Genomic DNA, 576,716 nt, shown 5'->3' on the forward strand with positions numbered 1-576,716 from the left:
CAACTTATAGACTCAAAGACTTGAGTTTTTTCTAACGAATGAAAGGATAATTATTGTACATTTGATCACTGTTTACAGCTCTTCAGTTCACTTTTTCTTCTTTTCCACAGGATTTTGAATGTCCCCCCAAAAAATCACTAAATTATTTGAAAAGAAACAGGTTAGGAGAAAATAGTTGCAGTAAATACAGCAGGTAATAATAATATGACATCTAAAATCCAGTGTAAGAAACTTAATGGACCAATGATCAAAGGATATAAACAATTTATGAAGAAGGAAATATGAACTCATAATAACCTTATAAAAAGATGTTTATAACCCCTAATAATCAGAGAAATGCAAATCAGTAGCCACTGTACCCAACAACCTCTCTCCATGTATATGTATATGTACACAACACACAGATGCATCCATTCCAAATACATTACCAAAAGTTTCTCTGAGGTGATCAAAGGACTAAAAATCCCATTTCTTTCCCACCAAATAAATTAATCTTTCCACCTCAGATTCCACGGTTCAAAGCCTATACTTTAATAGTGATCAACTTCTTTGGGAGCCAGAGGCTTTTCCATCATGGAACAACAACAAAAAGCATCCTCTGGTTCAAATAGTTACATCCTGCCAAGATGTATCTTTGTCACTTGCTGGCAAGAAAGGAAGGCTGAGTCATCAATGTACTGAAGAGGGGAAGTCTCTCCCTGGTACATTTGGGGAAGCAGAGCTTTCAGCTCACCCCTTTCCTAAGAGCTGGCTTTCCTTTAAAGGTCTACTGTAGGGGCAGCTAGGTGGCGCAGTGGATATAGCACCAGCCCTGAGTTCAAATCTGGCCTCAGACACTTGACACTTACTAGCTGTGTGACCCTGGGCAAGTCACTTAACTCCCATGGCCCTGCAAAAAAAATTTAAAAATAAATAAAAATAAAGTTCTACTGTACCCAAAATAATAGCCATATGAAATTAAGTTTACCTAAACATTGTGTGGGTTCTTAGAGCCTTGGGCTTATTATCAACTTTCATCACAAAAGAAATCTTGAATATGTTTCACTTTCTCTACTGTAATCTCAATTTTATGTAGCTCAAACCCTGAAAGCAGTTTGCCCTGGGAAAGCAAATCTAGTTTATAAAATCTCAACACTTTAAAGCAGCTTCTCTACAAGGTAAGTCTTCTCTTCATGCCCAGTCTCACCAGTAGCACCCAAGTAAACAGAAGTGGTAGAAGTGAGAATGATCATTTGGTTTTTAATATTTATCATATGCACACAGAGAAAACAACTAAACAACTTAAGACAATATTATTTACAAAGAGCTACTTTTAAAATGGTCACATCCTGCTGCTGAAAGAGAGGAGTAGAGGCATGATTTCTGTGGGATCTTGGTCAAGTAACTTAACCTCTCTGAGCCTCAGTTTCTTTAACTGTAATGTGAGTTGGTTGGACTTCCGAGGACCCTTCCAGCTCTAATCTAGGATGTTACAATGCCCTTGTGAGTGGTGGCAATAATAAGCTCCTAGCAATAGCAAATATTCAAAAGAAGAGTCAGACATACACAATCCCCATGACTTATGTTATTGCTACACCAATAAAACATCTTGGATCTTGATTTTATAACTATTAGGACAAGCTAAAACATGTTGAGCAGCTGAGCCCCAGTTCTCTTAAAGTTACCATGCAATCATAAGAAATTTTACACATGAAACCTTGTTGAGCTCAACCATGGAACTTGGACATCATTTCCTCCAAAACATTTCCTGCTCCTATTCTCTATGCCTGAGAGATATGCCATTGTTTCTCCCCATTAATTGGCCACTACCTTTCTACTTAGATTCATAGGGTTCATATCTGAAGGGACCTTAGAAATAAAATCACCTATTTAAATTGCCTCATTCTGTATTTAAGAAACACACTCCAAAGAGGTGAAGAGACATATCTGCAGGTTGTAAAGGATGAGAAACTGTGAGTGACTATATTCACAGCTCACATAGGAAGTATAAATAAGTGTTCATGTTTCCTTGATCCTTTAGAAGGTGTGAAAGTATATATGTGTGCATGTATGGGTGCATGTGTGACTATATGTATGTATGGGTGCATGTGTGACTGTATGTATGTATGTATGTATTAATGGAAGAAAACACAAAATAAGTATAACCATAAATGCAAACTCTCAAACAAATTGAGAACTAATTCTCCAACAAAAATAGGGGAGTAATGGGAAAATAGGTAAGAAAGATAATAGATGAGAAAATACAATTTTCTGCATAAAGGAAACATTTTCAAAAATAGATATGTAACAGAATTTTTTAAAGAATTTGACAAAACATAATATATTTCAGATGACTATAAAAGAAGAGAATGCAATGATTTCATATTATGAAATAAAAATGTATAAAGAAGAGGGAGACGGGGGCAGCTAGGTGGCACAGTGGATAAAGCACCAGCCCTGAAATCAGGAGGACCTGAGTTCAAATCCAGCCTCAGACACTTGACACTTACTTAGCTGTGTGACCCTGGGCAAGTCACTTAACTCTCATTTCTCCACGAAGAAGGAGAAGGAGAAGGAAAAGGAAAAGGAGACATACAACAAAAGTACATTATACTTAAGGGCACTAGACAATGAAATATTTATAATAATGTTGAACATATGTTATCAGCATAATAACTAAATCCTTAAGAGAAATGTTAGACAAATTCTAAAAAATATATTGATAATAACACAATAGAAAGAAAGTATAGCACAATAGAAAGAGACAATCAAAAGACATTCAAAAGATAAGTAAAAAGGAAAGTATATCATTTAACTAGTTGTTGGACAAACACATTTGACTAAGCCACTTCTGAATGGGAATACTAAGGCATATACATACCTCTCAGTGTTGACCACCCTCCAAAACAATGTGTTAAACTATAAAAGAATAAAAAAGAAATGTAAAAAAACAGCCAACAGGCATATTTTAAATGTCATAACACAATAAAACTGCAATAAATAAAGTAAATATTAGCAAAACATATGAACATGAATAGAAACTAAGATATGACATAGTGAATAATAAATGGGTCAAATCATATTAACAAGAAATAATGATCTTAAAGAAAACAATAACAATGAAATTCCCTATTAAAAGTTATGGGCCCGTTGTTAAAGCTGTTCTCAGAGGAAGTCATATCTCTTAAAAATTATATTAACAACATAGAAAAAGAAAGACCAACAAGATAAGCATGTAATTAAAAGACTAGAAAATATTTTAAAATTAGCAACTCCAAAACAAATACAAAAGAAGAAATTTTAAAAACTAGGGGAGAAAATAGAAAAATTTCAAAGTAAAGACTATGAAAATTATAAACAAAACAAAGCAGTTTTTAAAAAAAATACTGACAGATTTGATAAGCCACTAGCTAGGTTGATCAAGAAAAAGAGAGAGGAAAATTAAATTACTAAAAAAATTTTAATGAACAAGAAGAATTCATAGTGAAAAAATAAAGAATTATAAAAAGCTACTGGGGCAGCTAGGTGGTACAGTGGATGGCGTACCCGCCCTGGAGTCAAGAGTACCTGAGTTCAAGACTCAAACACTTAACACTTACTAGCTGTGTGACCCTGGGAAAGTCATTCAACCCCAATTGCCTCACTTTTTAAAAAAAGCTACTAATTATATACCAGAAAAACTGAACATTCAAAGGAAATTGATAAATATTGACAAAAATAGAAAGTATCTGAACAAACAAAAATAGAGGTCTTTAAAAAAAGAAATTGAATAAACCATTAGTAAACTATCAAAGGGGTTACAAATCTTTTTTTTTTTTTTTTTTTTTTGCTGAGGCAATTGGGGTTAAGTGACTTGCCCAGGGTCACACAGCTAGTAAGTGTTAAGTGTATGAGTCCAGATTTGAACTCAGGTCCTCCTGAATCCAGGGTTGGTGCTTTATCCACTGCACCACCTAGCTGCCCCAGGGTTACAAATCTTAATAAGATAAATCTATCATATACTATCCCAAACTTCTTTTGAGATAATTATTTTAGATACACAAAACTGAGAAAGACTAAGTAGAGAAAAAGAAATGTAGACCAACCTCATTAATCATTACCAATGAAAAATTTAATACACTTGTAAGGATACTATAGCAATATTCAATAAATAATCCATTGCAGCAAATTATAATTTATAACAATAAGAAACAGTGAGCATAACCATACATATCTTATATGTCTTTTTGTGTGTCTTTGAAATCTTCTATTTCCTCATTTCTTAGAGTACAATAGCATTCCATTGTTTTCATATACCACATCTTATTCAGCTATTTCTTAACTGGTAGTCATTCTTTAATTTCCATTTTTTTGCTACAAACAAAAGTTTTTATGACTATAAGCCGTTTTCCTATTTCGTTTCTTTTGGTATAGTCCTAGAAGTGGTAGAGTCAAGTCAAAGACTAGGCACTATGTAGTAACTTTTTGTGTATAGTTCCAAATTGCTTTACAGGGTTATAGAAAATAGAAGATTCAATAATGTTCAGACTGGGGGAAGACAGGCACACTGATGCCCTGTTGGTAAAAATTGTTAAGTAATTCAACAATTCTGGATATTAATTCAGAATTAGCAAAGCAAGTGACTAAGCTGCCTGTACCCTTTTGAACAAGAAATCTGTTAGACTCTCCAATAGACCTCATGAGGATATCAAAGACTGAAGCCAATATAGACAAAAATATTTATAGCAAGGAGCAGGAACTACTTGTACACAATATTGTGTAAATTGTCAGATATGACCACTTTTCAGAGATTTTTGCTTAATTGTTTTTTCTTTGTCACAAAGGAGAGATTAATCTGAGTTTGAAGAAGGGCTGAATGACCACAATACAAAGACAAAAAGTAGAAATAAAAGTGTTACTTTTAAATGTGATAAATGAATCCTTCCCATGACACAAATTTACATTTTAACAGGGCTATCTGAAAACAGTGTTTTAACCTAAAGGATGGAGTCTAAAAATGGGAATTTCAGTCACTGTTGCAGTCCAATGATAAAAATGTTTGAGCAGGAGGGCCCCTTAAATTCTTAGGTACATAGAATGGTCAGGCTTGTTCTCCATGTAACAACTCTATAACCAAGCAATAACCAATGGATTACACTTAGAGTTATTTAATTTCCTCTTCTTAGCATTAAATTACTAAAAATTAGGGGGAAATTACAGTAAGGTTTAAATAGGCTATTTTCACCATGAGCCTCAGGATAGATGGATGGATGGTGGATGGATGGATGGATAGATAGACAGATAGATAGACAGACAGACAGATAGACAGATAGATGGATAGATAGGAAATACAGCTTTGTATAAAGCATTTATAAAGTATTTATTAATACTTAGTAGTTATTAGTATACCTAGTAGTGTAGCACTACACTAAGTTCTTGGAATCCAAATACAAGTAAAAACAAAAGCAGTCATTGCTCTCAAGAAGTTTACATTGTAGTAGGGGAAATTACACATTAAAGCAAGCTGAAAAAAGGGAGGAGGAGGAACTAGGAAGGTACCAGCTTCGGGGGGAAGTGAAGAATAGGGTGGTCCAAGTTTAAAGAAATCATAATGTCTAGAGTGGCTGCTTCCTCAAATGGAGGGTCAGTGGAAGAGTTTGAAGCCATTCCCTTCCCATACACACATAGAAGTCATTTTCTTTCTCCTAAATCAGTACCAGTATTTTCCTTTACTCACCTTTCTTCCCCAAACAAGAAACTGATATAAGATACAATAACACAGGTAGAATCCTGAGAATGGGCTGGATTTTTCCATAAAAGTGGGTATATGTGATTTCTATGTGTGTGTGTTGTATATGTATGTATATATACACATGTGTATATATGTCATGGGGAAAATGGGGTAAGGGGTAGGGGTAGGGGATAGGGGTATGGGTTTGGGGTCCTTAGGAATTCCTCTTTAAAGAATTACACCCTCTTGCACACAAAAGCCATTAGAATAAGATTGTAGTTTATTTAGAGGAAGGGGAAGGGAAGGAAAGGGAAGGGAAACTGTGAAAGAAGTCCTTGGACTTCTCATGGGGAGAAGGTATGGCAGAGAACATGGCTCTGAGATACCAATCTCCTCAAGCAGGAGACTGGCAGGTACTTTTATAAAGGACTGATGGGGATGACCATCTGACTATGGAAAGTTCCTTTAGTGAGGGAGGACCATCCCCCACTGGTGGTGGCTGGAGGAATTGGGTGAGGGGTGGCTGCAGATCTCAAGCCATCTCCTCAGGACACAAAGGAAGCAGCCACATCTAATTTTATCACTCCAGGGTTGAAGGAGACTAGAATGAAGGGTGGGGGTCCTGGAGCTAGTTCAGTCCAATCTGGTTCCACTTATCTCTCTAGGTGTGTCTGTCCTCTGGTTTAGTTTCTCAAGGAGAAGGTTCTTTGATGTGCCCCAGAGAACTTCTGGGGTGCCCTGGGCCCATAACACTTCTTAGCTCCCTGTCAGGGAATTGAATCCCGGTCTCCTGTGTGACAGGTACAGGAGAGGGCTTATCCTAATTTTGAGTTCCTGGGGTCCTAAGCCAACCCCTGAGGAGGGTACCATTTTCAGTGGAGGTGTGTTTTTGGGGGTTACATTGTTATAAGGTGAATCTGGGGACAAATTTGGCCTTTTCTGCACATGTCTCTTTCTGGTTCCCATGGCTAATTTCAAAACATCTTCATTTTTCATTAGAATTTCTATAGCCTCTCATTTTATTTAAGGTCTTCATGGCCTAGCTCCCTCTGTTCCCATTATGGGTACTGATTACTATGGATAAGAGAACCTAGCATCCTGACTTGTAAGTTATCTGTTAACTGGGGGGGGGGGGTCTGAATCCCTTTTAGAGCTAATATCTGAATTAAAGCTTGGGTCTTAGGTTTTTCTATTAACCCCTTTTTCACCTCCTACATCATATATAACATGTGTAATACATGTGTTTACATACATTACTATGTGTATATATCTATGTAGACCCATATAAATATACTCTATTTTATATTATATATAAATTTGCATGCACATACATAAAATTATATATATGTATATGTATGTATGTTTGTATTTATACACACTTTTTTTTATTTGTTATAGCTTCTGGGAAAAAATTTGCCCCACTTTTAGATGAAATAAATACAGTCCATTCTCAAAATTATAGTTGTTGTTTTAATTACTTGTTGTGGAGTTGGATGAAGAAATACACAACTCACATACATATGTGTGTACTTATAACAGCCAGGTACTACATAGATGCATATATGTGTATGTGTATGTATGTATTTATAAATTTACTCATTCTTTTTACTATAGAAATCCTATGAAAACAATGTACCATCAAACAGTGACTATGATGTGAGCCAAAAGGCAGGAAAACCTGGATTTAAAGTCATGCCTCTGATACATACTGTTTTCATGACCCTGGGCAAGTCACTTAACCTGTCACTGCTCTAGGCAACTCTCTAAGACTCTGAGTTACAGAGAAGGGGCAAAACTGTATTGTTTGAGTGAATTTTCTCACCTAGGAGTTCCCTATACCTATGAAATCTCAAGTTCATCCCTCCTCTTGTGTACACACACACACACACACACACACACACACACACATATAGCAAGGGAATAATTATTTAGTACCTACCATGTGCCAGGCATTTTTCTTTTTTCTTTTTTTTTTTGGTGAAGCAATTGGGATTAAGTGACTTGCCTAGGGTCACACAGCTAGTAATTGTTAAGTGTCTGAGGCTGGATTTGAACTCAGGTCCTCTTGAATCCAGGGTCGGTGCTCTATCCACTGTGCCACCTAGCTGCCCCATTTTTTTCCAGGCATTTTTCTAAGCAATTTACAAATATCGCACTTGATCTTACTGTAGTTTTAAGCTGTTAAAGCTTGTATTACTTTATATTAATCTATTAAAGCTTAAAATAACACTAATACTTTTGGGATACCATATTGTGTGGTATGGTATAGTATAGTGTGTGCACATGTATGTGTGTGTGTGTGTGTGTGTGTGTGTGTGTAAAATCTGTCTTCTGATTTTGATTCCAATCCTCAAAAACATATATATGTACATACTTTAATTTCTTCTTTAATTAAACTGAAAAAGTTTATTATGCTTTAAGAAATTCTGAAGATAGATGATAGATAGATAGATAGATAGATAGATAGATAGATAGATAGATAGATAGATAGATAGATAGATGATACAGACCAGTCCTCAATTTTTTGGCTTCAGGACCCCTTTATACTCTTAATTATTGAGGACTCCCGCCAGACAACTTTTGCTCATATGGGTTCTATCTATCAATATTTACTACATTAGGAATTAAAATATATTAGTAATATTATTAAAGTAATTTTTACCTGGAAAGCATCTTGGGGACTCCCAGGTATCCCTGGACCATACTTTGAGAACTACCTAGATTAGACTATGTGATGTGAGAGTGTTATTCAGTCAATAACTGATTTTTTTTTTTTAGTGTTTTAGTATTCCATCTTCATCCTTCTCACCCCCTATGGAAAGCTTTTACTGATTCCTACCCATTAGTGTGTTTTCTCCCTTCTCTAATTATCTTGCATTGCACTAACTTATGGTCATAATTCTTAGGTCTCTCCAGTAAAATGTAAGGTCCTCGAAAGCTGGAACTATTTTGGATTGCCCCCCCCCCTTTTGTTGTTGTTTAGTTTTAGCTTTGGGGTTTTTGGGGGGTTCTGTTTGTCTTGTCTTTGTATCCTGGCTCCTTAAACAGTGCCTTGTATACAAAGGTGCTTAATAAATGCTTACTGAATGAACTAAAGAAAAAATTCACAATTTCCCATAGTAGGAGAAAAAAACCCACTAAAGTGTGAAGGGATTGAAGAATATTATAACTGGGCTTGTTACAGAGAGCCTTATGTTGTTTCTATTCCTTACTTGCAATTATCACAATAGTAAACTCCAAGAAAAACAAAGAGGGAGAAAATGTAAGAAATAATGTAACTGAGAACATTTGGAACAGAAGCAGATAATGAAGATCCTAATGAAAGTGTATTTCATTAATTATCAACTATGTATCAACACAGAGGCAGCTAGATGACTCAGTGTATAGAGTACTGGACCTGGAGTCAGGGAGACCTGAATTCAAATTTGGCCTCATATACTTATTACTTGTGTGACTCTGGACAAGTCACTTAAGCTCTGTTTGCCTTAATCCACTAGAGAAGGAAATTGTAAACCACTCCAGAATCTCTGTCAAGAAAACTCCATGAATAGTACTAGCATGCTATGTTCCACTGGGTCACAAAGAGTCTGATACAACTGAACAACAACATGGATCAGTGGCAGATTTGAGAGTATCTGAGTGCTGTATGCCATGTTAAGGAATGAGTTCATCTCTATAATCCTGGCCAATTTATTTCATTCATTCCACTAATCCTTTATTAAACCTGTACAATGCATAGAGCACAGGTGCTAAGTCATAGGAGATCCCAGACTTAGATAAAATTGGCCCCTACCCTCATGGACCTAAGAGCATGGGAGAAAGCAATCAGTTGTATTCAGAATAACTATGATACACAAGAGTACAAAATAAGTGCTTCCAAGAGGCACAAGTTAAAGTGTTAAGTGAGATCTGACAGGGAAGGTGGTTGAGGGAGCAAGATCAGAAAAATCCTAATAAAAGAGGTGGCATTTGAGCTTTCAAGAGTGGCTAGTGCAACAGTGCTTCTTCATCACACTAGAAAATCAATAGATAGGAGAAAGTATTCCATGGAGAGAGAATAGTGTGAGAAAAGGCATAAAGCACATTGAGTGCCTAGAATGGGTAGGTCAATATAATCAATGACTTTAGCATTGTGTGTAGTGTGTGTCTGTCAAGCCACCCACTGCTAAGCACTGGAGATAAAAAAGAAAGAAAAAAAACACAGCCCCTGCCCTCAAGGAACTTACATTTCAATGGCAGAAACACCATGAAAACAACTATATCCATAGCTGATTAGATAGATAGATAGATAGATAGATAGATAGATAGATAGATAGATAGATAGATAGATAGATAGGTGGCACAATGGATAGAAAGCACGGGCCCTGAAGTTGGGAGGACCCGAGTTCAAATCTCACCTCAGACACTAGCTGTGTGACCTTGGGCAAGTCATTTAACCCCAATTGCCTCAAAATATCCAAGACTGTCTCTGGTTAGTGACGTTGCATAGACTCCAATTCAGTGAGTCATGACATAACCCCAGTGTCATGGTCCTCTTTGAGAATGAAGGACAAACCACAACAAAGATGTAAAGTGTTAAGAAAGCTAACTCAGATAAGAATGTGAAAGGTGTTCTGATTCTGAGCGGGTTTAAAAGAATATCGAGGGGGCAGCTAGGTGGCGCAGTGGATATAGCACCGGCCCTAGATTCAGGAGGACCTAAGTTCAAATCTGCCTTCAGACACTTAACACTTAATAGCTGTGTGACCCTGGACAAGTCACTTTACCTTCATTGACCCGCAAAAAAAAAATATCGAGAAAGACTTGTTAGTAGGCTACTGTTATGGTTCATATGTATATGTATATGTATGTGTGTGTGTGTATATATATATATACATACACATATATATGTAATCATATAATAATTATGACATTACTAGAGACATTATTACTAGAGGCTAGACAGCCCCCGGGGTTAGAGGGTGGAGACCCATAAGGGAGAAGACCTTGGAAAGTGGATATTAGAGTTGAGGCAGAGTGAAGCCTCAAAGATAACCTTTTAAAAACACTTTTCATTGAATTATCAATTAACTTTGCTAAAAATCTGTCTGGTCCGTCATGAAGGGTTTTTTTTCCTAAACAAAGATATTATCTAATACAATTTGTTAAATAGATGCATTGCTTTAAAATAAGTGGAAACTGCCAACTTTTTATTTGGTGAATGTAGTAGGAAACAGTAAGAGGCATTTCCCCTCTTTTCGAATATTCGAAAATTGGTCTTCTTTAAAGACTGACTTAATAAGAAGAAAAATACCCCTTTTTCATTTTAAAGAAATTCGATAGATATAATGAACCAACAAATAGCTAAAAACAAACAACCCAAAAACATTAAGGTCTATGAAAATGTAAAGAAGTGTGGTGAGTGAGAGGACAGTAGCTCAGGGTATTTTTGTTTTTTCACTTTTTCCCCCGGGGCTGTAATTTGATTGCTCTCTTTGGCTCTGCTCCAGAGACAAGTCCAAGTGCTAAATCTCTGTCTCATCCCAATTCCACCGAGTCCCCACTCGCTCTTCCACCTTTTATGCCCCTGAGGAAAAGTGGTGGGGGGTGGGAAAAAGGAAGGGGCAGCCAGATCAGTTGCCTTGTGTGGCTGAAGACTGGAGCCCTGAACCAGGAGGGATCTCTGCCTCCCAAGGGGAGGGGAGGGGAGGGGCGGACTGGGCTGGAGCAGCAGCCGCAGCAGCAGAGCAGTGGGGCTGGGACTGCAGGAGCTCGCGGAGGAGGAGGGTGGGGGGAGGTGGAGGGGTGGCGAACGAAGCATAGTAACAACAGCAGTAGCCAGAGGAAGAGGAAGTTTGGAGTCCGAGCTGCTGCTGGAGCAGCTGCTGCTGCTGCTGCCGCGGCTGCCTGCCCGCTGCACTTTACAGAAAGCCAGAGCAGCTTGCGGAGCGCAGTGGGGACCTGGCCACCTTTAGGCTGCGCGCTGCCGGCTTCCCGCTGGGACGCCGCCTGAGGCTGGCTGGGTGAGGAGACGAGCGCCCTGCCCTCCGTCCACTCCCCGCCCGGGATACCTGCGGAGAGCCTGGGTGGCGGCCCTGGATGCCGGCTCTGGGGCATAGCCCCCGGTCCCCAGCGGAGGCTGCCTGGCTCCGGTGAGTAGGGACGCTCGGGGGCTTTGTTTGACCGCCTGGCTGCAACTTCTCTCTTGATGTCGGGGACTAGAAGTACGCTCTTCTCGCTCTTCTTTTCTCCCTCCTTCAAGCTTCTGTCCCCTCTGGCCATGGTATAGACAGTGAAGGAAAGGGATCCGGATGGGAACTCGGGCAACCTGGCTAAACTCCCCTTAAATCTGCAAATGGAAAAGTTGGGGATAGTTTCGGGGCTTTTTTCTACCCGCCCCCCCGCTCATCGTGGAGCTGGTGTGTCGGTGTTGATTGGCATGGGGACGATGTCTGCTGTTGCGGTGGATAAAAAATGTAGGGGGGGGGAGGGGGCATTCAGCCCAAGGAAGTATCAAGCGAGATAACATGTGTCAACGATCAAACGAGATAACACTTGTAAAGTGTGTTGCAAACCTTAAAGCACTATATAAATACTACCTTTTATTACAAAGGGGGCTAGAATCTAAGGGGCGGGGACAAATTGTGGGGAAGGGGTGAGCCTTTCATGTTCGGGAACACCACTCACCCCCACCCCCAGTCCGAGACTGGGTTAAAGAGAACAACCTTGACCCTAGTTCTCCGATCCCCGCCCTCTTGTGCTGCCCGGGGCCACCTGGAGATTATTAGATGCCTCAGCTCTCTGGTGCTCCCTCCAGTGCTTTAACTTTCAGTCAGAGAGTGAAAGGGCTGCTGTCTCCTAAGAGAAACATTATCTATTTGGATCTAGCCTTACTACAACAACAGCAGCAGGAACAACTAACAAAACCTTATTCTCCTCCGCGCCCCCCACCTCCACCCGGTTCCCATCAACAAAACTCGGAACGGGCGTTCAAGACATCCTTCCCACCGCCTCTGGCATCTCCCTGACCGCTAAAAGGTTCCTGGCGTTTGAGTATAGTAGGACTCACCGGCCTTCCCTCGTTTACCCCGCCCCCAGTCCTCCAAACACACACAGGGATCTAAAGCGCCCAAACTCTAACTTAGAAGACGCTAGCCTCGGCTATAAAGGAGAGCTCTTGATTGCATGCGATTTATTGGTGATAACACCGTTCCAAAGAATGATGTGTGTGGTTTGAAAAAGCTGAAAGTATCCGGCACCTCTCCTTGGAGGTAAAACATCATACCTTTTTCGCTTCAACTTTATTCAAGTTTCTGACATTTGAGCGGGGAGAGGGGAGATTCCTTAAACAATGCTTAGCCAGCCCCTTTAAAAAGCAGCTACTGATCTAGACGACACAGGGCCAACTTTCTCTCTCTTTGTGTGTTCTTAAGAGTTGGCTTTTTAAGCTACATCTAGTCAGGATGATTTTTCTGCTTATGCTCAGAAGAAGAAAAAAACAAACAAAACCTGCTGCATTTCACCTATTAGCTGTGAGCCCATTCTTTTCTTTTTTTAATCGTGTATTGAAGTTTGCTTGGTGTAATCCTTATTTTGTGAAGAATCGTAGGATTCTTTTATACTACCATGAGTTAGTGAATTTTAGCACATGCATTTTTATTGTTGTTAAGACTGGATCCCATAAAAAGGGATTTGATTTTGAGAGGTCAGTGATCAGCAATGTCGGTCTTAATGTCAATCAATTAAGTACGGTTATTAAGTGCCCACTATTTGCCAGGCATTGTGCTAAGCCCCAAGGCTACAAAAAAGGCCAAAGCCGGCCACTACCCTACAATAGCTGACAAACTCATGGGAAATGAAGAGATTGGAGATTTTGAGAATTAGTGAAAAGGGTGCAGACTCTGGAGTTAAATGGCCTTGTTTCAGATACTACCTCTAATACTTACTACATGGGCAAGTTACTGAAGCTCCCTAGGTCTTTATTTTCCTCAAATATAAAATGAAGAGGTTGGAATATAGAGTCTCAGTAGTCCCTCATTGGTTTTGACTCTACACCATAGTCTCTCATGTCTGGAATATAATCTTTTCACCTTCTCCTAGCATCCCTACCTTCCTTCAAAGCATAGTTCAGGTGTCACTTCCTACATAAGGCCTTTCCTGACTTCTTTCACACACTTCCTACAACTACTGGCTTAGTAGTTAATAGTTTTGAGTGCTTCTCCAAATTACTTTCCTTAGGATCATAGTTCCTAATAACTAGAAGAGACCCAGGAGGCCCTCTGGTCTACCAACCTTCATTTTACAGAGGAGAAACTGGGGTCCTGAGATGTTAAATTATTTGGCTCAGGTAGTGGGCAGCTAGGTAGCACAGTGGGTAGAGTTCCAGGCCTGGAGTCAGGAAGTGTTCTCCAGTATCTTAGCTTACTCTTAGTTAATGTGATGAAGGACCACGTAATAACATCAAGGAATGTATTCCAGTCAGTCAACAAATATTTATTTGCTGTTGTTGAGCTGTTTCAGTTGTATCCAACCCTGAACGACCCCATTTGGGGTATTCTTGGCAAAGATACTGGATTGGTTTGACATTTCCTCCTCCAATTGATTTCACAAATGAATAACTGAGGCAAACAAGGCTAAGCAACTTGACCAGGGTCATACAACTAGCAAGTATCTAAGGCCAGATTTGAACTCAGGTCTGTCTTCCTTGACTCTGGGGTCAACACTGTCCACTGGGCCACCTAACTGCCCACTACCTGTGTGTGACCCTGGGCAAGTCACTTCACTTGATTTGCTTCAGTTTCCTTCTCTGTAAAATGAACTGGAGACCACTCCAGTGTGTGTGTGTGTGTGTGTGTGTGTGTGTGTGTGTGTGTGTGTTTTCAGAGAAAATCCCAAATGGAGTCATGAAAAGTCAGACAAAGTGAACAATAACAACAACAGACAGGTAGTAACCATTAGAGCTAGGTTTTAAACCCAAGTCCTTTCATCCTAACTCCTGTGCTCAGTCCATATGTATAAATTGTACATATATTTTATTTACTTATCCATCTATATGTTACTTCACTCAAAACACAGAGGAATGTAGACCCCTGGAGCATGGGATCGATATGTATATGTGCATGTATGTGAATGTGTATATGTACATACTCACACACGTGTGCATATATTTATATATCATATATGTATATATACATATATATCCCTAGTGCCTAAGGATAGTGTCTTATTTCCTTTTAGTAGATGTTTAATAAATGTTTGTTGAATCGAATCTTGTCCAACCTGCTCTTATCTTACAGATGGAAAAAAGATGGAGTCCCAGAATGGTTATTCTTTAGCATTATAGAAAAAAAGACACATAGGTTAAATTGGCAAAATATTAAAAGTTTGGTTGTTATCTTGGCTTCTAAGTTTTTGTAGTTCTTTTTGAAGCAAAAATTCATAACCCTGGTAGTTTGAAAGGATTTAAAACCAAAACTAGATCCATCATGAAAGGAAGAGACAATGTTGTGGGGAAAAACAATATTTTCATGGTTTGCTCTTGAGTCCTCATTTCAAGCAGCTTCTTGTCCTATTTCAAATGTCACTATCACTGCCATTGAATTGACATAGGTAGGATCTTGCCAGTGACAAGTTTTCTTTTCAGAGCCCACCGACATCACTGATCTTTCTCTCCCCCCTCAAACAAGTCACTGTTGAATAATGATAATGATTACACTTTTGTCTTCCTCAGATCATCTAAATAGGAACCCATAGTATAACTCCTGCTTTGTAGAAATAGGAAAAGGAGAGTTATTAAGGACTCACTTGTTTAACATGATAAATGTATGTAATCCAGGGTAATTCATGTCTTAAATCCTACTTTTCCTCAATAGCAACCCTCCTGCCTACAATGAGTTACATGGACAATTGCCTCACCACTTCAGTTTTACTACTTCTGTAATAGGTTACATTGTAATTCAAAGAGTTTGACTAATGTTCAGTGCTCCACCAGGATAGTATGAAGTGGAAACATCACAGAAAAATCTTTTGGCTATTTTTTTTTAAGCTGAAAGGAAGTGATTGCACTAGGGAGAAGAACTACATTAGCTAGGGGAAAACAAAAATGTTCTTTCTCACTTTCCCCATTCTCTCTCTCTCTCTCTCTCCCCCCATACCCAAACCTATACTTATATCTATATATGTGCATGTGTATATGTATAGGTACATGCACACATATATAGTCAATGCATTGTACATATAGACACATGTGTGTGTGCATATATGTGCATGCATACATGAGTATATGTGTGGTTTAAACATTTATATAAAGATTACATTTATAAACACATGCAGCTGTTCAAATGCAAAAAAATCTACAGGGAAGAAGGAAACAACTATTTAGTAAGTGCCTACTATGTGCCAGGCACTGTGCTAAGCTCTTTACAAATATTTGGTTTCACATATACATACACATATTGGATCTCTTTTTAAAATTTCTTTTCATTTTAAATGATCTCTTCACCCAGATATCTAAGATGGTTAGACTCTTAGAATGGGAAAGTACATTAGAAATTCTCTTGTTCAGTGCCATCATTCCCCTCAGCTTATAGATAAGGAAATTGAGCCCTGAAGAGGTTGGTACCTAAGGTTTCACAACTATTTAGTGATAGAACCAAAACTAGAACCCAGGTCCTTTGCTCTGTAATGAATAAGAAAGTTGAAGAGACATAAGAGACTGGGAACTCCCAGTCCAGCTTTCCCCAGTGCTGTGATGCCTTTTCTTGCAACTAAAATGTTAATGACTTGCTAATTTCTACATGGTGGACATACATAGCTTCAAGTGCAATTCACTTTTCTTCTCCAGTGTATAGGGAAATGCTCATCTTATTTACCTGTAAGTTCAAGGAGGGAAAATCTATGAGAAATAGACTTTCTAGAGAGTTCAATAATTTTTTTTCCACTGAGAAATTAAATTTTTAGCTTTTTTTTCAATCTGAAAAAAATTATCTCATCTCTAATGAAGCAGCTAATTAGGTGGTGTAGTGAGTGGATGAAGTGATAAGCTTTGAAGTCAGAAAGATTTTGCCTCAGCTATGGACTCTGTGACCCCAGACAAGTCACTTAAGTGTTCTCAGTTCAGTTTCTTCATTTGTAAAATGCAGTAATGGTACCCACCTCACAAAATTGTTGTGGGGATCAAATGAGATAATAAATGAAATGTGTTTTGCAAATGTTAAGGTGCTATGTAAAGTTAGTTATTATCATTAATGCAGATTTCTTAGTGTATTTAATGTTTCACCCCTTGGGGCCAGTAATTTGAAGTCAAGGCATTTTCTGGACAAAACCTAGAAAAACAACAAAAGATGATTGTGTCTTATAGACAACCATAATGTTGTTTTGTTGGCACATTGTTAAAGAATGAAAACTTGAATTGAAAATCATTCATGCATTCAGAGCTATGGAGTTTTGGCTCATCCACTTGACTATGAATCCATTTCCACTTAAGAACTAAATACTTTATCATCCACACTAATTAAGCAAAGCATCCACATAGAGCATTAAAAACCTCTGGTAAATCTGCCTAGCTGGAGAGTGGTCAAGATTTATACTGCAAAACTGGGTGGCATGGAGACTAGATGGTTCAAATGAGCTCCTCATCAGCCTGGGTTATCTATCCACAGATAATCAAGAACTGATTGTTCATATAAACTAGTTTTTGTGGTTTTTGAGCCAGTAAATGCCTTTTTAATCTGCACACATAGAATTCTCAGATGAATACACCCTGAATCAGGGTTTTCCAAGTGTAATTTTAACTAGTTCTTCTGGCAGATGGTGAGCTGCTGCTAAACAGCTAGAATTCATCATATGTTATATTCCTTCATATTTCTTATTTATTAAATTTCTCAGAAAAATGGACTTCAGTATTTACATTCATCTGACAACCCCCCACCCTCCTAAAGGCATCTAGGTGGTGTAGTAGATGCTGCACTGGGCCTAAAATAAGGAAGATCTAAATTCAAATTTGGCCTCAGACACTAGCTATGTGACTCTGGGCAAGTCACTTAACCCCTTATTTGCCTTACTTCCTCATCTGTAAAATGGGGATACACTGGTGAAGGAAATGGCACACCACTCCAGTAACTTTGCCAAGAAAACCATAGAGTCAGACATGACTGAACAACAATAGTGACCCCCCCAAAAAAAAGGAGAACATTACAGTGGCACCAGACCAACATAATGAATCTCTGGGAAAATATAAGGGTCATGAGAGTAGGGAGAAGGGAGAGGATGCAATGAAGAAAGGGGATGCCTTAAAGATTCATTGTTAATACTACACAAGGAAAGCATTTTGAATTCATCATATTTATCTCAAGTACTAAGAAGGTTAGAATTGTTTTGCTTTTGTCCAAATGCCTTTTCAAAGCTTACCCAGGAAGAGTTATCCACTCTGATATTTTAAAGAATTTAAAGGTCACAATTTAAATATTTTAAATATCACAATTTAAAGATTATACATTTTATAAAGACTGAAGGCCCTGGATGAGGCTGAATGGAGCTGAATTGTAGGAATAAGTGGGGCAGCTAGGTGCCACAGTGAATAGAGTTGCTGGGAAGTCAGGAAAGGCTGAGTTCAAATCCAGCCTCAGACACTTACTAACTCTGTGACCCTCGGCAAGTCACTTCACCTTCACAAATAGAGTGAAACAGCTCATCTGTAAAATGAGCTGGCGAAGGAAATAGCAAACCATTCCAGTATCTTTGCCAAGAAACCCCCAAATGGAGTCACAAAAAGTTGGACACAACTGAAAAATGACTGAACAACAAGTAGGAACAGGTGACATTTTAAAAACTGCTATAATAAGAATCATCCGGCCAAAAGATCTTGTTGTTTTAACAGATGTCTAAAATATCTTTACCTTAAATCTTTGATACAGCAAATAGTATCTTGGGATCATAGAACTTCTGAACTGAAAGGGACATTAAAGCTCATCTTGTCAAGCTTCCTCATTTTACAAATGGGAACACTGAGATCCATCTAGAGAAAGTGACTTGCCCACGTTCAGAAAGAAAATAGTTTCTAGTGATTACATATTTGCCTGTTAATAATTCACTTTTTCTATTGTTCTACAGTGGAATATCAGTAAAAATTACCTCTGGGGCAGCTAGGTGGCAAGCACTGGCCCTGGATTCAGGAAGACCTGAGTTCAAGTCCGACCTCAGACATTTGACACTAACTACCTTTGTGACCCTGGGCAAGTCACTTAACCCTCATTGCCCCACCACCAACAACAGAAAAAATTACCTCCAAGAAACTTCTGGTATGTTTCTTATTTAAATATTATTGATATAAATATTGATATTGATTTAAATATTATTGATAAATTTGGTCATTGGCAAAAAAAACACTTCTGAGAGTGGAGAAAAACAAAATGATGGGTTCTTCCAGTTTAATGGTCTCTCTTATAAAAGAAGAATCTCAAAGATGGGGAGGAGGGGAAGGAGGAAAAGAGGGGACAGGAAATTGCTCTAAACATGGTGCTGCCTATAAATTATAGAACCTGTTGGATTTTTAGTAATGGTCAGACTCCTTTATAGGTGCCTTTTGCAATTCTTCCTAAACTAGACTCTTTCCATGCCTAAGCGCCATATTGGGTACAATGTTGGTTATAAAATCAGGGAGATCTGAATTTGAATTTGGCCTCAGACACGAACTCTATGACTCTGGGCAAGTTACTTAACCTCCCTCAGCCTCAATTTCCCCATCTCCAAAATTGAGAAAACAATATCAGGTTTGTTGTGAAAATCAAATAAGAATTTATCTAAAGCCCTTTGCAAAGCTGAGTGCAATGTAACTATTAGCTGCGATGATGAGGACCTTGTTGTTGTTGATGATAATGATGATGGTGTAAATAGTAGCTATAATAATTTTAAAATTCTATTATGGAAACAGTGTTAGAAATGTTATTGCAGAGGGCAGCTAGGTGGTGTAGTGGATAGAGCACCAGCCCTCGATTCAGGAGGACCTGAGTTTAAATCCGGCCTTAGTCACTTGACACTTACTAGCTGTGTGACCCTGGGCAAGTCACTTAACCCTCATTGCCTGGCCAAGAAACAAAAACAAAACAAACAAACAAAAAAAAGAAATGTTATTGCATTAGTAAGTTGTGATGTAAATTCATTTGTTCATAAGAAGACAAAGATCTCATTATTGTTTTCTATTGGCAAATCTTGGTGGAGACAGAGTGAAAATTCCATCGGTCTTTGACTGTTTGCACAATGCTGCAGTGTGGAGAGTAGAGTGGCAGAGGATGGAGGATGAATGAGCCTCTTGGGTATTTAGTCATACTAACATAAGCAAAGGATGAAAGCAGAGCTACTTGCTCTACAACTAGAAGACATTACTGTAAAATGGCATTGCATGGGAATGTTTGCTGTGACAGTAGAGCTTAAGGAGCCCTCACTGTGGCATAGTCTCTGCCCTATCCAATCTGTTTGGACTCTGAAAATCAATTACATGCACCTGTAATGATAGCTCCTCTTTCTAAACTGTCATTAGCATGGAATAGGGAAAAGAATGCTAAAGGACCTAGGTTCAAATTTTGCCTCTGATACTTCCTGCCTGTAGGACATTGGGCAAATCATTTCAATCTAATTCTCAGGTCCTTCACCTGTAGAAGGAGATGACTGGCCTCTGAGACCCACTTCCAGTTCTATGTCTGTGATCCAGTGTGGTGATGGAAGCTTTATTGCCTTCCTTTTCTCACGTGCCATCTCTTTCTGAATGAGTATTGAATCATTGTCACCAAAAATGTTGCATAGCTGTTTTTATGATAGCATATGGAGCTTCAGATAGCTAGGGTCCTTAATCTGTACTTGCTTATAGTGAAAATAATTCAAGGTCCTCCCCCATGGAATTCCAATTTACTTTCTACACTCAATTCCCATGTGAACTTTCTACTTCTCCTAATACATTCTACAGACTATTCCTTGTATACATGTGTTTTTCTCCCATTATCTTTTATTAATGCCCTTCTCCCTACTTCCCAATATCCTCCCTACGAATCCACCAAGGTCTTCAAAAGTCAAGTATGAAGCCTTCCATGATTATCTCAGCTAGAAATGATCTCTGTCTCAGCTCCTAAAGCATTTTTTCTCTGCATTTTATATAAATGCTTAGCATTTACTACATCAATACTTGTATACAGTTATCCCATCCAGATTGAGGGGGCTAGGAGCGGACCACCCTCTTGATGTAGAAAGTTCTCATAAAATGTTTTGACCTTCCCTTCATACCAGAGAAGAAGTCTTCTGGCTTCACAGATATCCTTCACTTTTTCTTGATATTATACAATACTATACATATATTTTATGCATTTCTAAGATTCTAAACTTTTTCTGTCATCTACTAGTCTTCTCGTGTCAATTGTGACTTCTGCAAGACTCCCCCAAAATTCCCATTTAATTTTTATGCCAATGTGTGATATTTCAAAACTGTGATGGGGAAAGTCCAAATGTGGAAGCGATAACCTACCATTCAATACAAGAGAAAAGGGTCCTTTAGAACACGGGCCAGGTTGTGAGGATCTTTTATTGCCCCCACCCCCATACAAAGTTTCTTGCATACAGTAGATGCTAGATAAGTGAATGAGCCCTTATTATATCCACCTGTAATACTGAACAGGTGAGCACCCTAGTGTATTTCCTTAAGGCAAAGTGGAAGTTAGTTTGCATATTTCATTTCCTGACACATAATGTGTTATGGACACTAAAAAGAGGCACGATGACCAAAAATAATAAAGGATGCTGCACTTGGAGTTGAAAGAACTGAGTCTGACATAATTCCTACCTTTGTGACTGTGAGCAAATCACTGAAATTCTCTTAACCTCAGTTTCCTTGCCAGTAAAATGGAGATAATATAACTTGTTTCCCTTCCTACTTGGGTATCTCTTGAAGTTTTATATGAATATAAGTTCTTCCAGTCCTCACTGGTAGTATTGATGGTTGAAAATTTTCACCCTGGGTCTTGAAGCTTTAGTCTTCTTGTCCTTCTCTAAGGAACAAAGTTGAAGTGCTATTCTGATAAAGTAATTCCTTTTTGGCAGCTCTCTACAGGAATGTGTGAATACTAAATGTATTTAAATGGTTTCCAAAGTGCAATAAAGACATTAAAGTGGTGTGAGCTTCTTTCTAGTTTTCTTGACTTCATTTAATACAAATACTCTCTTTTTATCTTCCCCTATCCCAAGGGGCTAATCCTCTCCCTAACTAAATATGTCCTTTCTGACAATGAAATGGAAGGGGCTTCATTCTAAACCAGCATTTTCCCCCTCCATTGGCAAGCTGCCAAAAATTGCAGGGCTCTAAGCAGTGCTCTCTTCCTATCCTCCCTAATTCTTCTTATTTTATTGAATAAAATGTCCCCAGATCCCTCTTCTCCTGACAACTCTCGAAACTCATGATCCTGGTCAAAATGTTGCATATGTTAAGTTTTAAGCAGCTGCTGCCCACCCCTAATGTTCCTTGTCTCCTCCCTTAACTTCTCAGGGTCTGGCTGCCCTAATGGAAGACCTTGGCAATAGCAAGGTTTGCTTAACAGTAACAGAATGTGTTCTCTTTTTTGTGTGTAGCAATTATAAAGCTTAATTTCAATTGTAACCAAAAAGTTTGAAGTCCCTCACAGGGCAACCTTTAGATCATGACCTTCCTCCTTACCCCCATGTTATCTCTCTCTCTCTCTCTCTCTCTCTCTCTCTCTCTCTCTCTCTCTCTCTCTCTCTCTCTCTCTCTCTCTCCCTCCCCCCCCCTCCCTCTCTCTTTTTTTTTGGAGAGGCAATTGGGTTAAGTGAATTGCCGATGGTCACACGGCTAGTAAGTGTCAAGTATCTGAGGGCAGATTTGAATTCAGGTCCTCCTGACTTCAGGGCCGGTGCTCTATCCACTGCACCACCTAGCTGCCCCTTGATATCTCTTTTCTGGATTGTTGTGAGTCTTTCCCTTTCTTTTCTTTCATTCCCACACCTTGCCCCCTGTACCATACTTGTTACTCACTAAAGCCTAAGCATGGATCCTTGTCTGCTTCCCCCTTGGCCCAAATAAGTGCTGAAAGTTTCCTCCCACCCTTCTCACAATGTACAAAGTTCAGTACTTTTTTCCCCCTCCTTTTCCTACCTGGCACCTCCTTTTGCCTTATCTTAGGATGAAAGACCCTGGTGTTTTCTTAGGAATTCTTCAGGTGGACCCCTGATAGAACTGAATGGCAACTCTCTGAGTAGAGAAGTGGAGGGCGGTGCATATTGAAAAGGATCTGGGGCTATGCTAATAAAAGTTTTGCTAGCATTATTTGATGCTGTCCCTGTATTGTGAATGGGAATCCAGGAAACATGTGGAGGGAGCTTATACAAGGGAGGCATAGTGAAGAGGTGAGGTCACAGGGAGAGGGGTGGAGGCTGATGGTATGCTGCCATTACAGCATTAGGGTTCTGGTGGTTTGTGTGATTACAGACAGACCTCAAGTTCGAACATCTGGACTTCTCTTATGTGCCGCTGCTAAAGGAAAAGCTGTCGTTTCTGGAGCAGATGAACCTGAGTTTCCTCCCTTTTTTCTGAACATAAAACTAAGTTTCTGTATATAAGTATATTACACTAGTAGATTTCTTAGATTCAAGCTCCTATCCCTGCTCTTCAGTGGCTCACATTCAAATAGAAATTGGAATAAAAATCTTACATGATGATAATTTACAGACATTTTATTTTTTAAAAAACTATAACTTAAAAACCTGTAATTATGTAACTTTGTATAATATAAGAACTAAAAATTATTAAAATATAAATAAAGAAAATCACTTCTTCCTACCAGCACCACCCACCCACCCACCCCTGCCCCTGGCAAATCTCAAAGTGATTTAAAAGAGTAGGGTCTAAAAGTGATAGCATATTTGGGTTGTAAAGGTAGACAGTGACTTTAAAATTAATTTTCAAAGAAAAGCCCCCTCCAGAACCATGAAGGTCCCTTTACACACTGATATTTTCATGGATTATTAAAAAATGAATATATCAAGGGTGGAGCTGTCAGAATGATACAGATGTGGTAACAGAACTGAAGGAAGCACAGTTTATTGGATTGGCTGAGGAATCCTGGCATCCATTTAGGGAAATGATTTGGAGTTTAAATTAATTGTAAGATTGTTGGAATAGTCTCCTATTGAGCCATGAGGGAAAAAGAATACGTTTGGTGGTCTTGGCTTTTTTTCCTTCTTCTTGTTAGATGATAACACTTAAATGATTTTTTTTCCTTTTTAAAATTATGCAATAACCATGTAGAGGTTATATAATGTCATTTAAGATGATCCAGAATGCTGGATGAGGTCTGCTCTTTAAATTAAATTGCCTGCAAAGTGCTGCTGAGCTACTTAGTTGTTGAAGTATGTGATACAAGGACTGGGTCCTGAAAACTGTGATCCCCATGGACTTGTCAATGGATTCAAAATGAAATTGAAATCCCAACTCTAAAAACTTTTAAGAATAGGGATGATTTCAAAGAATAGTCCATGGTTCATTGGAAAAATCATGTTCTCATCTTTTTTTCTTCTAAAATAATTTGGAAGAAATTGCTTTGACATGATCTTGAAAATATATTTTTTAAAACAGAAGTTGTAATGCCAATCCAATTGTCTTAATCAATAATAAACTAGAAACACAGAAACATTTGTTTTTTATCTGTATGGTCTTCTACTATATGACGCCACTTTCTTGTTTAATATGTAGAATTTCCCTGGAGGGAGGAGAAAGATTGCTAATGCTCTCACATTTATAGGTTGAACCCCTGGAGAGTGGCTATTACTCCCTTTCCTCTGCTCCCAAACTATAGTTCAAGAGCCCCATTGGCGAACTTCCTCTTAACAATCAACCAATAGACATTTAGCTCAAAGCAAAAGGCTTTACTAAGATGGGGCAGTAAGAATAGTAACTACAAAACATTTTCTCCCTTAACCTAAGGTACACTCACTGACAATTACACATAGCATCTGTGGCATGAGTAGTATACAATACAAATCGTCTTAAGTCTAGGCTTAGTCTATATTCTATATAAAACTCACCAAAACCCAAGGCCACTTTTGGGGAGAGAGACCAAGTCAAGCGTGTGCTGTTAACCGAGAGCCGGGCCGAGTCAAACTCCAGTCCGTGTCTGTCTGTGCAGCGCAGCCAGGAGACCAGCGGATCAGGAAAAAGCTCTCACTTCCGTTCTCTCCTTGCCTTTTAAGCTCGCACCCCAGAAGTCAGAAGTCGAGTGCTCAGCAGGCAATGCTGTTGGTCTCCTCCCCAAAAGGGTGGTCCTAAAAAAAACCCCAAAACTGGCGTCTCTCCATTATCTAACCGACTGTTAAAACTTTTTACCACAAGACCATATATATATTTTCCAAGAACAAGCCTAGATAAATCTTAAAAAGCTTCATCACCAAAAAGCTGGCTACCTGGTAACTTTAAGAACTAATGGGAAAGGGGGCAGCTAGGTGGTACAGTGGATAGAGCACTGGCCCTGGATTTAGGAGGACCTGAGTTCAAATTCAGCCTCAGACACTTGACACTTACTAGTTGTGTGACCCTGGGCAAGTCATTTAACCCCAATTGCCTCACAAAAAAAAAAAAGAACTAATGAATGCTGTACATTAAGATATTAATGGGTTGTAATATGCCACAGTGAGAGGAGTACCCACACTGGTGAAATTCTAAACTATTTTGAAGAATTGAAAAAAAAAATAATTGATTCTATATCCTATGTCAACTGGGAAATGAGGAAAGTTAGAAGGCTATCTTTCTAAAGGTGAGATTCAAATGAGAATGACGAGTAAATGAGAATAGGCAGGGGAGCAGGGAATGATAAAGGAGCTAGCAGAAGGACTGGAAGAGGTTGGAAACTGTGATGAAATAACATTTCACAGTTTCAAACCTTATCCTTTGATTGTTATTGGTTTTTTGTTTGTTTTTTTTGCAGGGCAATGAGGGTTAAGTGACTTGCCCAGGGTCACACAGCTAGTAAGTGCCAAGTGTCTGAGGCTGGATTTGAACTCAGGTCCTCCTGAATCCAGGGCTAGTGCTTTATCCACTGCGCCACCTAGGTGCCCCCTTCCTTTGACTGTTAAATGGAAATTTAGGGATCTTCTAGTCTAACCCCCTCATTTAATAGATGATAAACTGAAGCTCAGAGTGTGGGGTGCATTGTCCAAAATCAAATAACTAGGCAGTGACTAAGCTCAAGGTGTTCTGACACTTAGACTAGAGCCAATTCTACCTTATCATACTTGTCCAGTGGAACTATTACCTGAGGGTGGCAATGGGAGGAGGTACCTTGAGAAGCAGACTGTAAAAGGACACAGTCATAGACTATTATCATATGAGAAAGGGTTTGCCCCTTGTATTACCTCCAGGGTAGTTTTCCTCACTCAGCCTGCCTTCTTCCAGTTCTCACAGCTGAAGCCATAACCAAGTTCCTATGTGAAGAGAATGTATTTCCCTGTCCATGGTCCAGAAACACTTTGCTATTGTTTCTTTCTAGATGTTCTTATTATAATGCTGGGATTAAGCACTATATCTTATATTTGATTTTTTAAGTGTACAGCCTTAAAGGAACTTTGAGAAATTAGTTTGACATAAATATGGTACTACATCTCCAAGTTTTAATGAAGGGGTAAGAGAATAAGCATTTATCAAGTGCCTACTATATGCCAGGCACTGTGCTAAGTACTTTACAAATATCTCATTTGATCCTCACCACAACCCTGGGAGGAATATGCTATTATGATCTCCATTTTACAATTAAGGAAGACATGTTAAGTAACTGGCCCCTCAGAGTCACACAGATCAGAAACAAGCATCAGGCAAAGCTTCCAGGGCCAGTGAACTTGTAATGGATTTGAAATCATCTTCCTGACTGAATTTGTGATGTTTAAAATCTAAATTGAGGTTGCCTTAAATTAGAAGCTTTAGCACCAGTCTTTAGGCATTAAACATTTATTAAAGCATACAGGTATTCACAAGGAGTTCAGAAAGTTAAGAAAAGGTCTATCTAGCCTAGAGTTCCAGCCTGGTTGGGTTCTTCCTCAAGTCCTCCTCCACAAGCCTGCTTTAATCAGGGACTCTCTAGCAAGCTGATTGTGGAAGCTTTTTATAGGTCTGGAACAGAGGCGGTCCTTACACAGTGCTTCAAGCTGATTGGTTGGCATCATTCCAATCATTACAGTCCCCCCTTTTGTTTCATTTGAAAAATGAATATGTTTGCTTACAAATTGATCATTAATTTATTAATTTATGAAACGGGGCAGGCATGCCCAGTTCTTCAGGTAATCATGGGTAAAGACCTCGATGGCAGTGGGAATTGAGATTACAATCACACTTTATTTAACAAAGCACAAAGGATATAGTGGTGAACAGCACAGAAGGTTCAGAGACAAGCAGCAAGAAGGGATACAGAGTCAGGCAGCAAGGGGAAGAGAATGAGGAAGAGCTTACTAGCTGTGTGACCCTGGGCAAGTCACTTAACTCTCACTGCCCTGGAAAAAAAAAGAGAACAAGAAAGAGAGGAGGACCAGATAATCACATAAACATGAATTAGAGTGGGAACCATTCAGTAGCATGGACCCAATGGAGATGACAGCACCTTTTGGTGTTTGCTGGTCTTACTTATTGGATGTCTTACTGGACATATTTGAGAATAACATATCAGAGGACTAAAAATCCCAGATAGCAAAGCCTAGATGGCTTCCCTTGATTTGGCATAAATTACCAGTAACTTTTGATTAAAATGTGATGCAATTTGTAAATTATACTCCTTTGATCTTTAGGACAGTTTGTATATCATTTCTAGGTTCCCTTTTGCAATCTTACTTCTTGCTACTGCTATTTACACTGAACTACTTATACATTTACTATACAAACTAGAAGCTGGGGGGGAAAGTAGTGACCGAGACCAGATTAAGATACAATTTTGGGGCAGCTAGGTGGCGCAGTGGATAGAGAACCAGCCCTGGATTCAGGAGGACCTGAGTTCAAATCCAGCCTCAGACACTTAATACTTACTAGCCATGTGACCCTGAGCAAGTCACTTAGCCCTAATTGTCTCACCAAGAAAAAAAAAGATGCAATTTTAACACATTGACTCCAGGCCTGGCCTGCTATCCATTGTACTACCTAGCTGCCTTTTATGAATTATGCCATAGTGAGCTACAAGCCTGATTATCATGGATGGGGCACTGAATTTGGAGTCAAGAGGATTCCCATTCAGATATTGTCTCAGGTACTAGATGTATGACCCAGGGAAAGTCATTTAACTTTTCTGCTTTTCTGTGCTTCAGTTTCCTTATCTACAAAGCAGGGGTAAGAATGGCTTTGAAGGTCCTTTCCAGCTCTAAATCTAAGATCCTGTGAAATCTAATTATTGAATAAGTTACTAAATGAAACTTGTGTTTGTGCGGATGAAGGCACTTCTTTGTTCCAATCTGAGTTTTGCACCAGACCTATGATTCATTGGTGTAAGAGAGTCCTCCTAACAATAAAGATCAGTGGCTATTCTGCAATGAATCATCTTCAAGGGTTGTTTGGGGGCATTAAGAGGCTAAGAACTTGTCCAGGGTCAAACAGCCAGTATACAGAAGAAGTAGAACTTGAACCTAAGCCTTCTGGACTCTGTCTGCCAGTTCTCTGTCTACTATGCCAAGCTACCCCTTGCCCAGCCATTTTATAAATAGCAAAAAGCTTTGAAGGAAGAGTTAAAGGGCTTTGTCTCTTAGGGCACTGCTAATAGACCAAACTGAGCTTAGTATTCTCTATAGGGCAGCTTGGTGATGCAGTGGATAGAGTGCCTGGCCTAGAGTCAGGAGGACTTATTAGGTGTGTGACCCTGGGGCAAGTCACTTAATCCTATTTGCCTGTTTCCTCATCTGTAAAATGAGATGGAGAAAGAAATGGCAAAGCACCATAGCAACTTTGTCATGAAAACTCCAAATGGGATCATGAAGCGTCAGATACAGCTGAAAAAATGACTAAACAACTAAGTGTTCTATAGAACAGGCTCTATGAAGAAAAAGTTAATGCTCAATAACATATTCTGGAATAGGTTTGTTTCAAAATTCCTCTGGAATTGGAAGGCTAGTCACTGCTTGGTTTAAACATTTTATGAACTCATAGTAAAGGTAGTACTGTTCTTCCTGGTGTCATGCATCCATTGCCTACCTCTGGTTCAGTTTATATTAAACCAAACCAGCTTGGAAGCTCAACAGGGATTCTATTTATTCTGGCCCAGAAACAGGCATCAGGCAAAGCTTCCAGGGCCAATGAACTTGCAATGGTAAAAGATCTTCATAAAAGTCCCAGCCAGTTGAATGCCTGTAACACTGTGCCATGAAGGAAATCAATTTTCTTCTAAGTATATAAGGATCCTATATGTGCAGGAGGAAGAATGATGGGAGAAGGTGGAGGGAGTTAATGTATGAGACTGTTCATTACATTTTTGTCCAAACCCATTTTTTTTACTAGTAATTGGAATGCATTAGTCTAATGTTCAGCACTAGATTGTGTGTGTTTGAATGGATGTTTTCATTCCAGGTTATCAGAGAAATGTAAAAAGCAATGGAAAACCCCTAATAATTTCATTAGTTCTTGACTCTTCAAATTCCCAATTTGTGGTCATTTGGAGTGCGCTTAACATACCATTCCTTCAGGGTACAAAATGAACAGGGTAACTAAGACTGTCCAGAGAAGGTTTGAAAATATTTGAGAACAAGCTGTTTTCAAGTACATAAGACAATTGTTATGTTAATTACACATTCAGTTTATTAAGACAGATTCCTAAAGAACTTCTCCAAGTTGGAACGAATCCAATTTGTTGTTAGCCTAGTTTGCATTATGAGACAGACTCAAAGGTAATAAGCATTTCTTAATATAATCTAAAATTTTCCAGGCTCAAATAGTGAAGTTTTACTATTTTCCAAAGTACACAAAATGTGGCCAGTGGAAGAGAAGGATGATTGTGTGCTCTGGACAAAAGTGTGGAGTGGGCGGCAGAGGCTGTTTTCTCTTGTATCCTTTTGCTAGAGGCTCTAGCCACTTGGCAGCTTCCACACTTCCAACCTTTCCTACTTTATTTCCTTCCCTCCACTCTCAATGAGAATTTCCCTCTCCTATGTCCATTTCCCTAAAGGTGTTGCTGGTGGTTGTCTGGTTATTCTGCTAAGTCTTCAATATCTTTATGAATTAATTTATTGTTTTTATTGGCATGACATTTCCCTTTTTTTGGCGGGGGTGGGTGGGTGGGGCAATGAGGGTTAAGTGACTTGCCCAGGGTCACACAGTTAGTATGTGTCAAGTGTCTGAGGTCGGATTTGAACTCAGGTCCTCCTGCCCTGACATTTCCCTTTTTAACAAACACCTTTGATTCCTTAATGTAAAAGAGTAACCGATAGTAGAAATTTCAAGTCAGTGGGGGCAGGAAGGGTTGAGATGAGTGGAGAAGGAGTGTTAAAGGTTGTGATCTGGAAGCCTTCTGGCACCTTTTAGGTCAAATTGTATATTGCGACCTATTCTACCTGTGCAGAAAAACCTGTCCAAGCTATGTGATTCTTTATAACACCACTCTCCAAACTATTTTTAGTCCTGGAATAATTCTGAGTTTAAAATTATATTGATGGAATCCACAAATGGTGGCCCAGGGCAATATGGTTTATCTTCAGGACAAAGAAGAATTGGGATAATTAAAATTTTTCCCATACTAAAAAAATTTTTAATTCCACATAGCATTGTTAATATAACAATAACTGCTAATTTATGTAATACTTTACTATAATCTTACCTTTGCTATACAATTATGTTCTCATTTGACCCTCAAAACAACGCTGTGAGGGAATTACTATAGGTGGAATTATCCCCTTTTCTACAGACAAGGAAAAAGAGACTCAGAGAGGATAAAGGACTTGCCTATTGTCACACATCCAGTATCCAGGTTGAGATTCAGTCCAGGGTTTCTGCTGATCTCAAGTTCAGCATTTTTTCCATGATCATATATTGCACAATTTCATACTTAAAACTTCAAAGGGGGAAAATATCACTCTGAAATTTTCTCAAAGGACTCTTCATGTTGCATGGAAAACCAAAGGTCTATGGGACCCTTTAGAAAAGGGCACTCTGTGCTGCCCTCACATAAATGTCATCAACCTGTGACCAGTGGTGGAACTTAACAAGATGGAGAATGACATGACTAGGAATGAGAAGAAATTCAAATGTATCCTGAGGAAGAGTCTCCAATGTTTCTCCTCCATTCCCATCCCAGGGGCTCCCTAGGGAAAGTTTGGAACTCCAAAGGAGTTTTCCTTCCAACATGCCTGGAATAGTTCTTGATTCCACAATCCAATCCCTGACCCCAATCTCTTCTACTACAATTTATCCATGCTACGGACAAGTCAATCTTTCTAATATACTTCTTTCATCATGTTATTTTAAATTATCTACTGCAACAAAATGAAACTTCCCTGCCTAGTTTAAGGTCTATAATCCAAACCCACTCTGTTCTTTCAATCTTATCCCTGCTTACCCTGTACTTAAATGATCCATGCTGCCCCTTTTTGTTTTGCTCTATTCACCCTATCTAGAAACACCCCTGTGTCCCCCAGACCTAAAAACGCTTGGTAGATATTTTTCAGCCAATGACATGAGGAGCGTGTTTTTTTTTTAATCCCCTCTTCTTTCCTTATAGCCGTCTGTCTTCTACCCATTTTAGAAGTACCAAATCTCTTTCAGAAACGACTGTTCCGGGGGCAGCTAGGTGGCACAGTGGATAAAGCACCAGTCCTGGATTCAGAAGGACCTGAGTTCAATTCTGGCCTCAGACACTTGACACTTACTAGCTGTGTGACCCTGGGCAAGTCACTTAACCCTCATTGCCGCACAAAAGAGAGAGAGAGAGAGAGAGAGAGAGAGAGAGAGAGAGAGAGAGAGAGAGAAAAGATCCCATACTAGAAATGACTGTTCCAGCTCAAAGTATTCTTTTCCTCTTCTGAACTCCATATTATTTATTTTAATAGATATTATTTATTTCATTAAATATTTTCCAATCACACATAACAATTAACATTTTTTTAAATTAAGTTTCAAATTCTCTCCCTCCCTCTTGCTCCTCCTCCTCCACCTATTGAGAAGGCTAGTAATATATCAATTATCCAATTCTATGCTATTTAACACATAGTTGTTTTTTAATTGTTATTTGCCCTTTATGCTTCTTGTCTCTCCCTCTAAACTCTTTGAGGGCCTCATACCTTCCACATATTAGGCACATAGCTGCTTATTAAAGATTTCATATAAATGACTTCATCTCCCCTCTTACCTATCAGTCTTCTTACACCTTATTCCCTGACACATCAATACTCTGATGCAGTGACATTGGCCTCCTAGCTATTCCACCAACAAAATACTCTATCTCTTGGCTCCAGGTATTCTCTCTGGCTGTCCCCCATGCCTGAAATGCTTTCCCCTCCTCCCCTCTGAATACTGACCTCTCTAAGCTCCTTATAAGTCCCAATTGAATTCCCACCTTCCCTAACCCCTCTCAATTCCAGTGCCTTCCCTCTATTAATCATGTTTATCCCGCATATAGCCTGTTTTGTATATATTTGTTTGCATATTTTCTCCCCTATTAGACTGTAAGATCCTCAAGGGCAGGGACTGTCTTTTGCCTCTTTTTGTATCCCCAGTATTTAACAGTGCCAACACATAGTAGGCACCTAATACATGTTTACTTGATTGATTGATTGATTGAAATGTAGAGTGTTAGAGTGGAAAGGGACTTTAGAGATGACCTAGAATAAGGGACCTTTTTGTGTTATAGACCCCCTTTGGCAGTCTAGTGAAGCCTGAGGACTGTTTCTCAGAGTCATATTTTTAAATTATATCAGATAAACTTCTTAGTTCCCAAAATGCCAATGAAGGAAACCAATTTCATTAAAATTGTTATAAAAATACTAAAAATTTTAAGTTGACAAACATCCTGAACCCTATTCATGGATCCCCTCCATGGACTACTTAGGTTAAGAACCCTTGATCTAGGGGGATTTTATAGGTAATCAAATGGAAGAAAAGAGTTCAAATTAAGTTGTGTTTTCTTTAAAGCTAGAACTACAGTTAGGTCCCAATTAGTACAAATAATTAATCTCCTGAAGTGGTCACATTATTCAAACTTGCACTGCATATTTCCAGTAGGCTGGTACCAATGCTCATACTTTCTATAATTATAACTTCAAATAGTATGAATTGAAATAGATGGAGCACTTCATGAGCTTTGCACCAATCTGAATTTAGCTGTATGTCTAATTATTTCAATGGTGGCTGGGCGGGTCCTGTGCATAATAAATGCTTTGTAGATTGTGGTAAATTCCAGATAAGTGTAGTCAGCATTATATCCTGAGAAGAGCTGTTTTCAACCAAATGAAAGAGGATAGCTCTTTGGAAGAAGTGGTGGACAAGGAAAAAGAACTGATAAGGATGGTAATCACTTATGGGAACAATCAGGAAACACCTGAAAGTGAATGTGGGATCATTACCTCATTCTCTTTAATATCCTGTAAGAACTTGGACCTTTGACAAGGATGCTGACTAGTCACATGCTTTCTGTAGGGAATTTATTTGTGGGGTGATGGATTAAAGAAAAGGTGACATATTCCCAAATCAGTATTAAGCTAAATAATTTAATAAGATATTTTCAATTTGCTTTCCTAAACTGGGATGGAAATTTAGGGAGGTGAACTTTTATATGAAGATATAGAGAAGATTTAGAAGAAAAGCTTAAATAATGTTTTGAAAACTGAGGAAATTATGGAGACTAAAATGGCTTTAAAAAAAAAGTATACTCAGGTCTAACTTTTTAAATTGCATCTGTAAATGTTATTCTGTCATGTCCCCAGAGAATTGCAGGAAATCCTTTGCAAGAGGGTATCCTGAATTTGGTGGTCTTGTTGAATGTTGTGCTCCTGGCAGCGATTATAGGACTTTTCATGCTTCACTGGATTTGAAGAAAGACAATCACTTTAATCAAACCTGTTTTCATGGTGATCCAGGAAAAAAAAAAACAAGAAGACTTTTTTAAAAGTTGGGCTAAATAAAGTAGTTGTCTTTTCATTTGGTTCCTGGGATAAATTTGGTTTATATTATAAATTCAAAATCAGACTCAATATGTATATAAATAAGATTTAAGAACTATTTTTATATTTCATGCAAAGGAAAATTGGCCTGAATTGAATTGAATTTATATTTATTTTTTTTAGAAATAAATTCAGTAATATGTACTTATGCCAGTTGAAAAAACATAGACATTTGTAATTATAATAATAATAGCTCACATTTTATATCATACCTCCGTGAGAAAGTCATTGCTTTAAAAGGCAAAGGTTAGCACCCTATACTACTTTTAAACAACTTACAGCAATGTTTTCCCACATTGTTCTTTATCAGCTTCATGTTCAGCTAACTAATTTAGGCATTTGAAAAGAGACAAACACCTCTGAATGGGAACAAAGACTTCTTGAACAATGAGTGAAGGGACCAAGCTAGTATAACCGAGATCTGCAGTTATGTGGCAGAGCAGTGAGGCCCCAATCTGGGCATATAAATGCAAAGGATTTCCTGCAATTCTCTGGGACGCTTGACAGACAAACCTATTACAGCTTATTGATGGAGCCCATCAGTGAGCATTGTTTTGGTGAAGTGCCTGGGGTGTGGGAACATGTCTTAAGCTAGGCAAGACATCCAGACTTTGGGATAGAGGAAAGAGGGAGGGAAAGAGGTAGAAAGAAGAGAAAAGCCCTTAGGGAAAATGGAAGGGAAGGGGACTTGTATCAGACTGTCTACAGAAATGAAAAAGAACACTTGAATGTTAAGATCAGAGAGTATGCACAGGAAGGAACCTTAAGAGTTATTTTTTGTTTGTTTGTTTTGGTTTGTTTTTTTGGTGTGGCAATTAAGGTTAAGTGACCTGCCCAGGGTCACACAGCTAGTGAGTGTCAAGCGTCTGAGGCCAGAATTGAACTCAGGTCCTCCTGAATCCAGGGCTGGTGCTTTGTCCACTGTGCCACCTAGCTGCCCCGAACTTAGAGTTATTTGAATCCAAAGCTCTTATGTTCACAAAATAGGAAACTAAGGCCCAGTAACTTGTCCTGAATTACACAGCTGACAAGTACCTGAGGCAGATTCCTACCCAGCTCTTCCTAACCCTAAATCCAATGCTATCCACTAACTACACCAACCAAGCTTCTGTTTTCAGATAAGTAGTACAAAACATTGAAGAAGCAGAGCAGGGGTTTATATATGTTTATGTAGACCTATGCATAAATTCAATATCATTTATTTCCTTTATAATCCTATGCATTTAAAAACAATATTCTGAGATAGGAATCACAGGCTTTATGAAATTGCCAAAGGATACATGATACAAAAAATGTTAAGATAATAACTACACGGGGGCAGCTAGGCAGCACAGTAGATAGAGCACTGACCCTGGATTCAGGAGCACCTGAGTTCAAATCCGACCTCAGACACTTGACATTTACTAGCTGTGTGACCCTGGGCAAGTCACTTAACCTTCATTTCCCTGCCAAAAAAAAAAAAGATAATAACTACAATTTATATAGTGCTTTAAAGGTTTTAAAACCACTTTACATGCATTATTTATTCTCCATGGCAACCTTGTAAGGTAGGTGCTATTTGTGTTCCCATTTTACAGATGAGCTAACTGAAGCTATGAGAAGTTCAGTGATGTGCTCAGCATCACACAACTAGTACATATCTGAGGCAGCATTTGAATTCAGACCTTCCTGACTCCAGAATCAGCATTCTAGCCCATGAACCACCTGTCTTAAAAACTCCTAAAGTAAATGGTGGATAGACAAAAGCTTGGTAATCCAGGAAGTTTTAGTTCTAAAGAGAGAGACAGAAAAATACTGAAAATAGGGATATATTGCCTCTAAGCATGAGTTAGATTCATTTTCAAAAGGTAAAACAAAAAGAGCTCTTCTTCCCTCAAAGCTCCCACTCCCCTTTACAAAGGGCCAATGAGATAGAAATGGCTGTTGGAGGCCTGCTGGGGTCGTTGCCATGAGAATCTTTGCGGGGAGGAAAAAAAAAATGAAGCTTTTAGCAGACCTGAGAGCTCTGGGGAAGGGAAGAAAGGGAAGAAGCTGTGAAAATCAGACATAGTTAATAGGAAATGACAAGCAGGGCAGTCAACCAACCAGACACACATTGGTCTATATAAGGTGCCTCCTCTTTAAAAAGATGTCTCCTCTCCTATTCTGCTCCTCTACCTTAAAAAAATACACTTGCTTTCAGTGCCTTAATTGCTACTAATTAGAACTTCATTTGCATTAGCAAGCAGTCTGTTTTCCAAATGTAAATACTTCTGGAAAGGTTAAGGGACTTTACAATTCTGTGGCTCACACTCTAGCTGGGAATAATGAGGCAATGGGAATTTCATTTGGAAGAATATTATGTGGAAGCAGGCGCGAAGGGTGAGAGGAGGTGCAGAATATTAATGGCCTAACTAAAGGAGAAGAGGAAAGCGGGCTACCAAAGATATATTTTTTCCTAGTTAGAGTGCTAAAGAAAAGGTGAGAATGCTATCTATTCTCCTATACTAAAAGGTTCCCAGCATTCATGCAGTTCAGCTATATTCATGGCATAGGAACCTAACCACCATTTACGACATTGTTTCTACGAGGAAATGTGTTCCAGAATCCATACAACCGATTTGCAGACTAGCTTTTGGAAAATGACCTGAGCATTGTTGATAAGCTAGGGATTGCTATAATGCTCTTTTCCCCACCCCTTCCCTCTTATATGGTATTTTTTTGCATTAAGAAACAGCTTTCTGGGGCACTTCATTTTACCTAACCATCTGTTCTTGTTTTTGTCATCTCCTCTTATCTAAAAGGCCTTACGCAGAGCTGTTGTTTTTGTTGCCCAGTCATTTCAGTCATGTCTGACTCTCCATGACCCCATTTAGGGGGGTTTCTTGCCAAAGTGGTTTGCCATTTCCTTCTCCAGATCATTTTACAGATGAGGAACTGAGGCAAAACAGGGTCACAGAGCTAGTAATTGTCTGAAGCCAGATTGGAGTTCAAGATCAGTCTTCCTGATTTGAGACCAGGCACTTTATCCACCCCAACTGCCCCTTACATATAGTGAGCCCTTAATAAATGCTTATTGGTCAATTGTTAATGCTAATGTTTTCACCCATGTAATTTCAATTTGGATCTTTTATTATTGTTCTTTCCTATCTGGTTCTCCCTCTCTATAAAGATACCTTATTCCTCTTGAGAAGGCAGTAGCTGTAGTAGAAAGAAGACTATTGGATTATAGGTATCACTTAGATTCTAGTTTGTCAGAAACAATGTGACAAGTAGGTGACTGACAAGAGAGTTTTGTGGTTCTAAGTCTAGTTTGGTGATAAAATGTTAACAGTGTCAGTTTGGGGTTTCTTTATTAAGGATTTATTTGACTGGCTTCCCTTCTTCTCAAGGTTACTGTGTGGTTCCAATGAGAAAAAGCACTTTGTAAACAGTGACTGTGAATATAAGGAAATTGGCATTTTCTGGTTTTATCTAAAAGTGAGACCAGTGTGTTTTGAAGGAGGAAACTATTTTATACATTGACCTAAGAGCTTGTTCTTTAAAATGCGATAGAAGTGGTTTCTGAAAATCCCAGAACAGGCAGGAAACTCTCATAAGCTGGGTCCCAACTTCCTGCTCACCTTCTTTGCAGGAAGGCTTGTGAAGAGGGCCAGATTTCTGCTGACCCTCTTTCTCTTTGCCTGGGACATGTGCCTCCCCACCCCCATTTCCTGACACTGCAGATGCTTGCCTCAGCCATCTGCTAGGGATGTGTATGTACTCTCATCTTACCACAGACCCGTGTTCTATTTGTGGAAGTTGAGAGTGAGGAAGGGCTCTCTGTAAACAAATTCCCCTTTTAGAGAAATCCTGGAAATAATGTGGATATCCACAGCAATTCAGATTCTCCTGGTGGCACTTACCACATTCTAGTTTGTCTGAAGATTTCTCTTCTGCCCCTCTACTCAACTGTAAGGTTTTTGAGGATAGGGGCTGTGTCTGACCCATCTTTGTATCTCCTCTACTGTCTAACAGTGGGCAATTTATATGGACTATTTGTGCCTGACCTGTGGTAGAGTCTTCCAAGCCACAGTCAGACACACTGTCCCTTGACCCCAAGATAGTCATGTCATTTTGCTCCTCTTCCAGAATGAAGGACAACAAACTAACCAACTGTCTAACATAGTGTGTTGCAAATAGTGGGTATTGAATATGTGAAAGAATACTCCTTTTCTGCTGGACAGACCAGACTTGTGGCAGTATAACATCAACTAGTTAAAAGTTGTTTGGGGTTTTTTTTTAATTAAAAAGTTTTAAAAGTTTTGGGGGCAGATAGGTAGCACAGTGGATAAAGCACTGGCCCTGGATTCAGGAGGACCTGTGTTCAAATCTGTCCTCAAACACTTGACACTTACTAGCTGTGTGACCCTAGGCAAGTCACTTAACCTTCATTGCCCCACGCCCCCTCAAAAAAAAAGTTTTAAAAAACCCTGCTATTTCAATTTCATGTCTTTAACCAGGCAGTATAGAGGCCATGGCTTGGAGTCAGGAAGACCTGAGTTCAAATTTGGCCTTGACAGGGCAGCTAGGTGGCACAGTGGATAAAGCACCGACCCTGGATTCAGGAGGACCTGAGTTCAAATTTGACCTCAGATACTTGACACTTACTAGCTGTGTCACCCTGGGAAAGTCACTTAACCCTCATTGCCCCACCAAACAAACAAACAAACAAATCTGGCCTTGGACAATTAACTACCTGGGTAACCTCTGTTTGCCATAGAATGAGGCTAATGGTAGCATCTACCTCCTAAGGTTTTTGTGAAGATCAAAAATGATAATATTGATAAAATTCTTAGCACAGTACCTGTGCTTGCTATATAAATGGTTATTATTATTATGTCTTGGCTAAACCTATAATCTCTTTTTTATATTCACTCACTGTAGAATAAATAAAATTTTGAACTTTGAGAAACTTTAGAGATCAACAAATCCAGTCCTTTCATTTTATAGATGAGGTTAACCAAGGCCCTAAGAAGTTAGGGTGACTTACCCAAGGTCATAAAGATAAATAAGGTACAGTGTGAGGATTTCAAGGCCAGGTCCTAGGACTCCAGATTTCTAATATAACACACTGCCTCTTATGATAATTGATATATTTTAAAGGAGGAGGAAGGAGAAGAAGGAATCCATCATTTCTTATTTCATCTGAAGAATGGAAGTCATGTGTATGTGTGTGCTTGTGTGAATGTGTGTATGTGTTTATGCATTAGGATCCATGATTTCATTAGTATAGGTTGAGGAAACTTCCCTATCAGTGCAAATCAGCCCCTTCTGAGCAGCAATTTATAAGCTTACTGAGCAGCCTAAAAACACACTACCAGTTCAAAGCACAACAAATTAAAATTTGCATACATATTCACCAAGATTATCCCTACTATGCAATTGGGCACTTTATTATGGGCTTGTTTCTGCATGTGTCTATATTCTCTCCAGTAAGGTTACTTTATTTCTTGAAGTCAGGAACCATCAGGTCTTTATTTTGAATGTTCCTCTTAATGCAATGCTTAAAAAATACATGATGTGGATAGAGCACCGGCCCTGGAGTCAGGAGTACCTGAGTTCAAATCCAGCCTCAGACACTTAACACTTACTAGCTGTGTGGCCCTGGGCAAGTCACTTAACCCCAACTGCCTCACTAAAAAAAAAAAATACATGATGGGTGGAGGTTGGGGAGAGAGAGAGAGAGAGAGAGAGAGAGAGAGAGAGAGAGAGAGAGAGAGAGAGAACACTTAAAGACTGATTGATCCCTTACCGTAGACAGACAACACACAGGACTTACAAAGCATTTGCTCATGGACTGATTTCTGAGTCATTTCCTGACTTCCTTTTGGATCTCTCTCTCACTGGCCCCTTCCATACTTCTGCCTGGCTGTCACTTAGTTAGTCCACAGTCATCATTTGACATGGAAGTAGAAGGCTGAATGAGAAATTATGTTGATCTCAGGGTTGAATAAGTGGTTTTTCACATCTTAGAGGCATGATTAACATCCCTTTTCTGATTGATAATTTCTAACATGAAACTCCCAAGTTAATGTTTAGCAGGATTTAACCATTTCATTTGGAAGAAAGATTACCCCACAGAGCATATACCTGCATTTATCTATGCTGACCCATGCTACCTTTTGTCGGATCACGGTTCCATCTTGAGTCTTGACAACCCCACTTTCCCCCAACTCACTATCAAGAAAATAGGAGTGTCCCCAAACTACCTTCTTATCCAGGAGGCACTGTGGTCCCTTAATATTTAGTGGAGGTATCTGTACATATGCCCTACAAAAAATACTTGCCACCATACAGCTGCTTTTTCTTAGGGTAAAAATAATAAATTAAGTGTTTAACAAGCACAGACTAAGTACTGAGGACCTAGCAGAAAAGATACAAGAAAGATGTGTCATATCAAACAAGGCGCCATCAATGGCTATTGTTCCGGTCAATCAGAGACCAGTTTATATTTCCTTTTGCATCCGATAGATACGTGTCCTTAATTGGTGACTTTTCTGTAGGAAGTGAGTGAGCAAACTTGATTACGCTACATCTGTTGTTTGTGTTAAGCATCCGGTATAGCAATGGCACATTCTCGAAGTGTTTCTCCTCTCACTGACCCCTCCCCATCCCATTTTCAAAAACAAATCGAAGCCATGCTTGGGGACATGTTCTAAGCCACACAGGTGCAACCAGTACACAGGAAAACACAATCTGAGATGGGGGAGCTATTGAATAATAGCTCTACTTGAAAAGATGAGGCTGTTTGTGCTCATTATTAGCTCACGAGTCACATCCTAGCGCACAAGTGATTTTAGTGGTTACAGGGCATATGGCGTTTTGCAGCCAAATAAATAGCATTTATACAAGGAAAAATACTGGTAGAATGACTTCCTTGTGTGTGTTTTGAGGAGATGTGTTAGATCATTTCAATTTGCCAAAACACTTGTGATACAGGGACCCACCGTAATGAAATATCAAATTTCTTGAACAAAGCAGGACAAACACCCCAGTCATGAACTAGGCGTTGAACTTTTAGAAGACACTCTAAAAGAGCCTAAATAGAATTTTCATAATAGCTAGCATTTATATAGGGGCAGTTAGGCAGCACCGGGCATGGAGTCAGGAAAACTTGTCTTCCTGAGTTCATATCTGGCCTTAGACTTATTAGCTATGTGACCTTGGGCAAGTCATTTAGCCAAGTTTGTCTCAGTTTCCTCATCTGTAAAATGAGATGGAAAAGGAAATGGCAAACCACTCCAGAATCTTAACCAAGAAATGCCAGATGAGGTCATGAAGAGTCAGATAGGAATGAACAACAACAACAAAGCGTTCATAGAGTACTGTAGGGTTTGCAAAGTCCTTTACAAACATCCATTTAATTTATCCTCACAAAAACCCTGGGAGGTAGGTGCTATTATTATCCCCTTTTTACAAAAGAAGAAATGGAAGCAATGTGGCATAGTAATTGGAGATATAGTCTCAGAGGCAGGACAACCTTTATCCAGGTCCCACCTCTGACTCATACTGGCTGTGTGACTCTGTCTGGGTAAGTAATTCACTTAACTTCTCAGTAATCCAGGCAGCTCTCAAAGACCATAGGTGCTGATATGGATTAGCCCTCCTAATAGGGCCAGGGGAGGCATTGAGAAGAGAGAGAGGGAGAGGAAAAGAAATATTAGTTCTGATTAGTAGAATGTTAGTTCTTTGCAAGCTTTTTTTTTTTTTCATTTTTCATTTTGTCTTTGTATGCCCCATGCCTAGAATAGTACCTTACACATATTAGGTCCTAAATAGCTGATGGTTGAGTTGGATGGGATTAAATCTAGCCCTATCACCTCCTTTTACATAAGAAAATAGGGGACCAGAGAAGCTGTATGACCTTGGGCAAAATCACTTGGCAAGTTTCTGACTGAGGCAATGCCAGGAACCAGCTCTCCTGCCAGCAGGTCTAGTGTTCCTTCCACATTTTATGATCCTACTTTTTACCGATGCCTTTGAAATGCATAGAAAGGCTCTCTTTTTTAATATAGTTAATGGCTGTGATGGTTTTGTGCGGCCATAAATAGTTCTCCATTCTTGGGATTGGGCCATATGTTATTCACAGGATGATGGGATTTAGAGTCAGAAGCTGATCTCATCCATCTCCCTCAGATAAATACTCATTTTCTGAGTATGGGCCCATAAACCTCTTATATTTTTGATTTAGGAAATAAACTTGGCATACTTTCTCATTTCTTCTATAGCTTATTTGACTTGTTTGTATTTTGTTGCTTTAAAATGATTTTATGAATATATTTACCTAATATTTAAAATAGACTTTTGGATAGCTATTACAGACCATAGTCCATGTGACAATTGTGTGCCTTCTGTAATAAAAGCATGTCTTGACTCCTTTTAATTGCTTTCCCCTTTTATTTCCCTTGGGCTTTCTAAGTGATTCAGGCAGACTAATGTAATATCATTCACCTAGAATGTACTTGATGCCAACTTTCCTGCTGCCCCTCAAGTGCAAACAGAACATTCTGTCAGATATGGGACTGGAGGGGAAGAAGAGCAATTTCTCAGATTTCATTAATTTCTGCACAATATTCACCCCCTCAACAACCAGTTAAAAGTGATCTCTAATTGAATTTTGTGCTTGTGTCTATTGTTTATCTATCCTACCATAATGAAGGTTACTTATCTGCATTAAAGGCAAATCAACACTGAAGGAATCATTTTCTTTACCTTTACATCATAAACCTTCACCTCCCCAAGAGTCATTTCCTTTGAACTAGATTTTAAAAACATATTCATTAGGGGGGTGGCTAGGTGGCGAAGTGGATAGAGCACCGGCCCTGGATTCAGGAGTACCTGAGTTCAAATCCGGCCTCAGACACTTGACACTTACCAGCTGTGTGACCCTGGGCAAGTCACTTAACCCCCATTGCCCCGCAAGAAAAACAAAAACAAAACAAAAAAAAAACATATTCATTAGATGCAAATAGATGGGATGGGGGGAGGGAAGAAAAAAGAAATGTACATGATAACTTTATTCTATATTTAAAAGGAATAGCAAGTCATATGTAATAGATTTGCAGTTTCATGTGCAATCATCTTTTTATTATACCATTTTATGGAAATATTTGTTTTATTCCATATATTAAAAATAAATGAGCAACAGAAAAATAAAAGAAAATCATTAGAGCCAAAAACATATAAAAATATATTCAGAGGTACATCATCTTGTTTCTCCTATTGCTTTGACCTTCCCTCCTGGCTCAGTTCTTAACCTATAATGAGTTATGGATCCCTTGGGAAGTCTATGGACCCCCTTCTCAGAATAATTTTTAAGTGCATAAAATAAAATGCATAGGATTTTTACAAAGGAAACCAATTATATTGAAATGTGATTACCAAAATATTTTGTAAAAACCAAACTTATGGATACCAGTAGTTTAAGAACTCCTTGCAATAATGTTCCCCAAGGTCTGTCTCCTGCCTTTTCTCTCTCCCTTCATTCTCCCACAGCAATCTCATCCACTCCTTGGCTTCAACTTCCATATCTAGGTGGGTAACTCTAATATGTACTTGAGCTTTCTACCCTTTCTAGCCCCACATAAGTATTTTTCCACTATTTAAAATTTTTTATTTATTTTATTCTGAGCTTAAGAAATAAAACATATTTCCAGTTGCCTATGGAGCATTCCTAACTGAATGTCCTATAGACATCTCACATTCATCACATTCAAAATCAAATTCATCTTCCTGTATCCTCTCCTAATAGTTTTGTTTTGTTTTGTTTTTCCCATTTGTTCACTAGCAAAGTATAGGATGAGCCAAAAGTTACAAAGGGGTCCGATGCTTTAATAACTTTTTGAAAATTATTTTTTCTTTATTTCCCATATGTATATTTATTTCCTATATATACAGTACATGATGCTATGATATTGTAAATTAAAAACCAAAAATAAAGGAGTTATTAATATTGAAAAGCCTTCTTGACTTCATGACTTTTGGCCCACTCTGTAGTAGAACAAGTCCCCTATCATTTCTTGGCCAAGCTTTGGGATCAGAGTTTCTGAGGCATGCCTACAAACACCTGTTTAACCATGCTTCACACAGTGAGGCTCCTTATTAAAACAACAACAATGACAACTTTTGGATAACTTTTTCTAAGTTTTAGAGGGATTGTTAGTTTTTTTTAAGTCAACATGCCAAAAATAATTATAATGTGTTCTATAATAATAAAATGAGTATGTGCCTTATAACAAAGCCAGATACTTGGGATGGAAAATAGAAGTATGGGTTTGGGATTTTCTTTCTTGTTTTTTTTTATATATACTCTTCACTTAAAAATCAGTTTAGAGAAATTGTTGTAGTGGAAGAAACTGGTAGTTGTTATGATGTTCTTGGTGTCATGTCCTCACTACTCTCATTCCTAACATTGCTCTGGTCAAATATCCTCTTGGGACTGACCCTGGCCTGCAGAGGCCTTCTGCCAAAGAAATAACTGCCACAAAGAATTGGGGTTTTGGTGAACAGATCCAAGTAGGGTAATCTCTTTCATGTGCACCCCTAAGTCACTACCCTACCCAGAGTTTGGGCATTCCCCAATTTACGTTTTAATTGAACTCAAAACTTTTGTATACATATTTGGAACTCAGAATATATCTTCCTTTTAAAACAAAAGCCTATTAACAACTAATAAACTAAACAGGGCCCTCTCTTTGATTCTGGGACCCCTGGCAACCTTGGGTTTGGTATGGTATTTTGTTTGAGTGTAATTATTCAAATACAATTAGAACCCCTATTTCAGCACATACTCTATTCACAGACCAAGAGACTAGCAAGGTAAGAAATCCAGGACTTTATTTATCTGTATTCAGATCTGATGCTTTATTAATGTGTTTCTCTTACCATAGGCGGGATAGTGTATAGAGTATTGAAATTGGAGCCGGGGGGCAGCTAGATGGCGCAGTGGATAGAACACCAGCCCTGGAGTCAGGAGTACCTGAGTTCAAATCTGGCCTCAGACACTTGACACTTACTAGCTGTGTGACCCTGGGCAAGTCACTTAACCCCAGTTGCCTCACCAAAAAAAAAAAAAAAAGAAAAGAAAAGAAATTGGAGCTGGGAAGACCAGAATTGATTAGCTAAGATGGAAAGTATCCTGAAGAAGTCAACCAGGATAGTGACAGACTTTGAATCCCTAATAATATGAGTCTCAGCTAAAGGAACTGGGCAATTTTAGTTTGGAGAAGATTAAAAGGGGAGGGGAGGACATGATAACTATAGTCTTGTGGGATCAATCTGGCAGTCTGGTACTCCATTTATTATTTAGTATATTTTTACATGATTGTCTCCAATACCTCTGCTGTCCCCATCAAGCTATGGAATTTGTGTAATCAGGGCATCAGACAAGGAGTTATATGCTTGCCATTGTAATGGAGGAAATCCAGAACAGGGCCCTACATTGAAGAGAGATTCCACAGGGATGATGAAGTACTCTGGATAAGTGGGGTCAAACTCAAATAGAAATGGATCTCTGTAGGCTGCCTAGGAAACTTAGAAAACCACAAATTCACATTATCTCTGATTCTATCTTAATTCATCTTATTACACATTTCCCAATTACATTTTAATCTTATTCCAACCATACTCAGGAATTTAGCAGATGGCATGAAGTCCATGGATTTGACACCACTGCAGAATCCAGCTATCTCTACTTAGGGACAATATTGTGCTAGTTACATCAAGGCCTGGAATATCATAGAAACTCAGGGAAAACATCAGTTTTTGCAGTCATGTCAAACTTTTCTTGACTCCATTTGGGTTTTCTTGGCAGAGATACTGGAATGATGTGACATTTCCTTTTCCACCTCATTTTACAGATGGGAAAACTGAGACAAGCAGGGTTAAGTGACTTGCCTAGGGTCACATAGCTAGTAAATAACTGAGGACAGATTTGAACTCAGGTCTTTCTGATTCTAGGCCTGGAACTCACCACCTAGCTTCCTGTAAAACATCAATAACAACACAAGAATTTGATTCATCTTCCAAGAAATACAAAGCGAATGAAGAATGTCTGTTGTACAGTTTCTGATATGCAGTTATATAGACCACTAGTGTTGAACTTCAGTAGAAATGAGGATCGTGCATAAGAATCCCTGTCAGCAGCATATTAACTTAGAAAGACAGTTATTAAGTTTATCTACATTTTACTGTTTTTTTTAAATTTATTTCGTTAAATATTTGCCAATTATACTTAATCTGATTTGGGCTGAACTCGGCATGCTGTGGGTCACATGTGGCCAGGAAATACATGTTTGACACCTCTGATATAGACAATCAGAAGGGGTTGTCTATCAGTATATATACACATATATGCACACATATGTACATATACACACACATGCCCATGTATGTATAGAGAGTAGCTTGGTAGTACGGTGGTTAGAGTTCTGGGCCTGGAGTCTGTAAGACTCATCTTCTTGAGTCCAATTATGACCTCGGATACTTCCTAGCTACATGACCCTGAGGAAGTCATGTAACCCTGTTTGCCTCAGTTTCTTCATCTGTTGAGCTGGAGAAGGAAATGGCAAACTACTCCAGTATCTTTGCCAAGAAAGCCCCAAATGGGGTCACAACTGAAAAACAACTGAACAATGTACACATATATACACACTCATATATATCCACTTAGTCTTGCCATTTTCAGAAGAACTATTGGAAAAGTCTCCTAGAAGAGGCTTTCTGACCCCTGAGGATGTCAGACTCGGTCTGCATCTGTTGGCAAGAAGTTTTTGTGGTGTCAAAGATTAGTTGTGGCACCAGCCCAGTCATTCAGGATGTGATTGTAAAAGTAAGTGAAACCTCTCTGAGCAAGTGTTTTTATATTCCATTTCAAATGTCTCCTTAAAGGCACACTACCAAATACTTTAGGACCATCATTTGGACTGCTAGGAAAATTATTTGGGAAAGAATCCATTTAACCATTTATAGAGTTTCAATAATCAAGAGGGTTAAGACGTTTCTTTCCTGTGCTTACTATGTCTCAGAGGATTGTGCTTCATTTGGTGTGTCCCATTTTGGCACATAACTTGAGATAGTTTAAAATTGGAGGAGGGGAGGGTGTTAGTTGTTATGAACGTAACAAAAAATAGAGAAAAATAAACATAGGTCATTTCTAATGGTAAAGCAGAGTTTTAAGTTATAGAAAAAGGACAGAGAGACAGAGACACAGAGACAGAGAAAGAGACAGAGACAGACAGAAACAGAGAGGGACAGAGACTGTCTAGACACTGTGGTGATATTACAGAAGAACAAGGGAGGAAAAATCAGCCAATTGTATCTATTTCCAGAGCTAGGATACTAAAACTTTTGGCAAGGAAATAAATGAAGGACGTGTTTATTTATATCATGTCAAATTTGGGGGGGAAATATTTGCTTAAAAAATGAAAAATATGTACATTTTAAAAGGTGTTTTTGAAGCTGTGGTGGCAATTGAGACAAAACAAGTCCAAAATTTCAAGATTTAAAAAAATCTACTAAAGGAAAATCTTGAGATTTGTTTTGTTTTGTTTTGAACTTATATGAACTTCAGAATGTGCTCAAGTAATTACTTTCATAAAGGGAGTAAAGAAAAATAACTTCTATTTTAAAACAAATCTCAGCGAAGTTGCAATAAAATGTGGCTCTGAATTTGACTGTTCATCAATTTTCTTGGATGAAGCTGTGCTGGTGGTGGTGGTAAATCTCTCCTGAAAGATAAGATTATTAACAGAAGAGAAAGTGTTAAGAGTGAACATTTCTAAGGAACTTTCATACTACAAATCTCAAGGGTGAAGAGAGTGAAACTTGAACTCACTAATAAGAGCAGCGGATCATTCTTTTTATCAGCACGAGCATCATTTTGGAGAAGAAAATGTAAACATCTGGTTTCCTTCTGGGAAATTAAACTTTGTTCTTCTGACCTTGAGTAAGGGGGAAAAAATCCTTACAAGATAAAAAGGATGACCATATACCTGAAATCTAGGAATGTGTGTGTGTGTGTGTGTGTGTGTGTGTGTGTGTGTGTGTGTGTTTAGATGGCAAGTTAACAACATTGGTTTTGTGTGTGTATGTATGTATGTATGCGTGTGTGTGTTTGTGTGTGTGTGTATTTTATGGCAAGTTAACAACAATGGTTGTGTGTGTGTGTCTTCTGACATAGAGTTGAATAAAAACAATGACTCCCAGAACTGTTTACCAGAGTAGATTTCCATTCTGCCTCTCCCCCTCTTCCTGCCTTGAGGTAGACTTGAAATGTTTTTTGCAATAATCATTAGAAACTTTAATTCAATGCAGTTACATAATAAACAACTTAAGGATATGCAGCTGCTTATTAAGGGGTCTTAGTACTCTCTCGTGGAGTTGCCAGGCACATTACTGTCTAAATATACTAGGAGTTTTATGGGAAATAGACTTTCATTCTGTGCTTTAATAGCAGATATAGGGCTATGTTAATGCTTATTTTAAATGATATAATCTAACCACATACTAATGGGGGTTTTTCATAATGCTTGTTTTTTCCTTGCAAGATAGGCAAAGTGAATGCTGCCAATGTAACACATTCTTCTGTATGTTTGACATATGGGGAGCAGATTTAACCCAGAGTGCTTGGTTTTTATAGGCTTGGTTATATTGAAATGCCTGTCAAAACACATGCTGCTGCTGTGGTGAAACTGGACAATGAAAGAACAGTTTGGAAATTTGAACTCTTCCTTTTAAAAGTTTGAAATGTAGTCTGTCTTTTGGTCGTGTTTTTAGGATTTTATTTTCTGGTTTATTTTAAGTTCTTGCTGTTCAAGATTTTCTATCTTCTGTTGATATCATCTTCAGATAGGATATTTACAGATTATTGGTGTGCTTGTAAAGAGCGATGTTCTTGGAGTTAGAAACCTGGGTTCAAGTTTTAGCTTTGCCACTTACTAGTTACATGCCAAGTTATTTAACCAACAATAGCCAAGCATGTTTTAACCTCACCAAGCCTGAGTTTCCCCATCTATAAAATGCGGACACTTATTTCAGTGTGGCTGTAAGCATCAAGTGGGAAAAAATGTCTGAGAGTACTTTGTAAACTGTAAAATGCTACGTTACGTGAAATGTATTGACTGGGATTCCCCAAAGACCCTACATTCATACAGTAATAGGAGTGGATGGCAAAGTATAAATCTCTTGCCCTTCATTGGCACAACTTGGGAAATCTCCTTCCATTGAGAAACTCTTGTTCTTCCAGAAAGGGGGTGACTAAACTTTTAAAATTAGGTTCCCTGGAGGCAGCTAGGTGGCACAGTGTATAAAGCACCGGCCCTGGATTCAGGAGGACCTGAGTTCAAATCCGGTCTCATACACTTGACACTTAACTAGCTGTGTGACCCTAGGCAAGTCACTTAACCCTCATTGCCCCACACAAAAAATAAAATAATAAAATTAGGTTCCCATCTAACAGGCACAGAAGATTTACCTAACACTGTTCTAGGTACTTTCAATATTTGAAACAAGTGTAAGAAATGGGTCCTCCCCAAACAATTTATAATCTAGTACTAAAAACAAAACAAAACTAGGAGAAACAGATAACTCTAAGTGTGTAACTGTATGTTCTGATTTTTAAGGTGTTCAGAAAAGATAAGCATGAGCTCAAATACTTGGAGAAGAGTGGCTAAATTTGTTAAAGCCCAAATTAGGACACAGTGTCTGGCCAGTTATTCTTTTTGCACAGTCTCATGATAAATATACTTCTCTTAAAACTGGGACTGCCTCAGAAAATCCCTGATAAATAGCCATACACACACACGTGTATGTATGTGTGTATGTGTATATGTTTGTGTGTGTATGTATATATGTGTGTATATATATATATATATAATTTTTCTGCTTTCTCCCTTATGCATGTTTGAATAAAAAGTATATATTGCTGTGCCTTGGAGAAGCTGGTCGATTTCTTCATAGAATTTATCAGATTCTTTATCGTCTGAAATAAATGATGGTGAATAAGTTTCAATTGTCTTCATGGAGATATAGTCTTTATTTTTGCTCATGACTACTACAAGATGAGATGGGGAAAGTGCCCTATGAAATGTTTTTCCTCTCTAAGGAGAATCTCTAAGCAATCTTGTTTTTTAGTGTTAAATTCCTACTTTATTCTAGTTCCATTTATCATGAGAACATAAATATTGATGTAGTTTAATTCTTTCAAAAGCAATTGAATTTATTGATCATTGAACAAGGATCTCAAATTTAGAGCATATATAGGTAAGTTAATAACCATAGTCTAAAACCTGTGTGAATTTTAGCAATTTCCACTCCCTTTTCCATATAACTACCACCAAAACTACAGAAGCATTCAGGGGTGGGGGAAGAGAAGAGCACATAAGATTCATGGTCATGGTTTGTAAGTTTTCATTCGTTTCTTGATTTGCAAACAGTTCTTTTCCCTAGTAGTTAACACAGGGTTGAGCTTGTCTATTCTTTACCACACTGATCTTTGAACAACAGCTTTGGTCTGTCACTAAGAGTGGACTCAGTTTTTCCAAAATAATAAAACTTTCTGAGCTTGAGTTTTGCTGTTATAGTCCTTGAAAATCCTGAATCACTCCCATGTCATTTTGAGGCATTGGATATTTATTTATTTATTTGTTTGTTTGTTTGTTTGTTTATTTATTTGTTTATTCGTTCATTCATTCATTCATTCATTTATTCATTTATTCATTCATTCATTTATTTATTTATTTGTTTGTTTGTTTGTTTATTTATTTAATCATTCATTCATTCATTCATTCATCCATCCATTCATTCATTCATTCATTCATTCATTCATTCATTCATTCATTCATTCATTCATTTATTTATTTATTTATTTATTTATTTATTTATTTATTTATTTTGGGGTGAGGCAATTGGGGTTAAGTGACTTGCCCAGGGTCACACAGCTAGTAAGTGTCAAGTGTCTGAGGTGAGATTTGAACTCAGGTACTCCTGACTCCAGGGCCGGTGCTCTACCCACTGCGCCAATTAGCTGCACCGGATAGGATTTTATATAGGAAAAGTATGTTGAAAAATATAGTTCCATAAAAAAAAAATTGTAGAATTTGCAGGAGCCTCATACTTATATATCATGATACCTTATTCCAGAACAAATGAAGGTGCTGAATTTGGAAAACACTGAAAAACATCACACACACACAACATGAAATCAATTATATTTTAATGGACAGGAAATAACTGGTTATTGATATGGGATTCATATCAGAATCATCAGGCTGTGTACAGTCAGATCATCAACTAGGTAGCACCATTCAATTAAAAGAAATGGTAAAGATGAAAAAGCACTGTACACTCTGTACATCATTGCAACAGCTTAAACTTTAATCAAGCAAACTATCAATGCCGGAAAACAAAAAATAGAAAAAAAGCAAAGATATTGAATTTGGTTGGCACCATTTCCTCTAAATCTTTTAGCTAATATAAAGTTATCACTAAAACAAGGAGGCCAGGAGAACCTTGAAACTGGCTTGTCCATAAAACCCTTGATCCCCTTGTGAAACAGAGACCCATGGCAACCAAGGGCAATACCAGGTTTGCATGTGAACTCCTTTGTAAAAAACAATTATAAGGGGGCAGCTAGGTGGCACAGTGGATAGAGCACTGGCCCTGGAGTCAGGAGGACCTGGGGTTCAAATCCAGCCTCAGACACTTAACACTTACTAGTTGTGTGACCCTGGGCAAGTCACTTAACTCCAATTCTTCAAAACAAAAACAATTAGAAGGAATGGGAGGTTACAAGAAGAGTCACTTCATAGAAAAGTAAAAAGCAACAGAAGTAATTCTAATAATAGGAACAATAATGGGGGGAGCAGCTAGGTGGCACAGTGGATAGAGAGCTTGTTCTAGAGTCAGGAAGACCCAAGTTCAAATCCAAATTCATACATTTACTAGCTATGTAACCCTGAGCAAGTCACTTAACTTGTTTGCCCCAGTTTCCTTATCTGTAAAATGGAGATAATAGCACCTACTTCTCAGGGTTGTTGTGAGGATCAAATGAGGTAATAATCATAAAGCACTTAGTGAAGTTCTTGGCATTTAGTAAGTACTATATAAATTTTGGCTCTTATTAGCAGTACTGGTAATATCAACAATTATATTTATATAACACTTTAAGGTTTAAAAAGCACTTTGCAAATATTGCCTTATTTTATCTTAAAAATAACCCTGGAATTTAGGTGCTATTGTTACCCTCATATTATAGATGAAAAACTGAGACAGTTTGGTGACTTATTAAGGGTCACATAGCTAGTAAGTATCTGAGGCTGGATTTGAACTCCAGTCTTTCTGACTCCAGGCATAAATAACATTCAACTGTGCTATTTCACCCAAGATCATTCATAAGAGAAATTGGCAGAAGCACAACCAGAAGATAGAACAGTTAGTGGATATACTCTCTTTGGAACCTAACATTTCATTTCTTTCAGGCAGACTTGTATGTAAAACAAAGTCATAAAGACACCATCAAATACTAGACGTTACAAAATCTTGGAAGCATCAAGGAAACATTTTACAGGATATTTCAGGGAGAGGAAAATGCAAAAAAGAAAGGAGGAAAAAAAACACCTGACAATCCTATAACACAAAAAGACAACCTTGCAGTCATCAATAGCTATGGATCTATATTATCTATTCTCATCTTTATCAAATATTTATGAGAATGATCTGCATATGTAATGAAAGGATTCTTGATGGAGATCATGGAAAGGGGGTAGGCAGGCTTTCCTAGAGAATTCTTCACAGCAAACTACATCTTTATCATGGTAAAAAAAAATTAAGTGAAAGCTCAGGGTATACAAGAGTCTACTGTGTGTGTTCATTTGAATCAGCAAAATCTAACCTTAAATGCTCTTCTTCAACAAAGACTCTCATGCATATGTTAAGTTAATCTCTTGGTAAATTCAACCACAAAGAATTCTTTCCAGTAATGCGTTTATTAATAAATGTATATTGATTAACAGACTCATACCAATAAGTATGAAACAGGGAGGTATAAGAAGAGAAAAAGGTGTGGGGGAAGAGGAGTCTTAAATGATCCAATGAAGGCACACAGGCAATCAATTAAATTTTTTTAAACACATGTATTGAAGATGGAAACAAGGACAGATCACAAATGGCTAATAGATATTATATATCAAAAATGAGAGATAATAAAAGGATATCTAGTTGCTTTAATTGAGCAGCCAGACCTAAAAAGTAGTCATCACTAATGACTTGATATTATCATGAAAGGAGGTTTCTAAGGGCAAGTAGTGGGGACCTTTATTTGATCTTATGCTATCTGACATCCTTGTTAATTATTTGGATTGGGGTATTAGAAAGCAAATCTATCAATGATCATTTTCCTATGTCCTGCTCCAGTCAGACCACGTTTGGAATATCATTTTCTTGGGGTAACATTTAAGGAAAGGTATCAGTACACTGAAATTAGTTTTCTCTAATAGCTTTTTTTTTGTGTGAGGCAATTGGGGTTAAGTGACTTGTCCAGGGTCACACAGCTAGTAAGTGTTAAGTGTCTGAGGCCGGATTTGAACTCAGGTACTCCTGACTCCAGCGCCGGTGCTCTATCCCCTGCGCCACCTAGCTGCCCCTCTCTAATAGCTTTTTAAACACAAATGATCAGTTCTCTAAATGTTCTGGTCCTCATGCTCTCACCTTCAGAATTGGCCCAACCAATTAGGTTAAAATGGCTTTCTAGTCTCAGGACATAGTTTGTAGCAGGGGAGAAGGACCCAAGCTGATCTTACTATCAAGACTCTCAGTCATTTCTTGTTAAAATTGCATAGAGAATTTCAAAGAAAAATGAATGGAGACCGTTGAAATTTGATTTGTTTATGAACCTTTTTTCTGGACAGATAATTGTAAATATTTGCAATAAAAACAGATCTGCTTTGTAAATAAATTTTTAAGTATTTATCTACTTCATCTTTCAGCTGATTTTGTCTTTAACCTCCATATGGCCATATTAACTACAGTTTTGTAATTATCTTTGTGATCATGACTTCAGGAAGGAATAAACACCAGGAACCAAGGATTGCTTTTATTTTTAAGGGAAAAAAACCCCTCTTGTTCTTTCACAGATGTAGGAAAGAATAAACAAGGCAAAATATGGAAGAATTGTACTCAGATAAGAGAATATTTGGGGGAATATGTCATCAGGCTCCTTTGACCAGTGCATTCTCTAATCAATGTCTTATTTATATAAAAGTTTCTCTATGAGAAATAGTGTGGTTTCAAGCATTAATGTACCAAAAGAACATATACATGTTTTTATAACTTATAATGCTTCACATCAGTCTCCCTTGGATAGTTTAGCTGATATTTTGCCAATGGCTGTTAATTGACACATGGAGTCTTAAAATGTTGTATGGAACCTCTTAGTTGAGTCCATTTTTTTAAGTTAGCTTTCATCATAATGATTTCTCCTTCTTGGGGTGAGAAGGTGGCAATTCAAAATTAAGTTCCTACTTTGTGCCAGGCAAAAAAAGCAGCATGCTGTTGTGGGGAGAGAGCCAACATTGGAGTTTAGAAAACATGGGTGCAAATTTCTAACTGTAACATATACCAACTGTGTGACTCTGGGCAAGTCATTCAACTTTTCAGTGCCCCAGTCAACTCTCTGACTCTATAATTTATAAAATAGTTGCTGGTCTGCATTGGGACAGAGAGCTTGCAAACAAAAATACCCTATCCCAATGAAATCACAAGTCAGCCAGCTTCTCCCACCCCCCCATCCCGGAGGCCCTGCAGGCCCACCCCTGCCCCTCCCACCTACCCCTACCCATCCCTGCCACCCTCCAAGGTGAGAGAGATACAGAATGAAACCAAGTTTCAATTACCCTCAAGAAGCTTAAAATCTACAGGAAAGATAACATGTGCACAGACACATAAATACAAATATTTTGAGGAGAATGCATACCCAGCTGGAGGGATCAATCAACAAAGGTTTTTTAGATGAGGTGGTAACTGAACTCAGCCTCTAGGTATCTAGGAAATCCAAGAAGCAGAGCTGATGAGCAGGTGCCTTCGTGATGTGAGAGACAGCCTATGTACAAATAACTATGGAAGGCGGAAAGTTAAGTGGCTGGAATGAGGGGCCTGTGAAAGAGAGCAATATGAAATAAATCTGGAAAGGTAGATAGAAGCCAGATGATGGAGAGTTTTAAAGGCCAGGCTGAGGAGTTTTGTGTTTATTTTTTTCTAGAGGCAATAGGGAACTGCTGCAGGTTTTTGAGAAGGGGAATCACATGGCTAGAATGTTTTAGGAATATTAATTTGGCAGCTGTGTGGAGGGTAGATTGAAGAAAGTGGAATCAGGGGGACCACTTGGAAAGCTATTGCAGTAGTAGAGAAAGAAAGAAATGTGAGTCTGAATTAGGATGGTGGTGGTATGAATAGAGAGGAGCTTAGAGTTGAGACATTTTATGGAACCAGGACCCATAAGACCTGGTAGCCAATTAGTTATGCCTAATAGTTATCTATGGGAAGAGAGGGAAAGAAATGGACAAGGATGATTCCGAGGTTATTAACCCAGGTAACTGAGAAAGATGGTGGTATCTTCAATAGAAATAGCAAAGTTTTGTAGGAAGGATGAGTATAGTGGATGAAATTAAGAATAAGAAAGAATAATAGAAGTTCTGTGTAGCACATATTGAATCTGAGATGCTGAAGATACATTTGGTAATGTCCAACAGGGAAGACTTTAAAACTAGATATGTGGATTGGGAAATTTCCTTCATAGAGATTATTGAACCTATGGGAGCTGATGAGATCCCCAATACAGAATGGAGAGAGAGTTCTGGAAAAGACCACTGGTGACATCTATGCTTAGTGCATGAGAGATGGGTTGTTGTTTGTCCTTCATATTCGAAGAGGATCATGACATCTGGATGATGTCATGACTAACAGTGAATTGAATTTAAGTGGGGGAGGGCTGTGAAATGTCAGCAACCTCACTCTCTCCTCCAGAGCCATCTGGGTCTAGTGACAAGATATACATCAGGATGACTGGAGATGGTCACAAATGTTTAATACAATTGGGGTTAAGTGACTTGTCCAGGGTCACACAGCTAGTAAGTGTCTGAGGTGACATTTAAACTCAGGTCCTCTTGAATCCAGGGCCAGTACTCTATCCACTGTGCCATCTAACTGCCCAGAAGATGGGTGATGATCCAGTAAAGGAAACTGAGAAAATATGTTCAGATTAGAAGGAAAACAAAAAGAGAAAAATGTTAGAGAAGCCGAGGGAAGAGAAAAGACTTAAAATAAGGGGGTGATCAACATTGTTAGAAACTGCAGGTGGGTCAAGGACTGGTGAAAGGCCATTTGACAATAGTTAAATCATTGGTAATCTTAGAGAATGTTCTTTGTTGCATTGTAGAGGCTGAAGGCAAATTGCAAGGTGTTGATAAGTGAGTGGGAAAGTTAAGAAATGAAAACAATAAGTATGAATAACTTTCTAGCTTTTTGACAATGAAAAGGAAATGAGGAATGGCAAGATTGAGTGGAAGGTTTTGTTTTGTTTTAAAGATTGAGGGAGATTTTGAGCATAATTATAGGTAAAAGGGGGAAAGCCAGTGGATAAGGAAAAATGAAGATGAGAGAGAAAGCATGTGAAAGACAGCTGAAACAAAGAAAATGGGAATCGCTGGGTGGGTGTGAGGGGGGGAAGCTCCTAGAGAAGATGGAAAGGGATAGGACTGGGGGATTGCCTTTAACAAGAATAATGTTCACCATTTCCCCAGAGGCTGGAGCAAGGAGAGACATTTGGTAATAATGTATAGGGTTTTTGAAGTATGGAATATGGATAAAGAGGGAATATGGGGAGGGCAGCTAGGTTGTGTAGTGGAGAAAGCACCAGCCCTGGATTCAGGAGGAACTAAGTTCAAATCTTGCCTCAGACACTTGACACTTACTAGCTGTGTGACCCTGGACAAGTCATTTAACCCTCGTTGACCCACAAAAAAAGGAATACAGAATGACATCAATAAAATAGGAGATGAGATCCTCTGAGAGGGGAGAATAGTGTAAGAGGCTTCAAGAGAAAAGAAAAGGTATGGAAAGCCTCTGAGGAGTTTCATCAGGAAAGAATAAAAGGATTGACACCCAGCAGGAAAGATCCAGTTGAGATTAGTGAACTAATTTATAGCGGACCCAATCTTTATGGTTTTGTGACATTATCTATGATCATTTAGTAGTCCTTGAGTTATTGTAGAAATGCTGAGGAGTAACAACTTTCTTTCCTTCAGCTTCTTGCACTGGGACTTTTATTGGGTTACATTTTGGGGGAGAGGAAGAATGATATTCTCCTAAAGTTTACATTATTTTAAAAGCCAGTGATAGATACTCTCAAAGAAGCTTGGCCTAGTGAATGGAGGGATAGACTTAGAATCAGAAGACCTGTGTTTAAATCTTCCCTCTGGTGCTTCTAGCTGCATAGACTAATTTAAAGAGAACTCTTACGAAGCATGGTACAAAGGGGAAAAAATGCTCAACTTTCCATCTGAACCCAGAATCAGGGGGCCTGAGTTCAAATCTAGTTCTATTATGTACTTATCATCTGTGTGACCTTTGACAAATAATTTAACTCTTTGGGCCTCAGTTTCCTTAGCTCAAAAATAATAGGGTTGAACCAGATGCCTCTAAGGCCCTTTCTATTTCTAAACCAGTGATTCTCTGACTTATCTTAAACTTGATTTTAACAAGGAGGGGAGTGTTTGGACTGCAGAGCACTGTTGTTAATCAAGTAAGGAAAAGGTCTCAGTATACAGGGACTTAAGTCATGATCAAAGAGCCACAAGAACCTATGTAAAGCCCTGGCAAATCTTTAAACATTTTGCGAAATACTGGGCCCCTGATACATTTTTTTCTTCTAACAGCAAGCCTTAGAATTATGCTCCCTAAGCCTGTTTTCTAACTGCAGCCCCCTCCCCTCTCTTTTCTAGGCTGGATTCTCTACTTGTGAAAGAAGCCACAGACCTTTCCCTACCCTCAGCTTCCTAGAAACAGCATATTACCCATTTTAGATGTATTTAAATATTTCACTGCCCCATCTTTCAAGGCAGACACTCTAGTTCTGTAGGGAGAAGGTGAAGTTACAATTTTAAAAATCAAAATAGGGAGAGAGGTTAACCTCAATTTTGTTAGTCAGTCGTGTCCTCTTAGGCATTCTGGAATAACCAAGCCTCGCCTTGGGCCTGTCATCTGCCTGAGCCTCTCCCTTGGATCTTGTTCTCAGAGTTAAGTGGCCACTGAGGAGGCATCAAATGTTATCTTCCTCATCACAGCTCTGGGGTTTGTGCCTTCAGAAGCAAAGTGGTTTAGAGAAGGGAACGTTGAATTAGAAGTCAAAAGACTTGGCTTCAGTTCCCAGTCCTGACACTGACTAGCTGTATTACTCACTTTTTTATTGTTTTATTTTTTAAACTTTTAATTTTTTTGTTTGTGTTTTGGTTTTGTTTTTTGCGAGGCAGTGAGGGTCAAGTGACTTGCCCAGGGTCACACAGCTAGTGTCAAGTGTCTGAGGCCAGATTTGAATTCAGGTCCTCCTGAATCCAGGGTTGGTGCTTTATCCACTGCACCACCTAGCTGCCCCTGTATTACTCACTTGGCCTTCTCTGTGCCTCAGTTTCTCTGTCTGTAAAATAAGGAGAGCGATACTTAACTAGCAAAAGGAGTGGTTGTGGGGGAAATGCTTTGTGCATCTTAGAGTGCTACATAAATGTGAGCAGTTTGGAAAAGCTGTGGATGCATTAGCTAGCCTGGAATGTAGTTTCTCCATCCTAATTTCTGGGTACAGAAAAAAGCCTTCACTTTGATAGAAACTCCCTTTTCTACCAAGTCCTATTGTTGAACCTTCTCTATTTCCTACCTATGGAATTGAATGAGGTTCTACCATTGGCCCTGGCTCCTTGGATTAGAGAGTACCTTCTCCTACTGGACCCTCCCAAAAAAATTCTTCCCCAGGGCTTTAGGTTATCTACACAAACCTTGCACATCTATCTCATTTCTTTTCCTGTAGTTCCTGAGTCCATGGTCTTCTGGAAAGTCCCTCTCTGATAGCCTTGACTCACCCTCTCTATATTCCAGGTTTTATAATAAACAAAGAAAAGGACAAATATATTTGCCACACAAAGATAATATTAACCAATTAAGTAGTGTTCTGCATAATACATAGTGCTCAGGGAAGGGATTGGTCACTTTTGGAGAGCATAGTCTAGAGAAGCTTCAAGGAAAAGGTGAGATTTGAGTTGGAGTTTGAATGATCAATAACATTTAAATGGATGGAAGACAGAGAGAGAGAAAGTCGAGTATGATCAGAGTCATCAGAGAGGGTGCTCAAAAATGCTTTTTGCTTTATTGACATCTATAACTGTACCATGCCTTGTTTCTAGGTTCTTCAAGAAATTCTTGTGGAGCCAAAATCTAGTTATGAAGTGAGACTTTCTTTGATCATTGGAGGAAAGAGGGAGTTAAGCAATTTTTAAGTACTTTAACTGAACTCATCAATTTCTGCTTCTCAAGCAACTATATTCAAATGGTTTAAATCAGATGGATGGAAAATTTCAACTATGAGTCTAGTAAGGTCTATTAGGACTAGCTATGGAAGAAAAGCCATTAAAATAATGAAATTAATGAAACAATTGAACAATAAATCTTTAACTTAAAGAGAAAACAATTCACATAGTTAGAAGCACATCATCATTTCCGTGGTTTGGGATGATTATAAACATAAGTATCATTGCCTGATAGATGAAAACCACAGTCTTGAACTGGCTTCAGTGTGGGGGTGGATAGATATTTACAGGATTTTTCTATTTCCACAAAAAGAAGGCAGTGAGTTTGGGAATACAAAAAACTTTAAAAATTGTTTTTAAACTAACAGAACTATTTCTTAATTTAAAAACTTAATAGGTAAATTTAATATTCATAGATTTATTCATATTTAATTCATATTTAACACAGTTTCAAGCTCATAGAAGACACTTAATAATCAGGAACTTACAGGAAGTTAAAAGAACAGGAGTTTAATTCCTGCCCTCAATGAACTTAAGATGATGCAAAAGCCAAATTCCCAGGCCACATTCTCTCTAGTGGCCACATTGCCACTAGAATTCAGGAGATTAATTAATGAGACTGGTCAGTATATTTTAATTGATTTCCTAAAGAAAAAGCAGCCTTGAACTTCATTGTGGTTGATTGGACAGCTTTTATGTGTTTTATTGAAGGATTTGCCTCTAATAAGTTAAAGTTAGTATTTTTAGGCTCTAATATTTTTAGGTCATACAATATTAGTTATATGACCTTCCTCTTTTTTGAACTCCATCTCCTCATTTGTAAAACTGTTCTCTAAGGCCTCTTCCAGAAATGCTTTTTTTCTTAAATAAGTGAGCTACTAGGTTATGGATGGGACAGCTAGGTAGTACAGCAGATAGAGTACCAGGCCTGGAGTCAGGAAGATCTGAATTCAAATCTGGTCTCAGACATTTACTAGCTATGTGACCCTGGACAAATCACTTAACCCCTTTTTGTCTCAGTTCCTCATCTGTAAAACTGGGACACATTGAAAAAGGAAATGGCAAAATACTCCAGTCCCTTTTCACAAAAACCCTATAGACAAGTCCATGAGGTCACAAAGAGTCAGACACAATTGAACAAACAACAGCAAGGTGAATAGATTTGCTAGTCTTTCTGAAAAATGAAGTTTTTTTATTTTGGAACAAATACATAGAAGTAGCAGCAAGATGAAATGTGTATTCCCATTTAATTTTGTAAGCCAAATGATCAGTTTCTCAAACAGACCTGAGAGTAACTATTTTTGTCCCTTTCTCCCTCCTCCTTCCTTCCTTCCTTCCTTCCTTCCTTCCTTCCTTCCTTCCTTCCTCCCTCCCTCCGAACCTTCCTCCCTCCCTCCGGGTGGAAAAATCATTTCTATCCCCCATATTTTTAAGCTGATAGGTAAGTTCTCATTTTAAGGGATGAAACTACCTTTAGCAGTAAGATAATGCCACTTGAAAACAAGCTTAACAACTAACTCCTTGCACAAATAATTGTGAAATCCTGTATATGGAGAGTGCCTGACTTACTTAATGACCCTTAGGTATGAAAAGTGGCTCTAGTTCAGGTTTCATTGTTCTTCTGGTCCTCTGTAGGAATTCCCCTTCTTTTCTGACTCCCATTTCCCTTTTTTACCTCATCTTTTCCATTACAGCTGCTGCGGGGAATTGAGGCCCCATGCCCTGTATCCTATTCTGTGGGATTCCCATAGCTCCTTCATCTTCCTTACGACTATCATTAGTTTTAGATGCCATCTGAATACCGCCTTGAGTGGGCCTTGGGGTCTCACCAGTTCCAGCTACATTACTCCTGCAATTTCCCTTACCCTTATTCTAGATACAAGTTGGAATTGTTAGAGAATTGCTTAGCTATATTCTGTTCCTTTTTGTCCCTTCCCCTTTGGGCTTTTTTCCAGTATTTCAGTATTTCCCTATTCCTTCCTCTCTTCCCTTTCAGGCAAATGAAGGCTGGGCCTAGATCACCAGATGAATGTTTGATAGACATATCAAACAGCCTCTCCCAAAAGGGAGGGGGCAGAGAAGAAGGGAAGGCAATAAGCATTTGTTTATACGTGCCAGGTCTTTTACTAAACACTTTTTACAAATATTATCTCATTTGATCCTCAAAGCAACCCTCTGAGGTAGGTGCTGTTATTATCCCCACTTTACAGTTGGAGAAACTGAGGCAGACAGGGTTTAAGTGACTTGCTAGTTAATGAACACAATTAGTAAAAATATTTTGAAGTCAGTCTACTAAGGGTCACATAAGACCTATTACTGTTCAATCATTCAGTTGTGCCAGACTCTTTGTGACCCCCTCAGATCATAGCATGCCGATACTATACATGGGGTTTTCTTGGCAAAAATAGTGATATAGTTTGCTATTTCCTTCTCCAGTGGATTAATGCAAATAGAGGTTAAGTAACTTGTCTGGGGTCACACAGCTATTAAGTGCTTGAAGTCAGATTTTTAACTCAGGTCTTTCTGACCAGTGCTCTATCCATTGTACCACTTAGATGCCTTTCAAAATATAACTCATCTTTTGGCCTCAAACCCACCACTCTTCCTAATTTCCTTATTTTTTTTGAGAGCACCACCATTCTTCTAGTAATTAAAGATCATAAATTTGGAGGCATCCTTAGCTATCTATCTCTTCTCCATCACTACAACCCTTCCCTGCCCTACCTGCCATAGTCAATTAGTTGCCAAGTCTTGTGAATTACATCTCCTTAATATCTTTTGTCACCTTCCCTTTCATTGCATTCCCATAGCAATCACTCTAGCTTATGCCATCATCACCTCTTACCTGGATTATTGGGAAATGTGTTATTCTTTATGCCTCTGTCAATTATATGCTGTGAAGAAATGTCTAAAAAGCACACCTGTTCGCATCTTCATATCATCATCAAGAAAGTCTTTTTGGTCTATGCCCATATAGACAAATCATTTAGTGTCTCTGAGTCTTGTTCCTATTCAGTAGTTTCTGTTGTATCTGACTCTTTGTGACCCCATTTGGAGTTTATTCAGCATAGGTACTGGAGTGGTCTGCCATCTTCTCCAGTTCATTTTACAGATGAGGAAATTGAGGAAAACAGGGTTAAGTGACAGGGTCTGACGCCAGAGATGAGAATGAATAAAAATAGGTCAATGGGTGCTGATGCCTTTTTGAAAGCCTTTTAGGCATATTACTATTAGGAAAGGCAGCATTGAATTACGGATAGAGTATTGCTTTGGGAGTCAGGAAAACCTCTATCTGTTTTTGGTGGGGCAATGAGGGTTAAGTGATTTGCTCAAGGTCACACACACAGCTAGTAAGTGTCAAGTGTCTGAGGCCAGCTTTGAACTCAGGTACTCCTGAATCCAGGGCCGGTTCTTTATCCACTGCACCCCCTAATTGCCCCAGAAATACCTCTATTTGAACCACAGCTCTGCTACTGACTATGTTCCCTTGGACAAAACACTTCACCTCTTTCTTCATCTATGAAATGAGGGAGCTAGACAAAAGAATTTCTAAAGCCCTTTCCCATCTAAATTCTATTCAATTATACATACTTGCTGTCTAGAAAAGCAGGTAGGCCAAGAATCAAATCCATAAACATTTATTTCAATGTTTATTTATGTGTAGCCACAGGCAAGTAACTCAATCTCAATAGATCTGTTTTCTTTTCTGTAAAACAGTCAGTCAATGAGCACATGTGAAATGTATACTGTGAGCCAGACACTGCTAACACTGGGGAAATAGAGACGGGAAAAAAGCAGTCTGTGCTCTCAAGGAGCCTTCATATTGGACACCTACCTCCTGGGATAGTTGTGTAGGTCAAATGAGATAACATATGTAAAATCTTTATGAACCTTAAGAGTCTACATATATACTTATCCCTACTTATATAGGTATTTTATATATAAATAATAGACTATTATTATTACTGTTTTATTATCCCTAGTAATAAATCACTTTAAAAATTGTATTGTTTCCTTAACTTCAAGGGGCACTAGATCTTAGAGAATCCTAGGCAGGTACAAGTTGAATCCATTGCATCAATCTCAAGTATCCACAGTATTACCACGGGAGAGTCAGAGAGATCCGTTCACATAGTGATGCCCAGTTAAGTAGCTGCTCTTTGTAAATGATGGTGGGAAGTCAGGTACTTATAAGTCATGGACTGATTGTACTCTGTTCCTGGTAGCACATCAGTTCCTTCCACTAAGAAACTTAATTGGACTGAAACTTAATTTGTCGGTTGTACTTTATGTGCCAAAATTCTTCTAAGTATGAACTATTGAATAGTTGACCAAAATAGAAGCTATTAGAATTCTCTTATGTAGCAAGCAATTGAATTATATAACCTAGAAGCATTACTGGAATTCCATTGTGGTTTTGCCTCAGTAAATTAGTGCTTTGCTTATAGCTTTTAAAATTTATTTAGACTTTTAAGTTTAAAGGGAGAGAACTACATATGTAAACATTATCAAATTCCATCTATTTAATGAACGGAATAATACTGTTTATGCTGTTTTTTCAGATATTTCTTTTTTAAAACCAGTTCCTTTGTCTATGTATTGAGATCAGTAAATTGTGTTCACCTTTAAAAATCAAAGGAATTCACTATATTGTTTTCAGTTCAGCCTCAAAATTCTCATTAGTGATGCTGAGAATTGCTTGGCCCAAGTCTAAGAGTTCAGGGTTGTTAGGGTCTTTTTTTTTCCTATCAAGAAATAGATTTTTTCAATTTAAAACATTATGACATATGCCTCTAAATCTAGGCTAGAATTATGTACTCATTAATATATATTTTTGATAACTATTTCAATATAGTCAGTTTCCTTTTAAATCTATTGGTTTAATCTGATTTGCTTTGAACTCTACTTTGCATCTGCTGTCCAGCCTGATTTCCACTCCATAGAATAGGATGCCATTCCTAGGATAAATTCATCACTTCTAAACTCACCACTATGCTGCTAACTCAAGCTTTGATTAAAACCCACCTCCCTCAGCCTCTTCTCCCCTCTCTTTGGAGGGCCACATACCAAACCCCTCTCAATACCTTCTTTTATTGAGAACAAAAACTGGACTCTCACCTCACTCCACTTTGCATCTTCTGCTCTGCCTATTTTCAAGTCCAGGGAAAAAGATGCCCCCATGAAAAAAATGGTGCTCCCTTGTGTCCCATTCCCCCCACTCCATTTCCTGACACCTTTGGTGTTTCATCTCCCCCTTTAGATTGTAAGCTCCTTGAGGCCAGGAACTTTCTTTCATTAATAGTATCTCCAAAGTGCTTGGTAGGCAGTTAGGTGGCTCTTTGAATAGAGAATCAGAAAGACCTAAATTCAGATCCAGCCTCAGACACTTATTAGCTGTGTGACCCTGGGAAACTTCCTTATTCTCTGTTTACTTTAACTCACTGGAAAAGGAAATGTCAAACCATTTGAATCTCTTTGCCAAGAAAACCCTATGAATGTGATCCATGAAGTCACAAATAGACACAATTGAACAACAAAAAAGTGCCACATGGTAGGTGCTTAAATGAATACTGGATTGGAATCTTCAAGTCAGAAAGACCTGAGTTCAAATTAAGCTTCAAACACTTACTAGCTCTGTTAATTTGAGCAAGTCACTTAATTTCTGTTTTCCTTGATTTCCTCTCCTGTAAAATGAAGATATTACCAGCACCCTCCTTCCAAGGTTGTTGTAAGAATCAAATGAAATATTTGCAAAATACTTAGCACAATGCTTGGCACATAACAGTTGCTGTACAAATACTAGCCATTATTATTATATCATTATTATTAGTGAAAGGCAAATTAAAGCACTAAGGTTCACTGGATGACCTTTAAAGCAGCAAAACTGCTTTTAATAATAGAAATAACAAAAATTGGAGAGACTGACAACTCACATTGTTGGCAGAAATATACATAGGTCTACCTGTTCTAGAAAAACAATATAAATTATGGGAGAAAATGGAAAAACTCTTCCTACCCTTTCATTCAGCAATCTTACTATTAGGCTTATATCCCAAGGAGGTCAATAATACACTGGGAAATGATTGTGCTGCAAAACCAAAAATTTTTTAAAAGTTACCATAAATCTTTCATAGTGGGACAGTTAGTGGGAAACAATAGCATATTCCTAAACGTGCTTCTCCACCATTTCCCTCAAGTCCTAGATTTTATGATTATCTTAGAGGGGTCATGCCCTGTTCTAACCTTTCCTCCATGGATTCTGAGTCCTTATAGTTGATCATGCTGGGAGATCTTAAAGACCATTTTTCCCAAACCCCCTCATTTTAAATAAGGAAATTGAGGTGACATTTTCCCCAAGGTCATACATGTAATTAGTGGATCAAAGCTAGAGGGAGGAATAGTAGAAATCTAGTTCATAGCTCCTACCTCCCCTAGAGACCTAGGTCATAAAAGGAAACTTCTCTGTTTCTCAAAGGAAGGGATCAGACTGAAGGCAATCATGTAGAGTGATTTGAAGAATATTTTATTCCATTTTCTTCTCAGATTTCTTGTGACAGTGGAATAATCCTTGGCTATTCAAATTAGCAAAAAGCTGAAGAAATTTTTCCTAGCTTCTTACAAAATTTGTTGATTTCTATAGCAATTGTGAAAATTGACCACTAAATGCCTTGGAGTTTTAAGCATAGGATTTTTCTCTAACAGCAATATTTGGATTCAGACAAGTGGTACTATGATGTATTCAAAAGTTTTGAGCAATATATTTGTGTTATTTCTTACAATTCAATCATTTTCATGTATCATGTTTTTCTATATGACCTGTGGTCTTCAAATTGTTACTATGTTATCCTGTCTTCCTGGTCAGTCATCTTGGCTTATATATTATTCATATTTTCTTTTGATATTATCACATTTGGCCTCTTTTCTGCTAATTATTTTCCATATCTTTATTTTTGAAGATTCCAAACCCATTATTCTCTTCTTCTGAGTCTCTCTTGTTGCAAAAAAAATGATTCTTCAATTTGTTTTCTGTTTCTTCTGCTGTTTTTCTTCCTAAAGTGATAAGAGACCTGTGTTCTGACCTAATTTCATTCCTAATATCTTCTCTTAAGGTTTTACTTCTCTTCTGAACCCCTTTGGAGTTTCTTGCTATCATTCCATAAACTCTAGAGAATCCAAAGTTCTTTTTCACTGTGGAAATTTGGTCAACTTTCCATCACAACATAATACTTATTCACTCTATTCTGGCTTCTCTTTGCATATTTCCTCACTTTTTCCTTCTATCTTTATAAACCTTTCTGTTGGTTTCTCTGTCTGTTAGCTCTATTTTTACTCAGACTTTCTTTTATATTCCTAGTTACTTGTCTATTTTGTTCCTTACTCTTTGGCTCCTCACCCTCCTTTTTGATGCAAATTAATTTTCCCCCAACCTGCAGCCCCTTAGTTAAAGTAAACTTCCAGAGGAAAGGACCAGTCCCTTCTGGGTTTCCAGGCCCTTTCCTTTGGACATGAAACTCATTCTCCTCTAGCTGATTCTGTACCATGCACATTTGTCCCACCCCCAACCCCCAGTTAGCTCCCTCCTTTCCACATGTTGCTGGGCAGAATGAATTTCTGTCAAAGGAATGCCCATCAATTAGTTAAACAAGCTGTGATATAAGATGGTGATGGAATAGTATTGTGCTATAAGAAATGACAAGCAGGATGGTTTCAGAAAGGCCTGGAAAGACTTGTATGAACTGATATATAGTGAAGTGAGCAGAACCAAAACTAGGAATTCTGATCAATTCAGTGACCAACCATGATTCCAGAGGACTCATGATAAAACATGCTACCCACCTTCTGATAGAGAGGTGATAGACTCAGAGTAGATTGGGATATCTTGTTGGGGTTTTTTTGGATATGGCAAATGCAGAAATTTGTTTTATTCAATCATATATGTTTGTCATAGAGGTTTTGTTCGTCTTGCTTTCTCAGTGAACAGGGTAAGGGAAGAGGGTAGATTTTCATGGATTGAAAAATAAAATTTAATTTAAAAAAGAAATCCAAATAGTGGAAGTGGTAAGGGAATTCAAGGCTTAAAGAATATTGTGAATAAAGGTACAGACATGGATAGGGCATAGTACACATTCAGGGTCAGAAAATAATCCATTTTGGCTAGAGCATAGAGTGTGTACAAAAGGGTTATAAGAGATGAAACTGATACATAATGATCCCTCACTCTATCACCTGAGTCATACTTCTGGGGAAGTGAGACTACCCACATCGAGAGTTGCACTTAATCCATAGAAAGCGTGAAAAGGCTAAAACAGAAAAAATGCCTCCAGCCTATCTTCAAACAGCTGGAGGATGCCTAGATTCAATGTATCTATCTGTATTTGCAATGTATGAAAGGAAAATGAATGTACTCTAAATCAAAATATAGAAAGCACACAGAAAACTCATCCTCTCTCAGAAGAAAGTGTCCCCACTATCTCCCCTACCCTCCATATATATCCTATACAAATTAACTCTGATACAAGAATTTTTGTTCTGCCTCATCATATAATTGCAGTTTTTCTTGAGAATATAGCCTAAATCCCCAACACTTTACATATGGCAGGCACTTGTGTTAGCTGAATGATCATCCTCTGAAAATGTCAAATGGGTTCAACAACAAAGAACTCTGGGATGGCATAACCAAAAACATTTACAAGCATGCATATCCACAGAAGGAATATCCATCTTACAGTGGAATGCCCAATAGACTGTTAAGTCAGAAGCCTGGTTTTCTGTGATGAAAACCATAAAGTTATCTTGAAAGGATTTTCTTTTAAGTTCAGGCTACTTGAAATGAGTCTTTAAAGCTGACGATTTCCTATGGTTTGAACCTTTAATTCAACTGTATAGTAAACACATCTACTTAGCCATCTACTCTGTTTCATTTTTTTATTCTCAAAATGTAAAATTGAAGAATGAAAAGCTTCTTCTGTACGTTCTAATTATCACCTCTCCCTCCCATATATACTTTGTAACTCAGCTAGACTATCTTTCATGTAACAGAATTACCAATACTTTCTTTTTAACCTATAGTCATGCTATAGTCAGAGGAGCAGAACATTGAATTTGCATTCAGAGAATCTTGGTTCAAATCCTACCTCTATCATTTTACTACCTGTAAGATATGAGACACATCATTTTATCTATGTGGGCCTTAATTTCCTCATTTGAAAACTGAGGGGGCTTGACTAGATTTCTTCTGAGGTTCCTTCCTGGTCTAAATCTATCAATTTATGTAAAAAATTTATCCATTTATGTTTTTCTGAGAATGAGATGCCCAGAGAGTAATAATAGTACATTTATTCAAAAGTATTGGCACATGCCCTTTATTCTGACATCTATGTATATTTAAGAATCTCCCTGAATTTCCTGGTAAAACATTTTGAAAGTTTTTGCTTTCAAGAGCTTCTGAAAGTTCAATGAAATTTCTTGTAAAATAGGCTATGAATGTAATTCCAAAATATACTTGATAGTTAATTTTATACAACTGATAGTCTGGAGCATGTTTTTCTTGACTAACATAGAAAAGTGAAAAAAGGCATTCAGTGAAAGGAAATTACCTTCCCAATATAACATTTTAAAGTGATGTAACCATTTTTCCATATGTTACTTGAATAGAAGTAGTGTTCTCACAGAAGACTAGTTAAAGAGAGAGGAAAAAGTCAATGTACCTTCATGTAGTACAGTTTGTGGCAATAAATTCAGATTTTGGGGTCTCAAGATGGCAATGAATGAAACAACCAACAAAACAACTCTCTTCTGATTGAATGTGTAAAACCCAACCTTTTTCTTTTCCCTTCCTCTTAGCTTCCTTTAATTACAACACAGCCCAAATATTCTTTAAGCCACAGGCATCTGAATTCAGTCCATTTGGAGAGTATTGTGTCTGTGTGTGTTAATTAACAACAATTGCTGGCTGACTTAGATTTGGTTGGGGAGGTTTTTTGCAGGGGGGGATATGAGGGGGGGCAGGGGGTGTTGGATTCTGACATTCTAAATTGCTTAGTGTAATTCATCAAATGGGGCACTTGGTCCCTGGAGTTGCTAAGCCATCTAAGAGGGTCTATTTTATATTCTAAAAGGTTCATTGTTTTTTAATTGATTGCCTAGAAATGTCACTTACTAAGTTCTTCTGGGAACATGTCAGGTAAATGTAGAACTTGTCAAGATTTTTATACTCCTTATATGACACTGAGTAAAATACTCTTATTTTCTCATTTGAAGAATGAAGTTGGACTGGATGACTTTCAGAGGTCAACTTCTAGGATCCTAATTCAGAATCTGATTAACATTGAGACTAGGGTGGTAGTGAGGTCATCAAGGCCCAGAGAGCCTTAGTATCTCCCCTCTACTAAAATCAGTTTGTATATTATCAATACCAGCTGAGTAGAAGGCTCTGTCGCTATTCCTGGAAATCACTACAGAATACCAAAATCAAACTTCACCTAATTCACAATGTCTTCCTCCCTTCTCCTGGGTTATCTTGGACTTTGGAAAATAAAGATAAAGAGTGTTAGAGTCTCCCTTATCTAGGGGTATCCTCCCCCTCCTCTGTCCCCTACACTTCTCTTTCTCTGCAAGATAAGGCACAGAAAAGTTTAAAAAAAAATAGGAGCCAACAGAAAGTAGATCTTGAGAAATCCAGCAAGTCCTGAAAGTAACTTCACTTTGTAAACTTCTCAAAATAAATGAAAGGATTGGATTGTTGTTGGGGTTTTTCTTGGGAGGTTGGGGGGAGGGTACGTTTGACAGGAAAGTACATTCAGCAGGAAATAGTCAAACCTGAACTTACCCATTCAATCGGAGAAATCAGGATCTGGTATACAAAGTACTAGTTGTCTCAATCTGCTTTTAATTTTCCTTTTTTTAAAAACATATAAAATATGTTGAAGTGGGGGGCATTCTAAGCCACATACTCCCTAAAATATACAAGCTACAGTTGGGAAGCTGCCAATGTCAGCATCTTGGGAACCAGAGTCTAAGGTTTTAATCCAATGGTTTTTTATGATCTTTAGCATAGACCTATGCTGTGCTGATGTGTGATCTGTGGAGTTCAGGAATTCACACATCAGGCTAACTGCCCTCAAGCTAAAAGTTCAACCTTTTTTTTCCCTTAGTAAACGAAAGTTGGTTTATCCATTTATGTGCAGACCTTGATAAGCTATTGCAAACCTGATTAGTGGAAAGAATCTGAGTTTAGTGGGCAGATTTTTATACTTCATAAAAATTCTCCAAAGATGATGCACAATGATGAGCCCATCAGTGTCACTCTCCACCCCACCTCCCACTTTGCCCAGTAATATGTGTGTTGACCATAAGGCTATAATCAAAAACTGGGGAATGGAGATAAATTGAAGGAAATAATAATTTTGGGCTTGGACCATAGGACCACAGATTAAGAACTGGAGAGACCTTAGAGGTCATCAATTCCAACCCCTTCATTTTATAGATGAGGAATTTAAGGCTAAGAGAAATGAAGTGATTTGCCCAGGGTCACAGAGGTAGCAAGTAAAAACAGCATTGGAAACCAAGTATACACAAAGCAGCCATCTTACCCAGTCCCTCAGTGCCTTCTTTCTGAAATTATTTCCCACTTACTACACACACACACACACACACACACACACACACACACACACACATATATACACATATACAAAAGATAGATAGATTATAGGTAGATAGATGGATTAGATGATATATGACGGATAGATAGATTTTTCTATAGATCTATCTATATCTCTATATCCTATACGGAAATAGATTTTACATGTTGTTTCTTCCATTAGAATATGAGCTCCTTGAGGGTAGGCACCCTGTTTTGCCTTTCTTTTCATTCCCATTCCTACCATAGTGCCTGGCACATGGTAAGTGCTTATTAAAGCTTGTTGACTAACTTTGTCATTTTTATCTCCACAACATCTCTCCTTTCCATCCTCTTCTGTCTAACCACATAATCACCATTTCTCACCTGGACTACTGCAATAGCCTTCTAACTGTTTAGAGGAATCTAGGTGGTGTAGTGAATAGAGTTTGAGACCTAGAGTCTTGAGTTCAAATCTAACTTCAGTCAGTTACTAGCCGTGTGATGCTGGGCAAATCAGTTAATCACTGCCTGCCTCAGTTTCCTCAACTGTAAAATGGGGATAACAATAGAACATATTGCCCCAGTTTTTGAGGATCAGAAATTATATTTGTAAAACACTCAACACAGTGGTGAAAAATTAATTCTTCTTTCCTCCCTTTTTCCTTCTCTCCTTCCTTATTCCCTCCCTCCTTCCTCCCCTCCTTTCTTTTCTTCTTTGCTTCTTTCCTCCCTTTCTTTTTTCTTTCCTTTTCTTTCTATCTGAATTCTTATCCCACTCTACTCTGTCTTCAACATATGTACCAAAGTGATTTTGTTAAAGAACAGATCTGACCATTTCACTCTTTTACTAAATAAACTCCAGTGGCTCTTTATTATATCTCTAGGATAAAATGTATGTTCCTCTGTTGGCCTTTAAATCCCTTCACAACTAACTCCAACCTACATTTCTAGCTTTATTACCCACTGCTTCCCACTTCTCTTACTCGATGGTCTAGTCAGCCTGACCTTCTTACCATTATGCATACACTTGATTCCCTATTTTCATGTCTTTTTACTGATTTGCTGTCCCCCATGCATGGAGTATAATCGCTCCATCATCTTTACTTCTTAGAATTCCCAGTTTCCTTTAAAAATCATAAAGATGTTCTTTATTCCCTTCAGCTGAAGAACCATTCCTCACCCAAAAAGAAAAAAAATACTTTGTGTCCATTTTCTGTGTTCCTATATATATATTGTTTTGTTTTCTTCAGTATAATGTAAGCCTCATGTACTGGTTGACTCAAATCCCCAGTATCTAGCACAATCCCCGGACCATAAAAGGTGCTTAATGAAGTATTGTTGATAGATAAAAACCTGCATACCTCACAGCCTTGGAAACAGCATTTTATAAAAGAAAAGAAGGGAGGGAGGGAAGGAAGGAAGAGAGAAAGAAAGAGAGAAAAAACAAGTAAAGGAAAGACAAAAGAAAATCTGTAAAAGAAACTTTTTGAGCATCTGAGGAAGACAAATATGCAGAGACTTCCTTTGAGAAGAAGAGTAGGAGGTGCATTGGAAAAAATGAGCAATTTTATAAACAGAAGACCTGGGGTTTAAATCCTGACTCTGCCACCTGTTACTTATATCACCTTTAGCAAATCATTTAATCTACCTAGGCCTCAACTTCTTCTGTAAAATGAGAGGATGGAATTCATTGAACACTAAGGACCCTTCTGCTCTAAATTTATGATCCTGATCCTTGTCAGGATGTTTGATAGCTCACTTGGTGATATTCCCTTACCTGCTCTTCAACTGTGGTAGTTCTCCATAGTCATCAGTTAGCAAGTACCGACCATTTTGATACTGAGGTTAACCGCACTCACATTCTGCATGTATCTTTAAAGCTTCCAGGGGAGCAGTTGATATGATGAACTTCTATAGAGGATGTAGTTCAATTCTTTATGAACTTTTTAAAATAAAAAATGCCTAGGGGCAGCTTGGTGGTACAGTGGATAGAATACCAGCCCTGGAGTCAGGAGGACCTGAGTTCAAATCTGGCCTCAGACACATGACACTTACTAGCTGTGTGACCCTGGGCAAGTCACTTAACTCCAATTGCCTCATCAAAAAAGAAAAAAAATGACTGAATTCCATTGCTAAGAGAATCTGGAGCAGCCAAATGGTAGTTCATTACAATGTGTGTCATCCTCTGAGACAATGCATGCAAGAAAGGAAGGGAAGGAATGGGAGTGAGGGAGGGAGGAAGGATGGAAGCAAAAAAGGAAAAAGCATTTGTAGTGTGCCTAAGGGCAGCTAGGTGGTGAAGTAGATAGAGTTGAACTCAGGAAGCCATCTTCCTGAGTTCAAATCTGACCTTAGATACTAACTAGCTATGTGACCCTGGGCAAGTCACTTAACCCTGTTTACCTCAGTTTCTTCATCTGTAAAATGAACTATAGAGGGAAATGACAAACTTCTCCAGTATCTTTGCCAAGAAAAACCCAAAAGGGGTCACAAAGAGTTGGACACAACAAAATGACTGAACAACAACAAAATAAGTGCCTACTATGTGCCAGGCATTGTGCCAAGTGCTTTAAAAATTAATCTCATTTGATCTTGACAACAACTCTGGGAGGTAGGTGCTATTTATTATTCCCATTTTATAGTTAAGGAAACTGAGGTAGAGACAGATTAAGTGATTGCCCAGGGTTACATAGCTGGTAAGTGTCTAAGGCCAAAATTGAACTCAGATCTTCTTAACTCTAGGTCTAGTGCTCTACCTGGTAGGTCACCTAGCTGCCTGAGTGCTTTGTAACTACATTAATGTTAACTGCTGTTATTATTATTACATTTTCTTTTCCTGTACTTTTTCTCCTATAAAAATACACATTACTGTTTCATCACCTTATGTGGTCACAAGTTTTCAATATTTTCAGTTTAAGAATTTCTATTTGATAGATGTATAAATTACAAATTTTCATTTAGGTGTGTGAATATAAAAAACAACTCATTCTTAGGTGTGCCCTTATTGTCTTTATATATATATATATATTTTTATTTTAGGAATGTTTATTACTTATGATAGGCAGCAGAGGATAGTTGATAAAGGGCCAATGTTGGGTCAAGAAGACCTTGCCTCTGACACACACCAGCAAGCAGTCAAATTACTTAACCTCTTAATACTTCCGTGAAATTTCTCACACTAAAGGTTAGAAATAAGGAGTGGATATGTTTTGGTAGAAGGCCTTTCCACAGAGGGAGCTCTTGTACCTCTGAAATCACAAGACTTAGCCAATAAAACAAATTCTTTTTATGGTAGAAATCAATAGGAACACAGAATTTGATAGGCGGAAACTTCTAAGGAGATTTTTCAGAAATGCAAGCCATCAGCATAATAAAGAATGCCTGTAGCATTCATTAGGACAGAATTAATATTGAACTGTGGGTTCTAAAGTGAACTATCTAATCTATACTGTTGCTATCTATATTCAGCTGTCTTCCCAGGAGAAAACAAAACAAACCATTTTAAACCATACCATTTAAAAAAAACCTACTGTTTTACGATTTCAGAAAGGACAAGCAACCTTCTTGTGTTTCTTTATCTGTGACTTATTTGTTTAAATAATCGTTTTATAGAATATTTGGGAGAATAGAGGGTATGAAATGCTTCCCATCTCTAAACAGAATTTTACTTCTGCTGCTTATCCCTGTTGTATTTTATTGTCATTGTTGTTGTGTGGTTTTTTTTGGCGAGGCAATGGGGGTTAAGTGACTTGCCCAGGGTCACACAGCTAAGTAAGTGTCGAGTGTCTAAGGCCGGATCTGAACTCAGGTACTCCTGAATCCAGCGCTGGTGCTTTATCCACCATGCCACCTAGCCGCCCCTAAAATTATTATTGTTGTTTTTCAGTCATTTCAGTAGTGTCTGACTCTTTGTGACCCCATTTAGGGTTTTCTTGGCAAAAATATTGAAGTGGTTTGCCATTTCCTTCTCCAGCTCATTTTACAGAGGAGGAAATTAAGACAAACAAAGTTAAGTGACGTGTCTCAGATTAGATTTGAACTCAGTTCTTCCTGATTCCAGACCTGGCACTCTATCCACTGAGCCACCTCACTGAACTGTTTTTCAATTACTGACGATAATGTTATGGTCTTAAATTTTCATAGTTCTTGCTGGTCTTAATTTTCTAGAAAGAAATAAACTAATCATGTGCATTGAGTAAAAGGAAAGTAACAAAATCAATACAAATTAAATTATGAAAATTTAATATCTTACCATTTAAACTTGGTCTAAAACACAAAATTAAGTTAGACTAGCAATTATTTGGTAAGTCTTTAAAACTAGTGGATTGTTTCGATTAATATTTTAAAGTATAGATTATACACATCTACTTTCATAAAGTTGTAGAACTTTATGCCACTTTTCAAAATGCCTACCTCTAGTGGCAAGATATCTTATTCTGTGTGTTTTTAAAGGAAGAACTAGAACTGAATTTTACAAATCTGGATGAAACTCTGCGTCTTATTTGACAATATGTGCCAGATTCTTCCTATATTGCTAGTTTGTACCCCTCTTTAATATTTTGGAGGTTTCTTGCTTCTACTCCCTGCTTTCTTTAGATCTCTTTATTTGTATTTTACAACGGCCCTATTTGTATGCTGAAAGTCCCTGCAAAGGGTTTGTAACATACCAGTATTAAAACTTTGGTACTGCATTCTCTATTATCTGGTGGTGTTTTTAAAACTGTCACAAAAGATGGGTTTTAGAAGTTTCATTTGTTCCCCTGATGAATTAGAAGATCTATGCAAGCTGGCTAATAGTATGTTGTATGCTGAACCCCGCTAAGTAAATAGATGTGACTGTTTCTGAAACAGAGAGATGTTTAATGAATACTTGAAGCATAGGGATTTTGAAAGAAATGTCTAGCTCAATTCTGGTTTTGGTTTTTGGTTTTTGCAGGGCAATGAGGGTTAAGTGACTTACCCAGGGTCACACAGCTAGTAAGTGTCAAGTGTCTGAGGCTGCATTTGAACTCAGGTACTCCTGAATCCAGGGCCGGTGCTTTACCACTGCACCATCTAGCTGCCCCCTAGCTCAATTCTGAATATGCAAATCCATCAAAATTGACTTCTATAAAGTTGATTGAGACTTTAAGTGGTGTGGTTAGTAGAAAGAGTTCTGTATTTGCAGCCAAAAGATCTAGTTTCAAATTCTGCTTCCCATCTTTTGTTACTTGTATAACAACAGAGTACATGAAAGGTGAGTACTATGTGATAATATTGGGAAGGAAGGATAGGGCCAAGTTGCCTTAAATACTAAACACAGGAGTTTTTTGGCTTTTTAAAATAAAAGTATTTTATTATTTTCCAGTTACATATAGAGATAGTTTTAAACATTTGTTTTTATAAGATTTCTAGGTTCAAATTTTCCTCCTTCCCTCCCCTCCCTGCCCCCTCCCCTAGACAGCAGGTAATCTGATATAGGATAGATAGATAGATAGATAGATAGATAGATAGATAGATAGATAGATAGATAGATAGATAGATAGATAGATAGATATGTATATATACATATGTATACTTAAACATATTTCTGCATTAGTCATGTTTTAAGAGAAGAATCAGAGCAAAAAGGAAAACAACAGCACCAAAAACAAAAGAAACAGTATGGTCCAATCTGCATCCATATTCCACAGTTCTTTTTTTTCTGGATTTGGAGAGCATTTTCCATCATGAGTCCTTTGGAACTATCTTCTATCATTGTATTTCTGAGAAGAATCAAGTCTATCACACTTGATAAACACATAATGTTGCTGATACTGTGTACAATGTTCTCCTGGTTCTGTTTAACTCACTCATCATCAGTTCATGCAAGTCCTTCCAGGTTTCTCTGAAATCTGCCTGCTCATCGTTTCTTACAGCACAATAGAATTCCATTACATTCATATACCACAACTTGTTCAGCCATTCCCCAGTTCATGGGCAGCCCCTCAATTTCCAATTCCTTGCCACCACAAAAAGAGCAGCTATAAATATTTTTGTATATGTGGGTTCTTTTCCCTTTTTATGATCTCTTTGGGGAAAAGACCTAATAGTGGTGTTGCTGGGTCAAAGGGTATGCACAGCTTTATAGCCCTTTGGGCATAATTCCAAATTGCTCTTCAGAATGGTTGGATCACTTTACAACTCTACCAACAATGCATTAGTATCCCAATTTTTGCACAGCTTCTCCAACATCTATTATTTTCCTTTTTTGTCATATTAGACAATATGATAGGTGTCAGGTGGTACCTCAGAGTTGTTTTAATTTGCATTTCTCTAATCAATAGTGATTTAGAGAATTTTTTCATATGGCAATAGATAGCTTTGATTTCTTCATCAGAAAACTGCCTGTTCATATCCTTTGACCATTTCTCAATTGGGGAATGACTAGGATTCTTATAAATTTAATTTAGTTCCTGATATATTTTAGAAATGAGACTTTTATCAGAAGTAATGGATATAAAAATAACAAAAGAGTTTATATTTGCTCTTTTTTGTTTTTGTTTTTCTTTTTTTTGGTGGGGCAGTGGAGGTTAAGTGACTTCCCCAGGGTCACACAGCTAGTAAGTGTCAAGTGTCTGAGGCCAGATTTGAACTCAGGTACTCCTGAATCCAGGGCTGGTGCTCTATCCACTGTGCCACCTAGCTATCCCTGGTCAGACCTACTTTTAAGGAAAATGGCAACTATATGGAAGCTGGGAAAGGAGTGAGACTTGAGACTGAGAGACCAATTAAAAGGCAGAAGTATAGGAGAAAAGTAATAAGGGTCTGGAGCAATGTGGTAGCTGCGCAGGCAGAGAGAAGGGAAAAGATCCAAGAGACAGAATACTTTATTATTATGTTGTTGTTCAGTCATTTTCCACTCATGTCCAACTCTTTATAACCCCATTTGGGGTATTTTCTTGGCAAGGTGGTTTGCCATTTCCCTCTCCAACTCATTTTACAGATGAGGAAACCGAGACAAACAGGGTTAAGTTACTTGCCCAGGGTCACATAGCTAGTTAGTGTCTGAGGCCAGATTTGAACTCAGTAAGATGTCTTTCTGATTTCAGCTCTATCCACTGCACTACCTAGCTGACCTCAGGCACTTATAAATGCTTAACAAATGCTCCTTCCTTCTTTGCTTCCATCCTTCCTTGCTCCCTCCCTCCCTCCTATTCCTTCCCTTCCTTTCTTACATGCATTGTCTCAAAGGATGATATACACTGTAATGAATTACCATTTGGCTGCTCCAGATTCTCTTAACAACAGAATTCAGGTATTTTTTGATTAAAAAAAGTTCATAAAGAATTGCTGAACTATATCTTCTATAGAAGTTCATCATATCAACTGCTCACCTGGAGCAGGAAGGGACTTTGGAAATCATCTAGTCAGCCCTCCCATCCTTTCCCCAAAGCAGAGAAAGAGGCACAAAAAGATTAAATCCTCACAGTGAGTTACTGACAGGGCTAATATTGGGACCAAGGTCCTCTACTATGCTGTGTCATATTTCATCTCACAATCACTCATAACTTGTTAATGAAGATCCATGATCTTCAACTTTGAAATTCCCCTCTAACATCATAATATTTTTATCTTTCTATCTTCTGTCTTCTTCCTATTTTTTATCCTCACCATACCCTCCATTTATTTTGCTTCCCCTTCTGTTCTCCCAAGCATCAATCAAATATACCTACTGTGTGTCTGGAACTCTACTAGGCTCTGAGAATGCAAATAAAAAGGATATAAAATCTCTTTTCTCAAGTAGCTAATGTAAGCTACAAGTACACATAAGTGTGTGTGTGTGTATATATGTAAATAAAAATTAATATAAAGTACTTAAATAAAAGGTCATTAGAGAGAGAGAGAGAGGGTCCTAGTAGTTGGAAGGATCAGAAAAAGCTTCAGGTAGAAAATTATTCTTGAACTGAGTCTTGAAGGAAGAATATTCTAAGAGGGGGAGATGAGGAGGAAATGCATTCCAGGCTTGGAAGATGGCCAGTGCAAAAGCATGAGATCCAAGATCAACTGTTATGTGTGAGAAACACACAGAAGGTTTGGCTAGATTGTAGAATGTTGAAGTAGGAGCCGTGTCTAATAAGGTTAAAAAGGTAAGACAGAGCCAGTTTGTGAAAGGCTTTAAAAGCTAAACAGAGGAGTTTACGTTTTCTCTTAAAGGTTCCTGGATTTTGTTGATAAAGGGTTTGATATTGTCAGAACTACAATCCAGGAAAATGACTAGGCAGTAGAGTGAAGGATGGACCATAGTGGAGAGATTTGAAGAAGGGAGTGTTAGAGAAGAGCCTGTTGCAATAATCTAGTTAAGAAGTGATGAGGACCCGGGCAGCTAGGTGGCATAGTAGATAAAGCACTGGCCCTGGATTCAGGAGTACCTGAGTTCAAATCCTGCCTCAGACAATTGACACTTAACTAGCTGTATGACCCTGGGCAAGACACTTAACCCTTATTGCCCTGCAAAAAACAAAACAAAAACAAAAACAAGAAGTGATGAGGACCTAGACTAAGGTGCTAGGTAGTTCTGGGGGTAAAGAGGAGGGGTCAAGTTTGAATTGTGAATAATTTAGAGCTGGGGTTCAACAACGGTCAAAGGACAATGTTCTGGTCTCATTTTTATTTCTACAATGCTCTTGACCTTATAGTTGCCCAATTCAGCTGTGTTCTGTTCTCTGCCTTGCTTCCCTGTTTTACCACCATTTGCACCTTGTCAATCCTGGACTCCTTATGCCCTTATCATCTGCTTTCTCCTCTTCTACTCCCACATTGACTTCTCTAATCTCAACTGGGCCCTTACTGTTGCATGGTATTGCTTTTCTTTCCTAAATGATTCATTATCATGGTCTTCACAAATAGGCATTCCAAACCTTTTCCTCAAGCCTCCTACACTATCTCCTCCTCACTCCCTTTCAAAAGAAAAATTTGTCCACTACTTTACTGAGAAAATCAAGGCCACCCATCATGATCTCCCTCATCTCTTTTTCTCCATTTCAAAACCCCTCTACATCTTCACCCACCATCTACTTTATTAGTCTAGTGTTTGAGAAGGCTGGTAGCCTTCCTCTTTGTCAAATCTAATCTTCAGTTTGTACACTTGATTGCATCCCTTCCTGGATTTTCTTCATTAATAATTCTATCATCCTCTCTCATCTTCAATCACTCATTTTCTTCTAGTTTCTTTCCTACTGTATACAAATGTTCCCAGGTACTTACCTCCCTCCCTCCCTTAAATAGCCTTCATTTAATATTTTTAAGTATCTTTTCTCTCTGTCACCAAGCTCTAGACTTATAGTGTTAGTTATATTCTGTGATGCCACTCTTTCACTATATACTCATTTATCATCCTCTTGCAGTCAAGCCCTATTACTCTAATGGGATTGCTTCTTCTAAGGTCCAATATCATTTTCTCACTCTTTCCCTGCCTTAATTTCTTTGCAGCTTTTTACACTGTGGGCTTCCTCTAGCTCCCTGGACATTCTTTTCTTGGATTCCATAAAGCTGTTTCTCCTCCTAATAGATGGCTGCCCCGTTTTCAGTTGCTTTTGTTGGATAATCATCTGTCTCTTGCCCACTAAGCATAGATGACTATAATGTATTTATTTGGTGTCTATTTTTTCTCTTTCCCTAAACCCTTTCCCATAGTGATCTCTTGGGCTCTGACAGATTTCATCATTTCTTTGCAAATACCTCACAATCTGTATATCATTTCATAACTCCTCTCCTGAACTTCTTACATCACCAGTTTCCTATTTGCTATCTCTACCTCAGTGTCTCATTAGCATCTCCAATTGAACAAGTCCAAAATGGAATTGATCATTTTCTTTTCTTTCTCCATTTCCATCGCAGATACCATTATCCTCTATAATTTAGCTTTGTAATCTTAATTTTGTCAGTTTCCACCTCTCCCCCATACTTATTCTTCTCTTTACTCACTAAGCCATCACCCTGCTTCAAACAGCCTCCTCCCCATCACCCCTCACCGAAACCTTTATAATAGCTTCCTGATTGTTCTCCCTGCTTCCAGTCCCTCCCTCCTCTCATCCATCCTCCTTACCTGTCAAAATAGTCTTCCTAAGGCTCAAGCCTTGCCATGTCATTTTCTCCTCAAAAATCTTTAGGGGTTTCTTTTTGTTTCCAGGACAAAATAGAGTCCTCCACCTGGTTCTTAAGACCCTTTATAATCATATTCCCATCTACTTTTCCAGCCTTCATATTATTTGCTTTTAGTATATTCTATATAACCAGCTATACTGGCCAACTAGCCATTTTCCAGACTTGATATTCTATCTCCCACCTTTATGCATTTGTACAATCAGTTTTCCATGCCTAGAATTCATTCCATTCTGCCTCACAGTCATTCTTTTACAGGGCTTGCTCTCTGAAGCCTTCCCTAATCTACTGCTGTTAATGTTTCTTTCCTCCTCAGACTATCTTGTTTACTTTTCTGTGTATATGCTATATCCCTTTCCCAATAGAATGTAAGCTCCCTGAGGGTCAGAGTCCTTTTGTGTTTGTCTTTGTATCACCAGAGCCTAGTAGACTCTAAAATTTCTCAACATATTTACATTTTTGAACAAATAGATTTTTTGGTCTTAAGTATATTAATTTACCATTGTGCAATTCGGTTTGTTTTCTATTGAACTGGAGAAGGCTAATTATCAACCTACTTGAATTATAAATTTGATTATAAATTTGCTATAGTTTACTCAATTATCTCCATTATCCTTGATAATTTAAAAATGCTCAAGCAGGTAGCCACTGCCACTCCCCAGTCCTATCACCATTAATACTCAACTGGAATCTTGCTTAAAGAAAAAAAAATGCTTGTAGTTCATTAAATAAAATGTAATTTGAAAGGCAAACCTACTATAAAGAATTTTCATGCACTTAGAAACCTTCAGTTTATCCACTTCTTGTGTTATATATGTGGTTGACTTATTTTCCATTGTGTAGATGGCATGAATAAAAAAATCCCCCCCACTACAATAATCTTTACATTTGTATATTAGTGGAAAAGTTTGGCTATTACAATGGATTCAAAGTAGGAATGATATTAAAGGGCTAGAATAGTCTGCGTCATTATAATATTTATGGTATTTAAATAACAGGGGCTTTAGATATAGCTTTCTACTGACAAGAAGGTAAAGTGGCAAGATCGGGACAGCAAGATGGCACAGTGGATAGAGCACTGGCCCTGAAGTCAGGAGGACCTGACTTCAAATACAGCCTCAGACACTTAACACTTACTAGCTGTGTGACCCTAGGCAAGTCACTTAACCCCAATTGCCTCACCCCCAGAAAAAGAGGGTAAAGTGGCAAGATCAGAAGATCTGGAATCAGAGGACCTGTATTCAAATCCCAGCTCTGTCCCTACCTGCATCATAATGTCATAAAGTCACCCTCTCCAAGTCTCAATTCCCTCATCCTAAAATTTGAGAGAACTGAACAAGATAAACACTGAAGATCACCTCCAACCCATAACCTATGAACCATGAAAGCAGGGATGAAATTATGATCATAATAGCTTCCATTTGTGGTTACAGTATCACCTAAATAAGATCTAAGATCATTCAAAAAAGCTTGACCTAACAATCTACTTAGGAAAAACAAGTGGATAAAGAGTGCTTTTTATCCAGACTATGATATATAATTGAAACAATGGCCCATTGAGGTGCTCCATCAGGACTATATCGTCATGTGGGGAAAAATTTTGGACTTGGGAGACTTGAATTTGAATCCCAATTTTACCACTTACTGCCTATGTGACCAGGAGTAATTTGCTCAACTTCTTTGACCCTCAATCTACTCATATGTAAAATGGGAATAATAGCACTCGCAACTACCCAATCATAGTAGTTCTTATGAGGAAAGCACTTAAAACTCAGTACAAATATGAGTCATTATTTTTAGCTAGGGAATAATGGTAATAAGGTTAACAAAGTTGGGAGATAGGAGGCAAGAAAGGGTTTGAATGGCAAGCTAAGAAGTTGCTGATACTATACTTTAGACTTCTATGGGTTGTGTGGTTGTTTTTTTTAAATCTTACAAGGTTCCACCAGATTGAACCAATCCCATTCTTGCATTAAAGTTTTCTAAGAAAAAAAGTGTGACTTTCTTTTGTGTTTCCAACATAAGTTCTTTGTTGAATTAAGAATGGTGGTTGGATATCTCTTTTTTTTAGTGATATGTTTTTTCCAGTGAACTGTAAAATAGATATTATGACTATTTTTCATCCGTAGTCCCCTTCTTCAAAGATTTGAATATTATTTCCAATGCTCCAGTTAAATAAGCCACTTTGCTTGGCTTAAAGTAATTTTGTTTTCATTTTATGTTCCCATTACAGGTAGAGGGATTTAAGAGATTGTTGTGGGAGAAGACTCTGAAAATTCTTCAGTTTTACAAAGTAAGTTGCGTGTCATTTTAAACACTTTTTGTACTGATCAAATATCAGAATGTTCAAGTACTCAGAAACAATTCTGGTGTTTCATTCGGATAATGAAATATCATACTCTTTGTAATGGAATGGAATGTTCATTGTTCAGTGTAATGTAATTTTTGCAAACTGTTTACAAATACTATAGACAGAGCATGGAGTGTATTGGAAAAAAGACAGAAATGATGGAAGAGAAAGAGTTTCAGGAGGGTAGACCATTAAAAAAGCTTTCTGTATTCATTCCATTTGGTCAACTCATTGTTAATAAATGAGTTGTTCTTTGGAATGTTTCTCATGAGGTAGGGAAAAATGTCTGATTGCCCCATTTCACCGTGGTATTTCTCCTACATTTAGAACCTCTGTGTTATTTTGCGGTAATGCTACTTGAATAAACCAGGGTTTGAGAACTGCTTTATTTATCATTCGAGGAAGCTGGAAATGGAAGGAAGGAAGCAAGGGGATATGCTTCTCTGTAGATCCGGGGACAACAGTTTTACTCTCACTTAAGCACTTTAATTTACCAGGCTCTGAGCACATTATAAGCCCTCTGTAAAGATGAGATTTTAAAGGAACACAGCCCAATTTTAACACTGGCTAGTATGAGAGACTACATAAAAAAGTCCAGGTCACGATATATTTTTCAAGTTCATTAAAACCTTGTGTTTTTAAATTGATAACCAGTGTTTAAGAATCGAGCAATAGTATTATTACGGCAATAGAAAGAATGAGAGAAATAGAGAATTCTAAAAAGTATCATCATTATTTTTAGGCTCTTTTTTCCTCTAAGTAGATGGGTGTCATAAATATATTTTAAATTCTATTGAAATATAAATATAAGTAATATTCATATATTTAAATATAAAAGAAATAAAATGTAAATATATTTAAAAGTCTTCTTTTAAAATTAGTCTAATTAGTAGAATTCAAAGAATCTGATGAATTTTATTTCTGCCTCCAAGTCCAGCAATATTTGGTACGATAGTTTACATCACCAACAGTCTTTTTTTCCCTAATGATTGTCAATGATGAAATAATTGGGGAGGGGGGTTTAAGCTGTGATTTAGAAGGCTTTGGAGACTAAAAATTAAGACCTTGTAGTGCCTAAAACAATGATCTGCACAATGAGCATGTTGGATAGTGATATATGAGTACTCCATATAACAATTAGTTTGCTCGACTGTCCTGTTTGTAAAGTAGTTGATTTTCTTCCTTAATTTAGTTGAGAAATGGGTGGTACCCCTCATTTCAGAATCAATGTATTTGTACAAATAAATGTGCAGGCATACCTGCCCATTAAGCCAACACTTGTTTCTAAGCACTAGAACTTCTGTTTACAAAGAGAAGACAATTTTTAAGACAGAGATTTAATCGTTGTCCAAATAGCTTTTTTCCTTCCCATCATTTGAGTTGTGAAAGCTGTCAAGTGGGAAGCCCATGATTGCTGACTCAGTTTTCATAGAATGAAATAAAAACAGTTCGTTCCAGAGAACAATTGGAGTTGTGTTTATTTGGTAATATGATTGCAGAAAAGGGAGTAACACTTGACTTTCAGGATTCCCGCTTTCTGACTTTGATTTTACGGATGGGCCAAGCACTTCACCTGGGTTACATATGTGTGTGTTTGCATGTTTTTATGTGTGCACAGAAATAAGCGTAACTGCCTTATACTGTGTTGTCAGACACTATTTATGGAATGGTGAAATTTTTCATCATCATAACTAGAGTATTTGTGGTGGTAGTTACTGTTGTTAGTTTGGGGAGCTTGACTTTTGAAAAAGTTTTTGAAATGGAGGCCCCTCTCCAAGTTTTAAATTACAGAGGTGTCAGTCTGAAGGGACAGATAGAGTTTTCTCATCTTTGCCAATATAATTTCATATGCAGGCTGTATACCTATCCCTATCTGAAGTTTTACTGTTCAGACTCTACGGGAAAATATATTTGTCTCCTTCCCAAAGGAGCTGCCCTTGGAATTTACTGTTTATTGATTCAGTGGAGTCAGCCTGGAGGTGTCTACACGTCATTCAGTCCAAACCTCAGCCCCCAGAGGTCCTGTCTTTCTGAGGTCCTCTCAGGTTATCTTAGGAGGATGATTGCTTTACCCCTTTCTTTCTCTTTCTGCTAATTAATTAATTAATGCACTTATCGTTTATTTATTTATCCATTTGTTTGTTTTTTGGTGGGGCAATGAGGGTTAAGTGACTTGCCCAGGGTCATACAGCTAGTAAGTGTCAAGTGTCTGAGGCTGAGTTTGAACTCAGGCCCTCCTGAATCCAGGGCCAGTGCTTTATCCACTGAGCCACCTAGCTGCCCCCTTACCCCTTTAATTTTGTTGCTCTATATTCATTCTGTGGCAATTTTCTGTCTGTAGAGGACTACTCTGCCATCTTCCCAGAATCCCCCTCTACCTTCTACTTCACCTTTGTAACTGCCCCAGTGATATACAGAAGACTGAGAAAAACACTCATAGATTTTCATATCAAAGTTGTTCCCTCTTGCACTCCACCCCCAGATCGTTAGAATTAGTTGAGAAGCAATATGGCCTAGTGGTCTGGTCTTAGAGTCAGGAATCAATTAGTTAACCATTATTTCTTAGTCACCTACTACATGTCTGACATTATGATACACTCAGGGTATACAAAGAAAAAAAATACAATTCCTGCCCTTCCAGAGACTCTGAGGTGTACAACAGGTAATATATATATATATATATATATATATATATATATACATATTCAAGATTATATTTAGGGCAGCTAGGTGGCACAATGGATAAAGCACTGGCCATGGATTCAGGAGGACCTGAGTTCAAATCCAGACTCAGAGACTTGACACTTACTAGCTGTATGGCCCTGGGCAAGTCACTTAATACTCATTGCCCCCCCCCCCAAAAAAAAGATTATAGTCAACATAAATACAAGTAAATCTTTTGAGAGAAGGCACTAGTACCTGGGAGCGGCTAGGTGACACAGTAGATAGAGTGCTGGGCCTGGAGTAAGAAAACTCATCTTCCTGAGTTCAAAGCTTGCCTCAGACACTAGCTGTGTGACCCTAGACTAGTATTTAGCCCTGATTTCGTCAGTTTCCTCATCTGTCAAATGAACTGGAGAAGGAAATGGAAAACCACTCCAGTGTCTTTGCCAAGAAAACCCCAAATGAGGTCATGAAGAGTCAAACACAACTGAAAAATGACTGAATAGCAACAACAAAAGTATCTTAACCCTCAGTGCCCCAAGTAACCATCTAAGATGTTAAATGACAGAACTTTCTTGCCAGAAGTTTCCCATATCTGAAATCATAGAATCATAGATTTAGAGATAGCAGAGACCTTGCCTATCACCTATGTCGCCTATTTTATAGATGTGGAAACCTAGACATAGAGGTTAGGTGGTTTACTCAAAGCCACCCAGGTAAATAAGTGGAAGAACTGATATTTAAAGTGTAAGAGGCTACAATTAGCCTGGGGCTCTCCCTGAAACCACCTTGGGGGCGTGGTGTGCCCCTCATGGAGGCCTTAGTGCCCAGGCCCCATTCAGGGGGAATACACAGGAGAAGCCTCAGGCACGCACCAGCTTCCTCTGCCCAGCCCCTGCGAGGAGGCTCCATGCCTCAGCCTCCCTTGGGTGTGGCCAGTGAATTATCTTGAGGGGCAGGGGCAGACCGGAGTGGAGAGAAGGGTTTTATAGCCTGGAGGGGAGAGATGTGAGAGGGAGGACTGAGAAAGGAGACACAGGGAGAAGCTAAGGAGAAAGGGGGGCGAGACCTAGAGACAAGGGAGGAGATTTCACAGTGGCAGGAAGAAAGTTAAAACACAGTCAGGTCGTCTATTTTACTCTTTGTTATCCTTATCTCTAAGTTTATTCACCTCAGGAAACCCTGTTTTGCTTTAATTGAAAGGAGGCAATTTCATCTTCTTCCCTTTTGGTCTGGGAGAAGCCCTTGGGAAGGGGGATTTTTTAAATAGCCCCACAGACAGCTAGCAGCTTTCAGATGCCGAGCCAGCTAATTATAGCTTTATAAATTTTCAGATAGCTAGCCAGCTAATTTGAGCTATTGAATTTTACAGAATGTCAACCGTGAAGGGACTTATGGGCCAGTTATAATTTTTCAGATAGTTTATAGTTATAATTTTTCAAATTGCCCAGCCAGGAGTTTACAGAATAGATAACAGTCAATATTTTTTTCAAAAGAAAGATTCTTTGATGCCTAATCCAATATTCTTTCCACTGGACCATTAATATGGACATTAAAAAAGTAGTTGGGGCAGCTAGGTGGCGCAGTGGATAAAGCACTGGCCCTGAATTCAGGAGGACCTGAGTTCAAATTCAGCCTCAGACACTTGACACTTACTAGCTGTGTGACCCTGGGCAAGTCACTTAACCCCCATTGCCCTGCCCCCCCCCTCCAAATAAAGAAGAAGTAGTTAATATTGACTTCTCTTGTAGTATTTTACACCTCAGGTAAAATGGACTAAACATCTTTTGGTTAAAGGTCTAATAATTCTTTGAAACTTTACTCCCCAGGTCTGCATGAAACCTTATAATCCTGTCAAATATCCAATCAAGGACAATGACTATATATATTGTGACAGCTCTTTCTGGCGTGCTTTGTTGTTTCAATTTCTTTTGAATAAGCCTAGTACTTGAAGCTTTCTGGGTGCACATATAAAAGATAATATTGTACATCAATAAGATTCTAACAAATTCTAATAGGCCACAGAATGTATTAGGACTCTCCTCACTGAAATAAGCCAAACCAATATGTATCTAGTTCCATGGCTGAAGAGAAAAGGCCCTGGTTTAATCAGACCAGTAGAAAAAGGGAATCCCAAGGAGAAAAATGGTTCACCTTCAATTCCCAAAGACACAAAACTAGGGCTCTTGAGCAGATGCAACACAACTGGTCTTAATTAGTCACACAGTATTGAAGAGGTGACCTGTAGGGTACTTGAATCCCAACCTGCAGAGAAATTCATGGAGATTGGCCAAAATACATTTAAAGCCGATGCTCCGGACTTTTCTTATGCTATTTTAGTCAAAGGTTCACTGATTCCCCAGAGAGCTGTAAATACCTTATTTATCTGACTTTTTTTTTCCCTGAGTAATATAGTGTCCTTAAATTTCCCTCCAGCTTATTGCCTGGCCCTGTTTTGCATGCTTTCATCCTCTGAGGTAAGGTTTAAGTAGCAATTTGGGCTGTCCCAGAGTACAGATATACAGAGCAGAACTGTCTACAATGCAGGGTAATTCAATAGGGGAAACTCAAGCAATACTCCAAGAATGGAGGAGCCTTGTAATGGGCAGTTTTGATATCCCCTGTTTTCCCAGGCATTTAATTAAACTCTTTTAATGCAGCTAAGTAAGATGACAGGAGAGACAAGTGATCCCATTTCATCAAGGTACATGAAGGTTTATAATTTAAGAGTTTTCCCCATATTGTCTCTAAAGTATTGCTGCATTGGTCCTAGGTGCCTATTGTATGATGCCCCTCTTTGGATCCACTTTAAATCTCACCCTTATTGAAGGGATCTAGGTTGTATTCTAATCCCCTATTTGCAGCATTTCTATTTTGTAAAGGAAAGTTGATCTTTCATGAGAAACTGCATGAAGACCTCCCCCTGTATCCTTTTCAGGACCACGGCTACTTGTGGCGCATTAAAAATGTATAGCCTTAAATTTGAGTGCTTCGTGGTATTCTGGGAATGTGGCTTTCTTACCCTTGAGACACACCAACAATGAGGTCTAGTCGCTTTGCTGAAATAATAGATATTGTACATTCCACCACAAAGAAGTGACCTTGCTGCTGTGATCCTAATGCCTTAATGTTCTGATTTAGGGTAGATGGTCAATAAGACACAGAGATAATAGTAGATTTATCAGGAACTATAACATGAATTATTTACACAGTGACCAAAATTACCTGTGGTTTTGAACCTGCCATTTCGAATAGTATAACTAGAAGTCTATGGACTTGGCACAGGGGCAAGGGGAGAGGAATAGTCACCTATGGGATTTTGTAAAGATCATACAATGCATTAAGTGCTTGACTTTGGCTTCCTTCACTGCAGATTGGAGCCAATTATCTCTTAATGCAATATCTTGGAAATTAATGTTTTGAAAGGTTAGTGTTTATAAAAAAGGATTAATATTTTACAGTGATTACAGCAACATATGTCATGCAGAAAGATGTGTCTCCTTCCTCCTGCTCTAAAGCCCAGAATTTGACCTGGACATCCCATGATATCATAGGGAACCATTTCTTCTGTTGGCATGGGGTACTAGGACTCCTTTTCCTTTGGTATTTGCAAACCCCAGTCAACATCAGGGGAGACAAAAATCTGAGGCTTAGTCACGTCTTTTGGTATCTCTTTCCCTAGAGTTTTGTTTTCTTCAAGATTGTGGTATCTTATTTTATAGACTTTCAGGAAAAAGACTTTCAAGAGAAAAAAAAAGTTCCTAATATTCAGATTTGTGTAATGACTAACTCTAGGGAAAAGAATGGAAACAGCACCAGATGGATGATTTCAATCAATTTTCAAGCATTTATGAATCACTTACTATGCTCCAGGAACTATGTTTGGAGTTAAACATGCAAGTACAAAGACTGAAACAATCCCCACAATTGAGGAACTTATATTCTTGTAGGGAAACAAGTACATAAAGATGTATAGAATAGATCTAAAGAGAAGAAATGCAACTTAATTGAATATAAGGTGGTCTGGAGAGGAGGCATTTAGCAGTTGAGGAGAGTCAGGAAAAGCATCATGTAGAAAGGAGATGCATAAGTTGCTTCCTGAAGGAGGAGAGAGAAGAAGCCAAGGTAAGGAAGGAGTACATTGTAGGCAGCTGGGATGTCTAGTGCAGAAGACATGGAGATGGGATGGGGGGTCATGGAAGATGGAGCTCTGTTGGTAAGGAAAAAAGGCCAGTTTGGCCGGATCACAGTGTTACAGGAAGAATCATGTACAATGTGGTTGGACAGATAGGTTAGGGCCAGGTTGTAAAAGGCTTTAAAAGCTAAATAGAGAAGTGTATGCTTTATCCTAGAAGTCATAGAAAACAACTGGAGTTTATGGAGCAAGGGAGTAATGTGGTCACATCTCTGCTTAAAGAAAATCACTTGGGCAGATGTGTGGAAGATGGGCTGGCATGGAGAGAAACTTGATTCAGGGACAGCAATTAAGAGATTGTTATAGTCATCTAGGTGAGAATTGATAAGGACCCAAACTAAGGGAGTAGTTATGTGAGTAGAGAAATGACTTTGGATGCAAAGGTGTTGTAAAGGTAGAACTGAAGAGATGTGATGACTGATTGTATGTGCGAAGTGAAGGAGAGCGAGGATTCAAGTATAACATCAAAGTTTTGAATGTGGGAGACTAAAGGAATGGTGATGCCTTCCCCAAAGATACGGAAGTTTAGAAGGAAAGATTGGAGGAAAGATCACAAGGTCTGTTTGGGTCATGTTTATTTTGAGATGTGTTGGAGACATCCAGTTTGAAATGTCCAGTGGAAAGTTGGTGATGCTGGGACTGAAGTTTAGAGAAGAGATGGATGAAAGGGCACAAACAGCCCTGTCAATTGTATGAAAGAAAAGTTTATGGGGCAGCTAGGTGGTGCAGTGGATAAAGCACCGGCCCTGGATTCAGGAGGACCTGAGTTCAAATCCGGCTTCGGACACTTGACACTTACTAGCTGTGTGACCCTGGGCAAGTCACTTAACCCCCATTGCCCCACCCCCCAAAAAATGTGCTGATGTTTTGTATATGGTCATTAAAACTATTTGTTGTGAGTTGCCATTATTTTTTGTTGTTTGCTAATGACCATTTATTCAAAAAATTGACACAGAGACAAATACTACCCCTGGAGGTGTTTTCAGTGTAGGAAAGGAGCTAAGGGGAAGGGAATGAGCATTTATTAAAGCACCTACTACGTGCCAGGCACCATGCTAAGTACTTTACAGATATTATCTCATTTGATGAGCTAAGACACCAGTTTATAAAAATGACCACAAAATAAAACCATCCACTGTTAGTGCATAACAAAAGCACATATTGTTCAAAAGAATTCATGAGAATAGAGTGAAATGGCTTCCAGATGGAACAGTGAAGGGAAGCATACCTACGTGTGAGTTTGTGTGCTAGCTAGCTAGACAGGTGCAAGGTAACGACTTTGTTTTGATAATTAGATAAAATGCCCCCAGAGTAATAAATCAAAGTATTTTAGAGAATGCACGAAGAAGGTTTCATCCTTGATGCCTATAGTGGATGAGCAGACTTAGAAAGACATGCCAGGTGCTTGTCTAAAAGCCATCTTAATAGGCATAGGAGAACAGGCACATAAAATCTGTCAGGACACCCAGATGATGTTTTTATGGTGCCAGAATGAAGTGCAGCAGCCGTAGATAATGAATCCAGTGTCTTGAAACAGACCATTAGCTACAGTCCTGGAGAAATCCACAGTAGTACCAAGCCTGATTCACCAAATTTCAAGGCTGAGTTCTCCAGTAGCATTTTAGCTATCAAGGCCTGCATTCATGCTGAATAAACTAGAGTCAGTGTAAGCTCCTTTTCTGCTTGGTCTTCTCTCTCTGTCCCCACCAGATCTTGACTTTTGACATTTCTGTTCAAATTCCTATTGTAAAAATATGCTGAGAAATCTATTTTACTTGGTTGCGGCATTACATTTCTTATATACTAGACTTTTCAGAAAGCAAATCCACTCTGAAGTAAGATTAATTTTCTGATAAAACTTTTCAGGGGTCTCAATAAGAGATTAATGCAGACATTGTACATGAAATCTATGAAAGTAGGTTGAAATTGACCTTAAGAACCATATTAATTGGAATGTTTTATTTTCGTATATTCTCCCATTTTCTTCCTTATTAGTTATACCGTGTAGTAGTGAGAAGAACTGAAAAGTTCTAAAGCTTTGGTTAGTCTCCAAATGAAGTTATCTGCAACCTTACTTCTACCATTTTGTTATTAACATCAAGTTTTTTTCCCCCAGTTTCTAAATTTCAAAACATCAGGATCAAGGGGGCAGCTATGTGGCACAGTGGATAAAGCACCAGCCCTGGATTCAAGAGGACCTGAGTTCAAATCCGGCCTCAGACACTTGACACTAGCTGTATGACCCTGAACAAGTTACTTAACCCTCATTGCCCCACCCCCCCCAAAAAAAACGCATCAAGATCATCTTTGATTCTTTATTCTCATCTAGCCTTTCACATCCAACCAGTTGCTAAGTCTCATCAATTCTTTAAAATCCTAGTCTTTCTTTCTAGTCTCTCTGCTACTTTCTAATTTCATGTCCTTATCACCTGACTTCCAGATTTCTATAATAGTCTCCAAACTACACTCTACCTTCTATTCTATTCTGCGTCCCATTACCACACCATTTTCCTAAAAGACTACTTTAGTCGTTTTCCTTCCCAATTCTATACTTTTTTTAAAAAAATTTTGTTATGAACTTGACAGTCACACACACACACACACACACACACACATATAAATAGTGGGGCAATGAGAGTTAAATGACTTGCCCAGGGTCACACAATTACTAAGTGTCCAGTGTCTGAAGCTGCATTTGAGCTCAGGTTCTCCTAAATCCAGGGCCGGTGCTTTATCCACTGTGCCACCTAGCTGCCCCAATAGTCATATATATTCATGAATATTGTCATATATAAAGAATAAAAAAATTACATGTGAACCATGAATCTGTCAAATCTAGCAGTTTTGTGTGTGCATGTATACATCAAATTTAATGACTCCTCATTGTCTATGTAAAAAATTCAAATTTTAGAGTCTCTAGTTCCACAGCCATATTGTAAGCTTCTCTAGAAAAGAAACCACAGCTTACACTATGTATTCTTTTGTGGTTATGTTTTGTTTTGTTTTGTTTGTTTGTTTTTATTTAAAAATATGTTCGTTGGTAGCTTGGATGTTTTTCCATTAAAACTGCCTGTTCATAGTCTTTTATTTAATCATTTGGGAAAAGACACTTGTTTTTTTTTGTTTTTTTTTTTTTTGGAGGGGCAATGAGGGTTAAGTGACTTGCCCAGGGTTACACAGCTAGTGAGTGTTAAGTGTCTGAGGCTGGATTTGAACTCAGGTTCTCCTGAATCCAGGGCCAGTGCTCTATCCACTGCGCCATCTAGCTGCCCCTTGTGGTTATGTTTTACAGAGACTTAATAACTTCACCAATTGTTTCTCAATCACTAGGAAATGTCAAAATCATTTATATAAACTCACTAAACTACTTCAAACTTCAGTGTAAAACCTTAACTATATGTAGGTATATACTAATAGTTTATATGTATTTTTATATTCAATGCACCGTACTATTTCAACTTGTGCTCCAATATCTTTGTTTCAAATTCAGAGTATGATATTGCAAAGTTCTTTTTAAGTTGAACAATTTTTTCTATCCATCCAAGATAATTTTCCAATTGCTATAATGAAATCGCTATTTTAAAATGCCTTTGAGCTTTTAAGGCATGACTGCACACCATCATTTCTGATTTTCTTGAGTGAAGATCAAATTGACATAAGTAATAGTTTTACTCCATACTTTACCCCTAAAAACATTTTTCCCAATTTTAAGTGACTGCTAGTATGAGATTCTACCCCACTCTGCTCCCATATCTATTCCTACAACTACCAAAATAACTAGGATCTGCTCTGGGCGAGGGTAAGGTCAGGAGGTTAGGAGAATTGGTGAGAGGGTTAGTCGAGGAAAAGAGCAGAGTTAGGACCAGTTCCTTTTACTGAATATTATGAATCTAATTTCTCTCATCTTAAGAATAACTTGAATTTTTTGGCTTAAGACCTCAATTTTATTTACCATTTAAATGACACAATTATTAGTTACTCCTTATTCAGAACTAGTTTTCACAATTCGTTTTCTTTACAACCCTAACTGACAAAGTAACCTCTAGACTGACAACTTCTCAACAATACGAACACCACCTATAATTTAGGGCAACCATTTCTAACAATACATGGATCAGTGAAAAGTAAATAGTTTAAAGCAAATTGTTTCTAAGATTTCAACTGCTAGGCTGTGTCACATGTCTTTCTAGATACATTTGTGTGCACATATATTAAATATATATATATATATTTTTTTAACTTTGTTTATTTTCAACACTTTTCTGTATTAAAAGTTGTCTCCTATCCTTTAAAAAAGAAAAGAAATAGTCAATCTTTTGGACTTGTTTGTTGCCTGTCACTGTGTTGTATTTTGGAAGGGTGCTTGTTGCAGTGAATGGCATTCTTCCTGCACAGGGTCAAGGGGGAGGAGTGAACAGTTTAGTATGGTTTGAAACAGAATCCCCACCTGTAGAAAGGTGTCCTTCCAGTGGAATGTGTTGGCTTTGTTGGAAAACGCTTTTATTTCTTCCTTGTGCCCTTCAAGTTTCACTAAGCTGCTCTCCTTGGAGATGCCAGATAAAACACTAGAAACGACAACCCTATCTTGGCAAGAGAGTTAGTTACTATTGTCGCAATACTGCAAGAATCCCAGCAACTATTATGAATCACACCACACATCAATCTACATTTTTGCTTCCAAGGAGTTCTGGAATATTTAGAGCCAGAATTCTGTGAGGAAGGATCATCAGAGAATGAGTAGTGGATATCCACATTCATGGTGGACATTCAACTTCCTTATGTAGGAAAGGGCAACAAAGGTGGGGAAAGTCAGAAAAATCAAATCCTAGGAATAGGAGGAATGATACTGTATAAAGATCACCCTTGCTTTATTTAAAAAGTTGTATCTATTTACCCTAAGGTGAAATGTAATTTAAATCTAATATATCTTTATATTTAAAGATAACATACTTTATATTTAAATTCTATATTTAAACATAATACATAATATATTTAAATAATCACAACATTTAAAATATATATTTATTTTTATTTAACGGTTTTAAAATTTAAATATATTTAAAATTTACATTTAAACACAACATAACATATAATATACTTAAACAGATCACAACATACTTCATATAAATTTATCCCTAAATGAAACAAGTCCTCTCATGGAACTAATTTAATTGGGAAAAAGTTTTGGTTCCTAGGTTAACTTATTCTTTAGAATGTAGATAACCTTTTCCCCCCTTATTCAAATTTATAACTTCCTGATAATCAAAGTAACAATAATATTATGCTGTAATCTAAGGTCTAAAATGAAAATGCTGAAAATGAAACCATGTTCAGTGCCAGAAACTCTGGTCATAGTGACAAATACAGTAGCAGGATTACAGGATCATAAATGTAGACCCAGGAAGGAGTTGAGAGGTCATTTAATCCAAACACTTCATTTTACAGATAAGGAGACCAAGGAGACAAGGTTCATAAGATTCATACCCAAGGCCACGGAGCTAGTAAGTGGCAGAGGTGGGGTTTGTACTCCAAATGCAGTGTTCTTTTACACTGAAGCAGGATTGTGGTCTTCAGACTGGTTGGCAACTTCACCTCTTGTCTGCCTCAGTTTCTTCAACTATGAAATGGGAATAATAATAATGGCACCTACTTCTGAGGGTGTTTGTGAGGATCAAATGAGCTCACACCTGTAAAGACCTTAACACAGTACCTGGTACATAGTAGGTACTCCATAAATGTTTGTTCCCTTCCTTCTTTGTCAGGAGGTAATATTGAACCCCCAAAGTCTATAAATTGCAATGAATGCTGTTCAATGGAATGAAAATGAATATTGGTTTTTAGAAACTAAAGTTTTTCCTTTGTTTAAACCAATTCTTCTCTTTAAAAATCCTGTGATTTTTTTTTATTTTTAAAAAATAAATAAAAATCCTGCAACAGTTTTAGATGGCATTCAGACTATTGAAAGGTGATTGTCCAGTGAAAGAAATAAGGGGTCTGAAGTATAGTTCTGACACTAACACATACTAACTGTTTCTTCCAGAGCAAAGTTCATAACCCCTCAGTGTTCTAAGAGTTCTCTGAGTTGATGAACTTGCAGACTTGCATTAAAAGACAAAATTTCTCACTGGGAACTCCCTATACCAATGAAATTATAAGTCCAGTCCCTGATCCCAATACCCCATTTAGTAGCATCTTAAGCATGACAATGTTTATAGCCTTAGTTCTCTCTAGTTTATGTTGAAAAAGGATGAAAAATGTGATTTGAAGATGATAATTATAATGGGTCAGTGATATTTGTTTTTTTGTCTTTCGACATCTAGCAGAGTTCCCAGGACAATAAACTTGGTGGCACTGGCTTGGACAGAATCAGGCTTTGAAAAAGAAAGAATCTCTATTTGGACTTTTTACTATAGACAGAATTGTACAAGCCTTCCCCTATTTTCTACCTTCTGCTAGAATTGGCAATTTAGTGTGTTTTGTTTTAGGGGTCCATTATTTTAAAAATCATTAATTTTTCAACTCTTGAGGTACCACCTCATACCTATCAGGTTGACTAATCTGACAGAAAAAGAAAATTACGATTGTTGGAGGGGGTATGAGGAAACTGTGATACTAATGCATTGTTGGTAGAGTTGTGAACTGGTCCAACCATTCTGGAGAGCAATTTGGAACTATGTCCAAAGGGCTATAAAATTTTATATACCCTTTGATCCAGCAATATCACTGCTAGGTCTGTATCCCAAAGGGATTTTTTTAAAGGGGCATGGGACCTATTTGTACCAAAATATTTGTATCATCTCTTTTGTGGTGGTTAAGAATTGGAAACTGAGGGGATGTTCATCAACTGGGAATGGCTGAACAAATTGTGGTATATGGCTGTAATGGAATATTATTGTGCTATAAGAAATGTTAGGTGGGACAGCTAGGTGGCACAGTGGATAAAGCACAGGCCCTGGATTCAGGAAGACCTGAGTTCAAATCCGGCCTCAGACACTTGATAACTTACTAGCTGTGTGACCCTGGGCAAGTCACTTAACCCTCGTTTCCCCACGCAAAAAAAAATTATAGGCAGGAGAATTTCAAAAAACCCAGAAAGACTTAAATGAACTAATTCAAACTGAAGTGAGCAGAACCAGGAGAACATTGTACATAGTAACAGCAATAACATATAATGAACAACCGTGAATGACAGCTATTCTCAGAAATACAATGATCTAAGACAACCCCAAAGGATTCATAATGAGAAATGCTATCTGCCTCCTGAGAAAAGAACTGATAAGGTCTGAATATACCCCAAAACATAGTATTTTTCACTTTCTTTTCTTAAGCTTGAGTTTTCTTCTGCAAAATGACCAATAAAGAAATGTTTTACATGATTGCACATGTATAACCTATATCAGATTTCTTACCTTCTCAGGAAGAGGGCAGGGAAATGTAAGAAGGATAGAATTTGGAACTCAAAACTTTTAAAAAAATCAAATGTTAAAAAAGTTTTTAAATGTTGGGAAAAAGAAAGTATTATTTTTAAAAATAAATCATCCATTTTTGTTAAGAAGCATGATAATCAAAGTTCCTTGCCATGTCATAGAGTATTTATATCCCAGCAACCGATTATTGTAATGTTTTGTTATTGTTCAGTCATTTTCAGGTGAGTTTGACTCTTTGTGACTCCATTTGAAGTTTTCTTGCAAAGATACTGGAGTAGTTTGCCATTTCCTTCTCTAGTTCATTTTTACAGATGAGGGTTAAGTGATTTGCACAGGATCACATAGCTAGTAAGGGTCTGAGGCCAAATTTGAACTCATGACCATGAGTCTTCCTAACTCCAGGCCCAAGCACTCTCTACACCGCACTACCTTGCTGCCTTTATTTATTTATTTATTTATTCATTCATTCATTTATCTATCTATCTATCTATCTATTTATTTGTTTGTTTATTTGTTTTGGCAGGGCAATGAGGGTTAAGTGACTTGCCCAGGACCACACAGCTAGCAAGTGTCAAGTGTGTGAGGCCGGATTTGAACTCAGGTCCTCCTGAATCCAGGGCCTTTATGCACTGTGCCACCTAGTTGCCCCTGCTGCCTTTATTTTTAATGCTCTAGACCAGTAAGGTCAGTACAATTAGAATAATAGTGTATGATGATATACAATTGTATAATTAGAATAATAATTATCTTATTATCTCAAAGAACATCTTATACATATATAATACTTTGTTTTAATTTTCAAAACACTTTCACCACTAAGGTGAAAGTCTTGTGAGATAATAATAGTTAACATTTACATACCACTTTAAGGTTCATAAAGCTCTTTACATACATTATCTCATTTGTTCCTTTCTGGACACTGAGAAAAGTGCTGTTATCTCATTTTACAGATGAACAAACAGGCTGGACTTAATTTAAATTAATTCCCTAGGGTCACATAGGTAGTCCCTGAGATAGGATTTAAACTCAGGTCTTCCTCACTCCAAGTCCAGTGTTCTATCCACAGTGTCACCAAGGCAGGGGAGACCAATATCACTGTTTTGTAATTCTTTCCATTTATCACACACTTAATCACAAAGGTAGCATTAGAATTCAGATCTTTGGGGGCAGCTAGGTGGCACAGTGGATAAAGCACTGGCCCTGGATTCAGGAGTACCTGAGTTCAAATCCAGCCTCAGACACTTGACACTTACTAGCTGTGTGACCCTGGGCAAGTCACTTAACCCCCATTGCCCCCACACACACAAAAAAAATAATAATTCAGAACTTCTAACTTAATGCTCTGTACTAATTCCATTAGCCTATGGTTTAGAATCCTCTTTAGCCACAAATATCCCTAGTGGAGTTGGCCAAGAGCATAAAGAGGAAGTATGACAACATATAGGGGGAAAAGGAGATGATAAGAAGAATAAAGGTGGCCATCGTCATATAGCATGCCATACACTCATAGATGTCATAAATTATACATTCACTTTATTAAATCATATTGCCCTTTATATACTCAATTCACAAATGTCTATTAAGCCCTGAGTTTATGAAGAGTACTATGATAAGTGCTAAGGAATACATAAGTTTTAAATAAAACTCTGCCTATCTTCTTGAGGTTTTTAGACTAGTTAAGAGACAAGATGCAAACATGTATAACAATGATGCACAATAATTCCCCTTTTTATCTTCCAAAACTTTTGACCTGGGATTCAGGAACAATTTTATTTCTTACACCTTAGGTGATATTTGGCAGCTTTTACTGACCTTCACATTCTGCATTTTAGATAACTATAGAAATGCCTTTTGTTAATGAAGAGGGTGTTTCAATCATACACTTCATTTTTAGAGAGTTGTTTTTTACTTGAGGTCCCAGGTGTATAAGAAGCATGAAAATGTATTCTACAACCTCAGTTTTCATGGCATCCTTTACATCTGAGGGCAACATGGTAAAGTGCAGGAATTTTTAACCTTTATTGTGTCCTAGACCCTTTGGGCAGGCTGTTGAAGCCAATGGAATACTTCTCAGAATGTTTTTTGTTTTGGTTTTCTTTGTTTTGTTTTGGGTTTTGAGGGGGTGAGGCAATTGGGGTTAAGTGACTTGCCCAGGGTCACACAGCTAGTAAGTGTTAAGTGTCTGAGGCCGGATTTGAACTCAGGTCCTCCTGAATCCTAGGCCAGTGCTTTATCCACTGTGCCACCTAGCTGCCCCCTCAGAATGTTTTTAAATGCATAAAATAAAATACAAAGGATTACAAAGGACACCAATTATAATAAAATATAGTTATCAAAATATTTTTAACCTTTTTCACAGACTCTAAGTTAACCTCCAAGATAGTGATAAAAGCTCTACATGTCGAATCAGAAGGCTTGGGTTTGCATCTTGATTCTGCCATTTGTTAGCAGTATGATGTTAGAAAGATTATTGGACTTTTCTGAGCCACAATTTCCTCATCTATAAAATTGGAGATGTGATTGTTTCATTGCTCATTTCACCTTTCTTGTATGTAATCCCCTAGTTTTTTTGTGTGTGTTTTTGTTCATGGGGCAATAAGGGTTAAGTGACTTGCCCAAGGTCACACAGCTAATGTGTCAAGTGTCTGAGGCTGGATTTGAACTCAGGTCCTCCTGAATCCAGGGCCGGTGCTTTATCCACTGCACCAGCTAGCCACCCCATTGAGGAACAGTTCTGGTACTGAAACCATATTTCTTTTTATTTTTTACTTTCTTGTTCCTTCACTTCCTAAAACTTGGAAAAGTAGGGTCTTATTGACTGGAACTCCTGAGTGGGTCCAACATTTAAATGCGATGTACCTTTGGACTAGAAAGAGTTGGGTTTCTAATAGGAAACTTTGTTTTGAATTACCAAGAATGTTTGCTCTCTATAAATACCACAGAAGCAATGAATTGTGGTAGTGAGGGACAGACCCAAACAATAAGGACTGAAATAGTATCATGCAATGGAATTGCCTTTGAATCTTGACCCTGTGCCTCAACTTCTTCATTTGAAAAAATACAGAGTTGGATTGAATGGTCACTTCTAACTAAATATGTACTCCTATGAAAGGTCAGTTTGACTCTACTGTGAACAAGTAAATCCTGTCTAGGGATTATCTGCTATTGATTGAAGGATGTTTATAATACAAACAGCTACTGACCATTTTAAGTCAATTTCTCTCTATACCTTCCTTTAAAATTACTACCTATTATTCCCTTTCCATCCATGCTAGCAAGCTCTGGATCCTTCCTCTTTCCCTTTCCTTAGCCTCCCATTTGTTGTTTAGTCATTTTTAGTCATGTCCAATTCTTCATGACCTCTTTTGGCTTGTTTGTTTGTTTTGGCAAAGATCACTGAAGTGATTTCCCATTTCCTTTTCCAGTTCACTTTACATATGAGGAAACTGAGGCAAGCAGGGTTAAGTGACTTGCCCAGGGTCGCATAGCTGGTAAGTGTCTGAGGTCAGATTTGAACTCTTCCTGACTCTAGTCTCATCTAGCACCACCTAGCTCCTATAGCTATTACTTAGAGAAGCTTTTCATCCTTTTTCTTAATCATTCTCTCCCCACACCTAGTCTCTATTTCTCCCACCTGCCTCAATACTAGTTTAGGGCCAGTCAATAAATATTTTTAATCACCTGCTTTATGCCAGACATCATGCTAAGCACTGGGGATAGAAGGAAAGACTAAAGATAGTCTCTACCCTTAAGGAGTCCACAATATAAAGGGAAGACTACAGGGGCAGCTAGGTGGCGAAGTGGATAAAGCACCAGCCCTGGATTCAGGAGTACCTGGGTTCAAAACCGGCCTCTGACACTTAACACTTACTAGCTGTGTGACCCTGGGCAAGTCACTTAACCCCAACTGCCTCACAAAAAAAAAAAAAGGGAAGACTACAAACAAACTATGTACAAGATAAATTGGAGATAAAGAGAGAAGGGACTAGAATGAAGGGCTTCCTGTAAAAGGTGAGATTTCAGTTGGGATTTGAAGGAAGGCAGGCAGGTTTTGGAGATGATAAGGGAGAGCACTCCAAGCATGGAAGACAACCTGTGAAAATGCCTGGAGTTCAGGGATGGAGTGTCTTGCTCAAGGAATGGCAAGGAGGCGAGTGTTGCTGGATACTACATTATGGGCATCAAGGGGTCAGAAGGTGGAAGAACACTGGAAAGGTATAGAAGGGAAGTTATGAAAAGCTTTCTCTTGACAACATTAGCAGTTTTCAGAGGAAGAGTGATTAGTAATTACTATAAATAATGATAATCCTTCACATTTAGCCCTTTAATGTTTACAAAGCATTTTTATATATTATCTAATTGATCCTCACAATCACCCTGTGAGGCAGTGCTACTTTAATTTCTTTTTTATGGATGAAGAAAGGGAAACTGAGAGAGGTTGAATGACTAGCCTTGAGTCACACAGCTAATTAGTAAGTGCCTGAGGTAGCATTCAAACTCAGGTCTTCCTGACTCCAAGTCTAGTGCTGTACCCACTAAGCCACCTAGTGTCTATAAACATCCATGGCTGCTCTTCTCTCACCCTTCCACCACCACTATCATTGGTTACCATCAACGTCCATCTCCATCCCTGAGCCTTCACCCAAGCGCCTATGGGAGAATATATGAGCAGCCCACCTATAGATTTCCTCTACGGAGATGCACTTTACTCAAGCCCTTTTTGTCAAGAACTATCATTTCACACCAGTGTGTTGGTTTGCCTTTCCTGTGAGATTTAAATAAAGTAATCAGGTGGCACCATCGATAGCATGTTAGAATTGGAGTAAGGAAATCATCCTTAAAATGGGGATTTTAAAAAGTACCTATGGAGGCAGTTAGGTGGCACAGTAGAGAAAGGGCTGGCCCTGGATTCAGGAGTACCTGAGTTCAAATCCAGCCTCAGACACTTGACACTTACTAGCTGTGTGACCCTGGGCAAGTCACTTAACCCCCATTGTCCCGCCTAAAAAAAAAAAGTGTCTACCTCATAAGATTGTTGTGAGGGCCAAATGAGATAATAGACATAAAAGAGCTTTGTAAATAAATTGTAGCTATCATCATCACCATTATCACTGATAACTCAATTTTATGAGCATAACAGTTTACAACTAGCCTGTGAAGTAAGTAGTGAAAATATCATTTTCCTCGTGTTTCCATCAAGGAAACTGGGTCTTAGAGAGTTCAAGTGACTCATCCATAGTGACATAGCTAATAAGGTGACCAAGGACATGAACTTGCCACACCTACCTCACGGGGTAGCTTGATAGTTGTATGGCACTTAATAGTTGATAAAGCACTTTCCCATAACAGTTCTCAGAAGATGTATTTGTCCTACTTAAAAATAAATAAATAAATTCTCTTGAAGTTTGTTATATACCTTAATATTCTATATTAGATCCAGGAAATCCAGAGTTTGTTTCCTGCCTTTGACAAATACTGGCAGTGTGACCCAGGGCAAGTTCTCAGCACCTCCCAGTGCCCCAGGCAACTATCCAAGGCTCTGACATGCTCTAAATGAGTAAAGGGATTTCCTCAAGTGGAGTTCCCTACCCCAATGAAATCACAGGTCCAATAAAAAAAAAATGTTCTTTATGAAAGTGAGTCATGATGATGTTTGGGGTGAAGCACCAACCAAGTGGAGTGAATGCTATCACCTGTCTCTCATCCACTGGCATAAAACCCCATACTACTGTGGATCAAGCTTTGTCTCCCTTTTGCAGGTGACCAGACTATTAAGCACCAGAATTGGGGACCTCACCTCAACAGGATCCCAAGTCTTTACTAGAAGAGGCCTGTTTTCTCTGGGATACAAGGACAAAATGAAAAGCAATCTCTGTCCTCAAGGAATTTACATTCTATTTTTCTGAGTCACTCCTAATCCAGAACTGAAGGCACTGGAAGTCACCTCCACCCATTCTGTGTCTAGGTTCAGTTACCAAAAGGAACTTGATCACCAGTATAGATTTAGGCCTATAAAATGTTAAAACTATCAGACTGGCAATTTTCTAGTCTAATCCCCTCATTTTACAAATATAAAAATGGTTCAAAAAATGAGAAGAGACTTTGCCCAAAGCTATACAGTTACTGATGGAACTTGGGCTGAGGATCCAGGTTTTCTAAATGATAAAACCACTGTTCTTCCCACTGCTGGGCAACTTACACTGACATAATTTCATATTTTTTTCTTCCTCATGATGCCCTCAATTCAGTTGGCATCAAAATATTTGTTGATGTTCCCAGTGGCAGGTAGCTAAATAGCGGCCTTTAGATTTTGCTTTTATCAATGCTGAATTTGAGAACAGCTATTGATTTTCAGCATCACAGTTGGGAATACTGATTCATTTTAAATTGGACTCAGGATTATTTTAGCATGAGCATTATTACCCATTGGTCATAAAGATGACGAGACTTTTGTGCCCTCCAGTGTCAAGGAACTCAAGCGAATATGTACTTATTGTTAAAAGGAACAAATAACAATTCCACTTCCTGTAAATTGTTGTAGGAGAAATCCCAGCACTGGGTCAGAGGTTGGACGAGGTGACTTTGGTTCTTTCTAACTCCAAGATTTTAAATTATTTTATGGAATTTTTTATGAACTCTTTAGCATTTGACTAGAGATTCATCCTGAGAGGTGAGTTGTTTGCTGTTCACTTATCTGCTCAGTCAAGTCTTTTGGAATCTACAAACAGACCTATAAATCCTATAAATGATGTCATTGTATTGGCCTGATGCCACAGTAACATAAAGGATTGAGGTAGAATAGATTTGTGTAGTGTACACTTTTTGCTGGAGCAGATTGTTTGTTTTTGAAAGATTTCAATGTCTTGGGTCTTGAAGTATTGAATCATTTGTAGTGATTGAGCCAATTTTGACCTATTTTTAACATGTATTTAAACAATGGAGCTCTGTCAAATCAAATTGAAAGATTTTTTCTGCAATTGAGCTTGTACTCAAATTAGCTATGAAGAGAGTATACATGTACTCAGTACTTTGAAGTGAGGTACCCCAAACACAGCTTGGACCCCTGTTCCCAGACCCGAGGCTGATTCTATTGCTACTAGAGTACAGCTTTAATGATAGTTAAATAGGCTTTAAGGACTAATCTGGGAACTTAGCCACCATTTATAACATTATTTACAAGGGAAAATGTTCTAAATTCCAAACAACCAATTGACAAACCAACTTTTGTAGTACAAGCCATTGGCAAATTTGGAGGCTGCTTATTCTTAGTGTTTCAGGGAAGCAAAGGACTCTGAAACCTAGGTCAAAATCTAATAATTCCCCTTCTCTCCCCCCATCTTACAATCAAGGAAACTTGGGGTCAAGAGAAATTAAGTGACGGGCCCAAGTTACACAGCTATGCCAGAATTTGAACCTGTATCCTCCTCGCCAAAGGCCACACCAAGACTTGGAACTAAAAACTAGGTCTCTTCATTCTCAGTTAGACTTATTTCAATCATTCATTTTCCACATTACAGGTAACAACTGAAAACAGTATTTGGCAGGGTAGAGCATTTCTAGAATGTTCCACCATTGACTGTTGGGGAAAATGTTCAATAAGATCCTGAGCTCTTTAAAGGAGCCAGTATAATATAAGATGAAGAAACCTGAATTTGGAGTTAGATTTGGTTTATATCCTTGCTCTGCTTCTTACTGGGTGACTTTAAGTAAGACACATAGCCTCTCTAGGCCTTGGTTTCTCTATCTGTAAAATTAAAGTATTAGATAAAATGATGCCAATATCCTTTCCAGTTCTATAGCTTTATTCCTTTTATCAGGTAGCTAGAGGTCTTTCTCCTTCTTCAGGATCCCAGCTAATTCCCAGATCCTCAACTCCTCTCTGTAGCCCTTGTCCCTATACCAGACTACTTTGGTATCTATAATGTCATTGGATATTGATGAGTTTAAGACATTTTTTTCCTTACATGATGCTTCTATGAGAAAACCCTTTAAGATTATCATGTGAAAAGGTGTAACCAAAACAAAACCTAACACAGAACAGAGATGAAAGGTTGATATTGAATTTAAGCCACTTTTGACTGCTGTTGAATTTGAGAATCTTACATAGATTAGACAACAATGTTATATATGCAATGGAAACTACTTTCTGTTTGTTTGGTGTGCCATTGTGTTTGGTTTTGGTTGATGCCCGTGGAAAGAATAGGTGCTTCCCTCATTTTTTATCTATACATACTATGGACAGAGTAGCATGTACCTCTCTCCTTACAAACTATGGCAATGGGAATCAGAGAGAGCTAAAATCCCATCAAATATGTTTTTGTCATGAACTGTATTGGCCTTCCTTTGCTCCCATAATTATATTCCTCAGCTCTGTGTAGTCTCTTCCAACAAAGAATTCCTTTTTTGGGGCCAATAGCTTCCTTGTCAAATATCCATGACATTTTGCAATTGATATACAATAAAATTTAATGCACCATTTGAGAGAATGTACTTATAAAAATGAAGTTTATAAGTTATTGGGTAGACTGGGGGAGAATGTTAAATGCCAAGATATTCTTCAGGCTATTGAATACTAGAGTTTCCAAGGAGACTAGTTGGCTGGTGGCCAATCGTGAGTTCAGTATTCTATTCAGTTGTAATTCAGTGTTTTAATCAGTCTTGAACTGACACATTAGAGGCAAAGGCTTTCAAATAGAAATAGTTGATGTTCAATTACTGAAAATAAAGCTTGTGGGTTGTTGGGAGTTTTTATTTGTTTGTTTTGTTTTTGTTTTTTACCTGGGGGAGAAGAGGGAAGATGAGAAAATAGGTACAAAAGGGTAGCACTTTTTTTGCTGCCTTTTTCTTTCCCATGGACAAAAGCAATTTTAAAATCCTCCAGGTAGCTGGAGATGATGCAAAAGACAACACACAAATCATTCAAGTAACGAACTATTATAATTTGAGTTATATGCTTTATAAAATGTAGACAAGACCAAGCATAAGGTATATTACACTGCATAATAGATGCCACTACTAGATTCTCAAGATACTGTTGAGTGAAAGCAGTTTTAAGCTAGTTGTTAGAGGCCATAGAATCCAACCCCCAGTTTTTACAGATGAGAAAACTAAGACACAGAGAGGTTAAGTAATTTGCTAAGGGTCATCCAGATAATAAGTGTCTGAGATGAAATTTGAACCCAGGTCTTCCTGGATCCAAGTCAATACCCCAAACTTGCAATTGGGAAGTTTTAACAAAGTAAATTAAAAATACACTACAACATAAATAATGTTAATTTGTGGCTTTCCAAGTCAATATGTGGCAGCAGGGATCCATTTCCATTTGAATTTGACACCCCTACACCATACTACTTACTATTGCTTTTAAGACAAAACTTGCACAGATCTCTCTACCTTGCTGTAGTTTTGGTAGCTTTAGCCCTTTATCATTACAGGTGTTTGAAGCACCCTAATAAGGAGCAAATTAGAGCCCTTGTTATCATCTTTAAATTCCAAGTCTCACCTTTGGTAGTGAAATTGGGACCTTTTTGTCCTTTGTGAATTTCAGCTAGCTACCTACCTGCTTGTCTCTAAAGAGACCATGTTGTGGTCTCTTTGATTCTAGTAGGCTCTGCAGATAATTCAGAAATGCTTCTTGGGACATCCTATGAAATCTATATGAAGGTTGACCCATAGGACCCAAACAAGTTTCTTATTTGTAATTATTTTGCCCAACACAGAGCTTGGCTTCCTATACTATAATGATTATTTCTACTTCAAATCATTCCTAAGACATCCAAGGGATTTTATATTCATATTAAACAGTCCTTCCTTTTGATGACTGATATTTATTTTGCTCTTCTTATTCCTCTAGTGAAAAATCTGTTGGGTTTTTTTTCCATGTCAAGCCTCATGGCTTTGGATAGAAAAAGGTTTTTTTTTTCAATTCTCATGTTTTTGAATGTAGTTATTCCTTCAACATAAATAGAAACATTTAGAGTTTGTCTATGAAAGAAAACCTTCTTTGTTCTTCGAGGGTAAACAAAACTGGATCCATCAATTCAATGGCTCTTTTTTTACTCTGTCTCCTAAAAAGTATCTATGTAACTGGTTCTAGCCAAAGAGTATTGATTGAAGTATTGACATCAACCTATAGGGAGGTTTTTAGTGGAATAGTTCAGAGCTCTGTTCTTGTGTCTGTCCTGTTTAATATTTTTATCAATAACTTAGATGAAGACATGCTTATCAAATTTGTGGAATATACAAAACTAGGAGGGAAAATCAATACATTGAATGACACCAAACATCAGAAAAACTAAAACCTCAGACAAAGACCAAGTATTGCTCAAGAGTCCTGGGCCTCAGACACCAGAATAAATGCCAGAAGGACCAGAGCCAAAAACAAAAGCCCTGATAGAAGTATGTATTCCACATGTAGGATATCTATCTTCTTCAGGTACCTCATCCCAGTCATCTTGAGGAGGATGAGAAGGAGGAAGGGAAGAAAAACACAGAGCTGACACCACATGTCATATCCACATGATGGTTATCTGGAGACTCAGCCCTCATAGTCAAACTCTCTTCCATCCCTATCTCAGCTTCCCAGTGTTTGAAGAGTCACCAGAATTGGTGCCGCATTCTTTTGTCATAGAACCCTGGATGATAGAGGCCAAAATCAACTGGTGCTTCCTAGTCCTTTGGAGAGCAAATTTCTACCTCCTGTCCTTGTGATTCAGAATCAGTCTCTTTCCTACTTTTTGTTGTTGTTCAGTCATTTCAACTGTGTTCAACTCTTTGTGACCCCATTTATGGTTTTCTTGGCAAAAGTAGTGGAGTGGGGTTTGCATTTCCTTCGCCAGCTCATTTCACAGATGAGGAAACTGAAGCAAACAGGGTTAATGACTTGCCCAGGGTACTACAGCTAAATAAGTATCTGAGGTCAGATTTGAACTCGGATCTCCCCAACTCCAGGCCTAGTGCTCTACTCACTGAACCATCTAGTTTTTTCCTGCTACCTCCCCACATTTTTGTACCTCTCAAGCTCAACTCTTACCCTACTTAGTCCATTTCATCCTCTGCTTTCTCTTTCCATTATAACCTCAAGAAACCCTGCTCTATTGTCAACCAGCATCACCCTTACATATCGTCTATTTACTTCCTTCCTATCTTTCTATCCAGAAGACACTTTTTCCTTAGCCACCTCTCCAGAGCTGATTGCTCCTTCTCTCATGTCTCTCCCAACATACCAGGACAGAGTGGCAAATTAGCACACTCCTTCCAGATTGTCTCTCTGCCACAATCACTGAGCAGCCATCCCTCCTTTTGGAGTTCATTCCATCCATCTCCATTTAGTTCAGATTCTTGTTTATACCTGTTGGCCTTCAGCTCTCTCTCACTTCTTTCTCAAGGAGCTAGATTGGTTGACAAGTACAACCTGACCTCATACTTGGAAGACTTCACTATATATACACCAGTACCCTCTCAGTCACTCTGGCCTCCTGATTCATCAAACTCCTTAAATGTTATAATTTAAACCTTTATCTCATAGATGTAAAATCTCCATAATTTTTAATTCTAAAATCTTCCTTCCTATGCTTTTTTCAGATGATATGATGGTTTTCTTGGAGAACCCTAGAGAACTGACTAAAAAAAAGTAATTAAAACAATAACATCAGCAAAGATTCAGGATATAAAAATGTACATAAAGCATCAGCATTTGTTGATATTATCAACAAAATTCAGCAGGAAGTGATACAGAAGTTCCATTCAAACTATTGAATGTATAAAATATTTGGTAGTCTGTCTACTAAGACACACACAAGAACCATATGGATATAACAAAATATTCTTTATAGTGATAAAGGTAGATCTCAATAATTGGAGAAATATTAATTACTCATGAGTAGGCTGAGCTAATACAATAAAAATAAGAATACTTCCTAAAGTATTTTACTTATACAGTGTTATGCTAATCAAAGTGCCAAAGGATCACTTTATAGAGCTAGAAAAAAATAATAATGAAATTAATTGAACAAAAATATACCCAAATATCTTAAGGGAAATAATGGATAAAAGTGGGAAGGAAGAGGGCCTAGCAGTACCAGATCTCAAACTATACTTCAAAGCAATAATTATCAAAATGATTTACTGGTTATTAACTAGAAAGGTTGATCAGTGGAACAGGTTAGTGATACACAATAGGAAACAAACAGCACCATTTTGTTGCTGTTCAGTCATGTCCGATTCTTCATGATCCCATTTGGGGTTTTCTTGGCAAAGATACTGGAGTTGTTTTTTATTTCCTTCTCCAGTTCATTTTACAGATGAGGAAACTAAGGCAAAAAAAATTGACTTGCACAGGGACACAAGTAGTGTGTGAGGCTGGATTGAGACTCAGGTCTTCTTGGCTCTAGGCCCAGTGCTCTATCCACTGCACCACTCAGCTGTCCATGGCACCATGGTATTCAATAAATCCAAAAGACCCCAACTACTGAAGTAATCACTATTAGACAAAAACTTCTGGGGAAATTTCTCAACAGAAATTAGGTATATGCCAATACTTCACCCCATCTACCAAGAAAAGCTCCAAATGGACACATAACTTAGATATGAAAGGCCATATAATAAACAAATTAGAGGAAAAACCTTCCCAACTATGCATGGGGAAGAGTTCGTGACAAAACAAGGGACAAAGAGGATCATATAAAATTAAATGTGGGCATTCGGATTACATAAAATTGAAAACATTGCAAAAAGAAAATCAGTACAACTAAAATTAGAAAGGAAGCAGGTAACTAGAGAAACATCTTCACAGCAAATTCCTCTGATAAAGGCCTCATCTAATATATAAGGAATTGTTTCAAATTTATTAGAGAATAATTCTCTAATATATAAATGGTCAAAGAATTTGAACAGTTTTCAAAGTATAGAATCTAAACTATCAAAAACTCTATTTTTAAAAATGCTTCAAGGGGCAGCTAGATGGTACAGTATATAAATCACTGGCCCTGGATTCAGGAGGAACTGAGTTAAAATCTGACCCCAGACACTTGACACTTACTAGCTGTGTGACCTTGGGCAAGTCACTCAACCCTCATTGCCCCCCCCCCCAAATGCTTCAAATCACTATTAGGAAAATGCATACAAATTAAAACAACTCTGAGGTTTTAACACCCATCATATTTTTTTAAAGATGAAAAAAAGAGAGAAAAATATAGTCAGGAGGGAAAAGAAATACTGTATTATAATAAAAACTAATGATATTTATTATTATCAAATAATGTGTTGCTATAAATAGCTGTACTGTTTGTGAAGTTGTTAATTGGTCCAGTTATTCTAGAAAGCAATTTGGAACTCTGACCAAAAAGTCACCAAACTGTGCATATCTTTTGTCTAAGAAATACCACTTCCCTAAAAAGATCAAAGAAAGAGGAAAAGGATCCATATATTCAAAAATATTTATAGCAGCCCTTTAGAACTGAAAACTAAAGAGGTAACCATAAATTGAGCAATGACCAAATAAATTACAGTATATGAAGGTAATAGAATGTGATTGTTCCATAAAAATGAGAAAAGAGATTATTTCAGGGAAGCTTACAGTGTGAATGAAGAATGAGAATACTTTTTATAATACCAATAACATCATAATTAAAAGAACTCTGAAAGACTTAAGAACTCTGGTCAATGACATGCCCAAGCACAACTTCAGAGGGCTAATGAAGAAGTGTGTTATCAATTTCCTGACAGGGAGAAGTGATACACACTCAAGATACAGATGAAGATAAACATTTTTTTTGACATGGCCAAGGTGGGGATTTTTTCTCGCTTGACTGTTTATATTTTTTACAGGGATTTAGGGTTGTTTTTTTTCTTCATTCAGAGTGGGAACTAGCAGATGATTTGCTATAGGCTTCCTCTTCCACAAACAGGGAAACAGAACAGAAGGAAGATCAGAATGAAATACAAACAGGACGACTCTGAAAGTTACATGTTGAATATATTCTATGTCCTAAAAAACTTAAAAAGCAAAAAAAAACAAATTTAAAGCAAATTTTATGTAATATAGATTCACAGTTCCATGTGTAATCCTCTCTTGTTTTATGGTTTATGTGGAAAAGCTCATTTTATTTTGTTTATATTCAGAATTTTTATGTTCATTTATGTTTATGTTCAGAAAGGGATTTTCTCTCTGTTGATGACTTCTAGTTTTTCCATTGTTGCCTGCAAATCACTCCTCCTGAGCCTATTCACCCTACCCAACCAAGGGGGTGCAGTGAAAAGAGTGCTGAGCTTAGAGTCATGAAGACCTGAGTTCAAATCCACCCTCAGACACATCCTAGCTGTGTGACCCAGGGCAAGTCACTTAACCTCTTCCAGCTTCTGTTTCTCAATTGTAAAATGAGGATAATAATAGCACCTACCTCCCAGAATTGTTGTAAGGCTCAAATGAGATAATTTTTGGAAAGTATTTAGCACAGTGCTTGGCACATAGATGCTTGTCATCCCCCACCCCAATATCTCCCTCCATCCTTGTCCATCCAGTTTATCACTCCTGTTCTAACATCAATGAGCTCCCTTGACAGTCTACCCAATCCAACTTTGTCCTTGTCTTTTTGCCCTTTTGTCCTACCACCATTCACACCTTGGATCACCTCTCCCATCCATTTTCTCTTACTATATTACCAAGATGCTGAATACTGCCAAAGAAAGCTAACTACTCCGCTTGTTGGCATATTGTAATGAGCTAACATTTGTATAGTGTTTAAAGTCTGCAAAGCACTTTACATATGTTGTCTCATTTTACCCTGGCAACAACCCTGCCCCTGTAAGGTAGGTGCTCTTATCATCCCTGTTTTACAGATAAGTAAACTGAGGCTGAGAGGGGTGAAGTGACTCAACCATGATCACATTGCTAGTCTTTAGTTGGGTTTGGACTCAGGTTTTCCTCATTCCAATTCCAAGGCTCTTTCTACTCTGCCAGGGCTTCTTAAACTTTTTCCACTCATGATCCCTTTTCACCCAAGAAATTTTTACACGATCCCAGGCATATAGATAAATAAAATAGGTATACGTAACCTTTTACTGTTGCCAAATTTTTCATGACCCCCACATTCAGTTACACAACCCTGTATGGGCGACCCACAATTTAAGAAGTTAGACACTATGCTATGTAGCTTCCTTTTAAAAATTGAAGCAATGTTGTGAACTCCTTCTCTTATTGTATACATCACTTTATTTCTTCAACTGGAGCAGCTAAGTGGTGCAGCGGATAGAGCACTGGCCCTGGAGTCAGGAGGACCTGAGTTCAAATCCAGCCTCAGGCACTTAACACTTACTAGCTGTGTGACCCTGGGAAAGTCACTTAACCCCAATTGCCTCAAACATCCAGGGATGGCACTGGAGGAGAGAATGGGGCCAGTAACTTTGCACAGCCCTTCCTCACTTAAATCCAATTCATTGCAGGTCATGATATCACCTCCTGATGTCATGGTCCTTTTCGAGAATGAAGGACAAACAACAACAATTTCTCCAGCTATCCTGTCCTGCTTTGTTTCTGTAATCAGAGGAAGAGATGACCCTTCTTCCCTTCGTTATTCCTTCTCCTTCTCTTTGATCCTTCCCTTGAACCATTCCCTTGGGAGCTTGCTCCCTTAATCATTTTCTCATTTTCCCCTCAGCTCTTTTCCAGCTGCCTATTTACACTACATTCACTGGTGGACCTCATCACTTAAAAAAGACAAAAGACCCTACTGTTCTCATAAGCCCAAAATACAGATCCTCCATCTTACCTCCCTTTCACTATCAAAATCCCAGAAGGAATACACACTTTTACTTCATTTCCTCACCATCTATTCATCTCTTGACCTTTGGTAATATGGCTTCTTATTCCAGTACCTTACTGGAAGTGGAAATTTTCTCTTTCTCCTTGACCTCTCTTCAGCATTTTTAGCACTGTTGACCACAGTCTCCTCCTGAATGCACTATTACTGATTGGTTAATAAAATCAGAAGTCAAAATGTTTTTAACAAGTTGGAAAAATGGACTGAGCCTAGGAAGTTGAAATTTAATATGGATCAATCTGAAGTCCTCATGTTTAAAAAAAATCAATTGCATGTGTACAGAATTTAGAGGATACAGCTTAATGTTCATGTGCCAAAAAAACAAAAAACCCCAGCCCTTAGGGGTTTTAACTGACTGCAAGCTTTATGGAAGCCAATAACTAATGTGACAGGCCTGGGTTTTTCAGAAATATATAATATAATCAGAGGCTTTAGTACTTGAAGCACAGAATACAGATTAAGGGAGATAATAGCCTCTCTGTACTCAGTTCAGACTACATCTGGAATTTTGTACTTGGTTCTGGTTGCCACTTTTTAATAGAAATATTGACAAACTGGAACCTTAATAGGCTTGTAAAGGGGTCTAGAAACCATGTCATGATGAAAAGTTGAAAAAAATGGGGATGCTTAAGAAAAGAAAAAAAAATTTAAGGAAGAATTGAGAACCATCTTTGTATATTTGAAGAGCCATAGTAGGGAATGGGAATTATGCTTATTCTACACAGTTCCAGTGGTCACCAAATAGGTCCAATGGGTGGAAGTTATAGGGAGGTCATCTTGACTCAATAAACAAAGAAATTGCTAGTAATGAAATAGACTGCTTTGTGAGATACTGACCTATTTGTCACTGTAATTTTTTAAGCAAAAAAGCAATTACCACCACTTCAGGGATGTATGTAGTGGTCCAGAGTAGAGGTGAACCAGATTAAAAAGCAATTGGGAAGGGGCAGCTAGGTGGCACAGTGGATAAAGCACTGGCCCTGGATTGAGGAGGACCTGAGTTCAAATCTGACCTCAGACACTTGGTATTTCTTAGCTGTGTGACCCTGGGCAAGTCATTTAACCCCCTTTGCCCCACCCAAAAAAAAAGGCAATAGGGAAATATTTAATAAAAATACAATAAAACATAGACAATGTTAATATGTGGTTTTCTAAGTCAATATGTGGCCTGTAGGGATCCTTATGTATATAGACCATTTCCATTTGCATTTGCAGTCACTGATCTAAAAGACCATGCAGGCCAAGGAAGACTACAGAAAGTGTTTTTACCAGATTCCTGCTTTGTCATGTCTCAGAATTATTCTTGGTTCATGTCTCAACTTGTATTGCTGCCTTTCAACCCCAATTGGTGTCTAATTCGCCAATTTTCAATTGGCCAGGGCTTAATGAGTAACCAGTACTTTGCTTGGTCCCCACTGGTGCTGTGATCTGATTAGTCTAGGATTTTCGTTTTCTCATGTTACTTAAAACTATAAAAAGGTGCTATCCTCAGGTACCCTTTAATTTCCATAAGCCAGGGCAGCTGGTCCCTAACTGGTTCCCAATGTCCTGCTGACATCTGTACTTATCAGGCTCACTATGTGGCAGACATTGTACATTTCTTCATCTTGTGCCCTTGACCTAAATAAGCAATCTAATTCTTCTGATGAGTAGTATTTTTCTTTCCTCAACTTTGACCCCTGAGGAATATAAGCTGCCCCAATATAATGCTTTTAAGGAGATGCCTAAATTGTACAGGCAAATAGGGTAGATCACCTCTCTGGTACCTTACACCTCCAAGATTCTGTGATACCCCCAAATGAACACAATAAAGTCACTGACTCCTCTGAAAAGGATCAAACTTTTAGCCTACAGAATATAAAAATGTCTTAATGACTCCAAGCTTTTATTTATAATTTTAGTGAATTACAAGTGAACTCCACTTTTAGCAAACTCAAGAGTGCCAGTTTGGACTTTAGAAATTTGATATTTTGAGCAGTGTGATCTTATCCAACATCCAAACCAGTATTCTCCTCTAAACATCCTTGAAAACAGGATCGACTTATAAAGTCTTAGCTATGAAAACCATGCTGGCAAACATATAGCTTGGTGGTACAGTGAATACAGTGCTGAGCCTAGAGTCAGGAAGACCCAAATTCAAATGTGACCTTAGACACCTGGCAATATGATCCTGGGAAAATCACTTAACCTCAGTTTCCTCAATGAAAAGTAACAGAACCTATCTCCCAGAGTTGGTGTGAGGATCAAATTGGAGCTGTAGATATAGAAGATAAAGTGCTTAGCACAGTGCCTGGCACATAGTAGGTTGCTTAATAAATGCTTTCTGACTGACTGATAGGTGTTTAATAAATCCTTGTTTCCTTCCTTCATTTCTTCCTTCACTCCCTCCTTCCTATCTAAGAGTATGGAGATGGGACAAGAAGCTAGCAATTCCATATTGGATAGGGTGAGGTGAAGCTTCCTTTAGGTATTTTCACAATTACTGCTAACTTTCATTTTTGCATCTCTTGGGGTTTTTTTCCCCATCTACACCGCCTCCTTTCCTGCCTTCCTGATCTCCCTTCCCCACCCCCTAAAATATATGCGGTCTTTTTGGCAGCATAGATACACTGGGCCTATAAATCAAAGCAAGCAATTCTGTAGTTCAACTATGAGTGGCAAGGGTCTTTTTGTTGTTTTTTGTTTTTTATCACTGGCTGCCTGACATCTAAGCAGGCATGGCATTAGTTTCTCAGGTAACAGAGAGGGAAACACATATGGTGATATACTGAGTAGTGTGTTAGAGGTAAGTGCTACGGAAGCATCTGAATGTGTATGGGGGAGCCAAACAAATTGAGCTTGTCTACTCTTTGCTGATGCTTATCACCTGTAACCAGAGGCAGAACTAGGAATTTCTTTTTCCACCTGGGCAGTTGAGCAGGGCAATGGAGTAGGATAGTTGTGTGGGCAATGGAAAGTCCCAGAACAAGGGTTGTGTATTTTTCCCCTCAACCTACCTCTACCCTCCTTCCTGTCCTGTTACCCCCAGGATCAAATATAAAATTATCTCTATGGTTTTTAAAGCCCTTCACAACCTGGCCCTTCCTGCGTTTTCAGTTTTCTTATATCTTACTCCTCTCATGCACTCTGTGATGCAGTGAAACTGGCCTCTTTTCCTTTCCTTGCATCATTATCACTGGCTGCCCTCTCTTCCTGGAATTCTTTTTCTCCTCATCTCTTCTTCGTGGCATCTTCTAAGTCTGAGCTAAAATTTTACTTTCTGTAAGAAGCCTTTCCACATCCCATTTAATGGTAGTGCCTTCCCCCTGAGTCTGTCTCCACTTTATCCTGTCTACATTTTGTTGGTACAGAGTAGTTTGTTGTCTCTCCATTAGACTGTGAGCTCCTTCAAGGTGGAGGTCCTTTCTTTGTATGCCCAGCTCCTAGCACAGTGAGTGGCACATAGTAGGTATTTAACAAATGTTTGTTGTCTTGTCCCCAAGCATAGCCCAACCTTTCATTTAAGATCTAGACAATACCAATAGGTGACTTCATTATTTGAAATGTGCTTGAAAGTTTTACAGAATTTGAGGGCTGGGAAAGAGACCTCAATGTCAATGGTTGTCCTGTCCAACCCATACACAAAGACCCACCATAATACACCCAAACAAAGTGTTTGTGTCTAGCCCAACTGAAGACAGCTCATTCCATTTTGGGACAACTGTAATTGACTAATTTAATGACTATCAAGATTCTGACCATATTGCAGTAAAAAACTGAAGATTAATTTGAATTCTGCCATTAACTGGCTTTTAAACAAATTGCTTTACTTCTCTCTGACCTTGGATTTCCTTCTGAAGTATGGAGATGATTGAAACCTGATTCAAGCGGATACCCTTTGAGTCAATTCATGTGTATGGGTACTTTGAAGATGTAAAGCACTATGCAAATGCAAGCTATTTTTGATGTTTACATTTTGGACAGTTTGAAAAGACTGTCAAGTTGCCCAGTATAAACATACATATCATTGGTTCCATATTTCCATAGTATTTTTTTTAATTTCAGAGGAATAAGAAAAGATGTTTGCATTATTTGGGTCATAGTCACTTTCAAGCATGGACAAATATCTGTTCTTTAGTGTTCTATTCCAAAGCTTTGATTCAGCTCTTCAGTCACATGCAAATAAACTTGTCTAGGTTGGGGTTTTTTTCCCTAAATGAAATGATTGGGAATTGTTTACCCCCGTAGGATAGAATCTTTCTTTCTTTCTTTCTTTTTTGGTGAGGTAATTGGGGTTACGTGACTTGCCCAGGGTCACACAGCTAGTAAGTGTTAAGTGTCTAAGGTCGGATTTGAACTCAAGTCCTCCTGAATCCAGGGCTGGTGCTCTATCCACTGCGTCACCTAGCTGCCCCGCCCCCCTGTAGGATATAATCATAGAATTTTAGGACTGAGAATCATAAAGACAAGCCAGAAAAGGCCCTTGTTTATTTATTTGGTTGTTCATTAAAGACTGTATCTCCCCATATCAAACTGGTGAGAAATACAGGGGCCACTTGCAAGCCCATTGGACCTGCTCCGTTTTTTCATCTGGGGAGATTTAACCCTGTCCTTAGGCAAATTTAGGTCCCTTCCACCATGATCATGGGGCACACTATCTTAATGCCAGACTTAGCACAGACACCCATCATCAGAATTCCCAACATTAAGAGATTCCTCAAGAGAAGCAAATATTACAGGCATGTACCATGTTGGTCAAAGAAGTGATCCTTAACCCCTATGTATCATGTGTGTCATGATATATTTCTGTGTCATCGACCCCCTTGGCAATCTGGCATCGCCTTTTCAGAATATCTTTAAATTAATAAAATAAAATACATAGGATTATAAAGGAAGCCAATTATACTGAATAAAGATGTCTTTTTTTCCCCGTGAACTCTCAAGGAGTTCAACAATTCCCTAAAATCTATCGATAGACCCCCAAGAATCCATACTTTACTGAGGTAAAGATTGATGACTGATAGTAGTGCAAACATTTCATATAACATTGGCCTGACTGACCTCACTTTGCAGTTATTGTTGTTTGTTCTTCATTCTTGAAGAAGACCATAACATGGGGAGAGGTTATCATGATTTGCAGTGAATTGGATTTTAAGTGAGGGAGGGCTGTGCAAAGTCACCAGCCTCATTCTCTCTTCCAGAACCATCTGTGTCCAGTGGCGAGAGAGACAGAGACAGAGACAGAGACAGAGAGACAGAAACAGAGAGACAGAGACGGGAGACAGAGAGAGAAAGAGATAGACAGACAGACAGAGAGAAACAGAGAGACAGACAGACAGACAGACAGAGATCAGGATGACTGGAGATGTCCCCAGATGTTTAAGGCAATTGGGGTTAAGTGACTTGCCCAGGGTCAGAACGCAGCTAGTGTCTGAGGTAAGATTTGAACTTGGTCTTCTTGACTCTAGTGCCAGTGCTTTATCCACTCTTCTACCTAGCTGTCCCTTCATGATAGCATTAATATGTGCCCCAACAGGGGGCAGCTAGGTGGCAAAGAGGATAGAGCACTGGCCCTGGATTCAGGAGGACCTGAGTTCAAATCTGGCCTCAGACACTTGACACTTACTAGCTGTGTGACCTTGGGCAAGCCACTTAACCCCAATTGCCTCACCAAAAAAAATATGTGCCCCAACAGTTTCCAGATTCCACAAGAATAACTTGGGAAATGAGCTCCTCAAATGATGTAGCCTGGGATAATGGAGAGCATTGGCTTAAACTCTCTCTGTAGCCGGAACATACTATTATAAAATAGTCCAAGGCTTGAAGTCTTTAGTGAAGGGCTGGAAATCTATGTCTAGGATTGTTTGTTTCTCCTACTTATCTCCCCTCCCTGTCTATCTGCAACTTTTGGTGTGTTTTCTAGTCATGTTCTATCCCTATAGATACCATTTGGCTTGCTTAGAGCCTGACACATCAATTTCCAGGGTCTCCTGGTCCCTTATATGGCAACACCCAACATGGTTTTCCATCCCCTATGGTCACAAACCCAGCAGAGACAACCATTTCACCTCTATTTTCTGGTGGGGAAAATTCCTTCTCCAGGGAGTGGCCCTCCTCAGCCCAGTTGCGAAAACTACTTTTTCTCATCTCATCCTCACCCTCTTCACAACACATTTAGCAAGCTTCTCTTCCTGTCACTGGGCAGGAAATATACACAAGCCAGAACCCACACTCAGAAAAATAACTGGCTACAAAACATCATCACCAAACCACATTGCACCTAGAATCCTTTGGCCAATAGCTCTGTAACCAGCCCAAGTGTATCATGGACAAATCTCTCCTCTGGTTTTAACTTTTGTCATGTTTTTTTCCCAGAACCAATTAATGAGGTCAGCATATTCCTGTGTATTATGAATGTTTAAAAAACATAAATTCCATGAATCTTCTCCTATTCTCCACCCCTCAACCAACAAAACTAATATATAAGTAGCCCAAGGTATATATGTGGGAAGATAATTGAGTGGAGGGTAATATTTCAATAGTCTTTGTGAGTATTGGATTTCTGTTACATATAGCCATTTTACTATGGAAGAAACATGAGAATTCTTTGATATCTTTCAAAGTTTGATGGGAAGCAGAAAGAGAGCCTAGTATGGATAGCTTGGGAAAATTTAAGAGGGCCTCCTGCTATCTCTCAATATGAAATGTTCATCTTTTTTCCATTTCTGTACAGGTAGACTGACTAGAGAACTATTTCTCTGTAGCAAAGAATAAATAATTCAACATTTCCTGCTACTTATCAACTCCATGCTTATTTTTGTGGGCCCCCCCTTCAAATTACATATTCTGCCAAAGTTCCTCACTTGTTAAAACATTTAATTATTGTGTTTGGCAATCTTGCTTGGTTGCATTATATAAACAAATGCCTACTTCAAACATTCAGACTGTTTTTTTCATAGTCTGCCAGAATGCAAAACTATTTGATGTTGCAGTTTGGATGTTGTGTTTCTGATAATATAATTTGTGTCTGGGAATAGAATTTGGAGGCACATCCGCCATTTTTAGATCTTCAGAAATTGACACACAACCACCGCCCCACCCCCACCCCCACCCCCAGCAGATGTTCTGATGACTGAAGTCAAGCCAGGTTATAATTGACTTTTATAAAAGAAAAGGAGGTAGGACCAGAAGAGATGTTCAAGTACAGTGTCTTTTAGTCTTCATATTAATATATATCCTGTTCATCCAGAATTATTTTGAAGTGAAGTATATAATATGATTTGTCGCCTTTACATACAGATGAATAACCCAATAGATAAGGAACGTTGATTTTATTCTTCCTAATGTCTGTCACTGCTTAATGGATGCTTAAAATGAAAATGACTTATTTCAACCTACTAAGGCACCGCTTAATATTACTTATAAACCTAAATGAACTATTGCCTTCAATTAATGAGAATTTTTTTTGCATTCTTCCTTTAAGGCAAAACCAAAACTAAAACAAGCTTATATCAGTTGCTCATTTAAAGCAAACAGACAAAAAAAAATCTTCCAAATGTCTTGGGACACATTTGGCCAATTTCTTTTACCTTCTCTATCTGAACTTCCATACCATAAAAATGGCGGCTCTGAAAGCAGTGCGAGATCCTGAATCGTGGATTTAGTTTTAGAAGGGACCATAAAGATGATTTAACCAAACCCATTTATTTTATAGACAAGGAGAGCCAGAAAAGTGGTGAGTTTTCCAAGGTCATATCGGTAATTTATTAAAGCAGAAACTACAATAACGCATTTGGAAAGATTTTTGGCAAGAGTTGAAAAGCGGGGTGATGTCGTGGGACCAGCATGGAAGTTGGCATCCTGGTCTTCTGTTTGCCACTAAAGAGTCACGTTACACCACGTGCATCAATCTGGATACTCTAAGCCTCGGTTTTTAAGGAAGCTAGGGTAGACAGAGTGCTGGGCTTTGAGTCGGGAAGACCTAAGCTACTTCATTAGCTATGTCACCCTGGGGGAGTCACTTACGATCTGCCTGTCTCAGTTTCCTCAACTGTAAAATGGGGATAATAATAGCTTTTACAGGGGGGCAGCTAGGTGGCGCAATGGAGAAAGCACTAGCCCTGGATTCAGGAGGACCTGAATTCAAATCCGATCTCAGACACTTGACACTCAGTAGTGGTGTGACCCTGGGCAAGTCACTTAACCCCTATTGCCTCGCAAAAAAGAATAATAATAATAATAATAATAGCTTTTACAGGATCAAATAAGATAATGTTTGTAAAGGATTTAGCACAATGCCAAGCATGTATTAGGAACTTAGCAAAAGCTTATTCCTTCTTTCTTCCCTCTCAATAGGAATTATAATACCTGATCTGCATATTCTAAGCATCAGATAAGGTCATCTTGGTGAACATGATTTACAAAATGTAATTACTACATCAATAAAGGATTATAACCAGAAAATTCAGCCAACCCAATATATCCCATTTTCTGATTTTTACTAGAATGACTACTTTTATACCAGTGACCTGAGAGTTTTTATACTGCCTTGTGCTTCCCTTGAAATCTAATATTGTACCAGAGAGTGACTTAAGCAATGAGCAAAATTTGACTAATTTTGATCAAGGCTTTAATATCTAAGATTACCGTTATTTTAAAAAATCCTCAAGAGGATTATTGTGGTGCAGTCCTTACCTCTGATTTCCAACTGTGACATACCTGATTTGGTCCTGAATTTTGTTCCAGAATGTGGAGTCCTGAATTTGGAGTCAGGAATCCTGGGTTTGAATACTTACTCTTCCATTTATTTGCTGTGTGCTTTTGGGTAGGACTCTCTCCCCTCCCCAAGGCTTATTTCTTCACCTTTAAAATAAGAGGGTTAAACTAGATTAACTACAAAGTACCTTTCAGCTCTGAGTCTAGATTGGGACATTGTTTGTATGCATGAAAAACTTTCAGAAATAAATATTTCTAATCAATGGGAGCGATGTGTACTTTTATTTATTTGATACAAGGCTATTATTCTAAACAAAACAAAAAACCCTATCAGTGGGACAATGACTTACCACCCCCACTACAACTAAGCAGATCTCATTAGTGTGGAGGTACCTTCCAACAGGTCAGGATTACAAAACCTCTACAACTTCTTATCGTGTGTCATTTTTGCCCATATATTAGTGTTTTTCTTTAATAGGAAATCAAATGAGTACATGGCAGATTTTTTCCTGAGTTCTTTTAACAGCTCAGGGGTACCAAGGTAGCAAGAACTAAAGTTGTCTATCTACTGTCTCATTCTTGCTAAATGTTTGGCCCACCTCATCTTATAATTGGACGTCTTATTGTTTTTAACATAATCTGAAGAAAATATATTGTCATAAAAACAATTCCAGACTCCTAATTTGGTGATTTGGGTCCTCCACATTTTCCAGGTTTCTAACTCTATCTAGTCTTTATTTTGATTTCTTCTGTTTATTCAATTCAATAAATATCAATCATCTTAACAATCAATGTGGGGAATGAGACATACAAAGAAAAATGTTTTCAATAAAATTTATTTATTTATTTTTCTCTTCATGGGCAACCTGATGCATTGAAGAACATAGAATTCCTTCATAGAATAAGCATTTTTCTTTTTGACTGAGAGGCAGCCTAGCATAGTGGATTGGGAACTGGCCTCAGAGCCAGAAAGATGGTTTAACTTGCTTCTGACACATAGTGGCTGTGTGACTATGCACATCACATAACCTCTCAGTATTCTAGGCAACTCTTTAAACAGATTTTTTTAAAATGTGTATTTATTTATTTATTCCAAGTCCATGAACTTGATTTTTAATCAAGATAGAAAGATATATCTTGATACATAGATATGTAATTATATTTCCATATAGTTGGTTTCCTTTGTCATCTTATGGATTTTATTTTATACATTAAGAAACATTATTCTGAGAAAGGATCCATAGACTTTACCAGACTCTTAATAGGGTCCACAACATAAAAACAGGCTAAGGAAACCTGCTCTGAGACCCTGTTGCATAGAAGTTGCCAACCAGCCTTGGTAGAGGGAGTTCCCTTATCGAGGAGTTTCCTATACTGGTAAAATCAGAGGTTTAACCAATTCAGGATCTCGCACTGCTTTAAGTGGTTAAAGCACCGGCCCTGGATTCAGGAGTACCTGAGTTCAAATCCGGCCTCAGACACTTGACACTTACTAGCTGTGTGACCCTGGGCAAGTCACTTAACCCCAATTGCCTCACTAAAAAAAAAAAAAAAAAAAAAAAAAAAAAAAAAAAAAATCAGAGGTTTAATCTCTTTCCTGTCCCTTTATCTGCGTTTTATCTCAATGGGTTTTCTTCCTAGTCTATCAAATATAAGAATGGAAAACATTTTTGCCCATCTAAAAGAGTATTCCAGGAATTTTAAAATGGTCTTTCTTCTCATTAGCTATTTTCCCCCACATTCTTTTGAAAGCTGGGGATGAAGTTGTAAGGGGCTTGAGACTATGAATGTGTGTATATGGCCTAGATTAAGGATCACCACTCTTTAGAATCTCAGTTTGATAAAATTACATATAGATATTTTGAACAATGCCGTCTATAATGAACAATGAGGTATATGAACAGGATGGTTTGATTTGTTTCAACTCCTGGGTTTTCCTTATAATTCCCTCTTTCTCATTCTTTGAGGACATGAGAAATAGACCTGAGGGGAAAACAGCCTTTCATTAGTGTTGGCACCTGTAAAGGAAACTGTGGATTTACACACTTGCTATTTAGCCAAGATCTGGCTGGCTGTAACAGAGCCTTCAATTACCCATGCTGGAACGTATATGAGTTGTGTGTTGAGTTTTTGTTTTCCCATATTAGTGGTATAGAGACAACATTTTCCATATATTCCTTTAGAGAGCATTTGATGCTAAAGGTGAGGTAAAAGGTAGGAGACCCAGATCACCTCGCCAACCTTTAAATTTAGCCCTATGTAACTTGGATATCTGTTGAATTTCTCCACATCCTTTTAAAGCCTAAAACTTAAAGTCATCTCACCCTTGGAACTTCGAGGTTTCCAACAAATCAGATCTCCCTCTTCTTACCCCACCCCCAGACCTCACTTAGCATTTAAGTTATGTCTCCCGTATGCACTTATGCTGTATTATTTCATCATATTATTTTTTTTTTTAAGTGAGGCAGTTGGGGTTAAGTGACTTGCCCAGGGTCACACAGCTAGTAAGTATTAAGTGTCTGAGGCCGGATTTGAACTCAGGTACTCCTGAATCCAGGGCCGGTGCTCTACCCACTGTGCCACCTAGCTGCCCCGTCATCATATTATTTTGTCATACGATAGGCTGTATCACATGGTAAACTCTGAGAAGTGACTGTACCTGAATTTTTGCATGTAGTAAGCACTTAATATACATTTTCATTTCATCAAATCAGAGGGAGAAAGAAAGGCAAGAGTAAGAAAGGATTCCCTAAAAACAATACAAAGTGACCAATAATTCTAGAAGCCTAGTATAAGGAGGCAAGATAATGGAAATTCCTATAATCCTCTTGTAAGTCAGCTGAGACAACCATTTATAATGAGTAAGGAATGTTAGTAAGTTCTTATATCAGGAACTTTCCATATTCATTTCATAGGAGTATGCCATTTCCCAACCATTCTAGAGTTTTCTTAATAAAAAACCCTTTACTAAAGATTTATGTAGCTGTGTAAGTTATCCTCTCTTCTTTAGCTTTAACTAAATTCTTTCAGAATTGACTTGTCTGTAGGAGCTCAAAGTCAAACAACACTAGATTTTAAAAAGGTAAGTATATTATTTCTTTGTGGTAAAAAAAAAAAGAACAAAAACAAATTCCATCTCCCCAATTAGAAACAAAAATGCAGCATTGCCTAAGCTCAGACACAAAGAATTCAAAAGAGTATTCAGAAGTTTAATTTAACTTCTGTCATAAATAACTCCATTTCTAAACAAAGCCATTGTTCCATTAGCAAACCAGTGTTAACCTTGGGACTCCTTGGTAAACTGAAGTTTTTACAAGCAGATTCATCTTGAGTTGCCCATTCTTTCTCAACCTAATTGTTGTAAATGGTAGGAATTATTTTGTGCAGACAAGGGATAAAGGCTAATCCAGGTCAATCAGTACCTTGTAATTTATCCACATACTTAGGAAGAAAAAAAAAAGGTGTGTGGGGAAGAGGGGAAGAAGAAAGGGACTTTTGGAGTCCTCTCAGTGTAAATCCCAGTGCTGACCTAATGGAGAGTTTTAAAATTCTGAATCGAGTTCATGTTTCAGGGCAAAATTGCAAGTAACAAAGGCTTGTGCTGGAACAGATGGCTATATTAAACTGCTGAGGGTGAGATTTTGTTAGAAAAACATCTGATGGACCGTTGGCAAATGAATTTATTATAAAAGAATAAAATATCTGGTGTATCTTTAAAATATGTTCATGAAATTAGATGGTATTATATTTGCTCACATCTTCAAATTTGTTCTATTACCTTACAATTGTCCCTACCAAAAAAACCCCAGAATTATTATTGGTAGTTTGACATTTGTGTATCTATGTGTGTGTGTATATATATATATATATATATATATATATATACACACACACATGTATGTGTGTATGTATACATGTGTGTATGCATATACACATATATACATATACATACATGCCTATATGGATATATGTATATATTCAAAGATTGTTAATGATCAGGGTGTGGAGACCAAAATTTAATATACGGAGCATTAATTGGGTGACTCGCCGAAATATTGGGGTCCTGGAAATAATGAGAGACCTTTAGGTTCAAAGCTCCCTCCCCTCTGAACTGCCCTTTTAGATATTTCTCCCAGGCCAATAAGAAAGGAGTCTTATAGCTTCTTTTCCACAAAAAGATCAGATTTTATTACTTGGGAATTAATTAAACAACAAAGGTGAAATTAATAAAAATCAAAGATAAGGAAATAGGAAAAAGAAATACAGATAAATTCTCTTAACTCACCACACCTGGAAAGTCTGCTAGCTTTCTCACATCACTGAGAAGACCAGAAGACGGAAGAGCCAGCAGGCGAAAGTGTTCTGGAGGAGCTTCTCCTCCCCTCAGAGAACGTTCAATCTCCCTCCCCCAAAAGGGGAGGTCCTTCAAAACTGACCTCAGTAGGATCCGTAACTTCAGGGTGGGCCAGGTGTGGCCCCCTCCCAAATGAGTCAGCTAAAACTCCAATAATTATTTACCACAAATAATTGAATAAGAAGCCTTGATAGAAATAAGCTGAAAATAGTAAAAGTTGTATTTATGAAAGTTAAGATGTTACAGGGGTTTTCACTGATACTATAACCCTGTTGTATAGAGAATGCATCACACTACAATCCTGTACATCATTTCAAGAGATTGGCATGTACTAATAAAGCACCTCCACTTTTATACTATTGCTACAATTTTTTTTGTTTGTTTTTTTTTGCAGGGCAATGAGGGTTAAGTGACTTGCCCAGGGTCACAAAGCTAGTACCTGTCAAGTGTCTGAGGTCAGATTTGAACTCAGGTCCTCCTGAATCCATGGCTGGTGCTTTATCCACTGCGCCACCTAGCTGCCCCCAATTGCTATAATTTTTAATGGTTTCATAAGTTACCAGTATTTATCACAATCTATATTACAACTCACCTTAAGTTTTCATTTTAAGAGTCTTTTTTGGAACTACAGGGTGGCAGTGCTAGGACTATGATTTCATGAGGGTAGGGAACTCAAAACTTGGAGATTTATTCTACCAAAGCAGAAAAGCAATGCTTGTAATCTACAGATAGTTGTAACTTACTGAGAGTTGTCTGGGCCCCTAAGCTAAAGACTTCCTTGTGGATACTTTGCTAGTCTATTTCAAATTCAAAACTTGAACTTGGATCTTCCAGTATGTCAGAATCTTGAAACTGGCTCCTTTTGATATTTGAATCCCTAACACACTATCATCATCTACACGATCATGATGATTATGATAAAGAACTTAATGTTTGTGGACTGATCAATTCCTAAATCCAAGGCTAGTCCTCCATACACTTAGCAACACTGCATCTCTAGTATTGGTGGTAAATAAAAATAAGACATCATTGATTAAATTTCTAAAGTGCTCAGGAAATGTTGATCCCTATGACAGTTATCAGGGGCAGCTAGGTGGCACAGAGGATGGAGCACTGGGCCTCAAGTCAAGAGGACCTAAGTTCAGATTCAAACTCAGATATTTATTAGCTGTATGACCCTGGGCAAGTCACTTAACCCTCTTTGCCTCAGTTTTCTCATCTGTAAAATGACCTGGAGAAGGAAATGGCGAACCACTCCAGTATCTTTGTCAAGAAAACTCCAAATGGGGTCATGAAGAGTCAAACATGACTGAAATGACTAGACAGCAACAACCAATAATGAAATATATTTTCTTCCTCTCAGTAGAGAGGTGCCAGAATGTAGCAAACCCTGTCAGAAGTAGTTGCGTAGGGAGCAGCTAGGTGGCGCAGTGGATAAAGCACCTGCCCTGGATTCAGGAGGACCTGAGTTCAAATCCGGCCTCAGACACTTGAAACTTACCAGCTGTGTGACCCTGGGCAAGCCATTTAACCCTTACTGCCCTGCCCCCCCCAAAAAAAAAGAAGAAGAAGAAGTAGTTGTGTCAGTTGGTTTTGTTTAACTGGAATCATCCATTGTATAAAAAAGCAAAAGTCACTAATCAATAACAACAAAAGACCACAAGAGTGATAGGTAATTTTAAAACAATAATAGGTAAGACAAATAATACTCTAAGGTTTATGAAGCACGCATCTACATTATTTACATTATTTCATTTGTTCTTAACAATAACCCTGGAAGATATTTTATTTATTTTATTTCTTTCTGTATTTGGTGGGGCAGCCAAGCCTCAGAAAGGTTATGTGACTTACATATGATACCTAGCTAGTTGTTGTTGTTTGTCCTTCATTCTCAAAGAGGATCATGACATTGGGAGGGGATGTCATGACTTTCAGTGAATTGGATTTAAGTGAGGGAGGGCTGTGCAAGGTCACCAGCCTCACTCTCTCCTCCAGAGTCATCTGGGTCCAGTGGCAAGATATACATCAGGATGACTGGAGATGACCCCAGATGTTTAAGGCAATTGGCATTAAGTGACTTGCCCAGGGTCTCACAGCTAGTAAGTATCTGAAATCAGGTCCTCCTAACTTCAAGGTCCATGCTTGAATCACTGTGCCACCTACCCAGCTAGTAAAGCAAGATTTGAACCCTGGTCTCTCATGGCTCCAAGTCCAGCATTCTTTTTGCTATGCTGCATTGCCTCTAAACGTGAGGATTGTGATCCTATGACTTTAGAAAAACTTGGCTCAGGGCAGCTAGGTGGTGCAGTGGATAGAGCACTGGCCCTGGAGTCAGGAGGACCTGAATTCAAAGCCAGCCTCAGACACTTAACACTTACTAGCTATGTGACCTTGGGCAAGTCACTTAACCCCAATTGCCTCACCAAAAAAAAAAAAAAGAGAGAGAGAGAGAAAAAAGAAAAACTTGGCTTAACCTATAAGTAAAATAAGTGCATACAATCTCTACTTTTTCCTAAAAACCTTGTCCTCATATTATCATTAAAAGACCTTTTTTTCCCATGGAAAGTCAGAGAAAGTCATGAGATTATAAATGTAAAGCACTTTTCAAACCTTAAGAGGCTAAATAAGGGATGGTTATTATAACAGGGGGTTAGGCTTCTTAGCACCAGAATTCCCCAGTTCCCCTCAATAGGGATTAATTTTCCCTAAAAGTCAACAAGACTGTTTCTAGGATCTGATTGGCTCCTGAGTACCTTGACCAAGCTTCCTGGTCATTAAACGATAAAATAAAAAGCCTTACCCACATGAAGTTGGATCTCCACTGATGTGATGGATTTCTGAAGATGATGCCAGTTACTATACCTGGACCTGCTGACTAAACAGGTTTTTATATGGCAATAAGGGCCTGGGTCAAGGGAAGCTCATTGCCATTTGTTGTATAATCTTGCTATGTTAGAGCAAAGTTAACCGTTGTTCACCATTCATTTATTTATGAGTACCTCATTTCATTGCAAAATCAAACCTAAACTAACAGACTACCATAGTCAGATCTGCCCCTAACAGTTTCTGAGCAAGATACTTAAAATCAAATTAATCATGATCATGTCCATCAATACATCCCGCAAGTAAAGCTCCAGTGATAAACCCATTATAGCAAAATTGCTCTCCAAGACCTATAGACAGGGCATCAGTGTCCTCTGAATCTCCTTTGTTTATATGATGGATCTCAGGGTACTATAAAAATCTGCCTGGAGCTTTTAAAACTATGGCTACTGAATCACAAGTTTTATTTTAATATTCTTCATAAGCTAAACATTGTATGTTTAACAATAACTTTATTTGCCTCATTAAATGTAGAATGACTCTTTTTGAGAGACTTGAATGATTCACATCTGTCCAAGGAAGTTTGAACTCTCTGTAAATTTCTCTTTAACAAGCAGAAGCATTCAAATGTACTCCATTGCCCTCAGAGCTAAGCTTAAAGTTCTATAGTAGATGTGTGATTGTCATGTGGTCATGGTTCTCCTACAGAACATCATCAGTTACAACACTCTTCCTTTTACCCGATCCTACAGCTTCAATGTATTCAAAAAATTAAGAGTGGATTTTCTTGATTTCTCACCAAAACAAAGCACAAGGAACATCTATGTGGAACCTTTCCTCCCCCACTGTCTACAGGGCTTACTTGACACTTTATTGACTGATGCCGTTGGAGCATTTCATACTTGATTGGGAAGCAATTAAAAAATAAGTTCCACAGTCCTTGTCACTGATTTAATAGAAATCTCTCACAGAATTGTTAACCCATATCTGAGACTAATCTCATAGCACACACCATTGATTTCCCCCTTTTATAAATGTGTAAAGACAGTTGAGAAATGGGGTATACAAGTATTAGTCTCAAATTAAAATGCAAAAGGTGAGGATTACTTTTATATTAAGAGTGTTTATTACCAGTACTAATTTGCTAGACTATTGATTTCCACCAGTCATTTCCTCCTAGCCAAAGCCCTACTTTATACTCCTCTTACAATTTTCTGCTGTTTTCAATAGTGTTAGACTCAAAATCTTTAGAACTGTTAGGAATTGAAGCCACCTAGACCAGTGGTGTCAAACTCTAATTGAGACAAAAATGGATCCCTGCTGGCCACTTATTGTCTTAGAAATCCACAAATTAACATTATCCATGTTATGTTGTATATTTATTTTTGTTAAACATTTCTCAATTACATTTTAATCTGGTTCCACCTGCACTGCACAATTTTCCTGGCTGCCTGGGGCTCACAGGCTCTTTAGTTTTATACCTCTGATCTAGATGATCTTCTTCCCAAATGCATGAATACCCATTACGACTTCCCTGATACCTGATCATCCAGCCTCTACTTGAGCACTTTCAGGAACTGAGAGCTTGTCACCACACAAATAGTCCATACTGGAACTGATGGAAAGTAATTCAGGCTTGGATTATTGCAGTAGCCTTTTATGTAGTCTCTTTTCATCTCATGTCCTAGAAATCTACCTGATTGACCAGGTAGACCTGAAATGCTGCTTTTCTTTGCATATTCTTTGTATATTTTCATTGCATATTAGGTCAAATTCTAATTCTTTACCTAAACATTCAAAACCTCTCGTCACTTGCCATCACTTTACCTATTCAATCTCATAACTCTCTAAAACTGAGACCCTATATACTCACAAACACCATACTGGTTCCCATCACAGTTTACACATACTGTTCCCTTCATCTGACATGCCTTCCCCATTGATCTTAGCCAATCCAAATTCCTCAGCCATAAAACTCCTTCAGATTCCAACCCAGAATGATTCTTCCCTTCTCCAAATTACTGGAGCATTTCTCTGTCCCATGCACTCTCAGGCTTGGTTACATATTGCTACTGAATCTCTAGTTTCAAGAATACATCATGTATAGTTTCTCCAACTACTTGAAGGTGGAAAGCAGTCCCGTGTGTGTGTGTGTGTGTGTGTGTGTGTGTGTGTGTGTGTGTGTGTGTGTGTGTGTGTGATCATGGTGCTGGTCACTGAGAGAATAAGAAATTGTAATAATATAGATTTTCAGCTGTCATAGAAATACATTAAACCCAACTAGGAGTCTCATGAGAGAAAGGCTTGCCTTCTGGGATTTTTCAAATTTAGAGGAAAAAAATGACAGCTTTTCCCAAGGACTTTTCTTCAACATGAAGAAAGCTTAGAAAATACTAAATTATTTCAAAGATCCCACTGTTTTTACTATCTTCAGGAGAAAAATGTCAAGAAATCTGACTTGGAGTAGCAATATTGTAAATATGTCCCTTCATGGCCAGCTAATAAGAACCTAGACTGAGTTACTCTGAATATCCAGAATAGTAAGTACATCAGGACTGACCAAGAGCTACTAGAATTTCAATATGACTTTAGCCTGTAATATATCCAACCTTATCTTTATAATGGTCAGATACAGGAGGAGGGTAAACAATAGCATCAAAACCTTTGTGGTTTTTGTTGGCATAAAACATTTGTAAGCTTATAAGCTTAGACACCTGGTTTGCCTGCCCAGACAGGTGTTTCCTGAACTCCTAAGACTAGCCTACCTAATAGATGCATAGCCAGCCATATCAATTTTGGTTGAACATTGGTTTATTCTGAGAAAAGGCATTATAACGCACAGAGAGTATGCAACTGGAACTGCAGATAGTAGGAGGACAAGTACATATGAACTAAGAAGGGGGAGGGGAGGTTGGAGAGAATGACTAACTACAGTTCATCTCAATGTAGAAAGTCATGGTCATTTTCACTAATGTTTACACACCGCTGTGTTGTTAAAACCAAAAGTAGAATGAGGCCACTTAAGTAAATGATAAATTCCACATCACCAGAGGTCTTCAAGTGAAAGCTAGATGACTAGCTTTTTTTTTTCTAGCTGTTTCTATGATTCTAAATGAAAGGCAAGTGATAAATGTATTTAGGATTATGTAAAGAAAATGAAATCTTCACTCACTTCTCAATGTATTCTGTTATGTCTTCACCTACTCTGCTGTTTTAGATGGGGCAACTAGAGTGAAATATCTTTCTAATTCACCTTTACAACACCTGATATGATATACTATGGTATAACCCGAAAATAAGTGCTTGGACTTAATCTAACTCCCTGGCCTAAAGGATTTTAGTGTGAATTTATAGATTATTTATAGGCTATTTGCTATTTAGTATAGGCTATGGGCCTATAAATAAACTATAAATTCACACTAAAACCAACTGAAGTTTATTAATTAATGAAGCTTCTGCAGAGTTGGGAGGACATCATGCATAGTGACAGCAGTATTGTTCAATGAGCAAATGTGAATGACTTAACTACTCTCAGCAATGCAATGATCCAAGACAATCCCAAGGAACTAATGAGAAAGCTTACTATTCACCCCCATAGAAAGAACTGATAAAAAGAACACTTGTGGATTGTACATATATAACCTGGTTGCGATCTTGTGGAGAGGGGAGGAAAGGGAGGGAGGGAGGGAGAAAAATTTGGAACTCTAAATCTTATGAAAATGAATGTTGAAAACTACCCCTTACATGTAACTGGAAAAAATAAAATAAATGTTTGTTGCTAAAAAATAAATAAATAAATAAAAATAAAAAAAATAAAAAACAGTATGAAATGTCTTTACGCAAAATAAAATAAAACGAAGAAAAGTGAAAAAATAATTAATGTAGCTTCTAATGTTCTGCGTTTTAAAAAATATGTCTAACAGTTATAAGTAGTTGAAGAAGACTTGGGCTTTGCTTCAGAATGCCAGAATGATAGGGGCAAACTAGTTCTTTCTTCCTCTGGCAACTACTCTTCTCCTCCCCTCAGAGTTTTCTCCTGTGTAGAGCTGTTCCCTTGAGGGATCCATTGTTGTGTCATGCTTTTTCTAAAGCCCATATTTCCTCCACAGTCCCAAGTTGTATGTACCCTAAACTCTCTGGGGGTTGGGCTGCAAGGACACCTGGTATGGTGGTGGTGGTGGTGGTGATTTGTTTGTTTATTTGTCCTTTGTTAGAGAAGAAGTCCGTGACATCCGGAGGTGATGTCATGACTTGCAGGGAATTTGATTTGTGAGGCAAGGCTGTGCAAAGTCACCAGCTTCTCTCTCTCCTCCAGAGCCACCTGGGTCCAGTGGCAAGATAGACATCAGGACTACTGGAGATGGCCCCGGATGCACCTGGTATTACTGCACTAACCAAGTAACTGCATCCAATGCAAGAATTCCTAATGGAATTCTCTGGTGGGCCTTGCTCAGTATGGCCACCTCCCACCCTCCACCCCCACCCCCGCTTATTGTAGGGGGAGAGAAGGAGCCTTATTCTGATACTGGTACTTTCTCTACTGATTTTTTTGTCTTTTAAGTTTTCACAATTGACTAATTGGCAGATTAGGCAATGAATCTCTAGCGCAATGCATGGTAATGAAGTATAGTTAAAGGAAGCACGTTTGTAAAGGCTGGAAAGGGTGGGGTTGACCTACAATATCAGAATATTACTCTTCTTCCTCTTCCTGACCATGCTTCCCATAGTAATAATGGTCATTACTCAATTTCCTGATGGGAGAGTCCATATTTCCACCTGCTAAAACTAGCAAACCGAACAGTAGTGTTCGGACTCTGTTGTTAAGCCTGAACCCTGATTTCATTCACCCGGACCTTTAAAGGAAAAAAAGTATAGATAACCATCAAGATCTTTCAGCAGCAACTACACCCTGGGGAATATGAGGTCAAAGACAGGGCTATCTCTGAGGTAGAGAGGTGGTGGTGATGCCAGGTCAAAGTATTGTTTTTATTCAGGTGAAATTAAGTTAAAATGAGCACAAAAGGCAGCTCTAGTGGGAAGTCTGTGTCTCAAAAGGCCAACCAGGCCCTGAGATTGGGGGGAGGGGAGAAGGGAGAGAGGAAAGGACATTGTTAGGCAGTCAGCCCCAGCATGGAAATGGAGTCTTCACAGACTCATCATTTCAGGGCTAGTAAGGATTTCAGAGGTCAGCTGATGTAGCCTCTTAATTTTACCCAAGAGGAAACTGAGCTTCCAAATCTCCATTCTGAGTTACTCCAGTTTCAAGGCTTGATCTCTAATGGTACATTCAGTACCATTTTCATGGGCCTACATTGCCACCTCTAGTCTGAAGTCTATGATGTTTTTTTCCACTTATGCCTTCTCTTCCCATCAATGCTAGGGGAGATAATGTCTTCTGATACTTTATAGATCTGTGATGTCATCCATTTAGGTACTTCTTCCAATGGTGCAGACGATACACCCATACCTTTACTTTTCATGCTATTCTTGCCATGCCCTCTTAAATTTTCTACTACGGGCAGTCTTTTGGTTCAAAAGCATCAAACGTGCCTGTGGCCCATGACACCCACAACACTCTTGAATGCTGCCTAAACCAGATTAAAATATAATTGAGAAATAGTTAACAAAAGAAATTAAGATGTAATAAAACAGAGATAATGTTAATAATGTGGCCTTCTAAATCAATATGTGGGGTAGCTAGGTGGTGCAGAGAATAGAGTGTCAGGCCTGAATTTGGGAAGACTCCTCTTCCTGAGTTCAAATCTGGCCTCAGACATTTCCTGTGTGATCCTGGGCAAGTCACTTAGCCCTGTTTGCCTCAGTTTCCTCATCTATAAAATGAGCCAGAGCAGGAAATGGCAAACTACTCCAGTATTTTTCCTAAGAAAACCCCAAAAGGGGTCACAAAAATTGGAAACAACTGAACATCTAGTTAACATGCAGCCTTTATGTATGGTTTAGTGGTTCCCCATGTCTATTTGAGTTTGATATCACTGCTCTATCTCCTTTACCTAGTTATATGGATTGGCCATAAGTTGTCTTATGTTCTTGTTTCATGACCGAACTACCTGCTTTTCCAGTCATACATCTCTCTGATGACATCTTTTATACCACTTCTCTTGGGCAATTCATGGCTGATAATGTGTTACAGCCTATGTGCAACTACCATACACCTCTTAATTTGCTTTTTCAGTAACCCACAACTTTAACTCTTTAAAGGCGATTCTATTTCATGACTTGGAACCACAAAGCATCACCAAAAGAATATTGTTGGTAAAAAAAATGGGCTTTGTTTCAGAAGTACCTTAAAAGCCCCATTTTTAAAAGCCTAAATTCTCCACAAGCCATCCAGCTCTTTACCTCTTCAACATAGCATATCACATCCTGGACAATAATCATTTTTCATCCACTTGTTTTTTCCAGTATGGATGGACAACACATTTATCCTTTCAAGGATATCCCTTATGAAGCTATGAGAAGAGAATAAATAAAAAGGCTTTTACAAAATATATTCTGCTGCTGAAACTTCTTTGCAGTTACAATTGACCAAAAGGCCTAGAGAACACAACCTACCACTCTACTTATCATTTGTTTTGGTTTTTTTTAAGTATTTGATTAGGAAGGCAAAATATTGATTAAATGGCTCTTCACCAGGAAGTTCTTAAGCAACAAGATTGCATTAATCAAAGACATGATAGCTTGAAAGATTTGATAACAGAGATAATTTTGTTCAACTTTTAAGGCATAAAATAAGAAGCCCTATGCTTGCCAAAGGTGTTTGATACCATCATGGAGTTAAGTAGATGGTACAATGAATGGAACCCTGGGCCTGAAGTCAGGAAGTCCTGGAGTCAGGAAGATCTGAGTTCAAATCTGACCTTAGACACTTACTAGCTGTGTCTCTGAGCAAATCATTTAACCCAGTTTGCCTCAGTCTCCTCAAATGTTAGGTGAGGATCATTATAAGACCTATCCCACAGGATTGTTGTGAGGCTAAAATGAGATAATACTTTCAGTGGTTAACACAGTGCCTGGCACATATTAGACACTTAATAATTGATTATTCTGTCTCCTCTTCTCCTGTATGTTGTGCCCAGTGCAATATACAAACAGAAGAGGAATTCCCTGCAGATAGTGAGGTCTTCCAGATGCTCCTATTTACAGATGACATGTTGATTACATCAAACCCAGAACTTATTAAATATTTTCCATCACTCTGAATTAACTAATTAAGCCAAAATAAACAACAAATTAAGGGAAAAATTTTAAATAGAACTGTAACAGGTTTGTTTCATCACAACTACATGTGGTCATTTTGTTTTAGCTGGAATGGTTTTATGCATTGAGCCTTTTATAATCTGTGAGTTGGGAAAAATATAAACTTGCCTGTCTCCTAGTTGGAACTGATTTAATTATAACTTCAGAGAAAAGGACCTAAATAGGAGAAAATACTTAACAGGAAGAAAATGCATGTGGCCATCCCTAAAATCTTGAAATGGCTGTTAATATCAGAAGGGGATGGAGGCAGAGCCAAGATGGTGGAGGAAAGGCAGTGACTTGCCTGAGCTCTCCCCAAGACCCTTCCAAATGCCTTTAAATAATGCCAATAAAGACAATTCTGGAGCAGCAGAACCCACAAAAGGACAGGGTGAAATAATTTTCCAGTCAAGAATATCAGAACCCCTCAGACAATATTGCTGACATTTTTTCCTCAGTCAAAACCATTCTGGTTTCATTTTCTGCCAAACTTTCTTTGGAGGAGGAAGAGAAGGAAGAAGAAGAAGAAAAGGAGGAAAAGAAAAAAGAGGAAGAAGAAAAAGGGGGTGGTGACCACACATAGATATTTAAGGCATTGAGAGAGAGATTCTATGACATTGGATTAGTTTTGTACCCATTATTTTAATCTCACCTTTACTCCCGTAAGAGTCTCTTAGATCTAACCAACTGTGTATATCTTGGCCATTAGGGGGCATCTGCAAACAATATATAAAGAAAGTCTCTTTTTTTCTGCCTCAGAACAAGTCAGTTGTTAAGTCCCTCTTTGCAGTTGATGGATTCGTCCCATTTGATACCCCTTCACCAGCACTCTGAACATTCCTGCTACTAGTTATTCTCTACTTGTCTACTTGTATCTCCAGACTCCTCCAATTCCCTGTCACACTGAAATCAAATAAAGAGGATGAGAATGTGGGTGGAGGCCTCAGTGGGTGGAGGCCTCACAAGGTGACAACTGCACCAACCTGTCTTCCCTGCACAGACTAATATTATTTGCCTATGAGGAAATGTTTCTTCCTACAATTGCAGTTTAGCCAGAGCATCTCATTCCCACAGTCAGTCTCTTGCTGTCTGTGGGAATGTTGTCAGTAACTATGGTAGACACTCTGGTCAGGGGATGGAGGAATCGAAATTCTCGTGGAAAGGCAATAAGAAAAATGGCAACTCCACGGCTCCAAGATGGGACCCAGATTTTGGGTAGGTTCAGAACATTTTTATTGTGTGAATTTTTTTTTCTTTCTTAAAATATTTGGAAGAGTGAAGTGAATTAATTAGAAAATGTATTTATTCAGAGTTGACAAATTCTCACATAATCATTATTATTTTCACCTTTACTCCTAGGAGGAGGTGATAATTAGGTGAAGGTGGAAATTTAAGATATAACTTTTTTGTGTGTGTTTTATTTGTCTGACTGGTAATTTACCAGACACGTTTAGAAGGGAAAAGGTTGTTTTGCTTTTCTATGCTTGATCTGGCCAAATGGCTGGATCACTCATTTGTAGTTTGAGAAATTAATCAGAAATTAATTAGGAAAACTTCTGGGCTTTAACCCAACTTGCTTTTTCAGTTATATTCAGTTCCATTTTTGTAAGGGCTTTAATGGGAGCATTAATAATAAAAATGGAGCACTTCTCTTAACAGTATTTGAATTTTGTTTTATTGAAAATAACCTCAAGATGATAAGTGACTTATTGACCCTTTGAAAACAAATGTAAGAAGGTATTCTCTGCCAGGGATATATACATTCATGTGTACATACATAATGCCCTTGCATATACACACATATATATATTTTACATATACATATATATATAATCATAATTTATAAGGCCTAAAAATGAACAATGGTTTTGGAATCAAGGACCTGGGTTCGAATTCTGGTTTTGTATGACCTTGTACAAGTCATTGGGCCACTGCTCAGCTCAGTTTTTTCATCTGGATAATGAGTGAACCTAATGATCCATGAGTTCCCTTTCAGGTCCACAATTCTATGCTTGACATCTATGATTGGATCATAGAATCATAGATTTATGGCTGGAAGATATCTTAGGCCAACTCCTTATTTTACAAGTGGCAGCAGAGGCCCAGAGAGGGGCAGTTAAAGATAGTAGCGAACCTTCCACTTCAATAAAGTCTTTGCTTCTTCCACAGTGGTGAAATAGCAATCTATTTAGTTTATTTGACAAACTTCTCGGACCTCCCAAGAGTCATAAAGGATCATTAACTCCAGCAGGTAATGCTTAACTCTGAAAGGTTTATACTTGCCTTTTGACTGGGTTTGGCCTTAAATGGTCAAAACCACCTTCAGGCACCTTCCTCACTTACTGGTATTTTAAATGTTAGCTTAAGTTGACACTGGTTGGAGGAGTTCCTTCTGTAGTGATCAACTATTTTTTTTCCTACAGACTAAAAGTTTTGTTTCTATTTTTTTTCTAGCATAAAATTCCCTTTAAAAATTTTTAACAAAGAAAGAAAATAATAACAAAGAGAGCATAGTAGATTTGCAGATTAATGCGCAATCATCTTTTATTGTATTCTGTTAAGGAAATGTTTGTTTTACCCCATAAATTAAAATTATATATCTATATCTATATATACATACATACACACACACATATATCTTAAAAATCAATAAATAAACATGGTCCTCTTGGGGAACAAAAGTAAAGAAAGGAAATGTGACTATCCAATGAGACAGCAACTAGTAGTGGTTCATTTACAAAATCATAGATTCTGAGAGTTGGAAATACCCTTTCCAAACCTGAATGACAATCCAATCAGCAAGAGTGTCTGAAGCAATTGCTGTTAAAGTATGCAAAATGCTATCTCCCCCTACCAAACTGCCTTTGTAATGAAAGCCTGACTAGCTATTAAGAGACCACACGTATAATACTGTATAAATAATTTGACTTGGTTTATTCAATAAAACTTAAGTCAAAGGAGATTTGAAAATGCCTAGTTTAGGCCACACCCTTAGTGGGTGCTGAGTAAATATTTCTGATGATGATTATATGGGGAGATGGTAACAGTATTACTAATACTGGATAGAGTACTAAGGTAGAAATATTAAGCTGGTATACTTGAGTCATAATTCTTCCTAGGGAAGCAAATTTGGATTTGGAGTCAGGAGATCTGGGTTCAAATTCTAACTTACAGAGGCATCATAGCATATGAGGCCATGATCATGAATAATTCACTTCACCTCAGTCTCCCCATCTCCCCAAATGGCAACAGTATTGCTTATACTATATCCTTCATATAGTTCCTAGAAGGAAAATACTTCAAAACACTAAAGTTATTAAGAAATATAAGTAGGAGTTATTATACATGGGGTACATGCCTGGTTTTCCCCTCCTTCCTGAAAATGTTCTCTCCCTCCTAGAACAGTTTGCCTTTCCTTTCTCCCAAACACATTCTTTTTTTGTGACCTATATCATACATATTTGTGTAGATATTATGCTATTGTCCCATCCTCCCATTAGTCTGAAGGCATACTTCCTGAGGGTATGGATGGTCATCTTTCTTCTTTGTATTCCCAGAGTCTTGTATCTAACAAAAATTTTTGAGCAGATTTTTTTTAGCTAAAACACTGTTAACCACTCTGGCCTCTGAATAGTTCCCTCTATTTTTCCCCCTTCCTCATTGTGAGACCTGTGATGTTTGCATAAGGAGCAGCTGCAGAGTCCAGGTTTTTTTAGGGTTCCTATTGGCTATATAGACATAGAGACAAAGGTGATGTAAATAAACATGGTACTCCAGTATCTTTATCCATAAAGCACACAGAGGTGTGCTCCAGCCAGTTTGAGTCAGCTATTGAGTGTTGTTAAATTTTTCAGTATGAGCAGTTGCATCTCAGAAATCAAGGGCTTGACTCATTGTTTTGTTGATTGTCTAGACTTAACAAAGTGATTTATAAAGTTTCATGTGTGCATTTTTAGAGAGTTGTTAAATAGTAAATAACTCTGGTTATAGGGATAAATGTATTTTAGTAAACACACTTGGATTTTTGTTGCATTTTTTTTAATTCTGGCTTCCTTTATGACATGTATAGGCTTCATCTTATATTTTCTTAAAATTGCCAAAATTGTTTTGGATGTGCTCAGAATCATTCTTTCTATAAGAATGGTGCTATTTCTTTGTGGAGGAGAGAGTAAAGGAAGAAGAAAACTGAATCCTTTGGTATAAATCAAAAGCAATCCAAAGAATCCAATTATCATCCTACAAATATATAATTAAAATTAAAAGCAAGCAATCACTCAAAAATGCAATCTGTCTTTTTAATGATCAAATGAATGAAAATTAAAATAACTGAAGGCACTTCTATACATTTTCCAAACTTAATTTTGTCACTATGGGTTACTTTTCCTGAAATATGGAAACACACACAGGTAGAATCGTAAATTTTTGTAATCAGAGTATACTAACAGCATAGTTTTAGAATTATTAAAATTTCTAATTTTTGACTCAACAATATCACTTTTTGGTATATGCCCTGAGCGTTATTTTTTTAAAATCTCTAAAAGAAACAAATAGCAATGAGGCATAATATAGGACTAGTATCCGAAGTGGGGGTCCAGGCCCTCCTAGAAATCTTGGTCTACTTCAAAGAGATTTGTAATCAGCTAGTCAAAGAGTGGGAAACTGAGTCACATCCTATTTTCCCTGTGATACCCGATAATGGGACTTGTTTCCACCACAACCACACCTACCTTTATCTTCTAGTCCTTCCCCACCATGTCCCTTCTTTCCATTGCATAGAAGTTCAAAACCTCCTTCTTTCTTTACTAGGAGTTGGCCCCTTAGGAAAAATCCCCCAGCTCCAGTATTCCTATCCCCTATCTTTTAGGTCACTTCATGGCTGCTAACAGGGACCCCACAAGGTATGCTTGGACAGTTAACAGTAAGATCCCTGCCTCCTCCCTTTTCATTTTGGGTACAACAGAGTGAATCTGTAAAAAGATGTGGATAAGTTACAATATGCATAGCCGATCTTACTACATTGTATTTCTACCCATATGATATTCTTCCTCCATACTTCTCTCTCAGTCAAGGTCAATACCATTCTTTCAGTCACCCAGGCTGTCTGTCATCTTGTCTTTCCTACTCACACATCTCTTATGTCTGTCCTATTACTCACACAACCACCACCCTCAGTTAAGCCCAAATCACATCTTCCCCGGACTATTACATTAGCCTCCTGAATATTTTCCCTACCTCAGGTCTATCCCCACTCCACATAGCTGTCAAGGTGATACTTCTTAAGCATAAGACTGATTGCGCCACTCCCCTACTCAGTACCTCCAGTGACCATCTGTTGACTCTAAGACCAAAAATTTTTCTATTCTTTTTATTTTATGTTTTGTGTTTTATAATGTGCATTATTATTAGTATAGTAGTAAATGTATATGATTTGTAAATAAGTATATGTACACATATTAGGGATGCATGCTCAATTTTTTTTAACTGATGGAATGGTTCTTCAAAAGTTTGAGGATAATGTTGAAGAACATTAGGCTCAGAGTCAGGAAAGATCTTGGTTCAAATCCTGTCTCTAACACTAGTTTAGTGACCATGAGCAAGTCATGTGATCTCTCTTTGAGCCTCTATTTCCTTCTCTATAAAATGAGGATAATGCCAGAAATATCTCTCACAGGATCATTATGAATTTCGAATGAGAAAATATATTAATGTGGTTTGAGTTTTGCCAAGTACTATAAAAAAGTCAGCTATTATTATTATAGAAGTGTTTTTTTGTGATGGTGAAAAACTGAAAACCTAGCAGTTGAGGAATAGTTGAACATGTTATTTTATTACTCTAATGGAATTGTTGTTCAGTCATTCAGTCATGTCAGATTATATGTGACCCCATGGACCATAGCCTTCCAATAATGTCCATGGAGTTCTCTTGGTAAAGATACTGTAGTGGTTTGCCATTTCCTTCTCCAGCGGATTAAGGCAAGCAGAGGTTAAGTGACTTGCCCAGGGTCACACAGCTAGAGAGTATCTGAGGCTGAATTTGAATTCAGGTCTTCCTGTCTCTAGGCCCAGTGTTCTATCTACTGAGCCATCTACCTACCCCACTAATTCCCATTAATGGAATACCATAATGCAATTAGGAATAACATGTATGAAAAATATAGAGATATCTGGAATTATTTCCCAAAAAATGAGGTAAAGCAAAAAAGAAGAAGAATTTTTAAAATACAAATTAGAACTATATAAAAAGAAAAATGTATACACACAGCCATGAGTAAATACACAAATAAAATGGAAGAAGACACTGGGAGTAACTGATAAAGTCCTTATAGATAATTATAGATTCCTTTCTAAAAGCAGAAGTAATTTAAATTCTTTGGGTTTTTATTATTAAGAGCAAGAATTTGTAAGTTTCAGTTCTGGAAGAGCTGCCATGAGTTGCATAATATAATCCAGATTGATTGTTGATATACTCAGGAATCTTAACTCAAGTCTTTCCTTCTCTGGAAAGCCTTCCAAGAATGTCCCAACCCTTTGTGAACTCTCCTGCCTCTGAAATCTGGTACTTACGGCCTTATACAGCTTTGTTGCCATTTGCTGTCATATCATTTATCTCTTCATGTGCTCTCTCTCTCTCTCTCTCTCTCTCTCTCTCTCTCTCTCTCGGCCCTACCTTGAACTCTTTATTCCTATTTTAATATTCTCTGCTGAAGAGACACAGTATGGATTTGATAGTAGTAATATTTGAAATCTAATATGTGATTATAAAGCAGGGGTTCTTAACCTAATATCCAGGAACTTGCTGGGTTTTTTAAAAATATTGTCATAGACTCTATTCTAATGGAATTGGTTTCTTTTGTAATCCTATGCATTTTATTTTATACAGTTAAAACCATTATTCTGCGAAGGGGCTCATAAGTTCTACTAGGCTTCCATAACATAAAGGTTAAAAACACCTGCTAAAGATAATGACACAATATAAAAAGCAATAAGGAAGATCATGTGTGGAGTCAGTTTTGTTGCTTTCTAGTCCTATATTGTACTGGAATTATGATTTTTTTAATTTCAGAGGCATGACCACAAAGCACATCTTGGCAGGATGGTAGAGGGTGCATCAAGAATTCCTATACCATATAGAAATGGAGGAACAAGGTTATAATCAGTCATAGCCCAGTGCCTTTTCTGCAGATTCGAGAGTAGTTGTCCTTTATCTATGATGTCTATTTAGGGTCTGTTCCTCTGTCCCCTTCACTGCATCATCTAGGGGCTCTTGGCTACCTTATACTAATTTAAAAATTCAAGTGTTTATGTTCTCACTTATCATATGATCCATGGGTCTCATGCTGACAAACTTGAACAAAACCCATTACTTATATCAGCTTCAATTCAACCATATCATCAAGAATGCTAAAAATGCTTACATGTTATTTTTCCTACACCTCCCATTCAATAGCCAGCTATATTCCCTACAAGAGAATTTGAATAAATACAGCATCTGTTGGTGTCCCTATGTTTTAGTCACTGTTGTGTTTTTGTTTCCATGTGAACATTGTTTTTTGTGCCTTTTGCTCCATGGTGAGGCCCAGCAACGAGTCTCTGTTCCAAAGAACAATATTTGCCCTACTTTAAAAAGGTGATTTAAGTTCTTGGTCCTAGAAGTTTTCCATTTTCTTTACAAAGAAGTTGGTTGATGAGCTTGGTTCTAAAACTTGAAAGTGACTCGGTGTCTTAAAGTGTCATTTTTCCTAGTAATTACTCAAGAGAGACAATGTAACATACTGAATAGAGAGTCAGCGGTGGTCAGGAAGACCTTTGTTAAAGATTTGCTTCTAAATTAGCAATAAAGATTTGTTGAACTGAATTGGGAGAATTACTTTGCAAAAACTAAAGGAATTGATTGTTATTTTTAAATATTAAGTTGATTTTCAGGTGGCATTGATCTAGATTATATCCCTATAATATAGAATTCCAAAGTCAAGAGAGGCATCCTCTTGTTGAATTGTTCTCCTGTATTTCAGTGTTTAATGTTCCTTTCTTTCTTAGAATTTTACAAATTTGGAAATGTTCCATAACTTTGAACCAAAACATGTTACCTATTTGCAGAAGCAGCTAGTTGTCATAGTGGATACAACGCTGGTCCTGCAGTAAGGAAGACCAGAGTTCAAATCTGCCCTTAGACACTTACTAGATGTGTGACCCTGGACAAGTCACTTAACCTCTGTTTGTCTCAACTCTCTCATCTGTACGATGGAGACAATAATAGCACCTTCCTCCTACAGTTGTAAGAATCATATGAAATAATAATTATACAGTGTTTACCACAGTGCCTGGTACACAGTAGGTGCCTAGTAAATGGAGGTTTTTTGCATACAAGGAAAACTTGTATCAGATTTCTGCATCAAATGACCACTTTACTATGATATTTTCAGATATACCTGGGTTATCATGTTTTGAAAAGCAGAAGTCAAAAGACTAACAAAATTATCCGAGTTGTAATTTAGAATCTTGATCTTTAAATAAGAATCATTATCTTCTTTTTTCATAGTTGTCCATGTTTTTAAAAATATTCCTTCAGTAAGCTGTGTTAAATTTGTGCCTTATTCTGGTCCCCCGACCACCTTCCCTTCTAGTCAGCATAATAAGTAAAAGTAGCCAGGGTAAAGTAGCAATAGCACAAAGTAAGATTGCAAAGCAAGAGCTAGAAATCATGTATCTTCATTTGTTTCAGTTGCATCTCGCTCTCCGTGATCCAATTTGGGGTTTTCTTGGCAAAGATGCTGGAGTGGTTTGCCATTTTCTTCTCCAACTCATTTTACAGATGAGGAAACTAAGGCAAACAGGGTTCAGTGACTTGCCCAGAGCTACACAGAGAGGAAGTGTCTGAGGTCAGATTTGGACTCAGATCTTCCTGATTCCAAGGCCCAGTGCTCTATCCACTGAGCCATCTAGCTGTCCAGAAATCATGTAATTATTTGTTAATTAAAAATCACAGGGGCAGCTAGGTGGTGCAGTGGATAAAGCACTGGCCTTGGATTCAGGAGGACCTGAGTTCAAATCCAGACTCACACACTTGCCACTTACTAGCTGTGTGACCCTGGGCAAGTCACTTAACCCACATTGCCCCCCCCACACACACACACACACAATCACAGCCTGGTAATATGTGCCAAATCAAGGAAATTCATCTAGGCTTTGCTCTCTGAACCCTTTGGTCCTATGATATGTTACTCTCAGATAAATTTCGGACAACCGGTAAGGCCAGCGGAACACCAAATGGCGCTGAAAAGTTTGAGAAGATGTAGACTTGTTAACTTTAAAGTTTTGCTGGCGACTCTGAGATGATCTGGATTGTTGTAGTTCTTCCTTTGTTCTGCCTATGATAATGAACTGAGCCCAAAGGGATCCAAATAAGAATTAGTCTATTCCCCCAAAAAAAACCCTATAAAAATGAGACTTCAAACTCATGTCCTCTCCCACCACCCCCTCCCTCTTCCATCTCCATTGGGTCCATGCTGCCAAGTGTACCCAACTCTAACGCATGGTTATTTGAGTGTGCCTCTCCCCCCTCCCCCAAAAAAGACAGGGGAACTACCCAAAGTAACACGGGTAGTCATGAAGCAAACCTAGTTTATTCTTACTCCAAACCTAATGATCTTTCAATTAAACAACACTGCCTTTTCAAACAGCCTGATAGAGCTTTCTTCGCTGGTAATGTATTTCTTTAAGTACTCTGCTCAGATATCTCTAAATGATTTTTAAATGCCTTTAGTCCAATACATTCTGGAGAGTCTGACTGGAGAGTCAGCACTAATTCTGACCCAGAATCAATGAGACAAATGGTAATGATGCACATGAGCAGACTGAGATTTGTCCCAGGCCATCCATGTGTGGTAGTGGTTTGGTTGTTGCTTCTTTTTTTTTTCCTCTTCTTCCCTTTCCCCCAGCCCTGAAGCTATCTGGGGCCTGCAATGATGGCCGTTTGCCAGCTTTTGTATCAAAACTGCCGATTCCACTTTGGAACCAAGGATTGGCTTTAACCACTTGTTAATCTTAGGTTAAACCCCGCAAGTTACCGCTTAATGATGCTCCTTAAAAGCTGCCTTAGCTCTCACATCAGGAGGTCCCTTTCTCCACACCTTTACCTCACTTTGCGGATTGATTTCTGGATCCCAGCCTCCCTCATGAAGGCAAATGCTCCAAGGGAGCTTCGGGCCAACTATCATTTGAAAAATTAATGATAGACTTATTGGAATACGAGGATGGTTTGATAAGAGCTTTTGAACCTAAATCTTTGAAAGATGAATGTGGGTATGCAGTAGGGAAAGCACCCGAGGTAAGTGTTCCTTCTAAAACACATTCTTGGCTTTTTCTCCGAGTCTGTGTCTGTCTCTGATTCTGCTGATGGTACTGCTGCTATTGTTCTTTTTGAAACTGAGCTTCAAAGCCATTGCTAAGCTCATTTCTTTGTACTTTAACCTTGTCTTAGCAGTCTTGGGAGGCTTTTAAAGAATAAGATAATTTTTTTGAATTGCTCAAAATTCAGGCAAGTTATGAAACACAGACAAAAAGTCATAGCACAGTTTCAAGCTTTAATATATATTTAATATGTATTTGATGTTAAAAATTAATATAATATAATCTTAATTTCAAATAATAAGATACTTAATATAAATAATACTGAACAATAGCTTTTTTTAATTTAATAACTATTAAAGCTTGAAACTGCACCAAGACTTTTGGCACACTGTATATTAATCTTTTTTTGTTTGTGAAAGATTTAATTTCTCTAAACAACACTTTGGTTTGGTTTGGAGTGCTTTTAAAAGAGATTTTTTTGTTAGTCTTCTGAAGGTCGACTTAAATGGGGATGTCTTTAATTATTTATGTATTAAAATCTTTAATGTGCATTTTCTCCAAAAGCAGAATATGGACTTCAGTTGGCATGCAATTGTAAATGAAGCAACTAAAATGAATTAAGAAATACTAATCCTGAAAGTGGAGTAACTTAGGCATTGACTACTTATGACCACGGAATTATTTTTATATCTTATGAAACAATTCAATGAAATCACTAGTTTGGGATCTGTTTGTTTTCAAGTTTCTCTACTTGATATACTTGTGAGTAATACTAAAAACCCGTCTCCCATCTATCTATATTTCATTTAGTGATACCTTTACCCTTTTCTTATATTATGTGTCATTTCCAACTGACTCCACTCAAGGCAATTAGATTTTCAGTAGATTGGCATTAAGTGGGTCATAGATCTTTCATCAGAATGGGAAGAGCTGATGTAGCTCTAATAGGAGATGATTATGATGAATTCAGCTTTTTTCTCCTTCAAAAAAAAATGTTGTCTTTAATATCTATCCGAACAGATGTCTCCCAATATTTGCTTTCTTTTATTTGAAATCAGTGAGTTGTATGTTTTCCCTTCCCTGTCTAACCTTCCCTCTCCTTCAGATGAAAAACTCCAACATCTGTCATGTATAATTAAAATCATTCCTAGAGAAGGATCCTTGAGGATAATAAGGAATATATTTTATAATTAAATTACTCAAAGAAGTAGTTGAACAAATATCTTGATTTTCTAGACTTTATGAAATTCTCTCCTCTCTTTTCCCTTTTACAAATAATTCCATCTGACTTGAGTTCAGAATTCACAATGTTTATCTTTTTTAATTGAATGAAATATTTTTTTTTCTTTGACTATCAGTATTTCATTGCATTTTGTGTTAATCCCTGAAATTAAGCATATTTGTATATGGGGGCTAATTTTAATTATCTCCTGTTTGACAAATGGAAGCATTTAATTCTTCAGGACCCTCACTCTGCTCACTCTATTGTGCTTGGAAACCTGGTGAGGAGGCCACTGTGCCAGAAAAGAATATTTATTGAGGTGTTAAACTGTTAAGTGGTATGATTTGAAGCTAGAGGATCTATTTACAAAAAAAAACGTCTCTCTCTACCTTGGCATGGCATCACCTTCTTTAGTGTCTTGAAGTTCGTTCTTAAGAGTCACTTCTTTGGATTAAACCACTAAAATGAAGCATTGTCTCCAGGAAACCGCTATTTGAAAGCATTTATATTAGCTTGGGAGGGAGGAAAGGCATGAAGAGAAAGGCTCTTGACAACCTCAAAAAAACTTGGAATCTTAGCATAAAAAGGAACCTGGGTCCAACTCTCTACCAAATGCATAAATCCCTCTATCTCTACTGTTCCTGGTAGTAGTATATCAGTTTGTATTCCTCTATTTTTTTTCAACTATCATATTAACATGGATCTGTTTAGTTGATCTCTTGAGTTCAGAGCCATAATGAATAAAATATAGGAGTCATATATTTCATGGTAAGATATGAATCTGGATAGGGCAGGATGATAAATAGTCTAGAAAAGACAAGGAACATAAAAGAGCTCTAAGTAATATTTGGAATAACATCAGGAAGTGGGACAGAAGCCAGCCCCAGAACATCGGGATCAGGTAAGGGAAAATAGACTAGGAAAGGGGAATTAGGCAAGGTCAGACTTCTCTTACATCAATTCTACTTGACCTAAACCTGAAGGCTCCTAACACTACCACCACTCTACTCTTGGGGATGGGGAGTGGAAATTGCTTGGGGGCCAGAATTTAAATTAGGCCACTGGAGAGTGCCATATTTTTTCTGTACAGCTAGAAGAGGATTCATTTGCTTTGCCTCTTTGACCTACTGGCACTTCTATTTATATTGGCCATGGCAATGTTTATGGAAGATTAACAAATGCAGTTTATTTTAAAAAAGAGGAAAAAAATGTGCCTCAATTAAAGGCAAAGTAGACTCCTTGTGCTGCCGAATTAGAAATTCAGTACTGTAGGTGCCTCCTCCTGGTTAGTGATCACAATTCTCTCCTCTTTTTACAGTGTTAGTGATTATACCATGATATTTTGACACATTAGTGACTTTTTTAAATAAAAAGATATTTGGTGATTTAACAATTCATTAAAATTGTCACCGTCCTGGGGCTGAGTAAGATACCAACACTTTTCAATGGTATTTTCATGTCTCAATGAATCCATGATCTCAGGATAGGAAAATTTTGTCCATTGGTGCTAATGGCAACCCAGCTAAACCCTCTTGTCCCTGTCCCCCAGAGATCCTCCAGAGAATTTCCCCACCATGCTAGATATCTTTCTTTAGGTATCTTTATGTTTTGTGGGTACCATTGAAGCACTTTGACATCCATCTATTATTCTGTTCTCTTGACAATCCACCTCCTGCTCTAATCTCACATTTACTCAGTGAGAGCTCCTGCAATTTTTCCTGAGGGAAGGTCACTGTTGGAAAAATGCTACATAAACGACATTGTTGTAAAAATAAACTTTCTTGAACTTGCTTATTAAGTAATTTTAGAAATCTTAAGAAAAAAATTCCAGTTAGAAAGAACGAAGTATCTTTTTTACTGCTGGAATAAGGGCTGAGATTCAGACATCCTAAGTTCTGGTCCTGGCTCTGTTATGAATCTGTTGCATAACCATGAGACAATCAATTCACCTCTTTGTGCCTCAGTTTCCTCATATAGAGAATAATAACATTATTCGTATTGTTACTGTCAGCATTTCTATAGCACTTCAAGGTTTGCAAAGCACATTGTAAATATTATCTAATTTTATCCACAAAACAACTCTGGGAAGTAGGTGCTATTATTATTCCCATTTTACAGATGGGGAAACTGAGGCAGATAGACATTAAGTTATTTGCCCATAGTCACATAGCTAGTAGTTATCTTGGGCAGGGTTTTAACTCAGTCATTACTGACTCCAGGTCTTGTGATCTATCCACTGTGCCATCTATATGACCTATGAAGTCCCTTCCAATTCTAAAGACCTACAATTCTAAACATTCACAAAGTAATGAGTATTGACATAACTTTTTAAAGTTCACTCCTCCCCTTTCCCAGTTTAAGAAATGGGAAGGAGAAAATGGTTGCTTCCAGATATTTAACAGAAAGGGTGCTACAGGGCATGCTACATCAGACAAGTAGGTGGCACAATGGAAAAAGTGCTAAGTCTGGAATCAGGAAGACTTGAGTTCAAATCTGACCTCAGATACTTACTAGCTGTGTGACCCCAGGCAAGTCATTTAACCCTGTTTGCTTCAGTTTTCTCATCTGTAAAATGAGCTGGAGAAGGAACTGGTCAACCACTGCAAGACCTTTGTCAAGGAAACCCCATATGGAGTAGCTAAGAAACAAACACAACTGAAACAACTCAACAACAAATGCTATAGGGAGTATTTAAGTGGTCATGTTTTATATTACATAGGAAATATTCTATAGAAGGTTAGTAGAAATAGCATCCAAAGTAGTTACAGATGATGATCTGTCTGTCCATTTCATCTCCCCGTATGTCAGTCCACTGGATCTGAGTTGTTAGAAGCTGGAAGGTGGCTGCATTACTCTACGTCCCCAGTAGTCAATGGTAACTTCTATTAGGCTGCCAAACACTGGGGGAGCTACTTGAATGGTAATCATACTGTTGGAAATTGGGTAAGAAACTTTATTTTCTTTTCCTTTGAATTATCAGTATATTAAACCAAAGACTCTGCTTAACTCAGACTCTTAGTCTACCAAGTCATTGTGATCGGTGTACTCCTCCATTGCTGTAAGTAAATCTCCCTGTAAATTTCAAGTATATAGTCTCCCATCTTTTACTTGAAATTGATAATATCAAAAAGGCATGTCAAGGCAAGTTTTGGCAAGGTGTGCCACAAATGCAATAGAATATACATTTTCAGCTGCATAGATGAACATAAATGCATTTTTTTATACTTTTACTACCATTACAGGAACAAAATAAAAATTTTGTGACCCACTACCTTATATAAAGTTGCATATTTAGGAAGTATAGCCTTATTACAATTCATTTTTAAGGATCTGCCTTTATAAGTAGAAGTTATGAATCAACTGGATGTGGTATCAAACTAATTCTCTATCTATAAAGAGTTCATCTTTATCTACATTAGTCTTAGTGTACAAAGCATTAGTATTCAATTATTACCACCCTTAATTTCTCTCTTGAGAGAAGTGAGTGAGTCCTTGAAAATACTGCCTAGGAAAAGGTGCACATGAAGATGCCAACCTTTAACTCTCTCGAATTTTGCAGTTAGCTGTAGGGATTTGATTTGGGCCTATTATTTCATTCTTCATCCACAAATGATATCCACTAATTCCAGCCAGCTGCCTTGCAAATGTGTGCTCACAATAGGAACCATACATGACTCCATTACAACTGTCAGAAAATCAACTTCTAATTCACACTCTATAGGTACAGCTTTACTGTCATATAAAAAGATGGCATTATTATTATAATAACTATATTAATGGAAGGCCTACACTCCATTGAAGGGTTGTCACCTGTGCCTCTGAGCCCTTGCTATTATTCCAATAAACCAATGGATCTGTGTTCCCGTTGAAATAAGTATTCCCCTCCAACAAATCCCAGTGCAAGCTTTATCTATATCCTTTCATAAATTCTACATGGGCGTTCACCCAACATGCTAGGTGCCTTCCTTTCCCCCTCTTTATTGTAGAGATAGCAATGGAAAACACAAGCTGTAAAGAGGTGATAACTTTTTCACCATTGATATGTGACTAGATTGTCACCCATTTTGATGATAAATTTCTTTGATAACTTCTTTTTTTTGTTTTTTTGTTTTTTGGGTTTTTTTAGGCAACGGGGGTTAAGTGACTTGCCCACGGTCACACAGCTAGTAAATGTCAAGTGTCTGAGGCCGAATTTGAACTCAGGTACTCCTGAGTCCAGGGCCGGTGCTTTAACCACTGCGCCATCTAGCTGCCCCGATGACTTCTTTTACTCTTCTTCATAATTCCTTTTTTGTAATATGTTGTAGCCCACTCACTCTGCAATGAACCTCTCCTTTGCCTCTGTATGATACTCAAGTTTTCCACCACCTTGCCTTATGCCCATATAGGCATTAAAGTCACCAAGATTTGGTGAGTTAATTTAACTTGGAGAATTTTCACAGATTCTTCATAGAGTTTCTCTACCTTTTCATCCCCTGAAATAGACATTAGCATATAAGCTGCATTTCTTTCATGATCCTCTTTTTGTAGATACTTATTGTGACCATTCACCTATGTGTTTTCCTATTAGACTATGAGCTTATTGAAAGCGGAAACTGTTTTTCCTCTTTCTTTGTACTCCTAGAACTTAGCACAATGCCAGTCAGTAGTATAGTAGATGCTTACTAAAGCCAATTGAGTAACTAAATACTGCAAAATTAGATGACCATATGTCCTACAAAAAAATATGTGTCTTGCTATTTTTGGATGTATTATAAAGCTGGCTTCACAAATTCCTTTATTTGCTTCCCCCAAAAGAATCTTTAATCCACCTTTACATTTGGCCATAGACTCCTTTTGTCTTCTGGTTTCGTTTATAACAAAAATATCACAAATGATATGATTGGGTTCCTCCAATAGTATGTCTTTTTACCAGACAAGGATTTAGGTATTGATAATTCTTCAACTAAGCAGTTTTATAAACTATCTAAAACTGCATATTTCTTAGCACCCTTGGTCCCTTCTTTCCCCACTCTGCCACTGTTGCTACAGAAGCAGAAGAGGGCTCTACAATAACCAGGGCCACTTTGTGCTTTTCTGTGTTTTGGGGCTGCTATAACCAAAAAAAAATGCCCATTTGCATGGCCAGTCCAATTCTTACCCTTTCCATTCTTAGGCTATCAGTACCACCACCTTCAAAGTCTTTCCAGCTTTGTAGAACCTGACGGGGTTTGTGCTTTACTTGTGCAGTCTTTAAGAGCCTCCATGACAAAATGAGGCATCAATGTTGGACTTTGAACAATGTGTCTAGTCTACTAATCATAAGCAGTTCCATTCTTGGTTTGATCATTCTTAGTTTGATCATATCTATACTTAAGAAAAATCATCTTGGGGCAGCTAGTGGTACAATGGATAAAGCACCAACCCTGGATTCAGGAGGACCTGAGTTCAAATACTCAGACACTTGACACTTACTAGCTGTGTGACCCTGGGCAAGTCACTTAACCCCCGTTGCCCCACCAAAAAAAAAATGAAAAAGAAAAATCACTTTGGCAGCTGAATGGAGGACTGATTGTTGCAGGAGAGACTTGAGGTAGAGACTAGTTAGAAGAGTATTGCAGAGAATGGCAGAACAATGGTGGTATATGAATATCATAGAATACTATTTCACTATAAGAAATAAAGGCATAGTTTTGAAGAAAGGCTGGAAGATTTATATGAACTGATAGAGAGTAAAGTTAGCAGAAGCAGGAAAACAACATATAGCATAACACCAATATTGTAAAATTCTGGAACGCTTAAGAACCTAATCAGTATAATGATCCACCGTGATTCCAAAGCACCAATGATGTTCACCTCATGAAAGAGAGGTAATAGGCAATGTGCAGGATGTAACACACATTTTGGATATCAACAGTATGGAAACATTTTGCTTATCTACACCTGTTTGTTATAAGGATTTTATTTTTATCTTTTCTCAATGGGAATAACATTTAATTTTTTTTAATTACTGCAAAAGTCAAAGTGAGAGGTAAGGGTAGTGGCTGTGAATGGAGAGAAAGGGACTTAAATGAAAGATCTTGTGAAGGTAGAAATAATAAGTCATGGAAACAGATTAGATATATAAAGTAGTAGAATTGAAGAGTTGAAGATGATACTGACTGAGGTTGTGAGCCTGGGTGACTAGGAGGACGGTGGTGCCTTTGACAGTGATAGGGAAGTTGGAAAGAGTGAAGGGTTTACAGGGAAAGATATTAAGTTCTTTTTTGGACGTGTTGAGTCTGAGAATATACCGAATATCCAGTTCAAGACATCCTAAAGATAGTTGGTGACATAGGACTAGGGCTCAGGACACACAAACACACACACAACTGTGTGTATATGTATATGTATATGTATATGTATATGTATATGTATATGTATATGTATATGTATATGTATATGTATATGTATATGTATATGTATAGCTGTGAGTATATATGTGTGTATGAATCATTCCATATGATAGGATAGAGATGATAATTGAACTCATAGGAGCTGATGAGATCTCCAGGTAAACTAATATAGAGCAGAAAGGGAAGTGGACCAAAGAAAGAGCCTTGGGGGAAGCCACAATTCTGTGTGTAAGATGGATGAAGAACCATCAGTGGAGGCTGAGAAAGAGTAATTGGACACAGAGGAGAACAAGGAGAGAGCAATTGTCATGAAAATCTAGGGATGAGAGAGTTTCCAAGAATAGAGTTTGGAAAACTTTCTTCTGTCTTAATGAAAGGTATTGGCTCATTTTGACAACCTAGCATAGACTGTGACACAGTCTTTAAATGCAGGGTGATTTGAACTAATTTATTGATAGTGCTTTTGTGAGTTTTTCTTGGTTTCGTTTTTTAAGGAAGATATTCAAGATTCATACTTGTAAATATATCTTGTAACCAAGACAACAAAATTCAGATGAGGAAACATTCTTTGATACCTGCTTTACCAAATTGATACAGCTGTCCTAGATCTTCTCTTCTTCCTCTAGACTCTCTTATTTACTTCCCTCAAAAGAATCTGTAATCAATCATTACATTTGGCCATAACCTCCTTTCATCTTCTGGTTTCATTTATAACAAAAAATATCACAAATTATATGATGTCTATTCACTGGACAAGGATTGTGATCTCCTCAGCTCCTATACATTCAATGATCACTTCTCTACAGATAATTCCCATGTCTATATATCTATATCTATACCTATCTATATCTGGAAATAGATGTCCCGTAGACATCTCAATTTCATCATGTCCAATACAGAACTCATCTTTTCCCAAATCTTTCCTTCTTCTCAACTTTCCTAATTCTTGCAAGGTCCCATGATGTCTCAGTCATCCACGTTAACAATCTTAGTGTCCTCTAATTTTGTCTTCCTACTTTCCCTAATTTAATACCTTGGTTCAGTCCAAAGTGATTTTGCCAAAGCTCAGATCTGATCATGTCACTTCCCTTCCCAATAAACTCCAGTGACTCCCCTATTTCCTCTCAGATAAAATATAAAATCCTCTGGCGTTTAAAGCCTTTCATAATGATTTTGTGTTAGTTTTCAGTCTTTTTACACTTTGTTCCCCTCCATGGACTCTATAGTCCAGAAACATGACACTCTTTCTTTTCATTTGCTGTCTCGCGTGCATGGAATGCTCCCCCTTCTTCCCCTTTGCCTCATGGCTTCCCTGGAGTCCTTCAAGTCTCACTTCAAATCATCATCAAAAGATGACCTCCTGTAGAAGGTCTTTCCCGATCCCCATTACTGCTAAGTGCCTTTGATATCTTTCACTTACATAATATACATGTTGTATATCCAATTTTTGTATGTTGCATCACCAATTATAAGGTAGGCACAGACCAGGACAACTAGGTGGTACAGTGAATAGGGCACTGGCCCTGAAGTTGGGAGGACCCGAGTTCAAATCAGACCTCAGACACTTATTAGCTGTGTGACCCTGGGCAAGTCACTTAACCCCAACTGCCTTAAACATCCAGATGTCCTAATGCTACTGGACCCAGATATCTCTGGAGGAGAGAGTGAGGTTGGTGACCTTATACAGCCCTCCCTCACTTATGTCAAGGTCCTCTTCAAAAACAAAGGACAAACAACAAAAAACAAAGCATAGACCACTTTTGGCATGTTTTGGTGGGTTTTGATTTTGTTTTTGTATCCCCAGCCTTAGCACATAAGTGCCCGGCACATAGTAAGCAATTAATCAATTATTTTTGACTGGTATATAATGAACAGAGTAATAACTGCTGGCATTTTGATGGGTATTGCTTAAATGCCTAAAAGAAGTTTATTCTTTTAAAGTACTTAAATAGTTTATATGGCTGCTTAGCAAACATTATCTTTTGAAGTACAGAAGTAAGCTTAAGACTAGAGAATGAATTAATTAGGGGTGTGTGTGTGTGTGTGTGTGTGTGTGTGTGTGTGTGTGTGTGTGTGTCCTACCATTTCCTTTTTTCAAATCTCATCACTATATAAACCCCAATTTCCTATTAACACCTCCGTCCTGTACTCCCATTTCCCTGGGCTCTATTCTTTGCAAGTTAAAATGTTAATGGATGGTATTGGTTTCATGTGTTATCCCTCTTACATAATATTTGCATTTTAATAGGGTCCTTTAATGTCTTAATTCAAGAAGAGGCACTAATGGAAGTAATTTCCTGGACCATAAAAGGTCCCTGGCTATTTGATTCTGCCACTTTTTAATCCTAGTTATTCCACATATGCAACTACATTAGCAGCCAAAGCATAAAGCATCCCTTTGCCTCTATTCAAATTATATCTAAATTGGGTTCCTCCAATAACATGTCTATTCGCTGGACAAGGATTGTGATCTCCTCAGCTCCTATACATTCAATGATCACTTCTCTACAGATAATTCCCATATTTATATATCTATATCTATGCCTGTCTAAATTATATCTTACTAAATCAGCTTCTACTTCACTTTAAAAATCCAAATACAGTTTTATTTATTAATGCTATATAATCAAGGCACACTCTCTTGGATAAAAAGATAATCATAATAATGACTTAAAATATAAACAGAAGGATAATACATGAATTGAATGGTCATTCTTATTGACTATGGATGTTGGTTACTAGATAGCTTTGCCCCTTTAACCATGGCCTAATTGTGTCAACTGGATGTTTAGTGAGAATGTGAGTTACTGGTAAATGTATCATAATTACATCATTCTTTTCGATTGGTAGGAATTCTTGAATTCATTCTGTATTAGAAGCATAGGAGAACCCAAGGAGATAGCAGCATTGAGGTGTGTTTTGTGTGACATTATATGTAAGTTAGACTTTTTAATTACTCAGCTGAATGAAGCAGAAGGGTAGAGGAATTGAGGTTTTCAAATCTTTAAGTAGGTGACACAGTAGACGGAGTGTTGCACCTAGAGTCAAGGAGACTTGAGTTCAATTCTAGCCTCAGATACTTACAAGCTTTACCTGTAAGATTCGACAAATCACTTAACCTTTGTCTGCTTCAGTTTCTTCATCTGTAAACTGGGAAGAATAATAATAGCAACAACTTCCCAGAGTTGTGAGACTAAAATGACATATTTGTAAACCTTAAAGTGCTATATAAATGCTAGCTTTTATTATTATTAATTATAATCAAATTAATATTAATTATTAATTATATTATTAAGAATAATGACAAATTATGTATACCAGTGTTTCCCAAACTTTTTTTGCTGTTTTTTTTTGGGGGGGGGGGCAGTAAGGTTTGAGTGACTTTCCCAGGGTCACACAGCTAGTAAGTGTCAAATGTCTGAGGCTGGATTTGAACTCAGGTCCTCCTGAATCCAGGGCTGGTACTCTATGCACTGTGCCACCCAGCTGCTCCTGATTCCCAAACTTTTTGAGGGGTACTCCCTTTGAATTTCACAGCCACTTGCCAGTATGATATCACCATCTGTTAATTAAGAAATGTATGATGACAAAAAGCTATTAGTATGAATTAAGGAACGTTTTAAAGTAAATCTGTATTTTAATAATAACAGAAATATCTACATGCATTTGAAAAACAGGAATACATATTTGTATAGTAGAAAAAAATATTTCCTTTCATCAGACATCTCTAATTGTCTGATATCTAACCTATATAAACAACTACAGAAATATATAAGACCAAGAGTCATTCCCCAATGGATAAAGTCAAAGGATAGCAACAAACAATTCTCAAATTAAGTATTATAAACTCTTAAAGGAAAAAGAAAAAGAACTCTGAGGTTTACCTTACCCCCAACAAATTGGCAAAGACTACAAAGTAAGGGAACAATTTGCACTGAGAAGTTTATGGAAAGATAATCAAACTAATATATTCTTGGCGACAGGATGAATTCAATCAATCATTCTGTGAAGCAGTTTGGAATTATGGTAAGAAAATGACTAGACTTTCACCTAGAGATTTCATTGTTAGGCATATATCCCAAGGAGGTCAGTAGAAAAGAAGTTCCCATATATACCAAGGTATTTATAACACTAGTATTATAGTAGCAGACAACTAAAAAAAAACAAAATAGGAGAGTAGCCAAATAAATTATGGTATACCAATTTCATGTACTATTACTATGATGTTTTTAAGAGATTATAAAGAATATACAGAAACATGAAAATATATTAATTTGTGCAAAGCAAAATAATAAAAGCAAGAAAAAGCTATGTACACAACAACAATGTAAATAGAAGAAAACAAAAATTGGAAATGAATTCTATGTTATTATGATGACCACATTTGTCCCCAAAGAAGAGATATGGAAATGGACTTCCTGCCTTTCTTTGCAGTGACGGGGATTATGACTGGGAAATATCATGTTGCTTTGAGGCTCAGTTGATGTATTGGTTGGTTTTTCTGAGCTGCTTTTTTTTCCCCTTTTTTCTTTTTCTTTTTTATTCATTGGTATAAGGGATGGTCATTAGGTAAGGGAGAGAAGTGTGTATACATATATGTGTGTTAGTGTTTAATTAGGTATATGTAGCAGTATAAATGAAGGAAAATTAACAAAAGTCAACAAAAATTGTTTAAGAAAATTTAGATTTGAATAAGCACTGGAATAGAGCCACAGATAAGTACTAGACACAGCTATTTCACAAACTGGCTAAATGACCCTTGATAAGTCATTTTACTATTCTGACTTTTAATTTGTAAAATAAAGGGTTTTGACTAAGAAGTCTTCAAGGTCCCTTTCTGCTGTTAATTCCATGATTTCACGATCTATGTTTGTAACCATCTCATTTCTTTATCTAGGTAATAAACTCCTTAAGGATAGGGACACAAGTTTTGAACAGCTTTGTCTCCTACAGGGCGCCTTGCATAGAGTAAGTCCTCAATAAATATTTGTTGAATGAATAATCAAGTAATGTTGAAGAATTCTGTCCCAGCAGCTCATTATTTTTGTTGGCAATAGTGGGAAAGTCTAATTTTGCAAGGGAAAATCAAGAATTATTTTCATCAGACATTCCTGAGAATTAAAAAGTAAAATGCAATGATATGATGACAACTCATTAGAATTAGCCTTAAAGAAGTACCTGAGGATTTAATAATTGAGGGAGAAATTTTTTTACATTGAAGTTTCTTCATTTACATATAAAATAAATTAGGAGGCACTTTGACTATAATCATCTTTTTTTAATTGAGTTTCAATAATTTGATGGATACATCCTCATAAAGTGGACATTGGTTTGTTCATTTTAAGATTAATATGATGTTATTGGGTTTAGCTATTAACCCAATTCAGCAAGCAAATAAGAGCTTATTATGTTGGATGTTCTAAGACTATGAAGATAGAAAAGGCACAGTCCCTCACATTCTAAGGGGTGAGATGTCAATGGAACATATACATAGAGAAGGGTCATACAAAGTAGGGGATGAAGGTAATGAAGAAAATATTCAAACAAAGATCTTGTAGAAAATGTGATGAGTGAAAGAACATTTTCATCTTATTGTTGGGAGAGAACATAAGGGAAGGTTTCATGGAGAAGGTCCCAAGTGAGGTGAGTCTTTAAGGAAGAAAACTTTTTTTGAAAAATAGAGGTGACAATAGAGCGTGAATGGCAGCAAGAGAAATGTCTTGGTTCAGAAATAGTCTGTAGACTGCTTTGAGTAGAGTATAGAATGTGTGAAGAGTAAACTGAAATAAGGCTAGAAAGGTTAATTGAAGATGAAGGAATTTGTATTTCATCTTACAGGTCATAGGGATCCATGGAAGGTTTTTTGAACAGGGGATTGACAGGATTAGACTTGAACATTAGGAAGATTGTTTTGGCAGCTGGATGAACAATAGGTAGCTTGGAGATGGCAGGAACTAGAGGCAGAGATAAGTTAGAAGGTGATTCTGATGTAGTCCAAGTGAGCAAGAAAATGAGAAAGATAATTATCACAGTCACAGTGCAAGAGGAGAGAAGGGGATTGAAGAGACTTCATAAAAATAGAAACAATACAACTTGGTAATTGATTGCATATGAAAGATTAGGGAGGGAGAAAAGAGTCACAGATGACTCAAGTTTTGAGAGAGCATTGTCAGAGTAGAGACCAGATTATAAGGGGTATGAGGGAGTTTCTCAACAAAGGGGAGAAGAGGGGGCAGCTAGGTGGCGCAGTGGATAAAGCACTGGCTCTGGATTCAGGAGGACCTGAGTTCAAATCTGGCCTCGGACACTTGACACTAGCTGTGTGACCCTGAGCAAGTCACTTAACCCTCATTGCCCTACAAAACAAAACAAACAAAGAAACAAAAAAGAAATATTTGTTGGAAATTCCCATCCCCCCTTGGGGCATCTAGGTGGCCCAGTGGATAATGCACTGGCTCTGGATTCAGCAGTATCTCTGTTCAAATCTGGCCTCAGACACTTGACACTTACTAGCTGTGTGACCCTGGCAAGTCACTTAACCCCCATTGCCGCCCAAAAAAACCCAAAAGAAAACAAAACAAAAAACAAAGGGGAGAAGACAGATAGAATGGTTGACTGAGATTGTATGGTCAGGAGAAAGTTTTTTATTTTGTTTATTTTCATTATTATTTTAAGATTGATTGAGACAAGAAGGCAGAGTATAGCAGGAAAGCACAGACTCTGGAGCTAGGGCCCTAGGTTCAAATCCCTCTGTTGCCTGTGTTACCTTAGTCATCACTTAGCCTCTCTCCCTGGGTGACAGTTTCTTCATCTGTAATATGAAAGGGTTGGACTAGGGGGTTTGGGGCTGTCCTTTCTAACCCCAGACCTATGACGCTGTGATCATGATTCTAGGTTGTATGGAAGAAGCCAGTAGATAGAGAAAGAGAAAAAGGTGAGAGAAAAGTTGATTGATGTAATTCTCAGAAGGGAAGGGGTCAAAGGCAAGAGGAAAGTATTTGCCGTTAAAAAGGAAGAGAGGGCAGCTAGATGGCGCAGTAGATAGAGCACTGGCCCTGGATTCAGGAGGACATGAGTTCAAACTCTGCCTCAGACCCTTAACACTTACTAGCTGTGTGACCCTGGGCAAGTCACTTAACCCCAATTGCCTCACACACACACACACACACACACACACACACACACACACACACACACAAAAGGAAGAGAATGGCTTGGTGCTCTGAGGCTGGAGCAAAAAGAGAGAAGATGTGGAAAAGTGTAGAGAGAACTGGCCTTTATACACTGTACTTAGTTACTTAAGTGTTACAACACTTTAAAGTTTGGAAAGTACTTTACATAGGTTGCCTTGTTTGAGCTTCACAGCAATCCTATAAGGTCAATACTATTATTATCTCCATTTTACAGATAAGGAAACTAAAGCTGAGAGAGCTTAAGTGACTTTGTCATTGTCAAATAGCTAGTAAGTGTCAGAGGCAGGATTTGAATTCGAGTTTTGCTGACTTCAAGTCTAGCCTTCTATCTACTTCACCACCTAGCTACTGAAGAAGAGCCAGGAATTAAAAAATAAGTTTAGGAGGAGTGAGTCAGTGAAAGATTAGTAGACTATAATCAGAGAGAGAGAGAGAGAGAGAGATTTCAGATAGCAAGATTGTGGAGGTAGAACAGTTTCAAGTAGTAAGGTGTAAACTACCCCTAGGAGTGGCTCAGGTAAAGTAGAGACAAATTGATGGGAGCTAAGGAACTTGATCATCTGAAGGACCAGGGTGTTTTGAGGTCTCATCAGCATGAATATTTTTAAATCACTAAAGAGAAAGTAGAAATTGGAGTATAGAAGAAGACTTAGTGCCAGGCCCTAAATTCATTGAGGAAGGAAGAAGAGAGAACCATGAAAAATTCAAAGATGGCAACAAAAAGGGTCATGCAGTAGGTGGGGAAAATATGAATGGAACTGATTGGGATCAAAGATAATGGGAAGCAGTAGGGTCTGAAAGGTATAGAAGAAAGGATGAGCAGAAGAAATTGGAGGGGAGAGAAGAAGGTTGAATGGAACACCTCTCTTTAACGGGTTGGAGTCTCACAACTTAAACATGTCAATAATGATGTCAAAACTTTAGACAAATCCTGGGCAAATGAGGAAAAAATGGACTTGTAAGATATAACGAACTGATTCCAATATTTTGTTAGCATAGACAAATGTTCTCCTGGTTGGCAGTGGTTTTTCAATGTTTTGATGCATAAAGATCTTTGGCAAGTCAAAAGACCTTGTAAACTATTTAATGTTCTCTTATGCCATCACAAATAAAACCATGGGGATGGGTATTGTTGTTTCACAGATTTTATTCCTACTATTTGAATTGTGTTATTTCAGACTACAAAATAAGAGGTAAAGAATTGGGTTGGGACCATAACCAAGGGTTTTTGACCAAGAGTGATGAATAATTTAGGAGATATTATATAATCCTTGAAATAGGGGGGAAAATCTTTCATCCCCTACCATGGGCATTCTCCCTTTTGTCAAACAAGGATGGGAGGGAGAGGGGTGATGAGTAGAATCTTCTATTAGTCCATGGAGGACTCATCTTGAGTAGGATTGGTTTGTCTTATTATCTCTTAGGTATAACCTCTATTAAGATCCAGTGCCTGGGGCAGCTAGGTGGTGCAGTGGATTAAGCACTGGCCTTGGACTCAGGAGGACCTGAGTTCAAATCCGGCTTCTTGACACATACCAACTGTATGACCTTGGGCAAGTCACTTAACCCTCATTGCCCCACAAAAATTTAAAAAAAAAAAATATAAAGATCCAGTGCCTGCAAAGGCTATCAGGTGGCATAGTGGAGAGAGTGCTGGTCCTAAAGTCAGAAAGACCCGAGTTCAGATTTTGATCAGCCACTTACTGATTGTGTGACCCTGAGCATATCACTTAAACTCTGTTTACCTCAGTTTCTTCATCTTTAAAATTAGGATGATAATAACACCTACCTCACAAGATTATTGTGAAGGTCAAATAAGAAAAAATTTGTAGAGGGCTTAGCACTGTGCTTAAAATGCAGTAGTCACTTAATCAATGTTTATTTCCTTTTTTCTTTCCTTCCTTCCTTCCTAACTCCCTTCCTTTTTTTTTCTTTTGGTGGCTCCCTAATGCCTGTAGGATTGAATACAAACTTATCTGCTTGGCATTTAAAGCCCTTCGCACCTGATTAAAACTTACCTTTCTAGGCTTATTATGGGTCATTCCCCTTTACCTACTTTAAAGTCCAACCAAGTTGATCTTGCTGTTCCTCACTCTGCATAGGCTGTCCCTCATTCGTGTAATGAACTTCCTCCTCACTTATTAGAATCTCTAGTTTCTTTCAAAGCCCAGCTCTAGGTCCACCTCATCAAGATTTCTTAACCTGGGATCCGCAAATTTGTTCTTAAAAATATCTTAACTCAATTTCATTGTAATTGGTTTCCTGGGGCAGCTAGGCAGTGCAGTGGATAAAGCACCGGCCCTGGATTCAGGAGCACCTGTGTTCAAATCTAGCCTCATATAGTTACTAGCTGTGGAACCCTGGGCAAGTCATTTAACCCTATTTGCCCTGCAAAACAAACAAATAACTTTCCTTTGTAATCCTATGCATTTAAAGTATTATTCTGGACTTCACCAGATTCCCAAAAGGGTCTATGACACACAAAATGTAAAGAACCCCTAGACTAGCAGGCTGCTAAGGTCCCTTCTGATTCTGAAATTCTATGATTTTTGAGAAGAAACAAGAAGATCCTCGTTGTTCTGAAAGTACATATAATGCTGGGATAGGAACAACCCTTGGGGGCTTCTCCCTCTGAATCTTTCTGTACATGCTCAATTAATTGAATCACATTGTGATTTGACATTCTGGTTTTTTTAAGAAACATATACATATACACATACACATACACATACCTGTACATAATGTTTTATAGTGTTTATGTTGTGTTTCAGTTTACTTGGCTACAACTGGCATCTTCAGCTTTGCTTGTGTTCTGACAAGTACAATTTAAATAGATTTCTTTTTTTCAGGTTTAAACCATTTGTATGTATTTGATTTAAGAAGGTTATGCAGCCAGTTTCAGGGTAAATTACCAAAAAAACAAAAACAAAAAAAACCAAACCCCATATCAGTAAAACAGTAATCATGCCCCATGTTGGAATAGCTTGCAGGGAAGTCATTAAATGTAGATATGTGTGGCATCCCTGAACTTGAGTGCTCATTTGTGTATTTTAATCTTTGAGCCATGCTTTGTTTAAACCTCACTTAACTATAAATGAGACAAAAAGCCCATGTCCCAGTGGTGTTTAAAAATTGATTAAATAAAGGACAAAAGTGTTCGTGTGAGGAATTACTGTATTGGGCTTAGTAGAATTCATTATGGAGAACATTTCTGAAGGAAACTTGCATAAAGGGGATTTGGCTGTGTTCAAGAGAAAAATGGAGACAAGAAACCCATCAACTTCTTTCCACCATAAGGATCTTGATAATGAGCCTGATTCTCGTCAGGGTTTCCACAGAGATTGGGATTTGAAAAGTGAGTATTCCAGCTAAAAGCTGAAGTTAAACAGGCACTATACTCAGTTAGGTAGAATACTAATTTAGTGGCTTCTCAGAGACTTCCTGTGCTCTGAAGCTCAAACTGAGTGCATAATGTTGTCAGCAGTGAGAAGCCCAAGAGATGTATTATTTTCTGGTTGGAAGTGAGTACAGCAGATAAATAGTTTGCATCATCCTTTACACTAGGGTTTCAGATTTGAAAAAAACGCAGGCTGGGTGCAGAGTGGGGTATGGGGGCTTATTCTGTTGTTCTGGCTCTATAACCTGAAATAAATTGGGTTTGTTTTCCCTGGCTCATAATTAGCCCAGAATGAAACTTTTTATCCTCTGCTTTACTTACTAGATTAGGCAGCTAGATTACAATGGATAGACAAGTCTGAAGTCAGGAAGACTGAGTTTAAATCCAGCCTTGGATGCTTACTAGGTATGTAACCTTAGGCAAATCACAACCTCTGTCTGCCTCAGTTTCCTCCTTTATAGAATGAGGGTAATAATAGCACCTGCCTCCTAGGGTTGTTGTGAAGATCAAATTAGATATTTATAAACCTCTTAGCATGGTACTTGGCACATAGTTGGTCTAAATATTTGTTCCCTAATGCCTAGATCAAGATCAGGAGAAAGTAGCAGACTTTATTTTTCTATCTCCCTCACCTACTCCCTTCCTTATTCTCCTCAGGGGAAAGAGATCAAATATCAGAGAAGTTTCCTCTTCAGAAAAGAAATGGATAAGCCTGCAAATCCCAGTGAAGCTTCTGTTATAAAGTTTCTACCTCCCAAGATTTAGAAAGGAACATTAATTTCTTGAGTGAATTTGGTTTTCCCCCCTTCCTTTCTAGGGAAAAAAAAAGCTGATAGTTAACAACATCAAACAATCAGTGCAATTAAACACTATTTGAAATTAGAAGACAATTTCTTTACCACTATCTCCTCAAAACTTAGTCCACAACATTGTAATCCTTCAGTTTCTGTTTGTTTTTATTATGGAGCAACTAGGTGGCACAGTGGATAGAGCACTGAACCTTGAGTGAAAAGGACCTGAGTTCAAATCTCACCTCAATCACTTACTAGCTGTGTGACTCTGGGCAACTCACTTAACCCCAATTGCCTTAAACGTCTAGGGCCATCTCCAGTCATCATGATGTATATCTTGCCACTGGACCCAGATGCCTCTGGAGGAGAGAGTGTGGTTGGTAACCTTGTGTAGCCCTCCCTCACATCCAATTCAGTACAAGTCATAACATCAACCCAATGTCATAGTCCTCTTCAAGAAAAAAAGACAAACAAGTTTTTATATAGATTTTTAAAAGACCTAAGTTTTGTTATTTTAAGTAGAGAGATCAGTGTGTATGGAGGTAAAAGTTTGAGATTTGGCCCTTGAAACCAGAAGTTTATCTTTTTATGTTTTCAAAATAGAGCCTAGAAAATTAATTCTCACTTGGATACCTGCATGATAGAACTGAAATGAAATTGCTCCTAAATTTTCTTAGCACTTAAAATGCTTAGTTGCTTGATTTTTTTAATGTCTTCAATATTTTCTTGCCCCCAAAATGCCAACTTTAATGCTAAATAAATAAATTGGTGTGATTTATCAGTGTATAAATGGACTTAAATAATAAATAACATTATTTGTACTTATGCCAAGGCCCAGAAATATTTCTGGAATTTATTTTTAAAACCTTGTAGAAATGTTAAATGTAATTAATAGGATGATAGACTATGATCAACAAAATAGCTGGAAGAAAATGAAAATAAGACAATGAAAGGGGTTTAAATTGTCAAATACAAAATTACTGTTTTCTCTCTCCCATCATCCCACCACTCCAATATTTTTGTTATTTTATTGTCTTCTGAGAGGCTTGTGGGACGAAGAAGGGGCGAGGCTTGTTCTCTCACTCTCTTTCTCGAGGACCTCAGGGGGAAGCGGAGCTGGAGACGCGGGCTCCCCGAGATAGCTGAATCTAGGCCTCTTTCTCTCTCTCTTCACCAAATTCTTATTCTCCTTAATAAATGCTTAAAAATCTAAACTCTTGCTAAAGCTTCTAATTCATTGGCGACCACTCATTAGATTATTTTAGACAGTACAGCTAGATAGCAATGTTACACATGTCCTTGAGGACAGGGACTATCTTTATTACTCATATTTGTATCCACAGTAAACATTTAATAAATGTTTTTTCATTTATATAAATAACAGTACAACATAAATTGTAATAGATACAAAGCAATTGACAAAGTTCACAAAATAAAAGATCCCTTCTAAATGGGGACAAATCAAGGAAAGCTTCATGGAGGAGGTGGCATTTGAACTTGCTATTGAAGGATAGGTAGGATTTTAACAGGTAGAAAATGGGTTAGGAGGAGGCATTGTATGGACTGCAGGAAATGGTATGAATAATGGTAAAGAAGCAAGAGAGTTTGATTTTGTTAGGAAAGGTGTGGGTCTTAATGCCTTCTCAGATACTAATTTGCCCATGTTTGAGCACAGGCAAGGCACTTCATTTCAGTGAGTCTCAGTTTCCACATCTGTAAAATGGGAATAATACCACTGAATGTTCATTCTGCAAACTTAGATGGTGGGGGCAACATTTACCAGATTTTCCATCTGTAAATATTTTTAAAAATTCAATTATTCTGTAATTAAACATGAAATCAAAGGTACTAGATCCATAACTCCTTTTTAGGGAGATGGGTGGGGGAATTTTTATTTGTTTTATTTTTGAGAGTTGGTTTCCCCATCTCATCCAACCTAGGAAGTGTAGCCGTCACTCACTGGCCAATCCCCCTAGTGATCAGTGGTGAAGCTTTGACCTGTTCTGCTTCGATTCAGGGTTCTTTGCCCCTTTTTAGGCAGCCTGGTGATCTCTGCTCCCAGGGGTTCACCTTATCAGGGTCAGACTTAGTACAGATACCCAATCTGCTTAACCCACTGCAGCTTAGAACTCCCAAACTCAAGAGATTTGCCAGCTTCAAATTAACCATTCCTGGATGGACCCATTATTTCATTGATATAGGAAAGTAACATATAAAGGAACTCTCTCCCAATGCAGGTCTGCACCTTTACTGCAATTAATAGTCTTAGAGAGTCACACAGAACATTGAGAGATTGACTTCCCCAGGGTGCCAATATGGATCAGAAGCAGGATTTGAATCCAGGTCTTCTTGACTTTCAGCGCCAGCTTTCTATCCACTAAAACATACTGCCTCTCATCCTTTACTGAAAATTATTTTTATTTCTTAAGCTTCTCACAGCAGAGTTTTTGTTATGCTGGCTTTTTGACCTAATTATATGGTTAGTTCAAAGGAAAGCTGGGGGTTTTTTTCTTTGTTCTTTTCCATGTAAACATGGCTTTCCATTGTAACTCTCTGGATGCTGGGAAGCAAGCAAGTGTTTAGAGCCAGAAGATCTTTCAACAGATTCTACTTCCAGCTTGAAGAGCAATTAGTTAAATTGGAGAAGCAGGAGGCATCCAGCTGAACTTACTCTCCACAGTTTTTCTCTGTAAGCACAAGTGGAGGATCACTAGAAAAAAAAAAGAAAAGTAACTTAATTTAGTTTTTGAGAGGCAACATTTATGTGTTGAGGAATGACGTTGATAATATGCCACTGGGTTTTGATAGAAGTTCAATTTACACAGGAAAAGGGGACCTCAATTAAACCAGTATGTTATTTTCCTCTCAAAATAATGTCCCACTCCTCTAATTATAACATTTTATAAATTTAAAAAGCATCAAACTATGTGATGAGGATAACAAATATGAATCTTCTAAATTTTGGCCAGTTAATGAAGAGTAAAATGATGTTCCTGAAGAGCTTCCATAATAATTCAGGATTTAGAGATGCTTTCCCCAACATGAGTAACCCCATGAGGTTACTGTCACTGGCTAGCTGCATGATCTTAGTCAAGGCAACTCTCTGGGTCGTAGTTTTCTTATGTCTAACATGAAAGGGATGTAATTAGAGGGCATCTCAAGTTCCTTCCAGCTCTCAATTAGTGATCCCATGGCAATTGTGATTGGGTAGTAAGGGAAAGGGAATGGAGAAAGGAAAAAAACTGAAGTGGAATCTGACTTATTTATTAGTAAGAGTATTTTTAAATAACCCCCAAAACCTTTAAGAAACTAGAGGACAATAACATTGTTGGGACAAGTCATGAAAAATGCTCTAATTCCTACCTCAAGTTTGAAAGCAAATTTGCATTACAGGGTGTTCCTGTAATCCTTCTGTTTCCTCATTTCCAACAGTAACAAAAAAGCTAACTTCCTGTGCTCATTGTACAAAGGAAAAAGGTCTAGCTTCATGGAGTGACACCTGCATCTTGGAGCCTTTTAATATATTAATGCTAAAAAAAAATTAGAGCTGAAATTTTTTCATAACCACGGTCATAGACTAACAGAATCCTCTGTTATAATTTGCCCTATGGAGATGAAAGAAAATCCACATAGAATCAGAGCTGGAAGGTTACCTAAAAGTCATCTAGTCCAACCCCTTCATTTCATAGATAGGAAACTAAAACCCAAAAAAGCGATGAGACTTGCTGAAGGTGATCCACAAAGTAAATGGCTGAGCCAAAGTTTGAACCCCATTCTTGTAATTAGAAACCTAAAGCCACTCCATTGAACGGTGATCCGTGGGGTCAGTTAAGCAATTGTCCCATTCCATTTCTAAGAACTACTTAGCCCTTGCATGTAGTAGGCAACGATTTCCAGATCCTTAAAGTTTAGAATTTGAGTTGGTAAGGTCCTTAGTGAACATCTGGAGAGGCAACAGGATACAGTATAGAATAGTGTAGTCAAACTCAAATAGAAATGAGGGCCAATGAACCATGCAGAAGCATGTCACTTAGCCCTCCTTGCCCCACAAAAAATATATATATATACACACACACAAGTGTATATATTCTAAGAAGGGATCCATAATCTTTACCAAACTGCCAAATAGGTCCTTGACAAGAAAGAAGCTTAAAAATCCCTGAGTTAGCCTATATGACCCTCAGTTTCCTCATTTTTAAAACAGGGATAATAGTACTCTCCCTCAGATAATTGTTGTACAGTAATGAGCCTTGTAAACCTTAAAGTACTCTGGAAGCTACTCCAAGGACTTCATCTTTGCAGAGAAGGAAACTTAGTATCTCATCTCTTATGTGCCAAGATGGGGTTGGGACAAGGATCCGTTGGTAGGACTTTGGTCAAGTCTAAGAGTGATACATTTTTATCAGATGAAGTCATTAGAGACAAGCTCTAGAAAGGATAGGGAGAATACTATGGGTGAAGCTGGGATCCTTGATGATCTGTGTTTTGTTTTTTTGATAGCTTTGCTATATTTCCCAACACCCACTATGTTTATATATTACCATTCCACATCCATAATTACCAAACTTTCTTCAAAGATGAGGGTGGAGAAGTGTGGGGAACCATGGCAAAAATGAACTGCTGTTAGCACCACCCCCCTTCTTGCATCCTAGTCGGGACAAAGTGGTGAATGGTGGCAGATGTGGTATAGAAATGTCTTGTTCCTGCACCAAACTTCCAAAATGCATAGAAAATCCAGACAAAGGTCATGGACCTTGCCAACCAAATGCTCAGAAATAGCATGTTTATTTTAAATGATGATTTTTTTTTTTGCATGGGGCAATGAAGGTTAAGTGATTTGCCCAGGGTCTCACAGCTAGTAAGTGTCAGAATTTGAACTCAGGTCCTCCTGAATCCAGGGCCAGTGCTTTATCCACTGCGCCACCTAGCTGCCCTCCTCAATGATGATTTTTTTTAAAAATCTCTACTCCAAGCTTAAATGATGAATATGTTTTTACGTTCTCTTAAAACAATAATATTATGAGGAATGTTTTTAGTCATGAATGAATAGTTTCTAGAATGACTGTTTCTAGAAACAGTCAGCATTCTTTATTCAGATAATTAGCTTATTGTACTTGATATTGAAGCACTGACCTCAGTGTCTTTAATGACGGTACTGATACAAGTTATTGAAAGCAGGAAAGACTATTTATAACCTATTGTGGGCGCAGCTTCTAAAATGGTCTGGTTCAGAAATATCTAAGGCTTGATTTCATCATCTCATGAAATAAAGACCAAAATATTCCTATAAAAAGGACAAACTGAAAAATAGAGCTGATAATTGTCAGTGGGACAGAAGAAAGACCCCTTGGAGGGATTCCAGTGACATAATCCCATGGTAGACTCTGAGAGCATTTCCACTTCAGTGTCATTATAACTGGTTATAGTGGCATTGGATTTCATTGCTGAAGAACAGTATCATGCATGATGAGGGTAAATCTTCAGTTAGGTATAAGAAGGAATGAATGGAAAACAGAACAAGTGTATATGGACCCTGGTACAGTAAAGTTGTATGGAAGCTATTTCTAATATTTTGATAGGACTTTGCTCAGTGATGAGTGAGCCACTAATGAAAGGTCATTAGGGGCAGCTAGGTGGTATAGTTGATAAAGCACTGGCCCTGGATTCAGAAGGACCTGAGTTCAAATCCAGCCTCAGACACTTGACACTTACTAGTTGTGTGACCTTGGGCAAGTCACTTAATCCTCATTGCCCCACAAAAACAAACAAAAAAGGATTCACATTTTTTCATACATATACCTGGTCTTCACCTTACAATATCTACAATTCTGTATATATATTAAAATAAAGTCCTGCAATGCAGAGAGTTATTAATAGCTTATAGAGCATGTTCAGTAGAAATGCCAGTTTATCCTTCAGATGGCCTTGAACATGAATGTATTTCTCTTTTGCATGTCATTGGATTTAAGAGCAAATCATTTTATTTGTCAGGTCTTAGGAATCATGATACTTTGGTGTTAACCTTGTTTTTTCGTTTTAAGTAATCTCATGTCAAGAAAATTTAAGCTTTATTTTTAAATGAAATATTTAAATGGTATCCAGCCCATGATCACTGCTTTCCCATCTAAATTTTGAAAAAGTATCATAATCCTAAAGAATTTGGAAGATAGAGATTTCTGAGGTGCTTATTATGTTGTGAAATCGAAATATTCTATAATAAGACAAAAGATAAATAATCATTCAGTATATTAAATGCTAAATGCAGCCTTTGAGTCTGAAAATCTAAGGAGCTTTTCCTCAGCATTTGCTATCCATTAATGTTAAGGGAACCCCTTGTGTCTGGTGTATGGGAGGACTTGGACAAGACTTGTATAGGATGGGCAAGTATGGATGGGTTGGGATCTGCATTGCTGGAGGAAATACCCACATCAATGAGACCACAGATCTAGTTAAGAATCTTGATTATTTTGAAGTCAGAAAGGATGATCTAACTTCAAAATAGGATGCAAACAAGGCAATGTTATTTCTATTGTGTTTAATTTTATGGATACTCTTTTTTTTTAAGTATATAATAAGGATACATGGTTTCATGTGCAATTCTTTTTTTTTTCATTCTCTGTATATTGAAATGTTCATATTTATTACAGTTTAAATTCATGATAAAGAGAAGAAATATTTAAAACATTTGTAAAAATGATACTCTAACCCATTACATAGGATCATAGACAAAACTAGGTCTCAGTTTCCTCATCTATAAAATGAATAATGTAAAGCATCTCTAAGATCCTTGGCCCATACTCTCATACTTCTCCTTGCCAAGCTGGGGAAGGAACCAAACCTCTTCCCCTAGCTAAACTATAGAGAGAAGATGAAAATAAAGAATTTGGAGAGGATGGAGGAGAAGGAAAAGAAGGTTAAAGTCAATGCCAATAGATAGGTAATAGGTGGCAGGTGCCCACTTGGTACCTGTAATGGACCTGCCTGAAGATGAACTGGGTTCGAGTCCTACCTTTGACATTAACTGTGAAGCTGAACAAGCCATTTAATATCTTTGAGCCTCAGTTTTCTCATCTATAAAAGAGGGATAATAACGCTCCTTTGATCCCCAGGGGATCTATGCCACCACTGACCTGGACCCCTACTGCTTAACTTCTGTCCTCCCTCCACCCCTTCAACTCATTGGTGGTTTCCATTATGCGACACTGTGGTGATCTTTCTCCTGTTAAGGCCTGGAGGCAGGGAGGTCTGGAGGTCACTTTCTCTTTCTCTGGTTCTATATTATTCCTTAGAACATTTGGGAGATGTTTGCCATTAATTCTTGGTTTGGGGATTTTTTTTTTGTTGCTGTTGTTGTTGTTTTTTTGGGGGGGTGAGGCAATTGGGGTTAAGTGACTTGCCCAGGGTCACACAGCTAGTAAGTGTTAAGTGTCTGATGCGGGATTTGAACTCAGGTCCTTCTGAATCCAGGGTCGGCGCTCTATCCACTGCGCCATCTAGCGGCCCCGCCCCTTTTTTGCCATTAATTCTTAGGAAACTTCCCTTGCTCCCTCATGGTTGCTTCCCTTCTTGGAAGTTTTTATTAATTCATTCTAGCCTCTGCTAAATCCTATTTAGATTTATAACATCAAAATTAACAACAGGACTCACCTGTGAATCCCAGAACACTTTCTCAAAAAGGGACAGCTTTACACAGGGATAGCCATAGGCATAATTCTAGTTAGTCCTCACTTGTTTTTGGAAATCTACCAAAATGAGGATGGGCTTATGTAAAACAAGAACGTTGCCCACAGGGCTTTGGAAAGGATACAGCTGGTGTTATGTTGTGAAATGGGTGCTCTTATGTCCAAGCAGAGAACCTTCTGGCTCTGACACATACTGGCTGGGTGCCCTGCCCCCAACCAAACCTTCCAGTGCCTTAGGCAAATATAGGGTTCTTAACCTAAGTTCCATGCACTTAAAATCACTTTTTTGATAATTCTATTCCACTATAATTGGCTTATTTTGTAATATATTTTATAAAAATAATATAATTTTGCATTATAATATATTATCTACTTTTGTATTTTGTGATAATGTAATTTTATAACAAAATTTTGTGCATTAAAAAAGATAATTCTAAACAAGGGTTCCATGGGTTTCATCAGATTGCCAGAGGGATCCATGACACAAAAAATAACCTTTGCTCTAAGACTAAGTTACAGAGAAGATGCCAACCTGCATTGGAAGAGGGATTTTCCTCACCTGACAATTCATGAAATAATAGGTTCAGTCCCTGTCCCCAATTAGTATGACTGATATAAACATACAACTATACTGTAAGATGTGTGAGGGCAGAACATTATCTAAATGTTCTGTCTCCTCCATCCAATACCACAGTGCTTTGTACTAATTGTTGGTTATATATCTTAGCCATTTCAGTTGTGTCCCACTCTTCCTGACACCATCTGAGGTTTTCTTAACAAAGACACTGGAGTGGTTTGCCCATTTCCTTCTCCAACTCATTTTTACAAATAAGGAAACTGAGGCAAACAGGGTGAAGTGACTTGCCCAGAGTCACACAGTTAGTGTCTGAGGCCAGATTTGAACTCAGAAAAATGAGTCTACCTGATTCCAGGCCTGGCACTCTATCCACTCTGTCACCTAGCTACCTGTCTTTGTACTGATAGATGTTAACAATTGTTTAATTAAATTAAATTGCCCATTAAGTTGTTGTTGGCCAGAATTCCCACACAGCCATCCCAGACTCCAGTTTGCCAGTACCATCATTTTCAAATCAGCAAGCCCTCCCAAACTAAGTGCCACACAGGACTTCTATGGACTCTAAGTGAGTATCCTGAGTCTGGTAGTAGCAGAAATGCATGGGATGAGTGTAAAGTAGATGGGCTAATCCCTTTGTTTAGCTCAGTAGGCTTCCTTGCTCTGCTGCTCTCTTTCTGTGACTTCCTTTCACTTTCAGAGTTTTCCTTAGATCACTAAAATAAGCAGGTAGGCAAGACTAGGCCAGAGCTTCATGGTCAGACCTCCCAACTCCTTCCCCATTTAGATACTTGCCTTCACCATGGAAACAGAAGTTCCAAGTCAGATTAATGGGATTCAAATCAGTTTCATAGTCCCTCCTTGTACCTGAGCCTCATGTTCTCATGAGACCTTGACAATGTGTCCTTAAGGTCTAGAGTTACATATACCAGGGCTAAGAGATCATATTGAATTATTAGAGAGGCCTTTATAATACTATGCTACATAACCAGCATTTTGTGCTTATTCTGTGCCAAGCATTGTGCTAGACACTGTGTTCTTTGCCATCAAGGAGTTTACAATAAAAATAATGGCAATAATAATTAAAATTTATATAATGCTTTAAATGAACAGTTACACAGTGCTTTCAATTATAATTTTAATTATAAATTAACATCTATGTAGTGCTTTAAAGGTTTACACTGTGCTTCCCTAGCAACAATGCTGTAAGGTGGTTGTTACAACTATTATAAATCCATTTTTTGATGAGAAAACTGAGGTTAGGTTACTGGAATGTTAAATGACTTGCTGGTAGTCATATTTTCAGAGAGATAGGAGTTTCAACCCAAGTCTCCCAAGTTTAAGTCCAAAGGTGTTCTTTCTGCCCTCCCAAAAGGCTTCTGGAGTTTGGGGAAGAAAGCTTATCCATGTGAAACAATTAGACAATAATTACATGTTAAACTGTGTGGCATAGACCATAAATATAATTAGGAGTTCAGAGCAGGAAGGGAATGGCGTAGGTTGGAGTAGTTGGAGAAAGTTTCATGAAAGAACATGGACTTTTTTATGTAGGATTTAAACAAGAAAAGAGAGGGAGAGGAGAAAATTGGGTAGGGTTAATTGTGGACTAGTCTGAGCAAAGTCAGAGAGGGTCATACGGTAACAAGGGGAATCAAAGAGAAGTCAGACCTAAGCCTTTTGGTACTCCTGGCCTCACATTCAAACAAGCATCATCTTCTTTATTACAGGTCCATATGAATCTGGACTTGGAGTCAGCAAAAAGTGGGTTTGAGTTCCACCTCAGACACTAACAGTGATGCTGGGCAAATTACTGAACCTCATTGAGGCACAGTTTTCTCATCTGTAAACTAGGGATAATAATAGGTCCTACCCCACAGGGTTGTTATAAGGGTCAAATGAGATAATATATGTAAAGTGCTTTGCAAACCTTAAATCCCATATAAATGATGCCTGCTATTATGTCACTCACATAAAGACAATCGTTGTTGTTAAATCATTTTTCATACATGTCCAATTCTTTGTGACCCCCCCATTTGGGGTTTCCTTGGCAGAGATACTGGAGTGTTTTGCCATTTCCTTCTCCAGCTCATTTGACATGAGGAAACTGAGGAAACAGGGTTAAGTGACTTGTCCAGGGTCACACAGCTAGAGTCTGAAGCTGGATTCGAACTCAGGTCCCTCCTGACTCCAGAGTTGACACTCTATCTACTGTGCCATTTAGCTGTCCCAAAGATAATCTACAAAATGCCAGGATGGGGTAGTGATTTCAGTCTAACTGTTAACATTACAGAAGGGTGGGCCAGTAATTATTCATGCTACATGTTTGCCTTAATTGTCAGGTCAGTTTTCATCAAAATGGCCTATCTGGTAACCTAGTAATGTATAACATTATTTGGGGATTGATGGGGAATGCAGTAGTTTGTCAAATTATATTGCTAGCTTATAAACACTTTAATCAGTATACTTTAATAAACATGATTTACATATTGCCGACTGTGATATATTAACTATTGTTTCAGTAGGACCATCTAAGTATTAATTTTAAACAGATATGCAATCTTAGATGTTTACAGAAAATCTGTACCAATTATTTTTCACATTAATTGATTTCTGTGGGATGGTGGGATCAAAATGATACACTTTTGGACTTCCGAAGTCCATTTAATTGAAAGAACTCAGAATATTTTGTGCATGTAGAGTTAGCTATAAATATGGATATGGTTGTTAAAGAGAAGTAGTAACATTAACGGTGGAAGTAGAAAATCAGAGAAGGAAAGTAATTTGTCCAGTAAGTATCAGAGGCACTGGTCAAACATTTGGCCACTGCTACTACAGAGTCATCAGAAGTGAGTGTACACTGGCCTTGCTGAAATATTGGGAGGAGGGGGGGGGGGCTCTGTGTAAATGACTGCAAAAATAAGAATTAATTGAAATCCCTTGTAGACAAGAGTTGAAAATATTTTTCTGAGTCCAATTAGTTTAATTTTACACCTTGAAAAAAAAATGAAGGAAATGTTTTACTTATAGAAATTGATGAATATTTAATACATATTCTGTATGGAATATATGCATGCATGTGTGTGTGTGTATATATATATATATATGCATATGTGTGTGTAGAAATCTCCAGAGATTCTTTTAAACGGAAACATGTGGTTCATGTGCTCATTTTATTTTAAATAAATTAGCCGTAGCCCCTGAGAAGATTCTCCTGCTCCGAAAAAAATTTCGGAACTCCACATGAATTTTGCTTTATTTGCTCAATGCTTTTAATGAGAATGATGTTGCTGAGCCAGGAAGGTAAAACATTAGGAATGCTAGGCAAGTGTGGGTTGTATTTGATGTTCTTACTGCACAAAAGAATAGAATTTGCAGGGTGTTGTTCAGTGAAGCATTTTCAAGTTACCCACAGTGGTGTCTATTGTCCTGTTTCTGAATTGAATGATGTCATGTTTCACTTAAGGCTCTTAGTGATGCTGGAGGCTGTGGTCTGCACACTGTGGGTGGAGGGGGTGCTGTTGACGGGGGGCGGGGGGGGGGAGGCAGGGAGAAAGTTGCAAATCAGGTTTCTGCGAAGCCTTTGTGTTTTAGGTTTTGATAGATAAAAGCTGACTCATGCAATATTTCCAGTGAAGGAGCTGCATGGACTAGTAAAGGCTTCTCATTTTACCTGAGCTGAGCGAGCCCTCAGTGAGGTAATCTGTATCAGCTGAAGGCAAGGGGGTGTGCTTGACTTCAATGGGATACAGGTAAGTGGTAACTGGTGCAGAGCACACTGGAGATACTGAAAGGGACTTGGTGCTTTCCCTCTGCAGGGAGCGAGCTGGGACTGGGAGACATTCCACAGTGGTGAGAGACTGTCGCGGAGGGGGTTCTTCTTCTGCACAGTGCAGGGGGGTGGGTGGCGGCGGAATGGGTTGGGATATAGATGAGGTCCCCCCACCCGCCCCCCAGGGAACAAAGAAGGATTCTGCCTTAAACGCGGCGTTGTAGAAAGAGCTATTCAAAGAATGGAATTAGTCTCTAGGAGGTGGATTCTCTTTGCTTCTGGGCTGAAGTCTCTTGTTTGACTTTCCTTGTTACCCAGAGTTCAACTGAAGTATCTAGACTTAGCTGTGGTTGCTTCGGGGGTGAATCAGCGCTGTTAAGGAAGTCTCATTAAACGGAGGCTAAATGTCTCCGCTGGCTTTCTTTGTGAACTGCCTGCTGGACCGCAGTTTCTTAAATGGGGTTTGGAATTTTAGCCTCGCTTTGGAATTAGCGCGAGGTTCAGGCTAGGGATTTTTAGCCCTTGCCAAATGCGTCCGCTGTGGGACTTGACTTTAAAATCAGGGGGACCTTCTAACAGGCGGTGCGCAGAAGAGAACTTTGGCTGGTTAGGGACACTTGTTATGATGCGCCCGAGTCGGAAAGCTGGGGCAGGCGTGTCTGGTAAGACTAGAGTTAGGACTCGGTCCGTAAGTTTGATTTAGTATCATTTACTTCATCAGTTGTGTTCTTAAAGTATTAATATCATCCAGTTCCAATATTCAGAATTGTTTATACCCTGATATTTTTAAAATATGTTCAGATTTTTAAAAAATACATTTAAACGTAGATTCCTTTTTTAAAAATATATTTCCAGAAAATTAGAAGTGTGGTTTTAACTTTGTTGTATTGGAAGTTGCTGGGCAACTTGGTTAGTCCAGCTGAAGATTGTAACTTTACCTATTTTATACCACGGTTATGTAGATGTCAGCCTAAAGACCAACTTGAATTTTCCCATCATTAGCAAGGTACTGTGCTGATTGCTCAGGGTCAAACAATAGAGAGATGAGAGAGATGAGAGACAGACAGATAGATAAGGTAAAATATTCTATAGTATCTATTAACTTACTATATGCCAGGAACTGAGCCAAACTCTGGATGCATTTTGATTTCTTGTTATTCAGTCCGAATTTAAAATTCATCTTGATGTCTTTGGCCGAGAGATGACTTTTTATCTTCAAGACCAAGAATTAGCAAGAATTGAAAATTAATTCTATTCAGACATTATTTATTGAGCGCTTACTATATACAATGCACTGCACCAGGAGTTGGGAGTACAAAGACCAAATGAAAAATAACCTGTGTCTTTTGGGAGCTTATATTATATTGGTGATGGAGGGAGATGCAAAACAAGGGCATAGAGTATAAACACCATGCACAGAGGTTATTTCATCCCCAGGGCCCAACATAGTGCCTGGAACATAAAAGGCACTTAATAAATGCTTATTGTTGATGGATAAATTCAATATAATTTGAGGAAGGAGCAGAGACATGACTAGTATTTTTATTTTAATTTTATTTTGCCTAGGGCAAGTAGTTCAAGAAGCATGCCTTCAGATGATGGAAGGAGTATAGAGAGAAACCCCCTGAAGTCTGCAACAAGGGCAAGAATGCAGGATTGCTGGGAGTAATGGAGAGCAACAGCTATCAGCTTCCCATTGTGCTCACTTTTTCTTACAAGCTCAGTTGTTTATTCACTGCTAAAGAAATGAAATGGCTTTCAGCACCCTGTAAATTGCAGTCTTCTCTCTTTGGCACCTTTCTTCCTACCCTAGTTAAAACCCTGGAAGGTGGGGAGTATTGACAAGTAGACAGACCAGGAAAGCTTTCCTATAGGATGAAGCAGCACAGAAAGAGGTGGAGGTAATGATGGAGGACATTCCAAGGATGATGAATTTGCTATTTATACCGTAGCACGGGACACTGGTGGTAAATACAGATGCAGAATTCATGGGGGGGGGGGGGGGGTTGTTGCTAAATTATTCACACAAAGAAGTTAAAAATTGGAAGAGAAGGTTGTCCAACAGAGTCCCCTCATTGCATAAGTGACATGGATGAGTTCCAGATAGTTTTATCTTCTATAAAATCAGACTTTAAACTAGATGAGCTCTGACATCCCTTCAAACTCTAGATCTGTGTTCCTATGAATTAAGATACGATGAGCTCTAAGTGCTTTTTGATTCCCTTCTCATAGCATAGGCATGGATTTGTTGTTTTTTAAAAAACTTTCTTCTAACCAATGTGACCGAATCAGCCTATTCTCTATCTACAGATAGGTTTTGGGCTCCTCCTTTGACACTCCTTTGGAGTGGAATAGTGGACACTTCTGAGCACTTCCTTGTTAGCTTTCCTTTTAAATTGTGTCCAGCCTTCTTCATGTCCATTGCAATTTACTTCTTTCTATTTATTTATAGAAGTAGCTTGACTGATGTCACTATGGAAGCAAGAGTTTTGAATGCTGGATTCTAATAGAGACTGAGAAGGCAGAAGAAGGGCATGATACTATGAAGTCATAATAATACTTCCCATTTGTATGGTGCTTTCTAATATTCAAATTGCTTACACGTGTAGTATCTAACTTGATCTTTAGAACAACCCTGTGAGGGAAGCATGAATTATTATGACCATTTTACAGATGTGAAAATCAAGGCTTGAATAAGTTGTAACTTGAATGAGAACACTTAGTAAGTGGCAGAACTAGGCTTTGAACCTTCTTCCAACCTTCTCACAGAGTAAAATCTTCCAGGTTGGCATATTAGGAGCTTAGAAATATATGAAATTGGGGGCGGCTAGGTGGCGCAGTGGATAAGCACCGGCCCTGGATTCAGGAGTACCTGAGTTCAAATCCGGCCTCAGACACTTGACAGTTATTAGCTGTGTGACCCTGGGCAAGTCACTTAACCCCCATTGCCCCGCCAAAAAAAAAAAAAAGAAAGAAATATATGAAATTATTGGCCCAGCCCTCTTATTAGTACAGTAATCATGTTATTATTTCAATGAACCAAGGCCTGGAAGTCCATATTGTTTTGTGACTTTCACTTATTGTGTTCTTACCACCCCTAATAGTATTTTTCATTAGTCTGTTGTGTCTAGGGTTGGAGTGTACCTTCAGAGTAGCAGCAGCATCTTTATGCTTTGCAAACTATTGGTGCCTTTAGCACTTCAGGGAAATCCTTTGTATATAGTAGGTGCTTAATGGTTGTTGAATGAATGCATGACTGCATGAATGTTTTTCATGATTTGAATATCTTTATATGATTTGTCACTTTGCTGTGCTAAAGGCAGTTGCTTTATTATCAGATCTTTTCCTAGGTCTCACAAGAAACTTTCATTTGCACGTTGTACTCTTTTCCTTTTCTTTTCCTGGGATATTAATAGCAAAATGGAAGCGTCATCAGAAATGTAGTGTTCAACTGTCAATGAACAAGCATTTTTTAAAGTAATAAACATTTTTATTTATAGTTTAGAGTTCCAATTTTTATCCCTCCTTCCCTCTCTGCCCCCTCCTTGAGGCAGTAAATGATCTGATACGGGTTGACAAGCATTTTTAAAGTAACTACTCATGTGCTAGGCTCTGTGCAATGTTCTAAGGATACAAAGGAAAAAATGAAACGGCCCTTGTCCACAAGGACCTTAAATTCTAGCATGGGGGATAACATGTATACATATGAATTTACACAAAATACATGCAGAGAGAGGCAGAGTGATGGAATTTCTTGGCTTCTGCCAAGAAGATATGGGCTCACGTCCTACCTCTCACACACACTGGCTCTGTGACCTTAGGCAGGTTAATAAACTTCTCAGTGCCCAGACAACTCTCTATGACAAAGTTTCAGAGAAAGTTCAGACCTATAGTGATAGAGGGAGTTTCCTATACCATTGAAATCATTGGGCCAGTTCCTATCTTATCCCTAGAGAAAGAAAACAAAGTAATTCTTAGGGGCAGACACTAGCAGAAGGAGTAGGAATCAGGGGGATCAGGAGAGGCCTCCTGGAGGAGGTGAAATTTAAGCTGATCCTTGAACAAAACTGGAGTTTCTTAGAGGAAGAGATGAGTAGAAGGTGCATGAGACACAACCTGTAACAAGGTACAGAGATGGCAATGGAATGTTATGTATGACAAACAATAAGATGGAGTTCATCCCACTCTCTCTGTTGGTTCCTCTTCCTGTGGTAAGAGTTCAGTATCCCACAATGAGAATAACAATGAATAGGGCTCAGAAAAGAGTACCCCTGTCAGAGTGGGGACCTTCATGCAAACTCAGGGAAGGTGGGCTCAATCTCTTTGCACAGAGAAGAATTGGTATTGTGAAAGAAAATGCAAATAAACTGCATTTTTAGGAATAAAAGAAATCTTAAACGTGTCTTAAAATATAATACACCTTAGAATAAGCACAACTTCATGTAGATTAATATTTTTTTATTTCTACAAGAGACAGCACAGAAGACATTCATCACATTAGAACAGCATTTTAACTTAAAATTCTGTCAAATAGCATTCTAGGTATCCCTGCCTCCCCTGGTGTTCTCTCCTAGATCTTCTCTGATGTCTCCAGTTTCTTTGGCTAGTTCCTCTTGTTTCTCCTGCCTACTAAGTTGGCATCTCCCAAGCTTCTAGTCTCCTTTTCTTGTCCCACTTCCTACACTTTCTTGGCCACCTCATCTACTCCCATGGCGTCAAATATTTCTATGCAGATGACAACCAGATCTCTACTCTAGTCCTAATATCTCCCCAGAGCTCCAATACATCATTTTCAATAAGCAAGGAAAACATCAGGACATAGATGGTCTGCTAAACCTGATGTGTCTGAAACCAACCTCATCTTTACCCCCCAAATTTTTCCCCATCCCCTGCCCTACTTCTCTATTTCAGTCACCCAAGCTCCAAACTTTAAATCCATCTTAAATTATTTCCTTTCCCTCATCACCCACATACAACCAGTGGCCACAGTCTATCAACTCAGCCTCTGCTACCATAGATCTTGCATTTGTACACTCCTCCTTTCTCCTTTCCTTTTTCTTTTCTTTTTTCTTTTTTTTTGGGGGGGGGGGCGGAGCAATGTGGGTTAAGTGACTTGCCCAGGGTCATACAGCTAGTAAGTGTCGAGTGTCTGAGGCTGGATTTGAACTCGGGTCCTCCTGAATCCAGGGGCCGGTGCTTTATCCACTGCGTCACCTAGCTGCCCCTTTTCTTTTCTTTTCCTTTATCTCCAGCACCTAGCATAGTGTTTAATACATGTCTGTTGAATTGAACCGAATCATTAAAAAAAAAAACAACCTTACACAACTATAAAATTTTAGAGATAGACATGACAGAAGAGCTTTAGCTCAATTTCCTCACTTTTCTTTTAGGGACTTAGTTACTTTAAATTTAAAGCAACTTGCCTAGGATCATGCATCTAATTTGTACTAGCTGGAGGAGGGAATTGATCTCACATTTTTCAATTACTAGTCCAATGTGTTTTTTAAATAAATTTCTATTGTAATAAATAAATTATTATTTTACATCACCTAAATTTCCCCTGTATACATCCCTTTCATAGATAATGATCCCTTATAACAGAATATTTTATAGAAAAAGAAGAGAAAAAATCAGCAAAACTCAGAAGTTCACCCCGAATTTGACTCTGCATGCAATATTCTACATTTGTGGAACTCCCACCTTTACAAAGGAGTGGGGATGGGAGTGCAGGTGTCTTCTCAGGTTCTTTGGGATTGAGCTTTTGGGGGGTAATTTTGTACCATTCATTATCAAAGATTCTGTGTTAATTGTTCTTTCCGCTTACATTCTTGTTGTTATTGTACACAGCTCTGACTTCCTTTTCATCGGACTTCCTTCTCATCATAAGAGCCCCCCAAAAAGACACATAGCCCTTTCTGTGTTCTTCCCCCACCACAAATACAATTGCAGGCTGACAGGGTCCCTTATGAAGTTGTCCCTGTTTGTTTCCTGTGATGTAAGTCAGGAAGTTCCCAAAGTAGAGTAGGTGAGGTAGACTGTAGGAGAAACCTAGAATTCAACCTATGCTCTCAGCCTCAGAGTGTTGGGGTAGACTGAATCACCCATAGGACAACATAGCCATCTACTTTCCCTCAAAACAAACTCCTTTCACCCAGGAAGAGGAGAATTTTCTTCCTCTGTAATTATCTGTCTGAGAATATGACTTAAAAATAACTCTAGAAAACCAGTGGTTCAGATAACCAGCCCTTAATAGCACAAACATATACCTATGCAAGTTCATCCCAATTTATTATATTGGAAAAACAACTTTGAGATGCGCCAAATCTTCAGGTCACTTCTGGCATTTGAGCTGAGCAAAGCCTTTCAGCGACTTCTACCCTTAATATAATATACTGGTTTTATAATGTAGCAGAAGGTCCTTAGGTGAGAATGTTAGTACGGTGGCAAACAGCTTTAGACTAGATAAGATGGTAAGACTTAGACATTTTTCATTGAGGCACATTCCCCTATATGTGAAAACATGTAATCATCATCTTCTTTGTGCTGAACCAATATTAAAAAATGCTATCCCTCATTAGCATTTATAGGTTTAATTTACTGTTTGTTGTTCTCACCATTTTTTAGGGCCAGATTTAAGCAGTTTCCCTTGGAACACAAGCAACTTGGCTGAGCAGTATTTAGCATGGTTCATAATACTTTGAAAAGTTATAAGGATTCCATGTATCTGAAAGAATTCAATTTTGGAATATGACCTCATGGTTAAGAAGAAAGGATGCTATAGTCTTAGTGGCCCTGATATTTTAGGACTTGGGGGAGTATCTTCAGAAGAACCTACTTGATTATTTTTCAGTTGGTGGTGGGCTTCAGTGCTACATTGTCTTGGATTTCATATCTCAATTTTATTTCTGCCCTTAGAAGAATGTCATTGATTCTTAGGAAAGCCTTGTTGCTCCTACTAGAGCCTAGGTGGTACAGTGGATAGAGTACTGAACCTGGAGTCAAGAAGATCTGAGTTCAAATGTAGCCTCAGACCTTTAGTAGATAGGTAACCCTTGGCAAGTCATTGAATCTCTTTTTTTGCCCTAGTTTCTTCAACTGTGAAATAGGAGTACTGCCCAGGGTTATTGTGAGGATCAAATGAGGTAATATTTGTAAAGTGCTTAGTACAGTGTCTGACGGATAATAGGTACTTAGTAAATGTTTGTTGCCTTCCCTTAATGGTCCTAATAATATCTCCTCCACACACAGAGGTGACACTTAATCTGTAAAATAAAGGGATTGGACTTCTTGACCTTTGAGGACCCTTCAGGGATAAATTGATGAGAACTTAGTTTAGCTAGAAGATTTGTACCAGCCTAAGACTTTATGAAGTTTATCAAGGAATATCTTTTACAGACCTAGCTAAATCAAATCATACATCCTAGCCTGCACCAAAGTATACCTCAAACCAATCTTTTTTCCAAACCACAGCCATCTCACTGGAATCTATCACATTGAGAGCACCTAGCTTTAGTCTAAACATCTTGAGACCACTTTGAACCCCACTTTCCTTCCTGTGATAGAACCTAAATCCTAGAGTAGGGTCAGCTGGTAGTAATGGTGAGGGCATATGGGATGACAAACTTACTTCATTTTTTTCTCCATTTTGGACTACCCATAACTCCCATTTAAAAAAAATGACCTAGACTTTAAGAAAATTTATTTTCCTACAAGTGCATTCAAATGCACTGCTGTGTTTTGGAATTTATGCCATAATCATGTCATAGCAGGCTTTTAAAGGCAAGTGCATTTAACTATGATAACTAATCCATATTTTATAGACCATAAACTTGTTACAAAGCAAGCAGAAAGAAGATTGCAAAAGCTTTTTAAAAAAGCGTTGCAGACATACCATGTGGCTATAGTTATTGGTAAAATATTGTATCATCTTCCAAGTATTTATTATTCCTTCCTCTCAAATCAAGTATCATTTGTCTTCTTCACTTTATGTTGATAAATTCAGCAATGCTTATGGTGTGAACATTACTGGCCATTACTATTTTCACAACAAGAGATAAAACTTCATGCTGGTTAAAAAAAAAAAGACATGGGCTATCCTGGGACTTAATAAAGCAAAAATTGTTTGAGCTCTATGTAAGCACCACCTAAAAAGGGGTTTTCTTTGTGATATGGTTGAAATTTTATTTCTGTTGTCAGTAGAAATATGTCCTTGTTTTACTTAGTTAAATACCCTTCAATTGCCTAAACTTTGAACTCCTAGCCAAACCCAGGAGGTTTTTTATTTTGTTTTGTTTTGTTTTGGTGAGGCAATTGGGGTTAAGTGACTTGCCTAGGATCACACAGCTAATAAGTGTTAAGTGTCTGAGGTTGGATTTGAACTCAGGTCCTCCTGAATCCAGGGTCTGTGCTCTATCCACTGCCCCACCTACCTGCCCCAAACCCATGAGTTTTTAATGAGGATATAAACAATTTTCTTGCCTCACCAAAACTATGGATGAAAATTGGAGTAAGAAATAGATGACAACACATTTTTATGTAAATCATGATTTTTATTACAAGAATTTTCACTTTCTCTAAACTGGCCTGTCTTTATTAAGATCTTTTAAATAGAAAAATAAATGTGATACTAAAGACAGTGTTTTTGTGTAATGAGAAAGGAACGATATTTTACCATAACAATCTTTGGTGGATAGCTTAAACTCCAGAGGATTATAAGGTTTAGACCTGGAAAGGACCATGGAAATAAGGAAAAGACAGACAGACACACACACACACACACACACACACACACACACACACACACACAAAACCCTCAATTTGTTGAATGGCCATTTTGGTTCATAAGTATACTTATGTTGATATTTAGAAGAGTATCTAAATATTATCTTCTAAACATTATCAATCTTGTTCCTTTTTAAAAGCTTCTTAATTATTCCAATTTCAGTTATAAATTCCAATTATTCATTTCAACTATTCACATTAACCATGTGAATTTAATAATTTTTTTAAGTCTTTTAAGAGCCATGAGTAGGCACTAGAGTGTTTTGGTCACTTAAATATTCATGTCACTCAGTAGTAAATATATTTCTCATACAAAGAATATTCATTTTCTAAGAATTTAGAATACAACAGAAAACACAGGAATAAATTTTGTTCAGTACCATTTTCTTCTTTGACAAGTAGTTGCTTCAGAGTCTTGCAGGTTAACTGCTATAAATGTCATTCACACCTTCCTTCACAAACATTAGTGCCTACTTTATGTAGCATGTTGTGCGAGGGGAAATATAAGATTTTTATGTCATAGCCCATGTCCACATAAAGTTTACAATTAGTAGGAGAATAAAATACAAACAGTTAACTATAGGGTACATTATATGATAATTGCTCTAGAAGGTTGTCAAAAGAAATGTCTCATGAAATCTGAAAAACAAGGTAGTTACTGAATGAAAGGAAGTGGAGAAAGTTTTATGGAAGAAGTGGAGAGCAGGAACTTTGTCATATCTTTGTAAAGCCCTTCCCTAGCATAATAACTTCCATATGATAGACACTAAATTCTTGTCACATAAGTGAAAGAAGGAATGAATTACTGTACTTTGAGTAAGTTGAAGTGTTTGCTTTAACTCTGCCAAGTAGAGAACCGTTTAGCCCTCATAGAATCATATAGAGCAAGAAAGGGAATCAATCTTTAAAAAAAAAAAAAAGGGATAAAAAAAATCAGATTTCTTTAACTATTATTAAATCTAAGCATGGTTGGAATGTCCATAGTGGATTTCATGGCTTTAGGTATTGTCATTTTCCTTGCCCAATAAAAGCAAGATAATTGCCTGTATAACTCTTTAGTGTGAAACTCAACAAGCACTTTTTTTTTTTTTTTTTTTTTGCGGGGCAATGGGGGTTAAGTGACTTGCCCAGGGTCACACAGCTAGTAAGTGTCAAGTGTCTGAGGCCGGATTTGAACTCAGGTACTCCTGAATCCAGGGCCGGTGCTTTATCCACTGTGCCACCTAGGCGCCCCCTCAACAAGCACTTTTAAAGTACCTACTATATGGTAGGTCCTGGAGGTAAAAAGATTACAAATGAAATAGTGTCTGCCCTCAAGGAACTCATGTTCAATAGGAGCGCTGGGGAGGGGCATGGTCCACAAATAAAAATTAAATATGTGCAAAGTAATTTCAAGCAGAAAGGGCACTAATAATTGGGGTTCTGTAGGAAATGGCACTTGAGGTAGTATCTCCTTGATCAGAGATGAGGATTCCAAGAAGGTCAGGAGAGAGAGCATTCCAAGAATGGGAATCTACAAGGGCACAGAAGCAGGAGATGGAATGATATGTACCAGGAATGTCAAGTCTGAATCTTAGATTATTAACCAGAAGCCAAAGTGGGTGATGGGTCCAAAACAGGGGAGTTTGTAGTTATGGTGGAAGCCTTCAGACTTCCAGCTCAGATAAAATTTGTACTTCCTTCTGTTAATGAAATTTGCAGTTGTTTTCTCCCCCTGATGCAAGGAATTTGAGTATAATTTGTTTTCAAAGTCATCTCCTAAGACTCTGATTAGCACAAACTTGATTCTGCAGTGTTCCTTAATGGTTTTATTATTTGTTTTTTGTTTGTTTACATTTAGATGAGGACCAGTTGCCTCTTAAGGCTTCTCCAGCTGTGACAGAGGTTGCTGTTCCAAAGGCAGATTTTCACCAAGAGAAAAGGCATTTCTCCTACCGTGGACCAAAGACCATGGAACTTTCAGACAGTGACCGGCCTGTGAGTTTCAGCTCCACATCTTCTTCTGCCTCTTCCAGGGACAGCCACTGTTCCTTTGGCAGCAGGTTAACCTTAGCTTCCAATGGCCATTTGGGCTTGTGTAATAACCAGGATAAGGAAACAGGGGCTATAAAGCTGGAGCTGATGCCAACGAGGAGATTCTCCAGCACTGAAGTGCGGAGGAATCCTCCAGAGGAGAAACAGAACATGGAAGAAAGCACTGAAAAGTGGCAGGGAGTGTTAAGGACAACTGAAGCAAAAGGAGCAAGTAAAAATGGCGCTCTCTCCCTGGTTGCAGAAGTTACGACAAGTCCTAAACTTCTCTATGTGGATAGAGTAGTCCAAGAGATCCTGGAGACAGAGAGGACCTACGTACAAGATTTAAAAAGCATTGTAAAGGTAAGGGAATTCTTTTAAAAGATGAAATAAATGTAAACAAAGACCAAAGCTAATCATATCATAGAGGATGATTTGGATTGCTTCCCCCACCTAAAAAGGTAAGATACTGATTTGCTTTGTATGAATGCTAGTATTGGCCCTATCTCACTTATGAGACAGCCAAGGGCCACACCAAACTTATGTGTAGCATAACCCTTTTGATTACCTGGTATAATCGTAGACAGTGATGCTTCCAAGTAATACAAGCCTGTCCTTCCAAAAATATTTTGCATTCCTAAATCACTTCATCAAAGGATCTCAAAATGCCAAAAAGCACAAGGAGACAAAAAAGGTCAAGGCTGCAGTTTGTCAACATTCTTGAAGAAGTAGACCTGAAGTCTCCTGACTGTTGGGGTTGTTATAATCCCTACTGCCTGTATTATATGCCATCTTCAGTTCATTGTTGACCCACAAGTCATGGAGGGCAAGGAGAAACAACTTGGGCCACTTCTTGGGTATTCTCTTGTTTATTTTCCAAGCTAAAAGAATAGATTTATGTGAATAATTGAACTGTGGGTATGATTAGGTAAGGTTAAGTACTTGTTAAATCCCTACTCCAGAAAATTTGTCACTTTTTTGAGTTTGACAACAATTTGAATTTGAGGCTGTGCTAATCGATCATCCAACTAATGACTTTCCTGGCTTCCTTTAAGTCTCAACTAAAATTCAACCTCCTACAGGAAGCCTTCCCCAACAGGGCTTAATTTCAGTGCCTTCCCTCTGTTAATTATCTGCTATTTATCCTGCATATAGCTTGCTTTGTATTTGTTCACGCATTGTCTTCCCCCATTAGATTATAAGCTCCTCAAGAGCAGGGACTGTCTTTTGCCTCTTTTTGTATCCCAGGGTTTACTACAATGCCTGGCACATAGTAGATACTTAATAAATGTTTAGAGATTGATGTGATAAACATATGACTAAGAAGTCTTAGTCTTAGCTTTCATCCTGTACAACCATATTATCTTTGCTGACAGTGAATATTTGCCAAAGTTCTCCTGTGTTTTAGACTTTTAGTCAAGTATAATTCCAAGTGGATTGATTACTTGCTAATGAGCACTCTGTCTACTAGAAAATTTTATGCACTATTCTAAATTCTAAAGGGTGATTGTCTGCTAGTCGAATTCCAAAAGTGATAGAACCAGACATTGCAGGCTAAAAATAGTTATGACATAAATCTTCCAGTAGAAATAGAAAAGCCAATTGATGTTCAACAGAAACAATATGTCTTACCAAAAGTAGAGTAAATGAGGCCAATCTTCTTGAAATTTCAGCAATGATGTCATTTGTGTTTGAAGAAAAAATACCTGTGGAACTGCCAACAATTTTACAAGCTTATATAAAGAAAAACCCACTTGTGGTTCTCAAGGCATTCTATACTTCTAAGTGGTTTAAAAAAACTCTCCACCTAATAAAGTTCTTCATGCTGAAAGACAAAATGAGTTAACTGGAAAATTATTACATTTATACCAATTTTGCTAAAATAAGTTGATAAACTTTGGGTGGAAAGAAGCAGCTAATGAATTTGTGACAATCCATTTTTACTAAAGAAATATTATCTCAAGTGGTGCCAGAGCCATAACTAGGCCAGTGTACCTAGAGTTTATTCCAAGGATGACATTTAGAGGACACTAATAGCTCTTGCAATCTTTCAGCAGCAGAGAAACAACACGGCTTAGCACATAGTAACCAGGGACAATTAGTTAAACCAGGAAGTTAGCAGATGGTAGACTGGAGTTACAGGTGCCTGTCTTCCCTCCCTCTCCCCAGTGACTACCTTGTTCTGATTTTTCTACTTCACTCATTTTATTGCCCTCATTGCAGATCCCTGCTTATGACTCTGGTGCTGAACAGTCCACATATTCTTGTCTTGTTTCTTGATCCAGATGCTCATTACCATCTTCCACCCAGATGTGCTAGCTAATAGCATTTTCAGTTTAACAATAATCATAATTTGTTTTATCTGAATAGCTGCCAGGACACATAATCAACACATCATTCCTTCTACTACAAATAAATGTAGTTACTCAAATTCAAATACTCAGAACTCATTCAAACTGTGCTCTGGCCACAGAATAATGCATTGACTGACACTGTTTGAATACACACACATATGTATGTATATATGTGTGTGTGTACATATATATATATATATTCTTTTTAAAGCATTCACTCCAGTGAAGGGATATAGTATGGCAGTATGGCAGTAGAGCAGGTATTTAAGAATGACAGGAGGAGAGAGTTAAAAAGAGATGCAAAGGCAAGATATTTGTGATGCAGTGGTAACTGGGAAAGTGCCAGCTTTTGCTTCATCTGTCTTCATCTTTGAAAATGTCCTTTATCCCCTCTGAACTCCTCTAATCAATTCCCTGGGGAAAAATGGGATCCACAGGAATCAAGATTTACCCCCCCAGAACTGTGTTTGCTTGACTGAAAGGAAAGTAGCATTGTCACCTGGGTACATTGGGAATCCTAGGATAGGAGATTTAGACCTGAAAGGTACCTTGGTGGACATCTAGTCCATCTCTTTTCTTTTAAAGATGAAGGAACTAAAACACAGAGAGGTTAATCTACTAGAGCAGTCACATAGTTAATGTATGAGGTGGCATTTGGACCCAGTCCTTCCTGATTCCAATTGCAACACTCAAGATGTAGCATTCTCTGATGGTCATACTTGTTTCTGTGTAATGGTGTGATTGAGAGCCCTTCTCATTTTTCCCCTTTAACATAAAGAGCAGTTTTTTTCCTTCTTTTCCTACTCTCTCCTCCCTCTCCCTATCTCCATGTCATCCTCCCCCTGCTCTCCTCCTGCTCTCCCCCTGCTCTCTCTCACTCTCTCTCTCACTCTCTCTCTCACTCTCTCTCTCACTCTCTCTCTCGCTCTCTCTCTCGCTCTCACTTTCTCTCTGTCTCTCCCCCAATCTCCCCCTTCATAAATGTAGATGTATGTGAATATGTGTATGTGTACACACACATATAAATACACACATATAATATAGATATATCTACCTATCTATATCTACACACTTGTAAGTTCTTTTTTTTTTTCTAAGAGCAATACTATTATAAATACCCAAATTAACTACAAAGGACATATGAAGGAATATGCTATTTGCATCCAGAGAAAACTGATAAATAGAAGTGTGTATAGAATGAGTTTACATATAAATGCTTATTTGTATCTAATAGTAGCCATGGGGGAGGGAGGGAAAAAAGAAATTTACATGATAACTTTTTTGTATATTTGAAAGGAATAGCAAATTGTGTACAATAGATTTGTAGTCTCATGTTCAATCATTTTTTTACTATACTACGTTATAGAAATGCTTGTTTTATTTCATAAATTAAAAATAAAACATGTAAAAATATTTTTAAAACTTTTAAATCAATGCCTACCTCCTTTTAAAATCTGCCCTCATTGATTTAATTTTCTAACCCATTTTATGCTATTTATGTCCTTAAGTTCTCCTCTAGTATTTCTGTTTTGCTAGCTACATATCTGAGGGCAAGCCTCAAGGTCAATAAGACGTGAGTTCAAGTCTCAACTCTGATGCTGGCTCTGTGACCCTGGACAATTTCCTTTACTTTTCACTGTCCTAATCTGTTTTGTAAGATTGGTAAGTTATAGAAAACTTGCCCATCTTCATTGGTAAAAGGGGCTTTGCTCATTGAAAGGAATGATGAAATCACAAGTCCAAATCCCAAATAAAATTTTTTTAAAAGTCATATCCTGGGGCAGCTAGGTGGCGCAGTGGATAGAGCACTGGCCCTGGATTCAGGACTACCTGAGTTCAAATCCGGCCTCAGACACTTAACACTTACTAGCTGTGTGACCCTGGGCAACTCACTTAACCCCAATTGCCTCATTAAAAAAAAAAAAAAGTCATATCCCAAACTGGAAAAATTACTATCTTATAGATTCGATTGGGTCCACCTACCATCTCTTCAACAGTGGTATGATCTTATATGTTGTGTTCAAAAGAAATATTTTTACTGTTTTACAAAGTAATTATTCCTCAGAGTCTTATTTAATCTTCATAAGTCATTTTTCTTTTTTCCTTGGTTTGCTCTTCATTTCTCTTTACCAAAGTCTACACAGCCAATTTAAATGACTAGCCAAACTCGTTTAAATCAGACTGGTTTTCTTTCCTAATGAAAAATGGTTCCTGTCACCTTATTTGTATACCTCATCGATATAAGCTTTGATTTTTTTAGAAAGTGCCATTTTAAAGCAGTGACTTATCTTTATCTTGTACATTGGTTTTGCGAGTGCATCAGAAAACTGAATGATCATTTGGCATGTTAGACAAGCTCTACTCTGCCAAACTTCTGCCTGAGAATGACGCTAGAGGATCTTATTTCACTGAAGGCAACCAGGCCTTGCAATTAATTCTTCACTGTGTCTTGGATAGCACACATTTCACATGTGTGCCCATTTTATCCAGGGGTAGAGAAATTTCCTTAAAATATTCCTAAATAAAACCTTTCACCATATGCCGAATGATAGGTCTTCCTTCAACTGTGCCATTCCCTTGCAGAATCCCAAGTCACAGAATCAGAGGAATATAGACATAGACATGAGGATTCCCCAGGCCAACTGCCCTTATTGTAATGGAAGTAAGGTGGCTTGCCTGATGTTATGCAGAGAATAAGCATCAGACATAGGATCTGATTCCAGGTCCTTTGACCCCAGAGGCAGTGTTCTTTTCCCTGTACTAAACTAGAAACTCACCTTTAATGACTTTTTATTTTTTGAGACTGGGTCTCACCCAGCCTGAAAGTATGATGGCTACTCACCATATTGAAGTTAGATTTAATGTGGACATCTATCAACTTTAGCCTTTCTGCAGCTCTAAACCCCTCAGCCTTCCCAGTGGCAAGGACTATGAGAGCATACCACCATGCTTGGCAGGAATAGAAAGGCTTTCTCCCTTTCTGTTCTGTCCCTTCCTTGTACTCCTGTAGAAAGACGGAAATAAGCATTTATTAAAAGGTTACTATGTGCCAGCACTGTACCAAGTGCTTTATAAAATATTATCTCATTTGATTCTCATAACAATCCTGCAAGTTTGGTGCTATTATTATCTTTATTTTTATAGTTGAAGAAATGGAGGCAAGGGTTCAATTCAATAAACATTTATTAAGTACCTACTATATTCCAGGCCTACTAAGTACTTTGTCGTTGTTGCTGTTGTATTGCTTTTTAGTCATATCTGACTCTTCGTGACCCCACTTGGGGTTTTCTTGGCAAAGATACAGGAGTGGTTTGCCATTTTCTTCTCCATCTCATTTTACAGGTGAGGAAACTGAGGCAAACAAGGTAAAGTGACTTGCCCAGGGTCGCACAGCTACTAAGTGTCTGAAGCTAGATTGAAACTCAGGTCCTCCTCACTCCAAGCCCAGCACTTTATCCACTTTACCACCTAGCTGCTAAGTGCTTTACAAAATATTATCTCATTTGATCCTTACAAAAACCTAGGAAGGTAGATGCTATTGTTGTCTACATAATAATTGAGAAAACTGAGGCAGACAGATTCAATTCAATTCAGTAAGTATTAAGCACTATTATATGCTGTGCTAAGCACCAGGGATGCAACTGAGGAAAAGGAAGATGGTCTCAAGGAGTTTACAATCCAATGTAAGGAGACAATACACAAAGAGCCCCAACGGGTAGCCCAGGCAAGGTCTTGTTCAGTGGAGTTGAAACCAGGCTGGGCAGCAAATGCAAATTGGGTAGAATGAGCTTCAAGTCCAGTTTCTGCCCTCTATGAAGGGCGAACACTTTGGGAGGAGTTTAGTACTGCACCTTCCAGTCAATCCTCCAGGCAGAGAAGAGAGGAGGCCAAGGGAAGTGGTGTCAATGAAAGTTTGGTGATGAGGTTAGAAGGGATGGAGCTTACCCTGAAAGGGGTATCTGGTTCCCAGAAGATTAAGTGTGTTTCCTAGGGTCACATAGCTACTAAGTGTCTGAGGCCAGATTTGAATTTGGGTCTGTCTGCCTATAAGTTTTAAACATGGTGAACACCAAATAACACGATAAAATGAAATTGATTATGTTTCAGTGTAGTCTTGCCTCTGTCACTTTGACCCTGGACAAGTCATTTAACTTAAAATCACTGTAGAAAACTCTCTAAGACTATGTCTTGCTGATCAGTTGTGACCTGCATTATAATATAAGGGGAGTTTCCTCGGAGTTCCCTGTACCAATGAAATCAAAAGTCCAAGCCCTTATCCAGGGTTTAATCCGTAGAGACTTTTTCACCAGTTAGCTACTCCAGATTTTAAATATTTATGAATTTAAATCCTCTCCAATTTACTAACAAGTTACTTAACCCTCATTGCCCTGCAAAAAAAAAAAAAAAATCCTCCCCAAACCATAGTTCACCCTCCATTTATGTAATCTCTCCAATTTCCATCAGCCACACTTCTTTTGGACTTTTTTTGGACTACTACATTGTACGCCAGTACCAAGTGCCTTCTCTATTTCTTTCCTTTTTTGTTGTTATTGTCTTCTCCCATTAGATTTTCAGTTCCTTGAGGGCAGGGATTGCCTTTTCTTTTTTATTTTTATCTCCAACACTTAGTACAATGCCTGGCACATAGTATATGCTTAAATAATGTTTATGGACTATTAGTCAAGAGTATCAGTTCATTGTCTATTAGTCAATAGTCTTCTCAAAATAAAGTTTTTAAGTGAATAAAATAAAATTTATAATATTTAAAAGAGATTAATTATGTTGAAATACAGTCATAAGAAATATTTTTTAAATTCATGAGTACCAGATTAAGAATGTTTGACCTAGAAGAAGGCTCTCAGAATTCTGGGTAGAACTCCAGCAGAGAAAATTAGGGAAAACATGAATAAGAATTGCATAGAATAAGAAAGGGTGGATGTTGGTTTGTGATCTGCACTGTAGGAGGGAGAACCCTCATCAGTGACATTCACAGAGCTGTCAAAACATCAGAAGGGTTCAGTACTACATAGCACTAATCTCTCCAAATTGCCTACCATACTTACTAAAGTCATTCACTCAGTAAATAGTTTTTAAGTGGCTACTATTTACAGAACCTGTATTAAGTACTAGGGGAAATACACTATTTAGTTACACACACACACACACACACACACACTCTCTCTCTCTCTCTCTCTCTCTCTCTCTCTCTCTCTCTCTCTCTCTCTCCTTGCCCTCATGGAATCTATTGGGAGAGATCTGACATACAAAATAGTCTGACTAGTACATAAAAGGTGTGAACACAAGCTATGTGAGACTCATGGAAGTTAGTAACCAGATCAGGAAGGGAGTTACCTTCCCAAGGAGCATGTGGCCAGTGAAGGAATGGCACGAGATGAGTGTCCCCTTGGTTGAAAAATAATATTGCCCCCTTCTCTCTCACACTATATTTGCTGAAATGAATGAGGATCAGAAATTTCATTCTTATGGAATTGGTAAGTAAGAAGAAATTTAACATTCCTTGTTTTTGTTTTTTCGGGTTTTTTTGTTTTGGGTTTTGTGGGGTTTTTTGCAGGGCAATGAGGGTTAAGTGACTTGCCCAAGGTCACACAGCTAATAAGTGTCAAGTGTCTAGGCCGGATTTGAACTCAGGTCCTCCTGAATCCAGGGCCGGTGCTTTTATCTACTGTGCCACCTAGCTGCCCCGAAACTTAACATTCCTAAAAAGTGAATATTAATATAATTTAATAGAAGTAGTTCCTTTGGTGACCAATCTCTAAGCTCATATGACCATTTGTAAATTGTTAAGTGACTTGCCTGGGGTCACACAAAAGTGTCTGAGGTCAGATTTGAACTCAAGAAAAATGAATCTTCCTGATTCTAGGACCATTTTCCTATCTACTGTGCCACCTAGCTGCCCTCTCCTGGCCTACCCTCCCCCTATCTCTAATTCAGGGTCTCATTAGAAAGTATTTACACTTAAACATTCTCTACTTTGACCAATCCCTTAATGGCTGAGTGCCCTATGGTGGGTTGCTTTAGAGCCAAAGATAGACACATTGTTTTTGATATCTTGTGCTCAATCACAATGGCAGTGTATTAAATGAAAAAGAAATAAGAATGGACAACCACAGCCCCCTACTGTACTTTGTGGCCTCCAAATCAGAAATGTATTAATGATATAGTAAAATGAATGAAGGAATGAATCAATCAATCAATCTTACATGCTACAAGGGATGACTTTCTGGGTAGATGAAGAAAGAGGAATGTTTTTGGAAATTAGTGTAAAGTAAAAATAAAAAATGTCAAGTAATGTTAAAAATCTGACAACCTGTTGAGAAATGTTTCTGACTAATGACAGAGAAGACCTATGCTCAGCCCACCTACAGTGATTCAAGTTAGATGTTATACTGAATGAAAGTGTGTCCTTTTTACCCTTGTAATTTTCAGTGTCTGGGGCAGCTGCAGGGGGAAGCCCCTACAATTTCCCATTTATAGCACAATCAAATAGAAAACTGATAGGGTGGGTGGAGAAGGAGAAAAGGGCTTTTCATAAACTCAGTCACTTGAAACACAATTGAAAGCCATTATGTCATTGTCTCAGCTTTGAGAAAGCAGGTGGTGTTAACGCTGGAGATACCAAATTAGAGGCAAAGAAAATCTTAGTTGTGAGAGGCAGGCCTTCTAGATTTGTAGGGAGTGCAATTTAAGTGGAGGGAAGTGGAAGGAATAATTTCCTGAGTTTACCTGGTAATTGTGCAGTATGTCTTTGCTTACTTAGCTCTAAAAGTTGTTGTTTTTTCATTTTAAATAACGTATGGAGAATCTCAGCTGCTTTGCAAGGTGGTCATTTGTGACTGATTGAGATTTAGAAATGTAACTGCAGTCTTTTCTGAGCTTCTGGACTCATCTCCTCATTCAGTACCATGAAAGTTGGAGTTTTGCTCAGAGGAAATGGGACTTCCCAGTCCATTCTCTTTTGAGACTCAGAAACAGACAGCATCAAGACATTAATTTTCTCATGAAGGGAAGACACTTTTCTTCAATGTGTTTAGCTATTTTTAAAAAATTAACCTGTGGGGCAGCTAGGTGGCGCAGTGGATAGAGCACCGGCCCTGGATTCAGGAGTACCTGAGTTCAAATCCAGCCTCAGACACTTAACACTTACTAGCTGTGTGACCCTGGGCAAGTCACTTAACCCCAATTGCCTCACTAAAAAAAAAAAAAAAATTAACCTGTTACTGAGGAGTAAAGTTTGGCAAAGGGCAACGCTCAGAAATAAACAACGTACAATGTCACTGAAAACAAAAATCTCCCCACTTTGGATGATTTCTTACTTCAGCCCTACAATATGTGAAAAGGGAATGGAGGTTTTTTAAAACAATTAATTTATAATAACGAAAGAGAAACTTAACCATCCAAAAGAAATACCACTTTGGTGACAAGTGACTATGATTTCCCTTACTCAGCATGAACTTTTGGAATGGACAGAGGGAACCCAGCCCCAAATTCATAGGAGTATGGATTTGAACCTGAAAGGTACCTTAGAGGCTATTTAGTTCAGGCATCTTATTTTACAGATTAAGAAACTGTGAACCTGATTCTTGTGGAAGACTCTAGACCCTCACTGTCCTATAGCCTATTCCTTTCAGGATAAAAAGCATGTAGGATAATCAATTACCAAAATGGACTGTATGATGACTTATGGTTAGTTTGCTTGTAGAATGTAAGAGGACAGGGCTTTCTTTTTCATTTTGTCTTAGTATCCCTGCTTTCTCTCAGGCGAACAACAAACATTTATTAAACACCTTGTGTTTACAGAGCACTGTGCTAGGTCTTAGGTACCTAAATACAATGAACGAAACAATCATGCTCTAAAGGAAATTATACACTAACAGAGAAGACAACTAGTACACGTATAATTATAGACAGAATAAAAATAAAAAGAATAAATACAAATAAATATAAAACATTTGAATGTGGTATTGTTATTTGTCCTTGAACATTGGGAGGTGATGTCATGACTTGCACTGAATTGGATTTAAGTGAGAGAGGGCAAGATCACTAACTTTACTCTCTCCTCCAGATGCATCTGGGTCCAGTGCCAAGATATAAATAAGGATGACTGGAGATGGACCCAGATGTTATAAGGCAATTGGGGTTAAGTGACTTGCCCGAGGTCACACAGTGAGATTTGAACTCAAGTCCTCTTGACTCCAGGGCTAGAGCTTTATCTACCGTGCCACCCAGCTGTCCCATTTAGTTATAAGGTAGTTTAGGGATTGAGGGCACTGGTATTTGGGAGATTTATATGTAAAAGGTGTTGCTTGAGCTGCAACTAGATTGCAGTGATTTTAGGAGGCATAGGTGAGAAAGGAGAGAATTCCAGGCAGGGGGGTTGGCCAGTAAAAAGAAATGGAGAGGGACAGCTAGGCAGTGCAGTGGATAGAGCACTGGCCCTGGAGTCAGGAGGACCTGAGTTCAAATCCAACCACAGACACTTGACACTTGTTAGCTGTGTGACCTTGGGTAAGTCACTTAACCCTCATTGCTCCACAAAAAAAAAAAGAAAAAAGAAATAGAGAAGAGAAATAGAGGAACCAAGAGAGAAGGCTGCTTTGGCTGGACTTCAGATTGCAGAAGTGGGAGTAATGTTCAATGAGACTGGAAAGATAAGTTAGGACTAGGTTGTAAAGGGCTGTAGACATAATTGAATTGGGTATTTAGTTTGTTTCCTGTGTTTTTATTTTCAATTTTCCCCCCATTTCATAAGGGTGACGGGGAAAGATAATTGCTAGACTATTATATTTAAGGAAAAGGGTAGTGAGCAACCAAGTAAATGAACAAGGGCTCCTGTCCATGCCTAACCTAAGACATAGTGAGGCCTTTATGTTATGAAAGGTTTTTGACTCAAAGGTGAGATGTAGAGAAGAGAATGAGGAAATGAATGATGAATTTTAGCTTGTTTTCAGGAGTATTGCCCCCAAACTTCTCTTCCCACTCTGTGAAATTTCTTTGTAAGGTTTGCCAAGGAACTTGATGTTTTGAATACCAAGGAGAAGAATGTGGTCATCATCAATGCCGCAGTATAGGACCTGGCAGGGAGCTGTTTTTAATCAGGCTTGTTATGTGGGTCAGTTACATAAAGAACTTGCATTATCACACTGGGAATATTTTAATGGGCTTTGTCTTCTAAGTGACATTTGGACCCTTTTCATAGCACTGTGTCATTTTCATTTTTTCCCCTCAAAGTTTTTTTTCATTCAACCATTTGAATGAGATCGTTTTTTACTCTATTTGAGTGCATTTGCCATTTAAGAAGCAAACTCTCTGAACACTGGGCCTACTAGGAACTAAAAGCTATTTCTCACATAGCCAGTCTAACCATTTAAAAGCCATTAATGGTCTCATTTCTTCTGGATAAGACAACATTGTAAGCAATAGTATTTGATGTAAAACTCTTAAATCCCATTCTGGCCCTGAGCTGGGGCTGCTGTTTGGGATCTTTTTCTAAATCTGGATTGGAGGTATCACTAAGCTTTCCAGTGAATCATCTAAAGGGCCATTAGTCATCAAACACCTCTGCATTTCTGGGTTTTAGCAGGACCAGCTTCTCCTGTAGAGCCAGCTCTGAATTGGCTGATCCCCAAAGTCTGTGGCTTTTTCTCCTTCAACTACCCACCTCTTTCTCTACCTCTTATGACTTTTCAGTGGGCATTAACAACAAACAGATCAACAAAGAAAGAAAATCTCAAATAATTTTTTTTGCTTCCTTATAACAGCTTTGCTAGAAACAAGGAAGGGAGAATAAGTGTGTGTGTGTGTGTCTGTGTATATATAGTGATGAGTAAAACTAAATCTGTGGTCGCCTTAAATTAGAAGCTTTAGCACCAGTTTTGGGGCATTAAGCGTTTATTAAAGAGTAAAGAGAGAAGGGTGGCTAGGTGGCACAGTGGATAGAGCACTGGCCCTGGAGTCAGAAAGACCTCAGTTCAAATCTGACCTCAGACACTTGACACTTACTAGCTATGTGACCCTGGGCAAGTCACTTAACCCCAATTGCCTTACCAAAAAAAAAAGTAAAGAGAGAACATGTGAAGTTCAGAGAGATAGGAAACCTGTCTACCCTGGCCTGCTTCTTCTGCCACCACGAGCTTCTTTCCCTAAGAAAGAGACAGATCCTAAGTCTCCTTGAGCAGAAGCTCCCTGCCAGACAGGAAGAGGGGCCGTCCCCACATACAGCTCCAAGCTGATTGGCTGGTAGCATTCAAGTCCATTGATTGACATGACTAGAAGGCAGTCCATGAATTGTGCGATAACTTCCGGATGCTGGAACCCATGCTCTCTAATAATATTCTCACAATATACACATATATACATATACATACACATACATATACAAATATATATATATATATATATATATATAGAATCCACAATGTACCAGGCTAAGCATATTTATAAATACAAATATAAATACCCAGGGAGGTGGGTGCTATTATTACCACTCCCATTTTACAGATGAGGAAACTGAGGCAAAAAATAATTAAGTGACTTGCCCAGGACCACATAGCTAGAAAATGTCCAGGGATGGACTTTAACTTAGGTCTAGATCAGTGGTTGTTATTGTTCGTCATTCAGTCGTGTCTGACTCTTCATGACCCCATACTGTTCATGGCAAAGATACTAGAGTAGATTGCCATTTCCTTCTCCAGTGGGTTAAGTGACTTGCCAAGGGTTACACAGATCGTAGGTGTCTGAGGCCGGATTTGAACTCAGGTTTTCCTGATTCCATATCCAGCTCCCTATTCACTAAGCCATCAGTGATGTCAAACTCAAATAGAAATAGGGGCTACTAAATCATCCATATAGATCCCCATGGGCCATATGTTGATGTAAAAACCCACATATTAGCATTACCTATGTTCTGTTGTATATTTATTTTGTTAAAATTTCCCAGATACATTTAATCTTGTTTGGGTTGCACTGGAAGTTGACTGGTACATGCAGCAGGTGGGTTATCAGCTTGATACCTCTCTACCAGAGCTTTACAGTATGGGAGTAACTGAGAGTAATTCGCCCCTTATTGGCATGGTTCCCAATGGAATAATTTGGAATATAGGGTTAGCAACAACTGTTCTATATTTCTCTTTGCAGATCCCTTCCTTGTTCTCATATCTCTCTCAAACTGCTATGAAATGCCCCAACTTTTCAGTCCCACTCATCCTAGGAATATACATTTTGTTATTTAGTTTGTTCTTTAGAATTGGAAACAGCTAGGTGATGCAGTGGTTAAGGTGTTGGACTTGGAATCCGGAAGCCCTGAGTTCAGATTCTGCCACAAACATTTACTAGCTCTGTCAAGTCGACAAGCACTGTATGTACTGAGCACTGTATGATGTTTGAGGGATATTAAAAAAAGCAAAACACCATCTCTCCTCTCAAGAAGCATACAGTCTAGTGAGAGAGCCAACATGCAAGGAGCTATGTACAAACAAGATCTGGACAGGGTACATTGGAGAGCATCTCAGAGGGAAGGCACTAGGGGTGAGAAGAACTGGGAAAGCCTTCTTGAACAAGGTGGGATTTTGGATGAGCTTTGAAGAAAGCCTGGGAAGTCAAAAGGCAAAGGTGAAGTCCAAAGATAGAGAAGCAGACAGCCGGGAGGCCAGTATCTTACTGGATCACTGAGTAGGTGAAAGAGGAAGATGTAAGAAGACTGGAAAAGTGTGAGATGCTTTAAAAGCCAAATAGCTGCTAGGTGGCACAGTGGATAGAGCACCGGCCCTGGATTCAGGAGTACCTGAGTTCAAATCTGACCTCAGACACTTAACACTTACTAGCTGTGTGACCCTGGGCAAGTCACTTAACCCCAATTGCCTCACTTAAAAAAAAAAAAGCCAAATAGCTGATGGGGGAGGGGGCAGGGCAATGAGGGTTAAGTGACTTGCCCAAGGTCACACAGCTAGTGTCAAGTGTCTGAGGCTGGATTTGAACTCAGGTCCTCCTGAATCCAGGGCCAGTGCTTTATCTACTGCACCACCCAGCTGCCCCCAAATAGATGATCTTATATTGGATCTTGGAGGGAATAGAGAGCTAGTGGAGTTTACTGAACAGATCAGTGATGTGGTCAGGCCTGCAATTTAAGGAGATCACTTTGATAGTTGAGGAAGGATAGACTGGAGTGGAAGAGACTTGACACAAGAAGGGTTGACCTATGTGACCCTGGGCAAGTCACTTAAATTCTGTCAGCTTCAATTTCCTCATCTGTAAAATGGGAATAATTATAGCATGTACTTCACAGGTTTGTTATCAGAATCAATTGAGGTAATATACATAAAGCACTTTGCAAGCCTTAAAGCAATATAATAATTATATTATAATATTATTAATAATAAATTATTATTATTATTTATTATCATCCTCTGTACCAAGTACTAAGCTGTGGTCTTCTTGGCATCAGATTACATCTCCAAGGCCAACACTCTCTCCCCTCACCCCTCCATTCTCACTTTTCATTGCTTTTTTCTCCCAAATTTCCTCCTCTTTTCTTCTTCCCTGTCTACCTATTCCTAAACCTGAAAAGGGAACTGGAGGGGGAAGCTAGGTGGTGCAGTGGATAAAGCACCGGCCCTGGATTCAGGAGGACTTGAGTTCAAATCCTGCCTCAGATACTTGACACTTACTATCTGTGTGACCCTGGGCTAGTCGCTTAACCCCCTTTGCCCTGCAAAAAAAGGGGGGGGACTAGAGGTGTTACTTAGCTCTCATAGATAAATATTATGGAGTTCTGTGAAGTTCAAAGGCAGTGGGTGCCCTACCCTTGATAGTGGCCCACAGGTACTAGGGCAGGCAGGTTGAAGTAGGTGAAAAGGAATCTTCCAAGTCCTCAGAGTTGGTGGGGACCTCCTAAGTCATTTAGTCCAACCTGTACCTGTACAGAGGACCCCTCTACAACATCCCCAATCAGTAGCTCTCTAGCCCTTATCTAGGCCTTTTGTGATGGGTAACCCAAAATGTAGCTAGTTTACTGCTCAACCTGAAGTTCTGAAGCATTATTTTATTTAGGCTACTGCTGTATTGATGGCATTTATGTAACTAAGAATAACAAACAACAAACAAGTGGCCTTTTTTCCCCTACCTCCCCTTCTTCCCTTCATAGCTCCTTCTTTGGGACCATATTTAGAGACTCATATATGAGTGATCAAAATTTAAGGGAAAATTAGAGGTTTCCATTGGTGTACACACACACACACACACACACACACACACACACACACACACACACACACACACCCCACCTTCAGAAGAACTGCTTATTTTTTTATTGTGCTGAAAGATTCAGCATAAAAAAGTTGCAGCCAACATGGTGAATCTTTTCAAAGGCTAACTTTTGGAAGATGAATATGCCAGTGGTGAAATAACAGATCAGGTGAGTAGTGTTATAAGCCTTTACCAAGAGAAATATTTTTTCACGTACACTAAACTTTGTGACAACAGGAGAATAACCAAGTAGTATTCATTATGAGTTCTGTAGCATTCTTCAGTGTTTCTTTATGAAGATTTCTGAGTTACAGGTAAGAGAGGGACTGCTATTATATCCCTAACATCATGGCTTATAAACTTTGCCTCTTGGATATAAGGCAGTGGTATTAGGATGCTTATAAAGCTACGAGCACAGTAAAGTTTTTAGGGAAATTGTTCTGAATTTCAAGAAGAGAGCTATAACAAGGGTGGGACAACTGGAACTTTGGTTTGGGGTCACTGAAATTTAAAGGAGTATTTATACATTTTTAGCATTATAGAAACATCTGAGCACCAAGTTGGCAAGATAAATTTATAAGCTAAATAAAACAGGTTTCTAATAGTTTCCAAATAGTTAAAATAAGTTTTCAATAGTTTACTCCTCTTCTCAGCTGTCCAATCCCTGCTGATATCTTCCCAACCCTAATCCTTACCCTACCATAGAAAAGTGGTGTTTACTCTGTGATTTTTGTATTCAACATCATCCCAACTGAATCTGAGGATGTTTTGTGCTACTTGTCCCAAATATTTTTTCTGAAGTTTGCCTTCAATGTGGAAAATTATCTGTATATCTCTGTTTAAGAGAACATGAGTTATGAAATATTGCTGAAAAGAAACGTCCTTTCCCCCACCCCGCCTCCTTGGTCTCAAAGACCCAACAACCAAGGATGGGAGGATGCACTCAATAGAAGAGAAGGGTAAATATGAATGCAGGTGTATGTGTTTCTAGGAGCTTATATAATTTCCTCTGAGTAGCATAACATTTTACAAACAGGTTTTCCTCCTCCTGTTAATACCAAATCGAGAGCCAGTTTGTTTACTGTAGAGAGATATGATCTTTCTTTCAGAATAAAAGCAGAATAACTGCATTTATTAGACATATTCTTATGTTCTTTAGGCCCTTATTTCTTGATTTCTATCTTCTTTTTTTATCCTATCTTAAAAGTTCCAAATCTTATTTGTCTTTCCCACGGAAAACTAACAAGTAGATTTAGAGTATTTGGGCTATCAGCTTGGATGAACAAGTTTAATTACCTGTAAATACAAATTGCTGAAGGCAATTAAGCCCTATTCTGGAAGGGAAAGGATTTGCTAATTAGGGTCAAAACTGCTTTCAAGAGCTACCTATTTACATTCTGTAAGTTTCTTACTACACCAGGATTTAAGAGCTTAATAAAAATAGTGTTTTTCTAATGTTAAAAATTAGAATGAAGCTTCTCAGTGCCAATTGCTCTAAGATAGAAGCATAGATTGCAATTGTATTGAAGTGTGAACAGGCTTATGAAAGTACAAGGAAGACAAGAATTTAAATAGGAAAATAAATAGGAGGCATTTTTATCTTATAGCTGGCAAATGAGGAAGTACTCATTTTTGAGGGAACGTGCCTTCAAATATTTTCATCATCAGAAAATTCATTCTCATGCTAGTTGGTACTTTTAAAAATAACAATAATTATGATTTGTGTGTTGACAATTCAAAAAATTAGTAACCTAATTGAAGTGCTTGAGTGTCTATCATTTCCCATGATCACTACAGAACTTAAATGAAGTAGCACTATTTTGGGAGTAGAAAGATGGTAGGTTTTGACCGTTACAAGCTTGTGTATGACTTGCCCAAGATCATCCATTTCAGAGCTTCAGTTTTCTCAGCTCTAAAAGCAAGGAAACAATACTTGAAGCACCAGTATCATGTGATTATTGTAATGATAGGTATTTGTGAAAATAAAAAAGCACTATATTAATAAAATTTTATGCAAAAGGCTTATTTCAGGTTCCCTGAAATGTATAAATTGTTCAGGTTCCCTGAAATGGGTTTGCTGGAACATAGCTTCTTAAACTTTTTCCACTCATGACCCTTTTTTTGTCCAAGAAATTTTTACACAACCCTGGGTATGTAGGTATATAAAATAGATATACATAACCTTTTATTGTTGCCAGATTTTTGTGGACCCCCCCCCACATTCAGTTATGCAATGCCATGTGGGGTTGAGATTCACAGTTTAAGCAATTAGGTGCTATAATGTGTTGTATATTAAACATCCAAGTCTACTGAGTAAATCACTGTTGTTTGTTGTTGTTGTGCAACTGTGTTGGACTCTTCATGAGCCCATTTGGGGTTTTCTTGGCAAAGATACTGGAACGGTTTTCCATTTCCTTCTCCAGCTCATTTTGCAGATGAGGAAACTGAGGTAGACAAGATTAAGTGACTTGCCCAGGGTCACCTAGCTAGTGTCTGAGGTTAGGTTTGAACTCAGGTCTTACTGACTCTAGGGTTGGCACTCTATCCACTGCACCACCTAGATGAAAGAACTATTAACTTTAATTGAGGAAATTTTCACTTTCTTAGAAAGGTTGACTGGTGTTCTGTGGAAAAATAATCATATTATAAGGGTTTGCATGTGCATTATTGTTGATGTTTAGTTGTGCCTAATTCTTTATGACCCCATTTGAGAGTTTCTTGACATAGATACTGGAGCGCTTTGCCATTTTCTTGTCCAACTCATTTTACAGAGGAGGAAACTGAGGCAAACAGGTTAAATGATTTGTCCAGGGTCACACAGCCAGGGAATTGCAGGTCTTCCTGACTGCTCTATCCACTTAGCCACATGGCTGCTCCTTGCATTATGCATTTCTGATACACAAAAGGGAGGCAGTGTCTCATGATAATTGCTTATTTATAAAACACGCTGACTTTATAAAGTGCTTTCTTCAAAACCTGTGAGGTTATACAAGGGTTATCATTCCCATATCAAAGATGAACAAAACAAAGCAAATTGACTTGCCTAAAGTCCCACAGCTATTAAATGTCAGGACAGGGGGCTGTAACACCAGTCTTTTGACGCCATGAGTAGTAATTGGTCCCCTGCACCACACTGAGAACACTGGATTTGGAGTTAGAATAGTTAGGAAATCTGGGTTTGAATCCCCTCTGTGGTACTTAAGTCTCAGACAAGTCATTTGACCTTCTCCAGGCCTCAGGAGGTTCCACCTTACATCAATCAGCCTGGCAAAGATGACAAAAGAGGAAAATGACAAATTTTGGAGGCACCCTGGGAAAATAGCTATGAATTGGTCCATCCTTTCTGGAAAGCAATTTGGAACAATTCCCAGAAAGTTACTAAAATTTGACCCAGGCATACTACAATTAGGTCTCTCCTTAAAAGATATAAAAATGGATATATAAATATATATATATGTATATATATTTACATATATATATATATACATATAGTACAGAAATATTTATAGCAGTTTTGTTCATGGTAGCCAAAAATTGGAGAGTAATGGGCTGTTCGATGGAAGAATGGCTTCACAGATTTTATATGGCTCTATTTGAAGTAGCATTGTGTCGTAAGAAATTATGAAATGGACAATTTCAAAGGAAACAGGCAAGGCTTTTATGAACTAATGCAGAGCGAAATAAGTAGAACTAGGAGAACAATTTATACAATGAAAACAGAAAAAAACTTCAAAAGACTTTAGAACTACAATGATGAAAGAAGAATGATGAAACATGGCACTCACCTTCTGACAGAGAGGTGATGACCTTAAAATGCAGAGAGATTTATATTTTCATACATGGCTAATACGGTAATTTGTTTTTACCAGACTATGTAGTTGTATATGAAAGAATTTGTTTTTCAAGTGTTGTTGTTTTTGTTTTGTTTTAAGTTGCTCAGTGCTGGGAAGGGAGGGAATCGGAGGGGCAGGTTGATTACAAACAAAAACGTTGTTACTTAAAAAAATAGAAGTTAATGTGATATAAAAACAAAGAGCATTCTCTCACACATATTGTGTGACCCTAGGCAAGGTATCTAACCTCCCAGTGCCCCAGGCAATTTTGTAAGATGTTAAATTACAGAACAGGTGGGAACTCTATAAACTGATGAAATAATATGTCTGGTTACAAAAGTAAAGGGGAAGGGGGCAGAAATAAAGAAAAAAAAATGAAAATGAAAAATTGAGTTAGACATAACTCATGTTCAAAGGATGTCTTCCCTACAACCTTATAAGCAATGCAGTTCAAGTTCAAGTATTTATCCCTGTGATGAAACTGAAGTCAAGTTCAGTGACTTGCTCAGGGACATAGAGCTAGGAAGTGCTGGAGTTAAGACTCGAAATCAAGTCTTCTGGATACAATGCTTTTTGACCAGTTTATGATGAGATAAGGTTCAGTTGTTTACTACTGAATGGAAATCTCTACTTACAGAAATGTTTTAGAAATGAACCTTTTAATGGTCTTTTCATAGAGGACTCTTGATATCTGGTTGAGAACTGAATTTCATAAAGCTTATTAAAGCACCACATAAACAGGTTTAATAGCACCATTAATTAAGTAATTAAAAGTAATCACCTAAGATAAATCACTTTAATGGAACTAGAAACTTAGCTTTTCAAAAGGGTATCTTTGCCTAGGGTTAGAGAGAGCAATAGAGTGAGTAATGGTATTCTGGAAAGAACTTGCCTGGGAATTACATTTGGGGTCTAGTCCAGGCTGTCACTAACTTGGTTTGTGACCTTGGTCAAGCAGTCATTTGATCTTTTTGGACTTCTTTGACCTCATTTGTAAACTGTAGTTTTCCTGTATTTGGGAGGGGGAGGGGTAGAGAACGAGTATGAATTATAATCTCTAAGGGCCTTTCTGACCTTCAGTCTCTGATCCTAGGTAATTTCCAAAGGTAATTTCCACCTAAAAATATAGTTCAATGGAATCTGTAGTGTTTCTTCCTCTCCTGTGGATATAGTCAAAAAGTTTCAGTGGGATTCAATAGATCCTAAAGTTTCAGAGTGTGATTTTGTAACTCTGTAAACATCTATTATCATTTTTAAAAGAAAATTATCATTTTGCTTTGTGGATATAAAAGAAAAATCTCTGTGCAAAGAGGGATTAATAATACTTTGTAACCCAGGGCAGCTAAATGGCGCAGTGGTTAAAGCATCAGCCCTGGATTCAGGAGTACCTGAGTTCAAATCCGGCCTCAGACACTTGACACTTACTAGCTGTGTGACCCTGGGCAAGTCACTTAACCCCCATTGCCTGCAAAAAGAAAAACAAAAAACAAAAAAATAATACTTTGTAATCCCCCCCAAAAAATTAGTTGGGTTCATCTCCAATTTAAAACTTGAAATCAGTGAAACAATTTTCAGTTTTACAGATGCCTGATTTTTGGCCAACTTGCCAAGACAGCCATAAGATTGTGGGGTTTGCAACTGTAAGAAATGCTATGGGGTTATCTTGTCTAAAGCTCACATTACACAGATAAAACTGAGTTCTACGAAGCTAAAGTGATTTGCTCTAGGTCAGATAGATAGGAGAGGTACGATTCACATCCAAGATCCATATTTCCAAATCTCATACACTTTCAGCTACACCATATTGGAAGTTTTATTTAACTGATGCAGGGGGTATGGGGTGCTGGTACCTTTCACCTGCTCTCTTCTTCTCTGAGAAGTTTATCTGCTTTGGAACTATGGATGTGCCTCAGAGTAGATCCAGTCCTGCAGGACCTTGATGCCAACCTGAGAAGAGTCAGATTCTTTTTCTCTCGTTCACTAACTCGTTATTCCCCAACACAGACACCTAGGTGAAAAACTGCTTAGTGGAAAGGTGTTCTACCCAAAGTGGGAGGGTGGAGGTTTGGAGTAAAAAGGTATTCAGTGTATTATGTAAGTATGATATGGGACAATTTTTATTTCCTACACACAAAAGAAATTCTAAACACAGAACACTCACTTCAACCCATTTGGCAAAACCAAATTTAAGGGGCAGCTAGGTCAACCAGATTGAATGGATTTTAAAAATGCTTTCAAGGGCAGCTAGGTGGCACAGTGGATAGAGCACCGGCCCTGGATTCAGGAGTACCTGAGTTTAAATCCGGCCTCAGACACTTAACACTTACTAGCTGTGTGACCCTGGGCAAGTCACTTAACCCCAATTGCCTCACTTAAAAAAAAAAAGTTAAGTGTTAGTACAGATTACTATTATTGTCTGCTAGGAAAGCGATAACTTAATCTAAACATACAGCAGTTTGCAAAACTGCTGATTGGACCTAGTACATTCCTACCAGCTTTGCATTGTCTGCTTCAAAGACAATGTCTCCTGGATAGCCAAACCAAGGATTGAAAGAGCTCCTTTAGCTGAATATCATATTGTCTCTGAGAGAACCTCCCTTACTCCCAGTCCGTTCCAACATGAGCCGAGGCCCTCCAGATTGCTTGAACTCACAAGGTGATCTCCAAGTCTAGACACACCCAACTTGAAATCAATGCTCAGTCACTCAGGAAGGAAAACACGAGGCAGAAAAGGCAGCCAGTGACCCAAGCCCAAGCTTGTCCAGCTGAATGCCCGTCCTTTAGCTGTCAAGTGGGAACAGTCATCGTCATGGTGTAGATGGGGTGAGGAAGGGCACCACTCATCCCACCAAGACGTTTTAGAGTTCCATGATGGTGCCCGTGGTAAGAGGCAGGTGGGAGTGTCAAAGGAAGAGATCAAATCAGAAGCTGTTTGTCCTTGTGTTCGTTGGATCATACTGAAGCATTAAGTTCTTTCAGTCATCCATGACCCAAACAAACCATTCCTAAAATTCTCAACCCCTTTAACACAGATTTTTGCACAGAAGCACAGCTTTTTAACAGCTTTGAGCATACCCAGAAATGGTCCTATTCTTTTTTTTTTTTTTTGGTGAGGCAATTGGGGTTAAGTGACTTGCCCAGGGTCACACAGCTAGTAAGTGTCAAGTGTCTGAGGCTGGATTGGAACTCAGGTCCTCCTGAATCCAGGCCCAGTGTCTAGTTGTTCTTATAGAATAAATAATGGACTCACTCTCTAGACTTCTTTCTCCTCCCCTGATGCCTTACTACTCAGGAGGAAATTCTTCCTTGAGGCTCATTCTATAGCTTCTCTTCACTTAATACATTGTCCCAACAAGGGAATGCTCTTCCTCACCAATCTCCATCCCCACCCCACCCCCAACTTCTTCAGCTCTACTATATGTGTTATTTTCCTAATTAGAATATAAGCTCCTAGAGGTTAAAAATTATTTTAGTTGCTTGTATTTGTGTCATCAGGGCTTAGCAAAGTGTATGGCACATGGTAAATGCTTAAATGCTCTATCATATATCTAGCTGTCTGTGTCTGTCTCTCTATTGGCCTATCTCCCTATCTATTTGCCTACTTATCTAACTACCTGTCTGTTGATCAGTCTGTCTTTCTATCTGTTTGTCTATTGTAAAAAGTCATTACCTTTTACCTACCTTTCTACCCACTATCAAAAAAAAAAGAAAGAAAAGAATTATGAACAGCAGCCCCAAAAAATGTCACAGAAATGTTGTAAGTAAAAAAGATTTGCATTATTGTCCAAACTCTGCCACAAATGAATTTGTGACCCTAGGTAAGTCTTTTTCTATTTCTGGTCCTAAGATTTCCTCATTTTTAAATGAGGAGATTGTACTAGATTAGACTGAGGGTTATCCCTGACATGTCAGAATTTCTAGAGTAATACTTCCTCTATCCAGAAGCATGCTTTAGAATAACCAAGAGTGTAAGATAGTAGAGAGAGGCAGGCTTTGGAATTAGAAAGACCTGGGTTCAGGTTCTTTCTCTGACTCCTGCCAGATATGTGAACAGTAAGCAAGTCCCTTGCTCTTGGTACCCTAATCAGCTCTCAAAGACTCTACTTTATAGAGTAAATTTTAATCTGCATTAGTGATTATTTCCACTCAAATTCCCTATACAAATGAAATCACAGGTCTAGACAAAACAACACCAACCCCAAAATTATATGAAATAGCAGAAAATGAGTAGTTTACAACTCTCTGTATGCTACCACCAAAAAAAAAAAAAAAGGTTCCTAAGCAGAAATACTGTACATATCTCTACAAAGCTCTACACTAAAGGCTTTATTTGTAACAGTTTCTTCAGCCCTCACTCAGATCTTGTTAACTCTTAGTTTAGACACCATTTAGTTTCTTAGTCTGCACTAAATTACTGGGTAGATGGGGAGCCATGGTTGATTTCTGGAAGTTGCTATATTTGCTACAACAATAAATCAAAATAAATCTACTGGCATTGAACCAGGAGCTCTTGAAGACATCAATGTACTAACTATTGGTCCTGACAACTATTATTTCTAAGGAAAAGGTGAACCATATTTATGTATGCTCTGTTTGGGAACTACAAGAAGTATGGCATATATAGCCTAAAATATTTTTCATACAAAATGACTAATTTTCAAAGATGTTTAGTATACAAAACAGTAAGTATCAGTTATCCAGAAAATTCATGAATGTGGTGCAGCTCTTTCTCCAACAATAGTAAATTGTTTTAATTCCATGAACTTTTAATAGGGCCTCTGAAATATCTTTCACACAGAAATTTTATGATACTAGTCTCTCATGTTTATGTAATAGGTCATATACATGGAGTTAAAGTCCAAAGCTCTCAGTTCTAGTTGTGTGGAAGTTGGAACCGCGTGCCTGTCAAAGCTGTTGTGAAGATGTGTGATAATAGTCGTCAAAGCGCTTTGTAAACTCCAAATATTATAGGCGTCTTAGTGGTATATGAGTTTATTCGGCAACATGAGTCTTATAGGTATTCTACAGTAAACCCAAATGAGTGAGGGCTGAGGTTTTTAATAGGCTTTTTTTTTTTCTTACCATAGATAATAAAGGGTTGGTGTGGAAAAACAATTATCTTTCTAAATTGTCAAACTGAATTCAGAAACCTACATTGCTTACCTAAGTAGAAATTAACCAATAAAGCATTTTATTATAAAGGCCTTCCATGTCCTAGGTCCTATGCATGTAGATAGAAACAAAATAGAATATTATTTTGTAAAGATCTCTGAACTTGAACCCAAGAGCCCTGGCTTGGAATCCTGACACCAAATAGACCATGGACAATTTACTTAAATCGACTGAGCCTCAGTGTCCTCATATATAAAATGAAATAAGACTGCTTCTACTTTCAGGGTCCTTATGGGAAAGCTTTTTGTGATCCTTAAAGCCCTATCTTATTGTGAATCATTATGAAATAAACTGGCATAAAAATAATTTGCAATTCCCAAACTTAGGATGAAATTGGCCAGAGCATCTAGTAAGTGAGACAAACTGGCCACCTAGCTTCATCATTTCATAAGGCAAGGCAAAATCTATTCCTGAATTTTCTACAAGATTGGCCAGCAATTCAGTGAGACGTGAATTGCATGAAACTCAAATTGGAAATCTTTTCTTTTTAACATCACAACTTTTGCTCTTTGAGTCAGAAAAGATGTTACAAATATGTCTCGTAATAATTGAAGCTTAAGTTTATATTGTTAATCTTTGGAAAGTTTGAGGTGGAAGATAAGGGGGTTGAGGGGGAGGCCCTCTGGCTACAGTACACTAGAGCTTCTGAAAAGGGTTGCTTTTGTCTGCCGTTTCCCGGGAGCTGTGGGTGAATCACTCAGCCCAACAGTGTTTACAGCCTGGCAAATGGGACTCTCAATGCAAATGGTCGAAGATAAAAGGGAGAGAGTTAATCTACTTTTGATCTGAAAAGCTTTTGATTCTTTTCTTTGTAGAAAGGCTTGGGTAAGGTGGGTAGGAGGGTAGTTAAAAGTGAAATGCCTCATTTAGGGACCCCTTGTCCTCCCCAAGAGTAGGTTGTGTTTCTGACCCTAAAGAGTGATGGGGGAGGGATCTGGAAGGGTTGTCAGATTGGGTTGCCATTGAGTAAAGTGTATTAAAAACCTTTGTCGTTTAAAGGGCTGGAGGATAAGAGCCAGTGAATCTGTTGACCCTTGCCCTCAGCCTCAAATTTATTCCCCTATTAGCAGACGGACAAAGCTAGCAGGTGTTAACTGTATTTTTGTAAGAAAGGGCATCTAGTAGTTCTGGGAAAGTCAATTTGCAGTAGGTGAATGCTGGATCTTTTCCAGAGAAACAGCATAGACAGCCGACTTGTGATAGGACAAGAGAGAGAGACTGGGAGATTCAAAGTTAGAATCTCTCTTTTGAAAATAACTAAACTGATCCACATTGTGGCAAGTAGCCTACAGGTATGTTTTTCCAAAATGGCCAGATAGACGTCCCCATTGGAAATAGGGTAAGCTGCTTCGGGAGGGCAAAAGCTGCGTACCTGTAGACTCAGCACCTAGATTAGCTGCTGATACATAGAAGGTACTTTATACATGATTTTTGGATTGTAAAGTTGGGCCTGAAAGGAGTAAAAAGGAAATCCCTGGTTTTTACTCTACTGACCCCAGGCCCTTAAAATCATCTTTGTGATTCTTTCACTGTTTTCATGAACTAGCCCCTAATTTCATTCTATGGGAGAAGCTATGTATATAAATACTGTATATATGTATAAAATTAATTAATAAAGGTATTAGGCACTAGAAGCTAGGGGGAAGAAGTGGATCCAGTAAAGTTTTATGTGGGAGATGGGTATAAACTGAACTTTGAAGAAAACTATAACTTCCTAATATTTAATGCACGTTAGTAACTCTCTTGATTTTCTATTTGACTCAGTCAACTTAACTAGAATTTTTTTTTCACTCATTCAACAAGTATTGATTAAGCACTCATGTGCCAGGCACTGTGCTAGACTCTAAGGATACAAACAGAAGAAAAGAAAATTCTTGCCTAAAAGTAGTTTGCATTCTGTTGTAAGAAAATGTTTACACATATACAAAAATACGGAGAAAAAGTAGGCCTTAAGAACTTGGAAAGATGCTTGGAGGGAAGCTAGGTGGCACAGTGGATAAAGCACCAGCCCTGGATTCAGGAGGACCTGAGTTCAATTCTGGCCTCAGATACTTGACACTTACTAGCTGTGTGACCCTAGGCAAGTCACTTAACCCTCATTGCCGCCCCCAAAGATGCCTTGAAGAAGTTAGGTATTATAAGTCAGAGGTGGAGTCACCATTCATAGGCACCCATCATTTGTCAGGCTGCGTGCCAAAATGAAGGATACAAAGAAAGGCAAGAAATAATCCTTGCCCTTGAGAAGCTCATAATCCAATGGGAGAGACAACAAGTAGACAATTATGTACAAACAAGCTGTATACAGGGAAAAAATGGGAAACGATTGTCAGAAAAGGAAGACAAAAGAGTTAAGAAGGATTGGGGGGTAGCTAGGTGGCTCAGTGAATAGAGCACCGGCCCTGGAGTCAGGAGGACCTGAGTTCAAATCTGGCCTCAGACACTAAACACTTACTAGCTGTGTGACCCTGGGCAAGTCACCTAACCCCGATTGCCTCACACACACACAAAAAAAAAAACCCAAGGATTGGGAAAGGCTTCCTATAAGAAGATCAGATTGTAGCTGGGACTTGAAGGAAGGCAGAGAGGTCAGGAGGCAGAGATGAGGAGGAGGAGCATCCCAAGCATGGGGGAAAGCCAATGAAAATGTCCAGAGTTGAGAAATGGAATGTCTTGTCTGAGGAAAAGAAGGAAGCCAGTGATGCTGGACTAAATAATATGATAGAGGGGTGTGTGTGTGTGTGTGTGTGTGTGTGTGTGTGTGTGTGTGTGTGTGTGTGTGTGTGTGTGAGAGAGAGAGAGAGAGAGAGAGAGAGAGAGAGAGAGAGAGAGAGAGAGAGGCGGGGGAGGGGAGGAGGAGGAAGAAGGGGAGGTGATATTTAAGGCAGGGACAATAAAATGCAAGTAGACTGGAAACGTGGGGAGCTAAGTTACAAATTACTTTGAATGCCAAACAGAGGATTTTACATTTGATCGTGGAGGCAAGGGAGACGCACTAGAGTTTATAGTGTATGTGGGGCAGGGGGGTTGGAGGGGGTAACATGATTAAACCTGTGCTTTAAGAAAATCACTTTAGCAGCCTAGTAGAGGATGAACTGGAATGGAGAGAGATTTATGGCAGGCAGACCAGCCAGTAGGCCATTGCAATAATATAGGTACCAGAAGATGATGGCCTACACCGAGGGTGGCAGTGTCGAAGGATAGAAGAGGACATTTGAAAGATGTTACAAAAGTAAAATCAACAGGTCTGGGCAACAGATTTTATATATAGGAGTGGGAAGCAATGAGAGGTAGGGGTAGAAGACAACATCTAGGTTGCAAGGCTGGGGGACTGATAGCAATAGGGATGTTTGGAAGCTGGAAAGGTTTGAGGGCAAATAAAATGAGTTTGGTATTGGACATATTAAGTTTAAGATGTCTATAATACATCCAGTTTGAGATGTCCAATAAGGGGCTAGAGATGTGAGAATGGAGATCTGGAGGAAGGTTAGGGCTAGATAAGTACACTGAAGAATCACTAGCAGACAGGTGATATTTAAAACCATGGGATCCAATGAGATCACCGAATGAAACAGAATAGAAGGAGAAGAAAAGAGGACCCAGGAAAAAGCCCTATGAGACACCCATGGTTAACAGGTGTGACCCAAAAGAAGATGATCAGTTTCTCAAATGCAGTTCCACCTCTCTTTCTCCTATTCAGTTCCGGGCCCAACTCATTGCAGTCAATTTAGACTTGATATCAGAAAAAAAAAATCCCTAACAATCCGAGCTGTCCAGGAAGAGTTAGGATAACCACTTGTCTAGTGGAGTGTAGTAGGAATTCCTTTTCAGGTATGAGTTAGACTACCTGACTACTTCTAACTGAAAATCTGTGATTCATTGCATGTAGAGGAGGGTATAAATTCAGAGCTGCCCATTTAAAGCACTTTTTAAAATTTGGTCCCTTTCAGCCTTTCAAGTCTTCTTGTTTCTTATCTCCCCTCTACCCCTCTAATTTGATCCAGTGACATTAGCCTATTCATCATTCCTTGAACAAAACATCCCATCTCCAGACTCTTCATTTTCTCTCTCTGTCCTCATGGCTGGAATTTCCTCCCTCCTCATCTCTCTCTAGGGTTCTTTGGCCTTCTGGTCTCAGCTAACATCCTACCTTTTGAAAGAGGCCTTTCCTGATCCTTCTTCATGCTAATGTCTTCCCTCCATAATTATCGACAATTTATCCTATATAGATCTTATTTGTATGTAGTTATTTGCATGTCGTCTCCCCCATTAGACTATAAGCTTCTTGAAAGTAGGAACTCTTTTTTTGCTTTATTTCTATCCCCAATCCTTAGCACAGTACTTGGCATCCAGGAAGTACATAATAAATGCTCATTGAAAGCACAATAGCCTACTGTTTGATAAGCCCAAAGACTCCTGTTGTTGGAGTAAGAACTCACTATTCAACAAAAACTGTTGGGGAAACTGGAAATTAGTCTGACGGAAACCAGGTAAAGGTCAGCAATTCATGTCATATACTAAAGACAAACTCCAAACAAGTACATGATTTAGACAAAAAAGATAACATCATAAACAAATTAGAGGAACATGGAAGAAATTACCTGTCAGATCTATGAATAGGGGAAGAACTCATAACCAAATAAAAGAACGATTCACAAAAAGTAAAATAGACAATTTTGATTATGTAAAATTAAAAAGATTTTCCACAAAAAAACTGAATTCAGATAAAATTCAAAATGAAGTAAATGGTAAAAAATCTTTGCATTAAATTTCTTTGATAAAGATCACATAATCTAAGATATATTGGGATCTGATGCAAATTCATAAGAATGAGAACTTTCGTCCAATTGATAAAAGGATATAAACAGGAAGTTTTCAGAGAAATCAAGTAATCAGTTGCGGTATGAAAAAAATGCTCTAAATCACTAATAATTAGAGAAATGCAAAATAAATTCTGAAGTACTATCTTATACAAAAAAATAAATAAATAAAAGGAAAGTGACAAGTCCTTGGGGGCTGTGAGAAAACAGGTACTTCAAAACACTGTTGGCAGAATTGTAAAATGGTCTAGCCATTATGAAAAGCAATTCAACTATGCCCCAAGAGGGGTTAAACTCTACATACCTTTTGAACTACTAATTCTACTACTAGATCTGTACTCCAAAGAGATAAAAGAAAGAGGAAAAGTTGCCATATGCTCAAAAATATTTATGCCGACTATATTTGTAGAGGCAAAAGAATTGGAAAGTGAGGGGATTTCCATCAACTGGGCAATGAATGACCAAGTTATGTTATATGTTTGTGCTACTAAGAATTCATGAAGGGGGTAATTTCAGATAAATCTGGGAAGACTTTAAGAACTGCTAAAGAGTAAAATGAGCAAAACCAAGCAAACAATGTATAAGTAATATCAAAATTATAATTTTGTAAGGGTAAACAACTTTGAATTACTTAGGAACTATGACAAACCACAATGAGAGAAGTCATAATGAAAGGTGCTATCTGGCTCCTGAGAGGTGATAGACTCAAGGTATAGATTGAGGCATCTTTTTTTTTTGGATATGTGGGAATTTGTTTTGTTTGACTAAGATTGTTTATAATGGGTTTTGTTTTCTTGTTTTCCCAGTGGAAGGGAATGAGGAGGGAGAACGTTGGAGAGAAAGACTATGGACTTGAAAATAAAATAAATTTGAATTTAAAAAAAGAAAATGGAAAAAATAAAAATAATGATAAGAAACAATGTTTATTGACTTGATTTGACTTTACTTTTAAAATTTGATTGAGATTCATGTCTGGACAATTTACAATAGCCTAATGGTTGGTCTTGATGCTTCAAATCTCTCCATATTCCAAGCTATCTTCCACTTAGCAGTCAAAATGGTCTTCATTAAAACACAGACCTAACCATTCATTGCTCCATTTAATAAGCTCCAGTGTCTCCTATTACATCCAGGATTAAATTAAAATCCTCTAATTGACTTTTATACTCCTTCATAACATTTCCCCTTCCTACTCTTCTAGTGTCTGACCTCTCACTCCCTTCCACATACTCTGTGATCCAGTGACAGTGGCTTGCTTCATCTCTCACCTCTGAGTGTTTCCATTGACTGTCCCCACCTCTTCCCCCATTCCTGGAAGACTCTTCCTCCTAATCTCAACCTCCTAGCTCCCCTGGCTTTCTTCAGGTCTCGGCTAGTCTCACATCTGCAAGAAGCCTTTATTAGTCTTCCTTAATCTCAGTGCCTTCCTGCTGTGGTTATTTCCAATTTATCCTATATATACCTTTTTGTACAGTTATTTTCTCCTCCATTATACCATGAGCTCCTTGACTCAAGGACTGTTTTTTGCCTTTCTTTCTATCCTCGGTTTTTATCATAGTACCTGACACAGAGTGGGCACTTAATAAATGATAATTGATTCACTATTGATTCTGTCAAGTTTAAGGTATCTTCCATTATCAAGTTAACTTGGATATAGATACTTAGCCACTTTGGATAACTAAGCTCCTTATAGGAATTGACATAATGGGAATCACCATTCCCTAATCTGTTTTTTGAATCTATATAAGTGTATATAACTATACATAATGAATTATAGTAGGTTAAAGAGTTTATAAAAGTTTTGGGAAGTCACATAGTCATAACTAGGAATTTTAAACCTGGAACAAAAATAATGAAGTGAGGGTCAGGATGGGTTGGCACAGGTGCAGTCACATTGGGAGAGGAAGCAGTCTGGCCCTCACTGCTGCCAAGATTGGGAAGGAAGTTGGGTTTAGGATAAGGATGTAGTAGTGATGGAACCCAAGAGGTGGGGCCCCCGAGGTGGTTGTGCTACATGTCATCACTGGTCATGGAAGACTGCAAAATGAGTGTAAAGGAGACAAATCAGCACAGCAAGAAACACTCCTCTATATGTCATCACTCTAAGCCAAAAGCTCACTTGCCATCCCCTAGTTATGGCTCTGAGATCACACAGTGAATACAATGACCAGGGTATTATACTGAAGTGTACAGAGAGTTTTGAAAGAAAAGATTTATTTTAATAGAAAAGAAGAAAAAGAACAAAAGCAAACATTTAGAAGAATAAGAAAGTAATTTTGTGGGGGGTAGCAGTAGGATAAAAACAATAACAGATGCGCTTAGTTGGAAAGAGGAGTAAAAGCTGGGTTGTCCTTTTTTACTGTTGTATTTTTAAGTGAAAGGAGGTGATCAGGGAGATTGAAGCAGTTCATTCTTTTTTTTTTCTTTTTTTGCAAGTCAATGAGGATAAAGTGACTTGCCCAGGGTCACTCAGCCAGTAAGTATCAAGTGTCTGAGGCTGGATTTGAACTCAGGTCCTCCTGAATCCAGGGCCAGTGCTTTATCCACTGCGCCACCTAGCTTCCCTGGAGCAGTTGATTCTTACATTGGAATGACTGGACAAAAAAAAAAATTCACTACCTTCATTCTGGAACATCTAGGTGATGGTGTAGATAGAACACTGGTCCTGGAGTCAGGAAAACCAGAATTCAAATCTGTCCTCAGACACTCATTAGTGTGACCCTGAGAAAGTCACTTAGCCCTGTTTGCCTCAGTTTCCTCAACTGTAAAATGAGCTGGAGAAGGAATTGACAAACCACTCCAATATCTTTGCCAAGAAAACCTCAAATGGGATCACAAAGAGTCGGAAACGACTGAAACAACTGACCACCACCACCAAAACATCTACTCTTCTGCATTTGTTAGTAAGTTTCTAGATCATGCACAACAACACAGAAATGAACTAGTGTCCTCTTCAACAAAGTTGTCCGCAAAGCTTCTTCTAATTTTTTAAACCTCTCACTGCGGAATAACACCTTGCATAGAGAAAGTGTGTCAAATTTAGTAACATTCAGTGGTACAAACAGTTTTTATAGGATTTCTATTTTGTAAAAAATGTTTTTCTCTAATGCATGCCCATCAGAGGTTTTATTTAATTTCTCTTTAATCACCATGTTTCAAGTTATCCTAACAGCCTCATAGTTATAATTGGGATGATTCAGATCCTGATTTTCAGTTGCTTAGAATGTGCCAAGACATTACCTCTCTACCTCTGTAAGGAGACACCTCCCTCCTCCCATTTGAGGGTTGTGAGTGTCTGTCGGCTTCTGTGAATTTTCAACTTCAAGTTAGGTAAGGAAACACTTCATAAGAGGTTTTAAACAGAACAGAAATTAGAGATGGAGGAGGATGGGGTTACTGTGTTTCCTGAACATGATGGCAATTATTTTTGGTTCTTCACCCTAAGAAAAAAATGGGTCATCTAATGGCAAAGGAGTGGAACATTTATCCATTTTGTCTGCCCGGCAGAGTTAGAAAACCTCAGCATTCCTCCTCTGAGTGTAGTTTATAGTTGCTGATTACAAATCAGTAAAGGAAGGGGGACTTAGGTCAACGAAAGTAACCAATGTGCCCAGTAGACAGGACATTGAAATCCACTTTAAGAAAAACACAAAAAAGGGGGCAGCTAGGTGGTAAAGCACCAGCCCTAGATTCATGAAGATCTGAGTTCAAATCTGCCTCAGACACTTGACATTTATTAGCTGTGTGTCCCTGGGCAAGTCACTTAACCCTTGTGGCCCCACAAAAACAAAAACAAACACAAAACAAACACACAAAAAAACCACAAGAAGATGTCTGGAGAAAAAGAGACAGACCAGAGCAATTGTTCTCAGAACAGTTACGGTAATTAATGAGTGAATAATGTCTGATCAACAACTTTTTCCTTCCTTACAGCAATCATGAGATACCTACTAAGTACCAAACAGTGCTTTGAAGGATTTTGCTTCATTTTCTTATCTCCCATTTTAAAGGGTGATACTTTTTGCGGAACCATGGGGATTCAAAGCTAGAATGGACTTTAACATGCTCTACCTTAATCGCTCCTTTATAGACACATGGAGACTAATGCTCCTATGAGTGACCTATACAAGGTTAAAAGGAAATGTCAAACCCAGTCCTTAGGCACCTAGTAAAAAAAACACTGGATTCGGAGTTGGAGGCTTCCAGTTCTGCCAGGTATAATTCAGTAACCTGCGATTCCAAACCTACTGCCATTCCAAATCTCTGCTTCCTTGCAGTTACATTCAGTTGGCACTTAATCTGAGTTTCCTCTACATATAGTACCTCTTCTACTACACTAGGTAAAGCTCTGAGAGATTAGGATACATTTGTTGTAACTGTTCATCTGAATATCACAAAGCATTTGTAATCATTTTCATATCTTTTTAAAAATAAGGTCAACAGTGACAGACCATTGGTGACTTTCAACACAGAAATGCAAATTTGCTTGAGGTCAAATACAGTATCAGGAAAGTAGTTATTCCTGGCTTCCAGCCTGGGACTTTGCTGTTTAAAACACACTGACAGAAAGACTTTATCCTGTTTGCTACAGATGGTATTCTCAATACAATTCCCTGTGAAATTCATTTTTTGTGTGTGTATGTATGTATGTATGTATGTATGTCAATTACACACACAAATACACAACTAAAGCAATGTTTATACACTGAAAAACATTTTTATTCAGTGTTCAGGTACACTAAACCCCATTCTCTTTGTGTGGCTTATTCTCTCTCCCATTTACATTGCTATATAAAAACCAGTGGATAGAGTGGCTAAAGAGTAAATGTTTTCCAAAGACCAGAGAAAGGAAATTGAAATATGTTATTTGTTAGAGGGGAATAACTAAAGATATGGACATATGCTCTTCCTATCTCCTTTTTCTCCATGAAACTTATTAAACATCCTTTAGTAGGTCTATCTCCAAGGCGAATTCTGACATTTTTTATAGTAAGGAAAAGTTCATTAATCCAATGAGTATTTATTGAGCATATTCTGTGTGTTATCCTCGATAACAATACATAGTCTTTGTTCTTAAATCACTTCCAGTAGATTGAGGAGATGAGCTGTTCTATGACAGCAGCAACGACAACAATGGCTGACCTTTATAAAATGCTTTAAGGTTTACAAAACACTTCACAAATATTCTCTTATTTGCTCCTACAGGAAACATTTAGTTGAGTAGTAGATTGGTGCATGCTGAGTGCTTTGAGAACTCTGAGTACAAAACAACAAAATAAGTTTGAACTAAGAATTGGGTGGAGGGAAGATGGCAAGATATCAGGACCCAAAAACACACCAGCAAAGTTGTAAAAACGCACACAAAGTACAATAAGGAAACCAAAGAGAATCAGCAATAAATTCCTCCATATTGTCTAGGTCTATTTAAAAAAAAAAAAACTTCCTGAATCCTGCAGAATCCTAAATTAAAGAAAGCTAGGGTAGGTAGAAGGGGAAACTGAAACAGCTTATTCCCACCTTTGAAGGGTGGCCTAGAGCAGCAGGAAGGCCCACTGTGAGCAACACAAGAGCTCCATCCCTATCCAGGCAGGAGGTAGAGCCAGACCAATGGGCTTGGGCAATTGGGAGGTCCCAGTCCACTCTATTTTAGTGCCCAGTATAGAGTGACCCAAGGGTGACACCTCTCTGGCAGGAAACAGGACTAGACTAATGCCCAGGTACAATGCAGAGCTACCAAGGGGCCCCCATATTAAGCAGGAGACAAAAAACAAACAGCATCCAGGCAGCCCAGGTCTCCCATCTAAGCAGGAGAAAAAAAACCATTCCAGAAAAGGGAGCCGTTCCTTAACCACTGAATTCAAGATTAATAGGGGACTACGCTCACCATCCAGAAATAGAAGAGTGGAACTTGGTGCAAGCTTGAACCCCAAATCTGGAAACTGGGACTAAATATATGAGTAAACAGAAAAAAAACAAAAAACAATGAAAACAATGAAAAACTTGGATGCCATATTTCAGAAATCATAAATGAAAACTTCCCAGTTCTCCTCTAACCAGAGGACAAATTAGAAAATAGAAAGACTCCACCAGGTACTTCCTGAAAGACACTCCAAAATGAAAATTCCCAGAACATAATAGCCAAAATCTGTAGTTTCCAAGTCAAAAAAAATTTACAAGCATCAAAAGTTAAGTATTTAATTACTAAGGTGCTGTAATTAGGATCACACAAGACTTGGCTACTACATCCGAAAGAAGAGGAAAGTTGGGACTACAATCTTCGAGTGGGGGGTGGGGGGGGAAATGGCTTATAACCAAGAATAATCTACACAGTAAAGATGAATATAATCCTTTGGTTGAATATATGGACTTTTAATGAAATGAAGGATTTCCATGCATTCCTGACAAAAAGACCAGAACTGAATAGATACTCAGAAAGAGAAAGACAAGAAACAAAAGAAACATAGAAAGGTTTGATTGAAAGGGATTGTGTGAGAACAAATTGTTTACAAGCTAAGAAGCAAGTGTCCTCTCTGAGCCCTAATATTTTCAAGGTTCCTAAGTTCAATAAGATAGGCAGGGTACTTGGGAGTGTATTTTTTCCTGTTTTTATGATCTGAGGAGAAGTAAATGAGAAGAATAGGGAAGGAAGCAGGAGGAAGGGAAGGGAACTTACAATTTCATATAACAGTAGTATAAAAGATGACAACTATAAAAACATAGAGAAAAGGGATGGGCCAATGAATATCCTGTGAACCTAATTTTAATCTGAACTGGAGAAAACACAAAAGGTGTATACAGAATATAGTTTAAAACAGAAATATCAAAAAGAAAAATATTTTTAAAACACAAAATAAGTTTGAGCCAGGTTGGTATAAGAATTATGATGAAATTTAGGGCAACTAGGTGGCGCAGTGGATAAAGCACTGGCCCTGGATTCAGGAGGACCTGAGTTCAAATCCAGCCCCAGACTCTTGATACTTACTAGCTGTGTGACCCTTGGCAAGTCACTTAATCCTCATTGCCCCACCAAAAAAAAAAAAAGAATTATGAAGAAATATAAACATGTAAAACTTATTGTATGTGTATTTAGTATGAACTATAAGTGGCTCTGCTATTTGGACTATATCCTGATTAAAAGGGACTTCCTCTTAAATCTGTTATCTAAGAGAATCAACAGTTGTTTTGGTTTTTTGTGTGTCTGAGGAAGATTTTGAACTCAGGTCCTCCTGAATCCAGGGCCAGTGCTTTATACACTGTGCCACCTAGCTGCTCCCAAGAATCAACAATTGTTTAAGGCTTTTATAATGATAATATGTTATTTTAGTTAAACTGTACTTAAAACAATCATAATAATAATTAAAATAAATAATAAAATATCATAACCAATATTATAATCAACCTAAAAAGATCTGGGTTAAACTCATAAATGACTAAAGAGAATTTATTGGTGGAATACTCCTGGAGGTGAGGTTTAGAGGTAAGGATGTTTTAGATAAGACAAATGGCTTGGTAGGATGTAAAATCCTTGAGGGCAGAGCAGAGATTCTCACTTTTGCATACACATTTCCAGCACCTATCATAAGTCCTTAAAAAAGTTCTATGGATTGTTTCCTAGAACAAATATTGTGGTTGTAGACATATAGACTAAGTGACCTTTGAGATAATCTTATTTACAGATGAGGAAATTGAGGATTAGTGATGATTTGATTTCGGGAGTTTCATCAAGTTTTTCATAGAATTTCTCTACCATTTTGCAGTCAGCCAACAGTGTTGGCAATTCCATGGTAGTCTTTTTGCAAATATTTGTCACTGACATTTCAATACATAATAATAAAATGTCACTCTTCATGAGGGTCAACTATATATAAATTGAAGGCATCCTTAATGAAAGTATTTCTAGGAAACAAGCAGCCTTTCACAAGTAATATTCAATAATGGACCACATTTAATATAAAAGATATAGAAAATATAAAATCCCATTATCAGGTAACAAGTATTTAATTATGTCCAGGCACTCTATTAAAGACTGAAAATACAAAGAAAGAAAAAAAACACAAGTTCTTTGACCTCTAGGATTTCACATTCCAATTGTATTTATTGTTTGTTGATTGTGGGAGTGTTCAACTAACAGAATAAAATGAGACTTTCATTTTTACCACAAATTGTCTCCCTTCTACATTTCAAGGTCATTCAGAATTCCTTGGAAGAAATAACAGAAACAATCCTGTTCAGTAATTTTCTGATAGTATCAGGCATAGTGTAAAACAGGGAGATATTTACTTACCAAAAGAATTTTCCACTTTGGCGAAAGAGATTCAGGACATGGTCCAGATTGGGGAGTGATTAATTCTCCGTGGACGATGAGGTCTTTTGGATACTCCCATGTGCAGGTGACAATAGGTTGAATTCATCAATCCCTAAGAGTAAAGGCTCCTTACAGAGATATGTAATTATTCAAAGATATTTGGCCTGTCAAATCACACAGAAAAGACCAAATGCATGAAGAATATATCTTGCCCATGTTTCAGCATGCATCATAATAAGACTACATAACACATTTGTTCAGCAGTATGTTCTTTCTGGGACAAAAAACACAGATGGACAATGATCTGGGCCCAGAGTTGGACAGTAGAAGAATAAGCTGGATTGCTTTCAGAAAATTGCAAAGCCTTTTTACTGATCCTAAACATCCAGTGACAACAAAAGTTCTTCCTTTGAGACAAACTTTCTGCTGCTGTTGCTGCATAGCTTCAAGACCTGAGATATCACAGCCCTTGAAGACTTTAAAATGCATCATGTAGAAAACAGTAGGAGGGCCCATAGTGAGTGTGAGCAAGCTCCAACATACCCTTTATACCTCTTATTTTTAAGAGTTGCTGTTTTACTGTGTCATAAAGAAATGATTGGGGGGGGCAGCTAGGTGGCACAGTAGATAGAGCACCACCCTGGAGTCAAGAGGACCTGAATTCAAATCCAGCCTCAGAAACTTGACATTTACTAGCTGTGTGACCCTGGGCAGCCCCAATTGCCTCACCTAAAAAAAAAAAAGAAAAGAAAAAAAGAAATGATAGGGAAGATGGGCTAATCATATGGCAGGGGTAAAGGCTGATATCTGGAAGTACAGAGTACTGGTACCCACTGGTACTCTTGTGATTTTGGGAAAAGGTGAATGGGGCTTCCAGCAGGTAAAGTCAATCTCCTGTGGTAGAGACTCTTGGGAAGACATGGTTGAGAATTACACAAGATGAGTTATCACAGATGGATTGTGATTGGAATCATTGGAAGGATCTCTGGAACTGATGAAATCACAGATGCATTTGACTATTTCAATACATACATATGCATATTTTAATATAATTTCAGAATAGAATCATGAAGGAAATTCTTTCAGAATGAAATGTCTTTAGAACTTTAGAATTGGAAGGAACTTGAAAAAGATAAGTTAGTTCAGTCTTCTTAACCAATTTAATCTTTTCTATATTTTACTGATTCTTTTTGTTGTTTCGTACAATGGATGATGCCAGTTAAACAGAACCAACCAACACAACTGCCTCTGGTGCCTCTCTACTGAGAGGAAGAAACTATATTTCATTATTTATTGTTGCAGTTCAGTTGTTTTAATCGTGTCTGACCTTCATGAACCCATCTGGAGTTTTCTTGTCAAAGATACTAGAGTGGTTTGCCATTTCCTTCTCTAGCTTATTTTACAAATGAGGAAACTGAGGCAAACAGGATTAAGTGACTTGGCCAGGGCCACAAAACTAATAAATGTCTGAGGCTGCATTTGAATTTGGGTCTTCCTGACTCTAGACCCAGAACCCTCTCTACTCTGCCACCTAGGTACCCTATTTCATTATTGGTCCTCCAGGAAAAAAGGGGGGAGAAAAAGATTAGTCATGATATCAATCTGCTCTTTAATGTGTTTTGTTGATGTTTTCATGTACACGATTGTGATCATTATATTGTTTTCTGGGTTCTGTTTTTTTTTTTACTCTGCATCCATTCAATCAAGCTTTCCCCATACTTCTCTGAATAACTTATGTTTACCATTTCACACAGTAATATTCTGTTATTTCACATACCACAGTTGTTCAGCAATTCATTCTAGATTTTGTGCCCACTTTGTTTCTAGTTCTTGTTTTTGCTACTACAGAGTCATTTAAGCAGTATTTTGTTATTTTTTAGAGTTGCTAATTTACTATAGGTTGGAGCCTGCTCAAATTCACTATGGGCGGGGCAGCTAGGTGGCGCAGTGGATAGAGCACTGGCTCTGGAATCAGGAGTACCTGAGTTCAAATCCTGCCTCAGACACTTGACACTTACTAGCTGTGTGACCCTGGGCAAGTCCCTTAACCCCAATTGGCTCACTTAAAAAAAAATTCACTATGGGCCTTTCTACTGCTTTCTGCATGATTAAAGTCTTCAAAGGCTATATGTCATTGACTTCCTTGTGTCAAAGGGTATGACAACACATTTTGGTAACTTTTTTCATATTTTTTTTTCAACAAGTAATGTCTTCTCTAACACCCCCTACAGGTGGACATCTAGCCTCTGCTTAAATACTTGCAATAACTAGAAGTTCAATATTTAATGAAAAAAGTAGTTGGTGGAAAAAAAAACCCCAGAGGATTATGATTTTTCATAGAGTTTGTTCCTGAAAGTAGAGTCACCAAAGGGCTGACAAGAAGCAAATGAAATCAATAAGCAATGTAACTTTGAGCCAATAAATTTCCCTGGTTTCTGTTCTGTCATTATGCGTACAGCCTGGACTGTTATCTGGGAGCTGAACCTTTCATTATGGTTTCAGATGATTACAACTCTTAATATAGTGTGTTCTGTAGTAGTTCTCAGTAACTGATTCAGGGCTGAAGTATCATATTTAAAAGACTTAATTAGGATTGGTGAGGGGAGCAAGTTGTGACCATGTATCTTTGATCTGCTTTCAACAGTTGGCTTACATAAAGTTGGATTCCTAATACTCTGTATTCTGAACAATTTCAGAAAATAAGCATCTTTTTAATACAGTTTCTCTATACTATAGGCTTTGGGGTTTTGAAGTCTTTTCAGTTGGAGGTGGGCCATAATTTGTTGGAGGGAAGCCATGGTTCTTTGTCCCTAGCCCCATTTGAAATTCTTAGTACTCTTTAACTCAATCCTTTCCTCGGATGAGGAATTTAGTATCTGGTTCCTGCAAATCTAGCAAACCTTGAATTTCAAGTGAGGAGTGAGGATTAGTTTTCTATTCTGTAGTTTTCTGCAGCTGTTCTGGGGACCCAAGCAGTGGAATTCAATATAACTAGATCAGGGATTCTTAACCTGGCGTCTGTGGGCTTTTTTTTAATGTTTTGGTAACTGCATTTCAGCATAATTGGTTTTCTTTGTAATCCTAAGTATTATCACTTATGCATCAAAAACATTATTCAAAGAAAAGGGATCATAAGCATCCTCAAACTGACCAAGGGGTCCATGCCACACACACAAAAAAAGAACCTCTGAACTAGACCGTTGTTGCTCATTGTTTTCTATCCTGACATGTAGATACTTGCCCTGTTTCTCTAAATGACCTTTAAATTTAACTTTGGGGAGCCATAAAAGAAAGTCAGACTTGAAAGAAACTATAAAGGTTGGTGAATCTGAACCTTCATCTTATATTAATCAGCAGACTCAGTGAAGTCTTTAGCAGATCTAAAATTGCTGACCTAATCCTGCTCACAGCTAGTCCAAATAACTCCCCCCAAAAACCCTCTTGGAAAACACCCTAGATTTGGATGGCTACCAGATATCTGAAAAACAGTCGAGGCCATTTGGTAAAGTTAGCTAAGTGGACCTGGTTGAAAAATAAAATGTGAAGATTCCAAAAGATAACATATAGGAAATAGTTTATATTTATGCAGTATCTTCCTTCTAAGATTACTTCCCATTTATACTATCTATGTCTTGTATGCATGTTGTCTCCCCTATTAGAATATGAGCTCCTTAGGGGTCAGGACTATGTCTTTATATTTCTTTACATTTACAATGCTTAGCACAGTGCCTGGTACAGAGTAAGTGCTCAGTAAATACTAATTGATGATGATGATGACATAAATATTAATATGTATGTGTTATCCTAAAAACAGCAAACTCATTAAATTTTAACTTAATGGCCTCTTATTTTAATCATTTGATTAAGCTCAAATTTTCTACCTCATACCAATTCACCATTCAGTAAAAGAAGGTATTTGGAACTTTGTTACAATTTCATAGATGGGCCAGCATCAGACAATATTTGTGATTGTTAACACTTAGAGTGAAAGTCTTCAGATGATGACACCTTTTACAGGACAGGAAACTAATTCATGAATTTGTCCATGGTTCTTCCCAGAAATATGAGGGCAAACATAGTCATTCTACTATCTCTTGTACAGAGTTTTCTCTTTCAATCTGAGGCTCCACTCTTGCCCACCTCCAACCCCCTTTACCTAGTCTTTGCTTTTGAGTTCAATTTAATTCTGCTTTGGAAATTAATGTCCACTACTTAAAGAAATACAAACCCAAAGGCAAGTCAGAGGAGGTCCTTCTCTCTGGGCTCCTTGACCCTGGAGTTTGTAGCAATTTACACTCTTGCTTTCACAAACTCCTGAGGCTGTTGACTTCCTTCGGGTGGGTCCTGAGATACAAACAAAATGTCAGAAGGTTGAGAAGCTCCAGGACCTTGTTCTCATGTTCTCATTATTCATTATGGAAACATTGCTCAGTAACCATGTGGGTTCCTCAAGGTTGCTTTGGGATGGTGAGAAAGAAGAACTTTCCTTGAGAGAGAGAGAGAATGAGAATGTGCACACACTTTGGTTATCATTGAAGTCTCTGGTTAGGATTGCCCCACATCCCCATGATTTTCAAGCAGGTGTTCTTTTTGGCAAAGAAGCTGAGAAAAGCTACTCTTATTTGAGTTTATCAGAAATTGAGATGAGTTTTGATTATAGAAGGGTATAAGAAACAATTGTGTGATGTACTTAAGTTTCAATTTCCTTTTAAATAGAGCATCAGAATACTATTGTGTTTGCTATCAGACTTTGGAATGCAGTTATGGTGTAAAGATTTTCATGCTCTAGTTGACATTTCATGGGGTTACTTCCTCAAAGTGAGGGGCCATGGAATGTTATGTTGCCCTTGGTTGAATGCCATACTACATTGTTCAGCTCAGGGTAGGGGGTTTTATTTATTTTTCATTTTACGTTATTTCAGCTGTTTTCACTTTTTCCTTTATTTTTTTCCTGCCTCCTGCAGAGTTCTTTTGCAAACATTACTGGGGGGACATTTCATTATGAGCTCTTTTGACTAATACTCTCAAACATAAGTCTTGGTCTTGGGGGAACAGATTTACTCTAACTCAGCAGCTCAGATAGTCTCTAAGTTCAGAAAGATAAAATTCAACCCACTATGAATCAAAACCCCTATGGAAATCCAGGTTTTGTATAGAAACTTTTATTATATCAGAGAAAAACAATCTTTTAAGTTGACTGACTCACGTTCCATTAAATGTTATATACTTATAACCAAAACTAACAGCTAAAGTATATCGTGCTTAGTTATATCACTTAACAAAACATGTTGATTTATAAATTAATGTTTGAGTGAAGGGTTGTTGATGATTTTTGTTTATTGAAGATTAATTTCAAAGCAAATTGATTTTTAACTCTTCCAAAATTACATTGAGGAAATACCATTAAGTTTTTCTCTCAACAATCATTTAAAGAAATAATATTTTATTACGGAAAAGCGTTGACTTTGTAGGTTAATTGTGGCCATCACACAATCGCAAGGTGAGTGAAGTCTGAATACGGTTTTCTGCAGGCAGCTATATAAATATGCATCGTTTTGTCTCCATGTTACTCACTATCCAATTTTATCCCTTATTTTCCCTTTGACTCTTCCAGGAGACTAAATGCTCCCTGGGTGAATGGAAATAGGAGGAAAACAAAGAATAAAAAGTCTAAAGAAAACAGAGAAAAATAAAAAGCAGAGACATAGGAGGGAACAGGATTAGGAGTTAGAGAAAAATGTGGTATAGAAAGGAAGGAAAAGGATCCCAGTTCCTCCTCTGTAAAATGAGGTGGAGAAAGAAATGGCAAACCACTCCAGTATCTTTGTCAGGAGAACCCCAAATGGGGTCATAAAGAATTGTCTGTAACTGAAATGATTGAACAGCAAAACAGCACAGTTATTGGCACATAGTGTTTGTTGTTGTTTGTCTTTCATTCTCAAAAAGGACCATGACATCAGGGTGATGTCATGACTTCCACTGAATTGGATTTAAGTGAGGAGAGCTATGCAAGGTCATCAACTTCCCTCTCTCCTCCAGGGCCAACTGGGTCCAGTGGTAAGACATATATCTGTATGACTGGAGATGGCCCCAGATGTTTAAGGCAATTGAGGTTAAATGACTTTCCCAAGGTCACAAAGCCAGAAAGTTTCTGAGGTGAGATTTGAACTCGGGTCTCCCAACTTTGGGTCCGTGCTCTGTCCACTGGGCTGCTAGCTGCTCACTGGCACATAGTAGGCACTACATAAATGATAACTATGATAATGATGCACTGTTTTAAGGGCTTTATAAATATTACCCCATTTCATCTTAATGTCAATTGTTGGGAGATAGATTCTTTTATTATCTCCTTTTTACAGTTGAAGAAACTGAGGTAGACAAAGGTTAAGTAACTTGCTTAGAATCACACAGCTAATAAAATCTGATCTGAGGCCAGATTTGAACTCAGATAGGTCTTCGTGACTCTAGGCCCAGAGATCTATCTACTGTGGCACCTGGCTGCTCAATAGCTTCAGAAGGTAATGATTTTTCTCACAGTAGAATTACTACATGCATTACTGAAATGATAACTCGAAACTGATATGAAGGATTCATCTTACATAATTAAAGATAACTACATTACTGATACTGAAAAGGACAGGAATTTTTAAGGTATCCCTCTTGTTGATTTCACAGGATTATCTCGATTGTATCAAAGACCAATCCAAGCTTTCTCTGGGGGCTGAAGAAAGATCTGCCCTTTTTGGAAACATACAAGATATCTACCGTTTCAACAGGTAAGTTAATACTGAAGTATGGACAACATGAAAACAACCAGATTATTAGTTTCTCTAAGATCTATGTGGCCTAATTTCTTAAAGGATATAACACATGAAAACTGACCGGCTGTAATCCTTCACTTTTCAGAGGATTACCATTCTTTGAAAACTTGAATCTGGGTAAGTACTTATAGAGTTTCCCAAGTAGAATATTTATTCTCCATCAAACCTCTTTTATCCTGCAATCCTAGAGAGATGATCTGACTATAGGGCCACAGAATGATCCTCCCATAGAAAAAATATACAGACACAAAGTTATGAGTTTTATGGATTTTTCTCAAATATTTTTTGGTATCCCTTACAGTACCTATTATAAGTCTGAGTCCAAAGGTATTTGAAACATATTTCATTAGTTAATTAAAATAATTAAATCTGATTGCAAAGTATTTCTGTACTATAACTCCTCAATATTGGGCAAAATCCCTTGTGTACAAATAGTCCAACATCATGTTCCTGACTGCAGTAAGCATTTATTAATTGCCAACTATACTGCAAGGACTGGTGATCAAACATGCTCACACAGGAAAACTGGGGACCCTAGAGAGACCTAACAATTCAGAGGACTTTTAAAAAGGTCTTGTGTAGGAGGAATTAGAACTTGAGTGAAACCTTGAAGCTACAGATTCTAAGAGGTAGAGATAAGGATGTACCTTCCAGTCTAGGGGGACAAAGGTGCAATAGGCATTAAGATGGGAAATAGAACCAAGTTGGAAGGGAATAGCAAGTGGCTGGAAATATGACTGGTGCCAAATTACTAAGGGCTTTACATGCTAGAAGAAGAGTGTCTGTTTTATGATGAATGGAGAGTCAGAGGAGCTGCTGCTTCTTTTTTCTTTTAGAAATGGGCATTTATTATCCGAGTTCGAGAACACGAAGGGGGAGATGGGGGAGGGGCACATTCAGAACAGTCAAAGAGGAGTCTGAATAAGAAAATGACTTGGTTAGACATGAGCTTTAGGAATATTAATCTGACACCTTTTGTGAAGAATGGATTCTAGGGAGGGTGAATGAAGGCAAAGAGACCAATCGGGATGCTATTGCAATAGTCTAGGTGAGAGATTATGATGACTGGAGCTATGGTGATGGTGGTATGAGTAGGGATAAATGGAACAGTGGCAAGAAATGCTGTGGAGTTACAAATCAATTGGCATCTGATTTGTTATATAAGGGGAGAGAAGAAATAAAGAATTTCAGATGACACTGAGGTTGAGAACTTGGGTATCTATAAGATTCCTTCTATTTCTCCTATATACAGATATAGGAAAAATAGAATGAGATGGGTTTCATGAGAAGGAGAATGAGTTCTGTTTTGAGTTTGAAATATTTACAAAAATTATCTCATGGGTAGTTAGTGATGCAAGAGCAGAGCTCAGGAGAGAGGATATATGGATGGAAGAGTCATCTACAGCAAGGGAGCTGATGAAATGACTAAGAGGATGGAGGTATAGAGAGAGCAACTGAACCTGTGATTCCACTGGGGGAGCTCCTGGAAGCTGCCTTGAACAATGCAGATGACTTAGGGTGTTGGAGAGTTTCCCACAGTCCTGAGAGGTTAAATGCCTTCTCCAGAGCCATAGAACCTGTAAATGTCAGAGAAAGACCTTGAAGTCAGGTCTTCTTAGCTTTTTAAAACCATCTATCTTTTCATTATGTCACACTGCCCTTATCCAGTGAGAGACTAGGGAGAAGAAAAAAAGAGGACCAGGGAGCCTTGGAATTGTATCATAATATACTTGGGTTCCTTTGTAGTTTAATATTCTGTGGTATTTAAAAAACATTATGTATTATTATGGTGATATGATAGTGGTGATGATATATGAAGTGAAACAAGATTTCAGTGTGTAGGGAACAAGAAAGGAAAAACAAATAGTAGACACAAAAAGTAAATTGAAGGATTATACTTTTATAGTCTCTTAGTAATATGCAAGTGTTAAAAGTATTTAATTTGTGGCAGCTAGGTGGCACAATGGATAATGCACCAACCCTGGATTCAAGAGGAACTGAATTCAAGACACTTGACACTTAACTAGCTGTGTGACCCTGAGCCACCTAGACAGGATCAGAGCTGGATATTTGTTTGCCTATAGCTTTTGATCCCTTGGGAAACCAGAGTTGTGTCCCCTTCACTTTCACAGTTTACTGATACTCTGTGAAATGGTTGTATTTTTCTGTATCTTTGAAGATTGTATGATTTATTCCAGGGCTATTTTTCACCCTTGCTGAAAAGTGAACGTCAGTATGGTTCCATGAACTAGAGAAGATAGAGCAAATTCATTCCAAATCAGTAAACATTTATTAATCCCTCCCTGTGTGCAGAACATTTTTTGAGAGACTCACAACAAGGAGGCCTGGGTTTTGGCCCTTATGGTGCTTATAGTAAAGTCAAGATTTAAGACACATGCAGTGAACTCTAATCATAGGATTATAAATAATAAAAATAGCTAACATTTATAAAGCGCTTTGTATACTCATTTACTCTGTACAACAAACTTTTGGGTTACATGATATTGTTATTCCCATAGAAAGATAACTAGTACATCACTGAAGTAAAGAAAGTGCTCTATGGGATGTTATTCTTTGTATTCACAAATAAGAATAATATTTAGTTTTGTTGCCAGGAAAAAAATGACATTCCTTAATTGTGTTATAAAGACCTTTTTTTGACAATGGGACAGAACTAAAATGAATCTGAATCAGGAATTAATGAGTAAAATTAATGACACATTATGGTGAGGTATCCATGTGGTTACATAATTTTGCATGCTGTCTCATTTTGAATAATTTATTTCATTTAATCTCTAGTTCTGGTCATCGTTTTCAAGAAAATTGTTTTGTTCTTTCAGCATGAGTGGAAGGGTTTTTTGTCTGTGTTATTTTACATTGGTAGTCTCATTTCCTTGGTTTTAAATCTTATTTATCTAATTCAAATGAAGACTTTTCAAGTGCTCAAATATCTTCATGATAACGTTTCCCAGAAAATGTCGGACTTTTTGGGGGGGTTACACACAGAATAGGGCTGTGAATACTATCCTCCATGGCCATTGTGACATGTTGATTCATATTTCTTATGTCAATTATTTTAATAGATGGAAAGTGTCCCAAAAGTTTTGGTGTAGTTTTAAACTATTAGTGCAACTACATTGAGACTTTCGTGACACCTGGTATAAGACAAAACTATGGGTCTTCATATATCACCACTTGTAGTCCCACATATATCAGTCAAAACAAAGGCAAGACTTGAAATCTCATAATTAAGCCAGTCAAAAGGAATGCTGATTTTTTTTTTCTCTCTGGACACTTTAGCCAACTTATTTGAAGTAACATTTCATGAATTCTTCTGTCAAAGATGATGGAATATGATTAATATGTGAGTATGTATAAGTACATATTTACATACACATGATCACATATATGTAGTAGCCTTAATTGAAACAGGCAAACTTTAGTGTGTGTACATATTCTACATATACTTATATATGTATGTACATGTGTATATGCGCATGTATGTATGAATATAGTTGCTTCTCGTGCAATAATGAGCAAAACAGCCTAGAATTCCAAGTCTGTGGTAAATCCCTAAATGTCCAGAAAATTGACTTATGGGGGTGGGGGGAAACAAAGGAATCTACTTATTTTCCCCTATTCTGGGAATCAAAGGGGAATAAATCGCAAATGTCTTGTACAACATCCCTTCCTTAGATGTATATGTAATAAGATCTCAGTATATCAACCTTATCATCTATGTAGGCATCCCTGGAAAATATACTGTCAAGGTAAATGAGCTTATTCACAGCCTTAAAACTTTTCTTCATTTGCTGTAACTGATAGTTCCATGTATGGATGATACAATGCTGGCTGTTGGAGAGCCTCTGTTTTCTTGGTGTTAATTGTTAGGCCAAAATTAGCACAAGCGGTAGAAAATTGATCCATACTTTGTTGCATCTTAGCCTCAGTGGCTTTACTGAGTGCATAATCATCTATAAACAAAAAGTCTTGCATCAACTCTCCCTATACTTTAGTCTTGGCTTGTAGCCTTTTCAAGTTAGATAGATTACCATCAGTATTGTAGTTGACCTTCAGGCTGTTTTCATACTCATTAAAGGCTGACAACATTGCTCAAAACCTGCTAAAAAGCATGGGAGCAAGCACAGACTTGTTTCACATAGATGATGAGGTTGATACACAATTGCCAGAACTAACTCAGCATTTGGAAGACTCAGGACAAATATGTGGGAGAGAAGAGGTAGTAAGCTGCCTACCAAACTGAAAATCTACAGAGCCATTGTGCTGACTTCATGGTCATATACCTGTGAAACATGAACAGTCTACCAGATTCTATTTGAATTGTCTTAGGAAGATTCTGAAAATCACCAGGAATGATAAGGTACCAGACACTGAGGTCCTTTCTTGAGTTGAACTGTCAAGCATTCAGACTCTACTGCAGAGAACACAACTCTGATGGGCTGGCCATATGGTTCGAATGCCAAACATACACTTACCTAAAAGACTATTTTATGGAGAACTCACAGAAGAAAAGCATTCACATGGTGATCAGAAGAAATGATACAAGTACACTCTCAAGGTCTCTCTGAAGAACTTTGGTATCGATTCTGAGACATGATAGACACTGGCACAGGATCATCCAGTATGGTGTGCCTACATTAAAGAAGACACTCTGCTCTATGAGCAAAGCACAATTGCACTAGCTCAAAAGAAATCTGAGATGTGCATAGAGTGTAAAGAATTAATTGTTATTTGAGGTTTTTATGCCTTAGAGTGCACTGGCCTGGGGCTTCGCAAACCGCATAACCCACTGGTTGTAGCCCTTGCCATGGTGCTGGCACCTCACATCATTACTACTCCCCAATGCCTACATGAACCTGGCAAAATTATAATGATTGGAAGCCTAGTGAGGACAGTCATGTGACTGTCAGAGTGGCCATCCAATTGGCTGGGGGCTGTGTGGAGTGTGCAGGGTGAAAGGAAGTTGTTTTTTTTCTTTCCGGCATTCTAGCTGGAAACTGGAAGGCTCTGGAAGAGGCTGCAGTGTATTCTTAGCTGATTCCTGGGTGGTGGTATTTTTTCAGGTTGTCTAATTTCCCTTTCCACATTTTATTTCCTTTCCCTTGATCCTACTGTTTGTGTTGTTTTTTTTTTTTAAGTTCGTTCTTGTTAAAATAAATCCTGTTCTGTTTTGAGGGAGGCTGCTGGTCTCCTTCCTTGCCCCAGTATTGTGGCGAGCCGCTTAGCTAACATTCCCCAATTATAAATTGGTCCTCACAAGAGACATCTCTCTCCCAAATAGTCAAATGAACCATTTGTGCCTGATCTGTGGTATAGCCTTCAGAGCTCATAGTGGAGTTATCAGTCACAACTAGAAACACTGTACATTGGCCATAACATCATATCATTTTGGTCCTCTTTGAGCAAGAAGGGCAACAATAAAGGCCCAGATAATAAGGACTACTCCTATGCACTACCTTTTAGTACTTAAATTTCTTTCACATGTCACAAAAAGTTGAGTTGGAAGACACTATGAAGGGCATCTAATCTAATGTGTAAGCTGACTGAAGTAGAATCACATCTATAAACATACCTGACAAGAGGCCATCTGGGCTCAAAGACTTCCAGGGAGAAGAAATTCCTGGGGCAGTCCATTGCTCTTTTGGATAGTACTACTTTGTTAAGAAGCTTTCCTTTTACTTAGAGGAAAAAAATTCCTCTTATTAAAAGTGTTCAAGTTTTCTCCCTAGGTTCTTTTTCAAAAAAGGTCACAGCAAAATTTCTTTGTTCCTTAGGTCCTTTAAAACCAGAAAAAATGATTTTCCAAATTGAGAATTCTTCAGATGATGACTTCTCATCCAAATAGGCTACAGTTTATTCATTCAAAAAACAAAATTAATTTGGGGCCATTGCCTTGTCTGCCTGTACCACGTTTTGAGAGGTGAGGCATAGGACAAATAAAATTATACAGCCTGTTCTCCACCAGTAAGAATCTGCTTGTAATAGTTTCTTGCATATTTTAGTACACTTTGGCATCATCAAGTGTCTATAATTCCCAGACAATAGTAGATGCAGTCTTTCCCCATCCTTGTCCCTCCCCTTTCCCAGAAAGCAGCTTTCCTGGTCTGAGCTAATGTAGCTAGGAAATTCAAGGGGAATTTGGTTCTGTTTATAGCTCATTACATTTTATATTCCCATGGGACATGAATCCCTTGCAGATGCTCCAAGTTCAGGTGCCAAATGACCCAGTTAGGAGGGTGGAGAAGGGAAGTGTTATAATGGAGCCAATTTCAGATTTAAATGGGAGTGGCTCCTTTTCAGGATCTCATTCACAGTGAAGTGCTGAACTCCTCAAGGCCATGGAATAATTTTTGTTTTAACATTTGCATCAATGGACCAGGGACAGCTTGATGATTTGGTTACTGTATAAGAGGAAGCATTTTTATTGCATATACACACATGAACAAACACTCATATACACACACACATACACACACTGGGGAATGTGTTCAACTCCCTACCCCCACCCCTTTAGTTCCACTAAAAAAAGAAGAGAAAAGAATTATTGATTGGCAGGGTGAAGGAAAAATTATTCCAACCCTGAAGCCAGGAAAACTGTAATATTGTTACTATCTTGAGAAGGAAGCATAATCTGTGACCTGAGTTTTCCCTTTATCACAGTTTTAAAATTTTGAAATAATATATTTCTGTAGTTGTCTTCCTAAGACCATTCAAATAGAAGCAGTTCCATTTTCTGGCAGGCCACTGGTAGACTGTCCAGGTTTCACAGGTATACACTACGGTTCTGTAGGGCAGAGACTGTTTCTAGTACTGATTCAGTTCATCCATACAACAAAGAAACTTCTGAACTCATGGGCAATCAAAGCAGGATGAGTAGTAGGGCAGATGCTTGAGAGGTCGAGAGCTTAGAGCTTGGTCAGATACCAAAGACATCAAGGTCATTCACTGCATCCCAGGTTATCATCAATAGTCTTGATTTTTGTCCTATTACTAGATTTAGATGACTCTGGAAGAGAGAATGAGGCTGATGGTCTTTGTGTGACTGCCTCACTTAAAATCAGTTCATACACAAGTGAAGACATCACCCATCATCCATGATCTCACCCCAAAATCATTATGTCATTGGTCTTTTTTTCAAAAGTGAAGGACAGGGGCAGCTAGATGGCACAGTGGATAGAGCACTGGCCCCGGAGTCAGGAGTACCTGAGTTCAAATCCAGCCCAGACACTTAACACTTACTGGCTGTGTGACCCTGGGCAAGTCTCTTAACCCCAATTGCCTCACACACAAAAAAAGAAAAAGAAAAAAAGCGAAGGACAAATAACAACTAAAATAGACTATTATCTCTTTCTGACTGCTTAGCTATAAATTGATGGGCAAGAGGCAGAGATGAGTTGATGCTAAAATTAGGGTTTCTCCAGCCTTGGGGGTTAGAATATAGTGATGGGGACATTCTCTCCAGTGTGTTCAGTTTCATAGCATCAGAAGAGACACTATGGTTGGGTGGGATGGGCTTATCAGAGTCTACAAATTCCACACCTCCCTAGGTTATTCATCTAATGGGTAGCAAACAAGTCCTCACTCCTATCCTTGAAGCTTAAGATATGACCCCCAATTCTTCCTCTCTCCTCTTGCTTCTGGTGCTCCCTTAACTCACTCTATTTTTTCCCCTATCCCCATTGCTTCTCCTTTTTCTCTTCCTTTTAGCCTTAATGTGTATCTCTATGTACCTGGTCCATGGATATGTGAAATATAGGTGAGAATTCTCAGTCCCTTTCAAGATTCTTCTTTATCCTTCCATCTAGACTGACCCATTAAAGAGTATCCCCTCCCATCTTCCACCATTACTGCTTTATACTGATGACATTCCTTCCCTGGATTCCTTGTTGGTATTTTGTGTTTAGCAATAAAATGTCTTGTGCCTGAGGGAAAAAGAAAACAAGAGGATTTGGGGGAAGTGGTAGGAATGGAAAACTGGCCCTCAGCTTCCAACCTGGGTTCAAATCCCACCTCAGGAACATATTAGTTCTGTGACCACGAGCAATTCACTAACCTCTCAAAGCCTCAGTTTCCTCAGCTATGGAATGGGAATGTTTTCCCCATTTAACTCACAGGATTGTTGTAAGGAAAATTCTTTGGTGGGGGGCAGCTAGGTGATGAAGTGGATAGAGCGCTGGCTCTGGATTTCAGGAGAACCTGAGTTCAAATCCATCCTAATACACTTAACACTTATTAGCTGTGTGACCCTGGGCAAGTCACTTGACCCTCATTGCCCTGCAAAAAAAAAAAGGAAAAATTTTTGCAGACTACCAAGTGCTATATGAATATGAATTGTTATTGACTATAATGATGATGAAGATGATGACGACAATGACACTGGTGATAGCTAAATTCGATATAGGATATACTCTGCCAGGCATTGTGCTAAGCACTTTACAATCATTATGTCATTTGATCCACAATAGGTAGGTGTTATTACTATCCCCATTTGACATATGAGGAAACTGAGGCAAACAGAGGTTCAATGACTTGCCCAAGGTCACACAGCTAGTAAGTGTCTGAGGTGAGATTTGAAAGCAGTCTTCCTGACTCTAAGCATAGCACTCTATCCACTGTGCCACTAAACTGGAATAACTATTTTATTTTTTCATCATCTTTATCTCTTCCCTCTGACCTTCTATTAAATCTGTTGGACCCAATAATCCAGTTGCTCTCGTTGTTTACAAAAGAGCTAGAAAAGAGTTGGTGATATTAAGTAGAGAAATATAAAACAGAGAATGAAATGGGTAATAAGTATTAGAAAGTACTAGTGAATACAAAAACATAGATGCTAGCTTGAATGCAAAAGCATATTCAATTATACCCAGGGTAAATGATTAAGAAATAGTGAATCGGTCTATAGTTATTTCTTGAATACTTACTATGTGGAAGACACTCTGATAAGTGAATAAAATAATTATAAAAAAATGGGCTTTGCAAGATTATAGCAATTTATCACCAGGATAATACATGATGATCACCTGGGATTTATACCAGGAATGCAGGGCTGGTTCAATGTTAAGAAAACTCTTGGGGCAGCTAGATGGCTCAGTGGATAGAGCACCGGCCCTGGAGTCAGGAGTACCTGAGTTCAAATCTGGCCTCAGACACTTAACACTTACTAGCTGTGTGACCCTGGGTGAGTCACTTAACCCCAATTGCCTCACTAAAAAAAAAAAAAAAAAAGAAAACTCTCAGTATAATTGACCACATCAATAACAAAACTTACCAAAATCATATTATTTCGATAGATGCAGAGAAAGTTTTTGACAAAATACAGCACCCATTGCTATTTAAGAATATCAGAGGGTGTGGGAATAAATGGAAGTGTCCTTAAAATGATAAGCAATATCTATCTAAAGCCATCAGCAAGCATTATATGTAATGAGGATAAGCTAGAAGCATTCCCAGTAAGATTGGAGGTGAAACAAGCATGTGCATTATCACTAGTATTATCTAATAGTGTATTAGAAATGTTAGCTTTAGCAATAAGAAAAGAAAAAGAAATTGAAAGGATTAGAATAAGCAAGCAGGAAACAAAACTATCACTCTTTGCAGATGATATGATGGTATCCTTAGAGAATCAACTAAAAAACTAATTGAAACAAATAACAACTTTAGCAATGTTGAAGAATATAAAATAAACCCACATAAATCATCAGCATTTCTATATATGACCAACAAAGCCCATCAGAAGGAGATAGCGAGAGAAATTCCATTTAATATTTGGGAGTTTATCTGTCAAGATAAACCCAGCAACTATATAAACACAATTACAAAGCATTTTTCACAGAAACAAAATCAGATCTAAGCAATTGGAAAAATATTGATTGCTCATGAGTAGGCCAAGCTAATATAATAAAAATTACAATTCTACCTAAATTAATTTATTCATTCAATGCCATACCAATCAAACTACCAAATTTTTTTAAGTAATAATAAAATTAATCTGGAAGAACAAAAGTTCAAGAATATCAAGGGAATTAATGGGAAAAATGCAAAAGAAAGTGGCCTAGTCATACCAGATCTAAAACTATATTATCCAGCAGCAATCATCAAAACTCTTTGGTACTGGCTAAGAAACAGAGTGGTGGATCAGTGGAATAGGTTAGGCATATAAGACACAGTAGTAAATGACTAGTAATCTACTGTTTGATAAACCCAAAGACTCCAACTTCTGGGATAAGAACTCACTATTTGACGAAAGCTGCTGGAGAAACTGGAAGATAGTATGGCAGAAACTAGGCACAGACCAACATCTTACACTGTATACCAAAATAAGGTCACAATGAGTACATGATTTAGACATATAGGGTGATGCCATAGGGAAATTAGGAGAGGAAGGAATAGTTTACATATCAGATCTATGGAGAGTGGAAGAATTTATGACCAAACAAGAAATAGAGAACATTATGAAATGCAAAATGGATAATTTTGATTTCATTAAATTAAAAAGGGTTTGCACAAACAAAACCAATGCAACCAAGATTAGAAGGAAAGCAGAAAGCTGAGAAACATTTTTTACAGCCAGTGTTTCTGATAAAGGCCTTGTTTCTCAAATATATAGGGAACTGAATCTGATTTATAAGAATACAAGTCATTCCCCGATTGAAAAATGATCAAAGGATATGAACAGGCAGTTTTCAGATGAAGAAATTAAAGCTATCTACAGCCATATGAAAAAAAATGTTCTCACTCAATACTGATTAGAGAAATGAAAATTAAAAGTACTCTGAGATACCACCTCATACCTGTCAGATTGGCTAATATGACAAAAATGGAAATGATAAATGTTGGAGAAAATGTGGGAAAATTGAAACACTAATGCATTGTTGGTGGAGTTGTGAGCTGATCCAACCATTCTGGAGATCAGTTTGGAACTATGTCCAAAGGGCTATAAAATTGTACATACCCTTTGACCCAGCAATACCACTACTAGTTCTGTATCCCAAGCGATCATAAAAAAGGGAAAAGGACCCACATGTACAAAAATATTTGTAGCAGCTTCTTTTGTGGTGGCAAAGAATTGGACATTGAGAAGATGCCCAACAATTGTGGAATGTCTGATCAAGTTGTGGTATATGAATGTAATGGAATACTTGCTATTGCACTATAAGAAATGATGAACAGGCTGATTTCAGAAAAACCTGGAAAGTAGACTGATACTGAGTGAGGTGAGCAGAACCAGAACATTGTACACAGCAACAACATCATTGTGCAGTAATTGACTATGATAGATTTAGCTCTTCTCAGCAGTGCAATGATCCAAGACAATTCCAAAAGACTCCTGATGGAAAATGCTCTCCACATCCGGGAAAAGAACTATGGAATCTGAATGCGAACCAAAGCACACTATTTTCACTTTATTTGTTGGTGGTGGTGGTTTTGTTTTTTCTTTCTTGTGGTTTTTCCCTTTTGTTCTGATTCTTCTTTTACAACATTACTAATGTATAAACATGTCTAACATGATTGTACATATAAAAAAAGAAATGGGCTTTGTGGTTAAGGAACAGGTAGTCTCATTGAAGAGATAAAAGATGTACATATATATTAAAAGAAAACTAATAATGCAAGACATTATTTAATACTAAACAAATTGTGTACACCAGTACTCTCTCATCATTTTAGAAATATCATCATCCTGCAAGATTGAATCAGCCTTGGCATTCACAACTCATCCATTACCTCTACTCCTCTGATTGGAGGGTGGCAAAATAAACTCCAAAACCTCCATTTCAGAAAGGGGTCTGGGCCAGACACCTCTCCATTTCCCATGTGGTTCCTGTGGACATCTCCGTTGTGACACTGCCATGGATGCCTACTTTCCCTTCCTCCCTCTAGGCTTCATTTTGTGTGTTATCTTCACCCATTAAACTGTAAGCTCCTTAACAGCAACAAGTTCTTTCTTTTTCATATTTGTATCCCCAGATCTTAGACCAGGGACCATCACATAGTTAGAAATTTATAATTTATAATTTATTGACTAACTAGCCATGCAATGTTTTAGCAAAAAAAAAATCAACAGTACCCCAAATATATGTATACGTATACATATATTCATTTATAAATTGCATGCATGTGCCACTATATTAATATATCATGTATATTACCAAACAAATACAAAAATTAAAAGATGAAATAAAGAAAATAATATTTTCAAATAATTTTTATTTTGTCATACAAAAATGCTTTTTACTTTTATTATTTTTGAAAATTGTGGTTTAAAATTTTCTGATGCCACAATTCCAAGGTCTGGTTCTAATTTTTGCTTATCACAGTGCTTTGTTTTCATAGATATCATAGCTGAAAAAGACACTTCAAAAAGGCATATCAATTCCAAAGGAAGATGTACATTAATTGTTGTGCTGACTGACATGGTACTCATTTTTCAGCCCCATCTACCAATTATGCATAGGCTTTTATTGAAATTGAGCTAGTACATTTCCATCTTCCCTTATGTCAGTTTATTTGTTCGAGCAAATTAAATGGAAGATGTTGCATTTTTTCATTTTTAGTAAATGGACTCAAAACCTATTAAAGCTTTTAATTTGGAAGCTTTTTTCACCTACTAGAAAATGCCATTTCCAAATTTAAGCATGTAGATATGGGAGTTTTTACAAGTCACATATCTAAGGAGCACCTTAGAGGTCTTGTAGTCTAATCTCCTAGTTTTATAAAGGTTGAGGAAATTGAGAATCAGAGAAGTTAAATGACTTGCCCACGGTAACATGACTTAGCATTTTTGGCAACAAAAACTTATTTTCTGAATGTCTTGTTAACTACAATAGCTTCATACTAGCATTAGTTAATATCTTAAGGTCCAGTATATGCCTGGAATGAAACTCATTGCTAATGATAGTGGATTTAAATTCATATTTCAGATAATCTTGATAATTTCCAATTCGGGGGTAGAGGGTTTATTTCTCATCAGTTATAATGAGATCATCAGCATTTTTACCTAATTATATGGCTGATAACTAACTTGTCGTAGAAGTCTCCTCTCTGCCATTTTCTCATTGGCTTTTGTTCTCATCGTTAATATCATCTTCAAGCTATAGTTTCTTAGCAGGTATTATTTTAAACCAATTTAACCAAATTAACATGGTAGGCGCTGGCTTATGCATTGAGAATATAAAGGTAAAAATATTCTCCCTTCCCTTCAAGAGCTCAAATTCTAATGGAGATGGCAACTGGTAAATAACTTCTGTACATATAAGATACATACAGAGTAAGTGGAAAGTATTCCCAGAGGGAAGGTATGGGGGAAGAAGGAAGAGGATGACCTGGAAAAGCCTCTTGTAGAAAGTGGAATTTGACCTGAATCTTGACAGAAGTTAGGGAAACAAGGAGTCTGTGGGGAAGAGGGAGAGAGGGTTCCAGGCAGGGAGGTGACCAATGCAAGGACAAGGAGTCTAGAGATGAAGTTTCCTTTGTGTAATAGCAAGTAGGATAGGTGGATGGTAGAGTTTGTAAACTATAAAGATGACTGCACTTTTGAGGAGGAATAGGGGAAAATATGACAGAAAATAGAGTAAATATCATTGGAAGGGAATAGGATGGAGGGAAATAGTTATGATGATTGACTACAGTGGCAAAATGTATGGTACCTACTCTGCTGGGCTATTGTGAAGAAAATTCTTTATCAAGTTTAAGGTACTATATAAAAGTTATGATGAACAGGTTGCTATCAGAAAAACTTGGAAAGACCCACATGAACTGAGGCAGAGAGAAATGTAATATATACAAAATAACAGCAGTATTGTAAGATGGTCTGCTGGGAAGCAAGTGGTTATTTTCAGCAAGGCAATCATCCAATATAACTGAAGGACTTGTGAAAATTGCAGTACACCTACAGAGAAAGAACTGATAGTATCTGAAAACAGACTGAAACACATTTTTTAACAACTCCTTAATCTGAAGTCTTGTTTTTATCTGTTTTCTCTTACAACCTAGCTAATGTAGGTATCTTTTCCATAACTACTCATGTATAACTTACATTGAATTGCTTAAGTTCTTGGGGTGGGGGTGGGAAGGGAGGCAGAAAGAGAACACAAAGTTTTAAAAAATTGATGTCAAAATTTGCTTTTACATGTAATTTGAAAAATAAAATTCTAAACAATGAAAAAAGATGACTGGAGAGATAGGAATAAGAGCAGAGGTTGTAAAAAGTCTTAAATGCCAAACAGAGGATCTTATATTTACTCAAGCTAATAAAGAGACACTAGAGTTTACTGAAGGTGTCATGACCATAAGGAAAATCAGTTTGGAAGCTGATGGAAGGATGGAAGAGACTTGAGACAGGGAGAGTAATTAGAAAGGGTTGGGTTTTTTTTGTTTTTTTTGTTTTTGGTTTTTTTGTGGGGCAATGGGGATTAAGTGACTTCAGGGTCACACAGCTAATAAGTGTCAAGTGTCTGAGGTCAGATTTGAACTCAGGTCCTCCTGAATCCAGGACCGGTGCTTAATCTACTGCTCCACCTAGCTACCCACTAAAAAGGTTTTTTTTTAACCCGGATTATTAAAAAAACCTTTTTTAGGGGGGTAACTAGGTAGAGCAGTGGTTAAAGTGCTGGCCCTGGATTCAGGAGGACCTGAGTTCAAATCTGGCCTCAGACACTTGACACTTACTAGCTGTGTGACCCTGGGCAAGTCACTTAACCCCCATTGCCCCGCAACCCCCCCCCAAAATAATAATCCAGGTAAGAAGTAATGAGGCTTACTAGTTGTATGACCCTGGGCAAGTCACTTGATCCTCATTGCGTTGCAAAAAAAAACAAATTCACATACATAGGGGACAGCTGGGTGGCGCAGTGGATAAAGTACTGGCCCTGGATTCAGGAGGACCTGAGTTCAAATCTAGCCTCAGATACTTGACACTAGCTGTGTGACCCTGGGCAAGTCACTTAACCCTTATTACTCAGCAAAATAATAATAATAATTTCATTTCATTTCATTTTTAAAAAAGAAGAAGTAATGAAGGCCTGTATTAGAGTGGGGAATATGTTAGAGGAGAGGAGAATGTTTTGAAATTAGATATGACAAGTTTTGGCAATAGATTGGACAAATGGGGTGAAGGTGAGTGAGGAGTTGGAGATGACCATGAGGTTGTATGCCTGGGTGCCTGGAAGTATCTTGGTACCCTTGATAGTGATAGGAAAGTTCACAAGAAGGGAGAATGAAGGGGCAGCAGAAGATAATAAGTCAGTCCACAAACCAACAAGCATTTATTGTTTACTAAGTGCCAGGTCCTATGCTAATGCTGCAGATACAAAAAAAGGCAAAAAACATGGTCCCTCCCCTCAAAGATCACATATTTTAATGTGAGAAACACCATGTAAGCAACTATGTACAGGGTAAATGAGAGGTAATTTCTGAGCGATGGCACCAAAAGGGAAGGAGGATTGGGAAAGGCCTCTTGCAGAAGATAAGATTTTATCTGAGAAGGCAGGAGACAGAGGCAAGGAAGGAGGGCATTCTGGGTATAAGGATAGCCCATAAAAAGGCATGAGCTGTGAGATGGAGTTTGAGATGCCTCTAAGATATCCAGGATATCCAAAAGACAGTTGTTGATGTGGAACTAGATGGAGTCAGAAAAGAAGAACATAGAAAACACAATTTGACCTCATATCTTCTGATTTTAAGACAAATAACGTTTTTTTGTCACACTGGATAAGAAAGAATCATTTCCTTTTATAGAGTATGCTTCATGAAAATTGGTCAGAATAATGGTTTGCTGAGTGATAGAGTGAGAAAAACTGCCATTACCTGCCCTTTGTGATTTTGAGTTCATACTTTTTTTTTTTAGTGAGGCAATTGGGGTTAAGTGACTTGTCCAGGGTCACACAGCTAGTAAGTGTTAAGTGTCTGAGGCCGGATTTGAACTCAGGTACTCCTGACTCCAGGGCCGGTGCTCTATCCACTGCACCACCTAGCCGCCCCCATACTTATTTTTGTTATGGTATTTAAGTCAGCTATTGTAGTTTGTAAAAAAAAAAAGTTGATTATAATATTATAACTTATAAAGATAATAATAGCATTTTTACATACATGCTTATGGTTTATAGATCAACTAAAATATTATTTCATTTTATCTTCACAACAACCTCGGAAAGTAGACATTATTACTTTCCAAGTTTTATAGATTAGGAAACTGAAATAGACAGAGGTTAAGTGACTTGCCCCAGAATCACATGACTAGTGTCAGCGTGTTGGAGTCTGAATTTTTAATTAGGTCTGCCTCACTCTAGGTTCAGCACTCAATCCACTGTAATACCTAGCACCATGAGCTTCCTTGTATATAGCTGGATAAAATATCCTTTGTTATGAAAGATGGAAAATTAACTTTCTTTTACCTGCTTGTGTTTTTGTTGTTGTTATTGTTGTTAGTGGACTTCTGCAAGATTTGGAAAACTGCGAAAATGATCCTGTGGCCATAGCAGAATGTTTTGTATCTAAGGTAAGAATGATCTGGTATTTTGTGCCAGTGGTGACCAGCAATAATGTAATTGCTTTTGTTTTACATTTTAAAAGAACAGTCCATTTCTTAATTGCTAAATTTTTTGATTGCATTTTTCTACAAGGAAAAAAGATCAATGACAGAGAAAAAAATTCTTATTATTTTAGATGTAGTTTTATAAGTGGGACAGATTGCTCATTTTACTTTATGAAGAGACAGTAAGCCATTGGGGAATAAGGGAGAGGTGAGAATAGAGGGATGTTAGAATATAGGACTATGTTTCAACAGTTAATCAGAAGAGGCATATGTGAAAAATCATAAGATAGAAAAAAATTAACATCTTCATGTATAAAGGATCCATGGAGCTAAAGATGATAAACAGATAGAGCAAACATTTATTAATTATATATTATGTGCAGGGCAGCTAGGTGGCACAGTGGATAAAGCAACAGCCCTGGATTCAGGATGACCTGAGTTCAAATCTGGCCTCAGACACTTGACACTAATTGTGTAACCCTGGGCAAGTGACTTAACTCTCATTGCCCCACAAAACAAACAAAAACAAAAAACAAAAATAAATTTAAAAAAAACAAATTATATATTATGTGCCAGGCACTGTGCTAAGGACTTGGCATACTAATCAATAAAACAAAACAGTTCCTGCCCTCCAGGAGCTTACAGTCTGATGTCAGGAGATGACACATAAAAGGGCACTAGAGAACATTTATGTGGTGGCTGGAAAGTAGCGTGGGAGTGGGGAATTGCATGGCATTGAAATGACCAAGAAGGTCTTTCTTAAATCTGGAGAAAATGAGAGTATAGTTGATGTTCCTGAATCCAGAAGAGTTTGCGGGGCAGATAAAGAAAATAGCATTTCCCTTATTTCCTGTAATTTATGTAGACTTCAAATAATGAATTATCGCACTGTTAAGTCTTTGAGTTGACCTTTGAAAAAAATTAGGATACCATGTGTTTTACACAATTGTGGCTTCAAATAGGTCTTTAGCAAAGGCCAATAAGAGTAGCTTTGACCCCTACAAAAGAATGGCATTTTATTTATAGCCTCAAGTCAAATAATAATCATAGCATCTAACCCTGATTCTTCTCAAATTGGCCAGTGTCATACAAATAGTCTAAATGTAATCCTATTTAAGTGGGGAAGCCTTCTCCATAGCCACTACCCAAGGACTATAAAATGTGAGAATGGTTTTTAATCTAAACATAACACCCTGTATTTTATTACAGTTTTTTTAAGTGATTGTTGCGCTAGGTGTAAAGCAAAAGATAACTACAGCATATATTCATTATTATTTTCACAATTTACCTGCATCATAATTAGTCATTATAAAATACTGAATGGTAAGGGCATAAAAAAGAGGACAGAAACAGGTCGAAAGACATGCGCTTCTCTGTCAAAGAAGGTATATGTTCAAGGAGCTACAGACCATCAGCTAAACAGAAGAGTTCGGAAACATTTAGCTTTTAATGGTAACTATAATCAGGGGCAATGATTAAAGGGGTGGGAACGTAGGCTTACCCTGGCTTAATTATTCACATAAAAGTTTGTTTATATACCCCATTGGCATTTCCCAAGCCTCCTTCTTCATTGTGATGTTGCCAGCTTTAATTAGAAGGCTTACTTAAGCACTCCGCACATTTACATGTAAGGAAGGCGCTGAGGGAGTTTGGCTCTGGCATGGAGCACTTTTCACTCAGCACCCTGAAATTTAGAAGCTGTTAGGTTTTCTAAAGCCAAACCAGCTGTTTAACCAGGGGGAGGCATAGAAGATTACTTTAAATTAAGCAGGCCATTAATGAAAGATGTGAAGCAGGTTTCTACTTTCCCGTGAATCACTGATGCCTACACAGGGATCTCTTTTTCACCCTTTTTATTTGAGGAGTAGAATAGGGACCTTTAAGAGTAATGAAACTTTTTCTACCTAAGAATAATAAAATTGTTCCTTACCTCTTCCTTGAAAAAGGAGAAGAAAGTTGCTACGGTGAAATTGTTGACTAGTGATGGAAATGGAATTGTTTACTGAAGAACCTAGTTATCTCATTGTTTGCAAGAAGGCATCTTCCACTTCACATGACATCATACTCTCCCATCTGTCCCTAGCACATATCCTGCCCCCCAATATTAAAAACTTGCCCTCCAAAATATCAATGTGTTAAATCTCTCAAGGGTCTTTATAGTTTAAGTCAATTAGAAAATTATAAAGGAAAAGTTCATTCTTGCTTAACTTATTATGGGATACTTTTTTGGATATGTTTCTGAAAAATTAGGCATAAAGTTTTTTTGTAAATGAACTATATACTTCTGAGCTTAAATTAACTCTGTTGAAAAGTTTAATAATAACATAATTTATTGCATTTATAAATGAGCTTTGCTGTATCAGATTTTGTTAAAGTATGATTTAAAGTCTGAATTTAAATAGTTTTGATTCATGTAAATCTGCCACTACTAGGTGGCACAGTGAATAGAGTACCTGGCCTGGAACCAGAAGAGCTGAGTTCAAATTCAGCCTCAGACACTTGCTAGCAGTGTGACCCTAGGCAAATCACTTAATCCTGCTTGCCTCAGTTTCCTTATCTGTAAAATGAGCTGGAGAAGGAAATGGCAAGCCACTCCTGTATCTTTGCCAAGAAAATCCCCAAAGTGGGGTCATGAAGAGCTGGGCACAACTGAAATGACTGAATGACATAACACTATTATTGTATTTGTATGGGTATTTATAGCTAGGTGGCATAGTGGATAGGGTGCTGAACTTCAAGTCAAGAACTGAGTTTGAATCCTACTATAAATATCTATTAGACGTGGGAAAGTCATTTAACTGCTAAATGCCTCAGTTTCATTTGTAAAATGAAGGGGTTGAACTCAGTGACTTCTGAGGTCCCTTCCCGCTCTGATGCCAGTTCCCCTGTGTACGTGTTTATAGTTTATGTGTCATTTATAATTATAGATTATAAACTGTATCACTTATATAATCTTCATCCACCTCATTGCAGTCTTGACTTCAGGAAGCTGAATACTGTTATTAATGATTTTACGAAAATTAAGCAAATTAAAGTTGATCACAATTCTAAGTTGGATGTACATTTCAGGCCTGTAATTTTTCTTCCACGAATGTTCAATAATAAGTTGTAACTCAAAACTCTTTATCTGAATGGTTTTTGAGCACCTGTAAACATCCATGGAAAGTGTTGTCAACAGCAAAATTATTCCAAGTGCGCAAGATTAAGTTAACTAATGCTAAACCAGAGGCTTATATGGGAGTGAAGTGTATTTGAGGAACCCTTTTTGGAAAATGACATAGCTATGATAAATCAATTAGAAATTGATTTGGACAGAAAAAGGCTTCTTTGAAATATAAAAATATTAAAAGGTAGCTCTAAAGAGTGACATGGAATAGTTCATCCCAGGTATAAAATTGATTCTGAGCATTCGGTCAGTCTGTAAGTATTTATTAAGCATTAATGTGCTAGCTGCTCTGCTACATGCTGGGAGTACAAAGAAAGGCAAACAGCCCCTGAACTTAAGGAACCCATTATTTAAATTGTGTTTTATGTACAAAATGGAATGACGAAACAGGAAGGTCAGAAAGTGAAAGAGCCTTGCATAGTCCAAAATGATCAGTTGTAGAGAGCACAGAAATTGTGATTCTTTTTCTTTTGGGAATTCCATTTAAATTTGTTTTCCTAACTTAATCCACTGGGTAGTCAAGCTCTGTTCTATCATGGTGTTTTCTATTAAAAGGAGAAACTTTATCCATCCCTTATAAGTTCAGGGCCCCTACTTTGCCTTTTATTCTTTTTTTCCCTACAGCATCAGTGTTTAGGACTGAATCAGGTTGGACTGTTTAAAGAATTGTCAAGAAAAGACATTGGTAAACTAGGAGCATTATTGAAAAAAAGTTGTCATCATTTAAGCTAACTAATTGAAGGGAATGAATAAGAGAGGCTTTTTTTCTTGAAATAATTTGTTGGTTTTGTTCAGTTGTTTTAGTCATGTCTGACACTTCATGAACCCATTTGGCATTTTCTTGGCAAAGATATTGGAGTACTTTAGCATTTCCTTCTCCAGCTCATTTTACAGATGAGGAAACTAAGACAAACAAGGTGAAGTGACTTCCCCACGGTCACATAGTGTCTGAGACCAGATTTTTTTTAACTCAGGTCTTCCTGACTCCAGACCCAGTGGACACTGTATCCATTGTTCCTCCTACCTTCCCATTGAAATTTTAAGTGATAGATGATAGATAGATAGATGGATGGATGGATGGATGGATGGATGGATGGATGGATGGATGGATGGATGGATGGATGGATGGATAGATAGATGATCAATAAATCCTGAAATGTATCCTTTGTATTTATTAATTACTTTAGTATTTGTTTACTTAAGTCAACATTTTTTTCTCTTGCAGAGTGAAGATTTTCATATTTATACACAGTATTGCACAAATTATCCAAGGTAGGTATCTGAGATGCAAGGAAAAAACATATTTATAAATAAGATTTGTCCTCTCTACCTGAGGGAAAAAAGACTTCCTGGCTTTTGATATGGGCTTTAAAAATGGGTAAAAATTCAAAAGGGGAAACAGGTTACAAATGCATGAAAAATCATCTATTAATCGACTGATACTATTTTTAAAAGCTGACATTTCCCAAAAATTAAATCTGTAAATTATCCTTCAGCATCAATTACTTATACTTTCTAAATCAGTCTTAAAAATAGCAGAATCTTATGGAACGATAATATTATATGAACCCAAATTGATTTGTGTCTTGCTTTAAAATTCTTGAAAATTTGTTTAAGTAATTGCTCTACTATACATTTTTCTAAAGTCTAAGGATTTGATGGATCTGTTATCAAAATCCATGAAGGTAATATAACTAATAACCAGTTATTAAGCAACTACTTTATTCGTGGAACTATGATTTCATAGACAAAACAAACAAACAAACAAAACCAGGCCCTGGCCTCAAAGAGTTTACATTCTATTCAAGTATATATGTTGTAAATAGATAAATATATAGATGATAATTTGAACAGGAGAGAGTGAGCACTAAGGGGAGATAGCATCTGACCTGAGCTTTGAAGAAAGCTGGGGATGCTGAGAACTCCTTTTCAGAGTATATTTTAAAAGCAGAGTATGCCCTCAAGTGGTGCATTTTGCAACTACTGCAAGACTTGGTGTAATTTTTGACCAGATCTTCCCACCATTCATCTGTGAAGATTCTACTTAACCTAATTAATTAAATAATAAATTAATATGATGAATTAATCTACTTAATAGGCTTTCATTCAGATTCTTTTCCATGGTAGAATTCAGTCTATTCCTTTTTGTCTCTTCCTTTCACTATATGACCTTTTTCCTTTTTTGATCTCACATTTCCTTGATATCTTTTATACCTCTTCTTGCATGTCTCTTCTTGACATTAGTAATACATGGCATCGTGTTTATGCCCATTATGCATTTCTCCATCTCCCTTTGTGTAACATGGAATATAGATTATTTGGAAGACATGATATGCTATGACTTGCAGCGGTGTTGTGTTACTGCAAGAATGTATTGATTTGAATGAGAAGAATATGTGTGTGACTGTGATTTCTTAAGTGTGGGGAATTCCTGGCATACAAATTTCTTTCACCAATATAGATCAATAATACCTTTGTAACTTTTAGTCTTGTATAATTGTTTTGACAGTGAAAGGTTAAATAGCTTACTCATAGCCACACAACCAGTATGTGTTAAGCAAGACTTGAACGTAGTTGTTCCTAACTCCAAAGGCAGCCATTTTTCTGACATTTCAGTGTCTTTTAGCAATGTAGTAATATTGGGGTGTGAGAGAGAGAGAGAGAGAGAGAGAGAGAGAGAGAGAGAGAGAAAGAGAGAGAAGCTTGATATTATAGAAAGCTTTGCACAATTTCCCCAAAGCAATATAGTCCTCTTGTCCTCTCCTATTTGGTCTTGGGCCTAACTTATTGTCCATTTTCAGTGATTGTCCAGTATGACTGTGCTTATGGACTAACTGGTGGACTGCCCACTCAACTAATTCTGAGCCTGGGCAATAGGCATTCTTCATCTACTTGGTTTTTCCTGTACAAACTCTTAGGCCCAATCTTTTTTTTTTTTTTTTTTTGCCGGGCAATGGGGGTTAAGTGACTTGCCCAGGGTCACACAGCTAGTAAGTGTCAAGTGTCTGAAGCCGGATTTGAACTCAGGTGCTCCTGAATCCAGGGCCGGTGCTTTATCCACTGCGCCACCTAGCCACTCCCCCAATCTTTTTTTTGCATGGTGTCCTTAGACTAGGCCTGATTCAGGCCTAGTCCTCTGATAGTTTGTCTTCCATTTAGGGAGGTGGGGAATTACATATTCAGGGTTCATTCATTAGCTAACAAAAGGAGATTTACTTAGCCATAGGGAGATAAGGATATATTTGACAAGGATATGCATTGAGGATGCCCTGAGTTGATTCAGCTGAGTGAAGCTCCCCTGACTCTGAATTGGCCTTTATGGTCCATCAGTGAAGCATCAGAGCAGACCTGAAACTCCCTGAAACTAACTCATGTGGCTAGCTAGCAATGTCGACAGCCTTAGTCTTCAGGGCCCTGATCAAAATAAATCTCAAGGATATTTTCAATACTTTAAGGAAAGGCTAAATTAAATGTGCATGGGACAAGATGTTGCTTCCACCATAGGCTGTAATGGATCCCATTGAAGAGGCTTGGTAGTATTCTGAGGATTAAATCTGTAGAAGGGCATCCATCAATAGAAGCATCTAGAGGACCAAAGGAATTTCTTTTCAAGTAGAACACCCCACAGGCCATCCTCCAGGACTGTGATGAACACCTTTGGCAAACATATTCCTGCTTATTTTATGTCTCTCTTGGTAATGATAACCAGAGCATCACTAAACAAATTTATCTCTATGGTTTCTTCTATAAAAGAATCTCATAGGATCACTACACATGTTTGGAGGGCACCTTGTTAGAAAAGAGCCTTTGGGCTCTCAACTCTCCCCCTAAGTTTGGTTCCAATATCTGCTTCTGCAACTGCATCCCTCAGACAAGATAGTGAAGGTTGGAGTCAGTGGATTTGGCTATTTGGGGTGGTCTTTTTCTTGGGGTTTTTTTTAAAGCAAGATGTACCTGTATTTGATTTCGTGTTATAATTTATAACTGCTGCTATTCCTTAAAATATAGTAATTATCTGTGATATAGTTGTATTTTAAGTGAATTTATTAAAAATGAAAATTTTCTTTTTAAAAATAAAATAGATATGTCTAGATATTTTTCTGCCCACAAAGACTTTCTTTTGTTACATGCCTAACGCTTTAAGGTTGGAAAGAAAGTTAGCATGGTAGAACCTATTATGTGAAGAGCACTTATCTAAAGGATGAAAAGAATACAAAGGAAATAGAATGGGCACTGACACCTACAAGGAGCATCTTCTCTCATAGTATCATAGATTGAGAGCTAGAAGGGACCTAAGAGGTCATCTAGTTTAACTCCTCTGTTTTACAGATGAGGAGCTTAAGTGCTATGACTTCTAAGGTCATTTCCAGCTCTAAATTGATGATTCCATGAACAAGTGAATAACTCCCCAGAGCAGTATAACAAGAAATACAAATGAACATCGTACATATAGTAGATAAGTGCTGAAAGGTATGTAAAGAAAGAATAACCAGTCAGTAAGGGCAAGTGAGTATTGACGAAGATGTTGAGGGTAGGGGGGCAGCTAGGTGGCTCAGTGGATAGAGCACCGGCCCTGGATTCAGGAGGACCTGAGTTCAAATCTGGCCTCAGATACTTGACACTTACTAGCTGTGTGACCCTGGGCAAGTCACTTAACCCTTATTGCCCCGCCAAAAAAAAAATTGTTGAAGATAGTAATGAAAATAATTTGACAGAACTTTGAAAAAAGCATTGGGGCAGCTAGTTGGCACAGTGGATAAAGCACCAGTCCTGGATTCAGGAGGACCTGAGTTCAAATCTGGCCTCAGACACTTGACACTTACTAGCTGTGTGACCCTGGGCAAGTCACTTAACCCCAATTGCCTTGCAAAAAAAAAGGCATTTAAGATCAATGCTACAACACATAGAAATATAGGAACAAGCCCCTTCTGCTCCTACCTAACTGCATAGTTTTACATTGATGACAGTATTTCCTTTTGTTGTACCAAAGCGTGTGATTCCTGTCTTCCCTAATTTGTGAGATGCCACATATTTTAGCTGATCTCATCATCTGAATAGCTGATCAATTAGTTTGGCTGTTCTTTTAAATATAGGTACAATGACATAGAATGCCCCATCACAGCTTCATAAATGATCATCTTCTTCATATCAGACATGCTTAAATGATTTAATAAGTAACTCAGTTATTGACGAGTCTGCACTCTTCATCATGGATTTTATTTGCAGATCAGTAGCTGTGCTAACAGAATGCATGCGGAACAAAATGGTAGCCAAGTTCTTCAGAGAACGTCAAGAAACTCTCCATCACTCCCTGCCTTTAGGATCATACCTTTTGAAGCCTGTTCAGCGGATCCTCAAGTATCATCTGCTTTTACATGTACGCATCTTCAAAATGTACAGTCCTTTGTGCCTAATGTACTTGAGTGAATTTTAATATGCAAGGGTGGAGTTTAAGTGGTGGGGGGAGTTTTGTATGTTGAGGTGATAATAAAAATTACAAAAAGGCTGAGAACATATGGAAATGTTTTCCTTGTCTGTACTTTACAGTTGATTAATACATTTTAATTAAGAAGTGTTAGAAGTACCGATACTGAGCCTGCAGTGTTGTTGAAAATGTCCAAGTAATGAGATGGTTTTTCAGCTCTGTAATTCATCTCTTGCTTGGGAGAATCACCTGGCAGACTACCAATGCCTCTCTGGGATCCTTGACATTTTTAAAAATGTCATTGGCCACCAGGCGCGTCCTGGGGCATGATCTTGCTGTGTGGTTTCTACATCATATAGGAAGTTGTAATCTAAAAGAAAGCAGTTGTTTTCCCACGTGCCACATTTAGTGGGTAGTTTGGGAAGCAGAACTATTTATTTGTCCTGGGTTTTATTTGGCATGGCAGCAATAGACAAGGAGGAAAATGAGAACAGGATGAGTAGGGAACAACTCATTAAGTTTTGTTCTCAATAAAACTTAAATAGATTTCCCTGTTTTATTTCTTAATACTTTTATGCTATTTTATTTTTTTTTTGTTTTTTTTTTTTTTTTTGAGTGAGGCAATTGGGGTTAAGTGACTTGCCCAGGGTCACACAGCTAGTAAGTGTTAAGTGTCTGAGGCCGGATTTGAACTCAGGTACTCCTGACTCCAGGGCCGGTGCTCTATCCACTGCGCCACCTAGCTGCCCCACTTTTATGCTATTTTAGATAGCTTTACAGATACAAGACAACTTAATTTGAGATACCTTTTTATAATCCTTTCTCTCAGTATTTTCAAAGCAATCAGGCCTAAGGCAAGGTAGGTTTTTTTGTGCAATGTTTTTGGAGATGGAAAAATCGATTAATCAATAAGCATGTTTGCCACAAACTCTGCCACTGGCGGATACAGAGATAGAATTGAAAACAGAGTTCCTTGCCCTCAAAGAATGTGTAGGGGAAATAGAATGTGTGTATGTGTGTGTATACACACATACACAACACATATAAAGTTGATACATGCTAAACTTAGAGGGGAAAAGAGAATGCACCAGTAGCTAGGGGAAATAGGAAAGAACTCATACAGGACATCGCACTTGGGTTGAGTCTTGAAAGAAACCAGGAAGCAAAGGTAGGTAGGAGAGAGAGCATTCCAGTTCAAAAGCACAGATACAGGAAATGACATTTTCACATATAGGAAAAGTCAGAAAGCTAATATGGCTGAACTGTAGAGTACATGAAAGAGAGGGGAGTAATGTGTAATAAAACTGAAATGGGCACAACGGAGCTAGGCTGTGATGAATTGTAAATGTCTCTGGGATGAAATATCCTACAAATTATAGAGAATCATCTTAGAGTCACTTAAGCTAACTGCCTCACTTTATGGATGAGGAAATTAGGACTGTTCTAATCAGAGTGGACTTGAACTTAATTGGCAAGTATTGATTGAGCACCTACTATGTGCTAACTGCTGATATTTTAGTTGGCTGTCAGCCATGTCCAAAATTCCCTCCCTTTTCATCTCCACCTTCTGTCTCCCTTTGTCTCAGCTGAAGTCCTATCTTCTTTCCCAATTTCCCTTATGATTTTTCCTTCCTTCTCAGATTATCCTCACTTTATTCTGTTTGTATCTGCCAGTTTGTCTGTCTCTCCCCCTTTCCCAATGTATGTATGTATGTATGTATATCAAAATCTACATTCTAATATCTCTATATAATATATAGGCATATATATAGTAATATATTGATAATGTATTTAATTTGAGCTAATTGGTCATATATTTCTTAATAATAGATTATACTATTATAATATACTATTACAATATATCTAGATTTTGATAGAGTTGTTCTTATGTTGTCTCCCCATTACACTGTGACCTCAAGAATGGGATTTGTTTTTTGGTCTTTCTTTATATCCCCTGCACTTAGCACTATGCTTGGCAGAGAGTACATGCTTAGTTTATACTTTCTGACTGACTGACTCATTCACTGTGCTAAATGCTAGGGATACAAAAATAAAATTGAAATAGTCCTCAAGAAGCTTACATTCTATTGTGGGGTAGGAGGTGGGGAACATCACATCTACATAGATAATAAGAAGGGAAAGGGAAAAGAAAAGAGAAAGGGAAAGGGAAAGAGGAAGGAGAGAAAGAACAGAAAGGAAGGAAGGAGAGGAGAGAAAAAGTCTAGATAGGGATGGCACTAGCAGTTGGGGGCAACAGGAAAGGTGTTATATGAAAGGATAATAGTACTTTATAAAATATTCAGTTGTATGTTGTAGTTCCTTTGTTCTTCTGATAGGCAGGTCAAGCTATGCTACATAAAAATCCACATTTTTTAAATTTTAGCTAATTTTCCTCCCAAGCTAATTTTATTGACAAAGTAACTGTAATTTACAAATTTTTCTTTTAAAGTGATTTATGGTCTCTAAATGGATTGATTTATTTAAGTTCATATTATATTGGTTCAAGCCAGGTTGTGGTTTTAAAACTGTAAAATTATTGTTTAGAGCCAGTTATATAACAGGACTGACAGTTCACCTGGTATTGATCAGCTAGGTTTGCTTGCCATGAAAGTTCATTTTTTAGACTCCTTTGTCCTTTAAAACACATTGTCAAGTATTCTTAATTTCAGAATTGATAGCACTGCAGGGCAATCAGCAACTATGGGCTTATTTGCTATTTCCATCATCTAAATGAGTCTTGAAAATATCAAATTGTACCAATAAGCCCATCCTGCCATCACCCAAGACTAGCACTGTAGCATTGAACAGCTCCCTCTCTATGACCTTCCAGTCAGTAGTGTTACCTGCCTGACTAATGTAGCATCTAAATCAGATTTTCCGATGGAATATATTTTTTAAATCTTACTGAAGTTAATATATAATAAAAATCATTTTGACTACCTGTGAAAAGGAAACTGGAGAAGGGGAGAGGAAAAAGAAGCAGCAGGGGCAATCTTAAAATAATAGCTAAATCTAAAAGTAAATTATGTTTGTCATATGTATTGGCATAAGATTTAAGCAAAATAATGGAACTACATTGGGAAGACCCACCTTAGAAGGAATTCCCTTGATATATTATCTATTCTGAAATAGAATGGATCATTTCTTGATCGAAGAAGAAGAAGAAAACAATGAAGCAAAATTACCCTTTCTCACTCTAAACTTGCTATTTGAGAGCAGGAGAGAATGAAGTGCTCCATTTCACTACCATGCCCCAGACACTTTTCATCCGGGAAGGTCTCTCCAGCCCTGGAATTCAAACATTGAAAATATCCTTCGTTGTTTGGATTTCCTGGCTTTTTCTTATCACTGGAATTACAGCAATAGTATGAAATACTAAGAAAGTTATAGAAGGCTAAAGCTGGAAGAGGTGTTAGAGATTATTTATTATGAATCCCTTATTCTACAAATGCAAAAAGTGAGACACCCCCCCAAATAACATAGGTTCTATGTTGACTTCATTAGGAAATAGAAAACCACCTGGACAAGGAGACTGATGGCTATGATGTGGTGCTTGAGGCCATAGACACAATGCAGAGAGTAGCCTGGCACATTAATGACATGAAGAGGAAACATGAGCATGCCATCAGGCTACAGGTGAGTTCACAAAATCCACTTATCTCTTGAATCTTCCTGTGAATTGGTTTTTGTGGTTATGCATTCTCCTAACTAAATGTTAAAGGAGTGTTAAACTTTGCTTCCTCCCTCCTAGCATTCCTCACAGGAATAACTGATAACAAGTCACATGATGGCTTTACCTTTATCTTCATAATTATTTGCTTGGGGATGGTTTAAGAAAATTTCCATACATTATTTCTTGGCCTCCCCTAATCTTTAGTTCAATGTACAATATTAGGAACTGAATTTTCAGTGAAAGTTTTTCAAATCAATAGCTGTAAGATATTTTTCTGGAAAGGGGAGAAATTCAAGAAGAGAGGAGAGCAATTTTTTTCCACTGGTAGTTCACATATGAGCCTCTTTGTGTAGCCTTTGAAAAATATAACAGGTAAATATCAGCTCTAGTGAGGTTTTCTAGGGGGAGATGATCAATTATAAATTAGCAATTAGGTAACTACCTATGTGTTTCATTTTTGTTAAGCCTTAAGTGAAAACTACTCCTCTGTGTGATACCCTAAACTGGCAGGTATATTATTAAGTTTCACCTATCATGCCACCCAATACTTGAAGTATTAATTTAATTAATTGTTTAACTTTCTCCCCATTTAATATTATGTTAAATATATATTTATTCTATATAAATATATTATGTTTATAAAATATATATATTTATATATAAAACTATTTCTATTTTATATGTGTATGTATATACACATATATGTGTATACATGCATACATTAATACATGCAACTATACCTATACCTATACCTACATTCTTCCAGGAGATACAAAGTTTGCTGACTAACTGGAAAGGACCAGACCTAACCAGCTATGGGGAGCTGGTGTTGGAAGGCACATTCCGCATCCAGCGGGCTAAAAATGAGCGAACATTGTTCCTCTTTGACAGGCTGCTTCTGATCACAAAGAAAAGAGAAGAAACTTTTACCTACAAAGCTCACATACTGGTATGTCTGGGTGTTGGGAATGTTACAGCTATTGAAGCAATTGATGCGTTTTCATTCCCTTCCAAAAATGTCTTAACTTGCTTTTCATACTCTCTGTTATAGTGTGGCAACCTCATGCTTGTGGAAATGATTCCCAAGGAACCACTTAGTTTTAGTGTCTTCCATTATAAGAATCCCAAGCTTCAACACACAGTACAGGTAAAAAAAAAAAAATCCTCTAATTTTTTTTCTCAGTGTGATTCTTGTGAATTGAAAAGCTTTATATTCCACGGTCTCTGTGGAATATCTGATCTGCTACCTAAGTTTCCCAGCAGAGGAATGTTTTTCAGAGTCATAACCATTGGTCTTGGTACCCTCTGGATTTGTAGATGTGAATTATCTTTCTGTTCCAATCTGCTCCTGACAGGCTAAATCCCAACAAGATAAACGACTCTGGATTCTCCACCTGAAGAGACTTATCCTAGAAAATCATGCAGCTAAAATTCCAGCTAAGGTAAAAATGTAACTTAAAACTATTCAATCCCTAGAAATGCAACCTGACCAGAAGAAATGTTCTACTCTAAATTAAAGAAACATTGAAAGATAGGATGTATGGGGAGGCAGAAAACTGAATTCAGAAGCACGAGGCCTGAATTTTTGTGGCAGTAGTGCATGGCAGATTAAGGGAAGTCATAGAACCTTTCAGTGACTTTGGTGACCATGCTATATATGTGAATACTGTCCACTTCACAGGAATGTTGCCTGTTGAGTGGTCCTGAGTTCATTTTTGAAGAATTTTACAAAGTATTTAGAAAGCCATGTCCAAAGTTATTTTGCATAATGGAAGACTGGAAAAATTGTTTAAACTTTTGGGCAATAAATTTTTCAATATCAAACCATATTTTCTGCAATAACAAAATACTCAAATTAAAAACACAAGAAATAGAAAAAATGTTTCATCTCAATATTAGGAAAATTCAAGTATAAGACTACTTGTGTGTCAAAACTGAAAAGAGAAAAACTCATCAAGGTAGAAACTGGTTGAATTGGTTTCTCGTGACTGATAAGTTATAATGCAATGTACAGTCAGATTGAATGGAGTGATGAATATAGGTATACACCCAGATATCAGATGGGAATTCACAAAGAGGTGAAATGAGTGGAGCAAAGTAATGTATCTTGACTCCCTGATGTTAATTTGTTTGTCCCATCCCAGAAGTGTGGGCTGCTCTAAGTGAGTCTGACCCACCTGAAGTCATCATGAAGTCAAGCCTGATTCTAGTGTAGATAACTTTTTTTTAGTGAGGCAATTGGGGTTAAGTGACTTGCCCAGGGTCACACAGCTAGTACCTGTTAAGTGTCTGAGGGCAGATTTGAACTCAGGTACTCCTGACTCCAGGGCCCATGCTCTATCCACTGCACCACCTAGGTGCCCCTGTAGATAACTTTTAACAAGCCTGGGATCATCCTCAACACTGGGCCTACTTTTATTATTTTTTTTATTTTTAACACTACAACTCAGGATAATTATCTTTTTTTACATTTATTTATTTTATTTTTAATTTGTGGAATAAAACAAGCATATCTATAACATATTCTACCAAAAAGGAGCTTGTACATGAAAGTGCAAACCTATTATGTACAACTTGCTATTCCTTTTAAATACATAATAAAGTTATTGTGTAAACTTCTTTTTTAAAATTCCTTCCCCCTGCTCTGGAAGTGGCTACCATTAGACACAATTTGGCATATATGTAAAGTTATTCTGTATATTCTTATATGTATCAGTTCTTTCTCTAGATGCAGATAGCATCTTTCTTAGACTTACTTTTATTGAGGGTTCAATCCATGAACCTTGGGTTTGACTAGACTCATCCATTCAAGAAGCTTGAGGTTTGGAAAAAAAAGACAGAAAACAGTAGTTTGATATAATGTTTTAAAACCACATACACACATGAAAAGTAAATAACACTCAATGTTGATATTGAAAAGATTTATTTATTTTAACTTTTCCCCTACCTCTGGTACATGATACATATAGATTTTCTTTTCTTGGGATGGATGGTTAGTTGAGATCAGAAAGGAGACTGCAGGAAAGTATTTAGAGAGCTAATATTAGAAAATGAAAAAGGTAGCATGACTCGGTAGATACAGAACCAGCCTTTGAGTCAGGATGATCTAAGGTTCAGCAGGTCCTGCTTCTGATGCATGCAGTATAATGTATTAGTCACTTAACTTCTCAATAACCAGAGCAAACTCTCAGTGCTGCATAAGCTATGGTTGAATTGCTGACATGCACCAATGGAAGAAGTCTTCACACGGGAAGTTTGCTGTACCAATGAAATTGGAGGTCCACACCATCGAACCACAAAAAAGAAAACTCGACGTGGGCAGGGTGCTGATGACAAAGGGAGAATGGGATAGCAACCTAAAGGAAACCAGGAGTTCTTCAGGGAGATTTCAAATAGTTTTTTAAACTTGGACTTTGTTTGGGGAAAGCACTGACCTTTTTATCGCCAGAGTGTTTCTTCAGGTCTCAGTGGTTCCTTCATGGTTCATGCAATTTGGCTCCTGAATTTTAAAGTGACAACTTTCTAATCTATTTGGGAAAGTGCTTCTGTTTGTCCTCAATGTACTATGAAAAAGCAATATATAGCTTTGTTTTCGCAAACGCACACGTGTGTGTGTGTGTGTGTGTGTGTGTGTGTATGTTTCTCAGGACTGTCAACCTTCATTTTGTAGTCAGGAAATGAATATGCATGGGTGTGTACTTTTTGAGACTGAGTTCCATTTCCTCAGATCCTCAGAATATGATGAGACTCAAGCTAGTTAACGTGAGAATGATGATTACATTTTCTTGTGACTAATCATTTCAGTTTCATGCCTTGTAATATCCCTCTGAACAATGGCATGGTATTACTGACATGCCCTGCCTATAATTTATGTATTTCCTGTGAAAGACAGAGTTATTCATAGGACTCTTTTTTTTTGTGGGGCAATGAGTGTTAAATGACTTGCCCAAGGTCACACAGCTAGTAAGTGTCAAGTGTCTGAGGCCCGATTTGAACTCAGGTCCTCTTAAATCCAGGGCAGGTGCTTTATCCACTGTGCCACCTAGCTGCCCTCTATTCATAGGACTCTTAAGGGTAATCACCTACTTTTGCTACAGAGAAGAAGGAGGAGGAGGAGGAGGAGGAAGAAGAAGAACTCTTTTAAACACTTCTCTCACACCATATATGTATTCCAGGCATTCTTACTCAAGTGTGACTGGATATCTTTGGTCCTCAGTTTCTTCATATGTAAAATGATGTAAAACAGTTGAACTAGAAAAGCTCTGCGATCACTTCTGATTCCAAATTTGTTATCCTAAGTATATTTAGTGAGTGAGCATTTGTTAAGTCCCTACTGTGTGCGCTGAGCACTGTGCTCAGTTTGAGGAAAAGAGGATATGAAGAAATGCAAAAACAATCCTTGTCCTCAAGGAGCTTACATTCTAATGAGTGAAATGACATGTCACTAAATAGATACATGCAGAATACACACAGAGTCAATGAAAGGGAATCTTAGACAAGCAGGTTCTAGTAAGTGAAGGGAATAGGAAAGGTCTCCCACAGGAAGTAGCATTTAAGTGGTAGGTATCCTTAGAAGCTGAAATAAGTTTTAGGAAGTCCATATTTCTAATCCATATCATTCTTTTGTCCCCAGTAACTACTAAAACATCTTTACGGAATAAACATAAGATGTTAACTTTTAAATGGTGTTCACTTCCTATTTCACTTTTTTTTTTCTTTGTGGGGCAATGGGGGTTAAGTGACTTTCCCAGGGTCACACAGCTAGCAAGAGTCAAGTGTCGGAGGTCGGATTTGAACTCAGGTCCTCCCGAATCCAGGGCTGGTGCTTTATCCACTGGACCACCTAGCTGCCCCCTATTTCACTTTATAAGCTAAAGTTAGTACAGTCTTATCTTTCTTTAAGTTATTCATGGCTTAAGTCAATTTTGGAAACATAAAATTTGTGTTCTTACCAAATTAAATGTGAACTTATTAGGGATATTTTGAAATACCATACTGGATAGAGAACCAGCCTCAAAGCCAGTAAGGTATGAGTTCAAGTTCTACCTGCGTGACCCTGGGCCAGTCACTTGAAGTGTCCTAGGCAACTTTCTGTGACTATAAGTTGTAGAGAAGACGCTGATCTGACTTTCCTCATGGAGGAGTTCCCTATACCAATGCAATTATCTTTCCATTCCCTATCCCTACACATACAGCTGCCACTTAATTAAAAAGAGCATGCAACTGCTAGAAATCAGTTAGCTTTTTCCACTCTTAGCATAGGGATAGTTCACGTCTGACACCTAGTGGCAAAAATGGGAATAGCATTTTTGAACATTTTAAATTTCGGAAATCAGCCATCGACATTTATTTCATGTCTTTTATGTCAGGCTTTGTGCTAGCAACTGGAGGTACAAAGACAAAATTGAAAGTCTACTCTCAAGAGGCTTACTTTCTAATAAGATGTGGTGTGTGTGGGTGTGGGTGTGTGTGGGGGGGTGTATAGGTAGGTAGTACTAGCTGCTGATGGGACCAGGAAAGGATTCATGTGGGGGGGGGGGGGAGTATTCGAAATATAACACAGGAGAAAACATAGACCAGACATGGTGCTCTACTGTGCCACCCAGCTGCTCAGCTTTTCTTATTACTGTGCTATTGATGAAAAACGGGCAAAGGATGTAGGATTGGTTTTGGTAGGGTGGAGGGAAGGGGGCCGGGGTGGTGATTGTGATAGTGGTGGTGGAAGGAGAAAACAGTATGCTAGAACTCCCCCTATATGGCTGTTTGTGGGTTCACTACTACCAGTGTTGATTAGGAGCAAAGGGAATCAGATGTTAAAACTTGGTAAGGCCCTTAATGTTCTACCCCAACTTTATTGTTTTATAAAGGAAGAAAATGAAACCCAAAGGTTAAGTGACTTGCTGAAAGTCACATAGTAAGTGTGACATAGTAGCTAAGTAGCAGATCAGGATTCTGACTTCAAACCCAAACCCTTTCTACTATACCAACCTTAAGGTATTTTAACTATAACACAAATTTCTGTTTCTGTCAGCAACCTATGCTTCTACCAAAGGGAAAGAAATACTAACAACTCAAGAGTATAATAGTAGGGAATATATTTGGCTTTGGGGAGAGAGAAAGAAAGCAGAGAAAAAAGGGGAAAATCAAGTGATCCATCAGTTGTATAGTATATATTATACTATATATATATATATATATATATATATATATACTCTATATTTTTCCATACCTTAACTCTCATGAGTATTTGAATCTATCCACATTATGCATAAAGATATAAATATTCCCATTATTTAACAACCAAAACTGTGTAACTCTGTTGAGCCTTTTAGTATCTAAAGGTTGCATTGAAATTCTTAGCATGAACAACTTTTAAAAAAAAGATATAAATATATGAAACAATCAATGGGACTGATATCTATATCGGAGTTAGTACCTGAAGAAAAAAGTAAGCAGACAGAGTAATGGTCATGTTTTCTGTTTTTCAGGCCAAGCAAGCAATTCTGGAAATGGATGCTGTTCGTAAGTTCCGTTTTCTTAAGAATAAAATATCCAGCATATTAAGTTAAAACTCACATAAGCACAATAGATTCAAGGGCAATGGAGTGTCTACAGGAAGAGAACGGTAGCTCTATTATCACTGAGATGACAAATAGGACTATAAACCCCTAAAAACCCGAAAGCAAATGTTTTCATTTCCAGTTTATCTGTGAATCAGCTAATAGCTAGCCAACAATATCCCTTCCTGTGTTTGTTAACAAATTAGGAAACATTTAAAGAGACCTAAAGAAAAATGTAAGTTGGGCTTTTTTGTTTCTTTTGTAGTGTAGGGGGTGCTGCTGAATTATTTAGATTGACTAATTGCAAAACTACTAATCAGACAGCTGTCCCATTGCTATTTCGCTCTGTGTAAGCACACTATAAAAAGTCAATGGCTGGAGCAGCTAGGTGGCGCAGTGGATAAAACTCAACAAAAGCATCAATAAAAAGAGGAAAAAGGAGGGGCAGCGAGGTGGTGCAGTGGACAAAGCACCAGCCCTGGATTCAGGAGTACCTGAGTTCAAATCCTGCCTCAGACACTTGACACTTACTAGCTGTGTGATCCTGGGCAAGTCACTTCACCCCCATTGCCCCACAAAAAAATAACAAAAACAAAAAGTCAATGGCTACCAAGCATGGCGCCCTCCTGTTTCCAACCCTCTTCTTCACATAGCCCAGATACAGAACTTAGCTAGACATTTTTCTTTAAAGTATGACTTGAACTCCAATCAGATTCTCCTTTCTTAGCAGATTAACTATGTGGGGGAAATGGAAAGTTTAAAGATCTTTCTACTCATGGCTCTGTCTTTCCAATACTTTCATCCCAAGCACTTGGTGTCACACTGTTTTATTCTACAGGAATTATTTTTACATTCTTGCCACCATCATAACAGCTGACATATATTTACATGTTGCTTTCTGGTATACATGAGTTATAGTGTTTGATCCTCACAACAACCCTATAAGGTAGATGGTGCTGGTAGTATTTTACCCACTTTACAGATAAAGAAACTGAGGCTCAAAGAACTTAAGCCACTTACTCAAAGTAATTCAACTCTAAATGTGTAGAATTTGGATTCAAACCCAGGTCTTCTGATTCTCAAGGTCAGTGTCCTTTTCATTATATCAGTTTGTTCCCCTTCATGCCACATGTTAATCCCTCTACAAAACAAACAAACAAACAAACAAAAACCCCAGTTGTTTGTTTTATGGGCATCATCACTATCCGTTGTATTTTTTAGATCTCTCTTGGTATAACCTCCTTCATATGGAAAAGATCTGAGAACAAGATCCTCCAAAAATTTTTCTGCACTGGTTGGGTGCAATCTGTGGGTAAATTGCATTCCTTCCTCCCCCCATTGCCAACCAGGTAAAATCTGACGAAAATAAATATGAACTTTTGAAGAGAGGAGACATGGGACATATGACAGGAAAATCATTCAGTCTAGGTCAATTGGATTATGCTTATATAACCACTGTAAGTGATTTTTTTTTTAAGTACTAGCTGGTGCTGCCTGCCTTTCCCTAGTATATCCCACAATGTAGCCCAAGTCACTACCTCTGCCTAACCAGGCTTGAACATCATCACCTAAGGACAATTGCCCTGACCCACCCTGCTGTGGGGATGATAGGACAGATTACCTCACTCATGTAGTTCTTTATTTGCACTTTTGCCCATTGGGGCATATTTTGAAGCTTTGCAAATCTATCTTCAAACCTCTCTCTAAATATATGATACCGTTGGAGAACCTGGTAACTGATAAGAGGCACAGGAGTCTGAAGCAGTGATGTCTAAAGGAACGTTTTCTCATTACTGTTTCATGGATTGGCACTAGTCCAAGGTTAGCAGACCAGTGTGCCAGAGTGGGGGAAAGGCAGAATAAGCCCTTATTAAGTACCTACTATATGCCTGGCACCAGGCTAAACCCTTTACAGATACTGTTTCATTTGATCCTCACTATAACCCTGAAAGGTAGATGCTATTATTTATTATCCCAATTTTACAGCTGAGGAAACTGAGATGGACAGTGGTTAAATGACTTGCACCCCAAAGTCACGTTGCTCATAAATGCTGGATTTGGACTCCAGTCTTCTTAAATTCAAGCCCAGCACCCTATCTTCTGTGCCACCAAGCTACCTCTTCTTAAAACATATATGTTTCTTTTTTTTTCTTTTTTTGCGGGGCAATGAGGATTAAGTGACTTGCCCAGGGTCACACAGCTGGTAAGTGTCAAGTGTCTGAGTCCTGATTTGAACTCAGGTCCTCCTGAATCCAGGGCTAGTGCTTTATCCACTGTGCCACCTAGCTGCCCCCATATATGCATATATGTACACACACACACACACACACACACACACACACATTATATCAGTTTGTTCCCCTTCATGCCATATTTCCAGTTCATGGTTTAGTTTAGTTGGGAAAATACTGGTTTGGTTCTTAAAATTTCTTACTCTTTGACATAAGGGTGCTGTTAAATATTGTATCTAGTATAATAGCTTCACCGAGGAGGTGTTACCAAGGTGGGACATTCAGCAGCATTTTAAAAAACATATATGGGCAGCTAGGTGGTGCAGTGGATAGAGCACTGGCCCTGGATTCAGGAGGACCTGAGTTCAAATCTAGCCTCAGACACTTAACACTTACTAGCCGTGTGACCCTGGGCAAGTCACTTAACCCCAATTGCCTCACCTAAAAAAAAAAAAAAGAAAGAAACACATATTAAGTGTCTCCTGTGTGCAGTGTCTAGTGTTGTGTTAGGAAACTACAAAGATTAGAAAAGGCATGATTCCTAGCCCTTGTGGAATTTACTATCTCATAGGAGTATAGGACAAAGAGAAAACTATAATGCACATTATTTGGCGAGTGCATTAGGAGGGTGCAAAATAAAAGTTATATGTAAAATTGGAGAGGGGAAGGTCAGTCATAGACAACTGTGTCATTGATGAAGGAGGTGACATTTGAGTTGGACTTTAGGTCCAAAAAAAACCAAGACAGGGAATAGTTGGGTCTAATATGGCTGGAGGGGAGTAGTCTGAAACTAGGCTTGAAAAATAGCAGCACCAGATTAGAGGGAAGAGAAGGTCTAAAATACCAGACAATAGAGTTTGAACTTTATTTAGGCATCAGAGAGTTACTGAAGATTTAGGCAGAGGAGTGATATGACCAGATCTCTGAATAAGAAAGATTATTGTAGCAGTTTTACAAAGCATGTTAATGGTGGGTAGCAGGGTCCCAGTGGAGCCAGGAAAGGATGATGAAATGGGTTTTTGAAATAGTCCAGGTGGTGATGAGAGAGGTGGGGGTGGAAATAGGGAAGAAAGGGAAAATGGGAAAGATGGGGAGGTGGTATCAGTTCTCCTTTTCCATGTGATATGGCTAGTATGGAAATATGTTTTATATGATTTCACATGTATAACTGATATAATTTTGTTTGCCTTCTCAGTGGGTGAGGGAGGGGCAGAAGGGAGAGAATTTAGAACTCAAAATTTTAAAAGAAAAAATGTTAAATATTTTTAAAAAGAAATTTTTTTAAATAATAGGACATCCTATATGAGAAGGAAGAAGGGAGAATTCAAAGATACTTGAACAGTTTCAAACATGGGAGACAAGATGAATTATTTGAACCCCAGGCAGAAATAGTGAGGTCAGAAGGAGGACTTTAGAAGCATTAATGCTTCCTGCTCGGTCTTAGGACTCTTTTTTTCCATACTTCATTCCAACTAACATTTTAGTAAAAATCATTTTAAAATATCAAGCACAAGTTCTCTTATTTGTTTAAGTGGAGTTTGTGACTGCTCCGAAACAAGCAACTACTTCCCACTGCTACACTAGAATGGGCATTCGTGCCCTGCACGTTTTAATGAACTCTCCAGGAAGTTTTGGAGTAGAGCCAAATATGTGATCACTTTTCCTGAAGGGTTTGCATTCTCTGTCAAGTTCTTAAAAGGCCTGCTGTGAACAAAGAGAAAAGCCCTGTGAAAGACAGTAACTGGGCACTGATTTTCAGCTTTCTCTTTGCCTTTGTCTGCAGAATAGGAATGAACTCGTGCAGCAGATTAGTGATGACAGTGATGTGGTGTGTCACACAATCTTGTATTCTAATTGAAACATGTGGGTATCTTACAGATCATCCAGGATTCTATTACAGTCCTGAGAAAGAAATGAAGGCATTTTCCACTTCGAAAGAAGGCACTGCTCCCCATCGCCTGAGAAGAAAATCTGGTAAATTGGATGTTTTACTCTTTAACATCACAATCTGTCACAGTGACAGGCAGGCAGGCAGGAAGTATCAACTGAAGCTCTCTCCTGTAGGATAAGGCCTTCAAATGGGCAAGGCCTGGTCTTTGGTAGAAGAGGATTCTATACCCTACAGACTTTGGAACTGTAGTCATTATAGCTACAGTAGTATCTAAGATGACATCTTAAAATTATAAATTGGAGAGAGTCATAAATTAACACCCAAAGCTTCTAGCTTTTGGTCTCCTTCCTGTGAACCTGGCCTTCTAGAAGCCCACAAACAACACCTACCTTATGTTTTTTGGCAACAATTTCAAAATGGAATGAGTTTATTCCACTTTAATTATGTAAGTGAACAACAGCTCACTTCCATATGGTACTCACTGCCAAATGTGCTTATTATTGAGATATGTAGAAACTTTTTGCCCTCCTGAAAGTCTGAACCAAGAAGCTGAGAGCCTGATTCTAAGAACCATGATATATTCATTGGTTGTAATTTAGCTTTTTTATTTTGGTGGGGCAATGAGGGTTAAGTGACTTGTCCAGGATCACACAGCTAGTGTCAAGTGTCTGAGCTGAATTTGAACTCAGGTCCTCCTGAATCCAGGGCCGGTGCTTTATCCACTGTGCTGCCTAGCTGCCCCCTGTAATTTTGCTTTTGACATACTTTATATTTAAGATCTTGGAATCTTCCTAAACAAACAGTCTAAAATTTAGAAATAACTGTTATTTGATAGCTTTCCTTCTTGCCCAGTACTCATCTATCATTAACTCAGAGTGGTAGCCAACATTTCAGATGGTAGGTTTCAAAGAGATGATATTAGGATAGATGAAAAATATTCAAAGATACAGATTATTTTTAAGCACACTTATTTGCTAGCCAGTATTTTAATGAAATTCTTAGAGCTAGGTTATTACCCATTCTCATGAGATGGCGAGTACTTACAACTCTCTAACCCTTTTAGAAAGCCACCACTAGGGACTAGGTACCTTTTGGACTTAAAAGGAGTTTTAAGAGGAGTTTTAAGGAGTTTTTGGAGGAGGTCATTCTCCTAAAAGTTTGAGAAGCAGATTCAATATTTTTATTTTTAATTGTTTACGTCTTTTGTTTTTATATCAACTTCTTAGATAAATTCTTTAAATCAACTTTTAAAAATCCATCTCTAAATATCCTCCCTCTCCCCTCCCTAGCTCGAGAAGTCAATCTTAGTAACAAAGAATTTCTAAAAGTTTGAGGGAGAAACAATTTCAGTCAAACTTATCATCCAAGTCTGAGATCATGCTATACAATTTTCTACATCTATTGTCCTCCACCTCAGCCACAAAGGCGGGGGGGGCAACAAATGCTTTGGGTTTTTTTTAATAACCTGAAAATTTAAAACTTGTCTTCCTGATTGTATTTAAAATGTGATAAGCTGAGAATCTTATGTAACCTACCTAAAAAATTAAGTTGCTGTGATAGACTTGATTCTTCTCAGCAATACAATGGTCCAAGATAGTTACAGAGGACTCGTGATGGAAAATGCTCTCCAAATCCAGAAGAAAAAAAAAAAAAGAACTGTAGAATCTAGATGCAGATTGAACCATACTATTTCTATTGTTTTTGTTCTTGTTTTTTGAGGTTTTTCCTTTTTGCTCTGATTCTTCTTTCACAGCATGACTATTGCAGAAATATGTTTAATGTGATTGTACATATATGAGCTATATCAGATTACTTGCTGTCTTAGGGAGGGAGGAGGAAAGGAGAGGGAGGGAGAAAAATTTGAAACTAAAAATCTTATAAAAATAAATGTTGAAAACTATCTTTACATGTAACTGGAAGATAATAAAATACTTTTATGGAAAAAAATTTTAATTAAGTTGCATTCCTCCCCTTTTCTCAACAATGTTGAGTTTCATAGGGATAACTTGGAAATGTAATCAGATGAAGAAATATAATTTGTACATACATTTGTACAACCTTTTAAAAAGTAAACAACTAGGATTTACTTGTCTTAAATATCTATTCCAATCTGCTTACTTACAGAAGGACTTATTAACTTAACTTTTTTTCCAATGGGTTTTAAGTCCAGTATTCTTTCCACCGCTCCACCAGTTAAGGATACCATCTTTATCTACCAATCCACAGATCATTCAGAATGTAGTTGCTATGGGGATCCCAGGTGATGATAGCCCTTTTCACTTTTAAAAGTCATGAATTTCCACGCAGTTCCCAAGTGAAATCTCTCTGCCAGTCAGCCTAGATGCTTTTGGTGTTTTTTTTTCTTAACTCCTAATGCTTAGTCAGTTTGAAATATCAGGCAGGTAAATCTGAGAAGTAGGATATACAAAGGTTCCTTTAATATTTATCAATCAGGCAGCTAGGTGGTGCAGTGGATAGAGCACTGGCCCTGAAGTCAGGAGGACCTGAGTTCAAATTTGACCTCAGACACTTGATACTTACTAGCTGTGTGACCCTGGGCAATTGCCTCACCAAAAAAAAACCCAATTGCCTCACCCAAAAAAAAAAAAGTGAATGTAATATTTATCAATCATTTTAAAACATCCTCAAACATGTACATAGATAAGTAAATACAACATGCTTACAAAATAGTTGTTGTTCACCCATTGTTCTGGAAGAGGGCCCATGATATCACCAGAGTAATATCTTGACTCAATTATGAATTGAATTTAATTGGATTTAAGTGAGACTAAGCTGTTCAAAGGCATCAGCCTCACTCTCTCCTCCAAATGCAGTAGGTAACCTTGACCTTTCTAAATGAAGGTCTTTCCTAAGTCTCAGTTTGTCTGAGGCAACACCTATTCAATGACTAGGGGCAAGGTAAGAATTGAGACAAAAGATGGCCTAAACACTAACTGGGAGAATCAGGAAAAGCCTCATGGGGGAGGTGATAGAAACTCAGTCTTGAAAAGATCTAGGGGGGTCCTAGAAGAAGAACTGAGGGGGGGTGGGAAGCATTCATGGCAAGGGGGAGCAAAGGTATGGAGGAGTATTTTGTATGGGAATGAGTGGGATAATTCAGCCGTAAACTTAGAGGGTTTGAGAGTAAAATGAAATCAGTCTGAAAAGATAGGTGAACAAAATTGTGAAGTGCTATTAATATTAGACAGAAAATTATACAACAAAAGATTGTGTTATGTAACATGGAATTAAAAAGTATGTATATGTTTGACAAATAATATATTGCGGGTGGCCACATTTACTCAATCAGTGATTCAGCACAGTAAAGAAAATCAATTAAATTAAATCCTGAAGGTTATTGGAGTACTCATCATTTGCTGACCTAGGGGGACATTGCCTGAAGTCCTCTGGAGCCCTTGGGTTCTACAGTCTCTTTATTCTGAGTTTTTGATGTGCTGGGTGAAATGATTTCGTGTTTTACATGTCTGATGTGGACAAAGCTGTCCTGCTTCAGGGTTGGACATTTATTTCACATTTCTGCTTGTTAGATGTGGGTTATTGTTCATTGTTTCCAAGCAGCCCCTTTTAATTCTAGTGCCTTTCCTCCCTGCTTCTTTTCTCTTTAAACTGTTAAAGCTTGTTTGTGTGTGTGTGCGTGTGTGTGTGTGTTTTGTTAAAATAAATACTCTTGGGGCAGCTAGGTGGTGCAGTGGATAGAGCACCAGCCCTGGAGTCAGGAGTACCTGAGTTCAAATCCGACCTCAGACACTTAACACTTACTAGCTGTGTGACCCTGGGCAAGTCACTTAACCCCAGTTGCCTCACTAAAAAAAATAAAATAAAATAAAATAAATACTCTTGTGCTCTGCTAAAACAGAAGAAACTCCAAGTCCAAAAAGGGGGGCCTGGAATGAACCAGAGTCCAATCATAGTTTACAAAGATTATAACTGCATTTATTGCCTGAGAAGAAGAAGCTTACAAGCTGGAGCAGAGAAATGTGTTCTCAACTGCTCAAAGGTGATCGAGGAAAGGGTGAGGTATTTATATATATATTTGAGGTATTTATGACCATTTGAGGTATTCATGGCTAAGTGGAGGGTTAAAGGAGAAATACAATAGATTGGGAAGTCAGGGGGGTGAGGGTCTAGGGAGAAAGATATCTGCAAACACAGCAAATCAGAAACCAAGATGTCTGCTGCTCTTTCTGAGCTGATCAAGACTAGTTTCCACAGTTGCCTGCATCTCCAAGTTCCATTAATGTTTACTCGGAAAGGAGCACTGGTATGTCCAACAGCCCTGGGCTTCAGAAGTCCTGCTTGGCTATTGCGCTATTCTACTCCATTGTCTGGTTGCCCTGTGAAAAAGAGAAGCTTTAGCATATTTAATCAACTAGCACAAACATTACAGAGCTCATGTCCACTCTGGATGTGTGTCTCTGTGTGCGTGCGCATGCATTTTATTTATCTGAATGTATGTATGTACTGTCTGTCCATTATATATGCTCCTTGAGGGCAGAGGCTATCTTTGGCCTCTTTCTTTATCCTCAGCTCTTAGCATAGTGCCTGTGGCAGATAGTAGGCACTTAATAAATATTGATTGATTGATTGATTGATTGATTGATTGATTGATTGGATATGCAGGTAAATAAGAATAGACTAATGCTATGACTAAGTAATTACTTTTTCTAAAACATTATTTGAGCTTTTCAGGAAAGTAATAACGGTTTTTTCCCCCCCAGAACCTTCCTCTAGAGTGCACAAAGTTTTGAAATCCAGTGGTGAGTCAGAAAGTACAATGATTATATTTATTCTTAAGTCTTTTGTTTTAAATTTCTGTGGTCAAGAACTATAATTTCACCTGCTTAGGGAACTCTGGGTATATAGCCTCCTCCAAACAATCCCTATCACTTCCTTATTTGTAATTTATTGCCTTAGGGAAGTGTCTGGGACGCTGAGAGAATAACTAATGTTATTAAGATCATGTCATTAGTATTTTTGAAGCAAGAGTCAAACCCAAATATTCCTGACTCCAAACCTGGCTCTCAGTTGGCCAAGCCATACTGCCTCCCTTCCTAGGTATAGAGACCAGACCTGTGAATTTCATCAGAGACCTCTCGGAAGAGAAAGTTCTTTGTACCAATACAGGTCAGCAGTCTGCTTGTACCTTAGAACCTTAGAGAGTTGTTCAGAGATCCAAGAAGTTAAGTGACTCGCTCAGGGTCACATAGCCAGTGCATGTCAAAGGCAGGACTTAAAACTTGAGTCCTCCTAGTTTCTAGGCCAGCTTTCTCTCCACTCTGCCATGATTATTTTAAAAAGTAAAAATTGATATGCATTTAACCAACCAGAAAAAAATTCAGAGTCCCCAAGGATGCTTAACTTAATGTTTGTGGTACACTGTATAGTATAGGCTTTATTACCAGGGTCACTGAGGTATTTCCAGAAGTTTTTGTTTCAAGGACTTTACTGGGTTCCAGTGGGTGATATAAGGAGTCATAATTAAAGACATCTATAGCCTAATTAATATTTGCTAAGATATAGTAGTTATTGAAATATTAATTTTTAAATTTCTTCCCCCCAGAAACAGCACAAGATATACAAAAGGTAAGACTTGTTACATTTCATGTTTGCTTTGTGTAATGTTTACTCCCTACACCCAAGCTAGGCTTGGGTACAACATTACCTTCACAGTAAACAAGATGCTTGCTTTTAAAGTTGTTCTAAGCAAAGAATTGGGTGGTCTAGTGGATAGAAACCTGGGCCTGGACTCAGGAAGACCTGAGTTCAAATACAGCCTTAGACACCTACTATCTGTATGACCCTAGGCAAATCACTTGACCACAGTCTGTCTCAGTTTCCTCAGCTTTAAAATGAAGATAACATTTACTTTCCAGGTTTGTTATGAGGATCAAATGAAACAATATTTGTTAAGAGCTTATCACTGTATTGGATAGAGCACCAGCCCTGGAGTCAGGAGGACCTGAGTTCGAATCCGACCTCAGACACTTAACACTTACTAGCTGTATGACCCTGGGCAAGTCACTTAACCCCAATTGGCTCACAAAAAAAAAAACACAACAACAACAAAAGAAGAGTTTATCAGAGTACCTGGCACATAATAAATGCTTATCTCCTTTCTTCCCTCCCTCCCTCCCTTCCTTTCTCCTTCCCTTTCCTCTCTTCATTCTTCCCCACTTTCTTTCCTTTATCCCTAACCCTCTCTCCCTTCCTTCCTTTTTTTCTCCTTTCCTCCTTCCCTTCTTTCCCTCCTTCCCTATCTTCTGCCTTGTATCTCCCCATCTCTTTTAACCATCTTTGCTTGCCCTTTTTGCTAATCCCTAATTCTAGAAGCCACCTTGATTTTATCCCTGCAATAGTGTACTCTAGTTAGTGGCTACTTTATTTCAGGATAAAATGCTGATGTGATTCACCACAGTGGAAAAAAAAAAAAGTGTCCCATTCAAAGAAACTTGAAGTCTTTGCTTATTCCCAGTACTGATCACGACTCCAAGCACAGAGCTGTGGAGCCACCTTCTGGGGACAAGTTCTTGTTGCTGCTCTATGGACTGAGATGAAGTTGAAGATAAAGACATGACATAATATCACTTTAAGTTTCTCCTCTTAGAAAAGGCATTAAGGAGTAGGGGAGATCACTATCTCTTCTGTGTAAAGATGTACATGCTATTGGAAGTTGCAGATTCAAAGTTCTTAAGGCTATTCCATCTACTGCATATCCCATGCATGTATAATATAAGATTGTTCGTCCCATTATGTATGGCTGCAGAGAAATGTGGTTGATCAAAGAACCATTGGAAACTTTCTGTTTGTGATTTCTGTGTTGTTCAAATTAGAATGTAAATAGTACATGCTCTTTTGCCCTTTTAAAAATATATATCGGGGGCAACTAGATGGTGCAGTGGTAAAGCACTAGCCCTGGATTCAGGAGTACCTGAGTTCAAATTCGGCCTCAGACACTTGACACTTACTAGCTGTGTGACCCGGGGCAAGTCACTTAACCTTCATTGCCCTGCAAAAAACAAAACAAAAATATATATCAGGGGCCACTAGGTGGCGCAGTGGATAAAGCACCGGCCCTAGATTCAGGAGGACCTGAGTTCAAATATGACTTCAGACACTTGACACTTACTAGCTATGTGACCCTGGGTAAGTCACTTAACCCTCATTTCCCCACCCCAAAAAAATACATATATCTATATTCCTGATATAAGGATGTTATTATAACTAGTTCTTTCTTGTTCCTTCTACTTGATATACTCTATTTTGCTTATTTTATTATTTTTAAGACTAGGTCTTTATTTTTAGCTTAGGCTCTGAGTGCAGCAACTACTCATGGACCCAGTTCCACTCTGATCAATAAAGGCACTTTGACCTGCTGGGTTTCTGACTTTGGCCTTTTCTTCCTTCCTTATTCAAATTAATGGCCTCTCACTCCTGAAGGTTCACCATATTAATGCCAGAAATAGTGTAGATCTCCTTTTGGTTTAACCTATTGCAGCTTAACACTCCCAACATCAAGAGAGTGCTTTATGTTTTAATTTATTTGGGATTTTTATATATTGATCACATTGATAATCTAATTGCCATGGACCTTAAAAAATAAAGGCCCGTTTTATGATGTGATTATTTATCCACTTTCTTTTCTTTTTTTCTTTTTTTTTGGTGGGGTAATGAGAGTTAAGTGACTTGCCCAGGGTCACACAGCTAGTAAGTGTCAAGTGTCTAAGGTCAGATTTGAACTCAAGTCCTCCTGAATCTAGGACTAGTGCTTTATCCACTGCGCCACCTAGCTGTCCCTATTCACTTTATTTTCTTAAAGATTTGCATGGCAGCCAATCAGGATCATATCATAATATAGCTATTCATTAGTAATAGTCTAATCTTTCTTCCTCCCATAGGATCAAATACAAAAATCCTCCATTGGTGTTCACAGCCATCCATAACCTAGTCTCCCCACCCACCTTTCCAATCTTCTTATCCCTTCTTCTCCCACATATTTTCTTTCTTTCTTTCTTTCTTTCTTCCTTCCTTTCTTTCTTTCTTTCTTCCTTTCTTTCTTTCTTTTTGGGCGGGACAATTGGGGTTAAGTGACTTGCCCGGGGTCACACAGCTAGTAAGTGTTAAGTGTCTGAGGCTGGATTTGAACTCAGGTCCTCCTGACTCCAGGGTCAGTGCTCTATCCACTGCGCCACCTAGCTGCCCCCCAGATATTCTTTCATCGTGACATTGGCCTTGTTGCTCTTCCTGGAACAAGACACTCCATTTCTTGGATCCCTCCATTTTCAGTGACTGTCCTCCAGGCCTAGAATGCTTTCCCTCCTCATGTCTACCTCCTGACTTCCCTGAATTCCTTTATACCCCAGCTATAATCCCACCTTCCACAAGAAGCCTTTCCCAATCCCTCTAGTCTCTCGAAATTGTTTCCTATTTATCCTGTATACAAGCTTGTTTGTGCTTAGTTGTTTGCATATCGTCTCCTCCATCAAATTGAGTTCCTTGAGGTCAGGAATTGTCTTTTGCCATTCTTTGTATGCCTAGCACTTAGCACAGTGCCTGGAAAGTAATATATCTTTAATAAATGCTTATTGTGGAGAAGGAAATGGCAAACCACTCTAATATCTCTGCCAAGAAAACCCCAAATGGGTTCACAGAGTTGGACAGGACTGGACAATTACTAAACAACAGTAAAAAATGCTTATTGACTGGCTGACATAATGTCCTTCTCAGGGGCTTGGGGGAAGGGAGGTAGCAACATTGCAGAGATAGTTTATTTGACCAGCACACTCTAGATAACCTTTTTCAAGAATTTCTTAAACTAGTCAATAGTAGTAATCAGGATTAAAGTCTCAGCTTTGAGGCTATTAAATGGATAAATACAGGTGACCAGGAGAGAAGAGAAGAAAGAGCACACGGGCTCTCTTCTCAACACTTAAATTCCATCCCTTGCCCCTGTCGCTTTATTTACTTTTCCAATGGTTCAAAAGTTCATTAAAATAATTATTTAATAGTGATAGTCTAATATTCTTCCTTCCCAAGGGGCATGCAAGAAAATTCCCAACAGGAATCAAAAGGAGGTAGAAAAAGATTAAATAGCCATGTTGCTGAAAATGTCAAAAAGCAGAGAAGCATTGAAAATTAGGTGCTCCTGGGTTGAGACCAAATTATCAACTGAACAATATAAAAACTTAATGTAAATTCTTCCTAGTGATCTGTTTGATATAATCTCTCTGCTTCTAAAGTAAATGGTGTCATCATAAAAAAAAGAAAAGAAAGAAAAATTAAATAAAATAAAAGGTACAGTATGACTGTCATTTCAGCCCAGGCACTATCACTCTGAAAAGACATTTCAGTGATGGCATGTCATGTTATTTTAATTCCTAAAGCAATTAGTCTTCTGTCATCAAAAGACCTGACATGGTGATGGATTTAGAAGTTATAAGAATAGGAAGGAAAGAAGGGATGGAAGGAGGAAGGAAGGAAGGAAGAGAGGGCATGGATAGATGGATGGATGGATGGACAAATGAATGAATGGATGAATGAGTAAATAAATAGATGAATAAATAGATGACTAGATAGATTAGATAGATAGATAGATCTTAAATACCTGCCACGTACTGTGCTAAGCACTTCACAAATAGTATCTCATTTAATCCTCAAAATAACCCTGGAACGGGGCAGCTAGGTGGCACAGTGGATGGAGCACCGGCCCTGGAGTCAGGAGTACCTGGGTTCGGATCCGGCCTCAGACACTTAACACTTACTAGCTGTGTGACCCTGGGAAGGTCACTTAACCCCAATTGCCTCACTAAAAAAATAAATAAATAAATAAAAAATAATCCTGGAAGGTAGATACTATTATCCCATTTTACAGGTGAGGAAACTGAGGCAAACAGAAGTTAAGTGACTTGCCCTGTGTCACACAGCCAGTGTCTGAGACAGGATTTGAACTTAAGTCTCCCTGACTCAAGGCCCAGCACTCTATCCACTGAGCCATCTAGCTGCCTATAAAAGCTTTTCTTATTCCACTAGGTAGGTTAGACAGGTCTCAAAGATTTAGAGTTAGGAGAAACTTTAAATATCATGATGTCAGCCCTCTTTATTTTACAGATGAAGAAACAGACCCAGAGAGGTCAAGGAACTTGCCCAAAATCAAACAGATAATAAGGGGCAGAGGCTGGGTTTGAACCCTAGACCTATGGCTCTCAATCCATCAGTCTTTCCAATAATAACGCTAATAAAAATAACAACATCATTTATATACTACTTTAAGGTCTGCAAAGTGTATCACAAATATTAGTTTATTTTATCCTCACCAACAACACTGAGAGGGAGGTTGCTACTATTATCCTTGTATTTACAGCTAAGGAGACCAAGTTTAAATGGCTTTCCAGGGGTAGCACAGCTAATAAGTATCAGAGGCTGAATTTGAACTCGGGTCTTCCTGATTCCAAGCCCAGTACTCCAGCTGCTGTGCCATCTAAATAACTTAAGATCTCCTTAAACTCTAACTCATATTCTATGATGTATTTTACTGCTGCCCCACCCCCCAAAAAAGGAGTATTCACACCTACTTTAAAAAAAAATAACTAGCCATATTAGGAAAGTAGCATTTGTTGGAAGAAGAGTTGATTGCTTAACAACAGCAAAAGATTATTTTTAAAGCAATTCAGTGGGGCAGTGTCCCCAAGATCCTTTAAAGAATGATGAAGGGGCAGCTAGGTGGCACAGTGGATAAAGTACCAGCCCTGGATTCAGGAGGACCTGAGTTCAAATTCGGCTTCAGACACTTGACACTTACTAGCTGTGTGACCCTGGGCAAGTCACTTAATCTTCATTGCCCTAAAAAAAAAAAAAAAAGCGTTATGAAGCCTTTTTAAAAAAAAAAAACAAATTTGACATTTCTAGCATATTGCCATATTGAAAAGGAAAGCGCTTATGCTCTAGGAATAGTAGATATTTGGCAAGCAGTGTTAACTCTTTCAGACCAATAAGCTCCTTATTAAAATACTTGATTTACTACCTTAAAGTAACTTCCTAAGTGAATCAGTCTTAATATATATGTTACACATTGGATTCCCATGAAGGGAGGCTCCTTGGTAACAAAAGACCATTTTGTTTTCTTTATTACTCATAGCCTAATACCAGTAAGGGTTTCTAGTCTACTAAACATTGAAATATCTGTGATATTTGAAAATTTCTTTTAAAAGTTTCATTAGGGGGCAGCTAGGTGGCGCAGTGGATAAAGCACTGCCTTGGATTCAGGAGGACCTGAGTTCAAATATGGCCTCAGACACTTGACACTTACTAGCTGTTCGACCCTGGGCAAGTCACTTAACCCTCATTGCCCCACAAAAACAAAAACAAAAGAAAACAAAAAAGTTTCATTAGATTGACTGTGGATTATTATGTCACCCAACAAAGGGTGATTTGCCAACTCAGATCTTTAAGAAGCTCCTAATTAGATTGGTGGCAGAAGATGTTTAAGGCACCTTATGTAGGGTAATTATTGGGGTTTGCCCAAACTTAACTAGAAATTGAATTTCAGCTTCATATCCTTAGTAGAACATAAGTATTAAATCCTTTCATGCCCATGTACTCGCTTGCTGATATTTAACCAGCACACATCTGGAACATTTGAAGTATCTAAGTAACATAAATGCTTAGTTGAATTTTGCTGTTCTATAGGCTATTTTAAATGTTTTCAGTTCAACTAAAAGCAATACATAGTGCTTACTGCTTGCAGGGGATACAGAGTACTATGAAGGATGCAAAGAAATACAAGCCAGTCCCTGAGCTCAATGAGCTCAATACAATCCATTGAGAAGACTGAGTATAAATAACATTTTTTGAACTGCATTTTGTTTTTCCCCTGTTACTTTCATTCAGTTGTTGTATTTCAAACCTTTTACAGATTTCCAATGATGAAGAAGGCTCTTCATCGCTAATAACAGACCTTCCACGTTCTACATCAGCTGGAAATCCCCCAACACAGCGGACCTCTCAGCAAAACAATCCAGTCATTTTGAATGTCCTGGGAGGTGGTGGTGCTGGTGTGAGGAACATCTGGACTGACCACCAGATCAGGCAAGCCCTATTTCCCAGTAGACGCTCAACTCAAGAGAATGAGGAGGATGAAGATGATTACCATATGTTTTTGCCATCATTATCTTCATCTGATTTGCATTCCACCAGGCTTTGTGAGGAGAGTAATGGCTCAAGTCGACCCTGTAGTTGGCATTTGGGACAGATGCAATCCAGAGATCCAGGGATCACCAGTACTGGCCACAGGATTGTCAGGCGGGCCAGCAGTGCTGGTGAAAGCAATACTTGTCTACCAGAAGCACGCAATAGAGACAGTGAAAATGGTCAGCATGCTTCACGGAGGGACATAGAGAGAGGTTCTAGAACAGAAAGTGATGGGAAGGCTTACTTTGATACAGAGTTGACCCTTCCTGACATAGACCATGTCTATGATAATATAAGTTATGAAGATTTAAAGCGGATGGGTTTTACCAAAAGGGATGCACCTCAATATATTCCCCAGAGATCAAACATGGATTCTGTGCAAGGGGTACGTCATCAAAGTAGCCCAGACTTATTAGCCTTCCCCCAGAAGCAAGAAGGTCAAGATAATGTCACTATGCCTGAAAAGAGAGATGGCACCCTATCCAGTAGAGATGCCTCCAACTTAAGCTCACATGAGCCCAGCATCACTGAGGAAAATATATATGACACTATACAGCTCCCAGATCCACCAATACTAGATTTTAAATGCAACTATCTGAAATGTGCAAAGCGGAGCAGCTTTTTAGGACTGGAGACAGACTTTGCCTGTTGTGACAGTTTGCGACCATTTGTTTCTGAAGAGAGCCTCCAGTTCAGTGAAGATGAAACACCTTACCGTCATGGTCCCTTGGAGAATGATTACTTAAGTTTACTGTACAGTTCTTCTAACTCCGATTCACTATCTCACAAGTCTGTAGCCGATAAACTGTCAGAAGAAGTAGATGAAATTTGGAATGACTTGGAAAACTACATTAAGAAAAATGAAGAGAAAACAAGGGACCGCCTCCTTGCCGCCTTTCCTGTTAGTAAAGATGATGTCCAAGAAAGGTTGCATGTTGGAAGCACACCTGAACTCAGTAAAGATGTAGACTATGCAATATCTACTCTCTCCCTGCCAGAAAACCCTGTTTTCCTTAAGCCTGTAAAAAATAAAGCTATGAGATTAAGCAGGCCCAACCTCCCTTTTGAAGAAGAAACACTTTACAAAGAAAGCTCTTTGATGAATCTTAATAGACTTTCTCTAGCCAGTGAAATGCCTTCTATAGAAAGCCCTTGTGAATCAATTAATAGCAGTTTTTCCCATGCAGACCCTGAGGGTGCTGACCTAAGAATGAACAGTGCAGATAAAACAAAAAGCAGAGTTTTTCTAATGGCGAGACAATACAGTCAGAAGATTAAGAGGACTAATCAGCTTTTAAAAGTGAAAGGTCCAGAGGGGGAACAAACAACCAGTCAGCCACATAAGTCAAGACACAAAGATCTTGCTGCCATATTGGAAGAGAAGAAGCAAGGAGGGCCTGCCATTGGTATGTTAAATATATTTCCTTTTTTCCCTTAAAAGTAAGATGTATGTTTAAATGAATTTGAATTTCAAAAAGGTGTCTGTGTGACCCAAAAAAGATGGCGCATCTAGGGTCATGGTCTCTTATTGTTGAGTACTTTGATTTCATAGGCAGTGGTGCCCAGCGGCTGGAGAAATCATGGTTTCTACCTGTCTCCATAAACCACTGACTCAGTGGAGTGGAATCCAAATTATAGCAAGATTTAGGCTGATAAGATTATCATCTACATATATCTAATGATTTAAGAATTTATCATTGAAAGTGTAACTCAGTAATACAGTTGTCATATCAAGAGAAATGAAAAGAAAACTAGAGACCACCTCATTGCAACATCTTCTGTCAGTCAAGATTCCCTCTCTGAATGAATATGAAGTATGAGAAATACAAATAAATTAAGGATTTGATTCCTTAGTCTTTTCTTTGGGGGTCTGTGAGTTTAGAGGATTCTTATAGCTGTGAAGATTTAGGAAAGGAGTATAGTGGTGGGAGTGTATCTTGAACCAAAATGCTTGGTTACCTTAATAAAGACTAAAAATAAGATTAAGTATCTTTTCTCAGATCTTCCCAATTGTTCCAACTCATCTTCTCTTCCTCATTTGTTTTGTCTAATGCTTAACTTAAAAAACAATAAGAATGTAACTGAACTGGTTCTCTGATCTTCTGCTCCCCATCACATGCCTTTTTTGGCAAAGATGGTCCCAGGGACTTGAGTGATTCTCTCATTAGAGAACTACCTATCTTTTCCCTCCCTTATATATACTGTCAAGAAAATACAATTCTTCCTGCCTCCTCTCTCATAGCAGTGAAGATGGGTTACTACAGGGCAGTATATTGGATGTTGGCAGACAAGACTTCTGTATTGGGTGTTTTTGCTTAATTGTTTTTCTTTGTCACATGTGCAAGGAAGTACTCAATCTTGACGTGGGTGGACATGTCTGTGATATGAAGGATACAAAGCCTAAGACATCAATAAAACATTTTAATTGTCTTTAATAAAACTTTTCCATGAGACTTCTTGTGAGGTGGGGTGAGCCTGAACTAGGACACCATGTACACTTTTTTTTTTTTTTGGCAAAGCTGGTGCCAGAGACTTGAGTGATTCTCTTATTAGAGAACTAACTACCTATGTTTTTATTAAGGTTTTTTTAAGGTCAAAACTTCACAGGAACTCCTCAGACCATAATTTAGTGGTAGTGCATCTGTTTAAATAAAGGATGGGCTGTTTTTCAGTACCGTAGGATTTCTGAGAAGGAATTGTCATGATCTCAAATAAAAAATGTCAGTGTTCAGATACGGTGTCTAATTTAGAATATTCAAGACAAGCTTCCCTGGCAAGCTGCTTCTTAGTGACCTAGTAGATTTGATTGTATCCGTCCTATCGATGTTCCTCCTTGGAGATTCCTTTCTGTTTGTCTCTTTTGAGAGAGGAGCCGGGGAGAGAATGGGAGTTGATGAATCACTCCATTAGCTGTTAGAAAGTATTTAGGTCTCCTCCGAGGCCTGCTGGTTTTTTACCACTAGACATGAGGAAAAATTTCCTTGGTAGTTAAGATTATAAGAACCCTGAAGGAACTGTAATGGAAGAATGTTATTGAATCATCTTGTTAGGGATTCCTAAAGGAAGCGTGACAGAATGGAAGAGAGAATTAAAGTAATAGTCCGAATACCTGGGTTCAGGTGCCACTTATTAGCTGTGTGACCTTTGGCAAGTCACTCAACCACTCCGAGCCTCAGAGTAGCCCCGGTAAATTAGGGACGTTAAGAATATCAATACGTCGGACAGCTAGGTGGTACAGTGGATAAAGCACCAGCCCTGGATTCAGGAGGAACTGAGTTCAAATTCGGCCTCAGACACTTGATAATTACTAGCTGTGTGACCTTGGGCAAGTCACTTAACCCTCATTGCCCTGCAAAAAACAAAAACAAAAAGAATATCAATACATCACCCACCTACCTCAAATGAGACAATACATGTGGAAAGACTTTGTGACTTGAGAAGTGCAATATTCATAGAAGGTGGTATAATGGGGGGGGGGGGTGTGCCTCAGGGCAATGAGAGTTAAGTGATTTGCCCAGGGTCACACAGCTAGTAAGTGTCAAGTGACAGAGGCTGGATTTGAACTCAGGTCCTACTGAATCCAGGGTTGGTGCTTTATCCACTGTGCCACCTAGCTTCCCCCGGTGGTATAATTTTTTTTAAAGAAATTGCTTGTCATAGATAGTGCAGCCTCTGAACCTTTTATCTCAGAGACCGGATGAACTCTCAGAGGATTGTCTTACCAGATGAGTCTGTACCTACCTACTTAGCTATATCTGGTTCCTCTTTTCCAAATCTAATGGTAATAGAAAATCATTTACACACAGAAGAAATAACTGAGTTCTGTACACAGATCTAGGTGATAAATGGTGATTAAAAAGACAGCTGTTCCAGAGTGATATCGGGGCAGCTAGGTGGCACAGTGGATAGAGCACCAGCCTTGGAGGTAGGAGGACCTGAGTTCAAATCCGGCCTCAGACACTCAATAATTACTAGCTGTGTGACCCTGGGCAAGTCACTTAACCCCAATTGTCTCACCAAAAAAAGAAAAGAAAACCAGAGTGATATAGCCATTAACTTTGGGCAGGTGGCAGAGAATTGTACTACCTGAGCATCCCAGAATAATAGAAAAGGTAATGTTTCCTCCTCTGAGATAGTATGAATGGTATCTAACAGTAGAAGTAGATTGACAAAAAAATAGTGACATCCTGTGCCTGCCTAACTCTCTGAGTAGGAAGTACCTATTAAAACTGTGAGTTGTCTATCCTGAAGGATTAAGAAACTAAACCATTAGCACCATAGTGGCCACTTATGAATTTCTCCAGTACACCCTTTTAATATTAATTTAGTGATTCTTTTTCCTCTCAGTGTCTTCTTTGGGGATTCTGTAGGATCTTTTTGCCAGATTTGTGTCTGTGTCCATTTTGACATGGTGGGCTACTACCGACGTTCTGCCCAACAAAGAGAAGACGTCTCCAAAATCTTCCTGATAGCTCTGTGTTTTCCATTGCTGCCTGATATGGGCACGTCCCTAGGGCCTTCCATCTCTTGGACCTGACGACCTAAATCCTTGCCGCCACCTCCGTCTGGGTGAATGAAGAGAGCTTCCTGTGCCCACTAGGGTTTCAACCAGTTGACGTGATGAATCCTTTTCTCTTTCTTGTTTATCTGGGCACAGGAACTCGTAACCGACTGGACCGATTCTCCAGACTACTTCGTATGGGCCTTGCCACTTTGCCCGGAGCTTGCTCTCGCTGTTGTGCGGAAGGAGGAGCACGCTATCCCCCGGCTGAAACTCTCGAACATCTTTATTGAATGCCTAGCCTGGGTCTATAGGGCCTGGGTCAGGTTTTCGCCTAAAAGTCACCCAAGCAGGTCCATTCACTCCCATATCTTTAGAATATATTTGTAACATGCTGGCAGCCTTCTAACGCTCAGGCCTCCTGAGATCCTTAGAGGCAAAAGATCCCTTTGAATTATTACTCCTATGATAGTTCATGTGGGGGAAAAACCCTGTGTAAGGGGAAGGAATCTTCTCATTGTGAAAAGCCAAGCCTTATCCTAGATCTCTTTCTAAATTTAATTAGACATTTAAAAAAAAAAAGTTGACTCTAATTATTTTGCTTCAGTCATCTCATCTCCTGTCTTTATACCTGTTTTAGCAAGGTTGACATGAAATTCTTCTCCAAAAGCCCAAGAATTTTTATCAGTAAAGAAAAAAGAAATACCCACAATAATCTGATCATTATTCCTGTTATTTTAGTGATAATGTGTATCTGATATATATGAATCTGTATATACATATTAATTCCTCATTATGTCTCAGTCAATAAGATATCAAAACTCCTAGAAGTAGGAGGAACCCCAATCAGCATATTGATATCCTAGCTTTTTGCAAAGGAGACAGTTTGGCCATCTCTCTGAGATATCTCTATCTTTCTGTAACCTGTCTCTCATGTAGGGTGACAATGGGTCTATTTTTAGTTTCTCAACAGATCTGGTTGGGAAAACAAATTCTTATGCTATATTTTCTACTTGGTGGGGCACCTTATTCCCAAACTCAAAATTGTACATAAAGACAACTCTTAGTTTTTTATAACTAAGTTCTCATAACTTATAACAGATGAAAGGAACTTTATGCAACTGTACAATCAATCTCCTTGATAATTTATCTGTGAGGTGTGGTTTTTTTTTACCATAAACTGACTTCCCTCTGTTCTTCCATGCAACACTTTTCTAGGTGGTTGTTTTTTTGTTGTTGTTGTCATTAAATGGCACAGACTGAGGAAATTCAAATTAATTTTAATATTGACCTCAGAAAAAGGGGAAGTGTATTTGATGTTCCTCCTGAAAACACCTGAACAATCAGTTGGTGTTTCTTCAGCAAAGGGCTTTACACAAGGATTCTGTGAAGTAGGTGCTATTATTATCCTTATTTTCCAAATAAGGAAATGAGAGGAGTTAAATGACTTTCCCAAGACCACTTAGCTAATAAGTGCCTGAGGGAGGATTTGAATTCACCATGGTTTCTTGACTCTAAGTCAAATATTGTGAGAGATAGAAATATAGGGCATCTCAAAAGTCTCACCTAGTAAATCTTTAAACTTCAATACCTTGGGGATTTGGTGGAATGAAAAGTAAAATAATGAGAATTAAAATAGCTGATAATCAGGGCAGCTAGGTGGCGCAGTGGATAGAGCACCGGCCCTGGAGTACCTGAGTTCAAATCTGGCCTCAGACACTTAACACTTACTAGCTGTGTGACCCTGGGCAAGTCAACCTCAATTGCCTCACCAAAAAAAAAAAAAAATAGCCGATAATCTCCTAGTTTCCAAATATGTTCTAAAAGGCCAAAGAGTCAAATAAAGACTAACTTATAGCATCATCAAAAAGTAGTGATGGAATATCATCTTAAAGCTCATTGAGCCCACCCCCTTTATTTTTATATATAAGGAAACTGAGCCCCAGAAACAAGAAAGGACACGTCCATAGCTGACTCCCTTGTATGTTACCGGAATCACTAATCAATGAATAGAACCCATTTGTCACTTGAACAAAAATAATGTGGAAATCATAGAATGAGTTTGAAAGGCTCTTTGATGTCAAATCCCATCCTCTCATTTTATACATGAGGAAATTATGGCCCAGGCAAGTGAAATGACTTGGGCCAGTTCACATAATGATGTGGTGGTAGAGCTAGGAACATCTGAATCCAGGACTCTTGACTGTCAGTCTAATGTTCTTTCCACTCTGTTAGGCTGTACGTTTCCATGCTTTTAAAATCTTAATAAAAACAACAACTTTTGTTAACAGTATAATAATTATCTTAAGCTATGTGATTTTAAGCAATTTTTTTTTACTTAATTTGTTTCACTTTAATGTTTAAATGAACTTTTGTTAACTGTATAATACTTCTAAATTGACATTGTGATTTCTTCAGTCTGGATATTTCTCCCATTGACACAGATTAGAATCCATCCATTATGAGTTGTTAGTAATATGAATGTTTCATCAAATACTGAGTATTTACAAAGATGTATATTTAGAATGGAGTAGTTGCAGTCAGAGAAGCTTCATGACAAATGGATTGGTAGGATATGGGTATGCAAAGAGGAGTGGGTAAGATATTTTTGACTCGGAGAAGCAGTATATCTAATAATGCCCTCCAAATCTAAATTTAATGAATTCTGCTATTACCCACAGTTCAGGCTGACTTCTTCTCTTAACGTTTGATAATCTAGAATTGACTTTTCTTGCAAGTATTTATGTTAACATTTTCTCAGTGGAACTGTTCAATATTAACTTTTCAATATCTCCTCACTGCCTATTTTTCCTTTGAAAGTATAGTATTATGGGACTCCTCAGATTCTTTCTGAAAATAATTAATCACTGTACCGTGCTTTGGGAAGGTCCAGATTGTCTCTCCTAAAAGTCAACCTCTATCAAATATTAGTTGCTATTGTCATGAAGAGATTTGGTTTCCCTGGGTTGTTTCACAAGGTTGGTGAAACACTATCACTTTCAGGTTGAATAATATGGACTTTGGGACAGCTGTGTGGCCTTTGTCTCTTAAATGCACTGCCAAATTTGCACTTTTTATTTTGTCTTTCAGGGAATAAAATGATGTGAGGTGGTATTGTTTTTTCTTTTGACAAAGGGTACTTAGACACAACATCTCATTCTTACCATGAAATTTGGGCTAGAGAAAGAAAGGGTTGGGAAATTGAACTGCTAAAGTCAAAATCAAGCCAGGGTTATTTATACCAAAGAAAAGCACCTAAGAGGAAAAGAAAAATGTCTATTAAGGGCATAAAAGAACAATGACCAACTATATCCTGTCTTCTTAGGAGCAGAGCAGGAAGACAGAGAAACATGTGATTCTTACATGCTTCTTAAGTCTACGGAAAAATGGTACTTTCACCAATTCTAGGACATAGTTGCCTCATCTATAAAATGAGGAAATTACACTAACTCATTCTCTAAGGTCTCTTTCAGCTTAAAATCTTAAATGTACTTTGATAGCTGTCTGCATACGGTTTTATTTAGTCTACTTAGAAATTATTACGCTTAGAAGTGGAGCAAGCAAAAGGAGTGGATTAAGTGCCAAAATTTCATTGGACGGAACTAGAGCACCTCTCAAGAACAGTACTAAGTGGCCAAACTAATAATAATATTAAGAACAACAATTGATTTAGTACAAGAACAGTTCACTTTTTAAAGCTGCTTGGAGTAGATAGAAGTGACATTGAATAGCTAAGGGGAGTGAATGACCTATTTCCTTGAATGACTCCAGATCATGAGAGTCTAATATTAATGCATCATTTTTAGGCAACAAAGCAGGGAACTTCTTTTTTTTTTTAAACTTATTTTATTTCCAATCATGGATGGAATATTACTGTGCTTTAAGAAATGATGAACTCCGTGATCTTAGAAGGAATGGAAAGACTACATGAAATAATGAAGAGTAAAGTGAGCAGAATTAAGGGAACTTCTTAAGTGGTAGAAAAATGTTTGGGACAGATTTGAGAAGTAAAAATGGGGTAATGATAATAATAATTAGCAATTATATAGCAGCTGGGTGACTGGGTGGTACAGTAGATAGAAGCCTGGAGTCAGGAAAACCTGAGTTCAAATTTAGCCTTAGATGCTCACTTGCTGTGCAACCCTGGGCAACCTGCTTAGCCCTATTTGCCTCAGTTTCTTCATCTGTAAAATAAGCTGAAGGGGGGCAGTTAGGTAGCATAGTGAATAAAGCACCAGCCCTGGATTTGGGAGGACCTGAGTTCAAATCCGACCTCAAACACTTGACACTTACTAGCTGTGTGACCCTGGGTAAGTCACTTAACCCTCATTGCCCCACCCCCCTCCCAAAATTGAGCTGAAGAAGGCAATGGCAAACCACTCCAGTATCTCTGCCAAGAAAAACCTGGAAAGGGGTCACAAAGAGTTGGACATGACTGAAAGTGACTAAACGTCAATTTACATAGCATTTTAATGGTCCCAAACCACTTTAAAAATACTATCTCATACAGTCTTCGCAACAACCCTGGAATATAGGTGCCATTACGTCCCCATTTTACAGATCAGGGAACAGAGGCAGACAGAGGTTAAGTGACTTGTCCAGGATCACACAGCTAAGTATATGAGGTAGGCTTTGAACACAGGTCTTCCTAAATGTAGTGCTCTATCTACTATGCTACTAGCTCTCTGGGTGTTAGAACAGTTGTAGTGAATCTCTGGGTATCATTGTTCCATAGCCATCAAAAATCATCAATAACTAAATGTAGTAGGGGCAGCTAGGTGGCGCAGTGAATAAAAAACTGGCCCTGGATTCAGGAGGATCTGAGTTCAAATCCAGCCTCAGATACTTGACACTTACTAGCTGTGTGACCCTGGGCAAGTCACTTAACCCTCATTGCCCACCCCCAAAAAATAACTAAATGTAGCCCTTGGGCTACAAGTTTTAGTTACTTCTGTTTTAATAAATACCTCGATTTTCTATTGGTTAGTGTTTGTGTGTGTGTATGTGTGGTGTCTCATTTCAGCATGCTATCACTATTTCAAACTTGTGAGAATAATTAGAAATTTTTATTGACTATGGCAGATACCTACAGATATGCCCTGGGTGTCAGACACCCAAGACTTATAAAATATAAAGTGATCCTTAGATGGAATGATTTCCTAGAATTAGAAGAAGAAATAGTTTATTCTATATTGGTACCTGCTTAATGTTTCCTCATCCTCAGCCTTAACCTAAATACTATATTTAGTGCTCATATGAAATACTATTGATTTTTATCTTAGAAGGGTATTGAAATCATCCTATTGATATTTGATCATCTAAATACTTTTATCTTCTAGGTGCCAGAATTGCTGAATATTCCCAACTCTATGATCAGATTGTATTCAGAGGGACACCCCTTAAAACAAAGAAGGATGGCTGGGCCAGTCCTGGAGAATCCCCAATCCTCCGTTCTTCATCACCACCACCTCTATCTCTTTCCCATTCTCAGCTTGACAATGAGTGCCCTCAAGCAGAAGACTGGCTTTTACACTCTACGTACAGTAATGGAGAATTAGCAGATTTCCGTGCCTGGTCTCATGAAGATACCAAGTCAAGATACTCCTCTTCAGAGATAAATGCCAAAAGTACTCCACGGCAGTTGCCAACAGCTTGTTCCGTGCCTTCACTTCAAACATCTACCCCCCTGCAAGTTCCTGCACAAAGACGGAGTGTTGTAATAAACCAGCCTAATAAAGACAATTTACGTCACATCCATGTTTATAATTCTTTGGGCAGGAAAGGAACAAGTACTAAATCCCAGTCATATAGCTGGTCCCAATCCAGTTCTTCAATTGTGCTAAACAAATTAGTGGACTCTATCAGCTACCCAAATGACATGGGAAAGAAACAGCAGCCCTCTTCACACAGAAGCTCAAGGTGTGATAGTCAACAGGATTTGTTACGAGGTACTGCTGTCTCAGGTCAGCAAGGTACTGAAAAATGCTCTGATGTGACTCTCCAAGATTCACAGAAGGTTCTGGTAGTGAATAAAAATTTACCATTAAATGCCCAGATAGCCACACAGAACTATTTTTCCAATTTCAAAGAGGTAGAAGGAGATGAAGATGATTATGTAGAGATAAAATCAGAAGAGGATGAATCAGACCTAGAGATGGCCCAGAATCATACCCGGAAATCTGACCCAAAGATTCAGGATGATGAGCTGCCTGATGATCACCCTAGCAACATCACCTCTTATTCTTTAAGCAGCCCTTGTGCTTCTTCCACAAAACCAGCCAACAACAAACTTAACCTTTCACCTTACCTAACATATGGCGACTCTGACAAACTGAATGACTACCTGTGGAGTAATTCCTCACCCAATCAGCAGAACATTGTCCAGGCTCTAAGGGAAAAATTTCAATGTCTCAGCTCAAGCAGTTTTGCCTGAAGTACTTCATAGCTTTTGACTGTACTGTCTTTTTACAATACACATGTACTATAAATACTAATGACATGTTTCAATGTAGTGTTCACACAGCAATATGAAACTGTAGATGTATTAAGATATGGCACATTATGTTGAAAAGATTGACACAGACAGGACTAGTAGCAAATATTAACATCTAGTGGTATATTTTATGAGGATGGTTGATTTCTCCTAAGTCAATTTTACTTAAACATCCTTAGCTTATTCTTATTATTTTCCATTTTCACCTCACAGTTTGGTCTTTTTGATGGTCTGACCACTTTCTTCCATATCTTAACAGTACTGTCCAGACTTTAAGAAATTTAGCCCTTCTGTGCAACAATATGTGGAATTGGGTGGCAGTTATTATCACAGGAAGCAGAGCAAGCACCATTAAAGATTTTAAAAGGATGTTAGGTTAAGAGTCAAGACCTTCAAGGATAACATAATCTAAAGGATATCTAGGTCAATTTGATATCTGCCGTAAATTATCATCACTATTACATTTCTCAATGCTTGACAAGACTTTCTATTGAAATAGCCTTTTTTAGGGGGTAGTGTAATGTGTTGTTGTCCACTTTTTGGTTTCTGCCAGGAGCTCAGATAAGTTGCTAATTAGTATGTAAAAAATTATATCACCACAAGGAATTAGATGGCCCAGGACCAAAACATTAGAAGGAAAAAGAAAATCTACTCTGGGATTTTTACATAGGTAGATTCTTTCACAATCACCACTTCTGCTATTTGAAAACAAGGCCTTGAGAATATGATCGATATTCACATTGCTGATTTTATGATTACTTAAATATACTCATTCCTTCATTGGCCTGAAGGAAAATCCAACTCTGTCAAAATTCAGATTGGATTAGGTATTTGAGATGACATGATATTAGGAATAGTTTATTTTCCATTAGCGTAAGTTGAATAAAAATTGTTTTCTTAAACATGTTGAAGTACATTTCACGTGCAAAAAATAGATTACTTATTCTTACATATAACCAAGGCATTTTTAAAACTTGCCTCCTCTTCCCCAAAGATTTCTATTTCAGAGGTCATTCTCCTAGATGCATCCTCATGAATATGGGACTTGACTGAAAACATTTCTCAGGAGTTACTAGTGACTTGGGAATGCCACTTGATTTTCTTTTCATGTAGTATGTGTTTGTGTCTATACACATACAAATCTATGTTAAAGATATTTACAAAGAGAAACACGTTACAAAATTCTCTTTGCCACTTTTGCCAACTGACATCTTAACCTTGCATTGCTCTTACTCTATCTAAAAAGCAATGTACCATAGTACTGTATAAAGACACCAAATACATGAGACCTCATAAGGCCTGTTTTCACCGTTTATTTGGGAAACTTTTTTAAATTGGTAAATGTGGTAGATTTGTTTAATTTTTATTTGAAGAGATCCTACTTAATCACAAGATTCAATGAATGAAATATGAAATCAAAAGAACTTATGCAGAAACAAGATGGATTTTCAAAATTTGGACTTCAAAGTCTTGTCTGAAGCAGTTATAGATGTTTACTTCCTCTGCACCCCTACCCCCACCCCACCAACTACATTTTTCCATTTGGACAGGCAAATATAATTGTGTGTGATATTTAGGGTCATCTATGCTGTCTTCATTAAAATGAGTGAAACTAAAACAAAGTACAAAATCAAGGTGGCATCTTACTTGTAATTCCTTTTCTGTGTTGAATCCAATGCCTTGTTTCCTTAAATGCAAAAGATACCATGTGATTTGCTTTATTAGTGATGAATGAATTGGGACACTTTTAAAAACAACAACATACTTCACTCTTCAAATCAAGTCTGCTCTTTTTCTTCACCCAAAATGTTCGGGGGGTGGGGGTATTGATGTGATACTGGACCCTCCACTCTCTTGATAACTTTAAAAAATGCAGTATCCTGAGTTTCGGGATCAAGTTGTTTCTGGAGGTTTGGGGGAGAAGAGCCACAAATATCTCATACTTCTTGACTTCATAGAAGTCTTAAAAACAGCATACTCATTCAGTGCCCTTGGGTAACAAAAAGCTACTTGAATATTAATATGTCTGGAATGTAGTTGACTCCATTTTTTTGTGATTGACAGGAATTGAATTCTTGAAAATAATGAACTGATCATTTTTCATTTTATAAAAATGATTCCTCAAATTAATGCCGCTTTGCTAATTGCATGCTTTTGGTGTCTACTATTGAAAATATAAGACTCCCCCCCCACCACACCCTACAAATGACAGCTTTAAAATAGCTCCCTTTATTGTATAAAGTGTATATGTACATATCATTGTATTTACATGTTTAGGCAAAGCTGTATTTTATGTCTTCAAATGAATTCTTTTTATTAGGGTGCAGATTTTGAGGACTGTGTATATACCCGTATTATGAATTTGATGCTACAAGTCATCAGTTCTATGCTTTAACTTAGTCTTAAAATGGCCAGGAATATGTTGTATAGCTGTATAATCTCCCAAAAAACCAAAAGTTCTGTGCATTTTAGAAATATGATTTTCTGTCTTATTCAATCCCTGTATTGGATACTCAACTTAAAAAAATTCATTTTTTCACTTATTAGAATACTACCTATGGAAATTGTCTCTAGTAAAACAGTTTAAAATAGTGTATATAAGATAATGAACCCTAGCAATGCCCATTATTTAATAAAGTTTGTAAAGTATAAAGTAAATTATAGTGTGAATCAATGTGTATTAACTAAAAAATTCAGATTTTCCCTTTTAACTGCCCTTAACTACAAGAGTCAATAACTTCACATCTCATGAATTGACTAATAGAAAATTTGATGAGGGTCAGAATAGATTACAGGTTTTCCAGTGGGTCAGTTCATGTCATTTTCTATATAATTGGAATGAAATATGTTGAGTTGTTTGGGGAGTGGGGTCCAGTGGGTGGCTGAATTAGCCTAGAAACAACACTAGTTACTCATCCCCCCCCCCAAAATGAAGCAACTTTGAACTATCTGATTATTGATTTTTTTTTTCAAATGTGCAAAACAATGTCCAGGGCCAATTAGTGTCATATTGATTGCAATCTTAATTTTATCTGATGTTCACTGAGAAGAGAAACAGGATTGTCAAAATGTTACATTAAGAGTAACGGAATATGTAGCTTAAAGTCAATTCCATTCTCGAATATAAATTTATCCAGATTATACTTAAAGTACATGTTCCTTAACTGTGTGTGTGTGTCGGGGGGGGGGGGGGGGGGATTGGGGTGGAGGATAGTACCTTTCTGAAGACTTTTTAAAGGTGAATTTTAAACTTGACCATCAGTCCACCAGATAGATGTTCCCTCGTGCCATTCAACGCTAAGGCAAAAACCGGTTCTGGTTGCCTCTAGTAATATGTTTAACTTATAGAAACTGGTGACAGAAAAATCAAGTGTCCTGCATGAAGAATGTGAATCAACTAAAGCCTCACAGAGGAAAGAAAATGTGAATAATTTTAAAAGTTAGTTTGCAATGAGCCATGAATACAGGTGATACAACCAGGTATTAAGTAACATGTTTATTTTTAGTATAATAGAGGCAAGAAAGTTACAAAGAATCTGGTCCAGAAAGATTCTTACATTGTAAAGAGTATAAATTTATAAGACATTGCCTAGAGCGCGCTCCAATTCACTGCATTATTTATGGTTCCAGATATGAGTAAGAGCAGTTGCACTCATCTCCACCAGCCAGAAAGGTCCAGGACAGAAGTAACTTCCTCAACATTTCTGCTAGTTTGTATATATATATATATATATATATATATATATATATATATATATATATTTTACATTTTAGCCTTGTCAAATCTTGTCCTATGGATAAGACTTAGAGCTTCTTGTTGCACTTTTTTTTCATGACTTATTTTGTTTAAAAATAAAGTATGTACTCTTAAACCTTGCTCTTTGTATTTTTTGCTTTTCTTCCGAACTAAATTTAAATACATATGTAAACCCTAAGGGAAAATGTAATTTATGCTGTATCAAGAATTTGCAAACCATGGTTATGACAAATGTCTAAAAACTTGTAATGCAATAAAGAAATGTTAGAGTTTTATGAGTTTATACAGTGAAAATTAAGGGATGAAACAGATTGGACCTGTGACTTCATTCGAATAAGAAAATTTTGGAAATACAAATAAGCACCTTTTCTGCAACTTACAGTTGCCTTGCCCAAGGTCCCATAGCCAGTATTTGTCAGAGGTAGCCAGGCAACCCAGGTCTTGTTGGCCACTTTGTAGCCACTTTGCCAACTGGCTTCTGTGTCAGAATACCAATAAATGACATTTTAAGCATCATTGGAGGGAAATTATAAAAATTTTGGCATCACTAATTATACCCTTCACCTTCAAAACATTCTCAAGTCAGTCCACAAAAGATTTTGGAGTCTTGGAATGCTGAGAAGAATATGAATATATCTTTTTATTGGAATAAAATAAAGCAAATATTCAAAGTTTTGAATTTTAGTATCCAAATATTTAACACATGCCATGATGTCTTTTTACTTAAAAGATTAAAGTTTCTTAAGCAGAACCAGCCAAATTAAAAATTAATTGATAAGGGGGCAGCTAGGTGGTGCAGTGGATAGAGCACCGGCCCTGGAGTCAGGAGGACCTGAGTTCAAATCTGGCCTCAGACACTTGACACTTACTAGCTGTGTGACCCTGGGCAAGTCACTTAACCCCAATTGCCTCACCAAAACAAACAAAAAAGATAAGTATTGATAGTTAAAACTACCAGTTGACTATTGATGGAAAATGAGTCTTCAGTACCCTGGATTCATTAATGCTAACAGCTTACTATTCAACATTAGAATCTGAGAGTCCAGGGGGCAGCTTGGTGGCACAGTGGATAAAGCACTGGCTTTGGATTCAGGAGGACCTGAGTTCAAATATGGCCTCAGACACTTGACACTTGCTAGCTGCGTGACCCTGGGCAGATCACTTTACCCTCATTGCCCAGCACCCCCCCCCCAAAAGAATCTGAGAGTCCAGTTTCTCAGTTGTCCAGGACTTCTTACTGCCTCTTAGCCCTAAAACACTTCCAAAAATTCTGGGGATGAAGTTTGAGTCTCACTCTGTGTGTGTGTGTGTGTGTGTGTGTGTGTGTGTGTGTGTGTGTGTGTGTGTGTGTGTGTGTGTGTGTGTGTGTATCTCTCTCATTGGGTTCACAGGTAAAACCTTGCTTCGGAATCCAAAAGTTTGAGGGAACAGCCTTTCATTTAATTTTAAAATATTGTGCCAAAAGAGAGCATAAAATTGGAGAACAACTGAATTCACAACCTCTAAAGTTCAACAAAACCTAATGTTATTTATTGGTCCTTGGCAATGACTACCTCAAGAAGAGTTTCCCTTTAGATTTTGTCCCATTTATTTAAATACTGAAATTCCATTTTTAGAGTAAAATTAACCTAATTGGGGGCAGATATGACCAAATTACTAAAAAACTGGCCAAAGACCAAAGCCTGAAAATAAAAATCCTTGTTCTTGAACAAGAAGGAGTGGGATAGATAGGAATCAAAAGATTATGGCATGGGCTAACCTTTGTCCTGTCATGGACTCCTTCGCCAGTCTGAGACCCCTCTGAATGTGGTTTAAATAACTTAAGGAAATGCTTAGTTTTAGTTAGAGGTTATTGAAAACAAAGATATAATTTTTCCCCCGTTTGAGTTCATGAATTCCCAGAAATCTATCTTCTTCGAGTCCCAGATGATTTTCACAAAAGCTAACTCGATACTTGTTACTTTGTAATTTTTTCCGTTATCTTAACCCCCAGCAGTAGACAGCAGCTAACACTCCCAGCTAAAAGGATTGTGTGTTGTTGCAAAGGGAGCTTGCATCGGCATCGCTATTTTCTTTGCTTTATATTTTTTAAATGTCCTTCCAAGGTGACGCCCTCGGGGAACTTTGATGGGCGAGGCTGTTGGGGCAGGTACTTCGATGCTAGCTCTAGGGGAGTCCCTGAGCCCGGGGCTGGCAGGCGTGCCCAGTCTGGGCGGAGTGCCCTCTAGGGGCTGGCTTCTGGTCCCTTAAGAAGGAAGCGTCTGCTCGCTTCGCTTCCTGCAGCTTCTCTAGCTCCAGAGTTCCCCCGAGTACCGCCCAGCCCAGCCCAGCGCAGCCCGGCCGGCGTAGAGCCCAGCATTGAGTAACTTGGCGCAGCTGCAGCGTGTCTTGCCTTTGGCGGCGGCATCGCGCATCAGCGCATCGCGGGAGGACTCTAGCAGCCCGTGCCTCTGCCGAGCCGGCATCCTTAGTTCCTCGGCCACTAGCGGCGGCGGCTCCAGCCCAACCATGAGCACGAGGTGGTCCGGGGTCCTCAGACAGCTTCGCTGGGCGCATCAGCCCCCGGCCCCTCGAGGCTGCCGGCAGGGCATTGCCGCGCGGCGGCTCTTCCCGCCCCGGGAGAGCTTTCAGGTGCCCCGCCGGACAGGCAGCGGCGGTAGCGGCAGCGCGGGCGAGGGCCTGCTCGGGCAGCGGCGGCTGCGGGAGCCGCAGAGCGGGAGCGGCGGCCACGCGGGCGGGAAAGCGCCGCTGAAGCCGGACTCCGTGGTCAGGTGAGCGTCCTAGGACCATAACTTTCCCCGAAGGGAGGCGCGGGCGCATATGGGGTCTGCGTGGAGGCCTCGCTTCTCCCGCCCCCCGCCGCACCCCCTTGGGCGGCGAGAGGGCAGCGGGGGAGGGGATGGGGGGGTGCACCTAGGTCAGCTTGGTGACAACTTGTTGGAGCCCTGGACGTAGCGCCGCTGGGACGTAGCTGGGGGCCGGGCGCGCATCCCGCCACTGGCCCCGAGTGAGGTCTCGGGGGAGCCCGGTGCTGCGCACCCGCGTTTAGCCCGGCGGCGCGTGTGCCTGCGAGAGGCTCCCGCTGCATCCCCACGTGCGCCCGAGCGCTCCGAGCCGGGCCGGGCCTCGCCGCGCCGCGCTGGGGCTCGGGCCGGGGCCGCTACGTGCCGCCGCTGCCTCTGATGCAACCGCGTAAGGCTTTGCAGGAGACGGAAAGAAGAGGCCCTATTCCACATCTGCCAGCGGCTGCTTCCCGCCATCACCTGCCCGGTCACTGGGCAGCTGCCAGGTCCCGGGAAAGGGGCCTGGAATTTGGAGCTTGTGGGGACCCCCCCCCCGCAACCGCAGCCTCATATACGCCTCCTTCCTTGCCCGTCTGCATCAGCTCCTCCCGCCGGGGCGGCGCTTCCCGGCTAGAAAGTTCTGTTTGTTCATCCATCCAGAGGCACTGACTGCTAATGAATGGTCAGCCTGCCCTGGCAGCCCTTGAACTTGAATCATGTCTCAGAACGTTGGGGGAAAAAAACAACAACCTAGGAAAAATATTTTAATAGGTTGATTTCGTGGCTAGATGTATTTATAGCTTTTTAAAAAATAACTCTGGCCGGCGGGTGTGTTTATACTTAGTTACATACCAGCTCTTATGAAAAAGTAATGTTAGAGGCAACTAGGACTTTTGCTGAGAATGACCATGCTAAAGGAATTGTCACAGAGCAAGCTAATGAGAGAGAGAGAGGGGTGTGTGTGTGTGTGTGTGTGTGTGTGTGTGTGTGTGTGTGTGTGTGTGTGTGTGTGTGTGTGGCGGGGTGGGGGGGGAGGGGTTGGTGGTGTGCAGAACATTAAAATATTGGATACAGCAAATGAGTAAAAAACAGGCGCTCTAAAATTACTCAGTTGTTTAAAAAGAAAGAAAAACAAAAAACAATCTTTTTAGCACCTCTAAAATGCCTGAATTTGTTAGTACCTGGGCGACTCCTACCCTAAACCTTCCCAGCTGCTGGAGCCATCCATCTTCCCACATAGAAACGTTAATGAGCCTTCCTTTCATTAAGGTTAATCATCTCATACTGTAATTGGAAATTGAAGAACAGGTGTAGTAGTTCAAAAGCTGTGGTCTTTTGGTTGGCACGGTCCCAATCACATAGTTGGCGTTTAATAAATGTTTTTCGAGATTGATTGGTTGGGAACCATTAATGGTACTACAAATACTTCAAATCAGTGGCTGTTTTTTGGTGTTTGTACCAGTCACACCTCCCTCCCTACGGAAATTGCAATCCCTTTGTGCCTAGTCCTAAATGGATGATTTCAGTGAATTTGCCTGAGGCCAACAAAAATAACTAGAGTACCTAATTGGTTCAGTTCCTTAGATAGTGTAGTTATCAGATAATGGAGGTGACAGATGAGGTTTCAGATTTAGAGCTGAAAGAGTTCTCTTTGAAAGTATTTACTTTTATTTATACAATTGTTTTATTGATGGTCCTCTAAGCATAAGGGAAAGATTATAGTATCCAGCAGGGGCCAGTTCTGTACACTCAAAAGTCACTTGGGGCTGAGAATTTTGGTGTGGGAGAATGACTGAGATGCTTTGGGGCACCTCCAGGGAAACCACCACCATGAGAAGAGACAAAGTGGGAAAGTGAGTTGAGGAAAATCTAGGGGTTGTCTCAGGTGTCTGAATAAATAGTGCAAAACAAAGGAAAATGGGCCAACACTTGATGAGACAGGGACCTTGTGGAATGTGAGAATATGGAACTACAACATTCTGTTCTTGAGTGGGTCAAAAGATAATTAAGAATTATGAGAGCAGAATTTAAGGCCTGCACAGCAAAAATAATGGGCAGGGCAGAAAAAACTACTATAGCAAGACTCGACAAAGAAACATAAGAGAACATTAGATTTGGAATGCAAATATACTGAAGTGAAGAACAATCTAGAAGAAGAAAAGGAAAAAAAAAACCCAAAACATTGAAACAAAATATGCTTACTATGCAATCAAAACATTCAGGTTTCCAGGACAAGAGGCTTATAGACAACCTAAGGATTGTAGATCACCCAGAACACACTAGAACAAAACAAAACAAAACAAAATTAACACCGTAATACAGGAAATAATAGAAGAGAACTGCCCCAAACTTTTGAATGTAAAAAATGAAGTATCATTTGAAAAAACTTAGTTTCTCTCCAGAAGAACAAAAACAAAAACAAGGCTACAGACTCCAAGACATAGCAATTAGAAACAAGTTCTACTACTGATCAGGAGAAAAACATTCAAATACAAAGGAAAAGCAACTTGAATAACGTAAGAAGACGATTTTGTACCAAACAGAAAATGTGGGAGGGGATGGAATAATGTCTTTTGAAAAATAATGGGGTTCAGGAAGACCTGTCCTGTACATCTGAGCCTAACAGTACATGAAAAAAAAAAGATGGATATTCAAGAATAAAGAGGTGTTTGAAACATTTTTAGAAAAAAACAAAACTGAAGAGATTCTTTGCTTCTCAAACACCCTAACAGAAATTCAGAAGTGAATAAATGCACCAGCCAAGAACAGTAACACTCAGGAAATGACAGCAGAGAGGTCAATAAGAAGATTTTTTTCTAAATGTATGCAAGGAGAAAAGGGTGAATGCAGAAGTCAGGTGGAGGTAACAATGAAGAAACATACATGAGGTATTGTGGACTGAACTGGATGACACCCCACCCATAGGTGAATCAGTGTTTTGTTTTTGTGGGACTGCATTGCAGTGTAGCAGGGCATGTGATGGAGGCTTGGGAAGCACAGGGATAGGGAAGAATGTGTGATGTACCCTAGTCAAATTGAGGACTAGGAATAAGGGAAAGGTGACCTCTGTGTCAGAAAGAGAAGAGCTTACAGGGGAGTGAGTAAAGTGGAAGGGGGAAAGAATTGAAAAGGAGGGGGGAGGAAGGAGGCCTTGCTTTGGTAGTGGGAGGGGATTCAATTGATAAATCTCCTATGAGTAAAGAGCTATAGTCTGTGAAGGGAAATAGGGATCTTGTACTGGTTGTGGTCTGGGGGATTTGGTACTTGAAACATCTACTTGTTCGAACTTGGGGAAGGAGGTTGGGGGGGTGGAGTTGAAACTCCTGGGGAGTTAGAAGACTTATGGCATTTTCTAAATGGGACAGCAAAAGAATATACATATTTCTCAGCACCACGTGGAACTTGGAAACCATCCAATAAAACAAAAAAAGATCGACATATTAGACAAGAAGACAAAACCTAACAAATATATTGCTTACAAGAAACACGTTTTTAAATGACATACACACAAGAAAACAAGGGTTGGGAAAAATTTACTACGCATCAAGTAAATCCAAAAAAAGCAAGAGTTTCAGTTGTTCTGAAAAGGCAAAAATAAAAAGAGATAGACAAGCAAACTGTTATGCTGAAAGGAATCATAAACCAATATCAGTAATAAACTTAGATCATCCAAATGCCTTAGCATCCATATTCATGAAGCATATGAACTTCATGACAGTAACACAGTGGTGACAGGAGACTTCACTGTCTCTGTTTTGGATAAGTCTAACACAAAGAAAAACAAAAGAGAAAATATGGAATCAAATAAATTGCAGGAAAACCTGGAGTTAAAAGGCTTATGGTGTCTCTAAATGGGACAGCAAAAGAACCATTTCTTAGTGCCACATAGAATTTTTATAAAAATTGATCATGTAGTAAAGGACTAAGGTATTATAAACAGATTTTTGTTTTTTAAAGGCAGAAATAGTTGTAATTCATCTTTTATAGAGGATAACACAATAAAAATAGAGACAACAAATAAAAGAATCAGACTCCAAATGGAGACTAAAAATGTAATCCTAAATAATGAATAGGTTAAAGAACAAATCATAAAAACAGTGAATAACTATGTAAAGAAGAAGAAGATGATGATCTTGCTGAGACAACATGCCAAAATTTCTGGGCTGTTGCTAAAGCAGTCCTTGGGGAAAATAATATCTTTACAAATGTACTTTAACAAAATAGAAAAATAGAAGGTTAATGAACTGAATATGCACGCCCTCCTAACGTTATTGTTACCTCATGCATAATAAGCCTGTAATAAATGTTGATTTGATTTTTTAATTGAATAACATAATTCTTTAAATGAAACCTCCAGTGTTTTTCGTTTTCACCCACCCAGATAATTCCTATATGCTGTTTCTTCTCTCTGTCTCTACTTATCCTTCAGCATAACCACCAAAGTAATTTCCCTAAAAGCCCAGATCTGACTCTAATACCCCTATGCCCCTTAGTAAATTTTAGCATCCCCTATTAGATGTGGTTGTTCAGTTGTGTCTGACTATTCATGATGCCATTTGGACTTTTTTTGGCAAAGATATTGGAGTAGTTTGCTGTTTCCTTCTCTAGCTCATTTTACAGATGAGGAAACTGAGGCAAATAGGATTGAGTTACTTGCCCAGGGTTACACAGCTTGTAAGTGTCTGAGGACAGATTTGAAATCAGGTCATCTTAACTACAGGCCCAGCACTCTATCCTTTGAGACACCAACCTGCCCCCTATTACATATAGATTTAAATATAGACTACTCTGTTTGCATTTAATCTCCTTTACAATTAAAGCCCCACTTCCCCTTTCAGTGTTTTCATGTTATTCCTCTTCAATTCAGTATTTAAAACAGTGCCTGGAACCTAGGAAGCACTGAATAAATTGCTTATCGATTGATTGGTTGGGTTCACCCTGGAAATGACCTTGATTTCTGTGTTCTGTATCTAAAATGAGATGTGTGGAAATTGCTTAAAATATTATACAAACATAAGGCATTATTATTGCTATTCTTACAATCCATCAGTCTGGCGCTGCCTTCCCTCCACCACCCATCTATATCTTCTCATCTGTTCACAGAATGTGTTATCATTTATTGCCCATAGAAAAGTACTGCTTTATGGAAAACAGAATTGTTCGTGTTCAGGTTATCCAATTATTCTTTTCATTTGCCCTGATCAGAGGTTGATAGTTGACCAGGTTTTTTCCAAAACAGTGGCAGGAAAATTCACAATTAGAAACATTGTTTTTTGATTTGTGGTAACAGGCTGTTCTTTTCAAGTAAGTAATAGAACAGTCTTCGAATCCTAAAACAAAGCAATAGAAGCTTAAACAAGGCTAGAAAGTCTAGTTATGTGGTTCTAAAAGTATAGAGATGGAGATGACCTAAGAAACCATCGAAAATGATCTAATAAATACCAGGTTTAGGCTGGTTCAGAGTACTAAAAATCCAGGACAGGGAAACATGGGAAGTACAACAGGACAGGAAAGCAGGCCAGCTTTATTGTGGAGACATTCAAAACATTGTGTTTTGGGACATATTGTTGGGTCCTGGGAAGAAGAATGGAAACTGGGTCCACTGGGTCCTGGGTGGGAGTGGAGCATTTTCTCAAGCCAGTAAAGTCTGATGGGTCTTTATAATGTTCTCATCTAGGTCAGTTCAAGGAAGTTGGGAGCTTGGACCTAGGGTGTTAGGGGAATGTTCAGGCTGATGCAGAGGGAAAGAAAATGTATTCATATAGCTGGTCAGCTACTGTCTTCTTTCCAACCCCTCATTTTACATATAAGGAAACTGAAGCCCTGAGGAGTTCTGAAGATAATTGACTGAGTCTAAAATGGTTTATCCAGCCCCTGTAATTCCAAACTGCTCTTCCCACTATACTATACTCTAAGAATTGGGAGGGATTGAGGGGCAGCTAGGTGACTCAGTTGGATAGAGGACCTGAGTTCAAATCCAGCCTCAGACACTTAACCCTGGCTGTGATTATGAGAGTGAAAGCATTAACTGGCCCCTCCCTCTCCCCTTTCCAGTAAGAACCTTGGGGGCCCAAATGAAGTCTTGTATGTAAGTCCCATGTCAATCTCAAGTTATTTTTAGATATGATATTTCCCAGATTGGACATAATTTTTGAAATATTGTATCTACATTTCCTGTCTCTTCCTCCTCCCCCTTCTCCCCATATGTAGTTAGTATGGGTGGCCTGAGAAAACTTGGTTAGAATTGTCTATACAGTATTATTATATGCCAGGTAGGTGATCCAGCAGATAGAGCATTGAGTCTGGAGTCAGAAAGACCTGTACTACATAGCTACTTCATACACATTTTCAGAGAAGTAAGGGAAAAGGAATAAACATTTATATAGTGCCATACTACATACCAGAAACTGTGCTAAGCACTTTACAAATATTATTATCCCCATTTTACAGTTGAGGAAACTGAGGCAAAGAGAGATTTATTTTTCCCCCCCAGGGTCACATAGCTATTAAGTGTCTGAATCCAGATCTGACCTTAGATCTTCCTGACTCAGGTCTAGTGGTTTATCCATTGTACCACCTAGTTGTCTATTTCCAAAAAGAAATATTTTAAAGTGAAGTTTGAGGCAAGGGTTTTTTTTTTTATAACTGAATGGAGTGAGTTATTCTTTTTACCAAAGCTAATTGAAGCAGGTCCTTAAGAGATGAATGATATCTATTACAACAAATTAGTTGCAGATATTTTCTGATAGTTATCATTGTATTATAGGTCAACATCTCTCCCAAAGTCCATTTAAATTGTTCTATTTATAAGCACTTATATAGTGCCTACTATGTGCCAGGCACTGTGTGAATTGCTTTTTACAAATCCTCCTTTAATTCCTACAACAACACTGAGCGGTAGACACCTTATTATAACCTCATTTCTACAGTTGAGGGAATTGGGGCAGATAGGTGTTAAATGACTTGATCATTTAACTAGTCATACAAAGCCAGGTCAAACTTATTTTATTCTATACATTGCTATTAACAAGCATCTTCTAGTCTTGGGCAACTACTAAGTTAGATAAGCTCTGACTCCAATTTGTCAGACTGTTCTATTTTCTGCTACTGATAATTATAGTTCTCTTTTTTCTGCCACCCTAAAATTCATTTTTCCCACTCCATGCTGTTTCACCTTTTTACATTTTTTGAGAAATTAGTACATTGTCAAAATACATCTTTTTGTTAGTAGATGTTTAACTGAATTGTATTTCTTCTCATTGCAGAGAAATAATTCATAATTCCAAAGAAGTTCTGAGTTTATTGCAGAAAGGAAACCCTGACTTTAAGCCAGTACTTGGAATTGTCCAGGTAAGGTTGAGAGTATAGTTTAGGATTGCCGTTTTACAATATGTTTCCATTTTCAAATTTCTTGTGACAAGCTTAGCTTTGAACTCAGAGAAATCACGAAGGAGCAGACAGCTTTGGTGTTTCCTAGCTTTTTTAAGCAGACTAAAAAGATTTGATCACTTATGGATTCTCTCTAGTACTTGGGCATAAACTGTATATTCTTTTAGTGAGTTGTGATTTCTGTCAGGACTGTTCTAGAACAAAGTGAAAAAAATTCACCCATTTTTACTCTGAAAAAATTAAGCTTCAATAGGCATTTAAGTGCCCACTGTGACAAAATTATTCAAGGATCAACGATGGTGCTGAGATAGGATAAAAACCAGTTTATTATGGTCAGAGCATAGACTCACTGTATCAGTTAGCCCAAAGCAGCAGTTTCAGCAATATTATATAATAGATTAGTACAATAGAATTTCAGAGAACAAATAAGGAAAGATGATGGTTTACAGACCAAAGAACAGATGACTGAAGGAGAAAATTGATATCAAGTAAAACAAGAAAGTAGTGGGGAGCTATAGCTGATATCTAAAGCTATAAATTTACAGACTGATAGAGTAGGAATTAACCAGTAAATATCCGACTAGAGCTGATGTGTTGGGTTGATTTTGCAGACTTTTTAGTTAGTTCTGTGCCATGCTGATCTTGAGGAAATGTCAATAGTAAAGTTGAGCCACAAATTCTCTTATGATATTAAATCTGTTTGATATATATATATATATATATATATATATATAAAAACACATATACATATACACATACATGTGTGTGTGTGTGTGTATATATATATATGTATATATATATATATATATATATATATATATATATATATATATATATATATAAATTTCAAGCAATATTCTAGAGGGAAAGTATCACTGACTTGGAAATTTTCTCATGGAAGGAATCCTTCATTCTTACTCAGCATGGATCCCCCCCAGTCTAGAAGGTGGTAGCTGAGCTAGTTCTGTTGTTCGGTTGTTTTAATCTTTTAGTGACCTCACTTGGAGTTTTCTTGGCAAAGAAACTGGAATGGTTTACCATTTCCTTCTCCAGATGAGGAAACTAAGGCAAACAGAGTAGAGTCACTTGCCCAGGGTCACACAGCTAGTAAGTGTCTGAGGTCAGATTTGAATTCGGAGAAATGAGTTTTCCAGACTCCAAGTCTGGTGTTCTATCTACTGTGCCATCTAGCTGCCCTGAACGTGTCCTATTTGTATTTATATTTGTGTTGAGCCCAGCACTCTGCACTGTACATAAAGGCTGAGGGCCTCCTTTTTGAAGTTTCCATTAGATTGTAAACTGCCTCTGGATTCTGGAAGCCACTTTGAAGAAAAGGCTGCCTTTGGAAGATCTGGTCCCTACTGGAATCTTGCAGCTAGATCTTCCTAAATTTGACTCTGGGGCCCAAGCTCTCCCGATTTGATTTATATCTCAAAGTGACTTTTCAATCCTTGTAAATGTTTCAGCTGCCGGATAGTTAGTTGTGTAGGGTCTTTGGCACCATTTGCTTCTTTATCAGCTGGCTAGGCCACCTAAGAAAGCCTTTGTCTTCCTGCCAGCTGCTTGCTCCTCTGTCATACTTTATGCTGGGACTAGAGTATCCATGTGTGTACCTCACTAAGGGCTCCCAAAACAAAAAAGTAGATTCTACTTAAGCAAGAGATTCTTGACCATTTTATATCTCTCAGAATAATTTTTGTAAATAAGTAAAGATCATGATAAATTTTTGTTAGCGAAAATAAAGATGTAGGGTTTTTTCCCTTATCCTAATTCACTCCACTCCCCCACCACAAAATCTGAAGGGCCTGTGGACCCAAGGTTGAGTTTCTGACAAAATGTGAATATTCAGAAAAGAGTATTCATTTACACTTGAAACCTTTGTGTATGCTTAGAATTAATTTTTATTCAATTCAATAAATATTAAGTATCGTTATCCCTTGCATATCTCAGGGGTTAGGGTTGTGGTGCCTCATCCACCCCCCCCAAAATCTGGAAAATTCATGTAAAATTCTTTTGCCCTCCCTTCATACTGAGAAGTCTGATTTTTTTTTCTCTTTATTTTATATGGGGTGTTTTTAGTATTAAAAGATAAAATATGTTGATATTATACAATACTGTTATGGGCCTGGGGTACCTCAGAAGTTTTTGGGGGGAAATCAAGGAACCTTCTCCTTGAGAAACTAAACCAAAGGACAGACACACCTGAAGGAATAAGCAGCACCAGATCTGGACCGAGTTAGCCCCAGGACCACCACCCTTCATTCCAGTCTCCCCCACTCCTCAGGGAGATAAGATTAGGTGTGGCTGCTGCCTTTGTGGCATGAGAGGGACAGAGATGGCTTGAGAGATTGGAGCTGCCTCTCACAACTTCCCCAACCACCACCAGTGGGGGATGGTCCTCCCTCAATAAGGGAACTTTCTACAATCAGATGATCACCCCATCAGGACTACCGATCCTCTATAAAAGTATTTGCCTGTCTCCTGCTCGAGAAGATAGGTATCTCAGAGAGCCACACCTCTGTGACACGCCTTCTCCCCATGAGAAGTCCAAGGACTTCTCTCTTGGTTTTTTTTCCCTAGTGCCAAAATAGAGTATAATTTTATTCTAATTGTTTTTGTGTGCAAGAGGGCATAATTCTTTAAAGAGGAATTCCTAAGAACCCCTACACCAACCCCCCACCTATTTTCCCCATAACAAATGCCACACATATATTTCACGCATTTCTGAATTTCTAAACTCTTTCTATCTGTGGCTTCTGCAAAACTCCAAAAAATTTCCCATTTAATTTCTTATGCTGACCCTCTATATATCGAGTGATGAGGAAAAGTTGTAATGTGGAAAGGATAATTGTATCTCTTTCTGCTCCACTTTCCTTATAAGTTAAATGGGAATAATAATAGCACTTACCTCTCAGGTTGTTGTGAGAATCAAATGAGATATTTTTTAAGTGCTTTATAAACGCTATGGCATAATTATTGTTACTATTGTTGTTATTGTTATTATCTGCCAGTCACAGTACTAGGTTCTCATGTCCCTTGAAAGGCATGAAAATAATATTAGTGCAGTGATAAAACATTAAGAGACCAAAGAATTAGGTTCTCCCCCAGTTCATAGACTTCTGCCCCTCAGTGTTTTCATCTGTCTAGTGATGCTGATGATTCTGCTATGTCTGCGTCAGAGATTTGACAATAAATGAAATGCCATTCGATAGTTTTTTTTGAGGAAAGTAAGAATGAATTCATAGAAGAGTTGTATTCTTTTTTATTTATCTTATATTCTCCTCTATTCTATAATAAAAATTACTTTCCCCAGTATATTTTTATTTATTTCATTAAATATTTCTCAATTACATGTAAAAACAATATATAATATTTGGTTTTTTATCATTTTGAGCTCCAAATTCTCTCCCTCCCTCTCACCCATTCCCCCCTCTTGAGAAGGCAAGCAATTTGATTTAGATTATACATGTGAAGTCATGCAAAAGATTTCCATATTAGCCATGTTGCAAAAGAAAACACACCCAAAAAAACCCCAAAGAAAAATAAAGTTAAAATAAAAAACATGCTTCAATCTACATTCAGACTCCATTACTTCTTTCTCTGGAGGTAGATAGACTTATTCTAAATAATTACATATTATGTGCATTTTTATGTACTTTCCTCTTCTTTTTTTCTCCCTGAAGGTAGGTGATGATAACTGGATGCAGGAGATAAACCAGAACTTGGCTGAAGAGGTACGGTTTGGAGATTTTTATTCCCTTATAATTTTGAATTACTTGTTTAGATTTTAAAAAATAGTTTGATTCTTTCTTTTCAGGCTGGTCTGAACATTACTCACATTTGCCTGCCTCCTGACAGCAGTGAAGATGAGGTAATGGGTTCTTATTTTCCTTTTATTAATATTGCCAAGCTGGGAGAGATCCAGTCGTTTCTTGTGGCTAAGAATTTAAAAGGAACATAGATCTTTTCCACTTGATAGAAAGTCTTTCAATTTCACCTGTGTGACCTTGGTATTCTTTCTTCACTAAAGCTCAGTGTTTCCATTTTTCAAATTATATGGTTAAAGTAGATAGATGTTTTCTAAAGGCCCTTCTAAGTGTAAAATTCTGTTATTTGCGTGATTTCAGTTTGCTTATATTAAAGACCTCTTTGCAAAGCAACATACTCTGGTGAAGAGAAATGTTAGATAAGATGCAACTCCTTCCTTCTAATAGCTTATCAACTAATTGGTCAGTGGAGAACTCAAACAGCAAGGCTTTATTACTCTGGTTAACTTCTCTTTAAGGTGACCTTTTAAAAAGAATAAACCTTTAAACAGATAACAATCAGCAACAGTAACATTCAGTTTTCCTTAGGGGAGACAACATACCAAAATTTATGAGATGCAACGAAACAGTAGTTATGGAAATTTTTTTTTTTTTTTTTAGTGAGGCAATTGGGGTTAAGTGACTTGCCCAGGGTCACACAGCTAGTAAGTGTTAAGTGTCTGAGGCCGAATTTGAACTCAGGTACTCCTGACTCCAGGGCCGGTGCTCTATCCACTGCGCCACCTAGCTGCCCCTGTTATGGAAATTTTTATATTTCTAAATGGGCACATCAGCAAGAGACAGAGAGAACAGATCAATGAATTGGGCTTGCAATTAAAAAAAAAAAACTAGAAAAAGAACAAATTACAAATCCCCAGTTGATCACCAGAATGGAAATCCTGAAAATCAAAGGAGAGGTAAATAAAATTGAAAGTAAATATACCATTGAATTAATAAATAAAACTAGGAGCTTGGTTTTATAAAAAATCCAATAAGATAAATTATTGATTAATTTGATTTTTAAAAAGAAAGAAGAAAACCAAATTACCAGTATCAAAAATGGAAGGGGTAGGGGCAGCTAGGTGGTGCAGTGGATAAAGCACCGGCCCTGGATTCAGGAGGACCTGAGTTCAAATCCGACCTCAGACACTTGACACTTACTAGCTGTGTGACCCTGGGCAAGTCACTTAACCCCTGTTACCCAGCAAAAAAAAAAAAAAATTTGAAGGGGTGGATGTACCATCAGTGATGATGAAATTAAAGAAATTATTGGAGTTATTTTGCCCAATTATGTGCCAGTGAAACTGACAATCTAAGTGAAATAGATGAACATTTACAAAAATATAAACTGCTTAGATTAACAAAAGAGGAAATAGAATACTTAAATGTTCAGTCATGTCTGACTCTTTGTGACCCCATTTTGGGTTTTTCCTTTTCCAGCTCATTTTACATATGAGAAAACTGAGGCAAATAGGGTTAAGTGACTTAGCTAGGGTCACCCAGCTAGTAAGTGTCTGAGGCCAGATTTGAACTCATGAAAAGGTCTTTGTGACTCTCCAGGCCCTTCACTTTATCTATAGTGCCACCTGACTGCCCAATACTTAAGTAACGCTGTCTTATTTTCCTTAGGGCCAAGCTTGTAGTTGTTTCTATTAGTGCAGAAATTCACCTTCAGAAATAGCCAGTAAGGCTGGCGTCCCTCATTTTGTTTTGATATTCGGGGAGATGGGAGATATGAAAACAAACCTGTTCTCTGAGGGTGAGGTAGATCAGCAATTCTTGATATGCATAGATTACTCTATTGGTGTTTAGTCTTTATATTCGGCTTTTTATCAGACTTGCCAAGGAATGTGTTTTGAAAATTAGATAACATTTATGATAGAGAAGCATTGTCAACATTTGACAAAATAAACAATCATAGAGGCAACATGGTATAGGCAAAAATGCTGGACTTTGATCCAGAAGACTAAGTTACAGCTCAGCTATTCACTTAACTGGACAGGTATTTACTTTGAATGCCCTGGGGTCTCAGTTTCCTGATTGGTAAAAATGAATGGGTTGCACTGGCCCTGGATTCAGGAGGACCTGAGTTCAAATGCAGCCTCAGACACTTAACACTAGCTGTGTGACCCTGGGCAAGTCACTTAACCCCAATTGCCTCACTAAAAAAAATATGAATGGGTTGCACTTGAACCACCTAAGGGTCCTTTCAACTCTTAACATTCTGGGATTCTGGGAGACCCCCACCAGATAGGGTCCTCAGGCAATGGGGTGCCGGACTGAAACCTCAGAGCCAGCGGTTTGATATGGAAGATATCAAGCTGCACTGGATGGCCTACTGCCCAAAACGAGGAAGGCAATAGTCCTCCTATCCTCTGCCCTTATCAGATGACATTTGCCTCTATTCTTGATTGTTTTGTGGAATATTTTCTGTGTGTTTGGCTCATGGCATGGATCTATTAATAGAGGTTTTCCCTTTGCAATTATAATAAAGTTGCTTCTTGGTCCTCTTCCTGTGGTACTTAAATTCCATGACTGGCAGAGTAGAGAGAACATTTTAAGAATAGCCCTTTGTACTTATTAAGCACTGGTCATGCTCTGTTTTTTTATTATTTGTTCTATGTTTTACCTCTCTTTCAACTTTATGTTCTCCTTTAGGGCAGGGCTGACATCTTAATTTGCCCTTTTCTCTCCTGCAGAGGGAGGCTAGCACAGGGCTTTACACAGAGTGGACCTCAAGAAATGTTTGTAAAATCAAATCAAATTAGGGAAAAGAAATCTAATAGCATTTCCTGAGCAATAGAGTGTCATGTTTTTTATTTTATTTTATTTTATTTTTGCGGGGCAATGAGGGTTAAGTGACTTGCCCAGGGTCACATTAGCTAATAAGTGTCAAGTATCTGAGGCCAGATTTGAACTCAGGTCCTTCTGAATTCAGGGCTGGTATTTTATCCACCATGCTACCTAGGTGCCCCATGTTTTTTATTGAAATTTTACATAATGGGAAAAGAAAGAAGAAGTTGGAGGGGAATGACTATTCAACACTGCTTTTTTAACCCAACATTTAGCACAGGACAGGAATTAATTTTTAAATGGAAATGCTTCTTATTAAATAAAATTGTCGTTATTGGTTGTTTAATCAAACTCGTTTTTGATACTTTTCTATTTAGATTATAGATGAAATCTTGAAGCTCAATGAAGATGCTAGAATTCATGGTCTCACTCTTCAACTCTCCATCAACTCATTTAGCAACAAGATACTGAATGCTTTGAAACCAGAAAAAGATGTGGATGGGTAAGATGTCATTGTAGTCATTCATTGACTGTAACATTTATTAAGCATGCAGAGAAATGAAATATCTTTCAATGTTAGTTCACTTAATACATGATTTTTTTCACTACATTTTCCGTTGTGTGTGTTCACTGTCATAACAAGTCAAAAAGAAAATTTGAAAAGTCCTGGGAGCTCTATGATGATTTGATTCTTTGTAAAGAACAAGTTATAATTTTTGATGAGATATTCTTTTGACGCACCAGGTTGTCATTTAGGAAATTACCAACAATGGCCAAACTTTCTTTCTGCTCCCTGGATTATCCTCCGCAATTTACCCTCCCAAGGACCTAATTTCCCAGCAGCACTGTATAATGTAACATCTCCATCCCAGTTCAGGACCAAAAAATAAAACCACAAAAGGTTTTCTTTTTAGTCAAAATCACATGGTTTAATTTGAAATTTAAAGAACAAAATAATAAACATCAGCTACATTAATTTGGATCCTGGAGTATGTGGGGTTGATGAACTTGAATAAGCACATCCATTGTAGCAGTCAAGATCAAGGTACATTGATAAGATCCTAAGACCATAGATTTGGAGCTGAAAGAGATGGTAGACCTTGAGGGTCATCTAGTCCAGCCTCTGCTTTTGCAGAGATGAGGAAACTGAGGCCTATAGATGTGAAGCAATTTGCCCAGGGTCACACAGTAGTAGAAGAGCTAAAATTCTAACCCAGGGTCCCCTGGTTCCTTCCATTCTACCATATGTTTTTATGTTTTCTTTTAAGGAAGTTGATTGATATTAAAGTAATTTTTTACCTTAAAAAAATTTATTTTTGTTCCAAGTAAGGCAGTCTCTTTACTCATGCAAGGTGATACCTTTTCTGCAATTTATTCCTTAGTTGCCTTGAACACAGAGATTAAATAACCTGCCAAAGGTCACACAGCCTGTATGTACCATAGTTGGGACTGAACCCAGCTCTTTCTTACTTCCAAGGCCAGTTCTCTAACTACTATTCCATGCTGCTTCTCTCTATTTTTTATTAGTATTGAATTAAATATGCAAATTAATTTAGTGAGTATTATCATTTTTATTGCATTGATGTAGTCCATCCCATAAACACTGATTGTTCCTCTAGCATTTTAAGTCTTCCTTTATTTCAGTTGTTAGAATTTTTTGGCTCTCTTTATACTTGTTATGTTTAGGCAAGTTAATTTCCAAGTATTTAATGATTATTTTTGTGAATGGAATTTCCATTTTTTACAATTTCTTATTGTTACTTATGTATAAGAATGTGCCTATTTTTTATATAAGATACTCTCAAATTCACTACCTATACTCAATTAAAAGAGCATAAGCTACCTGAAACACATTTAAGATCTTCCTTGCTTAGGCCCTGACATTGACTTTAGTTAAAGACAGATGGATTAGCCACCATTTCGGTTACCTGTCAGGATTCTGGGGGCAGTATCTGGCACAGTGCATAGAGTGCTGGGCATGAAGCTTAGTGAACATATTAAATATATCTAGATAAAAAGAATATATGTGCCTTGTATTAATTATTAGATAATAAACTATAATTTCTTCTCTAAACTTAACTATCTAATAATTAACACAGGGCACAGTGATGAAATTTCTAGGTGCCATGGGGATATGCCATCATGTTATATATATTTTTTTATTAATATGCTTTAGCCTTGACAAATGAGAACTTCTAGAACTTGAAAGTGAGTTTATCACCTTCAGTGATTGGTTTCAGAATTTCCCGAGTAAAGCAGAAAAATATGAAAAGTTCCTTTTTTAAAAAACAGTGTAGGGGCAGCTAGGTGGCGCAGTGGATAGAGCACTGGCCCTGGAGTCAGGAGTTCCTGAGTTCAAATCCGGCCTCAGACACTTAACACTTAACTAGCTGTGTGACCCTGGGCAAGTCACTTAACCCCAATTGCCTCACTAAAAACAAAACAAAACAAAACAAAACAAAACAAAACAAAACAAAACAAAACAAAAAAAAACCAGTGTAGATGTTTTGCAAATAACCTTTATCAAGACCATCGATTCATGTTAGTCAGTTTTAGAGAGTTTGGTCTACTTTGGTCTGGATTTGAATGGGCAAAGAAATGAAACCTACTTCCTCCTCCTCCACTTTACCCCTACTTTCATTTCAGTGCCAAAAATTCCTGGTATCGTATCTCTAGAGCAGGAAGGAACCTTAGAAATCATCTAGTACCTTGCCCTTATTCTACGTTTGATGAAACTGAGGGAACAGAACTTTAGTGACCTGCCAAGGTCCTACAGAGATGGAATGCACCTGGAGGTGAATTGTATGGGTTTCACCTCTGCCAGGTTGTCCAAAGGTGAGATGATTAGCGGAAGACTTGGAGACCAGGCTAGAAGCATGAATTTAAGGTTTGAAAACTAAATGATAACTCCCATGGCTAGTTTCCTGTTAGCCTGCAGGGGTCAGAGTGAAGATTCTTCTGGCAATGTTCATTACAAAGTAAATTTCTTTCATTCTCTGCTCACTTCTGATCTTATTTTTAATTATTCAGTTTAATCAAGCACTGGCTCATATTTCCTTTAAACTCCTCTATGCTGAATTTAGTTGAATATTTGCTAATATCTCATTTACCTGTTTCCTTTTTTTTTAATTCATCAGGGTGACAGATGTAAACCTGGGGAAGTTAGTACGGGGAGATGCCCATGAATGTTTTGTTTCACCTACTGCCAGAGCCGTGATTGAACTTCTTGAGAAATCAGGTAATAGCAAAAGTGATAATAGTAACTTTCATTGAAATAGTACTGAAGGAAGAAAGGAGGGATGGAGGAAAGAAAACAAGGATTCAATTGCAAATGAGATGTAAAGAAAGGAGGGGAGGAAAGAAAGAAGGGAAGGAGAGAGGAAGGAAGGATTCCGCTTCAAGTGAGATGGAAATGTCCTGTGGTCCTTACGATATATCAGCAAGACAAATAGGGATGCCTCTTCTTTATCGATGAAATCATGTCATTTTCTGAAGCCAAACCATTTGACTTTGGTGGCAAGGACTTTCTTTTCTGGGTCTTCAGCAGATGTCGTTGGGGCACCTGCAGGAGCAGTTCCAAAGCTCCACATGGGTTGCTTTCCCAGGGTGATGACTGTAACACTGCAGGAGCAAGTACTGCTGTCCAAGGCTCTTGGATTCAAGGACCTGGAGTTTTTCCATCAGGATGTAAGGGGAAGATGGCAGTCAGGGTGGAAGTGGTGATTTGATTTGCCTGCCACATTCTGCCCCTTGTCACTCCATCAGGGTGCTGTTTCTGCTAGGCTGGATGTGCACCCTGTATCAGTTGTTTGACCTTTGGTGAGGGTGGCTGAGCTAAATTCAGGGATAGGGTGTGCTGGCATTTCTAGGGCTCTTTTTCCCCTTTTCCTATTGGTGGTAGTTGGTCAGCAGTTGTTACTGGTGGAAGTGAATAAGGTGCGCCACTTCTGAACCATGATTTTTCCTTTCAGTAGTAACTGCAGGGGTTCGCCTGGGAGTAGGTCTTGGAGTTTGGGGAGCATTATTATTCCCAAGACTCTTGCATTCAGGGTTCCTAAGAAGTTTTTATCAGAGTCTGAAGGAACATCATTTGACTTGCCTGATACACGCTGCTCATCCTCCTTGGAGACAGTAGATAGAAGGGCTGGCCTTGGAGTCAGGAAGACCAGAGTTGGAATCCTGTCTCACTATTTAAATATTAACAATTACTATTGTTATTACAAATAGCTTTACATATACTTTCTGATTTGATCTTTCCAACACCCTATAAGTTAAGCAGGACAGGTATTATTAACTTTATTTTACACATGAGGAAATGGACAGTCAGATTAAGTAATTTATTCCCCTATGGTTGCCCAGTTAAATAATTACACCACTGGTACTCAAGGTTTTCTGATTCCAAATCTAGTATTCTTTCCTTTCTTAAAAAGTTATCTGGGAGGGGGGCAGCTAGGTGGCGCAGTGGATAAAGCACCAGCCCTGGATTCAGGAGTACCTGAGTTCAAATCTGGCTTCAGACACTTAACACTTACTTTACTACCTGTGTGACCCTGGGCAAGTCACTTAACCCCCATTGTCCCGCAAAACCAAAAAAAAAAAAATTTATTTGGGGGCAGCTAGGTGGCGCAGTGGATAGAGCACCAGCCCTAGATTCAGAAGGACCTGAGTTCAGATCCGGCCTCTGACACTTGACAGTTACTAGCTGTGTGACCTTGGGCAAGTCACTTAACCCTCATTGCCCTGCCAAAAAAAAAAAATAGTTATTCAAGACATTAATGCTTATATATTTGGAAAGGTTACCTTTTTATGAGATTCTAATTGAAATATTAAAATTACCTTCATTTTCTCACTCAAGCTTTCATTTTTTCTCCCTGAAATCATTTAATTGGAGGCAAAGGAGAAGGGAGGTTATAGTTTTCCATTCTTGGCTAATTTTTATTCCTGGCATAGTAAAAATGCCATATGAAAGGAAAAGACATGAAGCGGAAAGATAAAAATGCTTTCAGGTAGATTCTCAGCTTCTTGCCAGAAGCAGTCAGAGCAGATTCACTACCCGCTTTAGTTCCTTTAAAATCCACCATCTTGTGCTCATTGAAAAGGCAATCCTGATTAAATATAGCTTCCTAGAATTACTGTGCTGGATGTTTTCATGAGAGAAAACTAAGGGTGGCCGAGGTAAAGTGTGACCTTCCCAGGGGCATACAGCTAGCTCTTAGTAGAACCTAGACTAGAACTCTGGTCTTTTCTGAGTCTTAGTCTAGTGCCCTTTCCACTGCATAACAAGCTAAAAATTATTTAGTCCAATGATTGGGAGCCCAAAGGAGCCTTTTCAGTGTGTGACTTCTTTCCAAGCAGTGGTGCCATTTGGGTATTATTTTCACGTTTAGTTCATTGGCCTTGAATTCCAATAAATGTAAGATAAAGAGATAGGTATTCTCTGCTTCTCAGCTGTTCAATTTAGTGAATAAAATGATTGTAGGATGGATATTCAGCATGTTGAATGTGCTATTTAATCACAGCATACATAAAACCTGATTAAAAAGAACTCAAATTTTATTTTAAGCAATCTGCTTTTAGAAGGGGGGAGGCAGTGAGGTGGCACAGTGGATAGAGCACCGACCCTGGAGTCAGGAGGACCTGAGTTCAAATCCGGCCTCAGACACTTAATACTTACTAGCTGCGTGACCCTGGGAAAGTCATTTAACCCCAATTACCTCACTTAAAAAAGGGGGGGGCAGCTTGATGGCGCAGTGGATAGAGTACCAGCCCTGGATTCAGGAAGACCTGAATTCAAATCTGGCCTCAGACACTTAACACTTACTGGCTGTGTGACCCTGGGAAAGTTACTTAACCCCAACTGCCTCAAAAAAAAAAAAAAAGAAGAAGAAGAAGAGACTTATGTTCTAAATAAGTGATACTTTTTTGTGGATTTTTTTCATGGGCATAAAGGATGCAAGTGAGAAAATGTACGTTCAGAAAAGGAGGGATAACATGGGCAAACCAGATGGTGCTCTGATATCCACACACTGTGGGGGGTTGGGAGGGAGAGCCAGAGAAAGGCTTCTCTCATTTTGGGTAGATTCTCTTTGGGAGAACTGTGGGAAAATATGAACAATAATTGAATAAGCTCAGAAAAGTGAGAATTGGTTATGCTCGGCACCACTAGAGGGCATCAGCCACATCAGCAAGATCACAACTCCATTGATGCACAGGCTGTACCTTCTAGTGTAGAGCTGGTACCTTTTTGGAATGCATTGGTTTTTTTTTTTTTAAATAACAAGGGTCGAAACAAAGATTTTTATCAGTCAGCCTGAAAGTTTATTTCCTCAGAACAGCCTCTTCCCCAGGGAGTATCCTGGGAGAGATTGCTCTCATGCTGCCTCCATCATAAATTAGTCCCAACTCAATTGGTTTAATGTTACTGGGCTTTCATTTCTCCACATCTAGGACTCTTAGAAAAGGCCAGGGGCAGCTAGGTGGCGCAGTGGATAAAGCACCGACCCTGGAGTCAGGAGTATCTGAGTTCAAATCCAGCCTCAGACACTTAACACTTACTAGCTGTATGACCCTGGGCAAGTCACTTAACCCCAATTGCCTCACTAAAAAAAAAAAAAAAAGAAAGAAAAGGCCAGAAGTCTTGATGATAATGATAAATTGGGGCTTTTTTTGGTTTTCAGATTTTATCATTGATGGGAAGAAGGTGTTGGTGGTAGGAGCCCATGGACCTTTGGAAGCTTCCCTGCAGTGCCTGTTCCAAAGGAAGGGAGCCATGACAATGATCTGCCCGTGGAAAACTCCTCAGCTTCAAACCAAGGTAAATAGTCTTCATGGGGCAGCCTATGCGTGACAGAATTTGGAATTGGGCCTAAGAGTTTTTGAAAAGTTAGACTGTGAAGTCTGGTGTTTCTGAGTGGCCAATGCCCTCCCAAGGGAATGGAAATATTAAGAGTAATTGTTGGGGGTGGCTAAGTGGTGCATTGGATAAAGCACCAGCCCTGGATTCAGGAGTACCCAAGTTCAAATCCGGCCTCAGACACTTGACACTTACTAGCTGTGTGACCCTGGGCAAGTCACTTAACCCCCATTTCCCCACCAAAAAAAAAGAGTAATTGCTGTCATACAGGAAAGCACCAGCCTCAAGACGAGAAATCCTTAGGGTTTACAGGTAGGTGTGTTCAAGTAGTGGAAATAGGTTGTCCCTTAAGTCTTAAGCTGACACCTGAGCCGCCATTGTTGGAAGTGGGATTGGGGAGCAGAACTCCACAGAGAGCTTTCATTCTCTGGAGTCTGACTGTTGACTGTCCAGCCAGGATTGTGGAAAAGGAGAGGGCGTGCCCTGTTTGCATTTGGGGGAAAGAAAAAGGAGTGAAGCAGTATGACTCACTGAACATAAAAGAGATTTAAGTACAGTCACCTGGAAAGAATTCTTCTGTGAACAGACTCCCTGTTGTCTGTTGAATGAAGTCCATTTTCTTTTGTCTACCATTTTAAGACCAGCCTGGCCAGATCCTTCAACATACATAAATGCTGCCTTCCCTCTCCAAGTTCCTAACATCCAATGGCCCTTGGCTCACATAATCCTTTAAAGCCCACCTGCAATGCTGCCTCCTCCACGAAGCCTTTCCTTACTCCTCCACACCTTGGAAATGACCATTGGCTACCCACATAGCCCTTTGGACTGAATCTTTTTAGTGCATTTATATTTATTTATTTATTTTTGGTGAGGCAGGTGGGGTTAAGTGACTTGCCCAGGGTCACTCAGCTGGTAAGTGTCAAGCGTCTAAGGCTGGATTTGAACTCAGGTACTCCTGAATCCAGGGCCGGTGCTTTATCCACTGCGCCACCTAGCGGCCCCCAGTCATGTGCTTTAAATGCACTAAAGGGGCAGCTAGGTGGCCCAGTGGATAGTCAGGAGTACCCGAGTTCAAATCCGGCCTCAGATGCTTGACACTTACCAGCTGTGTGACCCTGGGCAAGTCACTTAACCCTCATTGTCCTGAAAAAACAGACAAACAAAAAAACCATATGACTCTATCCTAGTTACCTGTATTTGTGTCAGAAAATGGGGAATTCCCAATTCCATAAAGGCTTAAGATTGATTGTGGAGACTCAATACTTAGACATTTAGTATATCTAAGTGCCTAAGCATGGCCATCATCCATAGTTGGTTCTGATCCTTAGATCATAATCATAATCTGAGTTAGCAGTCTTCCTCCAAACTATTTTAAGTTATAACAGCTTAATTGAGGACATAATTTACATGCAGAGTTTTCCTGTTACTGAAATGCATCTAGGATTATCTAAGTGCATTTTATTCCATTAAAAAGAGAGTGATTATCCCTGTCTTGGAGAGTCTAGACTCTCAACAGTCATCATGCATTTATTATTAAATGTCTGTACTAGATGTCCAACTATTGTTTTCATGATAGACCAGTCTATGATGAAGCCTGATCTGATTGATTATGGGGCCTGTGGTCTGTAATGTTTCCCTGTCAAGCTTGGGCCATTATACATTAGAGCGAGAGACATAGCAGCCTGCTCTCTTCTCCCCTTACACTTCCCACTCCTTCCAAGCGCTAGGCTTCTGACACTCACTCACCCCCACTCACTGTCAGTACTTGGACAAAACTACTCTCCCCTCAATATCCTGGTTCTTCTCCTTTGTTCCACTCTGTCTCCCTTTCCTTCTTCACAATCAATCTTAAGCCTTCATGGAATTGGAAAATAGATGATCTTTTGGAAAAGGTTAGTGAGCCCTATTCTCCATTGTACTGGGTGTATGTGCTGATACTTTCATGGAGTCTGAGATATAGAACTAGCCTCACAGATATAATTTTTTTCCATGTAGTTTATTAGTTCTCCCCCACACCTCATTTTCCAAGTAAAAAGTTCATTTTTCATGTGAAAATTGAAGAGCATAATTTGTTCTTCAAATAAATTTTTGGAATAATGAAATTATCTGACTTAGTCATTATTAGTACTCTTGGAATTCTTTTAACATTTGGCACAGGGAGCAGCTAGGTGGCGCAGTGGATAAAGTGCCAGCCCTGGATTCAGGAGGACCTGAGTTCAAATCCAGCCTCAAACACTTGACACTTAATAGCTGTGTGACCCTGGGCAAGTCACTTAACCCTCATTACCCTGCACCCAAAAAAAAAGCCCCAAAAAACATTTGGCACAATCCCTTATCTAAAATACATGAAGGTAGTATCTTGATGACCTCTTCAAGTAAATGAGACTCTGGGTCAACCAAAGGTTCTTAACTAATTTGTGGCTTGGACCCCTGTGGCAGTCTAGTGAACCCACAGGGGTGGACCCATTCTCAAAAAAAAAAAAAAGAAATACTTTTAGGGGGCAGCTAGATGGTGCAGTGGATAGAGCACCAACCCTGGATTCAGGAGGACCTGAGTTCAAATCTGGCCTCAGACACTTGACACTTACTAGCTGTGTGACCCTGGGCAAGTCACTTAACCCCCCCAAAAAAATACTTTTCTTTCTTTTTATTTTTGGTGATGCAATTGGGGTTAAGTGACTTGCCCAGGGTCACACAGCTAGTAAGTGTCAAGTGTCTGAGGCCAGATTTGAACTCGGGTCCTTCTGAATCCAGGGCCGGTGTTCTATCCACTGCACCATCTAGCTGCCCCCCAAAATACTTTTAAATGCATAAAATTAAATGTATAGGATTATAAATTTCAGTTATATATTTCTATTACATTGAAATAGTTGTCAAATAATTTTCATTTATACTGAAATAGTTATGAGATACTTTAAAAATCAAATTAGATATAGAAATATAGGTTTTTTAAAATACATTAAATAAAACAATGCATTTAAAATATAGGCAAGTTAAAGAGTTTTATAACTGCAGTAATTTCAAAATAGTAATGAGCATATACTATTTCAAGATATAACTAACGTGAAAATGGAAATATCTGGGATTTCTGCCAGTGACAAAGTCATGAGGACCACTAATACTACTGTGGTTTGTTGTCTACTTTCCTAATTAAAGGAGAAATTAAATTTCAGAGGTAGTGAAAATAAATCATTTTTCTCCCATCCAGCTAAGTTCAAGGAGTTCTGAAATCTGTTGTTGTCATTTTTCAGTTGTGTCCTACTCTTCATGACATGATTTGGGGTTTTCTTTTTTTCTTTCTTTTTTTTTTTTAAGATAATTTTTTTTTTGGTGGGGCAGTGCGGATTAAGTGACTTGCCCAGAGTCACACAGCTAGTAAGTGTCAAGTGTCTGAGGCCGGATTTGAACTCAGGTCCTCCTGAATCCAGGGCTAGCCCTTTATCCACTGCACCACCTACCTGCCCCTTGGGGTTTTCTTAGAAAAAATATTAGAGTGATTTCCCATTGTGTTCTGCAGTGCATTTTACAGATGAGGAAACTGAGGCAAACAGGGTCAAGTGATTTGCCCAGGTTCACATATCTAGCAAGTGTGTGAGGCCAGATTTGAACTCAGGAAGATGTCTTCTTGATTCCAGTATGGGCACTTACTTATTCACTGTGCACTTAGCTGCCCAATCTGAAATCTATTTATAGATTTCTCAGGGGTCTGTGGATACAATCCAAGCACCCTTGGGCTAGATGACTTCTGGGGTCTCTTTCAGTTCTGAGAGCCTGTGAATATGCCAGTTTGCAGAATGGTCTTAAATTGCCATAAAAGCTCTCTGATTTTTTTGAATGTGAAGGATCAAGTTCCTTTCTAGAGATTTCCACAAGGTGGCAGCCAATTCAAGAAAATTCCAATGCAACCCATCGTTTTTAGAGCTAAGTATTTTGGTTTCAGAAGCTCAGTGAAAAAGGAAAACAAAACATGCCTTGAGTTGAACAGCTGTGGTGAGAAGAGAAAATACCTCCATTGGCAACTCAATGTTTTCACAGCTGCTACAGATGCTTTTACTGTCTGATTTTTATTTTTGAAACAATATGGCATTGAGAAATCCTTTTTACTTTGTACATCAATCCCTTTCCCCTGATCTTTTATTTTTAATTGAATCTTCATAGTGAAAAAAAAGGTCATTGTAACTTTTTTTTATTAAAAAGGACTTTCCTTTAATATCTTAATTTTTCAAAGTAAGCAATTTTGTGGCTTTTCTATAAGAGACATGTGGAGCTGGATATCCTTATGCATGTTCTCATCAAAAGCCAATATAGAAACACCTGAAGCTTGAGCATCCAAGAGTCTTACATCTAGGGTGTCATGAATCCCATTCATGCCAGCTACCACCCCTCCCAATACTTTCTGTAGCAATCTCTCTTCCTTTTTACTGCCAAAAAAAGGTCTGAGGTTCCACACATTTGCCTTCAGAATATCGTTTTGGCTCTGGGATATGGGATGGTCTCACTTACGATTCCCTCTCCTTGGCCTCCTTACTTGTTCAGGGTATTCTCCTGCCAGAACACAAGAACACAGGCCTTTTTTAGCTGTGACTTAAGCAGTTTGCAAGATGTGAAGTCAAATCCTGATTATATCGTGCATGAGCTCAGGGTATCTTTTTCTTCTTTCTTGTCACTGATTTTTGACACCCTTTCCGTAGTCTCATGTTTCTACCAGAATGATAATTTTCAGAATAATAATCACATTTATGCATGTTTATAGAGTGCTTTCTTAATAACCCTCTGAGATGTTCTTACTCCTCATTTTATAGATGAGGAAACTGAGGCGTAGACGGGATCAGGTCTTGAGCTTCCAAGTACAGTGCCTTTGTCAGATTGCCAAAAGATACGGAGGAAGCAGGGGCCATGGCTGTTTTTAGGTATTCTTGAATCTTGCTGTACAGGACATCAGTCTCTATTTAATGCACATTTATTTATAGGATTAGTTCCTCTGGAATTTAGATTCATGGCTTGTGATAGGAGGGTAGACTCAGTCACAGACCTAGCTCCCTAAAGGCCATAGCCAAGGCCACACGTATGTCAGGGATTTGGTGACACCTCTGAACTCCTCAGACTAGTGTTTTTAAATGCATAAAATAAAATATATAACATTACAAAGTATAAGGAATTAATTGTGATTTGATCTTTGTTAAGCTCAATGTAAGAGCAATTAGTCTCTTAAATGGTAAGTTTCCATAACTCATAGATCTCATATTAATTTCACCAAAGAGAATATGATGGTAAAAATGCGTGTTATGCTGCATAAAGCCAATTACATTTAAATACAGTTTTTAAAAAATTGGGGGGGGGCAGATAGATGGCGCAGTGGATAAGGCACCAGCCCTGGATTCAGGAGTACCTGAGTTCAAATGTGGCCTCAGACACTTAACACTTACTAGCTGTGTGACCCTGGGCAAGTCACTTAACCCCAACTGCCTCACCCCCAAAAAAATAAATAAATAAAACAAATTTTTTTTAGAAAAAAGTTCCCAGGGGCAGCAGCTAGGTGGCACAGTGGATAGAGCATTGGCCCTGGATTCAGGAGTTCAAATTTGACCTCAAACACTTGATACTTACTAGCTGTATGACCCTGGGCAAGTCACTCGACCCCAATTGCCTCACACAAAAAAAAAAAAAAAAGAAGAAGAAAAGAAAGAAAAAGAAATAAGTCCCCAGCTGTGGTTCTGAAGGAGAGTGAGAAATTTTAATTGGGTTCACTTAGCTTCATGTTGTTGTTTTTAGTGGCTTTTTGGCATGTGGAGGTTGGGGAAAGCAACAATAGGCTGAAGGTAGTAGAAGTACAGTGAAGTTGGGAGAGATGCCAAACCACATTTAATAAGTGGTTATTTGTAGTGGGCACTGTGCTAGACATAACTGAGAAATTTGGTCAGGAATTTCATGTGTGGCTTGAATTTGAGGGAGGGGAGGAAAAAAGAAGGAAGTCAGGACTTTTGCACCCAAATATTCTCTTTTTAAAGTATTGATTGGTTAAAAGCACTCAGCACCTTGCCTCACATTTAGTAAGTGCTTAATAAATGTGGTTTTTTTTTTTCTCTCTACTTCCTAAAATATACCCAGTCAAGTACATTTGGGAAATTAGGCTGGTTGCCAAGAAGGATGACATATGCCCTTAGGATTTCTGTTGAGTATCATGTATATGTAAAAGAAATCACTGTTAAGCAAACTTCTTTATTGAGTGGGTCAGTAATAATAAATAGCTGGGGGCAGCTAGGTGGCACGGTGGATAAAGCACTAGCCCTGGATTCAGGAGTACCTGAGTTCAAATCCAGCCTCAGACATGACACTTACTAGCTGTGTGACCCTAGACAAGTCACTTACCCCCATTGCCCTGCCCCCCCCCAAAATAAATAGCTAACATTTTATACAGCTATTTAAAGGTTTGCAGAGTGCTTTACATAAATGACCTCATCTCATCCTTAACACAACCTTGGGAGATGGTTTACAGATGAGGAAACTGAGGCTGGGAGAATTTAAGAGTCTTGCCCAGGGTCATACAAAACTGGTAAATAGGGGCAGCTAGGTGGCGCAGTGGATAGAGCACCGGCCCTGGAGTCAGGAGTACCTGAGTTCAAATCCGGCCTCAGACACTTGACACTAGCTGTGTGACCCTGGGCAAATCACTTAACCCTAATTGACCCCAAAAAACAAACAAACAAAAAAAACCACTGGTAAATATCTGAAAAGCTTCAGACTCAGGTCTTCTTGACTCCAGTTCAGCACTTTATTCATTACATCATCAGTATCAGACTTGATAACCCTAATTGGAAAATATTTAACAAAATAAATAAAAATACAATATGGCATAGATAATGTAAATGTGTGGTTTTCTAAGTCAATACACAACACATAGGTTTTCCCTGTATAGAGTGTAGTGGTTTGGGTTTCTGTTACTACCTTGCAGCACTTAGAACTCTTTTTTTTTTTTTTTTTTAGTGAGGCAATTGGGGTTAAGTGACTTGCTCAGGGTCACACAGCTAGTAAGTGTTAAGTGTCTGAGTCCATATTTGAACTCAGGTACTCCTGACTCCAGGGTCAGTGCTCTATCCATTGCGCCATCTAGCTGCCCCACTTAGAACTCTCTAAGAACATAGGTCAGTTTTTCTCTACCGATAAACAAGCAGTTATTCAAGATTAAAAGCAAATAAGCAGAGCAATAAATAAGAGTTCAGGCAAAGCCTCCTCTCGGTTCATCAAATTGTGTTGACTTTTGTAGGATTCTTTTTTACCTATAGTATTAGGGAGGGAGCTGGCCAGCTCCTGTGTGGTCCTGTGTTTAGGGAATGTTATTCAAATGGAAAACTTCATCTTAAACATATCACAGTGTTTGTTCTCAGTTGTGAGTCCTGTGTTCTGGGAGCTTACGATTGAAAGTATTTTATTTTTTTAAATAGAGTCTAATGATCTATGTGATCCCCGCATAGCAGTAACAGGAATTGTGACTTGCATATTTTAGAGAGTTCTAGGGATCAGTGAAGGGCATTGTGGGATAGCATCTGCTATTATAAAGGAGAATTAAGAGCCTAGTTTAAGGCTTGGTTCCTGAGTACTGTCTATGATCTTCCTAATGTCATTCCCAGAGTGGGGGGGGAAGGGAATGCATTCATCATCTATTTCCCAGAGTGGGGGAGGGGAATGCCTGGGCATATGGCCAATTAAGCCATATGCTGAAAAGTGCTGATTGGTTGTTCTAAAGCCAAAGCCCTGGCCCCAGTCTAGCCCTGGAGGTCTATGGAATATCTTACACACACCCTTTACTGGTCTCTAGGACTCTTACAAAACTAAACCACAGTTGGGGACACCAGGGCTAACCTGGGCTTTAAAAGAACATATTCCTCCTCTCCTCCCCCCCCCCCCCATGAATCCACCCCAGTCCCAAACACTATAGACTATAGTACACATACTTATTGCTTGTAAAGCAGCCTACTTCCAAATCTACAAAGATATCCATGAAGTGGTGGCGCTTCTGGGTAAAGGCATTGTAGTAGACACACCCATTCTCTTGTGTAGATAGGTTTAAGGCTGTGATCTGAGGCACAGCTGGAAAGTCATATTTTAAAGGCTTTCCAGCTGTGACAAATCAGGTAAATCCCAACTGTGTGTAGAAGAAATAAGCCAGAAAACAGAGGGCTGTTTGTTTTACTCTGCTCCGGTGGATTTTGTTTCTGGTTTTCCCAAACCACAAGCCCTCAAAAAAAGGCTGATTTCACATGTGAGGTATATCAGCACAAAGTAAAAATAAATTAGGTCCTTCACATACATTCAACAAATGAGTGGATCTTTAGACCAAATTCTAATTATGATGTGGTTAGAAAAATGTTCTAAAGGTGATTTAGGGGGTTCTATGAGTGCTCATAGCTATCATCACTGTGGCATTTCTTTCCCATGTATTCCAGTAACCCATACGGTAATTTTATTTATCAAAAGAGAGCCTTTAAAGTTAACAGTAGACATGTCTAGAAGACATTTACATTAGTTAAATTTCCATTAAAAAAAATCTGGGGGCAGCTAGGTGGCGCAGTGGATAGAGCACTGGCCCTGAATTCAGTAGTACCTGAGTTCAAATCCAGCCTCAGACACTTAACACTTACTAGCTGTGTGACCTTGGCCAAGTCACTTAACCCCAATTGCCTCACTTAAAAAAAAAAAAATCTGAAGACACTAAAGCACTGAAATAGATGATAAAGAATAAAAGCCAAGTGTGGAGATGCCATGTTTTCATTGCATTTCTTGTTAAAGTCTTATGATTGTTATGTCATGCTACATATCAGATGTTAAAAACTATAGCCTAGGGCAGCTAGATGGTGCAGTGGATAGAGCACCGGCCCTGGATTCAGGAGTACCTGAATTCAAATCCGGCTTTAGACACTTAACACTCACTAGCTGTGTGACCCTGGGCAAGTCACTTAATCCCAGTTGCCTCTCTTTAAAAAAAAAAAAGAACTATAGCCTAATGAATGGGTCTCTGAGATGGTGACTTAATGACTCAATATAAAGTGTGTCATTTATCTTACAATGAGGCCTTGGGTGAGTCATCTATTCTGAATGCAACAGAAAGGATAATGCTAACCTTAGAGGGAATGGACTGGAGCCAAAATGTAGCATAAGCCATATATGTGTGCCTTTGTGATTGGGTCTAATCTATATCAAATGCCATGACCTCAGTCCCAGAGAAAGTTTGATGAAGATAGCATCTTCCCACCAATCGTAATCCAAAAACTAGATTCCATTCAATAAATATTTTTGAAGTGCCTGCTGTAAGTAGGGTACTATGCTGGAAATTGTTAGTGGAAGTCCAAATTAGATAGTCTTTCTCAAGTTCAAACTTTGTATCTCAAATTATGAGACAAATGTATTGCCTATTCTATTAATATTTAACTGAGAGTTGACTTTACAGCAACAAGCATTATTAAATACCTATTGTGTGCCAGTCATTGTGATAGGCTCTTAGGATATAAATAAAAAGAATGAAACAATCCCTACTCAATTTTCTAATGTTAAAATTAAACAATACTCTTTTTTTTAAAGGAAGGTTGTGATATTCATATACTGATAACATAATTTTCAGACTCCTGATCTAGGAAGAAAAATCAAGACTTTTCAGTCCTAAAAGCTGAGAATGTTTTTTACATGTTTAAATAAAGTTTTTATTATATTTAAAATGTAAAAACCATTCTTGGCTCCTGGGACCATATCTAGGAAAGCCAGCAATGAAAACCTCGGGCCTCAGTGTGCTGCTCTTGTTAGCTCTCAATGGCCACACCAATTCTTTTCTTTCCTTGCTATCTTTTGACCTTTCCCTTACTCATTAGCATTTTACAAGACAATTTATTAGAGAAATTAAAGGCGTTTTCGATTGCTTTGCAACTTAAGTAGCCCTATGACTTAGGATGAGTTAGATTATTATAATTATTGTTGTTGTTCTTATTTCTGGCTGACATAAAAATGGTCAGACGACTTGTTGATAGGTACTGCTGCCCATTGTACTTATCAAAACAGAGATATTTTAACAAACAGTTTATTGTTTGCTCCAAGCATGGGCCCGTGGTACATAAAAACCAATGTATCTCAACTGACATTTTCAGCAATCTTTATAGTTTTTATTGACAGCAGTGGGATGAATACCATGGAATTTTACAGAGGGCAGAAAGGGAAGGTAAAGATTTTCATATCAAAGAACCAATAGCAGAAGGTGAAGAACTAAGGCAAGTAAAATAATAAACTTCTTGGCAAGCACTAGAGGATTTACTACTGGAATTTGCACACTAACCATGAACCCTAGAACTATAGCTAGTGAGTAGAAATGGTCATTGTAAGTAAGTAAATAGAGGTGATAAAGCTGAGCCAGAAATTCCTCTATCATTTACCAGTTAATCAACTGAGCTCAAGTTTGATGCCTCAGCTAAATTCTGCAAGCTCTGGCTAGAAATGTGACTTGCTGCCTCAAGGAAATGGTGGTAATACTAAAATTCTCATACCACATAGTAATAACTCATATTTATGAAATGCTTTAAAATTTAGGAAACACTTTCCCCACAGTGACAACTCTGTGATATATGTCATACTTGTATTATTGTCTACTTTCCCAATGAGGACATTGAGGTTCCCAGAAGTTAAATGGCAGGCTAGTGTGGCTTAGCCAGGTTTCCTGGTTCTCTATAGCCCTTGCAGGACAAGGGAGAGAACAGATGTAAAATACTTTGTAAGCCGAAAGATGCCCTATAAATGTCAACTAATATTTTTATGATCTGAACTCTCCTAAACCATGAAAGTTGGTTAAATTTAGTAGTAATGATGCTGCTGATAATCTACCATTTTATATTTCCTGATTCTGTCAGTTATGTCACTAAAAGGCCATTCGCCTCCACCCTCCACCTCATTCTTCCTTCACTTGGATCCTAGCCTTCCACTTTCTTGGAAATGAGGAAGAGGAATAATAGCTAAATTTCTGGAAAGGGATTTTTCAGAGCTGACAAGCATCTTAGAATCATCTGGTCCAATCCCCTCATTTTATAGATGAGAAACCTGAGGTCTAGAGATGTGAACTTTCTTGTTGGAGGTCACACAGCTGGTAGAGCCAGTATTTTCATTCCTGTGTTGGCAAAAATGATTTCTGTGTGGGGGATATGCTGTTTCCTCAGAGGGGTTTGAGATAGCCTAGTCCTCTTCCACTTATATCCTATGCCTAGTGCTGGGTTATTTAAAAACCAGCCCAGGGGCAGATAGGTGGTACAGTGGATAAAGCACTGGCCCTGGATTCAGGAGGACCTGAGTTCAAATCCAGCCTCAGACACTTGACACTTACTAGCTGTGTGACCCTGGGCAAGTCACTTAAGCCCCATTGCCCCACAAAAACAAAAACAAACTAAAAACCAGCACAATAAACAGCTAAGGAAAATATTGCATAGGTTAGATAGCTAGCAAAAATGTTTTTCAGTCTCTATGAAAGAATGAATGAAAACAAAAACATTTATTTAGCTTTTAGTCAAGCTGACATTCCTGGTCAACTAGTGAAAATGGCCAGAGTGTTTTTTGCAAAACAGACCATGTCACTAGATTGCAGAATGTGTGAGGGGATGGCAAATGGTAAGTGCAAGAAGACTAGAAATATGAGAGGGGGCCAGGTCAGGAAGGGCATTGAATGCCAAACAGGATTTTCTGTTGGACCTTGGAGGTAATAGGGAGCCACCAAAGTTTATTGTGCTTTAGGAATATCACTTTGATGACTGAGTAAAGCAGAGAAACCAACTAGCAGATTATTCTGAGTCTAGGCGTGATGTGATAAGGTCCCTCTCCAGGGTTGTTTGCAATGTCAGAGGAGAGAAGAGGCTGTGTGCAGATGTTATGAAAGCAAAATCAACTGGCCGTGGCAACAGATTGGTTATGGGGGGGGGGGTGAAGGAGAGCACGATGAGTTGATGACATCTAGGTTGCAAGCCTGAGTAATTGGGAGGACTTTGGTACTCTGGACACTAATAGGGAAATTTAGGTTGAGAGAGAATAGGGGGAGATGGAATGAACTCCATTTTGGACACATTGACTTTAAGATCTCTACAATTCAGGCTTTCAGACGGGCAGTTAGAGATGTGAGTCTGTAGGTCCAGGATGTCTGGAAGTTAGGGCTAGCTGACTGCGTCTGAGAATCACCTGCATGGAGATCACTGAATCCATGGCAGCTGAAGAGACCACTGTGCTAAAGAGTACAGAGGGAAAATAAAAGAGAGGCCAGGAGAGAGCCCTGGGAGACACCCAGTTCACAAGCACCACCTGGATGAAAATCTAGCAAAGGAAACTGAAGAGTGGCCAGACAGGTGGGAGGAGAACCCTAGAGAGAAGAGGGTATCAAAGGCCATAGAGGGATCAAACCTGGTTTTCCCTTAGGTTTGTTCCCGGCAGAAGGTTCCCTGATGTCTATTGATTTTGTTAACTCCTCTCACTGGATGAACCTCCAAGGTCGTTCTGAGCTCTAAATCTATGATTCTGTGGCTCTAAGTTATATTCTTCCTAGGGCCAATGGATATTTTTTCCCCAGCTTCCAATTGCTACAAACATATCCATATGTCATGCTATTTCGTTAGTCTCTTGCCTTTCTTTATATTTCTAGGTTTTGCTTCACTTGAATCCAAGCTTGCAATGGTGGGGGAGTCTCTTAAAAAAGCAATACACACACACACACACACAAAAGCAATACACATTAGGAGCAGCTAGGTGGCACAGTGGATAAAGCACCAACCCTGGATTCAGGAGGACCTGAGTTCAAATCCAGCTTCAGACAATTGACACTTACTAGCTGTGTGACCCTGGGCAAGTCACTTAACCCTCATTGCCCCCCCCAAAAAAATCCAAAACAAAACAAAAAGCAATACACATTAACATAATATCTATCCATCCACCAAATTCATTATTGCACACCCAAACCCCTCCATTCATAGGGGATAGGACCCAGCATCACAATGTGTGTTTTGCATTATCACCATATATGAAGGACCAAATCTTTTTTACAATTCTAATCTTTACACCTCATGAGCTGCTGTGGATTCCTTATCCCTATATTTACTAAAGAGAATGCTTTTAAAATCTCGAAGGGTATGACATGCAGAAACCTATTAATATAATCAGGGGTTCAGAATCGAAAAGCCCAAGTGTCAGGAGATATAAGGCCAAAGTTCCCATAGCAGTATTTTAATTCACGTTAACTTGAACATTCTGTATAAATTAAAATACATAGTTAATAGCATAAACATAAATCATAGGCACTCTTGTGTCTCTGTATAACATGTGTTAACTTCTTACTGGGAACCATAACTTCAGATTTCTTTGATTTGGGGGGGGGGGGTCTTTTTTTTTTTGCTTCTGATATATTGTTATATTAAAACAGATGCATTCCCACAAAATGGGTGGCATTTTGTAATTTTTCTTCCCTCATGGAGGAAAATTATTTTAAATAAATAGCAATGTAATGTTTCCTCCATAATATTTCTTGTTGTATTTTTCTTTAATTTTCTGTCATAATTACAGTGCATTCAGTCTGCTCTCACAGGAATTAACTCCATGTTCACTCAAAGGCTCAGTGCGCTCATTTTGGGCTCAGATAAATATCTTGATATTCTTTTATATTGAATAGTAAATAAACTGAATGATGAAGAAGTGACCTTGGGAGTATTTAGTTAAAGGAGGGTCATTTTCAATCCTTGGGGGGAAAGTTTGGTGGACTTATGTTGTAATCATAATTCCCCCTGAATCCATTTGGCTTGTAGTAGATCTAATTTATGACATAACATTAAGATGTGCTTTTCATTTTAAAAACTAATAATCTCTTCTTCTGATCACAAATGAGAAAAAGGATAACAAATACACCCAGTTTCTGAAAAGCAAAAAAAATTCTCCTTCAGTGAGATCACTGAATTATTGACTGAGTGTTTGTGAAGTGAGGGAATACCATTTGCTGAAAAGTTAAATTTTCTTGCCAAAATCTGAGTACTTCTATAATGTCTTATTGAAAGTGGATTGGCATTCTTATTTCTTTTTTAATGAATTTTTATATTGATTCAATTCCAAGAAGTAATGATTTTATTTTAGAATGCTCTGTAGAAAATATACACAAGATCTCCACCCTTTAGAAAGTTATGGTCTAAAATAGATTCAATATAAACATAAATAATACAGTCTCCCAGTTTTAAAAAAAATATTTTATTTTATTTTGCTTGCATATCACTTTCATTTCCAAATATATTTCTCCAACTGCCCTACAAAAGAAAAGCTATAACAAATAATAAAAAAGAAAAAATTAGTTGGGCAGAACTAGCAAACATATTAATGGGTCTGACAGTATATGCAATGTTATACACATAGGCCCTTACCTCTACACTAAAGGGAGGCCAGTACATATTCTCATCTCTTCTTCAGGGTTAAGCTTGGTTATTTTAACTAATTAATTAAATTATTTTTTGGTGGGGCAATGAGGGTTAAGTGACTTGCCCAGGTTCATACAGCTAGTAAGTGTCAAGTGTCTGAGTCCTGATTTGAACTCAGGTCCTCCTGAATCCAGGGCCAGTGCTTTATCCACTGCACCACCTAGCTGCCCTATAAGCTTGGTTGTTTTAATAAAATAGCTATCAAGTTCATTTTTATTTAGCTTTTTTTCTGCTTATTTTACTATAATCCTCATGTATATAATTTTCCTTGTTTTGCTTACTTTATTTTGTATCAGTTCATATAAATCTTCCCATGTTTCTCTGTATTCATGTTAGGATGCAATCATATTCTGTAACATGTTATGTGCCACAATTTATTTAACAAGAATGTTGGTATTTATAAGACCTTTCTTTCCTTCTTTGGGTATGTCTCCCAGTGAAATCTTGGTGTTAAAGGGCATGGACATTTTAGCAGCCTTCTTAGTGTAATTTCAAATTACTGTCAATAGCTGGATCAATTCACAGCACCCTCAACATTGTTAGTGTTTTGAGTCTTTCCACAACTCCTCCATCGTTAACTTCTCCCATCTTTTGTCACCTCTGCCAATTAGCTGGGTGTGAAGTGAAAACTCAGAGTTGTGGTTTGCACTTGTCTTACTATTCATGGTTTAGAACAGTCTTTCACATGGTTGATAATAGTTTGACATTCTTTTGAGATCTGTTTGTTCATATCATTTGAACCACTTATTCATAGGAAAATGGCACTGTGGTATTTGTGTTAGTTCTCTACATATCTCAGTTATCAGACCATTATCAAATATCATCAGTGCAAATTTTTTTCCTTCTCAGTGATTGCCTTTCTTGTTCTAGTAGTTTCTCAATTTCATGTCATTGAAATTATCTGTTTTATCTTTTATCTCTGTCCTGTGCTTGGTTAAGAACTCCCTTGCTAGCCTCACCTAAAAAAGTTTATGTATGGCATCTGTCTTTTCTAAGTTTATGGTATAACCTTTAATACTCAGGCTATATATCCATTTGGAACTCATTGGGGTATATCTTATAAGATGTTGATCTAAACTTAATTTTAGGGAGTCTCCATATTATTACACATGTTGTGTTCCAAAAGTTCACTTGTAAGTCAATTGCTTGGAACTCTAAAAGCACATTTTCCCAGAGAAATAAACTTAATAAATGGTGATTGGTTTCCCAGACTAGGCCACAAAAGACTTCCTGATCCCATGATATAGCTGAACTATAATGCTGTAATGATAGTACTACAGAACCTAAATTCTATAACGGTACTCTCAGGAAAATATTTTATGTTTCAATTTACAACTCTCAGCAGGAGGGGCGCAAAGCCTGCCTCTGCTGCCTTATTTGCCCTTCTCTGCCAGTAGCACTGGCCCTGGGTGTTAAGGAGAAAATTTTGGGCAATGTTTGGGAGGTGGTGTGACTTTGGAATATGTGGACCAGCCATGAAGAAGTTGCAGATAATTGGAAAACTGGTTCACAGGCTCTACTCAGGGAAATAAACTGAAAGAGGTGATTTCATTGTGCACTAAAGGGTAATATGAAGAAACATCATTTCGTAGACTGCTTGGTCATCTTGCCTTTGTATTACTCATGATGAACCATGAGAAAGGGGATCACCCTGAAGATAGTTGGGGCTTTTATACCAATATCTATTATAAGGGATGAAATTAGTTTAGTAAAGACATTCTACAAAAGACTGAAAAGAGCATCCAAGTAAACATATAGCTTAATATGTAATAACCATTTTAGACATAGACACATGGGAAAACAGCAAAAAAAAAAGTTGTAAAATTTGGTTTAAGATTAAGAAATGAAAGAAGACAAAAGCTTATCAATTACTCATAATTCTAGCACCTCTATATGATGAATACTTTCCTTGAGTAGAATTGGAAATTACTAAAGGTTGATAACAACAAATACTGCCACCAAAAAATGAAACTGACTACATTTTAGCAGGCAGGAAATGACTAGTTAAAAAGTGGGAGCCATTTCAATATCAAAGAAAAGATATTTAACACACTGAGTAAAGGACAAAGTTAACCTGTATGTCATTAGGCAGGTTCCAGTTCAACCTGCTTAAATGACCTTTATATTTAGAAACTTGAAGCTGATGTAGGTAAAAAACCAACTGCCATTTTATAGAGAAATTTAACCAATGTAAAACGGTCACCAAAAATGAAGAAGCTGAAAGAGCCTTGAACCTCCCTCAAGAAACATTTAATGTCCCTTTCAAACTTAGAGATACGGTTCCCAGGGACAAGTTTAGAACCCAAATGTTATGGGAATATTATGGGCCCCAGTTACCCCAGAAGTGGAGGTTAAGGAACTTCTTCCTTGAAACCCCAGGAGTTTTCCCTAGAGAGCAAAGAACCTTCTCCTTGAAACTAAACCAAAGGACAGACACACCCAGAGAGATAAGCAGCACTGGATCAGACTGAGCTAGCTCCAGGACTACCACCCTTCATTCCAGTCTCCCCCACCCCTGGGGAGATAAGATTAGGTGTGGCTGCTGCCTTTGTGGCAGGAGGAAGACAGAGATGGCTTGAGAGACAAGTAGCCACCCCTCACCCAACTCCCCCAGCCACCACCAGTGGGGGATGGTCCTCCCTCAATAAGGGAACCTACCACAGTCAGATGATCACCCCCATCAGTCCTCTATAAAAGTATCTGCCGGTCTCCTGCTCGAGGAGATTGGTATCTCAGAGCCATGTTCTGTGCCATGCCTTCTCTGCATGAGAAGAAGTCCAAGGATTTCTCTTTTGGTTTCCCTTCCCCAGCCCCTAAATAAACTATTATCTGGGCAGCTAGGTGGCGCAGTGGATAGAGCACAGGCCCTGGAGTCAGGAGTACCTGAGTTCAAATCCGGCCTCAGACACTTAACACTTACTAGCTGTGTGACCCTGGGCAAGTCACTTAACCCCAATTGCCTCACTACAAAACAAAACAAAAAACCCTATTATCTTATTCTATTGGATTTGTGTGCAAAAGGGTGTAATTCTTTAAAGAGGAATTCCTAAGGACCCCAAACCCCTATCCCCAACCCCTATCCCTATCCAAAACCCCCTACCCTATTTTCCCCACAACACAAGTTTGCATGGAAAACATAATAGAACTTCAGGGTAAGATTATGGATTGTTGAGGTTTTTGTTTCAGTTAACAAGTTTTTATTAAGCAGCATTAGGTACTTTGCTAGGTGCTAGGGAATACAAAGACACAAAAAGGAACAATTCCTGCTTACAGGAGCTTACTGTTTGGTAGGGCAGGAGGGACTGAAGACAAATACATTCAAAATAATTTGCAGGGTTAGACCATTGGCAGCTAAAAGGATCAGGAAAGGTTTCTTACAGAAGGGGGTGCTTTTGCTGAACTTTGGGGGAAGAAAACTAGGGATTCTGAGGGAGAAGTGAAGGAAGAATGCATTCCAGGAATTAGGGAGATCCTGTGCAAAAACAGGGAGATAGATGGGAAATGCAATGCTATGTATGAGGAATAGTGTGCTTTACATTATAGTATATGTAGATCAATGCTTAATAAGGCTTAACAGGTAGACTGGGACCAGTCTAGACTTTAAATGTTAAAGAGTAGTTTATATGTTTTATTTCTGGGACAATAAGAAGCAACTGGTATCTTTGTAAGCACCTAGCTTACAGACTGGGACATAGGAGGTATTTGAAAAATGCTTATTAAATCGAATTGAACATCACTATTCTCTCAGTAACAATCATGGAAAACTACATTTTTGGAAGACTCAAAATTGCAGATGTGTAACTAAGGGCAGCTACGGGGCACAGTAGATAGAGTGTGGGCCTGTAGTCAAAAAGACTCATCTCCCTGAGTTCAAATCTAGCCTTATACACTTACTACCTGTGTGATCCTGGGCAAGCCATTTAACCCTACTTGTCTCAGTTTCCTCATCTGTGAAATGAGCTGGAGGAGGAAACGGCAAACCACTCCAGTATCTTTGCCAAGAAAACTTCAAATGGGGTTCCAAAGAGTTAGTGGGGAAGGTTTCCACACTGGGAGTTCAGTCCGAAGTCCTCAGTGAGCTTTTTGGATGTGTCGTTTTGGTCTTTGTTGCCCTAAGAACTAAGAAAAAAATGTTATATATGATATATGTGTGTATGTGTACATATATTTACACATATATGTATATATGTAATTAGTCTGTTTTTCACATTCAATTTTTTAAAAATAGATTTTATTGATATCTTTTATTAGTTCTATCATAGTCATTTCTGTCTATATTTTCCCTATATCTTCCTCCCAACCCTCTCTTGTAAGAAGGAGAAATGAAAATTATTTAGAAAATCCAACGAGCATATAAAACAATAACATGTATCCAATTTTTATCTTGTATTTTCAAAATCTGTCTTGCTGATATCAGAGTAAGAGGGGTATGGGCAAAAGTTTCATAATTCAGCACTTAGACAATAGGTTTTGGACTAGCTATAGTGTATGATGATTCCATACTATCAAGTATTATCTGTAGTCTTGATATCGTTTTAATATTTTTCATTCTGGGACTGGATGGTCCATTCCAAGTATTAATCTTATTGGAAAAATCAGCATTTAGTTATGAAACAGTTCTAAGTCATTTCTTGGCATAGGTCTCCTTAGTTGGGGAATGGGGAATAGAAACACACAATGAGGTTGGTTATATCTCTAGAATCATAGCCCACTAGAATCTTTCCTTGCTTGTAGTGGATCACATACTCAATTTTATCCAACTTTCCGCCTTCTCTCCTGGCTCCTTCCCTAACTGCCCTTGCCCCCGGTATACTATAATTTGTGCCTTATGATTGTTTCTACAGGAAGATAGTTTGTTCTCTTGCACTGCGGGATTAGCTGTCCCCCAGTTGTGTATTAACATTGTTGATTTAGGAGTATGCCTGTTTATGAGTTTGAGGAGGAGGTAAGGCTCATGTCTTAGTGATTTATAAGTAATAAAAAGTACTGGTTGTAGCAGAGACACAATGCATGGTAAACACAAGTTCTTGGGGGACCTGAAGGACCTTTTGTGCAATCCTCCATTTTCTTAGATTGAATACTTAAGTTTTTGTAGTATTATCTTCACTTAATACAAATTTAAAGGGCTGCATTTTTGCTCCTCTTGTCAGAGCATTGAATTCCTGAATAACTGATTATTTTTTACACAATTTTCTGAAAGTTTGCCCTTTACCGTGGCTCAGCTTCTGACAGTGGTGTGTATATAGGGAAGAGTTGTCGTTTTTATGCAGATGTTTAAAGCCCTCCACCCACTGGAAAATTTTTTCTTATTTGTGACATCACCCAGATGTCCAGCTGTTTTTTAGATAAAGCTTGCAGATAGCATGTGCAACTTGCACTGACCCAACCGCTGTTAATATTGGGTTGCAGAAAATCCTGTGTTCCATGTCTTCATTCAGCTTCATTGTGTTTTGGTCCTGTAGTTATAGAAACCAGAATGGTTGTTGAGGCAAGCATTAGTTGTTTTTCTGTTATGTTTTGTTTTTTTGTTTTTGCCCTTTTATAGATTAATCAGGCTGCTCCTTTGTAGCAACATTAAAACACATTTTGTTTTGTATTTCCTCAAGTCCCTCTGGATGCTACCTTTTAAATCAGGGATTAATTGACTCTATGTAGATACTTAAAATTGAATCACAGTAAATGTCTTTTCTAACAGAGGAATCATGGGTTGTTACTTTTTGTTTTTAATCCCTGCTTTTATACTTATCTATATTGGGCTCTGCTTTTTCAGTTTCCTTTTAGAGATGCATTAAGTAATCATCTCATCATTTTATATATTATAGGAATTCTAGAAACATTTATCAAGGTCCTCCTATGTGCATAGCATTTTACAGAGCACTGGAGACACAAAGTTAAATGACAGTCCCTGCTCTCAAAGAAATAATAGTCTAACAGGAGAGACAGTCTGGAAGACAGCACTGTATAAACAAGCTTATTACAAGATACATTGGAAATAGTCAACAGAAGGAGGCACTAGATTGAAGAAGGACCAAGAAAGGATTCCTATAAAATGTGGCATTTCAGTTGACACTTGACGGAAGCCAGGAGGTGGAGATGGAGAGGGAGAGCATGGCAGGCATGGGGGACAGCTAGAGAAAATCCGGAGCCAAGAGTTAGTACATCTTGTTTGGGAAACAGCACAGAGGCCATTATCTCTGTATTACACAGTGTGAGGAAAAGGTTAAGGTTTAAGAAGGCTGGAGGGGTGGCTAGGTGGTGCAGTGGATAGTGCACCGGCCCTGGATTCAGGAGGACCTGAGTTCAAATTGGGCTTCAGACACTTGACGCTTACTAGCCGTGTGACCATGGGCAAGTCACTTAACCCCAATTGCCTCACCAAAAAAAAAAAAAAAGAAGGCTGGAAAAGTGGGGATGGGGGTGGGGGGTGAAACATGGAGGCATTGAAGGGCTGTGATACCAGGGGGTGAAAGGAAGTCACTGGAGTTTATTCCTTTTTGTTGTTGTTCAGTCATTTCAGTTGTGTCCAACTCTTCATGACCCCATTTGGGGTTTTCTTGACAAAGATACTGGAGTGGTTTGCCATTTTCTTCTCCAGCTCATTTATATAGATAAGGAAAATGAGACAAACAGGGTTAAGTGATTTGCTCAGGGTCACACAGCTACTAAGTGTCTAAGACCAGATTTGAACTCAGGAAAATGAGTCTTCCTGACTTCAGGTCTAGCACTCTATCCACTATGACACCTAGCTGCCCATTTATGGACTAGAGGGATTGGTATCATAGGTTCTGTGTTTTAAGAAGCTCACTTTGATAGCTGAGTAAAGGATGGACTGCAGTGGAGAGAGACCCTGAGGCAGGCTGACCCACCAGCAGGCTAAATGCTTTGGTCCAGTGTGAGAAGATAAGTGTACCAGGTGGTGGCAACATCAGGAAAGAGATGGGGCTAAACTTAAGCATTGTTGCAAAGATGAAATTGGCAGGCCTTGGCGATAGATTGGATATGGGTGTAAGGAGAGAGAGAGAAGGGAGTCAAGGATGATCCTTGGGTTGCAAGCCTGGAGAACTGGGAGAAAGAATGGAAGGTGCCCTTGACATTGATAGAGGAGTTTAGAAGAGAGGAGGGTTTGGGGGGAACAAATGAATTCAGTTTGCGACATGTTGAATTTAAGATGTCTGTGAAACATCCAGTTTGAGATGTCTAAAGGACTGGAGATCAGGAGAGAAGTTAGGCCAAAATAGTTTTAAGAATCATCAGCATAGAGATGATAAATTCAAGGGAGCTGATGAGATCACCAAGTGAACTAATATAAAACAAGGGTGAGCAAACTATAGCCCTCTTTTTGCCTGTGAAAAGAATGGTTTTTCCATTTGAAATAAAGCTTTATTGGATTTTACAACATAAAAACCATTTTTGTACACCTCAAGAGCTGTACAGAAGGGAAACGAGCTAGATTTGACCATAGTGGGTCCACAAAGAACAGAGGTGGGTCCAAAGAACAGAGATGAAAGAACATGTCTGGTATATTACTAAAGAAACGGTGCTCTATCCATCCCCTCTCTCCCTTTAGCAAAAACAAGCAGGGAATGAAAAATGAGTGGAAATGAAGGTGAAAGGCATGAAGGTTCTCACATGTTTTAACTACACCATCTTGCCATGCCCCAAAAGGAACTTGAAGTGAGAAGTCGACCATCAGATCTTTAAGGTCTCTAGCAATGCTAGAATTTCATAATCTTCTCTTTCCTTTAGTCCATGTATTAGAGTAATTAGGCTCCATTGATTCTGAGATCAGAGCAGAACCATTTCCCAGGCCTAATGCCTGGTTACAAATCATTGCTAAGTCCGTGGAAGATGAATCAGTGGGTATGATGACTGTTTGGGGATAACAATGATTTTTTTTTACCTAGCTCAGATAGGGAGCTTGACAATCATCCAAGCCAAGTTCCCACTGTAAACTCTTGTCTTACTTGAGCTCCTAAAAAGTCCTTAATGCTATTCAAATACAGTGGAGGATAACTTGACAACTACAAATAAATCTCATTCGGATTCCACAGCATAAGATAGGTTACAGTGTGGAAGAGTGAATAGCTTACCATTTTTTTTCCCCACAAAAATAACCTTGGAAGCCTGTTCATAAGAAACCAGAGAGAACCCTTCCTGTGCTCTCCCTTTTTGAAATAGGAAATTGGGGAAATGTTGGTTGGGATTTCCAGATTTTGTGCTCTGCCTAAAACCATTCCTCCCTCCTTTACTAGAGTATCTTCATTGTATTACAGTGGGCTTGTAACTTGTTCTGTTCATTTTGATTCCATAAATATTTACACAAAACATTGTTCTAAGGGAGTTAGTTTAATTTAGCCATCATCCTTGCTTTTCTGGGTGCATACAGTCTAGTAGGAAGAACTATGTATATAATACTGACAACAGTGATGATGAATATTGTTGAAAAGCATTAATTAAATCTTATTTTGCTAATTTTCTTTTTAGCTTAATGAGGCTGAAATTGTGGTGATAGGCTCTCCTAAGCCAGATGAAATTCCACTTAGTTGGATACAACCAGGAACTACGATTATCAATTGCTCCCACAACTTTCTGTCAGGTAAGTTTTGTTGAATATTAAAATAATATCAATTTAATATTTTGTCCCAAGAGGAAATATAACACATGATCATGTTCCCCCCTAAGAGGGAGGCTCAGAGACCCTCTCCTTCTAAGGGTTTGGTTTTTTTTTTTTTTCCCAAAGGGTTTTTAAGGTTTCTTTGCCCATGGGTTATAGGGCATTGTCAGGGTCAATACTGTGATACAGAAGCAAAGACAGTTTAACAATTTCAGTTATAACAAGTATGGAGAAAATACCAAAGCATCATGATAAGATTACAGGATTCCAAAAAAAAGGGTTTGGCAAGGATGACAATGCCCAGATGTCACCATAAGATAGAGACTTATATCCTGAGGGAAAAGAAGTCACTAGGTAGGGTCTTTTATCTGCTAGCTATCTGGGTTCAGTTTTGGAGTTCAGTTGAAGGACATTTTGCTCCTATTAATCCAGGGTTTCATAAAAAATACTTTTGGATAAGAAGGCACCTCTGTCAAATCCAGGTGATCCATATATTCATATTAACAGCTCCAGCCCATTTTCTTGGAATCTTTGCTAAGGAAAGGTATGAAAAAGACTAGCCTTGCTTGTTCAATAGAGCGAAATCATGTCAGTTCCATTGACATCACACTAGTATCCACATTTTGGTTTTCCTGGGTAGAACCCCAAAGTGCCAGTTTCACTAGGTCTCTCATGTCTCTCATATCACCTTCCTGTCTCTACGAATCCAAGTCAATAAGAACTTAAATTAAGAGAGAATGTTTATATTCTTGTGAGTGAAATAAAAGTAAGAAGAAGGAAAATTCATGATGTCCTAAGAACAATAGAAGGTCCAAAGCAAACATAAATGTGACATTTGTAAGATCATAAATGAAGTAAATGTTTGATGCTGCTTTTTATGGCATAGAAAGAAATCCTGGGATATTTATTTTTAGAGCATGACTGGGAGCACAAAGAGATGAATGACTTTCCCAAGGTCATACAGCCACCTTATCTTAAAGATGGGACTTGAATACAGGTCTATCTGACATCAAAGACCAGCTCTCTGTTTGCTATTCTCTTCTGCCTCTATTACTAGTCCATGATTTCTGGTTTTCAGCAATGTTAGAGCTGGGAAATGCTTTCACATCTGGAGAAATTTTCAGAATCCCAATGAGATTTTTAAAAAAATCTATTAAACCCTTCATGTCCCTAGGAGTTTATGAAAATGACATATGCAATTTAGTACTTTATTTGTGCAAATTTCCTTTGTAGAACCTAGTTTTTAATGGTATCTCTGAAAGATTAGATTTTAATCTGAATAATTCCCTTGAACAAGTAATCTGAGGATGTCAAAGTTTTGATGTTTTGTGGAGTTCCTCTTAATAGATTGATCATTAAAAGTTCATTTTAAGTTCACTTGGACCCAAATTGGTGACTGCATTGAATTTCCTTTTGGGCTTTTAAAAGTGGGTGTGGTTCTATTAAACACAAATTCAGCAACAGGTTCACTTTTCACATTTAGTGGGGAAAGTGCCTCAGGCTCAGTAATATCCTAACATGTTTTTACACTTTAAATGTTTAAAAAATGAGATTGGGGGATAATTACTAAAAAAAAAGAAAGAAAATCAAATGACAATGAAACAGTGTCCTGGTCCATCATAATGGCAATATAATCCCACCTTTAAAGGTGTAAAATTTTTACTTTAGCAATTTTTAAGCTGTATGAAATATATTCAGTTGGTTACTGAAGAACAACATTATTTCCTGCTCTTGCCACTCAAAACAAAGCATTCACATTTATTCCAGCAAGCAATTACAAACTCTGGCCCAGGACAGCGTTGTTTTTTAAATAAATGTATGATTGGGTAATGACAAGAATTATATAATGGGATTTTCATTCTAAACTTTTCTATTTTTTTTCTTCCATAAAAAATAAATGGGATATGGTGATTTATGAAGAAGTAATTCTATAGAGGTATTTTATTGAATCTCAGAAGAAAGGTCCCATATGGCTGGTATCCCAGAAGTAGTACATTTGAAAATCATTCTGCCTTGCTTCTTGAACCTTGCCAATATATTTGTTATAGTATGAGCTGAACATTTATGTTTTAAAACAGGGAAATTGAAACATATAATGATCAGCTATTATAAGAATGATTTTTAAATGTTGTAACTAAAATTTAGGAAATGCACTGTGACCTCACTACAATAGCACTTACAAAGCAAACAATTCAGTGTAAGTTCAGGTACATCCAGGTGGACCCAGAGGAAAAAGTAATTGATGGGGAGGTTCCAGTATAATCCTTAGAGTCCAATGCTTGCTGTTTCATCAGCTTTTGTCAAGCCGGGGTCCAAAGAAATTTCTTGGAAAAAAAAACTTTTTTGCAAAATTAGCATAAGCTTTTTAGTCCAGAGATCCCAGTATGTTGAAGTATGGATTCTGATGAGATTCTGGTAAGTCTGCAGGCTTACTTCTGCAGCTTTATCTTTTTGGTTGAGAGAAATGATTCTTTCCTATTATGTTAATAACCCATTATTAATTAGGATCCAGGGTTTTTATTTCCTCATCCATGAACCAGCCCCTGTAGATCAGTCAGCCAGTCTCTGAAGGGCATGGCTGATTGAGGAGATTGGCCTAGTCCCCTGATACATGCTCCTTCTTCTTGGGCAGGACCCCAACCTAACTACGAGACCTGACTTCTGTTTGAAGTGTAAACAGAATCTAATCTAAGTAAATTTTTGCCTGGAGAGAGTGAGCCTATGTCCTTTCACCCCTCCATTGTTGGTTAGGGTGACCTAGCTCTTGAGGGAGAAAACCAATCAGACTGATCTGGGTAGAGATGGAGGAGGCTGAGTCTCATGATCAAGCCACTTTCTCAGCAGGAGGAGCTGAACACTTTTAGCCCCACTACTCATTAATTGTTCACCATCAGGCTTGATTTCTCCTGCAAGGGGCATTCCTTTTCAAAAAATTATTTAAGATATTCAGTGTCTCTATTAGGTGTCTTTGGTTACTGAGAGAAACCACTGACCATCAATTTATTGACCCTTACTTCTTTTTGTCTATATCACATGCATATGGGAATTATGCAAAAGCTTTTGCTAGCTCGAGCAATTGTATGTACAATTTTCCCTTAAAATGTAAATGATTGGGGGCAGCTAGTGAATGAAGCACCAGCCCTGGATTCAAGAAGACCTGAGGTCAAATTTGGCCTCAGACACTTGACACTTACTAGTTGTGTGACCCTGGGCAAGTCACTTAACCCCCATTGCCCCGCAAAAAAGAAAAAAATTTAAATAATTCACTTTATAGCTGTTTTATCAGAATAATAAAAATAGCTTTCTGGATTGATCCTCTTACTGGCTGAATATTGTTTGATATTTTAGAATATACCTGAGTTCTGGAGAAATTAAGGGGATGTAAGATCGTATTTATTTTGTGGTTTTAAATAATACATTAATTTCATCTACTGGCCAAGAATTATCTTCTCCATCAGATTGCATCCTAAATCATCCCCTGGCTTTCTCTAGCCTTCAGTGTATTTTTTTTTCCTACTGGTTCCTTCTCTCTTGCTTTTAAATAGTCCCCACTCTCCCTAGTTCTTAAAAAACCTTCACTAATATTTACCACCCCCTCAAAATGGTGTCCTAGATCTCTCTTCCCTCCCTTAGACAAACTCCTTTAAAAAGCTGTCTACATATCTACACTTCCTCTCCTCTCATGCCTCAACTCTGGCTTTCCATGTCATCACACAACTGAAACTATTCTCCAAATCTGTCAGTGATCGATCAATTGATCTCTCTCTCTCTCTCTCTCTCTCTCTCTCTCTCTCTCTCTCTCTCTCTCTCTCTCTCTCTCTGTCACACTCTCATCTTTTCAGAAAAGACTCTTATTGAGAGGACTTAACAAGAAAAGTATTTATACAAACCACTTTCCCAAACCAGGGGTACATCCTCACCTTGAACACACAAGGTCCCTGGAGAGAGTAGGTTCAAATTTAAAATAACAAAGGTAGAAAGGTACATGTATTGAGAACACATGGCAAAGGGATTAAAGTCCCCTTTAGGAGTAGCTTTCTGCTGGGCTCTGAAGGAAGAGCCCATAGATGACACTTGGCCCTGTCCTGAGGAGTCATACTCCCTAAAGCTACCTTTCCTCTGTGTCTGGTATGTCCATCGTCTCTCTGCTCCCAGTGCAGATGTTGCCTTGTATGTACCAGGGTCATGGTTACAAGCTGGTAGCGTTTTGGCCATTAGGATCATAATAACATTTTGTGCCTTGGCAGAACTTGCTCCTCCTAAGGAAGAACAGAGGCAGAGATGTGTGCCCAGGTGGAGGTGCGAGGGAGCTGTGGATTCAATTTCTTTCTCTTCTCCTTTATTTCCTGCCTACTATATACAAAGCAGTAGGCTTGGTGCTGAGTGGACTGAGAGAAAAAAGAAACGTCCTCTGTCCTTACAGTCTAGAAGCTAGGGTTCATGTCAACAGGCAAGTCGATACATGATCATTTTAGGAAAGGAATAATCCTAAGAGCCAAGGGGGTCAGAAAAAACTTGCAGTAGGAGGTGAGTCATAAAGGAAGCTCTGAGTTCTCAGAGGTAGGAGAGAGAGGTGAACATAGGCTTAGCATACCAGTGCTAAAATATGGGAGTGGGGCATGCAATTGCTTAGATCAGGGGAAACTTAACAGGTCAGTTTGGGTGGAACATGGGGTTCAGGAAGGTGAGTAATAAGATCAGGCTAGGACCAGATTATGAAGAGGAGCCTACGAAGACGCTTGCCACTTTAGTTCACACCTTCATCACTTTGCACAGATTATTTCAATAGCCCCCTAATTGGTTTCCCTTCATCAAATTCCTCTAGTTCAGCCTACGAATGGCTACCAAAATAATTTCCCTTAAGCACAGATCCTACCATGTGATACCCCCTACTCATTACATTCCAGTGGCTTCCTATTACATCTAGGATAAAATCTAAATTCTCTATTAAGCTTTTATTCCTGCCATCCACTGCCTTCACTCCTATTCATGTACTGCTGAATGAAGCCGGAATGAAATCATGGTACTGTGCTGACTGGGTCTGCTACAGATTTATATTACATGATCTCAACTGGGTTCCCAGTGTGGCACCGCAATCCTTTTACACCTCCCTATTACATTCACTTATCCACTCACTTCTTTTCCATAACTTTTCATGCTTCCTTAAGCCTCCCAGAGCTCTGTTTTTTCCCTTTCCTTTACCTTCCCCCTAGCTCCTCCTCCTCCTCCTCCTCTTCTTCTTCTTTCTTCCTCCTCCTCCTCTCTCTCTCTCTTTTTGGTGAGGCAGTTGGGGTTAAGTGACTTGCCCAGGGTCACACAGCTAGTGTCAAGTGTCTGAGACAGGATTTGAACTTGGGTCCTCCTGACTCCAGGGCTGGTGCTCTATCCACTGCGCCCCCTAGCTGCCCCTTCTCTCTTTATCTCCTATCATTCAGATGCCTTCTGCTATTATTTCCTTCCTGCCTGTCTCACACGAAGAAGTGATTCATATCCTTGTTAAGGTTACCACCTCTACATTCTCAATGATCCTATTCTGTCCTGTCTTCTCTAGCAAACTGCCCCCTCCGTTAGCCCAAAGCTCTACCTTCAATCTCTCCCTTTCTGTTAGCTTCCTCCTTGCCCTCTATAAACATGTCCATGTCTCTTCCATCCTCAAAAACTCCTCACTTGATCTGTCCATCCCCACTAGCTGTTGTCCTATACATCTTCTCCCCTTTGTGGCTAAAGTCCTCAAGAAGGCCAGGTGCAATAGTTGTTTCCGCTTTCTTTACTCTTACTCTCTTCTTAACTATCTGCAGTCTGGCATCTGGTCTCATCATTCAACTGAAACTGCTCTCTCCAAAGTTACTAATAATCTCTTAATTGCCAAATCTCATGGCCTTTTTTCAGACCTCATCCATCTCTTCTCTGCAGGCTTTGACACTGTTTATCACCCTCTTCTCCTTTGTACTCTATCTTCTAGGTTTTTGTGATACTGTTCTATCTTGGTTATCTTCCTACCTATCTAACAAGTCTTTAGTCTCCTTTGCTAGATCTTCATGCAAGTAGTTCCTGCTAATTTGGGGTCCTTTAGAGCTCGTTAACTCCCATGGACTTAAATATCTTCTTTATGTTGATTATTTTCAGATCTATTTGTCTAGCATTAACCTCTCTCTCCACCTTCAGTATTGTATCTTCAGGTGCCTATTTGACATCTCAAACTGGGTTCTCATGGGAATCTTAGACACAGCATATCCAAAACCAAATTCATTATCTTTTCCCCAGAATCCTTCCAAATTTCCCTATTAACTGCCATCCTTCCAATCACCTTGGCTCACAAGCTTTGTATCATCTTCCATTCCTCACTCTCTCTAACCTTGTCCAATCAATTGTAAAATCCTGTCCTTTCTTCCTTCATAACAACCTTTCCCGTAAGCCCTCTTCTCTCTCCTGACACTGCCACCACACTGTTACTGGTCCCTATCACCTCACTGATTGCCTTCTAGTTCTCTCTGTTTTAAGACTGTACTCCACTCCCTACTTTAAGCCATCCCATGCTCCTTTGCCAAAATTGGTTTTCTAAAGCATGTTTCTTCCTCCCCTCCAGTGTTGTCCTCATCATCCCCTGTCCACCACCCCCCATCTACTCAAACTCCAGTTGCTCCCTGTCAAATATAAGACCCCTTGTTTGGTATTGAAAGTTCTTCATAACTTGCCCTCTCTCCTACCTTTCCAGTCTTGCTAGACATTACTCCCCTCACCATACTGAGCTGTCCAGTGACGCTGGCCTCCTTGCTCCATCTTCCTCTTTCAGGCATCATCCCTGGCTTTTCCTCATGCCTCAGTAGAACTCTCCTTCCTCACCCAGCTTCCTTCAAGTCTCAGCTAAAATTCTGCCTTCTGCAAGAAGCCCTTCCCATTCTTCCTTAATCTTCTTTCTCTCTGAGATTATCTCCAATTTATCCTTTATCTTTTTATCTTTGGAATGTACTGTTTGCTGTTGTCTCCCCTGTTAGACTGTGAACCTTTGAAGAGCAGGAAGTGGTTTTTGGTTTTGAACTTTTATTTATATTCTGAGAGCTTAGCACTGTGCCAGGCACATAGTACCCACTTAATACATGACTCATTGTTTCTAGCCTTAACAGTAGTCTCTCTTCCATGCTCCACAAAACCAAACTGTCCTTCTCTCAATTCCTTACACATGCCCTCCATCTGCCATTTCTGTGTCTTTGCACAGGCAGTTTCACATACCTAGAGTTCACTCCCTCTTCACCTCTGCCTCACAGGATCACTGTATTCCTATAAGACACATCTCCAGTGATATCTCTTATATGAAGCCTTTTCTGGTCCCTGCAGTTATTAGTGCCCTGTCCTCCCATCTTATTTTTAATTAACTACTTCGTATATATAGGAAAGGAGGAAAGTTAGCAATAATCTCAATTCTAATTGCTTGCAAATAGGAAATGTTTCCATTCCGTGTCTTCATATTCTTCCCTCCCATACCACTGGGTCATAGTGGGTGCTTAATAATCTTTTTGTTTGTTTGTTTTTTGTTTTGTTTTAGTTTGGTTTTGGTGAGGCAATTGGGGTTAAGTGACTTGCTCAGGGTCACACAGCTAGTAAGTGTTAAGTGTCTGAGGTCGGATTCGAACTCAGGTCTTCCTGAATCCAGAGCCAGTGCTCTATCCACTGCACCACCTACCTGCCCCTGGAGTATTTTTTGTCTTTTATTTTAAATTTTCATTGATTTCTACTTCTTAATTTAAAAGTTTTACACTTTTCAAGAGTATAGAGCCACTTAAAAATACCCTTTTCCCAGTGATTTCCTTTTTTATTGTGTCTCCATGATTCTGAAAATCCCATGTATATTAGTGTTGAGATGATTACTAATTTTCTCTCCTTTCTGACATGCATCTTCCCTCCTGCCAGGATTAGTGAAAGTGCTCTAAATTTTATAGTTATAATTTTTTTGTTGGCATTCTAGTGCTCAAGCGAGTTCACCAAAACTCCATTGTTCCATTTTGATTTTGTTCTAGAACCTATTAGAGTACTCTTTGAAATGTTCATTTAAAATTCACCTTTTTGAACATTATGCCTAATCAGAAGTGAAAAAAGCCCTCCTCAGTACTAATGAGTACAGCATCTACATCTTAGTCCTTTCTGGTTTTGTATAAATGTTGCGGAATCACATGGGCCATACAGAGAGAAACAGACCTGGGCTAAAAGAGGTTCATTCTGTGTTCACCCAAACTCTCTCTCTCCTGATAAGGAAAGCACCCACAGCCAAATCAAATAAAATCCAAAGTGTTTCTATGAAGCTGAGATGGCAGTCGGACAAAGGAATTTGACTTGGTCCCTCCCACTTCATTTATTATATTGGCAAAGTTCCCTGGGTGATCTCAAAACAACCAGTATCAGTTAGTGACTGGGGAGAAAGCTGCCCGTGTTTCCAAGAAAAACCTTGCAATGTGTTATCCTTAAATGAATAATAAAACCTTCCAAAACTCCAGTTAATATGAGCAAAATTACAAATGAAAGATCATCTTTTAAAATAATTTGCAGAGCTGTTTTATAAGACTGCATGATATAATAGCTCTAGAGATCTGGACCTGACCCAGTTACACTGGCCCCCTTGTTGTTACTCACACTTGATACTCTTATCTCATCTCTCTGTGCCTCTACCCTGGCTGTCCCCCTATGCTTGTAGTGCTCTTTCTCTTCCAACTCTTGGAATCCAAGGTTTCCTTTGACGTTCGCCTTCAGCAGTTTTCTGCACAACCCTCCCAGAAGCTAGTGACTTTATGTGTTTTGTTTATAAATAAATATGCAGATATGTACATGCATGTGTCATCTCCCTTGGTAGAATGTAAACTTCTTGAGGACAGGGACTGTCTCAATTTTTGTCTTTGTATCCCCCAAATCTAGCATAGTTAGTAGCAGACACATAGGAGGCACTTAGTCTTTACTTGCTTAATTGATTGGCCTCTTCTGCTTTGATGAAAGATGTTAACTGTGTTGAATTTTGTCAACACAAAGCTTTTTTATTAATTTTTTAAATGGGGATAATACTTATTACTTGCCCATATGATATCTGGGATTGTTTTTAAGGTTATTTAATTCTTTTGGTAAAACTATCCCTTTAGCTAAATTATGGCACACACATATATAACTCATAAATGCAAACAGCTTTTGCATATTCCTGGAGTGTTCATGAAGGGAAAGGCCTGGAAAAAACTGAAAGAACTGGCATATTATATGGATAAGAGCATGAAAGATTTTCCACACTGCCACCAGTGGGACAGTGCTTAAAGTATATCTGATACAGGGAAAGGAAGGAAGGGAAAAAGAAAGGCAAATTAGAAACCAGCACAATTTCATGTTGTGGTATAATCCACTCCCCATCCCCAGCTTTATGATTTAAACAGATGAGGACAAAATGAGAGCAGCACATTTCTTCTCACCAGTGGGTGGATGAAGCCTAGAGCCCAAATCTCCAGAGATGAAGCTACACAGCCAACTGGACTTCTGGATTTTTCCTAAAGATGATTTATAAAAGTGAAGGGCTGCTAATTTTCACATAATACCTGAGGGGAATGACTTTCTAACGCCTTCAAGAAAATCTGACATAAAAACATACACTTCATGCATTTCGTGCTGTTCCTTCCAATGTATTGTCAGCAAAATGGATAATTTAAGATCATAGTTGTTTCAAAGCAAAGAAAATGGTCCTTGAATCAGAACATGGTCATACGAGAATCTTTCTTTCCTTCATCAGAAGAGACTCAGGGGAAATGCCTTAAAGGATATTATGTATTTTTTTTAATAATGTTTATAAGCAATATGTCTGTATAGATTGTTGAATATATTAAATATACTTTTTGTATCTGCCTGTCTCCTACAGATCAAAGAAATACTCTTTAATCTCTCCTACAAAATTAATAAACAGATCAAAGAAATTATATCTTATAATATCTCCTATTAACCAGATCAGAGAACACGATATCCATACCTGTCCTCCTACAAAACAGATCAGAGACAGACAAAAAAATCAATTTAATATTTTGTCCCAAGAAGAAATATAACACATGATCATGTGGAGACTCCCCTCCTAAGAAGAGAGCTCAGAGACTCCCCATTTCTGAGAGTATATATGGTTTTTTTTGTCCACTGATTACAGGACATTGTCAGTTTCAATACTATGATACAGAAGCAAAGGCAGTTGAACAATTTCAGTTATAACAAACATGGAGAAAATACTGAAACATCATGATAAGATTACAGGATTCAAAAAAAAAGGGTGCTTTGCTGTTTAACTTTGTATTCTATAGCACAATCTCTTAGTTTATTTACACCATCTAGTAAAGAACAAAGCAACTTCTGATAGGACTGAAATTTCATGTCAAGGGAGTCATTCCTATTCAAGAATTTCCTTCTGAAGGGTTTAGGTCACTCCTTTTTTGTTGTTGTTGTTGTAGTAAAGATCCTGCCTTTATTGTTTTGAGCAGTCAGCTGTAGCTCTAATTAAACCATATTTTTAAATGAATAGTTTTAATTACAATGCTCTGGATTATGCTCAAAGGAATTTACTTAATGAATGCATGGAATGTATTTCTCTGTGGTGAGGTTTTAGTACTAATAAATTATTCTGTAGTTTATATGCTTTATTTAGTTAACAGAGGAAAAGTTATATAGGGTAAGAAATGACACTGTTGCCATTTGTTTCATGAGTAATAGGTATTGCATTAAATGCCCAAGGCAGCCAAACAGTTTTATCATATTAGAGGAGCCCTGAATTAGAGATTTAAATTCCAAACTCTTGTCTGATGACCTGATGTAACCTATCCCCAAAATCATAACTCTCTCACTATGTTATTGACAGTGACTGTGACTACCTCTCTTAAGGATTACTCATTCATCAAACAAACTTTTACAATAATATCTTTTCCCCAACATTTTGCAGGGAAGCATGAATATGGTGTACAATTTAGTGGCCTGACTGTAGAAGATGATGTAGGTCTTCTCGCAGCAGCTCTGAGGATTCAGGTTTGTTCATTTCTCATGCAGTTCATTGGGTTCCATGTTTCGTGAGGAGCAAAATGCTTCGTCTTTTATTGTCAATACTGTCCATGTTCCTGGTAATTGGCAGTGACATTCTTTGGAAGAGAAAAAACCTGAGCCCTAAATTGGATGGATAACTGCTATAGAAATAAAATGTGACTCATTTCTGTTTTCTTTACAAGAGCCTTAAGCAGGTGAAGCTTTTAAAGTACAAAATATTACAGGATTGTTATTGAACATCCTAAATCTTTATAAAAACGATAGTGGGGCTGTGCTTTTAGTGATTCTCCTTAAGTGTGACCTTGTATATAATGTATACAATATACACTACCATTCTGGAAGTATAGATATTGTTGAGGAATGAATAATGTGGGAGTGTATATCAGCTCTACATATAAACATATTAATAGCAAACTATGTTGACTACTTAGCACAACCTTGTATTTTGTTGACTGAGGGGGGAGGTAGCATTATGGATTGTTAGTCCTCATTAGGGTGTTAAAAATCAGGAATAATTTAAATGTTACTATTGTACTGCAAGAAGTTAAGGGAGGCCAATATAGCTTCCTTTTTATGCACTTCTACCCCCTATCAAGGTTTTGTTCATAAATGAATTGTCTTATACCTGTTAAACCTTTAACCTTTTTGCTAACCAAATAGGCCATTATTTTGAAATAAAGATATAGATGTGGGAGTACTTTCTCCAGTGGGCCAAATCACCTCCATCCTTAAGTACCTTAACCCTAGTCATACTGTGTATCTCTTGTACGTGTCTTCCTGCACATCCTTCATAAGGTGCTGACCCAGCTTGCTAGAGGTATCATTCTTTGATCTCCTGGTATTTAATCTATACCAGTGAACAACTTGGTGGGGCTGCTCATCAGATATCTCCTAATCTTGGAACATGACCAGCCTACCTCCTTCTTAGTCATACACACACCTTATATCTTTTTTGCTACTTCAAAGGAAACATACTGATCACAAACATTGTGAAGCATTTGACCCAAACTAGTTTATGAAGGTTTGTTATATTTAATTTGCCTCATGAGAATACAGTTTTACTGAAACTGTTATGTGAGATAATGGTGATTAAATGGACAGAAGTTGAGAAATTGAAAGGGAGATTTGTAGACTGAAAGAACCCATTGTTTGTTTCCTATTTTTCACCCTTTGAAATTCAAGCGACAAACTAAAAAATAATAATAATAAAAGAATGGTTCCCTATCTTTGTATGAAACTTAACCCTTTAGTATCTATCAAACCTCAACTGAATCTCCTCTCATTACGACCTGGATTGGATAGGTTTATCTTCCTATTACTGGGGGGAGTGGGGGGGGGCCAGGAAAAGCTTCCTAGAAAATAAAGGATGAAATAAAGGTCATCTTCATGCTCCACACCAACCCCCCTCCCCCAGGTTTAGGGATGGAGGAAGGGAAAAAATTACTCCCACAATATGTAGTAAATGAACATGGCATAATTGCATTGAAGGGGTCTTGCTCATTGTCTTTTGCCTTCCTCTGTTTCAGTTTTTCCTAATAATATGTAAATTTTTTTAAGCCTCCCCCCAACAAAATCCAGTCCCACATAATCTAAATATGTTGTACAAAGCTCTGCCTTTTAGTGTTTTAACTACTTTTATCTTCCTTGGAGGATTGCTAAGAGGAAAATACTATATTAATGCGCTATTTTTGCCTCTGTGAGTGTATATTTTCACATGCTTTGTATTTGATTTTGAAAATATATTTTTTCTTTTTTTCAAGAATGTAATTAACAGTGGAAGGAGGTGGCTTAGAGAGCAGCAGTACAGGAGGTGGAAGCTTCGATGTTTGAAGCTTCAGCCGCTCTCACCAGTACCCAGGTAAAAAGACTTCTGTATTCTTATATCGGGGGCACAGTTGTCCAGTGTTTTCTTAGTGAAATAAGAGATGTGATTTTGGAGCTAACCGTGTATTTCTCCTGTTTACCTTGCAATATTTGTTAGTCTTTCTCAGTAGTTAAAAATTTTATATAATCTAAACTGATTACCTTAAAATTGTAAGCTCTGTTTTAAAATATGTTGTAGTTCTAGTGGAAAGTCATTTTGCCTGTTGTAGTCAACAGGTTTATTCAAAAGTAGAGTCCTTCACTGAGTGATATAGTAAAGTTAAGGTAGATTCACTATCTCTGGTCAACCAGCATGTACCCCCTAAATCTTTGTATTAACTTTTGGAAAGTATAATTTTTTTTCTTTCAAAGATTCATTAGTTTGATTTGCAAAATTTGGCTTTCTCTGCCACTGAAATCAAGACATATTGAAGTAATTTTCGGGCCATAAAAAATAAAAATGAAGTTAGCATGGATCTTTTAGTTTGTCAGAAGATAATCCTTAAAGAATTGTGAAATTCTGCCTTACTGACTTACGTTATTAGAGTCAGGGAATAATTTTTTTTTTAAGTCAGAACCCAGAGGGAAAAAATGAAGATGTAGGAAGATAAAAAGCACCCTGGGAACCTGATTAGGTCTGTGGAGAGACATGTGTTGCTCTACTTTTCCATGCATTGTAGGTCTGTGGAGCTCATTCTGAACTTCTTGCTCCCTGAGTATCATTTTATGTTTTCTGCTTCGCTGGGTAAGATTGCCCTTTATCCCTGACACTGATCTCATTCCCTCCACATGCCTACCATGCAGCAGACCACCTCTAGAATGTGGTTGGCCTCATATCCTCCCCTGAACTAATCATACAGCATAGGGAAACCATGGCAGAGGGTAGTGTTTGGTGTTAGGGCTAGATGGTGAACTTGCCTATGGCTGGAGGAATGGCTGAGTGAGAGAAGAGGGACTCACTACCAGTCTGGAGCAGGCTCTGTGGCACGCTGAGAAGTCAGAAGAGCTATATAGTACAACATTGGCAGAATGTCACTGTACTGTACAGATTTGGATTTGATTGGCTCGATGATTTTCTCAGGATTCTGTAGGCAAAGTCCAAACTCAGATTTACTGAATATGAAGTTAATTACTAGGTTGTTTTGTTTCAGAATTAACTATTCGTTATTTTTGTCTGTGATTTCATTGGTGTACCAAGTGAAAAAAACTCCCTTTACCAACACTGGTAAATGCTCTGCAATTTATGCTGCCTTCAATTACCCAGTGTGGTACAATGGAAAGAGCACTAGGTTTGGAATCAGAGGGCCTGGGTCCCACCTTTTTGTCCCTTACTCCATGAGTGATCTTAGGAAAATCACTTAACCTTTCTCAGCCTCAGTTTCCTCATCTATAAAAGGAGGGGGTTAGGCTATTAAAGGTCCCCTCTATATTTATGATCCTTATAATCTTAGTTTCCTGAGAGCATTGTGACATTAAGTGACTTGTCTGGAGCTACACAGCAAGTATATGTCAGAGGCCAGACTTGAAATATGGTCTTTGGTGACTTCGAGGCTTGTCCTCCATCCACTCTGACCTGCTGCCTCTCTCTTTCTGAGTTATGCAGTTAAAAATTTATTTTGAAGCTTGTTTTTGGATTTAGAATGAAGCACTGGAGGAAAAAAGAAAAAGATGTATTAAGCAGATACTCTTTACAAAGCATCATGCTAAGCACTGGGGATCCCAGTGGAAAAGTAAGACAATTCTTGCTCTCAGACATTTCACATTCTACCGAGAGGAGACAATACATAGAGGAAGAAGAAAGCAAATGGTCCGCATGTAAAATGAAATTGCAGTTTTGTATTTTTGAACATCGAAGAGTCTCTTATATCCGGAACATCATAAAAAACATTTTGTAATCTTGAATATGTGAATGGCTAAAGATCATAGTTACACCCCCACGTAAAAGGACCCAACAAGACCGCAATTTTAGGCCTCCTTCAGGGCATCAGGTGATGGAGATAGTACATCCAGTATGGGGTTTTGGGGGGATGTTGGGGGGGTATTAAAATGAATAATATCCTTATCCTCAATTACCTAGGTTAGTTCTAAAAAGACCGATGAGTTGCTTTTCTTTTTTTTTTTCTTCTTAGTAAGGCAATTGGGGTTAAGTGACTTGCCCAGGGTCACACAGCTAGTAAGTGTTAAGTGTCTGAGGCTGGATTTGAACTCAGGTACTACTGAATCCAGGGCCGGTGCTCTATCCACTGCGCCATCTAGCTGCCCTGAGTTGCTTTTCTTAAAAAAAAAAACAACAACTTTCTAATAAGCTTTAATCATTTTTGCTCAGGGGGAAAGCCCTAAACAGATAGGTTGTGTTAATTTGATTGGTAGCCTATTTCTTGTTTTTGTGCTTTGCCATCGACCACCTAGGCTGAGAAGTCCCTTGTCTTCTATTTGTTTTTTTCCTCCCAGTGATATTGAGATATCCAGAGGACAGACTCCAAAAGCTGTTGATGTCCTTGCCAAGGAGATAGGATTGCTTGCAGATGAAATTGAAATCTATGGCCAAAGCAAAGCCAAAGTACGCTTGTCCCTGCTCGAGAGGCTAAAGGATCAAGCAGATGGAAAATACGTCTTAGTTGCTGGGTAAGACCACGCTTAACCCTTCCTTTTAACAGCCTTGCCCTTGAAACAACATCCTACTTCAGCACTTGTGTTTGCCCTCCCTATAACTCAAATTCACTCTACATTTATCTTTTCATTCTCAAACATGGTGATGCTTTGTTCATTTCATTTGCTATGAGAATGGGTATTCAGATACAGACCATATTTCATTAGGATGCATTGGTTTGTAGATGGCATTAACGTTTGTTGAATTATGAGGGGGAAAAGCACATACATCATTCATACTTTTCATGAAGAGAATCTTGTTTTAACTAATACCCTCATGATATTCTATTTTATAAAATGAAGCTATTTCTCTGACCGGGTCAATAGTACATGCTAATTGAAAGACTAAGAGAAAGAAGCGCTAGATTTGCAATCAGATGAACCTGCTTCAAAACCTGGCTGCCTCTTCTTAGCTAGCCGTATGATCTTTGAACCCAAGATCCTCATCTATAAAGGGGGACTAATACGGTTTCCATTGTCGACCTCGTATACAGAATATCCCAAAAGTGTTGACATAGTTTTAAGCCTATTGTATTTGGTTGTTTATATGTGAAGTACATGGTCACTGTAACTATATGCATTTCAGTTACTAATACAGTTATCTCTTCCACATTTCAGGGATTAGGGGTGTTGCTCCCCCAATCTGGAAAATCCATGTAAAATTTTTTGTCCCTACCTTTGTACCAGAAAAGAAGTCTGAATTTTTTTTTTCTTTTTCTTTTATGGGGTGTTTACAGCACCTTATTGTAAAATTTGGGTTAAGTATTTTTCCATCATCTACTGGCTTTTGCATGTTACCTGTGGCTTCTACAAAACTCCCCCCAATTCCCTTTTAATCTCTTATGCCAGGGGCAGCTAGGTGGCACAGTGAATAAAGCTACTGGCCCGGGATTCAGGAGGACCTGAGTTCAAATCCATCCTCAGACCCTTGACACTTACTAGCTGTGTGACCCTGGGCAAGTCACTTAACCCTCATTGCCCTGCAAAAACAAACAAACAAAAAATCTCTTATGTCAACTCACGGTATTTTGAAACCGAGATAGAGAAAGTTGCAGTGTGGAAGGAATAACTGTATTATTAAATGTTCATTTGTCTTCTCATATTGGAACTATGCTTGTTATTTGTAATTTTTCACCATTCACTTTCAATTGTTTTGTAGTGGAACTTTGAATTTACATTGTTGTTTTCTTGGCTCTGCTTACTTGTGATGGAATTTAAATGACAAAGAAAATTAATTTTGTTTTACCCTAGAGGCAATAGGAAGTCGCTGGAGCTTTTTTAAATAAGGGTGCAACTTGATTATACTTATGCCCTAGGATTTTTGTGGCCCATGTGGGGAATGAATGAATGAATTGGAGAGGAGGGAGATCATTTAGGAGACTTGTAGTAGTTGAGGTGACAAGCACTGAATTAAGCTGATCGCTTTGTGAGTAGTTAGGAAAGGATACATGAGATGTGAGGGAGAGTAAAGAGTCAAGGACTTCTAATTATGAAGTTGGGTCACTGGAAGAATGGTGGTATCCTCCTCAGAAGCTGGGAGGTTTGGAAGTCATGAGTTTAGAATGACAGATAATGAGTTCTGTTTGGGAAACATTGAGTAGAAATAGCCATAGGAAATCCATTGGAAATATCCAACAGGCAGTTGGTGATGGGAACTAAAGCTCAGGAGACTCAATCTAGCTGCATTAAAGATATGATTAGTAATTTAAAAGTCCTTGATAATTAAGGCATTCACAAATTCTTGCCCATTTAGCTCCAGTATACTCAGCTTACTTATGTACAGTTAGCCTTAAAAGTTAATTGCCTTGGGAAGTTTTTTAAATAATAAAAATTTCCCTTCCTCCTTCCCCCTCCTTTCTTTCCTCCCTTCCTTCCTTCCTCTCTTTGTTCTCTTTGTTTTCTTTCTACAGTGATGGTAAATAAAAAATGTTTCTGAACCACAGGGACATGGGTTTGTAAAATGACCATTTTCCAGTAGATGCCACTTAGCTCAGGGTAGAAAAAAAATAGTATGAGATGCTATGGTTATCTTTGTTGGTATTATTAGAAACAGTGCTCAACTGATGTCATCATTATTTACAAAAATTTGTGTTGCATATGAGGTTTTGCTAAAGTCTAAGTCTTTACCCCTACTGGATTGCCTATACCCCTACTGGATTACCTATCTTCCTTTAAATCTCAACGAAAATCTCATCTTCCACCTTTTTCAGGTGCCCAGGGTCACATAGCTAGTGTCTAGTGTCTGAGGCAGGATTTGAATTCAGGTCCTCCTGAATCCAGGGCCAATGCTTTATCCACCATGCCACCTAGCTGCCCTTGTGCTACCTAGCTGCCCCCTGCCCCTCTTAATTCTAATGTTTTCCTTTTAATTATTTCCCATTTATCTTGTATATAGCTGCTGTACATACCTGTTTGTTATCTTCCCCATTAGATTTTGAGCTCTTTGAGGGCAGGGCCTATCTTTTGCCTCTTTTTCTATCCTAAGCACTTTACACAATGCCTGGCACAGAGTAAGCACTTAATAAATGTTATTGGCTGTGAATCAATATATAACCTATCCATTTGTTGTGTAACTGAGAACCAATCCTAACAGCTTTCTGACAATTGGTTTGCATTTTAATTAACAATAAAATGTTTTCATAACCTTTATTGAAAATATCTTTTTTTTTTTTTTTCAGGGTAATGAGGGTTAAGTGATTTGCCCAGGGTCACACAGCTAAGAAGTGTCAAGTGTCTGAGGCTGGATTTGAACTCAGGTCTTCCTGAATCCAGGGCCAGTCCTTTATCCCCCGTGCCACCCAGCTGCCCCGAAAATATCTTTTACATGGCATGTCACATCCTTAATAATATCAGACAGACTGGCCTGGATTCAGGAAGACCTGAGTTCAAATCCGGCCTCAGACACTTGACACTTCTTAGCTGTGTGACCCTGGGCAAGTCACTTAACCCTCATTACCCTGCAAAAAAGAAAAAAAAGGAAAAAAATAATATCAGACAGAGAACATGATAACTTAGAGCATTGGATTGCTTTGAGATGTTTAACCCACCATCCTGCTGCACACCTTCTTCCTTTAATGTTATTATATGAAAAGACATTAAACAGTTGCATTAAGTAAATTAACAAGAGAGCCACAGCAGAATCCCTCATTCCTCCAACCAGTCTTCATGTGTCATTATCTTGAGGCCTATCATTGGGCATACATATGAAACATTTGGACAATAAGACAGCATGTGTGTATGTGGATTCACATATATGTATGTATGTATATACTTACACTATAAGTAGCTATATAGTTACACTATACATAAGGTATACAGCCTATCTACTCTAATTATACAAGCTTAAGGTCTATCCTATTATGATGTCTCATTGTGACCTTGGATTCTAAAAAGCTATGCCCAAAGCATATATGTCCTGCTTGGTCCTACCAACCTATAAAGCCTTTGAGAGTGTCACCGCTGATACACTGTATGTTTGTTGGCCAAGCAGCCGCCTGGCTTTCAGAACTCCCCATCAGATTGGCCACGGGGTGATAATACTTTTTCAGTTACTATTTCAGGCATATCACACACTCATCTCCCTCATGTACTCTCTCCTACCCTTTCCATCTCTGACATGAAATATAATTATAACCCCCCTTGCCTGCAAGAGATTATCCCTCTTCATCTCCCCTCATCTCCTTCTGTTGAAGTCTTTCCCTTATTTCAAAGCCTTGCTTAGGTATTACTTGTACAGGGCCTTCCCTCATCCTCCCTCCCCAAATGAAGTCATTTGTTCATTAAATTTTTCATAGCACTTTGCCCAGATGCTTCCCTTGTACTTAATCTCACTCTTGTACTTAACTCACTCCCCTTTATATCCCAGTTACTTGTTCACTTGTCTTTGCTCTATCATATTATTGCCTCATTTGACAGCAAGATCTGTGCTATTTCTATCCCCAGCACCTAGTTTAGTGTGTTGATCAGAGTAGGCGTTTAGTGAATATTTGTTGAGTGAATTTGAAAGCTATAAATGTAAAAGCAAGCTAGCGTCCAACTGGGGCTTCTGCAGTATCTGCCATCAAAGTCACAGGCTAGCCCAGGAAGCTCTCATACATGAGATAGTGACATTCAGTCATCAGATTGGAGATCCCCCTGAGAAAGACAGTGAGCCTCCAGTAGCACCCACATCACAAAGTTGTTGTAGGACAAAGTGTGGCTCACAAGAATCGTAGTCACTTATGTTGCCCCAAGCTAAAGAGTGATGTAGCCAGTAAGTTAAACCACAGTACCTGACTTGTACCATTGCTAGAATTCTGTTATAAAACAAAAGAGCTACTCTGTGTGTGTGTGTGTGTGTGTGTGTGTGTGTGTGTAAATGAAACTTAAACCTGAATCAATGTGTGTTTAACCTCAAGAGAACAACTTCTCTCTTTTTTTTATTATTTGAGATCTTAGCTGCCTTCCCCAAAGGAAGCCTTCAGAACATACAGATTAAATATCCAGTACAGTGAACAAGGGCATTGCAGCAGGTAGTTTTTAAGATAAAGTTTTCCTCTGCAACAGAATTAAAGGGTTTGGGGTTTTGCTTTTGTATTTTAAAAAATAAATTCTTATATAGCTTTATTGTAAGAAGAAAAAGAATTGTCCAGAGAGACCAAAATGGCTCAGGGCAGGAGGAGACTGAATAACCTGCATCATAATTTATGATTCTTCATAACTGGACATTTTAAAGTGTTTTTAGGATTAGTTTAACAGATGCCCAAAGATATATATGTTAATTGTTGGTGTTTGTTCATTTTTTAGTCGTATTTGACTCTTCATTACCCTATTTGGGGTTTTCTTGGCAAAGATACTAGAGTGGTTTGCCATTTCCTTCTCCAGCTCATTTTACAAATGAGGAAACTGAGGCAACCAGACTTAAGTGACTTGCCCAGGATCACATAGCCAATAAATGATGAAGCCAGATTTGAACTCAGGAAAAGAAGTCTTCCTGATTCCAGCCCTAACACTATTCCCTGTGCCACCTAGCTGCCCCTGTGTGTAGTTATATGATTGATTTCTGACATATCATTTGTGGAAAAATTAATTTATTATTGAGTCATCATAGTGTACTAGTAATTTGTTTTATCTGTCTCTCCCCTGCTATAAAGTAATGCTGATTTCATTCGATATTAAAAAATTAGAGGTACAACTATTTAAATATTCTTCAGTAGTCTTAAATTCACTTTTGTTTTTTAAAAATGTTACTAGATATTAGAACAATGAATTATTTCTCTAAGAAACCATAGTACAAATAACCTAAATGCTGAACAGATTAAACTTTAGACTTTCTCATTCAGTCAGAATCATCTGTATTTCATCAGCTCCACATCTCATGGTATTTACACCTACACATCTCTTTATTTGCTTTGCCTGACAAAATGAAAAGCACTGGGAATTGTTCAAGGAAATAAGCCAACAGAATCTTAAGGGCTCTTGAGTTTTACATATTTTTCCAGTTACTTTAATGAGAAGGAATTTGGTTTGAGAGCTAGACCCACAGTGTAGCCATAGTATGTTAGAGAGGGAGAGAGAGAAGGGGGAGACACGTATATTTATATTTGTTAAATATTAAATACAAACATATATATATATATAAAATTGGGGGAGAGGAGATAGTTTCTTTATTGTTTAATATGTGCCCTCTCTACCACTCCCCCCTTCTTTCCTTAGCTAAGGCATAAGGAAGAGTCTAGCCCCTCAGCCCTCCCAACTGCTCCATCTCCCCCTACTCCATCCCTGTCCTGCATCCCAGTGAATCTGAAGGTTTTGCTCAGAAGGTATGGACCAGTGGCATAGTAGGCAGGACATGTATAATATGAATAGAAGAGGGGGCAGCTAGGTGGTGCAGTGGATAGAGAGCACCGGCCCTGGAGTCAGGAGGACCTGAGTTCAAATCTAGCCTCAGACACTTAACACTTACTAGCTGTGTGACCCTGAGAAAGTCACTTAACCCCAATTGCCTCACTAAAAAAATTAAATAAATAATAATATGAATAGAAGATGCATAAGAGCACGAGCTGTCTTTTGCTTCTTTTTGTATCCCTAATGCCTAGCACAGTGCCTGGCACATAGTAGGCACTTAGTAAGGGTTTGACTCTCTGATCTGACTGGGCAGCCCCTACAGTGGGCCCTGCTCCTGTCCTGGATGGGAATGGGGGAGGGGAACGCTTGGCACTTCTCTATGAAGTCTTCCAAGACTGCTGGGAATAAAGAGAAGTTTCTGGCCCTCACCTAGGCAGTTCAGCCAACTCTGGAGGAAGGGTCTCTACCCTGTGCACACACAGCCTGATTTGCTCACCATGAGCTCCACTCAATACCAGGACCCTCTGTAGGCCCCCTTCTGTCTGTATTGTCTCAAAATGCACATCCTAAACCATTCTTTCCTCCCCTGCCCACTCTGCATTCCTGCCAGTTACCCACCCTGTACCACAAGCAGATTGGGAGCTTTTACTGGCCTACCAGACCCCATGGACTTGCTGTTGGGTGTGTGTGTAAGGAGGGAGAAATATATAGGCTAGTTGATAAATGGGATAATAGATAGGATATAAATAACATTTAGTTTATCATGTATGCATACATATATATGTATAGTGAGATGAGGGGGAAGGAGAGGAAGATTCTGTATGAACACAAACACATATACAGTGTGTGTGTATACATAATGTATATATGTATGGATATATAGAGATTTACATATACTTGCACTATAAATAGTGCATGTAATATGTGAATTGCTATGTACTATGTACATTGTACATAGTAGATGTGTGTGTGAGTACTTAAACCATACATAATATCTGTTACATGTAATAACATATTACTCATGATGATTTGTGGGTTTTTTCAATCTATTTAAATTCATAGGCTTCTTGGAATTATATGTGTTGAACTGACAGAAAAACTTCACTTAGGTTTCTGTCTACATGTAATATAATAGCCAGGATTTGTATGAGCTTTAAGATTTACAAAATACTTTATACAAGGCAAACTAGTTAAATGACTTGCTCAGGGTCACATAGCATATAAGTCTGAATTGGGATTTGAACTCAGGTCTTCCTGATCCCAGGCCCAGTGCTCTATCTATCCACTTTGCCACCTAGCTACTTAGGGGGTGAAAAACAGATTTTTTATTCCAGTTAGGTAATTAACGCCTCATTCTTTTTTCCCCCCTTAAATTGCTGCCAAATAGTTGAGACACTTCTCATTTTTCAGTCATTTGTTTTGGTGTTGTACTGAACGGGCCTCAAGAGCTCTCCTTGCAGCTTTCCTGTTGCTGTTTCTGTTGGGCTTTATTTCTATCAGGTCACTTGTCTATTGTCTGCAGAATACAACAGCTGTGTTTAGATAAAAGACCCACTCCCAGGGATCCTTGAACTCTTTATACTTAAATTGAACTTCTGAGTGTTATAAAAGAAATGCAGATGTAAAGGGCACTGAGTCCTGGGGCCTTGTACTGAGACTGTACAGGTGGTTGCATTCTTCCTTAAAGACCAATTCTTGAGAGAATGCCTTGTGATGAATAATATACCTAATTTGTCCTTAAAAAAAGTTCCCTGAGTGTCTGTGATTTGATGGGGAATTGCCTGGGAAGGATCAACTCTGACTCATGTGTCAAATTGAGTATAATATAAAATATTTGAAAATTTGTAATTAATGTTGGCAGCCAGTTTGAACTTTTTTTTATTATGGTTTTTAAAAAGTACAGAGCAAGGGGCAGCTAGGTGGTGCAGTGGATAAAGCACTAACCCTGGATTCAGGAAGACCTGAGTTCAAATCCAGCCTCAGACACTTGACACTTACTAGCTATGTGACCCTGGGCAAGTCACCTAACCCCTGTTGCCCTGCAAAAAAAAAAAAAAAAAAAAAAGTACATAGCAAGAATTCTCTGAATAAGTTTTCAAATAAATGGGACTCTACTTTGAAGGGTGAGCAAAACACTACCCTATTTTTTTATTTTAGGTGTCTCTTAGAAAATAAACTAATTTATACCAATAGGAGAAGTAAAAAGTCTGATATAGGATTTTTTTAGGATGTATATGTATAGACAGTAACCGTGTACCATTTGAACAAAGTGTTAGAAAGAGGTTATTGTGGATCTGCTTTAACGAATTGTTAAGAATACTTTGTAATAAACATTCTACTCAATTTTTAATACTTCAGAGTATTTTGTAAGTTTAGTTATCTGCTTTCCCCTGCCCCTACACATTAACTTTAGGAGGACCCTGTTTTCTTAGACCCAGTAAAGTAAAATTGAGAGTAAGAACTATGCTAATTTCAAATTAGAGTGTGATCACTGTGCTTTTAATGTTCACAAAAAACATTCTTATATCTTAGGAACTGGCCAGGAAATGAAAGTTGATCATTCTAATTAGATAGCTTTCATTTGTTTTGGTTTTGGTTTTGGTTTTTTGGTTTTTTTTGGTGGGGCAGTTGGGGTTAAGTGACTTGCCCAGGGTCACACAGCTAGTAAGTGTTAAGTGTCTGAGGCCGGATTTGAACTCAGGACTTCCTGAATCCAGGGCCAGTGCTCTATCCACTGCACCACCTAGCTGCCCCTAGATAGCGTTTAAATAAGCACATTGTTGCAATTTAGTAGCTGTATGAAACTGGGCAAGTCATTTAAATTCTCTAAGGTCCCTTCCAGCTCTAAAGCTCTGATCCCATGATACTATAACTACTTTCTTCTGTGCTTTCAGGACTTGCATCTTTATCAATATGAGCGTTTTGTCCACACCACAGTCATCACTCCATAACTTAATAAGTGAACTTAGAAATGTACCATGGCTGAAAAACTATTGTCACCTTGTGGCCAATCTGATGGGGAGTTCTAAAAGCCAGGTGGCTTCTTGGACAACAGACATATAGTCAATCACCAGTTACATCCTCAAAGGCTTTCTAGACTGATAAGGATCAATCAGAACATAGAGCTTTTTAGAATCCAGAGTCACAATGAGGCATCACAACAGGCTAGACCTTGAGCTAGCATATAGTTAATTAACCTGGTTTGTACTATATAACATCATAATATTTAGCATATTATTTTATGTATTATTATCTGTTTTATAATAACCTAGTTTATACTAAACTAAGGATGAAAGGATTAAATATAAACATATTTTTAAAAAACAAACCAGATTTTGATCCTAAATATTCATGTAAAGAAAGAATAGATGTATATTTTTTCATTATATCTTCTTTTAATGTCATTCATCATTTCACTTAATATAAGGCATTTTTTGTTTTTTGCTACTTTCATACTTTTGCTGAATTGTAATAACAATGGCAAAAAAATGGCCCAAAAAACCTGGGAAGGAATATGTTTTTAATTAAGAATTGTCTTTTTTAGTCCAAGTTTTGAGGAGGTCACTAACTAGGCGTGTTCCTTTTTGGCTTCCTTAGGCAAGTATACTAATATTTCCTTGGGAATGAAAAATGTAATGCTTAACGCTGCATAACTGAAATAAAGCACATATTCCACTTACAGAAAATAAAAGACTTCACAAATATGAACTCTGAAGAATTTCAGACTTTTACCATCTTTTCTTTTATGTGTTTATGCAAGAAGGCTATGGATGAACAGGAATTCAGAGCTCCTTGGGTCAGTCCTAGAATGAGGAATACAATACAATGAGGAAGACAGAGGAACTGTGATTTGAGTCTCCTTTTGGTTGCAGGTGTTGACATGATTCCAGAATTTGCCACATAAACAGATGTGGATATTATGTCAACATCCTTAGTAGTTTAGAAATTCTTTAGAATTCTCGGGAGCACTCAAATAGTTTCATTGGCCAAATGATTGTTGCCAGTAGATTCTCTGGGGTGAAAGCCTGTGTGCTATGGTGGTCTGTGACTCTTTAGCTCATCAGTATAATGGGGCTTACCCAAAGGTGGAGCAGTAGGCATCCAGTTCCCCAAAGTCTCTTCCTCTGTCCGCTGATTACAGACATGGTTTGGGATTCAGTTTAAAATTCTTAGACTTTATGTTATCATTCCAAATGAATATGTCTAAATGGTATTGTCTTAAAAATAATCTGGCAATGCCGCCTTCTTTACCCATCATTTTTGTATCTAGCGAGAGTTTGCTGTTCCTAAGTTCAAGCCTGTAAGAAGTGGTTCTTCAGGGGCAGCTAGGTGGCGCAATGGATAGAGCACCAGCCCTGAAGTCAAGAGGACCTAAGTTCAAATCCAGCTTCAGACACTTGACACTTACTAGCAGTGTGAACTTGAGCAAGTCACTTAACCCTCATCGCCCCAAAACAAGTAGTAGTTCTTCCATTTCCTGTTATCTATTCATTTGCCAAAGGCAGAGGGGTTTGTAAACTTCAGAGTTTATATTAATGATGGGTTTATCTTGGCAATCTTTTTTTGTGTGATTACCTCAATTTTGATATATCTTCATTTATTTAATAAGCAATCATTTTATTAAGTGCCTGTTAGGTCCACAGAACAGTATCCTATACTGGGTTGTTTATTCATCTAAGATAATTAGGGCACAGTTCCAGTCCCAGTTGCTTTTAGGGTCTATAAGGTATGAGAGGGTATGGTACATAGATATAAATATGCAATAACTATTGAAAGATGATTATTTTTCTCTTATTAATAACCAATGATCATTGAGGAAATCCAGGATTTTTTCCCTTCCTGTCTCCTCATTCTCTACTAGGTCAAATCAGCCCCTGAAGAATAGGGTTGATAATGAGATTGGATTTAACATTCTCCTCGATTTTGTCAGACCCCACCCAGCTGGGAAAGCCCATTGTGTTCTATTCAGGCTGGGGTGGGTGGTAGATCCTTTGTCTAGATTGCAACTGGTTGTGGGTAGTCTGGGAGTAAGAGTGATATAATCAAAGTCAGTTCTCAGCTCCTCATTACAACAGATCCATCTCTCATTATAATATTCATTCTTCTCATTAATTGTTAACCAATTAGAATTGGTTGCAGTCTCTCAAGAACACCCACTCTTCCAAGGGCATATCAGGGTCAACAGGCCTTCGTGATCCAGCCTTGGTTTATAAAAGACAGCAAAATAACCATCCTTTTATTAATCATTCACTGGCTATAACTAGTAAAGATTACCCAGAAATTGACTCTCGAATTTTTCATTCTTCACACTATAATAATGTGAGTAATCTTTCAGATTAATTAATCATTAATTAATTTAGCCATGTTTTCTGTCAATAGTAAGAATAAACAGTTACTGACATTTATATAGTGCTTTAAGGTTTTACATATACTTCACATATAGTATCTCATTTGATCTGTCAGTATCTCAAGAACCCAGGAATCATCTGAGTCCTCTACCTTTCTTCCTCATCCCCTTTCTACTTCTTAGGTCTTAAGGTTCATATATAACAGAAGTTACCAATAGAATTTACCATTGAGAGTGTTTCAGTGTGACATGGCTTTTGATTTTTATTATCCTTTGCTTCTGCATCCTATCATTCATTGAACAAATATTTATTAAGCTACATGTAAAGCACCAATTGTATAAACAATCAGTGTTTGTTGAATTAATGAGTTACTGTGAACAGTGAGTGAGAAAGTTACATGATGAAGCTCTTTTGAGAGATGTTTAATTCTCTGTCTTGGAAAATAAGAGAAACTGGTGATTTCCTTAGTATCACTGACTATTATTTATCCTCTTGGTGTGAGGATATTCACCTATACCATGTTTTTACCTAAGAAGAGCTGAGTGGTATGGTCAGGTTTTAATGATCTAGCAACTTTGGGCTAGTTGTTTACTGTTGTTAGATGAATGGTCAAGATCTAACAAATATAACATTTAAATATTTTAACATATCCATCTTTGGCAGGTTCAGTCAGTAGTGAAGTGTGGAAAGAGAAAAAGTATTCCATGCATTAAACTGAGAATGTTCTTTTAACTCCTTTTTATAAACTTCATCCTGGGAATAGTCACTTTTTGCTAGATTGCTTTAAGAAAATGTCAAAAGTGGTGACTAAAGAGCACAATTGTTAGACTGCTTTGGTCTTCTAAGAACAAATGTAAGACCCCAAGAATGAGTCCCTAGAATAATAATATCTCCCTTGCAGGGATCAGGTACCACCTGGTTATGGTTACTTTGGGTTAACTCAGTATTTGTGTTTGTTTTTATATAAGGATCACCCCTACACCCCTAGGAGAAGGGAAAAGCACAGTCACCATTGGGCTTGTTCAAGCGCTGACCGCACACCTGCATGTTAATTCCTTTGCTTGTCTGAGGCAGCCTTCACAAGGACCTACTTTTGGCGTTAAAGGTATTTTATCCTATAAATACATGCAGCATCTCATTTTTTCTTCACTTGAGAACAGTGGCTTTTTCTTCTTGATAATAGTACAAAGTGACAAATTTCATACTCTGCTATATTTAATTCCAAGCAGTGTGCAGTTTAAACACATAAATGTAATTCTAAAATTCAGAAAAGAATATCATATACAAGGGTTTTTTCTTTTTTGTTTTGTTTTGTTTTGTTTTGTTTTTTGGCGGGGCAATGGGGGTTAAGTGACTTGCCCAGGGTCACACAGCTAGTAATTGTCAAGTGTCTGAGGCCGGATTTGAACTCAGGTACTCCTGAATCCAGGGCCGGTGCTTATCCACTGCGCCACCTAGCCGCCCCCTAAGGGTTTTTTCTTATGGATATTTGTGTGGTTCTTTTGCCCATGATATCTAATATATTTGACTACTATACTTGTATGGACTATAAATAATTCTTGTCCTGCCTTGTTTTTGGTTTTTTTTTTGTTTTTTGCGGGGCAGTGAGGGTTAAGTGACTTGCCCAGGGTCACACAGCTAGTAAGTGTCAAGTGTCTGAGGCTGGATTTGAACTCAGGTCCTCCTGAATCCAGGGTCGGTGCTTTATCCACTGCACCACCTAGCTGCCCCCCCTGCCTTGTTTTAATGTCAATTTCTGAACATCTTTGATCATTTCATCTCATGGCCTTATTTAGAATACAATGCTGGGGGGCAGCTAGGTAGCGCAGTGGATAAAGCATTCAACCTGGATTCAGGAGGACCTGAGTTCAAATCTAGCCTCAGACACTTGACACTTACTAGCTGTGTGACCCTGGGCAAGTCACTTAATCTCTGCTTTGGTTTTCTCAACTGTAAAATGGGAATATTACCACCTACCTCACAAATGAGAGAGTATTTGTAAAGTGCTTAGTACAGTGCCTGGCAGCTAGTAAGAACTTAATAAATGCTTGTTCCCTTCCTCCTTTCCCTTCCCCATATCACTTAAGTTTTTAACTTATTTACTTTAACACAATTCCATTCATTAGTGTGATATTTTTTGATGACTGTCATATGCAACTTGTTATAAGATTTGCTGAAATTTTATTGTTGTGTTATGCAGGTGGAGCTGCAGGTGGTGGATATGCTCAGGTTATCCCCATGGAAGAGGTAAGGGTATAAATGGCTGTGGCATTAGTACCTTAACATTTTCCCCCTCCTCATAACCTCTGGGGCAGCTAGGTGACATAGTGGTTAGAGCAGGATGCTTTCAGAAAAACCCAGAAAGACTTACATGAACTGATGCAAAGTGAAGTGAGCAGAACCAGGAGAATGTTGTATATAGAAACAGAACTATTGTAACAATGATTGATCATGAAGGACTATGACTAATATGGAAATGTTTTCACTTGACATCTATAATTGATTTATTTCTTGCCTTCTCAATTGATATGGGAGAAATTGGAAGAAGGAAAAGAATTGGGAACTCAGAATTCTAAAAAATGAATGTTAAAGTATATATATATATATTTTAAAAGAGTGTCCTTGATAATTAACAGTGAATTGAAAAACAATAAGCTTAAAATGACTTCAGCCAATGTATCACTTCAAACTCAGTAAAACTCTATGAGAACTTTTAAAAAAAATAAAAGTATAAAAAGTTAGAATAAGAAAAAGAAAATTTCCAAATCTTAAATCAATGTCTTAGTTTGTCAGCTTCCCTTATTGGATTATGAGACATTTCGAATTTAACTGAAGGTTAAGTGTACCTAAAAATTCCTTTTTTCTCTTTCATGTGAAGGGGAAAATATACATTTATTTCTTTTTATAAATCTATATTTATAATTTTACATACTTTAAATACATACGTTTATATTAAATGTATAAATATAAATATGTATACACATAAATGTATAGCTATATATAGTTTTATAATAAATATTATTTAATAAATGTTTATATTATAATATAGCAGTATAACTTATTACTATAATATATAATAAATCTATAACATATAATAAGAATGTATATATTATTTTTTTATTTTATAACTTCAATTCATTTTGTTCATTCTGCTTTAAGAATTTGTAGTTACAAAAATGCCTTCAACACTGATTCAGTGGTCTGAAAAAGCAGAAAAAAAATTTTTTTAATCTCTTTTATAGTTCAATCTTCACTTGACTGGTGACATTCATGCTATTACTGCTGCTAATAATTTGCTGGCTGCTGCTATTGATACCCGGATTTTGCATGAAAGTACTCAGACAGATAAGGTGAGGAAGAGCCTTGGTTTTCATCTTCACTTGCCATCTGGTTCTCTAATCATTTATTGAAAAAGTAAAAGATTTGTTTGTTCAGATACTCGTGGATCTTTTTAGAGCCAAGTTTTTTTGAGGGTTTTGTGAGCTTTTTCTCTTTTTTATGTAAGAGAAATTGAGGAGATACCCATCAACTGGAGAATTGCTAAATAAGTTGTGGTACATGATTGTAATGGAATGCTATTATGCTATAAGAAATGACGAGCAGGATGCTTTCAGAAAAACCTGGAAAGACTTACATGAACTGATGTGAAGTGAAGTGAGCAGAACCAAGTACACAGTAGCAGAAATATGGTAACAATAATTAGTTGTGAAAGACTTAACTACTTTAATCAATACAATAATTTAGAGCAGTTAAATGATGCATGAGATGGAACACCAGATCTGGAATCAGAAAGACCTGAATTCAAATCTAGCCTTAGACACTTACTAGATGTACGACCCTGGACAAGTCACTGTATCTCTGCTTCAGTTTCTGTAAGTGTAAAATGGAAATAATAATACCTGTCTTCCAGGGTTGCTGTGAGGATCAAAAGATATATTTGTAAAGTGCTTTGCAAACCTTTATAAACCTACATTAAAGCACTATATAAATGCTATCTTGTTACATCTCCTTCCCCTCCACATCATTGTCATCATCATTTTTTCCTAAAGAGCATAGTAAATAGATGGCCGGCTTTGTACTAAGGAAGACCTGGCAGGTCAAGTAGTACCCAGTGTGACCAGTGGGCAAGTCATTTAACTTTTGAGTATCCCAGGCAACTCTCCAGGATTACAAGTTGCAAGTTTTGTGCTGGTTCTGTATCCTTGCAGAGGAATTCCACCTTTGGAGTACCATATACCAATAAAATCACAGTCCCAGACTAAAAAAAAATAATAAATTGTTGAGTTTTTTTCCTAATGCAGGACATCATCTCCTTAGTTCCAGAATTTAGCAGCAGTGCTATGTTGAGAGTACAGTTGAGGGGTAGCTAGGTGGCACAGTGGATAAAGCACTGGCCCTGGAGTCAGGAGGACCTGAGTTCAAATCTGGCCTCAGACACTTGCCACATACTAGCTGTGTGACCCTGGGCAACTCACTTAACCCCCATTGCCCCACAAAAAAACAAAAACAAAAGAGAGAGAGTACAGTTGAGCAGCACAGTTTCTTTGTAGGTGCTGTGAGCAAACTGTACTGCTCTCCTTATTGTATATAAGAAGTCACACATTCTCAGGGGCATCAGAAGAGAAGGGGAAAGCAATAAGCATTATTTAAGTATCTATTAAGTGCCAGGAACTGTGCTAAACACTTTATAAATATTACCTTGGGGCCCATGCAGTCTAAAATGCAGATTTCAATACTGAGGTATGTAAATGCACCATGTTAATTATTCATAGAGCTAGAGTCCAGATAGGAAGATGCTTTTTCTCAACATTTCTGCGTGGGTTGTAGCATCTTCTGTGTACATCATTTAAGACTTGATGTCGTGTTTATGAGAAATAGAGAACACATATCCAAATAGATGTTAATTTCAGAATTTTTAGGATCTACATTAAGGAATTGTGTTTCTACAGACTGATCGTAATATTCAAATTTAGCTGGGTGTTCTTGAAAAATTAAATGAAAGTTTATCTCGTTTATGTTAAACCAAAGGATGTTTGTGAATTCTGATCTAAATGGCTTAAATCTCAAAGCATATCATACTGCTATGAATGATCCAGGTTTATAGATGTCCCTTAAACTTGATTTTGTTGTTGTTTTGGTTGGTTCTCAGGCGCTGTTTAATCGATTGGTGCCATTAGTGAATGGTGTGAGAGGGTTTTCAGAGATTCAGCTCAATCGGTTGAAAGTAAGTTTCCAGTTTGAGTTTCTAAGGGGGGAAATGTAGAGAACATACTGCAGAAAAATAAAATGAAAACCTTTTAAAGCACATTAGCAATTGTTTTACCCTCAATTTAGTCTTGGTATTCAGAAACTTAGTTGGGAATAAGATTTAATATGTATTGTGATGTTCTTAAAAAGTGAGTCAACAGCCAAATCAGAATTTTTTAGTATACTTGGCTTTTTCTCTAAAGATTTTTTTGTAAAGGTTTTTGTAATTTTCATTAGTGCTATCATCTTAGTTTGTAATTCTCAGTTTTCTATGTAAAAATACTGAAAAGTCATTGATATGCATGTAATTAGGCAACTAGGTATCACAGTGGATAGATTTCAGGCTTGGAGTCAGGAGGACCTGAGTTCAAATCCAGCCTCAGAAACTAGCTCTGTGACCCTGGACAAGTCACTTAACCCTGTTTACCTCAGTTTCCTCATATGTAAAATGAGCTAGAAAAGGAAATGACAAATCACTCCCAAATGGGTCATGAAAGATCAAACATGACTAGTCAACAAAACAATAAAAATACATATAATCATTCCATCAATCAACAAAAGTTTATTAATTGCCTCAGATATTAAAAACAGAGTGGTGGGGGGCAGCTAGGTAGTACAGGGGACAAAGCACTAGCCCTGGATTCAGGAGGACCAGAGTTCAAATCCAACCTTAGACACTTGACATTTACTAGCTGTGTGACCCTGGGCAAGTCACTTTACCCTCATTGCCCCGCAAAAAAAAAAAAAAAATTTAAAATTAAAATTAAAAAACAAAAAAACCCAGAGTGGTGTGGAGTAGAGCTGTCCTAGAAATTCCCTGGATTCAAGTACATATACTGGCTGTGCCTGATCCTGGACCAGTCCCTTAATTCTCATTGCCCCCAGAGAACATTCTCTAGACTATAAATTTCAGAGCAGATGCTAACCTGCATTTGGTTGGAGGTTCCTCATTAATAGTTCTCTCTATGTGAATGAAATCACCATTACAGGCCAATAAAGTGTTCTAGGCCCTGTGCTAGGCACTAAGGGTACCAAGAAGATGAAATATTCTCTGTCTGCTCTCAAAGAGCTTTCATACTGTTTTGGAGGAGGCAATATGTAGACAAATACAAAATTAATGCAAGGACAGCTGGATTGCATAGTGGAGAGAGTACTGGGCCTAGAACCAGGAATCCCCGAGTTCAAATATGACCTCAGACACTTACTAGCTGTGTGACCCTGGGCAGGTCATTTAACCCTGTTTGCTTCAGTTTCCTCCTATGTAAAACGAGCTAGAGAAGGAAATGGCAAACCATTGTAGTGTTTTTGTCAAGAAAAGCCCCTAAGGGGTAATCTGACCTTAGACACTTACTGACTGTGTGACCCAGGACAAGTCATTTAAGTCCATTTGCCTCAGTTTCATTATCTGTAAAATGAATTGGAGAAGGAAATGACAAACCGCTCTAGTTTCTTTGCCATGTGTGATGTTTAAAATCTAAATGTGTGGTCACCTTAAATTGGAAGCTTTAGTACCAGTCTTTGGGCATTAAGCATTTATTAAAGCATACTAGGTATTAGTAAAAAGGAAAACATGTGGAGTTCATAAACTTAAGAAAAGGCCTATCTAGCCTAGAGTTCCAGTCTGGTCTGATTCTTCCTCAAGTACTCCACCATAAGTCTGCTTCAACAATGAACTGCCCCAGCAAACTGAGTGTGGAAGCTTTTTATAGGTCCGGAGCAGAGGCGGTCCTTACACACTGCTTCAAGCTGATTGGTTAGTGTCATCCAAATCCATTGGTTCACTGGACTAGAAGAAGGTGGTCTCATGTTGAGTTCAAAGTCCTTAGCTTCTGAGAACAGTACCTTCTTGAGGGCTGGCCAGGTGTGGTTACAATCTAATTAACTTTAAGTAGGCTAATCAACAGTCAATCACTCCGACATAATTCAATCGGTTTAGATTAATCTCCAGGTGGGCCTTTGAGTATCTGCCAAATGCCATTATTTTCTCACACAAGAAAATCCCAAAAAGAGTCACAAAATGTTGTATTTGACAGAACAACAACAAAATGGGAGGTAGGAGTGGTTAGCAGCTGAGGAGATCAGGAAAGAATTTCATGCAGAAGATGGCACTTGAGCCTAGCTTTGAGGGGTTAGCAATAATTCCTTTCTAATGCTTTTTCATTGTTTCCAGAGTCCTAAAGTCTGGGTATACATTAATTATCACATTGATTCTCCCAACTTCTCTAGCAGAGAAAAGGTCTAACGATGATTGTCACATTTTGCAGCTCTTAGGTGACAAAAAATGGTGTCAAAGCTTTACTGCCCTGATTCCAAACTAAAATTGCACAATTAAAAAAAAATCTACCTCTGTAGTTACTGAGTGTGCTACTGGTATAAATAGGATCGACATGTAAATATATCCTAGCTTTGTCTTTTATAAAGCTATACCAAAACCCAACCCTGAACACAGAATAGTCTAGAGACCTCCCTCGGCTAGTGGGACTTGGGAGGACTAGGGCCCCACTGCAAGTTATAGGCAAGGAAGAATTCATTCCTGACTAGTCAGTATAGGCTGAGTAGCCTCACTTCAGGTGGATGTGGATTTTTAGGAGGCCCAGAGATAGAAAAGAAGTTAGGGATCATCCAGGGCTAGTTGCTTAGGGCCACGTAGCTAGTAAGCATCTGAGGAAGTATTCAAACTCAGGGCCTCCTGCCATCCATCCGTGACACCCTGCTAGTCTCTCTTGCCCACATTAGAAATCTGATTAAAGCTATGGGAAGTTTCTTACACTACAGGACTCTAAATAATTCAACTAATTGGGGAGTAGCGGTTGGTATACTATTCCTCTTCACTTCATATTACATGTAATTTATGTTTTCTTTTTCCTAACATTAACTTTAAGGCTTTTATTCTTCCCTGCTCTTTTTCTCATTATAGAACCATGTCTTCAAAGTAATGTTTCACTGGGGGAATGTGCAGGTCTAAAAAAAGTACTAAGTGTTTCTCACTAAGGTAGAAGGAGACTGCCTGGAGAACAGTATGGACACAGGCTTTACTTGAATTAATGGTTACAAATGGCAATGTGTGGGTTGGGAATGTAGATTACGATGAAATAATGTCAGTTATGCTGACAACTTTTTCTCTCCCCTGAATGTAGTGGTCACGTAAAGTAACACACAGAGATTTGTGGGGGCAAAAATCTAAAACCAAGAGAAATGGTTATCTAGCATGCATTTGGTAAGTTTTGTTGCATCCTCTTATTTTTCTTTTCTCCAGAAATTAGGAATAAATAAGACTGATCCAAGCACCCTGACAGAAGAGGAGATGACCCGATTTGCCCGGCTTGACATTGACCCATCTACCATCACGTGGCAGAGAGGTAGTCACGCTTATGATGTTTTTAAGGTCTACAAAACACTTCCCTTGCCATAGTTCTCTGTGGTTGATAGGAAAAGTAGTATTATCCCCACTTTATAGCTGAAGAAACTAAGACTAAGTAACTTCAAGCAGTCCATCACTGTTCATTAAATGCCTCCTCTGTGACAGGGACTCTACTATGCTTACCCAAATTAATGCAAAGCCTGAATTTTTTTTTCTTAAGTTTTTTAAGTACTGCAACAAGTAGCCTAATTAAATGTGGTTTGGGGAACCCAATTTACTGCAAAGATATGGATACATAATCAGCATATCCGTGACACATCTACATAGTCATTTCCAAAGAAGGTAGCCCCCAGCACAGTGTCTTGCTTTATAGTAATTGGTCCTTAATAAATATATATTGAATGTTCTAATTAGTGAAAACATATATATATATATATATATATATATATATATATATATATATATAGAGAGAGAGAGAGAGAGAGAAAACAGCTCTTAAAGTAACAAATTCTATAACACAATAAGGTAATATAAATTCTCTGACACAAAATAATATAAAGGGATCACCAGACAGGTGGACCTGGGAGTATTGGAACCCACTATAAGTTACAGGCAGGGAAGAAGGTTTTCTCTCTACCAATAGACCCTCCACCTCTACCCTCCTCAATAAAGGAATCCCATGAGTAGCTAAAAGTAACTTCCAGCCAGACTTCTCTGAAGACTAGGAGAGAGTCTCTCCTTGTAATCTAATCTTTTCCACTTGACATAATACCTGCCAGAGCTTGTGCTATACTAGTAAAGCTTTCAAGGACTCACCCACTTCCATGCTCCTGGGAGACACTGGAGAACAATTGCAGAATCTAGTTGGAGAGAATTCCAAGCTCATCTAGGCCAAGTACCTAAGGAATTCTCCTCAACAAGTAGTCATTTAAGCTTTGCTTGAAGACCTTTAGTACCAAGAACATGTACCATGATGTTGTTGTTGTTTTTCCCTAAAGTTGTGGCTCTGCCAGTGGGAAAGTTTCATGCATTTCCAGAGCTTGTTTAACTCTTTGTCCAATGAGGATGGGGAGCTATATGGGAATTATATAAAAAGAAGTATACATTTAAAAAAAAAACTTAAACTTTTAGGAGATTTTTCCTTAGAGCAAACCCAAAGTTGCCTCCTTGGAATTAAGGTCTGCCCTCTGGGGCCAAGCAGAACAAATCTTCTCCCTCTTATTCAGGATACCCCTCTTTTCCAGGCTAACCACCCCTGGTTCTTTTTGTGGGTCTTCATATTTCGTAATCTTGAGGGCCTCTGCTGTTCTAAACTGAATACAGTCCTTCCCAACACTATCCTTGGTCCTGGACAATACATCTTTCTTAAGGCAGCCTTAAACTACCATAACTTTCTTTGTTGCTGTTGTTGTTTCCCAGTAGATAGTATTTTTTTCTGGTTACATGTAAAGACAATTTTAACATTCATTTTTATATAAAATATTGAGTTCCAAATTTTCTCCCTCCCACCTTCCCTACTCCCCCACCCCTTCCCCTGCTCAAGACCTACCTTAGCTTTCTTGATTTCCACATCATGATACTGAGTCACCTTGAGCTTGGAGTCTGCTAACACACCCAGATCTTTTTCCAGTTGCACTCTGTCTGGTCACAACACCTCCATCTTGTACTTGTGAGGTTTCTTTTGGATTTAACTAAAAAAAAAATTGGGGCGGCTAGGTGGCACAGTGTATAAAAGCACCGGCCCTGGATTCAGGAGTACCTGAGTTCAAATCCAGCCTCAGACACTTGACAGTTACTAGCTGTGTGACCCTGGGCAAGTCACTTAACCCCCATTGCCCTGCCCCCCCCCCAAAAAAAAAAGGGCAGCTAGGTAGCTAGGTGGCGCAGTGGATAGAGCACTGGCCCTGGAGTCAGGAGGACCTGAGTTCAAATCCAGCCTCAGACACTTAACACTTACTAGCTGTGTGACCCTGGGCAAGTCACTTAACCCCAATTGCCTCACTAAAAAACAAAACAAAACAAAAAAAAACCCCTTTATCCCTATTACTTTTTACTAAATTCTTTCCAAATGTTCCAGCCTGTTAGTTTGTTGGTTTTTTTAAAATTCTGTCGATGTCTGTCAATTTTATTTGTTTACTATGTGTCGGGCTCTGCACTAAGTGCTGGGGATACAGAGAAAGGTACAAACATAGTCTCTGTCCCCAGTGTTAGCTATCCCTCAGCTTTGTGATCTACAGATTTGATAAGCCCAAGCTCTTTTCTCAAAATCAGTGCTAAAAATGTTTAGCATCACAGATCTCTGAAGCACAGAAAGACCTCCATCCAAGCTGCCGTCCAAGTATATGCCTTAAAGGCCCAGCCTGCATGGATACACAAGACTTAATTTGAGAGAAAGCAGAGTGCTCTATTACTGCTTTCCCTAAAGTAAAGACATTCCAGCCATGTAGGCCAGAGGTTTTACCCAAAAGGGAAAACACCTGAGGAATTCCCAACCCACTGTGGCAGATTTCCAGGGGACTGGTCTCAATATCAGAGCATCAGCATCCACAGTATAAACGGCTCCCTGAAATTTAAATGGGTCGACTGAAGATTGTGTTCATCTTCTATGACAACCACACTTGTAACTTCCTACCCTGAAACTTCTGCCCTGCTTTTTCTCTGTTGAGCTAACAAGGTGCTGGGTTGTTCTCTTGCCTGATCACCCTCCTGCTGGTCTTTCCCCACTCTAATCCCTTCTGCACACTGCTCATCCTCCTTAAAAGCTCTGCTCTTGTTTCTTCAGTTTCCTGCCCACAAGTCTTTCCTCGTTGTCTGCAGAATCCAGTCCAGACTTTGTCTATCAAAGCCTGGGATTTAAGACCTTTCAAGACCACTAGTGCTCTGACACATAGTCTTGTTAATAAAACTTTCTTATTCACTGCCCCTAGAATATTCCTTGCCTATTGTCATCTCCACATCTCATATTGTGTTTTTTCAACCGGAAATATATTCCCCATTGCACCCATATGCATACCTCAAAGGCTAGATGAAGTCTGATCTTGAGTAGCAGTATGGATTAGTAGAAAGTCTGCTGGATTTGGAAGTCCAAGGGCCTGCTCTGTCACTTACAGTGGTGGTGCAGTGGATACAGTGTTGGGCCTGGAGTTACAGAGACCTGAGTTCATATCTGGCCTCACGTTCTGAGTTCAAATCTTTGTTTGAAATCACGTAATCTTTGTTTGCCTCAATTTTCTTGACTGTAAAAAGGCAGGGGGAATAGCAACTACTTCATAGAATTGTGAGGATCAGATGTGATGAAAGATTGGAAAGCACTGTGCTTGGTGCTTAATAAGGTAGATGCTTAATAAATACTTATTCCCATCCTTCCTCCCTCCCTCCCTCCCTTCCTTTCTTCCTTCCTTTTCCTTGAACAAGTCATTCTTTTCATGGGGCCTCACTTCCTCATCTGTGAGATGAGAGAGTTGAACTAGATGACCTCTGAGGTTGTTGTTCAGTCTGTCCAACTCTTCGTGACCCCAGTTTTCTTGGCAAAGACACTGGAGTGGTTTGCCATTTCCTTCTCCCATCCATTTTATATATGAGGAAACTGAAGCAAACAGTGTTAAGAGTCTTGCCCAGGGTCACACAGCTAGTAAGTGTCTGAGTCCAGATTTGAACTCAGAAAGCTAAGTCTTCCTGATTCCAAGCTCAGTGCTCTGTCCATCGGGGAAACCTACCTGCCTCTGAGGAACCACCTTCCAGTGCTAATTCTCTAATTCAGTGATCCTTTGATGCTATGACCTCTTCCCTGAAATCTTTCCCTGTCCCACCACTTCGTACTATTTACATCTCTTCTTCTGTTCCTTTAATACCAATGACTTTATTTTTGTTTCCTTGTTTGCATGTTTATCAGTGTAGATAAACCTCTCCTCTGTGACTAGATCAAAAGGTAAAACTGTGCCTTTGTATCCTGCCAAGTGCTTAGCCCCAGAGAAGCTTTGGACACATTTGTTGAGTGAGTTTTGTTGTTCTGAGAGGTTTTTTATTTGTTTGTTTTTAACAATTTTATTGATGCTGAAGGAAAAAATGGGCAAGTGAGCCAAAGTAATCCTAGGTCAAATTTACATAGCAGTTTCAATAGATGAGAAAATGACTTGAGATTTTTATCAAACCCAGTATGAGGCAAATAATGGAAAGAAAATTCCAAGTAAATGGGACAAAGCATTTCTGTAAACTCATCTGCCTAGTCAGCTAAAAGACTTCAAGTCTGGTCAACCCAAGGAATTTTATTGTTGTTGTTTTGCTTTTTTTGTTTGTTTTGTTTTTAGAGAATTTCTAGTTTTCTAAAGGCATTAAGTTCTGAAGGGCAAACTAGTGGTACACAGTTTATCTCAAAAATTCAGTAAAGTTATTTTATAGTAGTTAATTTGTGAATTAGGTTTGGGGTTCATTTTTTAAAGAGCACCCCTGAGATTTACCTGTGAAAAAAAGAAAAACACAAAGAAGGTAAGAGTCACATATAAAAGTTGGCACCCTCCTGTCTTCCTCAGTTAGAATGATCTCATTTTAGAGCATGATTCAGAAATATAGCAGGGAGCTCAATTCTTGGATCCTGGTGTAAAGAAAGTCTCCATGTGATGAGTGATGCCAAATACCAGTTCTCAGATTGCTTTCTTTCTGAAAAGGTAGAACAAGTCAAAGTATTCTGTGGTCTTGGATCAATATGAAAAGACATGACAACTTTTAAAACTTAGTCCAATAAATACAAGAATCAGATGACTGCTCAGAGCACTGAAGTATGGAAAGTTGTAGTGTTAACGCTCATGGGTCAAAAGAATTTGGAATTGATAACCTCACCATCTTGTTCATATGTAGCATTACTGATGTGGGAGGTAGAATCTATGACACTGGATCATCACCTTTTATTTCTTTAGAGCAAACATAGGCTTTGTCCTTATGATTAAGATTAAGTTTTTAAAAATCTGATTAGATAGCTAGATTAGAAAGGGATGAAGTTTGATTGGAAATTCTGCCTCAAGACACGTTTGTATTGAGTAAGCCAGAGACTTGGAGGGTTCTCTCAGTACTCCTGTGCGTCTGTGTATCCTGTTAGAGAAACAAATTTGAATCTGCCCAAGCAGACCTCTCTTCTACAGAAGTGGCCTGTAACGAGTGAGTGAGCACTCAGTAGGTTTTTGCTGAATGATCAAGTCTCACTCACCCCATCTTGAGAACATGAGTACCAGCAGTGATTATATGCAGCGTCCGTAATTAAATTAAAAACCAGACCTGGGGCAGCTAGGTGGAGCAGTGGATAAAGCACTGGCCCTGGATTCAGGAGTACCTGAGTTCAAATCCGGCCTCAGACACTTGACAACTTACTAGCTGTGTGACCCTGGGCAAGTCACTTAACCCCCATTGCCCAGCAAACCCCCCCCCCCAAAAAAAAAAAAAACCAGACCTAACAAAACTGAAACGTGTATCATATGTGTTCTCTGTTCACCTGTGAGAGTCGAGGGAGCAGGAATCATGTTAGGTATAGTTGTGGCCTGTATTAGGGCTCAAGGAATACTATGCAACAAAAATTACCAGACAGACCTTCACCATGAGATTAAAGTCCTTGAACTGACCAGATTTGAAGCCTTTTAGCTGACTAGGTAAATGAGTTTACAGAAATACTTCTTGCCATCTACTTGGAATTTTATTTCTACTATCTGTCTTCATAGTGGGCTTGAGAGAAATCTCTTGAGTCACTTTCTCATTATTGAAACTGCTATGTAAATGGGACCCGTGATTATTTCTCTCCGGCTCTTTCACGTATTTTTTTTTTCTTCTCAGCATCAATAAAATTATAAATTGTGAGAAAGCATCCAGTACAGATGGCATCCTGAAGATGCAGATGGGCTTTTGATGCCACCGATTCCCAAAGATCTCCCCAGTTGCTTTCTTGTCTGAAGTTTTTGTGTGTATGTGTTGGGTTTTGTTTTTTTTTAAACTTTGTTAAATGAAAAACAGCTGAACTTTGGTTGCTGGCCTTTTTTTTGAAATTTGATAAAAAGAAAACTTCACTCCTGTGCCAAGGTTGTGTATAGTACAGATCTGAGAAGAAACTCTCCCTTCTTTGTTTTTTTTTATAACCAAGTTGTAATCTTTTCACATGGCATATTTTAATGCAGCCCTGCAAGTTGCTATAGGCCCTCATGCAAAAAGGCAACGACCTATAAGAATTTCGATAAGTTTTCCTTCCCTTCCTGTTAATTTTTTTTTTCTATGATATTTTATGTCTGCAAGGCTGGCTGGCTTAAAATTATGTACATTGCTTGGTTATTGCTTGGTTAAAGGACAAGTAGTAATGAACGAGTTAAGATAGGATGGGAAATTTTTGGCTTCTGGATGTTTTCTAATCCCTTTACAAAACTGCCTTAATCCTATTGTTACCTTAAATCTCTCACTGTAATTCCTCTCTGTTAATGGCACAGTCATCCTTCCAATGACCCTGGCTCCTAATCTGAGCCCTTCCTTTACCTCATCCCATACATCCTGTCAACTGCCAAGTTCTGTCAGCTCTGCCTCCCTTGTCTTTCTCACGTCTGTCCCTTCTTCTCAACTCCCTTGGCAACCACCCCAGGGCAGGCTGTCATCTCTTCTTGGCTAGACTATTGTCTTAACCTCCTAACTGTCCTTCTTGTCTACATTCTGTCCCCTCTCCCATCTATCTTTTATATAGCTTCATTCCCAAAGTGGACTATTCCCTCCCTACCACCCATTGTATACAGCTCTTAGCATCACATTTTAAGAAAAACATTGATAAAATGAAAGTCAGCCACAATGGTAAATGACCTCAAGTCTAAACCACTAAGATCAGTTGAGCAAATAGGATATATTTACCCTGGAGAAAAGAGAGAGGGCTGGGGAGGAGGTGGGGTGCTGAGAACATTAGTATTTGACCGGCTGTCTTATGGAAGTGGGATAAGATTTGTTGTATTTAGCTCCAGATGGGAAAACTAGAAGCTGTGGATAGAAATTACAAATGGGCAAATTTGGGCTTGGTTTAAGGAAAAACTTCCAGTAGCTAGAGCTGACTTGAAGGTCATCCTTCACTGGAGTTCTTTAAGCAAAGCTTGGGTGACCTGTTGAGGATATTATACTGATGTTCCTTTTATGCTATGGGTTAGACTAAATGGCATCTGTTGCTTCCAAATCAGAAATTCTGAGTCCCCCCTCATATGGCCTTATGCCTAGACCTGTCTTTTGTATTTAGTGTTATAGGACATCCCAGATCAATCAAATTCCCCCACTTTGTGAGAAATCAGAGACCCAAGGAGGTTGTGACTTATCCAAGGTCACACAACTAGTGAGTGACAAAGTCTCTTGATTCCAGGTAAAATTCTCTTTCCATTAGGCTAGCATGCCTTCTGGTTTTATTTACAGATCCCTTTTTTCATAGTTATGAAAGCATATCTATCCTTCCTGTTAGGTTGTAAACTCTTTCCATGGGAAAGCTATATTGTATATGTCTTTTTGTGCTCAGCCCCCTACCCCCAAGCTCTTAGCATAGTTCCTTCCTTTATAGTAACTAATCCTTAATGAACGTTATATTGAATGTTGTAATTAATAAAGCTAAAGAAATATGTATGAAGAGAAGTGCAAACAGGTCTAAATTTTGGTAACATAAATTTTGTGGTTTAAGACATTTTGCCTTGTTTGCTGAGAGTCATTGATTTGGCAGTCATTTAATGCAGGAGAAAATATATATCAGGACATTTCATTGAACAATATACATTAATGGATAAAGAAGCTTAGGAAAACTAGAATTTGGTTGTTCACTTACATAAATCTTTTCTTTTGTCTTTCAGTATTGGATACAAATGACCGATTCCTACGAAAAATAACCATTGGGCAGGCTAAGACAGAGAAAGGATTTTTTCGCCAGGTGGGTAAATTTACAGCTAAGGAAAGGATTCTCCTTTGCTTTGAAGTGGTTAACCTGAGTCAATACTTCTTTGCTTTTTTCTTCACCAACTTCTGGTATTCTATTCAGCTGGATTTGGGGAGGATCCCCATGTCATCCAGTCTAGAGGTGTATCCAGTTGTCTTTCTTGGAAAGGACAGTGTCATAGTTCTTTGGAATGTAAATTTGTAATGGTTTTATTAACAAGTAGCTCACATAATCCTGTGTGTCTATAAAGGTCACTAAAAGAACCAAATGAAAAGTGAAAAAGTTAACAAGCCACCTTTGTAGTACAAGCACTTAAGGAATTTCTTGATTTTAAAACTTTATTTCAACTAACTACAGTGGGGTTCTAAATTTTTTTTCTTTTATTAGCTTATCCAAGAGCCATTTCTAATTCTTTGTATTGTTCAGAAAATGTAACTAGCTGTAAAAGCCCACTGATGGAAATAAAAATTTGTTAGTGAGTTCCAAAAGTGAAATTTGGAAATTCTGACCTTCTGTAACTTTGGTCTAATAAATCGCTCCTTCAAATTTGACCTTTGGCTCTTTGGTACTGACTTTTGAGTTTTTATTATAGTAGAAGGAATCTTCACTTGATAATTGTAATTTTTAAGGTGATTGGTCCTGTGTACCCAAAGTTCAAGGTAATGATTGTTTCTTACATTAGCATAACTGAGTGTGAATGAGGTTCAGAGAAGGTTCAACATTTTGGCCAAAATAATAAATCCACACTGAAATCCTGACAGGAATTAACTTTAAAAACTCTCAATTCTACCCTTCTTCAAGCAGGAAATTGATGGCATCACTTTTTTTTCCTGTGATTTTTCTTGGGTATAATTTCTCAAAGTTTCCGCTTATGGTCTGTTGGGCCCACACCTTCTTTGGATATTGGGCAAAAGATGAGTAGGATTATCATGTAATCAGTAGAATACCAGCTCATAGAGGATATGGAACTATGTCATTTTTACCTTATTTCTCCAGTACTTACCATACAGCCTTGTCAGTTGTTGATACTTAATACTCATTGAATGCTTTTGACCAAAAGAATTTTTGTAGTATTTAAACTACCAGAGACCTCAGAAGTGTGCCCAGTGTCCTTGAAGTTCCTTTGCCCTTCCATTTCCTTCTGTCTTGCTTTATGAGCACAGTTGTAAGAGAAGAGAATGTCACATGGGCTGCTGGAAATAAAATCATTCATCGTGTCTTAACCACTGTAAAGTTTAGAGATTTTGTGCAATCTGCAAAATTGATCCTGTGGTTAACTTTTCGGCTAATAAGATCTAGCCAATGCATAAGGTTTTGCTGTTACTTCTTTTTTTTTTTTTAATTTTATTTTATTTTACATATAAAGTATTTTATTTTTTCAGTTGCTTTACAATTTCAGATTTTTCTCCCTCCCCTCCCTCCCCCCTTCCCTAGACAGCAGGCAATCTGATATAGGTTATATCTATATATATCTATATATATACACCTATACATATAGATATAGATATAGATCTATCTATACACACACATATATATATACACATAATAACATTAATCCTATTTCTGCATTAGTCCTGTTATAAGAGAAAAAATCAGAGCAATGATGAAAAACCTCAAAATAGAAAAAAAACCAACAGCACCAAAAACAAAAGAAATAGTATGGTTCATTCAGCATCTATACTCCACAGTTCTTTTTTTTTTTTTTCCTTGGATTTGGAGATCCTCTTCTATCATGAGTTCCCTGGAACTCTTCTGTACCATTGCATTGGTGAGAAGAATATAGTGCATCACAGTAGATCAACACTCAATGTTGATGATACTGTGTACAATGTTCTTCTGGTTCTGTTCATCTCACTCATCATCAGCTCACGTAAGACCCTCCAGGTTTCTCTGAACTCCTCCTGCTCATCATTTCTTACAGCACAATAGTATTCCATTGTATTCATATACCACAACTTGTCCAGCCATTCCCCAATTGATGGGCACCCCCTCAACTTCCAATTCCTTGCTACCACGTAAAGAGCAGCTATAAATATTTTTGTACTTGTGGGTCCCTTTCCCCTTTCCCCTTTCCATGATTTCTTTGGGAAAAAGACCTAAAAGTGATATTGCTGGGTCAAAGGGTATGCATAGCTTTATCGCCCTTTGGGCATAATTCCAAATTGCTCTCCAGAATGGTTGGATCAGTTCACTTGCTGTTACTTCTTAATCGGGACCATAGTCTTGGAAACAGATGTGAAAATCCAGTGAGCTGGGGCGGGGGGGAACCAGTCTTCACAACATTTCTGAAATCAGAAGGAATGAATTCATGAATGTTCCTCTGTTGTGGGAGGGATGGTTTTTTGTTTGTTTGTTTGTTTTGATGAATGCTTACCCCCTTTCTGTTTTTTATTTTTTGCTAGGGAGGCAAATATAATCTTCCTAACTAATAGACTACATGTAAAGGAGAAAGGAAATAGGGAAGACAGTGAGCATTCTTATCTAGTACAACTGTGTGGCAGGCACCGTGCTAAGAGTTTTACAAATATTAATCTCATTTCATCAAATAGACTCTCATAAAAGAGGAATGGCAGAAAATATGAAAAGGAAAAAGAAAGACTAGAAGTGTTTTCCAAGACCTTTAGTAAGTGATTAATAATTAATAAACAGTGATCAATTAATTAACACTGAAGAAAGAGAAGGACAGGCACAGAATGCATACATACTTAATTTTTATTCTTATGGCTCAGTATAGATCTTTTCCTTTTAAGAACACCACGGAAAGGCACCTCCATGGCTAATAAAGTCTTTTACTTTGTCTACTTCAGGCCCAGTTTGACATTGCTGTTGCAAGTGAGATCATGGCTGTTTTGGCCCTAACGGATAGCCTGGCAGATATGAAAAAGCGGCTGGGGAGAATGGTGGTAGCCAGTGACAGAAAAGGACAACCTGTAACTGCTGATGATTTGGTAGGTATATCAGTGGAGGCAAAGTTCTAAAACTCCTACTTTGTAACACTTTGCTTTGGTTTACCTAAAAAGCAAGGAGACTTTCCTACTTCTATAAGTTTTTGCTTTAGGACTTTAAAAATTAACATAAATGCTTGCATAATTGAGGGTTGGGTTTTTGTTTTTTGTTGTTAGTGGTGGGTTTTTTTGCGGGGCAATGAGGGTTAAGTGACTTGGCCAGGGTGACGCAGCTAGTAACTGTCAAGCGTCTGAGGCCGAATTTGAACTCAGGTCCTCCTGAATCCAGGGCCGGTGCTTTATCCACTGCGCCACCTAGCTGACCCTATAATGAAGGATTTAAGAAGTAATGTATCCTTTTTTTCTCCCATAAAGTATAGTTTTTTGTAACTACAAATATTGGAATTTATCTTCCACTGTGAAACAGAAAGGTTGCCAGCCTTATGTCCTTTAAAGAATGGAGAGGGGGCAGCTAGGTAGCACAGTGGATAGAGCACCAGCCCTGGAGTCAGGAGTACCTGAGTTCAAATTCGGCCTCAGACACTTAACACTTACTAGCTGTGTGACCCTGGGCAAGTCACTTAACCCCAATTGCCTCACTCCCTCCCCTAAAAATAAAAAAATAAAATAAAGAATGGAGAGGAAAAAAAAATAAACAATTCCTTCCTTTCTACCCCAGTATCCTTGACCCATCCATTGTGAGCTCCCTCTTCTTCCCAATTCTATACCCAACATTCCCTTGACTTCCTCTTCCTTTCTTTCAGTCTTTGAGAATGAAGTAGTCTTCCTCCTCACCAAGGTCCTTCCTCTCTGATTTTATTGACTTTGACCCTTTGGTCCTTTCCTCTCTCCTAATCCTCAAACTCTATCCACTGGCTTCTTCCCTGTGGCCTACAGACATGCCCAGATTTCCCCCATCCTTTAGAAAACTTTCACTTGACTTAGCCATTACCTCAAGCTTATCAGCTTTTATTTTAGCTTCCCTTTCTCAGCTAAATTCTCAAAACAAAACAAAACAAAACAAACCACCTTGAGCTGTTTATACCTATTGCCTTCACTTCCTTGTTGTTGTTGTTGTTGTTGTTGGTCAGGTGTGTCCCAACTCTTCATGTTCCCATTATGGGTTTTCTTGGCAGAGATACTGGAGCCATTTCCTTCTCCAGCTTATTTGACAGATGAGGAAACTGAGGCAAAAAGGGCTAAGTGCCCAGAGTCACACAGCTGGTGTCTGAGACCAGATTTAAACTTAGGAAGCTCTATCCACTGCACCACCTAGTTGTGCCCCTACTTCAGTAGTATTGGTGATCTATTATAGGATAATACCGATGACCTCTTACTGCAACCTTTGACCCTATCAATCACTCTCTTCTCCTTGATTCTCTCTCTAGTTTTTTGGAACATTGACTTTCTCCTGCTTCTCCTTCTTCCTTATCTGACCACTCCTCAATCATCCAGGTCACAGCCATTAACCGTGAGTTTCCCACAAGTCTTTGTCCTAGGCTTTTGTCCTTCTTTTCTCCCTTTATACCATTTCACTTGATCTTATCAGCTCCCATGGACTGAATTATCATCTCAGTGCTGATGATTCTCAGATTTACTCATGGATCCCTAACTTCTCTCATGACCTCCAGTGTCTCTTTTCCAACTACCTATTAGACATTTCAAAATGTGTCTTGTAGATTTCTTTTTTTTTTTTTTTTTAGTGAGGCAGTTGGGGTTAAGTGACTTGTCCAGGGTCACACAGCTAGTAAGTGTTAAGTGTCTGAGGTCGGATTTGAACTCAGGTACTCCTGACTCCAGGGCCGGTGCTCTATCCACTGCGCCAACTAGCCACCCCAATTTCTTAAACTCAATATGTCCAAAACTGAACCTGTTTTCTTTTTCCCCAGATCCTCTCCTCTCCCAAACTTCCACCTTACTTTTGAGAGCACCACCATCCTCTCAGTCCCCAAGGCTTGCTACCTAGGTGTCATCTTTGACTCCTCCCTCTCTCTCATCCCCTGCATCCAGTCTGTTCCCAAGGTCTGTCTATTGTACTTTGATAACATCTCTTGCACATGCCCCCTCCTCTCCTCTGACACCACCACTTCCCTTTAGCAGGCCCTCATCACTTCACACCTGGATTATTGCTGTAGCCTGCTGATGGGTCTGCTTTCCAAAGGTGTTTCCCCACTCCATAGCATTCTCCATTCTCTCTTCCCATTTATACCTCTTAGACTCTCTAGTTTCTTTCAATTTCCCACTCAAATGCCACCTCCTACAAGAGATCTTTCCTAGTTCTGCACAGGTATTAGTGTTGTTCTCCCCCCCACACACACAACACACACACACACACACACAATTATATCAATTATATATCTATAATATTTTCTTGTCTTAGTATATGTTATTTTTCACTAGTGCAATGTAACTTTGAGGGAAGGAGTTGTTGTATCACCAGCACTTGGCACATATTAGGCACATAATAAATTTTGGATTCTTTCTTTGAATCCTTTCTTCTGGTTAGAGTAGAAGACGGGAGAAGTAAATAGCTACTTGAGAAAAGGGATGGGGAGGGGACCTATAATCATTATACACATTCACCACAAATTGAAGCTAAGAATGCTCTTCTCGAATAATCTCAACAAGTTGTTTACTCCCTGAACAAGACCCCCCTTTATGGCTACACACCTGGCAATGAATGCTTGGCTGAAGTGATACAATACAGCATGGTATTTCTACAATACAGCACCGTGCATCAGAGAATGAGAGGGGTCCTTAATTATCTCTCTCAGACATATACCAGCTCTTTGACCCTAGGTAAGTCACTGTCAGCTAGGTGATACAGAGTATTGAGCACCAGGCCTAGATCAGGAAGACCTAAGTTCAAGTAACTTCAGACACTTACTAGCAGTGATGCTAGGCAGATTACTTAGCCTTTGTCGGCCTTGGTTTCCTATACACGGGATAATAATGGCACCTACCTCCCAAGGTTGTCATCAGGATCCCATAGGATAATATCTATAAAGCACTTAGCACAGTGCCTGGTACGTAGTAGGGCGTATATAAATGCCAGCTCTTCTCCTTCATGTTTCTTAGTTCCAGGTACCCCGTCTATTTTTTTCATCATCTTGGTTGAGATCTCTGCAGTGAGATTGTCTTACAAAAGTGGTTTTTCATAATGAAAGTTCCTTGCTTTCCACGACTCTAAAGAAGAAAGACTACTTCCAGGCATCTCTTTGTCATGGATTCTAAGACACTGGACATTAGAAAAAATTATATTTACTAAAGTGCACTAAGGATGACCATAGCTAATGGTGGGAATTGTAGCCACAGAAGGCTTTATCCATTTTAATAAGGCGGTGTTCATAATATTTCAAATTCTATAAATTTTTAAGAAGCAGCATTTAGGAAACTGGTATCACAGATAAATGAGCAGCCGATTACCTACCATCTTACTTGGGGCAGTCCGTCCCATTGAGCCTTACTGTTTTCTTTAGTTTCCCCTGCTAATGTTACACCATCGACAGCTGCAAGCAGGAATGACTTCCAGGAAATAAAACCATTATGCTTCTTTTGCCTCTGTCCTGTAATGGAGACAGAGCATTACCAGTTTGAGATTGTTCAGTCTGTAAGCTTCAAGGGAGGGGACAGCTAGGTGGCGCGGTGGATAGAGAACCAGCCCTGGAGTCAGGAGGACCTGAGTTCAAATCTGACCTCAGACACTTAACACTTACTAGTTGTGTGACCCTGGGCAAGGCACTTAACCCCAATTGCCTCACTAAAAAACAAAACAAAACAAACTTCAAGGGAGCACCGAGGTTTGGAATGTACTTGTCAAATGACGAGAATGGTGGGGTTTTTTCTCTTAATGGATATTATTTTATAGAAGTAAGTCATAGACGTAAGCTTATGTCACAGAAGTTATTTTAAAGTATGAAAATTAAATGTTTTAATATTCTACTACGAAATGGTTATGTGGCAGTACCAAGCCACTATTAATGGCTCAGAAAACTGCCACTAAAATTCTGTTTATCTAATCAACGTATGGTGTAATGTCAGTAAAATTTTATTAAGCACGTACTCTGTGCCAAGCACTGTGTTAAGCACTAGGGATACAAAGAAAGAAAAAAGACAGTGTCTGTTCTCAGGAGATTCTCAAACTAATGGGGAAGACAACAGGCAAACATGCTATAAACTGTATAAATAGGAGAAAATTAATGGAGGGAAGGTACTAGAATTAAGAGGGATTGGGAAAGGCTTCCTTTAGGAAGCAAAGTTTTGGGGGCAGCTAGGTGGCACAGTGGATAGAGCACCAGCCCTGGATTCAGGAGTACCTGAGTTCAAATCCAGCCTCAGACACTTGATATTTACTGGCTGTGTGACCCTGGGCAAGTCACTTAACCCCCATTGCCCTGCAAAAAAAAAAAAAAAAAAAGACAGCAAAGTTTTAGCTGGGACTTGGAGGAAGCCAGGAAGAGGCAGAGGTGAGGAGGAAGTGCATTCCAGGGATGGTGGACAGCCAGTGAAAATACATGGAGTTGGGGGCAGCTTGGTGGCACAGTGGATAAAGCACCAGCCTTGGATTCAGAAGGACCTGAGTTCAATTCTGGCCTCAGACATTTGACACTAGCTGTGTGACCCCAGGCAAGTCACTTAACCCCTATCACCTAATAATAATAATAATAATTTTCAAAAAAAATACATGGAGTCCACGGGGCAGCTAGGTGGCGCAATGGATAGAGCACCGGCCCTGGAGTCAGGAGTACTTGAGTTCAAATCTGTCCTCAAACACTTAACACTTACTTGTTGTGTGACCCTGGGCAAGTCACTTAACCCCAATTGCCTCATTAAAAAAAAATATATACATGGAGTCCAGAGAAGAAGTGTCTTGTTCAAGGAACAGCAAGGAGGCCAGTGTCAGAAAAATTTAGAAATATCTTTAAATGACTAGTCCCGGCTTTAGAGATAAGACTCGGCTTGGCATACAGGTCTCTGCATCTGACTGATCTGGTTTTCCTTTTTTAATAATGGCCTTACAGTATAGCCCTAGTAGAGGGATCATTTGATAAAAGGGTTTCTTCATTGTAAGTATGTGGCTCAGATCATGCAAGGACAAAAACGGTAAGAGCTGTAAGGACATTGCACCTAGTCAGCCATTTATCTGTCCAAATCCTTCAGTGCCGCCTTCTTGTCTTCTGAATAAAGTTCAGGCTCTCTAGCCGGACAGTGCACTGACTCTCCACCACCTTTCCAGGGGTATTACACACTCCTCTTCCTTTACCCCTTTTGCTCCAGCCTCCACATGATCCTTCCACTCCTCATAAGTATCCAGTGCTTTCCCTCCTGTCTACACCCTCTATATAGACCACCTGCCCCTTTTGAAATCCTGCTTATCCTTCACAGTGCAGGTCAAATTTGACCTCTCCGTGAGACCTTTGGTGATTGCCTAACCACCAGCGCCACCCTCCACCCCATCAAAGCCAGGTTGTCACTCTGGTGCTCCTGGCATACCCTGTTCTGCAGTGCCATTAAGATGTGATGTATATTTATGGATAGAGTTTGGGTCCCAGAGACGTGTAGTCCAGGATTCAAATCTTGCCTCTGATGACAGATCCTGTCCAAGTCATTTAACTGTTGAGTGTTTAGGCAACTTTCTCACACTACGAATTACAGAGAAAATACCAACCTGCATTGGTAAAGGGAGGTTTCTCACCTGGGAGTTCCCTACACCAATGAAATCACAGGTCCAGTCCTTGAATTTTATATATTTTATTTTTTCTTTGCTAGATTTTAAGTCCGTAAGGCTTAGGGACTGCATCCTAATTATCATTGCATCTCCCGAAGCACAAGAGCTTTGTCATAGTGGAAGGAAATGTGCTTTTGAGCATGTATTGGGTCCAAGGCCTGCCCTCAAGGAGCTCATTAATGGGAAAAGACAGTACCCAAAAGGGAGCTGAAAAGCTGGCAGTGGGGGAACTGTTTTGAAGGGGGGACAGGAGGGGAATGAAGGCTGGCCTGCACCCCCCTCCACAGAGCAGAGGCTCCAGAAAGAGCTCACCCATGGGAGGAGAAGGGTACCCCTTAGGGGGGGATATTCCAAGTTGAGAAAGTGCATCAAGGGTGATTGGATGCTTCAGGCCCCAGGCACTGAAGGAAGTCTCAGGATAAGAAATCATGGTTTGGAAGTCTGGGAAACAGGGACTGGTCCAAGGGGAATGATGGGTTGAATGAGTGACTGAGTTAGTTGAATGAGTTATTGGTACCAGCGCCACCTAGGAAGTAAGACAGGGGAAAGGGGCTGTAGGGCTGGCTGCATTTACAGAATGGTTCATTTAGATCATCAGAATTGGACTTCAGATGTGTATCTGCTTACACATGTTTGAGTGAGGATAGAGAGCCTAATACTTACATCTGATTGCAATAAAATGAGCATAAAAATTTGATGTCCGTGTAATCTCTTTTAGGGAGTGACCGGAGCTTTGACTGTTTTGATGAAGGATGCAATTAAGCCAACTCTGATGCAGACATTAGAGGTGGGTATTTTTTAGTGACTGATTTCACATATTTCTTTAAAATTTTCTCTACTCTCCTTCTTATACCATCCCCTCCCTCCCCTACTAAGCCATTAGTACCCCTCATATCTGCAGTTATAAATTTTCTCAACAACCATTGTCAAGACACAACAGTCGATTCTTGTCTGAACCAAAGGAATGTAATCTGGGGGACAGCTAGGTGGCACAGTGGATAAAGCGCCAGCCCTGGATTCAGGAGTACCTGAGTTCAAATCTGCCCTCGGACACTGGACACTTACTAGCTGTGTGATCCTGGGCAAGTCACCAAATTGCCTCACCAAAAAAAAAAAAAAAAAAAGAAATGTAATCTGTCTCAAAAGTCAGCCACATTGGCAGTGTTTCAGATGATAATGGGCTGTTGTATTGACAAAAGTTAAAATCTGGGGACAACTTTTACTCCAAGTGGTGACTAAAAGAGGGGGCTCATTTGTTGCAGTGCCAAATTTATCTTTCAGCCCACTGTAAATTTGAGATCTTGTTTTCCTAACTAGCAAATAACTAGAAAATTGTTGTGTAATGATGCAGTTTCTACCCAATCTCACTTTTATGGATTGTTTTAATCTGTCTTCTCTTTTCTGATTTATCATGTAATTTTTAATAATTTTTAAATTACTATGTGAGTGCAGTGTACTTTTTAATTTAATGAGGGTGCTAGGTATCGCCATTTGATTTTGAGTAACCCTGGTGTGTGCATAAAATAACCATTATGACTATATATATGTGTATATGTGTGTGTGTGTGTATATATATATATATACGTACACATATATTTAAATCATTATAACTACACATAGTTACATATCTGCATATAGTTAGATACATGCATACCATTATGAGAAGTGGAGTGGGGAGGGTTGGGGGGAATGTTAGAAAGCTAACTTCAGAGTTAAAACTATCTGGTTTCAAGTCCCTTGGCACACACTGTCTTTACAAGCTTCTCATTTCTCTTGTCAGTTCTCTAAAATTAAAATTGCAAAGCAATTGCCAATCTGGACTGGGAGTTGTAGAGAGAACTCCCTACATCATTGAAATCACTGATTTGGGGGAAAACATACTTTAATATTTCATTAATAATAATTCTATAAATATCTGCTAAACAACTAAATAATAAAAATGTTCATGGACCCGATCAATCGCTGTTAAACAAAAATTCCCTGCAGCACACATGTAACTGTTACCTCTAAATTTGACAGTTATTATTACTGGTAGGAGCTATTCTTTAATCAGTTTTCTATCTGCCCAATGAAGATAAGAATTAAATAATGTTTTTATTATATCCTCATGGTCATGTTAAGGCCAAGAGCAGAAGCCTGGCATTTCACATTTTCATTTGAACAAACATTTCATTAAATGCCCACTGTGTGCAGAGCCCTGTGCTGGATAATGGGAGAGACACGACATTTAGATGAGACAAGCATCTCTGCCATCCTGTAGCAGATAGTGTAATTGGAGGAGAAGATCCCTAGGTAGTTGAGTACAATCTGCAGTAAGTGTTTCAGTAAGGTACAAAACAAAATGTTATGTGTGAGGTACGATGACCTGATTTTCCCTCTCCTCTCCCACCCAGCTTTTCATAACGTCAGAGGGCTAATTTAATTAATTATATCAATTAAGTAGCTGTTTAATGGTACAAATTACCTATCCCATTGAGGAAGTTAGTTGAATTCTAGGTAGAACAGTCTTTTATTTTTTAATAAGGAATCTCTCTTCCCTACCTTCTTTTTGCTTTAAATAGAATTTTATTTTCCAAAATATATGTAAAAACAAATTTTAACATCAATTTTTTAAAACTTTGTGTTCCAACTTCTCTTCCTCCCTCCATTCCCACCCCTCACTCACAAGAACTCCTTAATTTGTAAGTTAAGGAATATTTTGCTTTCAAACCACAAAATATTCTGAAATGTTTTGCCAAGAAGGTGGGCAATTCAATCAAGAAAGTTTCAGCTGAGATGTTTTAAGGAAAGATTGAACTCTACCATCCTAGTACTAAGTACAGTGAAAGTTGGATGGATCATCCTCATTAATCAGTTGTATTTGTAATCTAAAAGAAAAGATAATCCAAAAATCATTTTGCTCTGAGAATGTTTTTGTATGTTTTTGAATGTGGGGGCATGTCATATGTGACCTACATCTCTGCAGGGCATTACAAAGTACTGCATTAACTGTTAAGATACTTCTATAGGGGCAGCTAGGTGGCGCAGTGGATAGAGCACCGGCCCTGGAGTCAGGAGTACCTGAGTTCAAATCCAGCCTCAGACACTTAACACTAGCTGTGTGATCCTGGGCAAGTCACTTAACCCCAATTGCCACAATTTAAAAAAAAAAAGTACTTCTATATCCATTGACAAGAGGGATCACAGATTTAGAGCAGGAAGAGAATTTAGAGGCTACCTATTGTTAACCCCTCATTTTACAAATGAAGAAGCCAAAGCAAAGAGTGGTAAAATGACTTGCCCAGGTCACATATATGAAATGGAATATGAACTCCCAAGGCACCATGCTGCCTTAGACGTCTTAAAGATTTACCAAGAGTAATCTGTTCATGGATGCTTAGATGAAAGAAAAAGCATTTCTAAGGCACTTTGTGCCAAGCAGTGTACTAAAATCTGGGAATACAATTACAAAAAACAAAGACAGTCCCTGTCTTCAAGGTGCTCCAAAAGGGAAGACCAAGAGGAAGGGACAGTGAGGGAGTCGTGGCAAGAGGAATCATTGGGGATGTGCGTATAGGGCTTTATGGCTGATACAGCACTTTAAAACCACCCTGTAAGGTGCTCTGAGAGAGGAGCATTAGCCCCTAAGTGCACTTGGCTGCTGAATATCAGAGAATCTGGCCCTGAGACTCCTGACTGTAACCCCAATAGTTTCCTGCTACATGGTCTTTCTATGAATTGCCCTTTGCCTCAGTATCCTCTGTAAAGTGACAGGGTTGGCGTAGTTGGCGTTTAACACTCTGTATGTTCTAAATCTTCAGAAAGGGAGCAAGCAACTTGAGGCTTGATTGTCCTTTACCGCTTTGGGAGTGTCTTTGAAGTGCATCATACTCATTATTCTGAGGTTTGTTCATCAGGCTGTGAGATGAGTTTTTCCTTTAGTTATTTCCTCTAACCCCAAATATCCAAATATAGGTAGTTGTTTTCCATACAGCATTAACTGTGCTAAGCACTGGGAATTAACTTGGTCATTAGGTTTTCAGTAAAGCATACAGGCAGCCTCTTATGAATGCATACACATAGACTTTAGACCCTTTAAGAAAATGTGAGTTCAAACAATGTTCTGTTTCCAACACATAGTCAGTATTTATTATGTGCCTACCAATTACAAGGTATTGTACTGATAGGAGTGGAAAGAGTCAAGGTATTCACAGTCTGATGTACTTAGACAAACCCTGGCATGGGAGTTGAAGAGGCCTCTATTCTCTGGGCTCTGTGGTCACATTGCTATTCTTTTTTTTAAGTCACTCCAGTTAAGTGACTTGTCCAAGGTCACACAGCTAGTAAGTGTCTGAGGCTAGATTTTAACTCAGTCCTCCTGACTCTAGCAGTGCTCTATCCATGGTACCATCTAGCTGCCTATCACTTTGCTCTTCTTTTTTTTTTTTTTTTTTTTTTTTTTAGTGAGGCAGTTGGGGTTAAGTGACTTGCCCAAGGTCACACAGCTAGTAAGTGTTAAGTGTCTGAGGCCGGATGTGAACTCAAGTACTCCTGATTCCAGGGCCGGTGCTTTATCCACTGCGCCACCTAGCTGCCCCACTTTGCTATTCTTAACTTTGTATTAGTTTCTTTTAAATTCCCTCCAGTTCTTCACCTAATTCAATGAAGGACTAGATAGACTCTGTATTCCCTTTGAGTTGAATCAATCCGTGATTTCTTATTCCTTTGCTTCTATTATGAGGTGTGCCAATATCTAAGATGTATTACTGTATTTTGCCCTCCTAAAATATCTTTACCAATAAGCCATTTGTGTCTTTTCAGCCTGAAGAACAAAAGAAACCTTTAGAAAAAATGAAAATAATGAATATAGCATGAGAAAATTGTGAAAATCCTCAGTTATCATATAAAGATATTTAGAACCAGAGGGAACTTTATAATACAAGCCCTTTATTTTGTAGATGAGGAAACTGAGGTCTAGAAAATCTAAGTTACATGCCCAGGGTCATGGCAAAAGCAAAACTTGAACACAGAACTCCTGACTACCAGTCCAACACTCTCTGTATTATACTATATTATGACATACTATCCCACTAGTTATCTATGAGTCACATTTTATTTAATGTGCTATACACTTAAGGTGCCATAGATATTTTATTTAATGTGCTGTAGTTAGGTGGCTTGGTGGATGGAATACAGGGCCTGGAACCAGGAAGACACTTCTTCCTGAGTTCAAACCCTACCTCAGACACTTTATTACCTGTGTGACCCTTGGCAAGTCACTTAACCCTGTCTGCATCGGTTTCCTCACCTGTAAAATGAATTAGAGACAGAAGTAGCAAAGCACCCCATTATCTTTTTTTTTTTTTTTGGCAGGGCAATGGGGGTCAAGTGACTTGCCCAGGGTCACACAGCCAGTAAGTGTTAAGTGTCTGAGGCTGGATTTGAACTCAGGTACTCCTGAATCCAGGGCTGGTGCTTTATCCACTGCGCCACCTAGCTGCCCCCACCCCATTATCTTTGCTAAGAAAGTTCCAAAAGGGATCACAGAGAATCAGACTGACAAACAACTGAACAACTGTATATATAGAAAATGGCATGACTGACCTAGTGGCCATGCACTTCTAGAATTCTTTTTACAGCTCTGGCAATTGGTGCTGATCTATCACCTGGTCCCTCTTTGTTTATGAGAAGAGTAGTATGACAGGGTTAAGGGTTCAGTCTGTGGCCATAGAATGCTGGGTAAAATCAACTGCCATTACTGAGAATGATTGACCTAACCTGTTGTGGGCCAGAAACCTTTAAGATTGGAAAAGCTGGCAGATATTGGAAACTTTAAACTGCTGTTTCTTTTGCTCCCAAAGGTTTAAAAAGATTTGTCTACATAGGAATGGAATTTAATAGAAGCAAAGATTCATATGTAGAACATTCCAGGCCCAGTAAATTTTACATAAATTTAAATGACTTTATCGATGCGTTATTTTTACATCCCTTGAGGATGTTGGGAGGACAGGAAGGGAATATTGAGTTTAAAGGGCTATGATCCAGTAATACTGATAATCTATATCATTTTCATTCTCAGCAATAATTTTTCTTTTGTTTTCTTTCTTCCGGCTTTTGTTCTGTTGTTTCATCGTTGAAACATGTTCAGCAAAGAACCTATTATGGTTCATGGGAATTTTCCATCTTTCCTTCCCCTGTGGCCCCTACCTCTCTCCTTGTTTTCCCACTGAGTGAATGAAAGGACAGCCTGTGTTTTCACAGATGGAGCTCCTGGTTTCATGTGTTCAGGCCCTGAATAGTGTTGGGTCAACTTTGTCTAGGAAGATTTTGTATAATAAAAACCTGTCATCTATTTGAAGTGTAAGAATACAGTAGTGTAGATGAAATATAAATGCAATTATGATAAAAAGGATGAGCCTAAAAGTATAATAAAGTTAAACTTGGCCCTTTGGGAGAGTTCCTTTCTTTTTCCTTTACTAAGAATTAATAAAATATTTAATGAATTATGCTTTCTCTTGCCTTTGATATCTCAGTAGTGAAGAAATTTCTGGTATATGTAAGAACCCTCTTTTAGTAATAAAACATTCTTGAGGATTTAAATAAAATAAATAATTTCTTAGGAACAATTCCAGTATGAAGTATGTAACCATAGCCTAAAAGAAGCTTTTGAAACACAACTGCCCAGACCCTTCTTAAGAATGTTAATTTCTGGAGGTGTTCTGAAGGTTCCTGCATCATTTGAATTGATAGATTAATTTGTTCTTAAACACATTTTCTTTAAAATTAAACATCCACCTTTCAGGCCAACTAGGGCTCCCCAGACTTCCCCTTTCACGTGTGTATGATCCATCTAGCTTAACAGTGTCAGAAGAATATATTCCAGTACAGTGATTAATCAGACATAGGGAATAAATGTTGCTGTTGTTATGGCTTCTCCTCAACTCCCTTAAACAGTAGAACAAGCCTGAACTGGATAAAATGTAGTTATATAATTTGTTCAAAACAGCAGTATTACTTTAAACTAATTGTATGTTATGCCCATCCCCTCTCAGAGGTGTTGTGTGACCTAATGAGTAAATGATTGCAAACTAGGCATACATTATCAGTGAAAGAAGTAATAATCCTTTCCCAGAAGTGTCCTTTAAATATTCCTAATCATTACATGGTAAGTACTACACACACAAAAAATAAATCATAGAAATGGAAAATCATGGCAATGTTGAATTAAAAGTTAGAAAACCTAGGTTCATGTCCTGGTTCCATTGTTTAGCACCCATACAGAAGTTATCTGAAACAAATACACAATTTGTTACAAGCCCCTTGTGGCTGTGCAAGGCCCTTGTGGCTCATGTGCTCCCCTGTAAGGAAGGGATGGAACTGAATGACTTTTATGGTTCCCTCAAGCTCATTGTCTGTGTTCTTATGATAAATGTATCAATAAGCATTTATATGTTTACCATGGGATGGGTACCTGAATAAGCACTGGGAAACAAAAAGAAAAAAGCAAAAACAATCTTTGTCATCGTGAGAAAGGTTATTTACAAAATTAAATGATCCCACAACCCTTTCAATGATGTCACAGAAGCGGGGTGCCATTTTCTCAGACCTAGGGCCTTGATTCCTCTCACCTTGTTCAAACTAATGAAAAAATGGCTCTTAAAAGAACTTAAGGGTATATTAAGTCATCCCTCTTAGAGGCAACTAGATGGCACAGTGGATAGAATGCAAATTTCTGAGTGAGGAAGACCTCAGTTCAAATTGGGCATCAGACACTTATTAGCTCTGTGGCCCTAGGCAAGTCATTTAACCTCTGCCTCCATTTCCTCAAATGCCCCAGTGAAGATAATAATAATACCAGGGTTGTTATGAAGGTCAAATGAAATAGCAATTGGAAAGCTCTTAGCACAGTACCTGGCACATAGTAGGCCTTTAATAAATGCATGTTTGCTTCCTTCCTCTACTTGGTGTGTCTTCATACCTCAAAAGTAGGCAGACCTCTTCTTGTGTATTTATTTATAAGGTCTTCTAATTGTAGCCCTTATATGCATTCAGTGGTCTTCCACTTGTATTCCAAGGGTGATGTGAAGAAGTCAGGTGCCTTTACTTGTGTAGGAACCCATTTTCAGGTTCCTGATTCCCAGTTGACTGTCCTCAGCTTTTACTGTGGTTTGGACTAGACCTTTTGAGGGTCCCTTCTGGCTCTAAATATAACTTTTGACGTCCCACCATTCTTTATGCCCGAAACTGATGTGCATTCTTGTTTTGTGAATTTTATTTTATTTTTCTAACTCTGTAGGGAACACCTGTGTTTGTCCATGCTGGGCCCTTTGCTAATATTGCTCATGGCAACTCTTCAGTATTGGCTGATAAAATTGCACTGAAATTGGTTGGTGAAGAAGGTTTTGTGGGTAAGTCATTTCTCTTGCCATGTGTATGTATGTGTATGCATGTATGTGTGCGTGTGTGTGTATACACACACTCTGCAACACATGTTGCGGAACATGATAAAAATGAGACAAATTCTCCATGTATAATAAGTGAGGAATAAAATGTTTATCTTAATCTTTGTGAAGATCCTCCGCCTCTCCATTAGAAATCTACACTTTTGGGGCAGCTAGGTGGCACAGTGGATAGAGCACTGGCCTTGGAGTCGGGAGTACCTGAGTTCAAATCGACCTCAGACACTTAACACTTACTAGCTGTGTGACCCTGGGCAAGTCACTTAACCCCAATTGCCTCACTAAAAAAAAACAAAAACAAAAACAAACCCAAACAAACAAAAAGAAATCTACACTTTTTAATACTACTCCTTTACTTACTTACTAGCTGTGTGACCATGGGCAAGGCACTTAATCCTGTTTGTCTTAGTTCCTTATCTGTAAAATTAACTGGAGAAGGAAATAGCAAACCACTCCAGTATCTGAAGAGTCAGACATGACTGAACAACAGTTTAAGGTTTGCAGATCACTTTACAAATATTATTTCATTTTATCCATGACTTGAATTTGAATCTTTATGTTATCAATATCCAAATTTATTACTGACACCCCACCTCCCCTTCCTGAAGTCTCTCAGGGTTTCAGGGGACAAGGAGTGAACACAGTTGGCTATGGTACCTCCTTTCCACTCAAGGCTTCTATTGTCCTCACCCACTTTCCCTGTGTCGTGTCATAGCAAGCCTTTGGGGAAATAAAAAAGTAATTTCCTTTCACCAAGAGACTTCCATAAAAATTAAAACACTTTGTTCTTTGTGTAATTTTTTTTTTTGCAAATGTGAATAAATGATTCCTATTAGCTATATCAAATCAAATGTATTAGTAGCATTTTTCACAGCTACTTTATAATCAACAGGCTACTTTGACCTATGGACCTGTGATTCATTGGCTCACAAGTGAGGAATTTTCCTAGAATAGGTTCATTTTGTCACTTTTTGGTTTTCGTGATACAGAGTTCATTCGTGGTCACGAGGATTGTTTTTTAAGAATCCCTGTTAAAAATAAAATCAGAATCAGAAGACCATCCATGGTTCTGCTTTTCAAAGGCCTGAAATCCACTCATATCATTTCTGTACTGGATCGACTCAATAAAGAACAGATTATGATGTCTAAAAGGATTGCTTTGATCGCTCTATAGTAATCATAAAACTAGGTGTCTGGGCAATGTCAGAGAATGAAAATTGGACATTAAAGTAAAGTGGTAGGGTTGATATTTTAACTCTTCAAACTTTAGAATTTATAGAAAGTAGGCTTTTTTATGCTGACAAGATACTTGATGAAATAGAAATTAATTTTTTTTTTTTTTTTACCTTTCTACCCTCTGATCAGTATTTCCACCCTTTATGGTTCTTCTTCCTACTGTTTGTTGTTGTTGTTGTTTTTGTTGTTGTGTGGTTTTTTTGGGGGGGGATTTGATCGGGGCAATGAGAGTTAAGTGACTTGCCCAGGGTCACATAGCTAGTGTTAAGTGTCGCAGGTCAAATTTGAACTCAGTTCTTCCTGAATCCAGGGCCGGTGCTTTATCCATTGCGCCACCTAGCTGCCCCCTACTGGTTTTTATATAATTTTAAAAATACCTTTTCTGAAGACATTTAGGCTTTTTGTTGTAGTGACAAGCTGGCTTTTAATGCATATTACTGGGGCAGTGTCAAGAAGTACGTGCTGAATTTGCAGAATTATTTTATAATGACATCTGTCCATTCATTGAAACATGAGCATTTGTGCTTTATTTAAACATGACTATTGACATTATTTCAGAGGATGCTTTGAAGATATAACTTAGACTTTTATTCTTATTTAAGAAACTAACTGTGATAGAAATTACTAAAACCTAAAAGAAAGTAAATCCTATTTTTATTATTGGGGCTGTATGAGTCAGAGATGGTAATAATGGAAAGATAAATGAGTTGTATTTTTTTAAATGAAAATTTCAGTTTTACTTTTATTTGTGAAATAACAACTTGAGTGAGGTGTGCATAAATGATATCCTTCTCTGGCAGAATGGGGTCATACTTAAATGAGAAAAGAACAATTTTTATGTGGGTTCTTAGGGCATGCTTCTCTAAATTGCCCCCAAAGGATTTACTTTGGGCTCATCTCTCCCCTTTTATGAGAACATCCAGGCTTCTGTGCGTTGAGGTTACATTTTTAGGAGATCTAGTTGTCTGCCCTTCCAGAAAAACCTAAGATGATTCAACTTTCCCTCTTTTCATGCTACTGTGTCAAGATGAAACTCTTATCGCAATGCAAATGCATAGATCTAAGCTCTTCCACAGAACCTAAGTGACAAAGACTTTTATACTGCCTTTGTGGGTGGCATTTGGGTTCCTGCTGAAACTGATTTTTGATGTGGGAAGTAGTCCAACCTAATCGGGGTCATGATGGAGCTACAATTTGGAAACACATCTTGAGTCCTAGGAAAGCTGGTCATTTAAGTATTTGGAACAATTCAAAATAGTTCATGAATGCCATTGTGATGGTGTTTTGTTGGTGACCATAAAACCTTAGGAGATGGTGGTGTTTTGCCAAAAAAGTATACTGACAGTAGCAAGGAGAGGCTTGTCTCTATTGTTAGTTTTGCTGACATACACTCAGGCCCTTAGTACTACGTGACACATTGATGATACGCATCGGCGAAGAACATTGTGTCTTGTCTGCATTAATTATTCCAGGATAATGGAATCAATACTCCATTTAGGCCGACAGTAGGCAGAAAACTTCTTAATTAATTAGACAGATTTCTCAGACTGAAATAAAAGTTTTCATAGGCATTATTTTAAAGTGCTGTGGTCACCCCAAGAACTCTCTGTTTCTCTACCCAGTCAGCAGTCCACATGATAAGGTAATTTTATGTTGATCTGTTTATTGCTACAGAGCATATATCTTTGGCGTCAAATCCCAATCATACTTTATAAAAAGGCTGACTTGAGTTTTTAGTAGTTCCTTCTGCACTGACTCTCATGCTTGTCTCTCTTGGGCTTTCTAAACCTATGGACTTGAAACCTGTGCCTTTTTCTTTGAACTTCTGAAACATTTTCCCTTTTAACATTTCTCAAGTTTTTTGCTTCATGCTACTTTAATTTTGCAAATGAAACACTCGTATTGTGCACCCAGGGGTGTCCTTTCTCTCTCCTGTCTTCTCCAGATGCTCTCCAGCTGATAGATCTTATTTTGGGTCATTTTACAAGCTAATCAAGGCCATTTGGCTTTGCCCCCAGTTTAAAATGATCTCATGAGAGGTTTTGACAGCATTTAGCATGTCATCTGAGTCTTATTATTGCTGTTGTCATAAAAAAAAAAGTCCCCATTCAGTGTCTAATGACATGAGCCACAGGGCACCTTGCCAGACAGAGGGCATAGTAATGATCCCTACATACATACACATGTATAAGTTCAGAGTGGAAGCAAAAAACTAGTATTTAATAAGATTAAGAAATTATTGACTAGTGGTAAATATATTTTAGGGATTTGAGTTAGAGTAGGCATCAGCAAGGGGGATCATGGGAGTTGGAAGACCATATCAAGCATAATTGGAGGATCACTTTAGATTGATCTTGTCTAAGCTCACCTACCATGGTGCAGTGGAAGTATTTGTAGACTGAAGATCTGAATTTAAATCTTAGTTCTACCATTTTACTTCAATAGCTAAACAAATTGTTGTGGTTTTTTTTTAATGCCTATTTATATATATGCAAGGCAACAGGCTAGACCCTAAGGAAACAAAAACAGTGAAAGAAACTATGCCTGCCCAGAAGGAGTTTACATTCTTCGGAAAAGATACTACATATACAAGAGTAGAGAAGTGCAAAGTATATACTATGTAACTTCAAGAGGTTTTCCTTTTGGTGAGGACTAATAAATGAAGGCAGTCAGGAAAGGCTTTGTGTAGGAAGTGACATGGTCCCCATGGCTTGGAAGCCCCTCGGATTCTTCGAGGCAAAGGTAAGGAGGGGGAGCCTACTCCAGAAACAGGCAGTAACTATTTGATGTTGGGCGAGTCACTTAAACTTTCTGTATTTCAGTTTTCTCATCGGTTAAAAAAAAATAAAGGGATTGGACTAGAACGTTTTTTTAAAACTCCTTTCCAATTCTGAAGCTCTAAGACTATAATCTGTGATTTCAGTGCTTTTTGTTTTCAGTATATGTTATATACATTTCCTATCTACAATAGGCTTCTTTTGCCCATTTGATTGTAACCTTACTAATATAGAACCTGAGAAATGTATGATGAGTTCTGTTTAAATGTACTGTAATTATCAGTAATTATTTATTACTATAGTAAACATCTTATAAATATTAAGTAGGGTATTATAAAGTATAAACTTATTAACAATTAATATTGAAAAAAGCCGACCTTTAAGATTTCAAAAACACTTGACAGGGCAGCTAGGTGGCACAGTGGATAAAGCACCAGCCCTGGATTCAGGAGGACCTGAGTTTAAATCCAGCCTCACTGGCTGTGTGACCCTGGACAAGTCACTTAACCCTCATTGCCCCGCCCCAAAAAACCAAACCCCACTTGACATACATAATTTGATTTTACTTTCACAAATGCCCTCTGAGGTAGATATAGAAACTGAGAACCCAAGAGGTTAATTTATTTGCTGTGCTCACAGAACTAACAAGTATGAAAAAGCATGATATGAACCCAAATCTCTCCTGATTCTAAGACCAGGGTTCTTTCTGTCCTCTTCATCCACTAATTGTCAGGGGGTTTTCTTCCTTCTAAAGTGAAGTTTTATTTCCATGCTAATAATTCTCTCTCTAATAAAATGTGAACTTGTAAGTGCTATTACAAGGACTCTCGTTTTCTCTCATTTCTCTGCTTGGATTCTGGGCTACTTAATTATGCTTTCCTGAATTTTTTTATTACTACTTCTAGTCTCACTGTCTCTTCTCCATTACTGTTTTTTAATCCCTATGAAATATTTAATATTATATAAAAATGTTTCTTTAGTGTGAGGAAATCAGACCAAAGTCAACATTCCTATTGTTTTATCCACCCTGAAAAGACTAGTGTAAAATAATCATCTAGCTATCTCCCCTGTATTTCACCCAACCCTCACTTCTTTCTCCTTTTTCCAGGATTTTTTAAAATGCAGAGCTCTGCCTGGACCTCATTTTCGTTCTACAGTAATTCCAAATTGCTTCCTTGGTAATTTTATTAGTAATTAAATCAGGATAGTACATGATAGGGTATTGAAAGAGCCTGGATGAAGGTCATATGTGCCATTCAGGAAATAAAACACCTAATGTTAGTAATGATTTTTTTTTCAGCCTGCACACAGGGAAACACAATGAAAGGATTTGCTTTTCTCTACCAGACCTGATTTCTTCAGAGGTGCTTATACTCACCTTTGAAATTTATCACCTTTATAAGCCTGTTCTCATTTTCTCTCAGTCTGCTTCTCAGTTCAACCTTCTTTTCAATTTCTCTGCATGCTATTTTATAAAATAGCCTCTCTTTTCTCATCTATCACTTCAGGGTTCTCTCTTTTGAGATCAACAGTTCAGAAAATTGTCATCTTTATTGTAACTGTACAGTGCCTTGCTCATAGTAGGTGCCTAATAAAAGTTTAATGAATTGAATTCAGTGAAGCTTTTTAAAGATGGTAATATCTTACAAGAGTTCTGCATTTTTTCAATTTTTTTTCTCACTTAAATCCTTATAATAACCTCATGAGGTAGAGAAGATAGACAGCATCACATTCGTTTTACAGAAAAAGAGACTGAAGCTCATAGAAATTGAGTGATGGAGTATCATAAGAGCAGAGATTCAGAGATGGAAGGGGGCTCAGAGGCATCTAGTGCAAACCCCCTCAGCCTGCAGGTCCTGTACTTTTCTCTGAGTTCCCATGGTGAGTAAGTAATGAAGCGGGGGGGGGGGGGGGGGGGCAGCTAGGTGGCACAGTGGATAAAGCACCAGCCCTGGATTCAGGAGTACCTGAGTTCAAATCTAGCCTCGGACACTTGACACTTACTAGCTGTGTGACCCTGGGCAAGCCACTTAACCCTCATTGCCAGCAAAAAGTAAAAAAATAAAATAAAATAAAGTAATGAAGCCAGAGACTAGAACAAGGTGTTCTGGGTCTAGTCCACTGTTTGCCCTATGGATTCTGCTTTCATGATAGATGTCCAGGTCCCAGCTCCAAGGAAGTGACAGGGGAACCTTAAATTAAAAGAGAATTTTGCTGCAGGATGCCTGAATTGACATAACTTAATGGGTGAAGAGACTCCCTTCACTTGTTTTGTCTCAAGGATCAACAAGCAGTGGCACTGATTTGGATAATTCTCTGCAGGTTTACAACACTGGGATCAAGATAAGTATTAGATAATACTTGTGTATTGAAGGTAGATACAGAATTTGAGACCTGAAAGGGACCTTCGAGCCCTACCCAAAAGGAACGCCCACTAACACATACCAAAGGAGTGGTCTTCCAGCCCCGCTGGAAGACATTGAAGAATGGAGAAACAGGGGGGGCAGCTAGGTGGCACAGTGGATAAAGCGCTGGCCCTGGATTCAGGAGGACCTCAGTTCAAATCTGGCCTCAGCCACTTGACACTTACTAGCTATGTGGCCCTGGGCAAGTCACTTAACCCCCATTGTCCTGAAAAAAAAAGAAGGGAGAAACCCATCACCTCTGGAGGTGGCCTGTTTCACTTTTGGCTATTCCCCCACCATTAGGAGGTTTTCCTGACTTCAAGCCTAAATTGGCCTCATTAAAGCTTCCACTTCTTGTTCTTTGTCCCCCACCCCCCAATCAGTCAGAACAAATGAAGTTCCCTTCCCCACATGCTAAATCTTCAGATACTTAAAGATGACCATCAGGTATCTTTCTTGATCTGTCTTCCTTCATAAGACTTGGCCTGAATACCCTTTACAATCCAGGCTGCCTGCTCTGTACATTTTACAGTATATCAGTATTCTTAAAGCAGAGTGCCCAGAACTGAACACAGTCCTTCAGATAAGTTCTGATCTTGTACAGTGGGACTAACAGATCCCCTTTCCTGTAAGCTTTCCCTTTCTTTCTTTCTTTTTTTTTTTTCGTGAGGCAATTGGGGTTAAGTGACTTGCCCAGGGTCACACAGCTAGTAAGTATTAAGTGTCTGAGGCCAGATTTGAGCTCAGGTCCTCCTGACTCTAGGACTGGTGCTCTATCCACTGCAACACCTAGCTGCCCCAGGCTTTTCCTTTCTTAATGCTACCCCAAATTGCATTAGATTTTTTATTCCACCTGCCTTTCCTCCCAAAGAGTAGTCTCTAAGTGGATATCAGAACATTTGGGGTTTTTTCATTCTCATTTAGGTCCTGTCTTATGATCTCATGGGTATAGGGAGGTTATAGTGTAGAACATCCCCCAACCCCCCCACTCCCTCCACCAGTGTAGATTGACTACAAGAACAGTTGCCTGGCATACAGTTTCATTGATATTATTGGTCAGATTTTATAAATTAAGATTTACATTGAAATCAGGAGGTATTTAAGAATGATTGTTACACTTCTGAAAATTCATATAGGCACATTTCATTTTTGTCCAGTGAGCCTATGTTCTGTTTGTTTTGTTTTGTTTTTGGTGAAGCAATTGGGATTAAGTGACTTGCCCAGGGTCACACAGCTAGTAAGTATTAAGTGTCTGAGGCCAGATTTGAGCTCAGGTCCTCCTGACTCTAGGACTGGTGCTCTATCCACTGCAACACCTAGCTGCCCCAGGCTTTTCCTTTCTTAATGCTACCCCAAATTGCATTAGATTTTTTATTCCACCTGCCTTTCCTCCCAAAGAGTGGTCTCTAAGTGGATATCAGAACATTTGGGGTTTTTTCATTCTCATTTAGGTCCTGTCTTATGATCTCATGGGTATAGGGAGGTTATAGTGTAGAACATCCCCCAACCCCCCCACTCCCTCCACCAGTGTAGATTGACTACAAGAACAGTTGCCTGGCATACAGTTTCATTGATATTATTGGTCAGATTTTATAAATTAAGATTTACATTGAAAGCAGGAGGTATTTAAGAATGATTGTTACACTTCTGAAAATTCATATAGGCACATTTCATTTTTGTCCAGTGAGCCTATGTTCTGTTTGTTTTGTTTTGTTTTTGGTGAAGCAATTGGGGTTAAGTGACTTGCCCAGGGTCTCACAGCTAGTAAGTGTCAAGTGTCTGAGGCCAGCTTTGAACTCAGGACCTCCTGAATCCAGGGCTAGTGCTCTATCCACTGCGCCACCTAGCTGCCCCATTATGTTCTGTTTGGCAGGTGTTTGCAGACCTAGTGTCATTGTGAACATCTTCCTTTGGCATCCATCCATCCATCATTAACCCATTGAAGTCAAGTTAAAATTCTGGCCACTTGTCATGAAAAATTGGTTTACTAATCAGATTCCATTCTATTGAAATAGATTGAATTAGCTATTTATCATGTTTCCTAATGTTCAAGCCATTATGCTATTGACCCAGGAGTTTTCATGTTTTATAACATGCTCTTCAATTCTTGTTCTAAAACCATGGAGCCTTTTTGCTATAAAGTGTCCTAAAAGTCTGAAGGGTTTTTTTTGTTTTGTTTTGTTTTGTTTTTTGGTGAGGCAATTGGGATTAAGTGACTTGCCTAGGGTCACACAGCTAGTAAGTGATAAGTGTCGGAGGCCGGATTTGAACTCAGGTCCTCCTGAATCCAGGGCTGGTGCTCTATCCACTGTGCCACCTAGCTGCTCCAAGTCTGAAGTTTTAAAAACTGCACTTGTATTTTGGGGTCAACCTGTATACAGTAGATCTTGGTGTACTGGGTTAGTTAGTGCATTTGACAAGAAAATAGAGATCCAGTCCCACTTACTGTGGTTACAGTATGAGGTTAATGGAAGGTGTTTTGTACATTAAGAGCCTTTATTATTCAAGTAAAATTTGGTAAAGTTCCTGATTTGACCTTAATTTAACAAAAAAATTAAAAATAAAAAAAATAAAAAAGGAAAAGCAGTCACTATAACTTGCTGAATTGTCTTTAGGAGAAAATGACAGTATCTGTCATCCTCCTTGCCTTCCTTTAAACTCCCAACTGAAATCCTACCTTTTACAAGAAGGGAACTCGACCCTTCTTAATTCCAGGGTTTTCCCTCTGTTAATCATTTCCTATTTTTCCTGTATCTGCCTTGCATTGTATGTATTTGTTTTCATGTTGTCTCCCCAGTTAGACTGTAAGAGCCTTGAGAGCAGAAACTGTTTCTGCCTTTTTGTATTCGCAGCACTTAGCACAGTGCCTAGCCCTCACTACTGCTGCTGTTCAGTTACTTCCAATTCTAGGTGACCGTATACATACTGTCCATTGGGTTTTCCTGGCAAAGATATTGAAGTGGTTTGTCATTAACATAGTAGGTGCTTAATAAATATTTATTGATTGATAGAATGGTTCTTTGTAAGTCTCCTTTCCACATGAGGTTTAGCCCCTATGAAAAAACACCTTTTAGATTCTACATTAGTGATGACACTGTAAGAACTTAAATATTATAAGATGCTAAAATGTGTTGTAGTGTGAGCAAGAAAATTGAAAATTTTACCCAAAGTATATGATGTTGATGATTGGCCCCAATGTAAATAATCTATTATGTGTTTTGTCCCTTACATGAGGACTTTCATATCACAGTTATAGAAACTTAAGATTTATATTAAGTATAAAATCCTCAACCAGAAATAGGTTGTTTTAAGTTGTATGACTATGAATTGGAGCTCTTATCAGGGTAAATATATTGAAGTGTCTGTTAAGTTATTCAACTAGTATAAAGGGTATTTGATTTTAAAGGCTTAAATGTTCATGGATCATAATAAAATGGTATCTAACATAGGCTTGTAAACCGGTCCACAAATTTGTAAGGGTTTGGCATGCACTCAATGACTAATCTCCCCTAGACTTTTTTCTGGTCTTAAAAAAACTCTGAAACTCCTCCCCTATCCCTATTCCTAGTAGTCTGTCTTTCCCAAATAAGGAACTACATACAGCTTTGTGTTTTAGTTAGGATTTCTTTTGGCTCCAACAGAATGGATGATATGTGTGTTGAATTCAGGGGTCCATATGTTTTTACTTTTTTCTTTAATGGCATGGCAAAGATTCTACTCATTGTTCCTCTTGAAGTTTATTTAGATCTCTTAGTTCCCAGTATACTGTCTTCCAATCTTCAGAGAGAAGTGCAAGTGACCACAATAGTACCATAACATATAGTCCTCAACAAACTTCTGCATTTTGTTTTTCCCCATGAATTTTAATCCCCCCAAAAGAGCTCTTTTTATAAGCACAATGAAAAACATCTCCATTACAAGTCTATCCTAGACTTGGTAGCTGCTGTAATGCCTGTTTTCCAGCCACTGGCCTGCTCTCTCCATAGACAGGGCCCAGAAGATTACAACTGGACAAGGCTTAAGTTGTAATCCCTTTTGTGATAATACTGAAATCTGTGGAAAATTGAGATTATTTCACTCAGAGTCCTCAAACACAATAACTAATGTTCCTTACTTTAGGCTCATTCTATAGATTTAAGTCAGCAAAGGTGATACAGTGGATAGAGTGCTGGGCTTAGAATCAGGAAGATTTTATCTTCTTGAGTTCAAATCTGTCCTCAGACATTTACTAGCTATGTGATTCAGGGCAGGTCACTTAAACCCTGTTTGCCTCAGTTCCTCATCTCTAAAATGATCTGGAGAAGGAAAATGGCAAACCACTCCAATATCTTTGCCAAGTAAATTCCAAATGGGGTCACGAAGAGTTAGACACAATTGAAAAACAACCCAACAGCAAATAGATTTAGAGTTAGAAGGGACTTGTATACAAAAAAAAAATGTGCTTTCCTTTATGCAAGAGAAATATTTCTGAAAAATTAGACAAAAATTTCTTAAAGCCAATCCTATTTCAAACACACTAGCTCCCCATTTAAAAGAACACCATAAATAATTCTTTAAAACTCCAAGAAAACTGCTAAAAAGCCTTTATTAAGTACTTATTTTGTTCCAGCCCTGGGAATTCAAAAACAAAAAAACCAAAAAAACCTTTCTTCAAGTAGCTAATGTAGAAATGAATGGGGTGGAGGTAACTATATCTCTAAAATATGTGCCAAGCCAATAAAAACTAATTTGAAGTAAATAGGCGGTGGCACTTGAGCTGAGTCTTTAAAAGAGCTAGAAACTTCAAAAAGAGGTATAGCTTAGGTGAATTGATCATTGAAACTTGTTGAGGGACAGAGAGAGGAAAGGAAATCTATACAAAATAGATAATAGATAATACAACTATTTTCCTTTGTAAACAAAACATGAAAAATAATTTTACCTTTTCTTATTAGGAGACTGTGAGTTCAGATCTTAAAACTGACAGATGCCCTTTGTCTGATCTTGAGCAAATTACTTAGCTCTGGTTCTCAGTTTCCACATCTGTAAAATTTAGAGTGTTGGACGAGATGACACCCAAGGTCTCTTCTAATGCTAAATCTATAGTATGGTCCTATAATCATGAAGATCAGTTACTTTGTTATTTAATAATACAGAGAGACATTTTGCCAGCCCCCCCAATATTAATGTTTGAGATAACATAAAATTGTTTCATATTATTCTGCTTTGTGAGTTCTCTTCTCTGCTTTTTGTGGTTTCATTTTTCTTCCCATTATGAGCTATCATTTCTTGCTATTGTAAGTTTCTCTGCCCAAATTTGTTGCTTCTGTTTTGCTGCTGGCCAAGAAACCAGATAACCAAGTTTGTCAGAATTGTGTAAAGAGTAAATAGGTCTTGTGTAAGAGCCTGAGGGATTCTCCCATGAGTGAAGTACATAAGCTTTATATTTAGTCCATGGACTTAGTGACATATTAGATTTTCAGTTAACTGATTTGGGTATGTGAAAGTGAAGATGATAATGACCTATTCTACTGGGAATTTGAGAGAATGCTTTTAAAATAAAAATGCTGTTTAAGGCTCATAGTGTTAATGGCAACTGTATTTAGTCAAATACCTTTCTTTTACTTCAGTGCCATCATTGTCACTGAACAAGTTTTTAAGTATCCTTAAAAATATAGAAAAATTTAAAAACTACTTTTGAGAAATTTCAACGTTTCATTTTTTTAAAAAGAACTATTAAAATACAATCTTGTGTATTTCTGCTCTCTGCTTCTTGTATCTAAAATAATCTTCTTAATGATTTCTATAAAAACTTCACTCTGGAGCCAACCAGTTGAACTTTTGGATAGTTAATATTTTAGGGTGATTTCCCTTATATGAAACTAAAACCTTCCTCTCGGTAACTTCTATATCTATTGCCCCTAGTTCTGCCTTTTTGATGAGAGCAACAAAATCCAATCCTTTTTAAAAAAATAAGATAGTCTTTGAAATACTTAGTTTTCTACAAATAGTCCCTAAAAGTTTCTATGTATCATGCTAAGTTCTATATATCATGTCCCCAGTTCCTCTAGCCATTCTGCATATGGTATAATCTCCAGGATGCCCACCATCATCATCAGCTTCCTCAGTTCACATTCTTCCCCCTTGCCAATAGCAGTATACTGCTAACACTAATAATGGGACAGAATTCTATAGTTGTGGTCTAATCCAAATACAATACATCAAGACTTATCTCCTGCATTCTGGACTCTCATTCTATTCATGTAGTCTGACTGCCTTGTCATTAAGGTTGTAACCCCCAGGCCTTCACACCAATTGGTCACTAGAGATACTTTCCCCATCCTGTCTCTTGAAGTTGATTTTCTTGGATGCAAATGTACAACTTTACATTTATCCTTTAAAGATACTATAGCATTAAATTTGGCCCATCATCTCTCATGTAAGTTGTTAGCAAACCCATCTCACTTCATATCATCCATAAATTTGATAAGCTTGCCATCTAGACATTCTTCCTTCTGGTGTTGATTAATACATTGAATAGAATAAGGTTAAGAACAGGTCCTTGATTGACATAATCATTCATGATCATTGTTAGAACAAGTTAAAACTTGAGATTTAAATCCACAAACTTATGTAACTTTCAGTCTTCACTACCCAATTATCTTTTTATTCATATTTCATTATTGTTACTCCCCTCTTCTTTGGTTATACAATTACGAATTTAGATATTACCCCAAATTCTAAATATTTTGGTTGGCCTTATATTAAAGGAAAATTTTTTTAAATTGTATTGCTTTTTCAGATTTTTCAATGAGCAGTGTCAGAATAATAATTTGTTGTCCTTAAAGTTCTTAATATGATGTTACAGTTGAAAGAGACCTTAGAGATTATCCAAGTCATTAATTTTACATTTATGGATACTTAGGCTATTATTAACAAAAGAATGGGAATATACAATGTCTCGGGGGCAGCTAGGTGGCGCAGTAAATAAAGTACCAGCCCTGGATTCAGGAGGGCCTGAGTTGAAATCAGGTCTCAGACACTTGACACTTATTAGCTGTGTGACCCTGGGCAAGTCACTTAACCCCCATTGTCCTGAAAAACGAAACAAAATATACAGTGTCTTTATGACATCTATGATTGATTAGAAACACTGTCTGCGAGGTTTATTCAGAAGTATGATACATAGGATTCTTAGCACTTCCAAGAACCAAACAGCCCCATTCCCTCATGCCTCCCAGCAAAAAATGCTACTGTGTCTCCTCTAACCCCCAAATATAAATTATGTTTAAAAGACGTATAACCTCTAATGGACAGGCAAACTTGAAAAGACATGATTAATATTTTGAATGAGTCATGTTACCAATGAACCACAGTCATAAGATAGATGTTTCTTCTGTAGTGATGTCCTGAGCCATCCCTCATGCTTCTCATGCCCTTGTTCCCAATGACAGGTTTGGCCACAATAGGTTATATAAGAATTTGGTGCAGTACATGGCTATGGAAGAGATTTTCTCTGTTCAGACTGAGCTGAGGGGACTGAATAACAACAACAACAATGATAATATTTCTTAATTGAATAGTAATATGTTTCTTAGTACTTTTATTTTGTCTTCTGTCCACTTCAATATATGTGAGCATAGGTATTCACAGTATCATAGGCTAACCTTCATTGTCCTAAAAGAACATACTACTATAAAGTTTAACAAGAAAAAAATCAAAATTCCTACATTTTACAGATGCGCAAACTGAGACCATTATTCAAGGCCTTTCCTCAAACAAACCATTCTTTGTTGCATACTAGTGTTGCTTTTTTTTTTCCGTTTAAAGCTGGGCTCTGCTAAGGAGAATGTTGGATGCATTGTCAAATGCAGTCACTGCATCAGTTATTTTTGCTTAGCTGTGGGGTTTTTTGGTGGTTGTTGCAAGGGAGAGCTCGGTGCCCTGAAGGAGTTTGGGGAGATGGGAGGGAAGGAAGAGGAGTGTATCATAAATGATTGGTATAAAAGCAAAAAGCATTCATTAACATTTAAAAATATTTTTAAACATTTTTGTTTGCTTCATAAAACTAATATTTTGTTAAAGTTAGATACATTTATTTTAATGTTTAAATTTTAATATATTTTAATAATTTGCTTTAATATTTATATTAATAATTCATTTCAATATTTATTTTAATATATTAAAACTATGAAGAGTTGCAAAAAGTATTTTCATTTCATCATTGCTTTGTACCCACCAATGAAATTTAAAGTGAAGTGTAATTGCTTGAGATATTTTAAATGAAAATCTTCTGCATTCCTAGAAATAACTCTCTACTAGCATATATCTATATAAGTTTTGCTACAAAGCTCTAAAGGTTTCCCCTTCTGGTGACATGTTATAGTTTGAACAATAGACAGTCTTCATCTACTTGGTTTTTCTTGTTTGGGTGGTGGCTAGGCCAGCCTCTCGACTAGTTCTGGATATCTTCTAGGAAGCTTCTGCAATGGTCCAAAGATAAGGTGCTTAATTAGGTTAGGCCTTCACTATGCAGTTCTTAGACTTGTTGGTGTATTACCTCAGTAATTTCTTACCTGCCTCCAAAACACTCCAATAAGATTACTGAGCAAAAGTAAAAGAGCTTGCAAGAAAAAAGCATGAGTCATTGATGTCTATTTTAGGTCTCTTTCACAGAATGACCCTGTGGAAATGCCCAAAGGTTACTCTTGTGTTTCCTGTGCTATAGAGCAGACTGCTTGAAATGCATTTCAGGATATTTCTTTTTTTTTTTTTCCCCTTGCAGAGCTCTGTGGTGTGTAGACAGATGGAGGATCACACAGTTACAGAGCAGGAAGGAGCCTCAGTACAACCTTCTTATCTAACAGATAAATTGTGTGAATCATCAAAGGTCACACAGCTTCTTAGTGGCAATTTAGAACTAGGCCACTAACCCTTTGTTTCTTTTCATTTATTTGTTTTGTTTTTGGTTTATGGAATAAAAACAAGTATTTCCATAACAGCATAATAAAAAAGATGATTGCACATGAAACTGCAAATATACTATGTACAACTCGCTATTCATTTTAAATATACAACAAAGTGATGATGTAATTTGGGTATTTATAATAGTCAGAATAACTTATTCACTCAAAGTTGTCCTTAAAACAACATTGCTGGGGCAGCTAGATGGCGCAGTGGATAGAGCACCATACCTGGATTCAGGAGTACCTGAGTTCAAATCCGGCCTCAGACACTTAACACTTACTAGCTGTGTGACCCTGGGCAAGTCACTTAACCCCAATTGCCTTACTAAAAAAGCAAAAAACAAAAAACAAAACAACATTGCTGTTATTATATACAGTGTTTTCTTGGTTCTGTTCATTTCACTCTTCATTATTTCCTGTAAATCTTTGCATATTTTTCTAAGATCATTGAACTCATCATTTCTTGTAGGACAGTACTATTCCATCACAACCATAGTACAACTTGTTCAGCCATTCCCAGTTGATGACTAACTCTTGACCCCATTGCCCAGTGTTTTCCCACATGTGCAGTGTTGCTTTTCATAGACCATGTTGCCTCTCTCTTTGAAAGGAGGTTCACACTGCACTTAGAGGAATGATAAGCATGATATTTACATGGGATACTCACTAAATTACTACATAATATTAGACCGATGATTAGTTTTAGAAATTCATCAAGAAATAAAGGAAATTACCAGATTGTTCTGAGAGCTTTAGTACCTGAGGCATCTCTTCATCTTCTCTGTTGGTTTCCTCCCCCTTTTACTGAGTGGGTTGTGGGGGTTCGTTGAATACCATAAGGCCATCTCTTTTTCTACCTTATTTCCCTCCTCTTGGAAATATCCAAAACCGTGTTCTATGTTGCCTTATTTGGTCACATATTCTGGAGTTTTACAGCCTTTCAGTCTAAATTAAATTCCTGTCTAATTCCTACAGTGTACCATCACATTTGGTTTAGGGCTCTTCTGGCTGAATGACTTTAACAACTTTTTTTTAGTGTTCATTTATTTCTTTATTCGAGACCATTTTGATTATTTATTTATTTGTGGAGTTCTTTTCTTTTTAAATTTTGAGTTCTAAATTCTCTCCCTCCCTTCTATCTCCTCCCTTACCCACCAAGAAAGCAAGCAATATATCAATTATACATGTGGGGTCGTGCAAAACATTGTCATATTAGCCTTATTTCCAAAGAAAGTGAAGAAAGGGAGAAAATTATACTTCAGTCTGCACTCAGAGACTTCAATAACTTTCTGAGAAGGTCTGTTTATGGTTGCAAAAATAATGATAGTTCACATTTATATGGCATCTTTAGATTACAGTGCACTTTTCTCGTGGCAACCCCATGTGCGAAGTACTACAATGAATGTGGCTATTTTACAGATGAAGAAACTGAGGCTCCAGTTTCTAAAAGGGACTTTCCTCTGGTCACAGAGTATCAAAGTCAGGATTTGAAAGGGAGTTCACATTACCACCTTATATTTGAAGTTTTTCCTGATTCTCCTCAAAACACCCCCCTCCTACCCCCAGCAATTAGTGCCTTTCCCCTCAAAATCATTTTATATTTATTTTATATCTAGTTATAGTGTCCATGCTGTCTCCTTCAATGGATTGTAATATCTTTGATGGTAGGGACTGCTTTCATGTTTTTTTTTATATCCACAATACCTAACACATAGTAAATGCTTAATAAATGCTTGTTGATTAACTGATTGAAGTGTCTAGGTAGTTTTTCTACAATACTTTGCCCTAAAGAATTTTGTAACTGTCTTACATAGGATGTTACTTCTTCCCCTCTCCCCCGAGTTTTAGGCTTTCCCTTTGGTGCTATATTGAAATTTGGTAAATGAGAAAGGTATACATTTCATTCTCCAATTCATTTGAGGTCAAGTCTCTACAGCTTTACTGGAGAATAAAAGTCCTTAGATATTTAGATCCATTTGTCACCATTATTCTGTGTCATTATACACTGAAGAGAACAAGTCCTAGGAGGTGTGTTGGAGCCAGCTCTGAGAGCCCATCGTTAAATTTTATTTTCAGTATGATCGTATTTTATACTTAAGAAATGAGCAGTACCAATCAGGTCTTGATATAATGTTTTATTGATCATCTAGACGTGAGAAATTGTTAAGGGTGCATATTATATTTAAAAGTGTGTGCATACATTCTCTCCCTCTCTCCTTGTTAAACTTTTACTATCACACCCCTGGGCTTATGCCATGTGAGTATTGAAATCTTCAAGCCTCAGCTAAAATTTGGTTCACTGTCAAAACTTTGCTTGGGTACTGAGAACATTAATAGTATGATATAAATAATAATTTTGTCTGCAGTAGGATCAATAGTATCTGGAAAACTAGTGAATGAATTTGTAACAGTTGTATTTTATGAAAGAAGTTGAGTGTTGTTTACATTTTCATTTTATTATCATTTTCCAGAATTAAATTGTTCACTGAAACTTTTCAGCATTTTTTAAAATGAAATTATTAGTGTTGGAAGGTCTTCCTTGCTAGTATTATGGCACAAAATTATTTGGTTTTAATGTAGGGCATTTTTATACTCTGTGAATTTTAACTCCTTTTGGGGGAACATGGTACACACATACAGCAGAGAAATAGTCATTTCCCTGCCTGCCCTCCCAGCCCCATCTTCTTTGGGAAGAAAGGCAGAACAATGAACTGTTAGTCATTCTGTGAATTACTCCAGTTGTCCTGTAAGATAATTTGGAATTATGCCAGAAAAGCCACTAATCTCTTTATACATGCCCTTTAACCTAGTGATCCCATTGCTAGGAATATATACCCCCGAGTTCAAAGAGAGTCAAACAGGTCCCAAACATACTAAAATACTTAAAGCAAGAGCTTTCCGTGACAGCTGAAGAGAGAATGGGGACCCGTTGATTGGGGAAATAGCTGGAGAAATCATAGCATATGAATATAATGGTGTACTGCTGTTGCATAAGATGCTAAAAAGGGAGAGCTCAGTAAGACATGGGAGAGCTTGAATGACCTTAAACAATCAAGTAAGCAAAACCAGGAGAACAATGTACACTGTCACTATGATAATGTAAACAAAAAGTTCTCCATAGCTAGCCTGACCCAGACCCACCACATTGCTCAGTGGCTGAACTTGTGTGTAGCTCCTCCCTCACCCACTCCCAAGGTCTTGTTGATCATTTGCCCTTGTCACTTATTGCTCATCAGAACACCTCTCCCCAGCCACCCTCCCTTGAGTGTTCTTTTCTTCTCTTTCTCTCTTTCCGACTTCCCCGTCTCCCACCCTGTCCAGCCTTTTCTTTGCCGCTGTTACAGCTGTGTGCTCTGACCCTCCATCTCTCACTTTTGTTCAATCTGGATTTCTTCCCTGTTCTAGCCCTGCTTTTTCACTATTATCAAGCAACAGATACTCAGTACTACAACTAGTGATGGGATGGCTGGGAGCCTCAATCTCCTATATGTATAATTGCAGCAAATTCTATTTATAAGATTGTAGGGAAAAAATCAGTGTTGTCATTTTTTGGAGAATTGAACTAGAATACCTTTAGATTACCTATATTAAAAAGCTACATGTAGACAGTTGTGAAGACTTAATTTTTTTTTTTTTTTTTTTTAGTGAGGCAGTTGGGGTTAAGTGACTTGCCCAGGGTCACACAGCTAGTAAGTGTTAAGTGTCTGAGATTGGATTTGAACTCAGGTACTCCTGACTCCAGGGCCAGTGCTCTATCCACTGCGCCACCTAGCTGCCCCAAGACTTAATTATTTAAGAGATAAGTTCCTGTGGTCTTTTGTTTAAGAATACCTAGCAGGAAAAAATTTAAAATAAAAATAAAAATAAATAGATAGATAGATAAATAAATAAATAAATAAAAAAGAATAACTAGCAGGGGCAGCTAGATAACGCAGTGGATAAAGCACTAACCCTGGATTCAGGAGGACCTGAGTTCAAATCCAGCCTTAGACACTTGACACTAGCCGTGTGACCCTGGGCAAGTCACTTAACCCTTATTGCCCCGAAAAAAAAAAAAGAATACCTAGCAAAAAAAATTAATTCAGAGAAAAACTCCTTGAATGGGCTATGGGTAAATTCTTCTGTTTCTGTTGTTTAAAGTAACTTCTTGGGACATTCCCTCTTTAGTAAAAAAAAAAAAAAAAGTGCCAATTACCACATTAAATTTGCATGTTTGGCAGTCATAATACTAACACAACCACAGTTTGGGCATGTTTTCTGATCTATGTGCCCCTTTGGTAGAGGGACTTTTATATGCGCATTCTGTGAAAAATATGAGCATTAAGGTATTCTGGGAAGCTGAATGGGCTGGGCTACAAGTACAGACACCAAAAACAAGGACAATTTTCCGTTTTCTAAGAAGTTTAATAGATCCAAGTTTAAATTCAACTGGCAAGGTTCTCTAGCATTTAAAATGGCCAAACATCTGGTTGGTGCTTCTTGACAGTTTTTGTAATGACTGTGACTTTTCAATGTAGATAAATTAATGATTCATCCTGCTTTGCTTTGATTGCTGCCTCCCCTCCCCAACTAGCCATTGGGGGGGGGGGTGTTGGGAGAGGGAGCTCAAAGGCTAACCTACCTTAAGCTCCAGATTCAGGGTTCATGTTTTTCTCTGGCTTTGAACTCTATTTTTCCTGAGTTTATCAGCAGACAGCTGCAGCAGACCAGATCTGTTTACATAAGGGAGTGAAGAAGCAATTCTGAAGTATTGAGTTTCCATTTCCTTTAGCATTGTTCAGGAATTGTGGCTCAGGGCTTTAATGTTGAAGTTTATCCCAGCCTGTACCTCTTCTTCCAATACAAAGGTTTTGTTTTTATTTCTGATTTGATGTGAGATAAGTATAGTGCTGACTGAATGAAAGTTACAGCTTTTATTTCTACCTCTGTTTACAAGAAACTTTTTGAGGATTAAGCAAACCAGGCTGCCTTGGGCAAACAGGTTTCTTATCTCACCCCATTTCAAGACTAGCTGGTTACAAGTCCTAATTCTTTTGTGAGTCCTGTAGCAGCCCATAAATCCAAGTTCATGTCCAAAGGTAATGGACAACTCAACATACTGTATTAGACTCTTGAATTATAGCTTTATAAATGAGTTTTCACGAGGAGAGAAATTATTGCTTTTAAAAAGTGGCTGTGAAATCTGACCATCTATTTTGACCACTACACCATTAATTCTGATTTCTTTCATGTCTTGGAATGGAATAGTGTCACCTCAGTGACATTTAACTAGGCAGTCATTCCATTGTAGAACAGTGACAATTATATGCCCAAGTAGTCAGACTTGTGTACAAGTCGCACTTCACTGACACAGCCTGTGGAGTCCAAGGCATATTATTATTAGTGTAAAAGGAAAGGAAAGCTCTAAGGGTTTTCAAAGCAATTGTTCCCTTCACTTCCAAGGAAGGAATATGGTGATGACAAGATCAAATCACTCAAGCCTCTATTAAAATAGAGGGGGAAAAAAATCTGTCCTTTTACTGATGGATGATATAACACTTCCTGATTGCCTAGGTAGTTGAGTTGCAGATTTTAACAGAGTTCTATCAAGTGTCTTAAAGGAAAGTTAGGTGTTTAGACAAGTCAACCTACTACTAGACCATTTATTCAGTCCCCTCCAGCATAGGAGTCAGCCAGATATTTGGTAACTATACTAGCTATATAGCAAAGATGTTGGCCATCACCTGTAGAATCTTATTGGCACTGGCTAGGAGTGACTTGGATCTCAAGGGGACTAGAATGCCATATTCAGTTGTTGTCTATAGATTCCTTCTCTCACATTATCAACCAACTAGGTGATGTGTTAACCTACCTCTTAACCATTCACAGATAGGGACTTAGCATGTTACAGTAAATTCTTGTTGATCTAACATGGGTAGTGAATAGGATATTCTGGTTAATAAGAAGATGACACCTATCCAGAGTTTGTCACTTTTCAAAGAGTTTAAATTAAAAAACAAACAAACAAACCCTGGTGTTATGAACCAAATTCTTTAGAAAGCTTTCTAGGACCTTGACGTACTTTTAGGGTCATACAATGTCCCAAAGTGCTCATTAAGAGGGAGTATTCTGGGGGCAGCTAGATGGCGCAGTGGATAGAGCACCGGCCCTGGAGTCAGGAGGACCTGAGTTCAAATCCGGCCTCAGACACTTAACACTTACTAGCTGTGTGACCCTGGGCAAGTCACTTAACCCCAATTGCCTCACTAAAAAAAAAAAAAAAAGAGGGAGTATTCTGTTTAACAGAATGCCAGATGTTAAGGGCAGCATAGTATAGTTAAGCACTGGATTGGAAATGAGAAAACCTGTATTTCATCCCCAGATTTTTCTATTACCTAGCTATATGACTTTGGGCAAGCCATTTTACTTTTCTAGGTCTCAGATTACTGATGAATAAGATGATCATGTGGACTAGATGATTTCTTCCATTCTAGCCATTAAGAAAATGCAATTCTTAAGCACTATTGCCAGAAATAAACTCAATTTATTCCAATTTTTTGTTGCAACCGCCCCCCCCCCAAAAGGCAATTCTTTATCCAAATTGAAAAACAGTTTGGAATTATGCAAAGAAAGTGGCTAAAAACCCATGATTTTTTAATCCAGAGACTTCAGTGCTAGGTGTATACCCCAAGTAGGTCGACCCTTCCCCAAAAAGGCCCCACATATACGAGAAATGTTTTTTTGTAGTAGCAGAGCACCAGAAACAAAACAGGTGCCCAGTGTTTGAGTAAAGGAAAGACAAGTTCACAGGATTAAAAGGACTTTAGAGGCTATTGAGTCCAACACACTCTTTTACAGATGAGGAAACTGAGACCAGAAATTTTCCTGGGTCACACAGCTAATAAATGTCTTTAAAGGTTTTGGTTTGGGATTTTGATTTTGTTTCTGGTGTGGTTTTTTTTTTCTTAAACTTAGAGCTTCCTAAGTCCAAATCCAGTGCCCTATCTATTATATCATGCTGCTTTTGTTTACATGAATTAAACATGACTATACTATAAGAAATAAGTAATCTGATGAATACTAAGAAGCCACAAGAAGACTTCTATGAACTGATGCAAAATGAAGTAAAGGGAACCAGGAAAAAACTTTTTTGCATAAATTAAAATTTAGAGAACAGCAGGAATAAAACAATCAAAACTCAACACTATAAAATTATAGTGACCAAGATGAGAATTGATAAGATACATCCCGTGCTTCTTTGCAGAGGTGGGAAACTCTGAGTGTGCAACACTGCATATGTTGTCAGAATGTTTAGACATGTTGGTTAATTTAGATCAGCGGGTCTCAATTTCTTGGTCTCAAGATTCCTTTATACTGATAAATTTGAGAAATTTTATCTGTGTGGGTTATGTCTATTGATATTTACTGGTTTTAAAATGAAAATTATAAACCTTTAAAATATGTATTAATTCATATAAAAATAACAATAATGGATTCATTAAATGTTAACACAAATAACTTTTTTTAATAACCATCTGCCAAAACAAAAATAATTGTGGGAAGAGTGACATTATTTTACATATTTTAACAAAACTCTCTCACATCTGATTTAATTGTTGTTTGTCCTTTGTTCTCAAAAAGAACATGATGTCATAACTTTCAGTGAATTGGATTTAAGTGAGGGAGGGCTGTGTAAGACACCAACCTCACTCCATCTTCCAGATCCATCTGGGTCTACTGGCAAGATATATCTCAGGATGAGTGGAGATAGCCCTGGATGTTTATGTGGGGTTAATTAGAGTTAAGTGACTTGTCCAGAGTCACACAGCTCATAATCATCTGAGGTCAGATTTGAACTCTGATCCTCCCAACTTCAGGGCCAATGTTCTAACCACTGTGTGATTCCCTATCTGACTTAGTCGATAATAGTTGGATTCTCATATCTGTTTCAACATTCAGTCTGTTCTAAGATGTTGCTTTTATTGAAGTAGATGAAGATTAATTGAGCTTCAGATAGATTTTGTTGTCACTTAGTTATGTCCGGTAGTGTTTGACTCTTCATGACCCCATTTGAGGTTTCCTTGGCAAAGAAACTGAAGCAATTTGCCATTTCCTTCTCCAGCTCATTTTTACAGATGAGGAAACTGAGGCAAACAGGGTTAAATGACTTGCCCAGCTAGTAGGCAAAGGAGGCTAGATTTGAACTCAGGAAGATGAGTCTTCTTAACTCCAAACCCAGCACTCTCTTCACCCTGCCCTTTCAAACAGATATCTAGTTGGAAGTGAGAGGAAGGTTGCAATAACTTGGTATTATTATATAATAACTTGGTATTATTATAAAAATATTTTGACCTCCTGAACATGTCTTTTTTTGTTGTTTTGTTTTGTTTTGTTTAGTGAGGCAATTAGGGTTAAGTGACTTGCCCAGGGTCACACAGCTAGTAAGTGTTATGTGTCTGAGGCCGGATTTGAACTCAGGTACTCCTAACTCCAGGGCCGGTGCTCTATCCACTCTACCACCTAGCTGCCCTAAAGCAAGCTTTTGTTTTTGTTTTTTTTTCTGGTAAGGCAATTGGGGTTAAGTGACTTGCCCAGGGTCACACAGCTAGTAAGTGTCAAGTGTCTGAGGCCGGATTTGAACTCAGGTACTCCTGACTCCAGGGCCGGTGCTTCATCCACTGCGCCACCTAGCTGCCCCCCTGAACATGTCTTAAGGACCCCCATGGACAGGGACAGAAAGGGAGGAAGGATACATTGAGAGATGTAGATAATATAAAAACAAGATATTAGTAAAATTTATGTGAGATGAGGAAGTCAAAATAGTATTTTGAAAATGAAGGCCAGCAGGGGGAGGCTAGGTGGCGCAGTGGATAAAGCACTGGCCCTGAATTCAGGAGTTTCTGAGTTCAAATTTGGCCTCAGACACTTAGCACTTATTAGCTGTGTGACCTTGGGCAAGTCACTTAACCCCCACTGCCCTGCCCAAAAAAACAAAAACAAAAAAGAAAATGAAGGCCAGCAGTCTGGTGTACTACTCTTCCCTTCCCAATGTACAACCCCCCCCCACACACATACACACCTGTGGTTCTTGTCGTTTTAATATTCCTTCAGGTATTTGGTGAATCAGAAGTGCTTTCTAGCTTGTTGACAGGTCTCCAGTAGATAGTCAGCATACATTGCAATATAGCTCTCTGGTATGTCCTTTTAGACTGGTAATGCCCAGATTCCATGTTCTTCTCCCCCTTCTCCCTCCCCACCTCCTCCACTTCAACACACACTTCAAAGGCATAAAGGAATTTGAGCCTGACATACAGCTAGCCACTTTTATTGAGAGCAGGTTTGCCTAGTAGTAGTTGTCCAAGTAGCTGGTTCCCTTCCCTAACTCTGATCCACTAAAACTTCCTTTTTGAGCTAATTGTGGGTTTATGCAGTTTGATTCCTGCTATGCTACACAAGCAGTATCTCATAACCTTGTACTTACATAATAAGAATATCACTCCTGTTTCCTGTTTTTATTCCTATATCAAACTGAATAGCTTATAAACCACCACCACCACCACCCAAAAAAAGACTATTGAAAGAAATATTTGCCTTTGTCTGTGCTGAATTTATTTTTAAACTTATTAAATCACAGCCTTCATTAGTGAGTATTAACTTACAGACCACTAGGCAAACTTAATAAGTTGTATTCCTAATATACTGAATAGTTCCTGACATGTCTGAAAAGTCTAAGATGTGTAGTGCCTCCAAATGAGAATGGTTTCTTTCCATCCTTCTCACTGTAGTATAATAGTAACACATCACAGATTAGACACAACTTTACAATATATTTTCATTATAGCTAATTTGGCAGTTCTTGTATCATATAATGATTGAATGTTCCCCAATTTATCTACGCCTTTTTAATTCTCCATGCCCTGCTTGTTTTCTTTGGAAAGGCCCGTCTTTCAAAGGAGGAAATAATATGAAAATCATTTCATTGAGCATTCGAACATAAACAGTTTTCTGTGTACAGGAATTTGTCACTTTCTCCTTCTCTCATTGAGTTATTTGCTACTCTCTTCATTTGCCCTTGGTAGCCATCATCCTTTCACCTTTGATACTGCATCCTGTTTCCTTCCTCCAGCTGGAATTAAGCTTTTCCTGCTGATCCTAGCATTGTTGTAGGTTGTTTTGTGTGGTTTTTTTCTAGTTTGGGTCTCAACATCTAAAATTAAATATAGCAAGTCAGTGAATGTATTTAAGGTTTTCATTCCATTATCAGATGCTGCATCTGGTTCTTCTGTAAACCCTTCTTCCCCCTCTCCCCCCCCCACTTTGATAGGGGAGAAAAAGTGAAAATATGAAAGGAAATAATTGAGGGAAGAGTGATTTTCAATACCCAGTCATGCTTGAGGAATTTTGTATTGTGAATGATGTATTATGTGCAGAGGCCATAATAAACAGAGCAAGTCCCTGATCCTGAGGTGCTTAATGCCTCAGGGCATTAATGCACATTCAGATAGCTATAGTGTGAGGAGCTCAATGTATGTTCATGATACAAAGTTAACTATCCTAAGTGCAGAAGAGAAGGGAAAACTTGCTCTGGGAGCTCTGAAGAGGGATATGACATGACAACTGGTCTTACATTTTTGTAAGCAAACCTGAACCCATGACTCTGAGAAACCCAAGCCATTGGGGGAGGGGGAGGAGATAGAAATTCATCATTACCATGTTTCGTGGCTTCTGACTCAGCCATGTCTGAGTGGATTGGGTGGTCACAGCAAAAATAGACACTTCTTCCTACAGTGGTTTCAAATTACACACTTCTGCAAAATTGTTGGGGTCCTTGGGTGATACTCTATATCGATCTTAAATGTTAATGATGTCAGCAAATGAGAAAAGAGTTTGAGAAATAGCCCGGTAAAAAATGGAAAGAGTAAGGGATTTGGTACCAGAGGACCATAGTTCAAATCTATTGCATCACTTAAAACTCATATGACCTTGAGTAAATCACTTAACTCTTGGAACCTTGGTTTCCTCAGCTATAAAATGAGGGAGTGGAATGGATGGTGCCTGTGGTCCTTCCAGCCCAAAATCTATGATAAGTGATCCCAAGAAAGACAGTACTAGATGGGATATACTAACAAACAGCAAGTAGAAAGGAACCCACTTTGCATCTGTGCTTACCATCTTTAGTCAATCAGTATGTGTAGACTATTTTAGGTAAATCAGTCTTTCCTAATAGTCATTTGGTAATTTACAACATAATCAAAAGTCCTCAATTGTAAATAGAACTTTTTGTGAATATTATCATGGTATTCTGATCACTTATGCCACAAAAAGCTATAAAATAAAAATCTTAAGAATGAAAGGCATAAAGTACCAAGTAATATATAGTTTTCTTCTCAAAACTGGGTTTTGAAAAGGCTTGGGCGTAATTGAAAAACTTTTGATTATCCTGTGCTATAATTTATATGGTTACGTTCTCCTTTTACATATACAATTTGCGGGGCAGCTAGGCAGTGCAGTGGATAAAGCACAGGTCCTCGATTCAGGAGGACCTTAGTTCAAATCTGGGCTCAGACATTTGACACTTACTAGCTGTGTGACCCTGGGCAAGTCACTTAACCCTCATTGCCCCACCAAAAAAAAAAAAGACATAATTTGCATTCATATCAATTATTATTGCATAAAATATACAAATAAAATAAAAGAACCATTCGTATGATTTTAGGAAACTCTTCACTGTGCATGTTTATGTACATGATGCTGATGACCCACTGTTATTTTATGATGTGCCTTTCCATTGGTGGCAATAGATTTTCCCTGAGTCATTCCTACTTTATGGTGGGAAGCGTATTTGTATTAGGAAGTGACCATCGGCACTTGTTTGCAAGACAGATGCAAACAAGTTGTGTGTGGAATCTGTAGAACAAAAAGAAGCTAGTGCACTCAGAAGAATCAGACCTGTAGCCTGCAACCTCATTAGCACTGTTTCTAACCCACAGAGCTACCTGATTTAAATTGGTCAACACAAACGCAAAATGAATTAATTCCAAATGGAAATGTCATGCTATCTCCCTGCCTTATACCCAGGCTGTTTCTCATCCCTAGATTGACTTCTTTACCTTTATCTTTGACAATTCCAACTTCCCTCACAGCTTCGCTCAAGTGCCACCTCCTAAATGAGACCTTCCTTGAACCCTTAACTACTCCTAGTGACTTTCCCTCACATACAAAATTACTTTTTAGGTACTTTTATACATACTTTGTATTTAATTAGATGTTTACCTTGTATCCCCCCACCATGGCAAGGATGCATGAACATTGTAAAAATTTTTGTTAATTATATTTCAGTATAATTGGTATCTTTTGTAATTCTATGTGTTTTACTTTATATATTTTAAAATATTCTGACTAAGGGTATTATAGAGGCTTAACCAGAGTGCCAAAGAGGACACACACAAAAAAGATACATGTTAATCTCCTTAAGGCCAGGCATTGGTTGTTTCATTTTTAGTTTTATCTGATACATAATTGTGCATAATGAATGGTTGTTGCTTAATTGAAAACTTCTTCTTTTCTATACATAATATCACTATCCAGTTTTCTTTGGTGTTATTTGAACTGCAATGGAAAAAGTCAAAGTTGTTTTTTTTCCAGCTGTATTTTATGATTTATAAAAGAAAATGGTGGCCCCTCAATTTTTTTAAAGTCAGAATTGATAGAGATCCAGGGACATCCTCTGGTCCTATTTGGTCAGCTCCCAAGAAATGCAGTAGTCTTCATTGCCTTGCAGCTTTGGAAAATTGCAGATTGGCTTACCACTTGCTGGAGATAAACAACAACATTGATTTTCAGTAGCTGCTCTGATAGTCATATTCTTAGAAATTAATGGCGCTTTTCTTACTTTATTCCCAACAGTTACAGAAGCTGGTTTTGGAGCTGATATTGGCATGGAGAAATTCTTCAATATCAAGTGTAGAGCTTCTGGCTTGGTTCCCAATGTAGTGGTTCTAGTTGCAACAGTGAGGGCATTGAAGATGCATGGAGGTGGCCCAAGTGTAAGTTCATGCTGTGTCTCCACATAAAAGTTTGATTTTAAAAATTCACGAAACAAGCACTTAATACTTGAAACATGTATGGCTTTCCATGAAGAATTGCTAATGTGCGTCAGTACATTTACTTGTCCAGAATTTTTTCTTTTGCATCCATCAATGACTACAATGCTTCTTAAAGGCTGAAAGGTTCTGGGGCAGCTAGGTGGCACAGTGTATAAAGCACCAGCCCTGGATTCAGGAGGACCTGAGTTCAAATCCAGTCTCAGACACTTGACACTAGCTATGTGACCCTGGGCAAGTCACTTAACCCTCATTACCCCTCGCCCCCCCCCCAAAAAAAAGGCTGAAATGTTCTAAATGACATCCATGGAGTTGTTCTATCTTTGAATTTATTTATTTTAATTTTTAAAAACATTACCTCAGTTCAGAACTACATAGTAAATAGTGGGATGGCTCAAGGCCCTTGCCCTGAAAAAGAAGCAGAAGAATTACAGTAAATGAATTAATGTTGAATGTCTTTCATTATTTGGCTTTGTGGTCTTCTTGTTCATTGATGGATCATCTTTCATCAAATATCAGAAAATCAAGTTGTTTTGATGCTATTATGTCCTAGTATTGGATTGTTTTAGCAATGAATTTATTTCAGTTCTGTCTTTTAAATGGAAATGCCCTCCCCCCTCTAAAATTTATTTTATTGAAATGTGTTTTTCGGTCTTCACTAATTTTCAGATTGTAAAAACTTGACATTTACAAAAAGAAATCAGTTCTGGAGTCTCTAGTTTATTAGCAGGTTCCCTAGCTATGCAGTTCAATCCTGTATTACATTGGTATTTTCATCTCTGATCTCTTTGATAGCATATGGTGCACAGAAGGACTAAATGAATGAATGGTTTTGAAAATCTAGATTTGCTGATGGGAACAAATATGATATATGTCATACCACATTGCACCCTGAAGCTTTATACCTCCTTTGTTGTGGACGCTATATTTTATGACCACAAGGATTGCATCAGCTTTCAGGCTTCTGGGGGATATTATTTACTCATGTTTAGCCTGTATCTCATGAGAATCCATAGATATTTTTCTCATCGAAAAAGACAAGAAACAAAAAAAAAAAAAGAAAGAAAAAAACAAGAAACTCTGGTGACAGAATTAAAATGTTGCTAAATTGAATTAAACATTTTATGACATTTTCCTTAATTTACCTCTTTTCTAATTTTAGGTGGCTGCTGGTGTCCCGCTTAAGAAAGAATATACGGAAGAGGTAAGGGTAGCTGTGTAAAAATCTGCTTTATGGTATCATTTGAATCATTTTATTCATCAGCTTTGGAAAGAAGTTTATAGCTTATAGCTGGGAAACAGGCTGGGATTACACAATCCATAAATGACCATTTTGAAACAAAGAGTTCTCAGTCTCCCAGATACCATGAAATAAGGCCTTCCCCCCAATGTATAAATGTATTTGATAGATAAAATTGCTTTATAGTAAGTTCTTTACTTTGGCAATCTCTTATTTCAACCCATAATCCCTATTGTTCCTTCATTGTCTCTGTAAGCTTCTCAGTTATCGCCTCCAAATTACAGTCAAACTTAAAATTGTGAAAATCTAGAAAGAAAAACCATAGTTTCATAGTTTGGCTAGATGGGATCAGATTAGCCCAGGAGAAAGCATAGTAGTAGGATGCTTCACGTTCAGAATTACTCACAGACTTGATCCAGTAAAAATTGGCTACTTGGCAGAAGCATGAATTATTGGGCGGTTGTACTATACAGATATATGAATGAAGGAAGTCTGGCATAGCCGTTGTTACGTTCTGTTGAGTACAACATGACTCACAAACAGGAAGTCTGTTTTTTTTTTTAAAGGATATCAAATTAGACTTCTGAATTTGAAAGAAATAATATGTTTAGAGGCTTTTTATAAAAGGTCTTTCCCTTAGCCTGTGAGTATTGGGTTTTTCCTTAAGAAAGGAGCAAAAAAATATGAAGGGGGTAAAACTGGCACTGATTCACACCATTACTTGAGCCTTGTGTCAACCAGCCCATGGACATATTTGGCATGTTGTTCCTGGTGCGGCAGCCAATACAACGAAATGCTGTCGTGAATCCCAGAAAGTAGCAGCCTGACTTACACATTGAAGGCAGTTGATGAAGCTTTTCACAAGCAGCTGCTCCTCTTTGGAGGAAAAGGTGTTTCATAATGTTCTTATAAAGTAACTCTGAAAAGGGGAGAAGGGTAGGGGCCAAAGTAAAGACAAATTCTAAATAAAATCTCCTCCAAAGAAATCCTGCTGTTCTTGGTTTTCTTGGCTTCGTGGAGCTCAATGAGAAATGATACACTGGGCCAAATGGTTTTTCTTACAGAACCTTCAGTTGGTAGCTGATGGATGCTGCAACCTTCAGAAACAAATTCAGATTGCACAACTTTTTGGAGTTCCAGTTGTAGTTGCTATAAATGCCTTCAAGTAAGTCAGACTTCATGTTTTAAACAAGATTGGGTCATTAGGTTCCCCTCTGATTTTTTTTGGGGGGGGGGCGGGGCAGTGAGGTTTAAGTGACTTGCCATGGGTCACACAGCTAGTAAGTGTCAAGGGTCTGAGGCTGGATTTGAACTCAGGTCCTCTTGAATCCAGGGCCAGTGCTTTATCCACTTCGCCACCTACCTGCCCCCCCCCCCAATTATTTTTACCTGGGGGCAAACAGCCCTTCTTTTTTCTTTTGTCACCTTGTACTTAGGAGGTAAAGGAAAGAAAATACCACCAATTGCTGTTCTTTTAGAGTTTGTTTTTACCAGTAGAAAATGTCTCCTACCCTACTTTTAATTATGAGGGGAACCAGATGAATATATTTTTCAAAAACTTGACTTTTTTGTTTAATTTTTTCTTTTTATAATTTACTTTTTTTTATTTTACAAAGCCCTGCAGACCCCAAAAGGAATCATTTTACTTTCTCTTTTTTCTTTTCCTTTCCTTTAAAAAAAGAACCAATCATTGTATTTCGAGTAATGTATAGAATAGCAGTACTCAAACATTTTGGTTTTAGGACCCTTTTGCACTCTGAAAAATTATTGAGAATTCCCCACAGAGCTTTTGTTTATGTGGGTTATGTATATCAATATTGGCCATATTAGAAATTAAAATATCTTAGTATTATTATGAAAATAGTTTTGACCTTATGGGTCCCCCTGAAAGGGTATCAGGGACTGTAAGGGCCCTGGACCATACTTTGAGAACCACTGATATAGAATAAAGCTGATAAAAGCTTGAACTAAAAGTATTGAACCATTTTTTGAGAATGGTTAAAAATCTGAAGTCCCATTTGTTTCAACATAGTGTACATCCTTTTGGTATTTTAAAAACCACCCACTAAATAAACACAGGGTCAAAACTGTCAGTATTTCCATCACCAACAGGAGCGACACACGTGCTGAGATTGACTTAGTCTGTGAACTCGCAAAGAAGGCTGGCGCCTTTGACGCCATCCCCTGCCATCACTGGTCCATTGGCGGAAGAGGGTCAATAGAGTTGGCTCATGCTGTGAGGGAAGCTGCAAGCCAAAGAAGTCACTTCAGATTCCTCTACGATGTCCAAGTAAGAAGGAAGGGGAAGGGTAGGAGGGAGACAGCAAGTACACCACTAATGTGATTTTCACACCTTATGTGGAACTGACAGAGTCATCATTGATTTCCATTATAAGGATTTTTCCCCCTGTGAAATTGTCTAGAGCTGTGTCTAGTTCATTTTTTTTTGTTTTGTTCATTCCTTTTGTTTTTATATCTTAGCCAATTTTAGAAAGATTGACCCACCCCCTAGCCCCATTCCTTGTTAGCTAAGAAAATTAGTATAGCTAAACCAGCCAGCACAGCAACTTCACCAGATGACATATACATCGTTACACACTCAAAGTCCCCCACCTCCCTGCCAAAAAAGAGAGGGATGCATCTCCTCATCTCTTTGCCTGTACTATAATTAGCCATTTCTTAGTTTAACTTCCTTTTAGTAAATGAATGAATGAATAAATCTTCCTTGTCAGGAAGGACTATCTTTTCTATTTGTATTCCTAGTAATTTGCACTAGTCACTCCAGTATCTTGTCAAGAAACCCCTAAATGGAGTCATGGGGAATAGGACATGACTGAAATGACTAAACAACTAGAGGCAACTAGGTGGCACAGGGCTGGAGTCAGGAAGACTCATATGTGGTCTCAAACACGTATTAGCTGTGTGACACTGGCTAAGTCACTTAACCCTCTTTACTTGTTTCCTCTTCTGTAAAATGAGCTGGAGAAGGAAATGGCAAACCACTCCAATATCTTTGCCAAGAAAACTCCAAATGGGGTCATGAAGAGTCAGGCTTAACTGAAATGACTTAACAAAAAGTTCTTTGTACACAGTAAGCATTTAATAAATGTTTTTTATGAATAAATTTTAAAAAAATAAACATTATGTGCTATATACAAAAAGAAAGTCCCTTCTATCAGGAACCTTATAAGGGAAGACAGCACCTGTAAGAAAGTGTACTTTTGGAGAGAAATTTAGAACTGGGAAGCCAGAACGTTAGTGAGTGGAGCCACAGAACAATGGGGTAGGGGTGGTTGGAGAAAAAGATTTTCAGTTGGCATGGCATGAAGATGGCCTGTGTGGTAGTTTCTTTTTTATGGTATTGTAGTCTTCGTGGATATTGTTTTCCTGGTTTTGCTTATTTGATTCTATAATAAATTTATGCAAGTCTTCCCATATTTGTCTGCATTCCTCACTTTCATCATTTCTTTGTCTTCAGCCATTCCCCAATCAATGAGCACCCACTCTGTTTCTAGTTTTGGTTTGATGTGGGGGTTTTTGCTGTCACAGAAAAAGATTGCCCTGAGTATTTTGGCATATATGGGACTTGTCTATCCATCTTTGAACTCTGTGGTATATAATTCCCAGCAGGGGGATTGATGACTCAGAGGCTTTGTATGAATATGTTAGTGACTTTTCTGGCACAATTCCAAAATATTTTCCAGGATAATTATTCATCACTTCACTAACAATATATTATCGTCCCTGTTTCCTCACAGTCCCTTCAACCTTGACTGTTACCATTTTCTGTATTTACCATCTTTAGATGTTTGCAAATTTGTTGAGTGTGATATAATCAATTTTTTAAATTCTCTAATTGATGGACCTATAGTCAGGTTAGCTGCATCATCCCTAGATAAATAATTCTTTGGGGGGGAGGTGAGGCAATTGGGGCTAAGTGACTTTCCCAGGGTCACACAGCTAGTAAGTGTTAAGTGTCTGAGGCCATATTTGAACTCAGGTCTTCCTGAATCCAGGGCTGGTGCTCTATCCACTGTGCCACCTAGCTGCCCCTAGATAAATAAATCTAAGACTTGTATCTCCTCAGAAATATCTTGGTCCTCCTAATTCCTCTACTTCACTTAAGAATTTTTCTGGGGCAGAATTTTTCTGCCCTGCCCAAAAAACGAAAAAAAAAAAAAAAAGAATTTTTCTGACTCCATTTTTGTAACAAATGCTTCCCTATAGATATACATACATATTTATACATATATACATATATTTTATATGTATACATATATAAATATATGTAGAAACAAATATAGAGATCTATATGCAGTTCTTAGTAAAAAAATACATAAAACACACACAGTATCTCTTTATAACCATCTATCTATAAAGAGATACCATGTGTATTTTATGTATTTCATGCCAAGAACTACATACAGATCTCTATAGACAGCGAGATAAATGCTGTGTGTTTTTTATGTATTTCATGGCTACGAATATTCCTCACATATTTTGAGCCCTTGCAGTTAATGTTAGTACACTTTCCTAGTGGTTGCACAAGTGATAAAGATCACCTTTCTTTTCTGCCAAGTTGTAATTATAGTGTTTACTTAGGAGCTATGGGACCATTGGCAAGTTGTTTAACTTGTTTCTCTATCTGTAAAATATAAAACTATGTAAAACATAATTTTTTAATAAATAACTGCAAGATCATACAGTGGGTAGAGCACCAGTTCAAAACTCAGATCCCCAATAGCTGTGTGACCACAAACAAGCCTCAGCCTCTATCAGCGTCAGTTTCCTCACCTGTAGATTGGGGCCAGTTGTATCATTGGCCACCCAGGGTTCTTTCAGGATCCAAATGAGATGATTTATGTAAAGCACTTCATAAACCTTCAAGTGCCATCTAATTGCTAATTATATTATTACCTACCTCAAAAAGCAGTAGTAGAGAGTGTGGCTTTGTAAATTAGAAAGTTCTTTGTAAACCTGAACTGTTCTATTATAATTACCATATTTTAGTCATATGTTATACGTGGGGTGTGAATGGGCTGTTGTTGTATTGGTCTTATTTATTTGGTACAGATCCTTATTTGTCTCTGACACTGTCTCTTTACAGATGTTGGCTAGGCCAATAATGCCATGTGCTCAAACCACACACACACACACACACACACACACACACACACACACACACACACACACACACCCCTTCTTCCCACACTGTTTTGGCTAATCATGCATTTTTTTCACGCTACTACCCACTCTAAGTGATGATGACACTCTAAAATATGTTCTGGCTCTTCTCAAGAAATTCATTGCAGGTGAAAAGAAGGTTAAGTAGGAAAAAAGACTGGGTTTGTTTTGTTGGGATTTTTTTTGATAGTATTAACAGAAGTATACTAACCCTGAAATGAACCCTTTTTTATTTTCTGCTGATAGTTTACTAACATAGGTGTTTAGTTTTTCTTTCAGCCTATTTTTCATGGAGAAGATGCAGTTAGGATCCAGGATCCTTGAGAAAAAACAAGAAGTTTGTAAGCACATGGTCATCATAGGTTGCCTAGTTAGAAATAAAGCCTACAGGGTTTTTTTAGGGCAAAACACTGGGGTTTTTTTTACCCTCAAAACCAATTATTCTGTTTATTTTTATTCAGTATTTAAGTAAGGAATGTTACAAACGTTTGAACTCTTTTTCTTAATTAAATTAAAATTTTTGGGGATACATTTTAAGTTCCCAAATATCTACTTCCCCTCCCACCCCATCCCCACACTAGAGAAGGCCACCATTTGGCATAGAGATATCGACAGACAGACCAATAGACAGTATCATATGTATGTGGGACCGTAGTATGTATCCCTCTATCAGTTTTTTCTTTGGAGGTGGATAGCATCTCCCTTCATAAGTCCTTTGTAGTTGATTTGAGTATTTATGATACTCAGAATAACTGAGTTGTTCACAGTTATTCTTTAAATAATACTGCTGTTAACTGCATGTGACATCTCTTGATTCTGCTTATTTCACTCTTCATTATTTCATGCAAATCTTTCTATGTTTTTCTAAATTCAACCAGCTCATCATTTCTTTCAGCACAGTAGTATTCTAACACAATCATGTACCACAACTTGGTTAGCCATTTCCCAGTTGATAGACATTCCCTCAATTTCTAGTTCTTTGCCACCAACTATTTGCTTTAAAAAGAAAAAACAAACCAAAAAAACCTCTTTTCTAAGATACATAAAATTTCCTTAGGAGAGTATTCATCATTAATTTTCATCACTGAAACCTGTGATATAGCTCTGTGTATGTCACACATTATTCTAATGGAAATTTCTTTTTAACAAAAGTATTTCCCAGCTGTAGGCAGTGACTTACTTCCACTAATATCCAGCATGACCAAAAAAAAAAATTAGTACAAAAAATGTGAACATTTGCTTGGAGTTTATTTTATTTTAATGAGATTTTTTTTTACCTGTGTTCCATTATACAAAAGGAAGCTTCCATAAACAGGATGTCAAAAAATAACAGTACACAAATATTTCAACAGTTATTTAGAGTCCGTTGTAATGAGATTTTTACCTTTGTTCTATATACCAGGAGAAATCAAGGACTGACTATAAGAACTACAACCTAAGCAAAGTCACACATTTATTCAGTAGACTGGGAATAAGATTCTATTCTCCTAATTAACATGCTATTGATCTTTCTACTGGAAAAATCATTTATTCCTTATTTCAAATGGTCATGTCAAAGTGTCTTCATAATGCTACCTTCTCCAACACCCTGCTACGTCACCATCATCACTAGCATTTTTTTTTGTCATTCAGTCATGTCTGTCTCTTCATGACACCATCACAGCTCATCAGTACTGTCCATGGGCTTTTCTTGGCAAAGATAACGGAGTGGTTTTCCATTTCCTTCTCCAATGGATTAAGGCAAACAGAAGTTAAGTGACTTGGCCAGAATCATACAGCTAGTAAGTGTCTAAGGCTTGTGAGGGCCAAATTTAATATATGGACAGTTAATCTTACCACAGGCTCCATCTGAACTCAGATCTTCCTGACTGCAGACCCAGCACTCTATCCTCTCAGCCATCTAGCTGTCTCACTAGAATTTATATAGCACCAAGGTTTGCAAAGCACTTTACATATGTCAGTTACCTCATTTTATTATCACAACCCTAGGAGGTATGACCTATTATCCCTATTTTGCAGATGGTGATACTGAGGTTGAGTGAAGTTAAATGACTTGCCCTGTGTCTAAGGCAAGATTGGAACCCAGGTCTTTCTGATTCTGAGTCCCACATGTTATCTGTGATGTCCACCTCATGGTCAACCTACACAAGGAACAAAGAGTATTCATTACCCCTTTGAAAGATTGAGTCCTATAAGAAAGGGTGACAGACGGGGACAGAGAAGAAATCTGTCCTAGGTGATAGTTCCATGGTAGTTTATGAAAAGACTAAGCACTACTGAGTTAACTTTCTGTGGTCCCCCTTTAGTTTGTATTAACAGAGAAAAGGAGGTTTTGCATAATTCAGCCCCTACTAAATCCCACCTTGTAATATTCTAAGATACTTAATGCAGTGAAGTCCAGAGCTCAAACCTTATGGTGTGCAGCTGTCTTGCAAAAGTAATGCTTGGGGGGCAGCTTGGTGGCACAGTGGATAAAGCACTGGCCCTGGATTCAGGAGGACCTGAGTTCAAATCTGGCCTCAGATACTTGCTACTTACCAGCTGTGTGGCCCTGGGCAAGTCACTTAACCCTCACTGCCCTGCAAAATTTAAAAAAAAAAAGTAATGCTTGGGGGATGCCAGATTCTAGATTATGACATTTTGTAGCCTTTCTCCCCCTTCCTTTTCCCCCCAGATCTGGCTTCATGCTGGGCGGCTCCATCTGGGCTGGATTGTGTTTCAGAGGAGCTCTTATAAGATGTCTTGAAGCTCTTCTCCTCTGCCTGCTAGAGCAGCCCACCCTCCTGCCTCTGGAGCCTTTGCTCCCTGACGCCTCTTTGCTTCCTGATGTAAGCTGAGCTACCCGTCAACCTAAACCGTCTCTGTACGCTTCAGTCTGTCTAGGCTCTTATTCAGTGCGATGTGATGGTACATCCACCCCCACGCCATGGTTTCCTATTACTGAAAGTAGAGTTGGTTTCCTCTCCTAGGAGGAAACATGAGGAGACTTGGGAGACACAGGACATTGTTGGGATTCAGGGTGTGGTTGCTGAGATGCTTTTCTGGATAAAGTGGGGAAGTTACTCATTGTTCCAGACCCTGAATTTGGAGAGTGAGCAGGAGGTAGAGAGGGGCAGTCAGATGACTCAGTGTGCTATTCTTTGGAGAAGGGTCATCCCATCTGGAATTAAGAGAACTGCCTAAAAGCTGCTTTGGAGAAGGCGTGGGATCACATGATAGTCATCTGTGGTTAAATGGAAGTTAATATGCTTCACAAATCTAGCAATATATAACACCTCAGGTACATTACTCATCAATTAGAGGATAGATGGTAGGTAGGTAGGCAGACAGACAGAAAACCACACACATACATGGTCTTATATGTAGAGAGAGAACATACATATACATACATATGGATATAGCCAATAAGGACAGGTGCAGTAAGACATCTCTCCAAGTAGACATAAAGGTTAAATGCAAAAGACCTCATTTCAAAAACAAAATAGGTAGTTTATAAAACTTGAAAACCAATGAAAGAAGAGTTTACATTTGACAGAACCCAGCTATTAGCTGTTAAAAATTTTACATTTTCTTAGCATACTATTAAAAAGAGCCACGACTTCATCCCAGTCAAGTATATTCCCTCTGTTGATGGAGTTTGTGGTCCCTCTATTTTCTTAGTGGTTTAATGCAGCCAATTTTTATTGAGTTCCTATGATGCACAAGACACTGTTACTGTGAGTTATAGAGTAATGAACTGTTATGACAAAAAAAAATCAGGGTGTCATAACCAACTCTTTGGTTTTGAGTTTCTCTAAACTTTAGTTAGGATGTTCTTATAGCAATAGACATTACCAGTGCCATACTCAAAGCCTGTCCAGCTTGATTAGGAATTGTGTTTCCCCAGCAAAACCTTAAAGAACTCAGTCACTCCTATAAGAAAATATCAGAATAGCACCTTGTAGGAGGATTATTAGCAGGGGTTTGCTAGATGTATAACAACCGGATTGAGGCCAATAGATTGGGGGCAATGTGAGCAAAACACACTTTTAAATTTAATCTGTATTATTAATGTTTTCTCATCACTTTAAGTCTAAACAAGAAGCAAAACAATAAATTTTTAGTGTTTGCCAGTTTCTGAGGTATGGCTGCTCACACTAAAAATTTAACAATCAGCCCAAACTATATGAGCTAGTTCCAGCATACTCTTTTATTAGCAAAACATACATTGGTCCTGCCTTCACTTACTTTGTACTTCTGTTCAGCCTGTGGGTTGAAGATGCTGGCTACAAGTGAACATCTTTAATTGGATAATGTGAACAAGTCAAAAGTAAATATATATAGAAACATTTCCCCAAATTTTCTAACATAATTCCCTTTCCTGTTTGACTTTTTATGTTGTACTCTTAAGTTTCCTAAGGGAAAAAAAAAGTTTCATGGGAAAGAAATCTGTAGGAACACAGGGAAAGAATATCCAATAAATATCAAAATAAACCATTTCTCTATTCTGGGCTGAATTCCCCATAGTTCATTTTTTCCCCCTGCAGAAGACTAATCTAACTGAGGCATATATAGGTAGTATGATGAATAGAGCAGTAGACTTTTAATTAGGAAGTCCTGAGTTCAAATGTGACCTTAGATACTTTTTAGCCATATGAACATGGGCAAGTTACTTAACCTTTCTCAGCCTCAGTTTCCTCACCTTCAAAATGGGGATAATAATACCCACCTCATAGGGTTATTGTAAGGATCAAATGAGACAACATATTTAAAAGGAGCTTTATGAACCTTAAAACACTGACTTATTATTATTATTATTATTATTATTATTAATCATCTAGGGCTTCGCCAATAAGAAACTGTGTTACGTTGTTCTAAGTCCATGCAGCTTTGTTATGCTATGATAATTTTCCATTCACAGCATCTTTTTTTCACAATCAACAAAGCTGGTCTTTCAAGATGGTTACTTGTCTTATAAAAATGGGGACATGTTTCAAGCTGTTGTCCCATCTGTACTCATAATCCACGGCCATCACCAAATTAAGCCAGTACAGTTGGCATTGTTCCATTTTCTCAGTTGGAATTAAGGGTCATGTAATTAGATAGTAGAAAATCTGTCTCCTGAGTAAAGAGAGGCCTTGTCCCAAAAGCCTACTTATGAAAGAAGAATCTTTTTCCTGAGTTATATGCTCAGAAAATATTTGTCATTTTCTCCCAGCACTAGAAAAATTTCAAGGTATGACCCTGATAGTATGGTGGGACTCTTGTATGTTTTTATTTAAAAAATCTCTTTCCTGGTCTTATCTTGAAGGCGTTCTTTTGAACATAGCTCTGGTTGGATGGAGAGAGAGGAAAAGTAAATCAATAAAGTCTAAGTCTCAGGCCACAGGCAGAGATAGCAATTTGTGAATTCTTGCACTTAAGGTTCTTGTGTGAGGGAGATTTTAGTTTTTTTCTAGTGGTGTTCTTTTTCCCTTTTGGGAGGGTTATAGAGATGAGGAATGGTTGAAGGGTTATTTGTGCTTTTTAAAATCTTTCCAACTTGATCATGTGCCAAGTTTTGCTTGATCTTTGAGATTCAACCTTCAGTTGGCCTTAGAGCATCTGGAATTGGAGCTTCAAAATGAAAAACAAATACTGCATATTTATTAAAGCAATTAGAAAAACACAAAGGGGAAAGAGCTTCAGTTCACATAATTACCCATTTTACTACTGGTATCCATCACTTTGGAGGGCCTTTGGTCATTCTGCCCAGCTCCTTCCTCTGTCTTCTTGCTTATCTGTGGTTCATTAGTGCTTAGACATCCATCGTTCAGCCTTCTTATTCTTTGCAAATGCTCTGTAATATTTCAGTCTCTTTACTTGGAAAGGATAACCTTCAGCCTTTCACTAGTACTCAGAGTAGATAATTAGATTTCTCTTTCTTAGAACTTTTTTCTAAGTGATCACCAAGGCCCCATCTCACTCTTTTTTTTTTTTAAGTGAGACAATTGGGGTTAAGTGACTTGCCCAGGGTCACACAGCTAGTAAGTGTTAAGTGTCTGAGGCCGGATTTGAACTCAGGTACTCCTGACTCCAGGGCTGGTGCTCTATCCACTGCGCCACCTAGCTGCACCACCCCCATCTCACTCTTAATCCTGGAATACTATAATCATTAATACTACTGCAGTTCAGCTACCCATGATTCTCCTTAAATCGTCTCAATCCCATCCAAAGATCTGACCATTTTACAGAGAAGTGAAGTGGAAGAGGAGATTTTATCCACATACTTTATGACCACTAAATTTTGGCCATTCCATCTGGATGCAGGCCTCTTCTCTTCTGCCCTTTTGTTATTAAATACCAAATTCCCATGATGAAATAATCTTTCTTACTTGATGCTTTTTAAAATTAAATTTTACTTTTTTTTCAGTTAATAAGCATTAATTTTCCCTCTACCATGAGGGAAAGAAACCAACGAATATATATAGTCAAGAAAAATTAATTCCTGTACCATCCATGTCCAAAAATGTTTCTTGTTCTGCATACTCATTTTTATTTTTTCCTACAAAACTTCAGTAACCCTTGATATACTCACTACTACATTCTAATCTTGTAATCATTATTAAAATAAATGTTTTAAAGGGAAAAATCTAGATTTCACTCTTCCTCTTGGTTCTCTATTAATATGTCCCTGGCCTACATGACCATGCCTCTCTCTCTCTTTCCTACTAAGTGTTTCATTCACTTATTTCCACTTTACTTTTTTCCAATCTAAAGCTGATTCTTTTGGGGAGGAATGTGGGGATGGGTGCTATGGAAGTTTCTTCCAATGAGACCAATCAGCAACTCCTCTGCAACTTACAGTCTTAGAGCATTAACCAAAGCATTAAGAGGTTAAGTGACTTGCATGGTGTCAGAAAGTTGTTATGTGTCAGAAAAATAACTTGAACTGACATCTTTTGGTTCTAAGACTAGCTCTCTATTCACTATACCTATAATTCCTTTCCCAAAGCTGTTACTAGAATCAAATCTAATGTCTCTTCCTACTCACCTTTATACTATTTTTATTCAAAGAATATCTGCAGAAGGAGCACAGATAAGGAAAGATAGCTTTTAAGTAACATAGAGAATTTACTATGTACTTTTTCTGAGGCATGTAATATAAAATAGGCATTCCTGGTTTCATGTAAAAAACCTCTTTTTAGAAATATGGAAATTTTTTCTCTTCTTTTTCTGCCTTTTTATTTTTATCTTCTGGGTTTTCTTTCTTTTTTTTTTCTGCCTCAAGTATTCCTGCTCTCTTAAAGTGTATCCTGTAGAAGCTTTCCACCATTACTCTATATAAAACCAATTTGTTCCCTCTGCCATGCCCTAATGAAAAATGTTGATTGCTTCTTAAAACATACACAATAATATCCAAGAAAAAGAAAAGCCAATCATGTTTCTCAATCTTTTTCTACTTATCATTTGGGCTTTTAAAAGACAATACCTGTTTTGTACCTGGGAATAGTTTCCATCAAGTTTGAAGTACTGTCTTCTGATTTAGATATTCTCTTAGTTCATCCTTACTGGTCATAGGAGTCTTATGATGTCACTGAAGTATTTGTTTTTAAATTGAAAAAAAAATAGGTTACTATCTTATGAGCATTTAAAAATGTATCTCCTTGGCACAATAGTCCCATGGGTAGAAAGACTAGAAGAATGAAAGTTCAGCTACAGGCAGCCCAACTGTTTATCGTGCATTCATCTTGTGACCTAAAATTGAGATGATGATTTTTTAAATGTGATTCCTTGTGAAAGTGATAGAAATCATTTTTCAAACTAAAAGTAAGCACTTAAACCATTCATTTAGAGTGTAGTTATAAGTGTAAACTTTCAGAAAACACATGATAAAAATATCTTTAGAAGCAACAGCTAAAAAACTGAGGATTTTTTAAAAGAAGCCTTTATATTGGAATAAAAAGAAAGTAAAGACTAGATATAAAAAGAACTCACATATGATGTTTACAATTAATTTATCAGAAATTTATCTTCTCCCCATGTTTTTAAATCTCTTTACTTTAAAGCCTTTTGGTTTAGACTTAGGGCTAGAGGTTTTTTGTTGTTTTTTTTTCTTGAAAAGACATCTATAGTTTTATGAAGAAAACCAGTGGGAAAATACAAATCATTTTACAAGAACATGGGCAATTTATAAAGTTCGTATTAAAATGTAAATACAGTGTTACTTTATGTTCATTAAAAGAATTTTCTCAGGCAGAGCCAAAATGGCAGATTTGGGGCAATTACCCAGCTAAACTCTCCCAGTATTCCCTTCCAAACAACTTTACAATAACACCTCAAATCAAATTTTGGAGCAATGGAGTCACAGTAAAGTATTTTTCTGGTTGAAGAAAACCCAAGAGGTAGGCAGAAGTCCACAAACACCAGGGTGAAGGTCTGGTAGAGATCTGTTTAGAGGCCACATATGCTTTGATACAGCAGCAGAAGTTTCAGGAGCTCTCAGCCCAGAGATGGGGAGGGGGTCAGATAACTGGTTGGAAATAGATTTGCAGGCACTGAGTATAGCTGGCACTGATTGGCAACTTATTGCCTGTACTCAGTCTGGGTCATAGTTCCAGGGTAAAGAGTGCTAGCTCATGCACCTGCAAGGAACCAGAAGCCTTTCTTTGGTAAAGACCAGAGAGCAGATCAAAAGAGTAGTGCCCATGGTTCTCCTAGGATCACACCAACTTTAAAGAACCAAAAATTTGCATACCCCCAGAACCAGCTCTGAAAATACTAGCATGAAAGAGCCTGGAGCTTGGCACAGTACTTCCCCATCCCTAGATGAGCGGAATTCAACTTTAACATAAAGTTCAAAATCAAAAAGTATGGTAGAAAAATGAGTAAACAACAAAAGAATTTGACCATAAAAAGCTACTACAGGGGGCAGCTAGGTGGCACAGTGGATAGAGCACCAGCCCTGGAGTCAGGAGGACCTGAGTTCAAATCTGGCCTCAGACACTTAACACTTACTAGCTGTGTGACCCTGGGCAAGTCACTTAACCCTAATTGCCTCACTAAAAAAAAAAAAAAAGCTACTACAGTGGCAGGGAAGACCAAGGCCTAAAATCAGAAGACAACAATGTGAAAACAGCTATAAACAAAACCTCAAAAAAATTGCTAATGGGACGCAAGCCTAACAAGAATTCCCGGAAGCGTTAAAGAAAAAGATAAGAGTTGATAGAGGGGAAATTGGGGGAGGGGGTAAGAGAGTGGTACAAGAAATGAAAAGACAATTAACACCTTGGTAAAAGAGGCACCAAAAAATTACCAAAGAAAATAACACCTTAAAAAATAGAATTGGCCCAATGATAAAAGAGGTACAAAAAATTCACTCAAAAAAAGAACTCTTTAAAAAGTAGAATTGGCCAAACGGAAAGAGAGGTACAAAAGCTCATTGAAGAAAATAATTCCTTAAAAATTAGAATTGGGCAAGTGGAAACTGATAACTCCATGAGACATCGAGAAACAATAAAATTAAGTAAAAGAATGGATAAAATAGAAGAAAGTGTGAAATATCTTCTCAGAAAAACAATTGACATAGAAAATAGATCAAGGAGAGATAATGTAAGAATTATTAGACTACCTAAAAACCATGGTCAAAGAAAAGAGCCTGGACATCAAATTTCAAGAAATTATTGAGGAAAACTGCCTTGATATCTTAGATCCACAGAGTAAAATAGAAATTAAAAGAGTCAGTCACTTCCTGAAAGAGATCCCAAAATGAAAACTCCCAGGAATATTAAAGCCAAATTCCAGAGCTCCCGGGTCAAAGAGAAAATACAATATAAGTATCATGAAACCAATCAGTGTCAAGAAGATTTAGCCACTTCGACATTAAAGGAACAGAGGGCTTAGAATGTGAAGGCAAAGGAGCTAGAATTACAACCGAGAATCATCTCCCCAGCAAAACTGAGTGTAATCCCTTCAGCAGAAAAAAAACCTGGATATTTAATGAAATAAAGGACTTTCAGTCATTCCTGATGAAAAGACAAGAGCTAAATAGAAAACTTGATATTCAGACAGAAGACTCAAAAGAAGTATAAAAAGATAAATATGAAAGAATAATCATAAGGGACTTGATAAAATTAAACTATTTACATTCCCATATGGGAAAATGACATATGTAACTCCTAAGAACTTTATCCTTATCAGGGCAATTAAAAGGGTAATGGCTGAGCAAGAGGTGGGGTGGCAAGCAATGCTTGAACCTCACTCTAATCAGAATTGGTTCAAAGAAGGAGATATTATATACAAATGAAAATATACACATACATATGTATTGTCAGTTTTGTAACTTACCCAATAGGGAAATAGGAGGGGAAGTGGATAGGAAAAGGGAAGAGAAGGGAATAGTAAAGGGGAAGATGGATTAAAGAAGGCAATGTTTAGAAGGGGAGACAGGATAAAAAAAGAGAGGAAAAAAATAAGATAATGGGATGGAGGGAAATACACAGTAATCATAACTGTGAATGGGATGAGCTCATCCATAAAACGGAAGCAGATTGCAGAATGGATTAGAAAACAGAATATATGTTGTTTACAAAAGACACAGTAGAAACAGAAAGACATGAACATAGTTAAAATAAAGGGCTGGAGCAGAATCTAATATGCTTTGGCTGAAGTAAAAAAGGCAAGAGTAGTGATCATGATCTCAGACAAAGCAAAAGTGAAAATAGACTTTTTAAAAAGAGATTTTCTGGGAAACTACATTTTGCCAAAAGGTACCATAGACAATGATGTAATTTTTAAAAAAATTATAGTAAGTTTCTCTGATAAAGGCCTCATTTCTCAACTATATACTGGGTGTAGAAATGAGTCAAATTCTTTAAAATAAAGAGCCATTCCCCAATTGATAAATGGTCAAAGACTATGAACAGGCAGTTTTCCAAAGAAGAAATTAAGCTATCTTTAGTCATTTGAAAAAAATGCTCTAAATCACTATTAATTAGATAAATGCAAATTACAATAGCTCTGAGGTACCACCTCCCACCTATCAGAAATGATAGATGCTAGAGGAAATGGGAGAGGGAAAAGGTACACTAATAAACTGGCTGAATTGTAAACTAGTCCAACCATTCTGGAAAACAATTTGGAACTATGCCCAAAGGGCTATAAAACTATGCATACCCTTTGATCCAGCGATGCTAATACTAGGTCTATGTCACAAAGCGATCAAAGAAAAAAATCTATATGTAAAAAAAAATTTTCTCTATATACATATATATATATTTATATATCAGTTCTTTTTGTAGTGGCAAAGAATTGGAAATCAAGGGGATGCTTATTAGAGAATGGCTGAACAAGTTATGACATGATTGTGATGGAGTACTATTGTTCTGTGGGAAATGATAAGGGGGTTGGTTTCAGAAAAACATGGCAAGATCTATATGAAATGATGCAAAATGAAGTGAGAACTAAGAGATCTTTGTGCACCATAACAGCAAGGTTGTCATAATGATTAACTGTGAAAGACTTGGCTACTCTGATTGATACAATGATCTAAGAAAATTCCAAAGGACTTGTGATTTAAAAAAAAAAAAAGCTTTCCACTTCCAGAGAGAGAAATGATGAATTCTTAGTGCAAATTGAAGTCTAATTTTCTCACTTTCTTTTTCTTTCTTCTTTTGAAATATGGCTAATGTGGAAGTATGTTTTGTATGATTTCACATGTATAATTGACTTCTCAGTGGGTGGGGAAGGGGGAAGGGAGGGAGAGAATTTGCAACTCAAAATTCAAAAAGAAAAGAATGTTTAAAAAATAAATAAATAAATGGTGGGAGGGTTTAAATAGAAATAATAGTCATCATTTTAAAAAAAAGAATTTTCTCACCATCAGCTAAATATTAATAACTTCACTAATAGTAGCCAAGTCCCTGCCACCCTTTTCACTATCCACCATTTGTAAATACTATTTCACTTTTTTATGTTTTTAATGCATAGTACTTGGCATTTAATAGGTGATTGATAAATATTTCTATTGATATTTGAGCAAAAAATAGGCTAAATTTGTGGCTTCTTTACAGTAATCTTTTGTGTGAGGTAGAAAAATGTACATTTCTGGGCAGTAAAAAGTAGAATTGGCCAAATGGAAAGGAAGGTGCAAAAGCTCATCGAAGAAAATAATTCCTTAAAAATTAGGATTGGGCAAGTGAAACAATAAAATTAAGTAAAAAGAATGGGTAAAATAGAAGAAAGTGTGAGATATCTTATCAGAAAAACAATTGACCTAGAAAATAGATCAAGAAGAGATAATGTAAGAATTATTAGACTACCTAAAAACCATGGTCAAAGAAAAGAGCCCAGAGATCAAATTTCAAGAAATTATTGAGGAAAACTGCATCTTTAGCATCCAGGAAGTTTTATAAAACTATAGTTGCCAAAGTAGAGCAAGGTTTGTTAGGGAAACTTTAGAGTTAATTTCTTATTTAATACTCATGGCTACGATTTCTTCTGAGGGTCATTCTCATGGAAGCAAAGACATAGATCTCTGTGAACCTAGGATGGATTGATCTGGAGTCATGTGTATGCTTTTAATCAATGGTATAGGAACCTGTTTTTCTTAGTAACAACTCCAGAGCTGCTTTACCACTTAAAGGTGTGTATGTAAGTTAACCTCTTTGCACCCTGTGTCATATCCATTGTAAATGAGCATCAATATGTTTTTATTGCAGTCTTATTTAATACCCAGGAGTTCTTTAATTATGTTTACCTATAATGTATTTATAACTCATTTAAAATACGTGCCCCATTTTTGACACATGCAAGAAGGCCTGCAGTAAATACAAAAGTTGTGTCTGAAGTTTCCCATTGAACTTATGTTTATCATCTGATCACTTCTGTTTAAACATTTCATACACATTTAAACATTTTTTGTCCATATAAAGCTATGGCACCTCTTCTCTCTCCCCATCTATTTATAGCAGAAGTTTATTTTAACTTTATGTACATCTCCTTTCAGATTGCCCTTGTGATAATGAATTTTAAATGTTAGAAAAAATTGTAAAATATCTCTTCTAGAAATTTGTACCAATTTTTATTTTCTCTAAAAAGCAAGTCTTATAACAACAAATTTCTTTTAATTATTTCTTCCTTTAAGCCCTTTTATACTCAGTGGGGAAAAGTATGTTCCATAGAAACACCAAATAGATTGATCTGACATTTTTTTTCTAATCTTATTCTCAGTAAGTTACAGTTTCTTTGTCCTGATCTTTATATTTACAAAATGAAAATATTCAATTAATGGCGACTCATAGAGTCATTTTGCAGAAATTGATGGATAAGTGCCCTGAACTATTTTTAAAATTTTAATGAATATTTTTTTTTAAATGAAAATTGTCAAAGCCAAGCATTTCTCATTGGTGTCTAAGTCACAGCAAAACAAAAGTTAGTTTTATCATGTTAATTCAATGCTTAAATTATAAATTTTATAAATTAGAATTGCCATAATGCACTTGAAGCAAAATAGTGAATGTGCCAAGGTCCCTTATAGAGTGGTCATCATGTAATCATGATGACATTATTTTCCTGGTCTTCTTTATCTCAACATATTGCCCTGTGCCTATAGGTGGAAATTTTCAATGGCCAGTTGCTTTAACAAATGTTTGTTTTCCCCCTGAATCTTGATCTCAACTATAAGTAAATTAGGAAAGCATGAAAGAAATTATCTGTCAGATCTATGGCTAGCGGAAAGAATTCATGACCAAAAAAGAGATAAAAACGTTCCCCAGGGGTAAAACTAATAATTTTGATTACATAAAATTAAAAATTTTTTTAACAAACCAAACCATTGTAGCTGATATTAGGAAAAAAGTAGAACTCTAGAGTACATGGGCAACTAGGTGGCCCAATGGTGCACAGAGCACTGGCTCTGGAGTCAGAGATACTCATCTTTCTGAATTCAAATCCATCCTTGGTCACTTAGTGTGTGACCCTGAGCAAGTCATTTAATCCTGTTTGCCTCGTTTTCTTCATTTGTAAAATGAGTTGGAGAAGGAAATGGCGAACCACAGTATCTTTACCAAGAAAACCCCATATTGGGTCCCAAAGAGTTGGACATGAATGGAGAACAACAAAGGAAGGGAACAGAAATACATGGAAGGGAACAGAATAAATGAGTCTGAAATGGCAGGTTGGGGCCAAAAGGATATTTAAATGCCAGACAGAGGAGTGGATCTTTTGTCTTAGAGGAAATGGAGAAGCACTGAAATTTCTTGACTAACAGATATGTTAAATCATACAACTAAAGGTTTAACAGGGGAAAAAGGGTTCAGTTAATTTCATTTTTCTTATTTGGTCCCTCAGAAACCTAGAAACACATCAAATTACTTGTGATGCTTTAATAAATTTTAATATATTTGTGCTTCATTGGAGAACTTAGTCCTTTCTGTAGAATATAAACTTTAGAGCTGAAGGGAGACCTTGGAAATTATTTTATCTTACTTCCATTTTTAATAAATGAAGACAGTTGAGTTATGGACATGTAAAATGGGTGTAAAGTCTCTAAGCTTTAGTGCAAGAATAATAGTAGTAATTAGCATGTATTTAGAGCAAATCACTTTACAAATATCTCATTTGATCCTCATGATAACCCTGAGAGGTGGGTGTTCTTATTATCCTCATTTTAGACATAAAGAAACAGAGGTAGAGATTAACTGACTTGTCTAGAGTCACAAAGCTAAGAAGTGTTCTGAGGCTAAATTGAAGTCCAGGTCTTTCCGACTCCCAAGTATAGCACTCTATCCACTGTGCTGTCTACCTCAGATAAGATATTCTGTCTCTTAGTCTCAAACTACTCTTTTGATGACAGTGAACTTCTTCAATTTTATTTCAATACAGTAATCATCTTCTTATCTTCCATTTCCATATGAGATAAAACTGTTTTCACACTTTACAAAATGAGGCAGCTGAGAAACAGAGCTGAGATGAGATGAGTTTAGTACCATAGTCGTATTTTACTCACTATCCACTGAGCCAACTCCAGTTGAGTTTTGATTTTCAAGGCTCTGGGCTTACGTTGACATCATCCTCCACTCCAGATGATGAGGTGTGATGCATATCACAGGGCATGCATATCTTCAGGAGTGCCTGCATTCAGTTGACTTTTGAAAGCAGTAGTGCCACTCCAATACTCTTAACTAAGATGCTCAAAGTGCTACTTAGGGATTCTCCAGGGCCACACTTTTTCCCTTAGCCCTGAGCTTATTTAACGGAAACAAATCTGTCATAGGCTCAGTGGACAAAAATAACATAGAATGTGTAAATAGGATGACATTTGCTTGCTCCTCTCAATTCAGTTTTTATACAACCCAATCACGCTTATACTGTCAGAATTGTATAAAAATCTTAATCTTAAAAATTATCATTCAGATGTTCATAGTCCATTAAGAATGAGCTAAGGGGGGGGGCAGCTAGGTGGCGCAGTGGATAGAGCACCGGCCTTGGAGTCAGGAGTACCTGAGTTCAAATCCGGCCTCAGACACTTTATACTTACTAGCTGTGTGACCCTGGGCAAGTCACTTAACCCCAATTGCCTCACTAAAAAAAAAAAAAAAAAAAAAGAATGAGCTAAGGGGGCAGCTAGGTGGCGCAGTGGATAAGTCACCAGCCTTGGATTCAGGAGGACCTGAGTTCAAACCCAGCCTCAGACACTTACTAGCTGTTTGACTCTGGGCAAGTCACTTAACCCTCATTCCCCTGCAAAAAAAAAAAAGAAAGAAAGAAAAAAAAGAATGAGCTAAGATCATATCAGTAATATGTGTTATTAAAAAGCCTAAAAGATAGAATAGCTAGATTATACCACAGTACTTTAACCCAGCTATATAGAGCTTAGCTTTTCTTTTACCAACAAAACTTTTGGTTTTTTGGTGAGGCAATTGGGGTTAAGTGACTTGCCCAGGGTCACACAGCTAGTAAGTGTTAAGTGTCAGAGGCCGGATTTGAACTCAGGTCCTGCTGACTCCAGGGCCAATGCTCTATTCACTGTGCCACCTAGCAATCCCTACCAACAAAACTTTTAAAGATTTTAGTAAAAAGTTGAGGAAGAGTGTATTTGAGGTTAGTTGAATTCCCCTCAAAGTAAGGCTTTTTGTTTTGCTTTTAATTTTTCCATTGACACGGGGGAACTCATGGTGTAGGAATTTCTTCCACCAATGCAGATCAGAAACTCATCTGCAACTTTTGGGAATTTAGAGAGTTTTCTGAAGCAACTTGATTGTCCATGGTTACAGACAGAGCTAGTTCAAATCAGTACTTAAACTCGGGCCTTCTTGACTCTCCAGGGTAGGTTCTATACATACTACATACACCATTTTTCCTCCCACTTTAACACTAGAAGGACCAGGTATATCAGTTGATGCAAAAATATAATTTTGCTTTGAAATAGAAATGTTCATCCTATTATCTCTTTCCTTTGACTTGTAAATTTGTTTATTTGTTTGTTTGTTTTAATGTGCTGTGTCATTTGACTAGCTTGGTCCTTTGAGGTATTTTAAAATCCATAAAATACTAATAATATAAAATCAAACAACAATACTGATATGGAAACCTAGACTTTTTGGTGGAGAAGTACTAATTAGAACATGTTTATAGAACTAAAGAATGACAGATTTTATTTTGCATGGGATTTTTAAAAAACTCAGGATTTTTAAATGTCTCATGAGCTTCTGAAAGGTAGCATTTACTAAACTGAAAGTGTACTTGATTGCAGTAAAACTGGGTTTTCCTGTTGCTGTAAAGAAATGCTATATTGAGCTCCAAATAAGTCAGATATACTGACTTTTTAAATCTAGTATCATATTAATAAACTCTGAGTTCTGTGACAAAGTCTACATAGATATTTTTCATTTTCCTTTTATTCTTCTTTTTTTTTTGTTCAGAGGAGATAAGTACTTTCTAAAACCACACTAGGAGATAGCAGGAAATTCTCTCCTATGTGACATATGGTTTTAGTTTATAGATAGTGGCATATACTTTGATGGGAGCAGTTTTTAGTCTTTATATTATATCTGCCAGGCATAGTAATCAAGGTGTTCTAGCAATGTTGTTTTTAAAATTCATTTAGAAGTATGACTGATATGAAAATTTTTCTATCATTTGGGGGGGGGGCAGCAGCAGGGATTTGGGTCCCAAGATTGCTATCTATACAAACTAAAATGTTCCGTTCAGGATGCTTCTGCCAGGAATTGAGTCCAGGATGTTTATGTTGCATTATCTCCGGCTCTCAGTAGATAATATTGTGCATGTTGAAATCTGGAAAGGAGCCTGAACACAAGAATACATCATCATCATATGTGCTTTCAGCTATTTCAGCACTAGTAAGGTTTAGGTTAAGGGGCATCATGCTTGTGGAATGAATTGTTGGTATGTAAGGAACTCTCTGGTCCTCTACATGCAGCCCTGGCATGATTGGGGTAAAGAAGGAAAAGAAAGCTCACTGAATTACAATTTGACAGGGAGACACTAGGGGACCTACTAAAGGCATTTGAGCATGGGAGTGACGTGGAGGATAGATCACATAAAGAAAAGACTAGAAACAAGGAAATTAGTTAGGAAGTTTTTTAGTAATCCGGAAGAGAAATGATAAAAGATTCAACTAGTATGATAGCCAATAAGTGAAGAAAAATGGAGAAGGTAAAAGAATATAGGAGGGGTGAGAGAGTGAAGAATCTAGTCCAGGTAGAGAAGCCTACAGATCCTTCTCAGGATAATGTTGTAAACTGCATGTAATAGATAGGATTACAAAGGAAACCAGTTATATTGAAATATAGTCAGTGCATCAAGACATTTTTAAAAGTTCCTGATAATAGCCAAGCATTTATGTAGTACTTTAAGGTTTACAAAGCACTTTATGGATAGTATCTCATTTGATGCTCACAATTGTGGGAGGTAGGCACTATCTCTCTTATTATCTCAATTTTACAAATGAGGAGAATGAGGAAGATAGAGGTTTAAGTGACTTGCCCAGCATCACACAGTTAGTTAAGTGTCTGAGGTCAGATTTGAACTCAGGTCTTCCTGACTCCAAGCCAAGTGCCCCATCCACTGGGCCACCCTAGCCGCAGTTTAAGAATTCCTAGTCTAGGATGACCAAAGTTATGAACTTGGGCAGCTGGGAGGAAGGTCACATTATCTACAGTAAGAGGGGAATTTGGAGGAAGGGCATGTGTGGATATGTGAGCCACTACCATTTTTTCCTTGGCCAGCTGCTGATTACCCACACCTGAAGATCTAAATTGACTGTGAATCACAATATGTAATTTTGTTTGCTTTGTAAAAGATCCTAATTGTAAGAAAAATTGCCAAGACTTTTCATTTCCAGACATGGCACGGGGCTGTGGTATGTAATACTTCAGTAGCTAAAAGTAGGGTTTTAACTGCTTGAGGTAGTAGTGTCATGGAAGGAGACTGAATCTTGACACCCAGACTTGTTGCTCGCTCTCTGTGTAACCATGGGCAAAGAACTGGAGTTTCTTTATCTATGAAGTTGGAGGTAGGGTTCAGTTTTTAGGGTTGGGAGGCATACTGTGTGGCAGGAACTGTTGAACCCTCCCTATCCTTCTAGTACTACCTCAGGGCAGCTAGGTGGCGCAATGGATAGAGCACTGGCCCTGGATTTAGGAGGATCTGAGTTCAAATCCGGCCTGAGACACTTGACATATACTAGCTATGTGGCCCTGGGCAAGTCACTTAACCCCAACTGCCTCACATATGTGTGTGTGTGTGTGTGTATAACCACCTCCTTTTTGAAAATGTCCTTCCCAATATAAGGCTTTTTCTTAATAGGATCACACAAAGTGTTCTATCAGGCTACTAGAATTTTATAGCCTCTCCTTGAAAGGGTGGGGATCCTGAACATGAATGAGGAATGGAAGCTTCTTCTTTTCTCTTGCCAGTCCTTTTGTGCCATGATGGAGATACAGTGTTTGGGAGAGCTAGCCTGTCCTAGAAAAAAAAATGACCATTGAGTTTCCTCTGCTCTTTTTTTTCTTGCTGATAGAAAATCAGGCATCCTACTAGTTTTTATTACTTTAAAAATGCTGTTCTTTGCCAAGCATTTATTGAACTGTGGGGGATGTCAGATTAACTTAAAGTATAGTGTTGAGGGAAAGCACTTCAGAGCCCATCTGCAGGATTGAGGGTCCTGTCTTGTAATTGCTAATGGATATGATCTAATATTTATGGAAAGACCACCTCAATGAGGCAGTGAGGTGGCTCAGTGGATAGAGCACTGGGCCTGGAGTCAAGATGACCCAAGTTCAGATTTCTGGCCTCAGACATTTACTAGCTGTGTGACTGGGCAAGTCACTTAACCTTGGTTTGCCTTAATCCACTGGAGAAGAAAATGGCAAACCACTCTAGTATCTTTTCCAAGGAACCTCCATGGGCGGTATTATGTGCTGTGGTACACAGGGTCACAAAGAGTTGGACACAACTGAACAACTTTCCTCCAAGATTTCTAAAAGCTGCCTTATGTTTAAAAGCACTTGGAATTTATTCTTAAAATTTTGGCAGCTATTGAAATCATTCTGGAATAATCTTTTGTTATCTGCAGATTTAAATCCACCTAAACTTTCTTCTCTGACTTCATAAAGTCATTAAATCTTGACCTTAGAAGGGACCCAAAAGGTCTGCTGGTCTCAACTCCAACTTCTCTAGTTATCCCACCCTTATAGGGAGGACAAGCACTGGCTCTCAAGCCAAACCTCGGTTCAGATCTTCCCTCTGGCACCTACTATCTGTCTTGACATAGGGCCTTGGCCTCTTTAAAATGAAATGTTTATACTAGGACACCTTTGGTGTTTCTTCCAGCTCTGTATGGATCTGTTATCTTATGGTCTCCTGTTAAATCTCTTAAAGATAGCCTTTGCTAAATATTTTCATCCATGGAAAATTCATTGCTTTACAAAGCAATCCTGTTCCAGCATTGGACATCTCAGATGTTGGCCTGTTCTTTATATTGAACTAATATCTCCATTGCAATAATGTACACCTTCTGGTCCCATTTCTTTCTCTAGCATGATGTAGAACAGTCTATTCTGTCTTCTCTCCAACGAGTCTTTGAACATTTGAAAAGAGTTGTCTTCCCTTTATTCTTTTTCCCAAGCTATCTATCTCTAGGGCCTTCAACCAATCCTCATCAGGTGTAGTCTCCAGACCGGTCCCACTTTCCTAATCACCATCCTTCTCTTCACATGTTCTTGTTTGTTATCCCCTATAAAATGTCCTATCCATAATTGAACAAAGCAATACAAAAGGATCTGGCTTCAATGTAGAGTTGGGAGTATGATCCAAGAATAAATAAAACAGTCCCTATTCACAAGGAATTTACATTCTACTTGGAGTAGAAGACTATATATAACAAATATATATATACGTATACATGTGTGTATGTATATGTATACATATATAGTGGGTGTATATGTACACACATTGTATGGATATGTATTGTGTAGACACATACATAAAAATATGCTAATATTTGGGGTAGAAGACTATTGGCATAAATATATACACATTACCTATGTGTATATATACATTATATATCTGTTTTTATACATATATATTTATGCCATATATAGTCTTCTACCCCAAATATGGAGTACGTGTGTATGTTTACATACATGCATATATATGCACTCTTTATTTGGAGTAGAAGACTATAACACACACACGATATTTGGGGTGGAAGATTATGTACAGGGTAAGTAAAAAAGAATAAATACAAAATTGTTCAAGAGAAGGTAGTTTGGGTTGAAGGGAACTAACAGTTTGAGCGATCAGGAAAAATTTCTTGGAGAATATGATACTTAAAAGAACTTTTTTTTTCCTCATTCTCAATGGGGAGAAGAAGCTATGGAAGGGAGAGAAAATAAATATATTTGTGTTAATTTTTAATGTGTTGGTGGGGTAATACAGATGCATAATGTTGCATGAACTTTCAGAAAAGGTCACTGTATTCATTTTTCTTAACTGTTGTAACAAAGACCAATCAGGAAGTGGGAATAATCTATAAATATTTGTAATGCAAAAACAAGACATCAATAAAACTTGAAAAAAAAGTAGTGCTTAACTAGAGAATGATTCTATAAGCCAGAAATGAAAAGGAAATGCATTCCAGGGACGGGGGATGACAAATGCAAAAGCACAGAAATGGGAGCGGGTATGTCTCTTCAAGCCCTTACAACCAGACTTCTGCTCTCTGCTGTAACTATCTTCTCTCAAGGCATGAGTGACCTGATGGTCAATCTTTTGTCTTTGTTCAACCCTCCTCTTCCATATTTTCTCTGCAGTTTTTAATATTGCTCTACTTTGTGTCAGTTCTATCATTACTATACTTCCTATTAGACACTATAGCTCATCAAATACTCAACTTCATCAATACTATTCTCTCCTAAGTCTCTTCCTACCTCTCTAGTCCCCCTCCCCCTTTGTCTCTTTTACTGAATCCTTATCCTCTAGACTGTGAAGGGTAACAGCATGGTATAGGGGAAGGAAAACTGGACCAGAGACCCAACTGGGTAGTCTACCATTTCTTAGCTTTGTGAGCATTTACCTCTCTCCTGTCTTCTGTGCTTCTCCTATTCTCTGCATAACTACTCAAGGAATACTAAGAGTATGCAAATTCTTTTTTGGTTTTTTTTTTAGTGAAGCAATTTGGGTTAAGTGACTTGCCCAGGGTCACACAGCTAGTAAGTGTTAAGTGTCTGAGGCCAGATTTAAACTCAGGTACTCCTGACTCCAGGGCCGGTGCTCTATCCACTGTGCCACCTAGCTGCCCCGAGTGTGCAGATTCTATTGCTGCTATGTCCTAATTCTAGATTTTTACACAGAATGGCTCTGTGGTCACATATTCCTATGAACCAGATTTAAATTGGCATATTATTGCAGCAGGGCAGCTAGGTGGTACAATCGACAGGGCTCTGGGCCTGGAATCAGGAAGACCTGAGTTCAAATCTGGCTTCAGACATTTACTAGGCGGGGTGACCCTGGGCAAGTCATTTAATCTTATTTGCCTCAGATCCTCATCCGTAAAGTCAGCTGGAGGAGGAAATGGCAAACCACTCCAGTATCTCTGCCAGGAAAACCCCAAATGAGGTCACAAAGAGTCAGACAGGACTGAAACAACTCAACAATAACAAGCAATTAAATGGCCCTTTAAGGTTTGCAAAACACGTTACATGTTATCTCATTTCATCCTCACAGTAGCCCTGAGAGGTATTATTCCCTTTTTTCAGATGAAGAAACTGAGGCTGAGAAAGGTTAAGTGACTTGCCAAAGGTCACATAGCTAATACATAGGTCAGATCTGAATTCACATCTTCCTGACTCCAACTCTAGTATTGTATCTGGTGTGATACCAACTGGTCAGTATCAACATAGGATTCTAAAGGAGACAACCTGTCACTACCTGACTCTCAAAGTTGGTTAATCCTTCAGTCCTACTGTATTCCTTTTCTTCTAGCCAGTTCTAAATTTAGTTTGGAGACTAAGCCTATATCCTTTTTTCATAGTAAGTTTTATTTACTTTAAAAGTTACAGCTATTTTCCTTGTTAAGGACTCTTGTATAATCTATTATGCAAGCACATAAAAGAAATACTCCTCTCCTTTTGTATTGCTGAGTCACAAGTTTTTGGTATGCACAGCTATTCATCCAGTCTCCAAAAACACTAAGCTTTTACAGCTTCTTATTTCTTGGTTGACCTGTGGCCTTAAGAGAGGACATAATTAACAGTTTATGGAAAAAGTCAATACTGTGGCTAAGATTAGTTGTTGATACTGCCAATGTTGTTATTCAGGATCTTGTTAACAAGCTTGATAGAAAAAGTAAAAATTGAAGGGATTCTCTTTAACTTTTATTTTCTTTCACCCCAATTAGTCATTAAACTGATGATGATTAAACTCAATCTTTTGACCCATTGATATCTCTGCTAAGAGATCAAAAAAAAAGAGGAAAAGAACTCACATATTAAAAAATAGTTATAACAGCTCTTTTCAGTGCTTCAAAGTACTGGAAACTGAGATGTTGCATATCAGTTGAGAGAATGGCCTAGGAATGAGATGAGTACAGCTGAGAGTGTACTGACAAGGGTTTAAGAATCAGTTCTCCAGGAGGGAAAATGTACACACGACACACTTTTGAATTTAATCTTCATTTTCTCTGTCATTTTCTTAAGTCTAAACATTAATAAATCAATATATCAGGCCCTGATTTGTAGCATTTGCCAATTTCTGGGGTGTAAATGTTCACACTGAAAATTTAAGGAAAAAGGTTCTTATGTTGGGAGCTGGCTCTAGCACGCCTCTAGTACTGGCTGAACAAATTGTGAAATGTGAATGACAAGAGATGTCTCGGGAAGACTCAAATGAACTGATGTAGGGTGAAGTAAGCAGAACCAGAAGAGCAGTTTTCCGGGGGTGGGGGCTCCAATATTGTCAAAACAACCAACTTCAAAGACTTTGAAGTTTGATCAATATACTGACCAACCCAGATACCAGAGGACAAATAAAGAACTACGCACCCACTTCCCGAGAGGGAGATGATGGACAACGTTGGGATTTCTCTTGTTTCTTATAAGGGTTTTGTTTTTCTTTTTCATTTTAGAAAAGGGAGAGGGACATGAGAAATGGGTGTTAATTGAATACAAAACAACAAAAAAACTTTTAAAAAATTTATTTTTTTTGGCCTGCTACAGTTAATATTTTTATCCCCATCTGTGTTTTTACAGCTTCCCATTGTTGAAAAAATAAGAACCATTGCTCAGAAAGTCTATGGAGCCCAAGATATCGAGCTTTCTCCTGAGGCACAATCCAAAATAGAGCGTTACACACAACAGGTAAAAGTAATGTGGGGGTGCGGGAAGGTCATAAAAACTCATATCAAGAATTCTCAGATGTTGGGGGCAGCTAGGTGGCATAGTGGATAGAGCACTGGCCCTGGATTCAGGAGGACCTAAGTTCAAATCCAGCCTCAGACACTTGACACTTGCTAGCTGTGTGACCTTGGGCAAGTCACTTAACCCCAATTGCCTCACTAAAAAATAAATAAAAAGAATTCTCAGATGTTAATTTTGAAACTAAAAATTGGCAGGTGTCCATCTAGATTATATTAACTCAGTTTTCTTTAATCTACTTTCATTTTCAACAAGAAGCTACTATAAGGTCTTTGGGTGTAAAATATTCAATAAATTGAGAGAAAGGGAAAGACTAATAGAATTATTGCTAAGGTGGATAATTTGCAACTAAATTTCTTTTGTTTCTGCTCTGGTGATTATCAGCTCAAATAACCCTTAGTATCCATCCTCTCTGTTCTTATATGGGTAAGGCTAGGAAGTTATAAAATTGTCCTAAACTCAGTCTGCTAAAAAGTTATGCAGTCTCACCTCAGCGGAGCCCTCAGTTAAATAGCTAAATGGAGAGGCTAGATCTGAAATCAGAAAACCATGAATTCAAACCAGACTTCAGACACTTAGTAGCTTCCTGATTTGGGGCAAATAACTTAACCTCTGACAGCCTCAGTTTCCTCATTTGTAAAGAGGGGACCGTAGTAGTAACTAATTTCCATTGTTGTTGTGAGGATCACACGAGATAGTATTCTGTAAAACACTTTGCAGACCATAAACCACTATATAAAAGACGGCTGCCACCCTTAGCATCCACTACTTACTGCATGATCATTCTTATACACGACCCTCCACCTACCTACCTGTCAAACATTTCATCATAATGCCCCATGCTCAGTGTATTATCTTGCAAGTGAGACTGTTTGCTGTTGTTTGGTCTTTTCTAAGATTGTTCCAATTTGGTGCTTCTTTACATGCCATCTCCTATGCCTGAAATGAACACTCCTCATTTCCACCATTTTATACCTATTAAGATCAGCTCTTTCAAGATCCAATTCGGGTGTTAACTTTTCCACAAAGTCTAGCTGAAAGTCATTATTCCCTCCTTGAATATCGTGCATCAGTTCCACTTGGCTTCTCTTAAGCACTTAGTCATTTTCTGATTTGCCTTATAGTTATTTATGTACCTGTCCCAAACCTCTGCCAAATGAGAACAGATTGCATCCTTTTTTAAAAAATCCTGGTATATCCCCCTAGCACAGTGCCTTTAACATAGTAAGCCTTTAATAAATGCTTGCTAAACTGAAATAAGATGATTGATTGAGTCTTTGTCACTCAGCAGATTGATACTGGCCTTTTCTTTTCATCTGTGGAGTCTAGTTTTAGAGTCAGTCATTGTCGATGGTTCTAAGTAGCACCATGGGCTGTGACACTGAAAATGTTAGCGTTACACATGGAAGAATGAATGGGAATCTAGCATGTTGAGACCATGTTGTTTAGTTGGGATTCTCTTGGTGGGTTTATTGATCCTGAAAGGTTCTGCATCATCTGCTCCTACCAAGTGACATGGGAACTCACCATGCCACGGTATTTAGAGGTCCTTGGTTAATGGTTTTGTTCAGTAGGACTGATAATCTACCTGATTATACCAGGTATTCTGTGATCCTAGAGACACTTCTGCTGTCACCATTACCCAGGTGTCTTTTCTCCTTCTCACAGAGGCTGGTAGAATGCAGTATTCTCATACAGGAATAGACAGATCAGAAAAGGATGTAAAAAGCCATGGGCAGGCTCAGACACTTTGTTCTGCATTGCATGGCCCTTGTACTTGAATTTCTTATCTCCTTCTTACCCTGTTTTTTAAATCATCATTTGTCATGGTTTTTTAAAAAAATACCATCAGTGTGTAAATGGTTACCACAGAGATCTTGAAACTAGCCAGAGTTCTTGCCAAAGACTTTCCACATTTCTTAAGGCTGACAGCAAATCAAGCATTCTTAGAATGGTCTCTGTGCTTCGCTGGTCCACTTGAGATTCTGATTTCATGTTGTTCTGTAGAGTGACTGTGATGGAGTGATTGCATTGATCTCAAGGGCTGTGGAATGCATCACATCCAGTTCATCTGCTCTTTGGCAAGATTCATCCCCCGTCTGCAGAAGTGGGGCAGGCTCTCTTTTAAAGAGACATTGCTGTTTATAATTCTCAGTAAACTTTCAAAACATTTCTGAGCTTGATTGGAAGAAATTGTAATTTCTCTACTTCTGCAGGGTTTTTTTCCCTTTCTCTGTTCCAGTTGAGGAAAGGGACTTTAAAAGTTATTATCTGTCAACTTTGGAGTTGTAATTAATTAGAAAAGCATTTCTAAAAGGGGGCACTATGTGCTGTTTAATCAAAACCGTGCTTGAGTACACTGTACTTTTGTCATACACCACATGTGACTTCCTGCCCTTTCACCTTTGGGACTCTGGTTCAAGTTTAGCCTTTGGTACTTGAAAATTAGAAGTTTTATTGAGTGACCTCATTCTACTTCTTAGAGTGTAAGTGCAGATCAAAAAGCCATGACTCATAAGTTAACACAGGGGGGACCCTTTGCATCTTGATCTACTCAGAATTAGTGAGCACATGACTAACAGCCTCTTGTCAAAGGACACTTTGTCCAGATCACCTTTCTGTGCATAGGGTATTGACAACCTTAGAAAGTACATCTCCCTTCTGAAATCAAACACGCTTTCATAGAAATCTGTGTGTATAGAGTATATAGCTCTCAAAAGAGTGAAATATTAAGATGCCATCGGTTTCATGTATAGTGATTAGTCTTAAATGAAAATATGACCCCGATAAGTCAGTATTTATTTAGCACTTATTGTTTGCCTAGCACGAGATGGACATTCACCATGATCTTTTCCTAAAATGCAAGTTAAGATTAAACAAATGTAGATATTTTGGTCCTTTAAGAAATAGACGTACTCACAGATTTCCTTTCTTTTCTTTCAGGGTTTTGGAAATTTGCCCATTTGCATGGCAAAAACCCACCTATCTCTTTCTCATGAGCCTGAGAAGAAAGGAGTCCCAACAGGTTTCATTTTACCAATTAATGACGTCCGAGCCAGCATTGGTGCCGGGTTCATTTACCCATTGGTTGGAACGGTGAGTGATATGTCCCACAAATCTTTTCCATTCCTTCTTTTTATTAAAACTGAATTCTGGGACAGTTAGGTGGTGCAGTGGATAGAGCACTGACCCTGAATTCAGTAGGATCTGAGTTCAAATCCAGCCTCAAACACTTGACACCTACTAGCTGTGTGACCCTGGGCAAGTCACTTAACCCTCATTGCCCCGCCCAAAAAAAACCCCTGAATTCCTCCAATTCTACCATCTTCTTTGGAAATCATAAAGGCTCAAGGGAAACTGAGATTTATGTTGTCTTGAAGGCTTTTATTGCTTTCTATATGAAAAATAATTTTAACTGCTGTTATTGAGTTATGGGAAAAGTTGCTTATGTCTCATATGTAATACCTGAAGTGTAATTTACACTGAGTATTGTTTACAGAGGATAAAATAGCTTGGGAAAATTAAGTTTATCCATTAAGAATAGTTCACACACACACACACACACACACACACACACAAGAATAGTACACAAACTATCCAGAGTGGTTTTGTTTTCCAGTGCTTATACTATTGGACTTTATGACTAAGAGCATTAAAATCCTTGAGGACAGGGACTAAATAATTTTTCATCTTTGTAGTACTGGCATCTGATGAGGTGATATGTACATGATAAATGTTTAATAGGTTCTGTTGAGTTGAATAAAGTAATATAACTGATTTTGTAATAAGCATGCCAGTACTAAGATATGCAAATGATTATCATCCTTCAAAATAGTAACCTCATTAAGACGTATTTTGCCAACAATTCCACCTTTGCTCAGATCATCTTATTAGAACCTGTGGAACATTGTTTAATTTTAGTGCTAGCAAATCTTTGTCCTTCAATAGTAGATCTGACTTCTTAAAGTTAGTTCAGCATCCATTTATAAATATCCAGTGGGTCCTGATCCATGTGGGTGTTACTAAAAAGTGAGGTATTATTCATGCTAAGAGTAATTTCATACTTTAAACTGGTAGAATTAATTAGAAAATTGCACAAAATTCAAGGGAAATTGATGAGCTTCAAGACTTTCTATTTTGTCTTAAACTTCTAATTTTATTAGTTGTCATGTGACTGATAACCCAAGAAACAAGAGTGATTTTGTTTGTTTTTAGTGAGGCAATTGGGGTTAAGTGACTTGCCCAGGGTCACACAGATAGTAAGTGTTAAGTGTCTGAGGTCGGATTTGAACTCAGGTACTCCTGACTCCAGGGACGGTGCTCCATCCACTATGCCACCTAGCTGCCCCCAGAAACAGAGCTCTTAACCCTCTGGGGGGAAAAAAAAAAGAAATCAAGCAAATCATATGAATGGTCCCATTTTGTAAATTAGCCTGGGATATTGGAGCGAGCACCAGTCCTTTAGTGAGAATGTTTGGATTAAATGCAGAGAATCACCAAGTATGATTGAGAAGGGTAATGAAAGGGACATCTGGTTCTCTCTCTCTCCATCTTGTAAATGAGGAAAGAGTATCCCAACAGAGATGAAGTTACTTGTCCAAGGTCTCACAGATAGCAAGTAACAAAGCCAGTCTATGAACATAGATACAATGTCCCATGGCTCGAAATCCAAGGCTCTTCCCTCTAGGTTAGTCATGGAGTCTTGGGCAACACTTAGTTGCACAGTGGCATTCAGTCATTTTTCAGTTCTGTCCAACTATGACCCCATTGGAGTTTTCTTGGCAAAGATACTAGAGTTGTTTGCCATTTTCTTCTCCAGCTCACCTTATAGATGAGGAAACTCAGGTAAACAGGGTTAAGTGACTTGCCCAGGGTCACACAGTTAATGTCTGAGGCCAAATTTAAATTCATGAAGATGAGCTCTTGCTTCCAAGTCCAGCATTCTTTTTACTTTGCCACCTAGCTGCCCCACAAAATGGGGATAATATTTCATATTGTTTAAGTAGTTGGAAATACTGGGGGAGGAAATAGTCATGGGAAGAAAAGATCTATATACTATTCAGAGAAGATTAACAGCTTGCAGGTATTTTGAAGAAAATTAAACATTCGGTGAATATGAGGGTGAAATGCTAAGGAGCACATTGTGTTCTATTCTCATTAAATTGTAGAATCATACATTTGGAACTGGATATGGGACCTTGCAGGACATCTACTCCAACTCCCCTCATTTTTATACAATAAAATTGAGGCCTAGGGAGGTAAAGGGACTTACTCAAATAAACATAGGTAGTAAGTTGAAACCCAACTTAGTGGTAACGTGGCAAAAACCAGTCCTATAGAAGTGAATGGAGAACATATGAAACCTACAGTATTTATTTGCTGAACATGCCAATTTTCTTCCTTTATTTTTAAATACAAAAGGCATAGAGTAAATATATGGGCTGGCCTTTTTGCCCTCTATGAGAAAACCAAAACAGATCTGGAGAAATTAGAAACTCCTTAGGTTAGCCTTTGATCCCTAGCTATATCTTGCTTTTGAACAATAGCCAAACTGCTTCTGACGTCACTTTGAGTTATGACTAGCTACATCGTGAATGTGTGGAATGACCCAAGAATAGGGATGAGGAGACTCACTGAATTTCCGGAAGAGAGAGTTCTGTCAGTTATCTCCTCTTCCCAGAACACAGCCTCATTTCCTCCTGTAGCAACACATTTGGGGAATGGGTTTATTGTTGTAGAATTCCTCTGAGACAATGGAATGTGAGGAGTAAGGAAGGAAGTAGTTCCTGATGAAAAAAAGAGTTTGTGGAGTTGAGGAAGCTGTGTCACTGGGACATTGTGGCCTTAGAAAGGAATGCTTTCTAAGGACGCAATCAGGAAACAGTGAGTGTGCACTGGGTGAGTTTCTTCACTTGCCACCAGAATTTCCTAATACGGCAAGAGCATCGATTGTTATTTGATCCCATTTGAACAGTGACAGTAGTTGTAACTGCTGCTTCTTGGGTGGTAAATGTAAGCAGGAAATAAAGGGTGATGCTCAAGAGGATGGAAGGAAAGATGTATAGAGTTGGAAGAGCTTTTCAGAGTGATCTGCTTCAGCCTGCTTGTTTCATTGATGAGGAAACTGATACCCGAAGAGGAAAAAAACAACCTATCCAGGGTCACCAAAGTCATTTAGTGACAGAGCTGGGATCTGAACCCAGGTCATTTGATTCCAAATCCAGCAATCTTTCTAGTAAACAATGCTGCTCCGGGGGGGAGGGGGGGGGACACACACTAAATTGCAAGGAAAGAGGAGTGATTCTGCTCTTCTCTAGTTGTTTGGGTTGGGTTTTTTCCCCCTCCTTACACACAAGCCTGTCTCCTCTTGTATCCTTAAAGTGGATGGAGATCACCTGAATATCAGTCTCTATATCACTGCAAGGAAGTTCTCATACAAGTAAAACTATTCATAAGGCAATTACGGAGCCTATCCTCTATCTTTCTCTGTCATTCTCAGCTGTATCATCTTTGTGATTCATTCCCCACCCCTCCCCTTTTCTCCTATTAGCCTCTCTGTTCTTAGGGTTAACAACAATAAAAACAATGAATAATTCTGTACATTATCTCAGAACTGTCATTCATGCAGTTTTGCTTTGTTTTGGGTAGAGAAGCTTTATGTGTAATTGGGAGTGTAGTGAGTACTTTTGGAAATTATGGGGTGGGGGAGAAAGCTAACCTTTTCTCCTCCGAGCATTCTTTCCCTCAGTCTCCCTTCTAACTACTTCATCCTTTGAGTTGTGTCCCTATTGAGCTCTCTTCTTAATTGGCAGAGTCCAAATTACTTCACTGTTAATAATAAAGACCAAAAGTAGTGATGAATATGGTGATTCTCCTATCTATGTAACAAATTATAGAGCATTACAGCAGTTCCTCGTGGTTGATTGGCATTCAGCCTGCAGCCAGTTATGATTTATAAACATCTTTCTACTGTGCTAATAATACATAGCTAGTCTTTCTCTGTCTTGTACTAATTACTTAAGTTTAAGTTAAAGCCAGTTTTCACTTGCTCCTACTAAATGTCACCCCGTGCTTTGCCAACAACTTTTGTGATGTTAGTGAAACTTGTGTAAAATGTCCTTTCCATTCATCCAGTGATACTAAACAGTACTCCATCTTGACTAATACCCATAGAACACTTTCAGTGTGTCTTTTTAAACATTTTTGAGAAACATGCAAACAGTCACCATTGTGGTAGAAAGAAATAAATGACCCTAAAGATTTCTTCTAGTCCCATCATCTTACAAATTATTGTATTATATTTTCAAAATACTTTTAAAGCATACAGTTTATGTACTCAAAAAGCATACTGAATTAGTACATTTATTACAAATGATACTCAAAACTAGTATCATGGGGGAGGGGGGATTTAGAACATCTCTTTTGTGGCAGTTTTTATATACTTCTAGTTCAATTTTAAGCCATTAGAGCTTTTCATGTTTTGATATGACTTTTAAGGTTCTTTTTTAAATTAAAATTAGTTTATTTGTACTTTTCTGGTATAAAAGAAAAGGCAATGGAATAATATTATTGAAGATTCAGCATTTATTAAATGTCTGTAGGGGCAGTTAGGTGGCACAGTGGATAAAGCACAGGCCCTCGATTCAGGAGGACCTGAGTTCAAATCCAACCTCAGACACTTGACACTTACTAGCTGTGTGACCCTGGGCAAGTCACTTAACCCTCATTGCCCTACAAAAAAAAAATAATAAATGTCTGTAATGTTCCAGGAAATAACAGAGCTTTGAAATGTAAATAATTTGGTTTTTTTTCCTGTATCCATAGGACTAGGAATAAAATCAAGCGTATAGAGCCTAGTTAATCCAGGGCAGCACACTTCTCCACTCACTACTAGAACTTTTGTTACTCATCTTGCAGAATAGGATGTCACATACCTGCCTTCTCTTCAACACTCCACTACAGTCTCCCCTTCCCCCAGCTCCTCCGTGAAATCTGAATGGTGAAGTATTTGAAGGGGCTCTGTAGATATGGTGGTAACCTTCTGTTGTACTTGACTCTTGTCCCTTCCAAATGAGGAAGTCTTTCCAGGAAAATTAAACTGAAAAGATGAGCGGTAAAACAAAAGCTTCATTTAATTAACACTGACAGAGAGTGGCTTTTATCTCTGCACCCTGAGACTGTGACCCTGAGCCCCATCACTCACACAGGTGCACTGCTGACATCATTGCTTGGCTGCATTCTGGGAGAGCAGGAAGGCTGCTGGAGTGTGTTTAGGAAACCAGTGAGGTCATTCACGGCTAATGCTTGGGTGGAGAGTTATTGGACTGGGGGGGATGTATAAAGAGAGATGCTGACCCACCCAGGAAAGTAATTGCTCTGTTGTACTTTCTCACGTTTCAGTTCAGCTCATTTTGTTTTCTGTTCTCCTCCCTCTTCTGCAAAAGTATGTGTTGAATGTTTAGTTTCCTGTTGAATCCGGTTCAGGCCAGAGATGCTATTTCCAAACTGAGTGGTGATATTTTTTTTGTTTAAACCTCCACCCTTACTGAGGGATTCAGGGCTACAAACTTGTTTCTTATGGATCTTCACTGAGGTGCATTAATCCAAACCATGTGGGTTTAAGTCAAAACCATTTCCACTCATCTTGTTGAGTGACTTGTGCCCGGTTAGATCAGTGAGGAATTTTAACATTCACACCCGAACCGCACTGTAAATAAGATGTTAACACTATACCTATTAACGTGTTAACACCCACCACAAGTCAAAAAGAGCATCCACAGCCGCTTTCACCTTAGAATGTGTTTTAAGGGTTCTACAGAAGTCATTGTGACACCAAGAAAGTGACTGCTTCCCTTGAATCCCCCACTCCATATTCATGGGTTAAATCTTCAGTTCAATGATTGAAAATTACAAAAGGTCCCTGCACTTTTCCCATTCCTTTTTCTTCCTACACTACATTGGTCTTGGATGTGCCTTAACTAAAAGCTGGCCAATTGATGGAGATTGCAACACTCTTGGAATTGGAGTAGCTAATTCTGCCCTGGGTCAGGAAACAGACTAGACCCGACCTTTAATCTATGAGGAGGACCTCCTGGTCTGGTGTCACTTTGTTTCTCACCTCTTTGTCCTCTGTTCAGAGGGCTACTGCCAAGTTTCCTCTTCCTTTCATCCTTTTAGCCCATATCATTCAGCTTCTTGTTGCTCTTCCTCTGGCTCTCCTTATGTCCGCACAAGAGGCGCACTTCCTGTTCCCACCTAAAGGGCTCTATTTCTTTAGCCTTGACATAGGTGTTATTCTTATTCCAGTTAGCGCCTTCCTTAAGTTACCTAATTCCTCTCCCTGTTCCCTTGTCATCAAGATCATCTCCCAGGATGTCCAAACTAAGGGTGTTATTTAGAAATCTTATTTGAAAGTTGGCCGCACATATGCCTAGAACAGAGAGGAAGGTCAGATACCATAAGTAGGTTATATAGGTGTCATCTCTTCAGCACATTGACCATTCATTAACCATGTGTTTTCTGTAGAAGGAAGGTGGTTCTCATCAATACATTTCCAAAGGCTATACACAGAACAGGAAAGTATGGCGTACTGGATAGATAGTTGACCATAGTCAAGAAAAATTGAGTTTAAGTCCTGGTTCTTAATGCATACTTGCTGTGACCTTATGAGAGTCACTTAATATCTGAACCCCAAGCAGTTCTTGTAACACTTTGGTGTTGTTAATCTGTATTAGTAGAACTTTACTCTACTGGAGTTCCCTATGTCAGTCACAGCCTGTGCTTCTGTGTATGAGTGTGTATATACATGTATGTATAAAATTCCTATACCTGTAATATATATACATCTATATCATTCATAAGAGGAATTTCATTATGCAGGGAATTTTTTTTGCCTGTCCCTACAAGGTTCTCTGGGTCTTTTTAATTTCGTTATCTAATTTTCCTATTTAAAATTCATAAGTTTTTTATGGTTGAGCTAGACCTTAAGTTTGACACTAGGTCCTTTATTAATATAACTGTAAATATACTTTGATGCTCTGAAGGATCAGTAATTTCTCTGTGTGCATTCCTTTCAGTATACCTTCTACTGCAACTGCATTTCAATTTCAGTGATTTAAAATACTCACGGGGGGGGGGGGGCAGCTAGGGGACGCAGTGGATAAAGCACTGACCCTGGATTCAGGAGGACCTGAGTTCAAATCTGTCCTCAGACACTTGACACTTACTAGCTGTATGACCCTGGGCAAGTCACTTAACCCCTGTTGCCCTGCAAAAAAAAATACTCACCACCTGGTGGCTAACCTTCCAGAGTTGAGCCTCTTCAAATCTGAGTACACTAGCCAATCAGTAAATAGTAAGCACCTGCTATGTGCCAGGCACTGTACTAGTTCTTGGATGACAGACTCACAATCGATGACTAGACAAATTATTGAAACTACCTGCTTGGTAGAACCTGCCAGCACTTGTGCTATTTACATAATGATAAAGGGCTATATACATGTCAGTTAAGTTTTACAAAGCTCCTTGCCTATAATGTCTCATTTGAGCCTTGCCAGAACCCTCTGAGATAGGTACCCAGGTCTTCCTCACTCTTGAGTGTAGCATGGTATCCGTGCATGTTGTGTTGCTTCTCAAACATAGCTTTCAACAATCCAAGGTCACCCACACACCACAATGAAGCATCTGTATGGTACCAGAACACAGGATAACAAGTATAATAATAAAAAATAATAGCTTACATTTATAAGTCACCTCAAGATTTATAATATAAATATGATGTTGAATGTCAGTATCACATTGATTAAAACTGCCAATCATATCATTCCAAATTAAGGGTATATTCTGGATCATAGAGTGAACAAATGCTTTTTACCTACTCCTGCTAATTTCTCCGTGTACCAATCCTACCTTCACCCATTTCTTGTCACTCAGTTTCAGGACTTCTAACCTACAGAGGTATATTGTCTGGTCGTCTCATTTCCTTTACTAAGGATCACTCTGTTGTCATACCCTGCTTCTTGTTCCCTAATTCCTCTTATCCTTCATATTTGATTTCTTTAGGTCAATAAGGTAAAATAAATGAAAGTCAAAACCCCTTTAAACAGTCAAATCTTCCAAATTTAAAACCCACTACAAGACACCCTTAAAATTGTTGCTCATTAAATTTCTATCAGTATGCCTCTTCCTTAGATTTATTCTAGTCTAACATCTCTAACTTTAATTAGGAACATATAATTGGAACATTCTAAGGAATTTATGGCAGGGAAATATAATTTGCAAAAAAAATTAGCAGTTTTTAGAGATTGAATAGCTGGACCACCCTTGCAAATAGAGCTTGTATGTTCAGTCATAAATGGAGAAAAGAGGAAGACAGATGAAAAAGGATAATATGTCAGCAAATTTTTTTAAGTTAATGTAGCTTTGGCCTTAATCATAACTAATAATGCTTGGAACTCATAGTACTTTGTAGCCTGAAGTATATCTATAATTATTCATTTACTTTTCCATCTGCTCCTCCAAGAGAGTAACATGGTTAAACATTTATAAAACCTCTTTGTCTATTAGATATAGGTTATAAAACATTCTCCAGGAAATGGCATCTGTTTTCTGGTTATCATTTCAAAACTGGTGACTCTTTAAATGAGTGACTTTATTTCAGTGATTCCAGCCAGATCTCTTCAACGTTAATGTACCTAGAAATATTGCCCAAGAACACTGCATATTGTGCTAATAGACCAATTTGGAGGCATCCACCAAATCCTTGAACCCTTGAAAGAATTATAATTAGTTTCTTTTCTGACTTCTTGTTCCTACAGAAATTGACATAGAGAATACATCTGCAGGCTCTGTATTTTTTTTTGTTTGGTTGGTTTTTTTTGTTTGTTTGTTTGCGGGGCAATGGGGGTTACGTGACTTGCCCAGGGTCACACAGCTAGTAAGTGTCAAGTGTCTGAGGCCGGATTTGAACTCAGGAACTCCTGAATCCAGGGCCGGTGCTTTATCCACTGCGCCACCTAGCCGCCCCCCAGGCTCTGTATTAAAAGAGTATTTGGGGGCAGCTAGATGGCACAGTGGTTAAAGCACCGGCCCTGGATTCAGGAGTACCTGAGTTCAAATCCGGCCTCAGACACTTGACACTTACTAGCTGTGTGACCCTGGGCAAGTCACTTAACTCCCATTGCCTGCAAATAAATAAATAAATAAATAATTTTTAAAAAGAGTATTTGGGAATTATTAGGGGAAAGTGAAGGTCTAGGGAGGTATGGGGTTGAATCTGGGTAGCTGTCCCTTTTTCTCAGCCATTTTAAAAATCATACGTCAGGATTATCTTTGGACTCTCTCTGCATAGATGATCACTGTGCCTATGGAAGCTGTGGTGTGAGAATGAAGAGGACCCAGGACCAAGCTTTGGATTGCACCCACAGTTAGGGAGTTTCATTGGATGATGAGCCAGCAAAGGAGATTGAGGAGTGACTAGAAAGGGAGGAGGAGACCAAGAAATAGTAGTGCCAGAAAAACCCTAGAGGAAAGTATCCAGGACAAGGTGACAGTGTCAGATGCTACAGAGAAGTCAAGGAGGAAGACTGAGGCAAAATTTCATCAGATATGATCATTAAGAAAGCATCAGTGAGATTAGGAAGCAGTTCTGAATTTTGTCTTCTGAAGCCATCAACCTCCGATTCCAGATGAGTTGACAAGGAGGGGTAATGGGGCAGTGAGGATGGTAGATGATTTTTTTCTAGGCATTCGGCTTTCAAAGAGAGAATACAGACAGGTAATCGGATGGATGGACAGACAGACAGAATACTTACTATGTGCCAGGTACTATGTGTACACAAATTGAAAAACAAAGACAGACCCTACTCACATGGAGCATATATCCTAATTGGGCAAGACAGCACATAAAGGGGAGGCACAAAGTGGGGTGGCAGCAGCCCACCTAGAGATTGAGCAGATCAGAAAATAAGCCAGAAAAGAAATGAACAGTATATGGGGACTTCTGGTGATAAGGCAGTTCTAGGCAAGGACTCACCAGTCATCGAGTCAGCCTCTGAATGGTGTTATGGGTGGTGGGGAAGGTAAGGTGGGGGTAGCCAATCAGTGTAGAAGTATAATGAAGATATGATTGGATCAAATGAAAATTGTAGTTGTTGTTGTGTTTTAAATGTGAACTACATGTGTCTGTAAGCAGCAGGGAAGGAAAGATTAAATATTGGGGCAGGGAAGGGAGTATTGTAGTAATGTTGGAGCAGAGGGAAAGAGAGAGAATCAAGGTATTCACCTTGACAAGGAGAAGGGCCACCTCTTAATCAGAGACTTTGTTGTTCATTCATTTCAGTCATACCAAACTCTTCATGACCCCATTTGGAGTTTTCTTGGCAGAGATTCTACAGTAGTTTGCCATTTCCTTCTCCAACCCATTTTACAGATTAGGAAACTGAGGCAGACAGGGTTAAGTGACTTGCCCAGGGACACACAGCTAGTAAGTTTCTGAGGCTGGATTTGAACTCAGAAAGATGAGTTTTCCTCATTCCAAATACAGCGCTCTATCCACTGTGCCACACAGCTGCCCCCAATCAGAGACTAGAGCAAAGGGAAACAACATATTGGGCGTCAAAGCTGTTTAACATGTGGAATTAGGTGAGAAGGGTGAGTTCAAGACTGATGGCCCCTCTTTTCTCAGTAAAGCTTGAAGTTCCTCTGCTGAGGGAGAGAAAGTAAAAAAGGAAGGAAATAAGCATTTTTATTAAGTACCTACTGTGTGTCAGGTACTATACTAAACACTTTTATAACTATTATTTCATTTGATTCGCACTACAACCCCAAGGGAAAGTTGGGAAAGGAGTGGTATTCTGTGAAAGACGTTTAGAAGAGGTTTGAAACAGCCAGCGTGTGGGGTGGCTGGATGTAGAGGGTCAATTAGGGAAGATATAAAAGATGGCCTTGTACAGCAAGGACCAGTTCAGTACAGGTCTGTGACTTCTTCCAGCATTATAAGCAGCACATTAGTAGGAAAAAGAGGTGGATGGTGGAGCATCAATAATTCAAGGTTGGGGTTTTAGAAGCCATGGATGGCACTAGGACAAAAGGGTCAAGGAATTCTACAGTAAAGCATTTAGTTAAACTCTAAAGTCACAAATTAAACAACAATACGAGAAATCTCACAAAAGTGTACTTACGAGACAAAAAAACAAACAAAAAACCTGATACATGAGGGCTAGGAGAATGCAAAAGAGAGAAAGATCTTTGAAGAGGTAAAGTCATTGTAATTTTATAACATCTTTTAATTGAACTTTCTGTGTACTTACATTAGAGTAGTTCTCAATCTTCCTTGTGTCCTAGACTTCTTTGGTGGTCTGGTGAAGCCTCTTCTCAAAATAATATTTTTAAATGCATAAATAAGATACATAGGAATACAAAGGAAAACAATTATATTGAAGTACAGTAATCAAAATATTTTTAAAAGAAGTTTATAGATTCCAGATTAAAAACATTTGCATTACCACATGTTTCTACATCATAAAACTGCAACAATTAACTAGATAAATGGTTTAATTAGCTGTGAATGATAGGATTCTGTAAAGGGAAAAAATGGCTAGTAATGAATATTGTGCTTTAAGGTTTTCCAAGCATTTTACATGTGTTATCTTTTTTGATCCTCCCAACAACCCTGTGATGTAGGTGCTGTCTTATATATGAGGGAATTAAAGCTAAGAAAAATTTAGTGACTCACCCAGAGTTGTTCAGCTAGTATGTGAAGTTACCCACCCAGGGTGCATCTCTTTTTTTCATAGTGAATTCCCTGATTTGCAACTCTTAGCAATCAATGAATAAGTATATATGAAGTTTTATTTTGAAATGGAAAGTAATGGCCAAATCTCCCTAAACACATTACACTAAATCTCTTTGTAAATCATAGGACATAATATAAATGAGTTATCAATTGTTGAAGTTAACATGTCACTTTAGCTTTTAGTCTTAACAAGCTCCCCTACAATTTTGTGGAGAATGGAACAAGATAAGCTACACAAAGCAATTTGTAAACTTTAAAGCACTATATAAATGTTAGCTTGTTATTCTTTAATAAAAAGATTAGATCAAGAGAATACACTTTTTTTTTTTTTTTACCTTTGGTAACAATCAGTTACTCTTTACCTTTTGGGAATCCACAGACTGATCTTCAAAGTCACTCCTGCCAGAGCCAAATGGTTAATTTGTTGGCCCAGCTGCAAAGCCATAATATCATTGGAAGTATGATGGATGAAAAGTTCTCTTTTGTAACCTGAAGTATAAGGGAATGTAAATCTTGACTCTAACCCTACTGCTAAAAGTCAGCTTTTAGTTTGGATTGAATACATTCATATTTATGTTACATCTCAACAGGGCTTGTCTGTAACGGGTCATTTCTCCAGGTTGAGACAGGTCACGTCAGTAGTGCTTCCAGATCCCTGTTGTTACTGGCTTTCTTCTCCCAAGTTAATATGTAATGAATTTTGAGTATGTGGATCTTTATTACTCATTCGATGTCTATTGTGCCATTTCTAAAACACTTAATTTAATTAAATATGATTTTCACATGGGTGAAAAATCACTGCATGGGGAGCCAAAAGTTCTTTAATTTATAAGAACAACCATAACAATGACTTTAACCCCTCCCCCAAATTATTTTGACAGCTGGTGGCCATTATTTTAATTTTAGTAAGTTTGATGGAATGGAATGTGCTCTTTCTTGAAAACTGAAAAAGGTGGGGCGGGGGAGAAGACACCAGATAATATGGTAATAGAATTCTAAAGTGGTAAAAGAAATCTATTCATCTCCTTTGAAACACTTTAACCTCCAGTTTTCATTTGAGAAATAGCAAAATTGGGCCTTTTTATCTTTCTTTTCCATAGGAAACATTTTAATTGCTTTTAAAAGGATGGGTCTCCCTATCTTGCCCAAGCTTGAAGTAGCAGTGGGCCCAGTACCATTACTGATGGCCATGGAAGCTTTGATCTGCTCCACTTCCATCCTGGACCAGTTCACCCTTCCTTTGGCAGCCTGGTGTTTCTCTGTCCTTGGGGCTTACCATGCTGGTTTTAGACCTAATGATGATACCCAACTGGTTTTGGTTCTGCTATGGTTCAGGACTCTCAAGTTCAGCAGATCAACTAGGCTCAGCCTACAGAGTAGCTGAGAGCATAGGTGTACTCTACCATGTCAGGCTTAAAGGGATTCTTTTTTAAAAAATAGGTTATCCATGGCCCCTAACACCATTCTATAGTGACATTGTTGATTTTAAAAAAATCAAATTCCACCACATAATACAAAAATCAGTTCTCACACTGTGGGCCAGGTGCCCATTTTTGACACCGTTCCTATGTTCTTTGTTAATACTCTTTCATCGGCACTTTTTCCCTGGAAGCAATTAAGGACATTGGGTGGAATATTCCTATAGCTGGGAATATTAACATTGTGTTTGTGCATTAGACTTTCAAAGAGGCCCTAGAAGTGAAGTTTCTTAATCTCTAAAATTAAAAGGTTTAGATAAGATGACTTCTGAGTGCTCTCCTGATGTGCTTATGAATCACAATGACTCACTGGCCAAGGAAGGAAGTCTTTCTAAGGCATTAAGAATCTCTGATCCCTACCAAATTTCTGGAAGTGTTTAAGTCATGAGGGAAAATATCTTTGAGAGGGTCAAGGTGAGATTAGAAATCGGGAGAGCAGCTGAAATGTGCATAATTTTTTAATTATCTTCTACAGCTCTACAGTTATTGTTGGCTTAAGAACATAGCTGCTCATAAAATTTACATTTGATATATTGAAATATAGTAAATACAGTCACTTACTATAAGATGTCAAGGGGTAAAAAAAATGTTCCACTTCCTAGATTCTTCTACGGCCTATCTCCTGCTAGATTTATAGATGGAGGAGAAAGGTAGGGATGTAAAGGTTGGGATAAGAAAGAAAGGAACTAGGATAATTTATTCTATAATTACCCTGTTTCAGCTCCCCAGTTTTAACTAGCTTAACTTGCCTCAACTTGCCAGCACTGTAAACTAAAAATAGTGAATAAATCACCATCTTTAGATGCTTTGAGGCCAGTCAAAAGTGACAGGTGATTTGAACCCTTAAAAAATGGCAAAATAGCATCCTTCCTCCCCTCCCCCTGTAATCATGGAGTTAGAGCTGGTTGGAATTTTAGAAGTCCTTAATGCTCTCATTTTACAGATGAAGAAACTGAGGTCCGAAGAGGTTATATAAATTGTCAACATTCATACCACATGTAAGTGGCAGAGATAGTAGGCATTTGACCCATATCCCCTAATTTGAGGAATTTATGATATTCCCAAATAGTTGGAGATCAACTGGGCAAGGCGGGGTGGTGTGGGGTGGGGCTCGGGGAATGCATTAAAGGCAACACCCCAAATTAAAGCACTACAGGAAGCAGATCTGCCTTTCTGTGGCATATAAGAATAGCTAATTATATTACTGCATTTTCTTGCTGATCAATACTAAAGTATGATTTATTTATTAAGGGCTTGCTTTGTGTTTCTTTTCTTGCTCGATTTCAAAATCCTTCTAGTGAGTGCCTTTGGCTAATTTAGCACACTGATGTTTTAATGAAGTATAAATAGCCTTGCAGAATGATAAGGAAGATTTATATCTAACTAACACAGCTAGATACCATCAGAGGGCTTGGTACCATTTTCTCCCAACTGAACCTCATAGAAGAACACAAAATGTTGAAACACTGGTTTTTAAAAGCTTTGTGAATGTCACATCCTTTGTACTAGTGGAAGTTCTATTTAATTTCTTATTGAAATTTGTATTTTGCTTTTTCTTTTATGTTCTATATGATCTTCAGGCTCTCCTTATTAAATAGACTTATTTATTTCTAATGCCAAGTCTACATATCTATTTAGGGGACTTTAAAGTTTACCTAAAAGCACACCCCTCAAGAACTTCAGAGACAATTTAAAAGGCCACATAAATACAAAAATATTCATAATCATCCTTATTGCTATAGAAGATAACTGAAAATGGGTGCCCATTATTTGGGAAATGACAAAACAAACTGTGCAGAATGTGGGTTTAATGAAATTTTGTACTATGAGAAATTATTAATATGAATAATTCAGAGAAACTTGGGAAGACTTTTATGAAGTAAGCAGAACCAGGAGAAAATTGTACACAATAACCATAATAATATAAAACAGTCTTTCCCTGAAGAACTGTAATTAATGTGTTGACCATTTGTGACTTCAGAAGACTAATAGGGGAGCATTCTTCCTTCTGATGGACAGTGTTTGGATTGAGGCAGACTTTTTCAGGCATTCTCAGTGTGTTTCATTTTTAAAATAAACATTATTTCAGCCTATTTTTACAAATAGTGGCACTGAGACTGAGAAAGTTTAAGGGATTTGCTCAAGGTCATTGGTAGTAAGCAAAGGCCTTCCACAAATGCAGTATTCTTTATGGTAGACCACTCAGCTTATTTTTTTTTTTTTTTTGCTTTAAAGATTCCAGTGACCTCAAGTACAAATAGTCCCTAACTTGCAAACAGTGTGTTTCTGAACATTCATTTTTAAATCAGGTGTATAGAAGCCAATTCACTTTTTTTTTAGAACCAATATTATATAGAGAGACTGTGCTTAGTTTCTCACCGTAGCCAACAAAAGCCTTTTTATACCACTGTAGTTAATCTGTTGGCTTAAGAATATAAAAATATTGGGGGCAGCTAGGTGGCACAGTGGATAAAGCACCAACCCTGGATTCAGGAGGACCTGAGTTCAAATCCAGTCTCAGACACTTGACACTTACTAGCTGTGTGACCTTGGGCAAGTCACTTAACCCTCATTGCCCTGCCCAAAAAAAAGAAAAGAGAGAGGGAAAAAAATAGAATCGAATCAAAGAACATAAAAATATTTCCTTTCAAACTTAATCTGCTCATGAAAAATCTTGTTTGAGATATTGAAATAAGCCAGTGTGCTAATTCAGTATAATATGTAATTATACTTAGATCTCGGGGTGGGGGCAGAGGCGGGACAGTTCCTACAAGGTCTCTAAATTTCTAGGGCCTAGATCAACTTGGAAGATTTTGATGGCAGATCAGGATGGCACAAGCTGAGGAGCTGAAAGATGACAATTGTTGACTAAACTGATCTCTTCCTTTCTTTCTGCAACTTTCACCTCTGCCCATATCCAAGTCTAATACTGTAGAGGTGAGAAAGCATTTAGTACAGCGCTGTTTTGAGCTGCTTTGAGAGTAGATAAAAGTAGTTTAATGTAAAAGAAAATAGTTTAGCAGCTTGATGGGTTTAATACACAATCCTATACTTACTTTTCCACTGTATATGACATTCTTCTATGGGAAAACATGAACCAAGTTGCTCAGAGATAAGGATTATAATGAATGATGCTGTAAACTACCTTCCTTCCACCCCTCAGCTGCAAGACTGTCCTCCCAACATCCAGGGCACACAGTGAGATCCGAACATGATGTCTGGGGAAGAGGTCTCACCTGTTGGGCCAAGTCAGGACGAACTAGCCAGATGTATAGGTTGGGTATGTTCACAAAAGATGGAGTTCCTTATTGGTAAAATTGCCCCCAACTGCAGAGTTACCACATAGGCATTGTTATTGCCAAGAATTTTAAGTTCATTTTTTTTTCTTAATGGGTTGGGGTTTGTTTTTGCTAGCTTAGATAAACTTTAAGTTACAGATGAGTTACTGGGAGAGGCACAGAGTAGTACATTAGAAGAAACGTTGGTTCTGCAGACCTGGATTCAGATGCTACCTGGGTGATTTTGAGTTTGACCTTCTCTTTCCTCACCACCCTGCAATGGGCCTTGTTTCCTCATCTGTAAAATGAGCAATTTGGACTAGATGACATCTTAGGTAACTTCCAGCTTTAGATATCTGATCCTACCAATGTTAACTAGTTTCACCAAGTTATGTGCACATGCGTGCACACACACACACACACAGCCATTATTTTGTAAAAACTTTTCCCATTTTAAAAAATGTCTTCCTAAGCAGAGCCAAGAAAACAATATATACGAGGATTAAAACAATATAAATGGAAGCATTATACACGCAAAAAATCATAATCAAATGCTGCAAAATTATAAAGAATAAGCATGACTTGGGGGCAGCTAGGTGGCACAGTGGATAAAGCACTGGCCTTGGATTCAGGAGGACCTGAGTTCGAATCCAATCTCAGACACTTGACATTTACTAGCTATGTGACCCTGAGGAAGTCATTTAACCCTCATTGCCCTGTGGGGGTTTGGGGGTGGGGGGGAGCATGACTTGAAAGAAGAGATATGAGAAGACACTCCCACCCCACCCTTTTGCAGAAATGGGAAGTCTGCAAATGTTAAACATTGCACATATTTTTAGACTTTTTCAAAGTGTTCATCAGCTAGGGCTGATTTTTTTTCTGCCTTTTTTTGTCTTTAAAAAATTCTGTTTGTTGGTTGGGGAGAGATACTGGAGGGAACTACTCTGATGTTGAAAAAATACATCAGTTAAAAAGTTTTTTTTTTTTTAATTGGAGATGGGGATGGAGGGAGAAAACTTGGAACTAAAAATTTTTAAATGAATGTTTAAAATTGTCTTTACAAGGGGCGGCTAGGTAGCGCAGTGGATAAAGCACTGGCCCTGGATTCAGGAGTACCTGAGTTCAAATCCGGCCTCAGACACTTGACACGTACTAGCTGTGTGACCCTGGGCAAGTCACTTAACCCCCATTGCCCCTCAAAAAACAAAAAAATAAAAAATAAAAAAAATAAAAAATAAATTGTCTTTACATGTAATTGGAAAAAATAAAATACTATTCACTCTTTTTAATGGGCTTTACCTGACCAGTACCCAACCCCGTACTATCATTCCACCACCCTGGGTAAAATGGGCCATTATCATAGATGGTAGGAATCTTTATATGCTGAGATACTCGACTGCATGATTATGTAATTTACAGGAAAGGAAATTAATTTAGATCTTAAGTACATGAAAAGACTAGAGAGATGAGAGCTTTCTCAGAGTGGTTTCTAAAGTGTGTATGATGCTGTATTTAAAAGTGAGTTCAGGAAATTGGCTCAAATATATGCATTAATGTACATATCAGCACAGAGACCATGAAGGAGGGCTTTTGCTGAGTAGTGTACAGTACACTGGGGAATTGTCGGCTTTATTCATCTGATAGTAAATCAATACTTGGACTGATTTGAGGCTTGTGATGGGCTCCAGACTGAAATCTGCCATGCACTTAATATGTATTGGACAAAGTGAACAACACAGGCCCTGGGGTGGATACAACCAGGATTTAGATGGGAGTCAACACAGTTCAAGGTCAAAAAGGTGAAACCTATGAGACTAACAGCTGTCTGGCATTGGATTAGACACTATGGGACATTTTCCTGGAGGAAATTCAGGGCCAGCCCCTTGAAAATCTGAACTGTAAGAGGCGATGTTGAAACTGCAGAGATGTAGAAGTCATTAAGGATGAAAATAAGATCAGAAGGCACAGAATATAGAAAAAGGACATTTGGAGAATAAGAATTGGTCAGTCATTTATACAACAAACATTTCTTAGTACAAATCATTAAGGAGACACAAAGATTATAATACAGACCATATTGTCATAAAGCTACTTGAGCTTACAGTGTAGTGGAAGGAATGATAAGAAAAATGTAGGAGAGAGTTAAGGAAATAGCAGGGTGTGAGGGTAGTTCTTAGGAGGGAGGTGTTACTTTGGGTTGGGCAGGCACTGAAGGATGGGTTTGATTGCAACAAGTCGAGATTGAGACCAGGCGGGAATTCCAGTTTGGGGTACAGTATGACAAGAGAAGAAAAAGTACAGGACCTATTCAGGGGTACGTGACTTGTCTGATTTGGTTAGAATATAGGCTACAGGGCAGTGTGGTGGGGAGAAGAGGTGAGGAGGGAGTAGTGTAAGGTATGGTTAGGAAGGTGGCAAACAGCCTCCAGCAGTGATTTCTATTCAACAAACATATGTTAAGCATTTACGTGCCAGGTGCTCAGTATAGAAGTATGAGACAACATAGGTCCTTCCCTCAGAAAGTTCAGCTTCTAAAAGGGAGAAAAGACATGCACACACATAACTTAATACAAGGCATGATAAATGCAGAGAAGAGTTCTATTTTAACAATTGCTATGAGAAACTTGAGGAGGGAGTAATCCTTTAATCCTTACAGTTGGAGGGTTTAGGGAAAGTTTCATGAAGGTTGGCAACACTGTAGCCATGGGGTGTAAAAAGAAACCACAGGGGCAGCTAGGTGGCGCAGTGGATAGAGCACTAGCCCTGGATTCAGGAGTTCCTGAGTTCAAATCTGGCCTCAGACATTTGACACTTACTAGCTGTGTGACCCTGGGCAAGTCACTTAACCCCCATTGCCCCGCAAAAAAAAAAAAACAAACCCACAAACCTACAAGGATTTCATTGGGCAGAAATGTCAAGTTCGTTCTGAGTTATAGGTGGCAGGATGACAGTGGAAGGGTACTATCAGTAGACTTGAAATTATGAACATGTATCTTTTTCATAGGACAGCTAGGTGGTACAATAAATAGAGTACCAGGCCTGGAGTCAGGAAGATTCCTCTTCATGAGTTCAAATCCGGCCTCAGACACTTAGCAGTTATATGACCCTGAGCATGTTGTATAACCCTGTTTGCTTCAGTTTCCTCATCTATAAAATGAGCTGGAGAAGGAAATGACAGACCACTCCAGGTTTGCCAAGAAAACCCAAATAGAGTCATGGAAAGTCAGACACCACTGAACAACAGCAGCAGCAAATCTTTTTCATCCTGGGTTTTGTTGCCACATTTTCAGAGGAGTAGCAATGTAAAGGGGAAAGTTGGCTAATAATAACAGTAATATGCATGTCTCTAGCACTTTGATTTTAGAACACTTTCACATAGCTCCTCATTTGACCCTCAACAGTTCTGTAAGGCAGATGGTGTCGATGTTATCATCCCCATTTCTAAAAAAAAAAAAGAAGAAGAAATGAAATTTATAGAAGTTAAATAACTTCCTTAAGGTCACACAGTGTCCTCTACATCTTGGACCATGCTAAGGTGAGTCACCAGTAAGCTTCCTAACAGTTTCCAAATTACAGCAGGAAGTGGAACTTGAAACCAAAAATGGTCAGCTATCAGATCAGTCAAAATAGAATCTAAAAGGAAAAGTACCTGCAATTTAGTCAAATGACCACCTGCCCCCTTCCAGCAGGGTATCAAGAGGACTATGTACAAGAGATCAGAGAGGGAATTAGATATGAGTCAAAATAGTTGTCAGCAAAGTTTGGGGCAGGGTAGATCCAGGTGGCTTAATCAACTGAGCATTGAACCTGGAGAAAACCTGAGTTCAAATCCAGCCTCGAATACTTATAAACTGTGATACTGGTAAAGTCACATTAGCTTTGTCAGTCTCAGTTTCCTTAATTGTAAAATAGAAGTTATACATTTGTTAAGCATTTAGCACAGTGATTGACACGTAGTAGGTGCTTAATAAATGTTTATTCTCCCCTTCCTTCTAGCATTACCTTATTTTTAATATTTTCCCCAATTACATATAAAAATGATTTTAATCCTTTTTTTAAATTTTGAGTTCCAAATTTTCTCCCTCTGCCCCTTCATTGAGAAGGCAAACAATTTTATATAGCTTATACATATAGCATTGGCTTATTTTTTTTAAAACACTGATATTCTTAAACCATTGCATCAAAACACAGCTTATAACAGTTTATCAACTAAGCAAACATTTGTTAAGCTGAAATTTAACAGTATTTAACATCCACATTTACTAATATTAGTATTGTATGTCATCCATTGTTTCTTCTATGGAAGTTCCAATGGCCACTTGGTTTCTTTGTATTCTAGTGAATTCCTATTCCTTAGGAATACACATAATGACATCCCACTTAAGGATTTGACTAAAGAATAAGGTAGCAAGCTTCTATTTTAATCAAACCATGTAAACTCTAGTATGGTGTAAACCAATGGCAATATTGTTTTCATGTATAGATCGAGAAAGGACAAGTAAGCCTTTTCCACACTAAATACCCACCTGGTTGTTGCTGTTTATAGCTCTTCTTCCTCTTGCAGTTTATTCTGGCATATATTAGGTGCTCAATAAATGCTTGTTGGCTAACTGGCTCATAAAGGAGCTCATTCAGTTCTGGTAGACACCAGTATCTGCTGCAGCCTGCAGCTCAGATGCATTGTTTAGGATGATATGTCTGCCTCATATTCCACCCACTTGTGTTTTCTCCCACCTAAAGCTTGTCACCCAGCAGTTTCTTGGCATTCCTGCTGCTATTCATCTTTATCAAATATCCAGCCCTGCAGAGCTAAGTGAACACAGAGATGTTCCACTGTGCTCTAGAAATCCATTGGTAATCTAGCCTTGCCATCTGATATTAAATCTAGTTCAGGGATATTGCAGGTGTGTTCTTAGACCTGTCAAGCACTCTTCTCCCAGATATATACTAACATGGGCACCCAACTCATTAAAGACCTTAAAATGATCTGCCCATACAAGACATGGCACTATGTCGATCCTTGACTAAGAATCAGAGTAATGACAGCTTTCAGCATAGTTTATTCGATTATTTTGAACTGTCTCACACTTGCCAGATGAACCCTCAGTCGTTCCCCTCTATTGCACAAGGAATTCTGGCTCCTATCAACAGCAGATAGACTTTCTTGGATGACCGTCAGAAATCCTCGATGAGTCTCCAAGTTTGCGAAAGGAAAAGTTCCCTAGAGGGTGAAAAAAATAGCCTGAGTTGATCCTCAAGCATGCCTATATAAAAGAAATATGTAATACTAGTAAATTTTCTGAGTAATTAATACTAAGTATATTGCTATACTCCAGGTAATTAAAGAAAGCCTAAATCATGTTAATGAAACTAGTCACATACATTTTGATTTCTCTTTCATCTCCACATACCACAAAATACATGTTTTCTTTCCCTGCTGCTATATGGAAAAGTGCATGAATTCTGAGCATCCACAGTAAGCAGTTTGGAAGAGCTCAAGCCAAAGTCTTATCAGTGACAGATCCTTTGGAATTTTCTAGAATGTTTTCTTTTCTTTTCTGCTCATTTATGGGATGATTAACGATGTCACCAAGTCTTTCAGTGCTAGGGCACGTCCTCAGCTCTATAAGCAATCCGCCATGGGCAGACTCCTTCTTGAACTTCATCCATTCAAAGGTTCCATTACAACAAACCATATGCTTTCTGATTGACCTCAGTTCATTTTCTGTACTCTTGTAGGATTGTAGTCTCTCCTGCTGTCCCAGGAAACAGAGTGGAGGAAGATAATCATATTATCTGTATTTGTCTACATCAGATTTTCTCAGTCTTGTCATCAGAGTCACGTGTACTTTTCAAAATACAAATAATAATAATCTAGCAACCTAAGATAGCTGAACTCCAGTGGAAACTATGTAAGAACCAGGAACTCATTAAGTTAGATATGCAGATAAGATTCTTATGTCCTCAAAACATTATGAAAATATCAGTTAGCAGTTTTTTCCCACGATTGCCATTATCGACAATGATTTTCGTCTGCATCATCACTAGCCTCCAAAAGGGCATCAGTACTTGCCCGTAGACTGATTTATTGTCATTTCACTGTGTTTTCTTTCACTGTGGGTGGTGGTTCTTTAATTTCTCTTTTTTTATTATGAATGTGACAAATATCATGAGACATAAGGATTTCCATACACAAAGAACAAAGAAAGACTGTGTGTGAAACCATGAATCTGTTATGTATAGCTTTATTTTTGTCTATATTAAATTTAATATGATATACCAACACTGCCCTTCTTGCCTGTGCCCCCTTCTGAATATCCTTTTACTCCTTTTTGTGTATTTTTATAATATTTCACTAGTGCTTTTTTCTTTTTTTTAATCACCATCACTACCTTCTTCCCCCAATTCTTCCTCCACAAAATAAAAGTCCTCCCTTACAACAAATAAGTATAATCAAGCAAAAGCCATACATTGGTCATATCTGAAACTGAATATCTGATTGCGCACTACCAATCTCTCGCTCCTCTGCCAAAAGGTGGGACCAGTATTTCACCATGACCAGTTTCCTGTAGTCTCTGATCAGTAGATCAGTAAGCATTTATTAAGCACCTACTATGTGCCAAACACTGTGTTAAGTACTGGGGATACAGAAAGAAGCAAAAGATAGTCCCTGCCCTCAAGAAGCTCACAATCTAACGGAGGAGACTATAAGCAAACATCTACCAATAAGGTATATTATACAGAATAAATTGGAAATGAGAGGGAAGCCACTACAATTAATAAGGTTTGGAAAAGAATTCCTGTAGAAGGTGGGATTTTAGATCAAAGTTCTGAAGCCTTTCAAAGTTGTTTTCCTTTACATTATTATTATTTTTTTTAATTTTTTTTTTTTTTTTAGTGAGGCAATTGGGGTTAAGTGACTTGCCCAGGGTCACACAGCTAGTAAGTGTTAAGTGTCTGAGGCCGGATTTGAACTCAGGTCCTCCTGACTCCAGGGCCGGTGCTCTATCCACTGCGCCACCTAGCTGCCCCTCCTTTACATTATTATAGTCACTGTATCAGTTAGTATTTTCCTGCTTCTGTTGACTTGATTTTGCATCAGTCTGTACAAGTCCTCATGTTTCTGTGAATCCTTTTATTTATTATGGCACAATAATTTTCTGTCATATTAATATATCATTAAAGTGCTTAGCACAGTGCCCGACATAGTATTATATAAATGTTAGCTGTTGTTATTAATTTGTTTAGCCATTCACCAATTGATGGACACCCACTTTATTTCCAGTTTTTAGCCACAGTGTGCTGTGTGTGTGTGTGTGTGTGTGTGTGTGTGTGTGTAAGATATAAGCCTTCCAAGATTTTTCTCCTACATCTTTCAAGCTTTACTAAAGCTAAAAGTTTCCTATGTCCAGAAGCTTGAGTCTTAACCCTAGACACATGAATAAAGACCACACATAGTCTTCAGTGGGCCACTTTGCTCTTCCCATAGTAACCTTTGTAATGGTTTTTCTTGGGGTTTTTTTTTTCTATTATCAAGCATTTTTTTCTCCCTCCCACCCACTAGGAAGGAAAAAAAAGGAAGAAATGAATCCCAATTTAATATAAGCATAGTCAAGCAGAACAAATTCCCATGATGACCCCATCCAAATACATGTTTCTTATTCTGTATATTAGTCCACCATCTTTCTATCACAAGGTCATCGAAATCACATTTGATTATTTTCATTAATCACAGTTCTTAAATCTTTCAGAATTGACTTGTTATTTAATTATAATAACTTCTATCATTACTTGTAGGACCTGTAATTCTATTGGTTTAATTACTCCCTCTACCAATAAGGACGACAACCTCTTTATTACTTAGTGTTTTTAGGAGATGTTGTGGATAAACATTTCATAACCCTGAGGCTAGGCTAGTCATCAAGCAGCAAACACCACTAGGCCCAACTTGAAACTTTTCTGGCTTGGTAATTAATATTTTCTAAATTTGTAGTTCATTAATGTGGCCTTTCAGGACTAGTATAACACATTCCCAGCCAATCTCCCATTTCCTGGTTTTTCTCTTTTCTATTCCATTTGTCACACAGTTGCTAAAATAATCTTCCTAAAACACAAACGGGTTCAACCCTATCAAACTACTGTCATTCTTATCTCAAGAAATTTAAGTGGCTCCCTCCTGTCGATAGACTAAGGAAATAATATTTATTATTGCATTTAGAGCCTCCACAGTCTGGCTCTCTGCATCTTCCCAACTTTATTTCACATTATTCCCCTCATACATTTTACACTCTGGATTTCTAGCTATTCCCTCAACTTGATTGAAATACTGTTTCTCTCCTCCATTCATATGTGCAATCTATCCTCCATGTCTGTAATATACTCCCTCCTCATCTCATTCTTTCAGGGTTCTCCTCTTATTTTGATCTCAGATCATGTGCTTCTAAGCCTTCTCTGTTATTCCCCAACTCCAGCTAAAAATTTCCCTCCCTACTCAAGCTTTCCCAGAGCATCTTGTTTGAATTTTTTCTTTGCACCCTGGTCAGGAAGGTTATACTGGTGATAAATAAGCAAGTTAGTAAGGATGAGAGCCAGTACTTCAAGATGTGTTAGGAATATCAGCCACTGATAGTCATTTTTATTCTGTTAATATTCAAATGGTAAACAGAACTTCATCCTTTGTTTCCAAGTAGTGTATAAGCCCAACTGGAATAGCACATTGTCAACTTCTTGAATTTCAGAGACAGAATTTATGTTCCTCATTTAATTTATAGGCAGACATCAGCCTTGGTCATTGAAGGATGGGGGAAATTGGAGAGAGAGAGAGAGAGAGAGATCTTTTAAATGCTTGCATCCACATGAATAGATGATTTTAATACAATGATTCAGCAGTTTCTTAAGAACTAAGCATGGACTAGAGATAAAGAGAGCTACCTGAGAGAGGGGTGATAGACTTTAAGTGCAGAATAAGGCATCTCTTTTTTGAAGGTGACTAGTGTGATAATTTATTTGGCTTAACAATGCATATCTGTTACAAGGTTTTGGCATGGGATTTTTTTAAGTGAGGAGAAGAAGAGAAAATAGATTTTTGGTAATTGAAAATATTAAAGCCTACGGTTTTTTATTTAAATTGACTATACATTGTTCTTTTCTCTTCCTAATGTAACAACCACCCCTTGTATAACTGAAAAGATAAATCTGTTATGTAAAGCACAATTTTGTTTTTAAAAACTTTTTTCCAAAAATGATTCTTTGTCTTTTGGTGGGTGCCTAGATCATTCAGAAGCATTGAGAGTAATAAGCTTGGGGTAAGGCCTATGACTGACGCCTTGTCACTGAGAACATTTATCGATCAGTGAACTGGGGTCCTCGATTTAAAAACTATAGCCAGCCTTTTGCTTTGAACTTGGCATCCATACTTTTTCTTTGTAATAAAATATTTTTAGCACCCTTAGGGGAAGTTATTGGATGAACTCCCTTGGTCTTTATTAAACTCTATCTTTTGTGGCTGGAATTCATTTAGAAGAAAAGAGGAAGATACTCAGGGAGTTTCGTGTATACAGCTCATCATTTATGTATATTTATTTTATGGTCAGAGGTCCCTGACTTTTCCTGACAAGGAACTACTTTTGATTTCCCCTAATCCAATGATCACTGATAGAAGGGAAGGGGACTAGGGTAAGAAGTAGGCATGGATAATACAAATGAGCTGGTTTGGAGATGTACTAGTAGATCCCAGTCTACTAATAAGCAAATAGTTTCTCCACAGTATAGGACTCTGATTAGTTATCTTGACACTTCAAATAAAATCCACTCCTTCCAATCCTTCTCCTATCTTGGGGTCTGTAACATTGTTCTCTTCTGGTTCTTCCCCTACCTGACTAGTCTTGAGTCTCTTTTGAGACACCTTCCTCTTGTGACAGGGCAGCTAGGTAGCACAGTGGATAGAATGTTGGGCCTGAAGTTAGGAAGACTCATCTTCCTGAGTTCAAATCTTGCCTCAGACACTTACTAGCTCTGTGACCCTGGGCAAGTACCTGAACCCTGTTTGCCTCAGTTTTCTCACCTGTCAAAGGAAATGGCAAACCACTCCTGTATCTTTGCCAAGAAAAGCCCAAATGGGGTCACAGTCAGACGTGACCAAACAACAAAACCTCTCATGATAAACTAAGAATAAATTTTTCCCCTCCCTCTAACTTCTTTTCTCTTACCAAATTCTTTTTCTAGGCAGCTTTATCGACTTCCATGGCCTTAATTTTCCCTTTTATATGGAGAACTCCCAAATCTATATTTCCTCCCTCAGAATCTGTCTACTGAACCCCAGTCCTAAATCTCCAACTGCCTTGCTAAATATCAGTACTGGTATGTCCTCCCAACTCTGCAACACATATCCTCTCTATGTAACTCAAATGTGATAGATGAAAACAAAATTTATCATCTTCCCCACTAAAAGCGGGCCTTCTCCCTTTCCTGTCCCTGAGACTTATACCTCAAAGTCATCTTTGATTCTCATTCCCTCACCTCACACATCCATTCTCTTGCCAAGTCCTGTTAATTCTACTTTTATTCTCACTTATAGTCATCTCCTCTTCTCTATTTAACTTGCACTCACTTCATGTTCCTGCCTGGAATAGCCTTCTTACTGATCTCTCTCCAAAGCTATTCTTCATAAAACTGTCAAATTAATCTTCCTAAGGCATAGGTCTAGCTATGTGATTCACCTGCCCAGAAACTTAAGAGGTTCCCTATTTGCCATTTGGATAAAGTTCAAGCTGAACCCAGCATCTAATGTCCCCTAAAATGTGGTTTTACCTTAGCTATGCAAACTTATCTCACATTATTCTTCTTGCTGTCTATGGTCCAGCTAGATTGTATACTTTTTCACTTGCTCCAGGTTAGACCCCTGTGTGAAATACACTCCCTCCTCCCTCCTGCTTCAGCCTTTTTTTTTGTTTGGTTGGTTTTTGGTTTTGGGGTTTGGGGCGGCAGGGTTTGCGGAGCAATGAGAGTTAAATGACTTGCCCAGAGTCACACAGCTAGTGAGTGTCAAGTGTCTGAGGCTGGATTTGAACTCAGGTCCTCCTGAATCCAGGGCCAGTGCTTTATCCACTGTGCCACATAGCTGCCCCCCTGTTTCAGCCTTTTTTGAAATACTTCTCTGCCTTTAGGGTCCAGCTCGGGTACCTCCCACGTTATGAAGTCTTCCATTATTACTCATAAGAATTCTCTCCCTTCTTAAATTTTGCCAGAACACTTTGTCTGGATTTCTCTTCTGCCCCTCTTTACTATCTACTATACTTATCTATATATTTCCTACCTTTCCACTTAGAGTATAAGCCCTTTCAGAGCATGGACTGTGTCATTTATTATTTGTGTGCTAGCACCTTGAATGACTTGCACAAAATAGACTCTTTATGAATCAAGTTGGATATTGACATTTGAAAATTGTACTGGTTGTGATTTTGATCATTTGATTATTAAATATTTGTTTAGTCATGTGTGACTCTTCATGGCTCCATTTGAGGGTTTTTTGGGCAAAGATCTTGGAATGGTTTGCCATTTCTTTCTCTAGTTCATTTGACAAAGAAAACTGAGGCAAACAGAGGTAAGTATCTTGCCCAGGGTCACACAGCTAATAAGTGTCTGAGGCTAGATTTGAACTCGGGTCCTCCTGACTCCAGGCCAAGTACTCTATCTACTGTGCCACCTAGCTCCCCTGGGTTATTAAATATGCCTCATATTAAATTAGGTAGATGTGCCTGTTTGCACATAAGCATCCTCTTTGCTTAAGGAACAGAGGTAAAATATTGGTGGAAATATACCTTCCTGATCTAGAACAGGAGTGACTCTCTTCATGGAACTGTTGACTGGTCATAAGGTAGACCTGCACTGATCCTTTCTGGCATACATTTAGAAAAATGAAGGGCACTGGCTTGGCTTCTGTGGGAAAATAGCTAATAGGCTGATGGCATCATCCTGTGTGAGCATGCTGCAGAATTACTCAGATGCTTGGTTCATATATTATTTGAGAATGTGCCATCATGGGAAGTTTTCATTTACCAAGGTCAGTGAAAGGGCAACAAAGGGAGACAAGTTGAACTTCAAATGGTCTCTTGCTGGCTGTGTCACTAGCAGAGCAGTCAAGTTGTAAGCAGTCAACTTGCCAAGAAGAAAAGTTCAGAGAAAACTGGCTTGTTTTGATTAAGAAAAAGTGGAGCCTGGGGCTGTAACTTAAGAATCTTCTTTTGTGGTTAGGCCTGTAAACTAAACATAGCAGAAAATGTGTTTTTCCCTATTCTAATTCCCATAAGCTTAGAGGGGGAGGGGTGTTTTCCTTTGTTTTATTTTCTTTGGGTTTTCTGTGTTGTTGGGATTTTTTTTAAATGATAACAATCATCGTGTAAATCATTTTAACTACATTGGCAGGTAGGGAACGCTCCTTGACACTAGATTTATTGTGCATTTGGGGAAATAAATGAATGTGTTGGCCTTATCCCCAGGTAAGCCAGTGGTACTTGCTTATATCTAGCCATTTCTTACTATGCCATTGGACCATCAGCATCAACACATGCTTTATTGTTTGTCCTTGCCTTAAAACTAAGCTGTATCCTTGTATTTACTCAACACAATTTGCCACTTTCCCCAGGTAGTTTTAACCCAAAGTTGGAATGGTAGTGTGTCACAAAAGGGAAGTCATGAGTTCTGTGAGTATGAGTCTGCCACCAATTTTAGCAACCTTTCTTAATGTTTAAAATACTTGCTTCCATTTATTAGGCAGCAGTGACTGAACTGGAGTTTGTAGAAACATAAATTTAAAGCTAGAAGAGATCTCAGGTCAGCTAAGCCAAGCCCCTATTTTACAGAAAAGGAAACTGATGGAGAGATAAAAAATGTCTTGCCCAAAGTCGCCCAGGTACTGTAACTTGCAGAGCCGAGATTTCTTTAAAAGTCCTTCCTTGTTTAAAGTAAAAGACTTTAAATCTGAATATTTGTGGAAATCTGAGGGAGGCATAAAGCTCTTCCATTATGCAACAGGGGACAGGTTACCAGCAGAAAAGAAGGTAGAATAGGTGGAGTGAGAATCTGGGAAATGCCAAACACAGGTCAGGCGATAGGAAGAGCACGTAAGAATGGAGAACAAGATTCTAGTTCAAAACTAACCAAGCAGAGTAACCCAAACACACCAAAGTTCTAGGACAGCACCCAGGATGGAGTTGCAAGTAAGGCCCTCCATTCCTCAGTTTAGCTTTCTTTTTCTTGAGATCCATAGCTGTGCTGCCCATACTTCCCTTTGTGTCTTTTTTTTTTTTTTTTTGCGGGGCAATGGGGGTTAAGTGACTTGCCCAGGGTCGTACAGCTAGTATGTGTCAAGTGTCTGAGGCTGGATTTGAACTCAGGTACTCCTGAATCCAGGGCCAGTGCTTTATCCACTGTACCACCTAGCTGCCCCCAATTATCAATTATCAAATGGGAATTAAGGAACACAAGTAAATGCCATAAATAATTTAGCAGGTTGAGGTGTCCCAATATGTGATTCATTTTGATCTTTTCCAAACTAAAATAGTATGGCTCTATTTATGTAGTATTTTACAATTTACAGAGTTTCCCTTGCAATAATAGTCCAGTGGGATGCAAATATTATCTCTACTTTTCATAGCAGGAAACCTGATGCTAACTTAATGGGTCCGTGATATCAATTAAATATATTTTACATACTATGCTCTCGGGAATACAGAGCAAACAAGTGAAGTCATTGTTTTTCATATCACAAGGGGTAACCTAAAAGCAGGATAATTCAATAATTTTCTGTTCCCAAATATCTGAATGTGTCATTTAATGTTTGGTTCTGCCAAATGCTAGCTATGTGTCTCTGGGCACGTCTGTTTGCCTCAGTTTCCTCATCTATAAAAGGAGTTGGGGTGGGGGCAGCTAGGTGGCACAGTCCATAAAGCACCCACCCTGGATTCAGGAGTACCTGAGTTCAAATGCAGCCTCAGACACTTGACACTTACTAGCTGTGTGACACTGGGCAAGTCACTTAACCCTCATTGTCCAGTGAAACAAAAAGGAAAAAAAAGGAGCTGAAGATGGAAATGGCAAACCCCTCTGGTATCTTTGCCAAGAAAACACCAAATGGGGTCACGAAAAGTCGGATACAACTGAACAACAACAAAATCTGCCAAACCAGATGGTAATGCTGCTATCACAGTATACAAACCTGTTAAGACTGCAGCTGACATGACTGCTACATCATGTCTGTGACCATTCTAAAACCAACAAAACAAACTGTTGTTAATTGGCCATTCTGCCTTTTATAACAGCAACCCTAGTACATGGAGTCCATTTGGTGGCCCATGTTTTATTTTCTTTTAAAGACTTTCTTTTCCTTTCTTAAAGGCTTAAAGGTCAGTTTAGATTCTTCACTTTTAGTTGTTTATTTTCAAAGAATAATTCACTGGTGTGTGCTAGGGGCTTACTTCTTAAAATAATCATTGTGAATTTTAAGGCTCTACAGTCTTCTCCTGCTCTTATCAAACCACTAGCCTCAGTGACTCTTTCAGACCATTTCCTCTTTTTTCTCCCCACTTTCAGCCCCCAGCACTTTGGGGGGGGGTGCAGTGAAGGTTAAGTGACTTGCCCAGGGTCACACAGCTAATAAGTATAAAGTGTCTGAGGCCCGATTTGAACTCAGATTCTCCTGAATCCAGGGCCACCTAGCTGCCCCTCAGCACTTATTAACAGGTTATTCTACCTTCTGTTTCACTAAAGTTGAAGCCACCCAGCATGAGCTCCTTCTCCAGCTCCTTTTTTGCATTCCTGAAAAGTCCTTGGCATCCTAACCAAGTCTTTTTTTAACCTTTCTGATCACAGAAATAATATCTATACTCTTCACTTTCATTCATCCCCCTGATTCCATTGCCCTTAAACTATTAACTCCTTCCCATCTTCCTAAAAATGTATTCAGTCATAAAAAGATTTTCCTTGATCCTCTTACATTACTGGCCCACTTCCTTTTTCAAATATATATTTCCTTAAAGATGCCCCTTACACAATTTATGTTTGTGTAGATTGTCAATAGAAATATGTTACAACCCACTCAAATCTGCCGTGTTTCTCTACACTGGCCCTTTACAAGTTCAACGCTCTGGCAATAGCGTTGTTCCAGAATTTACCCCTTTCCAGCTTCTCCAGGACATTTATAATATTTTCAATGGGGTTTTGTACCAAGAAACATTTTTATCAAATAAAGCCCTGCACAAGTTTCCCTAGTTCAGCTTACTCTCCTTCCTTTTCATTTCTGAACCTAACTCATTATCCATTTGCCATGCTGTCCGGGAGGGAGGGATAGATGGATAGAAAGAACTCAGTGGATCTGTCATCCAATTGTATTTAGAGTTGAAATATTAGAATTAATTTTATAGTTTATTGCATAGCGATCCTTTCCTTTCTGTGATGATTCCAAACTAACCTTTCCTCCATAAGTCAGTAAGTCCCCCCCAAAATAAGGGGATAATGATATGACCAGAAAAAATTATTTTAGCCATTACAGTTGACATAATGAAGAAATATGGGATAGAACCCAATTATTTCAGACATAAACTATTTTCTTTGACATGCAAGAAAAATTTATCAACGCATAAAAGGGAGCAGCACTTCCCACTGGCCTAGTCAGAAATCCATCCGTAACTCATCTGGGAGACTTGTTTTTTTCAGCGTCTTTTAATCTGCCACAAATGGTGGAAAATTCTTTGTGATTGTAAATAGGTAAATGGATTTGTCACTGTGCTTCAGCAGAATTTGCTGAAGGGGTTATTAGAGGCTACTGAAGTACTCAGCAGTTCCACATAGGGTACTTTCAAATAATTCTTACGTCATTTCTTCTACAACCTTAATTCTCCAGTGTGAAAATGAAGGATGAAATGCTTATAATTTAACATCTACGTAACTAATGACCTTTTATGCATATTTTCAGCAATGAGTGTATATAAAGCATGAACTCCACAACAAAAATGATTAGCTCATTAGCAGTGTCAGTTTAAAGGTTAATATGTCATGTCAGTTCTTGGCCACTAAGCTAGATTTCATAACCAAAGTAAATTGGAGGGGGGGGAGAATAAGTAGAATAATTATAATTATGGAGGTCAGAGGAAAGACATTCATGGCTGTTACTACATTATGTCAGCTGAACCTGAAAAGTATTTACATTTTAGGGGGTGTGGATAAATGACCCATATCTTCTGACTCATGCCCAAGAACAAGACTGCTGTTTGCCTGTTGGAAGAAACCTTGGCCAATCAGTCCTATTAGTATGGACCTTCTTGGAAATGTTTATCTCTCATTGATAACTTACACTGCACAGCTCCAAGGATATTAAGTTACCTCTAACATGACTGAACAAAAGACTTTCTACTAGATGCAGAGAAACACGATCTCATTCAAGGCCTAATGTAAAAACAATAATAACAACTCAAGTCTTCAATGCTTTATCATGTCATGTAGGTGGCCCTGGGCTCTCAAACATGATGCTGTAACCTCTTGACATGTATTTTCACAGTTGTTATACTAAAGTGCTTCAATCCCGTTCTCTGTTATTTTGCTACATTGGTTTCCGCATTTGTAAAATGAGGTAGTTGAACTCAATAGCCTCTAAGCCCCCTTTCCATTTCTGAGTTCCCTAATCTAAAAATAGATTGAAACTACCAACCATAAGTAAACTTTAAACAAACATAAATTCCTCCTCAAGCAAATTTTCAAAAATGTCCAAACTCTTACTTAAAATCTTCACTATAGGGGCAGCTAGGTGGCGCAGTGGATAGAGCACCGGCCCTGGAGTCAGGAGGACCTGAGTTCAAATCCGGACTCAGACACTTGATGCTTACTAGCTGTGCGACCCTAGGCAAGTCACTTAACCCCAATTGCCTCACTTCAAAAAAAAAAAAATCTTCACTACTTTTAGTCACTGTCTCACCAACCCACTTCCAGAGAAGAATATCTTCATTCCTTGGCATGTACAACTCCATGGTGATCTTTCAAACATAAAGGGCTTTTCTGTCTAATGGTTACCTTCCCCCCCTTAATTTTGGGGTAACTCATGCTAAATTCTCCCCTTCACTGTTTGAGTTCATTTGTATGTGGGGCTTTTTAGTTCATGAAAAGCCCCCTTAGATGGCTTCCCCCCTGGAAACTTCTCTTCTTTAACTGACCTGGTTACAGAGTTTAAAGTGAGGATATGCCACCACAAAAGAACAGGAAATTAGCTGGTTTTAAAGTGATGCCCCCGATTTTTGAGCTCTTTTATTCCCTTCAGTCCATCATTTTGGACCACAGAGTAACAGTGACCCACTTTTATTCATAATAAAATTGGAGCTAAACTAGAATATTTAAGGATTGTAAGTGAATTTTACTAATAATTAATCATTATAATAATAGCTAACATTTATGTAGCTCCTTAAGTTCTGCAAAGTGATTCACATGTGATCTTCACAACAACCCTTTGAGATAGGTTCTATTATTATCCTGGGTTGTTTTTGTTTTTGTTTGGGTTTTTTGCGGGGCAATGGGGGTTAAGTGACTTGCTCAGGGTCACACAGCTAGTAAGTGTCAAGTGTCTGAGGCTGAATTTGAACTCAGGTACTCCTGACTTCAGCGCCAGTGCTTTTATCCACTGCGCCACCTAGCCGCCCCTATCCTGGTTTTTACAGATGAGGAAACTGTGGCAGAGAGATGTTATATGATTACCAAGAGTTTGTTGTTGTTAAATCATTTTAGTCTTGTCTGACTCTTCATGACCCCATATGGGGTTTTGTTAAGCAAAGATACTGAAATAATTTGCCATTTCCTTCTCCAGTTCATTTTACAGATTAGAAAACTAAGGCAAACTGAATTAAGTGACTTGCCCAAGATCACATAGCTAGAAAGTGTCCAAGTCTGGATTTGAATTCAGGTCTCTCTGAATCCAAGTCCAGTGCTTTGTCTACTTTGCCACCTAACTATCTTTACCCAAACCCATGTGAACAGCGGTGCTCAGGTTTTCCAGAGCTTTGTTAATGGACATTAATTTAAAATAGAGAAGGAACCAAGATAGCAGAGTAACAGGAATTAGTAACAGCTGAACTCTACCCCACAACTCCTCCATACAGATGTAGAAAATGCCCTAGACAAAAATCTTGATTTGGAAATCCAAGGGAAAAAAATCAGAGTGAGTGATTTTTCCAGCCCATGTTACTATAGAGAGTCTGTGGACTAGCCAGCAATATTCCCTCTGAGCATTCCAGCACAACAGTGTCTGACCCTGTTCAGAAACAGGGGCCAACTGGTAGCCATTTCATCATTCACTTCCCAGATCCAGGGTAGACTGAAGAAGGGACCTGTGCCTAGAGGGTAATATTCCAGGGTGAAAAGTATTAGTGGGCCCTCATCTATGTACTAAGAAAAGAGCAAGCAAGAAGCAACTGTCTGGTTCTGATCCCAGGAATGGAATGGGATCTCAATTCCAGCCTAATCTGAAGCCCACGATTCTGTCACTCTGAACCAGCAGATAGTATCTGAGTCCACTAGCTGGCTACTAGAACTCCAAGCAGTGGCTAAACCATGAGTATTTTGCTCAGATTCAAACTCTAGTCAGGAACTTGCAGAGGTCAGACCAGGAGAGAAGTGACCAATTTTTTCCTTTTATCAGATACCTGCATTTTGGGGAGCACTGAAAAACCTTATATATCCCCAGTCTGAGCTGTCTTAGAGATTCTAGAATAACATAATACTCAATACTCCAAAAAAAAAGCAATAGCAGGAACCTGGAGGACATAAGATCAACACAGACATTCCTTACATAAATGCACAAAGCTGGCTCTAACAGTTAAGTCCAAAGTCTGGAAGAATAACCAATAATGAATCTCACCATTAAAAACAAACAAACAAACAAAAAACAAACACACACCATTGTAATGATAGGGATGCCTAAGACACAAACCCAGAAGAGAATGACTCCAAAACATGTATAAGAAAAGTCTCAAAGAAAAACACAGTTTGGTCACAAGTTCAACTAGAATTCCTGGAAGAGATAAAACAAGAGTTTTAAAAGTAATTTAAACAGGGCCTAGATTCAGGGGTACCTGAGTTCAAATCCAACCTCAGACACTTGACACTTACTAGCTGCGTGACCCTGGGCAAATCACTTAACCCTCATTGCCCCACCAAAAAAAAAAAGTAATTTAAAATGTTTTTATAAATGAAATGAGAATGTCAGAAATAAAAAATGGAAAGGGAATTAACAGATTGGTACAAGATATATAAAACCTTGTCCAAGCAATAAAACTCCTTGAAAATCAGGTCAGTGAGAAACAGGGGAATAAGGAATAAGCATTTAAATAATGCCTTCTCTGCCTTATGCACTGTGGTAAGCACTTTTCAAATATCTCATCTGATCCTCACAACACTGTGAGGTAGGTGCTGTTACATTTTTACAGTTGAAGAAACTGAGATAAGCAGAGCTTACATGACTTGCCTAGGGTCAAACAGCTAATAAGTGATCAAAACCAGATTTGAACTCATATCTGTCAGGTCTTCCTGACTCCAAGCCCAGTGCTCTGTCCACTGTAAGAATCACTGGATTATCTAAAAGCCATCACCAAAAAAAAGTGCGTGGACATCATATTTCAAGAAATTATAAGAGAAAGATTCTCAATTTTAGAATAGAAAGAGAACTGAAACACAGTAAGACTATGACTTGTCCAATGTAATAAGAACTCTATAGTGGTAACACAATTAACAAAACCCAGGTCTCCTGAAATGTAGATTTAATATGCTTCCTCCCATACTACAAAGCCTAGTTAGAGCTCTGTCTTTTACTAGGAGGACTACTACTATAAATACCATCTTCTAAATATAAAGCACAAGCTAGCATTTGAACTAAATAATATTTTCTTATCCCTAATATATTTAAAGTCTAAAGATACCACCTAATAAAAAATAACTTTTTATAAATGTGAAAGAATTCTGTAATTTGGGGAATGGATATATAAATCATGGTTTATTCTTTTAGAAACCAATCATTTTTAGTAATGTCTGGTTTTATTTGTGGGAAAATATAAACTACCTAGAAATAAATGAAAATTTGTAAGCTATTTCTCAAGTATACTACTTATTTAAAAAAAAGGGGGGGGGCAGCTAGGTGGTGCAGTGGATAAAGCACCGGCCCTGGATTCAGGAGTACCCGAGTTCAAATCTGGCCTCAGACACTTGACACTTACCAGCTGTGTGACCCTGAGCAAGTCACTTAACCCCCATTGCCCCGCAAAAAAACCAAAAATCATCAACTGATTTTTTAACCCTTTTGTGCTGTTTACATTATGATGAGAAATTTTATAAAAGAAAATTTCTTTTAAAACTAAATTTTGGATTTTTTTGTTGTTGTTGATTCTTCTCCTTCCCACCATTATCCCACCTCCCCCCAAAAACAAACAGTTTTGCCTGTTTTTTTACTCTGGTTTTCTTGTCTAAAACCTTAGGTTTAGGGTTGGGTTTGCTTTTTTTTTCAGGGCAGGGTGCCAAAAGTAAAAGTGAAGGTCATTTTATGATAGAGAATTCTTATGGAAAAATTCAGAAAGATTCCCTTGACAGACAGAGCTTTTCCCTCAACTATTTCAAGCCAAAATGAATCCCTGAACCTATATATATTTTTAATAATAAATCATGGTTTTACTCTTCTATGTCCTCTTTCATTTTTTTACTAGGCCATTTTCCTTCCTATGCCTTCCTTGTGTTTTTAATGGATCATCATTATGTCAAATGATTTAAGTATTCAAAGGAGACAGTTTGTTAATTTAAAAGGACAAGTGGTAACAACAGTTATGTACCTCACATTCAAAAATGGTTAAATGAATCCATGTGGATTTTCCAATCCAGGGTCTGCATTGCATTATCTCACCACTTTCTATTTTTCACCTTCTAAATTTCTAATTATGTATTTATATGAGAAAATCTTTTAGCTTAATGAAGTCATTAAAACTAGAAAACATTAGTTTTTATAATATCTGCCTTCCTAATGTTCTGTATTCTACTGAGAACATCACTGGACTTGACAGTTAGAAGGCTCCCAGTTCCCCCTTTCCACTTCCTAGACCTTGAACCATGTAGTTTGTACATTTCTGTTTAATAACATTTAAACTACCTGTCCTTACTCTCCCACAGACTTGTAAATGTGATAAAATAATGGGTGTCAAGGCACTTTGTGATTTTCAAGGTGCTTTACAGATAATATAAGGTGGTAGCATGCTTCTTATCAGTGATAAGTAGAGCCATACTCATTATTAGTCATAGCCAGCCAGTTTGGTCTTGCTGTTAAAAATGAAAGCATCAATCTATGTGAGAGCACCCACCCCATGGAGGGATGCTTCTACTTTTGATCAAATGAGTTGAGTAAACAAAGGATCTCAAATGTACCTAACAGTATCAATTTCTTTCTGAATTGTAATCAACACCAGATATTAATTTACTTGTAAATGTAATTATGTTTGAGAACCAAGAAAGATGAAAAATAATGTCATCTGAAGCTAGAAGGGGGCCTAAGAAGCTGTCTTGTCTAATACACAAGTTGCAGACATCAAAACTGAGATTTTTTAAGTATATCTTGATTTAATTTAGAATGTAATATTGAATTCTTCATAGAATTTTTCTTTCCCTTTCTGTCATAGATTTTGGCAGATAATTTGCAACTGTCTTCCTGGTGGTCTTTTCATAAATGTTCCTAATGAGTATTGCAATATGAGATGACCAAGTAAAATTTCTCTCATTACATTTACATATGATTTCTCATTTCATTCCCATAAAACATTTATTTCTTAGCTACATTTGGATGCACAATAAAACCAACTCCACTCACTCTCCCTTTGCAAAATTTATAATACTGCATGGACAAGAGGTTGACAAGATGAGAACAAATGAAGGGGTTTTGAAATTTGTTGTCAGAGAGAGCACCCACATTGTTGAGATGAAGGATTTAGGAAAACAGAATTTCAGAGTTGGAAATGAGGTCAGTGGCCTTCTAGTGCAATCCATATCTGAAAAAATTCCTTTCACAGCGTTCCCAACAAATGGTCATCTAGTTGTTTGAATACCAAAGTATTATTGGTGATACACCTTGTCAAATCAGTCCAGTTTGCTAGCTTAATTAGCCTATCTGTCTTAGGAAGTATAGAAATGAGAACCAGAATACTACTCTCCCCAAGTGAAAACTACAGGTCTAGAAGTGATAGATTGTGGAACTATCCCAATTCAGTTGTTCTCAATGCATTAACTAGGCTGTGGCACTTTGGCTAGAGAGTTATAGTGGTGCTTGATCTGTAAGGTGGCAGTGATAGAATATTTTTAAATTGCTCCATGAAGAGAGTTCATTTACGGGGCAGCTAGGTGGTGCAGTGGATAGAGCACCGGCCCTGGATTCAGGAGTACCTGAGTTCAAATCCGGCCTCAGACACTTAACACTTACAAGCTGTGTGACCTTGGGCAAGTCACTTAACCCCAATTGCCTCACTTTAAAAAAAAAAGAGTTCATTTACCTCTGGTGCTTTCAGGATAAATTTCTTAATGCCACTGTGAGCCAGTCCAACCTGCATGACAACACATGTTGCATGGTCTTTAAGCTACTGTTCATCTGTAACTTATAAGTAATGTTAATTCCATCTATAAGAAGGATGTAATGAATGGTTAGTCCTCATAACAATATGATGTAGTTCCATTGGGCCACCTTCCCTGCTGTATTAATACTGATGTTTGGGTTTGTTCCTTCCAAATAAGCTTTAAATAGGCAAGATAATTTGAACAAGAGAAAAGCACGTCCCTCTTTCTTGTATTTGACTGGTTCTGTTTACTATGAGAGAATCAGGAACACCAGAAGCTTCGTGACTCTTTGTATGATTTATATAACTTTAAGAACAGAAGGAAATAGTCCATTGTGTTAGGATTCAATCACTTTGTGGGTTCTGGGCTCTATTAAAATTTCATAACTATAAACTATCTATGAACTCATGATAATACATGTTAAAAGTTTTCATAGGGGGCAGCTAGGTGGCGCAGTGGATAAAGCACTGGCTCTGGATTCAGGAGTACCTGAGTTCAAATCCAGCCTCAGACACTTGACACTTACTACCTATGTGACCCTGGGCAAGTCACTTGACCCCCATAGCCCTGCACCAAAGGAAAAAAAAATTTTCATACAGGTAACATTAGGATAGTAGGGAGAATTTTTTTTTAACTTTGGTGCAAGATCTATGATTTTATTGGTATAACAAGATCCCTCTGCCATTACAGATTGGCATCCATTCTACAGCTTTTAATCTTAGCAGTTTGCCTAGTGTGCTAAATTGAAGTGATTTGTGAAAAGTCACAGCAATATTTGTCAGAGGTGAAACTTAAACTCAGATCTTCTTAACTCCAAAACTGGGTCACTATCCCCTACACCACACACTGCCTCTTCTATGTCAGGCTTTAGGGTTTTCTAAGTACCCAGGAGCTTTCAGAGCCTATAACGTAACATCACCATAGAGGGACAAGCATGTTAAGTATAGTACAAGATTTATTTACCTTATACAGAATTCTTCTTTATAATGAATTATGCCAGGCTTTGCTCTATAACAAGAGGAAGGCACAATGCTAATATTGACACATATAGCTAATAACAGGGTGAGGGAGGGGGTACCACAGAGTCACCTACAAAGGTGGGAAAGGATTAAGTTTAGTTGTTCTTGCTGCTTACAGTTGACATTTTAAAGAAAGAGAAGCTGACCCAAATCTTACCCAGCATGTTATAATCTGACTTCTTGCAATCTTGATGGAGAGATAGAATACACGAAAAAGTATTAGAAGTCATTTAAGATTCTGGTTACAGTAAGGTAGGGCAGCTGTGGTGGGTTTTGTTTCTCCAGTTTCCCCTTCTCCAGGTCCTTAAGTATTCTGCTGATTACTGACTCCTCTGGGAAAACAGCCAGGAGATAGGTGGGGTGTGTTTCCCTTCAGGGTATTTGGCTCTGTGGTTGACTTGACATGCTACTCTGAAGTCCAGACACAGTTAACTAAAATTGTCTGAGAATAGCCTCTGAGGACTGGATGCTGTCAGGTTCAACTAAAACTGTCCGTGTACAATTATATGACAAATCACAAGTCCTGATAAGGGGCTAGGAGGATGACAACCAAATCTGCAATGTAGATTCCCAGATTTTGATTTCTTTAAGGTGTATAGTATGTATTAAATTTAATACAATAAGTATTCATGGTAAAGCTACATTATAATTCATTCTTGATTTACTCATAAGTAATGCTGTGCTCTTACAGTATAAATTTAAGGGGTGTAAGTAATGTATTTTGCATGGGATTTTTTTCTTTTTCCTCTAGTTTGTTTTGAAGTATTTTTTTCAATTTATCAAGTTGTTTCCCCCCCCCCCACCTCCTCCATCTCCTGCCACCCACTGAAAAGAAAGAGAGAACCTTGATATAATGTATAGTTAAGCAAAACAGAATTCCATGTTGGCCACATCCAAAAATCTGTTTCTTCTTCTGTGTATTATTCCATCATTTTCTGTCATTCTTTTAAGAAATAGCAAAAACATAACTTTTCACTATTCTCATGTCCACCCTCTTGATTCATTTTTTTAACAATTTAATGTGGAAATTGTGATATAATTATACGAGGGAATAACTGCATAGACTTCTATGTGATTTGTCACACAGGTGATGAGAGAAATCATGAACTATTCCAGCCAGGCCTTGTATAAAGCCTTCCAAAGCTAAAACAGCTGACAGTTTTCTTTCTAGAGACTCATGAACTAGATGCCAGAGAAGAATGTTATCCCCATCATATAAGCATAAACTTAAATGAAGATAATATGGCACTTGATAGAAGTTTTGAAAAATAAAGACAGTCCTCAGCTTGCAAATTGGAAACGTTCCAAAAGTTTATGGATAAGTCATTTGTGTTGGAATGTATTTCCTCATAGAAATAATGTTATATATGGTAGTTAGGTCTCCAGGCCAGCTTAAGAAAGCCCATTTAACCCATTATAAGCATGATCTGGTTCTACACTATGAGGAATAGTATTTCCACAAGAAAATGCATTCAACCTTCCAACTTGGGCTATGAGAAACATACCTACCCCAGGCCTGAGGCATAGGTTAAAGTTTCCATGCATAACTGGAGAGTATAAGAATGAGGGACAGTTTTCTTCTCTGTGGAGAAGGAAACATAGAGGTAGTATTCTCATGGTATTGACATGATGGATTTCTCTCTCCCATCCTCCCTTCCATCTTCTTTCTCATCACTCTAACACTATGACACTGTAACAGAGTACCAGTAAGCACTGAGGGGGTAAGGTGAGAAGTAAGGATTCAGAAGGACAAATGGTATAGAAAGAACATCAATCTCTTAGACCCCTAGGGGGAGAAGAAAGAGGGGAAACACCCCTCCCCCCATTGGAAAAGGAAGGGAACCCAGGTGGGATGTGCTTTATTGTAGAACTTGACACCATGTTCAGGTTATGATCATTTCAAGCTTCAGTGGACCTCAGGCCATCTAATCCAAACCTCTCCTTTTATAGAGGAGTAAATGAAGACCCAGGAAGATTACCTTACCCAGGATTTTTTAGATGAAAAGCATTAGAGATGAAATATGAACCGAGGTCCTCGACCAGTAGCCATCTGGGAGTCATAATTTCTCTCATCCCTAGTTTCTTCTATAAAATCAAAAGGACAGCTGGGTGGCACAATGGATAGAGCATCAGGCCTGGAGTCAGGAAGACCGGCCCTTCCTTAGTTCAAACTTGGCCTCAAATGTGACCGTGGACAAGTCACTTTACCCTGTTTTGCCTCAGTTTCCTCATCTGTCAAACGAGTTGGAGAAGAAAATGGCAGATCACTCCATTATCTGCCAAGAAAATCCCCAGTGGGGTCATGAAAAATCACACAAGAAAAATAAAATCAAAGGAATTTGATTTCTATGGTAATATCCGGCACTAACATTTCAAAATTCTGTGACTAGTAATTAACATCATCAGGAGCATCATGTCCACAGTGTGATGAACTGCTTGAATTTGTTCTGTTGATGTTCCAATGTTTTATTGTTCCCACAGATGAGCACCATGCCAGGACTACCCACTCGACCGTGCTTTTATGATATAGATCTCAACACAGAAACAGAGCAAGTGCAAGGCTTGTTCTAAAAGAACTGGCAACCATAAGAGGTAAGCCGTAGCTCTTTCTTCCTTTCAAAAAGCAGATATTTATATGCAGAGACAAGAATAATCAGATACGGAGGCTAGAGGGGTGTTAATGGTGGTTTTACAAGGTGTATTGAAAGTTTTGGGTTATATATTAGATTGTTTTATGTCTTGGGGAGGGTGGGAGAAAAATTTGGAACTAAGAATCTTATGAAAACAAATGAACACTATTTTTAGATGTAACTGGAAAGTAATAAAATGCTTTTATGATTAAAAAAATCTTTAAAAAATAAAAAGAAAGTTTTTGGAATGTCAGCCTCTTAAGATGTTAAATACCCATATTACCTTACAAAAAATAATTTATTAGTATCTTCATTCTGCCTTTATTAAGTACCTACAATATGTCAGGCACTGTACTCAGACCCTGGGCAAGTCACTTAACCCCCATTTCCCCACCAAAAGAAGAAGATATATACAAAAGAAATCGGGGGATAGTCTCAGAGAAAGGGGAAAAGGCTTCCTGCAGAAGGTAGGACTTAGACTTAGACTTTAAGAAAGTCATGGAGGGGGCGGCTAGGTGGTGCAGTGGATAAAGCACCGGCCCTGGATTCAGGAGTACCTGAGTTCAAATCCAGCCTTAGACACTTGACACTTACCAGCTGTGTGACTCTGGGCAAGTCACTTAACCCCCATTGCCCCGCGCAAAAAAAAAAAAAAAAGAAAGAAAGAAAGTCATGGGGCAGCTAGGTGGCACAGTGGATAAAGCACCAGCCCTGGATTCAGGAGAATCTGAGTTCAAATCCTGCCTCAGACACTTGACACTTACTAGCTGTGTGACCCTGGGCAAGTCACTTAACCCTCGTTGTCCCGCCAAAAAAAAAAAAAAGTCAAGAAAGATAGTAGGGAGAGAGATGAAGAGAGAATTCCAGGCATCAGGTAAGAGAAACAGCCCAGTAGCCAACGTCACTGGAACATAGGGTATGAGGAGAGAAGTAAATATAAGTAGACGGGAAAAGTAGGAAGGGTTTTAAAAGCCAAACAAAAGATGTTATACTTGATCTCTAGAAGAGATAAGGAGCCACTGGAGTTTATTAATAAGGGGGCGGGGAGTGATATGGTCAGAGCTGCACAGGAGGAAGATAATTGATAGCTGGGTGGAGAATGTATTGGATGGGGAGGGACTCGAGGCAGGGAAACCAACCAGCAGGTTGTTACATGAGTCCTGGCATGAGATGATGAAGGCCTAGACTGTAATTATTGCAGTATCAGAGGAGAGAAGGGGGCATATTTAAGTTATTTTCCCAGAGTTACATACCAGTAACATAGATAATTAGAGGCTTCTCTAAATACAGTACGGTCTTTTCCCTCAAAGACAGAAAGACCCCAGGTTAAGAACCCATGTTCTATAGCATCTTTTGTTACCTGTCAGAGATAGTGGGGTGCCTAAGCTATGGTCATTAGCCAGTATATTATTTGATGTTCCTAGCTTAATACTAATTTTGGTTAAGTATAAAATTACATGTTATATTATTCAGTTAATCCCATAATCAGGGATTGGGTTCATGAGGCTGCGTGAGCTTATGTCCCTAAAGTCAATCAGAACACGTGATTTAAAATGCTGTCCACTTCCAGATAGAAAACTGATGAAGGCTGAGTGCAAATTGAAGCATTTTTTCTCTTTTTTATATTTGCTTTTTTCACAACATAGTTAATTGGAAATAAGTTTTGCATGACTTGATATGTATAATGGGCATCATATTTCTTGCCTTCCCAATGGTGGGGGAGAGGTGTATAGGGAAGGAGAGAATTTGGAACTTAAAATAAGAATTAAAAATAAGATAGGGGGAAAAAAAGAAGGTCAATCAGAAAATTCTTCTGAATTGACCAGACACTTCATCTCCAGACTCCAGGCGTTCTCACTGGCTGTGCCCCCCAGGTCTGGAATTCTCTTCTTCCTCACTTTCTGTCCCCCCAACGTCTCTGGCTACCTTCCAGTCCCAGCTAAAATTCTACCTTCTGCAAGAAGCTTTTCCCTGTACTCCTTAATACTAGTTCCTTCCCTTGGTTGATTATCTCCAGTTTATCTCTTTATGTATTTTGTTTGTACATAGGTGTTTACCCATTGTTTCCCCCATTAGACTGAGCTTCTCAAGAGCAGGAACGTACGTTTTACCTTTGTTTGTATCCCCAGGCCTTAGCACAGAACCATGTTTACATAGTAGACATTTAATAAATCCTTGTTATTAACTGAAAGGTAGCTTAAAATCAGTCATTTGGGATCTTCTGAATCTAGGTCCTTGCCTTTAGGAAAAGGGCATCATAATGACATGCAAAATGACCTCACTGTTCTTTTCCCTCTTCCTTTATTTCTAAAATCTTCAGCATAATTTTAGTACCCTTTTGTTCTAAAATATAATTGCCTGTTTTGTTATAGTTTACCTATTACCTTTAGAAAATATCTTCTCTCTACTATCTACTCTACTTCTTCCCTTATTCACTTATCTCCACATAGATCTCTTCCCATATCTTTATTTTATTTATTTATTTTTTAGTGAGGCATTTGGGGTTAAGTGACTTGCCCAGGGTCACACAACTGGTAAGTGTTAAGTGTCTGAGGCCGGATTTGAACTCAGGTACTCCTGAAGCCAGGGCCGGTGCTCTATCCACTGCGCCACCTAGCTGCGCCCCCCCCCCATATCTTTATTAAAGATAGACTTTGGCTATGGCTGTTAACAAAATGCATTCACTTATAGTTCAGTTTCTATGTATTTTACACAGGGAAAGGCCAAGGTCTATTTTTCTTTATACCCTCTTATACCCAATAGGGTAGTACTTTGCACACAATGAAAGCTTAATTTTTTTAAAAGCAAATTCTCATCTGAAAAAGAAAGTGTAGAAATTTAAATTCAAGAAACTGAATAATTTAAAATAAATCTCTTAGCCATGTTTTTTATGACTTTCCTGAAAACGCACACACGCGCGCACACACACGCACACACGCGCACACACACGCACAGGAGCTTACAAATAGAACTTTCCCTTTTAACAAGGTAGAGTGAAGCCAATGAAGTCAGCATGTTGGACTGTGGATGCTTCATTCTACACCTGTCAGCCACCTCTCTTCCAAGAAGTATTCCTCACTATAATTCCTCTGAAATAATCAATGGTCAGTCACCACACCGAGCAGCGTTCTTATATCTTTCAATGTTATTTTCCATTACTATAATGATGTAATTTAGCCAAACAGTCCTGGATCTTTAGCTGTGATTCCAATGCTAGTTTTGGTTTTTCAGCTTAGCAAATTGCCCCCATTACATTCTTTTTTTTTTCCCCTTGGTGCTAATGTTTAGTCTTCCCGACTCCATCCAAATTGGTGTCCTAGTTCTGATTACTGTTGTTGTTCATTTATTTCAATCTTGTCCAACTCTTCCTGGCCCCATTGGGGGCCAGGATATACTGGAGTGGTTTGCCATTTCCTTCTCCAATTCATTTAACAGATGAAGAAGCTGAGGTAAATAGGGTTAAGTGATTTGCCCAGGGTCACACAGCCAGTAAGTGTCTGAGGCTGGATTTGAACTCAGGTCTTCCTGAATCCAGGCCTGATCTTCTATCTACCATGCCATCTAGCTGCCCAATTCAGTCTGGAGAAGGAAATGGCAAACCACTGCAGTATCTTTGCCAAGAAAACCCCAAATGAGGTCACAAAGAGTCGGACACCACTGAAAACAACTGAACAAAGTTTAGTGTGAAGTTTCTTAGGCTCCGGTTGGAAAAAAAACACAACCTTCTTAAACTGAAAATGAGCCTTTGTCCTAGCTAACCTCTTTCTGCATGTCGAGTCCATTATACTGTTTCTTTGTCATTTTTATGTGTTATACTTTGCGGGGGTAGGGGACTTACATCGTTTCTTGGATTATATACTAAAAACATCATGGAGACAATCAAGCATTTACCTTATTAAGGAAGATTTGATCATTTACCAAAAAACTACATTTTTTTAGGAATATTTCTGTGACCAGAAGTAACTTTCTAAATCTGTCCAAATGGATTGGTTCCCTCATTTTAATTCTGGCTACAAAGGTAATTGATCTTTTATCCAGGTTGCAAACTGACACTCTTTGAACAAACCCACCTTTGGTTCTCTTGCTTGTGTGCCTTTTACAAAAATTTTCAGCAAAAGGCAATACTTTCAGCTTCTGGTTGGGTTTTGGTTTTTTGTTTCCATGCTCTGTTTCCTGTTTGTGAACTTCTGTGCACTTCTGTAGGCTTGGGGAACGGTAATTCAGAGCTCATCATTTGACCCAGCTCAAACAATCCAAAAAAGGATTCAGTCTCCTAAGATAAATCCTTTTTTTTTTCTACAAAGCACGCATTCTTTCTGTAACTCTTCAGTTGAATGGTGCACCAGAGTATTTGCTACTGTGTTATTAGAGTTCGCTTCAATTGCTTCTAGCAAAAATACTTTAACAAAAGATGCATGAAACAAAAAACGTTTAAGTTTGGATCTTAATCAGCTTAGGTACCTATTGAAAGTAAAAGGAAATGTTTTGGTGGCAAAATTTATTATCAATACACTCAGACTAGAAAATTATCTACATTCAGCTTTATATTAATAAGGTTATTATTCCATCTAGAGCATGTTAGTGACGGCCATCACATAGAGAGAAAGGCTATTTTATTGAATACAATGACTTTTTTCCTTTCATATCTCAACCCTTACCACCCCCATTTCCAGGAAAGTATGTGAAAATGTAATATGAACTTGAGATGCTGAGAAGTAACCAGAACCTAGAGTTTCCTTCAGTCTGGGATCTCACCTGCAGTTCTTTTTACTATTGTTAGCAGGAGGGCATGACTCATTCTTTTGGATGTCAGCACCTAGAAGTGTTTGCACATGCATTTTATCCAAAAGAGACTGATCTCAAATCACATTCTCCGTCCTTTCCTGTACTCTATAACTATTAGGATTGAGTGGGTAACTCTTTTACTTGATCAAGGCTAGAGTCTAGTGTGTTTCATTAAAGAAATGGGGGGGGGGCAGCTAGGTGGCACAGTGGATAAAGCATTGGCCCTGGATTCAGGAGGACCTGAGTTCAAATCCGGCCTCAGACACTTGACACTAGCTGTGTGACCCTGGGTAAGTCACTTAACCCCAATTGCCCTGCAAAAAGAAGAAAAAAAAAATCCGAGAATCATTATATGTATGAGTTTTACAAGTTCATATTTTCATATGAAAATAGGTTGATTGTGATCATTTATAATTTGTATTACATCATCTTTCTGGAAGAAAGGGTACTAGACTTTATCTGTATGTGTGGAAATCCCAGTGTACAAGCCTCCTTCATCAATATAAACTGGCAATTTAGCTCTTGTTTTTTCAACTTAGAGTCACCTAGGGTATTGAGAGGTTGAGTGACTCATTCCTGATCACACAACTAATAGGTGTCAGAAGGTATTAAATAGATATTTCTACCACCAAGGTGATTATTTAGTTGCTTAATTATTAATTAACCTGAATTGAAATGTCTTGATTGCCCCAAAACTCCAAAGTTAACAGCCATAATATTCCTTAAATTATCAGGATATCACATGGATCCTGTGCATACTATTTACCCTTTGCCTACATTGTGCATGCATGCAAATTTAAATCCACTGATATTTAAGAAAAAGGTTGGAGTCATATAACCAGCAAAATGGAGGACTCTGCATTTTCTTTTATCCTCATGACCTCACACCTCTCCAAAACAGAAATTATGTGCCAAACATAAAGCAACCTCAGCTTTTTCCATGGTGTAGGACACCAAGAACCCAAAAGGAGATTAAAAATTCCATGAATTAATACCTGACTCACACTTATAAAGGGCCCGCTAGGATCCTAGCAGCAAGGTGACAGACACAAGCCAACCCAACCCACAGGCTTGCAACAAAACACAACCCCATGACCTGACCCCTCCCCTCTTTCTAGTACCATGAAGCTCCAAACTACAGAAATTTGCTGAGGACACTAACATTGTGCGGTGTTCCATGTTCCCTGCAGAGCTCTACAAGAGAGCAGAGGAACCAAGGGAACAGAGTAGGATGTGTGTCTGGACTTAGAATAGAGTTGATCTCTATACCCTCCTCCCAATGGCACAGAAATCCAAAGTCCAAAGAAAGGGTAGAAATGTGCCCAAGTAGTAAAAGCTCTAGCATGGTAGTACTCTGTACTTCTAGGCCAGAGAATGGGGCAGGACACCATGGCCAGGGCTCTGGGGGAGGTGGGACTTTAAGTATCACTAAAAAAACAATTAGGGGGGCAGCTAGGTGGCACAGTGGATAGAGCACCGGCCCTGGATTCAGGAGTTCCTGAGTTCAAATCCGGCCTCAGACACTTGACACTTACTAGCTGTGTGACCTTGGGCAAGTCACTTAACCCCCACTGCCCTGCAAAAACAAAACAAACAAAAAAAAAACAATTAGATACAGGCATCTATATTATGGCAAAAACTTGGAACCCTCCTCACCATTGGAAACACACGTTATCACTTTGAATCACTCTTCGTACCCTTTAAAAAAGAAATGCATCCCAACTCCTTTTGGCACTTTTTTCATTCTTATACTTCTAGTTTTGGCTTCCTGCATTCTCATTTTATTTGCCAAATTCTCCTTTACTGAATAAAAAGCCCAATTCATTTTTTTTCCCTTTTTAGAGATAAGAACTTTTTGTACCTTAGCCAACTCTTCAACAGCTTTTCTTTTAACAGGAGACTATAAGCAGTCAACACTTTTTTATACAGCAAACATATATATGGTGTAAGGAAGCAAACATCACAAGGAGATGGTCCTTCCCTGCCCATCACCAGGCAGGGTTGTCTAACCTGTTCCAACCCCAGATCCTCACCAGTCTACGTGTCGTTACTCCCCCCAACTCCAGCTTCTCTCTGGTCTTGGACTGTGGATTCAGGACTGAAACTTTGAGTTCTAACCTGGTGTTTGAAAGTGAGACGGACTTAGCACCAACCTTCTAACCTCTGAAGTGTTTTCTTTGGATTCCTATTTACTCTGTTGCTACCACCTCTCAGTGTTCTCTCTTCTTTCCCGATTATAACCAGACAGTAAGATGACTATTTGAATTTTCTAATTCCCTTTCTTCACCAGTGTCTTCCCTTTTGAAGTTACTCTAGGATCCTTTCTGGCTCCAGACTACTCAGGAATCTGTGGGAGGTCAGCTTTATATTTCAGTAGAGTTAAACTGTAGGCACAACAGATAAATTCACACATATATAAATTCAGATCAAAGTCTAAATACTTAGAGCTACATTTTTACATTTTTTTAGAGAGATTGTCTGATCACTTAAAATTTGCAAGTTTGAAACTAAAATGACCAATCCCTTCCCCTGCCATACTAGCTTATATGTATCTTCCATATCTGCTAAGGCCATTATATAGGGGGGGAAAACTTATTTAAAGAAAAGGAGCCATCATTGCGGCATCATATAAGTTCAATTTGTACCAAACTAACTCCTAGAGACAAAAAGCAGATTTGGAAGGCATGGAGTTTGAGGTCCCACAATAAATCATTTGTGAAGCTCAGAGTAGCATTTACATACAGCAGCCTGCCTTCTGGCTACGTCGTATTATTTTTCACAAGTTTTGTGCCACTTAAACAGAAGGCTTGTATACCCTCATCCCATCCTTAACTTTTCCGAGGTATCATTTACTTGGTGTCTCTTATTTTTGTCATTTGTGTCAAAGTACATATTAACTGTTGAACACCAAAGGGGAAAAATACTCATACACTGAACCATTTTTCTGTTTTTCAGATTGCTGAAAGAGGCCACTGCTTCCCTTTTCACAGCAGGTCAGAAAGATTTTTGTCTGTTACACAGTGCCCAACCCACGGTGAAATAGGCCAAAGACTTCTTTCTCCATTCAAGATGTCTCATTTGGAACACAGTGTTAAAGTTCAACAAAGGAACTTAGACCAAACTGGACAGAAGAGCAACTAATTTATTTTCTGTTTCTTTTAAAATTAACAGCTCTTTTTTTCCCCTCTGCTTACTGTTAAAAATGTTTGTTTTATAAAGACTAAAGGATTAAAGGGTGTCAGTGCAAAGGTGTAACATTTTCTTCTATGGGTGTTTTTATATTGTCTTTGAACTGAAAATAAATGTATCAAACAAGATTATAACACTAGGTAAAGTTCTGCTTTTTAGAAGCAGAAAATTATATGTGCCATTCAGGGCTACATACAATACATACACACACTCATTTCCTGGGATTTCTATTTTAAGGAGTTTAAAGAGCAGACCCAAAGTAAATACAACTTTATTTCTAGCTATCTTTGAAATCCTTTTTATTACAGAATACTTTTTAAAATCTTTTTTTATTGCCAGCATTTCTCCTTCCCCTATCTATATCCCAAATAAAGCTTGTAAAAAAAGAAAAACCTTAAAGCAAAACAACAGCGGGCTATTTGATACTACACGGTCCCTAATTTTTCCAAGGAAAGAAGAAAGATACTTTTTCTCTTCTCTCCAAGGTCACAATTATGTCTTTATCATCATGTTTATTTACATTCATGTTTTCCTGGTTCTGCTTCCTTCATGATGTGTATTAATAGAAATCTTCCTATATTTCTCCAAATTTCTCATTTGGCATTTCTAAGAACTGTCAAATAGTGTTAAGGTATTTCAGACATGGTTTATTTTATACCCAGTACTTTTTCAAAACAAAACTAAAAAATGTTTAGGTCACTAAGGATTTATTTTGATTTCTTGCATTCATCTATGAAAAATCTCAGTAGCCCTTAACCTAGCCTAAGGTCCATAGGTCAAAGAGAGAATGCATTTTAAAGGTCAGGTGTCTGATAAATACGGATCTCCTTTCCTCACCCTCTAAGTTCTCACTAGATGCATCACTGTCTCCTTTCCTCAGCCTTCCCTCCTCCCCAAAAATGCTTGACCCTTACTTCCTTTTAACTTCTTCCTTAACCCAGTACAAAATTTAAATAAAACTGAGGTTTGGGGAAAGCACTATAGTAAGCCATTGTCCTCTTAGCAATATAAGTTAAGTAATCACTGAAAATAGCTTCTTTCCCCCAAGGCACATCCTCCAAAAGGGCTCCATGTGCAGATCTTTCCTTCACTGACTTAGACCACAACCTTTAGTGACCCCGGTCTTTCTTTCCTTAGCCCATAATGTATCTTTGTGTATCTTTGCATAAATTGTTCCAAAGCACTAAACATTTAACAAAGCAAACTTCTTTAAAAAAAATCTTATCCCAAAATGAATTTCTATCATTAGAACTCTGAGTTCTAAAGGCTTTACCATAGTCACTATCCTCTTTTTAGAGGTTCCCAATTCTAAACATCAGATAAAAACAATGTGAAACTACGGGGGACAAAAGAGAACCTGGCATAGTAGATAAAGAACTAGGTTTACCATTGGGAAGATCTGGTGTTCAAATTCCACCTCAGTAGTCTCTGAAACATGCCAGCCATATGACCCTGGGAAAGTCCCCTAACATCTCAATGCCTCAGGCAGCTCTTAAGATGGTAAATTACAGATCTATAATAAAAAGAGAATGTCTCGGGGCAGCTAGGTGGCTCAGTAGATAAAGCATGGGTCCTGGATTCAGGAAGAGCTGAGTTCAAATTCTGCCTCAGACACTTGACACTTACTAGCTGTGTGACCCTGGGCAAGTCACTTAACCCCCATTGCCTCACCAAAAAAGGGGGGTGGATTTCTTACACCAATTGAAATCAGTTTGGTGGGGTTTTTTCTTTTTTTTTTTTTAAAGAAGCATTTGGACTCATGGAGGGGGAAAAATTGTCCTTATTTTGAACTGATTATTCTAAGGATGCACTATTTTATGCATTTGTTGCTTGCCTTTTGAGAGAGGTTGAGATTCACAGGCCATTTTAATGGCACCATAAGCTTCCTCTGGGAACATTCAACAAAGAAATCCTGAAAATGTCATAGGAAACATTTTAAAAATATTATTTATGGGGCAGCTAGGTAGCACAGTAGATAGAGCACCAGCCCTGGATTCAGGAGGACCTGAGTTCAAATTCAGCCTCAGACACTTAACACTTACTAGCTGTGTGACCCTGGGCAAGTCACTTAACCCCAATTGCCTCACCCCCCCCCCAAAAAAATATCATTTGAGATGAAAAGGAGGATGTCTTGGTGAGGTTTTGCTACGTGTTATCAAAATTATTTTCCCATTCATTTGTGATTGTCTTGACTCCATTCTTTTAACTCTGCTCGTTCTTTCTGGAGTAAGGTACATTTTCCTTATACCTGTTTGCATTAGTGCACTGTAGGATGTAGCCCTTCTTCATGTTTCTAAGCATTTCATAGATTGCAGCATTACTAAGAAATGCCTTTAGGATGACACAATAAATCAGTAAAATACAGTCAGTCACAGGTGAGAAAGTAGAGGCAATCTTGGAATTACCAAGACCAAGATTTGTCTTGCTTCTTCACATACATACATGGTCTGTGTGACAGTGGCTAATTCACTTAACCTTTCAATTCTCAAGGAAAAGTTTTGACCCCATAAATTACAGATTACTTTTATAAGGTTTACAAGATGTTTCCTGCAATAACCCTATAAGGAAGGTAATGCAGGTATTATTCCCATTTTATAGATGAGAAAACAAGTTCAGAAAGGTGCACACCTATACAATTTGTAAAATGGTAGAGCCAGAATTGGAACCAAAGTTACTTGACCACAAAGCCAGGGTTCTTTCCAATTCCAGCTCATCCCAGATGAACCGTGGTTGTCAGTCTCATAACAACTTAACTTTCTAATTAATAATAGCTAACATTTCTACTGTTCTTTAAGGTTTACAATGTCCCTTTGTGTCCAAACTCTGCATGACCCCACTTGGAGTTTTCTTGGCAGAGTTACTAGAGTGGTTTGCCATTTCCTTCTTTAGCTCATTTTACATATGAGGAAAGGGAAACAGAGTTAACTGACTTGGCCAGGATCATACAACCAATAAGTGTCTGAGTTAGATTTGAACTCACAAAGAGGAGTCTTCCTGACTCCAGGCCTGGCATGCTATCTACTCTATCGCCTGCTTTTCATGTACCATCATATATTCCAATACCACTATTGCACAAAGTATGGCAACAAGAATTTATCCATCTCATCTCCAAAGGCAAAGAGATTGGGTAGGGGTGGTAATTGATCTTTTAGCAGAGATTTAGGTTTAAACAAAGAAGTAGATTTCTTATCTTCACCATAGCCAAGAGTAATGGCCCTGGAGTTAGAAGACCAGATTTCAAACCCTGCCTTTGATGCCTGCTGCCAGTGTGACTTTAGAAAATCAATTCCCCTTTCTGGGCCTCAGTTTCCCAGAACTTTAAACTTTATGGGAAGCATTTGTTTCCCATGTATAAAATGGGAGGGTTGGACTAGGTGACCTAGGGCAAGTCATTTAACCTCTGTCTGCCTCAGCTACAAAATGGGGATAATAATAACAGGTGCTACCTCACGGGGCTGTTGTGTGGATTAAATGAGATAATACTTGTAAGTGATTTACACAATGCTTGGCATTTAGGAGGCCCTTAACAAATGCTTTTCCCTGCTATCATCATCATCATATAAATCAAGAAGGGCAACAGCCTCTGTCATCTACAAATTAGAATCTTCTACACATTTCTATCCTTTTTATAATCCTCCCACACTTCGGCTCAGTATCTATGAATGGCTAAGAGACTCTCAGCTCCCTGAGATGCTAGATCTTAGTCTTATTGTCTGTCACCTTCTCTTTCAAGATCTGCTGTCACCTAACCTCGATCCCCAACTGTTGTCTTCACACATGGTCGTTTAAATATATACTGAAGTGTCCCCTCAAATGCTGACCTTCCAGGTTAATAAGTCTCAACTCCTATGACCTTCATCTCCTCTACCTCCATCCATCACTAAGGATAAGCATACTCTGGATCTCAATTTTCAATTTCCACTTCCTTGATACAAAATAAGTTCTACATTACGGCCTAAATGACCTGCTAGTTTATCCCCAAATTCCACAGGCCCTTCCTCATCTGAGTCTTTGTAGGGGCTCTTCCCCATGCCTTGAATATATTCACTTTATGCCCCTACCTTTCAAAATTTTAGTTTCCCTCAAGACTTGGTTTAGGTATACATCCTTTCCTTAGCATCCCCCCATTGTTAGCATTCTTTCCCCACAAAATTTTAGATGCATACTTTGTTCCTCCCTTCCCTACATCACCCCTAGTAGAATATAAGTTCCTTGATATATACCATCTCATTTTTCTTCTTTATCCACAGTACCTTAAATAGTGCCTTGAACTTAATAGATATTCGCAAATGTTTGTTAAATTTAATTGAAAGCAAAGGTTCTAGACTCAATTGTAAGGTAGGGCTTCATCCAAAAGGTTCTAATACCAACAAGTAATCACATACATGTGAATTCTGCTGACTATTTCCAGCAGGAAAGAAAAATTAGCCACTTCATCTTTTTAAAAATCTTTTTTTAAAAAACCTCATTGTCAAGGCTAATTTTTAAAAGGGGCTGGGAAGGTCCCCCCTACCTTCCCAGCCCCTTTTAAAAATTGGGGGGGGGGGCGGGGAAGGGCAGGATTCACTAAAAGCAGTGTTTCTTACTAGAAAATGTTTGCTGATCAGTTCTTTCTTAACTGTCTATTTTTTTTTAATATGCAGCAAGGTGGTGAAATGGATAGAGTATTGGCTTTTGAAGTATACTTAATGCCCCAGATACTTAATAAGCTATGTGGCCCTGGGCAAGTCACCAAGCTTCTCTCTGCCTAAGTTTCCTTCCTCATTTGTAAAATGGGAATAATCCTAGCATCTGTCTCACAGGGTTGTTGTGAGGAACAAAGGTGATAACATATGTAAAACACTTTGCAAACCTTAAAGTGCTATCTATATAAATGTTAGCTATTTTTGCCATTATTGATATGTATGATAGAATTCTTCAATGCAGAAATAAGGCTAAACCAAGTCTTCTTTATTTTTTTCCAGAAAATCCTGGCACATGTATATATCATTTTTATGTATAAATTTCCATGTCTATTCACACATTTGCATTTTGAGATTCCAAGTCAAGAATATGCATTTGTGAAAAATTAAATGAATTCATGAATTTTATGCCATTTGTTGTAAAGTCTATAATTCACAATCACAAAAAAAAAATCACTAATATATTTACCTGCTACCCTATAAGTTGTCTTTTCCAGGCCATTCCTTGAATTAAGCCAAGGTTACAGAGATCCAAAGGGCATTTCTGATGACTAACTATAGAGTATGCATAAATGGGCCCTGAACACAGGAAAGAGATGTATGAAATACCATCTTTAAAGTCATTCCAACACTGAATCTTCAGGCTATTACACCTGTACATGTTTCTTGAATGATGCTTACTATCTCAAAGATCTATGTCCCCGACTTTCAATGTGTGTGTTATACATATGTGTATATGTATAATCACTACTTCGCCCACTCCAAAATACCAGAGCAGCTGCTCCTCTTCCCTGCCACTCTTAAATAACTGGATTTCTGCTTGTGGATTGGTGTCTCTTTCCACCAGTATTAGGACATAGCCAAAATGAGTTAATTAAAATAGTTTGTATCTTCCTTCATTATAAAGAGTGCCCTTAAAATAATAATTAAGCCTTCCTTAGTAGCCCCCATTCTAAAAAAAAGGAAGTGTGGCAAAAGGCTAAACATCAGAGAGCTAACCAGGAGCATTTACTGAAAAGAGACAAAAGGACTAAGGATCTAGTGAGTATGGAAAACGAGAAAAATGTTGGCAGTAGTGTGCTGAGGACAGGCCATATTTGTATTTCTGGCAGTACCCAGTAACAGCTATGAATGTATGAAATGCAAGTTTGTACAAGGGGAAAAACACTTGAAACAAAGACAGAAAGATAAAATAAAGAGCTGGAGCAGAATCTATGATGCTCGAGCTGAAATTTTTAAAAGCAAGGGTTGCAAATCATGATCTTGGAAAAAGCAAAAGCAAAAATATACCTAAGTAAAAGAGATAAAAAGGGAAACTACATTTTGCTAAAAGATACCAAAGACAATGACTTAATGTCAATATTAAATTCATATGCCAAATGGCATAGAATCTAAATTATTTTTTAATGGGAAAAAATTAAAATTTAAATGAGTTCTAGGGAGAAATACACAGTAAACTATAATAATGAGGGACCTCAACTTATTACTCTGAAACCTAAATAAATCTTAACAAAAAATTAAAAAGGAATTAAGAACTTACATAGATTTTTAGAAAAGTTAAATATGATAGACCTCTGGAGAACATTGAATGGGAATAGAAGGAATATAACAATTTCCCAGCCATGCATGGAACCTTCACAAAAATTGACTGTATTAAGACATAAAAACCTCACAAACAAATGCAGAAAAGCAGGAAAATCAGTTATTTTTTACTGACCATAATTCAATAAACTTTTTTCAATAAAGGGCCTTTGAAGCAAAGATTTAAAATTGACTGGAAATTAAATAACTTAATCCTAAAGACTAGATGGGTCAAAGAACATATCATAAAAACAGTCATTTCATTAAAAAATAGTGACAGTGGGGCAGCTAGGTGGCATAGTGGATAGAGCACCAGCCCTGGAGTCAGGAGGACCTGAGTTCAAATCCGGCCTCAGACACTTGACACTTACTAGCTGTGTGACCCTGGGCAAGTCACTTAATCCCAATTGCCTCACCAAAAAAATTAAACATAAAAAAATAATGACAGTGATGAAACAATATATGAAATTTTGTAGGAAGCATTCAAAGCAATACTTGGGAAATGTTACATTTCTAAACACCACCATCAATGAGACAATGAGGGCATGCAACTTTTAAAAACCCCAGAGTGGGGGCAGCTAGGTGGCTCAGTGGATAAAGCACTGGCCCTGGATTCAGGAAGCCCTGAGTTCAAATGTGGCCTCAGACACTTGACACTTACTAGCTATGTGACCCTGGGCAAGTCACTTAACCCTCATTGACCTGAAAAAAAAAAACCCACACCCAAAAAAAAGAGAAAGCTGGGACACTAATCCACTGTTGATCCAACCATTCTGGAGAGCAATTTGGAACTATGCCTAAAGGGCTATAGAACCATACATACCCTTTGATCCAGCAATACCACTGCTAGGTTTATATCCCAAAGACATCCCCAAAAAGAGAAAAAGACCTATTGTACAAAAATATTTATAGCAGCTCTTTTTGTGGTGGCTAAGATTTGGAAATCAAAGGAATGCCCATCAATTGGGGAATGGCTAAACAACTGAGGTATATTATGGTGATGGAATATTATTGTGCTAGAAGAAATGACAAGCAGGATGACATCAGCAGGAAAGGCCTGAAAAGACATATATGAAATTATGTACTGTGAAGTGAGCAGAACCAAGAGAACATGGTACACAGAGATAGCAATATTGTTTGATGAAGAACTGTGAATGACTTGACTATTCTCAACAACGCAATGATCCAAGACAATCCCAAAGGACTATTAATGAAACATACTATCCACCTACAATAAAAAGAATTAATATTGATGGGAACAGACTGAAGCATGCTATTTTTCACTTTTTTCATTTTTTTCTTTTAATCAAAACTTCTTGTACAAAATGACAAATATGGTAATGTTTTACATGACCATACATGTATAACCCATATCTGATTGTTTGCCACCACAGAGGTTAAGTGATTTGCCCAAGGTCACAGAGCTTATAAGTGTACGAGGCCATATTTGAACCCAGGTCTTCTTGAGTTGTTAGTTATATTGGGGGTGGGGCATAAGACACTCATTTTAGAAGCAAGGACAAATAATTGAAGATGAAAACATGTAGCAACATAGTCATGGGAAAGTAGTTTCAGGAGCCAGTAAAAAACCAAAATAAACTGAGTTTGGTGATAAATGTTAAAAATCATGTAAGTCTGGGGGAAGATAGTTGTGCTGGGGCAAGAGGTGATTCAAAGAAAAGATAGAATAACCGACAGTGTTGAAATGGATAAACTACTCACTTCCTTTCTTTTTATTTCTGTTATCTTTGCAAAGACAATTGTATTTGGACTGGTAATGACAGAACAAAAATGGCTCACAAGGAGCTGAAACCCAACATAAGGAAATAGGTAGGCAAGTATATAATCCTACTCAATGAGTTCAGTTCATCAAGCCTGGATGACTCTATTCTGAAGGTGCTGAAGGAACTAACAGATGCAATAATTACACTATCCCTGATAAAGAACATGATTGGAACTTAGGTGAGTGCAACAAGACTCAAGACAGGCAAGTGTCCTAATTTTTGAGAGAAGGGGAAGAGTGAAGACTAGGCTAGCGACCTTGATTTTAATTACTGACAAAATTCTAAACATAGTGGGGGGTGAATTGTGAGCAGTTAGAAATAGAAGCAATACAAACCAAAAAACTAAACTTCATCTAGAAGAAGTCGTGCACCAGGTTAACATCTTTTGAGAGAATAAATGGGCTACTAGATCAGGGAGAATGCTATAGTCATACATACATTCTGCAATGAATTTTCTGTGCTGATGGACAAGATGAAGATGTGAAATAAATATTAGGTGGATTTGGAACTGGTTGAATCATTAGACCTAAAGAGAACTCATTAATATTGGAAATCAAATTTATTGATGCCCTGTCTAACTTTTCATGACCCCATTTGGGTTTTCTTGGCAGAAATACTGGAGTGGTTTGCCATTTCCTTCTCTGACTCATTTGAGAGATGAGGAAACTGAGACACACAGGGTTAAGTGACTTGCCCAGGGTCACACAGCTAGAAGGTATCTGGGGCTGGATTTGAATTCACAAAGAAGAGTCTTACTGACTCTAGGCCTGGCACTCTTTCCACTGTATCACCTAGCTGCCTTAGCCATACATAAAAGCATAAAGAGCTTTATATTGGTGGTTGGGGTGCCCTCACCAGTAAAATCATAGCACCTAGTAGTAGTCAATAGCAAAGTATGTTTCAAATTCCAATTGACTTAGTCCCTAACATAGAAAGTGTTTTTGCACCTATCCTTTCTAAGAAAGGCTGCCCATTTTTTATTCTGAATCCAGGGCCGGTGCTTTATCCACTGTGCCCACCTAGCTGCCCCCTCATTCTTTTTCTCATATAAATATTTTATCAATAACCATAAGCTAAAGTTGAAATTATTTGCAGAGACAATACAGAGTCTGAACCTGGGAAGATAAAAGAGGAGAGAAAGTTGAAACTACAAATTCTAGAAATGCATCATCCAAGATTAAAGTTGAAAATGATAAATGGGCATAATTGCTATTGAGGAGTAATCCTAGATGAGAAAGGGTATGGTTTAGGAGGAGCAAATCATAGGACTCAACCAATGAATCATCTAGTTTGGCTATAACATGATACCTAATTGAGTTAGTAAAGCACATTATGTGGAAGTTTCCGGAAAACTTGGCAAGAAGCAGAGGGCAGCAGCTACCACTGCCCAGGCTCTGCACATAAGAACTTGCTCCCTGGCTCTTTCTGCCCCTCACCTCCCCCACTTCCCAAGCAGCCCCTAGGTGGTCCCCCTTCAGCCTCATAGACATAAGCATTTTAATACTGGTTCCCTACAAGCATCACTCCCCAGCTAATAGAAAATAAGGAAACAACTTATCATGATGTTTTGAGGGTAAAACCCAATGCCTTGCAGGAAGAAAAGCAAAGGCATATAGGAAGCTAGCCTTAAAATATCACCCAGATAAGAATCCAAATGAAAGAAAAAAGTTCAAACATATTTTTCAAGCCTATGAAGTGCTTTCTGATGCGAAGAAAAGAAATATGACAAAGGTAGACAAGGAGGCTGGTTCTGGTGGTGGCTTTGGTTCTCCAATGAATATCTTTAATATATTTTGGAGGAGATGGAAGAATATAAAGGGATTAGAGAGGTAAAAATGTTGTTCAACAACATTAGAAGATTTATATAATAGTGCAATAAGGAAACTGGCTTTGTAAAAGAATGTAATTTGTGATAAATGTGAAGGACAGAGTAGGTAAAGGGGAGGGGGAGGTGTAGCTATCCCAATTGCCGAAGTCCTAGAATGTAAATAAGAATTCATCAGATAGGACATGAGATGGTACTGCAAATTCAAACAGCTTGCATAGAATAGCAATGGCATGGGGAGCTAATGAGCCCAAAAGAGAATTGTAAAAGATGTAATGGAAGGAAATTTTTTTGAGAAGATTCTAGAGGTTCATATTGACAAGGGCATGAAAGGTGGTCAGAAGATAACCTTCTGTGGTGAAGTTGACCAGGAGCCAGTAGATATTGTTTTGGATCAGAATGACCAGGTGAGGGGGCAGCTAGGTGGTGCAGTGAGTAAAACACCAGCCCTGGATTCAGGAGGACCCGAGTTCAAATCCGACCTCAGACACTTGACACTTACTAGCTGTGTGACCCTGGACAAGTCACTTAACCCTCATTGCCCTGAAAAAATATATAAAAACAAAAACAAAAAAGTATAATCGACAAGAGAAATGTTGATCTGCATTGGTAGAGGGAGTTTTATTATCTTCTCTATACTGACAAAATTGCAGATCCATTTTTTAAAATGGCTTCAACCATCTTTTGAGAGCTGAGCCTTACTTTTTTAAATGCTTGCTTTTGCGGGGGGAGGGGGAGGCAATTGGGGTTAAGTGACTTGCCCAGGGTCACACAGCTAGTAAGTGTCAAGTGTCTGAGGATGGATTTGAACTTAGGTCCTCCTGAATCCAGGGCTGGTGCTTTATCCACTGCACCATCTAGCTGCACCTTAAATGCTTGCTTTTAAAAATGCTTTGATTTACACTTGTCTACAAAGCAAGATTCACTTTACTAATCCCAGGGGAGAGAAGAAAATGGGGAGATTAAGTAATTCACTATCCTCTATCTGCTGTCCTACAGGGCAGTGCTGAGACCATATCTTTTCTCCAGGATCCTTGGGTGGATTACTGATACCCTGGCTGTACACTTACCATTAAAAGGTATATAAATACCAGCAGGGCAGCTAGGTGGTATGGTGGATTAGAACACTGTGCTTGGAATCAGGAAGACTCATCTTCATGAGTTCAAATCTGACCTTAGGTACTTATCTGTGTGACCTTGGACCTTGTACTCTTCCCAGGATTCCCCACAATCCTCTGTCTCCTTGCCTAAAAATTAAAAATACTAATAAAAGTAATATTTATATAGTACTTTAAGGCTTGCAAACTATCTTATTTTATCCTCAAAACAATCTCGGAAATAGATACCATTATTAATCTTATTTTAACTGTTGAAGAAACCAAGGCAGAAAAAGGTCAAGTGACTTGTCCATCATCTCACAGCTAATAAACATCCAAGGCTGGATTTGAACTCAAGGCTGCCTGATTCCATGCCCAGGACTCTAGCCAATAGACTACTGTATTACTCCCACTGATCTTTGATTTCATTAATGTGGAAATTCAATAATCATAGGTAGCTACATCTTAACCTTTTAGATTTTTAAAGTTCTTTTCCTCACAACAACCCTGTGAGACAAATAGTCCAAGTATCATTATCCTCATTTGACAGATGAGAAACCCAAGGACCTGTGAATTGCCTAAAGGCAGATAGCAAGAGACCCTGAACTCAAACCCCAAGTCTCTTGACTCCTATTTCAATCCCAGCACTCTTTCCACCGTACCATATTTCTGCTCATATTTAGCAGACCTCTCCATCATGCCTTCCATCCCCAGGAAACTCATCACTGGGAAATCTCATTATCCTGCAAAATTGAATTTGCCTGTTACTCACATCTCCTCAGTACCCTCTGTCCTGACTGGGCCCTGTGACTGAAGGGCAGAGCCATGGGCTCTAGGGCCTCTATTTAAGAGAAGAGCTTGGCACATTCTTCCATCCATTTCCCACTGCTTTTGGACTTCCCCATCATGTCCCATAACCAGGCACCTTCTCCCCTTTCCCCACTCTTTTTAGTTTCCTTTTGTGCGCTGTCTTCCCCCATTAGATTGTAAGCTTCACACGGGCAGAGCCTGTCTTTAAAAAATAAAGCAAAACAAGCAACAACAACAACAACAACAACAACAAAACCCTGTATTTGTATCCCCAGCACATAGTATGGTGCGTGGCAATTCAATTCAATAAACTTTTATTAAGTACCTACTATGTGAAACTCACTATGCTAAACACTGGGAATATAATTAAGGAAAGATGCTCCAGGGGGAGACAACACACAACAAAGAGGCAGGGAAGACAATGGTAAACAATGGGGTGACCAGTACAGGAGAACCTTGTTCCATGGAGCTGAACCAGACAGGGCAGCTGATGCGGGGTGCAGTGAGCCAAGAGTCCAATTTCTGCCCTCTATAAAGGAAGGGCTTTGGAAGAGTTTGGTACTCCACTTTCTAGCCCGCCAATCAGAGAAGAGAGGAGGCTAAGGGAGGTGTTTAATAAATGCGTATTGACTTATAATACCCCCTGGTCTTTTCACCCTCCCATAGCCTCATCCACAACTTTCCTAGACAGCTAAAACATTTACCCCATTAGTGCCTATGTGACCTTAGTGAAGTCATTTAAGCTCTATGGGCTTCAGGTTCTTTGTCTATAAAATGAGGGGTTAGACTAAATAACCTCTACTTTCCCTTTCATTTCTAATTTCTGTGAATCCTATCCTCCACCCCAGACCTGTGCACAAAGTGGGTTTATTTGTTTGTTTTCTTCAGAGTAGTTGAAAGAGGTGAGAAATGAATGGCAATAATATCATCCCAGCCCAGACTATCTATCATGTTCACTTAAAGTTCTGGAATCCTAGGGAAAACTGCAGAAAGAGCTAAGATTGGCAAGGGCTCCAATAAGGAGCCCTTGAGGCTGCTGGGTCGTGAAATGGATAGAATTCTGAGCCTGAAGTAAGGAAGATTCATCTTCATGAGTTAAATTCTGGCCTTAGACACTTACTAGCTGTGTGATCTTGGGCAAGTCACTTCAGCCTGTTTGCCTCAGTTTCCTCATCCATCAAATGAATTGGAGAAGGAAACAGCAAACTGCTCCATTATCTCTGCAGAGAAAACTCCGTATGGGATCACAAAGAGTCAGACACAACTCAACAACAACAATGCTGATGGCGGGCAGGGCGGGCATCAGACATGAGAGGAGTATATGGAAATGAGGAGAGGAAAGGAGGGAATACATCTACTCTCTTGACCATGAGGGTTTTTTTCCTTGTTCTCGTTTCATTGTCCTCCTGTTACAGTTGGTATCTCATCTTCCTTCTAACAGTCTAACTTCATACTTTGGTCTCTAAAAATGTCTTAGAAATATCCACAGACACACTGTTGGTAATGTTTCAATCGAGAGCCAATGTGAGATCAAAATGTGAGGAAAGAGAGGCTTGCCCTAGAAACCCCAGCCCCTGCAGACAACACAGAAGACAGGGTGACACTGCACCAGCAGAGGGGGAGGAGCCAGCGTTTATGTAACAAATGAATGAAAGTCACATTTCCAGTGACGTGAGCAGAGCAGTAGTCATGTGCTCATTGCCCTGATGTCAAATCTATAGTTCATACAAACTGGCAGGAACATACAGATCTCTATGTAAAGGCCAAAATGTTTACTGATCAGCTAAATCCATCTACTTCCATGGTGCACTACATTCTAGTTATACATTTTTTTAAATTTTTTTTTTTTAGTGAGGCAATTGGGGTTAAGTGACTTGCCCAGGGTCACACAGCTAGTAAGTGTTAAGTGTCTGAGGCTGGATTTGAACTCAGGTACTCCCGACTCCAAGGCCAGTGCTCTATCCACTGCACCACCTAGCTGCCCCTAGTTATACATTTTTAAAAGAGAAGATAACAAACACAGCCAAAGAGTTGGTCTAGGCTTGTAGTTGTATGAATATAAACTTGGTTTGGTTGTTTGTGGTGGTGGTGGTGGTTGTTTCTTTGTTGTTTGTTGTTGTTTGTTGTTGTTGTTTAGTCATTTCAGTCGTGCCTGACTTTTCTTCACCCCATTTGGGCTTTTCTTGGCAAAGATACTGGAGTGGTTTGCCATCTCTTTCTCCAGCTCATTTGTCAGATGAGGAAACTATTGTACAAGGTCACATTTGAACTCAGATCTTCCCGACTCCAGGCCTGGCACTCTGTCCACTGCACCACCTATGCCTAAATACCCTGTTATAATATTTAATCTATTTAAAGCCTAGGAGAAATATAATGGCTCCTTGGGTTCACATGCTTCCCCCCTGGCCCCAGAAGTCCTTCTCTCCTTTGACAGAGCTCTGAGGAGGTTCCCCTTTGGTATCTCTCTCTTTACTGGACTCTGAGACTTGGTGCCTATCCACCTTTTCTACTACAAAGGGTCACAGTCCCTAATGCTACCACCATCCTAAAATCTTTCCATCTTTGTCTGTAGGAGTTTCCTCTATCACCAGCCACTACTAATCCAGAAGACTCCAACACTGGTTGCCAGCACTACCTCTGATAGCTCTAAAGAGTCTCCTGATAACTTGGGCACTGCCCCCCAGAATCCTCTTTCATCTAAGATTAGAGAACAGATACAAAGGAAAAAGAGGCACCGTCTGCTCATGAACACATGGTGTCTGGGTAGGGGGGAATGTAGCTTGTTGAAAGCTCCTCTATCTGGCAGTTCATAGCAGTTTTTACATCCCTTGCCACCAGGAAAGAAAAAAGACAGAGAGATCTTTTTCTTTTTTGGATTCAAACTTAGCTCTGGCTCAACATCTACTGAGTCATCAATTCCTCCTGCTCTGCAGCAAATGAGAAGACTTTCCATCATCATCCCATATCAACCATTGAGTTCTGTGGCTTGGAAATCAGCTCTCCAAAATTATTATGTTGGATTGGAATCAGGCAAGGAATGTTCTGTTCAGGTTCCAGATAACCAACCATGAATGGTAAATCTAAGCTTGTTCTAATGACTGGACTCTCTCAAATTAAGAGAGTAAGAAATAGTTTACCTGTCAGATCTATCAAGAAGGGAAGAATTTATGACCAAACAAGAGATAGAGAATATTATGAAATGCAAAATGAATCATTTTGATTACATTAAATTAAAAGATTTTGTACAAATAAAACTAATGCAACCAAGATTAGAAGGAAAGCAGAAAGCTGGGAAACAATTTTTAGTCAGTGTTTCTGATAAAAGCCTCATTTCCCACATATATAGAGAACTGAGTCAAATTTATAAGACTACAAGTAATTCCCCAATTGATAAATGGTCAAAGGATATGAACAAGCAGTTTTCAGATAAAGAAATTAACGCTATAAGCATATGAAAAAAATGTGTTAAATCACTATTGATTAGAGAAATGCAAATTAAAACAACTCTGAGGTACCACCTCACACCTATCAGATTGGTTAATATGATAAAAAAGGAAAATGATAAATGTTGGAGAAGATGTGGGAAAATTAGGACACTAAAGCATTGTTAGTGGAGTTGTGAACTAATCCAATCATTCTGGAGAACAATTTGGAACTATCCCCAAAGGGCTATAAAACTGAATACCCTTTGATACAATAATACCACTACTAGGTCTGTATCCCAAAGAGATCATAAAAAAAAAGGAAAAGCACTCACATGTATAAAAATATTTATAGCAGCTCTTTTTGTGGTAGCAAAAACTAGAAATAGAGGAGATGCCCATCAATTAGGGAATGGCTGAACCACCTGTGGTATATGAATGTAATGGAACACTATTGTGCTATAAGAAATAATGAGCAGGGTGACTTCAGAAAAACCTGGAAAGACTTACATGATCTAAAAGCTAAGTGAAGTGAGCAGAACCAGGAGAACATTATACACAGCAACAGCAACATTATGCAGTAATCAAATAAGATAGACTTAGCTCTTCTCAGCAATACAATGACCCAAGGCAATTCCAAAAGACCCATGATAGAAAATGTTCTCCACATCCAGAAAAATAACTATGGAGACTAAATGCAGATAGAAGCACACTTTCACTTTTTTGTATTTTTTTTCTTTCTTGAGGTTTTTCCTTTTTGTTTTGATTTTTCTTTCACAACATGACTAATGTGGAAATATATTCAGCATGAATGCACTGTATAACCTATATTAGATTGCTTGCTATTTGGGGGAGCAGGGAGGGAAAGGAGGGGGGGAGAAAAATTTGGAACTCAAAATCTTACAAAAATAAATGTTGAAAACTATATTTCCATGTAATGGGGGGGGAATAAGATGCTATTAATTGGGGGAGGGGGGAAGAAAGATGAATTGGAGAGCAGTCATTGGGAACTTTGGGTGCCTGGCAAAGGAATTAGTATTTTATCCAGTAAGAAATGAGAAATCACAGAAGGTTCTTGTGAAGGAGTGATATGATGAATCTTAGTCATTAAGAAAATCATTTTGGCAGCAGTGTAAAGGATGGATTATTTTTCCTTGCTTTTCTGAAAACGGGGCCAATAAACCTATTTAAAAAAAAAAAACTAACAATTGGGCCTTCACTGGTCAGTCTCCTTCCCGCCCCCTTTATATTATTTAAAAAATTAAAACTTAACAAAAACCAAATCCCCAAAGTTCAGTTCTTCAGTGGATTTTGAATTATAAGAAAAGAGACTGTTACAGATATAATTGTAGTTAATAGGGCAGCTAGGTAGCACTGGCCCTGGAATTAGGAGGACCTGAGTTCAAATCTGACCTCAGACACTTACTAGCTATGTGACTGGACAAGTCACTTAAACTGAATTGCCTCCCTGCTGCCCCCCCCCCAAAATTGTAGTTAACATATGGCATTTTTAAGTTTGCAAAATGCCCAACAACTTATCTCATTCGATGTGTTTTGCCTTACACCAATTTCTCACAAAAATCTATTTGGAAAAGGCCTTCATTATTACCTAGGCTAAGAAAAAACCCACCAGCTTGTATTTACAAATTATGATTGATATGATCCTAGGTTTTATTTAACTTTATTAATGACCTGGAACAGAAGATAAAAATCAGACTGAATAGATAATCAAAATTATATGAATGGTAGGCTGAATAGAAAGTTTGGAATTCTTAGAAGGATCTATTTATATATTCAATCATTCACTCATTTATTTATTTTCTAAGCTTAGAAAAATCTGTGTTGCTTAAGCAGAGAGAAAGTACACCAGATCCTTGACATTCAGAAAGGTAAGAAAAATTTTGGAGGGCTTTAAAAGAAAAAAAATCATATACAACTTGGACATTTGCGGCCAAATCTGATTTATTTAGTCCAAACTCATCCCCAAGGAGCTTACATAAGTATGATGGAGGAAAGAGTCCTGCACCTGAATAGAAGATAAGAAGGTAATAAATCACTAGGCAAAAATTTAGCATTGGAAAGCACTAATTAAGGAGATCAAGCACCCGTGCCCATACTGCAGAGTAAGAAATACACACACCATCCTTGTTCCCCACCTGCTAAAGCAGATAGTATTGACATAAGTAAACAGCTTGGTAAAGAGAATTTTTAAATCTTGCTTAAGAACTAATTGCTCCTGGATTCAGGAGGACCTGAGTTCAAATCCGGACTCAGACACTTAACACTTACTAGTTGTGTGACCTTGGGCAAGTCACTTAACCCTCATTGCCCCACCAGGAAGGAAGGAAGAAAGGAAGGAAGGAAGAAAGAAGGAAAGAAGGAAAGAAGGAAAGAAGGAAAGAAGGAAAGAAGGAAAGAAGGAAAGAAGGAAAGAAGGAAAGAAGGAAAGAAGGAAAGAAGGAAAGAAGGAAAGAAGGAAAGAAGGAAAGAAGGAAAGAAGGAAAGAAGGAAAGAAGGAAAGAAGGAAAGAAGGAAAGAAGGAAAGAAAGAAGGAAAGAAAGAAGGAAAGAAAGAAAGAAAGAAAGAAAGAAAGAAAGAAAGAAAGAAAGAAAGAAAGAAAGCAAGCAAGCAAGCAAGCAAAGGGACTCCCAAAGTAAAAGCTTAGGCACTTAAAGTGTAGATGACTCTCCTAGGCGCATGCCACCTTGCAGGCCTTGAACATGGTCAATACCGCATGATTCTGACCCTGGTGCCATTAAAACCTTATTAGAGGGCACAGTGGATAAAACAGAGGACTTGGATTTAGGAGGACATGAGTTCAAATCTGGCCTCAGACATTTGACACTTACAAGCTGTGTGACCCTGGGCAAGTCATTTAATCCTTATTGCCCCCCAAAAAAGAAGAAAAGAAGGAAAGGAAGAAAAAAAGAAAAAACACGAAAAACCTTATTAGGGATAGAAAAAAACAATACTTGGCATTCTAAGGTTTGCAAAGAGCTTTCCACACCTTATTTTCCTAACACTTTCTTTAGAGTGAGTGCTTGTTCCTCCAGCAGAGGGATGGGTTAGGTGAAGGGGTGGGGAACAGGAAGGGGAGTTATTCTCTCTGGGCTGGCCCCTTGATTTCTGTGGGTGTTGCCACTCATTATCAACTCCTGCCTTCACGCTCTTTAGTGAGTGCCCTCAGTTCTGACCCTCCTGAGGGATTGGCTTCCTTCAAACCTGCATAGGAGAACAAAGGGACCCGAGGTGCCTGAACCTGAAAGCCACCGACCTCGACAGAACTAGCTTCAGCCCATCTCCCCCACCCCCAGGGACTGCTTTTGGCTCCATTTGTCCCTAGTTCTTTTGGTCCAGATTCATTGGAGAGAAAATAAGAATTAATAAACTCTCTTTTTAGCGGTTTTGAAAAATCCATCACTCCCTTTCCCCCCCCCCGAGTACATTGACACCCATTTTTCATTGACTGTGCCCTGTGCCTGAGCTGCTCTCTCTCCTCATGTCCTCCCCTGCCTCCCGGTTTCCTTAGAGATTCAAGTCAAATCTCACCTTGGATAAGGGGCCTTTCCCAATCCTCCCCATATATATATGTGTGTATATACATATGTATATACTTCCGTGTGTATGTATGGAGAGAGAGAGAGAGAGAGAGAGAGAATGAATATGATTCTTTTTGCATTGTCTCCCCTAATAGAATGGGAGCTTCTTTTGTTTGTTTCCAAAATATATGTAAAAACAAATTTTGACATCAATTTCTAAAAACTTTGTGTTCCAATTTCTCTTCCTCCCTCCCTTCCCACCCACCACCCCCAAGAACTCAAGCAATTCAATATAATTTATACATGAGTAGTCATGGAAAACATCCCCACATTAGCTAGGTTGTGAGAGAAAACAGATAAAAAATAAAACTTCAGATTAAGGAATTGTCCAAAAAAAAATGTTTCAATCTGTTTTCAGATACCATCAGTTCTTTCTCTGTAGATGGACTACAATTTTCATAAGTCCTTCAGGGTGATACTGGATCATTGCCTTGCTGAAAATAACCACGTGCTTCCCAGCAGATCATCTTACACTATTGCTGTTATTTTATATACAGTACATTTCACTCTGCTTCAGTTTATGTAGGTCTTTCCAGGTTTTTCTGATAGCATCCTGTTCATCATCACTTTTATAGAGTTCCTTAAACTTGACAAAGAATTTTCTTTACAATAGCCCAGCAGAGTAGGTACCATACATTTTGCCATTATAGTCAATCATCATAACTATTTAACTCCAACATATTCCCTTCCCATGATATTTACTCTATTTTCTATCTTCTTTTACCCTCTTCCTCCTCAAAAGTGTTTTACTTCTAACTGTCCCCTCCCACGCTCTGCCCTCCCTTCCTTCACCCTTCCCTCCTTATCCTTTTCCTTTCCTACTTCCCGGTAGGGTTAAATAGATTGATTACTCCTCAGAATGGGAGCTTCTTGAAGGCAGGGCCCATGCATTTGCTTGTTTCCCTGGTACTTAGCACAGTGCCTGGAATATAGTTAAGTAATTAATAACTGCTTGTTGACTGACTTCTGACAGCATGTCATCCCAAAGGGCGCACACAGGGATGAATCAGCACAATAATGAGTACACAGTCTTAGAGTGATTTCTTTTAAAGCAATCAACAAACCAGAATGCAAACGGGCTCTTTCCAAAGAAGGATCCCACTCTTCACTCTCTACATAGAGAGAATGGGAGAATGCACTGGAAGGCTGAGTGTCAGAATGCGAAATTCACCCAGTTCTGTCTCTGCAGCAGCAGGGACACAGGCCTGTTCAGCCTTGTATCGCATAATCCTGAAATCGAGTCTCCACTGTCCTCCTTTCCTCCTCCTTCCCTTCACGCCACTGCTGAAGTTTCTGGAGGAGCATGGAGTCTGTGTGGCAGGAGTGAGCGAGAGGCTCAGCTCCAGACTGAGATGGCACTGAAGCTTCCCTGGGGTGGGTTGGAGCTCCCTCCCATGCTTGCTGACTTCTCCTCTCCAAGAAGATTCAGCTGTGCCCCTTATTTAGGGCTGCGGAAGGGAAACTACTTTTCCAGACAGAGTCACAGCCCCGCAGGGCTACAGTGGACAGACACTGGAGGATTAATGTCCACCAGCAGATACTGCTGCTGTCTAGTGTCCTGCTACATCTCATTTGAGTTTCACAATAACCTTGTACTGCTACTGTTGCCCCCATTTTACAGGTAAGGAAACTGAAGCTCAAAGAGATTAGTCAGCTTGCCTAAGTTCCCAAAGCTACCAAGCATAAGAGACAGCATTTCAACTCAGTTCCATTCTGAATCCAAATTTGGCACTTGCATAAGCCAAATCATCCACCACCACCCCCCACCCCCCGTCCCGGGACAGGAGTATGCAGACCATGGCCTGCTGTTTTTGTGTATAAAAACAGACAACGGATATAAGGTCTTGACTGATAGGTGAACTGGATTTGGGTTGTATAAAGTCATCAGCCTCATTCTTCCAGAGCCATCCAAGTCCAGTGGCTGGACAAATGTCAAGACAACTGATGATGGCCCAGGCTGCAGGGGATGACCTTGGCTTCTTTAGTGTCTAAACAAGCTCTAAGCACTCCACAATACCTGCTTCAGTGACTTCACAGTCTTCAGAACAAATTGTTCTCATTTGCCTGTTCGTCCAAGGAAAGTCTTCACATGCTTGGGGTAGACATCCCCCTAGTTCACCAATGGGTTTGAGGCCTGTTGGTTACCCTCAATCTGGTTTAATCCATCTGCCAAGACTGTTTTAGTGATGTGTGTCTGCTCTGCATGCTACAGCTTCTTGGAGCCACAGGTACAGGTTGGGTGACAGGTGGACACCAAAGGTGGATGAGCAGCCCTGAGCAGGTCTCAGTAAGCCCTCACACCAGAGGTGCTAGTCCTCCCTGAACACGCCATAATGGTTATTAGTAGTTAAACCCAAATAATCAAAAGCTTCTGCCATTTTTTAAAAATCCTTCCATTTTGGGAAAAAAAAAGTTCCTATCTTTGTATTCACAGACATGGCTAATGTATTGATTTGATTTGCCTGACTATATATACACATATATCTTACAAGAGAGAGCTTAGAGGGGCAGAGAGGACCTGGATAGAGAATAACAGAACAAAAAGAGTATCAGTGGGGCAGCTAGGTGGCGCAGTGGATAGAGCACTGGCCCTGGAGTCAGGAGGACCTGAGTTCAAATCCGGCCTCAGACACTTAACACTTACTAACTGTGTGACCCTGGGCAAGTCACTTAACCCCAATTGCCTCACTAAAAAAAAAAAAAAAAAAAAGAGTATCAGTATGACATTTCCAAATAAAGCAAAAATAAATGCACAAGGGGACACCAATAGGGCAGTTTTGTTACTACCTTAAAATATTTCTTTCAAAACACAATAGGGAGCAGCTAGGTGGTACAGTGGATAAAGCACTGTTCCTGAATTCAGAAGGACCTGAGTTCAAATCCGGCCTCAGACACTTGACACTTACTGGCTGTGTGACCCTGGGCAAATCACTTAATCCTCATTGCCCCGCCCCACCCCCCAAAAAACCCCACAATAATAATGACAATAATAATAGCCAACTCTGCTAAATCCTTTACGGTTATCTCATTTTATTATTCCACAATAACCCTGGAAGGTAGGTCTTCTTATTATCCCATTTTACAGTTAAGGAAACTAGCAAAAAGAGATTAGGTGACCTGCCCATGGGTCTAACAGCTAATAGGTATCAGAGGCCAGAGTTGAACTTGGGTTTTCTTGACTCCAGACCAAGGGCTCCATTCACTGAGCTACCTATTTTGCCCCTGTAGCAGAAGTCGACATTCTTATACAAGATTGTTTCTGGTATTTCTTTGTATAGTGAAATGTTTGTGGCTGTTAATAATTTTTGAATCCGTAATTAAAAGGAGGGGAAAGTTTTAAGTTTTTTAGAATTCTGTGGCCCTGGAGAGTTTCTCCCAATATATTATACCTGGAGAATAAATAATGTAGTGCCATTTTAAATCAGTCTCCTGGCCCACATCCAACCCATTTGGTCCATCTGGTCTGATAAAATAACTATAACAAAGTTGAAAGAACAAAACTGTACCTGGGTGTGGCAATGATTAAATAGTAGCACTATGTGGAGATTCAGTAGATGTGAAAAACAAAATGGATTGTCCTAGGATACTATTGTTTATTTGGAATGTTTATATAACTTTCCCACATAACTATTTCAAACCAGTGCCCTTTGACCCCAAACTACAGCCTCCAATCCCCAAACTTATAAAAAGTGACTTTGTCTTCAACTTTCCTGAAAAGGTTGAGGCTATACCTCATGAGGACCCTCCTAGGGGCAGTTAGGAGGAGCAGTGGATAGAGTGATGGGCCTCAAGTCAGGAAGACTCATTTTCCCGAGTTCAAATCTAGCTTTAGACACTTACTGGCTGTGTGACACTGGACAAGTCACTTAACTCTATTTGCCTCAGTTTCCTCATCTGTCAAATGAACTGGAGAAGGAAATAGCAAACCACTCCGGTATCTCTGCCAAGAAAACCCGATGTGAGGTCATGAAGAGTCAGACATGACAAAAAAATCAACTGAACCACCACGAACACCACACTAACCCAATTCTGAACTAGCTCTTTTATCCCTTAGAAGGCTAAACTTTTTGAAAAGATTCTTTACCAATACCTTTATTTACTTATGAATCACTCTCTCCTTAGTCCCTTGCTAAAAGACTTCTGCCCCTCAGAGTCACACCACTCAGCTGAAACCACACCCACACCCCCACACCCCCACACCCCTTCTCTCTCTCTCTCTCTCTCTCTCTCTCTCTCTCTCTCTCTCTCTCTCTCTCTCTCTCTCTCTGCAATTGGGGTTAAGTGACTTTCCCAGGGTCACACAGCTAGTATGTGTCAAGTGTCTGAGGCCAGATCTGAACTCACTTGACTAGCTGTGTGACCCTGGGCAAGTCACTTAGTCCTCATAGCCACTCAAAAACAAAAATAAAAACAAACAAAATAATGCCTTTTATTTTTACATCACATTAAGTGAAACATTTAATCAACATTAAAACAATTTGCAAATGAAGGGAACAATCTCACACACATTCCCCAGGTAATACAATCTAATCCTCCCTGTTATCCCCTAATCTACCAGTGTATTTGGGAGAATGCAAACACAGACTATGTAATGGAGAAGAGGGGAGGATCTGGCCAAGTCTCTGATGTAACTGACTAGATTGGCCAATCTGCCCATGAAATGCCCTGAATCTCTACTTGGTCCTACCACCTTTCCACCACAGATTTCATACTCTCTTCACAGCTCTACCTGTTGCCTGGGTTAGTCTATCCACCTCAGTAGAAAACTGCTCACTCCTGGTCAGTGCCATGGCACAAGAGGGACTACTTCTTTGCCTTCTGGTTGCTTTCACTACCTTCTTCCAGCCATCTCTGTACCCCTGCTGACACACTCACCCTCTGTCATTAGAGTAGCACAACAATTCAGTCAACTGACCTCATAGAAAATATAGTTCTTAGCTGGGCAGTCTAGTGTTTGCTACATGGAATACTGGAAGATGGCTACTTTTCATCATCTGAGCCCAAGTCCGACTTATTCATCAATTAAAAAAAAAATCTGCCCATTAGAGTCAAGAAAATCCCTTGAAGATAACATGTGTCAATCTAACAAGCCTTTATTAAAGACCTATATGCCAGGTACTATAATAGGATCTTGGGATACGAAAACCCTTAATAGACTTATATTCTTAAATATTGCCACTAAGAATTCTCTTCTCTAAGTTAAACAGTTTTAAGATTTTCAATGAATCTTTGTATGTCCCTGGATTCTCTATGCATGTCAATGTCCTTCTGCAAACATGATGCCCAATCGTTTTTATTATAGCAAAGAATTAGAAACAAAGTTGGGTATATGAATGTAATGGAATATTATTACTCCCCAAGACCTGTCAAAAAGATCCTTTCAGAGCAATCTGGGAAAACTTTTATGAACTGATGTAGAGTGAGCAGAACAAGGAGAACGATTTATAAAGTAATGATAGTATATAGAAAAAAAGAGTTTTGAAAGACTTAAGAATTATGACCAATGCAAGAATCAAGCAAAACTCTGGAGAACCCATGATGAAGCATTTTACTCACCTCCTGAGATTAAGGGATGGACTCAAGACACAGAATACATATTTGGTCATGACCAATGTGTGGATTTGTTTTTGCTTCATTATCCTTTTTTATTACAAGACTTTTTTTTTCTTTTTATTTGGGGACAGAGAAGTTGGGGGGGAAGACAGTTATTGATAATTAAAGAAAAAGAGGGTTCTGAAGCATTTTTTAAATGCACAGAAGAGAAATTCATCAGGAAACAGACAAGCAGGGTAGTTTTGGAAGTAACATGTTGAATTTATTATATGCTTTTTAAAATGCAAGCTATATGTAATAGAAATTCGTGGTTTCATATTTCCATTCTCTTTTTCTGTTCTATTTTTATATATAGAACTATTTATTTTTGAATGGTTATCATTTTTAGAATTAAATATATTGCCAGACTGAACACAGTTCTGCAAATATGGTATGATGAAAATGATCAAACCACTTCTCCAGGCTCAACATCCCTTATTTTTTACTTTTCAAATGGATGTTTTAAACCTGTGCATGACTTTAAATGCATCTCTTTCAAATTTGCATCTTACTAAATTTGGCCCATCAATCTAATGTCAGACTTTTTTTTTTTTTGTATTCTGGCTTTGAATTCAATGTTTTAGCTATCACTTTCAACTCTGTGTCATCTGTAAATCTGATGAGCATCTATGCCTTCTTCTAAATCATTGATAAAATGTCAAACATTCTAGGACAAAGGACAGATTCTTGGAATACTCAACCAGAGGCATTCCTCCCAAGTGACATCAACACATTAATGATTACTCTTTGGAACCTGTGACTCAAGAAGTTTTGGAGTCTACCTTACTTGACTCTCATCTAGCCTAAATCTCTTTATCTCATCTTGAAGGATACCATGACATACTTTCTCAAATATGTTGATAAAGTTCATGTATACTGTATCTGCAGCATTCCTCTGATTTACCAGGTTAACAACCCTATAAAAAAGGTAATTGTATTCATTGAACATTACCTGTTCTTGATGACACCATACAGGCTCTCAGAGGTCATGACTTCTCTTTCTATGTGGGCATAAGCCATCCCATTGCTAATAGAGATAGGAACTGAACCTCTGATTTTATTGATAGAAGGAATTCCTGAGCCCTCCAGGTCTTCCTGGCTTCAATGCTGGTTCTCTAACCATAATGCCATGCAGCCTCCCCAATTATTTACACACTTTAGAATTTTTGAAAGTTAAACCCCTTTGCCTATATTTTATAGCTGCCATCTTCTTTTCTTAAAAAAAAAAAAAGATGAGGGGCAGCTAGGTGGCGCAGTGGATAGAGCACCGGCTCTGGAGTCAGGAGTACCTGAGTTCAAATCCAGCCTCAGACACTTAACACTTACTAGCTGTGTGACCCTGGGCAAGTCACTTAACCCCAATTGCCTCACTTAAAAAAAAAAAAAGATGGCTGCTTGTCTTTTTTTAATCATACAGGAACTTTCTCTTGAATTTTCAAAGATCCCTGATAACTATAATCACGTTAGCTCATTTTTTTCATTCCCTCAAGTGAATTGAACCCATTGAACTTATAAAAGGCAGCATTGTGTAACAGAAAAAGAAAACCTGGGTTCAGATCTGACTTCAGAAACCTACTAGTTGGGTGACCATGTGCATCACTTATCTTTCCAGAGCCTCAGATTCCCCATCTGTTAAGAAAGGTTAATAATATTTGTACTACTACTGCAGGGGAGAGTCATGCACAAAGCTCTCTGCCAAACTCATAACTCTCTACAAATATTGTTGTTGATGTTGTTGTTTGGGGACAGCCAGTAGTTTCCCCAGTTCTCCATCCCCTCACTTGTCTGCAGGTTCATCTACCTATTCTGCATTAGTTTTTCTATCCTTACCAATCTAAAGATCATTTTCCTTAGTGCAGAAAATGGAAGCCAAAGGAGAGTGAAGTGAGTCTTATCCATGATAAGGGAGCAGACAACCTTTGATCCTCCTTTGATCTTCTTCTTGGTCCCTATGCAACTAAAATATTTCTTTTAATGGACTTAGTATTTATAGTCAGCCTCAGCTCTTTCCGAGCTTTGGTGTAACTGACATTCATCCTATATAGACCTCTGCTCAAAGAAGTTGGACAAATATCTAAAAAGGAAAATGGTGACTCAAAGGAGCCACCCTGTCTTCATCCAGAACAAGGCAAACCAGACTAACCTTGTTTCATTTTGGACAGGATAACTAATCAATGAGCAGATATGGTTTACCTAGACTTTTGCAGAGCTTTTGATAAAGTTCATCATACTATTCTTGTAGATGTTTGTCAAATTATTCTTTAATGATCTGTTTTACAATTTTCCCAGGAACTAAAAACTCTATGCTGTTATATTCATCCTATTGGCTAGCCTTGGTTTCGTCTTCTGTTTCAAAATCCAAGATGATTGGTAAGTTTCTCATGTGTCCACACTGGTCTCTTTGGACAAATCCCATTTTTATTCCTCATTGAAATTGTTTTCCCTTTGGGTCTTTACAATTTTATTCTTGAGCATCTATCATCCTATCTGCCCCCTGCCATGTCCTCCTTATTGCTTTCATCCTTCTTACATGATTCCTCATATATAGTTCTAATTTTATTACTCTATCAAGAAATTACAGGAAAAAGACCTAATCATGTCATGCTCAGAAATCTTCAGTGGTTCCCTATTGCTTCTCAATTTAAGTTCAGACTCCTCTGTCTAGTATTGGAGATATCTTGTTCTAATCACACTACCTTTCCATCCTTATCTCATATTATTCCTCTGCATGCAATCAATTGATAAACATTCCCTCAAGTGAATTGAACCCATTGAACTTATAAAAGGCAGCATTGTGTAACAGAAAAAGAAAACCTGGGTTCAGATCTGACTTCAATGCTGGTTCTTAAATGCTGGTTATTAAAACCCTATTGTGTGCCAGGCACTTTGCTAAGTGCTAAGGATACAAAAAGAGGCAAAAGATAGCCTCTGTCCTCAAGGAGCTTACAATCTAATGTTGGAAACAATGTGTTAACAATTATATACAAAAGAGGCTATATACAGGTTAAATCAGAAATAACTAACAGAAAAAAAGCACTGGAATTAAGAGGGTTTGGGTGAGGCTACCTATAAAAGGTGGGATTTAAAGTAAGTCAAAGTTGGCTCAGTGGATAGAGCACTGGACCTGGAGTCAGAAAGACCCAAGTTTAAATTTTGCCACAGACACTTGCTAGTTATGTGACTCCGGGCAAGTCACTTAACCCTTTTACCTCAGTTTCCTCATCTGTAAAATGAACTGGAGGGGGAAATAGCAATTCACTCCAGTATCTTTGCCAAAAAAAACCCCAAATGAGATCACAGTCAGAAATGACTGAAACCATTGAACAACAACAACCTCAGTAATCAGAGGGAGGAGGAGGACATCACAATAGCATTGGGAGCACTCCATGTTCCAGCCAAATGGGATTACTCACTTTGCTTCAGATGTGGCCTACGCTTTCCCATACCTTTGCTGTATCTTTGTTTGAAATACTTGCTATCCTTGGAATGTCCTCCTTCTCCTTCTTTGTTGAATTCTTCTTTATCTTTCAAAGCCCAGACCTGATGCCATGTTGTCCCTAAACCCTTAGCAGTATCCTTCCTTTTCAGACCTCACACTACATTTTATTTTGCTACATCTAGCATAACATCTTGACAAAGGAACTTACTTAAAGTCTGTTGAGAATCAATTGGATTTCAACACATGCAGCATTACGTATTCATTATTTAGGTTTGTGTCCTAATTTGTGTATCTCCTACTGCCTAACAGTATTCTTCAATATAGTAGATTCTTCAACGTTAATTGACTTGAAATAGATTGAGTGATGTAGGGAAAAGGGCAGTGGCAGCAGCAGCAGCAGCAGCAGCAACAACAGCCCTCTCCAATATCGTTCTTACTCACTGAATGCTAGGTCGAGAGTTCTAAATCTACCCCCAGACTCATTTTACAGGTGAGGAAACTGAGGCCCAAAGTGTTAAAATAACAAGGTCATAGTCAGACAGAAAGCAGCAGAGCCAGTCCTCAGTCCTAGATCTTTGAATCCCAATCTCATGTTCTTTCCCATAGAGTCTACAGAACCCTACCCCCTAATAATATGACATGTCAATTATAGTTCAAAGTCCTGGGTCCCCTGGAAAGAGTTAGCCATTTTGTAGAGCTGGTTTGGGTAACCCACTGAAGGATGCTGGGAGAAAAGGCCGTATGCTGATTCCAAAGGAGGCTCTCCATACAGCATAAAATTATTATGGTTTAAAGTCCTAAAAACTGAAGATAACTGTGACTATATGGTCACCTGTGCCTTATGTTCACTGAAGACTTCAAAGCTGGCCACCCACAAAATGATGAAGTTGGGCCTTTGTGTCTGTAGCCACCCCATTATATATACACATTCATTTTCATCAGCACGCTTTGCTCCTCCCTTCTGGTATCCAATATCCTAGTAAGATTCTACCCCATAAAATGTGCCTTGAAAAAAGGAGCTGCAATCTTCCACATTGAAGTGTATATAGGGTCATAAGAATTTTGGAGCTGGAAGGGGACCTTAAAGATCATCTGGTCCAATCATTTTCCTGGAGTTTTTTTTAGTAGATTTTTACTAATATCTTTTGTTTTTCCATCACCTAGATTTCCCCCCATATCCACCCTCTTCATTCTCCCAGGAAGCTATGCTTTATAACAAAGAATTTTTTTTTAAAGAAAAAAGAGAAGGAGGAAGTAAAAAAATTTTAGCAAACTAATGATACATTCTAAAAAAAAAACTGACATTATATTTCACACCCAACAACTCATACATTTTTTTTCTTTTTCTTTTTTTTTTTCGGGGCAAAGAGGGTTAAGTGACTTGCCCTGGGTCACATGGCTAGTAAGTGTCAAGTGTCTGAGTTCAGATTTGAACTCAGGTCCTCCTGAATCCAGGGCCAGTGCTTTATCCACTGAGCCACCTAGCTGTCCCCACAATCCATACTTTTGGGGGGGGTGGCAATTGGTGTTAAGTGACTTGCCCAGGGTCACACAGCTAGTAAGTATCTGAGTTCAGATTTGAACTCAGGAACTCCTGAATCCAGGACTGGTGCTTTATCTACTGTGCCACCTAGCTGCCCCCAAACCCATACATTTTTTTTAAAATGGGAGGGGGCAATGAGGGTTAAGTGATTTGCCCAGGGTCACACAGCTAGTAAGTGTCAAGTGTCTAAGGTTGGATTTGAACTCAGGTCCTCCTGAATCCAGGGCTGGTGCTTTATCCACTGTGCCACCTAGCTGCCCCCAACCAATACATTTTTAAAAGGAAACAGAGGGCAGCTAGATGGCGCAGTGGATAGAGCACCGGCCCTGGAGTCAGGACGACCTGGGTTCAAATCCGGCCTCAGACACTTAACACTTACTAGCTGTGTGACCCTGGGCAAGTCACTTAACCCCAATTGCCTCACTAAAAAAAAAAAAAAAAAGGAAACAGAAACCCAAGATGAAGTGACTTGCCAAGGTCATACAAACAGTTAATGGTAAAGGGGGGGGTCATATCCAGAGTCTCCTGCCTCCCAAATTAGCGTCCTTTCCATTTTCCAATAATAACTTTCATCACTTCCTTCTCCCAACCCCTTCACTAGGTTATTTGCTTTTTAACAAAATTAATCTTCGGCAAAGAAGAAAAAAAAAATCTAAAAGTGAAATTTCAGGAAGGAGATGATGTTGGATTAGGCAGGGCTGGAGCTGGAAGTGGTAGAGTGGTATCAGCCAATGAATCCTTCCACTGTATCCGAAGGTAACTGAGATGAGTTGTTAATAGCAAGGGAGAAAGCCTCAAGGAGATGGGTCCAAAGGGATATGACTAGAAGCAAGCAGCCATTTGAAAATGAAAAAGCAAAATGAAGCTGCACAGGAAAATTCCCTAATGGAGAGACCAAAGAGATTATGGAGAGTCATCAGGGGAAGGCTGTAAGTGCTGAAAGGCCTGAGTCATTCTCAACTAAATCAGAGAGAGCATTTAGGAGGAGAGTTCAAGGCCTAATCCTACATGGGTCCCGTGGGGCAGCTAGCTGACGACTATTATGGCCAAATGACTCTTTTTTCTTTTCTTTTTTTTTAATTATATTTTCCTTTTTGGTTTTAACATAGGGCTTTGTCCTCATTCATTCTCTTGGGATGGCTCACTGACAGAATCTCTAAATATCCCTTGCTCTCCAACCCCTCCCTAACACAGCTTCTCTCCAATATCTCCTCCCTAACAATCCTCAACTTTGGGTCTTTCCTCTACCCTGGGGCTCTGAAATCCATGGATAATTTTTTTTTTGGTGGGGTGGAAGGTCTACAACAAATGTGGATGAGGGAAAATATTTTATATCTTTATTTTCACTAACGCCCAGAATTTTGCATTTCCATCAAATATTTCAAAATATTATTCTGAGAATGGCATTCTGGTGAAACCTATGTACCCAAAGGAAGCTAACACACACACACAAATTCACAAATCACACACACACTCACAAATCACATACACACTATATAGGGAGGTCTTTTAAAATGGCTACCAGATTAATGTTCTACTGCTACTCCCCAGCAAGGAAGGGAGATTTGGCCTTCATGAATGTCATGGCTAAAAATAGAACCATTCCAGCTAAAATGAGCTCAGGCACGTAAACAGTCCTTTTAGCATCAACAGACTTTCAACCTTCAGAGCATTTATTTCACACGAGTTCTAGCAACGACTGGGATTTTCCATTTTCAATGTAATAACAATTCAGTTCCCTCTTAAATCTTTAGGATGTTATTGTGTCTTGGAGGGTTACCAAGGATGATTTATAGCCACTGGTTTTCCTCCTCATTATTTCTATGAATTATTCAGGATCCTTGGACAAAATACCTGCAAGATGCATGCTGCTTGCTACCATGAAATTTATTACTTATATGCCACTGTCAACCCACTTTACAAGGAGGGAATCAACCTTAAATTTTAGAACCAAGAAGAAAGAAACAAGATGCAGTCTAATTCAACGAAAAGACCACAAGATCTCAAGTCAAGAGCCCTGGGTTTGAACTCCAGTTCTGACACTTAATAATTATGCCATTTTCTTAGCTGTAAAATAATCATAATGGTATCAGCAGCATCTACCTTGCAGCCACTAGGAGGTAAATTCTTTGTAAAGCACAAAATACTGTAAGGATGTGTGATTTTTGTCACGGTGGGGGGGGTATTCCCTCTTCAGCACAGAACACAATATCTCACATCCCCTCACACACAAACCCTTAGATGATCTACAAAAATTTCTGGGACCAAAAAAACTCATCTCCCTACAGACAACATGGTGGTGTCTCCCCAGACTTAGCCAAACTGATCCTCAGATGACCCATCACCAGATCCAGTGGCAAAATCTGCCCAAGCTTGTACTCCCCTGCCTTAGATTTTGAGAATCATCTTCATCTCATGATGAGGTGTTATGGTCCAACTTGAGGGAAAGGTAAAATGGAAAGCTTATAGAAATGAATTGTTAAAGATATATACCTGGGGGGCAGCTAGGTGGCACAGTGGATAAAGCACCAGCCCTGGATTCAGGAGGACCTGAGTTCCAATCCAACCTCAGACACTTGACACTTACTAGCTGGGCAAGTCACTTAACCCTCATTGCCCCGCAAAACAAAACAAAACAAATATATATATATATATATATATGTGGAAAGTAGTAGCTAAATTGAAGTATATGTAATTGTTTAATCATGTGAGAGTATGTAAGAGTGTGGGAGAGAGGGAGAGGGGGAGAGCAAGTGAGAGAGTGCGCGAGTGTGCTCGAGAGTGCGTGTGTGAGAGTGTGTGAGTGTGTGCAAGGGTGAGAGTGCAGCTGTGAGTGTGCTATGGCCAAGAGCACTAGATTTGGAATCAGAGCAGACGAGTTCAAATCCTAACTACCTGAATGACAAGACATTTCTCCTTTCTGGGCCTCAGTTTTCTCATGTGGAAAATGGGGGTAGAGGGGTTATACTTCATCACTTCTACTTGTGCTTCCAGATTTCAATCCTATGAAGCTAAATTAAGAGAAAAGAAATAGATAAGCAAACAGTAACTATCTAGAACGAATCCAGGGATAACTTCAATTTGGAGTTAGGAGGAGAGCAGGCAGTGAAGAAGATGGTTTGAAAAAGCTAGAAATGGGGCATTGTGATGTGGAAGACTACGAGGGGGGAGAGGGAGAGAAGCCCTTCCTCCCAGGGGTTTAGAGGGAAGGCTCCAGAGTTCTCTGTGGCAAGGGGACTTTGGTGCCCAGGGATTACATTGCATACGGCAATCACTGTGGAGTTAGAAAATATGAAACCACAATGTCAGCACCCAGATAGTGAAGACAAAATTCTATTTATCCTGATAGAAAGGCAACCTCAAGGCTGGAGGCAAGGATAGAGAAAGAAAGCCCGGAAGAAGAAGGAGATTAGAAACAAGGAAACACAATTGAAAAATTATAGCTAATAGGTAAAGGAAAGAATGTTCTTAGGGGTGTGTGTGTGTGTGTGTGTGTGTGTGTGTGTGTGTGTGTGTGTGTGTGTGTGTGTGTGTAAGCTCTTACCCTAAAAACAAAGCAGATGCCCATCAATTAAGGAACAACTAAATAAATAGTGGTAAAATTTGTGTACCACAGGGGTTGCATAACAGGGATTGTATAACAGGGGTGATGTGACTGAGCATTTACCCTGGCTCCTTTGCGGTGGGCCATATGCTATGACCCCTTGCTAAAAAATATACAATGGTTCCTGGCTGGTCTCCATGAGTCTCCAGGATTAGGGGCTACGTTAAAGGTGATTGGTGATTAAGCCAGGAAAAAAGACTGGCTCTGTAAACAATACGAAACAAGAAAAGACAGGTTCTGGACTCTTGAGTGTCCTCTTTTTTGTTGGGAAATAGCTCATTCCAACTCTCTCTAGGAATTCAAGTAGGGGAGGGATTTCTCTTAGTTCCCTCTTCCCTTCCAAGGACTGCTGACTTCATGTAAATGCTGTAAAAATATGTACCTACATAGGCAATCCTGAGACTGGACCTCAAGTCCTTGGTTGTGTCTTCCTTTTCTCTGTTTTCCCCCAAAAAACAGGTCCCTAAAACAGCAGTCCCGAGAAATGGACACTTCTGGCACTATTGGTTAACCACATGAGACTGAGAGGTTGGGAGCCCATGGCCCAGCAATTGATTTCCACAACAGCTTCTCAGAAGAGAAAGGTAGCAATATCAGGATTCTGTGGCTGAAAGAAGGACCATGCTCAATTTTTTTCCTGAGTAGGAAGAAAATCTTGGACTTGCTAATTGCTCCTACCATACAGATCCTAAGTGAATAGGAAATATATGTTCAATAATCCTACACAATTGTCTCTGCATGTCAAGAGAAAATAATAGAGGCAATGGGTTACTTCTTCAGGTTTTAAGTATAGTCGATCCTCATTATTCATAGATTCCATATTTGTGAATTCATCTACCTGCTAAAATTTATTTATAATCCCCCAATAATCCATTCTCCAGGTTCCTTTTGTGGTCTTTTGAAGAGTGGCAAAATTTTTTTTTATTTCCCCACTGTACACGTTCCTAGCTGAGGCTAAGCAAGGAGAGGTTCTGCCTACTTGATTCATAATGTAAACAAGTGTCCTTTTCTTTATTTAATGTTCTTTTTAGATTTTTGGGGGGGCTTTTTGTTGGTAATTTTGGCATTTTAAATGGTCCCCCCACAAATATGGTGCTGAAGAAGTGGCTGGCGTTCCTAAGCACACAAAAGCTAGTATGTGCCTTAAAGAGAAAATACACGTGTAAGAGAAGTCTCATTCAGGTGTGTTATACTGTTGTTAGCTATGAGTTCAATGGTAATGAATCAACAACCTGGTACATCCAGAAAAAAGGAGAAATTTGCCCATCTGTAAATGGGGCCACTCAGAAAAGTGTTAAAGTATGTTGTGATTAGAGATTCCCAGTATGGGGCAGCTAGGTGGTGCAATGGATAGAGCACTGGCCCTGGAGTCAGGAGTACCTGGGTTCAAATCCGGCCTCAGACACTTAACACTTACTAGCTGTGTGACCCTGGGCAAGTCACTTAACCCCAATTGCCACACTAAAAAAAAAAAAAAGATTCCCAGTAACCTAACCCTCTTTTTCCCATAGGATCAATGGTTTAGTAATACTTCATTCAATGTTCCCAGCAATTTGATGGAACATAACTACTGCAAATGATGAGAATGTATTGTATTTTCCCATACATTCTTATTAGTCTTTTTTTTTTAAGTTTTCTTGGTGAGGCAATTGGGGTTAAGTGACTTGCCCAGGGTCCCACAGCTAGTAAGTGTTAAGTGTCTGAGGCCGGATTTGAACTCAGGTCCTCCTGACTCCAGGGCCGGTGCCCTATCCACTATGCCACCTAGCTGCCCCTTTTATTAGTCTTTTATGTCTTGAAGTATTTTCAAATGTGGTATAGGAAATGTGTATGACCGTATACCTGATAACTACTTTGAATTGTGAGTAGCTCTACTAGAGATTCTCTCCTAGAATCTCTTTTAGAGGCGACCCTACATATGAACTATATGTAAACCTTTAAGAGATTTTTCTCTAGAATTCTAGGGTTGGTGCATAATGAGCCAAAAAAAAAATAAGAAAAGCCTAACTCTTCTCATTCAGGAATTAGGTTCCCAAAGGACTGAACCTGCTTCATAAAGGTCCAGAGCTAGAGCTCTTTTGTGGGAATGGATACACCCTGGGATGGAGGACTTTACAATATAATGAAATAAATATTACTTTCCATTTGTTGTTGTTCAGTCATGTCTGACTCTGTGACCCCATTTGGGGCTTTCTTGGCAAAGATATTGGAGTAGTTTTTCATCTCCAGCTCATTTTACAGATGAGGAAACTGAGGCAAACAAGATTTAATGACTTGCCCAGGGTCACATATTTAGTAAATATCTGAGGTCAAATTTGAACTCAGGTCCTTATGACTCCAGGCCCTCTGCTCTAGCCACTGTGTCACTTAATTGTCCCCATAAGAATGAACAAATATGAAGAACTCAGAAACATGGGAAGACTTACATGAACTGATGCAGAGTGAAATAAGGAAAATAAACAATGTAATTAAACTGTAAGAGTGCAAATGGAAAGAACAACAGCAAAACCTGATGCTGTGTAATGATGATGACCAAGGTTACTTCTGGAGAAGAGATGAGGAAATGCACCTCTCTTTTCTTTGTAAAGGTGGAGGACTACAGGTGTCTAACACTGCATACAATGTAACCCTGGTTTGATAATGTTGAATAGGATTACTAAACTACCTTCCTGCCCCCTTTCTATTTCATTCTTTGTTACAAGGGATGGGTGCCTTAGTAAGAGAGGGCAAAAGATACATTCAGAAATGGAGGCAATAAGAAAAAAATGAATAAATATTTTTTATTCTTACCAAGTTGGAAGAAGCCAATAACCAATAAAAAGCAACTGACTAAAACATCCAAAGATCAAATAATATCAGAAGGTGAAGAGGTCCATTTGTCAAATTCAAATCTTACGTATATATATTTTTTCTGACTTAAACTGAAATCATTTTGAGATCCACACTGCATATTTGGAAAAATGAAAAATATATTTTGCTTATGAACTCTTAACCCCATCACCTACAATGGATAAAGACAAAAGCACTTTCTGGGCACTTAGACACCTACCATGGCCTAAAAACAAAGGCCTGTGAAGCCAACATTTTTAATTACTTCCTGCATGAGTAAGTTTGGAGAAAGCCGGAGAACCATTCTTCGGTTGTTATCTTACATTCACTACGATGTTGGCTGCAGTGTTACCGGAGGAGTTAAGTAGAAAAAGAAGAGTAAAAGATGATAAAAGACAGGCTGGGGGCGGCTAGGTGGCAAAGTAGATAAGGCACCAGCCCTGGATTCAGGAGGAACCAAGTTCAAATCCAGCCTCACACACTTGACACTAGCTGTGTGACCCTGGGCAAGTCACTTAACCTTCATTGCCCCACCCCCACCCCACCCCTATCCTGCCCAAAAAAAGACAGGCTGAGTCAGAGATGATCATCTTGATATAATGCCTTCATTATTTTGAACTGTATATATTGTGAATTCCACAGATAGAATCATAATCAAATATAGTTTAAAACATGTACAAAACTTGAATTATGCTGATTTTTGAATTATCTTTGCTTTTTGTTCAACTTAGCAAAGATTGCTTTAGCTTTAGGAATTGGGCTATTAAAGAAGATATAGCCAACTGTCCATTGTCTAAACAATATTACTAAAATGGAAAGGAGAAGCACTTGCTATGTGCCAAGCACTGGAGACACAAATAGCAAATCAAGACAGTCCCTGTGTTCAAGGAGCTCACTTTTATTTTTTTGGTGGGGAAACAAAGGTTAAGTGACTTGCCCAGGGTCACACAACTAGTAAGTGTCAAGTGTCTGAAGCTGGATTTGAACTTCCTCCTGAATCCAGGCCTGGTGCTTTATCCACTGCACCACTTAGCTGCCCCTGAGTTCACATTTTAATCAGGATGAGACAGCACATATAATAAAGTTCAGCTGTAGAGCATCCAGAAAGGCCCAGGGGTCTTTCAGGTGCAGCATCAGAGCAAATACAAGGCAGATAACAAGGGTATACCACAGTGCCTCTCATAATTATTTAACTATCATTGAGAAGTGGTTGTGCCACACAATAGCACAAAAAATGGAAAGTGTTCTTGACCAGGCTGGGTCAGGTCCAGCTATTTTGGACCAGAAACTCACTTCCAGGTGAGTTTCCTGAAACATGAGATTGAAAATAGCTTTTGTGATAGAGTAGCATTATGCTATTGAAAGTATACAAGGAGTGACCTTGGGCAAGTCACTTAACCCCAATTGCCTAACTAAAAAAAAAAAAAGAAAGTATATGAGAAATCATGAACCCTATGCTCTACCAATAACTCTATGACTCACTTTACTGGGCCTCAGTTTCTTTATTTGTAAAATGATACTGTAAGACTAAAAATAGTCCTTATAAAGCACTTTAGGGTTTGCAAAGGGGTTTACATAAATTATCTCATAACACTCATATGAAGTAGGTTCTAATATGATTCTTTACAGATGAGCAAACTGATGTTGAGAGAGGTTAGAGTGGTTTGTTCAGGACTACACAATTCATGTCAGGAGCAGGACTGAGCTTCGGTTTTCATGATTCTAAGTCCAGAGCTCCAACATTTACATCATCTAGATGCCTCTTGTCAGTTTCTAAAAGCCTTCCCAGTTCTAACACGTACCTAACATCTGTGAGTCTAGAAAGATCCAATAAATCAGTCACCCTGTCACTCCCACCACAGCCTCCCACCCAACTTAGGCAGTTTGGCTCCCAATAACTCCTGATGTTTGGGCCAACCCATTTATAAACATACTTAATGAGGTTTAAACCTAAAGCTGTTCCAACATCTGAAATTAATGGGGTGTAGATTTTTTTAAGCTAAAGATTCATTAAATAATTTCATATTTGCCATTATCCACATATGGTATAAAATAGTTTGCCATAAAAATACATAAAACACTGTTGTGACATGATATTATACATGGATAGTTCATAAACCTCACTAACACAACAAGATTCCTTCCCTATCTGGTGCCTGCAGCACTTGCTCCTTATTTCTTGAATGATTATTTGTCCTTCTTTACCCAATACTGAACAGCAAAAAAAAAAATCACCAAAAAAAGTCTATGCATATTAACTAATGGTGTCTCCAGCCATTTCAACAGACCACAATTCACCAAAGGTCCATTTTTAAGCATTCCTTTAGGCTGGACTCAGGCCACACCCAAATCTCTTTCCAAGGATCAAAAATTCCAACAGAAACAGAAATGTTACTAACTGGGTTTGTCAGGTTTCCTTGACCCACTGGGCCATCTGGTTCTAACACTCCCAAGCAAGTTTCTTGTCTCATGAAATTAGAAATGACTTTATGGGGTTGACTTGTATTAACAAGGACATATGTATCAGGTGTCTATTTTCGCCAGAATTAGGTAAGGTTATTGAAATGGTGATTGGCATTCCAGGTTCTTGAGGTGATTGCCAATGTGACTTGGGGCAAGCCACTTGCCCTTCATATTCTCAAGAGTTTCTCAAACAGTTTGATGAGGAAGGAGAAATTTACTTCTGAATTCTGATTTGAGCCGATTTGTCAGGAAATCTGCCTGAGTTTGTGGCTTCCCTGTGTGGAGAGAGACCAAGGCAAGTGTAACCCATAATTTCACTTTCACCAAAGCTCAATTTTGCAACTAAGTCTTGTAGATTTATCTCCAGTTGCTTTGTTTAAACTCTAATCCAGTTACATAAACACATATCAGCAGAATTTATACTTTTGTGATTCCTCTTTGGTAACAACTAACCCTTTCTTCTGGAAAGGGGCTCTCAACATCAGATTGATACAAGACTTTTCTGCATGTTTATGTAGAAACCTGAGGCACATGCCAAAAACCTGCCATAATCATTGTTCTGAAATAAAGATAATTAGCCAAACCTCCACAAGGGAGACCAGAGACATTATGGGATGTATAAAATTTGACTATAGCTGAGAGGAAAGGGTGTGTTGTGGAGAGGGGGAGCGGGGCAGGCTCTTCAAAATATTCTGAATTGCTCCACAGAGTAGAACTTAGTTGATGGGCAAGGAAAGAGATTTCAGTTCAAAATAAAGAACTTTGTCAAAAGACAATAAGGTCACATTTGGAAAATGTTTTGTGAGAAGGAGGGATTCTTATAAGATTTTGGAATAAATAACCTCTTGGAGATTCTATCATCAGGTTGGAAAGAAGATATTCTCTGATAAAAGCCTCATTTCTCAAATATATGGAGAACCGAGTCAAATTTATAAGAATACTAGTTATTCCCCAATTGATAAATGACCAGAGGATATGAACAGGCACAGTTCTCAAATGAATATATCGAAGCGTTCTGTAGTCATATGAAAAAATGCTATTAATCACTATTAACTAATGAAAATTAAAACAATTCTGAGATACCATCTCATGCCTATCCATTTGGATAATATGACAGAAAAGGAAAATGACAAATGTTGGCAGGAATGTGGGAAATTTGGGACACTAATGAATTGTTGGTGAAGTTGTGAACTGATCCAACCATGCTGGAGAACAATTTGGAACTATGCCCAAAGGACTATAAAACTATGTGTGTAGCCCTATGGCTCAGCAATAGTACTACTAAGTTTGTATCTCAAAGAGATTTTTTTTTTAAAGGGAAAGGACCTAAATGTACAAAAATATTGATAGCAGTTCTTTTTTTGGTGATAAAGAATTGGAAATTGAGGGTTTACAAAGTATTTTACATATATTATCTCATTAAGATTTAGGTGGGGCCTTAGAGCCCATTCCTCTCATTTAAAGGATGAGGAAACTGAGGCCCAGAAAGTTTAAGTGACTTCTCTAGGGTCACACAGTAAGCAGCAAGAGTTGGCACTCAGAACCAGATGCTCTGGCTCTAAATCCATCGCACTTTCTAGGTAAGATGTGCCAATGTAGGCTGTGAACAACCAGTCTTGTTGGAAGCATCCTGTGCTTGCTGATGGTCAATTACATCTATGAGGAATGCCTGTGAATTTTCTGATCTGCAGAAGGACATATCAAGTTGGCTGATTTACTTATTGCCTAGATTCCAGTTTTAGCCAAATTCCAGCAAGTAAAGTTAAACCTATTAAAAATAACATTGTTTTGGGGCAGCTAGGTGGCATAGAGCACCAGCCCTGGAGTCAGGAGGACCTTAGTTCAAATCCAGCCTCAGACCCTTAACACTTACTAGCTGTGTGACCCTGGGCAAGTCACTTAACCCCAATTGCCTCACCAAAACAAACAAACAAAATAATAACATTGTTTTGACCCAGAGATCCCACTGCTGGGTATATACCCCAAGAATCAAGAGGAAAAGAAAGGTTCCACATATGACAAATATTTATGGTAGCACTCTTTGTAATAACAAAGGACTAGATACAAAAGTAAATATTCAAATTGTGGTATAGGAATGGAATGGAATATTACTGCACTGAAAGAAATGACAGATATAGAGAATTCAGAAAAGCTATGCTTGACAGTCTAGTCCCCTGATAGTTTAGGTTTGATATGAGAATGAAAAGAGATGCTCATAGGTCATTCAACAGTTAACAGAAGGAGATTTATTTAGTCATAAGAAAGGAAAGCTATTTAACAAGAAAATGAAGACACTTTGAGGTGGCTGTCTGAACAAGGTTGCTCTTTTTCTCAGGTGCCCATTATGGTCTACTAGCCAGACCTCAGCACTAGGCTGAAGTCCTTAGGGCTATTTTATTTCAGGCAATCTTGAAGAGACATCAACTACCTTCACTCCCCTGAGCCAATCAAGTCCTGAGGACTTGATTGAAAACAACAAACACAACAAATGCAAAAAATGTAAATAGAACAATGTAAATAACATTGAGTGTTATTATAATGACTGAACATGGTCCTAAAGAAGAGATAAGAAAACTCTTGTTCTCTTCTCTCAAACCAACCCCTTCTGAACTACCCTACCTCTATTGAGGGTGCCACTATGTTTCATGTCGTCCAGCTTCAAACCTTCAGTGCCATGTTCAGCTGCTCAGTTGCAAAATCTTGTCATTGCTATTCTCGTTAATGTCTCCCATTCATTTCATTCTCTATACTCAGTCCCCGCCCTAGCTCAGACCCTCATCACTCACCTGGATTATGGCCACAGCCTCCTCTTTGACCTCCATCTCAATTATCCAGCTTCTCCCCATCCATTCTTCACACAGCCACCCAAGAGGTTTCCCCAAAGTTCGGGTCTGATCATGTCACTCATCTACTCAATAAGCCCCTGTGGCTCCCTGTCACCTACAAGATCAAATACAAATTCTTTTGTTTGTCATATAAAGCCCTTTACAATTTGATCTAAACCTACCTGTATTATTGTAGCATATTATATATATATATATATATATAAAATATATAATATATATATATATATTATTGTAGCCAAATGAACTTTTCTGCTGATCCTCTGTCTCTCTGTCTCTGTCTCTGTCTCATTTGCCTGGCGTTTAAAACTTCCCACAATCTGGCTCCAATCTACCTTTCTAGATCCATTTCATATTACTCTCTTTCATTTACTCTATATTCCAATTCAACTGGACGTATTGGCTGTTCCCAAAATCATCCCATTTCCTGACTCTGCTTTTGCAGAGGTGACATCCTTCATGTTTGGAACGCACTGCCTTTTCACCTTTGACTTTGAAAATCTCAAGTGTCTTATTTCCAATGGGAAATGCTTCCTGAGGGCCCTTCTCTTCCTCCTTAGATTATCTTATATTCACTTACATAGGTACAGCGTAAAAAAAGGCTGGGGACAGAATGGTATTAGATACAGAGATGGCCTGGATACAGAGGAAAGAGCTGGATTCAAGTCTTCCCTTTGACATGACTGACTGCATGACAGTGGGCCAATCAATTTACCTCAGTAATCTGGGTAACTTTCCAAGAGAAGGTACCAACTGACTTGCACTGGTAGGGGTAGTTTCTCAAACTGGGAGTTCCTATTTCAATGCAATTATAGGTCCAGTCCTTATCTATTTCTGACACTCTATAGAGCAAGGCTTTTTACCCCTTTTTTTGTGTCTGACTCCTTTGGCAGTCTGGTAAAGCCTATGGACACCATCTCAGAAAAATAATTTTAAATGCATAAGAGAAAAATACATAGGCTTACAAAGAAAACCACTTATATCAAAATACAATTATCAGAAGTATATATCTTTAGGGTTTGTTTTTTTTAGCGAGGCAACTGGGGTTAAGTGACTTGCCCAGGGTCACACAGCTAGTTAAGTATTAAGTGTCTGAGGCCGGATTTGAACTCAGGTACTCCTGACTCCAGGGCCGGTGCTCTATCCACTGCACCATCTAGCTGCCCCAGAAGCATATATTTTTAAAAACCATAATCATAGACCCAGCCAAAAAGAAGAAAGTGTGTGTGGCATAAGGGAATAGAAAGTTGTCCTCAGTGTGAGGAAGACCAATGTTCAAGTGCCATTGATGACACTTGATGGGAATTTCCTTCCCAGAGATTTCCCTATGTCATTGAAATCTTATGTGGTAAATGTGTCCTCTCATAGTAGAATGGAAGCACTTGCATCCCAAACCCAACCCACCGCCTTGCAAATAGTAGGTCCTTAATAAAAAATTTGTTGAATTAAACTGAAAGTAAGTGCTTGTTGTCTGAAAGGAGAAAACAGAAATTGAATTCAGGATCCTCTCCCCACCCCCCACCCCCCGCCCCAAAAATCATCTTGACAGGCTAGACTCAAAGATTTGAATCTAACCAGAAGAAATATAGTAATAGCCTAAACAAAAGTGTATATATTTTCTTACATCAATGAATTTCCTTCAAGTAGTGGTACTTTATACTGAAAATATAGAGAGGGTCATGCTATGAACCCAGTAAGTTATAATATCATGGATTCAGAGCTAAAAGGATCCTTGTAGGCCATCTTGTTCAATCCTCCCATTTTACAGATAAGTAAACTGAGGCTTAAAGAAATTAAGTGACATCCCCAGCTACCCAAGTTGTAAGGGGCAGTTGGGATTTGAACACAGCTTCTCTGGATCTAGACACAATACTCAGTTTATGACGACACTATCTACAACCATGGCCTCAGGTCCATTCATCTGGTCTCAAATACATTTTGGAATGGACACCTCAATCGGAACATGGAGGTGACCATACCCACCTAATTTGGGATATGCCAGGAATTCTGGAATATACTAGGCAGTACTCAATTGTTACTCTACCCCTTGAATTAGAGGATGATTTTGGAGAATATATGAACTGACTTTTTAAAATCCTAATTGCAACTTTGTAATTAGCAAATTTCAGCTGAAAAATATAATTTGCTTCACCACTGAGAGAAACTAATAAATTGTTAAAAGCTTGGTCTACTTGGCCTCAGTGGTCATGGGGTTCAGCCTAGTGCAATCTCATGGATTAGGATTTTCTCAAAACAAAACAAAATGTTGAGATACAGTGATCTCATATTAGTTTGATTTATTGCATTTGTTGAAGTAAAGCAAGTCTGCACGGGCTCAAGAGTGCTGGGATCTGCCAATGCTAATTGTCAAGACAGACTGTACAAGTACATGAAGGTTTGGGAGTTTTCTGTTCCCATTAGGCTGAAGTGTGGAAAGCCAATAAACAATATGCACATGTTGGGACCCAAAAGAGTGAATTTCCAATAGGGACCATTTGGAAAATCATTTTCTCTAAGGGATAGTGTAGTTTGCAAACTGGCTTTCCTAAGTATTTATACTCAATTTGTATCCAATTAGATACATCAACTGGGTGGAATCTAGAGTGTCTAGGATTTGAATTTAATAATTTGGGAGACAATGTGGGAGAGAAATACAGACATCCTACCAGTGAATGTATCCCATTACTCACATTCAGTTATTATAGCAAATTCTCAGCCATTTGGAAGCTTGGAAATGTTCTCTTCATATCTCTGCCACAACTCCTAGACTCACATCAATGCTGCCAGTGGACTCCTAGTCTAAAAATGCAACATTAAGAAACAAAAACAAAACCCTCCACTAGAGTCCCTACTTCATGGCCTCTCAGAGGAGAAGACTCTGGGTTCTTTCTGGGTTCTGGAAGATTATCCCAGTAATGCTCTCCTGTATACCAAATGTGTGTGTGTGGTGGTGGTGGTGGTGGTGGTGGGTATTACATGCATGTGTGTGTGTGCATATGCAAACACGCATGCATATAAGTATGTATAAATTTATCTGTATATGAAAATATCTATTGTTTCTCCCAATTGAATATTCCTGAGGCCAGGGACGGATTCACTTTTGTCTTTGTATCCCAAGACCTAGGATAGTGCTTGTCAAAGTAGGGAGGGGGGAAACCAGCATTTTATATACGGCTTACTATGTGCCATGCACTGTGCTAAGCCCTTTACAAATATTATCTCATTTGATCTTCACAAAAACCCTGCAAGGTGGATGCTGTTTTTATCCCAATTTGCAGATGAAGAAACTTCAGCAAAGAGAGATTAAGTGAGTTTCTTAGGGTCACACAGCTAGAAAGTGTCTCAGGTTGAATTTGAACTCAGATCTTCCTGAGTCCAGGTCTAGTGCTCTATCCACTTCACCACCTTGCTGACCCAAAGGAGGCATTTAGCTTATTGATTCATCAGTTAAAGACTAGCCTCTTTTAAGTCAGAGACTCGTTACCATATCAGCCATAGGATGATGCATTTGGCAGCCACAGAGACTCTTGAAATGCATCTACTAACTCTTCCTGAGGGGTTGTGATCTGCATCCATAGAGAGTAGACCCACACCAAGAAAACCTCAGATTTTTGAAGTTGAATTAGATCTTGCCTCAATCTACTTCACAGGTTAGGTGGTCAATGTAGAATTCAAATACCCAGGAGAAATAGACCTATAGAATTGAAACTAGGCCAACACTATTTTTCACCATAGCTACATTCCAATAAACTCGGTAAAGAACAACTAGGAGTCTCTGAGAGCTCAAATTTCAAAAGCCCCAACTCTATTCATGTTTGTCCCTTTCGATAGCATTTTTATGATACAGACGTATATCAAGAGATATTACTTAGGGCCAGTAGGGACCTCAGAGGTCATCAAGACCATACCTTTTGTTTTATATAGTGGGAAACAGAGACTTAAAGATACCTAGCTGGCAGAGCAGATTTGAATGCTGGAGTCAGTCAGACTGGAATGGAAATCTGGCTTCAGATATTTACAAGTTAAGCTTAATAACAGCACCTACCACCCAGGATTGTTATGAAGATCAAAAGAAATAGTATTTGTAAAGTGCTTTGCAAAGCTTAAAGCTCCTAATAAATGCTAACTTTAATATTAATAAATAATAAATTTAATAAATTAAGTGACTTGCCCAAGGACACACAGGTAGTGACAAAAGCCAGATTTTAGTCCCAGCCTGCTTTCCAACATACCATTCTGCCTCGTTGTTTGGATCAGAGATGTGTCAGGGAGGTCAAAATGTGATTTTCAAACATCCCTGTTTGTTTTTCTAATGTAACAAATGTTCAGAATTTTGCTAGAAAAAAAGTGACTCCAATGTCCATACTTTTTGATGTAAGATCCCACTGCTTGGCATATATCTTAAAGAGGTCAAAGACTGAAGGAAAGTTTTCCCCATAATAATGTACACCGACACTTATTGTCTTAGCAAATAACTGGAAACAAAATAGGTGCCTGTTTATTGGGAAATAGTTAAACACACTGGAACGTGAATATAATGGACTATTCCTGTGCTGTGAGAAATTACAAATATGAGGAATCCAGAGAAGCATAGAAAGTGAAATATATAGAACCAGGAATATAATATTAACAGTGATGACAACATAAATGGAAAGAACAACAACAACCCAGAAACAGAGTACTGCATAATGACAAAGCTTGGTCTCTCTATGGAGAAGATGTACCATTCTCTCTTCTTTGTAGAGGTGGGGGATTATGGGTAAGGAATATTAATGTTTGTCAAATTTAGGTGGTGTATTGTTTGGTTTTGCTTTCCCCCCATCTTTTTTCCCTTTGTTATGCTGGGAAATAAATGTAAATTTTTTAAAGGTTTTCCCCCACCCCAAAATGTAAAACTCTGAAAAATAAAATATATCTTTCTGAAGGAGGGGAAAGAATAAAAGCTCACCCACCATTGCTTTGACCTTTATGGCTACTTGAAATGGTGGAAAGAGTGGTAGCTGTGTAATCAAAGTACAAATCCTAAATCACCTATTTCCATACTACCTACAAGATTTTTCAGGACCAGTCTCAGAATTAAGACTTCAGAAAGTCATCTAATTTCTGAACAAGAATCCTCTTTGCCCCCTGCCAAGTGGTCATCTGACCTTTACTTGAAGAACTCCAATGAGGTTAACCCCATTATATTGGCACAACCCATTGCATTTTTGGATAGCTCAGTTTGGACATTTTTTCCCATACATCAAGCCTAAATCTGACTCTTTGCAAATTCTCCCTTTTATCTCTGTTCTGTAATTCTAATCCCCTTTGCACATGTGACAACCCTTCCAATACCTGGACAGTTATCATGACCCTCCCCTCTCAGTCTTTTCTTCTCCATACTCAAAGTTCCTAGTTCCTCTAACTGAATTCCTCTGGGCCTCAGTTTCCTTATTTGTAAAATGAAGGGATTGGATTAGAGGATCTCAAAGATTCCCTTCCAGTTCTAAATCCTATGTGATTGATGTCCATGGATGGTCTGGCTCCCGAGACTTTGAATGATAAGGTTGATCAGCCTAAGGCAATGACTTGGGCTATTCATTTTAATGGAGCCTATCAGAAGCAGGTGACTGACTACTCATTCTGCTTAATTCATTAGCTCGAGGTAAGTATACATTCTTTTTTAATTTTTATTATTTTTAATTTTTTTTTTGGTAAGTATACATTCTAAGCCCACTCTTCGACCTTTTACTATTCTCTCCTGCTAGCTAATACTCTAGGGAAAGATCTGCAGCCAACCCAGCTGTCCAAGAGCTATTATACCGAAGAGGTGAGGCATCAAGATGTCAAACCACTGCATGACCTTGTTATTTGAGCAGAATGCTAAATGTATCAATCATTCCTTGTCTTCTCCGAGGAAGCACAATTAATTCATTCTCTCGGTTTTCTTTGCAGAGGGCCATATCTCTATGCCAGGGAGGATTTGTCCATGTTTAACCAGTCTGTCTCCTACATACTGGGTGTCTAGGAAAATAATTCTGGTATTTTTACCCCTGTGACCTCTGTCGCTTCACCAAGTTTCAAAAATGCAGCTCTCCTTTCCCTCCCCACCCTATCCTCTTACAAACAAAAAATGTACAGACTAGACTTTCTGAGGCTGGACCACATTTAGATGAACCAACTTTAAAAGTCTAGGTCATCAAATCAACACTTTCATTTCCTCTAGAAAGGGTGGGGTCAATAGACTACTCTATCGGTCCACTCACCAATCAAAAGACAACCCAAAACAAAACATTCTGCCCCCAATCCTTTATGCCTCTAGTCTTCCCTAATTAGGAAGTCAGTTCCAGGAGGGTAGGTATTATCTTGTTTTTTTGTAAATTGTCTCCCCAGGGCTTAGTCTAGTGGAGCCCCAAGAAAGTTTAATCACAGCGTTTCATTCAGCAGCACTGCCTTAGGCAAAATTGTAATGTATTGATAGTCTTTGCTACCAGGCTTCCTCCAGGTCCCATCCCAGGCCCCAGGTGGGAAAACACCAACTAAGATATTAACTGAATACTCAGGTTTCTGCTGATTAGGCGGTTAAAGGATAGCACTTCTCAGGTGTCTTGCATTATAATAACCCTGTGGAATGCTGTTTTCTAGATTCAAAGGAATATTTTTCAATAGGGTAGAATTCAGAAATTCTTCCATTTGCTTTACTATAGAAGTTCAAAGCAATTTACTCCAGACAGAAACCACAGCTCTGCATCTATTCTCCATTACTCTAATAGAACTATACAAGAAGTCAGGAATATTGGTCACAAACAGGGTCACAATCTATCTTGACACTTATCAGTTGTGTAACAATGGGAAAATCACTAAACCTCTGAGAGCTTTCAAGCAACTTTTTAAGATTTATCCACTAAGTTTTAGAAGGGTTAATCTCTGCCCATCAGTGTTCTCCCAAAGAATTCACAGATCCTTAATAAACTGAGGGGGGGTTTCCCCCTTAAATATACAGTTCCGCCTAAATTCTCAGTAGGTGGTTTCATTTCAACATTTTTTTCAAGGCAGATCAACAGGCATTTTAAAGCAATTTCTATCTGCTAGGTGTGGTACTAAAGACTGGTAATTCAAATGCAAGCACAAAAATAATCTTTGCACTCAGGGAGTTTAAACGGAAGGTGAAAAGGGGTGGGGAATGGGGTGCCCAGAAAAAACAAAAGTACCTTCTAGAGAAAGTCCAGTCAGGAGAGAAGCCAGAAGAGGAGTGAAGACTTCCTCGGGCTTGACAGTCTTCTTAAAATGGAGGTTCTAGGAGAAACCAGCCAATCAGAGACAAAGGCTGCTGGGTCAGAAGATACTTCCAATGTGAGCTTGAAGAGGTTTTTATAGCCTGGCAGAGAAAGTTTGCGGTCATCTTGAGTGTATTGCAGAGATGAATGAATTCCAGATTAGAAGATATGAATCTTTAAAGACCAGTTAAATTAAGCAAAGAGTTTCATTAAGACTGTTTAACACATGGAAAGACAACATGAACTGATGCTGAGTGAAGTGAGCAGAACCAGAACACTGTACACAGTAACAGTAACATTGTGTGATGATCAATTATAATAGACTTAGCTCTTCTCAGCAATACAAAGATCCAAGACAATTCCAAAAGTTATGATAGAAAATGTTATCTACATCCAGAGAAAGAACTATGGAATCTGAATGCAGATCAAAGCTTACTATCTTCACTTTTGGGTGTGTGTGTGTTTCTTTTGTTCTGTTTCTTCTTCCACAACATGACTAATGTGGACATATGTTTTATTGGATTGCACATGTATAACATATATCAGATTGCTGTCTTTGGAAAGGGAGAGGGAGGGAGAAAAATTTGGAACTTAAAATCTTTCCAAAAATGAATTTTGAAAATTGTCTTTACATGTTATTGGAAAGAAAAAAAGACTATTTAACTATTAAAGAGAATTATTGAGACCTTATTCCCATATAACAAAGATTGCTGGAACCAATGTTTTTCAATAACATATGTGGCTGTAATCTCTTAATATCCATAGCATTGTTGCTATGGAATTATGGGTCCCTTTATCACACTATCTCACCCCACATCTTGTTTTCAGGAAGTCAGTTAAAACTATTGGCAGAATATGCCTATAAATTTTTACAATAAATAGGGTAGGCCACTTATTTTTCATCTCCTTAGAAGGGGGTAGCTCTGTGCTGAGCTTAAGAAGGTTCTCAGGTTTTTGAAATGTTGCACAGGTGAAATCTTGCCTTAAATTTTCCATTTGAATCTCATTTTGAAAAGCTATGACTAATTTTCTAGTGCCCTTATGACATTAAATTATCAACAACACTTACATTAAAAACAATTCCATCATTGTCTTTTGCTGAGATAATCTTATACCAGAGTCAGTGTTACCTTCACCTAGCCTGGGACTGCTTTAAAAGTGCTGTGAGTCAAATCAAGAATTTTTTATTTGATACCTACTAGGTGCCCTCTGCACTGTGCTAGGTCCCACATGGGACACAAAATCAATAAAAGATGACATTCCAAACCTCTTGGATTTTATCATCAGGTTGGAAAGAGACAACATATTCCCTGAAAAAAGCTTCATATCTCAAATATATAGAGAACTGAGTCAAATTTATAAAAAGACAAGTCATTTCCCTACTGATAAATGACCAAAGGATATGAACAGTCAGTTCTCAGATGAAGAAATCAAAGATACTTATGGTCATATGAAAAAAAAAATGCTCTAAATCACTATTGGTTAGAGAAATGCAAATTAAAATAACTCTGAGATACCACCTCACACCTATCCATTTGGGTAATATGACAGAAAAGGAAAATGACAAATGTTGGAGAAGATGAGGGAAAATTGGAACACATACATTGTTGGTGGAGTTGTGAACTAATCTAACCATTCTGGAAAGCAATTTGGAACTGTGTCCAAAGGGCTATCAAACTGTGCATACCCTTTGACTGAGCATTAGCACTACTAGGTCTGTATCCTAAAGAGATTTAAAAAAAAAAAAAGGAAAAGGAAAAGAACCTATATGTGTGACAATATTGATAACAGCTTTTTTTTTGTGGTGGCAAAGAATTGGAAATTGAGGAGATTCTCATTAATTGGGGAATGACTGAACAAGTTGTGATGGAATATTATTGTACTATATTATTATATATAATATAGTACTACATATCTGTGTATATATTATAGTACTATTGTAACTATAAGAAATGACAAACAGCATGCTTTCAGAAAAACCTGAAAAGACCTACATGAACTGATGCAAAGTAAAGTGAGCAAAACCAGGAAAACATTGTACATAGTAATGGCAATATTTATGATGATCAACTGTGAATGACTTAATTATTTGCAGCAATAAGTGATCTAAGACAATTCTGAAGGACTCATGATGGGAAATACTATTCACCTCCAGAAAAAGAACTGATGAAGTTTGAATGAAGATGGAAGCATACTTTTTTTAAACTTTATTTTTCTTGGGTTTTTTTTTTAGTCTGTGTTTTCTTTCACAACATGACTAATATGAAAATATATTGCATGACAACAGGTGAATAACCTATATAAAATTGCTTGCCTTCTCAATGATAGAGAAGGGAGGAAGGGAGAATTTAGAACACAAAATTTAAGAAAATGAATGTTAAAATTTTTTACATGTATTTGGATTTTTTTAAAAAGAACCAACATATCTAAAAAGCAATTAGAAGAACAATCTAAGACTGATTATAACAAAGTGTTACTTGGTGTGCTACAGTCATTGTTCTCTAGGAGAAAAGATAGTCAATTGGTCAAGCCGGTTTACCACATAACAAGGGAGAATTCTACCATTTGATCAATTTCATTCCATTTAACAAGCAATTATTAAGTGTATGCTGTTAGTGTCTATTGTTGGGACTCTGCAGCAAAATTAGATGAACTAGTCAATGCCAAAAGCAATAGGTCCATTTATTTGGAAGGTTTACAGAAAAACTGTAAGATAGCCAAACTGAAATAAACTGAAAGATAGCCAAGGGAATACAGAGCAGCAGAAGCAGGAAACAAGGAAAGAATATCAGTGCAGCTGACTAGCTCTCCTCATTAGGGTCCCAAGAAAGACTGGTGTGGTAGAAGCAACATCCTAACCCTTACCTCCATGCAAGTTAAGCTTGTTTCTCCTTGAAAGGTGACAAAGTTTACTCTGGACTTGATTGGTCCAGAGTGTCTAACTCTCAAGTTATGTCTTTAACATAGCTTCTTGGTAGCCTTTGGTTGATATGGCCAAAAAAAAGAAAAAGAAAGAAAAAAAAGGCTAACTCATATTGGGATGGGGCTCTTTGAACTTTGTAGATATCCCAAGACCTTGCAAGCCAGAAGTCACCTGAGTCACCACACTCTGCCCTGCTGACCAGACATATTTCCATATGGAGTTGGCTCAAACTGAATGCTAGAGGATGCCTATTAAATATCCTTTCTGTGTTCTGACTAGGTAAATATACATTTCTTAACTGTTGAATGACTTATGAATGCCTCATTTTGTTCTCGCTTCAAACCTGAACTAACAGGATACTGACCTGAGTCAATTCTGTCCTTAACAACTGGGAAGGGAAAGAATATATCCAAGGATCAACTTCTGGCAAGATGGTCTTCAAGGCTATGGCAAAAGGAAGGAATCCATGAAAGTCATGGGGAGGGTTGATCTTGAGGACTTGGTACATGACCATGCCAAAGTCTCCTTGGGACTCCTGATACAATGATTCAGGGCATCCCAAGGAGCTGTGAGGCCAGAGAAGCACAGATGTTTTAAAGTGAGGAAAGGTCCTGCTCAGAGGGTTTCCCACCCTTTGAGATTTGTCGTTGTTATTGAGCTGTTTCAGTGATGTCTGCCTCTTTGTGATCCCATTTGGAATTTTCTTGGCAAAGATTTTGAAGGGGTTTGCCATTTCCTTCTCCAGATCATCTTACAGATGAGGAAACTGAGGCAAACAGGGTTAAGTGACTTGTCCAGGGTCACACAGCTAGTGTCTGAGACTAGATTTTAACTTGGGAAGATGAGTGTTTTTTACTTTAAACTGGGTGCTTTATACATTGTGTCACCTAGCCACCCTGCTTTGAGGTTATACTCAGAGAAACAGCAATCAGCTAGTAAACTGGAACTTTCTGACCTGAAACAGAAGATTCCAGCTTTGGGGAGGGTGGTTTTCAGAGAAGGGACAGGAGAGGTAGGATTTGAACTCAGATCTTCATATAAAGTCTAGCACTCTATAAACTGCATCACTTTCAACCTGAGCTCTTTCAACTCCAACAATCCTCTGGTAGGTAAGACAACTACAATTACAATCTCCATTTTTTTTTTCTGATTTGGACATTTGGGTTCAAAGAAGATAGATATTGAGAGTCAATGCTGTTTATATTACATCAGAGTAGACAATGCTGTTCAACACTGTGTGGAGAAATTGAGCTAATAAGACCGTGCACTGGCTTTTGTCCTCTGTCTCTGGTTTATTTCAGAATCCCTAGTAATGGCAGTGTCTGCTTTGCCCATGCAAAACATGGATTGACCTTGTTGTCGAATTTATTTCATGTTTATCTAAGGATAAAAGAAGGAATCTATGTAAAGGGTAGCCTCAAGATGTGATTAATAGTAATGAGGGGAGCAGATATGATGGCCCAGGAATGCCCCTTTGCATAAGGGGTTCAGGCTCTGAGCTCAAATGGGCCAGGTTCAATCCTGGGACAACTTGATGACAAAGAGAAGTTCAGGTGTATTCTTATATAGTTATCCTTTCCATGATGTTGGGGTGAGAGGCACTGGGCCCCCATGATCTGGAAAATCCACATAAAATTTTTGTACCAGAGAAGTCTGAATTTTTTCTTTTTCTTTTTCTTTTATGGGGTGTTTATGGTACCTTATGGTAAAATTTGGGTTGATATTTTATAATACTATACATATATTTTATACATTTCTGAGTTTCTAAACTTTTTCTGTATCATTTACAGGCCTTTGTGTGTCATCTGTAGTTTCCACAAAACTTCCCCAAAATTTCCCATTAAAATTCTTATGCTGACCAGCGATATATCAAAATTATGATAGGGAAATTTTTGATATGGAAAGGATAATTGTAGTTTTTGGCTCATTACAAACCCTCTCCCTCCACCCCCCATCCCATCATACTGGATAGACAACTGGAGAAAATCCCTAAAACAAAGTTTAGGTATGATTCATGTCTAGGGTCTCTCCAAAAGAGATTCAGAGGGTTCCCTCTTAGAGAAGTTAGCCAATGTACAAAGTAGTAGATATCAGGTATAGAATAGTCATTTGTAACCCTATCATAACATAAATGATTAAAATACAAATCCATGTATTAACATATACTTAAAACCAGTGGTGTGCTGGAACCAGCTCCACAGAGCTAATTGTTAAATTTTCGGCATGAACATTTACAGCTCAGAAGTTGACAAAGGATACAAATCAGGATTTGTTTTGTTGTTCTGATAATTGTCCAGACTTAAAAAAGAGATGGAGAAAAATCTTAATAATGCAGATTCTACTTAAAAGTATTTCACTCATACTTTTTGCCCTGACAACTAGTTGTTAGACATTTACCAGCTGCTTAAAACCACTGGTAAAAACATAAACTGTGACCCATCACTTATATTATACACTGCTGGGGATACTTGTGGGACTGACTACTGAACAGATAACTAGAATGAATCTGGAAAAGCGAGTGAAGCTGATGACTTGCACAGCCTTGCCTCACTTAAATCCAATTCACTCTCATCAAGACATCACCCTCCTGATGTCATCGGTCTTCTTCAAGAACAAAGGGCAAACAACAACTAATTCTGCCTCAAACTACACTATCTGAGGAGCAAAATAATAGCCAGCATTTTAACTGAAACATCCATGTCTCAGGATCATTGTTCAGTGACCCACATGTGCCCAGGGTAAAAAGCATGTAGCAGAAGAAGCAATCACAGACATGAAATTCAGTCTCAGGCTCACCTAGGCAAACACATATTCCTCATGACATATGCTTGCCACTGGCTCATCTGGGAATGAGGATGGAGGAAGAAAGAGAAAACCCCCCTTTCCTTGGCAGAAATCCAAGAGAGAGAGAGAGCGCTGGTATTAACTGTGTCCCTACAAAGAGACCACTTCAGCAGAGAGCAGAAGCCGTGTTTTTTCTGCCCAAACCTTCTTCATTTCAATTTCTGTTCATTATTTCCTATTTATCCTTCATATAGCTGGCTTGGTACATATTTGTTTGCAAGTTGTCTCCCTCCCTCCAATTAAATTGTAAGTTCTTTGAGGGAAGGGACTAGTTTTTGCCCTTTTTTGAATCCCCAGTGTTTAGGACAGTGCCTGACACATAATAAGTGCTCAATAGATGTTTATAGAATTGAATCGGAGAGTGGATGGCTCTTCCTTGTTCAGTTACCAGCTCTTGATGGAACAGTTCCATTGCTGTCACAAGTTGGGGTGGGGACTGTAGGGACAGTGAATAGGAAGGGAACAAACTTTATGTGCCTGGCTCTATGCTAAGTGCTCTACAAGTATTATCTCATTTTGACCAAGGGACTAAGGTAACTTCTGATTATATATGGCATCATATCTTTTTTGAGGGGCAACAGGGGTTAAGTGACTTGCCCAGGATTACACAGCTAGTAAGTGTCAAGTGTCTGAGACTGGATTTGAACTCAGGTCTTCCTGAATCCAGAGCCAGTGCTTTATCCACTGTACCACCTAGCTGCCCCCTATACATGACATCTTTAGTCAGGAGCCAGAGTACATGTGTCCCACCCCATGGAGCCAAGACACATGGGTTCAGCTCCATGGGAAATACTTCAACACAACCTTCCCTCTCCCCTGTCCCACATAATTTCAGAAATCTTTTCCCCCTTTGAAAATAAAATCTTAAGTGTTTGGAGGGGGAAGGGAGGAGAGCTATAATGCAGTGCTACTTGGAAAATATGTAGACTTGCATTAACATACTTTCAGTGCCAAATGTGGTCTAGTCATGACAAAATTTGAAATTAATCATTGTCCCTACTGAAAGCTGCTTCTACAGGTCATCAACTGTCCAGGTGAAAGCTGAGCAAGTCTGTCAAATATCTGGATATTTTTCTACCACATGACGAACTTATGGATATTTAGAATAATCCAGATAACTGATGAAATTATTTTTTCCCCACTCTAGGCCTAGTAGAGCTTATAGGATCATAGATTTTAGCACTCATTTAGATCCAACCTTCTAGTTTACAGATGAGCAAACTGAGGCACAAAGAGGTTAAATTACTTGGTACAGACTTTTAACTCAGATCTTCTGATGACAAATCACTACATAATATTCAAACAAGACTTTTCATCTCCTTCGGACTCCATGCATTTCCATTGGCTATCCCCGATACCTGAAATTCTCTCTGTTCTCATTTCCATCTAACTTCCCTGGCCTCCTTCAAGTTCCAGTTAAAGTCCAGCCTTCTACAAGAAGCCTTTACTGATCCCCTCAGTACTCAGCTCAATGTCTGGTGTGTTTAGTAAATGCTTCCTGACTTGTCTTGAGTGGGGATGCCCTTAGATAGAAGTATGAAGAGATCAATTACATGATGTGGTCTGAGGGATTCAGGGAAGGTCCCTCTTCCCTGGGTACATTCCCCTAACCCCTTGCTCTGCCTGCCTCCCAATGAAAGTCATATAGGCAATAAGTAGTAGAGCTAGAATTCAAGCCTATGTCTCCAGATTCCAAGCCCAATTTTTCCCACTTTGGTTCCAATCTACTTTTCCAGACTCAATTTCCACTAGAGTCCTTCCTTGTTATTTTTCAATTGTTTTCAGCCCTGTCTGACTCTTTGTGACTCTATCTGGAATTTTCTTGGCAAAGATACTGGATTGGTTTGCCATTTCCTTCTCTAGATTATTTTACAGATGAAGAAACTGAGGCAAACAGGGTCAAACGATTTGCCCAGGGGCACACAGGTAATAAGTGTGTGAGGCTAGGTTTAAACTCAGGAATCTGAGTCTTCCTGACTTCAGGTTGAATGCTCCATCCACTGTACCACCTAACTGCCTAGAGCCTTTCCTACCTGTCTTTAAAAGCTTTGCTTATTTAGTTCATCATATCACTTCCCTTTGAAATAACCACTTGATAACTACACTAAGGGAATAAATGTTTTTTATTCAATTCAGCATTTCATATGTATTTAGTGTATGTATGAATGAGGTTAAGGGAACAGAAGCTGTTTATGATTACAAAGCATTGTCTGGAAGAGGCAGTCATTAAGGGGGGGACATAGTAGGAAGCTAGAGGGGTATTAGGCACGAAAGGAATAAAATGAGGTCATTAAGAGGTTCCCAAGAGGGAGGAAAGAAATGGGAAAGTTGCTCAATGAAAACTGGTTTTTTTCTACCTTTCCATTTTATCTAGGACTGCCCCTGGTACCTAACATTTCACGCTTAACTGGTCAGATGAGGGTAAGCCTTCTTTCTCCAGCAACCTGCACAACAGGAACTAGCCCATCTGATCCAGAGCCCAGGCCCCAAAGTCAGACCTGATTGCAGATGAGCTGAATAGCAAACTCCTGTGAGAGACTGTGTCTGAGGTACAGAGAATAGAGATCAAAATAGCTAATCTGTGAGGAAGAGACTAACCAGAAGGACTGTATAGACTATGAGGGTCTGCCAATGCTCTTTCCTGGTGTTCAGGGAGGACCAGCACCTCTGGTATAAGGGCTTACTGAGCGCTTTTCAGGACTCCTCGTCCACCTTTAGTGTCCACCTTCATCCAACTCTTACCTCTCGCTCCAAGAAGCTGTAGCCCCAAGAGAACCATTCTCAGTAGATGGGCTAAAGCAGGTTGAGGGTAACTAACAGGGCTCAAAGCTGTTAGTGAGTTAGGGGAGGTCCACCACAAAGCACATGAAGACTTTCCCAGGTGTACTGTGCAGATGAGAACAATTTGTTCCAATGGCCATGAAGATGTCTGAAGCAAGTGTGGTAGAGAGCGTAGAGCTTGGTCAGACACTGAAGATGCCAAGCTCATCCACTGCATCCCGGGCCGTCACCAGTCATCTGAACTTTCGTCCTGCCTCTGGGCTTTGATAATTCTGGAAGAGTGAGATTG

At 38.4% G+C, this 576,716-nt stretch overlaps 2 protein-coding genes across 3 annotated transcripts; both read left to right on the forward strand.

The window, feature by feature from the left end:
• Positions 1–11,693: 11,693 nt before the first annotated feature.
• On the forward strand, positions 11,694–299,342 carry PLEKHG1 (pleckstrin homology and RhoGEF domain containing G1). 2 transcript variants are annotated; one of them, XM_044003412.1, is made up of 17 exons: positions 11,694–11,820; positions 83,391–83,450; positions 188,713–189,248; positions 233,302–233,402; positions 249,894–249,963; positions 254,391–254,437; positions 258,392–258,542; positions 262,095–262,226; positions 263,030–263,212; positions 263,315–263,410; positions 263,619–263,705; positions 268,752–268,785; positions 272,933–273,028; positions 277,685–277,723; positions 278,527–278,549; positions 284,875–286,555; positions 294,990–299,342. In XM_044003412.1, the coding sequence occupies exons 3-17, from the start codon at positions 188,823–188,825 to the stop codon at positions 296,081–296,083; spliced, it is 4,260 nt and encodes a 1,419-aa protein (XP_043859347.1). In that variant the 5' UTR covers positions 11,694–11,820; positions 83,391–83,450; positions 188,713–188,822; the 3' UTR covers positions 296,084–299,342. The 2 variants fall into 2 exon arrangements, with proteins under 2 accessions (XP_043859347.1, XP_043859346.1); XM_044003411.1 differs by lacking the exons at positions 11,694–11,820; positions 83,391–83,450 and adding an exon at positions 146,935–147,066.
• Positions 299,343–301,278: 1,936 nt separating this feature from the next.
• Positions 301,279–520,146, forward strand: MTHFD1L (methylenetetrahydrofolate dehydrogenase (NADP+ dependent) 1 like). The gene is made up of 28 exons (XM_044003413.1): positions 301,279–302,671; positions 309,949–310,033; positions 313,756–313,806; positions 313,890–313,943; positions 317,049–317,173; positions 319,809–319,909; positions 323,349–323,485; positions 346,471–346,582; positions 357,540–357,622; positions 359,398–359,495; positions 361,952–362,125; positions 374,292–374,428; positions 375,524–375,570; positions 376,566–376,673; positions 378,473–378,547; positions 381,827–381,929; positions 389,767–389,843; positions 392,657–392,797; positions 399,241–399,309; positions 406,798–406,909; positions 435,209–435,348; positions 436,568–436,609; positions 437,710–437,810; positions 438,758–438,935; positions 465,559–465,666; positions 468,667–468,819; positions 511,388–511,498; positions 519,277–520,146. Exons 1-27 carry the CDS (start codon positions 302,409–302,411, stop codon positions 511,475–511,477), a joined length of 2,964 nt encoding a protein of 987 aa, XP_043859348.1. The 5' UTR covers positions 301,279–302,408; the 3' UTR covers positions 511,478–511,498; positions 519,277–520,146.
• The last annotated feature ends 56,570 nt before the right edge of the window (positions 520,147–576,716 follow it).

The sequence above is a fragment of the Dromiciops gliroides genome, chromosome 4, assembly GCF_019393635.1.
Source record: "Dromiciops gliroides isolate mDroGli1 chromosome 4, mDroGli1.pri, whole genome shotgun sequence".
Classification (NCBI taxonomy): domain Eukaryota; kingdom Metazoa; phylum Chordata; class Mammalia; order Microbiotheria; family Microbiotheriidae; genus Dromiciops; species Dromiciops gliroides.

What these genes read in the sequence shown, in the direction of transcription:
- PLEKHG1 (XM_044003411.1), top strand. Translation starts at nt 147,036, where the DNA reads ATGTGGGTATGCAGTAGGGAAAGCACCCGAG. An exon ending in GATATCTACCGTTTCAACAG is followed by an intron (nt 233,403 to 249,893) that starts GTAAGTTAATAC and finishes TATTGTTGTTAG; the next exon opens with TGGACTTCTGCAAGATTTGG. An exon ending in CAAAGTTTTGAAATCCAGTG is followed by an intron (nt 277,724 to 278,526) that starts GTGAGTCAGAAA and finishes TCTTCCCCCCAG; the next exon opens with AAACAGCACAAGATATACAA.
- MTHFD1L (XM_044003413.1), top strand. Translation starts at nt 302,409, where the DNA reads ATGAGCACGAGGTGGTCCGGGGTCCTCAGACAGCTTCGCTGGGCGCAT. An exon ending in CTGACAGCAGTGAAGATGAG is followed by an intron (nt 313,944 to 317,048) that starts GTAATGGGTTCT and finishes TTTTCTATTTAG; the next exon opens with ATTATAGATGAAATCTTGAA. An exon ending in GATTCCTCTACGATGTCCAA is followed by an intron (nt 438,936 to 465,558) that starts GTAAGAAGGAAG and finishes GTGTTTTTACAG; the next exon opens with CTTCCCATTGTTGAAAAAAT.